Source organism: Notolabrus celidotus, chromosome 19, assembly GCF_009762535.1.
Source record: "Notolabrus celidotus isolate fNotCel1 chromosome 19, fNotCel1.pri, whole genome shotgun sequence".
NCBI classification, from domain to species: Eukaryota; Metazoa; Chordata; class Actinopteri; order Labriformes; family Labridae; genus Notolabrus; species Notolabrus celidotus.
The window spans coordinates 11307441-11870275 of record NC_048290.1 but is presented as its reverse complement, the minus strand read 5'-3'; the positions used below and the strand labels follow the sequence as shown (position 1 = coordinate 11870275).

The 562835-nt window shown below is 39.8% G+C and overlaps 19 protein-coding genes and 2 long non-coding RNA genes across 46 annotated transcripts in view; 15 read left to right on the top strand and 6 right to left on the bottom strand.

The window, feature by feature from the left end:
• The first annotated feature begins 41416 nt into the window (after nucleotides 1–41416).
• Nucleotides 41417–84525, top strand: ccbe1 (collagen and calcium binding EGF domains 1). 2 transcript variants are annotated; one of them, XM_034708906.1, is made up of 11 exons: nucleotides 41417–41707; nucleotides 41806–41886; nucleotides 70526–70578; nucleotides 70807–70941; nucleotides 73923–74063; nucleotides 76446–76552; nucleotides 77915–78023; nucleotides 78965–79104; nucleotides 80807–80842; nucleotides 83584–83619; nucleotides 84046–84525. In XM_034708906.1, exons 1-11 carry the CDS (start codon nucleotides 41604–41606, stop codon nucleotides 84316–84318), a joined length of 1215 nt encoding a protein of 404 aa, XP_034564797.1. In that variant the 5' UTR covers nucleotides 41417–41603; the 3' UTR covers nucleotides 84319–84525. The 2 variants fall into 2 exon arrangements, with proteins under 2 accessions (XP_034564797.1, XP_034564796.1); XM_034708905.1 differs by having other exon boundaries at nucleotides 41420–41707; nucleotides 76443–76552; nucleotides 84046–84519.
• An 11931-nt stretch (nucleotides 84526–96456) lies between these two features.
• lman1 (lectin, mannose-binding, 1) lies at nucleotides 96457–114002 on the top strand. Its single transcript, XM_034710330.1, has 13 exons — nucleotides 96457–96865; nucleotides 98714–98868; nucleotides 100661–100768; nucleotides 101291–101352; nucleotides 101732–101831; nucleotides 102022–102145; nucleotides 102793–102851; nucleotides 103026–103158; nucleotides 103382–103569; nucleotides 104001–104080; nucleotides 113015–113177; nucleotides 113262–113386; nucleotides 113467–114002. Exons 1-13 carry the CDS (start codon nucleotides 96646–96648, stop codon nucleotides 113501–113503), a joined length of 1554 nt encoding a protein of 517 aa, XP_034566221.1. The 5' UTR covers nucleotides 96457–96645; the 3' UTR covers nucleotides 113504–114002.
• A 3358-nt stretch (nucleotides 114003–117360) lies between these two features.
• Nucleotides 117361–123543, top strand: cplx4a (complexin 4a). The gene is made up of 3 exons (XM_034710129.1): nucleotides 117361–117524; nucleotides 120272–120359; nucleotides 122759–123543. Exons 1-3 carry the CDS (start codon nucleotides 117361–117363, stop codon nucleotides 122984–122986), a joined length of 480 nt encoding a protein of 159 aa, XP_034566020.1. The 3' UTR covers nucleotides 122987–123543.
• A 3957-nt stretch (nucleotides 123544–127500) lies between these two features.
• Nucleotides 127501–131059, top strand: rx3 (retinal homeobox gene 3). Its single transcript, XM_034709897.1, has 3 exons — nucleotides 127501–128404; nucleotides 128954–129189; nucleotides 130114–131059. Exons 1-3 carry the CDS (start codon nucleotides 128140–128142, stop codon nucleotides 130558–130560), a joined length of 948 nt encoding a protein of 315 aa, XP_034565788.1. The 5' UTR covers nucleotides 127501–128139; the 3' UTR covers nucleotides 130561–131059.
• A 1311-nt stretch (nucleotides 131060–132370) lies between these two features.
• Nucleotides 132371–133920, bottom strand: grp (gastrin-releasing peptide). Its single transcript, XM_034709974.1, has 3 exons — nucleotides 133371–133920; nucleotides 132722–132948; nucleotides 132371–132596 (listed from the first exon to the last, which is right to left on the bottom strand). Exons 1-3 carry the CDS (start codon nucleotides 133516–133518, stop codon nucleotides 132543–132545), a joined length of 429 nt encoding a protein of 142 aa, XP_034565865.1. The 5' UTR covers nucleotides 133519–133920; the 3' UTR covers nucleotides 132371–132542.
• A 10054-nt stretch (nucleotides 133921–143974) lies between these two features.
• znf532 (zinc finger protein 532) lies at nucleotides 143975–152449 on the top strand. Its single transcript, XM_034708907.1, has 8 exons — nucleotides 143975–146349; nucleotides 146589–146770; nucleotides 147773–147949; nucleotides 148576–148738; nucleotides 149063–149377; nucleotides 149659–149771; nucleotides 150084–150222; nucleotides 150329–152449. Exons 1-8 carry the CDS (start codon nucleotides 144001–144003, stop codon nucleotides 150830–150832), a joined length of 3942 nt encoding a protein of 1313 aa, XP_034564798.1. The 5' UTR covers nucleotides 143975–144000; the 3' UTR covers nucleotides 150833–152449.
• Nucleotides 152450–155292: 2843 nt separating this feature from the next.
• On the top strand, nucleotides 155293–161233 carry oacyl (O-acyltransferase like). Its single transcript, XM_034708909.1, has 15 exons — nucleotides 155293–155572; nucleotides 157418–157551; nucleotides 157647–157725; nucleotides 157826–157961; nucleotides 158101–158303; nucleotides 158392–158604; nucleotides 158700–158802; nucleotides 158926–159027; nucleotides 159166–159331; nucleotides 159428–159507; nucleotides 159661–159771; nucleotides 159964–160087; nucleotides 160204–160390; nucleotides 160753–160895; nucleotides 161019–161233. The coding sequence occupies exons 1-15, from the start codon at nucleotides 155404–155406 to the stop codon at nucleotides 161121–161123; spliced, it is 2055 nt and encodes a 684-aa protein (XP_034564800.1). The 5' UTR covers nucleotides 155293–155403; the 3' UTR covers nucleotides 161124–161233.
• LOC117830686 lies at nucleotides 157285–157866 on the bottom strand. The gene is made up of 2 exons (XR_004634820.1): nucleotides 157642–157866; nucleotides 157285–157542 (listed from the first exon to the last, which is right to left on the bottom strand). It is a non-coding gene; the product is annotated as an uncharacterized LOC117830686 (long non-coding RNA).
• A 15838-nt stretch (nucleotides 161234–177071) lies between the features above and the next one.
• alpk2 (alpha-kinase 2) lies at nucleotides 177072–183613 on the top strand. The gene is made up of 9 exons (XM_034708908.1): nucleotides 177072–177838; nucleotides 177928–178075; nucleotides 179771–179898; nucleotides 179980–180024; nucleotides 180124–180422; nucleotides 181654–181742; nucleotides 181848–182065; nucleotides 182173–182221; nucleotides 182304–183613. Exons 1-9 carry the CDS (start codon nucleotides 177118–177120, stop codon nucleotides 182509–182511), a joined length of 1905 nt encoding a protein of 634 aa, XP_034564799.1. The 5' UTR covers nucleotides 177072–177117; the 3' UTR covers nucleotides 182512–183613.
• A 6815-nt stretch (nucleotides 183614–190428) lies between these two features.
• nedd4l (NEDD4 like E3 ubiquitin protein ligase) lies at nucleotides 190429–261524 on the bottom strand. Of its 13 annotated transcripts, none has more exons than XM_034709359.1 (32): nucleotides 261168–261519; nucleotides 255049–255122; nucleotides 244648–244741; nucleotides 243033–243071; nucleotides 239864–239917; nucleotides 226717–226752; nucleotides 225996–226046; nucleotides 223106–223182; nucleotides 222682–222784; nucleotides 221638–221792; nucleotides 220602–220737; nucleotides 220306–220494; nucleotides 220150–220227; nucleotides 216780–216839; nucleotides 214280–214417; nucleotides 210948–211154; nucleotides 207800–207997; nucleotides 206630–206707; nucleotides 205024–205078; nucleotides 201573–201631; nucleotides 201095–201160; nucleotides 198557–198786; nucleotides 196901–197022; nucleotides 196722–196792; nucleotides 194897–194992; nucleotides 194693–194766; nucleotides 194500–194560; nucleotides 194211–194270; nucleotides 193978–194085; nucleotides 193355–193451; nucleotides 192892–192964; nucleotides 190429–192403 (listed from the first exon to the last, which is right to left on the bottom strand). In XM_034709359.1, the coding sequence occupies exons 1-32, from the start codon at nucleotides 261210–261212 to the stop codon at nucleotides 192301–192303; spliced, it is 3087 nt and encodes a 1028-aa protein (XP_034565250.1). In that variant the 5' UTR covers nucleotides 261213–261519; the 3' UTR covers nucleotides 190429–192300. The 13 variants fall into 13 exon arrangements, with proteins under 13 accessions (XP_034565250.1, XP_034565251.1, XP_034565252.1 ...); XM_034709360.1 differs by having other exon boundaries at nucleotides 216780–216836; XM_034709361.1 differs by having other exon boundaries at nucleotides 244660–244741.
• A 4938-nt stretch (nucleotides 261525–266462) lies between these two features.
• Nucleotides 266463–284230, top strand: prlra (prolactin receptor a). Its single transcript, XM_034709726.1, has 9 exons — nucleotides 266463–266645; nucleotides 275532–275622; nucleotides 275826–275958; nucleotides 277812–277981; nucleotides 281247–281413; nucleotides 281613–281754; nucleotides 281928–282024; nucleotides 282292–282361; nucleotides 282464–284230. The coding sequence occupies exons 2-9, from the start codon at nucleotides 275553–275555 to the stop codon at nucleotides 283523–283525; spliced, it is 1911 nt and encodes a 636-aa protein (XP_034565617.1). The 5' UTR covers nucleotides 266463–266645; nucleotides 275532–275552; the 3' UTR covers nucleotides 283526–284230.
• A 2424-nt stretch (nucleotides 284231–286654) lies between these two features.
• Nucleotides 286655–296342, top strand: LOC117831041 (alanine--glyoxylate aminotransferase 2, mitochondrial-like). Of its 3 annotated transcripts, none has more exons than XM_034709504.1 (14): nucleotides 286655–286740; nucleotides 288403–288491; nucleotides 288646–288836; nucleotides 288944–289067; nucleotides 289162–289256; nucleotides 290328–290421; nucleotides 290612–290705; nucleotides 291802–291902; nucleotides 292125–292217; nucleotides 293102–293234; nucleotides 293764–293852; nucleotides 293994–294143; nucleotides 295041–295139; nucleotides 295468–296342. In XM_034709504.1, the coding sequence occupies exons 2-14, from the start codon at nucleotides 288456–288458 to the stop codon at nucleotides 295567–295569; spliced, it is 1401 nt and encodes a 466-aa protein (XP_034565395.1). In that variant the 5' UTR covers nucleotides 286655–286740; nucleotides 288403–288455; the 3' UTR covers nucleotides 295570–296342. The 3 variants fall into 3 exon arrangements, with proteins under 3 accessions (XP_034565395.1, XP_034565393.1, XP_034565394.1); XM_034709502.1 differs by having other exon boundaries at nucleotides 286695–286876; XM_034709503.1 differs by lacking the exon at nucleotides 286655–286740 and adding an exon at nucleotides 286863–286951.
• A 3036-nt stretch (nucleotides 296343–299378) lies between these two features.
• LOC117831471 (alanine--glyoxylate aminotransferase 2, mitochondrial-like) lies at nucleotides 299379–307855 on the top strand. The gene is given in 15 exon segments (XM_034710180.1): nucleotides 299379–299475; nucleotides 300848–300936; nucleotides 302320–302510; nucleotides 302623–302746; nucleotides 302839–302933; nucleotides 303036–303129; nucleotides 303239–303332; nucleotides 304188–304193; nucleotides 304196–304287; nucleotides 304479–304571; nucleotides 304718–304850; nucleotides 305255–305343; nucleotides 305625–305774; nucleotides 306437–306535; nucleotides 307330–307855. Coding segments are annotated over 15 exon segments (1551 nt in total). The 3' UTR covers nucleotides 307435–307855.
• dnajc21 (DnaJ heat shock protein family (Hsp40) member C21) lies at nucleotides 307690–317154 on the bottom strand. Of its 5 annotated transcripts, none has more exons than XM_034709501.1 (12): nucleotides 316727–317154; nucleotides 314378–314471; nucleotides 314138–314261; nucleotides 313401–313532; nucleotides 312925–313229; nucleotides 312691–312842; nucleotides 312411–312504; nucleotides 312036–312215; nucleotides 311870–311918; nucleotides 310889–311046; nucleotides 309524–309614; nucleotides 307690–308398 (listed from the first exon to the last, which is right to left on the bottom strand). In XM_034709501.1, exons 1-12 carry the CDS (start codon nucleotides 316821–316823, stop codon nucleotides 308237–308239), a joined length of 1638 nt encoding a protein of 545 aa, XP_034565392.1. In that variant the 5' UTR covers nucleotides 316824–317154; the 3' UTR covers nucleotides 307690–308236. The 5 variants fall into 5 exon arrangements, with proteins under 5 accessions (XP_034565392.1, XP_034565388.1, XP_034565390.1 ...); XM_034709497.1 differs by having other exon boundaries at nucleotides 310889–311049; nucleotides 312676–312842; nucleotides 316727–317153; XM_034709499.1 differs by having other exon boundaries at nucleotides 309524–309611; nucleotides 310889–311049; nucleotides 312676–312842; nucleotides 316727–317153.
• Nucleotides 317155–324160: 7006 nt separating this feature from the next.
• On the top strand, nucleotides 324161–329283 carry bxdc2 (brix domain containing 2). The gene is made up of 10 exons (XM_034709037.1): nucleotides 324161–324364; nucleotides 324686–324797; nucleotides 325299–325342; nucleotides 325509–325579; nucleotides 325679–325728; nucleotides 325810–325883; nucleotides 327443–327493; nucleotides 327776–327877; nucleotides 327981–328109; nucleotides 328233–329283. The coding sequence occupies exons 1-10, from the start codon at nucleotides 324215–324217 to the stop codon at nucleotides 328479–328481; spliced, it is 1032 nt and encodes a 343-aa protein (XP_034564928.1). The 5' UTR covers nucleotides 324161–324214; the 3' UTR covers nucleotides 328482–329283.
• Nucleotides 329203–332826, bottom strand: rad1 (RAD1 homolog (S. pombe)). 3 transcript variants are annotated; one of them, XM_034709040.1, is made up of 7 exons: nucleotides 332716–332826; nucleotides 331401–331602; nucleotides 331078–331186; nucleotides 330770–330927; nucleotides 330580–330680; nucleotides 330349–330447; nucleotides 329203–330227 (listed from the first exon to the last, which is right to left on the bottom strand). In XM_034709040.1, the coding sequence occupies exons 2-7, from the start codon at nucleotides 331593–331595 to the stop codon at nucleotides 330050–330052; spliced, it is 840 nt and encodes a 279-aa protein (XP_034564931.1). In that variant the 5' UTR covers nucleotides 331596–331602; nucleotides 332716–332826; the 3' UTR covers nucleotides 329203–330049. The 3 variants fall into 3 exon arrangements, with proteins under 3 accessions (XP_034564931.1, XP_034564929.1, XP_034564932.1); XM_034709038.1 differs by having other exon boundaries at nucleotides 332672–332796; XM_034709041.1 differs by having other exon boundaries at nucleotides 332720–332796.
• LOC117830773 (UPF0729 protein C18orf32 homolog) lies at nucleotides 332725–335811 on the top strand. The gene is made up of 3 exons (XM_034709042.1): nucleotides 332725–332853; nucleotides 334938–335154; nucleotides 335420–335811. Exons 2-3 carry the CDS (start codon nucleotides 334975–334977, stop codon nucleotides 335483–335485), a joined length of 246 nt encoding a protein of 81 aa, XP_034564933.1. The 5' UTR covers nucleotides 332725–332853; nucleotides 334938–334974; the 3' UTR covers nucleotides 335486–335811.
• A 1981-nt stretch (nucleotides 335812–337792) lies between these two features.
• Nucleotides 337793–415518, top strand: dym (dymeclin). 2 transcript variants are annotated; one of them, XM_034710226.1, is made up of 17 exons: nucleotides 337793–338029; nucleotides 339588–339794; nucleotides 341309–341361; nucleotides 343141–343234; nucleotides 344871–345007; nucleotides 346677–346743; nucleotides 350478–350603; nucleotides 353446–353585; nucleotides 362943–363128; nucleotides 363259–363437; nucleotides 364926–365051; nucleotides 365158–365271; nucleotides 365389–365483; nucleotides 371766–371865; nucleotides 391926–392108; nucleotides 396762–396875; nucleotides 414010–415518. In XM_034710226.1, exons 2-17 carry the CDS (start codon nucleotides 339655–339657, stop codon nucleotides 414157–414159), a joined length of 2004 nt encoding a protein of 667 aa, XP_034566117.1. In that variant the 5' UTR covers nucleotides 337793–338029; nucleotides 339588–339654; the 3' UTR covers nucleotides 414160–415518. The 2 variants fall into 2 exon arrangements, with proteins under 2 accessions (XP_034566117.1, XP_034566116.1); XM_034710225.1 differs by having other exon boundaries at nucleotides 346671–346743.
• An 11248-nt stretch (nucleotides 415519–426766) lies between these two features.
• Nucleotides 426767–444562, top strand: smad7 (SMAD family member 7). Its single transcript, XM_034710294.1, has 4 exons — nucleotides 426767–428244; nucleotides 429118–429171; nucleotides 432887–432958; nucleotides 443712–444562. Exons 1-4 carry the CDS (start codon nucleotides 427779–427781, stop codon nucleotides 444248–444250), a joined length of 1131 nt encoding a protein of 376 aa, XP_034566185.1. The 5' UTR covers nucleotides 426767–427778; the 3' UTR covers nucleotides 444251–444562.
• Nucleotides 444563–446844: 2282 nt separating this feature from the next.
• LOC117830896 lies at nucleotides 446845–510433 on the top strand. Of its 3 annotated transcripts, none has more exons than XR_004634862.1 (3): nucleotides 446845–446957; nucleotides 447049–447145; nucleotides 510160–510433. It is a non-coding gene; the product is annotated as an uncharacterized LOC117830896 (long non-coding RNA). The 3 variants fall into 3 exon arrangements; XR_004634860.1 differs by lacking the exon at nucleotides 510160–510433 and adding an exon at nucleotides 506653–506764; XR_004634861.1 differs by lacking the exon at nucleotides 510160–510433 and adding an exon at nucleotides 452483–452818.
• ctif (CBP80/20-dependent translation initiation factor) overlaps nucleotides 500351–562835 on the bottom strand; it is a 64767-nt gene continuing 2282 nt past the window's right edge. Inside the window, exons 2-14 of one of the 2 annotated variants that reach the window (XM_034709223.1) lie at nucleotides 548624–548862; nucleotides 548163–548234; nucleotides 545625–545747; nucleotides 544787–544860; nucleotides 542551–542655; nucleotides 542334–542412; nucleotides 523857–523933; nucleotides 519553–519633; nucleotides 514642–515257; nucleotides 513225–513524; nucleotides 509466–509621; nucleotides 503793–503846; nucleotides 500351–500690 (exon numbers count right to left, since the gene is read on the bottom strand). In XM_034709223.1, coding sequence (XP_034565114.1) covers nucleotides 500457–500690; nucleotides 503793–503846; nucleotides 509466–509621; nucleotides 513225–513524; nucleotides 514642–515257; nucleotides 519553–519633; nucleotides 523857–523933; nucleotides 542334–542412; nucleotides 542551–542655; nucleotides 544787–544860; nucleotides 545625–545747; nucleotides 548163–548234; nucleotides 548624–548800 — 2148 coding nt within the window. In that variant the 5' untranslated portion in view covers nucleotides 548801–548862 and the 3' untranslated portion in view covers nucleotides 500351–500456. The remainder of the gene's footprint in view (nucleotides 500691–503792; nucleotides 503847–509465; nucleotides 509622–513224; nucleotides 513525–514641; nucleotides 515258–519552; nucleotides 519634–523856; nucleotides 523934–542333; nucleotides 542413–542550; nucleotides 542656–544786; nucleotides 544861–545624; nucleotides 545748–548162; nucleotides 548235–548623; nucleotides 548863–562835) is intronic. The other variant, XM_034709224.1, reaches the window with a different exon arrangement.

Genomic DNA, 562835 nt, shown 5'->3' with positions numbered 1-562835 from the left:
CAATCAGTGGTTATTTTGAATTGATTTTGGCAGAATAGCTTTGTGACTTTTCTCTTTCAAAAGGCTAACATTCAGGTTTTCAATAATTTGAAGGTTTTCTTCTTGATCTTGATTTGTTGTACATTGCACATATTTTGGTTTATTAAAGACCAAAACGGTCCCTTAATCTCTTTGATGAATTTAACTTTCACTTTTCCCTATTTTTAATATATTATAGGGAAAATGATTAGACAATTAATGCATTTTTAAGAAAGCTTTTAATCAGTAGAAAGTCATTTCATTTCTTTGTAGCCCTAGTAACAAATTTTTCAACACATTTGAACACTTTCAATACCATCTTAAAGGATCAACTCTTCTTTCCCCTGCTGTGTCATGTGTTTACTTCCTCAGTACTTAGTACAAGGTAAAACTTGAGCACAGCTCATGTTGCAGAGCTGGTTTGCGGTTACCTTTTGAAAGCCAAACTCACAGAGGTTACACGGAGGTGACGCACGCTTCAGCTGATCTGCGGCTCTCCGCTCTCAATTAGGCATTAATGCTTCACTAAATGTGAGTAATCAGGGGGATGAATTTTTCAGCATGTGCCTGTTGTTTTGCAGAGCCATTATTACAGGAGCTTCTTTACCTGCAACACATTGACCACAGATTCAATAAATATAAGAATGTATGGATATTACAGACTTCAAGTCAAATAGGCATAACATTTCAACTTTTTTTTCTGAAAATATTGAACAGTTGATAGTATATTGTAGTTAAAAGGAACAATTGGTGTTAATTTAGTTTAATTGATGATGGCAATGGATAGACAAAAAACAGTACAAGTAAATTATATATCATAATGCTAAATACATATTATAAAAGTCCATTAAATACCTTTTTTCCATTTCTTTCCCCCACATTTCATGATCTACTAAGACAATTTGGGTATCTGAAGTACAGTATTTAAAAGAGGGTTTTATATTTATGTATTTTACAAGACAATATGATGGGATGTGTTTAAAAGCATTCAAGTATTATCTCAAGTAAAAATAAATAATAATAAAACTTCTTTTTTTAAATATTTTAAGTTTATTATCCTGAAAACCTAACCTACTGTAGAGATCTGTTTCAAAGATGTATACATAAAGAGTGTGGTCCTCCTTAAATCTTAACTATCATGCATCAGTTATTATCCTATATCTGGCAGTTATGCATGTACTGAGGGTTAAAGCATGCCAGGCCTTTCTAAATCTGTTACTGTTCTGGGAGTCACAGCACGACAGGAACAAAGCACATCCATTCATCTTCCATTCAGCTGGTAAAACTGTTCAACTTCTGTTTAATTATAGAGATAGCAAGGCTTAATGGGATGAATGAACAGCCTGATTAGCATACTTATACATGGGTAATTGAACCACAGCCAACATTATTAGCTGCCGTAAAAAGGAAACCTCAACCTGATCCAGAGTCAGCATCCTTAAAACAGAACCTTGCATTGGTTTCTGTTTTCCTCTATCTATTGGGAACGTTAAAGACAACACTGTATAAAAAAAAATCGGTTTTGGGAATCCACCTCAGTGAAGTTTGTCTGTGCAGAAATATTTCTAAATAGATGTGTAAATAGCCAATACCAGTCCAAGGAAACTGTAATTAAATAACTGTATATTTGTTTCTGGATTGGCTGTTGGATGTGCAAATGGCAAATGGTCTTGTACTTATATAGCGCTTTCTGTCTTTCTGACCACTCAAAGCGCTTTTAAACTACTCGTCACATTCACATATTCACACCACAGTCACCCACTGATGGCGGAAGCTGCTATATATTAAGGGACCATCAGTATTAGCTAATTCATACACATTGATACACCGCTGAACAACAGCGGGAGCTATTTGGGTTTCAGCATCAAGGACACTTTGGCATGTGTGGGATTGAACCGCCAACCTTCCAACTGATAGATGACCAATGCTACCCACTGAGCTACAGCCGCCCATGTAAGTCCAAGTGCTGGGAAGAGGAAACTCTAGCAAGTATACAATCACTATGCGGGAAATACATAAGATGCCACAGTAGGTGGAGTCACTGTGGTCCCATCCAATGAGTGCCAGAATATAGCAAAAAGTAATGTGTCGCATTGTTCAGAGTTTCATCTTTAAATAGGCTGAAAAGTACCCTCCTTTTGGTTAATCATCACCTGAAGATGTTCTAAACAGGAAGTTTCGATCCTCAGCTTAATTAATATGTATATAGTAGTGATACAAATTCAAAATGTTCCCCATAATCGATCTTTGGAAATGTTAAATATCAATAATCGATCACTCGTTGAAAAGAAATCTTAGACAGTTCTAGATGAAAATACATACAAAATAAAGTCACCCGACAAGATGCTTACTGTCATTTGTGCTTGTTTACATCCATTTAGTAGAACATTATAGCGTTTTGACAGTAGCCATTAACCAGAGCTACAGCTTGGTAAGTGGTCCTTGGCTGCGCTACTGCTTGGCCACGACATTTCATCGGCCTACAATAATAAAAACATGAAGCAACTATAAAATCTGGTGCCGTCTCATGAGTGTGATGGTGTTCAATGTTCAAATATAAAACCAAACTAATCAAATTACTCAACATTTGTTAAAAAAACTGACAGGTTGACATACGGAAAAGTTAGCATAATTGCAGCACACAGGTCTACCTTTCTTTATCTGTAACTCTCCTGCTGTTATATTGTGACCTCTCTGGCAGGCCTTTATGTATACAGTGAGGATTAGTGCTGGGGTTATGTCCTTTGAAAGAAGGCTAAAAAAAGGTTACAGGCTTAGGCATTACCCTCACTAATCCAGCAGTAAAACTCAAGGTTGAAAAATGTGTTTAAGACAAAATTAAGCTGCTATGTATCTAGAAAATCTGATTATCATTTGTTAAGTACCGTGGAGCGTTACCATCACTTGGATGTAGCATATTTCCATTGTATCCAGGGAGTTGTTGTTTACCTTATAACATTATCTGTCAAAATAGGTAGAACTATCGCATATTTTCTTTAGGGTATGCATGTAGAGGAATCATTCCAATATACAGTATATAATAACCCTCGATGTGATTCGACAGCTGAACTGTATTCGTCAGGTATAGTAGAAGTCCCTTGCGTGATAACCATGTGTGTAAAAATTGCATGGCGTTGTTGTTTCAGCCTTACACCAGAAGAACACACTCTTTCACCTCAGTGTGACCATGAAATCACTTGTGACCTACAAATGCATTTGTTTGTCCTCTAGGATGATGTTATCCCATAGATTAAATTATGGGCAATTGCATATGAACATTATTAATCCTGCATTGTGAGGTCAACTATTATGTAAGTTAAATAGTACCAAGGACAATATAAGATAAAGACAAAAGAAGTCTGAAGCATTAAACTGGTGATCAACAGCCAGTTATGGAATAAAAAGAAACAACGGAGGGTTCCCAACTGAGAAGTAATGGATTTCAAATGTAATTGCTTCCCTGTTTACACATACCTTATAAAACCAATTACTGATCTAGCAACACTTTACCATTTATCAGGGGCTAAATGAGCTTCTGCTGCACACAGAGTACTTTAATGGATTTGGTGGCACCCTTAATACCACGGCTGTTCTGTGTGACACCTTATCTGTGTGACTCTGAATTTGAGATAAACACAAGGTACTTGTGCTGAAAGAAAGGATGAGAGCTCAGTGAAGAAAACCTCACTATGCCCTCTACTGATAAATTTAGTAGCCTACCCCATGGCTCCTGATGTACCCCAAAGCCTGAGATAGAAAGGACAGATGGGGAGCAAGAGCCAGAACATCACTGGGGTTATCAAGTGGGCACCTCCCTTCACTGATGTTTCGTTTAGTTAGGCCCACGACACCTCGGAGAGGCTAAACAGTTAACTCTGGCGCAGAACACCCCAATTTAATATCACAACCCATACAGTATTGCCATGTTCAACAGACCAAGGCCTCGTACATGCAAGCTCCAGGTAGTGACAACACTGATACTACCTACTCTACCACCTGGCCCCTAGCAGCCCCCACCACCCAACACACAACAAGAATAGTCTGCAGCTAGATATAAGTAGTCACATTGGTATCTAGGACTCAACAGTATAACCCACATACAGCTGCAAAACTGCTGTAATCTTATAAGTGGAACTGATGTAAATTGGTTTGCTATTGTTATACTCATGGCTGATTTTAGTCAGTTATGAAACAGAGTTAAAATTAATTCTGATAACTCTGTGTGACCCACAAAAAACAAGCAAGGCCATCACTGATTACTTTAACTCTCCCTGTCCAATTTAAATGTACTAACCATAGACCTTTCTGGAGTCCCTGAGACGTAGACGTAGGCGTCCCGCTGAAGTGGACGTCCCAGACTCCACCTGATATGGACGTGATGGACTCCAGCAGCAACAGCTACTACTACTATTGGTCTCATCACTATCATTGCTCTCGCTCTTATTCTCCTCCATCCCTCTTTCCAACCACAACTCGGTCTAGGCAGATGGCTATCTAACATCGGTCTGGTTCTGCCCGAGATTTCTGCCTGTGAAAAGGAAGTTTTTCCTCGCCGCTGTAACTGGCTAAATACTGCAAGTGCAATGCTCATTGTGGATTAAGATGAGATAAGACTGAGTCTTATCCTGTCTTGGTGTTGAGTCTTTATTAATAATGTCCTGCTATGTTTTTAAAAGCATCTTGAGATAATGTCTGTTGTGATTTCATGCTATACAAATAAATATTGATCGATTGATTGACTGACAAGACTGAATATTCTGTATAGTTATTATTAGTGTCTAAAAGCACTTCCTGCTGTTAAAAGAAGGAAGGATGACATATTTTGTTCAAAAACACTACACTTACATATGTACATGACAAAATCAGCAAAGAGATAAGTGTTGCTGCTTTTTCCATGAGGGGCGCCAAACTGATATGAACCAAAAGCTCCTCACAGACGCTAGTTTCACAGTAATGGGGCAGTGCTCCTCACAGACGCTAGTTTCACAGTAATGGGGCAGTCTCTGAGTGATAGGGCTGTATGTTTTGTTCTCTACCACCTTCTTCTCTGCAGGTGCCTCCTAATTGAGGCAATGAGGTTCAGGCCTTTAAAAGACCACAGCTGCCTGCAGTCGAGCGAAGGTATTTGATTTGGGGACTGCTGCTCTCCTTCAGGGGATTTGCATGTGCTTATGTTGTGTTTTGTTAAGTTAGAATTTAGGTGATCTTTGTTGAGTAGTTCATTATTTCTGTCATTTTATATTAAATCACTTTTGTTATGTGTTAAAAGGTGTTTTTGTGGTTGCATTTGTAGGATTATTGTTAGCCCCATCGGGCCGCTTTTGGGTGGGGCGTAACACTGAGTTTGAAAAGTGAAGCCATTAACTTACGTGCTGTGGCTTCACAGGTTGAACGATAAATTCAGAGTAAATAGAATTTTATGAGAAAAGTGCTTCCGACTTGATTTATTACCTCTACAAACACTGCACTGAGCTTACAGCTACATAATTTGTGCCTATAAAAAAGAGAAACTATTTCCCTTCCATAATATTGCATGATACTCTTCTTTTATCATTGTTTGACACTGATTTATGCAATTCATCACTGCATGCACACCACGCTCATCAGAATGGCAGCCCAGTGATCAATACAACATGCCAGACGACTCAATGTCAGCTTAACTTCCTTCCTTCGGTCACACTTCATATCAAGCACTTATTCTCAAGACATCTGTGACGTTAAGAACTGAGTGACCGTCCTCAGGTGCCTATGTAAGGTCACATCTCATAGGGGAAACAACCACAGTAATCCACAAGATGATTTGGGGGTTTTAGTCAAATTCATGCAGCTTTTCATTTCAACAGCAGTCCAGAAATTGATTGTGAACCCATTTGAGTGGGGTCACCTCATTTTCTGTCTGTCCCATGGTGGTCAGCTGGCTCTTTCAGATCCGATATTTCCACGCTGTCATGAGTCAGATTCATTTTGCTCTGTCAATGTGTGTGTTTGTGTTTACTCAGTATCTGTGCAAGCACTGATGAGATGCAGTGTCCAAGCCTGTTGGGTGAGAGCTTTCTGTGAATCAAACCAGGCGACTGATCAGAATTCAAGAGCTGTCCTGCTGCTGTTTGGCCTTCTCCTCTGCTGCTTTGTCCGTCTGTGTCTGCTAGCTCCATTTGTTTACAGATCACATATACACCACCACAAACACCAGCCGGTCTCTATTGGGTCAGGTTTGTGACCCTTTCAACTCTTTGAGCTAGGAGGGTATTTCTCATATGATATTGTTATGGTTTAACAGCTTTCAATTACTCTTTAACGAGAAACCACTTTTTATAACTTGTAGCATACTGTCAGATGTACATTACTTTGGACAAAGGCATCTGCTGAATGAAGCTAAAATTAAATTTTCAATCTCTCAGTAGCTTCCATTAGCAAAACGGCCAATGTTGGAAAAATGTTCTGTGCAGACCATGACTGTACTGTATCGATAACAGACGTAATATCCATTTTCTTTTAACCAGGCTGTAAACATGTTCATTTATGCTGCAAAGATTGTCTTTTTTTAATTGGTGTGTATGTGGTTTCCAGTGTTTCTGCAGCCACCCTCAAGCTTATGCTCGATGAATTGCAGTTTATAACACTTCCGCATGGGCTTCATATTTTGAGACCGGAGGTTGCTGCTTGGTGCCAACTCACTCACTGCATGCAGGAGCGGAGCTAACACAGACGGACAGGCATCTAAATAAAATGTATTATCATTTTTATTATTATCTATCTTATGCTCTTGGTTTAAAATGGGGGCATGTGCGTATGGAAACAGTGAAAGCTAGCAGCAACTAGTTATTGTACACTGTGATGATACATTTTCCATCATTCCACAGATCACACATGGTCAGGACAGTGGGGGATTCTGAATGGACCATGGTACAGCTTTGATCTGTAGCCCCACTCGTACACTTTGCACCTGTTTGGCAGCACAGTGGTCACATCGTCATCCTGGTTTATTCATATCAAGTAGCAGTCCTAATGAAAAACATGTTTTAAGACAGTTAATTCAATTGTGTTAGAAGAACTGTCTTTACCAAGGCCAAATATGATGATACACAAATTTCAAGTCTTGGGTCAGGACTTGCTAATGTTACATATGCTTCACAATTATCAGGAGGATATTAAAGGATGTTTTCTCACTTCTGGAGCAGAACCCAGAGGCTCTGGTTTCACTTTGTCTCTGTATGTCAGATCACCTTGTTATGTATGTCTCACAGCAGCTGGAACTCTCTGATATAAATAGCACTCAGGTATTGGCACTTTGGACCCAGTCCAAAAAAGATGATGAGCTTGTTTTTTATAAATAGATGCTTACAGTAGGTCTAAGAAGGTACACAGGTGCTGGCACCACTGGGGATGTAGCATATACACTGTGACGGCAAATACTTTGGCTCTTTACATGATTACAAACTCAAGCAGCTGTTGGCTTGGCAAAGCCTCAGTCTCAACTGAATTTAAAAACTGTGTTCTTTAAACATTCAAGCAGGCCAAGGACACAGACTTTTTTAACTATGTCTCAAATAGTGTCTAACAGCTTGTATCAGAGTGGCTCATTTCTCTGTTGTAGTGCAACACTCTATTGAGGTGACATTTGGTTTCATGATAGAAGTAAATAATTATAGTTTGTTGTCTTTTTTGACACCTTTACTACATGTAACAGGCAGAGAAGTAACTGTAATAGCAGGCAGAACTCTGAGCTGAACCTCATGGCAAAGGAACCAGCTATAGGTACCTTTCACTACCAGGTGAGTCTCTAGTGCTCTCTTTAAGCTGAACCTCATAGCAAAGGAACCAGCCATAGGTACCTTTCACTACCAGGTGAGCCTCTAGTGCTTACCAAGGTGCTCCCTTTGAGTACTTTGGTGTGACAATTTTCCCATTTCATTACTCCAATTTTTTGTGAATTTCAAAAACAAAGCTTAGGTCCGATCTCAGGATGCCAAATGACGAGGTCACCCCTCATCGCTATATCCCCACACACCTGCTGCACCTCAACCCTGCATTGGCCAAATTATGCATCTTAGTTGTTTCATTTCAAATGTCTTATTATCAAATCCAATGTGGTGGCATGCAGAGCCCAAATCATGAAGATTGTGTCTCTGCCCAAATATTTCTGGGCCTATCTGTAACTGCCAACTGATTTTTTCTGAAGACAAATTAAAATCAAAACAGTCATATGACTCAAATTTGTACACTTCTCAAAACAAAATACAATATTTCCATATTTTTATATTTACTTAGATGGTTTTCAACCATTTTTTCTGTTACTCCATATCCACCTCCTCCTCTGCTGTTATTTGTTGGCAGCACACGATAATCTCAACAAACCTACTTCTGATATTTCAGCAGGACAGAGCAGCACATGTATTGGCACTTCCTTCTATGTTTTTCAGTAAATTTAGTACAAATTAACCCAAGCAGGGTGAAAATTTGGAAGCTCACTGCAGTCAATTTGCACTTATGTTTAAGAAAACAATCAATAACCAGCAAATGATTAGTAATTAGTTGACACTGAACCATTATTGATTAATTTAAAGTTGGTTGAACAATTGATCCTTAGAAACAACCTCAAATGAACTCTTTTGTTTAGCAGCATGCGTGCAGCAGCTCTTCTCTCATCCTACAGGGATCTAGATGAAGACAATTGATATTTCCTCTGTCTATAGCAAGCATTCGTTTTCTCTATCTTTTTATTTTGTTTTGTTTTGTTTTGTTTCTTGCGTGTGGGACCCAGATGTGCTGTGAGTCACTTTGACCTTTCACGAGCACCTTGCCTTCACATAGCATTTAACCTCAGATATGACTGCAGGACGTCTGCGCTGACCTCATGGTAGAGGTTACAGGTTTCTTGTTATCTTACACACTTTCTTCCTCCTGTCTCTCTCACACACAGACATATAATGTGTTCTTCCCTGAACATATGACTTCCTAACACCTGCGTTAGAAAATCACCATTACCAGCAAAGGTACTTTGAGTCTGTGCCCAAGAAAGAAAAACCAAAAGAGCAGCATGAGAATGTCATGGGGTGGAATAAAAATCTGTATTATTATATTAATAAATTTGGCACTTTATTGAGGGGTTGTTTTTGGTGTCGATGCTGCCACGCATTCACAACTTCAACACCGTTTAGCAAACTGTCAGCAGTTGGTGAAAACTCACTGAACACACCTTTCTATCAGTGATGAGGAGAGCATTTTTTCAGTGTCTGCACTTTTATTCCACCTTTAGCCTTTCCAGATGCTGCTGTCAATAAAAAGAGTGTGAACAACACAATAGTTGAGCTGAGCTGGGTCAAGAAGAATAAATCAATACAGTTGGTTTTGTCTGCTTGTCAAAATAAGATAAGATCTATATAAATATAAAATAAAATCATGATAATTCACTTGCTGGATTTTTTTGAATGCAACTATTTGTGGGTAAAATGTAAAATTGTGACAAAATAGTCTTTTTTACCCCTCTTTTGGTGAGGACATTTAAAAAGGTCTCTATTTTTGATAGTAATGCATCACCTTTTCTCTTGTAAAGGTCCTACTGTACAAAAAGGAGGACTAAAGGAAAGAACCTTGGCAACCACTGTCTTAGGGGAAAGGTTTTAATGTGAGTGGCTGACATGTTAACAAGAGAAAAATTACAAAGCATGTCAGTAAATTTGGACTGACATCTAACTAGGGCATGGTATTGCCAAGGACCTCTCCATACCATACGATATGATACAATACGATACGTTAGATACAGGACAATCAATGCGATACAATACAATACAATACCATACCATACCATACCATACTATACCATAAAATCAATACAATAAAATAAGATACGATTGAAAAAAAAGAAAAAACAAACATGAAAAAAAAAAACAACAAAAAAAAAACGATTGATACAATACAATACAATACCACACCATACAATACCACACCATACAATACAATACCACACCATACAATACCATACGATACAGTAAGATACAATCAATACAATACCATACAATCGATAAGTTAGATACAGTACAATCAATACCATACAATCAATGCTATACAATCAGTACCATACAATACCAAACAATACCATACAACACAATAAAACACCACACCATACAATACCAAACAATACCATACAACACAATAAAACACCACACCATACAATACCATACGATACAGTAAGATACAATCAATACAATACCATACAATCGATAAGTTAGATACAGTACAATCAATACCATACAATCAATGCTATACAATCAGTACCATACAATACCATACACTACAATACAACACCACACCATACAATACCATACAATCGATAAAATACGATAAGATACAATACCATACCATACCATACAATAAAATCAGTACGATAAAATAAGATACAATCGATATGATACAATACATTACAATACCACAACATACGATACCATACAATACAATAAGATACAATCAATATGATACGATACAACCGATACAATATGATAAAATACGATTTGATATGATACAATACAATACAATACAATACAATCAATACGATACAGTACAATTGACACAATACGATACAATAAAATCAATATGATATGATACAATATGGTACAATCAATAAGATGCCATACGATACATGGGTCACAGAACAACACTTTACAATTCCCTACATGATTTGCCTGAATTTGAAAAGGGGAGCTGTGTAATTGAGTCAAAACTATTTCATTCAAAATTTTCATTCCAACCTATTAGAACACGGGTTACCCATATACTACACAAACCAACTCTGATTGGAAATACTGTTAACAGTAACAGAAGGCATAATAAAGAAAATGTTCCCCAAAATAGGATATAGAGCATTTTTTAAACATTAGATCCCAGTTATCACTTATGATCCAGAGGGAGTTTGTGGTGATGATTAAATCATCTAATATGCCCTCTGTTTGAATATTTGGATTTTGTTACGACATGGCTTTATTAGGGTCTGACACACAGGTTTATGTGTCTCAGTTATTGTGCAGTGGTGTGGAGCTCAGAGTCGATAACCTACAAGGGGGCTATAAAGAAATGTGCTATCCCTCTCCTCTGCTCCCTGTTGTCCTGCATCAATTGAAAAAGTAACTTTATTAATTTAACGAGACACCAAAGGGACCTAACAAAACATTGCTATTTGCCATTTTTTAAAAAACATAACATTATAAAATACTGTCTGCTAGGCTGTCTGTGTCAGGAGGTGCTGAGAGTGAACTTAACCAAAGAGCGTGACGGCCCTCCCACTTGCGCAGGGCCTGCTCTCTCATCCTCTCAATGACTCTCCACGTGGCACCACTGATTTATTTAGTTGGCTTTGGCTATCTTAGTAATTCATTTCACACCATACAACATGCTTCACACGTCTTCTACTCATCCAACAGCCGGCACATTGATTTACTGATGCACACACCTCATCCTCTTTGTACAGCTTGAGTTAATGGCACTTTCTTTTGCAAAAAAAATCGTTTGAAAGGTTTAGATGTGATCACAGGAGTCAGAAGCCTGTCTGCTCAGCAAACTACATGATGTCATTATTTCAATGTTAACAGAGTTAAATCTGTAATAGGTGCTTTGTCTAATGTATTCTCAATGGAAGAATCTTTGGTCGTTTGTGAGTCGAATAGACACTAGTGTAACAATTCAGCCAAGATTGTTGGATTTAGATCTAGAACCAGACGCAAATTTCATGGGCACCTTCTTCACCTGTGCTTCACCTGTGCTTCACCTGTGCTTCACCTGTGCTTCACCTGTGCTTCACCTGTGCTTCACCTGTGCTTCACCTGTGCTTCACCTGTGCTTCACCTGTGCTTCACCTGTGCTTCACCTGTGCTTCACCTGTGCTTCACCTGTGCTTCACCTGTGCTTCACCTGTGCTTCACCTGTGCTTCACCTGTGTACCAAGTATCATAAACCTGATCCAAGTGTTTATATAATCCTCCTGACAAACAAAGAAGGGGACAGAAAGACAAATCCCATCTAAAAAAAAATACCTTCCCACTATATATATATATATATAACATCAGTATGCAGCCATGGGACAAAAAAGATTAAAAAAGCATAGAGCACCACAGGTTTGCCTCATTCCAACTGTGCTTCACAATACTGAGATGATAGCTATATAAAGTGCTGACTGCAGAGAGAAGGATATTAGATCAGATACTAGGAGGGCGATGTTATGGGATTTATTTCAAAAAAGTTGATTTGAGCTTTTCCAGTAATCATTTATCTTAATTTGCATGCACCGATGCGATTCAGCCCTTGTCTCCTCTAAGGTTCTTGAGGAGGATTAATATGTCACTGTGGGTAAACACCATGAATTCATAAACTCCATTCAATGACTATCATCTTGTGTTGTATTTGATATCATATCAAACACACAATACACTCAACTGTGGATGAATACAACACCCTTGGAGACCCTTGCTATCTTGAGTCTCTCATCTGAATCCCTCTCTCTGATTGACTGGTGGCTTTGATCCCACATACATGCAGCAGGGGTCCTCTTATGGGGTCTCCATCAGCAGATTATCTTGTCACTGCATCAAGGACAACATACAATATCCCTTAACAGACCCAATCCTCTACTCTCCAACATTAATCTGTCTGAAATAGACAAGATTAATACTTTCTCAGAAAGTCCTGCATACAGCGAGAACCATTGATATTGAGCGATAGTGGTAAAGTAAAACCTCACATTCTCACATCCTGCCACCTACCCACGCTGAGGTCAAGGCCTCTACAGACATGGTGAACACCTGATGAAAACATTATTATTTGCAGCACACCCAGCAGGGTGTGATGTCTGCTGCTAGGGCTGATATTGGTTCCATTACTGGTTTGATGATGAAATAAAAAAAATCAAGTAATCACTGCATCAAACATTGCATTGTATGACCAACAGTGAAAATAACAACAATATTAAATTCAAATATGAGGTGATACAAAGATTAGCAGCAAATTCTCACATTTGAAAAGCTTAAACTAGATATTTTTTTGCATTTTTGTTTGAAAAAACAAACACAATTACTCAATACTTATTATCAAAACAATTCAAACTAATGTTACCATTTTTCACATTTTTTAGAAGACAATAAAAATATAGAAAAAATAGGATTTAAGCTACTCACTGCTGATTTCAAAACAAATAAAGAAATAAAAGAAATCATGAAGGAAATTGAAGATTTTAAAAATATGCTTGACTCCTTAAATATGTTTTTAAAGATACAGAAAAATCTCTGCCTCTAAAATTATAAAAAGTTTCAGTCTCTAAATCCTTCTCAATTTATTTCCTGGGGTGAATCGAGTGTTGTATCAGAAGCTGGTAAACAACATATATTATTAAACAGAAATGTGAACATGTCTACGTTCTGATCATGACTTGTTTTCCCCATCTCTGAGTGGCCATTGAACTCTGTGACCTCAGATTTGAATCCTGGAAACACAGTGGTCCACTACATTGTGTCCTTTGCTCTATTGTGAAGTATGATCCTAAATCCAGAATCTCATCTCAGCTCTTAACATGGCATGTCAATAAATTGTGTTTTTCTTGTTTTGGTGGCAAATGAGGTACAGTATGCTGGGACTAATCCTGTTGTGTAATACTGAGAACATTGCATATTTCAGTGAGGCAGCTCAAAAAAGAATTGATATATTATGACAACAGGGCAGATCAGGCTACCCTCTCTTCCTGAAAAAGAAAAAAAAAAAAGCTCTTATAGTCCCCTAAGGTGGGATCATTGACCTTTGGCCAAATTTATCCTAATCTGTGTTAATCAACATATAACAAATAGGTCTACAATATGGAAATATAATGAAAAGCAGCAGTTAACAAAGGTGAAGGTACAATTCACAAATATAACCACAGTATTGCAAGTTAGAAGAAGACACGATTGTAACAGTGTGTGTTGAGAAAACAGGCTATATTCATCCATCATGTCAGAAGTCACTAAAGTTTGTGTGCAAGCAGGACCCAGAAGTTACCCCCGTAGGCCCTATGCACCCTAGCTTAGATGCTGCACCGCTAGCACTGCACCAATAAGAACTCCCTCCATCAACAGAGAACAAACCATGAGGATACTGTACCACAAAGCACAAAACTGTATTCCTTTCATATTGCTCAAACTTTTTGAGTGACTACCAACCTTTACTATCTCAACTTACAGAACATTCTTAACCCATCTTTCATCAAAGCAAGTTGTAAATACTAATTCAAAAAGTATAAAGCAAATTGTTTGACATAGTTAGCCAAAGCACCCTCTCCTAAGGGCAAGAAAACATCAAACACGTGATCTGCAGTGTCATGAAATAGGCAATTAACAGATGAAAGCGCTAACCAATGAAATGCTTAATTTACATTGAGTAAACAACAGGTAAGCTTGGCCTGTTTTTGAAACTGCCTACTATACTAGTAAGTGCTGATTTGGCCAAAAATCAGTTTATAGTATGTGAACAAGAGCAAAATCTGCAGTATGCCAAAACTACCTGGATGTCGTACTGATGGGGAAAACTTCTCAGTATGCAAGGCACCAGTTTCTCTCATGTACTGCGTTCCGCTTGTTCTTTTTTCTATATATGACAGTGGGCACTCCGTTTTTAGGTGCTGTGAAAATTATTAAATTCCATATAAACCACTTCTTAATTGTTTTTAATCCTAAGTGGATGCTAAAGATGCAGTTTCGCTTTCAGCTCGGCCGTTGTTTACTTCTACTTTCCGAAACTGGAAATCCTGTGACGCCTGACCCAGCATTCTGCAAAACAAATCCAACAGAACAGTCATAGTACATACTGTCTTCAAAGGCAAGATAAATTAAATAACTCCAAATTGTATTTAATCTCCCTTTAAAAGTACAGAGAGAGCTTGCTGTTTTAATACTAAGAGGCAGTGAGTCTCAGTTTCTCATGAAAGCAGAGAGCTCTCTGGCTCTTGTTGGGCACATGAGGATTATTTAAAAGGAAAGCAATCACATACTACATAAAAATACAACAGACACTGTTGATTGTTGAGCTCTTCATTTTCCTAAATAAATATATGGATATACAGTATTAAGTTGTAAGGAGAAATACTGGTTAAGTCCTTTTCTTTTGAATTTACCTAATTGCCCTATTTAGCAATTTTATTTTCAATACTGCTGCAGTGTTTACTTAAAGGAAATAATATTATAGTGAAGTATCAAAAACAAATACTGAATCTACCTAATGATCCTTTTCATATTGTGCTGGATGATCACGACTTTTGCCAGACATTGCTCTAACAAAGGCTGAGGACAGATTTTTTCTGCAGGGCAGTCTATAATTCATTACAATGCATTATTTAAACTTGATCTGTATTAGAAGTTTTGATTTTAATATGCATTAATAATTAATGCTGTCTCTGCCAAAAAGGTAAAATTCTGGAGAAGAAAAATCAGTCAGAATTTCAGTTGTGCATTGTTTGTATAAATGCAAATAAAGTGCAAGTGCCAAAAGAAGTGACCTTATACACTTTGATAAAAGATAAATTAAAATGCTTTCTTTCCCTGGTAAAAGAACACAATGTCTATACTGTACATCTAATCAGCTGCTTTCAGGATGCCCTGCGTGACTTTCGAATTCTAATGTAATGAAAGGAAATGCTATGCGATTACATAAGAGCCCTGCCGATCACAATATTGTTTGACATCATCTGTTTCTAAAGGAGAACAGCCAGTTCTTAAGGTCTGTTGTGGATGAATCCCAATTTTTCAGAGAACTGCTTAAAACAATTACTATTTACAGTGAAATATGGTGGGATTATATTAAATCTGAGGGGATGACATGTGCATTGTCTTTGAGCATGAATGAATTGAGTCTGATCTGACAATCTCTCATGTGAGGGCCTCTGCAAAAAGCATAGAAACTCTATGCATTGATAAAATGTTTTTGGAATAATTAAACAGCAGCAAAATCTGCAGATATTCTTTTGGACATAAAGGGGTTATTTTCATGCTGATATTTCTGTCATCGTGTTAAAATGAATGAAACTGGACTTCAAAAACATCATCTTTATGTCTTTTGTTTCCCTGTGTGCCTAGATGTTCTGAACCCTGGTTATTCAGACACTCGTCATCACTAAAGTAAACTATAATCTGGTCAGTTGGAGGGCAAAAGGATGTAAGAGGTTTCCCTGTGGTGCAGAGCCCTATCCCTATCCTAGACTCTGTGGACATGTGACACCAAAGCCTCCTGCGTAACAGTAAATAATCCTGCCTTCATTAAACCCAGCCAGATTAAACAAATCCCTTATGAATTGACTTTTTGTTGCCGTTTCTATAACCATATTAATGATACTATTTTCATTCTCCCCCCTTTTTTTCTTCTTCTTTGTAATCACCGGGGCAATGATGTCAGCAGACTGCGGGGCTGTTTTGGCCGTTACAAAGAGCAGATTTAGACAGACGTCCATCTCACCAGAGAGGAAAACTACAGTGAAGATAACTCAGAAAAGCTGACGTAGCATGCAGCACGTTTAGATCAACAAAACATGTATTTATAATTTAATGGATTGGGAAGGGAATGACCTCTGCAGCCTGTTTAGTCTAAGCTGCAGAATCCCAAACCGTCTGTTAGACAGCACATAAGCCTTTATTTGATTTATTTATTTCCCCAAAAAATATGAAAGGGATCTGATGTAATTCGATTATGTGTTCGCTTCTGCTGCCGGCTCACCTGTTAGTGCTTTTACTATTTGTACTATGCTACCATGACCTCACTTTGACTTTTGAATAATTGTGTGAAGATGCACTGACTGAAATCTTAAGAAAATGCACCTTCCGTCTTCTAAATGTACAAATCTCTTACAAAACTTAAGGAACATATTGGCCAGGCTTTGATACTAATACTTGAACGACTCTTAAAATACTTTATCCTACATAGGTTATCTGAAGAGTTTAGTGGTACACATTTGAAGAACTGTGGTTTATCATTCATCTTTGGTTCCTTTAAGAAATGCATCTTAAAGAGATAGCAGTTTTACAAGAAGCATACATCTAGGCATTTCTTATTGAAGCTTGATTTAAGTCAGAAACATCTTGATGATGCTTGAATATGTGTCAGAACTAGGGCCGACATTATCACTGCGTTAAATCCAGAATTAATGGGCTATATTATTTGAACCACGTGCTATTGTGCTCCTTTTGGCACGTTAGTTAAGCTCAACAGTGTACCCGTGCACTGTTTAGGAGTGTGCGAATCACAACGCACGTGGGTGACACTAAAACAAAGAAGCTAACTACAACTCTTACTTAATGGGTGGCAACTGACTGCAGACCAGTCAGCTTTGTGGAAGACTTGACGTGTGCAGGATGAGACCTGTCATGTGCCTTACTGTACAATAGTGATAATAGTGGCATGCATACAGGACATATGAAGCAGAGAAAGCCATCACACTTAAAATCTTTGGGAGTGCGAATGTTGTCACATTCATCTGGGATTACTGGAGGTCAGTGAGTAATCAAAAATGATTTACACTGGTAGAAAAAAATTGTGGACTTAAAAAAGGTTAATGTAAAACAATGGAATGTTGAACATGCAATCAAAAATGCGATCAGTTTAATAAATACAAACTATTATACAAATTTTAAATTAGAATGGAAAACAAAAAATGTAAAAAAAAACTTGGAGTTGACTCTCTCTCTCTCTCTCTCTCTCTCTCTCTCTCTCTCTCTCTCTCTCTCTCTCTCTCTCTCTCTCTCTCTCTGCTTCTTCAGTCAACAGATTAATTTTCTCTTGTGTGATTCAAAGTTATATTGTGCTGTTTACTCCGCTCCTTGCATGACAGATGTTTCATGCAATCCCAATATAATCTGGCTTTAAGGTTTGACCAATGGAGACTTGGTAAATTCTTTCTCTCTCTCTCTTCCTCTTTCTTTTTTTTTATATGTGCCGTCACAGTTGTCTTAAGAAGTAGATATTTGTGGTTTATTTGACATGCAAGCCCTAGATTCTGAGATTTGCGTATGTGTCCCTCAGATAGCCTATTAAGCACACTGAACTACTTCCATGCAGAGTAAACAGTCTTTTTCTACATCCAGGACTTCTGGAATTAAAAGCGTTCATATTCTGTATGAATATTTCATTGAATTACTGGGTCAGATATTTCTAATTCTGATTTGTTAAGAGACAATTAGAATTGGGATATAAATATCTTCAACGTGAAGATGCTAGAGCCTTGTACTTTATATTATGCCACTGAGTGGCATTTTATATATTCATGAGATTTTTGCGTGTATGCTTCCCTAAATCAAGTAGACTACAATTTTGACAGGAGAAGGAATGGAAGAGAAAACTGTGGCATCAAAAAGTATCTTGTCATTTTAGTGAAAGTCATGAATATTAAATAGAAAAAGACTGTGGCCTCACTGGGGAGGGTGAACCCTTTTGAGGGTGATATAAAAGCATATGAAATCATATGTTCACCAAAAAAGGAGGGGGGGGAAATGCCATCTGCGTGGCCTGAAATGCCTCATGTTGCAGGACGTTCCTGTGCTGCTCTGACAGAAGCTAAGTGATAATCAGATTGTTTCTGCATGTGTCATCAGGAGGAAGTATTACATCACAGAGGGAATGGACATGTACAGATGTGCTGTTAAAGTAAGCAACCACATGCTGATGATGAGCCTGAGGTAGTAATTCCAGCACATAGAGCATCCATGTGGCTGTTATGCAGGCAGCCAAGGTACAGCAGCACAGTTACACAATTTAAATCCAAAGGTGCAATAAATAATGTACCTTTGGGAAAGGTGGATGTGTAGGCATGCTAACTCTAAATTGTGATTTTTTTGTATGGTAACAATTCAAGGGCTTAACATTATCATTTTATAGCATTGTCAAAGTGAGCATAGTGACACATTGATATTCATTCTTGGCATGCTAAGCTTAAGATGAGTTGGACTTGTGGGTTGTGCCAAAGCAGCAACCTTAGGGTCTGAAAATGAGGGAGTGCAAAAATTGCACTTCTGTGTGGTAAAACATTTTTTAATTAGTATTCCATTAGTATTCTTATTAAAATGCCCCACCTTATAGGCAGATTCCAAGATAGTTACAGATTTATATTTAAAAAAAAAAAAACGTTTGTTCATTTGTGACGATACAGGGGGTGAATTTTTATGGAATTAAACCATTTCATTTCTATCAGTAATTTAATGTTTAGATTTAGAAGCACTTTGAGTCAGGTGAGTGCTGCTCTTGGTGTTGGCGTGAAGTCAGCTATGTCAGTCAGGAACTCACAAAAATCTGCATCTGTTCGTGGTTTATATATCTTTTGGGTAAACTTTCTTTCACATATTGGATATGCCACACCCTGGCATCCAAGTCTCTTTGTCTCACTATACTCATCAAGATCTTTCAGAACAAGCCATAAGAAACCTGCCAGCCATTGGTAAGTCCCCCTATTTGTTTCAAAAGCTCTCTTAGCTTTCTAAAGGCTGATTTATACTTCTGTGTCTCCCCTACGCAGCAGGGGCTGACACGGACATGAGCCCCACATACCTGTGCGTCGGTGTGTCCGTGTCGAGCAGCAGTTCACCGCCGAAACGCTTGAGGGCAGTGCGGTCTCTCTGATAGCTGGTCGCCTGCTTCCAGCCCCGCTACGATGTCTGTTTACTTTTCCACAGAGATTCAGAGCGTTTTATGTTAATCTACAGCTGATACATGTTGCTGTTTATCATACAGACATGATTACATGAAGAATAGAGAGGAGGAGATGAAATACACGGCCGATGTGCGGCCGATGTCCGGGATCCCGGAAGTGCTGTGAATGCGGGAAAGACAAAGCCGCCGAGCGGACCAATCACAGGGCTTGCGGTCCGCGTCGGCTCTACGGGGAGTTACATTTTGGAGGAGGTGCACGTCAGCTACGTGCGTAGGCCTCGGCGTAGGTACGGGAGCTACGTGCACCCCCGGCGTAGGGTACGCTGTTGATTCAACGCAGAAGTATAAATCAGCCTTAAGTCTAATATATAACCAACTCCAGTCAACTACCAACACAAATAGTGTTGCATTCTGTGGAAAGCTGTTTTCAACTTTGCAAATTGCAATCGAAGGAATAAGCCTTGGGCACAGACTTTACAAGGGCCTGTGCCCACCATCACTTTTTCTTGCACTGGCAGGGAACTAATGGCCTCAATCTCAGAGTGTTTCTCACTGGCAGTTACTGTGCTAGATTACAGCAGTTGTCCTCACACACTTCCCGTACTTGTAGTATGCTCTGTATGCCTTATATTTGCTTTCATCCAATGGCATCTTACAAAGAAAATGTAAAAATAGTTCATAGAAATCATGTGGTAGCATGAACAGCAGCTGAAGACCTGCAAATTGAACAATGTAAAAACATGTGTGGTTAGTTTCTCGTCTGTAGAGACCTATGACATTGTTGCTGGCAATGTAGGTTTCAGAAGTTCTGCTTCTTCTAGATTTGATTGGTCAGTGATGGAGAAGTGACACTGATGAGCACAGTGGTGTTGCAAAAGTTAAACTACTTTCAACTGAGAGCAACAAAAAACAGCTGAAGCTGTATACTTAGGATGCTGAGTGCTGAAATTGCTGAACAATAGTGGTTCTGTATAGAAAATAGTTGCTGCCTGCGTACCCTAACAAAATCTATTAGACTTTTTATAGCTCCATCCTCTTGTCCAAAAAAGGTAAGTTTTACCTGCAAAATCCAAGATAACAGCACCCAAAATGCCAACACAGGCACACAATTTTCACCAGTTGCACTTAATTTGCAGTCTGTGAATTCTAAAGGTCAGATTGATACAAAGTGGTCATTACATAGTTTAAAAAAACTGATATTTTGCTTTTATATATAAACACAGTAGTGTTTTTGGTAGAAATGTTGTACTACAAAGGTAGTACAGTCATCTGCAATGGTGCCTTATGGGAGTTCTATAGATTGAGAAGAGGAGACCCTGAGCCCTCTGTGTGTCGCCCTCTAATTCACACCCTGTTCATTCATATGCAACCAAGCGTGCCCTGACGATTTACGAACGTGACACGTGGCAGCCATTAATCAGGGCTCTGCTCGTGGCTGGGAATGGCGATAAGACCAGTGGTTGAGGATGAATGCAGGGGGAGATGAAAAAGCATTGTATTTCCCCCCCTTTACAGTACATTTGTCATATTGATTCCATCGATTTACATAACAAAGAGCCAGGTGAGCTATCTCTGCCTCTCTTGTGTGTGTGTATTGTGTGTGTTTGAGTGCATGCATGGATTCTGGGCTCAGATGTTGCTGTGGAAAGTTTCTCTTTGTCATCCTGACATTGGAGGAAAGCTATTTCTGGATCTGTGTTTGCTCGTGACTCTGATGTAGCATCCCAGAGGTTTATTGATGAGAGGGAAACTGTTGGGTTACTTGACATACACCACTGGCCAAACCTCAAATGACCTGAACACGATGCCCTCAGAGGAAAAAATCTCACTCATTCTTGGAGACAAAATTCTATTAATAGTCATTGAACTTTCCAGTCTTGTTCAGCCTTTTCAAATCTGTATTTGTCTCCCAAAAACTGTCAACATGCTGCACTACGTTACTGCTTTGTCTTGTTTTCCATTTTCAGAGTTTAATGAGCATTTCCCCTCATAGAATTATCCCAGTCATAGGAATAAACTTTTTACTACTTTTGTCTGAGTATTTTTTTAGAGTACTGACCTTGGTTTGGACCCTGCACATATCAAACCACACCACTTCAATCACTGACAATCACTTTCTTCCTTTCTTTCTTGATTTCCTCTCTCAGAAAGTAGTGCCAAGACCCTGTGTAAAACTCTCAGCTCCAATCAGATCTCACCAGAAGAAAACCGTTTTGGCGCAAGGCAGCGTAAAAACTACACCACAGTCAGACAGAAAGAGAATATAATAGAGCAACCGAGCACTACACAGGGTTTAGAGCTGGGCAAATGGCTTAAATGGGTCCACATGTTTAGGAGCTGCTGTCTGTAAACAGAAGGGTGGGGATGTTAATTCCTTAAAGAGAGGATAGTCTGGATTTCCTTTGATGCTTTTTTAGCTGACGGTGCAATTAGCCAGCTAGATTTTGCAGAAGGCTGCTTCTCTCAAATGATTTAACACCACAGTGTTTTCTAGTTGATTGATGTTTGGAGCATTTATATTCTCATATCATCAAACTGGATAGGACGGCAAGATTTATTATCTGTGTTTCACTAACAAGACCAAGCCATTGTATGACATAAAGGTAGTTTATTTGAAATATGCTAAAGGGTGGAGGTAGGTAGGGTGGGATGAGAGGGGTTGAGGAAGCTGGAACTGTCAGGAACAGTGGGGGAGGGGTGGGGTTGAGATTCAGACAGAAGGCCTGTCTCGACCTGCTTCTGGTTCAGCTTTCCCTGTTGGTTGGGAGAGGATATGGATGAAGAGGACAGGAGAGGGAGGATCTGGGGGGAGGGTCTTGAGAATTGAGACTATCATGAGAGAAGGGGTTTGGCAAGCTTTTATACATACACAAAGGCTAAGGCACAAATAAGAGGCATGATTCAGCACAGATTGGATTTAACTGGTGTGGTAGGTGTGACCCTCAATAACTTGATTTATTGAATATGTAAAATAAGTCATTATTAATGACATTTTCTACATAAAGCATAACCTTCGTAAAAATACAAATAGTGCCTAGTCTTCAGGTATGGATAGTTTTTTAAAAAGAGAACAAATTGAGGGGGGCATTGGTAAACATTGTGGTGGTATGTTCAATATTAATATGTTTTTAGTCTCTGCAGGTGCATTCATTTACAAAATTCCTGTTTTATTGATGGGAAATCTAATTTGCTGCATAAATCCACCTTTGGGCCTTTTTTTGCCTTATTTGGGTTGGGTGTTCATTCCTGTTTCTGTTCTTTCTTTTAAACTCCGTGTGCAACACAAATATTTTTCCCCTTCAGTCTATCTACAGAAAACTCTGTAATCTCTAATCTCTTTTGCACAATGGTTCCTGACAGAAAACAGGGATCAAATCGCCCAGTACACATAGATTTATAGCCAGTATTAAGATGAGTATGAAGACCCTTTACTGTGGAAAATGTCTGTCTTCTGAGGACTCATAATCATGTTATGCACAGTCCAACATGACATCTGTGTTTCACTTTCTGCTGCAGCACACAGATTTCAGAGGCTGTTTTCCACTTCACAATTCACTTCACTTGTTCAGCAGAGTATCCCCTCCTCATCTAATCTCATCTCATAGAACCAAATGATTGCCATTTGTTCTTGTCATCTTTTAACACACTAAAGAGAAGACAGAGAAAAATACAAAGAACAGGGAAAAAATAAGTGTTGATTTATTCAGAGGGCACACAACTTTAAGTTTGTGGTTAATGGCTGACCGGTCATCAGCAAAGAAAAGAATGAGAGAGGAAGAAAACAACACAGACACAGTGGGGGACAATCAAAGATACAAGGAGCTGAATTGAAGAAGACAGAATTAAAGCAAGCACTCTGTCGTGTGTTATTTGGAATACATCTATATACATGTATAGTCATGTTGGCTTTAGGCTCTGTCCCAAGAAAAACAACAGTAAGTGGTTGGGGATTCATTCACAGGTGGCTGCTAACAGGTACGATGGGACTGAACACAAAGCAGCAACAGTACCAATTTTGCAGCTCTATTTGACAGCTTAAATAGACTTAACAGTTGCTAGTGGTACAGCAATATTTCAGGGCAAACACTTGCAGGTCAGAACACAGCAATTGTACCTGTCAGAGCACAGGCATGTTTCATTTTGGCTATTAAATGTTTTGTTTTGTTTTTTCTTTGCACCATTCAGTCACACTGAGCACTTTCGGCTTATCTTAGAAGCATTCAGTCAGGGCCCTGAATCTATTTTAGTCATTTTTCAACTAAAATTATCATTATTTAGCATAATATTTTAAAATAGATTAAGATGCATAGCAATAAATACATTTAAATGTACTGTATAAACAGGGAACAGCTTCCGTTTTTGTATGACTTTATGTTCTTAAGTCTTGGAAGGCTATTAGTCCTTTTGCCGTTCATGAAAAATCTGCCCTGTAGATTTTAAATATGCATAGTCTTATGAACTTCTTCTCTAATGTGGAGATGCATTTCCACCATAACGTCCAAACAGAGCCGCACTAACAGAGGCTTCCCCATATGCCGAATGCTGTGGACCATAAACCCCTGTAGTTCATACATCTGTCATCCATATACCATGAGTAGAGTATGTGCCTTTTGTCCATTGCGCCACAAGTCACCTTATGGAGCCAAATTGAATTTTGATGAAGAGTTGGAGAGAGCTGAGTGATTTCTGCTGACCTGATGAAAGTCATTCATGCATTCATCTCTTAACAGTTGATATACTGCAATTCCCTCTCACAAAGTCCTGACAAAGGTTGTGTAAAATATAGTAGTAATGTACAGCAAAAGAAAGCAGAATGGAACTGGAAAACCTCTCAAGTGGTAAAGGTGAAGCTCATGTGGTGAAGAATAAATTATCTAGTACCCTTCCCTTGCTCACTTGTCTTTCTTTTTCGATCATGCTCTGAATGATAAGTTTGTTGCCACCATCCTCTGTCCTTGTGTCCAGCCCTTTTGTGATGTAATTAGTGGAAGATGTGCAGGTACTTCAACAAATTCATATATGTACCTCCAGAGCTAATAGCCCTCCAGTTGACCTGTGTTTGCTCATCAATTTTGTTTGCCAAAATGGAACATGCACTACCACACAAAGTAGGTAATTTCCTGTTGTATGATAAAAGAGGTAGTCCACCAAACCCCGACCAAAATCTCTCTTGGTAAGGTCTATAACAAACATAACTAAAAGGTTGTTTTTTTTAAAGGATATTGACGAGTGTTGCTTGGCCACAACACATAAAAGTTGGTTGATGTCTGAGGTGGACATAAATGTGTTTGGCTGTCAGCCAAAAATAAGGTAGATCTGGAAATTCTAATCATTGTCTTTTTTTATGCTCATTTGTGACACTGTCACAGATTTTAGGTTGCCTATCCAAGGAGTTTGTTCAGAGCTCTTTAAATAGCTAGTAACTCACATCAGGTTTACTTTTTGACTTCGGCAGACTTTTGCACTATGCAAATGTTGTTATGAATGCATTACTCTCATATATTTAACCCACAAGACCGAATCAATTTAACTCTTTGTTTTGAAAAGAGTATCTTATTCTTCCCAAAAAAATATCCTTTTGAAAGCAACATAATACAAATTAAAATTTGCCACACAAAATAGAAATTGTAACTTAAGTGAATTGAATATGGCTTTCATAGGGCCAGGGGTATGCAGTTCAGAGGTGATATGCAATGCTAACTCACAGTTGGTATTTTGCTTTTAAACCCTATAGGGTTTATGGATTTTCATATGAACCTGCCCTCTTGGTCTGCAGGTCAAAGGTCAGGTGTTCTGGGCTGCCTTTGTGCCCCAGCCCTGCCAGACATCAGAGCTCAGCCTCCTCCCATTTCCTCTGTTGCTCTTTTTTTATAGCACTTAGTGTACCAGGGCATTTGGACATGCTATTCCTCCACCATCATCACCTTTTGCCACTGAGGCCTCTCTTCCTTCAGTTGGTCTTGTTTCATTTTCTCCAGGGTCTTATGTTCATTTATCCTACTGCCTGCCTCTCTCCTCCTGATGCTTTTCTGACTGTTTCCTGACACTTTTTCCTGCTTCTCTTTTTCCACCTTTGGCTTCTTTACAGTCTCCCAAGTCACTATGTCTGCATACCATCTCATTTTTTTCTGTTCTATTACTGAAATCCTGTAAAGCTGATACTTCCTCTTCTCTACAAGGTTGGTATTCTGTATTTGCTTTGGTAGGTTCGTGGTCAATGATCCCTCCAGATAGGATATACCTGTAATCTGAAAAGATCCCTCGGTTAGGTAACTCTCATGCATGTAAACAATCAATAATCATAAATCAACAAGACCTTAAATATTAGCTTTATCCACTGTTATTAGATTGGCTGTAAAATGACCCCTTCACCAGAGGAAAGAAAACACTCTGCGGCTCAGAAACACTGTTAGGTTCATTTCCTGGCCCAACTCACATTTTTCTCAGCATATCACCTGAATTATTACTGTCCTATACAGAGCACAGCAAATTATGCCTCTGAAAGAAGCATTAATAAATGATAAACCAGCAGCTGTGAGCGTCAGTGTTATGTAATCATGCCCTACCATTAGTGTGTGTGTGTGTGTGTGTGTGTGTGTGTGTGTGTGTGTGTGTGTGTGTGTGTGTGTGTGTGTGTGTGTGTGTGTGTGTGTGCATGTCTTTGTGTGTATAGAGAAAGAAAAAGAGCGATGACCATGTGGCTGAGGTGAGAGAAAAGGTGCAAAGAGTCCAAGACTCCAGCGATGCGGCTGTGTGAGTCTTATCCATATTGTTGCTGTACTTACCACCAACGCCTCCACACATTGACCCTGAAAGTTACTCTTTAATGCATTATTGAAGAAACTTGAAGGCTTCAAGCGTTACAACAATATAAAGAGCATGAGAAGACTTTAATTTTCTATGCTTTAACAGCAAACTTGTATATTTCATATTTGCTGCCTTGTTAATAGTAGTACATTTTAAGGTGTTCATTTCGTAAAGTGGCAGAATGCAGAATGTAAACACTTACTTATAAACAGCATGTACTGCAGAAAGCTGCACAATACAAGTATCCATGGAGAGCTGACTGTGAAGCATGAAAATGGCTTCTGAATAATGTTTGTGCACATCAAACCAGCAGCCAGTTACTTCAGCATGTGTCATGCTGAGTGACTCTCTGCTATCGCTCTCCTCGGTAACATGAAGCATCACTACACCTCATGGTGATAAGGTAGTGATTACTTTGGCGGCCTGTACAGTATGATCAAAAAATGTGTGCATCAACAGTAGAAGTGTAAAATGCTGCATGACATGGTGTGACATGGTTGTTGTCCATTGTAGTATGAATATGATAGACAGTGATTGTATACAGAGGGGTTGCACTGGCAGTATAGAGCTGACCTAGGTCATTTTAAAGACTAGCTCAGCTGTCTTTGCTTCAAGTCTAATAAAACTGATTACAGTGGTGATCTAATGTATTAGTTGACAAGGGGTGTGCCCCAGCTCTTATTCACCCCAATTAGAATTAGTCAGTGGCAAAACAGTGTATTTTTGTGTGTTGGAACTTTTTGTAATGCTACACTGTCAAACAATGTACACTACTTCTAAAAAAGTAAAGGACATTATACAAAAAAAAATCCTCCATAAAGGGACCATAATAACATAGTGCATGGTTGAATTTTTCAAATTTAGGGTATTGAACATCCAGGGATCTCAATCTGTTCAGAAAATCTAAGAACTTGTGTTCATGGTTGGAATGTCAGTTGTGACAACCAACAACACAACAACCGGACATGCTGATGCTGGTAACAGCTTTAACTTTGTGATCAAAGCCTGCTAACACTGTCGTCTGGATGAATGGGGTTCCCAATGCCAAAATATGTGTGCATATTTTTGATGGTGTCAGCCATAATTAGGTAACAACCAATCCCTGTCTCTCCTACTGGATGGATGAGCATAACATTTTATGGACATACTGTATGTGCACAATCCTAATGGTTTTGGAGACCCCTGACTAAAAGCTCAGTAGCCAGGGAACCTTACTGATGCTGCATCAGGACACACAACAGGGACCTTTGACGTTCTGCCACTTTGCAATTATGACTGAATAATCTGCGTGGAAGAAACATCATTACGAAACAAAAGGAGGCTTATTCATCAGATTTTAAAATTTTGTCAGCTTAGTGGGGGATGAATGGGTTTCAAAGCAAGTTGGCCTTAAGGGGAAATTACGTTACTTATCTATTATGGTACAAAATGGAAAGCTCAGTTGGGGGCCACATATCAAAATTGATCCAGGTCAGATTACTGTGAATTACACTAAAATATCTGTGCATCCTTGCTGTATGTAGATGCCAGAGATTTGTTACAGCTTAGGTGTCTCTAAGGATGAGAATGTTGTGTCCCACAGGAGTGAGAGTGCTGGGGCTGCAGCTGGCTGATGGGGAAAGCTTATCAGCAAGTCACAGGGAGGGTGTGTGTGTGTACGTGTATGTGTGTATATGTGAGTGTGTTGGGGAAATGTAAGTAGAGCAGGTACATAATCTTCATCACAACTATTAAATCGGATCTATCTGGCGCAACAAATATAAACAGCCTGTAGTTGTATTAGTACTTTAGGATTCTAACCACTTAAATCTGAGCAGCATTTGTACCGATTGTGATCTCCTCTAGACTGTGACACAGCTGGACAGAAACCCACAGTGTGAGATCCACAGCAATTTTGAGCACTGGCCATCACTTACTCAGCTAGCATGACTTGTTCGCTTTTCTCCCAAATGTTGCCACCAACATACTGACATTTCAAATGTATGACCAATTAGTGACATTTCTGAAGGGTAAATCAATCAAAGGGAGAAATGTTTGAGATTCATTACTCTGATTGACACCATGCCCAGCTCGCAGAAAATACAATTAGCTGATACGATCAGGCTATGACTTCTCAGACAGGTCGGTCAGACAGTATAGCAGAGATTTGCATGAGCTGGAGAGAGTTTTATTCGAACAAAAATGAAGGACTTTAAAACAGTCTGAACAAGAGTGCAAAAAACTGATGGGGAATGATGTGATTCAGTAGCTGTAAATTGAAAAGCTGTCATAGTGTTGTGGCAGTAGTTATATTATCGGGGGATGTAAGTGTTATTGATGAAAGATGCCAGTCGCTGTAGTGTTACTGCTGAGATTTAAACCCCTATAAAGCTGTCCAGGGCTGAATTTTGCTTTTACTGACATCTCACACATAATCATTTGATAAAAACAGGAAAAAATAAACACAAAAAGGAAAACATTTTGATTTACACAAAATGTTGAAGGTTGTGGGTTTTTTTTTCGTAGCGCACCTCAGCTATGAAGCCTGGAAGGAAAGATAGAATTAAAATGAACTATACACTCAGAAAATGAAGACTGTTATGAATTGCTTCTGCATTTGCTTTACATGTGGTCCCCAAAGTAGTTTGCTGGCATTCATATAAACACTAACCTAAATGCAAGAGAAATCACATGCAACAAAGTGAAACCGATGTACTGCTAATGCGTTTCCTAACACAGTGTGTTTAAGTGGTTATATATATGCTTTTACACCTTCCTTTGGAGAGGACAGGACAGTGGATAGAGGAGGAAACTGAGAGAGAGCGGAGGAATTACATGAAGGAAAGGACCCACAGGCTGGAATCAAACCCAGGTCGTCTGCTTTATGGGCACATAATTAGGCCAATCCTGCGTCCTATGTAATTATATTTTCATCATTGCCAAATCATTTTGATTTAATTTCTGATGATTTTGAGTCATCACTGTTAATAAAAACTAAAGTATTTACTTCAACTTAATGACTACATAGCAAAATTTAAAATCTTAGCAAGTGCATTTGTTCCATTTCTACAAATGGAACAAATAATAAAAATATCATATTCAGATTTAGTATAAGCCACATTCACATGAAAAGTCCAGATACACATCTTATTTTTGGATAAAACAAGACTAAAAATCAGGCCTGAATCACTTGTATTGCAATACAGTACAGTAAGCATAATCTAGTTACGTTTCTTGTCATTATAATTTTCTATTTCAAGAAAATTAACAACTAAATATTGCTGCATTGGCAGATATTTTTACTCATTCCAAGCAATTCAGGCCTGATGTTTTGATTGTCAGTGAATGCGGCTCATACTAAGTTTAATGTGATATTTTTGACTAGAAATACAACACATGCACTTCCTAAGATTTCAGTTCTGGCAAAAACATACCTAACATTAATGAGAGTTGCTTTGTTAGGGATCAAGCATTAAGGCATAAAGGCAACAGGAGTTTGGCCTATAAAAGGGCTATAAGAGGGCAACAAAAAGTAACTCTAATAAAAAAAAAAACACAGTTAAGACTAAATGCCTCAATTTACATACAGAAAATATTAAAATATCAACAGTAACACTAGTAGGATGCTTTTAACAGGAGACTGTTTTTGTGCTGGGGGTGCCTTGTTTAATAAAAGTGAGAGAGACAAAGGCAGACATGGAAAGAACCCATCCAGAGGCGATACCCTCTCCTTTGTGTTTACAGCTTGCCAAGACTGATCACAGTATGGGGGAAAGCTACACCTCTGTCTATACCAAACTGTACACGCGGGTCAACATTAGACCCACTTCACACGCTTCTGGGCAAATCGAAAAGAAATGTTAGCTCAGTTCTCACAGAAGCTACCTGAACTGAACTCACTCCTGCAAACTTAACATCCTCTGAAAGTGAAGGAAAACAAATGGGAAAGATAATAGCCCCAAAGCTCAACAATATGGCTCTGTGTAGTGGTGCATGTTGCCTCAGCTGGGCCATAAATTAACTGATACCCAGGGCCAATTCTGCCTAATGCTTCAGAACTAATTTAAATGATGATGAGCAATTTACCTGACCGGTGCTAGGTGAGAAAAGCAGCTTTAGAGAGAGAAGAGGAGGGAAGGAGGAGACAGAAGCCCTGCCTGGAAATACTCTTGCATGATAGCTGTCTTTTCATACAGATAACATTTTGGTGAATTCCTAATGCATTTTTTTAAGATTTGTTAAATGTCACATAATTAGAAAGGGTCCATACGGGAGAGAAATAACCCCTTCTTATTCCCATTTTTACCGCATGACTTGCCACAGTTCAACCATCTGCTCCCTGGCTTTATATTTCACTGGATCCAAATCAGGAAATATGCAACATATTCTCCATGTCTGTATAAATCAGACCATCCATCAAATACAAGAGCCGCCAACAGTCCTGCCAAACATTTTAAAGAAGGTTGAGAAACTGTCCACTTTACTTATAACTTGTTTCTTTTCTCCCTTTGTAATGAACTCTTGATGACTCTTTCCATCCAATTTCACAGGCACATGTTTTGTCACCAAGGGCAGTGGAAACTGACAATTATATGCCTTTATCAATGGACCATATTCTGTGGCCATTTTTCTCTGATGTCATACTCACAGTGAGGAGCTAAAATGCTGTAATAAAGTCTTATCGCTGTGTTTCAGGGGCGGCTGTGGCTCAGTTGTAGAATCAGTTGTCTCTCAGTTGGGGGGTTTGGGGAACAATCCCAGGTCCCGCTGTCCAAATGCTGAAGTGTCCTTCAGCAAGACACTTCACCTGTTAACCTGTCAAGGTTTTTGAATTATTGGATCATAAAATACAATGAAAAGTGGACACATGAAAGGAAAACATAGTCAAATTTTAGGTTACGGCTCCAGTTTTTACTTGGTTATGAAAAACTAAAATGAATACTGATTTCTATTAATGACCTAAAAAGGAATGCATCCCACCAGCAAGAACACTGATATTTTTAAAGTGCTGTTTTTAATTTGTGAAACAGCTGACTCAAATCAGCTAAGACTGCTTCATCCACAGGAATTGCATAAATCAACACATCCAAGGAGTTCCTCACAGAAACTTTTAAACATACAAGCTAACCTTTCAGTAAGGTAGTAAGTGATTCAAAATGTATGTTATTGTTTGATACTGGCTAATATTTCATTATGGTAGTAAACAGCAGCATATTTTACTGTTTGCTATAGTTAACATTGTTGGAAGGTAGTACGAGGCTAAAAGCTTGTGTTACTGTTTGTTACTAGCTAAGATTGTACGGTAGTACATGGTTAAATGCTTATGTTACTGTTTGTTACTAGCTAACATTGTTGTCAGGTAATAAGTGGCTAAAAGCTTGTTGCTGAGCTAATAATTAATGATAATAATTCATAGGATTTATATAGTGCTTTTCTTAATACTCAAAGTCGCTTTACATAAAATAAAAGTAAAAATAAAACAGGTAAATAAAACAGAACAAGGACAGAGGTGGGGCGGGGTAGAGGTCATGTGTTGTATGCTTTTTTGAACAGGTAGGTCTTGAGGTGGTTATTGAATGATTGAAGTGAGTCAGAGTTGCTGATGTGTGGATTGTTGTCGGGTAATAAGTGGCTAAAAGCTTGTGTTACAAAAATGAGAAAGTGATTCATTTTTTCCCAGCTAACATAAAGTTGGCTGGCTAATAGCTAACAGTTGGCGACAGGGTCAAATAAATGTAAGCAATACATTTATTATGAATCAAATACAGTAACAAATATTTGCATACTATTGTTGAATTATATATATGGCCCGACACCCTTGTTAGCTCAGCCATCATAGCCTGGACCAGATACATGATTGATGAGGTCATATGTTGCAGAGAGGATGAGCATTAATATGTTGTGAATGGCATTCTGACACTAGTATGTGGTTTTGGTCTTAATATTTTCCCTGCATAGGTAATGCCACTCATTAGCCAGTATGTACCTGTATATGCAAGCTGTTGTCTGATCATCACAAATATTCCTCATTGTAATTAACTTTATAGTTTCCGATCCTTTGTTAAGCCAGAAAATTGCAGCTATTGTTGGATCTTGAAATACAGCAGTACATTATCACATCATTATTTGAGCTTTCCACCCAGTGTGTGATATCTGAGGAAAATGGCATGAATATGGTGAACAAGATCTGGTATGATGATGAGGAGAGAGGATTAATTCGTGGAAGGTTACAGTGCGTGTCTGTGATTCTGTGTTTTAGGGTAGGGTGGTAACAATGAGCCATGAGATCCAGAGGCGGGGGAGAGCCATAATGGCAGGGTTGGGCAGTGAGTTGTGGCCATCCCAAGGACATTGCACTGAGGTTATATTTATTGATCCCAGCACTGGTGAGGGGACACGTGCAGTAACATGCTCTGTACTGAAGGAAAATTCCAATCTTACAGTAACTGTCTTGGTTTTGTGGTGTTGTAATCAGCAGAGGGGGCATGTGTTTTACACCGTCTTTGTCCAGGTTTTGATTGTTTTTTGCAATTAATCAGTAAGATTGAAGTTGTAGGATTTTTGCGAAAGCATTTCAGACTTGTTTACATGTAAGTGCTTCAAGACAAAGATCACTGTCAAAGATATCCCCATGTAAGCACTTGCTTATCCAGGATCCCTTCTGTGGGGAAGGGCATGTTTACAACAGCTCAAAAACAAGACTTCCTCGCACGTCACATCTCTTTACACCTTATGTGACTCACCAGTGAACCTTTGAACAGCTGGTGCGGGAGCAGAAAGAAAAGGAGGGAGAGAGTCAGTGTGACGTGTGGTGGAGCATTGCTCTCCCTAAGATGACAGGAAGTAAACTGTATATTAAACTGCTGCCATAAGAAAGAGGAAGAATCAAAGTGTTGATGTCTGTGCTCTACTTTCCCCGCTGTGTTGCTGTGTATTATTGGAAACCCTGTTTATCGGAAAATCTTCAAAAGACAGAAGAAATGACTGAAACAGCTTAAAGATACTTTTTTTCTTTTAAAAGTTTTTTTCTTCTTTTTCCTCTTATAGTGGATTTTGTACATCCCTTTTTTTGGGGTGTTATTTTATAAGTTGACCCATATGTTTGCATTTTCTCTTGTCAATCTTAGAGTACCACATATATGCTCAAATGTCCATAATCAAATTTTCATTTGCCAAATTGCCCCTCCTCCCCTTCACTATTAAGACTGCTTAAAGTTCATACCAGCTTGGCTAACATACACATCCCATGAGACAGCTTTGAGAGTGCCTTTTGATTATACACGTCATAGATTCCTGTTAAAAGAGCATTCTTAGCAATAACTAAAGTACTCTTTTTATAATTGATGGACCACATATCAGCATGTAGAAGATGATCGATGCTTTACGTATAAATAGAAAATAACAAACCCAACCATCCATTTGTTTTTAATTGGCACTTTAAAGGTACACTATGTAATTTGTCCCACTAGGGGTCTTTTAATCAAAGCAATGATTTACTAGGTAGTTTCATTACATCTAAGCCTAACCTGGACAGCCCTTCAGACTTACTTACATAAATGTTTTTCATTCCATCATAATGAGCCACTTATAACGCTTGTTTATTTACACAGTTCTCTGATTACCTTCCTCACTCCAATGTATCATCTGTTGTTTCCTTTGTTTCCTCAGAAGGCAGAAAACCTAACTAAATGCAGTGTTACCCTTAAATAAACAGATTCTCTGTTTAAACATTGTTGGGAAACTGTACACAACTGTAAAAAAAAAAAAAAAAATAGGCTTGATATATTCCAAACATGTTTATGCTGAAGTGTTACATGTTAACTTTAGAATTCAATTTGGTTTAAAATAATGGCTATTTATGCTTTTGCCCCATTTGTTTTATTTATGTGGAATTACATAGGGGATATATCTTTTCATGGTCCATATGGAGAGGAGGAAAATTCAAACCAACCAAATCCAGTTGTTTAAAGCCTCGCTTAGAAAACTGAACCCACCCTTTGAGACCATTTTCAATCAATTTCTCCTCCACTGGGTCTCCAATCTGTTCTGTTTGATGCAGCAGAAGCTTCATAAAACAGTGTACAAAAGCAATACATCTCTCTTGTGTTACTGACTTGTTTTTCCTTCGATTTCCAGACAAAGTAACACACCCATGTGTCTCTTTTTGTTTTGCCTCTCACACGCTGTGGCTCCTTTGATGTAATTTCTCCTGCTTATTCATCCATTGATTTAGCCTTTTGGTGAGTTATGACTCACATTTTGGTTATCATAGATGGCAACATTGGTGTACTTTTTGTTCCAACTACTGCACAAGAACAAATGAATAATAGTATTTTGCCATGCCAACATAGGAACAACCAGAGTTAAAAGCCATCTGATTACATAAGTAATATTTTAGCGTTGTTTGCTACGACGATATTGTGATTGAAATTATGTATTTGTTTAATAAAAAATACATACAAAAGAACCATATTAAAATCTAAACTAATAATGAGACATTTATAACACAGGGAGCTTTATAAATAAAGTAAATAAAGTATTGGCCCTCTGGCTGTACAAAAACATTGATGACTCATCTCTGCCTCCTCCCATTCTACAACAGTGAAACAGAAATACCCCCTGCAACCAGTGCTGACATCTTGCACAGGTGGCGTCATTTTTGGCCAGAGACTGCACAGTAGGGATGTCCTGCTCCTTATCCAGGACACACATTCCACTCACTGATAAAATGGCAAAGATACCTCATGTCAGCACAGTCTGCAGCAGAAGAGCTTTTCTCTCAATCTGAAGCAGACACTCAATGTTCCTGAAAGTTCAATAACTCTTGTATGGAGTTGATTTTGCTTCTCTGGTGCTCACTGAGTTTCAGGAGGTGCATTTTCAACAGAACCTCGACTATATTTAAAGCATCAAATAACTGATTAAAATTAACTACTCAGAAAAGTGAGTATTTAATATGGCCATAACTCGTCATGATAAAAACTAACCATAATGACAAAAACCATAGTTCAGAAAAAATGTTTGATGAGTATTTTTAATTTCAATGTTTGACCCATGTCCCATCTGTTAATATGGAAAAGGCAGGTTCAATGACCTTTACTGCAGCCAGTCAGTAGGAGGAGCTTCAAATGTTCTGGTTTCACTTTAGGGGTGCTTGTCACATTGTATATGTTTTTGTACCTCTATATGTAAGAGTTTCAATCAGTACACACTGTTGTGAAAAATTAACTCATGTAATTAGAAAACCTGAAATTGTTGACTAAAGATGAGTGTGATGCTGTAAATTAAAGCAACGCCAACTTTGTTTATTTTTTACTCAGAAGTGGGCAGAGTGACCTTGAGACAAAACAAAGCCCTGCAAAAGAAAGTCACAGGTTTGATTCTCGTGACATCAAATGTGTCTCTGTTGATGCAATTAACCTTTCAAAAATGTCACTGACAGACTCATCTTCAGTTGTGTTAAGTAAGTCTTTTGTCGCTGATATAAACACAGCTTTCAGGAGTACATCAAAGTGTCAGTGATGCAGCCTGTTAATATTTCTTGTGAGCTCAAACTTGCGGTGGCTCTCTCCCAGTCTGTCTGGGCATGTGCAGAGCAGCACTGCAGTGCTGCACTGTGAAGAGAGAGGAAGACAGAGGGAGAGGAGTTCTGACAGAAGGGTGCTCATTCCCTGTGATACTCTCGTTGCCATCCCATGTGTGAGAGAGTATTCAGAGGCTAAATGACTGCATTTGCATGCAGCCCTGCATTATTAGGCATCTAATAATTGTGAAAAGCTCTTGTTATACAGCAGTTTCTCATTTGTCAGTTCATTATGTATGATAGAGCTGCTTCCTTTTCAGATTTTCCCCTATCCTTAAAATCCTCCTTCTTAGATCAGTAGTGTAGTCCCTGTCCACCTCTCCCCAGTTCAACTCAGGCCGTTCCAGCCCCTCGTCGAGATCTCAAGGACAGCTCCTTAATCAAGAAAAACAGCCGAGAGCCAACCCCAGACACACAGTTTTAGTCTTCATTGGATTTTGTTTTTGTTCCCTTTTAAACCTCTACCAACTGTGTCCTTTTTCTTTGGATCACTGATCTTTCATCTGATTTAATTTCAGTACCATTTGGTCTCTTGACGGCACAAATTCTTCCCCTGTCAGGGCAGTAAAGATAGGATAAGGGTTTCATTTGATGTGGTGCTGTTAACTGAAATAAAGAGGGTCCCCTTGTGCTTTAACCAATTCTTCCAGGTTAGGAAACATCCAGTCAGATCCACAAAAGTGATACAGATAAAGGGAAACCAGGGAGAAACAAAATATATAAATAGAATGTGGTCTTTGCTCAACCTTGTCTAAGTTTTGAATTTGGTATCCCAAAGTAAACACACACAACTAGAGAAAAAAAGAGAGATGATAAGGGAAAGATCAGTCCTGGTAAACAAGCTCTAACAAAGAAAACTCATAAGCCAAGCTGACATAATTAAACTCTCTTTCATTTGTTTAAAAGAGGCAATAAAGTGCAAAGTAAAGGGGAGGGATGCTTCCTTTGTTGCTCTGCGTTGTTCCCTGGAAATTGATGACACAGCAAAAGACTGCCAGGTAATTATTTTGTATCTCTAAGGCAGGAGATGTTGCCAGATATTACAGTGAGGTTATCAGCCCTCTTTGATATACAGCACCAGCCTGCAACATTCATCGGCCACTTGTGTTGCTGCAGGCATGATCTGTCTCTGCCTCTCCTCCTTTCCTCCTCTCCTCTCCTCTCGGGGCTGCTGAGGCATCAAAACAGGTGGAACATAAATGGCACAGCATGTGCACCTCAGAGTCGTGACGCACCCTGGTATTTCTAAAAGCTGTCATCCATTTTGTGGGCAATGATGACGATGGTGGCAAAAGAGGGGTGGGGGTGGGATGTGTTGGCTGAAAGGGCCATCAAGTGGTGGGAAATTGAATTGCACCTAGAGACGACTGTTGTAGTGGAGCAAATAGAAATGCAGCTTTCCCTTGAAGTGAAATGTTCATGCATAAGCAGGTCTTTTGATGCTAGATAAAGGTGGGGTTTTTTTTGCAAAAATATTTTACAGCAGTCAGTTACAAGCCAGTCTTCAGTGTAACACATCATATTATGCTTAGCCTGTACATATTAGCCATGCCTATTTGTTGTTCTTTTATATTTATAGTTGATGTTGTTATTATTATATTTTTATTTGTATTCCTTATTCTTATGCCTTATACAGAGAGCATAGTTTACCAAACCAAATTCCTTTTGTGTTCAAGCATACCTGGCCAACAAAGCTGATTCTGATTCTGATTCTGGAACAAATACATGATTTGAAGAAGAAATTTAAATTTCACTTGGGTAAAAATCCTGCAATGATACCTGACTGACTTAACAGATCAAAAGGGACAATATTGCCTGTAACTGACACCACAGTCCTCTTGTTCCACATGAACATCCTTTACATGCTCCCCCTGTGGATCTGCTATCCAGCTCGGTGTAATGCTACAGTGCTTTCCTGAGAAACTGTAGAACATCTTGAGTGCTGCAGGTGCCAGTGGACAGCAACTGTGCTCAGATCAGGTCTGCTGGTAAAGATTACACAGAGGTGTTAAGTCATTCCAAACAAAAGTCCTAGCTTTTTGGAGTAGTTTCTCATCAACTCTCTCCCAGCAGATGTCTTGACCTGAAGGATGAGCACAGCGGTGAGGTGAGTTTGGGTTAGCAGAGAGTAAAAGTTAACTTACTTGCTGCTTATATGCATGACTAATCTTACATGCTTTAAGTGAAAGTGCTGTCTGGAGTCTAATGAAGGAAAGATTCTACTTAGTGCAGAGGGCATATTAAACATCTGGGGTAACTTGAGTAAATTAAATCCTTCTCCATGCATGGAATGGGTTTGCTATTATGAATTAAGCTCATTCAGTCCCATTTTGCACATTTAAATAATGATGCATTGTTGTGCAATGAATGAAATACCTAACTTTATATAATATAATCAGTCCCACCTTTGCAAGCTAACCCTCTCAATGTAGCTCACATATCAGTGCCTCTATAATCCAATAATGTAATAGATGATTATATAACACTGACAGCATCTGTTCTGCTTGCATTGTGAGTGCTCTTTCTATTTTTTGTTTAGCTTTCACAAACATAGCTGCATACTAAATACATTTTTCAGATGTAATTACAACTCAAATTATTGAGTTTTCCACACTTCCATATTGATGCTGCTGAATACTTTCCAAAGCAACTGCAACTTTTTGAAAATACTTTTTAAAATAGACATGTTGTTTTAAGTTTTTTAATGGATTAAAAAAGTCTCAAAATTTTTCAGATAGTAAGGCTTATTATTTTAATTTGTAATGTGAAGATTTTGGTTTCATGTTTTGAGATGAAATAATAAAGCACATACAGTGGCATTAGGCCCCAGGCTATAAATAGATTTTTTCCTAGATGCTCAATTAATTCACAAACTCTGCTGTCATCTTTGAACAAGCTGCTCAGCTTTGTTTGTGATGACTTGGCAGATATTTTGCAGCATAAATCCCCAGTGTTTTGACAGAGTAAATAAAGACACTAATCTGTTTTCATTGCACAGACATAACAGAAAAACTGCACTGGATAATTTGAGGCAACGGTCCGAGTCAACACAACCACAGGACATGCCACACTATCAGAGTTAGAGGCTTTCATTGTGTCATTGGGCTAACTAGCAAACAGTTTCTGCAGTGTTTTAGTAAATATAAGACATGACTACTATTGGCCTTGTGTCACATGATAAGACATTACATTTTTAAGACAAGATCATATATTTCTTTAACACATTTAAAATGTATGTTGTCTAGATGCACATTATGTTAAGTTAAGCTCTTAATTAGACATTCCAGTGTTTTCATATTCATTTAAAGTTCCTAGAAGCTGCGAAATATGTATGTTGTTATTTGACATACAGTAATTATGATTATTTTTTTAACTTTAAAATGCTCATTTAAAAGCCACAAAATGTTTTTTATGCAGGCAAGGGATATTCATTTGAATTTCTTGCATTGAACATGTGGTGTGACCCTTTAATAATTTAGAAAATCCTGTGAAATCATTGTATGAATTATGTACGTTTACAACCTCATTTAGAAGTACAATAATTGCCTCAAATGTATTTATTTATGCCCTCTTTTGCTCATGCATTTTTAATTTTGTGGATAGCTTTTCACTTATGTGTCATATTTACTGGAACACAGAAATGAATGGACACGAGGTATTTTATTCATGATGAACATAATGTCTTGTGGTAATTTGAACACACTCATTATTTATTATTAAGAAGTTGTCATTTCACTTACAGCCACGCGATGGTAGCAAAGGTGAAGACGTCATGACGCACTCACACACTCTGTACGTAAGTAAGTGCGTGCGTACTCAGCCGCACGTGCCCTGGTAGGATAAGTGATAGGACAACTGTTGATAAATGAAATGCAGCAAGTTCGTCAATGAGTGACAGTGAGAAATGTTACTGTGTAAATGAATATCGAGGTTAAAGACAATACATTTTGTGGGGTAAATGTTTAAACACATTCAGGCTTCTTTACTTGTTTTTTTTTATGTTAAATCTTAGAAGTGCCGAGGTGGGGATGTTGTTTTATTTTTTTTATATTGTATTAATTATTTAGGAGTAAAGGTGTTCATATACAGGTAGTAGAAGACAGTAACACGTATAAATCAAGTGAAGACAGATTAAATAAGATAAACATAACAAGTACAATCAATAAAGAAGTTTCAATAAGTAAAATAAAATAAAATAAGTAAAAATAAAAATAGATAAATAAAGCTAGAATACAATTTAGATATATACAATGTTACAATGGAATTTAGATTAAATAGAAGTAATTACAGGCAGTTCAGTAGTGACAGGTTGACATGGTGTGATTATGGTTGGTAATGACAGATTAAGCAATAAATAAAAATAAATATGGGTATGTAGTATGACCATGAGGTGTAGTTACAATAATAATGTAATATAACATAATATAATATGGCAAAGATAATTATAATACAATATATTATGCATTATAATGCCAGCAGCAGTCAAGAGAGTCAGTTCGGGATGAGATGATGGAGTGTGACAGACAATGCAGGGATGGTATGGATAAAGTAAATACACTTATGACAACAACAGTTAAGTAGGCTATACATAAAGTAAATACACTCATAACAAAAAACAAATACAAAATGTATACAGAAATATGTAAATAATTGTTTACCTAGGAGTCTCAGGGGATCATTCATGAATTTGATGCCTTTTTTTGTCATTGACTAAATGATTTAATAAGGGACTTAAATTCTAGAAGGAAAATTGAAAAGTTCGGAAGTGACTTTGAAAATGTCTGTGAATGAAAACTTGGCATATAATATAATGAAGTTTATAAAATGTTCAAGAGCAATATTTTCCTTGTTATCATAGTAAGAAAACTACTTTTTTGAGTTTTAGTGAATAAACATAATTAGCAGCCGAGAAAAAAAGAGATTCAATTTCTTTCTTTTGCTTTTTACGGTAGAGGATTAGGGCCACTGAAAAAAAAAAAAAAGTTAAGGTCAATATAGATATATATTTTTTTATAATTATTCTGAGATTTAAGTCAGAATTCTGAGATGTCTCTTTTCTCAGAATTCAGATTTCTGAGAATAAAGTCAAAATTCTGACTTTAATCCCATAATTATGACTTTTTTTCTCAGAATTCTGACTTTAATCTCAGAATTCTGACTTTAATCTCAGAATTCTGACTTTAATCTCTGAATTTTTAATTTTTTCTTAGAATAATAATTAAAAAAAAAAAAATTTGACCTTAAATTTTTTTTTTCAGTGGCCCTAATCCTCTTCCGTAGCTTTTGGATAGTTCGCATTATTAAAAAAAAGGGTGAGGAATCGTTTATGTATCGTTTCTCGCAAAAGTTGCACTCATTCTCAGTGTCTGTAAACTTAGCGGGTGGGGATGTTGTTACCGGTAAGCTTACCCTTGTCGTGACGTCAGTTCATTCACGTTAGCTCCTCGGAGGCACAGGCTGAGTGGGAGGGTCTGTCAGCATGCTACACCACTTCAGGCTCTGGAGCTGTAACTGTGAGAAGGTAATTATCACGAGTGCGGGTTACTGACAGCGCTCAGGTGACCGGACCGATGAGATGATACTAAAACACAACAGCAGCCCTCTCCTGCTCACCGTCACCTGCATGTACTTCTCAGGAGGTTTATTCTGGTCCTACCAAGAAGAGGATGCCACTGACGGGTAAAAAGAAATACGAAACATACACCAAATGACACGAGGACACAAGATCATATAGGACAAATGCTTATAATTCACTTAAAAATATTTATGTTTCACAGCGGAGAATGCTCTGAAAATAACATTTCCACGACAAAGTACCCCTGCGTGAAATCGACTGGAGACGTTACGACGTGTTACAGGTACAGTGGAGTGGTTGATGTGGATGGATGCTGTTTAAACTGTGCTAATGCATATTTGGAAGAAATTGCAGTAGAGTGAAAATATCAAACAGCACTCAAGCTTGTGTATGTAGCAGTAAATGTTGAATCTTCATGATGTGAAATTGGAGTGTTCAGGTCGGTAATATTTAAACAAAGCTTGCCTGATATCTGGTTAAATTTAAAGTTGTATTAACTTTGTATGACACTAAGTATATAGTGCTTGAAGCATCTAAAATCAACCAGCCATCTATGTTGCCATTTATCATTCATGTGATTGAATTACTATGTTCAAATAATTCAGAGTTTTCAGTTTCAATAGAGTTGTGAGAAAGTTTCATATCAGACAGTGGAAAAAGTCCTTACTCTGTAAAAGTGAAAGTCTTCTCTTGAGACAATCAGGGATTACAGGGCACAGATATGAGAGTTTGTCCTCTCACTCAGCCTCTGCAAACTTAAGGGATCATAGGCACAGCAATCTAAATATCCACAAGCCACCAGATTGGCCTGGAAAGCTCTGACCCTGGTTCTAATTACGACAGTTCACAGACACAGTCGAATCAGTGCTGGCATCGAGCAAAACTTCTGTCATAGGCTTTGAATTAAGTTGTTAGAAGAATCTAAGTCTTAATTGCAAGGGGCCACCTCAGCTGCATAATGAAACAATGTGTAAGTAAGGACTTGAAAAGGCAGTTTAGTGTACACTCTGTTATGATGATTACTCTGCTTTTCCGTTAATTCATTTATTTTCAATGAAGGGTGCTTGATTAACAAAGAGGAAGTATGTCAAATACAGATTCAAGCTTTTTCAAAGTTTGACGCAGCTTGAAGCTTTACTTGTATTACTGAAGATGCTCCTTAAAGACACAGTATATATTCTTTATTCTAATCCACTGCGTTGTGAGAATGTCATGCCCTATTCGTCTCATTGTGATCAAGGCTGGTGACATGTGTACTGATGTTATGGAAACAGAATAATGCAACTTGATCAGGACACTCATTTTGTGATTATCTTGATTCTCCCCAAGTCTATTTCTGTATACCCTTTTGTGGGAAAGAAAACGAGACCGAAGGAAATGCCAGATTTTAAAACATGTCCTCTTAGGAGTCTTCCAAATGCAGACACAGAGAGGTTTCATCTCTTCATCACTTGACAAACTGCTGGCCGTAGTTCAGGCACACAGTGACATCCTGTTTCATCTTCCGATCTCAAACACATTCTGAGAAGAATAATGTTGGTTTATGGTTATTGGCTGCGGCCACAGTTGTTCCCCACAATGTTTATTTAAGGAAGAAAAACTGTTTCACTAAGAGCCGAGATAATGTTTCCTGGGTGCATTTCGGTTCACCTGCATAGTGTGAGCTGATGACGGCCCATCAGCCCTGTAATGCTTTGCAGGGAAGTTTCTTGTGGCGCCAAAAATTCAGATAAATGATCTGAACATGATAAGGTGACTGGATTCTACAAAAATAAATAAATCACATTTCCATACTAGTGTAATATTCTATGTTTAGCATGACTGAGATGATGATTGAAAAGAAGCATGATTTGAGTCAGCAAGATTCAGTTTAAAGGAAAATATTCACCAATTGTCTGAGGTACGCTGTCTTTTGGTAAATATCATGTTACATTACATACAGACGTGCTATCTGTCTCATCACTATCATCGTCCTCTCTCTCTCTCTCTCTCTCTCTCTCTCTCTCTCTCTCTCTCTCTCTCTCTCTCTCTCTCTCTCTCTCAACTCGGTTGAAACAGATGGCTGTCTAACATGAGTCTGGTTCTGCTCGAGGTTTCTGCCTGTTTTTCCTTTCCCCTGTAACTAGCTAAATACTGGGAGGTCCAATGCTCATGGTGGATTAAGATGAGATAAGACTGAGTCCTGTCAGTAAAAGGGGACTTGATCTTATCCTGTCTTAATGTTGGGTCTTTGTTAATAATTTAACATAGAGTCTGGTTTATACCTGCTGTGTTTGCAAAAGCGTCTTGAGATAACGTTTGTTGTGATTTGGCGCTTTACAAATAAAGATTGATTGACATTTCTCAGCACTGTCAGAACTATTTCTGTGAAAGTATTTGCTGACACTGAAATATGGTTGATCAGTTTGATGCTGTAACATAGCCAGACTTTTGATGTACATCAGTCACATTTTTGGACAACGGTTTGTAGCACTAAGGTGTCAGTGGGCCATTGTTGTCTAAAGGCTGATTTATACTTCTGCGTCTCCCCTATGCAGCAGGGGCTGATGCGGACATGAGCCCCACATACTTCTGCGTCGATGTGTCCGTGTCGCGCAGCAATTCTCCTCCGAAACGCTTGAGGGCAGTGTGGTCTCTCTGATAGCCGGTCGCCTGCTTCCGGTCCTGCTACGATCTCTGTTTACTTTTCCACATCGATTCAGAGCGTGTTAAGTTAATCTACAGCTGATACATGTTGCTGTTTATCATACAGACATGATTACATGAAGAATAGAGAGGAGGAGATGAAATACACGGCCGATGTGTGGCCGATGTCCGGGATCCCGGAAGTGCTGTGAATGCGGGAAAGACAAAGCCGTCGAGCGGACCAATCACAGAGCTTGCGGTCCGCGTCGGCTCTACGCGTAGTTACATTTTGGAGGAGGTGCACGTCAGCTACGTGCGTAGGCCTCTGCGTAGGTACGGGAGCTACGCGGACCTACGGCGTAGGCTACGCCGTCGATTCGACGCAGAAGTATAAATCAGCCTTAACACTGTTGATCAGTCGGACACTTATAAAATACTATACTAATAATACCAGCACTAAATACTCTAGATTAGAAACTTTTAATGGACTAAACAGGTGTGATTTAACCTGTTCATTTTTACGGATGCTGGGAGCTGCATTTTGTAACATTTCAAACAAGTAAGGCATCAATCCCTTCTTCCAAAATGTTAACATCTCAAAGGATTTGAAAATTAAACTCTTCTGTAAGCAAAACAGGAAAGGAGAGGAAAACATGATGCACTAGTAAAACAGCGAGTTCCCCTTTGAGTGAAGCTTTCTGCTGAACACTCGTCCTTTAGCATTTATCATAGAGTGAACAAGCACCAGATCAGTCACCAGAGACCTAAAGAGCATACACTAAACACAAGAGAAGTACCAGGGCTTCAGATGACTCTGAACATGCATGTCTCCCCACCACAAGGGGCACATTTTTCTCTCACTGATGCTTCGAAGTGTGTTAAAGTTGGATTTTTGTATTTGGTTATGTGTTTTTGTATTCAGTGTTTAGTGCATCAGTCAATCATTGTTTATATTTGTGTAATTCCTGGCTGCAGAGTTACATGTGCTTTACTAAAAAACACATTTGAACAGCTGTGCAGGGTTTTTGTTTTCAGAAAGTTGCACTTAAGTTGTGAATGCCTGTGCTACCTGCATAAATGCTTGACTTTAAAGAAAAGGGGCAGTAGGGGGATTGAAATGATAAGATGTCAAGGGTATTTCCCATTTGGTGAGATCTTCAGTGCTAAGCAGAGGCCAGTGCTTTTCTATTGTTGCAGAACACATCCCATTGATCAGTATGTTATCAGTGCCTGTTGGCTTATCATGACTGGTTGTCTGCTTTTGTGTCTGTTTCTGGGCACTTCATCCATCTCGGTTTGGCAATTGTGGATATTCCTGCTAACGCTGTAACATCCGCTTCATCTTAATAGTGTATTTTCTTCCAAACCACAGTTTAAAGCTATCGCCTTTTTGTTTCCAGAGAATTGGCTTTCCATGGCTGGTGTCACAAAGCAGGAATTATCTGGACAAATGCACCGAGCATAACCCTGAAGAGATTTTTATTTGAGTCAGTGTTGCAGATTTGAACGGCTTCACGGTTTTACTCTGCAGTTATCCAGCTAACTTGATAATCAGCTTTCTTTGACAGACCCTCTGGGGAAAATACAGCAGACAGCAGCGGTTGGCTTACAGAGAATCTTTGAGCTTTCGTGAACAGCATTAGGCTTTTAGCGGCAGCGTGATAATGTTTCCCACAGTGCAGTGAAGGCATCACGGTTATTCAGTGCCCAGTTGTACTATGGTAGCTGTGGACATTTAACATGTTGGAGATGGACTGTAGAAGTTGTCTCTGTGCTCCTCCTTTACCCACATCCTGAATGTGTATTTAATGAAGTGCATTAAGTTAATAGTTAAAGCAGAGTCGACACAGTGTCAGACTAACGACTCTGCTTTGAGCTGGGGGTTTTGAGTTTTCTTCCATGTCGCTGTCACTTATTTCAGCTGTGTTGTGCTTCAAACGTCTTTTATCCCCGCCTACCTTTAACCCTGCAACATGATTGGCTGTTCAGTGCATCTTCTTTTTCTGTCTAATGTTGGGTGGCAACTCGCGTTTAAGGCTCATTGGCGCCCCTCCCTCTACAGTGGTTGTGAGGTGTAATTACAGATGTATCTATATTGAATTTTTATCGAGCATTTGTTAAATTTATTATTATTGCCTAGCTCTAATTTTAGTAGCTGGGTAATAAGTGGGATAATATATAATTAGCAGGTAGTTATGGGAAATAGAATCCCGAGAGGGTGAGACAAGACCTATGATGTTGACCATCATAGGATTTATACACATTAATAGTCTTTGTATATAACTTTTCTTCAGTGGTAGGAGGGTACATGAAACAGGAATACATTGGCTTGATTAACTGTGTACATGATGTTGGCCTTACCTACTCTGTAAAGGAAATGCTTCAGTGGAAAAGAAGCAGAACACAAGCACAGTGAGTCTTTCCACTCTACAGCTGCAACAGTTACGCATGATTGATGCGCGGTATGTATAATTGTTGCTATGTTATTGTTCCAAATCATTCTGGTACCAAGTGTTTGTTGCTTTCTGGCAGCCCTCTTCTCTCCTGGATTTTGGGGGAAACCATGCCATGCAGGGAAGAAAGTGATAAAGCATTTCTTCAAGCTCCCTGTGAGAGATGATAGTCATGATTCTTCTCTTGTACTTTGCTGAGCCAAGCAGCATTGTTTATGTCTTGTGAAAGTTCCCACCAATTCATCCCTCTCAGTGATACCTAATGTTTTACTTTTATTTCCCCCAGCTTCCCTCTCCTCTTCAGCAGTGTTCTTGTGGCCCAGATATTTGTCAAAAAGAATTAGATAGATTTTCCACCGACTGCAGACTGAATAATTGATTTATATTGTGATTCCCAGATTCAAACACAGTGGGGGTAGTACTGCTTACATCCAGGGAAATGATCCCTTCAGTCTGATTCTTTTTTCAGCTTGGCTACAAGGTTTTTAGGTCTCTCTGGTTTCCGTAGTTTTCAGATCTGGTTTTCACATCAAATATAACTGTGTTCAGTTATTTGGATTAATCCTCTCAGCTGGACTTCTGTTTGCTCTTCCAATTCAAATACCTTTCAGCACCAGGATTACACTCAGGCTTTCTTTGTTGCCATGTTGTCACACCTCCAGTTACTGTAGCTCCAGGAAGGATATGCTGTGGCACAGCTTAAGGGTTCAACAGGTCTCTATTAGTTTATTTTCTGCCATATTGGGTTACTACATTTCACATAGAACTACAAATGTTCAGCAATGAAAAGCAGGAGTCTAGATTTATGGAGAACAAATGAGTAGCATCTTCCAGGAGGATTTCTCAGTGGGAAAGCATGTTACCTAGGAGAGCAAAATGTTATAGTGTTTCTAAATAAATGTCAACACACAGACATGGAAATACTTGGATCATTGTAAAGTAGTTATTCGATAAGTTGGGACTTTTAAATAGAACTCGAACTGAATATTTCCAACATTTTTAAATGTCTGCTTTTTTAAGTTTTAGGTGAAATAGCACACACTGAGGGAGTTTAATCGGTCATTACGTGCAGTGATTATTGGAGAATGAACATAAAAATGTGGGTCAGGAAAATGGGAAAGTATAAAGGCAATTTGCAATCTTGGCTCCTTGTTTTAGATGTGCTTTTAATTACTTACACACCAAGTTGTCATGCATTTCATTTTTGCTTCTGGTAATGTATCGCTGAACCAATTAATAGACTTGATGCTCTGTTCAAGTTTTGTCTTCCTGTTTGTACAGAAATGACAGACAGCAGCAAAGAAAGGTTTATGCAATAAGATTCCAAAAGGTCACACTAAGCTTAATGGCAAAGCAATAAAACACTTGTGGTAACCGTTGTTCTATTAGGAACAATCTTCTACTAATATCTAAAACCAGGCTTGTAGTGCCAAAGTCGGCGTACACTTGAACCATATTGTTCAAACCACAGGATGACAGCGGTATCTGTAACTGTTTGGCATTTGAAAAGACAAAATCCATCGTGATAAAGTGAGTAAGTTGTCTGCAAAGGAGCATGGAATAAGTCCAAGCAGTTTCTCAATAGGCCTTTGAGTGAAACAGAGTTTACCGGAATTATCCTCGGTAGATGCAGAATCAGATAACAGCTTAAAATCATGCCAATCACAAAGGCCTGAAGTGATTTACAGCACCTGGCAACGTGTCCCAACATCTTGAATCTGTGAACAGAGGCAAATGAGGAAAAGTGAGGGTGAAAGTTGGTGGTTTACAGCATTACATTGCACAAGCTACGTATTAAAATGTATTAAACTGATGAATACAAACAATAACTAACACAAACATAAGACTGTGGGCTGATTTGTCTCTTTATTCATCAGTAGTCAAATCCCTTAAATGACACATAATGTTCTGTCAAATAAAAGACAACATCTGTTTTCTATCAGTAGTCAGGGAGAGGACATGTAGCCTGCTAAGTGTAGCAGAATGCTGTATTACTGAGACTGATGTGTGGGTTCAAGGACTTGACATGAACATTTGGTGTAACTCTTAAGTGAAGGATCACAGGGTTAAAGGGTCTTAAGGCAAAGTGGACGAGGTTAGGCTAATGATCGCTTAATGGTCACCAAAAATACTTTGGTACAAAATAACAAGTTGGAATTAAACTCATTCCTTTTTCCTGTTTTATCAACCTTTTCTTTGCTTCGAGCATAAACACAACTTTACTGTTGTATTGTTTGAAGCAGGTGCAGAGGGCTTCTGCTCTCAGTGCTAATGTCTGTGTGGGAATATTTCTCCCAAATGGATCAATTTGATAAATCATGAGAATTAAAAAGGTCTTAAAGTAATTCATTTAATTGGACAAGAAAGCACAATGCTTCCATCCTCTGTTTCACCACAGCAGTTCAGTATTAACACACTATTTACTGTGTTCAAAACTACTTCATGCCCTTGCTCTGCCACCTACAGTAGGTCACGCAGAAGCTTTTCCTTCAGGCTTCAATTTGCCCTCATATTAATTATCCCACTGTTAATTTAATTTGCTCACAAAAACACTTCTAGAAAGCTACCAGTCAGGGTGTCAGTGACACCAACACCTCCATTAAACAGGAAATGACTTGCGCCAGCTACTGCCTGCAGGTGAAAAAGTAACAGTAAGGTTATTGTGTGCTAAACTTGACTAAGATTACTCTGGCTCATTCACACGTTTGATTGATAATCTGCCTGTGAGCTCATGTGCATGTTCCACTTTAGGAAATGTAAGCTGCATAGGTGGGATTAGTTGCCCCTGCTTTTGAAGTTATAGTCCTGTGAACCTCATTGAAATACATCATTACTTAAAAAGGCTGTGTTCATTTGTTTTATTTTTTAAGTCACAAAACAAATCTACATCTTTCTTGCTGTGCTTTTAAGTTTTTTTTTTATCAAGAATCAAGAAAGCTTTATTGCAAAGTGAGCTCACACACAGAATTAAATTTGACGTGGTGATTGGATCACTGGTAATTGACAACAAGACAGTAAGGACAATACATATAGAAACCTAAAATCTAATCTAAATTTTAAATAAAAATAAAAATACCATTGGCCTAGCGGTCTAAGAGTGCGCCCCATATACAGAGGCTATAGCCCTTGTTGCAGAGGTCACAGGTTCGATTCCAGCCACGACCATTTACTGCATGTCCTCCCCCACTCTCTACTCCCCACATTTCCTGTCTCTCTTCAGCTGTCCTATCCTTTAAAGGTGAAAATGCCCAAAAATATAACTTAAAAAAAAAAAAATACTAATTGTACAAAGAAAAGTATAGAAGTACTTTTAAAGACATAAATAAGTTAAATTAACCTAAGCCAGAATGCAAATTTTAGCAGATGGATATAATAATAGATAATAAATTATGCTACAGATTATGTTCTATTAGAGATAAATAAATAGTAAGCTTTGTCGTTGCCCAGAAATTATGAAACAAGGAGCTATTATATTTCATGTTTTTCATAATATTGTTTTGTAAAACACTTAATACATACTTTATATCTCAAAATAAAAATTACAGTGTTTAAAAACATGCCATGAAAACTTTCACATATTCACTGGCAGCAGCAGAGAGTAGAGTTACTCAACAGAGAAGCAGGGGGAAACTCTGTTTTGTACATTGTGTTTTCACTGCCTGGGCTATCAATCATTGATCTCTGTAGTTTGTTTTTCTGACCCACACGAAAAGAATTATTGTTGATGTCATAAGTCAAAGCACAAACTCATTAGAGCATCTGTTCTTGGGTTTCACTTTCATAGTGTTACACTTTGCACCCTATTGTGAATAATAAAGTTATAGAAGTGGAGCCAATTGGCTTTGAGTCGTTTCTGCAGGTCTTGTTATTGATACATTAATGTGCTGTTGGATGATCTCACAGTCAGTATTGAACTTTTTTGGAGTATAGTAGGTGAAGTCAGGTTTTGCAAGCTTGATTAATAGTCGTCAAGTACAAACACTTTGTTTGTGATTTCAAATGAGATGTAAAAGAGCTGTCTCAACTCAGCTGAAACAGTAGACACATGCCCTTTTAGGTTAAGGATGAATCTCCATCCTGTTTCGTAAAAGCACTGAGGAAGACGGAGTAGTGTAAGTTATCATAGTGAGAGCATGGGAGGACATGTTAGTGTTAGGAAGCATTCCTCAGTGACAGATGTAGAGCAAAAGCAGCGGCAAACATCCTCTCTCTGTCTCTCTCTTCCCTTTTTTCTTTGGTTCACAACACCTCATGAGCTAAAGTGGATTATCAGAAACATACAGAAGGTCAAATTGATGATTCTACTCTTCATTGGCTAAAAATGTCAACAATTAGTCACATATCTCTGTTGTGAATTTCCTTTGAATTCACCCTGTTTTAATGATTCATAACATTTTGTTTTTTAGATCTTTATCAGACAGTTTTTCTGTATTACTGCGCAGAAAGTTATTTGCGTCTGTTTCCATTTAGGGAGTGTTTTAATACAAAACATGCCTTTACTGGAAAGACCATGACTTTAACAGTTCTTGCTTCATAATGTTTCCAAAAGCCTAAAGGTCTTTTATCAAAGGGTCAAAGTGTGACAAATTGTTGTTTGGTATATCACCCAGAATACATGTCTTTTGAACAGTAGTTAGGTGGAGGATGGGCTATAGAAGGGGAGGGATGCTTTCCTTCTGTCAAAGCCTGCTCATCCCTACATGCACAGAGTGCAGTGGTGATGTTAAGCTGCTAGATGAGTCTATGAGTCTATACTGAAAATGAAACAAATATTTAATCTGAATAAATGCAGAACTTCACGTCTTGTGTGGTCTTTAACTCGTTCCTCCTAACATTTTCGGATCACTTACTTTTTCCTTTACTAATCCGTGTTTCAACAATTCTATTGGGATATTTTTTGGTTTCTTAAAATCTCACTCTTGTTTCTCTTGGCTGATGCTCAGTCATCATTTATCTCCTTCCATAGAGAACTGTACTGTGGTCACGCTTTGGTCATGCTGTGCTTTTTTTTTTTTTTTTTTGCAGTGGTTAAGAGATGTGGTGATATGTACACCACAGGCTGTGGTTCTTTTCTCCCTCTTTTTATGGCCAAGACTCTGCTTTGGTTGTGTTCCACATGTTAGACCGAAACAAGAAAAAAGGTGCGTTGAATAGTAACATAGCAGCACCTTAGATAAGAAACAGCATTTGTACTTATTCTGATGTCAAACAGGACGTTTTTTGACAAGTTAACATTGTTTGAGCATGTTAACTTCATGTGCATTTTTTTTTTTTTTACAGCTAATAGCTATTCATCACTTGTCCACTTACAGACTTGATTTATTCTCCTATCAGCACAAAGAACAGGCTGCTAATTTATCAGTCCTGGAGGACAGCAGCTAGCCAAAGGAAATGTTTGCCTGCATAGTGAATAAAAACCCAAATAGCGGTCATGTGGAATTGTAAACAGATGCAGTTCTCAATGTTAATAACATATTTTAAGAGGGGGCTGTGTGTTTGATGGTTTCTTTCAGTCAAGGCGATGTTGCCCCTGTACACTGAGTAACTTGCGTGGTGCTGAATTTCAATATTTCTGAGTCTGTTGTAATTCATTATGACAATGTTCACCATTTCCAACATACTCGGTATATTTATGCACCCACAAAGACTGTGTTATATCCATAGTCTGTATAAATAATAGAAGTAGTCCCCGTGACGTCACCCATCTGTTTCTGAAGCATTGTTTTGAAGCCAATCATCGGCGGGAGCCATACTGGAAATGCTGAACTCAACCTAACTGCTGTCGAGCTAATGTGAGGTAAAGAGGCGGGCTTTGAGCCTCCTCGCCAACAGCTACAGTGTTCCCACCTGTCAATCAAGTCAGCTGTGCTTCTCATAATGGAAAACTCGTAATCTTAATATCTTCGAAATTGCCGCATTGTGAAAAAATTCAACCCTCGTACAGTGTGTGCAAATCAAGAAATGAGCTGTCCGGACTCTTTTTTTTGTACCAGGCTGTAAACATGTTTATTTCTGCTGTAAAGAGCAGCTTTTTTGTATTGGTGTGTATGTGGTTTCTAGTACTTCCAGAGCCAACCTTAAGCAGATACTAACACTTCCGCATTTGCTTCAATTCTTGCGGCTGGAGGTTGCCGCTTGGTTATATCGCAGTTGTCGAACCACATCATGCCAATCTAGTGAAAAAACTCAGAGATTCCTCTTTCCTTTTACCCTAGCCTCTTCTCCCCATTCAATAAGGCCATATTTTCATTTGTATGTAACCTGTAAGCATTACTTTTAATGATTGTTAGCCATTTCTGCCTCATATGTATGTGCAGTCCCAGGACAGAGTATTAGATTTCACTTCATGCAAGTATTAAAATAACATAAAAAACCACAAAGCCTCAAGTGGGCAAACATATGTTACATACCAGAGATCAAGTTACCTTACTCACTGTATGTCATGAGACCATATGAAATAGATGATAGAAGAAATTAAATGCAGTAACTGCCTTACATAATTGTTCCCAGCCACGACAAATCCACAGGACACAAATTTTATCAGATAAACAAGGTTTTGTCTGGATGTCTGGGCATTTTTAGAACACACTGTCAATATGCTAAATTATGCAGAAACAGCAACAGACACATTCACATTTGGGTTAGGCAGTTACAAATCAATTGAGTAGATGTGGAAATAATGCACAGCTTCCAAGTTAAACTGATTTGCCTGTAGTGAAACATTTGAAGGATTACCATAAGTGGCATGATTTATCTTCTGAACCACTGATGTCTGCACAAAACTTTGCGCAATCTATTCAATCAGTCGACGTTTTTCTCCTTTACCAGAGTTTTGGTAGTGAGTTGACTGACGGCCATAGAGCCCTGCAACATGATCAACAGATCTTATTAGCCCAAAAAATAACAACTCTGTGCCCCTAGTCCCGAGGCATCGAGTCCATCTAGTAGCTTTATAACACTTCATTTAATGCTTCCAAGTGTGTTTGCCGACAAGCCTTTTCTATTCCCTCAGCAAATTAACCGTATTGATTTCTCTCTCATGTGCCTGCCTGAAGCTCTATTGTCATGTGGCTTGAATGGATTGTGGATTGATTGATTGAGAGCTTTGTTCAATTCAGTTGGTTGCTGTTGCTGTATTTTGTGTTAAATCATCAGGAGGAGGATGGGGACACTATATCTCACTGAAAGGTCTTAGCTGATTCAAAATCTTTGTGAATGCTATGTCTTAACCAAGCGGCAACCTCCGGTCTCAAAATATAAAGCCCATGTGGAAGTGTTATAAACTGCAGTTCCTCAAGCATCCCCTTTGAGGCTGGCTGCAGAAACACCGGAAACCACATACACACCAATTCAAAAAAGACGATCTTTGCAGCATTAATAAACACGTTTACAGCCTGGTTATAAAATCAGCTTTGGTCTGAAGAGCTAATTTTTCTATTGGCACACGCTGAACGGGGGTGAATTTGTTTCTAACGCGACGGTTCAGAAAATATCAAGATTACGAGTTTTGACCATTTAAGGACATGACTAACTTGACTTGTAGCTGTTGGCTAGGAGGCTCAAAACCCGCCTCTTTACCTCACACTAGCTCAACAGAAGTTAGGTTGACTTCTGTATTTCCAGCATGCAAAACAGCGCTCGTGAACAGATGGATGACGTCACGGATACTAAGTCCATTATTTATACAGTCTATGGACTTAACTTCACATTTCACACCGTAATGAAGGATAGCCCTTTTAAGAGGCATATAATCTGCGCCACACCATGGTTCATTTTAGTCAACTTTCTAGATGGCCAACTCTTCAGGGACCAGTTCTTTTTAAATCTATTTTTCATCCAAGTTTTTCTGCATCATTTGCATGGTGTGACTACTTTTCCACACTGGTAATGTAATGAGCTGTTAAATCTGTGAATAATAACAAAGGAATTACATTACTAATAATCCCTTCAACATTTCCCAGAGGTGGAGGTTGCACGCTTTCACAGTAACCCCAGTATTTGAAAGGGATTGGTGATATCTGGCTTGTGTCCAGTTGAATGGTTTGAGTTAGAAGCATGTGGAAGGGCTAATGCAGTTTACTGTAACAGACCACAGACAGCCGTGCACTGTATGATTTCCTGAAGTGTCAGTATGAGAGACATCACAAACCTCTGCACTTGAGCTGGGTGAAAGTTTATATAACTGAAAATGTGAATATCTCAACTCAAATGTGACATGAAAGCAGATAGATTTCATTGTGGGTTACTTAACACTTTATACCATGTGGTAGGGGTCATTTCCGATTTGCTCAAACCTGCTGTACCACTGAGGAAACACACCGACGACATGCAGAGGCCAAGGCTGCTACTGTAACAGCAGACTGGTAGAAGTTTGGCTCCAGCTGTCTGCTAAAGCTTAGCAGAGCTGAAATGCTTTCCTGCAGCGAGTCTCATTAATAAACTGACACTTTGTTGGATTATGTTGCAGCAGAAGTGCTGTACATGATAAATGCATCTCTTTACAGCAGACAGAGAACAGGACTGAATAGGAGAGTTTGTTTTTTAATGTTACCCTCTTTCAGCTCGCAGAAAGAAGTTACCATTCATTTGTCATTGACGCAATTTGTGTTATTGCGTAGCTAAGTGAAGCTGCTGATGGTGAGTGGTGTCAATTTCTGATCAAATTTCATGCCAAAAATAAGAGGTCTATTTCTCTAAATTCAGTCCAACTTAGCTAATTTTTATTTTTATAACGCCTTTCATACATTCAAGCATGCAGCCCGAAGTGCTTCACAAAAGACAAAGAGACAAACAAACAATAGCAGTAGATAAGATAATGCAAGACTAAAACAAGAAAGAGGGATATGATATGAAGTACTTAAAAATAAAATACTTAAAAATCAATTCAAATAAAATCAATCAATTAGATCAAATCAAATAAATACCAGAGAGATAAAATAAAAAAGGAGATAGAAGAAGATGGAATCAAAATAAAGTAAATAAAAATGATGCTAAAACAGTGGTCATAATTCAGTCCAGGGCTAAAAGGAAATTACTCCAAGTTAAAAGCCAGATTATCTCGCAGTTTTAATGTCCAGAAGCAGACAGATGGCTGTCTAACATGAGTCTGGTTCAGCTCAAGGTTTCTGCCTGTTAAAAGGACGTTTTTCCTTGCCGCTGTAACTAGCTAAAACTGCAAGGTGCAGTGCTCATGGTGGATTAAGATGAGGTAAGACTGAGTCTTATCTTGGTGTTGGGTCTCTGTTTAACATGTAATTTAACATTGAGTATGGTCTAGACCAGGGGTGTCAAACTCATTTCAGTTAAGGGGCCACACACAGCCCAAGTTGATCTGAAGTGGGCCGGACCAGTAAAATCATAACATAATAACCTATAAATAACGACAACTTTACATTTTTCCCTTTGTTTTAGTGCAAAAAAGTACAAGTATGTGCTGAAAATGTAATCAACTATCTTTCTCCAAAAACAGTTCTCCATGATGAGTCTCATAGTGGGGCAGAACATTTTACTCTTTAAGCACTGAAACCTGCTGCAAACACACCAAACAAGTTATCAATTCACCTGACACAGAGTGTAATTTTTACTGCAAAAGAACAGAGAGATTATAATAATGAAGAAGGTAAAGCTGGCTATCCTGGACCCCTCAGCTCCGAAAGGAACTGTTTGCTTGCTGGACAGTGTTGTATGCAGGGGTGTTGTGCTAGTGTTAGTAGTTAGTGGATCATCTTATAGTGCTCTAAAAAGACATAATGAATCTCAACCGGATTATGTAAACAGCAAGTCATCTATTTTCTCACTTTGAGAAAAAAATCCCGGAAAAAGTGCTGTTCAGGTGCGCTCCATCAGCACTATGATTGTATGCGACCCTCAGAGGACAAATTTAAAATAGTAGTTACTTTTATTGAAAATTTGCAGTTAATGTCTAATATGTAATTTTTTCACTTTGCAAAGTCGTTCAGTGGGCCGGATTGCAACCTCTGGCGGGCCGGTTTTGGCCCGCGGGCCGCATGTTTGACACCCCTGGTCTAGACCCACTATGTTTGTAATAGCTTCTTGAGATAACGTTTGTTGTGATTTGGTGCTATACAAATATAGATTGATTGATTGATTGATTGAGAGTTCCACAGTTTTGGTGCATAAAAACAGAACGCTCTCTGGGCGGCACTTGTGAGAGAAATATTGAATAATTCCATTGAAAGACTTTTATAAAGGCATTTCTTAAATTTCGTGCAACTAGAGGCAACAGTTCCATTTACAATCTTATTTAGCTGTGTATTCTGACAGCTTTTCCTTCTCCTTTCTTACACTCACCAGGCCTCCCTGTTAACTTTGTGTCACATGAGAGAACATGAAAACAAAAAGGCCAGAATTAAAAGCACAGTCTTGAATTAGTGATATTAAATTGGGCGATGCATTAGCACACAAACCAGACTCGCTTGTTTCTTTAATGGCCTTACCAAGGGGTATTGTACAAAAGCTGTGTGACTGTCACGGACAGTGAGCACTGAGTTCAAACTGTCATTAACCAATAGGTTATGTTAATGGACCATGTCAGTGATCAAATGGGGCGCCGTTGTTTCTCTGGGCAGACGTATCTGTGCACTTACCCTGGATGCAGATAGAAATGGCACTGCAGAGAACAATTCTTCTGAAATTAATGAGAGGGGATTTCTCATTTAAAAAAAGGCCAGCTACAGTGTTGTGATGCCCTGTCAGGCTATGATTCAGTTTTTATTCAATCATCATTGGAGAAACGAGGGCTCTTTTGTTTGCAGGATCAAAAACTTTAAGCTAGAAGCCCCATTAGCTTACAAAAACATGCACATACGGTTATTGTGAACATCTATCAAATATTGAATTGTAAGAATCTTTTCAATAAGTGAAAAAAGTGCATTTTGTTTTTCATTCAGGCTGCATGGCTTAAGTCTTTAGTAGATTTTGCTTTCAAGCTAGTACAGAATATGTGACTGCATCTTGCCATGGTCCACACTCTTCAAAATGTTTTGTCCATTAGGATTTAACACATGTAATGTGGGAGGGGCTCCTCCAGATGAATAATTCACAGAGATTTGTTGCATGTGTATTTGTTTTGAGCCCTTGAGCCTCATAAAGCTCACAGTTTCTGTTTCATGGTTTCCAGTGGATTGATGCTCGCTGGATGTAGAAGTAGGAGATTGCTTTCTAACATTTTAGCCAAAAGAGCTTGTAATGCAGTGTCAGCATTGTGTTTTGGCAGGTTGGAGTTGGAGTTTTCCTGATCCTTAATGACCAGAGCTTTTAATACTCAGTTGGTTTCAAAGTGAATCCTGAAATATAAAACTTTTGGATGAATCTAAGGTGATGTGAACTATGTTGGAAAATACAAGGGTTTAAGTGCTTTGCAATGCTCAGCTGTGTATCTTCATCAGCCCTAATTAAGATGTTCCATCAAGTATTAACTTCATTCCAGAGGAATAGATATCCAGCACATAATTTTTGTTAGTAGAGGTATGGTACCAGTAATGGCTACACTTTCTCTGATATGTTCAAGTTCTTGCATGAAGCTCTGAAGCAGCTGAGTTTTTGTTGGAGCCCTTATAAAATGTCCCTTAGCCTCCACGCTAAGGTATACCGCTAAGTGATTTGGGGTTTTAATGCTACAACTGTTGTCTGTAATGGCCGTCCTCCAAAAGGGAGATAGAAGTTTGTGGAAATATTTCTCCAACATCGCTTACCTTTTACGGGATATCCAAACAGTCATCTAATTGCATTACAATTACTGACAGTAATGGGACCAAATAATTAAATATCTGAATTAACAGCAACATATTTGAAAGAGGAATGTTAGCTACATTAGGAATCATGACTCAGAGCCTGCCAATACAGAGAAAATTATGGTCTGCAAAAATCCCTGATGTCTGATTCCTTCCTTTTTGCAGTGTAGTATTTTTAGCAGAATAAATGACCTTTCCAAGAGTTGTTTTTTCTTGTAGCAGGAGGTTTGGAAAACACAAAGGTATCCAGGCACTCAGAGGACGTACTCTCCGTACTTTGTTTTTTTATGTGTTCCTATAAACCAGCTCACCTTGGGGCTTGTTTTTCAGGATACGACACTGACAGAAGTAACTGTCCTTCCTAATTTACTGTAGTTGTGTCTACTTCTGGACCAGCTAATACTGTTGCTTAACTTTATCTCCTGTTTGTCATGGTGACTGCTGTGTGCTTACAGATACGAGACACGTTTTGACATCCTGCAGTTTTATTTGTAAATGACATAATGTGAATCGGAGGAAAGGTTAAAACCTGAAGGCCTCACAAAGTTGAGAGCAAATCTTTTGTTGCAGTGTTGAAATTTAATGAGCCTAAATCTGCAAAGGAGTCTGATGATTTTATCCATGTGTCGTGTTTTAATGGCTAGTGTTTGTTTTTATGTTGCCTGGTATTACTCTGAGGGTTTATCCATAGGGGACAGCATAAAACTGTCTAAAATACACTGTCATCAAACGTTAATAAATACCACATTAAGGCTTTTTATGTGCAAGTCCTCCTCTTTATTACTCTTTCTTTTTTAGACATAACACTTTAGTCAGAACAAGAGGCAAACAGCAAAGCACATACACATGTCTTTCATGCTAACCATTAATATTCCCAGAACCTGTGATTATCCTTCCAGTCTCTGTCCCATGTGTATTTTCCTGACAGCTAACTGACCAGAATTTATGACAGAACAGCAGTTACTCTCTCAGGTCTGGTTTTCTTCAAGATAAGCAAGAACTTCAATTCAATGTATATGTGACACACTGATTTTGTCCTGTGTTACTCAGCCATCATCAAAATACGTACTGCTGAAAGGCACCTACTGCGTTAAGCTCCAGAAGTATGTTAGATTCAGGAAGTAGTTCTCTTTTTAACTGCAGAGCTGGGATACATGGGAGATAGTGCCTGGGAAATGGACTTGGAAAATGGAAAGTGGATCACAACAGAGGATTAAAAAAAATCCTGCTGTGAGTGAATGAGAGTGAGTGAAACTTTGACCCTGGTGCAAGCATTTGCAAAACACATAAAAAGATGTTTATTTATGTTGTGTCATTGATAACTATTTTGAACAGAAGGCAAGAGCTTGGGTTCAGGTTTTGAAATTAGAAGCTAAATAGAAAAGAACAACTGAGTGAGGAGAAAACATCTGGATGTTGACATTTGCGGGAACAGGAGGGCTGGAGTCACTGTCCAATGTGAAGATTAAAGAGAATTTTGTTGCAGTCATTGTTGATGAGGCAATGTCTGATGAACACATGGTTTTGTGCAAACACACCAAATGTTTTTGCCTTTTGTTGCAGGATTTCCATAAGAGGAGCTGCCCTGCTCTTTTCATCCTGTCTGTGGTGCAAGATGCTGATTTTCCAGGGATAAAAAGTGGTGCTTCTTCATTCAGAGACTGACAGATCCTAATGACAATCATGCAAAGGCAGAGAGAAATGGAAGTGTTGACGGGCATAGAAATCATTGAGAGAAGACGTTGAATGTTGGAACAAAATAAATTTCAAGGTTGTGCAACAGAAGACAAAGAAAGCAAAGTCTGAGCTGTACAAATAGAGCTTATAGACACTGATAATTGAATACGGATCTCTGCTGGAAGTAAATGGTAGTTAGAGCAAGTAGCAACAGCTCTTCCATAGCAACTGACATTTTTGGAATATTAGGTGCTTTAGTTTGCTACAGCAATGAAGTGAAACACATCTTAAAAAACTGAATGATTTTATGATCTTCTTGCGGCAGCTGCAGTCATCTTTCAATTGGAAGATTAGAGGTTCGATCCCAGGTCCTGCTGTCAAAATGCTGACATGTCCTTCAGCAAGACACTGAACCTCAAAAAACTGCCCTTGTTGGCAGTGCCAGTGGTGTATGAATGGGTTGAGCTAATGCTGATGGGCGTTTTACATATGTTACGGACTACCCCGAGTAGAGGTATGAGTGAAAACTAATATATACAGCCCTAAGATGAACAGTTACACAAAAAAGAAGAGTGAAGGAACGGACTGGTTCTCAGTATTGGAATTTGACTGGGTCAGCTCACCTGCACGCCAGTCTGCCATAATATACTGGATGGTGTGGTGAGTGGCGAGCTTAAGCTTCATCCATGAGTTCAAGTGTTATTTTTGTTTGGTTGGATTAAGTTTAAAAGCTGTGCTGGTTCTCCAAAAGTTTGTGGGCTTCTCTGTGGTTGAGACTCAAGGTTATCTGTCGGCATCCTCTTCGCATCCCAGCTGCGGCTCATCACATCAATCAGGTGACGTCATACAAAGTTAACCAGGCACCTTTCATGGGTGACACCTCCGGGCGAGGGTGTGTTTAACAGTGTCGGGCAAACCAGTGACAACCAGACCCAATCCCAATTTCCCACACGAGAACCAGTCAAAGCACAATAAAGAAAGGAAAAGAAGAGGAGGTTTAAGGTACCCATTTGTCCTAACACATCGCAGCATCTGCCATCAGTGTTTAAATGTGGTGTGGATGGGTGAATGTGACGTTATGTAAAAGTGCTTCGAGTTGTCAGAAGTATTGATGTGTGCATTTAGTCGATGACATGATTAAACGCAGACACCCTCGCCAGTCGACAGCAGAACTACTAATCGGTTTAACAAGTTATTAATATTTTATCAGTGTAGACCTGAAATCTCTGGCTTATGTTGTATCTGAGCTGTAGAGCAGCCACCCATCACTATCTTGAGGTATAGCTCAGGTTAATGACAATTACTATCTGGTTATAAATAAGCACAGATGAAAGATGGCACCTTGTAGTGTGATGCAGTTTGACATATTTTGATTTAGACAATGAAGTTGGGGCTGCACAATGGTAGAGTGGGTAGCGCTGTTGTTTCACAGTTAGAAGGTAAGCGGTCAAGATAATGGATGGATGGAAAATAAAAAAATATTTTCTTTTCCTGAGTGTTTTCTTCCCTTTTGGCTAGTCAGCTAGTCGAAATTAAAATTTTCGTTTAACCAACTAGAAAATGAATCACTTTGAACAACCATAATCACGAGACTAGGAAAAACCAAGCGGCAACCTCCGGTCTTAAAATATGAAGCCCATGCGGAAGTGCTACATACTGCAGTTCATTGAACGTCCGCTTGAGACTGGCTGCAGAGACACCACAAACCACATACACACCCATTCAAAAAAGACAATCTTTGCAGCAATAATAAACATGTTTACATCTTGGTTCAAAAAAGGGTTTAAGTCTGAATAGCTAATTTCTCTATCGGCACACATTGTACGTTTTGTTTTTGTTTTTTTAGCACAGCAGTTCAGAAGATATCAAGATTACGAGTTTTGCCCATTTAAGGACATGGCTGACTTGATTGACAGGCGGGCAACCTGTAGCTGTTAGCGAAGAGGCTAAAGGCCCGTCTCTTGACCTCACACTACCTCAAGAGAAGTTAGGTTGTGTTCAGCATTTCCAAAATATCACCTGCCAACACAGCAATAAAACAGCAATTCAGAATCAGATGGGTAAAGTCAAGGATACCACATCCATTTTTTATACAGTCTATGGGAAAAACATGTAAAATACAGTCCATTTACAATTCTTATGTAAACATTTGTTACACTGACATCGAACTAGTTTTCTAGTGAGTGAAAGGCCAACAAACTTTATCTCATCAGTGCTCCTTGTCTACTCAGCACATTCAGTATGAGCAGCCTGACCACTGTGACTGCAGAAGTTGTGTCCTCTCCACTTGAACAAACATCCCCTCTCGAGTGGAATGCAGATATGTTATTGTATATCACTGGCAGCAATGCTACACAAATAAGCCTCCAACAAGCAGCCTGCATGTGCTGCCTCACAGATCAAACTGTTTGTGCTTGTGTGTGATATCCTCCAGTTTCTTAATTGTTACCTCTGATATAGAGACAAACATGCTGGGATGTGATGATGTGGGCTTCTTGTGTGAAGGTTCATCCGTGTGAACTTCTTGATGTAGTCATTTCCACTTCACCTCTTTGTTGGTTTGAACTAGTGTGTTTCTTTACAAGACGAAGCCTGACCATGCTGGTCCACTGTGTTGGTTCAGGGGAGGTCTAGTGTTTATGAGGTAATTAGAGGGCTTGTAGTTCACCCCGGTCAACTGAGGTCAGACTAATCTATGTCTAGTTTTCAGGGGGGCCATGTAAAATGATATGGATCGCTGGCAAAATTAAATAACCTTGAGGTTAAAAGGCACAGGTGGCAAAACAATCAGATGGTCTGTGATGTCCGGCTCATTCTGAACAAGTGCAGGACTTGTGGTGTTATATGCCTGTATTGTATCTGTGTGAGTGTGCGTGAGTGTATGTGGTATGTGACTGCAATCTCTGCCTATTTATATTCTCATAGAAAATAGTCATGAATGCATTTGGGATCTCTTTCTCACTTGTTCTCATGAATATGAATGAAATCCACATGTGTTTCGAATCTGTTTGCTGATTTGCATGAACACAAACAGCTAACAAGCTTACACAGTATGGTGTTCTTGGCTTTTGTAATAAAAGGTGACACAGGTCATGTGCGTCATCACACAGCATGCTTGTGATTGTGCACTCACTGATCATTACAAAGAGCTTCATCTCCAATTACCCAACCTTATCTATCAGATTGAAATGGCTTAATTAAAATACACAACAACACAAAAACATTCATGTTATGCTCCCTTACTGCCCCAGAGTGCATCGGTATGTAGAATGAGTTTGTTCTGGCCTGTTTCTGATGTGTCAACATGGAGACAAGAGTGGAGCTTGACTGTTAAACAGCTTTTTTAGAGTGGGTGCCAGATATTGACTAAGATGGTCTAAATATAGATACAGGTGTTTGCAAAGAGTTCTTTTGGATTAAACCAAAGCATGACCTCACACACTGTGTTTCAAAGAAAGTTCCTTCTGAGAGAGTTAACTTGGCAATCCGAAGAAATCACTATTTTGCCTCAAGCAGTTTCAACACTTATCATTCTGGAAAGCTGTGCATGGACGATTTCAATCATAAGCATCCAGAACTCATAGCTGTGTATCAATCAATCAATCAATCTTTATTTGCATAGCGCCAAATCACAACAAACGTTATCTCAAGACACTTTTACAAACATAGCAGGTGTAAACCGTACTCTGTTAAATTATTAACAAAGACACAACATCAAGACAGGATATAATAATAATAATAATAATAATACATTTTATTTATAAAAGCGCTTTAAAAGGTTCTCCAAGCGCTTTACAGTAAAATACAATTATACAATAGGAAAGCAAAAGGAAAACAGTGCAAAAAAACAAAGAAAAGCAAGGCAGCAAAATAAAACAAAACAAGAAAAAAATCAATCAATTATAGTTTAAAAGCCTTTCTAAATAGGTGTGTTTTGAGTCCGGATTTGAATTTGGTGAGTGAGGGAGAGAATCTGAGGTGTTGGGGGAGAGAGTTCCAGAGGGTGGGGGCAGCGACAGAGAAGGCCCTGTCCCCCCAGGTTCGGTGCTTGGGTTTGGTGAGAGGGGTGAGGAGGTTGGCGTTGGTGGAGCGGAGGTTGCGGGAGGGATTATATGGCTGCAGAAGGTTGGTGAGGTAGGAGGGAGCTAGGTTATGGAGGGCTTTATAGGTGATGAGTAGGATATGATCCAGTCCCCTCTTACTGACAGGACTCTGTCTTATCTCATCTTGATCCACCATGAGCATTGCACCTTGCAGCATTTAGCTAGTTACAGCAGTAAGGAAAAACGTCCTTTTAACAGGCAGTAACTTGGAGCAGAACCAGACTAATGCTAGACAGCCTTCTGCTTTGAGCAAGTTAGGGTTGGAAAGAGGGATAGAGAAGAGTGAGAGAGAGAGAGAGAGAGAGAGAGAGAGAGAGAGAGAGAGAGAGAGAGAGAGAGAGAGAGAGAACGATGATAGTGATGAGACCTATAGTAGTAGTTGTAGTAGTAGCTGTTGCTGCTGGAGTCTGGAACGTCCACAGCAGCAGGACGTCTACGGCAGCGACTCAGAGGAACCTACGACGAGAGAAGGGAGCTCAGGGACTCCAGAAAGGTCCATGGTGGCATGCAATGAGAATGTTATTTTCATGTTACAGCAGTTTACCTCTTGAGATCGTCCATATCAAAACACCTTAAATATACTCACCCCCACACTATAAATCATGAAGTTGCTCTGAGGTTATTTTACTGCTTTAGTGCACTGACCTTCAGCTTAGTATCCATCACCCAGAGTCATTACTGGTCATGTTATTTTAACTTGTAGACAGGTCATATCATTACCATCTCAGTTCTGGGTGTCTACCTCTCCCGGTCTGCCTGTTTTCACATCTTCATGTCAAAATATAAAAGGTTATCACAAGGGCAATGTAAGAAGTCAACAGTTTGAGATTGAATTAATTTGTTTGAATGAAGAATGTCAGATAATACTCCAGCTATGCTTTAAATGGGTTTCAACTGCCAAATAACCAAATATCACTTAGAATTTATACGTGTTTATTTTATGATATAATAGAAATTAGACAGTACAATAAGGTAGAATATCAGAGGGCCAATAAGCAATACCCTGAATGATAATTTAATAAAGATAGTTTAGCAAAAATGAACTCCAACACAGACACAGATCCAGTTTCCGTGGGATGTTGTCGCCTCTTTCATGATCTGCTGGAAACGGAAATAGATGTTTGTTTTTGCATGATTGTTCAACTAGCCCTGATTATTTTGCTAAGCTGGCTATTTGCTATAAGTGCCTTCTGTCCTTATGGGGATGTTGTTATGACATGAAGAATCGAGTCACACAGGAAACCATCCTCAGATCAACTCTCTCAGGGTGTCCAAGTTGCAGCCTGCCTCAACCACACACTACACAGTGTATGCTAAAATATAATTAACTGACACTAAATATAGATTTTAAAAAACACATTTCAGAGAATGACAGGTGTTGGTCCAAAACAAGCAACTGCACATCCATACTTCTTAGATACTTCTTTATTTGTATAGCGCCAAATCACAACAAACGTTTTCTCAAGACGCTTTTACAAACATAGCAGGTCTAGACCATACTCTATGTTAAATTAGTAATAAAGACTCAACATCAAGACAGGACATAATCCAGTCCCTTCTTACTGGCAGGACTTGATCTTATCTCATCTTAATCCACCATGAGCATTGCACCTCACAGTATTAAGCTAGTTATATCGACAAGAAAAAATGTCCCTTTAACAGGCAGAAACCTTGAGCAGAACCAGACTCAGACAGCCATCTGCCTTGACCAAATTGGAAGCAGATGTTTAACAGTACAGCCTACTATGAATAGATAACAAACAAACTAACAAGATTATTATGCTTGATGGTAACCTATGCATACATTCTTACATGCTTGCAATGATAATGCTAAAATACTGATTTTTAACAGGTATTATAGGTCAAGCCTTTCTGTTGAGTGTGTTAGCATTCACTTTCACATATGAGCAACTATCCAATCAAACATTGAATCAATGAAACACGCCATCACTTAAGCACCAAATCACACAAACAGTGTATATACACAAACACATGAAACATCGCCTGTTCTCACCTCATGAAGCACCTCCTGAATTGTCCCTGTTCCTCCTCTACACCCTTTGAATGTAAGCAACCACTCTGAACATAGTTGCTGTAGGTTCATACTCTTCAGTGGGAACCTCAAAATCATTGAGGAAGATTCTTTTGGCCCTCTTTAGGTTGTAAATATTCTGTTGTAAGAGCGTATAAGTAAGTACTTGGCTGCTCTGTTTATCCTGTACTCATGAAAACGACTGTAAAGGCAGTCAACTGAACACAGCAGACCCGTTGGTTTACAATGATGCAGAGTCTGGGATTTATTTTATTATACAAGGATTATATTTCTGCGATGATATTATTGCAACAAGCATGACCTCTTTCCTGATGGGTCAGTGCATGAAAGAATAAATGGGATGTAGCAAATGGAAAGTCTTACCGTAATTACTTGCTAAATTGAATTCAACATTTATTAATGTGCTGTAAAGTCATTGTCATTCCAAGACTCTAATGGGCCATTTAAAAGACAAATCTCAGAAATCAATCTTAAACTTGTCAGTTAATCTGTGTTCGGATATCATTTTCTGCTTTTATTACTCTTCAGCAACGCTCCCTCAAATGATTTCCTCATGTTTCATGTGCATGTTTTTATTTTTCCTTAAGGTATAGTGTTTAAGAGGAGGAATTCAGACAGTTTTAAGCCACACTGGCGGCAGAGCTTTAGGAGCTCTAATGCCGGTCTTCTCTGTCAATCCATTAGAACAAAAATGATCAGTAGCTCAGGGATGGATGTTTGTGGTATTTTGTGAGAGATATATGGTCCCCTGAGGATGAATCCAACTGACAGAGTTGATCTCTTGACTTTGCATCTATCACCCCAATGAAATTTACATTTGGACTTTAGAGAAGTTTCATGACTACTTGAGGGTGGATCACCATGAAAACTGTTACATGCATTTATGTTCCCCTCAGGATGACTCAATACCTTTGGTATTCTATTACTTAGCATCATCCTCAGGTCCAAATTATAATTACTTCAACACTGGGGTTTCATGAATTCAAAACTTTGGACTATGACCAGATATCCCTAAAACAAACTGAACTGAGCATAGTGATGTGTTGGGAGTTATTTGGCAAATGTTAGTATAAACAATAAAAAGGGGATGTATAACACCACATTTACATCTGCATTTAAACAAACCAGTTTAAGTAAATATGAATGCCCCAAGCCTAGCAGTGGTATGTTTTGAGATACTGTAGCTGTTCTCATAAACATTTTTCTCATTTTTTAATGAGTAGATTACATGCAACAATTCTTGGCAGTGGTTCAAATTATGTTGTGTTTTAATCCCCTGGCGGCTAGATGACAGAGTTTTAACTCCCCTTTAGCTATTTGACTCTTGCAAACAAAAGTTACAACTCAGACAGGAAGTAGTGATCATACAACAAAAGTGTAAAACAAAGAACACAGGCTTATTAAGCAAACAGCATCCTAAAGAGAACCATATTATGCACCATTTCACAGAACTGTAATATTCACTTTAAAGGTGACATATCATGCAAAATGGACTTTTTAATGGTTCTCTACCTGAAATATGTGTCCCTGGCATGTCTACAAACCCCCCGAGAATGAAAAAAATCCATTCTGCCCCTGTTTTGATTTCTACACCTTTATGTAAATGTGTGTGAAACGAGCCGTTTCAGACTTCCATGTTTTTGTTACGTAACAACAATATCCGGTCTGTCACGGAGTCAGAGCTCGGAGCTTGTTCAGCCCATAGACTGTATAAAATAATACTGAATCCCCCCTCCGTTTTTCATTACCTGCACAAATGTGTGCTAACAAGGAGCTTAGGAGGGAGGCATGCTAGTTGTAGGCTGTCTTAATAAACACAAAGGTCGGTTTTACTCCCCACGTCTGCAGATTTGAAGATCTAGTGGATGATTTTTATTTGTCATGGATAAGTGCTAGCGCTAATTAGCATAGCCACATAGCTACATGTTAGTAGCTGTAGCTGTAGCTGTAGCTGTAGCTGTGTACCAAGACACACGTCGACATACTGATAAATAAAACAACAAGAAACACTAAATCTATGACCAATCGTTCAGAAAGGTCCTGCTACAGGCGCCTCTCCGTCAGGATCAGATTCAGAGGGTTGAAGTAACGCGATCTCTGAGCAGCCGTGTATATTCAGCCAACATGTAAACATTAGATCAACGTGCTGGAGAGCCGAGGCACATCCAATTCCGGAGGGGGCGTGGTCAGAGAGAAAACAGAGTGTTCTGATGAGGAATGAAGAAGAGGACTTTTCAGGCATGCCAAAATCTGATTTCAAAGTGTTTTTTTGAGCATAAACTTTAAAGACATGTTTTGGGGACCTCTTAGACCAATATATATTGATGAAAAAAGCGTGATATGTCCCCTTTAAGGTTAATCGTTCTCTTGTATTGTAACATAAAGGCTAATTTAGGATTTTACATAGCAAATAAATGACATCAGTTGTGCTTGAATACTCAGTATATTAAATCACCAGACCAGCCCATTAAATGTCCCTCCCATCATAACTGCTTGTGAATAAAAGTTGTAAAGTATTACGAGTTAATATCTTTCAGCACTACTATCAAAGTGAGAGTGGCTGTACTGTAGTGCCATGACTTCATGGTGTGATTGCATTTTTTATCGCCTTCTGTTTGAAGATAACACCTGGAAGCACTTTCCTTTAAGGCTCAGTGAGGGTGAAAGATGACTATTGGCTCAATGTGATGATGTGAGTCCTTTGTTAAAAGGTTGCATAATTATGTTATCATGCAGACAGTCTTTATAAAACTTAAAACAGATGTTAAAAAAACCTTGATTAGTGTGTTGTATCTTGTATTTTCTCAAAACACAAACACACTCCAAGCTTCTTGGAGAAAGAATTAGGGTATTAATCAAAGCCTGTGTAAATGGCATCAAATATGATACAGATGTGTCCATTAGACAGGGAATTTTGAAAAACTGATGTGATAAAAACTATAAATAATCATAAAGAGGGAAGTTTTGTATTTGCTTAATGATATTGGATTCAAAAGGTCCCATATAGTGGTATTTTATCTGTCTAGAAAAATGTCCCAATTGTCTTTTGAGTAAGGTTTGTGAATTATTTTTCAGAAAACATCCCAAATTTTTACCTCTGCGGTCAACCTACAGCCTTTCAGTTTAGGTCTGCCTGTATGTTGTTGTAGGGAAATGAGGGGGGAAGGGTGCAGACTGGTACAGGTGCATGCAGAGGCGGAAAAAACACCAAAACATATATGGCGAGCGCTCCAGAAGAATCTGTTATACTACACAACACATATGATCCAGAATGAAACCCAAACAAGAGGAAGTAACTGTTAAAGGGTTGCAGCCATGTTTAGAACAACATATCTCTGAGTGGTACTTTAAGATTTGAGTGTTATTCCTGCTTTTATGCTTTTCATGTGTCACCTGGCCATGTTATTGGTCTTTGTTGAAGCAGATGTAAAGTGGTTTTCAGAACCAAACAACTTAGCACCAACTGTTGCCAGCATGATGTTGTTAAAAATGTCAAAATATGTCAGGACTGAGTAAAGGCAGTTTGTTTTTGCAACGAGCAACAGTCCCATTAGCATGTCTGGCTATAACCTATGACATTGTTACTCACCAAAACCACTACAGTGTAGGGGAATGGGAGTGGTTTTGCATGCATGTCTACGCAGATCCCTCCCCTAGTTACATCACCATATGAGCCACTTAAATTTGCCTGGTAGAAGCCATCTTTTCCCAGTAGGTAGGCTACAAAAATAATACAGATGCTTTTTCACTTCCACATTCTCAGGGTTGCTTGTCTGGAGGAAGACCAAACTAGATATATATAGGAGAGACAAAAAACATGTTTTTCATCATATGGGACCAAAAGAGAAATAAAAAATGTACAGCAACAACAGCAAACCAAAAAGAGGATGCAGCTATAATTCAGAGGAGTGTCATCGGGCATCAGGAAGAAATGCACAACAGCAGGCCAGACACAGTAATGAGACCTGCAAAAAGCACACAATGTGTTAAAGTGTGTGTGTGTGTGTGTGTGTGTGTGTGTGTGTGTGTGTGTGTGTGTGTGTGTGTGTGTGTGTGTGTGTGTGCGTGTGTGTGTGTGTGTGTGTGTGTGTAGGATTGTAAAAACAGACACTCACTGGATCCAAATTCTGCACATTCTTATAAATGTAACCTGTCAAACATTGTGAGAATTATGAGATATGATGGGATCTATTATGTGATTGTTGAATAACTTTGGATTTCTCTCCTTACATACATGCACATTTGATGTTTCTTACAGAAAGAAATGTTGCAAGGGCTTCAAGTTTGTGTTGGGCCAGTGCATTCCTGAAGGTAGGAAAATAGTTTGGACTTCTGTGTTGTGTTTAGTTTGTGATGTTTTTTGGATCTCTCTTCTGTTGTGTCCAAGAATGTTTTCAATACACGCCAATGTTCTTACTCTTGTTTCAACCTCACTGAAATTTTTATTAGCACTTACAGAGCACTTAAAATTTTAAGGTGAAAGAAAAAATAACATTTTAGGAAAAAAAGAAGACAAATATGAGCTCTCTCTTTCTGCAGACTACGATGTGTGTGCTGGCGCGCCCTGTGAGCAACAGTGTACAGACCATTTTGGACGAGTGGTGTGCACCTGTTACCCCGGTTACAGCTATGACCGGGAACGCCACAGAAACAGGGAGAAGCCCTACTGCCTGGGTAATACAACACAACAGCACATTGTTATTGACACTTCGCCTTCCCAGATTTGCCATCACCATATGTTTACCAATTCTGTCTGATAGACGAAACCTTCTCTTGAAAACTCCTGTATGAGAGTAGGGCTGGGTGAAAAGTCGAAAGAGACAATTATTGTGATCTAATTTTTCTCAATATAAATTTAACACATTTGGATAAAAATTAAATATAAATTAACCTGTAATTACACCCCTAAGCCACTGGAAAGGGAGGGGGTGCTAATGAGCCTTAAAATGCTAGTTGCCACCCAACATTAGACAGAAGAAGAAGACGACGTTGAACAGCCAATCATGTTGCAGGGTTAATGGTAGGCTGGGCTTAAAGACGTTTGGAGTGGAATGTAAACACAGCTCAAACAAGCAACAGCGAAACTGAATAAAACTCAAAACCTACACAAAAGCACAAAGCAGAGTCGTTAGTCTGACACTCTGCTGACTCTGCTTTAACTATTTACTTAATACACTTCATTAAATATACTTTCAGGATGTGGGTAAAGGAGGAGCACGGAGACAACTTCTGCAGTGCATTTTTAACATGTTAAAGGGGACATATCACACTTTTTTCATCAATATATATTGGTCTAAGAGGTCCCCAAAACATGTCTTTAAAGTTTATGCTCAAAAAAACACTTTGAAATCAGATTTTGGCATGCCTGAAAAGTCCTCTTCTTCATTCCTCATCAGAACACTCTGTTTTCCCTCTGACCACGCCCCCTCCGGAAGTGGATGTGCCTCGGCTCTCCAGCACGTTGATCTAATGTTTACATGTTGGCTGAATATACACGGCTGCTCAGAGATCGCGTTACTTCAACCCTCTGAATCTGATCCTGACGGAGAGGCGCCTGTAGCAGGACCTTTCTGAACGATTGGTCATAGATTTAGTGTTTCTTGTTGTTTTATTTATCAGTATGTAGACATGTCTTGGTACACAGCTACGAACATGTAGCTATGTGGCTATGCTAACTAGCGCTAGCACTTATCCATGATAAATAAAAATCATCCACTAGATCTTCAAATCTGCAGACGTGGGGAGTAAAACCGACCTCTGCCAGAAAGGCAGCAGGACCTTTTATGAAGGATTGGTCACAGATTTAATGTTTCTTGTTGTTTTATTTGTCAGTATGTCGACGTGTGTCTTGGTACACAGCTACAGCTGCAGCTACAGCTATGAACATATAGCTTTGTGGCTATGCTAATTAGCGCTAGCACTTATCCATGACAAATAAAAATCATCCACTAGATCTTCAAATCTGCAGACGAGGGGAGTAAAACCGACCTTTGTGTTTATTAAGACAGCCTACAACTAGCATGCCTCCCTCCTAAGCTCCTTGTTAGCACACATTTGTGCAGGTAATGAAAAACGGGGGAGGGATTCAGTATTATTTTATACAGTCTATGGGCTGAACAAGCTCCGAGCTCTGACTCCGTGACAGACCGGATATTGTTGTTACGTAACAAAAACACGGAAGGCTGAAACGGCTCGTTTCACACACATTTACTGAAAGGTGTAGAAATCAAAACAGGGACAGAATGGATTTTTTTCATTCTCGGGGGGTTTGTAGACATGCCAGGGACACATATTTCAGGTAAAGAACCATTAAAAAGTCAATTTTGCATGATATGTCACCTTTAAATGTCCACTGCGACCGTAGTACAACTGAACACTGAATAACCGTGATGCCTTCACTGCACTGTGGGAAACAGCATCACTCTGCCCGTAACCCTTAGTACTCTCAAAGGGGAGTCTACAACTCAAAACAATACTGTATGATCTGATACCTAATATACAATTTGATATATCTTTGTTGTAAATTTATATCAAGTTATGCAAATAACCTCAACCTGAGAAAAAAAGAATCCACAAACTAAAACTTCACAAAAATCTCACGTTACACAAAAGACCTGCTTCCTGTTAGCACCATCAGAAATGATGGATTCAAGAAGCTCATCAGAGAACTAAATCCAGATACAAGCTAACAAACTGTCTGGTTTCTTCAACTTTCACCCAGGACTAAAAATCTGCATTTAGATTTAAATTAAATAATGATTCCATATTTATCGTGATAAATATCAATATCGACTGATATGAAATATTTCATTGTGATTACACCATTTTTAATTTCGCCCAGCTCTATATGAGAGTCAAACATCTTCACAAAATATCTAGAATTTCATTAGCCGGTGAAAGCTGAGTTTGGTGAAAGCCATTTAAAGTTTTGTTTCACTCAGATGGATTAAATGAAGCAGACTGTTAAATGGCATCGCCTGATTTCTTTTGCTCGATTTAAATATGAATTGTGTTCCAGAAACTAGTTAAAAGCATGGGTACACTGCAGTAAGTATGTTTGAGTAACTGAAGCTAAGTTCAGGTTTGTTTGTCACGTAATCTCTGCCCGTGGTTGGATTACTAATGTGGCGTCTTCTGTCACAAGGAATCAAAAATGTAGAGGACCCAAAGTGCAGATTGAAATGAAAGATTTAACAACAAAAGAAGAAAAAATTTGAGAAACCAAAAACTAAGAGAAAAAACCAAGAGAAGCATGAGAAACACTGGAGAATAGGTAGCTAAACTCACAGGGGAAGATGTAACGATGAAGTGACACTGAAGGGAGGTAACACAGAGACTACTACTACTAATAAAGACAAGAAGACATGAAACACAGGGACAAAGACTACAAATTACACAGGAAGAGGAATCAATCAATATTAACTACACATATTTTTAGATGACAGTGCCTAAAACTGCCGACTTGTTTGAATATTTATTTCATTCTTTGCCAGATTCAGTAGTTGCTTTTCATAACCTTAAATCCAAACATGCTATTAAAAATAGGTGTGTACGGGTAAATTGGTTGCTGTGATTTTACTGTAATTTGCATTGTCTGTCTTCAATGTTCTTGTTGCCTGTTCTCTCCTCCTGCTCTTTGTCACTGCAACCGCTAGACATCGACGAATGTGTGGACAAGAACACAACTGCATGCTCTCAGATGTGCCGTAATACTGTGGGGAGCTACAGGTGTGAGTGTGAGAAAGGCTTTTTCCTGGAAGAAGATGGTAAAACATGCACCAAGGGGGAGAAGAGAGGTGAGAACAGTTTTTTCACTCAGACATTTTCTCTTTATTCAAGCGCACATGTGACTGTGACTGTGAGGTGGGGCTGACCACACATTGTTCAGAGGTTCCTGTGTGTATTAGAATGAAAAAGAGACGGGGGTCCTGCATACGTAGACACCTGGTAGTCATTACACATGACTACAGCTCGTGTGCGTGTCAGAACAGTTGAGTCTCCCTAACATAACTCTACCTCCCCCCCTTCCCCTTTCGACTCCTGTTCTTCTCTCATTTTCTGGATGCATTTGAGGCAAACATCACCAAAAGTTTCAGGCGATAGTAACATTGTTTTTTTTGCCCCAGATTCAGTTGCCAATGAAGCAGACAGGGGCTGCAGATTTGCTACTTCCTCCCATGAGTTTATCTTCCATTACCTGCTATAATATTTCAGGAGAAGCTGGAGAGTGAGAAACTGTGGTGCATACAGACATGCCCCTGTTTTATGTCCTGCTGCTTTGAGGGGGAAAAAGTGTCCAGACACTTTCACTCATCCATGTAAAATATGCAGTCTTAGATTGGGTCAACAGCAGACCAGAAACACACCCGGATTTTCTATGCTGATCAGGGCTTTTCATGTTAAATTTCTCCTCAAAAACTGCTTAAAGTTTTCATTTGGTTACTGATTAAATAACATTTCAGTTCAGATATGGACTTAGCAGAGCCAATAGTCAGATTAGCCGCGCACTAGACTCCTGCAGCCTGTTCCACCAGCTGTTCTTAAGTTCAAACATAACCTAGTTTGAACGTAATTTCTCATTTAGGATGAAGTTTACACTCTACCAACATTTTGGGTGTTGCACCAGCAGAGATAGTTCCAACATAGGCCTAATTGGCAACTTAATTTTTACACATGGCTCCTCGTAGGTGTAAAGTCCTCCTTAGAGTACCAGCTGCCATAGAGTGTTGTTTTGAAAAGTGGGATGATTTGGAGGATACAGAGGGTATGATGATCAAGATTTGTAGTCCTGAGTATTAACGTATGTTGTAGTTGATCATTTTACCACTTGATGTCACTGTTATTATACACACCATAGATTAAGGGTTTAAGCTATATTTATCACCTTACTATGACACTTTATCACGATTTACATACCGTCTGTTGTTGTTGCGCGACAGTAGCAGCAGTTGGCAGAAGTTTATTTCAGCTGTTGGCCAGTTCCGAGAAGATAAGGCACGAAAACGGGCCCCAGGAAACGGGTCCCGGGCCAGGAAACGGGCAGGTAGCATCACCGCTGACCCCTCACACCCTGGACACAAATTCTTCAAACTCCTCCCCTCCGGCAGGCGCTACAGATCACTGTGCGCCAAAACAACCCGTCATAAGAACAGTTTCTTCCCCCAGGCTGTCACTCTGATGAACACTAAACCATAACAGTGTCATACCTGTCAGATAAATACTCTCTGTAAATATACATGTAGATACACAATGCAACAATTCTCCAAGCAGAATTCCATATTTCTATTTTTTGTACTATTTAACTTCTATTTTATAATGTAAAACTACCTCTGCAACTCACCACTGCACTTTATCATATTATTTTAGCCTGTACATATTAGTCATGCCTATTTTTTGTTTCTTGTATTTATAGCTAAGGTTATTGTTATTATATTTTTTATTTTATTTTTTATTGTAGTTCTTATTCTTATTCTTATGCCTTGTACAAACAGAGCACAGTTTACTAAAGTCAAATTCCTTGTGTGTTCAAGCATACCTGGCGAATAAAGCTGATTCTGATTCTGATTCTGATCTGATTCTGAAAGATAACAAAGCAAAACCCCTGCATCAAAATTGGTGCTTTCCTTTGATTGGCTGCTGGAAGTGTAAACGTCATATCTGCGACAATGTTTTGGTTTGTTTGGACGTTACAATCTACCAGTTAAGATGAACCTTACGTCTCCGTGGTGCAACCAAACAATGACACAACTTGAGCTACAAACTAACTAGTTTCAACGTAAGGTTCAGTGAGGACTTTACATCCTAACTTAGACACAACTTACGCACAGCTGGTGCAACAGGCTGCTGAAGGTCCTGACAGATTTACTACTTGAATTTACTCTGTGAAGTGGAGGATTTTAGGTGACCCACAATTGTCCACTCTCACAAATGAGTGTTGCTCTTCATTGTTAGCCAGTGTTACAATAAAAAAGTCAGTTCACACATTTTGCAACAGCCTATTAAACTGTCAACTGACTATCAATATGTGACATGTTTTTGACATGACATTGTAAAGACATGCAGCTTATGCTTCCTCTATCCTCTCTTTAAGTGTGCACTTTTATTTGATGGTTTTCAGTATTCCAAAGTATTTCTTTTTCATGACTTCTGTGACTGAAAAATGTCCCCATTCTTAGCAGTGCATCTCTTTGATAAGTCTGACAACGTGATGAACGCTGGGACCTGCTCAGCCACTTGTGACGACTTCCTCCAGATCAAGATGTCCGTCCTGCAGCTGAAGCAGAAGGTAAAATTAGAAAATATGACCCAGAAAAATCACCACATTGCTATCTTTTACACTTAAGAATAACATTATTCTTCATCTTAAATCATTGCACTGCATCCTGTGGCTTTTTCCAGCACTCTATGGTTGACTGCTGAAAGGCCTCAGTGAGCATCAAACTCGACATCTTGATTCAGACAATTGAATCTGGAACTGTTTCTTTTTTTCTTTATCACCACCCAAAGATCTCACTTTATCTTCAGGGTTCCACACCTGACTGAATTTCAGAAACACCAACAGGCAGACTTTTACAACTCTCTAAAGGTTTATTGTAGCCCTATATTTCCTTATAAAAACAGTATGAAAAAAAATCCTTCACTGTAGCTGGTAGGTTTTTTCTAGTAATGGGAATTGTTGGGCAATTTGTGTGAAACTTAACAGAGGGGTTACATTTCCCTCTGTGTAATCACAGGCGTCTGAACCTATCTGAGCACGAGTCTGTCAACAGTGGCACTCAGCACCTTTGACTGTAAAACATGATGTATTGCTTCCAGCTGTGTGGTCTAAGTGCTGCAACAGCCACACTGCATATAGCTGTATTCTTACTTCTTTTTAATATATTATGAAAGCAAAACAATAATTATTGTGTTGTAGTGTTTTGTCACATCAAATTAGAAAATATAGTTTCATATTACAGTGAGGTCAGTGTTTGAATTTAAGAGCACACTGTGGTTCAAACACCTGTCTCAGGCTACAGACTTGCATAATGTTCACCCATCAGCAGGTGAACCATGACCCCTCGCTCTGTGTGCATGTGTGTGTGTGGACGTATGTTTCTACCTCTGTGAGCATGAATTTTGATTAGCAGCCTCTCACAGCATATCAAGGTCCTTCACGTGTTCCCCCCTGGGATCACTGGACCCACATGATGTTACACAGAGATCAAAGTTTACTTTTTTCCAAAGGATGCCACTTTGCATCCAGAGCAGGAACTCTCCTGCTCTCACTGAATAATGCAGCGGGGTTGCCTTGCCCTCCATCTGTCTGGGTTACAGCTTGTAGCAATGTGCATATGGAAGATCAGCTTTCATCTCTGACAGGGAATATAATTTCAACATAATCTCCCTCCAAGCTGGCCCTTCGGTGGGTAATTTCTCTGTCCTGTTTCACAGTGCAGGCCTTTATGAATCATTGTTTGCAGAAGCAACCAAACGACCAAACTGTGAAGTTACTGTTTGCATTTTCCAAGCAGAGAAAATAAAAACTTTGCTGCAGTTAGGAAAATACGTATTTTGTCAGCAAATGTCCCTAACTTGATAATACCTTTACTTCTGTGTAGCTGCCTCCTCATTGACCTGCTCATTATTTTCTGCATCCTTTTTCAAGATGGCCATGCTGTCAAACAGTGCTGATGTCCCAGAGCAAATGACCAGCGAGAAAATCCTGACGTCGCCAATATTTTTACCGGGGCCTCCGGGTCTCCCAGGACCTCCAGGTAAAACATATGGAACTAAAAATAATAAAACAGTGTGAAGAAACTGGCCTGTATCCAGCAGAGATGGTATGAAGCATTAAACATTAACACAGCCAAGGCTGATGGGAATGTCATTAGTTTTTCAGGTTTTGATCATAAACCAAAGTGTTTGAAAAACAAAAAGTTTGACCTGCTGATGGCGCACAAGGGGGTCATGAATATCTATCAAATTTCATGGTAATCAATCGATTAGATGTCAAGACATTTCACTCAAAACCCAAATTGTCAAACTTCTTGTGCTGGCAGGGGAGAACACTGAGGTCACCAAAATCATAGGGACTCTTATCTCAGGGATTTTTGCTGATGTTGACACCAGATTTTGTTCCTGCGTATCCAGAGAAAACCAAGCAGCAACCTCTGGTCTTTAAATATGAAGCCCATGCGGAAGTGCTAAAAACTGCAGATGATCTTTGCAGCAATAATAAACATGTTTATGTTTACAGCCTGATTCAATAAACGGTTTAAGTCTGAATAGCTTGTTTCTCCATCGGCACACACTGTACAGGGGGTGATTTTTTGTATAACTTTGTATTATTGAAGATATAAAACTTACAAGCTTTGCCCAGATAAGGACATGGCTGACTTGATTGACAGGCAGGCACCCTGTAGCTGTTAGTGAAAAGCCTAAAGGCCCGCCTCTTTTCCACACACTACCTCGGACAAAGTTTGGTTGTGCTGATACTCCATTTTTAATACCATCTATGGAGAAAACCTGAACTTACTGGGGGCATTTTGAAATTAATCAAGGCGTTATAACAACAAAATGACTGGCAGTTACTCAGAGACTTTAGTCCTGACTAGAGTGGTGGGCAGACAAACTGAACATCCTGAGAGCCACACAGCGATTCTCTGTTCCTGCCCTTTTTTGTGATGCATTTCCTTACCAATCTGGATTGTTTTAGGAGATCCAGGACCAGAGGGGCCTCCGGGGCTTGCAGGGCTGTTTGGGGCCCCTGGGCCTCCTGGTCCCAGAGGCTTGATGGGACCAATTGGACCCACACCAGATCTGTCCCACATCAAACGGGGCCCCCGAGGAGCAGTGGTCAGTTATCCTTTTTGTTTAACTTCATATCTGTTTTATTAGAGGTTTTAACTGTGAATTCCAAACAGATTAGAAACCTTCTTCTGAATTTTATGTACAATTTCATCTGGATTATTACTATTTTTTACAGCATAGGTCCCTGAATCAGTTAGTATGAGTGTGTTTTTCCTCTGGCTATGACCTCTACTGCTCTGAGTAATTATTTTGCCTTAATCTTTGCTTGTTTTTTACAGTAGGTTCAATCACATACTTATGCTTTAAGTCACACACCATCATTTTTACATCAATTTGGATGACAGGACTTAAGGAGTAAATTCTATAGGGAGTTCTTTATACTAATTTTTGCAGCAGACTTCATGGGCTTCCATGTTTTTCTTAATAAAGTCATCTAGTTAGTGAAGCTCCAGTAGCCATAAGTGATTTATCTTTATGAAGGGACTATAAGAGGTGGGTAACCAAGTATCTCTTGTGTTAAAAATTAAACATTTTATAAGGTCACAAACACCATTCCAGCACGTTCCCCCTTAATAAAAACGCCACAGTTTTGCAAGGCGAAAATTGATGACACATGGTAACAGCAATAACAACAGAGAGAGGCTGAATCCATTTACTGCTTTAGTTGTTTTCTTTGGCTCGCTGTTTTTTATGCAGTCTTGCAGACAAGTGTGAAACCTCAGAGTTAAAATGCGGGACCTAACTCAAGAATGTGCAGGATGTGGTCGCACAGACATATTTCTAGTTTTTAGAGCTTAAGTATTTATTCATTCTCATCAATTATAAATCAAACCATCAACACCAGAAATCAGTCATTTTAAGAGCAGATTGATGCCAAAACAATGAGAGAAAACTGTTTTTATAGCAAGAAGTGAAGTAATACCTTGTGTGTTTCTGTGTGTGTGACACTTGGATGATTTTAACTCTCAGCTCTTCACATTTATGATCTGTTAATACATTTAATCAGATCACATGCGGGTGAGATCAGACTACAGAGGGGTTGTCACTGTCTTCACACAACAACTCAATCCGATTCAGAGCACATTTGTGAGGTTTGGCCACAAGTTCACGTGTCAGACCACATGTCAGGTTTTCAGATGATGAATATGTTTCAGTGTTTTGTGACTCTCTTGACTCAGTGCTAACACGAGTATTGGCCCTCCTCCACACACTACGTCTTCACACTTCTCTAATGATGATTATTCTAGGAAAGACATCAAAGCACTCCGTACAACTTAGCTGAAGTTTTTCAGAAAACACCCACAGGCAGGCACAAAGTTAATCTTTAGTGATCATTGTTGGTGCAGCTTGATGAATGTGCGAGTTCTAACTTTAAAAAGATTTATATTAAAAGAATCTGTGGAAATAGTGAATACAACATGAACACATTCCTGTTTTGGTTGATGACAAGCCAACACATTCAGATAGGTTAGTGTCTCTGGGCCATCATTATGATGTCTTATACACAAAATAACAACCTAGTAACTGGAAAAAGCTTCATGATTGTGCTTGCTTTGTGGCTTCTGTTTGCAGAGAAAAAGCCTGGGAGGGTTTCAGATTGATAATTGAAATGTTCAGAAACACTGAGCTGGATCAAAGGTTGCCTTCACGCTTGTAGTATCCAGCTAGTCTGACTTCTGAAGTCTTTAGAGAGTGAAAGGAAACTACATTTATGTGCAACTAAGTCAAATATCTTTTTATTTAACAGGGGTCTCCTGGAGCACCAGGAAAAGATGGTCTAAAGGTGAGGTCTGATGCTGTTTTTTCACATAATCATGTCCTTTTTATGTATTTTTTAGAGAACAACTATTCTGTTAAAGGTTGCTATGCTACAAAAAAAGCACAACAGGCATCAGGACTTGACTCCTCACTCACTAAACATGGCCTCTCTTAAAGGAAAGGTAACAAAGTTGGTGCAAAAGTTTTAAAAGATTCATACCAGGTGCCGTTGACCTAGCAGTCTATTGGCCAAATTCCACCAGATCCGTGTCCGATCCTTCCCCCATCCTTCATGGCACCGGATCAGATAGGTTTCTATTCTAGTCAATGTGTTAACTCCCACTGGATCTGCTCCGTTGCGTTCTGGCTGCGTCTCTGATCCAGCAGGTCGGAGCCCTCCAGGTCAGATACGCAAGACCTCATTTGTGCCGGATGACGGAGCACGACGCATCAATCTCAACAGAGAAGATCGAGCGGTACAGGAAGTCAGGCACCAAAACAAAATGAAAACATCCAGTTAATTTTCAGAATAAAACACTCTGTGTTATCAACAGATCATTTCTCACTTAACTACAACAACAAACCGTCATGATGAGCGGAGCCAGGCCTGGAGTCAACAGGTCAAAGGTTTTCAGAGGATGATAAAGACAACATGGATGAGGAGAGGAGGAGGATAATCCTTGATTCAGTAATTACCACTGAAAAACCACGGTCACCTGTCTCCAGCTGTTCAGCGGTCCTGCTCCTTGCTGCTTTCTGAAACCCAGACAGACCAGACACATGTACAGAGGCAGTAGTCCTCATCGCAGTGGTCGCACATTCGACTCCCAGCCTCTACCCTTTGCTGCATGTCTTCCCCCACTATCTACTCCCCACATTTCCTGTCTGTCTCCAGCTTTCCTATTCAATAAAGCAAAAATGCACCAAATCATAAATTTAATACACTTAAAAACACAACGCTAAAAACCACACTGCAGGTTGCAGTGACCTGACCATGTGTCAGGTCAGATATTTGCAACTTCTACAAGAGCATTCAAGGCCAAACTCTGACTATTGTATTGATGCTTATTAGACTGAAGTTTTTTCATTCTACTAGAGGATCACTGCATGTTTAAGGTGATAGAGTCTTAAATAAACTAGATATTCTCACATACAAATACTGCAACCTAAGTAAACACATCATTAATTCATAAGAAATCGAGGCTATCATCCACTTTATTCTAGTAACATACCAGAAACCTCTTCCTTGGACTGTCTCACAAAAAGCTCAAAGCAAAGTTTTAAAGAGGTTCAAATGAAGGAGGCGAGATGCAGATTTCACCCTGGCGTTGCTGTTTTGTATGGAGAAGTTGCATACGGCAGACAGATTTTCAGTTCCAGGAATGATTGTGATCAAACAATCTGGTTTGGATCGTTCAACAAAACTCAAGATGAAGTCATGCAAATAATCTTCTTTCAGGATGAGATCTGAAACCTGTGACCGGTAATGTCTGACTTGCAGCGGCAATATTTGTCTCGGTTTGGCAACAACTATTGTGATTCAGTTCAATCGTGATTCAAGTGTTCAGATGTCTGAGATATAACATCTGAAGGGTTTCTGATCTTGTGTCGGCCCTTCGATCTTGTTATAACCGTAACAATGTTTACTTAGCTTTGTGATCACGTATGGAACAACTTAGGTGCATCTTCTTTATTGACACAGTGCGTTGGTTTTTTTCCCAGTACAGCTTGATGTTTGTGTGGATAGACAGGAGAGTGATGGTAATCTGTCTCTCTCAGTAACAAACACAAACCATCTGCCAAAACACTCACAGCCCCACTGTGACCCTGAGCCCGCCTGACAACCACAGTAGTCGAGTCAACCTGTGTGTGTATGTGTGCTACCCTAGGTCAACAAGCTGCTGTGATGCTTCACAGACAGGCTACATGTGCAGAACATTTAGTAATACATGAACAGCACGCACTTTTTATCAGATACACGAACTCAATCTGAGTGGGACTTTTACACTCTGGGAAAACATTATTTGCTCTACCTGATATCCAGTTTCTTTTTCCTGTGTGGAGTCATTACAGTTTAGTTTCTTACTAATCAACAAGTTCTGTTAAATACTTGATTCTGATTGGTCAAAGCCTCATGACAATGGTGATTATTATGAACTGCAAGAGCAACGCTATTGACAACCTGATCACATACGTCAAATCAAATCAATGTGCAGAGTCCTGCACATTTAACCTTTTCCTGTTGGCCAAGTGGCAAAACATTAGTCAGGGTGAGCTGCCTTCGAAAGACCCCTCACTTTGCGCCAGGGTTTTGTCTCACCTTGTCTATTTTGCTCTAATTCCTGCATACTATACATTATCTCTTACTTAGCATAAAGTGAGGAGTTGGGGGGGGGGGGACAAATGTGCAAATTTAAAAACTACTTTCACTTGTGTTCTAAAATTTCAGGTAACTATAGATTTTAAAAATTGAGTTACATTGGTGTATTTGTGAGGCCATTGTTAGACTTATTTTTCAACAGCTAAAGCTAAGTACTTAAGATAGCCACTGAGCTTATACCCAAAATGTTCTTTACATTGCCTCGAGCCATGGTACAAAATCTTATCTGATTGTACTCATTTACCGTACAGTACATATACATTTGCTTCCTTTCTGCAGCTCTTTAAGGAATGAAAAAGTGGCCTAACTTGACTGATATGAATTCTTCTCATGCTTTATGCCTCTCTGTAATTCATCTAAGCTAAATATTTGTTTTGTTCCCCCAGGGGGAGAGAGGAGCTCCTGGGCCTGTCGGACCACCAGTAAGATCCTGTATTGATGCCTTTCTATTGTAACTTGTTGCTGTTATCTGGCAGAACAATGCAGTTAAACTGAAGCATGAGTGGAAAACAGACCACTGTGGACGCTGGACATTTAAGGACACATTTTGGAAAGCTGTCAAACACAGAGTAAATAGTATCTGGGACAGAGTAAGCATCGTCCTTTTGGATGTTAACGTTAATAAATCCTGAGGGGAAGTACAGTAACCAGGGAAGAGTGCTGGACAGTCCATTGATGAGCTAGAGATCTTATGGATCCTTTCTTCTGTCTTCTGAATGAATCATGTAATGACTATTTTCCATTAAAATGCCCTACATTTAATCTCCACAAACTACTTATGGATACACCAATACTTAAGCATAATAAAGTTTATATTATTTAAAACTATGTTTTTGTAATTTATCCAGGGACCCCCAGGCTCCTTTGATTTCCTGCTCCTGCTAATGGCAGACATCCGCAATGACATCGCTGACCTGCAGAATAAGGTGTATGGTCGATCCATGCACCCCGGAGAGGACTTTCCCCCCGTCCCAGACAGCTGGAGGGACAACCAGGACAATCTGGACACTGGCTCAGGTGAGGACTACAAGGAACCTCCACCTCGAACAGGTGTGGGGTCAAAGAGGAACAGGAAGAAGAAACCAATTCGAGAGAGAACTGACTTTGACTGGAATCTTTAAAAACCACAACTTCAGGTGTAAATATTTAGGTGTTCTCTTTTTTTATTTAACTGTTTTGAACAGAATGAACTGTACACCTTTGATTACAGATGTTTATTTTTGTATGATATTCTTATATACATTTTGTGTGAAGCATGTTTTTTTTTTAATATGAATCTTCAGAAACATCTGCTTCCTTCACAGTACATTAAACAAATCCCATATGAAAGAGGTCTCCTCTCATATATCTGAGTGTTTTCATGAATGAAGGAGAGAGACAGAGAGACACCTAATACCTAAGGGATTGAACCATTAAAGATGGATCATTGGTGCTTAAATGATGGATGAGGTGTTGAGAATTTATATGGTGACTTCAGTAATGATGTGTTTTTTTCAGTTTCCATGGCAGCAAATAAATACAATCAGAAGACAAAAAAATAGAAAGAATGTTTGCAATTCTGCCTTGAATGTTAGTGAAGTAACAGAAATGCTCCAAAATGTTTTATTTGTCTATAAAATCAACTCTACTATCTATCATCTGTGATAAAGTGGAGAAAGATTAACTTAGTAGCACCCATGCTGTCTTCAGCTGTTGAGTGAGAAATACAGCAACAAACGCTCCTATTTGAGAAGCTGAAGTTAGGGAAGTCATTTTTTTCAGTAGTTTAGTAGCTGAAAGAAGGAATGACTTCAGCAAACTGTGCAAATCGATTTTTCCTGCTCTAGTTCATTCAGTAACACTAACATGGGTTCAGGCTCTCTCCCCACTTCATCTGTCAGAAGGCTGTGCACAATTGTCCACCAGAGGGAGCCCTACTCAAAGCCATCGCAAAATCCTGGCTTCCAGCAATACATCATATTGGTTATTTGTCTGATAGAGAAGAAGCAACATCTCCACTTAAGGTAAACATCCAATAAAAGGAGGGAAAACATTTTCAATCACGTTCCCACTTTTACAGTTAGACAACAACACCAACTGATAATAATCTTGCTCCACTTTTATCTAAAATCCTGATACAGGAGAGTCATGAAATCATAGCTGGAAGAGGCTGAACATGTTTGGCTGAAGTGAGATCTAAGACTTCCAGCTGTGTGTTGGACGTAGTTTGGTCTTTTTTTAAATCGTAAACTTCCTTGTTTCCCTTCTGTCCTTGATTTGGATGAAGAATGTGTGCAGATATTATCTGAGGAGCTTCAAAAAAACACTGTGAGGCCATTTATATTTTCACAAACAGCCAGCTGTGCAAAAAAACAAGAAAAAACCCCGCTTTGTACTGAAATCATGAGCCTCTTTCATTGGCACTGCTCAAAGTCAAATAGTTTATTGCAGTTATTAAATAGTGAAATGAGAATTCTATTTTTTTTTTCATGATGGTAAACATTTCTGATCAATCTAAGGTCAATTCGTCAAATATTGTGTGTGAATGTTTTTGTGTTGTTTCAGACCTCTAAAGTCTTTATTGTAAATCTTAACTATAGTACCTGTCCCTATCATATCACAATAATGTATACATTTATACCTTTTATGCATTTTTTAGAACATTTTGCTTGACTTCTATCATAAAAACGTCCATATCTTTATTTAATTAGATTATTCCTTCTGCAACATTAAGACACTGACATCAAGTTCAATAGCATTTATGTTGTTTGAATTTTCTCTGTGCAAACAAGCTACAGTATTAAATTGCATTTTAATAACAACATGTAAACAAATCAATAATATTAGATACAAATAAAGCAGTAAATTGGGCAGTCTGCATGATGATTACTTTTCCTTGAAGCTCCTGTAACATGCTTTTTGTTGATTTCAGCGCCCCCCTGAGGACAAAGCAGCACCTCTTATGTTCATGGTCAGGTTCAGATTGCTGTATTGGCATGAACAGTTTTGTTATTTCCAAAGAGTAAAAACAAAAACAAAAATTATAATAAAATATATTTTCATCAATTACATTAACATTTCATATTTTTTTATAGTTCAATACAATTTATTTATATATAATCAGTTAATATAAAAGTTGATCTACATTACCAGTCAAAAGTTTGGACACACCCTGTCATTCAATTTTTTTTAATGTATTCTAATTATTTTCAACATTGTAGTTTAATACTGAAGATATCAAAACTATGAAATAATATGGTTTTGCCATAATATGGATTACAACAGTAGTCAAATAGGGCGATCTATTGTGTACTAACACTACCTCTGCGCAACACAACTGATGGTCTCAAACACATTAAGAAGGCAAGTAACTCCACAAATTAACTCTTGGTCAAGGCTCATGTTCATTAGAAACCATTCAGGAGAATACCTCATGAAGCAGACTGAGAAAATGCCAAGAGTGTGCAAAGCTGTCATCAAGGCTAAAGGGGGCTACTTTACAGAATCTAAAATATAAAACATATTTTGGTTTGTTTAACACTTTATTGGTAATTGATTAATCCTGTGTTCTTCACAGTCAGTCTTTATCCCCTCTACATCCACTAGGTGGCAGTCACTGGCCGGTCACGTACAGTATGCAGTATGTGTGATTCAGGCCCTCTGAATGATGCCCAGCACTCAGTGTTCAGTGAACTCATTAAACTTTGCAGTTTGATTATGAAAACAATCAAAACACAATTATGAATAAAGCTCTGTGGAGATGTTCACTCAGCATGAGTAATGTGTGTTTTCTTGTTTATTTTCAGACCCAATGACCGAAATTAGGCGTCCTTACGCAACAAGATATGACATCTTTCCCCTGTAAGGTGTTTGACAACAAGACACCAGTGATGATCTAAACTAAAAAAGACAGGCCAAGTGCAATCAATTTGTCTCTGTCAGAGCGAATAATCCTTTTTATGTTCTAAAAAGAAGAACAATCATTAACATTTTCTATTTCTGACACATCTAGTTATATAAATACAAACTAACACTTGCATTTTAAATGATATCGCTATTTCATCAAAAAAAAAAAAAATCATCAACAATTTTTTTTGGCAAATGCCAGCGTTCCCTTCATCACATTCTTATTTCACCTCCATTAAACTTTCAATCATTGTTTACATGTTTATTTGTTCCACAATGAGCCCATTTTCTGAGAACAGTTCAGTTCTTCATTTGCATTTGATTAAAGACAGGCCGAAATTAAAGTCCTCTGCACATCCTTTTAACAAGCTGAGGTCATCTCGCTCAGGAGAAAATAGAAAAACAGAAAGAAAAACTTGGCAATTTATTTCTCCAGAAGCCCTTCTGGAAGTAATTAATCACTGTCATATGAGGGCAAGCCTTAAAAGATTGCAAATATTTGCTGAAGTGCCCCCTTGTTCCTAATTATATCTCCCTGCTTGTCCCCCTCATTATTTAGAACCACCCACAAAAAGATGCAACTCTGAATGGGGACAATCACACACCCAACCTCCTTTCAATGAAAATGTTTAATACCAAATGAATGAGAGAGTTACTGTGCTGCCATAAAGGCCCTAATGAGGTAATTTTATTAGAACAGTTGGAAACCGAAGGAAGAAACAAACAGAGAGAGAGGCAGCATAGAGAAAATTAGTGCTACCCAATTCATTAATTAATGCGTTAGTGTGGGCAGCAAATTAACTGCCCCAAAAAACCCCCATTCAGAGAAGATTATGATGAAAAAAATACATTGTTGCCCTCAAACGTAATTGCAAGACAGTGCAAATTCAATTCTAATGAGGCGAAAGGCACCCCCTTAACATACATCCCCTGCCCACCCCCTCCCCTCTAAAAGGGCCTTGCTCTTGTTGGAAGTTTAAGGAAGTATTGAGAGTGAAGGAGACAATAATGAGTGATCGGCCTGTTCCTAAGTGCTTTACATGCTGCAAACAGGTAGAGAGGATTGAATGGCTCTCTTTCTGGGACTCCTGGGGGGCCGGTCTTCCCAGCACAACAACACTTGGCCCCTGAGAAAAGGGCCCGCTGAGGAGCCTGTGCAGTGAATGGACCTGTAGCTGCAGAGGGTCAAACTGAATGGCCACAAGTTCTTCAATTATTACAAACTATGTTGTGCCAGCCTGGGCTTTTACACACACACACACACACATGTACACAAATGCAGGCACACAAAACACACACGTACAGCCCTCACCCTTCCACCTCTCCTTCTCATCGAGTTATCTTTACTCAGGCTTTGTCTCCTCTAATTGGAGCTGATGAGGGACTAATTGGTAGCTTTTTTACAACACCCAGTACTTAAGCGATGGCAAGCAGAGGGAGGCAGCATGAGCGGAGTTAATGAGAGGCTTTGCACAAATAAAAGCTTTAAAATGGGCATGTTTCACCGAATGGGGAGAAAAGGAAAGTTGAGAATATCTTTTGTGTCCCCCACATCTTTCACTTGTGTGCAGGTATCTGAAAAGAAGAGGGAGTTGCTGAAACGTTGAGCACTTGTGCACATAAAGGGATCTGTTCTGTATTGTTTGGGGCCCATCGTTTAGTGTGTCTGTTAATAATGAGAAAGGGTCGCTCTTCAAATGAATGTGGCAAAGTCCTCAGTGGACAATAAGTGCCCTCTCCTGGTTGGACCACACTGGACTGCGTTGAAGCAATCTGAAATAAAGGTTCAGTCCTTTTGGCATTGTTGGGCGTGAGTATGTACGCAGAATTGAGCCAACAAATAACTCCGAAATTGAGGCAGCTCTGATGTTGAGTTTCAATTAAATTTTTCTAAGTCATTGTTCGAAAAGGAAATCAAAATCTGCTTTTTACTATAACAAATGAGCTCGTGAGTCACTCCTTCAGTATACTGCTGTGGATGTGTAAATAACTCAATTTATGTTTAAGCTCTAGAGAAGATATACCCTTAAACTGGATTTCATTGTGCTTTTTTTTTGTAGGATAGCCCTAAATAAACATGCATCTACATGATCATTACTCGTAACCTATCCCCATAGACTGTATAAAATGTAGTGGAGTTAAGAGGCCCTATGATGGTGTTTGCTATATTGGAAATACTGACTCAACCTAACCTTCAGTCGACCTAGCAAGAGGCAAAGAGGCAGAGTTGGGGCAGGCCTTAAGCCTCCTGGCTAACGGCTACAGTGTGTCCACCTGTCATTCAAGTCATTCACACACCTATCTATGCTTTATTGTGCAAGACTTGTAACTCATTATCTTCCAAACAAGTGGGTTATTAAAAACCACTCATATACGATGTGTAGGAAGAGAGAGCTGGGCTATGTGGACCAAACATTTTCAAGCTGTAAACATGTTTACTTCTGCTATAGAAATGGGCATAACATGGATATTAATGGGCTCTTGGGTGGTTTTGGAGCCAACCCCAAGTGGGTGCTGGAGGAACTGCAGTTTTTGACACTTTGCATTGACTTCATTTTTAACACCATAGGGTTCCGCTTGGTTTCTCCACAGAGTTGCAGAAGCAAAAAACATTGAAATCTGCTTGAATACATCATTAGCTTGGGCAATGGCAGCACAGCATGCCATGTCTGACTTACCACAGTGACAAGTCTTTTGTTTTGTTTCAACATTGCCCAAAAATGATAATTTTATCATGTTATCTTGAGAATGTAAGACAAATTAATTTGTTATAATGGGAAAACCAGCATTGTTATCCTCAGTCAGCGAAAAGATAAGTCGAGATCTCAAGATAACAACTGATATTAGCATGTTGTCATGGGTAGATGGAGTAAATTAGATATACAATAAAAGTTGGCATAGTAGGCAACCCATTTACAGAGGGAGGCTACAGTCCTTGTCTAGGTTCAATTTCTGAACCTGTTACAATTTGATGTGTGTCATCCTCCACTCTCTCAGTTAACCAGAGTAAGCTAGTTTCTGGTTAACTAACATACTTACATATTATCTATTTTCATGTGCTTTGTTAACAGCTCTGTTTTGGAAAACAACATCAGATTGTTGGAGCATTTTTTTAGTGGAATATGTTACAAGATGGTAAATTAAACACAAAAAAATCCTCCTCCTGCTTTTCAAGGATTCTGTTGTGGTTACCTGCAGGTTCAACAGCATGACATTTCCTTATCATTCAGTCCTCTCTGCAAACATTTAGTTCATGTGATAATGGCTGCCTTTGTGCTTTTCAGGTATAAATAAACAACATGAAGCAACAGGCTTCGTTTAACTAAGCCCTGGTGTCCCAGCAGGAGGTGACGAGCCACTCTCCCTTTCACCCTAATGTCACACTGGAAGGAAACATACACTGGAATTACAAACTCCCTTAGATACTAAGGAAGCATGCACCCCATGCATGGAACAACTATTTATTTTGTGTCTAAAATGAAAGATTTTAATTCAGTTTTTTAATGACTCAAATTGTTGCATTACATACAAAACGTGGATCTATGTGAGGCTGAAAATGTAGGTTCCAAGTAAATTAAAAAATAAACTAGATTAAACAACAATAAGCAGTTTAGAGACTAATTAGAGAAAACCTTAACACATCACATCAATATCCAAATAGTTATTTTAACATCTAATCAGCTTGCTGTCACCTCCAGTATACATTCACCACAGCATCGCATAATTCCCTGGCCAAATATTTGTGCTGACTCATGTGATGGTCTATTCACAGTCTCAGTGACCCATTAACATCCTACAGGTTCTCATTGTAAACCACTAAATGGATCCATTAGCATTGCCATTGTTATTTAAATCCTACATTTCCTCACAAAGAGTGTGGTTTAACTCTCTAATGAGGACTTCCTCACACAAAGGACACAGGCCTCTATTTTTTCTGCCCTCTAGACCCACTGCAGTGCTGTTGCATTTTACGAGTTTAACGTGTATATTCTCAAGAGCATTAATGATATGATTTTATAAACTCCACTGAGATGTTCTAGCTTGATTTGTATGTTATGATGTTTTGATTAATCATCTTTTGCTTTGTAATTTGTGATTCCTCAATGCCTCTACCATCCAACATTTTCCAGAAGTATTGGAAGAGACACTTCATATATTAGGCCAACTACAAAAACAAAAATGCACATGGAGTTGGTACTACTTTGGTCAGAAAAGGTGATAACTTATTTATGTTTTACAATCAACTTTGATAGTAACTTGAAAACTGGCATCATTTTTTTTTACTAGTTATGTCTTTAAATAACAAACTCTCTAAAAGAAGTGACATCACTTCATCAATAAGTAGTTTGTGAATTTATATTTTGTAATTTCAGTCTTCACCTTGATTTATTTTGAGGTGTCCTTTTTTGACAACAAAATGGACACATGTTGCTACGCTTTTGGTGTTGCAATAATGGGTAGCCACGCCCAAAAGCAAAACCTGCTTCATCGTCGCTTGTACTCCAAATAGGACCATTAAAAACTGGCATCATGCTGTGTTGAAGCTGACTTAATACTATCTTTGGAGGTGAAAATCGATGTATCATGAGGTAATGAATTGGGATACATTTCTCACTTGGCTACAAACAATCTGACTCCTTTTGTAATTTCGCAGTCGCCCCTTGGGTTGACATTGGAAAAACCCAAGTTTAAGGCCGAAATTACTCTGATTTTCAAACCAAGGGACTATCAGTTTCACATCAGTTACTTATCAGCAGTTTATGGTCGAACTGCATGGTGAGTTTGGGTCATGAAGTTTTTTAATTTTATTAGAATTATGTAAAGGTACAAGCAAAGAAATACTAACTTAACACAGATGTTATTTAATCTCCTGCCTTCTTCATATTGTGAGTTGTGTCTGTTTTCTGGCTACAATAATTGAAGAAATATGTTTTTTGATTGCATATTATATGATGCCTTCATTGCCTTTATAAACAATTATTTAGCATCAAAAGAAATAGAACAGAGAATATATTTTAAAATGGTAAGCTATTCAGTGTAGAAACCATGTCACTTGTGTACTAATGAGTGGTTTTGTAGGGATTGGGATATATCATTGAAATTGTATTTACCACCTAAGTTCATATTTGTTTGAAGACTGTTAATAAAATGTTTCTCTTGTGTGTGAAATAAGTTTTGTAAATCCGTGTGACTGTAAACTCATGCAGGTCAATCTTTGCCGTCTGCTGATCGTTTGCCAGAATAGTCAAAGTCCTGGATTAGTGTCACCACAATAGCTTGTTTTGTTCTGGGGTTAGTTCCTGAACCTGTAATCACAGGCCCTCATGGAGAGTGATGCTGCACCTCCACAAGCAGGAGGAAGAAGAGGCTGATAATGCTCTCACCCCTCACTGAGACCTTCAGACTGAGAGAATAACTCCTGCAGCCTGGGATGATTATGTCTCCTTACCTTTCACTTTTCATGGGGGCCTAAAAGCTGGTGCAGAACAACAGCAGTATAAGAGAAGAGCTGAAGAGACCAAAACTGTAATTTGAATTTTGACGTATCTTATAAATAAGTTACTTGTTACTTTTTTAAAATTTGTTGCTAAATCAGTTACTGGTGGACATACAATAATAATTATTATCTGGTTTATGTTTTCTATAAACATCTAGGTGCAATCTGTATGGGATGAAAGGGGGCTTATGATAAAGATCCTTTACAAATCTAATGTAGTTTTGGTTGTCCCATATCATATTTTCTTAATGTGCCACTCTGATAGCCAGGCTCACAAGACTAGGTAACATTGCAAACCCCCCACAAGTTGGTGTTGACATTTTGACCTGGTCATGGTGGGAAAACCACAGATGGCTCTATTTTGTGTCCAATCAAGTGACAGCTTGATAAAGAACAAGCATTCACAGGATGCAAAAAAAATAGGTAAACAGAATCCACTATTATTTTATTATTTTATTTTTACACCTGTGATTCTTCTTCTGTAACCTGTAATTTACCAAAACATCAGAAACAGTCAGAATCAGAATCAGAAATCAGTCATTACAGTATGCTCTTATATACAGTATGTTAGAAAGTCAAATTGTTAATAGAAAGAAGGAATAAAATAAGATAAAAATAAGATAAAGTATATACAGAAGCTCAAACATGTTAACATGGAACAAGGTACTGACAAAATATTTTATTGACCTGTGATCAATACAGTCATTCATAAAAATAAACTAATTACCTTGGGCAAGCTTGTCATTTTCTGCTTTTCTAGTAAATTAAATATTTTGGAATTTTTAAGTGTTGATCTGATAACAAGACCTTAAGTAGCATTATTTGGGCTTAACAAACTCTGACGGCCCTTCATTTTATAACTTTGAAAGACATTATTATGCCAAAAATATTCTAATTGGTTATTTTTGGAAACAAAACAATCGGCTACTCACTGTGAAAGGTTAGACATGACACGCCATGTTACCATTCACCAAACTAATGAGCTAAGTTAAGCCTGTTGCCTATCTCACATATTAGGCAGCCACGTCCCTATCAAAAACACTTATATGAAACCCTACATCTAGTTTACTACTCACAGCTCTAGCAATCGCTAAGAAAACAATCCTCCAAAACTGTAAATCAAAAAAGTACATCAATATTGCTCAATGGAAGTATTTTCTAATAGAACATATATCCCTATATTGCCTCACTCAATCACAAATCAGTTGACTTCTCACAAACCTGGTCTTCATTCATAAATACATTAACCTCTGTTATTGCCTGATTCCCAATCAACACTACTAACTTGAATACAATGACCAACTTCACCTATTTAGAAAACCACATGCCTCACACGCGCACGCACACACACATGCACACCCCTCTCCCTTTAAGTCCCCTACTTGCACTCAGACTCTACTCTAAACATTAAATGTTTGTCAACTTCACATAAAAAATTAATCAATTAATTAAATAAAAACAAATAAAAAAAGTAAAGCCTGTTGCTATGTTTTTTTATTGCTTCTGCAACTCTTTTAAACACATTATGGTGATCTGATGTTAAGTCAAGATCTAGAGAAAACAACTTACATTTACCCATTGCCTTGACAGAACTGGGTTGCCCCTTACAAAAAAAAGTATACTGCAAGTTCATTTTATTTAGTATACTAAAGTAAAGGTCAAGTATGTTTTTCAAGTACACTTTCTACAGCAAGTATACTAATATCAATGTACTAGAAGTGTACTTACAAGTGTATTTCTTCAATACTTCTTGGGACTAAATTAGCCCATTTTAGTTTATTAAAGAGTATACTATAAGTATGTTTTTAGGTTAAGAGAAGTAAACTTTGAGTACACTACTAGTTACTATTCAAGTTAAATTTTGTACTGCAAGTATACTACAAGGAAACTTACAAGTACAGTCTAAATTTACTAGTTATATACTTCTAACACACTTTTGAGTTTGTGAAAGTATACTTTGAAGTATACTGCTGGTAAACTTACAGATTTACTGTAAGTTTACTACTTATATGATAGTAGTCCACTTTTTAGATCATAAAAGTATACTATAAGTATGTTTTTGAGTTAAGAGTAGTAAACTTTGAGAAAACTTTTAGTACACAGCAAGTTCACATTCAAGCTTTATTTGGTACTGAAACAATACTACAAGTGAACTTGCAAGGATACTGCAAATTTCACAACTTATAAACTTCCAAACCACTTTTTAGTCTATGAAAGTGCATTCTTAAGTATACTTCAAGTCTTAATTTAGTAAAAACATTTTACTATGCTGCAAGTTTAATAGTTTTTTATCACAAGTATGCTTTGAAGTTATCTTTAAGTGAACTTAACATCATACTTATAGTTTAGTATTTACATATTGTTTTAAACTCTTAAAATATTCTTCCAGGTTACGATTTAGCTATTATTGTTAGACCTGAAGTATACCTTTGACAAGCCAGAAACCTTGGTGTAATCATAGACTCAGACCATAATTTCAGAAGCCACATTAAGACAATTACAAAGTCAGCCTATTATCACCATAAGAATATATCAAGGATTAAAGGACTTATGTCTCAGCCGGATGCAGAAAAACTCGTCCATGAATTTATCTTTAGCAGACTAGACTACTGTACCGGGGTCTTTACAGGACTCCCTAAAAAGTCCATCAGACGACTGCAGCTCATACAGAATGCTGCTGCTCGAGTCCTAACAAGGACCAAAAAAGTAGACCATATCACTCCAGTTCTTAGATCCCTGCACTGTCTTCCTGTCTGTCGGAGAATAGACTTTAAAATCCTGCTGATGGTTTATAAAGCACTGAATGGTTTAGGCCCAAAATACATTGCTGATCTGCTACTACTTTATGAACCACCTCAACCTCTGAGGTCATCAGGTACTGGTCTGCTTTCAGTCCCGAGAGTCAGAACGAAACATGGTGAAGCAGCGTTTAGTCATTATGCACCACATATCTGGAACACACTCCCTGAAAGCTGTAGGTCTGCTCCAACTCTCACCTCTTTTAAATCAAAGATTAAGACTTTTTTATTTGCCACTGCCTTCCTATCTTAGCTTATTTTAACTCACTTTAAATTAAAATTTTAATGTAATTTTTAATATATTTCTAATTTTCCTTTTCTTTTCTGTTTTATTATATTTGTCATTTTAATTCTGTTATTTTATGCTTGTCTGAATGTCTCCAATGCTTTTAATGTTTTAATGTAAAGCACACTGTGTTGGCCTCATGTATGAAATGCGCTATACAAATAAAGCTCTTGCCTTGCTTGACAGTACTTTAAATAGACTTAACATTGAAGCATGGACTAAATAAAATGTAGATGTGTGCCTGCATATGGCTTTTTTATGGAAGAGGAGTAGGGCCACTGAACAAAAAAAAAAAATTAAGGTCAATTTTTTTTTATTATTATTGTGAGAATAAAGTCAGAATTCTGACTTCATTCTCAGAATTCCAACTTTTTTCTCAGAATTCTGACTTTTTTATCAGAACTCTGACTTTATTCTCAATTCTGACTTTATTCTCAGAATTCTGACTTTATTCTCAGAATTCTGACTATATTCTCAGAATTCTGACTTTATTCTCAGAATTCCAACTTTTTTCTCAGAATTCTGACTTTTTTATCAGAACTCTGACTTTATTCTCAATTCTGACTTTATTCTCAGAATTCTGACTTTATTCTCAGAATTCCAACTTTTGTCTAAGAATTCTGACTTTATTCTAAGAATTCTGACTTTTTTCTCAGAATAATAATAAAAAAAAACAATTTTGACCCTATTATTATTTTTTTTTTTTCAGTGGCCCTAATCCTCTTCCGTACTTTTTCCTGCTGCATTTAAATGGAAAAAAAACGTCTGTTTTTTTTTTTGTTTTTTTTCATTCAATTTATTTTCCTCTTTGACAGCGTCATGTGTTTACCGCCGGCCCCGCTAGTCCAGCTCAGCTGTAAGACAGAAAAAGAGAGAGAGAAAGAACAAAAAAAAACCGTCCAATGAGAAAACGCCCTGTTGGCCCTTCAGGCATCCCGTCATGCTCGTGGTCTCAGCGCTACGTCAGCAGTGATACAGAAACATGGCGGTGTCCATAGCACAGCGCCGGGCTGTGAGCGCTCGTTTGTTGATATTAACTTTTATCACAACGTTAATATTTCACTGTACTCTCGCTGACAACGTCGCGGGTTCTTCCCCGTCAGAAGAGCCTCCTCACCGGCGGTTTGAGTACAAATACAGCTTCAAGGGACCGCACCTGTCTCAAACTGACGGCAGTATCCCCTTCTGGGTCCACTCTGGAAGTAAGTTTGTGTCCAGCTGTCAACATCACAGAGCCACTGGTCGTCCTCCGTTTTAACTTCCAGCAACATTGTAACATTAGGACAACGAGGTGACGTCAGCTAGTGCATGATTTAAAACGTTCGTGTTTCTGCTTAGTTCAGAGTATCAGTGTTTTTTCCATTCAAAACCTCATTCAAGAAAGCATGCATTGCAGCAGCGTTGTTTTGTGTTGGAGCTGTACGTGAACGTGTCCAGGTTGGTTGTTAAAAACAGCGCTTTGAATGCTCTGACTACAGCCGATGTCTGCAGAAACACGCAGTTGCAGTTTCGAAGTCTCCACATGCAAATAAAAGCCTCTGGATTCTTGCATCAGACACAGTCAGGGTTGTCTCGTTGCTGACTTGAGAGTTCAATGAGCATCAGCACGAGATAACACTGAATGAACCTCCCCTATATCAGTTTAGGTAACTGAAAGTTGGTTTCATTAGGCAAGGCAAGGCAAGGCAGCTTTATTTGTATAGCGCATTTCATACAAGAGGGCAACTCAATGTGCTTTACATTAAAACATTAAAAGCATTGGAGACATTCAGACAGGCATAAAAGAACATAATTAGAATGACAAATATAATAAAACAGAAAATAAAAGGGAAATTAGAAATATATAAAAAATTACATTAAAATTTTAATTTAAAGTGAATTAAAATTAACTAAGATAGGAAGGCAGTGGCAAATAAAAAAGTCTTAATCTTTGATTTAAAAGAGGTTAGGGGTTATTATAACATCAATCATGCTATTTAAAGTTGAATACACATTTTATAAGCTTTGAAAAGTCATGGCTTTGAAATGAAGCTGGACAGTATGGGTTATCTGTTTAGTACAAACATACACATTCAGTTATTGATTTAACTCTACACTGACAAGTACTTACCAGTGCAAGGTTGGGTAAGTCAGTGCATTGTAAAGCAAGTGCAGCAATACGTAAGAGTTGATTTAAACCTATTGTTGTCCCAGGAGTTAACACTGAGTGAACACAGACTGAGTAAACAAATCTGAGGAAATCAGTTCCTGAAATCTCAGCCTGGGGCAGCTAAATGTCAAGTCAAGTCAAGTCAAGTCAACTTTATTTATATAGCACATTTAAAAACAACCAGTGTTGGCCAAAGTGCCAATGTTAGACAGTAGCCACTCCCTGATAAAACAAGCTGACTTTAACAAAACATAAGTTAGCTGTCATTAACCCTCCTGTTATGTTCGTTTCTATGGAACAGCAATAATGTTCCTGGGTCAGTTTGACCCGGTGCATATTCAATTATCCAAAAGTGTCAGAACCCCCCAAAAAATCCCAATGCTATTTTTTTTAAATCTAATTTTAACGCCATTACTAACCATTTAAATCAAGATTGGTTTTCTTTAATTCTCTCAAATCATGGTTCAATGAGGATAACTCACTCATTTTTCAGTAAAAATAATGTTAAAACTTGTTTTAATGTACATTGGAGAGCCCTAAATATAAATAAAATAGTTTTACATGACATAGATTTTTGTTTATTTATTTTAAATTTGTATTTTTATAAAGTGATTTTGATAAATTAACACGATTCCTCGTCTGTCACATGCCGCCCAGATTTTTATGCTGGTTTGGAAGGCATGTATTGCCTAAAATAGACTTTAAAAAGGGTCAATTTAACCCGCAACATAACAGGAGGGTTAACTTGGACTCACACAGAAAACATCAACAACTACAACTCACTTTTAATGTGTCTTGTAAGAAACTTCTCAGAAAAGTAGGAATGTTATTTTCACACATTATTTCACATGAAAGGCTGCTAAAATCCTACTCATCTCTCCTCTCCTCCTCCTCCTACCAGATGCTATTCCCAGTGCTGACCAGGTGCGAATCACGCCATCCCTCAGGAGTCAGAGGGGCACAGTATGGACTAAAAACAGAGTTGGCTTTGAAAACTGGGAGGCTGAGGTGACATTCAGAGTATCAGGAAGAGGCAGAATGGGAGCAGATGGTTTGGTAAGGAGGCCTGAAACGTCAGTTATGGAATAAACTCATGAATAATTCCTCTTTTTCTTACATTTGTTATAAAGTTTGTATCCAATTTCGGTGAATTCTACGTCCTAAGTTCAGAAGGCCTCTCCTCCTTGCTCAGCGGGACACTAAAGCTAAACAACATTGAACTGGTGTTATCACTGTGCATGAATTTACACTAAGGCTGTTTCTTTCATGCATACTTTTGTACATTATAAACAAATGTATCTATAACATTAAGCAGCATGAATCAAGAGCAAGCGGCAACCTCCGGTCTATAAATATGAGTTCAATGAGGAAGTGTTAAAAACTGCAGTTCATAGAGGATCCGCTTGAGGCTGGCTCCAGAAGTACCGGAAACCACATACACACCAATTCAAAAAAGACGATCTTTACAGCAGAAATAAACATGTTTACAGCCTGGTATAAAAGACGAGTGTAGTCTGTATAGCTAATTCCTCAATCAGCACACACTGTAGGGGGTTGAAATTTTTTCTAACGCGGCAATTTCAAAGATATTGAGATTATGAGTCTTCCAATGAGAGGCACAGCTGACTTGATTGACAGCCGGGAACACTGTAGCTGTTGGCGAGGAGGCTTAAACCCAGCCTCTTTATGTCACAATTGCTCAACAGCAGCAGTATGGCTGCTGTCAAAGATTGGCCCTCAAAACAGCGCTTCAGAAACAGATGGGTGACGTCACGGATACTACGTCCACAGTTTATACAGTCTATGATCAAGAGTTAGCATTGGATGCTAGTCCAGATGTTGCTAACTTGTGCTTTCATAAGATATTTGCAAAATCTAAATGAGCGCCTCTTCTTCTTTTAGCCCAAGTTTATATTATATGTTGTAACACTAAAATAGAATATTTTGCTCAGTAAAATATTGATTAAATATAAGTATTCCTCAAATTGAGAAAGTATTGCAACCTTAGCGAGTGTATATGTATCCAACTCTAATCTGCAACCTACAGATCTGTTCATAGTAATATAAAACTGTTGCTCTACCATATATGGTGACCATGTTTTGTGGAACATAAAGATTTATTTTAGAGGGAGCTTTCATCACAATAGTTAAAAAACATAATACTGTGTAATGATGAGCGCATGTTGTCATTATGACTGCGAGATTAAATGAAGATTAGCTTACCTGACAGAACTAGAGATGTTTAAATACCATAATTTTTCTTTCCAACAATGATTCTTATCCCTGAAGTTGTGTTGAACAGCACAGGGGCTTACTTACTCTATTTCAAGACACTGTTTGAATGATTAATGAAAACATGCAGATGAATGTAATTAATGCAAAGATGCTGGTCTGTTGAAATGTATAAACACACACGTCAGCTTGGCAACAGTCAAGTGTTTATATGTTTCATGGCAAAATTCCAATTCCCAGCAAGTGTTTGTTAAGCCAAATGTCTCAAGCTAGAAAAATAATCTGTTGCTGTTGCTGAAAGAAATCTGAAAAATAATAATTTGCAATTTTTTTAACACATTTTGATTCTTTCCCTTTTGTGAGCGGAGATTATAATAAGATACACTGATGTTTAATTTGAAAGTTTTAATTTATTTAGTGTTTTTTAAATGTCAATCAATTTAAAAGTTAGCTCCAGAATTCATATTTGAAGAAGGCATAACCTCAGTTTTTTTCTAAGCCTTTGTTTATTCCTAATATTCATGCAAAAATACCAATCATATGACATATTACTCTAAATCTGAATGCTATAACCTCCTCGTGTAATATTTGCTCTACGTTATCTTTGTGTACACAGGCTATGTGGTTCACCTCTGAACAAGGCCTCGATGGTCCCGTGTATGGTGCCGCAGACAAGTGGAATGGAGTTGGAGTTTTCTTTGACTCTTTTGACAACGACGGAAAGGTGTCAACTTCAGCTCTCACTATTAATGATTGTGTATTTCCAAGGTTGTTCTTGAAAGAGTTTTAATTGAGTTTAAACTGCTAGACAAAGAGTCACTGCTGAATCAATGTTTCATCTTTGTTTCTTGTACAAAGATCTTCTAATGCAGAGATGGCTTACTTCAACACAAATACAGAATCTGTATTCTTGATATTAAATACTTTTTTAGGTGATTTAGGTGAAGTGTAATCAAATAAAAGTGAAATTGTGAGCTATTTCATTTGTCAATTTGGCATTTTGAATGTTAGTTTGGATCATTTTTGATCTGTATTTTTGTTTGTGCTTATTTATATACTCATATATCTGTTGGTGTTTTGCAAAACAATATTTTTAAGGGTCAGTTGTTGTCGCATTAGAATAATATTTATGTTCTCAGGTATGGGATTGATATTTTGGATAAGATTACCTTGAAGCAAAGCCACCTCTAGTCTCCAGATGAAAAAGGGATTAATGCGTCTCCTTGTTTTCTCATCCTCATCCCAGAAAAATAACCCCGCTATCATTGTTGTGGGAAACAATGGCAACCTTGTTTATGACCACCAGAAGTAAGTAAACATTTCTTCTGCTTTGCTCAGATGTCATCACCAACTGAAATTTTTTAACTTAAAGCAGATTAGGAAATATGATTATATTTGCTTCGAAAGTAAATAATCCGCTGTCTTTCCTAATCTCCCCTGGGCCAGTGAAAGCTTTAAATCACTTTTTCAATGCCTTTCCAGTTTGTCTTGGAGCTCACGGTGTTTACTGCACTATTAAGCAAGTGTTTACAAAAACAAAAGCATGAGCAGTCATGTTATTTACTTATTTAATAAACTTAAATCACATTTATTTGTCTCTGATCTGCAGCATCTACATGGATTACTGTGCTTTAATCTACATGTGTGTAATCAATACATTGTGTCTGATAATGTTGTTTTGATCCAGTGACGGCACCACACAAGCCCTCGGGACATGTTTACGAGACTTCAGGAACAAACCCTATCCTATCAGAGCCAAAATCACGTACTACAAGAAGACTATGACGGTAGGAGAAACCAGAATCCCTCACATGTTGAGCTTCAAAAAAGAAAAAAAAGAGTCTTTACCTTCTGTTAATATGATTATAAAGGCAACTGTCAGCACTTTTCAGCCTGGTGTTGTTTTATGTAACACAATGTAATCAGGATAGTTTGTGTGATTGCTGAGCTGCATTGTTGTTGTATCTCTCCCCTCAGGTGATGATCAACAACGGTTTCACTCCTGACAAAGAGGACTATGAGTTCTGCACTAAAGTGGACAACATGATCATTCCCAGCCAGGGCTTCTTTGGAATTTCAGCTGCCACGGGTGGTCTGGCAGGTATTCCATCAATTCTCCACATAAATAAAAAATGAAAGTCACTTTTTCCTGTTGTCTTCAAACCAAAATAATTATATTCCATCATGAGTGATCTCGAAAACGGACTAGTTTTCATGGGGAAGCTGAAATATGAAATAATTCAGCGGAAATTGTCAAGGATGGTCAAAAGAGGCAGAGACAGGCTGATTTGTAAACACTCCCCTGAAGATGTGTCAGTGAGGACTTTGTGTTTTAAAAGAAAAGAAAAGAAGGTGCTCCAGGGACCACAGAATCCCAGTGTCAGCCAGAAGAGTTGTGTTGATTTTTCTGTTTCCTAAAAACCATGACATATATTTTTAATAAAGGAGAAACACGCAGTTTTGCATTTTCTGCTCACTAAAGGAGGCAGGATTTTAGTGCTTTTTACTTATGGTGATTCCCTGAAGTTTCAAAGGTAAAAACAAAAAAATATGGTTGCTCTGAGCCCATTCCTCTGTCATTACTGCTGTTTAATCCAGTTGTCTCCCTCCTATAACATTTTACCAAGCATAGTATTACCTCATAGTACCTGTTCTTATACCCCCTCCTCATAAACCACTGTTTTTATGGTTTACCATTTTTTAAAATCTGTTTTTATAATCTAATCCAGACTTTCTCTCCTCTATCAGATGACCACGATGTTTTGTCCTTCTTGGTATTCAGACTCTCAGAACCAGGCCAGCAACCGGTAACTACATTTTTTTTTACTACCCATAACATTCTCCATCATGTGTGTGCCATTCACCTCTCTTTAGCTGTGAGTGTGTCCGTGAGTCCATGCATGCATGTGCACAACGCAGCCAAAGCACTGCCTCTATTGAGCTCAGAGAGGTTTTCTTTTTTTTTGTCTTTCCCATTGAAGCCCCCACCTGAATCTGAGATTCCTAAAGAAGAGAAGGACAAGTACCAGGAGGAATTTCAGAACTTCCAGCAAGAGCTCGACAAAAAGAAAGAGGAGTTTCAGAAAGAGCACCCGGACGTCCAAGGAGAGCCAAGTTAGTGTTCTGAAATCAAAGGCCTCAATTAATATTGAAAAATATATAGTGAAGAAAATAATAAATGAACAATAAAGATGTTTTTACTCTATTTATTATCTTCTATTGTGTTGTTTAGAATTTAACCTCATAATATACTCTAAGATGTGTGAGCCAGCAAAAGAAGTTACATAAATAGTTTTAATTGTTGTTTTTTCTTCCTTTATGTTTCTCCTTCCGTCAGTTGAGGATTTGTATGAGAGTGTGAATGACAGAGAGATCCGTCAGGTGTTTGAAGGCCAGAACCGGATCCACCTGGAGATAAAACAGCTGAACAGACAGCTCGCTATGATCCTGGATGAGCAGCGGCGATACGTTTCTGTCATCACTGATGAGATCTCCAAGAAGGGGGGGAACACAGAGTCAGGACAGGTGAGGAACATAATTACTGAATCTGAACCATTTACACTGCTACTGTTTTCTACTTAATACGAGTTGTTGCTTCTGGATTCATGAGAATTGAAAATGAAGGGAGGTCGGGAGAATCTGGAGGGAAATGGGGCCATGTTTTAAGATAAATCAACATATTTGAAATCCCATAAGCTAACCTTTAGATGTTGTCTAGCATTAGCAGATGGGTTATAAAATATGTTGCCTTACCTTAAAATACGGTCCTACAATAGACCATGAATTTTAGATAGCTTAAAATCATCCTCTTTGTTTAATTTGTGTGACTTATAACTGAAGTTAACTTTATTTTATTGCAGGTTATGAAAACTAATAAAGCCTTTTTATGACTGCATTATCAAGAGTCTATGCTGCAGAGTGTAACCTTCAGACCATGTGTTGTATTTTTCTTTCAGCTCGACACTGTAGGTCAACAACAGCTAGGCTCCGTTGTGGCCTCCCAGCAGGAGATTCTGAAAAACCTGAATGATCTGAGGTAAATAAAAACAGTGTCATTGTTGTTTTCATTCTTAAGAACTAGCTGTTTATTTCCAACAAACATGAAGAGATGCCCTGATACTCCAGAAAAACAAGGAAATCCTGGTGCCTAAATCCTTCAAATCATATTTAATCTCAGGATGCAGAGGCCACAACGTCACAGGTGTCTGCAGGGCTGATAATCTGGAGAGACAGTAACCTCCACAGTCAAATGCACGTGCACACACAAACACACACACACATGCTAAAAGCCCCAGTGCTAAATGGGATAATCATCACAATGGCTTTATTTTAGCTCTAAACCATTTTACTGATTTGTAGTCTGCTGTGATGATTTAAAGAGATTAATTACACTGTAGGAGTTCACCAGTTGCATAATTCAGACCGTACCAAAATAAGGACACTGTTGCAAAAATGCAGCTGAAATTATTTGGGGGAAGGATACGTATGGCCAAGCAAAAACGCAAACATTATTAAGGGCCTTTGTCCACCAACAGTGTTTTTGCACTCACAGTGCCTATTCTAAACAAAACACATGCAACACATTGCTCCGGGTGCTAGCTGTTTTTTGAGGCTGTGCTCACAGTTGAAAATAGTTCAACTTTTGGAACATTACTGCGTTTGCTACAGTCACTTCTCTATCACTGACCAATCAAAATTCAGAACAGGATGGACCTCTGAAATCAATTTACTTTTACAACAACAGTGGCAGAGGTCGGGAATGGGAAGGAGAAACTAATTATACTAGTTTTTTTAAGGGTACAAGTTAAAGCTATAACAACATTTTTAGCATTTTTTATGGGGTTGTAAAATTTCATTCAATAAAGCAAGTATGAAGCATTCAGAGCATTTTGAAACAAACGTAACAGTCTACAAGCAAAGTGGAAGTGCTGTTGGACAACTTTTTCTAAGAAGCGCTATGAGTATATATTAGTCAAGCCTATTTGTTGTTTCTTTGTATTTATAGCTAAGGTTATTGTTATTATATTTTTATTTTATTTTTTATTGTAGTTCTTATTCTTATTCCTATTCTGCCTTGTACAAAGAGAGCACAGTTTACTGAAGTCAAATTCCTTGTGTGTTCAAGCATACTTGGCGAATAAAGCTGATTCTGATTCTGATTCTGAAATCTAGGTTTTGGGCGCTGCCAGTGCAAAAATGCTGCTAGTGGACACAGGCCCTAAATGAGTCAGTCACAAAGTGTAAATAGTGTTTTTTGACCATAAAAAGTAGTCTGTCTGTATTTAAAATGTATAACATGCAACTTACTCTGGATCTTTGGTGTTGAAAATTCTAACAAGGCCTTTTCTGCAGTGAGCTGTTAATACCCTCTTGTAACACATACTCGCATACAAATAACTACAGAGAAATAATCAATGCTCTTTATTAGGTCACAAAGAGACATCAGTTATGTTATCAGTCTGTTTCCTTGCCAGCATGGGATATCCTGTTTCAATACATTTCTAATTTATAACAACACATTACATAACTATTAGGGATGTCCCAATCTCAACTGTTGGAGATCTGGCCATCTTTTAATTGGCAATTTGAGCTGATAATCTCACCCTGATCATTCACAAAGCCAACAATTTGCAGCAGAACACAAATGCCTGAGTGACTTGGTGTAAGCAAGTGTTTTGGGTTTTTCTAACTGTACATACTAGAAAAATAGAATGTATATTTAGAAAATAATAAACAAGATATTGATATCAAGCGGCAACCTCCAGTCTAAAAATATGAGTCCAATGCGGAAGTGCTAAAAACTGTAGTTCATTGAGGATCCGCTTGAGGCTGGCTCCTGAAGTACCAGAAACCACATACACACCAATTCAAAAAAGACGATCTTTATAGCAGAAATAAACATGTTTACAGCCTGGTACAAAAGACAAGTGTAGTCTGGATAGCTCATTTCTCAATCAGCACACACTGTAGGGGTGTGAATTATTTTCTAAGGCTAGAGTCTTTCAATGAGAGGCACAGCTGACTTGATTGACAGGCAGGAACTCTGTAGCTGTTAGCTAGGAGGCTAAAAGCCAGCCTCTTTACGTCACACTCGCTCGACAGCAGCAATATGGCTGCCGACGACGATTGGCCTCAAAACAGCGCTTCAGAAACAGAAGGGTGACGTCACGGATACTACGTCCATATTTTATACGGTCTATGATTCATAGAGAAGTCCAGCCATGGCTAAAACTTTACTTTACACACACATGTGAACAGCCAGCCAGATTATTGCAAAAAGAACTGCTTTACGGCACCGTACAGTAACTCTCCAGGGACATGGGACCAGGGCTAAAATGTCACAGCTCTGAAAATATTCTAAACTAGACAGCAAAAACAGTCCAACAGACACTTGCATTATATGCAATGCCGTCATTTTGTGATGTAGTAGCACTAGAGCTGTGTTCAATACTACAAAATTGATACATCCAAAAACTAAACATGCGACGACATTCTCAAACACAACAGCCGCACAACAAAGGATGCAACCCCAAAGCAAAATACTCTGGCAGGATAAATGTCCTCAAGTGAGAGAATAGGCCAAAAAGATTACAGAGAAGGTGGTTGAGTTCATCACTTTGGACAACCAGCCCATATCCCTGGTAGAGATGCAGATTTTTGCCAGCTTGCAGAGCTTTGGGATCCAGGGTATGTTCAGTCTCGGCATTATCAGACACCGTCTTACCAAAGCTGTACAGCAGAGTTTGTGACAACACATACAATGTGATTTAAAGCATGATGTGTCTGATGTTACTTTTATAGCAAATATTTATTTTATTTATTTATTTAAAGGGACAGGGCGTATTGATGATCATTTCAGCGTAGCATCCATGTTAATATGCCAGAGTTAGCTAAAGGGCTAATTTTCATCCATACTCCCCGGCAGGTCAAAACAGAGTTCATAACAAACGATAATGATAAATAACAGATGGAAACAACACATCATGATAGCATGACAATGAAAACAATAATACATCACAAGAGCATAAGTTACACAAAAGTGCAAGTAAGCGCATTAAAGTGCCATTCAGCATAATAGAGAGATATGTCCAGAGTTGGACCAAATAAACATGGACCAACATATCAGTGTATCACACAAGTAAAAATGCATACGTTAAATCTGTAAAATATGTGAATACACACACACACACACACACACACACACACACACACACACACACACACACACACACACACACACACACACACACACACACACTAACAGAGAGAAAGTGAGAGAGGGAGAGAGACAGCAAATGATACAAATTAGTGATTACAGACCTGATGTGTCTTGAGTTTAGAAGTTTGTCCCATGTCATTGTTAGGTGGATGGATTCCTCCACTTTAAAGTTAAAGCAAATACAAGTATCGGATTGAGATTCGGTATCAGCAGACACACAGTATTGAAAAAAACTGATCAGGACATCCTTAATATCCATATTTTAAAATCTCCTGTTATCATTTAACACTAATTGATGTAGGGCCCAATAGATGCATCCTAACAGCTTCTCTTTTGCAACACTATGCAAAGCCAGATGTAAAAGAGGTTGGTGCTGTTGTGACTGATTAACCCTGGATGGAGATGCAAAGCTACCTCGTCTGTTTTTAGTTTCATGCAAAAAAAAAAATGAGCAAAAGACTCAAAATGTATACATGAGGGAAAACATGCTTTAGTTGTAAGCTTTGTTACGCATTAAGAAATGATAGGTATGGTAGTACCCCGCTGTAATCTAGTCTTTAATTATAGAGATGGTCTCCTCTCAGATGTTGGCCTGCATGTGTTTTTACACTAAGATAATACAGCTTAAGAGATTTTATGATGCTGTGCCTTCTTTGGCAAAGATTCAAATGACTCTTTGATTTTTGTTCTTATAGTAAGTAAGCCTGATTAGGTGAACCAATTGCATTTTTTTCATGTTTACAGCTTGTCAATAACATATTTGTGCTTTTGTATTACTTGCCTAAGGTGCTTTTGGGCTTAGTCACTGAGAGCACGCAACAGATTTAAACAAAAGAAAATCTTTTTTTTAAACCTGACCTTCTTTAGATGGACAAGAGGGTTTGATGATGATTTTTCTTACATTTTAACAATAATTAAGTTATGAATAATCCAACTAGTCGGCTTATTTTGAATTAGCAGGTAAAATAGTTAATTCACATGAATTTGGAACATTTTTTCATTTACAAAAAACAACTGTATAAACTTGGATATTATGTGTATTTCCTCATATGAACATCCTGTCTCTGCAATTTGATTGTGTCTTAATTTTGAAGGCATTAGGAATTAATCAAAATACATATTAAAGATTGTATTTTATTTAACATTAATCTCTCAGTCTTAGTAGTGTATCATAAAGAACCAAGCTGTTTAAATGCCCTAAATCCAGCAGAACATTCATCCTCAAATGACATTGCATACATGATTTTCTTTATCATACTGTTGACCCAGAACATCACTCTCAGTTCTTTGTATGGACGGCAGAGAAAGACTGATGAGTGCGTTTCCAGAAACAGATTGTTAAAATGAAAATACAAGGAGGAGGTGGTGCACTGGAGTAATCTGATTGTCCCTAAATAAGTTCAGACCCTGTCAAAAGGCTGCAGCTGCTCCCTCTAATGTGCTAATGTGAGCCACTGATCTGTATTACTGTGTAGATTAAGCTCTCAGTTTATCCTGACCCATCTTTATAAATACATGGTTTATGATAGGACCTCATCTCACACTCTTTAAATATCCAAGGAGGGCGTTCTGCTCAGAAATGGGTCACTTGTAGCAGATGAAGATTAGATGTAGGGTTTAATAAATGCTCACTTACTTTCTCAAGGGACATTTATTTTCCTCTGTGAACAAATTAGATTTTGTTTATATGTCATCCCTGTCCCTCTCTTCAGACCGCAGCCATGTGGCCGAGCAAGAAAAGGCCACATCTTAGCAACGTTTTGTCCTTATCAGATTAGGAGTCTTTAAATAAATCTGTCATACACAAGCAAAACATGCTTTTCCTCCCAATTGATTTCTTGTCACAATCTGCCCTTGGAGCCTTCCTACTAACACGACCAGAATTCCTTTCATTTGTCCGATCACTTTTTTCTTTCTAATCGTCTTAGATGTGTTTAAGATGATAAGGGAAACTTATTGCTTTCTCCTTGTAAGTAATCAACTTTAAGAAATTTCATTTTGTGGAGATATATGATCCCGGCTTAGATGTTGTTATTCTCCTCTGAGAATGCTTTCAACTGTATTTTACTTCATTTACTGATGAAATTGAAAAGGAAGATACATCTTTACAGATTTGAGATTTTTATCACTGGAGAGACAGGAAAGGAATGGTTTGGGATTTTACGCTTTAATGTCTTTTTCAGGGGAGAATGAATGAAAAATTGGAGAAATCAGCATTGGTGGTCAGTTGGAAAGGGGTCAGCTCTGTTTCTGAAATGACTGTTTTGCCCTGCTCATGACTCCTGCTGCTTAGTCGTACTGTTGAAGGGCTTCTGTTTAGACATATAGAAATATAACAGTAGATTTTGGTTGTGTCTTTTATATCCCTCGACTATAACTTTTGTTCCTTTCAACCTCAAACATATTTAAAGGAAGTTTCTGAAAAGTTTAATTGTGGCAGCCAACAAAGACACCAAGACTCAAGGTGGTCACTGCGGGTATACAGGAAAGAGCCAAACTCCCTCATATTACTAGTGATTGTCATTTGGACTCAGTCTTTTATTTATTTATTTTTTATATATGTTTTTTGGCATTTTTGCCTTTATTGGATAGGAAAGCTGTAGAGAGAGAGAGAGAGAGAGAAAATGTGGGGAGTAGAGAGTGGGGGAAGACATGCAGCAAACCTTAGAGGTTGGAAGTCAAGGCCTGTATATGGGCTGTGCGCTTCGACCACTACGTTCCCCAGTACAAAGTCTTATTTGTACAAATTACACCAATTTACAAGTTGAGAGGTTTAAAAGTGCTTATAGGTTCTATATCTTTGGACATAGCCAGGCTCTGTGTCTTCCCTTGTTTCCAGTTTTTATGCTAAGCATAGTTTACTGGCTGACAGCTGTAGATTAAAAGGTCATATAGGGACACTGGTGGTATCAACCTCCCTATCAAACCTTATACAACTTATAAGGTAAAACCATAGACTGTATAAATAATGGACGTAGTATCCATGAAATCACCCATCTGTTCCTGTGCGCTGTTTTGAAGCCAATCGACGGCGGCAGCCATATTGGAAATGCGGAAGTCAACCAGGCATAGTGTGACGTAAAGGGGCGGAGTTTTAGCCTCCTAGCCAATAGCTATGTGTTCCCGTCCAGGAGTCAGGTCAGTCATGTCCTTAATTGGGCCAAAAACTCATAATCTTAATATCTTCTGAGCCGTCGCGTTAGAGAAAAATTCACCCTCGTACAGTGTGTGCCGATAGAGAAATTAGCTACGTAGAGCCAAGTCGTTTTTTGAACCAGGCTGTAAACATGTTTATTAATGCTGCAAATATCGTCTTTTTTGAATTGGTGTTTATGTGGTTTCCAGTGTTTCTGCAGCCAGCCTCAAGCGGATTCTTGATGAATTGCAGTTTGTAACACTTCCACATGGGCTTCATAGTTTGAGACCAGATGTTGCCGCTTGGGTAAAACCTCTGTTATGTCATTCAATAAGGATCTTACGTTTGTAGGTTGTTACATCAGTTGAGCTCCAGTTTTACATTGTGTGTTTAAACTATATCAAGTCCTTTAGGAGAGTACTGGCTGATAACAACTTTTCATCTTAAACTGGATCGTCCCTGAAGAGAAATTGGTTTTGCAGCCAGGTAAAATGATGAACTTAAAGGAAACAACAGCATTTAGATGACAGGATTTGATGGTTTGTAAATAATCTAAACCATTAAAGCATCTGTTTAATTGAAAACAGTCCAAAGACAACATATCAAATGTTGGAACTAAAATAATGCCAGCAACACGTTTCAAAACAGTTGAGACAGCGGAATATTTACCATTGTGTTGCATCGCCTCTTTTAACAACACTCTGTAAACATTTGAGAACCAAGCTGACCAGTTCTTTTAATTCTACAAGTGAAATGTTGTCCCATTCTTACCTAATACAGGGTTCCAGGTGCTCAACAGTTTTGATTCTTTGACATACTTGTTGTGTTGGGCCAAATGTTTTCAATGGGTTAAAAATTGGGACTAAATGCAGACCAGTTAAGCACCCAGACTCCTCTACTACAGAGCCAGGCTGTTGTAATACATGCAAAATGTAGTTTGGCATTTTTTAGCTGTAGTATTTAATAATAATAATAACTTTATTTGTATAGCACCTTTAGAAACAAATGTTTACAAAGTGATTTGACAAGCAAAGCATGGCAGGATTCGGCAGACAAAACAAACCTTCAACAGACTGAGAGGAGTTTAGAAATTCTAACTGTGCAAAAACTTTCAGCATTCATGGTCCCCTCCTAGATGTGTGATTTACAAGACAGTTTTCCGCTTCGCTTTAGTCCATCTTAAATGGGCTCTGTCAAGTGTACATTCCACTACAAATAATCTTGGTGAGTGACATTAGACTGTTGAAGGAGTGCAGGGTCATTTATTAACACTTATTACACATGTACAGGATAAAAGGGTGCATTTCGACCAAGAGTTCCGAGGTCTTTTAGCCCCCAGAACTACTTTCCCCGGAACTAAAATGTTCCTGTGCCCCCATAGTTGTCTGCGTTTCGACCGCGAGCTGAAGTCCCAAGTAGATTGTGCAAATCAGGCCAGTGACGTATGGAGAGAAAAAAAAACTAGTATGCATTCCCAGGAACTCCCTCTGTGTTTCAACAACTGTGTAAACTCCACAAACACCGTTACGTTCAACCGAAAGTCCCAGTACCTTTGAAAAGTACTACCCCCCAAAGCAGGGGCTTTTCAGGGGGAAGATTATCTACCCCTGAACTAAATTTAGACCCTGGTTCCTCCAGTCGAAACACACCTAGTTCCGGGGTAAAGTTCCTGCGGTCGAAAAACGCCTAAAGATCGCTTTGTCCACAGGGGGCACCAAAATCGACACAAACCAAAATTTCCTCACAGGAGCTTTAAAAATAGTGTCCTTGTTATACCATTAAACTTCATCAAATTGTCTGTAAATCTGCTGACCACTCCCAGGTTTAAAGCATCTTTATATAAAAGTATATGTGCTTTAAGTTTACAAAAAAAATAGGGCCAAATTAATCCTAACTTTCAAGATACAATCTTGATATTTGTCTCAATAATCATAATCAGTTTGGCCACACCGCAAATTAAACTAGATCTTCGTTAGGTTCTTTAATCATGGGTACTTTTCTTCATAATTCCAGAGGCCTACAGTCCTACAGTCCTAAACCTAACACAGACAGAAGCTATTGTGCATATGGTGAATTCCCCAAAACATCACATTTTTTTGTCTTTAGCCGTAAAACCAGACTCTTGATGCCATAATTCCAGAGTGTTCCTCTGTGGTCTGTTTCTGAACCTCCTGTACTTGTAATCTGTCATAAGAACATGTTTTTATAAGGGATTAATTTAGCAATCATGACCTCTTTTATCAGATGGTAATTTTCTGTTTTTCAAACTTTAAGAATATGTAGTCTCAAGCGAATACGGATTAAGAGATTATATTTGGACAATATGAATTACTGTTAATAAAAGATACCAAGGAGCATATTTAGTGGACATCATGTTTCCCAACATGAATTCACTGAAAACACATCCCAGATTGAGAGGAGCCAACATTGTGCCTATAGTGCTTTGACATTTACTATGTATCAAAAGGCTGTTACACTAAATATGATTTTTCTCTGTGCTCTGGGAACCAGCCATGGTATTGATGTATTTTTGTACAATGATACTGCACCACTGTGTGCTCTTCAGCCTGTAAATTGTAAATTAAAGAACCATGTATTTTTTTTTGTCATTGCAGAAATTCCTTTTATGAGTCCCTGAAACAGATTGGCTCCGCCCAACAGCAGGGAAATACAATTGGTTTGGGATCGTATGAAACCATCCAGCACTTCAACGACATCAAGGAACATCTGCACATGGTCAAAAGAGACGTGGAGCACCTGGTTCAACGAAATGCCCAGGTATGGACCAGAGCCTGGAGCAGTTTATAAATAATCAATCAGAATTCTCCTGATTGAATTTTTCATGTTTGTTTTCACCCACAGAATCCTGCTGAGAAGGCTATTAAGTGTCCTGAGATGCCTCCTATGCCAACTTGTTTATCCACGGTTCACTTTGCAATCTTCATTGTCGTCCAGTCCATTCTGTTCTTCTGCTACGTCATGTACAAGTAAGACATCTCTATGTTTCAGTCCTTCATACTCATACCTGTGGGTACAAGCAGCTTTCTAACCTTGTTTTCTCTTGCAGGAGTCAACAGGAAGCAGCAGCAAAGAAGTTCTTTTGATAAGATGGATTTTTGAATTGATGTGTGTAAATGAGGGAGTGTTCATTTTGATAATTTCTTTTGAATTGATCTTTTCAGATTGTAAGTTATTGTACTTGAAAAAAAAAAAAACTTTTGCTGAAGAAATTTGTTTTAATTTTGTGCAGATTTTTTATTTGATCAGTAAATTGTTGTGTGTGAATGCTAGCGTGAGATTATTGCTCTGGATTTCCAACATGATGTAAAATGTTCCTTGCAGTATTTTTGGTTGGTCAGATCTTTGGATTTTGTTTTCAGAAGTTAAAATCTGCCACAATTTCATTACAGAAAATCAAACTGACAACAAAATAAAACCTGTGTTTTGAAAAGTGCAATTTTTGTATAAAAAAATGATGCTGTACTATTGATAAAAACTCAGAGCAGACGACTGCTGCAGGTCTCTGTTTTGATTGAGTCAAACGTGTCAGAATCTGACATATCCACAACCTGAACAATTTACATAAAGAAAGAAAACAAGTCACTCTCTGGTGTCTGCCTGTTCTGTCATGTGTGTCATATTGTTCGCAAGATGCATCTTCATCAACATGGTCAGCATTTGAACATTCATTTGTTGTTTTCATTTTAAACTGTCTCTATAAGTGTAACTGGAATAGAGAAGAAAGTAACGTTAATACCGTCAATAAGTAACATCAATACCCTTGCCCCCTCATACCTGACCAAACTCCTCAAACACCACTCACTATCTTGCCGCCTCAGATCATAAGATGTTAATCTCCTATCCCCCCATCACCAAGACCAAGCACTGTACCTTTGCCATCGCTGCCCGAACTCTTGAACTCTCCCCCAAAACATCCGCAATTCTGACTCTTCTCTCATTTAAAAATCAACTCAGAACCCACGTGTTCAAAAATGCCTACAACACTTGACCTCTACTCCCTCCCCATGTGTTTTTGTTTTTCATTAGGGCCCGAGCACCGCTGGTGGCGAAGGCCCTATTGTAACCCTAAGGGTCGTTATTATTCTTCTGCCTAGGGAATCCTAGTTTGGCCCCCTGAACATGAATGAAAGCGCGGATATTTTTGCACACTCATTGAATCTGGTGAAAATTGCAAGTTATTATAGGTCTCAAAAAAAAAATTCATTTATTTTGTTTTTATTGTTCCCACTTCATGTAAAGCGCGAGTACTTAGAGAAGCGCTATATTAGTCTTATACATTTGTATTATTATTAGTAATTACAATTTTTTATAAATACAAGTATTATTATAATAATAATAATATTAATAACTATTGATAGTATTAATACTACTACAAATGTTATTCTTAATAATAATAATAATAAATATTATTAATAATAACTACAATTATTCTTACTAATAATCAGTGGTTGACAGTAGCAGAGTAAATGTACTTGAGAACTGCACTTAAGTACTTTACTCGAGTATTATTTTTTGGGGATACTGATTACTTTTACTGCACTACATTTAGAAGACAATTATTGTACTTTTGACTCCACTACATTTCTATCAGTGCTCTAGTTACTCACTACTCTAGCTTTGAAGTCAGCTCATGAATTTCCTCTTTTCTGAAATCTGATCCCTAAGACAGTAAAATGTGTTTGTGTAGTTCTGTTTGTCTCAGTGGTTTAGTCATACCTGTATATTGTGAGTCTCCACGGTTGAATGTGGAGCAAACGCAGCGCAAATCCCACTCAGATCATGCAGTTCATTTAGAGGTGGTAATGATGGCTATGATTCTCCAACTGAGCACCCATGGCCATATCTTCAGCCCGAGTTAGAGGTTTTTGAAATGAAGAATGATACATATCTTATTCTTGACAGCATTTATGTATTGTGAAAATACAACGCTTTGAGATACTGTAAAAAGTACTTAAGTAATCTTAAAAGCTAGTGTACTTTGTCCACCACTGCGAATACCAATAATAATAATTATGATTGTTAATAATTAATATTATATAATACATGTTTTAAAGGTCATATCACTAAATAAAGGTCAATAAAATTCAATGATATTTCAGCAGAAAGACAACTTACTAGCAACTCTGATGGGGATGACATTTAGAAGTTTTTTCATCTTTGTCTGGTAAACATTTTAGATTACTCATAAGCATAGTTAAGGTTAATAGTAAAGGTTAACATAATGCATTACATTTTCTTACAGTTTGTTAGTGCTACAGTTTAAGACAGGACAATTGTGCATCCCTAGCTAATGGTAGGTATGCTAACTAACAGTTGTGGCAATATTAGCTTACAAACAGTGATGTTAGCTTCTAACACAACATTTACAATGAATAGATTAAATGCTAAAATTAGCTAACTTAGCTGTCTGTCCCAAATGAGTTACCTTTATAGAGGTGTGCCTCTTGATTTTCAGTGTACATCACCTTAACAGCTGCTGATCAACCTGGAGGGTACCAGATCCCTATATTCACACCATCCGCAGACCTAGAACACGTCATTATAGCATTATTGCAGTATTAGAGCTTGCCATGTTGAGCATGATGTCAGTAGAAAATGGCTACAGTGGGTTTATTGTTACTTTGAAAATAGTAAAATACTGATATTAACATTCACAGCATATTGTATGATACAAATTTTCAATATTTTGACTGTACAGGAAAGGTCACAGGATTCCAAATGTAGGGGGATCATGAATCTTTGCACAAAATTCTAAAACTATGCAACAGCTGATGAAATATAAAAGTCTGGATCAAAGTGGACCAACTTACTGACCAATCAATGACATTGATCTTAGTCATATTTCATTGAGTGGCAAATAACATGAGTCTCATTATAATTAATTATGAAGCAATATCAACAATACTCACATTTTCAGCTAAACAAAAACTGCATTAAATTAGTTTGATAGATAACTATGAAAGACATTACATTCAACCAAATAAAACAGGTTGTATTAACTATATGGAAATTCAAATAAAAAACGTATAGAGGAATTTTGCAATGTCTCTTTAACAGTCCATATACGCCCTTTAGTCATCTGCTTGACTGTATTATGAAATGACAATAATCTATGTCTCTGCTTTTCTATATAATTTATTCATCTGAAGGTGCATTTACATGTTACGTTAATTAAACACTGGAGGCAGTATTGGTTGCAGATGAGGATTTCTACAATATCTAAGCAATCAAGAATATTGGAGAATCAACACGTCCTTCAACAAGCTTTCAGATAGCAATAGAGTAAAATGGGGAAATGAAACTCGAGCTGTCTCCTCCCCATCTCTCATCCTCCTGTCAATCATCCTCCCTTTGAACAATAGCACGGCATGAGTGGTGGCTCCATTGGGGGATAAACAGAACTCTAATCCCGCTCCTCTCTCTCCTCTGCTGGGTCTCAGCGGTGTAAGCTGCACACGGGCCTGCCCGTTCTCTACTAATATGATTAAACCTGAGTGGGCGGAAGCAGCATATGTGTGGTCCCAAACTGTGAACACCGTTCTCCAAAAGCACTTTTTGACGATTGCTGTGTGCTTTTCCAAAAGAATGCACAAAGTTTAAAAAATGATGAAGCCAAACATCTACAAAGGTCTGCATGATTTAAAAATAAAGAGAAAACAGGCCATCTGCCTCTTAGCATAGTGGAGCAGGGAGGATTAAATCCAGATTATGGCCGAGGCAAAATGTTGTGTGTGTGTTTGTGTGAGCGGGTGTGTATGTGTCTGTTGCTTGTCGTCAGTGTGTCCTTGGCTCCATAGTGAAGCAGCAGGTTAGCTAGAGAGCTACTGGATTGACAGATATAGAAAGGCAAACCAGAGGGCAGCGTACAGGGAGCAACAACCTTTTATTTTTGACATAAAATTGATTCTTTCTTGTAGATTAAACAGTAACACAACTCAAGATGGCTTTCTTGATCAAGAGCATGATTGGGAACCCCCTGTCAGGAATTGGTCTTGGTGGTGGAGGTGACAAAGAAGAGGAGGCCACCCCCTCAGATCCAGCCAAAGCAGCAGGGATGACACGAGAGGAGTATGAAGAGTACCAAAAACAAGTGGTGGAGGAGAAGTAAGTAGCAACAACGATTCTTCTCCACATTGAACCTATGCCATCGGCCCATCCAACACAGTATGGCTGCTGAATGTGCAACCTGACCTTGACTAGCTGTTTTCTACCCCATATCAACCCTCCAATGTTTACTTTCCCTTTCATTTTGACATTTTTTACCATCTCTTTACTTTAAAACAATTTACAACTCAAATCTGTTTATGATATTTCATACACTGTCAATAACTGATAACTGTTTTCTGTAAGATGCATCTGTTGCTGAAGGTCACAGCAGAGATATCACTTTTTACATCCTGAAAATTTAACATAGAACCGATCGATGCTTAGGGTCCTGCTGGATCTGGATCAATAATCTCCCATAATCTGTCCTCTGTTTCTGTACCAAGAGTTGTCATGGGTTACATTTTGAGAAGAGTAAAGCAATTATAATCCTGCAAAAATTATAATCTTTTTAACATTGGTACGAATATTTGATGTAGATGTTGATGCAGATTTATAATGGAATATTTTTGAATTATTTCTGCAGTAATATTAGCAGCAGGTAGCTTACTTTTGTCCACCTTTATGTGTCCTGTTGACCTGCCATTGTATTATATCCTCAGTTTGTGTGTGTATTAAATTCCTGTTCCCTCCACCAAAGCAGACATTCAAATATAAAATGCACACTGCGACTATTGTGATCCATTTTAAAGAAGAAAGAGTGCAAAGACTACATATTTTCCCGAAATCGGACAAATCTGGAATTTGGACTTTTGTGACACAGAGTAGATTTTGCAGCATCAAGCAGATCCCACTATTACATAACAACATTAATCCAGCCCCTACACTCCTGTGTTGGGGAAATGACTTAAAAGATGACAACATTTTCCATCATCACTGATTTCTAGAAATGTTTTCAAATCTACAGCAACAAATCCTGATCCACAGAAATGTTTGATGGAAATGAAGGGACAGGACATGGAGGACTCAACCCTCTTCAGCAAATTCTTACAATGTTTGGCATATTCTGTCTGACCAGGTTACTATTTTATCAGTGGTTAATCAGGGTGTTGATGGTCTTCTCTCTCATGGATGTTGTTTCACTACAGTTCAAGTTGTGGTGTCTTGGCTTGATTGCAAATCTGCTTGACTCAGTCTGGTCTAATAATCCCATCTTTAATTGGCTGAGGGAAAGTACGTGAGTCTCGCCCTGGAAGTGAGAGAATACACAGGGTGGCCTAAAGTGCAGGCACTGAAAACTGATTCAAACCACAGACATCACAATTGATGACATCAATACCTTGACTCAACCACTCAGCCACTCAAATCAGATAAACTCAAGTCTCTGAAGATGTCTGAAGATATTTAGCTGCTAATGTCTAACAATGTGCACTCTTGTCACAACTAAAGTTTCCTTGATGTGAAAAGTAAAACACATTTATTCTGCACAGTGAAGCAAAAAAGTAAACTGTACTGGAGTTGCTGAAAGTTTTACTAAAGAAAATAAAACTTGGGGGCGCACGTTATACATTTCTATGGAAGCCTTGAGAGGCAAGTCTAAAGGAATACTGGGATCCATTTCCAAAGTTTGGTCTAAATTATTTAAGCTCCAGTGTTAATGAGTAAAGAACATGTGGAAAAAGAAAGGAAATCTTTTATCTAGCATAGTCCTCCCATGTTGCTTAGATTTCATTAACCCCCCCAAAGAAAGTTTCCAAAATATAGTCCCTGAATGTGAAGTTTGCCTCAATATTTTTTCTAATTAGATTTCTTTCTCTCAAAGTTTTTCAAGTGAAAAGAAATATATATATATTCATATTTTAGGCCTTTTATTAATTACTTTGACCATAAAAAGGCTGCAGGGTACAAAAACCTATCTTTTTTTCTTTGTTTCTTTGCCAACACATTTTTTTTTTCCTAATTCTATAAAGAAACATATATGAAAACATGTCACCTGCTTAAACTACATTTACCTGTTGTCACAACAGTAAAAATAGTGACTAAAAACTCTTTCAATATTAAAAATGAAAGAGGTTAGAAAAAGTGTCATGGGAAAAACATTTGTTTTAACACTTTGTAAGTTATAAACTCTGAAGAGAGATGGTTTAAAATCAGAGTTAGAGAATGGATACCCAGATATGTTTTGTATTCTTAAAATGAAAATGATTCCAAAAAAACAGGATAATAAAGAACTTATGAGTTTTTAAAAAGGGACTGCCAAATATTTGAACTCATCAAGTTGTATGACATTATACTTCAGAGATAACAATATTAAAAACAGGAAAAAAAGAGAGATTTTTGGAGGCTGACACCATTTTCTTTAGGCTTAAAATAGTCAAACACTCAATGTAAAGCCAAGAATATTGACACACGTAACAGTTTTTCTTTTGCTTCTATGGTTGATAATAGATTTTCTTATATCATATATAGACTTAATCCTTGCTAGAATGTTATGGCTATAACAAAAAAACAGATTCCCTGATTCTACAATATTTAAGTCACTTGAAAGATGTTGTAACTTATCATATGTTGCCATTGTGTATATTGATTTTGGATTAAGATACAGTTAAAGCAAACATAAAGCAAGATTAAACAGAAACACAAAATCTGTGCTCACAGATATACTAATGAAAAACAAGACATATTGTAATATAAGTCTACCTGGCTGGGATATTCTCCCAGCTTTTCCTTTGTATTTAACTTTCTTACTTGCATTTTAAACCCATAATAATGGTAACCGTGCTAACAATGCTGTTTTTCTATTTCAGGATGGAGAGAGATGCAGATTTCTTACACAAGAAGGCAGAGAGGGCAACACTCAGGGTGTGCCTCAGAGAAAAATACAGGCTGCCAAAGGTAAACACCTTCTATACAGATTACTCTACTTTGAGTTGTATAACTGAGTGTCTTCTAAAACTGTCAATTGATGAACTCTAACCGATGGGAACAGAACAGCATCATGCTGAATTCTTATCATTTTTCAAGGTGACACTTTATGCTAACCCTACAACACTATATTAATATATAATAAACAGCTTCTTACAATACATTTCAGTTGTAAGCAGATAGAAGGAAATGGTGTGTCATCAACTCTAACATATACGGTACAGATGTGATAGCATCACAATAAAGATTTATCATATTGCCTTTTATTATATTTTCATACAGCAGCTTCATCTAATGAATATCTAAAAGAGTTGTAATTGATGATTAATACATTAATTAACATTTACATAAGATGCTATAACCATTCATCAAACATGGATGTACTTTTTATAAATACATAACATACATATTATAATTTTCTTTCATTATTTTATATGTATTAACTCAGTTTATTGATCAGGAAATGTAAATATAACCACCAGCTCTCGCTTAATGGCTTTAAAGTGACCTGCCTTCACAGGTAAGTCAACAAATAGCTGCTTCATGACTGAGGTCATCTTTATCTAACAGCAGATCTTGGCAGCTGCAGGTGGACAACAGGAGGTTGAAGCGCTGCCAGTAGATTAGTGAGAAAGACGTTCCACCAGCGTCCTGCAGACGTTAGTGTCCCATATTGCACCTTGAGTCTCACAAAGCTAAAGCTGAGCAGGTGTCCCAGGCTCATTAGAGAGCACCGGGCAGTGTGGACTAGCTTTAAGACAGATCGTCTACTTTATTCGATGTAAAAGAAGCACTTTAAAAGGAGTGTTGAAGATAATTTTGCTGTGATGGAGGGAGCACAGAAGGTATGTTCACATTTAATTTATAGTTTTACGTTTAAAAATAAAAAGCAGGGGAGTGTCTCCTAAACCAGTACATGGATCTACAGGTTGGAAAATCCCTGTTTTAATGAACTTAGTCTTTCTATGCCTGAAGAGCTAAAAATCAGCTTAGAGCATAGTTCCTAATGGTGTGATTTTTATTTGACTGAATGCAATGGTGACCTTGGCTGCTGGAGGCGTCTCTAATAGTCTCACCCCACAGACACTCTTTTGTTCTGATTGCTGTTTTAAACAAAAGGCACATTTCTTTTCACTGTTTGTCTTTTAAATTGAAACCACACATATCTTTAGAGAACAATGGCAGGTTTCTATACATATAAATCTAATTATTGCCTCTAAATGATGTTTACATCACATAACGGCAAGAGAAAGAACAAATGACCAAGGCTGACGTGTTGGTTTTATAAGAGAAATATGCATTTTAAATTAATATCCAACAACAATGAGTCACATAAGGTATGCTGTTGTGTTGATTCCTTTCTTTAAGTGGGTCAAAGGTTGAGGTCCCACATATCTGCCATAAACTGTGGACTTAAATTAAAAAATTTTTATGTCCTTAAGGGATTGAAGTGTACATTTTAAGTTAAATCAGGAAGTTGGTGCTGTTAGTCTAATGGATTTAGAGTCTCGTGCAACGCTATGGTAGATATCTTTAGACTATGGTTGGGATTCAGGGAGGAAAGGCTAAAGCAGGTCTGAGATAATCCCACAGATTGACGCTTAAAGTACTCACAGTAGTACCTATTGCACGACTATTCCAGATATTAAGTGATTAGATTTAAATTTAGCATTTCCATGATGCAATATCACATGAGGTGAAGTGATACACACTTCGAAGTGAAGTGATAGGAGTCTGCTGAAAAAAAAAAAGAAATTACATGAAAAAAAAAACACGTGAAAGTTGATCCGCCAGCGCAGCTACATGAACGTGGATTAAGTAAGATACTGGAGCGTGCCTGATTGCTTGCTCATAATACCTATTGAAACCAGGACGATAGAGAGTGATATGTTATGTTAGGAAAATTCCTCCACAGTACCATGCTTTGTTTGTCATATCTGTGTGTAGTGGTGGGTCAGTATGTTGTATGTTCGTGGAAAGCAGACGGGCAGACAGCACGTTAATCCTGTAAAGAGCCTTTAAGTCAGCCTGTAGGTTGTTTACCTCTGAAGAATATTTTAATATAAATGTATTGCTGTTTGTTATGATTGGGGAAAACAAAAAAAAACACCCTCTTTCATCCCTGATGTTTAATATAATAACCTGAAGTGATATTGAGGAGTATTTGGTTTGACTAATCTATCATATTCAAAGGGAAAACAATGAAAATGTAATGAAAAAAACAACAACTTTCTTGCTTTTGTTTGTTTTCCAGATGCTCAGAGTTAGGTTAACATGGGCATCTTGTCATAGACCTGACTGTGAAGTCTTTTGCTGTCATTTGTCAGTGTGTTTCTAACATGTTACCTGCTTGATCTCCTCACCCACAGAGTGAGCAGGACGAGAACATGATCGAGATGGCCGGGGACGATGTGGATGTGCCTGAGGAGCTGCTCAAGATGGTGGATGAGGACGCCACGGAGGAGGAGGGCAAGGACTCTCTCATGGGTCAGTTTCAGAACTTGCAGAGCATGGACATGGACCAGCTGAAGGAGAAGGCCTCGGCCACTGTCACCGAGCTGAAGACTAAAGCAGAAGAGAAGTGCTCTGTCATGTGAGGGGCCACACGCATCTGTCTGTGATTGAGAAAAAAAATAGGAAAAGAAGGGAGAAGACAAGAGCAAAAGAAAATGAATTTCAGCACTTTCTGGGAATCGGCAGACAGAGCTCTGGTAATAAGTCACATATTTCAAGCAGTAAAACAAAACATTTTTGTTCCCTAAATAAAAGTTGACAGTAATGACAGAGTGTGATTGCAATATCACAAAATACTCTAAATAAAAACCAGGGTGGCTCATCTCTCCCCTGTGACATTTTTCTCTTGATAAATTGTGTAGAAAAGTTCCCCCAGCAAAGCACCTCACTAACATTCTCATAAGCCACATAACATTAAAAATGTTGACTATCTATGATCAAATGTTGACATGTGTCGGAAAATGAGAAACAAAAGTCTCAAAAAGTGTGATTTCAGTTTACAGATTTGCAACGCTGTACAAAGACTCGGTCATAAAAACCATATTTAAGTAATAACCCAATCCTGTGTGAGTGTTTCACCTTTCCTTTTGGTTTGATGAATATTCTAGATTTTGTTTGTTTGTTTTTTTGTATGTGGTGTTTGAACTAATTATGACTTAGACTGTCCACTGTTATACAAAGCAGACCATCTTCATGAGTCTTGAAACGTTCATTAATGGTTGTTTCTCCATATTCATATTTTAATTGTGATACAAAACTGTTGCAGAGACATTTGCAAATTTGCACAAATCATCATAAAATTTATTCCGTAACAATGCAAACAATGTACATAAACACAACTGAAATAATATATGAAGGTAACTAAGAAAAGAAATGTATTGTTCAAATAAAGGTGTATATTGAATACATGTGATTTTTCTGTGTGTATCTGGGAAACTTAAAAAATGTCATCACATGTTAAGTCTCTTTATATCCAATGTCTTTTCTAAGTCTTATCATGTAAGCCAATTAAACTATTAAGGATCTACATTTTTGAAAAAGAAATCTTGTTATGTGGACCAATTAAACCATTGCATTATGGGCCTTCATTCTAGTTTATTACTTTAAATCCTTATCAGTGTTTATCATTTTCAGCCACAGTAATTCTTTGCTCCAACCATTTAACATTTCAGATTAAGCCAATTACCTTAATCAGGGTTGATGCAGTGAATAAAGCAAAAAGGTCTTAATTTAATTGGGCATTATCCAAACACTTTGTTAGGGATGATTAGGCAGAACGAGGGGGAGGAAGAAATCCTCAACATTTAGTTTCACATTGACCCAAGTTTAAACGGCTGTGGATTTATGAAGTCTGGAGATTACCATCTAATAGGATCAGCAGAGCCAAGGTTGTTGGATTGTGCCCCTGCTCTCTCTCTCTCTCTCTCTCTCTCTCTCTCTCTCTCTCTCTCTCTCTCTCTCTCTCTCTCTCTCTCAAACTGAATCTTACAATGAGTGATATCTTCCTCTATATTGTTTTAACTGGAAAAAGAGGAGCTACCAGCTAGGCAAGCTAGTCAAACCTGTAATATTCTTCTTCAAGCATTAATTTGAAAAATGTTCATAACCAATGAATAGAACGTGATGCTTTGACTTTATTTAATAGCTGATTGATAGACAATAAGCTTGGTGTCACTTTTGTACAGTATAGCATCGCGTAGCTTAGCACAAAGACTGTACACATCAGACAACAGCTGCCTGGCTTTGTCTACAGGTAACAAAGTAAAGCTAACAAAACAAGTGTACCTAACAGTACCTGACAAGCTTACTGATGACCTTGTTTTGGCTAACTGAATCGATGCACCGAGTATGTAGCAAATGTTAAGTTTAGCTAGGAGAATGTGACCTTAGCTTGAAACAAAGACTTAAAACATGAGGAAAGAGCTAGCCTAACTCTTTTCAAAGGTTATTGAGTCAGAAAAACACATGCCTGTAGAGCTAAGTCATTTATTTGTTTTGGTTACTGAGTTATTGCCATAGACTGTAAAAAAAATGGATTTCCGATCACTCGGCTGGAAGTGAGGCTTCCACAAAAGCTTCTCCCCCTAGTGACTGACTGCAGTAAAGGTAAAAAAAACTCTGTCTCCCCTATTCATTTGAATGGAGCTGCGCTCAAACTTTAGAAAATAAATACACGTCGTACCAATGTTTGTCACATCCGTATGCTGTGGTGATATGTAGTTATTGTTTGACTGTTTTGTGTTCAAGGCCTCTTGTTTATTAGAGGTTATTAGAGGTTAAAAAACTGAGTTTTACTTCCGGATTCACTTTGATTGACAGCTGCTGTAGAGACAAACTCCATAGGATTTCGGGAAGGTACGCTGAAGGGCGGAGCTCGTTACCGTGGCAACGCACAAATTACTGTGGCAACACACAAATTCTCTACTGTGCAGACTCTCGCTGCAGGAAAATTTCCAAGATGGCAGCATTCTGGAACAGGATACTTTGGCTTCAAAACCGTTCAATGGAAAAAGGCGGAGCGACGCTGTCCATTTTATATACAGTCTATGGTTATTGCTCCCAGTGCAGCAAACATGAAGCTGCAACAAGGAGACTATTACTTTAGCTTGACATAAACATGACATATTTGGGAAAGAGCTTTCCTGGTTAGGTCCAAAGGAAACTAAGTGTAACTCCTTGCACCTGGAAAGCTAACTTATGAACTTGTTTAAGCTGAGTCACTTCTCCAAATATACATTAAGGATAAAGCTACCGCAAGGACACGGTTAGCTTGACAAAAATACTTGAAACACTGGGAATCGGCCTGCCTGGTTCGGGCAAAAGGAAACAATGTGTATCTTAGCACCTGTAAAGCTAACTGAGTCATTGCTCCCAGTTAAACAAATAATGCTCCGCGGAGTGAGACTGTTACCCTAGCTCGACAAAGTTGAAAATTGAGGGGCCAGTCAGACTCTTGCTAAAGGTAAAGTGTACCTACCAGCACCAGCTAACTTAACTTCTTTTAGCTGACTGCGTCACTGCTCCATGGAAAGCAAATAATGCTACAACAGCTAGCTGGGCTCTTAAAGAAATGATTATACCAGCACCTCTAGGGCTCATTAATGAAACTATTATGTCAGTATGAAAACTGAGACACTGCTCCGGTCTAAGGAATACTCCCAAACATCGCCCCACATGATCCAGACATATTGTTATCTTTACTCTCTTTTATGTGCAGTTAACAAAAAACAAAGTTTAAATGAATGACTTTGCTCTGTTAGGTCAATGTGATCTAATGTGATGGCATAAAAAAAGCAAGCCACTTTAAAGACATTTTACACATTATTTAGTAAAGCACTGTTACATTTTAGGTATTTCAGAAATAAAGGGGAGGGCTATAATCAGAACTTTTTTCTTAAGTTTGAAATAAAAATGTTAAAAACTGAGTTTGGCTAAGGAACAGGTTTGGGGTCAAATTTGAGTCTAAGTTATATAATTTATTAGGCATACATTGGTGAGATATGTTACATAAGTACCGTATTTGAACTATTCAAACAACTCACCAAAGTTAACTTTGTTGATACTGTCCCTCTGAAAGCTTTGTAGTAGCTCTACATAATTTACAGCTCAAAACGTCTTTACTTATCTCTGGCTTGTGAAACCCTTCATTTCAGCTTCTACCTCTTAAAGAACCTTCCCCAGCATTCTAGAAACCTCCTTCACTGTAGTTCTCTTTTTAAATAGGCAAATCTGCCCTTTGAAAGAGATTCACCATCTGGTGATATTGCAATTTGAGCAAATCTTATGTTGATATCACTGAATTCCGGTGCGATTTTTCAAACAAGTCTTTCAGAGCAGCCTGCAGTCTCAGCAATTTGAAACTGCCCACATTTAGTACTGACATCCAACAGTTTAACTTAATGTTGGTTATTAATTATGCTATAACAAAGGCATAATACCACCTCTTTAAACTGACTCAGAAGCTTCATTCATTCATTTTTCAGTAGATGGCAGGTCTGAAGTTTTCAAGGCCATCAAGAAATGTGTAGCTCTAAGCAACAAGAATGGAACTGAATGTTCAAGATTTTTCCAAGGGCAAAACAATTTTGAAACTCTAACAATAAAACTTAATTAGTATGATAAAATGTTTCTTCTCAGGAAGCTATTATCGTATTCTGTTAAGAAAGCATAATAAAAATGGGAGCACCTTTTGCTGTTCAAATAAAGTTTTGTGTTTATTGTTGTAGCTAATTAAACGAGTGCTCAGTTAGCATTGCTCTCCTCAGACCCCCCGTCCTCTGTTAGCCAAACAAAGGATAAGGTCACCTTTTGTAATTAGGAAAAGCTAAATAGTTTTAGGGGTTTTAACTCTTTTGAGTAAAATAATGTAATCCCCTTAAGAAGGATTACCACACTGCTGTCAATCTTTGTTTGCTGTTAAGTGGTTATAGTCCAAATTTGTTATTGTTAAGGCTTTTTTACCCTCTGACTTGACACGCAAAAGGACATTAGTTAAAGAAACCCCTAATGATTTAAATCTGGTTTATGACTCATTAAGAGATTATTTAATTGATTTGAGCTATTGAAAGTTTCTTTAATTCATCAGGAGCAGCTTGGTTTTTCCCTTATAGATCAATAAAACAGATATTACTCAAACTAGAAGAAATGTCATTTTGGTTTGGCAACAATATCTTGACGCTTTGATTAAATATTAAGCTGTCGTCTTTAAATCCTTGTCCTAACCAGAAATCTTGTAATTATGATTTTGTTGTACCTTAATCTGTGCGCCTAATCTTCCTCTTTTTTCGCATACTGACATGAACATGACATCTGGAGGAGTGGAAAGATGGTTTTAAGATTTATGTAAGTCGGTTTAGAGCCAGCACTGACTGACTGACTGATGCACTTGAGATGGGGAGGAGTTACAGGGAGGCTGTGCGCTGCTGGTGCCTGCATGAGCGCACAGTTACCCCTAAATCCACGACCAAATCCATCAGGACGTCCCCTCTGTGACGTGCTGCGGGGGTGCCACATGAGCAGGGGTCTTACAGGGGGGGATACTTTAAAAGCCCCCTCTGAAGATACTTCATACCCACTGAGGACGACTCGCTGAACGGTGTGCGTCTTTTTGAGCAACTTTACCACCAGCCTCGACTTTGATTTGAAACTTTACCAAACCCAAGAGCAAAAAAAATAATAATAATCTGGAAAAAAGTTTCACTTGAGTCATTTTGATTTTTTTTTATTCTGTCGACAAATGTGGCTTCTTGGATCATCTTCCCAAGTGATGATGATGATGGATGAGCGCCTGTCTCCTTCTGCACGCGCCGTCCAGAGCCCGGGGGACAACCCCTCCACCATCCACAGCATAGAGGCCATACTGGGATTTAAAGAGGACACACTTTTCTACAAATCAGCCTCCTATAACATGACGGAAAAAGCCTTGATCAAAGATGTAGAGCGCAACGGGAATGTTCTTGTGACGCCGATGAAGAAGAGTCACTCATCAGAAAGTTTTGACAGTAAGTTTTTTTTTTAATTCCAGGATTGTATCAGGGAATTTAACAGTAATCTCTACGTCATGACGTAAAGTGTTTCTTTAGGGAAAGTCATTGTAAAGTTTGTATTATTACTTGAACACTTTTCTACGGAAGAGGATTGGGGCCACTGAAAAAAAAAAAAATTAAGGTCAATTATTTATTTTTTTATTATTCTGACTTTAATCTCAGAATTCTGACTTTATTCTCAGAATTCTGACTTTAATCTCAGAATTCTGACTTTTTTCTCAGAATAATAATTAAAAAAAAATGTTTTACCTTACTTTTTTTAGTGGCCCCAATCCTCTTCCGTACTTTTCTTTACTGGTCAGGTAGGAAAAAAATATTGAATCGTGCACAAAGTATGTTGATATTAGTTGATTTTCAGTTGAAATCATTAAAATCATATAAAATGAGCAGTTTTATCATTTAGACAGTAATAGAAAATCGAGTTAGTTTCCTTTATGAGACTCATTTTAAACTTGAAACATCCAGGCTTTCACTGTCCTCACTCTGCCCTGCCTCTGTCCACAGGTGTTTGCTGTGCCAGCAGCGCCGCTGAAGCCTCGCTGTGTCCCGACTCCCCGGACAGAGACGGGAAACTGTCCGACGACGACAACCCGAAGAAGAAACACCGTCGGAACCGGACTACATTCACCACCTTCCAGTTGCACGAACTGGAGAGAGCCTTCGAAAAGTCTCATTACCCGGACGTGTACAGTAGGGAGGAGCTGGCGCTTAAGGTCAACCTTCCTGAGGTCCGAGTCCAGGTAGGACCAAAATACACACTATTTCCTCATTCCTCATTTTCTGCGTATAAATGAGGCCAACAGGTGTTCAAAATATTAGGGCGTATACATTTTCCCACCAAAAAACACAAAAATAGACCATATTTTCGATAAAAGGGGGGAAAAAAGCAGAATCTTCATGAAATTACATTCATAGCTTACAATTAATTGAAAAGTTATGCTATTTTTTGTAGACCAACCAAAAATAAAAAATAGAAAAGGCCTATGATTTGTAACATAGGCCAAAATGTATGCTATATATTTGTTTTATCTCTACTTACGTTCATCAAACTTGTGTGGATATTGATATTACTTTTCATTGGGTCATATATATAGAAAAATAACTTTCTTATATCCTTATATAACAAATAAAAGAGTTTAGATCAGTGAAAAAAAGTTTGACGTTTAGAGGGGGATCCTCCTGAAAAAATAAAAGCTTTTTATGAATTTAGCTGAAAATTTCAAAAGGGAAAACCTTCTTTATACAAACTATTGAACGTTGTTTGGGTCTGGCTTTTGTTTTAAACTTCAACATTTTTTGTAACTGAAAAATAATCCCAAATTATGTTTCTTCTTATTGCTATTTATTAATCAAAGCATACAGATAAAGGAAGACTGATGAAAATTGCACTCATATCTCATAACCTCATCCTCTAAATTTTTCAATATTAATCTTTTATAGAATATTTGAATTTATATTTTCAATTGCATATTATGAAGAGTCTTTTTCTTTTGTAGTGTAAGTTTCTGATTGCTTTAAGCTTTAAATATTTTATGTGTGTATATATATATATATGTATATTAAATGTCCTTGGTGGAAGCTGCTGCAAACAGCTGTCCTTGTAAGGTTGAATAAAGTTGTGTGTAGACTTGTACAGAAATTAAAAATCTCCCCAATCTTCTCAGGTTTGGTTCCAGAACCGACGTGCCAAGTGGCGTCGTCAGGAGAAGCTGGAGGTGAGCTCTATCAAGCTCCAGGACACCTCCTCCTCCCTCCTCTCCTTCAGCCGCTCTCCCAGCAGCTCTCTGGGCTCCGGTCTGCAGCTGGACCCTTGGCTCTCCTCCCCCATCACCTCATCCACCTCCCTGCAATCCCTCCCCGGATTCATCACGGGCTCACAGGGCCTCGCGGGCACTTACACCCCTTCTCCTCCTGCTTCCATGCCCTCCTCCCTGTCGGCTTCCTTTCTCAGCTCCCCTGCTCTGGGACACAGCCCTCACCTGCCCCACATGGGCTCCATGTGCCCCCCACCCCCTGCCTACCCCTGCTCAGCTGACCCCAGGAACTCCAGTATCGCCTCTCTGAGGATGAAGGCCAAGGAACATATTCACGCTATTGGGAAGACGTGGTGATGCTGAGTGGAGGTGGCATGGACATTTATACTCTGAAAAACGGACTTCTGCCTCATGGTGACAGGATCTTGGACATTTTGAAGAGTCGATTCTACAGTTAACATGGAGGATTCAAGTCATGTTCATCACTGATAAGGATAGCACTTTCCTCCAAGCCTCCCTTTTAAGAACTAATAGGCAATATAAATATAAATCATCAATGAATGGTTGTCAACCTACTTTCAACATCTTAGTCAATAAAATTGTTCTGATTGTGTTTTTCAACAATTCTAATTCATCATACATCAAGATTTGAATATATTGACACTTTTTTTTTACAGCTTATCATCACTAAATCGGCAATTTAAATCAAAGTGATACCTTTACAAAATGTTTGACACAAACTGTGAAAGTCCTGTAATGTCAAACTAATGAACACCGATGATCTGATGTTTTGTTATCCTGTGTCTGACGTGTTTACTGTGCAGTTTTACAATCATTCAGCCTGCTGTCATCCATATCCAGTTTTTTTGTCTTTATTATAAAAAATACCCATTGGTACCCGTCAGTATTTATTTTACATTCATTAATGAAGTCCTCATCACTCCTGAATAGACCCCGGAACTCTTGTTCAAATTGCACCTAATCATCACTCCTTGCTGATCTTTGGTTTTTCATGTGAAAATTTTAACAGATGTGTATATTTTCTTGATACAATAAACGTTATATATAAAAACAAATGAACAAAATAGCTGCTGTTGAAGTTTTTCCTGAAAATGTGTCATATTTAACATGTAGTGGTCAAAAATTACTAAAAGAATGGATAAATGTAGCTAACGTATTGGATAACTTAAAGTTGAGTAAGTATTTAGTAAAATATAGCATGGATCTGTAGTTAAACTAGAATATATGATATATGTAAAAAAAATATTTCAAAAGTAATTTTTCACGAGTGACGCAGTGTACATCCATAAAAGAGCAAAAACAACAGCACCACCTAGTGGTAGATTCTATTAACTTGTCTGCTCGGTCTCTGGAAATTATTTTTTACTCTAGAAAATAGCACAGAAAATAAAATTTGAAAAAAAAAAGCAGATTTATTATAATTCTTAAATGCTTGAATCTTTTATGTCTCAAAAAGTAACCTCTTACAATTTTGTAAGGGGAATTCTGTATGTAAATGTGTCAACTTTTATACTATTTCAAAAATGTTTTGTTGAATTTAAAGCAGCATTAGTAGTGTAACAAAACAGGCAGCTTACACTCCTAGACTTCCTCCCTATGTCACAGAATGAGTTTGTCAGCCCACTTATTTCTTCCTCATTAGCTCCTGTAAAGTTTATCCCATTGGCTGCTACGATTAGACTCATAATGACGAGGTGAAAGTGCCTTGTACCTCCATTGTTGGCCAATCACCCATGACAAATGAGGACAGAGGACAGAGGAGAAAACTTTCCTTTGGCTTTAAGAAAAAGGACGTGTAACCAAATTGTTTCAATTAGCATATCCTATTGTGTGCAAGCCCTGAGGGCTAATAATCACCACCGTCACCATCCATCCTACTGTCCTAAATAGACCCTGAGCTGTGTTTGTGTTTGTTCTAATGAGAAACAGAGGCATTAAAACTCCCTGACTTTAACTGCTCAGGGAGATCTGCTGTCTTTATAACTATCATTATCATTTAACTTTCTACTCTTTAGCTCACTGCTGAATTGATCACAAAACATTTTCCAAATGTGGATAATATATGCCATCTGGTGGTATAAACTGGTACTGCATTGGTGGATTGTGCATAACTAACAAAAACTTGATAATAAGAAAAGGACCACAATGCAGTTATCACAATGTTACATTTATTCAGCGGTTCTATCCTATGCAATGTGTTATGTTTATCAGAAATACATACAAAATTAACTTGTATCAGGTTTACAGTGCATTACTACAGTGTAATAATGAAGTGTAGATGTGTGATAACGTGAGTAACAGATAGTGACGTTAACTGATCAGGTGGAGCCGTTGTCTTGCAGTCTCAAAGCCAGGACAAGCAGATTTGACATCTATAATGCAAAGTTCAAATGGAAAAAACATGTAAACATAAAATCTCATTCTCAAGCTGGAAAACTTTGAAGGAATACCATAGTACATAAATTAGTTCAAGGAAACTGTAAAGTCACAAGCTGACCTCTCTGAGATATTTGTCTCTGTCCTCTTCTCTCCAGCCGCTGCGCAGTCGAAGCAGCCTTTCTGCAATCATCTGTTTCTGGTTCTTTTGTTGCTTCAGAGCCTTAATCAGACGCTCGTATTGCTCCATCTCTGTGACCCCGGCTACTTCAGAGGGTGTGAGGTAGTCAGTGTTTCTGTCCTGCAGTTCAGCCAGGCTGTCAGTGCTCTTTTTTCCCATCAAATGACCTGGAAGACAGACAAAACAGGACTGATGAAGTGCCCTGGAAAAAAAAATCTGTTGTAGTTTATTCAAATTATGTTTAAACGACAGTTTGATGGGCACTTTTCAATAAAATCAAAACATAGAAGAAAAAGCAAAATACATTAAAATGCACCCTTTCTCCATCAAACATGCCATATGGGAATATAATGGAACCGAACTGAACACAGTTTAACATTATTATTGACATTATTAAGAAAATAATTTTAGCACAACTGCCTAATGCAGGAATAAAGGTTTTCTATATATGGTTAAAGTACTTTGTTAACTCAGGAGATATTATGGTCTGTTTTAAATATTAGTATTTATGTGAGGGAAAAAAAGAAAGAAGAAGAAAAGTTATAAAATAATAATGATTGTATTGTTGAGAATAATAAGTCCATCTTACCAACAGCCCAGTGATTGCCTCTTGGATACATTTTCCCATCATCTGCAGCAGGTTGACTCTCTGAGCAGTACAACACTGTCGCCAGAATAATAAACACTGGCCACACTGGTCTCCAAGTCCATGAAATGCACATGCACAGTCCGCCCATGGTGTAACAGAGGAAAATGTCAAAACTAAACAGCGGTTTGCAGGCAAGCTATATTAATGCTTCAGTCTAACAGCTTTTCCTAACTTTAAAACAACTCCTCCATTGTCCGTACTTATTTCTAAGCGCAGAAGAAGAAGAAGAAGCGGACTTGTTGAACTTCCTCTCTCGATGCCTTTAATAGAAGTGACTAACGCACAAGTTAAGTGCCCCTCCTGATAAAGCTGTGCGTCAGCGGCTCTTTTTAAAAGTAGTGCAGCGTCCGTAGCCCGGTGAGAACGTGATGACAAATGGTCATTTAAAGCCTGCAATTATTATCATGACTCGTTATTGTTTGTCTGTAAATTGCAGGGTGACTGCAGGAGGTGTCAACGTCTATTCACAATGATGGACGAGGCGAGAGAAATTACTTCCGTGTAAACGTGAGGGGAAAAGTGGGCAATAGTGCAGCGTGGAAAGTATTCAAATTATTTTGCCTGCTTAATAAAAAAAAATTATCGTAATACAATTACTGTTTGCAAAACTAACTCAAAGGGAAGGCAAGGCAGCTTTATTTGTATAGTGCATTTCATACAGGGCAACTCCATGTGCTTTACATTAAAACATTAAAAGCATTGGAGACATTCAGACAGGCATAAAATAACATAATTAAAATGACAAATATAATAAAACAGTGAAGAAAAGGAAAATTAGAAATATATTAAAAATTACATTAAAATGTTAATTTAAAGTGGGTTAAAATAAGCTGAGATAGGAAGGCAGTGTCAAATAAAAAAGTTTTAATCTTTGATTTAAAAGAGGTGAGAGTTGGAGCAGACCTACAGCTTTCAGAGAGTGTGTTCCAGATATGTGGTGCATAATGACTGAATGCTGCTTCACCATGTTTCGTTCTGACTCTAGGGACTGAAAGCAGACCAGTACCTGATGACCTCAGAGGTCGAGATGGTTCACAAAGTAGTAGCAGATCAGCAATGTATTTTGGGCCTAAACCATTCAGTGCTTTATAAACCATCATCAGGATTTTAAAGTCTATTCTCTGACAGACAGGCAGCCAGGGTTGGGATCTAAGAACTGGAGTGATGTGGTCTACTATTTTGGTCCTTGTTAGGACTCGAGTAGCAGCATTCTGTATGAGCTGCAGCCGTCTGATGGACTTTATAGGGAGTCCTGTAAAGACCCCGGTACAGTAGTCTAGTCTGCTAAAGATAAATGCATGGACGAGTTTTTCTGCATCCTGCTGAGACATAAGTCCTTTAATCCTTGATATATTCTTAAGGTGATAGTAGGCTGACTTTGTAATTGTCTTAATGTGGCTGCTGAAATTAAGGTCTCAGTCTATGATTACACCAAGGTATCTGGCTTGGTTTGAACATTTCATCATTGCAGATTGAAGCTGAGCAGTAACCTTTAACCTTTCTTCCTTGGCTCCAAAAATAATCATTTCAGTTTTTTCTTTGTTTAACAGGAGCTGAAACTCGTCTGTCAAGTAGCCATTAAAGTGGCCAATTTAAGAGTTATAATTTGGCCACATTAGTGCTACTGTGAGTTAGGAGAACAAGGACTGTTATGTTGAAACAAGCCAATTAAGTTGATATGCAGCTAATTTTTACCACTTTAATGTTCAGCAGCTTTTTCAGCAGAAAAAATATATTTGTGTAATAGTTCAAGACCTCTCTTTGATATGTTATAAAGTCATAAAAGTACAAATATTCTGTGAAAGAGAGGGGGGTTATAACTTCAGAGGGAAGTTGAGATTAAAGATGAGGAGTGTTCGGACCACAAGGAGAAGATTTTGTATTTCAGTCTGTGGTGCAAAAACTGTGGAACAGTCTCAATATGGAACTACAGCAATGTCTGAACATAATTCAATTCAAGAAGTACATAGAAATGATTTTCATGAGGTTCAAGGAGGAAGACTAGTGTTGAGAATCACGGGGGGTTTCCTTTTGTTTGTTGGTGTAAATATGAAGATAATATATGAAGATTTGAAGTGTGGGATTGCACTCGTATAATGGCAGAAAATATTGAATAGAGGGGTAGGATTAGATAAGTTTTAACTTCTTCCTACTCCTTTTTGCACATGTAAAGCAAATTGTTTCACTGCTTGCTAATATTGATTTTGTTTCTTTTGTAAAACTGTTTCCTTTTTTTTTCTTGTATGTTTGTATAACTCTTTCTTCTTTTCTACTTGTATGCTTTTATTGTTGTATTTTTACTTTTACATGTTCTAAATAAAGTCGTCAAATCAAATCAAACATTGTACCTAAAAGATTCAAATTAAAACTTAAAAGTACAAGTACATTGGTACAGCTTAGCTTGGGTGTAGGAACTCTGGCCACATACACATTTACTACTAATGCATTCCACATACAACCATACTTCAAAAGTGCCAACATTCTTTTAATTAACGTCACCAATATGGTTGATATAACTTGAGTGGTGGACACCACTGCATAAGATCAGGAACATATATAAAAAATACATGGTCTGTGAGCAAATTTCTACAAGTGTAATCTGTAACTCTACCATGCAAAGAGGAAACCAGATCAACAGACACTGCTGCCTTCTCTGTACCCGACCCATTGAAAATATTTATTGCATTATGACAAATAAAATATGACAAAGGAGACCCCAAAGTGTAGAGCAGCCGAATTGGAAAATATTCCACCTAAAAAATGACTGCAATCTTTTGCCTCAGTTCCAAAATGGTGCTAAAAGGAGAGGTGATGTCTGCTGGCACCAAATTCAAAATGAGAATATTATTTCCCAAAAACAAAAATTTCTGAGCTACAAAACTTGATATGTTGTCTTCGTGTCATTATCAATGAAATATGTGGCGTCAGTGTTTTGCAAATCCTCATTCTGTTTCATCTACATTTTACACAGTGTCCCAACTTTATCAGAAACAGGTATTTAAGTAACTAAGTTGAATAAATGTATCAGTCAATAAAGCTCAAGAACCTTAAACTTGTACTCACTACAATATAAATGTTATTTTGTACTAGTTACGGTTCTCCAGGTTTAAGTGTGTTATTTAAAGGCTGAGGAGACACCTGGGGATAGAAGAAAAGCCTTTTTAAGATTGTTCTGAATCACACCAGAGAAACCTCATTCATTGTAAACTGCATCATTATCTGCTGCTCTGCCATGAACAAAATGTGCCCACACCCCTGCAGCTTTTTTAAACATCCCCTTTGCTTTCAGAGAAAGGGAAATTATGCCAAAAATAAACAAAGTAGGAACACAGGTGTCAAGTAAGACAAAGATGAACATTTTTGCTGCGAGGAGCACCTGCCTTTTAGAGTTTGACTACACTTTGTATGAATCATTTATCAGTTCCCTTTATTAAAGTGTCTTTGTACCATTTGAAGGATCAACAGCAGTAAAAAACAAAACAGTGTGAAATTCTTATGCTTGACTGATCTCTTGCATGACAGACACATTGCTAGATTAAAATACATGAGGACAGATAAGAAACCCATGCAGGTAAGTAACATTTGGTGTTGAAAAGGTTGAGGGTTTCCTCTGGGTAACCTCAGGTCATAACCCCTACACATGCACACACAAACCACAAACACACAAAACACACAATTACTTCCCAGCCAGAAATAAGAGGGTATCTCTGGCTCGTATCACATCCCCACACAAGGTTGACCTTAACAGAGCAGGATGAATCACCGGTGGTCAAAGAGCAGTATCAGGTAGGCCACATAGGGCAGTGTCACAGGAAATATTTGTTTGTTTATTTTAATTTGAGACAACAAGAACCTGCGTGGGATCCTGTACTGAGAATGTCCAGAGAAATCACTAAATACCAAGGACATTACAAAAAAATATACAACTTAAAATAAGTACAGAATGGAAAAGAAAATAATTCATGTACACACTGGTATAGATTATATAGTTTCATGCATATTTTTATAACTTGAAATATGCAATATGCATTCACATCTTGTACTGTCACTGTGTAAAATCAAAGAAAGACTTGAAGCAGCCGAAGACTGCGCAGCAGAGGTATGAACTTACCACATGCTGAGAGGTTAAGGAGCTGTTAGTAATTCACCTGTTTAATAACGAGACCATTGACAGCCACTCATGTCTGAAGGCCAGCCCTTGATTACTGTGGAGTAATTTCACTGCTCATAATCAGACCATATTGGGCTATCTTGAAAGTTAAAGGGGGATTGGATGCATCATTCAGCAATTTGTAGGCCTATAATTATAGCTGCTAATTGAATTCAAGAACTTAAAAGGTTTAATATCAAAATGTGTGCCACTTAATATGTATATACAATTTAAATACCACAATAGATGTGTACACAGTACAATACCTCTAACTGTATAATCCAGACTGAGAACATTGTCTACAGTTCTAACAGCAGATGGCACTGTGGGGTGAATTTAGTAAAGTCTTGGTTCATGTTTAATATTTATAAGTCATGTGTTGTGACGGTATGTTTTCATTTAGTTTTTATTTTCAAATAATTTTCCCATAACATGCAACAACAGGTAAAAAAAACGTATTGAGAATTTGAGTCTGTTGACAGTGCTGCATAGGTTGATTATCTTAACATTCTGTTCTTTTTTAATTGTTATTTTTATAAAGTATTGAATATAGTATTTCTTTAATGTTTCCTCCGGCTAATTTGATAGATCTCAAGCACCATCAAGTGAACAAAAAATGATCTCATACAGGAAATCTCTAATTTTGTGTGATGAAAATAGCACTATAGCACTAATTTCCTTTTATAGGTTTTCCATCTCATATGTCATGTGATGCATTAAATGTTCTGTGGTGGTGTCATGGATGTAACAGTATTGTATTTATGAAAAGGAAAAGCTTTTAAGGGGAGGTCTTTCAGCGTGATAGTGTCAATTAAAAAGGACAGATTTTTCTGAAGATATCAATGCTGTTTGTATGAGTTTGGACAGAATCACTGAGCAGCTGTCCTCAAAAGCAGGAACTGCTACGTAGAGTGAAAATGTAATGAACACTTTAATTTGCCAGTGGGGTGATTTGATTGAGAATGTACAGACATTTTAAATTGCTGACAGATTAAACCCCTTTGAAGACCATTCTGTTTTCCTCTATTTTTTTCTCTTACATTTTTTTCACCACACTATCTGATATTTTAATATACAAATATAATACATACAACAGAAGCATGTACAGTATGTGTTATACTCTGCAGATCAACTAGAATAAGCAAAACTTCATCAGCTATACCAGTGAAATATTTCAACTCACCATGTCATATGCACAAACATTTTAGATGTCTTGTACGCAATTTTACCTAACATGTTCCCATTCAATGAATTATTGGGATTGCCACTAAAAGTTTGTGGGTGTGAAAAGGTGTTGTACTGACCAGATAATCCATGAGCCAGCATGGTTTTAAAAGGATTAAAAAAAAGTGTTTTTTTAACTGGAGGGCAGAATGGCCAACAAATAATAACTAGATACACAGTTTGAGTAACAAGCTGTTGAAATGATATACAATTTAAGTTTTGTACTTTTTGAAAATTAGATTTTTCTTTCATTTAGTTTTTAAGAAGTTTCTTATAAACCACCAGACAAAATTACATCCAAAATCCAAATCCTGAACAAAAGAAATCTACAGATGTTTCTTTTTGGTTGCATCTTTTTTTTCGTAATGGAATCATAAAGTGCTGGGAAGACTGATAAAAACAGTCTAAGGGCATTCAGAGAAGTAATGGTTATCAGGACCTTGTCTTTGAGTGACTGAGATAACATATAGACTCTACACTTTTTCAGATTACAGAGTTAATTTTTTTATTCTTTAGAGACAGAGGACCCTACTATACCATGATATCGTATCAACATATGTATTAAATGTATGACAACAGAGGAGTATTTGAATGATCTCATGCAGGAAATTCTGTCAAAACAAGATTGTGAACCTGCTGCAGCAGGTCTTCTTTATTGCATAGCCGCAATGAACGAAGCCAAGAGTGACGTCATGTGACTGTGTTGCTGTTTGGGGAGGGAAGCAGCCTCAGCCTCCTCTCCTGCACCTAATCTGTCACACTGTAAAGAGGTAGGAGGCACCATGAGGGGCCTTTTAGGACATACGTGCATAGATTCAGCTACCTTTACAAAGTATAAAATGCATCTTAGTTTTGTTGATGAACAAAATTTGGCATAGGCCATCTTCATAAAGATTGATTGTTTCATGCTGCAGCATTCTTTGCTGCTTTCACATTTTACAAGGACTGAGAGCAGGCCAAAGAGAGGCAGCCTCATTCAGCTGAAAACCTCACAACAGTCTCACAGGTAGGTTATGAAATACTCAATTTGTTTATTAGTTCGTTAAATGTAATAGATTTTTGTTTTATTGATGTATTACAACTATCTGTACCAAGGTATCGTAAACATCATTATTGGGATAATCGTGTTTGCATTTTTGAAAACATTTAGATGCCATCAAATTCAACGACATCAAAGCGTAGTCGTGTTCTCTTTTATTATTTTGTGCTGCATATGTATCCACTTGGGCATGTTTCTTGTGCGCATTATAAAAGCGGGCAGCTGGATTGAATCAGTTTTCTGAAATAGTAAACAACAAACTAAAGCAGACAGAGACAACCCTCTTTCACTTCTTTTTACAAAGAATGCTAAGAGCAAGTTGGCCTGAACTTAAGCTTCCACTCTTTTTACATCATACTTACTGAACAATAATGTTACTGACCACTGACCACAAACATCCAGGACTAAGAGCAGTAAAAGAACACAATCCCAAACCATCCTTTTCCAGTCAATCATATATCCATTTCGTATGATACAGGCCTTAAATATGACCATATTTAAGCCCCCCTCTACTCTTATCCTGCTCATTTCCCTTTCTTCCTCTCCATTTCCCCCACCTCCCTCTGTCTCCGTCTCCCTCTCTCTCCTCTTTCTGCACCAGCTGCTGCTGCTTCAGAGCCAGAGTGAAGAGTCCCCTCACCCCCCTGCTCACACAGAGACAAAAGGCCTGCATCGCCTGCTGAACACTGCCCCCTTTTCTCCATCCGTCCCTTCATGCAAGGCTGTGGTGGTGGTGGTGGTGGTGGTGGTGGTGGTGGTGGCTTCAGGAGAAAACGAGGCCTGGACTGGGACTTAAATTCTTAGACTGACCCAGTGAAGGAGAGTGGGAAGAGGGAGGAGGGAAGGAGGAGGAGGATGGGGGCTGGAAGGGTTGGAGCTGAGTGAGTGCAGGTGCTAAGGCCTCTACAGGAAGACTGTCTTTTTCCTGAATATCTGTCATCAAATCTGACAAAGGGTATGCCACATTTACCTCTATATGCGCATGAACCTGCATGTTTGTCTTGATGTGTTTCTCTGTGTTGGCATATGTGAGCAGAGGGTGGCATGTTTGATTGAAATCTAGGGAGAGAGGTGCATGAATGGCCTGTGTTTGTCTGTGTCAGAGTCTGTGTTTTTTACATACCTTTATCTTTATATCAGTGTTCTAAGTGTAATAATATTGGGGACTGCAGGAAAGTTTATTTTAGTCTTTAAAGATACAAGAGGCGTGTATCTGGATGAATGCACATGGATCTCACTGAGAAACAGGCCAAGGTGACACATTCAGCTGCTTTTACTGTTTTTTCTTTTTGTCAGTGTTTTGGTCATTCATCATTTTGGCATCACTTCACCTTAAATCTTCAGATTAACCTCATGTTTCTGTTTCAATGATTTTCTTAAATGTTATGCTGCTTTTGTAAATGCAAAAGAAACTGTACCCACCCAAACATCACCATTTTGCACTTTTTTCTGACATTTTGTGGCCTAATTTTACAGCAGTGCATCTCATCAATTTCTAAAAACATTGTGTGCTCTTGTTTACCTTAGAAATACATAGAATATGCAATTAGTTTGGTGAAAAGTGTCACAGTGCTTCCTGGTAGGTGAGCACACTGCTCCTGCCTGTGTGTTTCTGAGGCCGTATTGCAGGAGAGGGCTTTATGCTGGGTGACCGGAACCAGATGAAACCGGTTTGAGGCAGACGAGGGCTAACAGGAACAATGCCGTCTCTGTGCTCCATTGAGGGATAGAGATAGCCCAGGCTCCTGCATGGCAGCCATTGATGGGCTCAGGCACTAGCTACCATGGCACAGACATAGACCCTGCTGCTGCCGCTGCTCACTGCTCACTGCTGGCTGCATGTCGGTGTGCTACGCAGCTTGGATGATAGAGAGGGGGCAGGGAGATTTAGGAAGGGACGAGGACAGGGGGACGTGGCTGGCTGGGAGTCTGTGAATCTGCAGCCTACAGCCTCACACACACACACACTCTCTCACACATATAGAGGAGTATGATCTATCTGTCTGTTTGTATGTCAGTGTGCCGGTAGAGTGGTGCAAGGAATGACTAAGAAGAATCCTTACCAGGACAACCAGCTCTCACCAGATCCCTGGATGTAACCTGACCCTGTGTTCTGGGCCTTCGCCTGGTTGTGAAGAAACAGGACTGTTTTTTTTCCAGGCAGGGTGGGGTTGATGGCTTTTTGTGGGTTAGTAGTGTTGTGACTGTGTTTGTTGCAGGATGAAAGGAGGGAAGGAAAGAAGGTTTGGCTAGTGGCTGGAGAGGGACGGAGGAAAGAGGGTGAGAGTGGCTGATTCACTTGCATGTTGTTATTTTTCATTCATTTTACTGAGATTGTAGCTGTCCTTTACACTGTGTCTTGTTTCCAGATGGTAATCATGCATGTGTATTAAACTGCTGTTTTTGAGAGGGGTTTTGTGTTGTCTGTTTTTCATATTGATTTGTATTTAACCTTCATTTAGTGTATAAGTCGAGCTGCTGCTGGCTGTCATGGCTGTGACTAGCTGTTCTTTCCACCAGGCCTTTCTCTCTGTGTCTGCTGCAGCTTCACACAGCTCAGCAGCCATTTTGCCCCCTTCACTGCCTTTTTCGCCTGCCCCTCTCCCTCCACACCATTTCTTCACCTCTCTCTTTCTGTCTGGCAGACTCATCACAACTATTCCTGTATCATCTCAAATGCTTGTTGATGTCTCTCTTTGTCAAACCAAAAATGAAGCTACAAGATACGGGTTTCTATGCGAGCAGATGTGTTTGTCATACATTCAGATCAAAGAGACTGCACGTACTATACAAAAAGACCAGCTTCATTGCTGTGCCATTAGTCCCATCCACATCCATAATACATGGACACATTGCATCAGTACCAACCAATCACATTTGTAGTGCTCAGTATTTAAAGTCTCGTTTTTTATGAAGTGTAACAGAGTTCTCCAACATAAACATGAGATGTTCTTACTTTAAAAAGTGACTGTCTTAAGATCATTTCAACATCTCCTTATCAACAGAACTGTTTCTTGTCATCATTTACATTTCACATTTCATCCAGTTTAAGTTAACATGATTTATTGCCAATCTACTGAAAAGAGAATTCGTAAAATTAAAGCTACACACTAATCTCCCTATACTATGTTGATAACCTTGATCAAATCCACCTTATGAAATCTCCATTCACAACATGGATTGCCTGGTAGGGCCAATGTATGGCTTGGGTAATTGGCTTGTTCAACCGGAAGCTTAATTGTTCAATGAAATTATTTTTCTACATTTTTCCAATGATTTTGTTAGCACACTGGTTTTCCTGTTTTGTTTTTTTCTCCGTATAATTTGTTTAATTACAGCAATCACATGGATTTATTGATTGAAGAGGTTTTAATAGGTTTTACTGGGTAGTAAGATTTAAGGTCATCATAATGACACATCTACCCCCATGTGGAAAAGCATTTGGTTCCCTGTTGTTTCCCTCCGGAACATTTCAATGATGTCAACCACCTGATTCGAGACATATTAGGCATATTCAGGGCACAATTTTATGTACATGATGGAGACCATTTAAAATTGCAGGCTGATTTAATTATACAAACAGGGAAAGCATTGAGCACAAAGTGCAATATGACATTAGTAAAACATTAAGCATAAGGCAGCAGTGAAGTCATGGATAACTGTGTATTTCAATGGCTGTGTGGGCACCTAGAACACCTGGTGGTGGAGAATGCAACTGCAAGCCGAAAGATACCAAGATACAAATCATGATCAAGTTATACATCACAATTCTCAAACATAAGGCACCTATGAAACTGGACAAGCAAAATTGGGAAAGTTTATAGCACAATTAATAAATGTAAAATGTCATATGTAAATTATCATAAAGTAAAGAAGAAAACATTGATGCCAAATCACAAGTTATCAGCTGTTCCAATACACAGTGTTACTCTTTGAAATGGTATGACCTTTTTTGGTGTAAAAAATGAAAGTCAAAACATATGGTTCTTCGCAGGCTATCCAATACAAAACAATATGTTGTATTAACAATAAGAATGTCATAAAACTAATTACATTTTTGGCCCTTCTATGGTGAAGATCTCATCAAAACTCATTATTATTCTTTCATTAAATCTATGTTACCCAGGTAATCTCCCCATCAGAACAGCAGCAAGACCATGGGAGATATGAAGACACCAGATTTTGATGACCTTCTGGCGGCCTTCGACATCCCTGACATGGTGGATCCTAAAGCTGCTATAGAATCTGGTCATCACAATGACCAAGAAGGACAGCTCAAGCAACCTGTTGGCACAGTGGCTTCAAATGAGGACAATAGCCAAAACCCTTTAGGAGGACACGACATTGCTGTTAGTGTCATTGTGAAGAACACTCGAAATGCAGAAACCAGTGATCATGGGGGAACCATATCAGGAAAGGAAGAACAAGTTCACCATCATACCCAACCTCATTCTGCTAGTGTTGGTAATGGACTTCAAAACGGCCTTGTGTCTACAACATTGCCTGATAACCATAACAACAAAAATGGATGGAAAGCTTCCAGAGACGAAGGACAGCCAGATAACCATCAAACATCTACCTTCAGTCAGTTTAGCCCAATCTCCAGTGCTGAAGAGTTTGATGATGATGATAAAATTGAGGTAGATGACCCCGTGGACAAACAGGAGGGTCAGTCATTAAGGTCCACAACTAAAAAAGGGGGGCAGATTCCAGGATCTCCTGTATGTGTGAATAATGTTTCTAAGCCCAGAGTAAATGGTGACCAAAAACCAGATAAGAACAATAACAACCATGGTTCACTTGGAGGTTCCAAGTTGGGTGATTTCTCTCTAACCAGTTTACCCAAGGTGGATCCTAAAGACAATGTCCTCATTTCGCAAGGACAGGAGTGCAAAGAGGTTGGAGAACAACCTGGGCTTATAAATGTGTCCAGTATGTCCCAAGTCAAAGCTAAGTCATCTACAAAACTTTCATCTTGTATAGCAGCCATTGCAGCTCTGAGTGCCAAAAAGGCTGGAACTACAGATGTGAGTAAGTTGGAGTCTCACAGAACAGAAAAAGAATCCGTAGGGGTTAATGGTGATCCCAAAACTCCAGAGAAGACACAAGAGCCAGAGTCTGCCCTAGAGTTTGCAAAAAGGCTGCTGACAGGACAACCAGACAGCCCCTCTAGTGTCATCAGTGAGGGCAGCAGCAAAGGATCCCCTGACTCAAGCACAGACACAACCCCGGTCATCCCAAAAGTCAGGATTAAAACAATCAAGACCTCATCTGGCCAGATTAAACGTACTGTCACTAGAGTTCTTCCAGAGTTTGATCTTGAGGGTCTAAAAAGGGAAAACAGTGCATCTATTATAGCAACCACCAATGCAATTTTCTCATCCCCCACAAGGACCTCTTTTCCAACCACAGTAGTTGCCACCACTGGAGGCCCTTCTATAGAAATAACAAAGCAAATGACTATTAAACCTGTGGCAACAGCTTTCCTACCCATCTCTGCAGTCAAAACAGCTGGTTCCCAAGTCATCAACTTGAAGCTAGCTAACAACACCACAGTTAAAGCAACAGTTATACCTGCTGCTTCAGTGCAAAGTGCCAGCAGTGCCATCTTGAAAGCTGCTAATGCCATCCAGCAACAGACTCTCATGGTACCTGCCTCCAGTCTGGCTAAAGCCAAACTTGTTCCAAAAACAGTGCATCTTGGTCATCTAAATCTTCTGCCTCAGACTGTGTCTACTGCTGTCTGTGATCTTCAAAAGGCTCTATCCTCCTCCAAACACTCAAAGAATCAACAATCACATCAAGTCAAACAGCAGACAACTCTTACTGGCCGGGCCTCAAAAAAAGTCTCAAGGGTTCAAGTGTTCGCCACCTCTCAAAGTTCTGTAGTGGACGCCTTCAATAAAGTCCTGAGTAGCATAAACCCTGTACCTGTGTATGTTCCAAACCTCTCTCCACCAACCTCAGCTTGTATCTCTCTACCTTCACGTGGCTACAAGTGCCTGGAGTGCGGTGATTCATTTGCTCTTGAAAAAAGCCTGACACAGCACTACGAACGTCGCAGTGTACGGATAGAGGTCACATGTAACCACTGTGCCAAAGGTCTAGTGTTCTACAACAAGTGCAGCCTTTTGTCTCATGCCAGAGGCCACAAAGACAAAGGGGTTGTCATGCAGTGCTCACATCTGATCCTAAAACCTATTCCTGCTGATCAGATGATAACCAAATCATCCACATCAGGCCCTTCCAATACCACTGGCACCATTTCCACCTCTCAAGCACAAGCACTTACAAGTGAAGCCCTGGGGAAAGTTCCTAATGGTGGGATCCAGACTACAGTAGTGTCTGCTCCATCTAGTGCTACTCTTATGGCAGCCATGCCCTTAGAAGATGATGCATCAAAGCTCTGCAGGCACAGTCTAAAATGTTTGGAGTGTAATGAAACGTTCCAGGATGACAGCTCGCTAGCACTGCATTATCAACAGGCACCAGAGTCCAGTGGGCAGGTGAGTGTATGCAACATGTTAACTTGTTCAATATAAGGTTCACTTTTACTTCAAATGTCTAGACCTCAACAAATTTTACTTCTGCTCAAATCATTGATTGTTGAAACCCAAACTCTTGTTTCAGTAGCCCTTGCATGGCATATCATTGAGTAAAAACAGTATCTTTTATGGAAAGATAACCCTTCTTTTATCAGTAACATCAATTTATGATATTTGTTTCTTCCCTCTCTGTGCCACAGAAAACGTGCTCCATCTGCCAAATGCTTCTCCCCAATCAGTGCAGCTTTCTGTCACACCAGAGAATCCATCAGCACAAGTCACCTTACATCTGCCCTGAGTGTGGGGCCAGCTGCCGATCTGTCCATTTCCAGTCGCATGTCACTAAGAACTGCCTCCATTACACCCGTAGAGTTGGCTACCGGTCAGTATAGCTTGAGTTACATAATTTTAGAATTAATTTGTATGTTAGTTTAATGCATGATAAACGATACAAGCAAGTTCCTTCAAACTTTTCCACAAACATCACAGATAGTTCAACAGAAAGCCTGGTCAGGGCTACCATTGGTCATTGTGCAGTTTCTTCCTCTGTTAATAGCTATTCTTAGACTTCAAAGTCTCTTGCTCTTGCTTTTCTTCTAAATTGTAACTTATGGCATTTGGAATTACAGTTATTAATACATTGTGTTAGCCTTTGACAATCCAATTTCACTAATGTGAAATTACTCAGAACCAAATTTGCCCCAAAAAGCTGAAACAATCATAGTTCATATGAGGAGTCATTCAAGATAAGTGGCATCCAAATGGAGCCTGTCTGACCATTGTGGTTCAAATATGAGTTTGGTTGAATAACTTTAAGAAATCTTTGGATACACTTTTACATCAAAATTCACTATAACTTGTTTGCATTGTTGCATTTAGGTTCCCTTATCTAGCATATATAAACATTAAGTTACATTTTTAAAGTATAAATCTGAAATACCAAATCAGTCTTTCTGCACAGAAAATATTTACTGAAATAATAATCTTGTAAAACCACTCTCCATATATGACCACCTCTGTATTGCTTTAAAGGAAATAGTTCTAAGACAAAAGTGATACCATGTGCAGCATATAGTTAGCTTAGCCTAATGTTAAAGCTTGCAAGGCCCAAGGGTAAAAATAACTTGTAATGTGCTAGTTAATGAGTTCTAAAGGTAGTTTTAAAGGTGGATTTCTCTTCAAGTCTTTATGCTAGCTAAGCTCAAATTTAAAGGATGTTTAACAAACAGACTCAAGAAAAAAATGATAAATGTCTACAAAAAACAACCCCATGAATCTTGTTCTGAACAGCATCCAAGATTCACCATAAACTGAATGAAAACAAACTTCACTCGTTCAAGATTAGTTTCTAATGAAACCTTTGGACCTTTCTTTTTCCTTGCAGCTGTGTCCACTGTAGCGTTATCTTTGCTGATGTTGCAACTGTAAAATCCCACATCCAGAGTGTTCACTGTGAGACCTTCTACAAATGTCCCCTCTGCCCCATGGCTTTCAAGACTGCACCTGGAACACACTCACATGTGAACACACAGCATCCAGGAATGAAGGCAGGAGAGCCTAAGTAAGTCTCCCAAAGCACTATCACCATTAGCTCTGTGGACATGTCATAGACACAATGATATTGTAAACTAAATATATTTTGGTTTCATCTTTTTTTAAGACTAACTCAGTTAAGTGTTTCATAGTTCTCCTAGCAAGTTTATATTTTGCAGAACACACATGTCAATTCGATCCAGAAAGAAATCTCGTATTTTAACATTTGAATAAAATGTGTACACAAACTAAGCTTTACCTAAAAGAGCTGTCATCACACAGAAACACGTCAACACACATCTCTATGTGCTTCCTGTCACGTAATGTAATCTAATACCTATGTCCAATTCATTTTTCTGAGGAAAATCATCCTCCCTGCCTCATTAGCAGTGAGATTTCTTGGTTTTAGACACGGTGGCTTAACTTAGGTTTGTTGTTTCCACGTGGTAACCTTTCACTGCTTTTTTTGTGGACCATCACAAACACTAGAAATAATGGTATGAAGCAGGTGTTTATGTACTGCTGTGTGGGTTTGGCCCTGGTCATTCACAGAGCTCTAAACTTCATTAAACTTCTGTATTTTTTTTAATATCATAAACTGTCTCTCAGATGTATCCGATGTCCTTTGTGAAGGCTGTTTTTTCTTTCTTTCAGGGTCATCCATAAGTGTTCAATGTGTGATACAGTGTTCACTCTGCAGTCCCTCCTCTACACACACTTTGACCAACATGTTGTCAATCAAAAAGTGTCAGTGTTCAAATGTCCTGACTGCTCTACACATTATGCACAGAAACAGCTGATGCTGGACCATATCAAGGTAGGCATATACTGTAATACATTATTTCAGCCATTTCTGCCATTAATATAAGATCAGTCATGTTTATTTTAGTGTGCTTTAACTTTTGCAATGATTTAATTGATAATTTTCTGTGACATACTATTACTATCTTTGTTTCAATTTTAAAGGACAATCATAAATTCTATATAAAAGACTTGAACCAGTTAATATTCCATCCATCCATTATATTTGGGGTTGCGCAGGACTGGAGCCTATCCTAGCTATCATTGGGCGAGTGGTTAACATATCAGTTCTTTACAATTTTTGTTCATAATTTTGTCTTCACATACTGATTCTTTCCAGGCCATCCATGGAACCCTCAAGACCATTGAAGGCCCACCCAACTTGGGCATCAACCTTCCTCTCAGCACCAAGCCCACTAACTCTAACTGTGCAAACAGCCCCAGTAAAAATAGTAATAACAAAGATGGAGGAAATATCCCCTGTCAAGAAAAAGGAGAAAAGAAGTCCTCACCTTCACCCTTAAAGAAAACAAATACCAACCCCTCAGCTGACCTCAAGAATTCTACCAGCTCAGAATACACATGTGGAGACTGCAACAACCTCTTCAGTTCCAGAGAGCTTTTCATTGCTCACATGAAGCGCGAACACGGCAAGGTGAATATTTGAAAGTATTTTTGTAAAGAAGTTTTCAATTTGTCTCAAAAACCATTTGTTATAATTTTGTCTTGGTTGCTAAGACAACACACATTACAAAGTACACCCTCGTGAAAGCTTGCAGATAATTTTAGTGGAGTTATAAAGCTGCACAAAAAGATGACATTCAAGTACAAGCACCTCAAATCTGTACTCAAGAATAGAATAAATGTATCAAACCAATCAAGAGAATCAAGATCTAACTGACTGTATTATACGCATGTGTTCTCCTTATGTTGCAGATACTGAAGAAACACCCATGTCGACAATGTGATAAGTCTTTCAGCTCTTCCCACAGTCTATGTCGACACAACCGTCTTAAACACAAGGGACTGCGAAAGATTTACACCTGCCCGTGAGTACACAGAACAGCTGGTTTTTCACAACAACTCCTCCACATCTAAACATAAAATACTTATTTTCTAATTCAAGAAGCAAGAACTGGATCCCTGCTTTAAAAAACGAAAGCAAGAGTAAATTCAAGTTTCCAAACCCTGCATAAGAACAAACCTTTATCTTGATATATACAGAAAAAATAGAACAGAAAATCTTTAATTTCATTTAGTTTTAAAATTGTGATAAAAATTGCAAGCAGTATGCATTTAAATAATTTAAGACAAGACCTGCTTTCAAGGGTGATAGATGTTTTCTTGTTTTATTTTGACAGGCACTGCCCAGCTCTAAGTCAGCCATTCACTAAAAGAGTGCTGCTGGATCAGCACATTCAGCTGATGCATGAGGTCAAAGGCCCAGAGAGGAAGAAAGCCAAGTCTGATAAGAAGGAGGCCTCATCTGACAAAGGAAAGGTATGATGTTAGACCAGGAAGTGCTTTACGTGCTCCTTTGTTCCTCATAAGTCAGTTTCATATTCCTACAGTAATTCTCAACTCCTCATTTTAACCTCTTCTGCAGACCCTAAGTCCCAAAAGAAAGCCAGAAGAAGACGAGGGACCTCCAGGGTTGAACTCCAGGGGTTCTGACACGCAGCCATTGAAAAGGCTCAAGGTGAACATTCTCAAAATTCACAAGTGTGCCGTCTGCGGCTTCACCACGGAGAACATTTCGGCCTTCCACGATCACATTCCACAGCACAAATCTGATGGCTCCTCCCACCAATGTCGAGAGTGTGGCTTGTGCTACACCTCACCCCGCTCGCTAGCCAGACACCTCTTCATCGTCCACCGGCTGAAGGAGCAGAAGGGTCTCGCCCGATACAATGGACGAGGTAAAGACGACGATGAGAGTCAAAGAGAGAACCAGCTGGATGTTACGGACGAGAACACTGACGGAACACCAAATACCAAATGCAAAGTTTGTGGAAAGAAGTTTGAAACGGAGGGGAACCTGAACACTCACATGAGGACACACGGGATGGCGTTCATAAAGTCAAAGAGGCTGAGCGCAGCTGAGAAGTGAGGGGAACACATGTTGAAACCATTCCATAAAAACAAGCAGCAACTCTTTCTGACATTCTGTATAAGTTTCAAACTTGTGGCAGACCACCTGCAGTATCTTGATAAGTTGTTGTGCTGACATGATGTACAATTAAGGTACTAGTATAAGTACACATTATACACAAAAATCTGTAGTATATGTGGAAGTCACTTTTTGTCTTAAAGTTAGCTGAAAAGATTTTTGTAAACAAATAGATGTTTCTATAGGCCTCAAATATATCATTTTTATAGAAGAGCTTTTTTAATTTTTAACAGATTTCATCATTCACCCACTCGGACAAGTTAATGTATAGAAATATTGTTGTAATGGAGAAAAAAAACCTCACAAGGTCGGCAGTGTCCTGGATCTTCAAAGCTGCTAATGTCCAATGAATGTCTGAAAGAAAAAACAAATGTTAAATTTTCACTACAACAGCCTACATATGGGAACCTCAAGTTCAAGTCTAAAACATTACTGGCTTTTAACATTTTCTAGGCGTCAGTAGATTTTTTTTAATTTCATGGATTACTTTTGTTAATCCCTGAGTTCACATTGGCTTCCAAAATTAGCTCTAACTATGGCGTCCATTTGACACCTCCTGCTACAAAGAATCAAACGTATCTGGGAGTTGATTTAGAACTCCAATTCCAAAAACATTAAAAGATTTCAGACAATCAGGCGAAATAAAAGCCCATCGTCAGGTGCATACCAACACAACTTTATTGCTTTCTTTTGGGGCATTTAACATACCAAATGTATAGACAACAATAAAATCCAAAATCAGATCAAACTAAAGAGAGTCTCAAAGCTCCAAGTTTTGGGATGTTTATTTAACAACAATCTCCCATATCTCATAACAGAAGAAAAAAAAAATACAGACCAAAATGAATTTTCTTTTAAACATATATTTTTTGAAAGAATGTCAAACCTTTTAAAAGTTGAAGTCCTCTCTTGAAATATACAATATGGCAGCTCTATATGATTAAAAATCACTTTTAAATTATTTATTTACCTGGATACTAAAAATTGAAAATATAAAATGCAAAGCACTTACCTTTTATTGACAGCCTAGTTCAACCGGTCATAACAGCAGATTAAAAGTATAATTGTACCGACGCTGTATTTTTAGAACAAATGTCAACATCTGTACCATGAGGGTCTTTGGTTTGATGTGAAAATATTGAATGTTAATCAACAGGAATAACACTGAGGGGGGGAGGGGCTCTGTGAATGTAAAAATGGCTGTGAAATTGAAGAGAACCAAGAAGAGCAAAGACTTATAGTCTGGTGAATCTAAAAGATTTTTCCATAGCTTTCTTTGTGTCAAGCATTCCTAAAAATGATCAGTTTTGGACAGTCATTTTTTTCTACTTTGACAATAAGACCTAAACTGGTTCATGCTGTAAAACTGCATGTGAAAAGCAGTCTGTGAATTATTTGTTGAGTAGAATGTGTCTTGCTGCTGCTGTTTTTAGACATTTCTGATGCTTGTGTAAAAAAGCTGTTCTTTATGTCAATAAATGATGAAACCCAACATGGGCAGGATCTGATGTCCACTGCACATGAGACATCAGACCTTCTCTGTGGGAAGATATCAGAGGACCTGTTGTGATCATTCAACCATGCAAGTATAGTTGTGTTTATGTTGGGTATTATTAAACCTTTGTAGTATAAATGCTTAATTTAGAAAAAAAAAGTTGTTTGTTGTCAACATTCCCTGCAATCTGTAGACTTAATATTTGTAATAATATTTGAATATAGAAAAATCCTAAACCTTTGTTGTACAATTTATTTATGGACTAAAGTTTAAAAAGAATAATAATGCCTCTAGGCATTATTATTCTTTTTAAACTTTAGAGTCTAAATATACATTTGATCACTAAGGTAATTATTTTGAAGCTACTGTCAGAAGCTTAAAGCTGATTATGAAACAGATTGAAATGAATATTAAACTTTAAACACCTGTTACCACTGCCACCAGATCAGTATCAGATGAGGTGATTAACAGCACACTCCCAAAGTCTTTGTCCCACAGTTTGTTTACACTTTCCACCAAAAAGATTCACATTAGTGCTACATTTAGCTGTCAAAAGAAAGCCAAAGGAAATTATTTTTGTACTGTTAACATGGGATGTCCCGATCCCGATCTCAACTATCGGATCGGAGCCGATCTGGACGTTCTTTAAATTATCAGGGGTCGGCATGTGAGCCGATCATCTCATCCGATCATTTACGTACGCTGTCACTGAACAAAATTTGCAGCTGAAGGCGTGAGTGTAATTAAGTGTTCTGAGTTTGCTTAACTGTATATTCATAATGAGAAAAAATAAATGGGACATTGATGTAGAACTCAAGCCATGATTTTAATTTTATTTAGGGATGCACCGATCCGATCCTGTTATTGGATATCGGTTAGATCGGACTCAAAAAGCTAGATCGGATATCGGTGACAAAGGGCCAATATATAGTGCAGATCAATCAGATCTATTCAGATCTATTCATCTCGGTTCTATGCTTTTCTGTCTTTACAACAGTCTGTCTTTACGTCATCAGCACCAGCCGGTCTGTGCATTTTGCCTGGCAGAGCATGATGGAGGATAACTACAGAGGCTCTGCAGTTTAGGTGCATGCTCCTTTTGAGTCAGAAAAGCCTGAAGTTGCCAAAACATGATTCTATCCTCACATTAAGGAATAGAGATTGTTAAATCATTACTGGGATCGGATGGGCTCGTATCGGTATCGGCAGATACCAAAGCCCAGGTATCGATATCGGTATCGGGACCTAAAAAGTAGGATCGGTGCATCCCTAATTTTATTGTAGAACTCAAATGTGCGCCGCCAGACACATTACAGAAAAAAGCATATGCTCTACGCACTCTACGCTAACTCTCCAGGGACATGTGGGTCTAAAAGGCAAAAACATAAAGCAAACTCAGGACAGTCTGTTACATTAGCATTAGCAACCTTGTGGCTAGCGGCAGCTGCCGTTCTCTATACCAACATGCCATTCCCTACTCATAATAGTACTACTCATACTAGTAATCTTGCTGTCACTCCCAATATTTACATTCTCCGTCTTGCAGCCGGATGCTGCCATTGTGAATCACGCAGAGTCTTGTGTTTTGAGCAGCCTCGCATTTAAGCGTGCTGTAATGCATGCACAGCAGTTTCATGGGTCTCATACAGCAGAGCTTGTAAAACAGATTATGAGTTTACAATGCTAACTGGATTAAGTTAAATGGAATAAACATAAGATATACTGTAGTTATTTTTAGTTATTACTTATTTTTGCTAAAGGAAAAAAAACTCTGTGCAGCTCAACTCTCTTATCTCTTGTGCAACTTATATCTTGGCAAACACAAGTATCGGATTGGGACTCGGTATCAGCAAATATTCAATATTAAAAAAATTAAATTAGGATCAGGTGCCAAAAAAGCTGGTTGGGACATCCCTACTGTTAACATTACATTCAATTGGAAAGATATTTCATACAAATACAATTTCTATATACTTGATTAATCAAGCGATCAATAAATGATATGCTCGGTTGAATTTAGAGGAAAATAAGTAACCGTCACGGATTATCTCAAAGTCCTCAGTGAAAGCCATGCAAGTCTCTGCCTACATGTAATACACATGAGCTACCTGGGTCTTCCATGAGCCAAAAATAGCAAGATAGTTGCACAAGAATGGCAGAGAAGGTAACAGAATACAGTTATCAATGACGACAATGCGCTTCACAACTGTCCTAGACTCATTTTGCATCACAAATCAGGCTTTGATATGCTTGGTAGAAAGGACCTTAAAACCTTATAACCTACGTTTCACTTGCTGATCCCTCTAAAATGTCCTACCATTGCCTAAATTTCCAAATGTGTTCGTTTTGTATATGATTATAAATTACTCATAACTCTAATGACTTGTAATCAGTTCAAGTGATTGAAAAGGATTGACAACTTCACTAATTTAGCTTCTCTCGCATGCTGTGTAAAGATTGTTTCCTCTCCCTGCTGTGTAGGAGTCACAGCATTAACGTTGGTTCTTGGGACAAGCTCGCCCTCTAGTGGTCAATGTTGACTTATTTTAAGAACTGTCTGTAAGTGATGTCCCACAAATGGTTCCATAAAAAAACAAATCCTAGAACGAAATGTGATGATATAGTTACAAATGTGTGCCTTTGAGTTATTCAGATGGAATTAACAACACTTTCCCATTTGAGAAACATCAATTAGGCTCAAGATGTAAAAAGGAAAAACTGCTGCTATCATACAAAATTCTTGTTTTTGGTCATGGAAGTGCAATCGGACTCTGATTTGCAGCTGTAATCATCTTGATCCTGTGTGGTGACATAATCACAGCCTGGATTGTTTTTGTTACCCTCTCATCCTCATGTAACCGAATCCTGCTCACACCTGATGTAGAAAACCAGGTGGAGTCAACCTGCAGTTGCCAAAGCAGTGTTTCAATTCATCCCATGCCAGATGGATTTCATGCTACCTTTGTGATGACGATGTGTACCTACAGGGTTATTTAAACACCTTCTCTGACAAAAGATGCAGTCAGTCTTAAAAATGGCTCTGATTTGGGTGGTGTTCCTAATGATTGCTGGCTGTAGTTTAGCTTTGGAAAGCACGCAGGCTTTGTCTCAGAGGTGTATGGAGGACACCGACTCATTCCTCTGGGAAATTAACCAGGACAGGCCAAAAGAATTTGCTGTTCTCAGTAAGTGTTGCTGTGTTTTGAAATATTTTTTCTTATTGAATTTTAAATCATACTGCCATTTATAATGGTGTGATTCAGATTTGAAGTTAGATGGGCCATCTTAAAACATATGTGTTTATATAAAGTCGTTTTCAAATTTGTTAGGACGTCAGATAGTGAATGCATTTCTTCTACTGTGTGGTTAAAATGATGCTTTTCGGCGGTATTTTTAAACAAATGCAGAAACCGAAATGTGCGAAGTCTTTTTTTTTATATAATTCACAAACTTGTCTGCATACTATGGTACGGAAGAGGATTAGGGCCACAGTAAAAAAAATAAAAATTTAAGGTCAAACTTTTTTTTTATTATTATTATTCTGACATTAATCTCAGAATTCTGACTTTAATCTCAAAATTCTGACTTTTTTCTCAGAATAATAAATAAAATAAAAAATTTGACCTTAAATTTTTACAGTGGCCCTAATCCTCTTCCGTACTATGGAAGCCTGTTACTCCCAGTTAGAAAAATAAATAAAACAAAAACAAAAAAAAGTAGTTAAGTCATAATTATGAGATACTAAGTCATAATTATGAGATACTGAGTCATAATTATGAGATACTAAGTCATTTTTATGAGATACTAAGTCATAACTGGCAGAAACGGGCTTCTATAGCATACAGTAAAAGAAACATATATATTTGATGTACAGACAGAGATAACAGGAAAAGTAATTATTGCTAGGGGGAGGTGGACAAATTCTATGTTAAGATTTTTATTCTTTATTCTTTATTCTTTATTCTTTATTCTTTATTCTATATTCTTTATTCGGATCCGCATTAGCTTCCACAACGTGGTCGCTAGTCTTCCTGGGGTCCACACATAACAATAAAAAACAGTCATTTACAATCACAATTCAAAACATCTTAAAAGATATAATAAAATATTGCTGACCATGAAATAAGCCATAGCAACCCTGAGAAAAAAATAAAATAAAATCTAAAAGAGAAATAGAAAATAATACAAAGAATACAGAAACAGTCAGAAGATCACAACAGATAATAATTGAGTCTCTCTCAAGCTTAAAACAAATCTTTTGATGACTTTTTTAAAAGAGATTTTGTTCTTGAGTTTTCTATTAGTGATGGGAAGCATGTTCCAGGCAATAAATCTTCTATTTAGAACAGTTTGCATCAAGGAATTTGTCCTTGGGCTTGGTAAGGCCAGGAGCTCTGAACTCACTTGACGCGTAGCGTGCTTGTGACACGAACCTATGTACACCAGCTTTTCTTGAAAGAAAATTAAATAACATATTACAGGCTGTAACAATTTTAATAGCTTTCTGTTTTTCAGAGTATTTAATTAAATGGATGTATTGTTTGAACTCATTGCAATGAAGCCAAATGTGCCAAGTAGTAAAAAAACAGGGACAAGAAATAAACAACGTCGACAAAATCTTGTTTTCTTTTATTAAAATGGCAGTAAAAGACATTAAAATCAAATCAAAAGAGGGAGTCTTGGGAGTCTTTTTATGTGTATAATGATCGCAGATTTTAAGGTTAACCTACTTGTTTTATTAATTTTCTAATTTAGTAAGAACATAAGTATAAACTCTGCTGAATGGATGTGGAATGTAATGACACAGTTCAGTCTTTTGCATTGTTTAGCAGAGTTATGAAGTAGCACCTGAAACAAAAAACTTATCTTGAGATGAATTAAAACACATGGCACTTGATTTTAGTGCAATGTTAACATACTTAAATGTCTTAAGAAATGATCAAAATGATAGTCCATGGTCAGTAACACTATGAAGAGGTTTTTTTGGCAACACACTTTGAATTGTTGTTCCTGTTTGTATCCTGGTTCAGTGTATGATTCATTCGGAAAGATGGGCAGCAACGTTGAGGGAGGTAACACCAACCAGCCTGGCTTGCTGCAGCAGTGTCGCTCTGCTCATGGCCCCACATTCTCAGGACAGTACTGCCAGGTGTTCCTGAGGCAGGTAACAACAAAAAGGGATGTTAGAGAAGAAAAAATGTCATCATGACAATTTATATGAGTTGATCTTGAACATAGTTTTTTATATTTTTACCACAGGGAACAGCCCAGTACTTTGTGGGTATTTGTGTTCCTGACTCCTGTGGAGAAGCGGATGTGCAGATGTTGGTAGTGTACGGTGAGTGGTTGTAAAATCTGTTCTCTCTGGACTCACAGTGGTGTCATTCCTTCAGCCTGATACTGTATTTGTTCTGCTTGTGTTTGTTTTATTTTGACAGGGAGACTTCAATATGGTCAGATGTCCCTCATTCCTCCTCTACCTCCCATTTTGGTCAATGATTCCACTCAGGAGATGTTCATGACCCACTGCTTGTCCAACACGATTACCCCTGATGCATCAGATATCACCTGCCTGTCAGTATACTAAGACTTTTCCCTGGCTGTTACCCTTTCTACTGTGTTGTCTGTTTACTGTGAGATGAATTTTAATCCTAAGCATCAATTTGTATTTCTTGAAACGAATGTTCAAATGATACCTTTTATTGTCCTGCAGATTTGTGTGCTGCGTAATGGTAGCCATCCCTCTTGCTGCTACCTTGTCCACAGCTTTAATAAAGTGGCAGCGCAGCAGAGAGGTCAGTCCAGCTGCAGAGTGTTCCTGTTTAAACAGTGATCTCAACCTTTATGGGACCATGAAGAGCAACGGCTCTTCTAGTACTGAAATCAACAGCAACACTTCAGAGGAAAATGGCAGAGGTAAGCACAAGTTTTCCTAAAGGACTTAGCAAGACGATGCATTTATACCCTGCAAACTTAAGATTTTAATTGTTCTTATCTTTCCAAGACAGCAGCAGCCCAAATCCACTATGTTTCCCTCAACGGTGTTTGTACCAGTGCCTTCAGGTGTTTTCTCTACAAACCACCAGCCAGGGTGTCTTAAGCACATCTTCATCCTTCAGAGGAGGAGGCCTCTCGTCCCTAAATGGCATTCGTGTGCTCAGCCTGTTGTGGATCATGTGTGGACACTCTTCACAGTTCCCTGTTGTAAACAACCTGGGTATGACAACGTTTACTTACACTTACTGCGACTTTGTTTTGTATGCTATTCATAATCTACTTTCATATTATGACACTGTGCATTGACTATCACAGATAACTACAAAAACTGGAAGAATACAGTTGAAAGCAGTCCGCTGTACGTGCTCTCCATAAGTGGACCTGTTTTTCTGGCAGTGGACACCTTTTTACTGTTAGGGTGAGACTGAGAACACTTAAACTGAAAACAGAAGTGGACCAATCCCTGCCTGTAAAAAACAATCGTATTATGAAATTAACTTGTCAATTTGAGCTGTTTTATTGGGCAGTTGTTGTGTTTTAGGGGTCTGCTTAGTGCAAGGTCTCTGCTGGGCTCCATTGGCAGGGCTGAAGACAGACTGAGCCCACGCTTGGTGGCCTGCTACCTCATCAGGAGGATTAAGAGGTACTCTTCATTGATCTACACGCTTTAGTTCAATATCTGATTCATCAATATCAATGAGGCAAGCAATGCAAAAAAGAGTTAAAAGACTCATCTAAAACCACTGCTCTAAACATGAATTCTCTTTGTCTTTTTCTGCAGGATTCAGCCACTGCATTTGTTCATTATGTGTCTCACTATTGGCCTTATCTCTCTGGTCCGATGGGGACCCTACTGGTTTCCATTAATAGACACACTGATGGATTGTAAGAGTTACTGGTGGGCAAACTTACTGTTGATTAGCAACCTCCTTCCAGTCCATGAGATTGTAAGTTTAAGCACCTACTAAGACCTGTGGCTTAAATTCTATTCAGACATGTTGAAAGTCTATACAGACTCATTTGATTACCTGATCTCTCCATAGTGTATTCCTTGGACATGGTACCTGTCTCTGGACTTTCAATGTTATGTCACCACACCTCTGTTGGTCTATTTTTACAGACTGTAAGTCCTCTCATATTACTCTTTTAAAAAATGCTAAGTTACTGTCCCCTACTTTTGGAGTAAATATCATTTTGTGAGCCAAAGCTGGGGCCATTACCCACTATTACAGTTCTCAGCCTCTAAACTTATTCATACTGTACTTTGTTTTTTTAGAAACAGAGGTGTGTTTGCATGTGTTGCTGGAGGCCTTCTGCTGATGACTTCTCTGTGCAGTGCTGTTGTAACTGCTCTCCTTCAGCTGCCAGTCTTTCAGCCATCTACACTGTAAGTTTTAGTGACAGTGGTATAATACAATCTAAACCCCAATATATGAAATGTGTCTCATATGCTGAGTATTTGTCACTTTTTAATGTTAGATTTAGTGTAAATACAAAATGAAACCAATCAAAAAGCAAAAAGCTATTGCATTTTTTCAAAAAAATTGAAACTTTTTTTATTTGTTCATTATTTTTGCAGGACATCACAGAATTATGTTTTGTATTACTATGTGAAACCCTACACCAGATATGGACCTTTTTTAATAGGGATCTTGACTGGAATATATCTGACAACAAAGAAAGATCAGCTGTTAAAGAAAAAGGTGAGAACATAAGATTACAAGGTTTTTGAAAACATCATTATGCTCTTTTGTTTAAATATCAAGCCAAACAGACTTGCTAAAGTGCCATCTTGATGATGCACTTGCTGTTTCTACAGTGGCAGGCAGCAGTTGGTTGGTTCTGCTGTCTATCAGTCATGGCTGCATTGGTTGAATTTGCATACATCCTCAGAGAGACCCCAACCTATCCATCTGTGCCACATGCGCTCTACCAGGGGCTGCATAGACAACTGTGGGCTTTGGCTGTGACCTGGATCATAGTGGCATGTGAGGAGGGTTATGGAGGTAAGCAGAGAGCAGGGATATCCCAGATTCAATTACTAAATTCTGGAATAGCATCATACAATTGGGAAAACATATTTATTCAAGTATTTGTTTCTCTCTGTATTCAAACTCTTGAGCATGTCGATCCCAGTCGCTAACATTGGTAACAACATCAAACATAGTTGACATATGAGGGGACCGTAACCATTTCTTTATGAAGTAGAGAACCCAAATTAGAAATTTGGTTAAGAACTTAACTTAACTAAAAAGTTGTACGACAACTTCTTCTTGTTAAGTAAAATATAAAAGCTACAGTTCTACATGTGGTGGTTGAAGTATTTATTAAAAGTTAAATATTTTTGATGTGTCTCTCTGTTTTCTAGGTTTTATCAACAGACTCTTGTCATTGGATGTCTGGGTTCCTCTCTCCAACATAAGTTTTGCCTGCTATCTGACCCATCCAGTCTTCATTATCCTCTACATCGGCTTGCAAGAGACCCCAATCCATTACACGGACATAAATTTTGTAAGTACTTCAGATAACTTCATTATATCTAGCGTTGTACCATTTAATTTGTTACCATTGTTTGGCTGTGTTTGTCTATTTTTCTTTCAATAACATTTCTTGTACGTCTGTTCTCTTCTTTAGATGTACATGTTCCTTGGCCACATTTCACTCACACTGGTGGTGAGCTATGTGCTCACTGTCCTGGTTGAGAAGCCCTATCTTCTTATTAAATGGGGCAGTAAATAGGAACAAGTCAGAGCTGAAAATTACACAGATGACTCACATTTTATTGTCTTTTTGTTTGTGCCTTGTAAGCTATGCCAGTGCTTTTGTTCGGTTATGCTTTTGTTTAAATAAACGTGTTTGTTTCTAAGAAAGAAAATGGTGAAAGTTGGATCATTTAAAAAAAAATTTCAAGTCCTAAGAGGGTTGATATTAATGAGATCCTGCAGATCACACAAAAATAAAGTTGGGGTGCTGGTTTAGCTCAGTTGGTAGAGCAGGCGCAGTCCATGTCGTTCTAGTCATCGGATTGATTCCTGATTCCGACATGATTTGGTGCATGTTATCCCCAACTCCCCACCTACATTTCCTGCCAATCTCAAGTTGTCCTATTGGACAAAGTTAAAAGACCCAGAAAATTAAATTAATACTTAATTCGACCAGAACCATAACCATCAAGAAGAAATGTCCATATTTCTTAAACAGATATAACACCATATCATGCGCATATAGAGTATTTTTTTTCATTTCAATAATATGCCAATAACAGTCATATCCCTTTTGATAACTTTTAGAAGAACCTATTACAGGGACAACAATAACAGAAAAAGGGCCTGCCTTGTGCCCCACCCCCTCTGACAAACAAAACAAAGTTCAAAATCTCATAAAAGATCCAAAACACTAAAAGACTGAGAGGCAGAGACGCTAGAAATTCAAAAATAAAATATCTTATTTACTTATGAAATAAATGTCATACATCTGGAGTCACTTCAAGAAAACATAAAAATCCTAAAGGGAACAAGACAAAATCCAAAAAGCCAAACAGAGTGAAACATTGCTTAAAGTCATTAATTGGAAGTCATTAATAAGGGACTAAAGATGTGAGAAGTACTTCCCTCTTGAGGATGATAAGGCTAGTGTGAATGGATTCCTTGTAATGAAAGCCCTGTAATCATCCACTTGTTAACTGTTCTGGTGTTAAACAACATAAGTAACCTGTGCCACAGTTTTACTGTTCTTTTAATGGCAGTGAGTCAGAATTTACAAGTGACACTGACTCAGCTAATGAGTTCATAACAAAGGTTTTCAGTTTCTTATGACGCAAAAACGCATAGCTACGTTTCTGTCCTAGCACTCGAGTAACGCAGGGCATGTGCTCTGTTATGTGGGGTAATACGTTGAGTAATCCTTTGTGACCAGCCTCAAAGGAATACTTAGATCCCTCTACCAGAAACACACTCCTTATGTGGAGATTTTTACTGCAGTGATGGAGGACTTACGGTACATCGCTGTCCAGGGGTTGGAAATATGTCTGCTTGATTGTTCCACACCTCAGTGTATTATGTTTGACACCATGAGGGAAACAAACATAAATTAACATCATGATTTCTTCAAAACTATCAAGTTTCTTTATTTTATCATTTAAATTATGGGTTTCAAAGTTTGGAGTCTCAGGTGTTTCGTCTCAAGTGGCCTTCAATCAATGCCAAATACGTTTTGCTGCTTCTTTCATAACACTAAGGCATTCTGAAGATGTGTCTCATATCTATAATTTGTCTGCTATGGCCCCCCTGCCTTAATGGGGTCTGGAAAAACATTCGTCAGCCGACTCTCATGCATCCACACAAACAAAGCGTAGTTGTGACGTACACTTCTTACATATGCAGCACCATTTTCCACTTGGTACTGTTGGGGGGGAAGAAGGGCAGAGGCCAGGCTGAGGCAGACTGTGCAACAACATGGGGTAAAAATACATCTTGCTTTAGTAAGATGACACTTCTTTCACTCTGACTACAAGAGCCCACGGGGCCACGTCCCATTTAAAACCCCACAACAACATGCTGAAGATGGTGTAACATGTCTGAGACTGATGGAGCTCTTTCAAATGTTCAAGCTGGTTGTAGATGTTTTGTTTCAGTGAAGTAGTTATACCACAGTGTAAAATCATACATTCAAAGCCTTACTGGTAAAAGTAATTTTAGAAACGTGTTATTTATTTAGTGTTTTCTGTATCGTGTTTTTTATCATTTGAACTACTTTATTTACTTCTGCGTAGTCTACCCTTTTGCCATTCAATTTTCTACACATATTGGGAACAAAGGAGAACATAGGAGAAATTTCTGAGCCAATAATGGAAAACTTTATCTTGAAGTTTATCAGAGTTTATACTAAGTTAAGGTTAGATGGAGTCCTGAGGAAAGGCTACATTCAAATACATGCTAGTTTTCCGTTACGACCAACCCCAGCTTTAACAAAACAGCAGGTCTACACCACAATCTAACAACACACCAACCAGACATTGTAGATGTTTCTGTTAGAGCCATGCCAAAGTGCACACTCATGTCTATCCTTTAATAGCAGCAAGTCCAGTACAGTTTCTAGTCGGTGACTCAATAATGTTATTGTAAGCCAATGGTACAGTCAAGTTATTTAATGACAAAAATCATCTTTTGAAAGAGTCGGACCAAACTATGAGATCAAATAAGGAAAATGATACATGATAACTACATCCATACATGCATCAGTAGTCCCATTATATTCAGTCTGTTGCTTGGGAGATTTACAAGGTTCCAGACTAACAGGTGTGCAGAAGCAAGAGTTACATAATGGCATGAAAAGATCAAAAGGACATGACTTGGTTTTAATGGTTTGTGTCTGCACCTTCAGCTGTTAATTGTACCAGTAACGATAAATAAACTGTTTTTAGTGTGTGCGTGTGTGTTTTTGGCTGCAAAGGGGGGGCTATTCATAAAATTTGGCACTGGTTTCACACACACATACACTAACAATAGAAGCTTTGCACAGTGCTTCTGCCAAAGTAATTGGAGGAGTGTCAGTGTGTCTTATCTAACAATAGTCACACAGTTCTATTTTCCATATTTGATTGAGAAATTTACAACCAAGATATTTCTGTTTTATTGGCAGGTCTTTGGAGTTAAACCATTATTTACAATGTGTTGATTTTAACGCAGAGAAAGTATCCACTCCCAATCACCTGTCACAACAACAATTATGTAAGGGCAATCAAAAATAAACCTTAGTTACAAAACTGTTATTCAACAAATTTATGAAACAGCATTTAGGAAGCAGGCTTCTTAGAGGTATACAGGAAGTTGACATGCAATTTGGTAGAGCTTAGACAACAATTCTGCAATGATGTTTGATTACTCAACTAAAAGAATGCTATCATGGGTTTTCTCAAATGTAAAATGTTATTTTTTCTTTAATAAAGCAGACTAGATGAAAAAGTGATGGAAATAAGAAACTGAAGAGACTGACTTCTCTAGAAAACTGAACAACCTTTGTCGGTGTCCAGAGTCAAGTTATTTTTCTGTAGAGTTAAAAAGCCTATAAACATTTGGGAACTATGCATTTGTGGTTGGAAGTTTGATGTGAAGACTAAAACTCTATTCTCAGGGCTATAGCTAGCTGTTTGTTAGCTTAGCTAACCATATGACTGGAAACAGGTAAACAGCAAGCCTAAAAATCCATCTACCAGCACCACTAAAACTCAAGCTAAAAGATTGTTTCACCATATGCCACAGCCAGGCTAGCTAAATGTGGCTTTCTGATGAGCTAAACTCATATTTAGTTCTAGCTGTAGCTTCACAGTTAGCATACAGTCATGTTGATAATGTCAATTATCCGTTTTATGTCATGTAGTCTCAAGATGTCAGTCTTTAAACTTTCAATTCCCATCAGTATCAAAGCACCATCATGTGATTTGGCCAGAATGTTCATCCTTTTTCTTACAAAGTTTGGACACTGGGAGCAGGTGAGCCAAACTGCTAATTGTTTCTTTCTTTGAAAAACAAACAACAGTTATGCAGGCCATCGTGACTTCAGTTATCACTCTCCAACTGAATTATTGGACCATTCAAATGATTGGAAACTGACTTGCCATTTATGTCATCAGGGATTAGCGTGTGTTCACTGCTTATGAGAAGAGAGATCTGACCAAATGAGAGGCAGAGTCACATTTAATCACTGTCACACCAGGGCTAGATAATTGACTGTTGATGATCTGCCAGAAAAGCCAACTAAGGTCTCATTAGTTTGTTTTGGCCACTGACAACAGTGCATTGTTGCTGTGCCAGGGTATTTAGAAGGGTGTTACTGCTGCCAGAACAACATGACCCCAAATGTCTCAAACCTATCTAAACAAATTTATATCAAAAGAATAATTACCCTTTCAAACACTCTTTAACAGAAAACAAGCTTTATTATCTTTTTGCTACTTTGTACCATAGACTGTAAAATAAAAATATAGACAACATGACAGCTCCCCAAAAGTGATACCAAACCAATGTTTAACTCCTACTGCAGTATAGATCATTTAGCCACATTTGTTTGTGGCTTAACAGATAGAAATTGGTCAATTTAGAAAATCCAGGTACTTTTTTCATAAATATGGTTTCTCTCATCATATTGAGTAGGGGAGAACGGGTTTGGTTGTCACACGGGTTGGTTGGCACACTCGTTATATCTCGCCACCACAGGGCACCGTCTCTCAAAGTGGGGTATGGACATTTCCGGAATTAGGATCAGAGCTCACCTACATAGTCTTCTCTGGAGTAAGACAGCTGAACTTGAGGTGAGAGGACTTTTTGTGTTTCTCATGTCAAATTGTAAATATTCAGCTCCTCATTATTTTTCTTCTAGGCTTTTAAACTCTGGGTTTATAACAAAAAAAATGTTACCCTTACAAAGTGTGAGGGGAAAGCTGTAGGTTAGATTTGTATTAGCTAGCTAACTACTTGTTAGATGGTTGTTAGCCTTGATGCTAGCCAAAAATTCCAGTTGGGGTTGGTTGTCACATGTAACAACCAACCCCTATGTTGGCAAAATCATGCATGGTGAAATGAGTTGGAGTGCGCAGACCCTACATTTGCCACCACTGTAACTTAGACAGTGACTGCATGTAGCCTAGTTGATTAGGCCATTATTGTTCGGCCTATTTGTTTTGTTCTTTATGTTGTTATATAGGCTGGCCTAAAGAGGTGTTTCCTGTTCATGTTCCTTGCTCATTTTATATTAAAATGCATTAAGTTAGGTAGGCCTATCACATGTCAGTGCAATTAAACTTTCAAATTTATTTCTGCCTTCTTGCCTTTTTTAAAAGATTTTTCCCATTAAAATACCATTGTGACAACCAACCCCATAGTGTGTGACAACCATCCCCGTGATGGGGTTGGTTGTCACAATGTGTCAGAGTGTCTTTGATAGTTAATTACTTCTTTTTTACAATGAGTTGGAAAATGAGAGGGATACACATTTCAAGCCAACACCTTAAGCTTCAATTTAATGTAGGAATAACTATTGAAAGATGTTTTGATGATGAGCAATCATCAAAACAGTAAAAAGTGTGACAACCAACCCCGTTCTCCCCTACTTATCAAACCGAGTTTTGTTCAGGTGTTTAGTTTTTAAGAATTCTGGATTTGATTAGTAATTTAATGCCGCATAATGGGGTAGATGCTATGATTGACAGACAAAAGTGGCTCCTGTTGGGATGTGTCTATTGGATAATATGATAAGAGAAGGAAGATGAAGAGAAAATAAGACAAACAATGGGAGTCATTGACCTTTGCATAACAGTGGCTATCTGTTTCAAAGAGACTGAGGAATCTGTTCTGCTGTGGACATTACTGACCTGAGGGATCGTTGCTGATTTATTTGTAAGTTAAATGTGTGCTTTGATCAGCAGAACGGATGAGATATCAACAACCTGGATCTGGCAGACTCCGGTCTCAAAGGCCTCACCAACACAACCTGTTAGTGCCTGTCGTGGGGGACATATTGGCTACTATACTACTGCTACTAACGGGGGAAGGTGGAGACACATCATCCAACTTTATGTACACTCAATGGTTTGAACCTAATTAAAGCTGGGGTTGGTAGTCAGATTTAGATACACTTTTTGTTATACTGGTTAAAATGATCTTTATGTCCTGATTGCAATCAATACATAATGTGTTCTTAAAAAACTGTGGGAAAAAAAGCTGCTATCTACAGCCGGAATAAACCTGGGAAAACACCAACCAATCCCTGCCATCAGGAGCCAAATTATGAAACCAATCAAATCCTGCCCTGCCGTTCTGCCCGCCTCCTGCACGTACATTTCATGTTTTTTTGTGTTTTTAACTTTCACTATGATAATGTTTTGGTGTTTTCTTACCGCTGAGTGAGACATAAGTTCACATAGTGCAAAACACAAATGATGTGCTGAGGACCGGTTTGGAATCAGTCACGATTGTTAGACAGAGTCCTGAGGAAATGCTACATTCAAACTCATGCTAGTTTTCCGTGACTACCAACCCCAGCTTTAATGTAAGTGGATAAGAACTCTATCAGATGAGTGTCACCCACACAAAGTATTATCAGTGTTACAGTCAGGCAGAAAATTAAAACTGTTGTAGGTTGCAAAAGTCTAAAGTATTAGCAATGACTTGAGTGTGAAGACTGACAAAGACAATAGACACAAAAAATCTGAAGGGCCCCTCCGTTTTCTTGTTAAAATTTCATAATTGATAGACATTGGCTACCCTCAGAAACAGCTAATGTTAGTATCCTGCTGCCTCCAGCCATGTTAGCTTGAAATGTGTTGATGTCTAACATTACCATGGTAAAACCTTACATGAAAGTAAAGACATGCATTTTTAGCAAACTGCAGTGCTAGCTAGGAAGTGGATATATGGCTAATATTAGCTGTTGTTGGCCTGGTGCACCCAGGATTTTCACAATCCATTTTCTTTCAATTTCACAACCACTGTCCATTCTGTATACGAGAAATTGAACAGTGAAGGACTGGAGGGACCCAAGTACATTTTTCAAGTTAAAACAACATATTTGATAGTCAATTTGCTAACTTAAATTTCTGACGTCATGCTATTGTATATACATATAGATATGCTAACACCGGACACGAACGCCACATTGGAAGGATTTCACCTGCTGTGGGCGGACAGGATACAGGAGAGCAAGACTGAACGAACTGGTGAAGAAGAAGGCCAGCTCAGTCCTGGACCCTGTGGAGGTGGTGGCTGACAGGAGAATTATGGCCAAGCTGTCTTATCTGATTGATATTTCTTTGTATAAATATATATATTCTTGTTAAATTCTTGTACTGTACACCTTCTTGTTTGCTGCTGTAACTCCGTGAATTTCCCGTTGCGGGATGAATAAAGGAGTATCTTATCTTATCTTATCTTATTAGCAAAAAGGTAGCTGAAAGCTAACATTACCACCTGACAGTGCACTGTGATACAATATAAAAATAAATTACTATAGTAGCTTGGAAGTAGTAAGATGCTATCTTAAACTGTTGGTCGCCCATGGGTTATTAAAATAGTAGTTTTACCCTGAAATATGGCCTGCCGTTACTCTGGATTTGATAACAGCTGTCCGATAACATACATAAATATGACTGTAGCACAATAACAGCTATAACACTATATATATTCAGTTTTTCACCCTGATTGAGAAGGGAAATAATTCCTTAACCCAAAAATACATTTTTAGTATGTAATTTTACTTTCTCTTCCAAGATTTAAAAACATCCTTTATTTTCATTTATTTGCCAACTTTGGGACAAAACCCTTAAATCAGAGTCACCGTCTTAAGTAGGCCATGACTTAAAACAGCATGTAAATATAGGTATCAAGTGTTAAATGTTCAAGATCGGCACATGTCTGCAATATCAGGTAACTGACTTTGTACTAGCAGGGAGCAACATTTACAAAAATAGATCCACACCCCGAGACCACTAACTCTGCCTGAGCTCATTCTGAAGTCCTACATCATCGGTCTATATCCCCAACAACACTGCAATGAAAAGGGTACGTACTGCATGCATGACTGGAAATCCCCTTCAGTTTTAATACCTCTAGTAGTAAGAATAATCTTATCATGTGTGAATCAGCTGAGTGGTAACTTGTTAGGCATTTGTTTGTGGCTTTCTTTCTGGAAATGACCCAATTTGCCAATTACTCTGCTTAGCATGCAACACTGCTGGTATTTTGACATACATACACTCGGCTATGCTTGTTAATTGTGGTAATGATAACTTTGTCAAAGAGTTAGTTCCTCAAAGTGAGTGATTGTTTTTTTAATTTGTGCTTTTTATTAGCTCATTTGTTTCTGCCATAGTTGAGAAAATCTGACAATCTGAGGCAGCTTTTGTTGTATTTCTAGTTGTATAGTCAGTTTTGAGCGTTCAGCTTTCCACCAAGTTGTGCACAGACAGCTTTAGGCTTAGACATGCAGCAGGCTCTCGAGGGTGTTGTGTGTCTGAGGATGGATCTATTTTGGCACAGACGGTCAAGATGAAATCGAATTACACTTTCTTGCTCTCTGTCATGCAGGTGCTGACAACTTTATTGTTTTTTAATGCTAGAACATATCAAACCCAATCTAAAACATGTATCAACAGAATCAACAACACTGATTTCTGTTCAATTCATATTTCTAGTCCCTCTGAAAGTACAGTTGTGCTCATAAGTTTACATACCCTGGCAGAATTTGTGATTTTTTTGGGCCATTTTCAGAGCATATGAAAGATAAGAGAAAAAAAAAAATTCACTCATGGTTAGTGGTTGGGTGAAGCAAAATTTTTATCAAACAACTGTGTTTACTCTTTTTATATCATAAAGAAAACAGAAACTACCCAAGAAACCATAAATTCTGCCAGGGTATGTAAACTTATGAGCACAACTGTATACGTACAAATGATATAGACTTCTATCATGCAAGTGATAATCAAATCTAAAATTTGAGCTTGTGTCTTAAATGTGTTGGGCTGTTTCAGTTAAACATAAATGTATCTTTGACAATGTTAAATAGATTAATTTAACATTTACTGATAACAGAAAGTTTATTGATACACACTACAACGATTTACTTTTTCTATAAACCTTTATTAAAGAGACTTTCAGCTTCAAGATATAACAGATTTTCAGCATCAAATGTCTTTTGCAGTCTCAAGTTTGTAAGATCACATTTTAATTCAAGGTGTTTGTCAGTAGACTTACTAATGTTATCGGTACGGTAGTAAACATTGCAGACTCGAGGGCTCGGCTAGGTGTCCTTCACTGGAATGTGATGAATGCAGGTCATGGGTGAAGATGCACTGGTATTTTTCCAGCATCTGTGCCACCAGTTCCTCTCCTGCAATCTTGTGTATCAGGGTGCATGTTTTGAAGTGCCCCTTTTCAACACTTCATGTCAGGCCTCTGCAGATCTAACAGGTAGCGGTAAAACCTTTTTTGAAGTAGGGTTCTGTAAAGACACAGTAAAGGTTTTACTGTCATCCTGAGGACGTATCTGATTACAGACTGTGATAGAAATTAACAGGAGACATCTCAAGTATAAGGTATGCCTGCAGTTTAACAATATGCATACTTGAACACATTTGACCAAATTATGGAGTTTCAAATATAATCAGAAACCTCTGAGGTACTGTACTTTTACAAACTTCTGAAAGTTTTTTATGGTGTGATTTTTTTTATTTTAACAAGTTTATCCTTAGTTATGATGAGATTTTTTCCATGGCCACTTTTCCCTTGAGATTTACTGTGGACTAATTTGACCCGGATGGCAGCCGCCTAGTTCTAAATGTAATGTCCCCACATGAGGACGCCAGGTCATGAGAGGTTAATAAATATCAGGTATCAGGCGGCATTAATTAAGGGCTCCAGATCCTCTTCGGGAATGCTTAAGTGTAATAGTTTAATTATTAAATGTATATATATTGTTTTCTTTAAGTCATATTACATTTTCTCTCAATTTGTAAAAAAGTAAACTTTTAAGTTTGTGCTTTGCTCCGGGCTGAAAACAAATTGTAATTTGACAAGATAGTGTTTCAGTAACAATTTTCAATCAATGCCAAATGCTGTCAGAGTTTGTAATATAAATACATAAACACAACATAATCTTCAAGCACTCATTGAAGACACCCACCCTGTTACGCCCTCATCCCAATGCTCCTGCTCTTATAATAAGTTACATTATCTACCACAGGGGCGTCAAACTCATTTCAGTTCAGGGGCCACATACAGCCCAAGTTTATTTGAAGTGGGCCAGACCAGTAAAATTGTAACACAATAACTTATAAATAAGGACAACTCTAAATGTTTCCCTTTGTTTTAGTGCAAAAAAGTACAAGTACATTCTGTAAATGTTCACATTTAATGAACCATCTTTCTACCAAAACAGCTGTTGTATTTTTTGCAATGATGAGTCTCATAGTGGGGCCAAATATTATATTCTTTAAGCATTGAAACCTGCCGCAAACACACCAAACACACAGGTTACCCATTCACCTGACACCGAGTGTGATGTTTACTGCAAAAGAACAGAGATTATAATAATGAAGAAGGTAAAGTTGATTATTATGGGCCCCTCAGCTCCAGCATGAACAGTTTGCTTGCTGGACAGTGTTGTATACAGGTGTGTAGTGCTAGTGTTAGTAGTTAGTGGATCATTTTATAGTGCTCTAAAAAGTCTTTAAGAATCTTAACCGGAATATGCAAACATCAAGTAATCTACTTTCTCATTTTGAGAAAAATAGTCCCGGAAAAAAAGCGAAGTTCAGGTGCACTCAGTCAGCACTATGATTTTATGCGACCCCAAGAGGACAAATTTGAATGGTTACTTTTATTGAAAAATTGCAGTTAATGTCTTCTCTGTAATTTTTTCACTTTGCAAAGTCGTTCCGCAGGCCGGATTGGAAACTCTGGCGGGCGTGTTTTGGCCCGCGGGCTGCATGTTTGACACCCCTGATCTACCACATGACCCGCAATGTTCCCTAGCACCCAAACATGAAGGGAGAGCCAGTTCATCAAAGGGGTTATATTAAGAATGCACCTCCCATCGCAGGTGTTTTGTCAAGTTAGGCCCATGACTAAGGAGGCTTAACAGTTAACTCCAGCGCCCCAGAACCACCACCCTCCATTCTAGCTCCCAACTTCCATCATACCTTCATGAGAAAAGGGGAAGAGAGAAGAGAAAAACAGAGAGAGGAGTCTGTAGAAAGGTGTTAAAAAGAAGACAGAGAGGGCAGTATGAGGGTGAAGCTCACCCCTGTCTGGTTAAGCTGACATGGCATGAGAGGGAACAAATGAGAGAAAGGAGATGAACAGTTTACCTTTATCTTTGTCTTTGCCCACAACTGGGATTATTTTTACTCATCCAAATCCACAAACTTCTTTCAACTTCTTCATCTAACATCTCCTTTACTGCCTTTCAAAAGTGTTGTCCATGTACTCCCAGTTCTCCCAGTAATGAGATAATTGATTGTGCTATGAACCCTCTACGCCCACTTCTTCTGGACCTAACTTTCCATCTTTGCTGTTCAGCTTCTGCTGCCATATCTGCAAATCTAAGCTTTTTCCTTTCACTTCCTCCAAAAAGTCCTCCCATGGCCCTGTCAGTCCTACAAAATAAACAGCTCACTAACAAACTATTACACTATGTCAGGCCTCCAGTTAGTGCAAACTCTCTCCCATAAAACAACAAGTTCTCCTCCCAGATCTATCTGCTTTTCCCAATCATGGCGTGACTCGAAAACCTACCACTTTAACATCTATCTCTCTCTCAAGTACAAACTGAATTTCTGCACTCTCTTCCTGATTCCTAAAATAGTAATATATCTATTTTGCAGACAACATATATTTTCTATGCCCTCCGCTGTGCAAGAGAACGGAACAGGAGCATGTCATCTGCAAATGGCAACAACACAACAACTTACAAGACATTTTTATCAGCTATAAAGTAAAAACAACAGGAAGGTTTCCTGTTGATAAGGAATGTCAAGTGACTTTTAAAAGCTTCTAAAATAGAGGCAGCATGCTATTTGAAGTGGCATCTCCTGCTGCTTTTATAAACAGCTAGAGGGAGATAGTGGGCCTCACTTCAGATACTTCAGATGGGGGAAGTACACATGCTCATGAGGCTAAGATCTGTAGATATTTGACTTCCTGCTTTTGAAGTTTAACTGAGAATGATGTGAACTCTGTTTTGCTTTGCAGGTACACAATCTGTGAATGGGAAAGCTCAGACCCATGGGAGTAAATGAAACAAGAAAAAACAGGCACAGACAATGTGTGCACAGAACTTGAACTTTTGTCCCAAAGCTTGGCCTGTGGTGTTTGACAGCTGACGTCCTCCTCAAACGGCACAACTACAAGTCCCGATGGATCTGCCGGCCATTTGCACCGATGACCAAGCACAGTTACCACCACGACATCTTACAGACAGTGAAACCGGGGATTTAAACTCTTTTCCTCTTCTGCACACCCAAATAGAAAACATACTGGCTGCATACGAGACTGTGTCAGATCTCTCAAACCTCAGTGATGACTCATTAGAGAATTTGTCTAACATTTCCAAAAGCCTCCCTCAGGATATAAGCATGGACTCAGACTTAGGATTAGATCTAGAGTGTTTGCCGCTTTGCTCAGAGCCTGTACCACAGGTTGATGACATCAGGGTTTGTAGCCATTTTGGCTCTTCAAAACATGGATTACCTCTTTTACCTCAATTCTCTTATGACCCTATTTCACACCTCTCTGAATCCTTTTCAGACATTAAACATGAAACATGTATTCCAGATCAGACTTCTGAGGCCATGTCATCTTCTACAGAGGGCTTGATGAAGCCATCTATCACTGAGCCTCTCTCCATCCCCAACCCCAGCCCTAAATGCAGTCAAGTCACTTGTCTATCAAGGTCTTTATCACATGGTTCGGATAGTTTGGAGAGTGATGGAGCCACAGCACCAGTGTCAGAGCTTTATATCTTTGAAAATGAGACAAGGGACTTTATACTAAGCCCAAATGTAGATCCGGAGGGGATTAAATGTCCTGACTACCAGCCATTATCAGAAACAGAGAGGGCCAAAGCGGACCCGAACTGCGGAACACAAGTCCTGATGAGTGATTCAGAAAACCTGGTGACACAGTGTCATCACAGCTCAAGTGAGGAACAAGTTATAGCGGACTATGATTCACATGTGGATCATCTAGGATCACCTGCTATGGATGCCTATGAGTCAGGCTTGAAGGCAGGAAATGATGCAGGACAAGGAAAAGCAGAGGTCACTGATTTAACCCCCCAAACACATCAAAGCAACAGCCCAGTCGAGCTGTGGCTGGACGCCTGCCAGTATCTGTCAGGTGAGGATACAGGAGATAGAAATGATTCGAACAGGACAAGACATTCTGTGATGCAAGGAGTGCTCACGGACACCAGTGACTGGTGTTTTTCCCCAGGAGAAACACAGGTATCAGGTTACTACTCTGAAGGAAGCGAAGTGATTGGCTGGTCCGGCGATGACACCAAAGGTTGGGGGCCACCGGTTGAGAGGTGGTCTTCAGTGGACAGCTGGGCAACTGCACTCTCAGACTGGACGGACATCATCGCTGCTCCACCGGAGGACTTTACAGCTGCCTTCACAGAGATAGGAGCTGAGATAGATGCTTTGACGCAGGCGCTAGCTGAGGTACATACTCAAATAGACACAGAATCGAGGAAGGGTCAAGAGGCAGCAGTGCAGACACACTCACAACCATCCATGGGTGTCAAGGATCAGCCCCTTGAGGCACATAACATCCCAGAGGGATCCATGCTCTCCGGGCAGGGTTGTCTGTTTTTCAGCCTTGAATCTGTTGGAGGAGAGCTCCAAGACAGAGATGCCTCCCAGAGCGTTGAATCCTTATGTGATTCGATACAAGCCACAGAAATAGGAAAAGTGCAAGAGATCCAGAGCAGCAGCACTGAGAGTGCTCCATGCCCATCAAAACAGGAGTCAGCCATGGGTTCATCTGCAGCTCTGATGGCCTGTCCTGGAGAATGCAACATAGGTTTGACTCCAGGATCTACAACTTCTGATTATCTGGACTTTTTTCACTTTGGTGGATTTGGGGAGGGTGTGGAGACAGACAGTTTAATCAGCTATGAAGAAGATCCAACCATACTGAACATAACAGAGGATACAGATTTGGAGGGACAACATGCACCTGCAGGGCTGATGATGGATAAGGTAAGAAGTCCTTGTGTCTTTTTGTTAACAGTTTGTGGACTCAGTATACTTGGCAATTTGGAGCAGTGTTAGTCAGGTGGAAAAACTGTGCTTTTTTTTAATGTGATAGCTTAAAATACGATCCTGCAAACACAGGCAGATACATGCTGGAACCAACATTCACAAACCCAAGTCACTTTCTCTGTAGTGTGTGGCAGAGAGAGTGAAGTGGAAAGATTCACCCTTTACCGTAGAGAGAATAACACCGATCACCTTCACATCAATTGTGCTGGCCAACAGATAAATCACTCACATACTTTGGAAACATGTCCAGAACATTAAGAGACATTCCCGACCTTGCCCTTGTCAGTGTTGTCATACTTACTTTAAGGTAATGATAGCCAGTCAGGAGGTACGCAGAGTACTCCTGAGAGTGAAATCCATGTTGATCGCCACGTGTCAGACTCACAAGTATTGTCACCTTTCTTTGGATTGGAGCCATTCGTTTTGCACTCAAGGACCGTCACCTTTGCATGATTCTGTCGTATTATTGGATAAATCCTTTGGCGCCCATCTCAAAGACCGACAGCTGTGCATGCTGAAGGAAGCAGGAGCGCTTGAGGGGGAAAACTTCAGATGGACAGAAGTGGCGTCTAATAATAGCTGAGAGTTCAATGATAATAGCATGCATCCGTGGCGTGTCAGGGCGGAGGGGTGAGAGGAGAGCACAGCTGAGGATTGAAACTTGACCCTCCCTTGCTCTCTCTCTCTTTATGTACGCGCCCTTTAACAGATCCATTCCCACCCGGTCCCCTTTAAAACCCCAGGATCAGAACGGCAACAGGTCCGTAGGCCTGGGAGGCTGTTTTTTTGATTGGCTTAGGTACGCAGGGCATAGCTTGGGCTTCTGTCTTTAACAACGACAGTGTTGCATGCAGGACATATGGACGGTGGGAGAGGATATACAGGCATGGTGTTTTGGAAAGTTCTGCTCTGTGGCTCTATAGAGAGGTATGTGTTGAAGGATTTGAAACTATATTTTCTGCATAGAATATAACAACCTCTCTATCTCAAAATAAGTTCTATTATTTTACAATCTTAGAAAACTCTGATGGTTCTTTACTAAGGATTCTCATGGAGGAATATCTCAAGTCTCAGATCTGTTAAATTTCTTCAAACTACTTTGTTTTTATTAATTTTGTCCGTTTCTGTTGGCAGCCCTTTGGAGGTGAACTGCGTAAAGTGACGGATGAATGCAGTGTCTTCCAGCAACATTTGACTGACAAGCAGGGAACTAAAAGGAGCTGTGGGCCAGCTGAGGTTGATCCCGAAGGGACCGAATTTTCATCAGATCTTCGTTTCCTCACTACACTCACTCAGACAAACTGGCACGTGGCAGATGCGGACCTAAAACCTGGCGTGCATATTGATGTTCCTACACACGTCTCATCTGACACTTTAAAAGACTTTGACGGGGCATGTCAGTTGGAGCCACAGGGGGGGAGTCCTAAGTTTATTATGCCCTTGGCTCCTCTCAGTATCGCCTCCTCCCTCGTCTGTCAAACGAGCAGCAGTTTGGATCGAGATCAAACTCGTGCCACAAAGGATCTCACTTACAACAGAGACCTCATTTCAGGTCACATACAACCCTCTGTTCTCTGGCCAACCTTGAGTGGGATTATTGATGAGTGGTCTTTAGAAGGTGATGAGGATTTGGTTGTTAGAAAGGAAAATACAGTTAAGTCTTCTGAGAAATCTTCATCAGACACTGAGTTTGTCTTCACCGCAAGAAAAACAATAAATGAGGACATTAATTACCTCAGTAGAGAACTATCAAACTTGGCTGTTGTCCCTGCAGATCATTTTATTATCTCTGAGGAGAGCCGAATTGCGTACATTACTTTAGATTTAGATGATCCGTTCGCCTCCAGGGTTGCAAAACCCATTGACATAGACTTACAACCTGGGAAAGCAGAGGTAAATCAGAAGACAGCCGAAAAGATGCCTCACAAAACACACTCAAAAAAGGACAAATCATCTAGTCATCATCATGGCAAACAGGCCTGCAAGAAACAAGAGAACTTGTCTCACCATGTTTCTGCCCAGCAAATTTGCAAACAGGAGAACACTGATCCCCTCAGTGTGGAAAATCACACCACTGAGCACACTCCAGCCGTGCTTGACGAACCTAAATTGGTGATTGAGACTTGTGTAGCAAATGAGAAGGCTCCAAGCAAGCCACACGGGAAGAAGAAGAAGAAACATGCTCCGAATGCAACAGGAGTGAAGGGTGTGGTGGAGCCGCTGGTTGAGGCGGAGAATGGATCAAAACCAAAGAGTGCGAAGGGAAGGATTGAAATGTTTGAGGCCAAACTGGATGCTAAAGCTGGGAAAGCTCAAAAGGACATTAAGAAGTCCAGTGGTGAGAAGATTTTCCAGCAAACGGAGGCTAAAGCTTCCCAGGAGGATCAAACACTACATCATACAGAGCACCAAGACCATCAGCCCAAAGCCTCCCCCAGTCCTCCGAATGATGATATCATCAAAAAGCGACGACTGTCTGAGAATAAGTTTGGGAAAATTTTAAGTGCTTTGGAGTCGAAACTGCCAAAGCAAGATGTTTCTATCCAGGCCAATGGGGAGGAGGCTAAGGCGGAAGCAGGGTCAACTCGCAGGAAAGCGTACAGTGACGTGGTCAAACAGAAAATCACACCTGCTGAAGGTAAACTGTTAATCTGCTGTTCTCCTGCATGATGAAATGTAGAGACTCATTGTTCGTTTCTTAATTAAACTTCATGTTAATGTCTGCAGAGGTCAAGGTAGTGAAGACTATCCAGGTAGTGTCTGTGAGCGGGGACCCCCAGAGTCTGTGCCTGTGGTGTCAGTTTACAGCTGTGTTCTCCAACCACACCGTCAGCTGGAGCAGAGACGGCAGTGTTCTGGCTGATATCAAGAGAAGGTATGATATGTCATTTCACTTTGTTTTTAAAATGCATTCCCTCATATTTTAATCTTGTCTGTACAGAAAATGTTTAGCCTGACATTGCAAGACCTATTTGTAAATATGACTCAATCTGAGGCCTCTAAGCTTGGTTTGATTTCCAAAATGTTTCTGGATACGACAACAAATCAGAGCAATGCAACTTGGAATACAGTGGAACAGTTTTTAAGCTAGGTAGCTTGTGTCAGCATCCAATATAAATTGCTTCTAGTTCAAAATACATCACAGACATCTAATATTTCATGACCAATGCAACAACTCCAAACTAAGCAAGTGTTTGGTCTTATTTCTGGTTAAAACATTTCTTGTTAGACTTAACAAAACCACATTCAACTGGAAAGTCCAGATAAATATCTTATTTCAAGATAATGAAATGAAATGAAAATAAGGCCTGAATTATTTGTAATGAGTAAGAAAAATCTGTTAATTGAATAAGAAAGAAAGATTTAAGTTTCTCAAGTCAAGACATTATTTTTATTACAAGAAAATTAACTTTTATTTTAAAAAAAACTTGATAAAAAGTGTGGACAAAGTGGTACCTCTAATCTCATCTTGTTGTCCTTTCACTGTCCAATGTGTCACACAATGTGACTCTTTACTGTGGAAAAAGTGGGCAAGTCATCTCATCTGACACCTCCCCCTCGCAGTGGTTACAGGCAATAAACAATAACAATGTGGAATTTTTCAGTCTAAAGCTAATGGTCTTGTTTGCTTTTATAGGTCATAAAGAGGTCTCACTGTTAATTTCAGCCTGTTTCATAACCAGATACAAACTCCTCACAGGAGCTTTAACATGAACCACTGACAGAATTGTTAATTATCGATGCAACACTACAGTCAGAACTTTAATATTAGCCATCTTGGATGTACATGACAATACCTCAGTCCCTAAACTTTCCCCATATTAGATAAAGATGTGTGACTGGACTGACTTTCAACAGGCTTAAACACAATCTCTAAATAGGAGGAGGGACAGACGCATTCACCAGTGCTAAATCAAATACATCAAGCTAGCTGGTCCGTCTGGCTACTTTAACAATTATCCAACAAGGCCTGCAACATTGTTATTGAAGTGTTTCATCAACACCAGCAGTTGACCTCCAAATGTTTCTATTTAGCCAACTATTCAAGCTATTGATCCATTACTTTTAATGTTAGCTAGCTTCTTGACTTATGTTCATACAGATTCTTTTAGTGGACAATTTATATATATATATATTTGAATGTAATGCACACTATTTGATCTACTCGTTATTTTCTGGTAGCAGTTGCATCTTCTTATTTGTCAAATTAAGTTAACAAGCTTACCTTGTATGTCCCTCACACTGTCAAAGTACCACCTGGGAAAACACTAGTTGTGCCTGTTAGCAGGTAATCAACACAGCTGTGACAAAAGACACAGGTGAAACTAATTACAGTAATCAAACAGGAGGGAAGCACACAAGGGCAGGAAGTAGAACCAGAAGCACAAGGAACAAATATTCCAAAATAACTACTAAAACAGTCAAATGTCAACAGATATAATAAATGTTATTGGCAAGGTTGTGATCCTGATCTGTAGTAATATTCTGTAAATGATTTAGATTTGGTTCTGGAGGGTGAAATGGCTTCTTTGTTTTGCTGCGTGTTGTGACATTGTGCGTCTCTCTGAAGTGCAGGGGATGAGAGCAGAGTGTCACTGACCATCACCAACGCTTCACACAAAGACTTGGGCAAATACCAGTGTCGGCTCACTAGTTCACATGGATCCGTCATCCTGGACTACATGCTAACATATGAAGGTATGAAACCTGATGCAACTACATTATCTTTAAAATAGACAAGACATGTGCAAGGTTAAAATCTTCTCTTCTATTTTTCAGTGCTCAGTGAAATTGTCATCCCTCCAGCTTCTAAGACCGTCACATGTAAGTAATGATGTTACTTGAGAGTTTTTCAACACAGCTGAGTCTTTATATTTTGACAGCTGACAGGAGTGACATTGGACCTGTTTGTATTTTTTCTAGCTGCCCCAGCAGAGGTGGGAAATGAAGAGGAGGATGTGCGCTGTTCCAGGCTGCTGTTCAAAGAGGATTTCTTAGCTGACCAATACTTTGGAGAGAATGAACCTGCCAGTATCATCACTGAAAAGGCTCACTTTGGGGAGGGGATGCACCGGCGGGCTTTCCGGACTAAGATGAAGGCGGGTCAGATACCTCTGCTACTGCCTGGATACCCTTGTGTGCTCAAAGTGCACAATTCTATCAGCTACGGGACCAAGAACAACGAGGAGCTGGTTCAGAAGAACTTCAGCTTGGCTGTAGAGGTAAGGAGAACAACGCAGGACTTGGAGTGAAACTGTGTTATGTGCAACACATTCTGTCTGCAAGGATGCAATAGTTCATTTGCAATTATAACAGATGTAATAAACCCACGACACAAAAAGTCCTCTGAGGAATTTTCATCTTGTTATGAAACAGACTGAAATTAACAGTTTGGCCTTTTTATGACTTATGAAAGCAAAAAGGCACAAAAATAGACAGTTCCTTGATTTTTATTTTAATGCCTTTCTCCATCACAAGAGGGTAGGTTTCAAACAAGGCAATTTACATTTGAATTTCATGAATATAACTCAAACAGCAAAGAGATAAAAGGTTTGTCCTAAGGAGGCTCCAAAATCTGCGGCATCGTAAAGTTACCCACAGGAGCTTTAATATATATTTATTAAGTTATTTTTGGGGAGCATCTTTGCCTTTATTTGATAGGACAGCTGAAGAGAGACAGGAAACATGGGGTGTAGAGAGTGGGGGAAGAAATGTGGCAAATGGTTGCGGCAGGGAGTTGAGCCAGCGACCTCTGCGACAAGAACTATAGCCTCTGTATATTTGGCGCGCTTAGACCACCAGGCCACCTGCACCCAAAGAGTTTTAATATATATACTTTTTTTAAGCTATATTTTGGGGCTTTTACACCTTTATTAGAGAGAGGGGAGGAAAGTGAATAGAGCTGGAAACAGGGAGAGAGAGCAGGGGAATGACATGCGAGAAAGGGGCTGCAGGCTGGAATCGAGCCTGGGCCAACCACTTCATGGGCTCGCGATTAAGTCATAAGGCCAAATCCACGCCCCAGAGTGTAAATATTCGAAAGGACGTGTTTCTATTAGTTTTTTCCCCCCAACATGTTCAGAAAGTTCTGTGACAAATTACCACTACTGTTGTAAAAACACATGGTGACAAAATCCTAAATAGTGACAACATACTGATTTTTCCTCACAATAATAGTTTTGGTGAGCATTTTTTATGCATAGCATTCACATGAAATATTATTTATGAATTTATAACTATAATACAGATTTGTACCCCAAAACACAAAAAAACAAAACATGTGACAGGTTATCTTTTAATTGGCCGACCCACCAGTTTGGACTTAAAGACCTCTTACAAACGTATCATCCACAGATTTAACTAATTCAACTGTATACTCATTATATACACTTACTACTTTTGACAACAAATACAATTTTATGTTGAAACAAGTGTATTATTGTCTCTCTTTAGGAGTGCCAGGTCCAGAACACAGCAAGAGAGTACATCAAGGCGTACACCACTGCAGCCCAGTCTTCTGAAGCCTTTGGAGATATCCCAGAGTGAGTTACACAAACTATACAGTGATCTATGATCTTAACACACAACTAAACTCTCTCTTTAGTATTCTAAAATAATGTGACACACCTGTTTTGTGCTCTCATCAGGATCATTCCCATCTATCTGGTTCACCGTCCATCTAATGACATCCCGTATGCAACACTGGAGGAGGAGCTGATCGGTGACTTTGTCAAGTATTCTGTGAAGGACGGCAAAGAGATCAACCTGATGAGACGTGACTCTGAGGCGGGACAGAAGTGTTGTGCTTTCCAGCACTGGGTCTACCACAACACTGAGGGAAACTTGCTGGTTACTGACATGCAAGGTTGGGAAATGAGATACTTTGACTGTGTGCAAATGTGCACATATTTTTTGATCAGCATTTGAAATTATAATTTAGAGGACTAAGTGTTTGTTCGTTTTGGTTTTCAGGAGTGGGAATGAGACTAACTGACGTGGGGATAGCTACGTGTAAGAAAGGGTGAGTCAGATTTTCAAATGATTTTAGATACAGGTTCTTGTTTCATGTGCATCGATTGACTAACAATCAATTTCTCTTTTAGATACAAGGGCTTCAAAGGAAACTGTGCCACCTCCTTCATTGACCAGTTCAAGGCCTTACACCTGTGCAACAAGTACTGTGAGATACTGGGGCTCAAATCCTTGCAGCCTAAACCTAAAAAGCCTGCAGCTGCACCGAAACCCAAACCCCAACCTGCTGCTGCACCTAAGAAGAAAACATTTGGGCCTACAGTGAAGGGGAAGTCATAACAGGACGAAAACACTGGACTATAGGGTTGCTTTTTTTTGTCATTTATTGCAATTTGCTTACTTCTGGACCTCAAAAGCAGAGTATCGTCTGTCAAAGAGGAAACAAACAATGTTCAAACTTTTGGGCGACATCATAGCAGAGAAGGATGCTCTGGCCTGTTATGAACAAGTGACTTTTAAACTCATGTTGAACATTTGAGTCTTTTATTTCAATGATGACATCACTGGAGATGTTTTGAGGGGGGGGGGGTCATAATCTCTGGGGGGCACTTTGTTTCACAGGTTTTGGGAAAACTGTGAGGAATTTGATGCTTGAACACTTGAACTTGGTGAGAATGTTGTTGAACTTTGATGTCTTAGAGTTTGCTTTTCGAAGAGATGCAATGATCTTGCTTTAGTGATATTTTTCTACTTCTGTGATGTTTCAAGCTATTAGTTCATTAAATTAATGAACTTGTTAATTAATTGATTAGAGGAAATGTCTTCTGAGTAGGATGTATGAAAAATACACACATTAAAGGACATTAATTGTTTTGTGTGACATAGTATGAGTGGGTAACTTTTGTGTGTTTGGTTTGGTTCACTTATTCTTCATTTCGTATTTTAAAATTAGTGAACTACTGAAACAGAAATTACTATTTTTTTATTTCAGATACATCAAAAATACATTTTGTACTCATAAGCTCATGCTATGTATGCCTTTGGGTGTATTTGCCAAAAATGTGAAGATTTCTTGGTTATAGTTCTGCTTTTTTGGATTGATTTTGAATATCTGGCATTGTCTTAAAAGGTCCATATGGCTCAAGTCAAGTTTGAAGTGACAAACATGTTTAACCAAGCTTGAGCCCATTTGAACTCAAAAGTATGCCAGCTATTCGACTGCAGTCTCAAACGGTCTCTGTATAATAAGTCTCTCTGTCCTGCTCTCACTGCTGACTTTGAAATCCCCTGACCCAAATTTCTGACATGGCTCTCAGGTTGCTTTGGCCAGTGTGAAGCAACAGTAGATCTTTGTTATTAAAAGAGATGTTGCTGGTTAAAGATGCCCTCTGTTTTCGTTGTATTAACTTGAATACACTCACATTTTTGTGGTTTGAACCAAGAGGGGGATGAATGTGCAAATGTGGTGTTGTCTGTACATAGCTGCTCATTTTTTAAGTGTGGACATTACATCTGTGGTGCAAAATGTGCCAAAATTTGGGCTATAGCAACAGCAAAAAATAAGCACTGTTTATTTATGTAATTTGCATGGATGAATACAATGTGTAATCACAAAAAAGAACATTACAAGCATTTAATCAAGTGACCTACAAACATTTTGAAAGAGTTGTAAGCAGCATGACGAATGTGGCCCAAATATTCCTATCTATGAGAAGTCCCCAGCAGAAAATTAACACCTCTAAAGTAAAGTAAAGTAGGTCACGCTTAGAGGCTCAAGATCATGTACAATGTATCGACACATGCACGTCTATTTTCATCTCTGTCCCTCCTGCATGGTGTAACGTGTCCAGAGCTATTGGAGCAAGACTGGGACAAATTCTAGGTATGAAAATATAAAAAATAAACTACTGCAAATCTACTAAAAGAAAATATAACAAAAGGAAAACAAATGACAAAAACCCAACCTGACGATCCAGGACACTGAGGAATATATTGAAGTCCTATTCACACTGTAGCTATTTAGTGTGATAATGGCGTTTGATAGACAGGACACAAACACCATTGTCACACTCCACAGCTCTGGAGGACAGCTTTTACTGCAGGAAAAGTTGACGGGTGGATTTTTTTTTTGTGGAGAGATGACCTGGTGGAAGACGGAAATAGCAGTTTAGAAAAGCAACAAAGTGAAATCACAATAATTAGTTGCTTGTTGTTAAACATCTTCAGTGAAGCACTTCATTTTGTACCTTTGAAATGTGTTAAAATAAAAGCTAGAAGATAAAAAGAAATAGAGAAAAATAGATTCCTAAATTCGCAAGGCTTATCAAAGACGTCCAAAGTCCGCTTGACTCTTCACTAATCATTGTGGGATGGCTGCAGCTGTGAGCATTTGAGTGTGAGCAAGCAGCAGGTGGACAAAAACACCTGTTTGACCTTTTTTTTTAAATTAAAAACGTATCTTTGTCAAAAATGCAGGCTGAATTAGGTGGTGTAGTTTATTCATACCTCTTGTCATGCTCAATTGGTACATACTTATTTTTCTCTATTCAAAAGAGCAACTCATAACATTACTGAGCTCAAAATACCACCACAATAAATTATTTTATCATAGCTCATAAATTACAATCTAACTAATAAAACTGTGGCATAAAGAGATTTAAACATATCCCAGAACAACAACCAACTCACCTTAAGTTTCTTCATTTGGTCTTCTCTCTGGATCCACTCATTGATATCCTCTGCTCAGTCTCCTGCTCCTGATTCTCACAGCTACTCTGGTTTTACTGCCCCTTCCCTCTCACACCAGCACATCTTTGTCTCCACGTCTCTTTCATAAAGGTAAAAGTCCAGTAGTGAGTCCGGAGTGGCACGTTCAGGAGTTGATATGTGGTGCATTTGGGTTTGATGCTGTCCCGTCCAAGTCTTTATGTAGACAGAGCAGGGTTTGGACAAACAGACAGTTCCACATTAGTGATAAGCTACAGGGGAAGTATTGATCGACCCTGACCAGAGGTAGAGGGTGAGGGTGAGGGGTGGAGGAAGGGGGACTTCAAAAAAAAAAAAAGGCCTGGTGAGGCAACAGGGCCTAAGTACCAAGGTTTCACTGAACGACGGCATCAGCTGCATGAGTCCTTGGAAGAACAGACAGGGAAATGCTGCTATTTGAAGTTTGCCAGTATAAGTTGTCATTGGAGGTAAGGGGCCAAGAGACCACTAGATTCTCAACCAGCAGGTTAAATGTGGCAGTATCCAATATACCACCCTAATATACCCTGACCAATGGATCAGTTTCATAATAAAACCTCAGTCACTGTATGAAATAGCACCTCTGCATCTCTCTGACATGGTTTCTATTTTCGGTGTATCCATATAAGGTTTAGAGACAGCAAACATTGCAAACAAGAAATATACCTAATTATTATCTTACTGTTGAAATAGCCTGGTTAGCTAAAAGTATTGAGCAGCCAGTTAAAGTGGCTAGTTAGCTGAAAGTAATTGTCAAAAATGTTTAGCTAGTTAAAAGTAAAGGATTGACTGTTGACAAAGTCAGCAAAAGGACACAGAAAGCTAACAGTGATTGTAAAATGGTCAAAATGGTTAGCTTACAAAGGACAGAATGTTCAAATAATTAACTTAAAGAAATGAATAGACATGTAGTCAGTTTAAATATTGTAAAATATGATGGTACTAGTTAGCTAAAGTACCAAATCAGTAGTTTGAAATAGTGGATAAACAGATGTAATTGTTAGCTAAAAGTAATAACAGACAGCACCCAGAGGAAAGTTTTACTGCTCAAGGCTTTCTCTTCTAAGTCTCCGGAGACAAAATTGAGATTCTCACTTCAGCCTCATTCAAGTTTCAAATTGTTCTCATTCGTTTCTCCTAAAATTCACTAGGAGAAATAGTTGAGACCATGACATGAGTCTTATTTGAGACTTAAATGAGAGATCACATTAATGGCTAATTTTCTTCTCTTTTATAAATAGATTTTTGCCTTTTTTGCCTTTATTTGACAGGACAGCTGAAGAGAGACAGGAAATGTAGGGAGTAGTGAGCGGGGGACGACATGCAGGAAATGGTCAATCAGCCGGGAATCGAACCGGCGACCCCTAGCGACGAGGGCTGTAGCCTCTGTATGTGGGGCGCTTAGACCACTAGGACACCAGCGCCCAAAAGAATCCACCCCTTTAATTATAATAATCTGGCTTAACCTGGTCAGCCCTTTTGCGGCCCATATTTTAAAGGTGACATATCATGCAAAATTGACTTTTTAATGGTTCTCTACCTGAAATATGTTTCCCTGGCATGTCTACAAACCCCCCGAGAATGAAAAAAAATCCATTCTGCCCCTGTTTTGATTTCTACACCTTTCTGTAAATGTGTGTGAAACGAGCCGTTTCAGACTTCCGTGTTTTTGTTACGTAACAACAATATCCGGTCTGTCACGGAGTCAGAGCTCGGAGCTTGTTCAGACCATAGACTGTATAAAATAATACTGAATCCCTCCCCCGTTTTTCATTACCTGCACAAATGTGTGCTAACAAGGAGCTTAGGAGGGAGGGATGCTAGTTGTAGGCTGTCTTAATAAACACAAAGGTCGGTTTTACTCCCCACGTCTGCAGATTTGAAGATCTAGTGGATGATTTTTATTTATCATGGATAAGTGCTAGCGCTAGTTAGCATAGCCACATAGCTACATGTTCGTAGCTGTGTACCAAGACACACGTCTACATACTGATAAATAAAACAACAAGAAACACTAAATCTGTGACCAATCCTTCAGAAAGGTCCTGCTACAGGCGCCTCTCCGTCAGGATCAGATTCAGAGGGTTGAAGTAACTCGATCTCTGAGCAGCCGTGTATATTCAACCAACATGTAAACATTAGATCAACGTGCTGGAGAGCCGAGGCACATCCACTTCCGCAGGGGGCGTGGTCAGAGGGAAAACAGAGTGTTCTGATGAGGAATGAAGAAGAGGACTTTTCAGCAATGCCAAAATCTGATTTCAAAGTGTTTTTTTGAGCATAAACTTTAAAGACATGTTTTGGGGACCTCTTAGACCAATATATGTTGATGAAAAAAGCGTGATATGTCACCTTTAAATAAACCGTCTGTCATACCTGGTATGAAATCTCTATCTTTTGTAATTTCTCTCAAATCCACAAAATCTTTGTGAAGTTGTTTTGTTCCAAACAGACTTGTAAAGGAATGACCATATTGTGAGGTCAAAGAAGAGATCATTTGACGTCTAAATAGCTAAATAGGTTAGATTGAGACGATTGAGAGAGCTCCCTGATTTCTCCTACTGAGCTCAAAAGGAGTCACAGAACTTGAGAAATCCCTGAGAATCATTTCAGATTTTGACGAGATCTCCCTTTGAACTGAAAGGGAGACTAAGCTGAGACTTTTTGCAACTTTTTTCTGGAGGCAAGAATGAGAAACAGGAGACATAAGCTATAGTCTCATTTTGCTTTCAAACAGATCTCATTGTTGTCCAGGAGAGATAAATGAAACACTTTTGAGATCTCCTCTTTACATTTCTTTTCCTATGGGCATAGACATGTAAGCTAAATGTTGTAGACAAACAGTGAAATAATTAGCTTTAAGTAACGGATACTTCATAAAAGTGGTTTGCTATAACTAGCCAAATGGACAAACAGTAGCGTCAGAAGCAATGGATAAACACAAAGATGAAACAGCTAGTCCTCTGATGACTTCTCTGCTGACACTGTGAGCTGTACCTTGTATGGTTTTCCAAAGATGCTCTTTTGGGCTGTATTTCTTGCCATTACTGTAAATTATCTTCTTTATCATTGACCACAAGTTCTCAGTCGGGTTGAGATCAGGTGAGCAGGCAGGCCAGTTCATGAGGCGATCCTCTTTAAAGCGATCCTCTTTGTGGTCAATAATAAAGAAGATCATTTACAGTATTGGCAAGAAATACAGCTCAAAAGAGCATCTTTGGAAAGCCATACAAGATGCAGCACACAGTGTCAGCAGAGAAGTCATCAGAAACCTCACTAAATCTGTTTACCAGTGACCTCTGACCCTCACTGAAACAAAAGGAGGTTATATTGGACATTTGAGAAACACTTTAGATTTGAAATGTTTCAAAGACGTTGACAGTTTTATTTTGTATACAAATGTAAAGAAAACTGTTGTTTGTGTTGAAGTTTGAATACAGTTGTAGTAAATATTATTATTTTCAATCAATAGAAAATTAAAAATGGTGCCTAGTTTTTAATTTTCACAAGTTATGCTCTTATCACCAACTTGCATAATAATTTGGCACACTCATTTCTGCAGATTCTGCATTTATTTAAAAATACAGCCGAAAAGCATCATTTTAACCACACAGTTGAAGAAATATATTCACTATATGACTTCTTGACAAATTTGAAAACGACTGTTGACATAGTTTTGAAAATATTCACAAAAATGCAACTTGCATAATAATTTGGAACACGGTGTAGTTGGCCTTATAATGGGTTATCATTTAGTTGAAATAGCTAGCTAAAGAACTAAACTAGTAAACTACAGCAACATCCAATACAAAAGAACATGTGTTGCCTGAGTTTGAGGCCGCGTCCTCTATTCACTTTGTACCATGGCAGACCAAAGAGGACTACAGACAGTGAAGCTTCAAAACAGATCACAAGATAAAAGAAACTGTTTTAAAGATTCATAAAACAGTTCAAAGTTTCTGTCACTTATAAAACTCACAATACTTGCAGGTACCACTTATAGCCAAACTCTTCAAAAGAGAATGAAAGAAAGATCTTCCAAAAAACCCCAATACACATTTTTTTTAAATCTAATTTTTAATTCCATTAATAACCATTTAAATCAAGATTGAGTCCATTGGTGTTTTTTAATTCTCACAGATCATGGTTCAATGAGGATAACTCACTCGTTTTTCATTAAAATTAATGTTAAAACTTTTTTAATTTACATTGGAAAGCCCTAAATATAAATACAATAGTTTTACATGACTGATTTTTGTTTATTTTATTTTACATTTTGAATTATTTTTAATTTTTATGAAGTGATGTTGATGAATTAACAGGACACATCTTCTGTCACATGCTGCCCAGATTTTTATGCTGCATTTAGCTGGTTTGAAAGGCATATATTGCCTTAAATAGACTTTAAAAAGAGTCAATATGACCCGCAACATAACAGGAGGGTTAAAACATCTGGAACATGGCGAGTGGTATCCATTTAAGGGAAGCTACATTTCTTGTGTTCATTAGCAAAGTGGTGCAAAGTGGCCCAAAAAATGGTTTAATACTGTAGCAGTTGCTACTGGTAAGTTTGTCAAATGTGGATTTAAAGCATGAAGACATGAGATTTAGCAAAGGGGCTTTAACATTATGATGAGAAAATAAGTTATTGTCATATAATTTAGTTACAAGTTTCTGCTTAAACTTCCTGTCAGAGTTTCATTAAGGTCATTGCTGTGATGTAACAGAAACTGAGTCCTGTGTGGGACACATAGATGGTAAAGACTCTTATCTTTATCACAGCACAAAGAAAAACAATTTATAAAATGCAGTTTGCACATTGTGACCTGTTTTTCACCATGTGGAGTTTTTTAAAAGATGTATCTAAAGAGGAGTTGGCTCTCAGTTTGTTTGTGACCAGATTGAGGATAGAGGGGCTTGATAAAATGTCCCTGTACTGGCAGGGTGGCTTTTATTTGCTTGTCCTTGGAGCTGATAACTCCTAGATTGCAATTGTGTGAATGAACTGAGGTCCCTTCACCACACCACGTGCACACACGAAATTACAACATTTAAAAAGGAGGAAGGAAGAGTTTTAAATCTTTACACTTTGTAGACAAATGCTCTGGACAAGTGTGTTTTTAAACAGTATTTAACAAAGCATGTGAAGTTATGAGAAATCAGTTTTGAATTTGAGTGAATGAATAGTTGTTGTAGCAGGAAAGAAACGTTAAGTTCAGTCACTGACTTTTTCTTAAAAATGTGGAGGTGGAAAATAATTCAGCTGGGGATACTCTCAAGTTAATTGTAACTTAAATTGCGCTCAAATTTTGCAATAAATAAAGATTAAAACACTTGGTTAAATGCATGCTTTTTTTCCACTTGTCCAAATTAACTGATGTAGTGTCCTTCCGTATTTGTAATCATTTTTTAAAAGCTGAATGAAATAAAATGAATGTCTCCTTATACATCAAATGGATGTCTTAGTTTCTTAGAGATATTTGAAGCCAAGTCATATGAATTCAAACCACACACTGAGAAGTTTCATTTTTATTTGACTGAAGTTAAATGAACCACAAAGAGTTGCAGAAGAGTGGTGAAAACTTTAACAAAAGAGATGTTTTGTCATTCATTAAAATAACAAACCCCCTAATAAAAAAAGGACTAATTTTTACTGAATCAGTTTGACAGGAGAAAATCACAGGAGGGAGCAAACAGAAGGGAGGAAAAGGTACAGAAAACAGAGGAAAAACGAAGAATTCTAAAGGATGTGAAGTCCATGCTTCACGTCTGTCAACTTTTTCTACTTTAGCAGCAACCCAGATTTACAGACTATTTATATTGCACTAGGTAAGTGCTCCGAGTGGAAAAAAGAAAGAATCACATTCAAGTTAATGACAAAAGACATACAATAGGTGACATGACCTCAGAGTGATCTATAAAGTGCCCTTTAGGTTCAATGGTGTTAGAAAAAGGAGAGAGAAACAAAAACATAAAAAAGGAAACAGTTTTTTTCTCAGTAAGAAACGTGCTGCTTTATATTCAGTGGCAATCACAGCTTCTCTCTCAAACACCCGCGCACGCACACACACACACACACACACACGCACACACAGCTTCATTTTAGTGTCGTTGATCAGTAATACTTCTGTTAAATGTTCATACATATATTTATATATCATGAAAGAACTTAAAATGTGGGGTTTTTTTCAAGAACAATTTACAGCATTATGAACAGCAACAGGCATGAGAATATTAATATAATCATGACGCAAACATCTCAGAGAAACTATCCCCGGTTTTAGTTTTCCCTTCTCGACCTCGAGACAGATTACACGTCCAAATTACTACTACAGTATGTAGTCAAAGCAAACACAAGATATAGTTTTCATGCTGCTTTCATAGCACTACAATAAAAACCATTTTATTCAACACATTTGCTATCACCATAACAAATGATATGGATTAATTATTTCCCAGACTAGCCAGATTTACACTTCACACACCATGTCATATATAATTGTCAAAATAGTAAACAACATTGTTCATCAGTACAAATACGTTTAGAGTATTTTCCTGCAAGAATTATACCAATGATTAAAAAACAACAACAAAAAACAAAATCTTTTCCATGATGACAAAAACAGTAAAAATCATCTCTGGGGATTAGTTCATCCCCTGTTCTCGAATCATTTACCAGTGGCTAAAATAACAAAATCATTACTCTACAAAAAGGCTGCAGTGGCGGTTTATCTGATCACACAACAGGCTCTACGGAGGGGTGTGGCCGATTTCCTGAAATGTGACTGGCTAGCATTCCTAAGGTAATCTGGTGTTGGTCTAAGGATTTGAGAGAGTTGTGATCATAGTGCCATTGCAGTTTCTTAGAGAAATAGTGCATGTAAGAGCCAGATTAAGGCCATGCTAAGACCCCTCCCCGTGAAGGGTGCAGAATACTGTGCTATAGTGTATGTAAAGGAGCTATTGAAATGCATTAGTGTTTTCCAGCACTGTAGATTTTCACAGGACGAGGGAAAGAGAGGGGGGAAAAAAACGGCGGTTCAGGTAAGGGGGGGGGGGCCAGCTCTCATCATGTGTCGCTCATGCCTGCGGATAATAGATTTCAGCATTCAACAGGGGGCCTCTATGCCAGTTTTTTTCCCCAGCACCTTTAACGAGCGAGCTACCCGCGCTGAAAAGATATGAAGACGTAGGCAAGTTGGCTCGACAAATCGCTGTACAGTCTCGAACCACCGTGCTGTGGAGGTGGCTCACAGTCAGGCATTACAGTACAACATGCTCGCACAGAACTGCTACTACAGCAGCTGGTTTGACATCCCTGTAGCTTTGTGTGTTTTTTTTTTTTTATTGTTGGTTGGTTGGATGCAGCCAATGGGTGCTTCTTTAGTCGACGCCCTCGAAGCCCTGCGCGTTCTCCACTGCCATGAGGAGTTTCTCTCTCAGGTCCTCAAATGAGTCGTATGTGGGGAGATCCAAGCGGTTGAAACTGGGAAGAAAAATGTTAAAATACACAAATCAAAAATGAACATTACATTGTATTATCTTTAAGGTAACGAGCACTCATGCTGACAGCTAGCTTTAATGTTGTTCTATACAACTTCTTATCAACTACTACTTTAAATGACTGCTATGACATTTTGCTAAGGCATTCATGTTCCTCAGATGATACACTATGGTGACTCTAGTGATGCTTGCACTTTTCCCCTAGTGGTACCATGAGGTTCAGGTTTCGTGGATTTAAGTCAACAATTATTCTTCCAGATAGTTTGAAGAAGTGACATCTTTCCCATCAGCCTCAGCTGTTGTTTTTGTTTATGGCTAATATCGGCCAATGACATGTGAAATGAATGATCTTGGTACACACTACATCTGTTTAACACCACTGTATTAGCTATCACTGTGAGCATACTAAGCTGCTATAGGATGGCTGTTTTTCCTGTGTGTAAGTGTGTGTTTGAGACAGTAGTGACATACCATGTGTGAGCTCTTGGTAACTTATCAGGTGTTCCCCACTGCTCGATTGTGAACAGCTGTGGTCCATTAGAACCTGCAGAGAAAAACAATGATACCTCAAATTTGACCCTTAGACCCATTTAAGAGTCTGCTATTGGTGGAGAAAGAGGAGGGTGACTAAAACATTCAATATTTCAGTCTACTAAGTTATGTAACAACATTAATCTTCATTTGTGAATCCTTCATAACAGAGTTATGATGAGAAAAACAACAAACAATCTTTGATCACTTAGTTTATAAAAGCAGATAGTGACCAAATTCCAAGAACGACAGCTATCGACCAGTCGTTTCTCTGAAACCTATTTTTGTGTCACTGTTGCGTAATGTTTAGGAACTGCAGTTTAAACAGACATTATGTGATGTTAAAGAACTTGTGTCATAATAGAGAAGCACAAGCTGTGGGGTGAGTGGTGAGTGGACGTACCATAAAGCTCTGCAAAGCCATTCATAGGCACACGTGATGTTCCCGTTACGAACTGGAGGAGTCGGATACGTTTTTCAGCATCCATCAGCAGGACAACCTGATGAGACAACATGACAAACGATCAATATCAATCATAAGAACATTATTTCAGATTGTCACACTAAATGTCGAAGATAAAATTCAAACAGAAGCTGTTTAAGCCAGTTTACATAATGAGATCACAAGTAATCAGTGTGTGTGTGTGTAAGCATGTCCACATGCACACGGACAAACACAAAACTTCTGCCTGTGTGCATTGTTTGATGTTTGAGTGTATTTGCACTTGCTACCGTGTGTGTTAAAGTTGCGTGTGTGTGTTAACGTCAAGACACGATAACCGGGGCAGGCATCACTCTAGGCTCTTTCATCAGAGCAAACAAACTTGTTCTTCCAAACAGACTTTGATCTTCAAAAGCGAGGCCAGCAAACCCGTCGCAGGATGGATGAAAGTATGGAAGGAGGACTGAAACCAGTGTTTAATGTGTAGCAATGCAGGGCTGATAATTTGCAGAGTGCACCCCTGAAAAAATCAGTTGTGTGTTTGTGTGTTTTGTTGCATGCGTTACAAGTCTGTGCAGTTGTACCTTCCAGAACCACTGAATAACAGGATGATTTGGGCAGTAGCCGTTCTTGTAAACAGTGTGTTGTCTCCAGTCGTTGACGTCGACATCGCCCAGGCCGCACATGAGCAGCTACACAGAGACAAAAGGAAAAAAGAGTTCAAGATGACGGTAATGTCATGTTGTACTGAAGTGTAGTATGCTTCAATATGAAAATATGATTGATCGGTGCAAATTATTAAATTAAGAACACATACCTCCAGCTCATTTTCATCAAAGATCTTGATCAGATCTACAAGAATAAGCTCTGTGAAGCCCTGGAAATGTATCAAAAAATGAGATTAAGTTCAAGTCAAGCAACATAACCACATACTATCCCACTAAATACAGAAGACGCTGCAGAGTTTTGAAAGAAACAAGTGTTCAAAGAAGGAGTCTAGATAAAGAGATTTAATTTAACTCCTATAATGAAGACCACAGACATGCAAACAGAAATGTGTGGTCACAGTGCCCCCAAGTGTAGGCTGTATTATTGCATGTAAATACCTCCAGGAAGGCGTTCATCTGCTTCTGGACCCGATTGACAAACCTCCACTGGATGACCAAGCTGTGAGAAGAAAAGTTATTGAGATGAGAAATTTAAAATAAATAAACAAACAAATTAGGAGTGTTTTTTAAGTTTTATGATACAGCTATAACTAATAATGACAAGGAGGATACATTCTGATTATGTCCTTACTCGATGTACTCCTTCTTGTTCTCATTGGTGACCACCATGTCTGAGCCACTGGGCTTCAGGTCCACCTGGTACGTCTGAGACACAAAAAAACGGCAAAGATGAGACAAAGACACTCTTGATACCCATCTTTATTACTTTATTACTTCACTGCATTCAAAATGTGGATTTGAACAGATTGAAAGAGAGTGATCGAAGTCTGCACACCTGTCCGAAGTTGTCCTCGTCGATACAAAACCTCAGGTCAAGCTCAGTGGGATCGTTCTCCAGGATCCACTTCAGAGAGTTGTAGTATTCACTGTCCTGAAGAGATGAAACCAAGGGCCGATTAATATAAAGTCATCTTTTAGCTTGTGTTTGTCAGATTAATGGATTGTTCCTGAAGGCTTTGTTTGGTTTTGAAGGCCGCTTAGAGGTATCACTGATAGTTTCAGTCTGTTAAGCAAGTAGTTAAAAACTCCTCAAAGGAGCTGTATCAATCAATCTTTATTTGTATAGCACCAAATCACAACAAACTTTATCTCAAGACGCTTTTACAAACCTAGCAGGTTACCTAGACCGTACTCTATGTTAAATTATTAACACAGACCCAACATCAAAACAGGACCTCTTAAGACAGGAGCATTTTACCTCGCAGTATTTTGCTATTTGCAGCGGAAAGGAAAAGTGTCCTTTTAAGAGGCAGAAACCTTGAGCAGAACCAGACTCATGTTAGACAGCCATCTGCCTCGACCAAGGTTCTGAGCTGTAAAGGCAGTGTTTCCCACACATTGATTAAACCTTGGTCCTAGTATATTTTTGGCTGCCCTAGTATAATTTCCAACCAGTTTTATATCTGTCTCTCTGTTTTCATCCGTATAAGATCCCCATCTGTTATCAATGATTTATATAATCTCTCATCACCCTTTACTCTTCGTGCCTGATAACCTGCAGTGCCTGAAACATACTCTGGAGAATGAGAGAGGTCTTTCAGTACCTCCCACCTGTTAATGCACTGATTGCAGAGTAGGGTTGCAAAGGGGTGGAAACTTTCCAGTAAATTCCCATGGGAAGTTACGCTCGGGAATTTTGGAAATATTCCAAATTGGAAACTTTCCATGGGAATTATGGGAATTTATCGGAATTAACTGGGAATTGAGGGTAATTTAATGGAAAGGTATCATATCCAAGCATAAATATTTTTTTCACATAAATAATTTTTTCACATCTATGCATGTGATGGAGGAATGCACAGTGCATGCAGGGGGCGTGGTCTCAATAGCCCTGCAGTAAGCAGTGTGTGTTGTGCATGTGATTGAGGAATAGCATAGATATTCAACTGTACTTGCATTAAATCTGGTTGTTTTAGTCAGGATTATGCTACAATATATTTTCCCCAACTATATTTAAGTTCCCTATTAAGACCCAATCTTCAATGTAGTAAATTCCCGGTTTATTCCCAGAAGTTCCTGTTAATTCCTATGGAAAGTTTCCAACTTTGAAAATTCCAGAGTGACCTCTCATGTTAAATATGAACCTTCCCAGACTGCAGTTTTAACAGCTATGTGCAGTCGGTTGTTGCTGATGTCATTCTGCACTCTCTCAGTATATGATCTTGTGAAATGCTACACCAGTAATAAGCGGATCACCTGTTGTGATAACGGAATATTGAGTGAAACATTTCAAAATGTGAGTTGTGTTATTTGGATGTCTTTGCGGAACGTGCGGCTGGTAGATGTTGTCAAGAGATTATACACAGAGAAGAGAAATGTAGGGGGTAAAGCAGGGCACACTGCTGTGTGTACAATGAGATGAAAGCTGCAGGTGTGTGTGTGTGTGGCGATGTGAAGTGAGCAAATTAAAGTAATTTAGAAACATTCCGGAATAAGTTGGAGAGCGAAGCACATTTAATTTAACAGTTAAACTAATGAGAACATAATATAATAGGGTAAAATTAAATATTTTCAATACCCCAACCCACTCACACACTCATCTACCTAATGATTATTTTCTTACTGAACAAGTTAATCATTAAGTAGCAATCATGACTCACCACAGACTCCATGTCTTTAAGAGAGATTTGTTTTCCCAGCATCATCTTGTAGAAGGGTCGGATGAAAAAACCTAAAGAGAGAGAAATCACTGTACTGTAACGGTATGTGAGAAACGCTTATATAACGCATTATCCAAATTCATCACAGCTCATTCATAGGCTCATTTATAGGTTTGTACCATCCAGTAGTTTTCCATGAAACACAGCCATTCCTGCCACACGCCCGATGAACTTGAAGTAGGAAAGGTGGTCCTCATTGCACAGGCCGGAGTTGGGATTGATTTGGAGAGTGTAGTTGTCCCTGCAGAGAGGACAACAAAGAGATTAAAAAGAAAGGCGTTTAATGATTGCATTTCCTGGTTATTCAGAAATACCTAAGAGCAGCCAGCAGAGACGAGCAGACTTCAATCTGTTGGTCTTTTTCTTTTTACAGAACAGGTTAAAAGCTCCAATGAACATAATACTCTCAACTCAACTCTTTTTTTTCTTCTAAATATAGCACCTTCCATACATTCAAGCATGCAGCCCAAAAGGCTTCACAAATCAAAGAAAAACAAACAAAAAATAAACAGAGGTAGAAAACAACAGCAATAGGTAAAATGATACAAGGCTAATATTGGGAAGTGGTACGAAATACTTAAAAATAAAATCAGATAAATACCAGAAAAATAAAATAAGATAGAATACAATAAAGTAAAAATGATGCTTAAACAGTGGTAATAATGGTAATAATGCAAGGCTAAAAAGAAATGACTCCAAATTAAAAGCCAGTTTAAAAAGGTAAGCCTTTCATTTACTTTTTAATATTTATTTATTTATCTAATTAAAGGGACAGTGCATATTAATGGACTTTTCAGCGTAGCATCCATGTAAATGTGCCAGAGTTAGCCATACGGCTAATTTTCATCCATAGTCCCCGGTAGGTCAAAACAGAGTTCATAACAAACCATACAGATAAATAATAATTTGGTATTAGCATCCAAAAAGCTATTAATAAAAAAGTACAGGCATAATTATAGACGAGCACAACTGTTCCTGGGATCTTTAAAGGAACATTAACATGATATCTAAAATAACTCTAGAAAAAACTTGAGCGAATGTTCATGATGTTTGATGCACAGTCACCAGAATCTCAGCTGAGTATTCACTCTGCTGCTTCTTCTGCTAACTTTTGTGCTTTGTCAAGACAAAGGTAAAAAAAAAAGTTTTGCATTATAAAAAGGGTGAAAATATAAGAGTCTGCAACCAAGCATACACACAAGTGCAGACAGAAACTATCAAGGTGGTTGCCAAGAATCAGCTTTTTATTGAACTGCAACTGCACGCTAATGCTAAACTCAAATTCTCTTGTTATAGTTTTAATTAAACCAGACAAGATTAAATTGAAGCATGGTTCTCTGTTTTTCTGTCCTTGCGTAGCTCTAGTCTTCTGTTTCTACCTTTGCCCTACAAAACAAATACAAGAACCAACCGAGTCCTTGTTCATTGTTTTTTCCCATTTTTACTGGCACCACCAACATACGCTGCTTTAATTATCTTAACCCTTCTGTAAGTGGGAAACATTTGTTCCAGGATGGATTTTTGAATGAGAGGAAAAGTTAATCATATTAAAGGAAACTTTTACAAGTCTCACAGGGGAACAATACAGCAACTCCGCCCTTTACCCATAACTGTAGACAAAGCCAACCGAAAATATGAGGGGAGAAGGACTGCACACATGAAGCACAGTTCCTTTCCTTCATCTGCTTTGGGAAACACTTCATCCTGTGTCATATCCTGTTAAAAAGCAGCTCTGGAAATCTAAAACAGAAGCACATAGACCAGCTGAGACTTACGTGGCAGAATATTCAAACAGGCCATAGTAAGGGTTGAACATCTCCTTGGATAAGAGGAAGAACCACTCTCTGGCCACACCGCCGTAGTCCAGACCTTTCTCTGACTCGAACTCAATCCACAGCCGAGCCTTCAAAACATCCGGCCGCTTCAACGACATGATTCGACGATATGACTCTTCAAAGATGTTGTTCCTGTGTAGCTTCATCTCAAACCTGTTTGGGATGTCAGCCTGGAAAAGTTGAAAAGATGTTCATATTAATGCAACTAACAAAACAATAAACACTTTACATGTTTATACTGTAAGGTCGAAGCATGTGGCCTGGTACAAAGGCTTGAGCAATAGAACAATCCCTGTACAGGATCTTGATGAAATTTATGTCAATAACAATGCTAAACTTTATACAGTTTTAACTCTATATGAACAGATCAGGCAGCCTATCAGGCAGCAGAAATAAACAAAGACAGCAACAATGGTTAGACAAACTGTTATTTTCAGGTAACGTTTTCCAACAACTTTCTTAATGTGAAGTTGAATTCCCTCTTTATGGATACGTTTGTTTCGACATTTAGTGATCTTCTGAAACAAGCTGAGCTAGATTTAGTGACAGATAGTGTATTCTTGAGTCCAGGACTCGGACTGAAGGCCGATTCGTGACTTGGGCTTGAGCACCAATGACACATACTTGGACTCGAGCATCGACTGCATTCGGCCTCGGAACATAGCAAGGTTGACTCAAAATGATGTATTAATTAAGACAGTTTTTTTTCCTGTTATTTTTTTGTTTATTTTAAAGGCTCAAATTTTTGATTCAGTTTTGAGGAACTGTTCAACAGCATGTGCATTAATGCAGTAGTAGTAGTAGGAGTACAACATGTTTGTCATGAAAAAGAATAGGGATAGACCAGTTATCGACCGGGCCGATTTTCGGCATTTTGACGCTTATCAGTATTAGCCTTTTTTTTTTTTTTAATCTGACGGCCAATAAGAGATCTATTTAAAACTGGGTTTTACGGCTCATTTCTCCTGCAGTTTCTCATCACTGGGGACGAGCTGAGCAGCATCTGTTGTGGCCCCTACAACTACTAATGATTAAAAACTCATACAACCCCACTCAAAAACACTGAAATATCCCTTTAAAACAAAGATAAGAGAAGATTAACATTTCAGTTATATTGAAATTTTGGAAAACTTGATTTACCATAGTAAACTTTAGGGAGCTATTTATTTGTTTAAGTTTTTATTTAACTTTCTAAGACATGCTGCTGAGCCTGGGAGCTCTTTTTGTTCGAATTTTAAAACAAAGATGTCTATTGTCTAAGATAAAAATAAAATGTAACATGTTGCAAATCTGAAAAGCTGTTTAATAAACATATGCTTAAAGGCATTTAAACGAAGTTAAGTGCTGGAGTTTGTATTATTCAACATTTTGACGACAATATTTTCCCTTTGACTGCTAATGAATATCGGCTCAAAATATCGGCCTCCTTGACTACTAATAATCGGTATCGGCCCTGAAAAAACCATATCGTTCTATCACTAAAAAAGAACCATTGACTTTAACATACATCTGTCCAGGATGCTCCCAGAAAAGTAAGTGTGATCCCAAAGTCATTTGGATAGCTGGCAATGTTGCTGTCAGCTAGCGGCTAGCTAACCATTAGCCTCTAAAGTGACTCAACCACTTGGTCCAAAAGGTCAGTTAAAATTCTGATTAAGAGCTTGAGGGTGGCAGGTATTCCTGAGTTCAGAATTGATGAGTGCGTCCCCCCATTGAGAGAGCCAGGTGCGAATTTGCGCACAATGGACAGTTCTGTAATTCAATGATAATTCAAATCTCCAAACTGGGGATGTGCCCATTTAGTTAACGTCCCAGTTAAACGCTATGTAACAGAATCACTGGTTGGTAAAATGGATTATTAATATATATATGTTTTTTTATTATTGTAGGCCTGAAATGTGGGTCATTTGTTGTGGCTGAGCTGTACCACAGCCACTAGCCACTAGTCGGAGCTGTAGCTCTGGTTGAGGACTACCACTATCCGGTTATAAACAATTACAGTTGACAAAACGGATATTGTGGCACGGTGAGACTTGGCTTTTTTTTTCTCTTGAAAACAGAGAAAGTTGTATGGACATTGGGTCTGATTAAGTCGACCGGAGCAATGGCAAACAAACACACGTATGTGCACGTTCACCTGCAGGGAGGACCAAAGATTGGTGCTGCTAGTTATCCTAACTGTAGCCTCACTCTGTAAACCTTGACATCGTCTACCTGCAGACTCTATATCAGTATGTTCTCCTTAAGATAAAAAAAGAATCTACAATTAAGACAAAAGCAAGCACTTCAGCAAGAAAAGTAATGATTGCAGTGAATATTTAACACATAACCAAAACCTCAGACTCGAACATGGAGAGCAAAGTCAGTGTGAGAAAGCTGATTAAGCTTGTAATCAGGCCTAATCAAATCTGAAGCAAATTGGACCACCTTCTGGTCCAATGCACACGCTGTGAGCTTTTGTCCAAATTTAGTTCTTACCGGTTTCTTCAATTTCTTTCTGAAGTAGTCGTATTTCTGTTTGAACTCTCTGGAGTAAGGGACAGCCTGAACGGACAGAAACACAAGGAACATAGTCAGAAAGTGATCGATGTCTTTTTAAAACATGTGGCCTGTGATGCAAACGCTTACACTGGATAGCTAAATATGTCTTAGTTCTTGTATAAAACATCAAAAACTGCATAGAGTGTAACCTGAGGACAGGAGTTAGCAAAGTGGCAGAGTGCTATCTATAGTGGTGCCTATAGTAACATGAAGGTGCTGCCATGTTAAGTGACAACCACAGTGACAAAGTGATCTATCTTTGTTGTACTCTGCTCCACACTACTACACTCTAAGACACTGAGGCTGATGTAAGTGTGTGACGAACAGACAAAAGAGGAACTTATAGTTTCCATGTAGCAGCAGTGCTGATTAGAGGCTCACTTAAGTATTGAGGTCAGAGAGAGGGACTACTCACAGGTCCTGTGATAGCTGGACTCTGCAGTCGAGGGTCCTCCCACTGTGTGTTCTTTGTATCTGGATAGAGAAAAGCAGAAGCATCACATACTGTTAATGCAGGATGGGGATAAACAAAGACTTAAGCACAATCTAATATTTTATTTCGCAAAAAGAGGATATATTTGCTTGTTTCAGATTTTGTACTGAGAAGATTTGAATTGTTTCTCTGTTTTAGGTTGTTGTAGGCTTTGAATATCTTTAGTTTAAGTCCAGAAAAATGAGGGATTTGAAGGGATCAACTGTGGCTCTTGGAAAAGTCGAGAGCATTTTGTCTTAATTTAAAACATTCGGTTGATAAAACGCCAGTTAACGTGATAACAGCTGTCTGTGACTCAGCCAGAGGGCATGCATGCAAACAGGGAAGGCAAAGAAGAGGAACCAAATACAAAACTTTAAAAGCATAGCATAACCTCTGCAGGAAAATAAATGTATGGCAATATGATAATAACATATTGCCATACATTTCTGTGGCTTTCTATGCCTGCCCGTGTTGTAGTGCTCAAACCCAGGACAAGTCCGCCTAGAGTCCTCAACTGGTGACTCAACTTGGACTCAGCACTGATGACTCACACTTGGACTTGGACTCAAGAGCTGATGGCATTCAGATTTGGAAGATGGCGAGGAGGGCTCGGAAATATTTATCAGTAAAGACAGTTTTATTTGTTGTTTTTTTTAAAAGGCCTGATAAGTTGTTCTCTTTTGAGACAGGCCTGGAACGTGTGTTCACCTGCATGCCCGATGACAAGCTGTCTTGATCAGCAACTTTTACTGCCAGGATGCTTAAAAAGGCGCAATGAATTGCATTTGCTTTCAAAGAAGCAAATGTAAGCAAGATCAGTGCAACGTCTGTGTTATGTAAAATACCCATCGAGGTGAGGAGAGGGAGTAACTCAAACTTCAAGAGACATCTATTCAGGATGCACCAAGAAAAGTAGCAATAAGTGACATGCTAAAGCTAGCTTGGACTGTTTATTATGTTACTATGAGCAAGCTAACAATGACTCAACCAGTGGGTGCAATGTATTTGGTTGGTTAAAATTCTGACTAAAAGCTTGTGGGCTGCAGGTACTCGTAGGTTTGTGAGACTCTTGCAGAGATCCCACTGCACTAGAATGAATAAATGAGTGAATATTTTATTTTCGTGTGGTCATTTACGTTGCCCATATAAAGAAACATGGACTGAAAGTCAACCAAATATTCCAGGATCTTACCCAGCTAGCATCAAACAGCTTACAGTAATACTATAATATCATCATGAGCTTTTCCAAAATAATAAAACAACATGTAATCTCATAAGTACACATGAACACAGTGCTGCAACTTCTCTGATGTTTTAAAAACGCTGCTGTGGACGTTCCAAACACCAGCTGCTACAGACATGCTGGACTCCAGCGGCAACAGCTACTGCTACTACTACTACTACTACTACTACTACTACTACTACTACTACTACTACTACTACTACTTATCCCACTTGATTTAAGATTCATTTACATTACAAGTAACATTTGAGAAAGATAGAGGAACTTGTTTTAAGACAATGCATCTTAAATAAGCTGGGGGAACTGGCGCACTGACACACTGGGATCCTAGCTCACCCCCTTCCCCCCAACCCCTTCATCAGTTACTTTAACTCTGCCTGTCCCATTAAAGTTACTAACCATAGACCTTTCTGGAGTCCCTGAGCTCCATTGTCTCGTAGATTCCTCTGAGCTGCCGTAGACGTCCTCCTGCTGCGGACGTTCTGGACTCCAGCTGATACGGACGTGCTGGACTCTAGCGGCAACAGCTTCTACTACTCGTCTCATCACTATCACCTCTCTATCTTACTCCCCTCTATCTGTCTTTCCAGACCCAACTCAGTCGAGGCATGATGGCTGTCTAACATGAGTCTGGTTCTGCCTGAGGGTTCTGCCTGTTAAAAGGAAGTTTTTCCTTGCTACTGTAACTAGCTAAATACTGCGATGTGCAATGCTCACGATGGATTAAGGTGGGGTCAGACTGAGTCTTACCCTGTCTTGAAGTTGGGTCTCTGTTCATAATTTGACATAGAGTGGTCTAGACCTCCTATGTTTGTAAAAGCGTCTTGAGATAATGTTTGTTGTGATTTGGCGCTATACAAATAAAGATTGATTGATTATAATATCTTGTTAAGTTAAACAATCTTGAAAATATCTTGTTTTGAGTTGTAATTAAGAAGAAACAAGGTTTATTTTTAAAAGAAAGAAAGAAAAGTTGTTTTTTTAAGGGTGCGTTACAGTTTTCAGGCACTGTTTCTTCTTAATCAAATAAAAATCTACATCCTCAAACTACATGCACACAATGAAACACCTACTTTTGAGCATAGATGGCTTATCCTAAAAAACAACATGACTGACTATTAGTATATCCAGCTAACTATGAGAGATATTATATCTCAAAATGCTCAAATTAAACTTTGTAACCTTATTTCAAGTACAAGATGGTCTTAAACATAGAGAAGTGACCCTATAATGCAACTCAAATTAGGTCAATATATCTCAAATGAAGAAGTTGACATTAAATGCATTAGTGCAAAAATCTTTTTTTTGAGTGAAAAAATACTAATTGTTAGCATTCCTGTCTTATTCTGAGATACTAAGCTTTAAAATACTGGTAAAATATTGCTTAAACTAAGTGTTCGCTACTAATGTTAAGATCACAGTTTTCTAAATATTACATCTTATTTTAAGAAATTTTACCAAGCAAATTTTCACTTGTTCTATTGGCAGATTTTTTTTGCTTATTTCAAGGTCAAAGTACCTAGAAATAAGTATTTTTTTGTTTTTGGAGGGACATTTTTTTCCAGTGTAAGAAGGGACTTGTTCTTATCCTTGATGTTGGGTCTTTGTTAATAATTTAACAGAGTACGGTCTAGACCTGCTATGTTTGTAAAAACGTCTTGAGATAACGTATGTTGTGATTTGGCGCTATACAAATAAAGATTAATTGAAATCTCCACGCACTCACATGATCATCCATCCTAATGGGCACTCAACTGCGACTCGACTTTGGTTCTTCCTTGGTGACTCAGACTCAACTGGGACTTATACACTGAGGACCTGAGACTCGACAACAATACTTGCGGCTGCGATGGTTGTTTATGTCCAGAAACGGACAGAAGTGTTGTTGTGCTTTTTTTTATGATGTCTGCTGTGGCTATACTCTGCCTTTGCAAGAGGTAAACAACTCTGTGTCCTACGTCAACAGTGATGAAAGTATCCCTCTTGCATGTATTGTGTAACAAAAGATTGTTACACAATACATCTTGCTTTAACAGCTTGAACTGTCAACTGAGTGTGGTGTTATAGAAGAGGTGGCTTGCTGTCCCTGACTTTGTAAAATCTGACGCAAGAGAGAGATGCAAAGAAGGAGAAAAATAGTCCTCTTACTGTGGTCGATGTAGAAGGTGCGTCCGTCTGAATGAACTCTTTCTTCCCATCCAGGCTAAAAAAAGAGCAAAAGACAGAAAAGTTGTGAGAAAACTGCATACAGCCATCTTTAGACAACTTCTTAAAGAGGACATGCTCAAATAGTAATTTAAATCCGCCCCCTTTATTTTCCTTTTGTAAATGTATGTCTGATTGAATTTGACTGACCATGTAACGGTTCAAACTCTGACAGCCCAGCACTGCAGGCGAGGCAAACTCAATCAAACACCTTTAAAGGAACCGAGAGGATTTTCTCTCCTATTTGAGTCACGTCTGAGACATCAGCAAGGCAGGGGTACGACCACAACATGAAAAAAGGTTAATCACCACCACCAGTTCAAACCAGTACACCACCACTGACACGGTGAGCACTTGGTACGGTGTCACAGGCCAATCACACACACTCGTACGGCACCAGCAGTCAGGCAATGACAAAAAGTAACACTAGATTGAGAGTAAAGGTTTTGGGGAAAGGGAGTCTGACAGTCACCGTGTTTACGTTTGCTGCTACTGCACGAGTGGAGAGACCGGATTGAAAAGCTGAGACAAACATGCAGCATACAGCCAGTTCCTTCCTCTAACTTACACATTTAGCTCTTTTTGTTTCCTTTTTCCCACCCTCTAACCTTTTCCTTCACCCATTCTTTCCTTTTGCTGAAAAATGACCTTTCCCAACTCCTCTATTTGTGCTCCAGACACTGATACAAGAACACAGACATGGAGGAGTCTGCCGGATCTGAGGTCAAAAGTTGGGAGCCACACATTTTATACAAAAAAAAAGGGGTGGTGGTGGTGCAGGGAGGGCGCACAGAGAGAGGAAGTGGTGTAAAAATACTGATGAAAAAAGGAAGGGAGAGGGTACAAGTCCATCCATGCCGGTCATGAGAAAGAGAACAGAGAGAAATTCAGAGAGAGGAAAAAACAAAGAAATAAAAAAATAAATCAGAACAAAAAATAAAAGCGCAAGGCTGTCTGCAGGCATTTGACCAGACTGGACCGGACCAGACAGGTAGGCAAGGCAGGCAGAGGGAGGGAGGCACCAACCAACCTCCTCTGGTAGGTTCTGCCAAACAGACATGGCCAGGTGTAGAAGAAGTAGCATACATTAGATCCACCAGAACGGAGAGAAAAGAGAAAGAGGGAGAGAGAGAAAGAGAGAGAACACACACACATGCACACACCACACAAGCCTGTGAGATGTACAAACCCATGAAGCTTTGATTATTCAACAGCTGAACAGAGTAACGTTTGGCCCACTAGCTGGGAGTTGTTATTGTTTTCAAAGTGAGTGAGGCATAAAATAAATTGTCACTCTCTCATAGTCACGTGTCATCTCTTAGTAAAAGAATAGTTCAAATTGATATACTGACACATTTTTAAGGAAAAAAACATGTAAAGTAAGTAAGAAACACTCAAAGTTTACCTCAGGGAACTGATCCCAGTGTTATATCACTTGTGAATGAATAGACACAGCTAAGAAATCATTAGGATGTATTAGGTTTCTGTTAATGCGCTTTGTGGGCCAAAGGTTAAAAATGCACTTGGTCTTATTGTGAGTGTAACTTACAGGAAGAGGACCGAGCTCCCCGGGCTCCATTGAGTTCTTATTCCTCATATGAACGGGATATTTCAACCTGGGATCCTCCTGGTAGGGGAAAGAGAGAGGAAAGAGAGGAAGAGGATGTAAGGGAATTATTCCAAAACAGGTTAGGAAAAATGAAGTAAGATATGTCTTAATAATTCAATGACAGTTTTAGATCACACCACCAGGTGTCACTAGAACATCCTGGATGATCCCTGCCAGACACTGCCCTAGATTTTTAACGTCTATTTTTTATAACTCAAACTGCAAAGTAATCCTCATTCAGCATACAAAATATATACTCACCCATTTATTTTATAGCCCCTATTTCGTGACACTGTATTTTCAAGTCTTAATAATATACTACAATGTAAAGTTAATACTTGAATTTATTTGGTAGTAATGTTAGTTATTATAGGAAAATGTGCCAAAAAGTGTTAAGAAATGTTGTTAATTGTTTGCTCTGCGTTTCTATAGAGCTGCTGATTTTGAGAGGAATTTACTTGAAATTTAAACTCGGGTTAAAACTCATTCATTATTCACTAAATATTGGTAATTCTATACATCTTCACATATGCTGCTATTTTTGCTTGTCTGCAGACCTTGTGCTGACCTGCTGTGCATGTAGATGCTGCAGGCTATTCCCTGGAATAGAAAACTGTCTCTTATTTTCCCTTTAATTATTACCAGATAGCAGTTCTTTGCTGGTTACTTATAGGGAGACTGTAACTATTTAAAATAAGACCATTATTTCTATTTTAGCAATACCCAGCTGTGTTAAATGTTGGATTCTGAGGGGTCAAAACCCCATGAGGACTGACTGATTCTTAACAGCAAAAATGACACCAGAGATAACCTGATCACACACGTCAAATCAATCTGTGGAAAGAAGTTCCGGCACATTTTTCCTCACAGCTGACACAGTGGCCAAAACATTAGTTTGTGTTATTAGTTGACCATGTCTTTAGTTGATAGCCAAGTAATAAGCAGGATAATATTTCATGAGCAGGTGGTTATGCAAATAAGAATCCCTTCAAGATACCTCCACTTTGTGCCGTGGTAGTAATCACCTTGTCAGGCAGCTCACTTTACATTATCCCTAGCAAAGCCTAAAGTTCACATTAGCCTCAAGAGTCTCGGAGTGTGTCGGCTCACCCAGGTTGTGGCTCTGCTGTTGTGGTCGATGAAGAAAGGCCGTCCGTTGGGGGCTATCCTCATCTCCCAGCCCGGTGGAAGGAAGCTCTGCTGGGTCTTGTGCTGGGACTTGGGGGAGCTGTAGGGGGACGGTTGGGGAGACTGTGGGTTGGAGAATGTGTCTTTTACGGCCCTTCGCACCTGGATGTTGTTGGCACCCTGGAACAAAAATAGAAAAATTAAATGTTAAGCTAAAGTGTAATAATACGGCTCTTCCATCAGACTTCACAGAGAGGGTTGAATTTAAAAATATGGATGGCTGACAGCATGGAATAAATCACTGATCCTCTGAAACACAATAACAAGGATGGAAACCAGTTTTCCAAGAGTCTCTGGGATGTGGTGCTGTGTTGGAAAACTGGATTGGATTAGGAAAGATCTTGGAAACACGATCACAGTATCATTTATTGGATGATCAGTCATCTGATTCCCATGAAGACAAATGAGTGAGCTCGACTTTCAGCATGCAAAATCCATCACTCTGTTCGGCCATCAGTCAAAATGTCAACTGAAGAAGATCAACGCTTGACAAGCAGGGACACTGCTACTGAAACTTACTTCTAGATCATAAGCTTTTAGTGGATTTTCACTGGATGGTGCATTAGTAAAACAATGCAGAACACTGATCAGTACTCATTTTGTTTTATGCATCTGGTTGAGACTAAAAGGAAATGATATTCCAGTGTAACGCCACTAATCCTTAAACCATTCGTCAAAGGAAACCTACAATTTTTTGGCATGTAAAAGCTTCCAATGCAACATAAAACTTGAGACTGAATCTGCTCAGGCTCAGAGTCTCCCTGCATCACACGATTCTGTCTGCAGCAATTATCACAGACTGATCTGATTTGGAACAAGAGAAAAAACTGTGTTAATTAATCCACAGACCTCCCACCTCCCCTAGAAGTTGTAATTACAACATTCAGCAGAGTGTTTCACTTTGCTTTACTTTCGGAAACACCTTGTTAAGGTGCACACACACACAAAGACACACACACCTTAATTAAACCTCCTTCAGGTCTGTTCCCTTGGTACATCACAACAGCTTTTTAATGCAGCAGGAGGTTGTGCTTTTTAAGATACACTGTGTTGATCTTAATTAGCCAAGTTTGGGTGGGGTATTTTTAGCTGTACTGGGTTATGTTGAGTTCAAATGTTCTCTGCATACAGGATTATGGTTCATAGACAATAAATTAGGAAATAAATCAAAAAGTCTGACTGAAAAAGTTCCACCTTGTGTTCATTGTAGTGATCTAATTATAGTCATCTAAAAACTTTGCCTGCTCAAGTCAAAACAAAATGTGCAAATCTGAAGTTACTAAGTGTGAAGTCATTTAAGTAACGCATTAATCACCTATGCTGACTTATTATTAAACCTTCTCACAAATGATTAAGACACACACACAGTAGAAGACAGGAATGCTAACATATGGCAGAGGGATTAGGAATTACTATTATGTAATATTTTATCTGTCCACTAGGTGAGCACAGTCAGAAACTTCAAATACTCGGCTGCTGCTTCAAAGTAAAAGCGCTTCACCGATGCCTGACTTTTGTGACTTTCATGAATATTTCTTAAGACGAGGAGGATTGCATAGTCGCTTCGTGTAGAGAATTACGACACAGGTAGTGTGCTGGCTGGATTCTTCATGAAAGTTGGTGTGAACTTAATAAATATGTGCACATTCTCAGGATCTTGTCAAAAAGTTAAACACTGTGTTTCCCTCTGTTGTATATCAAAGTCTATGCAAGTGTTCCGCCTGTGTTTCAGTGGATTAAAAAACACATCACAAGGGGATGTGTAGGGATGTTAACAATTAATCGAGTATCGGTTAATTGATTGTTAAGAACTTACTTGGACACGTTTTTTTGTTTTAGATGTTCTATCACGTGGAACAAACATCATGTGGTTTTTGACGTTTATACGACGTTTACAAGGATTATATGATTTGATGTCTGGATATGCTCCAGACTGACACCTGAGCACATTCACATGCTTATTTTTCTCAATAAGAACAAATAGACAGAAAACTGTGAGTCTTAAATATGTTTCTGTTCAGTTCTCTTGTTGCAGTAAATCCACATGTTGTAGTCTGAGACTTCACTTTGAATGACTATGCATCCTTAGAGATTATGAGCCTGCTCCACACGTTGATATTCATCGTGTTTAACATTTTGTACGCCTCAATATGACCCGTAGCTGTTCAATACTATCAGTTATATACATTGTGTCGTGAAGGAAGAATTGATTCAGGGGGAAAAACACATTTGTCATTGTTTTTGAGATGGAAAACCTCTAATTTTCTTTTTAAGGATTAATCGATTTTTGAATGTTAACATTTCCAAAAATCGATCATGGAGAATTCTTAAAATTAACATCCCTAATCACAAGTCATTTTAAGTTAGAACAACTCTTGAAGATGTTTCAGAAAGTTTTGCCGTGATGTTAAAATTCATCTTGGATCACTGCCATCATTTAATTTGCATAACCAAGATCAATATCATTGATTCACAGCCAGTGTTTTCTTGAGCAATCAAAAAAGTAAATCATGACAGTATTTTCATCCAGCGGTAACTGAATCTTCCATATTTGATTCACCACACCGGCTTCATTCAGTCGCAGCCTCTCCTTTCAAGCAGTCTGTGCCGCACTGTGATATGCTGACTGTGACAAGAGTGTCGGCTGTACACAAAAAAGCACAAGTCCTGAATAACAAAGCTGCATGAAAGCAACTGCATGAATTGGAAAAAAAAGAGCAGTGTGAAGAAAGAGAATCATCTTCGGTATGGGAAATGAGTGGAAAAGATTGGCAAATGGTGAGCACAACATTTTCATAAATGTGGTGAGGATGAAAAGAGAAAAGCAGTATGGCGATGGGTGTAACCTGGAAGAATGAGATGTAACGTTAGAATGGTGTGATCTTAAAGAGGAGACGTGGCAGGTGTGGATGGTTGAGGATTAGATTGGATCATTTTTGAAGGGGAAGGAGGTGATTCACTGAAGGGTGGCATGACAAAAAGGAGAGAGGATAAAGAGGAGGGATTAAAAAAAGCAGAAGAGGATGTTTTGGAATGGAGAAGCAGGATGGTGAGGGTATCTAATTCTCACCTCCAAGGGAGTGGAAAGGGTGACAGTGGGGGAGCTGAGGCTACGAGGTCGTCGGACTTGGGGCTCATGGAGGTGGTTGTTGGAGGAGGTGGAAGGGGTGGATGCGGGTGTCAGGGCCGAGGCTCCTCCTGATGTTGATGGTACTGCTGCTGCTGCTGCTGCTGCTGCTGCTGCTGCTGCTGAGGTGCTGGGTCCGTCTTCAGTCAGCTGTCAGGGAGAAGAGAACTTTTCATGTTAAGTGGGGTCACAAAAAGGCAACTGAAGTTCATCGTGTTCATCTGCTGTGAGAGAGACCTTTAATCCATGGCAATGAGCTCCTTTAACATCAAGAGCAGAGGTCATATAAGCCCCAGAGGACAATCAATCTATGTCCTTTGAAACACCAATGATTAGGATTAGGCATAAGACGAGAAATTAGGGACCTAGGTTTGGAATCATCAACAAAAAGAGTGTGAAATAAGAAAGTTAGTGTTAACCGAAGTGGCTGCTGTAGGGCCCTATGATTTTCATGATGCTGAAAACACAGCATAAACAGGGGGAATCAAATATTGTAGAGCTTTCAAAACTGTGTATGCAATTTTAAGTGAGTTTTCCCTGATGTTTTTAACCTTTTACACAGAGCCATAGCCAAATGAACTGAAATAAACTAAGTGTTGATGCCATAAATAGGTACGCTGCTTCTGTCCTCTGCTTCCACAGACATAGTCTAGTAGAGAAGGCTCTCTAAGGAAGCTAAAGCCGGGTTCAGACCAAACATAAGCCGCAAGACAAAACAATTAGGATCCGCAGGGAAAAGTTGCATCGGGATGTGAGTTGTTGAGATGACACATGCCTACAGTGGCTGGTTTTAGTGGCTGAAATAAACATAACAGCCAATCAGATATCAGAAAAGTCAGCTGTGCACTAAACTGTCAGGTGGTCAAACTGACAAAAACAGGGGTAAATGTAGCTGTTGTCAAATCAGCTATGACCTTATGGTGTTTTCTTTGTGTAAAAATAAAGCCCTGTTGTCTCAGATTAAATCCCTGTATATAGATTGTTAATGTATTGCGTCCCACAGACACTCAGGTGGAGATTTTAATGGGCTCCTGGGAAACTAAATGGTTCCTCAATAAACCTTTTGTTTCTTGAGAAATAGGTTGTTGACATTGTTTTTGATGTTGGTAGAGTATGAAAAGGTTCAAATTAATGGATATATTCAATTATGTTTAACATTAAAATAACTACATTCCATATATGAAATAATTATAAGGAAAAAGCTTTCACATTTGCATGACATTTAAAATTAAAATTAAAATAGTGCTTCTGTAGCAACATCAACAGCACCAAATAAATCATCAAATAAAATAAAGGTGAGTCAACAAAACAATATTTTCTTTTTTTCTTCTGTGGCATTTTTAAAATGTTTTCCTTTTACTACTAACTCTGGGTAAAAACAGATCTCACTGGTAACAGGTTACATTTGCCACAACTGCAAAGTATTGTTGTTTTTTTACCACAGCTACCAAAGTTTGTTTTCTTTTTTTTTTTTACTACAGCGTGTGTTTCTATGAGAACTGGAAACACAACTTTTTTGACCACTACAAAGTTCATATCCTTAATTGTTACAACTACTACTATCCGTCTCACCACTACCATCTCTCTCTCTCTCTGAGGCAGATGGCTGTCTAACATGAGTCTGGTTCTGCTCGAGGTTTCTGCCTGTGAAAAAAGACGTTTTTTTCCTTGCCGCTGTAACTTGCTAAATGCTGAAAGGGGTCTGCTCATGGTGGATTAAGATGATATAAGACTGAGTCCTGTCTGTAAGAGGGGACTGGATCTCATCCTTTCTTGATGTTGGGTCTTTGTTAATACAACATAGAATAATCTCTAGACCTGCTTTGTTTGTAAAGCGTCTTGAGATAACGTTTGTTGTGATTTGGTGCCACATAAATTAAGACTGATTCATTATTATGATAATAAAATAATGAATAATAAAGCCTGTGTTGATTTGCAGTTTGCTGTCATTGTGGCTAAGTTAGCAGAATGTAAGACATGCAGGATCTTGTCCGTGCTAATTAAATGCTAAGGGTTGCACTATTGCACAGTTTCCCTCTGCTTCACAACTTTCATATACTGCAAGTATTGCACTGTTTGCACTGTTCTGGCAATTTTATATTTATATTTGTACATTTTTATTTATATATATATTTGTATGTCTTCTGTTTTATTTTATTTTTATTTTATTGTATTTTGTATTTAAACGGAGAGAAGTCAGACGAAATTTCATTGTACTTGTACAACGACAATAAAGCTGATTCTGATTCTGATTCTGAAACAGTGCTGCTCAAACAGCAAGGTCTCTTTTGGTGATTACTTTGATTTCAACATTAGTTGTTCAGTATGTGTTCTTGTGTTCCTGGGATGCATGTATAATGTGTTTTCTGCATCCTTTTAGATTTTAATGAGACAGATACACAGGATGCATGCCTGGAGACATCACTGCCAACATTCATCAAATGTTGAATATTGTCTCATTCCTGAAATGTTGAAATTCATCCATAGAATGATGAAACACTCTTACTTGAAAGTTGAATGTTTCTTGAAGGAAATTACAATATCTATGTTAGTTCTGGAAGAAGTAAAAAAACAATAGCATAGGGCCCTACTCACAGCAGAAGGAACACACATTCAGAATGGGCCACAACTATGTACCACAGACTGAAGAAACAGTGTGATACTGTTACATAAAACATTTGGCAGTGTCCTCCTCTTCTAAGTAATAACAAAAACAGATGAGGATCAGAAAATGAGAAGACCATGTGATGAAGGACAAAAGAGGAGCACAGTGTTCTGATAAAAGCAGAAATAAAAGTGTTGACATCAAAGGAAGAGAGACTGGAGCATTAAACATACACACATCCCCATGTTGAAGTCTCTCCCTGAGCTCAGACTACGTGGAACTGCCTCAGACAGAAAGACAGGGGAAGACAAGTGGAAAAACAGGGTTGATACAGGAAAAAGGGAGGGAAATATTGGTGGTTGCTATTCCATGCCAGGGTTTAGAAAGACGTGACCAATGCAGAGTCACACTCCATCCAGAGTATCAAACTGAATTCTAGACAAGAGGAGGAAGACACACAAAGCTGGAACAGACTGGAAGACCAGACAGAGAAAGGCAGAAGGAGAGACTTTGAGGTCGCTTCTCTTTCCGTCATTCTTTAAGGGCTACACAGAAGGAGAAACACAGAGGGAATAGAGGAGAAGAGGTCCGATACACAGGCCATGACAGAGGCCAAGTAAGGGGTCCAGTCCCATGCATAGAGTCCAGCCAGCCTTCGGACCTGCTGTACCTGCACAATTGGCCTAGTCCAGGTAGTGGTGCGGGTGTTATGGTTGACGTAATAAGTTCTTCCCTTGCCGTCCTTCCTCTCTTCCCATCCAGGAGGCAGGCCGGGGGTGGTCAAGGAGTGAGGGGTCCCCGAGGGAGACTGGCCAATTGTGGAGAGAGAGCAAAGCAAAGACAGCTTATCAGTACAGGCTGGTATGAGAGGAGACATGTGGAGGGAATCTTTTCATGTTTATCTAAATGATTACTCAGGAAAAAACAAACAACTGGTGCTTAAATTACTGTCCTCTAGCGTGGAAGGAACTGATGATTAAAGTTCAGTTTAGAGCTACAACAAAAGACATCTAAGAAGGAAAACATAACAGCTTAAAATGTTTTCCTATTTCCTCCGCACAACAGTGAGTGAAACATTTTAGGTACAATGTGACAGAACAAGATTCTGACTCTGCTGGGAAAGTAGGTGACAGTGTATTATCCAGGGTTAACTTTCACAAACACAACACAGAGACTTAAAGTAGACACTAAATAAACACCACATGGAGAGAAGTTGTCAATTATTGCTACTTGACCTTGTGAACCATTAACCATTTGAAGAATAAAGACTACTGAAATAGTTGACCAAACAATCGTTAACCTTTTGGGGGATATCTTGGATTTGCATGAGCAGAAATAACACTGTTGGAAGCTGGACACTAGATCTGTTCAATGACTTGTTGTCATTTAAAATAAAGCTAATTGTTGTCACGCCTTTACTTCACTGAAAATTGGAAAGTGTGAAGGTGAAAAATCAAATTAGCCCTTTAAAATGACTCTGAGTTTGCACAAAATCAATACATTAGCCGAGGTCTGATGTTGGTCAACATAAACAATGAGTGGTGTACTAAATATTCAGAAAGCCTGTCAATTTGAGGCAGCAGCTATATTGTTTTAATGTGAAAAATAAGACGATAATAACAATGTCTATTGTCTGGATAAAGTGTTTTCTAAAGTGTCTGTGAGAAGCGGTTCTAGATGTTCCAAAGGGACAAACTTCCTGGTTGCTAAAACAGAAATCTAAACTCTTACACGCTGACTAGAGTATAGAAGCATATATGTACCAAAATTAAAATGAAAAAGCAAATTTTTAAATTAAATTTCATTAACAGAAATGCTTTTTTAATTTTCAGAATGAATACGCATTTTTTTTACTCAAAAATAAAATGAAAAAGCAATCCTTCCTTTACCCATTTTAACTTTCATTTTCAGGCTTGCACATTTTGTAACAAAATTGAAATGAAAACGGAAAGGACATTGCTTTTTCGTTTTCAAATCTGCCCCGCTAAATCTGTAACAAAATTTAAACCAACTAGAAAATGAAAAGTGATGTCAGACTTCACCTTGCAGACTGTTTCTACCTATGCATCAAGTACGGAAGGTGCAAGAATTAAAAAATATTTCTGTTAATGCTATTTAATTTTCAAATTTGCTTTTTCATTTTAATTTTGGTACATATATGCTTCCATACTAGACCTCTAAGGTAAGAAAAAAAACCTGTAAAAACGAGCACTATTCGTTTCACAGGATCACAAAGACTGCATGTAAACAATTGGCCCACTGGCTAACAGAATGTGGCAACAGTTACCAGAGCTAGCACCACTAGCTTTTGGTCCTCCTTGCATGTTATCATCCACATACCTGTGCTGGTTACACATTGCTCCAGTCGAGTGATTATGAACCAGTTTAACTAGACACAGCCTATGTCATCTTTGTCTCCATTTTCCTGATCAGACACTGCAAAACTGTGCTGCATTAAAAGATGCAATCTGTCATGTGAGGTTGTTTACATCCGGGTAGTAGAGCACTACAGCAGCAGTCATTAGCCCCGGCTAGTGGCTGCACAGAAGAATTAAAATATTACCAATTTGTTGAACCTATTAGTAATTCAGGTACCAACTAGCAAGGGTGGAGACATTTATAGTTTAGTCGATTAAATACCCACAACCCTAGTTAAGAACCTCTACTTTTGAGGCTTCTGCAACTTGACTGGGGCCAGGATCAGAGGCCTGATCTTGATCTGAACTTGATCGGATATTCCTATTAGACACATTTTACAATGTAGCTTTTTGACATGTTGCTAACAAATGGAATTGAAAAGTATTGAAGGATATTTCTAAATTGAAAGACAAGATGTAAACACACATGGAAAACAAACACTTCAGAATAGCCACAAGTCCAGATAAGCATTTCAGTATGTCAGAGTATGGCCATTTGATTCAGGAAATGCGTGATATCCCACTGTAGATGTTTGAATGCCTCCTGGCTCCTGCTTGTATTAAAGAGCTCTCAAAAGGATAAAAGGTAAAGATGACTGAAGTCCTCATGTGGCACACAACCCATGTGTAGATATTAATCAAAGTGATTCACAAAACTAGTCAGGGGACGCATACAGCTCATCCTTTGTGCTCTTTGGGAATGAAGTAGTGTGTGTTTGAGGGGCTTAAACTGTATATAAACTGAGATATTACCATGGACTCCTCACCACCTGAGACTGTTTGAGCTCTTGTTCTTCTGGTCTGGGAACCCTGCTGGTGGTAGACAACAGGGGGAGATGGTCTTTAGTTCACAGTGTTATTTTGTTTCATTGGAATTGACAGGGCAAGGAGGGTGTGTGGGCAGTGGTGCAGGTCGAGTGAGGAAACACTGATTGGACAAAGGTGGGAATTTATTCTCAAAGGAGGTGAGGAGTGACAGAGCAGGGAGGGGGAGGAGATTCTTGTGATTACAGGCCGTGGTGGGAAAGTGCAGTGGGAATATAAAGAGGGCATCCACTGAGGGAGACAAGGTTGTAGCAGAAAGGAGCACAAATCATTTGGATTGTGCACTTTTGATTGGTTGATTTGATTACACAAAATTAGGTTCAGGAAACTTTCAGGGCATGCTGACAGCGAGCAGAATAAACAAGAAAATAATCAAGAAACACAGACGTTATCAGGATTGCATATCTCGTCTTGGAGGGAAGACACTGATTCTTTCCCCTGAACTGTAAATCTAATCCTCAAAGCAGCAGCATCTTTAATCCCAAGTAGAAAGTGATGTCGTTGCTGCAGCAACAGCACAGTGAGAAAACAATCCTGCCTACTGAAAACAAAAGAGAGATACTGTGCTGAAGTTCAAAGAATGTTTACAGTTTGAGTATCAGACACTGTTAGAAAATGTTCAGAGGAAACAAAAATAAAAGTCAGACGACAGCTCTTTCCAAAGACATACACTATAAGTCATTCTGCTGATTCTATCCAGCATAACCTCGAGGACAGTAAACAACCTGCTTTGTTATTAAAAGTTGCATCACAATACACAATCAACCCTGTTTCAGCAAGCAACCTCTTAACCACAATCAAACCGTATTATCTTGTTGCGTCTAAATCAGGCATGTAACCATTGTGACAGTTTTTGTCCGCCCACAAGCTTCTATTAAAAGGTAGATGTGGTGATGTTCCATACTTTCATTACAAATCCCAAACCAAAGCCAAAACCAGTAATTAACTGAACACCAATAAGATTGTGTGTGTCAGCATAACTCAACATACAGCAGGGTGGACTTTCCTGCCATAGCTCTCTATTGTCACCCAAAACAATGAAAAACAAATGTTCCATGTGTGTGATTAGCTTTTTTTTTTTAAAACTACAATTCCCAACTGTTAGAAGATAATCAGATATATGAAAACAAATTGAAACTAATGAATGTATTCTTTACTATTTTGACCAAAAATCGTATAAATAATACGCATCGAGTTTGTAGTGGGTGACTTTGACAGGGTAGAGGAGTATTGAGTGATGAACTTTGCACATTTCTTTCTAAGGTCATTATTCATTCATACACATATTTAAAGATATTCTATATTTTCATTTTTATTATAATAATTTAGTTTTTCTTATATTTTTTGTATATAATCATAGTATAGATTAATACTTGGGAACATATGTTTCGTCACATTTTCATATACAACTATGCAAATGTCTAATTGTTAATGCTCTTTATATCTGTGTCAGCTAATCCATATTTTGCCATCATTACATGTTACTTGCTTAATTTGAAATGTTTCCTCTGCCTTATTTTTCATTATATTTTATTACATCTAATAATATTTAAGCTTCTGTTTTGCAGTTTTTATTTCATCTTCTCTTTGATTTTTAATGATCTGTTCCAATTGCTTTGAAATGTCCTCTTTTCTTGATGTTTTGATTACTTGTGTGAAGCACTTTGAATCGCCCTTTTTGCTGAAATGTGCTTTATATATAAACTTGCGTTGACATTATCATATCAATATGGCCGACACAGGGTGTGTTTTCCTAACCTTATGCAACTTTTCTATATTCAAATCAAGCGGCAACCTCCTGTGTCAAACTATGAAGCCCATGTGGAATTGTTACTCTTTGCAGCATTAATGAACATGTTTACAGCCTGGTTCAAAAAACGTCTTGGCCCTACGTAGCTAATCTCTCTATCAGCACACACTGTACGGAGGGTTAATTTTCTTGTAACGGAACGGTTCAGAAGATATTAAGATTACGAGTTTTTGCCCAAATAAGGACATGACTGACTTGACTCCCGGTCGGGAACACATAGCTGTTGGCTAGGAGGCTCAAACTCCGCCCCTTTTTGTCACACTTTGCCTGGTCGAGTTCAGCATTTCCAATATGGCTGCCGCCGTCAATTGCCTTCAAAACAGCGCTCAGGAACAGATGGGTGTATGAACTGTGATTGCAGCCTTTAGGGGTACCAAGGTAAAATACAAAATTCCCTCAGGGGACAATAACATTTATCCCTATCCTTACCCTATACTGTAAATCTTTTTTTGTATTATCACTCACTTGATTACCCATTTCTTTTACTTTAAGCTGTTGTTATAAGTTAATTTTTCCCTATGGAGAATCAATAAAGTCAAAGTCTTATCTTGAACCTACGTTTCATCGGTTTTTGTCTTTGAGATTAATGTACTTGTTGTAAATGTGGCGGCTTCCTATATCAAGGGAACAATCTCACATAGTGGTCTGTTCATCACTACACCACCCACATACACATTTAATAGCATTGGTAAGAGTGTGACTGTACTTAACCTTTCCCAGGTCCTTACACTAACACAGTAACAGGAAGAACCTGGTCAAACACAATGTTTCCTCAGACGGCTTCTTAATGAGCTTACTGTTGTCCAGCTCTTACAGACGAGTCATTCAAGGGAAAGGCTGACTTCAGCACCTGTACTTTTCCTCGGGGCGACATTGCCAGGCTCTCTGCTGTGACTCAGCTATGTGACAAACATCTGACTCAGATCTTGTGACAGAGTCTTGAGCTGAATCTCCACCGATGCTCTGACTCAGGGATCACTGGGGAACGTTTGATCTGATGCGGTGCGGCTCTCAATCTTACTTGCCAAAGGTTTCTACTGGAAGGGTCACTCTGCTGGCACACAGCCTCGAGGCCTACATTCTTACAATGCATCAGACAAAGCTGCGAGTGAATCACAAAGCGCAGAGAGTAGTAGTGAGGGAGGGAGGAGGAGGTGTGGTAATCCTACAGAGTCAGGAAGGAAGGAACAAAGTGTGAAATTGAAGAGAGAGCAGGGAGGCAAGGTGAAGAGGAAGCTGCTTCTGCAGGTGGAAATTTTAAATCCAAGGAGGAAAAAGAAAGGGATTTGATAAGTGGTACACTTACAGCACTGATACATGCCAAGAGAGAGGATGTAAATGAGACATCAGGGCCTGTCTGCTTAAGAAAATCAAGGCACAGAGAAAAGGATGTGCACCATGCTAGTAGTGATGTAACGAGCAAAGGGAGGAAGTCAAAGAGGAAAGAGAACAGGATGGAGGAAAATGTGGGAGGTAAGAAATATGTACCATTAGAGGAGGAGCCTGGGCCTGATCGCTGACACCATCCGTCATACTCGAGGACCGGAGTCTGTTTGACAGCTGGGTCTGTTGAATAAAAGCAAAAAAAACTAAGCTGCCATTTGTGGTTCAGTTTACTTCAATATTTCATTGTTGAAGTCTCACCAGAGCAGAGCTGGGGCCTGCCACTTCCCCGTTGGTTTCAGGGGTGAGCGACAGCCTCAAATTTAAATCTTCAGAGAAATCCTGGGGGGCGGGTGGCGGCGGATGTTGTGGCGTTAACATGGAGGAGGTGCCGGGCAGAGACTGGGCCATGCTGTCGTTAGGATCCTCTTCTGTGATGAGCTCCCAGGACTGCAGGGGCAGAAAGGAGACACAAACACATAATAGTAATAAAGCATTACCACTGGCTCAGTATCTGCATGATGCTGCGTGTGCGTGTGTAATATTCTCTCTCTCACATTGTCCAGGTCTCTTGGCTCAAGGTGCTCATTCTCGAGGTCCTCACTGATGTGGCGCCTCGAGCGGAAGACGCGGTGTGCTTCCTGATGGATCTGCCGCTGTTGGTTGTCACTCTCAGTCTCTGAGATCACATCCCTAAGGAAGAAGTTTTATCATACAACATCATGAGATACAGAAAATTACAATGCATCAATGTTGAGTAGGACAATAAGGCAGCTGTGGACTAAGCGGTAGAGTCAGTCGTTTCAATCGTAAGGTCAGGGGTTTGATCCCTGGTCCTGCTGTCAACATGTCGAAGTGTCCTAGGGGAAGACACTTAGCCCCAAACTGACCCGGGAGACTGTGCTAGCAGTGTGTGAATGGGATTAGTTAATGTTAATGCGGTCTTTACATAGCAGCCTCTGCCATCAGTTTATGAATGTTGTGTAAATGTAATGTTAAAGCGCTTTGTGTGGGCAGAAGACTAGAGAAAGCACAGTCCATTTAACATTTACGTTTTAACAAGTGGAACTATTACTATTAAAAAAGTCTACTCCTGTCATATCTATTCATATCAGCCCAGATTTACCAAGACCAAAATGATTCTGCAAACATCTTTTTAATAGGAATGGAAACAATAACCTCCTCACCAAAGTGGATTTTTAGTTTTGTGTACCAAAGTTCATATCTGCAGATTCAGACCCAGTGAAATGTAAATGGACTTTACTTGTGAAGCGCTTCCTCTGGTCCTCTGATGACTCAAAGTGCTTTTACACTACATGACCCATCACACCACATTCATACACTGAAGGCAGGGGATGCTATGTAAAGTGCCCATCATGCATTCACACTCCACTGGCTCCACTACTGGAAGCAACTTGGGGTTAGGTGTGTAGTCCAAGGACACTTCGGCATGTGACTGCTGGTTCTGGGATTAAAGCCACCAACCTTTCAATCGCGAAACGTCCGACTCTACCACTAAGCCATGGCTGCCCCTCTTGTAACAGAATGTATATTTTTCAAGAGTACTACAAAGACGGGTGAGGTAGGGCGTACATGTTGGAGGGCCGTTTCCACTGCGTCGAGCGGTTGTTGTGGTTGACGTAGTAGGTGCGTCCCAGGTTGTCCACCTTCTCCTCCCAGCCTGGGGGTAACGGGGGAAGCAACTGTTGTGGTCTTTGTGAGCCCGAGTCTGCAGACTCATCCCATCCCTGAGAGAGACACAGTTCAGACGTTCAACAAAAGGTAGCAAGAGTAACTGAGTGGAAGCTTTGGCCAAAGATCCTGTGAGCTGACAGCTTGTCAGACACACATGAAGATTAGCAAACACAGGGGGATTCAAGCATGGCAACACATCAAGGATGTGGCAGGTTCTTTTTCAGAGTGGTTTGAAATGTTTTTGTTAACATTTACTGAAGTTTATTTTTGTCTGACAAGCTACTGGCAGGTTGGGTTACCTCCAGGACTGAGCTAATATGCATCAATATCACTTATAGGAATGACAAATTTGACTGTTTTTCTTGGAGAGTTTGGCAGAGAAGTAACCATAACGCTAAAAACAACAAAGCTGCTGTTATAAATTTCCTTCCAAAGGTCGGTGTCCAGAGGTAGAAACAGATAACTCGACTGTCAGAGTACAGGATTTTTCACACTGAAAACATGCAGTGAAGGAGCAGTATTGAAGTTTTCCTACTGCTAAATGTCACGCTATCAGGGAAGCCTTTCACCATTTGAAATTTATAACATCTTTCTTGTGCTTGACAACAAACCCACAGCTCAACAAAGAGAGGAGATGTTGTTATTTCTCCAAACAGGAGGATTCTAAATGGTTTTTCCATACGCTGACCTGGAACAGACTTTCACCAGATTCTTAGAAAAAGAAGAAAAGAAAGAGTCCTCCTCTCTCCTTCACTTCAATTGCGATCACTACAATATGAAAACTGACTTTATTTCTGCGCTTACAGCTTTGTTTTCTTTGTGTGGAAGGAAGCTATAAAAAAGATCTGGTTTGGCTTCAGGTTGTTACGATTAAGATGGTGAAAAAGACGCCTGAGCTACTGCTAAGTCAGCACCTCACCATCTTCACTGCCAAGACCTTACCTCAGCCTCTTCCCTCATGTCTCCGGCCTCCTCCTCGGGTCCTCCTTGTTTGGGCAGATAGGCCATCTTGAGACGCAGGTAACCCTTCACCCGGGACTTGTGACTAGAAGGATGACATCAGCAAAAAAAAAAGGACACACTTTAAAAAGCAGCACATGAAACCAGGTGGCTTCACTGTCAGGGCCCCCTTGTAATACTTAGACATGCGAGGGGGGGTTTCCAAACTGGCTATTAGCAACAGATGGTTTTTCAGGTTCAGTGTTCAACTGACCGTCACATGAACTTACTGATCTGTGGTGACACAACATTAGTCTACATCATGTTCCAAAGGATAAGCTGCTGTGAATGAGTCTATTCAATCTCAGAAATTGAATTACTAATATCAAGTGTGAGTGTTTGTGTTTTCATATTCTGTTTGTCATACCAGTTGGAGACTGACCTTCGGGGCCGCAGGAGGAAGTCTTTAAACGTGTAGGGACGTTCCATAGCCGGGTCTTCTGTCTGCACATTAAGAGGAGGCATTTGTTGACACAGATCAATAAATCACACAACAGGCAAATACACATGTTACAAAGGATCAAAATATCTGAGTCATGAGTTTTAAAGCACATCGCCTAGAACCCTCTGCACGGCCATCCCAGGATCATTATGCAACCGTGAGCAGTCTCCTGTTACATATTGAACAGCAGGAAGGTCTTTTAAAATCCACTGAAACCTCGCACTGCTCTTTGACAGGGCCAAACCAGTCCACGGTGGTTGCTCACCACAAGCTGTTCTGCTAAGTATCATCCAATCAGTTGTCAGGTTACATATGCAACCATTGTACTCATTTCATTATTCTTATTTGCCTTCACTGTTGTGGATTTTTTGTTTATGGAAAGCACTTTGTAAACTTTGTTTTAAAAAAGGTGTTACACAGATAAAGTTATATATATAGTATAAGTATATAATACAAGTAATTTATTAATTGTTTATTTATTAATTATTTGTTTGTTTATTTTTCTTATTATTATATTATCACAATTATTGTTATTGCTCTTATTATCATTAATATTATTATGACAGACTTCTTCACCCGCTGTGTCTCACAGAGAGATACCGCAGGTCTTTTCTTCCTGCAGGGGTCAGACTCTATAATCAACAACCATAACCTCACCAAAACAGACTCATGTGCAATATCTACCCCATCTATTTATTAACGTGCTATAATTACTAATCCTTCTCTTCTTACATATGCACTATGTTTTTTCTACTCATCTTCTCAGTTCTGTAAATTGTTTTTATACCTATGCTAAATGTCTGTGCACATTATTAGTTGTGTATATAAGTCGTAAGATATGCTTATTTTTACTTCTTTAATTTTAATTGCTGATACCTTTTTAATAATTGCTATATATGCTCTTGTTCACTTTACACGGTTTTGCACTTTACTCTACTTTTCTGCCGTAACACTTTAAATTCCCCCATTGTGGGACAAATAAAGTAATATCTTATCTTATCTTATTATTATGTCATCATTCTTTTTTCTATTGTCATTGCTGTCGTTGTTGTTATTGTTGTATCATTTATTATTATTATTATTATTAGTATTAGTATTAGTATTATTATCAGTATTACTATTATTATTATTATTATTATTATTATTATTATCCTCCTCCTTCTGGGACTCTTATCTGCTATCACCACCCACTCAATATACACTATCCCTGACATCAATAGCCACACATGTCCAATGGGATGTGACTAGCGCTATATATTTTCAGTAATATGGGATGTGGATTGGGCTTTTTCTTAGTGGCCTGTGAACTGATTTTGCACTGGTATGACCATGCAAAGACACTCAGAAGGCTTCTTTTTTTTTTTTTTTTTACAAATAAAATCGTATGATATGTATTATTTCTTAAATAAGTCCAGCAGTTAAAGTGTGTTAAGTCTGTTTCCTGCATTATATGTTCTGTTATTCCCTGTAAGTCATTGTAACAGGGCATGTGGAAACCATGCATGCTGATACAACACATCTGTGATAAGCTCTCATTGGGAGACATTATCTGCAGACTACACAGCCATATCAGCTGGATTTGTGTGAGGATAAAGATGCATGGATTGTGAAAGTCCATACTGAATTTAGTCAACTCTGATGCTCATGTTTTATGTCTTTTCTTTGTAATTCTGTCTGTTTTTCAAATGAGATATGAGTTTTGATGGATTTAAATAGATGCCGTCTAATCATCCCTTAGTGATGATTAGACGGGATTATTTGACTTTTAATATGTGTTGCAAGTTGAACTCTTTTTTTTCCTCCCTAAGGTGAATGCAAACTTTAGATGAGTCAGCAATGTTGACCTGAGAATATATAAAGTTGAGTTTCAAGGAAAAGCTTACATGGAAGAAAGATGATGACTCAACATATGTCCAGTAACTATGAATAAGACTGAAATTCCTACAAAAAGCAGTCAAGCATAAACCGACGAATCAAATCCAAAAACCACATTAAAGGCAGAGCTCGACATCAACACGTCTTTGCAGTGGCTCATTGGTGCCAGCTCAATTTGTTCAATGGCTAAATTAAATTTACTGCATCAGAACCGCTGGCCTCGTATTCCCAACATGACTCAGCTGTGGCTTTTATCTACTGTAAAACTTCTGGAGCGATGGGAGCCAAAAGGGACATTAATAATTAACCTCAACACCTTCTACTGATGTGCTTTTAAGGTTTACAACTTTGACAGCACTTCAGAGCACCACAACCAGTCTGACGGCTCTCAGCTGAGCCGAGGAGGCTCCGCTTCGGACAGGTTTCTGTGTCTATTTGTTTTACTTTAAGGTGCTGTTTACATTCATGAACCCTAAACTGTAAAAACAGACACAAACCGGTTCTACTTCTTATTGTTTACAAAATCCGATATCTCCCAGGAGTTCAGTTTCCAAGTAAATACATGTGTGTGTGAATTTGAGGAGTGTAGCTTTTTCCATTGGCTCTGAGGGTCGCACGCCTTCAGGACAGTCACCTCTGTTTACATCTCAGGGAAGCAGGCCTCCCGTTACTAACAGGGAATGTGCTGTTTGATCACAACAACTACTCGTGTGGTGCTACTAGTGTGGCTCGCACTTTCTCACACTTTGAGAAAGACGGACACACGCACACACAAACACGCTGACTCTTTGCCTGACTTTCACAGAGGTTAATCAGGCAGAGCGAAGAAGATAAGAAACAGCTGAGTATTCAAAACAGTGTTATAACAGACCGTCTGCCCCCCCCACACACACACAAACACACACGCTCAAACACTCACACACAGATGCAAATAACTCACCGGCAAATGGCTGAGCGGAACGTCAACCTGGCCCAGGAAATCATCTCGGGTCTAAAAGAGAAAAACAAGGTCACCCTCAGCAGTGTAATTTTAGAAGTAGCAGCTTTTTAAGAGCATCTGGGGGGAAACCCAAATTTCCAGCAAGGAGGGAGAGGAGGAAAAAACACAATGTGAATTACATAAAGCACCACAAAGTCCCGCTGCATGTTGTGTTTGTTTGTCCGACAGAGTGAAAGATTTGATTTTCATAGACAGGCCCATCCACAGATAACCTCTAGACTGTTTTTGATGAAAGTGTAGTGATTTAAAATTCCCAGATCATCAACTACTTTGAAAAAGACTGACTTTACCGTTCAACTTTTTCAAGTGCCTTTTGGCTTTTTATTTTTACTGCCAATCAACACAGATTTCCACAAGCAGCAGATTCAGTCTAGGTTTTTATTTATGAACAGGCCTGTTGTTTCATTCTAGAGGACAAGAACCCGTGAACCCAGCAAGGAAAAATAACATCCATTGCCACCAGATTGAAGCCAAGTCAGCCACACAGAGGGAGAGAAGGAAAGAGGAGACCCAGGGAAGTTTTTTTTTTTTTTCAGATTCAAGAAGCCTGTAGATTTCTCCATCCTGTGTCATAATTAACAAAGTCTGAGAGGAAAAAAGGGGAGAATGAATTGATGGTGGATTGGGCACAGCAGCAGCCCACACTGGGAGCAGAGATTACCTGTGCCAGATGGAAAAGGCCATTCTTGGAAGAAGCCTGCGTGTGGGACACAACTGATTTAGACAGCGGGTAACAACTGACAGTGATGCTTGTGTGTAGACATTAGTTTGACAGGAAAAGGGCTGCTTTGAAAAAAAACATGTTTCCACATTTCAGTCCAGCGGCAGGTTGAGGGAGATTTGGTGGTCAACAATATATAGATATTACTCATCTGGCTGAAGGCTGCACAATGCTATTTTTTAACATTGCTTGTTAATTTGTGAAGCTTTGATTGCACAGTTTTGATTCTTTTTTCATGTTAAGGAGCTGATTCAGTTGCATTAAACGTTGCTGCAAAACTGTGGTGCAAATCTGGGATGACATTCATTTTTAAATTGGTACAAAGTGCGATAAATATGCAACATTTTAAAAGCATGCATATTATCTTTAACTCACAGTTACTGGTCGTCATGTTTTGCATAATATCTATATTTGCAACATGTACCTGCAGACCCCAAAATAAACCCACAAGCAGTATTTCATGCTAAATGGACAGCAGGAATCTGAGGCTGGCAGCGCTTGAGCTTTTTCTGACTGAAACCAAATTGTGTATGGTATGGCCTTTTGCGAATGGTCATATTACACTGCTTGATAAAATTGCAGCTTGTATAGAGTTATGAAAACAATGACCAACTGAAGCAAAGTACAGAGAACTCTTTATGGATTAAATTTCCTTCACAATGAAATTTAACTTTTTGGTCCTTTTTTAATATTAATATTAAATATTATTATTATTATTATAAATAATATTGAAATAGAAAAAAATGAAAAATAGCATTGAAGAAAAAGTGCTACAAAAGGGTCCAACGACTTCTAGAGTTGTCACTCTTTCTGAAATTACATTGAATGTAGTTTGCAGTGTGGTCAGTGACACACAATCAAAACAAAGATGGTTTACTCTAATAAAGTGCTCACTAGCTATAACCCAACTTGACCCCGCCTCAGCCTTAGATCATCAGGTGGAAGACTTTTAACCATTACTAGGGTCAGATCAAAGTCTGATGAAGAAGGGGCGCTGTTGGCCTAGCAGTCTAATGGCCCTTTTCCACCGGCCCGTCTTAGCCCTACTCTACTCGACTTGACTCGACTCTACTCGGTTTGTGTTGCGTTTCCACGGGCGCGGCACCTCGTGTCAGATACCAGTTCTTCGTACCTGCTCTGCTCTGGTTCAAAGCGAGCTGAGCCAATACTAAAAGGTGACGTCGACGGACTGCCGGCCACTGATTGGTCAGAGAATGTCGTCACTGAAGAGTCATGAGCGTGACGCCCAACACAGGAATCAAACCCGCCATTTTAAAAAAACGACATCAGTGCTGTAATGTTGTTACTGTACGCTCGGCCTGCGACGAAAAGCCACAGACTGAGCAGCAAGTACACCATTGCCTCCATTGTTTGTGATTGTTGTGTTTGTGTCGCGTTCAAAATGACATGAACGCAGTTTTGCACAGCTGTGTTATGACTACCCCTCCCACCGTTTCAAAACTAAACTGAAAACTAATTTATTTTCCAGAATGTATGAATATTTACACTGTGTGCATGTAAAGATGAGGACTGATGTGCAGCAATCTTGTTTGATTGCTGTGTGCTGTGTGCTGTGTCTGATGTGTTTTGGGTGTATCGATTGTTTTTCTAGGTTTTTTACCCTCAATGTAAAGCACATTGAGCTTACCTGTAAAGACACATGCTTTATAAATTAAATTGCTATTGCTAAACAGAGAGATACCTTGGATGCACCGGGTTCCCGAAGCAGTAAATCAACCTGAAGTTCAGCAAAGGTTACAAATGAGTCACAAAGAATCACTGAGTTACTAATCCAAGTTGAGAGACACTGAATTATTGTTTCTCTCTCTCTTACACACACACTTGCAAATACCCAAATGTGCATAAACTCTCTCAATTCAGTTGAGAGACACTGAATCATTGTTTCTCTCTCTCTTACACACACACTTGCAAATACCCAAATGTGCATAAACTCTCTCAATTCAGTTGAGAGACACTGAATTATTGTTTCTCTCTCTCTTACACATACACTTGCAAATACCCAAATGTGCATAAACTCTCTCAATTCAGTTGAGAGACACTGAATTATTGTTTCTCTCTCTCTTACACACACACTTGCAAATACCCAAATGTGCATAAACTCGCACACAGTTTTAACAATTTGGTCTTAGAGAAGTCAGAGTCACTACTCTGTAAATAACATCAGTGATATATGTTGTTTCCCAAACAAACTAGATCATTAAAGTGGTGCTTGCATACCACTTAAGTGCTTAAAAGCATTATCCTAATATGAACTAAGAGCAACAAAATGTGATGTGTTTAAATGAACGGATTTGTGAGAAACTGCAGTCTCGTCCAGAAAGTTATAAATAAAGTTCAGATTTCAGCCGAGCCATCCAGTGTAGATGAATCACAAAGCTCAAACTTGTTAATAAATAAATAAATAAATAAATAAAAAGTGTCACTGTAGTCTGTGACTTTCCAAACAGTCAGAGTCATGAGAGTATCCCATGGGACACATGGCTGGGTTTTTTTTCAGTCCTTCACAATAACAAGCATTTTAGGCTGTGGGTATGTGTGTGCAGAGGGATATAATTGCAGAGTCATCAAAGGGTCACAGTTGAGCCTGCAGCTGCCTCTCAGGGCCAGGTTACACTCAGAGAGGAAGGCTGTTACTAACGGACAAGAGAAGAAGGAGGGACCAAGAGAGTAGGATATGAGGCAGCTGAAGGATTGTAGAGTTCACAAACGGTGGAGGTGAACTCAAATCACAAAAATATCCATCCAGAATAACCACAAATAAACCGTCTTATACGCCTTAGTTGTTCTTATCTCTTATTACCTGCCTGTGTTAAATACTTCATCCTGATGATTGGTCCAAATTTTTGAACTCAGAGTTTTATTTCACAACCGCCAAGTGTGGCCAGGGACATCCTGATTCTGCACATTAAGTCAAATCAATGAGCAAAGAGGAGCACAGAAAAGTTTCCCTCTGCCTGTTGACACTGTGGCTTCAGAATTTTCCTCTCTCCGAAAATTCAAAGACCTTGTTGTGACAGTTTTTTTAAAGTTGTTACCGCTTTCATGTTTGATTTTTACCCGGGACAAACTAGTGGACAACTCTCTGTTTCTCTACAGAGCATGTGATTGTTAGTAGGCCCTAAGACAGGGTACAAGATGGGTAGAGTGAGGAAAGATGGTACTTTGTTAATGGCAGACAGCATCATTCTTTGGAGTGGATAAATTGATAAACAAGGAAGCATGTGTCATAAGATTCCCACCTACCGTTACAAAGCAATCAGGCTCACAAGTATGTGAACCTTGAACTTCAACAACAAAAATGTAATCATAAATTCTTGAAGTTATTTCAGTAAACCTTTGAGAGAGTAGGAGAGGAGACAAAGCAATAAAATGAAGAATTGACTGCACTGGACTGCCATGAATCTGCAGGACAAAGTGGTAACAGACTGAGAGTTTATGATATGGAGCAACCTGGAACATGTCCAGGCTGGCAGTAAAGTGTGAAAAGGTTGTCACACCTACTCAACAGACTCCGTGCTGACACAACTGAATTACAATGCCATGCAACCCTGAGAGATCAGAGCTGACAGAGAAAAGCCCTCCACAACAATAGCAATATGAATCCCTCTCACATGCCACCGGACCAAAATAAAAGGAGAGCAACCCCCCGCATCCATCCATCTCAGGTAAATATAGCAAGCCCAGTGGCCTGCAAGAGCTCTTTGTGAATGGCAAGTGGGGGCGCCAAACGAGGGCATGGCACTGTGGCATAGCTCGAGCTGGAACACACACACACATGCACACACACTCGTAGTATCCCATGCAGGGCTTTAAAAAGGGGCACTCCAACGCCAGGCTACCAGTTGGGGAAGACCTGTCATTATGGTCTAAATGAGGATTTCCTAGTTGCATGAGAAACGGGATGCCCTGAGGCAACAGCACCATGTGCATCAAGAAAAAGGAACATTGAAGAACAAGTGTTGTAAGAAACATGACTCAAAATAAATGATGGTTGTAGTTCCATTATTTGGGGGAGGCCTATATTAGCAAGACAAACATGTTATTGATAAATAAAAAAATAAACCAAAACTACTTGGCTTTCAAAAAAGTCACAGGTGTCTCTGGAGTTTTCTTACTTCATTGTTACTCATCAAAATCGTCTGTGTTTCCTTGACGTCGAACAGACGTGTTGAATGCATTTCCTTCCTCATAAGACATTTGTCAACTTGCTAGCACTTCACATGCCTCTCTTGGCGTGTTGCTGTGTAGTTCGTCACAATATTGCCACATGTCGATCAGAAGAACAAGGTGGAACAACTGGCAGGACTGTGTTGTGCATTAACCCTGTGCACAAGACAAACAAAACAAGGATGCACTTTTACAAATAAACAAAAAAAAGGCATGGCGTAACTATAAGTTGGGAATTTCTTTCAAGTTTGATTCATTGTAGTTCATTAGTGCAGGACAGTAGGTCTCTGCCTGGTGAGTAGGGACCACCCAAGGGGTTGCAAGAGCAATCTGAGGAGTCATGAGATGATTAACGGGATGGGGAGCGGACAACAAGACCGTGCTATGACCTCCAAAAAACATCAGACAAGGGAACTTACTCTTTAGGGAACTGGTCTAAATTGTATACATGCAACCCTTGAACCTCTGGTTTTAAATAGACATAACTTCCTTTTCAGGGGTCATGAGCGAAAATCATTGGGAGCTATGGATGTCCAGGTTGTTGGGGTTAAAATAGTGGGAATGGGTGCAGATTTGGCCTAGTGGTTAAGTCGTGCCCCCATGAAGCGGTTGGGCCCAGTTTCAATACGGCCCCTTTCCAGCATGTCATTCCCCTACTCTCTCTCCCTGTTTCAAGCGCTATATCCACTTCCCTTCCCTCTCAAATAAAAGGTGCAAAAGCCCCCAAAATATAACTTAAAAAGAAATAAATAGTGGGATTAAGAGAAGTTTCAAGTTTCTATCTTTAAATACCTGCAATCTGGCATCCTGGTTGATTACCCAAATTTAAATTTAAGAGAAATTGAGGTACATAATTTATTGGAAATGGAAAATACAAAAAACTGGGAGTGGTAGAAAGAGAATCTTGTAAATAATAAACTACGTAACAGGAAACCGTCATGGAAATGACATTTTGATGCATGTTTTGCTTGAGGTCTACAAGAATAGGAGAGAGAGAGCAACACCCAAGGACATCAGGCTTTCAGGAAAACTAGATATTGATAAGTTTGACTTCTTGATCCTGCTTGGGACGTAACAGCATCTCAGTTCTTAATCACTCTTGGAGCAGCTGCGAGGATATGGATCCATACCAGCCTAGAGCCAAAGAAGACATGCCGCCTGCCCGCTCTCAAAATCAACAACCACACTCGAAACAGACTAAAGATAGAAACAGCCAACTCTCAAAGAGCTCTGGCTGCAGTTGAGGGTATTACCAAACTGAAGTGTCACATTTCTGTGAAACAGAAGGCAACAAGTGCACAGGGAGAAATGATCCATTCACCCTGTTCCTGTTTTCCTTTCGTGACTGGCTGAATTGGCCGTTGTGTGTAAAATTTCAGATGCCTGTGGTTGCAAAGTGAAAGAGGCCAGTGTGTGTGATTTAGCTCAGCAACCATGTCTGTGCTTTTCACTTCCCAAAATGTCACCACCCTCTCCCTGCGCCATACGGATCTCTCCTCATCTGGGTTGGATTTATAGAGTGAAATGAGTGAGATATTGGCCACTGCTCAACTTGGATGTGATGCACTAAAGACATCCAACAACATTTGCATAATTCAGGAAGCAAAAATATCACCTTGGTACTCATTTGCAATATACATGGCAAGACTAAATTCCTCTCTTTCATCTGGCCAAACGACATAAAGCTGTCGTGAGTTTCATTTATTTATGATTGAGAATGCCTTTCTGTTTGTTGTGACAGTTTTCTCTTTGCTCTTAAATCAATGTATTAAATCCTACTTCAAAAAGCTGACAAATTTCATTTTGAAATGTGGTTCTAATGTTTACATTTTTACCAAACCACCAAGAAGTTCTACTGAATTTTTCAACTTATGTTTACCTTGGGATTATTCCTCAGCGAATCATTGCCAAGACTCACATCCTGCTCTCCAGCTCCGCCTGGGGAAAAATATATCTTGAAATGGGGCTGCCTTCTAGAAGAATCCCGACTGATTTTAAAAGTGCAACCATTGGGTCTGCTTCTTGCTTCCATTCTTTGTGTCTCCATGTCTGTCTGGTTTTCTTCCACAGTTTGGCCATCTTCACCAGCTTGATTCTCCAGCAGCAGCGTGTGGTTGGACGGTCTTCTCTCCAGTCGAATTCTGGGGTAACGCACCACACGGTTACCTCTCGGGCTGGTGAAGCCGAGATCTGTGCATTCTTCCTGGGATGGAGCAGTCTGCTCCCTGTCCTGGCTCCCATCCTGGTTCTGATTTTGCTGGAGCTGAAACACTACTCTCTGTGTTCCACCATTAACTACAGAGCACTGGTCCGGGCTGGGCTGCTGGACAGACCAGCCAGTACCGCCATAAGGAAGGATTCTGAAATGCTGAACGTCAGAACCATCTTGAGAGTTCCTCCGGATACAAATTCCACCGACACTGATACCAGGCTGGCCTCGGCCATACATTGAATGTCCATTGGAACCAATACTGAAGACCGTACGTTTGGGCAGGTTTGGTTCTGTCAGAAAAGTTTGTGAGTTCAATGCATCTGGTTCAGAGTACGGAGGGGGCGGATGTCTGGGAACATCTTCTTGGAACAGTGCTTCGGAATAGGCAGGCGCTGGTCCTGGGGGAGTGTAACAGGGTGGCGGGGTGTCATCAGCAAGACCACGGGTATCTCCATTACTTGATCCGTTTGAGCGTTGAAGGGAAATGTGCATGGAGGAGCTCTTGGTTGGTCGTGGCTCAGCGTAGGCAGCGAGCTGGGGTATGAACATGGAGGAGCTGCGTTTAAGCGAAGGCTCCGATCGCAAACAAAACTGGTTCTGTTGGACTTGCTGCGCAGCTGGCTCCTGAGAAGGCCTCAGTTCTGAAGGTGGATGCATAGAAAGCGCCGCGACCACATTGCTGTCTGCCTGCTGCTCCTCGGAGTCTCCTTCCAGTATCTCCGGGGCTGTGTTGCTGCGGCCTGAGCCAAAGTACAAACGCAGACGCTGTGCCATTTTCACCTCACGTCCTACAGCTCCCGTTCCCTCTCACTTTCTCTCTGACTAACTGTTTGGTTCTCTCCTCTGGCTCCAGTCTCACTCTCTTAGTGTCGCCCACTTCTCTCCTTTGGCTGGCTGGATGACTGATCCCCCCCTTTTTTTTTTCCTCCACTTTCCCCCTCCCACCCTCTCAGTCTGGTCCACAACTTTCCTTCCCTCAGTAAACTGTGTGGAGGAAAGAAGTCACACCACAAACACTCCTCTGCTGCTGTGAAAGAGCTGACAACTTTGCACTACGCACTCAGAGAACAGGCTGAAGAGAGGGAGGTTAAGGGGGAAAGAATAGAATAAGAGAGAGCAAGATCCCTGTATGCCAGACTCTTAGCACTAGCGACAGACAGCAGAAATAGCCTGAGCCCAGTGACGGCCAGCATTCCTGACATGATAGGATAAGAGCTGCTGGCGCTCCTGGTTTCCGAGGTGACAGTGGGTGGCTTGTCGGTCATGTGACTACAAATGGCCTTAGCACCTCCTGTTGCAACCCCATGCTGCCCTCAAGTGCCAACTGGCTCCCCAAACACAAACTACTCACCACTGCCCAACCCTCCCCAACTCATTCACATGACCAAACACCCAGCCATCTCCAGTCCTCCACGCCTCTAATTTATGTCCTCAAAGATCGTTTCTTTTTAACCATAACCCATTACCTTGCTATCCAAGTACAGCTCTTGAAAAAGCACTGAATATCTTCATCTGAACACTGAACACAAAATCCCAGGGATATATGATCTTTACCCTGTACACATGACCTCTTAAGTTGATGCTTGCATCCTTTGTAGAAACCAGCAAACTATCAAACTTGAAAATGCAAAAGCCACTACCTTCAAACACATGAACACATAAACATGAACCATATAAAACCGCCTTTGACTCTACTCTTGTGCAATTAGCTTGCTAGCTGTCGTTTGTGGCGGACTATTCTCATGCACAATGAGTGCAGAGGCAATCAAGCGGCAACCTCTACTAATAAAATATGAAGTCCTAAAAATTCTAGTTCATTGATCGTCCGGTTGAGGCTGGCTGCAGAATAACCAGAAACCACATACACACCCATTCAAAATTGACAATCTTTGCAGCAATAATAAACATGTTTAAAGTCTGGTACAAAAATGGGGGGGGGGGGGGGTTTAATAACTTGTTGTTTTCGAAGATATTAAACGTACAAGTTTTGCCTAAATAAGGGCATGCCTTGATTGACAGGCAGGCACCTTGTAGCTGTCAGCAAAAAGGCTGAAGGCCCGCCTCTTTACCTCACACTAGCTCGGACAAAGTTAGGTTGAGTCCAGCGTTTTAATATGGCAGCTGCTGACGATTGGCTTCAAAAGAGCGCTTCAGAAACAGATGGGTGACGTCACAGACACTACATCCATTTTTAATAAAGTCTATGGAGGCAATATGTAGGCAGGGAGGGAGGTAGGTTCCTTTGGTTTTGGAGCATTTGATTCATAGAATTTCAGCAACAAAAAATGCCTCTAGCTCTAATATAACAGCATAACTATAACGTCAACACATCTGGGGTTGCTGAGATACTAACCTAGAGGAAAATAGAAAGCAAAAGGAGACACATCTGTTGTGCACAAACACACAAAACGACATCCACGTTCTTTTTCAACAGATACAATGGTTGTCACAACATGAAGTCAAGATTGACAGTCCATAAATGTGCAACTCACCAACAAATCTGGGAGATAAATTGAGCCCAGTTTCTTATCGTAGCTTGAAAACATAAAAAAGCAGGATAAGGAAGTTGTTTCTAAAAATGGACCACGAAAAAAAGAAAAAGGCAGCAGCTGAGTGAAGAGCAGGATATCTGACAGATTGCAGCTTTGATAAGGCGAAGAGCACGGCCCTCTCTGGGGATAGATATCCAAGTCTTTTTTTTTTCAGAAGGAATAGACTACGCTGTCTCCAACAGACAGCCACACACTTATCTGTCTGGTGGTTTTATAGGCCACTCTGTGCGCATCCAAAAAAATGCCCAAAGATACGACTCAGCTGTGATCTGCTAGGCTGAATGTGGCCAAACAAATTATGATACTTGAGCACTTGTAATGCAGTGTCTGGCGACAGTTCAAGGCAAAGAAAGGCACTTTCACAGTGAAATGCACATGCATGAGAGTATACTGCTAGAAAGTGCAGTGATTCATGCATTGATCAGCGTACTTCAATGGAGATTTTTGGCTTCTTTCGCCTCAAGCCAGCAGGGTGAGCTGCCTGCCTCAACGCACAGAACTGTCAAAGCCTGTCTAATAATCTGACCTTTAATCATGAGCTGTATCATCCAAAAATTTTGTCTCAACAGCCATGACTGCTTTGACCTATGGTTCTGCCAACAGTGAGTCACCTTCATCTGTGTCAAAAAGCAGGCTGACAGCCAATGGTGATGGTGCACCACAATGGAGACAGGAAAAAAAGGAGAAGACAAAAAAAAAAGCAGTGAAAGTTCGCCATTGTGGACTTGAGGGCATCAAGGAGACAGGGGATATTGACTGGAGGCACAGAAACATCCCAAAAGAAAAAAAAAGACTGTAGAGCATGAAGAAACCGTGGCTTGGCAGGCTGTTAAACTTAGTGATGACACACTGCCCACAGTGTTAGGCACAGTCAATAAATGTGTGTGTGAAATGTTATGGAGAATGTTCCGGATAAAAGAAACAAAATGCCAATGTGTGGTCCAATGGCAGCAAGCCCAGCTTGCAAAATGACATAACATGCCTGCTTCAAACAAAGCAGTACCCTGCATTGTGAGCCTGCTCAACCTCTTTCTTTACATTCTATGTTTACTGACAGGTGCATATATATAGCTCTACTACATTTTGGAGTCACTTGCACTAGCTGATTTTGGTGTTACTAGGTCTTTATGTTTCAGTAAATAGAAACAGGTACATAGAACTCTATGTAGGGTACTTTCAAATTATATTTCCCATGTAGGCTTTAAAAATCTATTACATAATATGGATAGTTATCATTATATGAAATTATTACCTGGCTGTGTTAAACACTTGATTCTGATTGGTCAAAACTCCATAACAATTAACAATTCATTATTTTGGCCTTCTGATGCTGGTTGAGCTGAAGCCAACCGACTCATCGGCTCGGGCCGCTGGATGTTCCTGCAGAGCTCTGGAGATTTGGGACACATGGAGGCAGAGGAGGCAGGTTTATGGAGAGGATATCGAAGCTGTGTCTCTCCTCTCTCATCATGGGCAACGTGAGATCTCTGGCTTATAGGATGGATGGGCTAACACGACTACCCAGGAGTCGGACGGAGTTTCGGGAATGTAGCATGGTGTGCTTCACGGAAACGTGGCCGCATCTGGATATTCCGACCACAACGTCTCCATTGAAGGCTTCCAGACTGCGGGAAGACCAGGATAGAACTGAGAGTGCTGTGGGCCTCCGACCATGTTGTCTGAGCAGGGAGATCTCACATGTCATACTGGTAACTGTTTACATCCCCCTTCTACCAACCTGACAACGGCGTCCAATGTTCTCAACGCTGCCATAGCCAGACTCCAGACAGACCACCCGAGTGCCCTCTTCCTGATCTCCAGGGACTTCAACCATGTATTTTCTACATAGCTTATTTTTTCTTCTGTACATACTTTTATTATCATTATTTTCATTGTATTTATATCTAATTAATTACTTTCTTCTATCAATATCATTTGATATTCTTACTTATTGTGTTTAGGAGCAACTTTAATGACTGAATTTCCCCCCGGGATAAATAAAGTATTTCTAACTCATATTTCTGATTCTGATTGATTCGACAGCAAAAGCGATGCCAAAGACAACCTGATCACATACATCATATCAAATCAATCTGTCGAAAAGAGTGCAGCACATTTCACATCTGCCTGTTGACACTGTGGCAAAAACGTTAGCTTCCGAAAATGATGACAGGTACTGTGCCCGGATGAGGATCTAGTAAGATCCTGTCTTGCAAACCAGGCAATGGCAAGAGAGCTGGTGAGGTCATTTCATAGTTGCAGGTAGCAGAGTTACTTAAACCCTAGGTGGTTTTAATAATAGCAACAATACTAGAAGTTGTTGCATTTGCCTCATTTATGCTAAGGTCAACTTCAAAGCCCCAAGAAGAAGGAGAGCTCAATGAGGGCAGAAATTTCATCACGGGGCACCGGTTTGGCCCAGTGGTTAAGTTGTGCGCCCCATGTACGGAGGCTGTAGCCCTCAACAGGTGGCCCAGGTTTGAGTCAAACCTGCAGCCCCTTTCCTGCACATCACCCCCAACTCTATCCCTGTTTCCTGCTCTATCCACTGTCCTATCTTCTCTGAAGTCCTGTATCCTGACGCGAACTCGCGAAGCACAACCACCAGCTTCCTTCCTTGTGTGAACAACAATCGTCCATACCTGCTAAAGCACTCAGCCTCGTCAAAACTTTCAGACCAACAATCTGTTAGTGAATAGATGCAAGAGGACAAGAAATCCCTTCAAAGATATACTTGCCAGCGATTGAGGAGCTGCTTTGGCATGCACCTACAGACAAACAGAAAAGCACCTCCTCAGACATATAAGGAGAGGAACAGGCTTGAAGCTGTCTTGTGTCATCCTCTTCTATATGACAAGAGACGACTGTACTGCGGGGGAAAATTACAGCTGCCCTTTATTTAGCTGGCTGAGTGCCAGTGATTCCCTCCCTGAAAAGCATGCACACACACAACAGGTCCATGTATGTGCTTATTTTATCAGCCCAGAAAACATCTTATCTTGTGATCCATACCAATAAAAGTACCAATAAAACTTCATAACCTGCAAAACAAAAAAGACACTCCATAAGTCCCACATCTTCAACCTCCCACGTTGGTTCTTCTTGCACGAAAAGCAGGAGCCATGAAGCTGCGAGGCCCAGACAGAGTGTTCTTTGTCCAGCCAAGAACACCAACACTATATTGGCCTGCATCAGCTGTTTGTTTTATCAAACATCTAACTCCACATAGAGACCCAAGAGTTACAGAGAAGCTATTAGAAATAAATATCACTCCTACATCCATTCTTGAGAAGCCTCTGCTTCTTTAACAGAACAAAGTCTCCATAATGTCAACAACCACTTCTCCCTCCTCTGAAGATGGATCGAGGTGGAGGTTTCATTCAACAGCGTGAGTTAGTGAATTTATTATCAAGACCAACTTGTGCTGTTTTTAATTGCTGCAACTCTTGACTTTGTGCAGACACTTAATCCAGTTGTCATGGTAACTGAGAGCCTACAACAGGCTTGGTTTCACAAGTCAAGGAAGCCAGTGTTCTCGTCTGTGGGGGAAATCTGAGAAATTTGACTTAGAAGGAATGTAGTGGTTGTTGGTGGACTACAGCCTTAAAGCAGAGGAAGAAAACTAGCAGCCTGCACACTGACTGTGTTCAGGTTTTCCATGAAGGGCTATGTATTTGTTGGGCTTGATTTACTTTGATTGAGAATAACAGATGAAATCCTGTAAGAGCAAATCTGGAAATGTGCCAGAGAGTTTAAAAGAGGTGGATTGTGGAGGCACGGGGAGGGGGGCTTGCAGATAACGTCAATTAAACTGGCTTTAAAAGATTGGTTCAACATCAAGATTTTATTGGCTTAAATGAGACTAAAGCATAAATTTAAGGATTCCTGGAAAGCCCATCAAAACCAAAGTAAATCATATGACATTTTATCAAGACACGACAACGTCTAAATATTTACCAGAAGCAATAAAATGCATAAACTGAATAAAGAATAAAACAGGCACAAGGCTGGCTGAGAGTGGAACTCAATAAATCAACTGCTGCTGAAAGCTGTCAAAACATGATACAGATAAAAAAAAATGTGTGACAGAAACAGAGGGAGTGAAAGGTAGGAGGTTATACAATGTGAATCTTACCAATCTGTTTTCATCAAACACCTCAAAGAGTAGCCGGTGATTCTGTGGACACACCTGCGTGGGCAACAGAGAGATAATACAGCAGTCATCCAGGGATTCTGTGTGCAGCATGCAAAGCAAATGCAAACACATATACATACAAATATTCAGACAGCTGCTCACCATGTTACAAACAACTACTCACAGCTAGAGTAGCTTAATCTGTCCCACATAAGACTATTTTACATGAATAGAATTATTGACATTATGTAATTCTGATTGATCAGTGATGTGGCAGATGACAGACTCTTGTGAGATAATGTGTAGATCCAAGCTGGTACAAGGAGCGTGCCAATCTTATCAATCTGAAGTAAGAAGTTGGTTAAATCAAACATCATCCTATTCATGTGACACAAGGTCTATAAGTCTAGTGACACTGGGGCAAGAAAAAGGGAAAATAAATCTAAAAAAACAGCAAAAGGTTGAAGATAATGCAGTAACAGGCTTGAAGCAGGCTTGATAGTGAAACAAATCTGGTATGGGCTATGCTGCATAAAAAGGCGAGTTTGTCATAAGCAGATGTCATTACAATTTGACTATGACAAGTCTTGAAACCTCAAGAAGGTGCTGTATCATTTAGAAAGTAATTTCCAGCTCCTGTTACTTCAAAAAACAAAGGAAATGTTCAGTTAATGTATGAAATCAAAGTTTTTTGATTAACGATACAAGGTGGGTGAGAGACATGACAATACCGTAAACAATTATAACAAAACTAATATTTCTAGACAAAGGAATAAAATCAGTTTTAAATCAACGTAATAATTGATTATTTTGTCTGAAATTAGGGATCATTTTAGTTTGTAACTATGTAATATGCAGAATAATATAAAGCTAGGGGGTCATTAAAGTGGAAATAACTCCCTCAATGGTAAGACCAGGCAGCAGAACCCCTGGTGTTAAAATATGAAGCCAATGGGAAGGTGCTAAAAAGTAAAAGCGTCAACGCTCATTCAAAAAAGCCAATCTTTATAGAAACATGTTTGCAGCCGGTACGAAACAAGATTTAGGTCTGAATAGCTTATTCTTCATTCTGCACACGCTTTATGGAAGATGTTTTTTATTCTAACTTTCAGCGCTTAGCACTCTCAGCGCTCCCAGTTGAAAAAAGTTCACCTTTTGGAACGCCGCCACGCTCATCAATGTCAATTCTTGATCACAGATAGGATTGCAAAATTCCGGGAATTTTCAAAGTTTGAAACTTTCCATGGGAATTAACAGGAATTTATGGGAATAAACCAGAAATGTACTAAATTGAAGGTTAGCTCTAAATAGGGAACTTAAATATATGTGGGGGAAATATATTTCAGCGTAATCCTGACTACAAAAAATACAGATTTCATGCATCTATTCCTCCATCACATGCACATAGCACACTTCTTACTGCAGGGCTATTGAGACCACACACCCTACATGCACTGTGCATTCCTCCATCACATGCACAGATGATTTCTAGAATCCTGCAGATGCTAGGCTTGAGAAGCTTGAGGGAAGATGCTTTTTTATTTGCATGTTGAATGGGACTTTTTGGAAGGAGAAGGGCTCTTTTCATTTAACATTTTCAATGGGACTTTGTTGGGATTGCATTTTTGTTAATTTTTGAATGGGTTGGGTCAGGGTGGATGAGTAATATTTAACTCAACATTCATGTTTTTGTTCTTCAAAGAAAGAATTGATTGTCCAATAAAATATTTAACACTTGATTCAATTCCACTTACAAATGAATCTGTTTTAATTGTATTATTTTGGATGGATGTCTGCTTATAACAAAACAAATATTTATGTTTGGATATGATACCTTTCCATTAAATAATCCTCAAATCCCATAAATTCTCATTGAAAGTTTCCAATGTGGAATATTTCCAAAATTCCCCAGCTTAACTTCCCATGGAAATTTTCCATCCCTTTGCAACCATAAACACAGACCAATCAGAATCAAGTATGGGTCTAGATGATTTTTATTTTTCATGGATAAGTGCTAGCGCTAGTTAGCATAGCCACATAGCTACATGTTAGTAGCTGTGTAGCAAGACACACGTCAACATACTGACAAATAAAACAACAAGTAACACTACATCTTTGACCAATGGTTCAGAAAGGTCCTGCTGTCTTTCTGGCAGAGGTCGGTTTTACTCCCCACGTCTGCAGATTTGAAGATCTAGTGGAAAAATTTTATTTATCATGGATAAGTGTTAGCGCTAGTTAGCATAGCCACATAGCTCCATGTTCGTAGCTGTGTACCAAGAAACACGTCGACATACTGACAAATAAAACAACAAGAAACACTAAATCTGTGACCAATCCTTCAGAAAGGTCCTGCTACAGAGGCCTCTCTGTCAGGATCAGATTCTGGATCAAATTCAGAGGGTTTTAGTAACGGGGGTCTGTGAGCAGCCGCGTATATTCAGCCAACATGTTAACATTAGATCAACGTGCTGGAGACCCCGAGGCCACATCCACTTCCTGAGGGGGTGTGGTCAGAGAGAAAACGGAGTGTTCTGAGCAGGGCTGAAGAAGAGGGTTTTTCAGGCATGCCAAAATCTGATTTCAAAGTGGGTTTTTTTAGCATAAACTTTAAAGACATGTTTTGGTGACCTCTTAGACCAATATATTTTGATAAAAAGAGCGTGATATGTCACCTTTAAGGTTAGAAATGTTGCATAATTAGGGCCACAGCTGATTTGACTGACAGGCGGGCATACTGTGGCAGTTAGCGAAGAAGCCAAGGCCCGCCTCTTTGCCTCTTGTTAGGTCGTCCAAAAGTTAGGTTGAGTCAGCATTTTCAATATGCAGACAACCATTAATGCAGGCTACAGGCAGGACAAGACCCTCCAAGACACATTAATGCATTAAGGTTTGTTCTCCTCCATTGACCCCGCTGGTTGTACATTATCCTCAATATAAACACACACAGAGAAAAAATCTCATGTGACAAAGCTTGGGTCTAATATGGCAGGTTTAAGATTTCAGTGGTGCACAAGGAGAAACTCTAAGTTAATCTACAACCAGTGATTAACAACTGTAACACTATAACTCTGGTAGCAGTAAGAAGCCATCATGATGTAGGATATTTGGAAGAAAGGGGAATCTGACACACTGTAAATCACAGAAAAGGATCAAAATCTGTACTCACTCGGAAGTAGAATTCCTCGTTCCATTTGGGATTGAGGGTCTGAAATACAGAGAAAAAGAATTAGACGTATTTACTAAGACACAGACCAAAACAAACCCCATGTATGAAACCTATCAAACTCAGACTGAGCCCAAGTGAAGAATTCCGCACAATCTTGCGTGTCAGAGCGATCCCCTTATGTTGTAAAAGGAAGTTTACGGCTTACAGCATGTCCTGGTGATTGGCGTTGGTCCTGAGATTAACGACACTGTGAGCTTTTTATCCCACTTTCTTCATGGACCAGCCTACTATGTTGATACACGGGCTCTCTGCTTCTGTCTCACATATTTGATATTTTATTGGACTGAGAACTATGTGACACATCTCGTTAAAATTCCTCCAGTGATTGAAAAGGAGTTAAACACTAGAATGTCAATGAAAGCCTTAATTTCACAAGTCACTCTGATTAATAAACACTTAACGGCATTTTACAGCAGCGATAAATTAACAACTCTGTTAAAACAACTGCTGACGGAGCAGAATTACAAATGCACCCACTGCCCTTTGACAGAGAGCCAATGTATAGCCAAATATCTCCAATTTTCCCGACTGAAATAACGGAAGAATAAAGAGTAGTAAAAATAGCAGTGCTGTGGTTTAGGAAGGCCTCGAGTACCATCAAGATGCTGATGTACGTCTCTGTCATGTTTGCCATCTTTTTTATGCCATTCTGCCTGAAGCCGGTCTCTTAGCATTCACAACAAAGATGTCCCACTTAAAGACACGTAGAGCCCATAGAGGAGCCGAGCAGTGATGCTTCTTTCTTTGCTGCTCCACATAGCAGTGCATTGTCAGCTATTTATATCCAATAAGGCAACCATAGCCACTGGCAGCATATGTCTGCCTGCATGGAGGCCTGAGCTGCCTGACTCCTGCAGAGGGCTGGCTGACAGCTACAAGTAACCAACCTTAACCAGCAAGATAGGTGGAAGTTGGAAAAGAATATGGAGATGCTTTGCTTGTACTTTCAGGCTTTATATGACACTAAGGAATAATTAACATGTTATGCAGAGTGATATAAATTACATTCTTCTGCATTATGAGTGAGGCTTAGTTTCAAACCGTTTAGCCAGTGGATATGGACATTAGGTCCAAAAATCACAGCCCACTTTCATATAAAGATATCCTCTCACAGGAGACTGCAATTAAACCCAGTAATAGCTCCCCCTGCTGTGAACAGACTTACTCCCTAAAATAGGCCAATGGGGGAAAAGAGCTCGCCAAGTGTATCCCTCCACGCTCTCCTGAGCAGGAAAGGAAGCACTGCCTTCTGGTGACTTCCTGTGTTTTCCAAGATTGTGCTATTACCTTGATTTGAAGGAAATGTGCTGCTATTGTTGGGAGTAGCATTGTTGGGATGATTTGGTGATGTAAAACCAATGTGGGAAAAGGGAAGTGAACAAAACCACGTTTAAAAAGGCTTTACAGTGCAAGTGTGGTGCAGGTGGGGAAGGAGATTACAGTGACGGGATTGGTTCGACTTCTACGGCAGATAAACGTTAGAGTGCAGGAGGTCTGAAACCACAAGCTTGAAGGACAGTATGTTTAAAATGCATGCAATGGAGTCTTTTCTTACCTTACGACCTACCTTTTTAATGGTTTTTGTTTGGACTAAGGCAAGTTCTCTGTTTTCATCTGCGACATAGAGGGACAGTTTGACGTAGGGATCGCTGCAGAGACAAAATAGAATGAATTATAAGAGAAAAACAGGGGCAGAAAAGGACATCTTGAGCCTCTCACATTTCCTATTTTTAGCATCATATGAAAATTAACAGGTACAAATCTGCTCTATACAATCTTATCACTGCTGTCAGGAAGAAACCTTGCATCTTCATGTCTCATATGTTATTTTTTTCAAAAATGAATGTCACTGTTAGTGCCTGTCAGTGGGCATTATAACATTTCAGCCAATGAAAAGCATTAAAAGTAGCTTGTGACTGAATCCTGTTCAGTGTTTTGTTATTTAAGACCTTTCTGGAGTCCCTGAGCTCCCTTGTCTCATAGGTTCCTCCGAGTCGCTGCCATAGACATCCTGCTGCTGTGGATAATCAAGACTCCAGCTACTACTACTACCACTATCCATCTCATCACTATCATCGCTCTCTCTCTTATTCTCCTCTATCCCTTTTTCCAACCCCAACTCAGTTAAAGCAGATGGCTGTCTAGCATGAGTCTGGTTCTGCTCAAGGTTTCTGCCTGTTAAAAGGAAGTTTGTCCTTGCCGCTGTAACTAGCTTAATACTGCGAGGTGCACTGCTCATGGTGGGTTAAGATGAGATATGATCGAGGCCTGTCAGTAAGAGAGGACTTGATCTTATCCAGTCTTGATGTTGGGTCTTTGTTAAAAAGCTGTAGTTTTGGAGATATGAGGTTTCAGCCTGATTGCAGCGTTATGCAGAGAATACTGTCGTAAGAACACATACATTTCAGTAACAATTCACACAAATTAGTTTGTTTTTTTTTAAATTGGAAGTAATCAAGAGGTAATGTATATTCTTTTTTCCAGTTAGAAAAGTGTTGTGATGTAATGTGATATTTCTGGTGTGACTCAGGAAGCGTTTCACGGAAAATTACAACTCTCGACAAACAAAGTATCACCCCCAACTTCTGAAATCTGAGACACATTTATGGCCTTAAAGATAATTAGGGATCCCCATCGTCTGACATCATATAAAGTATTTACACAGGTGCAGGTGCCTGTATTGCTCGACTAAACTGCTTGTTTCCAGACCTGAAACCTGAGCCTTCCACAAACAACCACACAGGTGTAAAAGAAAACTGCTTACATTCAGGTATTATGAGATAAGGCTATAATATCTTATTGACAAAGCAGAGTGCTAAAAATAGAACCTGCAAAACATTTTCATGAGACCAGTGCAAATAGTAAGCAGGGTGACTGTGCTATTTAAAAACAGCCAATTGCTTTATATGAAGGTGCTGATGGGGTAGAAATCGCTAGAGGGTTCCAGAGAGAGAGAGAGGAGAGAGAAGAGAGAGGGGAAGAGCCGTGCTATTCACCAGGCAGACCAATTACTCTACTGAACTCAGTCCCAACAGGCAGCACGAGGTAGAGTTTCGGGTTATAACCTTTCCAATCTACCTAAGAGGAGAAGACTGTGTGTGTGTGTGTGTGTGTGTGTGTGTGTGTGTGTGTGTGTGTGTGTGTGTGTGTGTGTGTGTGTGTGTGTGTGTGTGTGTGTGTGTGTGGCGACAGTGGACATTGTTTAATCTCAGAACATTCTTATATAAACCTTTCACATTATTAATACAAAGTCACTTTCACAAAGTAGTGTGCATTTTTCTGATGCTTAGATAAGACCTCCAGGCGAGAAGACACTGAAAACTGGTTTGACTGAAAGTTTTTTCAACATCTAACAAAAGAAGTTTAGTAAATGTGTAATTTTAAAGATGTGCTTAGTCCTCTATGTCCTTCCTTAATGCACCTTGGATTTGTGTGTGTGTGTTCTGTATTGTATCTTTGCACATATATGTGAAGATATGTGTATGAATGTTTATAAATGTATGTCTGAAGTTGTTGAAAATCCATAAAAACAATGTTGGGGGGGGTGATTTTATACCAGATTTCACCAGGAAATCTGTTTCCCCTATCAAGATACATTACATATTCACATACTAATGGAAAGTCCTGAGTCTCATCTTTTATACAATGTGGCTAGAATGGTTGTATTTTGGTGCATCATCATCACGGTCGAAAAAGGGCAAACAGCCAGAAAACAAGAGTTAAAAATTAGCAATGTGCAATACACCAGTTGCATGGAACTATGTTAAATTGACCCCTGTTGAGTAAAATACATGTAAAGTTAGATTTTTGGGGCATTTTTGCCTTAAATGGAGAGAACAGATGGACAGACAGAAAATATGGGGAACACAGAATGGGGGAAGACATGCAGAAAATGATCATGGCCAGGAGTCAAACCTGCGGCTGCTACAACGAGGACTATAGCCTCTTTGTATGGTGTGCTGGCTTAGACCGCTAGGCCAAGAGCACCCTGTAAAACACATTAATATTCAAATTGTGGGACTCGATCTCACGACCGCCTCCGTGTGAGTTTGCTGCTCACCTCTATCAGACCATCGAAAGGCTTAGAAATGCAACTGTTTATCATATATCAATCAAATTAGTCAGCATCTAGGGGACTCTCTACCTGTAAAGTCAGAGCTGGGCAGAAAAGTACCAGACAAGCAGTCTTGTTGAAACCATAGACTGTAAAAAATATGGACGTAGTATCCGTGACGTCACCCATCTGTTCCTGAGAGCTGTTTTGAAGCAAATCGACGGCAGCAGCCATATTGGTAATGCAGAACTCAACTAGGCAGAGTGTGACGTAGTGTGAGTCTCTTAGCCAATGGCTGTGTGTTCCCGACCGGGAGTCACGTCAGTCATGTCCTTATTTGGGCAAAACTCATAATCTTAATATCTTCTTAACCGTCATGTTAGAAAAAAATTCACCCCCCGTACAGTGTGTGCCATTGGAGAGATTAGCGTTGTAGGGCCAAGCCGTTTTTTGAACCAGGCTGTAAACATGTTTATTAATGCTGCAAAGATCGTCTTTTTCCCATTCATATCTATGTGGTTTCCTGTGTTTCTGCAGCCAGCCTCAAGCGGATTTTCGATGGATTGCAGTTTATATCACTTCCGCATTGGCTTCATCGTTTGAGACCGGAGTTTGCCGCTTGGTTGAAACCTTCTACTTAAAGGGATTTTTGAAGTGGGGTTGTATGAGTTTTATGTCACTAGTTATTGTACTAGCAACAATGGATGCTGCTCAGCTCGGCCCCTGTAATGATAAACTGCAGAAGGGGTCAATCTGCCATGTAATTTATCTAATTTTGAAAGACCCTGACCCAAGAACTCACCAGGTCTGCAACTTCAAAGTGACAAAACTACAATTAAATTAAATAATGAGTAACTTTGACCGCGCCAAGGTAATGCCGTTTACTGCAGACATATGTGGACAACTTTATGAGCCCGAGTTTACCGGGGAAAAGGCGAATTAAGGCTCCTGAGGAAAAAGTGTAGAAACTTCAATGCTACACTGGAGAGCAGGAGAGATCCCTGGTTACATAGTGGTGACAGAAAACTCATACAACCCCACTTCAAAAACACTGAAATAACCCTTTAACATCTAATAGCCCATATATCACATTATTCATGATTTTCTGTGTAAAATAATATATATGTTGAAATATTTCTTTGTGTAGAAAGGATGTTGACTAACGCTTGATTTTTTCTTTTCATATATAAACAAATACCATAACTGTATTAATTTCCAACTTCCTTCTGAATATGTTTTACATTTTATGTCAAAAACTATTTAAGTTTTCTGAAACATTAATGTAGCAACTGTATTTTGGATGGTTTAAAGCTGGTTGACATTAAGCCTTGGACATTTAGACCTGATTGACCCTGTTTTTAACCTAATTTAACATTGAAATATCAGTTAGTACTTATTAGAAATGTGATAGATAAGATACTGTATACTTTACGTTTACAAATTTCAAGCTGCAAGAGCATAGGCAAGAATCTAGCCTATGTAATGAACTGAGATGATATGCATGATGATACAGGGGTTCATATACTACAGTGTAATGCTATAATGTTAATAAAGAGACATATTGTGTGTTTTTTAAACACATTTTGATATGACACACCTGTCATATGCATAAAATCAGTGTTGATGCACAGTACGGATAACAATAGTTCATGTTTTTTAATGCAGTCAGATCTTGTACTCAGCGTTGTCACTGTAACATACAGCATTATAGATCTACTGTTTTTACAATCTAATAAAATATGCATGCTTATATCAGTAAAAATGAGCATGTGGACTATTAATTGTATTAACACAGTATTGGAGTGCTCAAGTGCAGGGGATCCCAAAGTGGGGGTCGCAAGATTCTTTTTTTTTTAAAGTAATCTAAAATTTTGTATATTGCCATTACTGTAAATATATATATATTAATTAATTTAGAAATAAAACCTTGCAGGTATATTTTTTTCATTAGTATTCTGCCTTTCTTTAGATGACTCCTAAGGTTAGAGTTAGGGTTAGTTTACAGTTAATTAAGAAAAGCATCAGTAGCAGCGGTTAATTCATAACAGCACAGGAAACACAGCCACATGTGCATGTAGGTGGCTACTTTTCTGCAGACTAGCTATATTAAGTATGAAGCTACATTAAATCACTTGGAGGGACAGTGGGGGTCGCAAGTCTTTGACACCAATATTTTTGGGGGTCATGGACCGAAAAGTTTAAGAACCCCTGCTCAAGTGTAGGGATATGTTCTTACAGCCCTGGTTTAAATGCTCACATAATGTTTGTGTCCCAGCTGAGTTCATCTCTTTTTTTTTAATAGATGTAAAAAGTAAACGGTAGTATTCAAAGTAGCTGCTTCTCCAGCAGAAAAAACATGTTGGACCAAGGATCCTTGAACATAATTCTGCACCGCACTTGAAACAGGCAAAAAAAACAAAAACTCAGCACTACAGGGACTGATCTGAATGGATACGTGAAGAAGGATGAGAGCAGAGGACAGACTGTGCTCAAGTACTTCACTGGAGACGAGTGGATGGGAAACTCCAAACATGAGAGGTCTGACCTGACCGCTCTGCATCACACTGGATTAATGCGTTTTCATACGCAGCTAGAACATCAAAATTCAGCCTCTGAAAAAAAGATAAATACCATGAATTCTCCTGTTTGAGAATAAAGTGCTTAGCATTTTTTCTTGAAATAACTTTGACAGTAGATCAATTATCGTAGCAGTTGTTTATCAATTTTCTGTCAACAGATTAATCAATTATCTAATGTGAGAGAAGCCGATATTTCCCATAACGGTACTGTGTGACCTGAAATAACTCCAATCAATGTATACACGTCTAATGTAACAGATGGTGTGTCTCTCTCATGTGGAAGTAAACCAGCGAGAGGCACTGGTAGGAAGCTTTCAACCTGCCCCTATGACAACAAGGGAGTTCAAACCAGTCTTTTTACTCAGGGTGGTACTCTGGGTGAGACACTGGTTTTAAGTGTTGCATTTCCTGTGTTGCAAATGACATTTTGAAAGCAGTAGCTAGCCTCATCACACAAGGTTAGAAATTCAATTTGGATCTAAGCATTTATGAATGTGTTTTAAATCTGATTTACCCTAATCGGTTTCCATGGAATGTTTTTTTTTACTATCCAGATTTGATATGAGCAGCAATCTAATTCCAGTTTGGATATGGCCAAAATTAGATTCCGCTTGCCAGCTGGAGCTCAGCCTCACATTGATTTTATGGGAAGTAGTTGAGAGGGAGCAGAGGAAAAAAGCCAAGAGGAGTAGGAAATATTTTAAAAATGAGCTGCAGACAATCCCTAAGAATAAAACTGCTGTTGCTTGATTGCTAATTAAGGTCTCCGGGAACCCCACAGCATCTAATTGCGTGTTTGCGTGGTTCTGTGATGTGCTGTGTGACCAAACAAAAACAATAGGTCTACTGTATCGCGGCTGCCCTGAGACTCCTTCTTGTCTCCTTCCTTCTATCAACAGGAATCCTGCTGAGGGAGACGGCTACTTCAGGGCAGCGTTGGGAGATGAAAGCTAGCATGTGCTGCTAGCTCAAAATGGCAGCTCTGTGAGGGGTTGTTGTTCCTCGAGTTTCTATCCACACCTCCCAAGAAAAACAAAAACATAACCTAGGGGAGTTTATGTAATCCACAATAACAGAAGAAGACAATACAACAAAGTGGCTGTTTGACTGAATACAGAAGCAACAGGAGCAGATTTGGAGTGAAAACAAGAGAAGAACAAGCCAGCTCTGTTTGAGCATCTTATGAGGTGACAGACTGCCAAGTCAGCACTGTCTCTCCTCCTGTGGTAGCTCGCCACACATCCAGGGCTCATTCAGTGTTTTCTTCATTACAGTTCAGATTTCTCCTGAGCCAGGGTTGGGCCGTCCTGCCAGCGGGACATCAGGATGCTAAAAAATGCACTGTGGCATGTGAGTGGCATTCACACAGCGCTAAACATGCCAGGCGCTCTTTCTCTGACAATGTCGGCTTTCTCATCACTCAGATACAATGCATGACTATAAGCAACAGTAAGAGCAGTGTTTAAATGTAGATGAGGCTGATATTAGTTATACAGGGAGTCCAACTAGAAAACATGACAGGGAAATACTGCAGTCTGAAATGGATTTTCCAACAACTGCAGCTAGGCCTAACTAATGTAATTCTGCATTGCTCTAAATGGGTGATTTTTTCCCCATCTAGCATATTCTTTGACTTTTGTGTGGTTGTTGTTAAACAGAAGTTTCTGAAGATCATTCAGTTTAAGTGCAATGAAAAATGCAGCTTGTGGAGGGCAGTCTGTTCGGAGCATTCCCTGGAATGACATTGCTGCCTTACTGGTAAATGCATGAGCATTATACTTTCATTAAAAGGACCTTACAGCCGAAAGAGTCCACTCTTTAATAAGCACCCTGCCCTTTAAGAGTTTCCTTACAAGAGCAGGCTTTATGAAGTCTAACTGAGCAAAATAACATCAGACACTGAATATGTGGGTACTTCATTCATAGATATAATCAAAACTTTTGCCCAGATGTAGAATCCAAAATGCAAGACACAGTAGAGATATAGACAGTTGCCTGCACAGCAAGTCATGCTAACTGCACCATGCATGGTTTACATCTACAACTAGTAACTACTGTTTCTGAGAAGTGGGAAAGAACAGAGTTTAGTTAACTGACAGTCCTATGCTGATGTAAAATATAACATTAGTAGGGATGTCCCAATTAGCTTTTTTGGTCCCTGGTCCAATCCGATTATTAGACATCAAATATTTGCAGATCCAGAGTCCCGATCTGATACTTGTGTTGCCTAGATATTAGTTGCACAAGAGATAAGACAGTTGAGCTGCACACTGTTTTTTTTCCTTTAACAAAATAAATATTAAAAAAATAACTAAAATATGTCTTGTGTTTATTCCATTCAAATTAATCCAGCTAGCATTGTAAACTCATAATCTGATTTACAAGTTCTGCTGTATGAGACGCAAGAAACTGCTGTGCATGCATTACAGCATGCTTACATCCGCAGCTGCCTTGCATGCAACTCTCACAAGACGTGCGTGATTCACAATGGCAGCATCCGGATGCGAGACGAAGAACGTAACGTTTTTTTCTGTAATTCAGCGTTGCACATGTTAGTTCTACAATAACATTTAAATCATTGCTTGAGTTCTACATCAACTTTAGTTAGAGTTTCACATATTAAAACAGTTTCACATTAAACATCTGTGTTTCTGGGGCGCTAGCGGTTGCAGTGGTTGCTCATTCGACTTCCAGCCACAATCATAAGCTGCACCTTTTCCACTGCTATCTACTCCCCACATTTACTGTCTCTCTTCAGCAGTCCTATCCCATCAAGAAAAAAATACCCCAGAACTATAATTAAAAAATAATAATATTAATAAGAAATATGAGTTAATATGAGCATCAGTTATAAAAAAAAAAAAACATCTACCCAATGCTGAATTTTACATTTTTCTCATGGTGTTAGTGCATGTTTTCCAAAAGTTTTAACATGATAGCAATCATCTCCCATCCATATTGGGTCAACAGAGGCAGGTTGGATTTTTTTGTTGGAGAATTCAGGTTATGTCATTGAAAAAGATAGTAAGATATCTTATCATCGCTATTTTGGAATAGCATTAAATTGGTTTTACTCCCTTCCTCTCATTGTAACTCACTCTACTTCGGCATTTCCCAAACAACAATTTTCCTTCTACAATTGGTTGAAAATGCTTCTGCCCAGCTATTAACTAGGTCCCAAAAACGTCACCATATAACCCCCATCCTTGCATCCTTACATTGGCTTCTGGTTCATCAGAAAATTAATTTCAAAGTTCTCCTGATTGTTTTAAATGACCCGTCATACATCTCAGAACTTCTCAACCCCAACAGCACAGGGAGACCCCTCAGATCCTCTCAGCAGGGCTTATTGGCTGAGCCCCGTTCAAAGAAAAAAAGGCCGTGGACAGGGCTTTCTCGGTAGCAGCTCCTCGGCTCTGGAATAACCTGCCAGAGGTCTTCAGAAAGGCAAACTCTGTTGAGGCTTTTAAGAAACACCTAAAAACCTAATTTTACTTCATTGCTTTTTTAAAGCTATGTTTTGGGGGGGTTTTTAGGGCATTTTTGATTGGACAGCTGAAGAGAGACAGGAAATTTAGGGAGCAGAGAGCGGGGGAAGACATGTAGCAAACGGTCGTGGCCGGGAATCGAACCAGCACCCTCTCGACAATGACTATGACCTCTGCAAGTGGGATGCATAGACCGCTAGGCCACTAGCACCCCTACTTCAATATTTCATCAGTTTGAATATGTTTCTATTTTTATATTGTATATATTTTTTTTATTCTTTTTACTCTAAACTTTATACTGTCTGTTTTTATGCTGGCTGCGTATAGCCTGATGGTTCCTGTGAATAACCACTTTGCCAGCTGTAAGACCCTAGAATGCACGAAAACGGTGTGTTCCAGGTTTGCTGCTCAAAGAAAAGTAGACGGTGAAAATCAGCGATTGAAAGAAGACTGGAGTGGAACTTTTGAAGTTCCTCTGCTCCTTCACTTGCCATGTCATGAAATGCAGTGAATGAGGCAGGACTGGGCCCACAGATAGGGTGCTTTGCACATGCAGTAAATTTTGAGTTGAATGTTGTTTTTATTTATTGGGCAAAGTGTTTTGCAAAATAAATGAAGGGACAAAGTTGTATTTGTCTTGTCTTCTTTCTTTTTTCTTTTTTTTTTGCTGATCCGAAAAATGATCCGATCCGTGACTCAAATCCGTGATACGATCCGAACCGTGAGTTTTTTGATCCGTTGCACCCCTATCCAGTACTATGGATTTTAACTGTTTTGAATGTGACTGAATGTGCGCATGACTTCCTGAAGGTAAAACAAATCTGCAGCAGAAATGATGGTGGGTCATTCAGACTGAACCCAGAGGAAATCAATCTTAAGTCATTAAAAATGAACAGGTAATAATGTTTGTGCATCAAGATGACAGAGCTATTTGTTTAGTGTGGTTTAGGAGAGAGCAAGTGCAATGGAATTTTCCATTCGGTGCTTGAACAAAATGATAAGGATGCAGCAGTGATTGATGGTCACTTGGTGTATTATTAATTGATCGCAGTGTCCTAGTGCTGCAGGTACAGTGAGAGGTATGTAATTAACATTCAGTGGGCAAAAGTCACAGCGCTTAGCCATGCAGAAAAAAACAAAGACTACACACTGACTTCAACTACGAGTCCACAGAGGTGTATTATGCAACATCACATAAAAGTTGCACTAAAAGTAGGTTATACTTCATCACAGAATTACACACGGGAAGGGAAGTCAGACAGTGTAAGAGAGAGGCCCCATGACACTTCAAAGATTGTCAATGGTGTCTTGTTCCATGTGAGAAAGTTTATGGTATGTATAATTATTGGTCACGTCACTTTTATCTGGAGAACTGCAATATAGGTGGGCTATGAATAAGACAGGGGGAGGGGGGTGGGTAATCATTAATTAGCACTTAAAAGTTCAAGGACTATGTAAGAAAGAAGCATGCAGTAAAAATGTGTAGAAACTGTATGGCACAAAGTTGAAAGACCTGACAGAAGAAGCACTTTGGAATCTAGGAGCAGGATGCAACATGCAAAAACGTATCTACAGGTTATATACTCTGTCATATGTTTGGCTTTTCTCATGTAAATACCCCCAAGTCTCTTTACTGATTGTTAGAGGTCATTGTTCAAATATTGTTTCTTACAAAGCAGTTGTACAAGTGACGACGCATGTATGAGAGCAGACGCCTCAGCCAGGCCTTTGACTCAATGCTAGAGTGATAACATTAAACAGTGACATAACATGCTAACTGAAAAAAACCTGTAATGTCAAAAAACATCCTCTGGTGGTTTCTATTTGATGCTCACCTTGCTCCAATGATGTCTTTCTTCGCCAAATCAATTCCTGCAATGACCTTAACCCGCAGCACTCTCGTTTCATTCTGAAAAAGAAAAAAAGAACAGATCAAAAGATTGCATCAAACTCAAGCCAGAACGATGTTAAAAGCCACTCCATACAGTCAAGCAGCAGCCTGCACTGGCCTGCTTTTTTTTTGCAATAACCCTGACTTTAGATATGAAATGAGTTGCGTTCCATCTGCTGGAGTTTTTACCCTTTTAGACATCGCTCTTTTCTCCTTGCACCTTGAAAGTAGGTGAAGTTGTGCCAGAAGCCTCCACTCTGCTTGTCATGTTTAGAGCCTGGCAGATAACATGACATAACCTTTATTGGGATACTGCAGGTGAACCATAAAGAAAGCTGAGTGACATCCCCTCAGTATTACTTAAATTGTCTGTGTTTCATAACTACCATTGCAAGGTGACAAGAAATGCACAATATGTGTCACAAAACAGGGGGTATGATTTAACATATTCTGATGTAATACGCTGCAGTATTGCAAGAAGGTCATGGATTGTGCTTTGCTTAAAATATTGCTGTCTCACAGGCCAGTACAGTTTTGTTTTTTATTGTACCTTTATGTACTTCCTTCTTTTGGGCTCTGTTCTGTTTGTCTGCTGTGAAAAGTTTAACACCTGAATTTAAATAACAACACTGCCATGTAGCATAAAAACTGTGCAGCAGTGCCACAGTTGAAAAATGGTTGATGGCACGTCATATGCCAGGGCTCTAGTGGCATGTGCCACAGTTTAGTGATCCCAAATCACAGAAACCTTTACCTTGAGAAAATATTCGAAAATGCTAACCTGTCACTATCAACATGCAGTTAGCCATTTTTTACAAACATACTTCTAACCCAGACTTTTCAGCCCGCGACCCCCAAAATATAAGTGCCAAGGACTCACTACCCCCACTGTCCCTCAAAGTGATTTAATGTGGCTTCATTTAGCTGGTCTGCAGAAAATTAGCCTACCTATATGAGCATGTGGCTGTGTTTCCTGTGTTGTTATGAATTAACCAACTGCTACTGATGCTTTTGATAATTAAATGTTCACTAACCCAAAATTTAGGAGTCATCTGACAAAAAGAAAGGCAGAAAACTAATTACACTTTATATTTTCAAGGTTTTATTTCAAGTTTAGCTACTATTTTGTCAATACTTTTTACTATAATGGGGAAAGATTTACTATTTTTACATAAATTCGGGAAGACATCTCACGACCCCCCATTTGTGTCTTACGACCCCCCAGGAGGTCCCGACCCAGACTTTGGGAACCCCTGTTCTAGTGGCATGTTCCACAGTTTAGTGATCCCAAATCACAGAAAACTTTACCTTGAGAAATATTTGAAAAGGCTGACCTGTCGCTATCAACATGCAGTTAGCCATTTTTTACCAACATACTTCTAACTGGTTTAGACCACAGACTGTATAAATAATGGACGTAGTATCCATGACATCGTCTATATGTTTCTGAAACGCTGTTTTGAAGCCAAGCATTGATGGGAGCCATATTGGAAAAGTTTAACTCAACCTAACTGCTGTCGAGCTAGTGTGAGATAAAGGGGCGGGCTTTGAGCCTCCTAACCAACAACTACAGTGTTCCTGCCTGTCAATCAAGTCAGCTGTGCTTCTCATAATGGAAAACTCGTAATCTTAATATCTTCGAAAATTGTTGCGTTGTGAAAAAATTCACCTACATACAGTGTGTGCCGATTGAGAAATGAGCCATCCAGACTACACTTGTTTTTTTTTTACCAGGCTGTAAACATGTTTATTTCTGCTGTAAAGATCGGCCTCTTTGAATTGGCGTGTATGTGGTTTCCAGTACTTCCGGAGCCAGCCTCAAGCAGACACTCAAGAAACTGCAGTTTTTAAAGGTGACATATCATGCAAAATCAACTTTTTAATAGTTCTCCACCTGAAATATGTGTCCCTGGCATGTCTACAAACCCCCCGAAAATGAAAAAAATCCATTCTGCCCCTGTTCTGATTTCTCCACCTTTCTGTAAATGTGTGCTGAAACGAGCCGTTTCAGTTTTCCGTGTTTTTTTACACATCACTGCGCCATCCGGTCTGTCACGGAAGCCAGAGCTAGGAGCTTGTTCAGCCCATAGACTGTATAAAATACAACTCAACTCCTCCTCTGCTTTTCATTACCTTCACACGTGTGTTAACAAGAAGCTTAGGAGGGAGGCATGCTAGTTGTAGGCTGTCTTAAGAAACACAAAGGTCGGTTTTACTCCGCACGTCTGCAGATTTGAAGATCTAGTGGATGATTTTTATTTTTCATGGATAAGTGCTTGCGCTAGTTAGCATAGCCACATAGCTACATGTTCGTAGCTGTGTACCAAGACACACGTCAACATACTGATAAATAAAACAACAAGAAACACAAAATCTGTGACCAATCGTTCAGAAAGGTCCTGCTGCAGGCGCCTCTCCGCCAGGATCAGATTCTGGATCAAATTCAGAGGGTTGAAGTAATGCGGGTCTGTGAGCAGCCGTGTATATTCAGCCAACATGTAAACATTAGATCAACGTGCTGGAGAGCTGAGGCCACATCCATTTTCTGATTTCAAAGTGTTTTTTGAGCAATAAACTTTAAAGACATGTTTTGGGGACCTCTTAGACCAATATATTTTGATGAATAAGAGCACAATATGTCACCTTTAACACTTCTGCGTTGGCTTCAATTCTCACGGCTGGAGGTTGCTATTAAATTACTTTTATGTTATTTGGAGATGCCCAACAACTATACTTTCAATACACATGAAAGATAGAGGAAAGATTTACCTCAGTATGTTGCACTTCTGTTACTAATAAATACAATAAAATGTATAGTGACATATTGGTGGCATACCAATGAGAGGTCTGGGGCACATGTTGCTATCCCCCTAGTGGCCCACCATTAGCCACGCCACATGCTGCTGATCTACTGGCATACGCTGCTGATCTAGTAGTACATGACGTGACATGCTTTTCAAATTCCCTATCACTCCAACTCCAAATGTAAACTTTCACTTTTAAGTCTTGACAGTTGGGGTGACGCACTGGTTACCCTAGTGGTTTGAATGCACACCCCAAGGGGTTTGGCTACCGACCACGACCCTCTGCTGCTCGTCTTCCCGAACACTTCCTGTCTCTTTTTCTGTCCTGTCCAATCGAGGGAAAAATTCCAGAAACAGACCTTAAAAAAAATTGTGCAGTGTTTTTGGAACAATACAATTTAACAATACAAACCCTTAACACAAGGATACTTGAGTGTATTGTTACTTTTAAACCTCTATTTAAGCTGACTATATAATGTTACGTATATAATTCATTCATCACCTCCAGAAACTGTAGGTTGAGTCAAATCACACTACACCATGCTTGGTTTACACCGTCACAGATTATATGTGCAACTAGAACTGGGGTGCAAATACTACTCAAGCAAAAACTGTTTCTGAGTGGAGATTATGACATTTCAGTAGAGTCTGGACACAGAGTCTATCACAACTTCTCATTTGACAAGTGTTAGAGAATGCACTAAAAGAGGGAGTTGGGGAAGGAGTGAAGGAGGCCAACCCAGCTGTTACCTCAGGCCATGGCTTTTTGTCCAGAGGGTGTAGCATTACTGAACGTTTACCTCATAGTTACAGGAAGAGAGTGTCCAATGGAATGTGGACCCTCAATTGTCCACATAAACTTATACTCGTGTCCGTTATTACATGTCAGCTGTACTACTGTGAACGTTAGCCAAAAGATACCCATTTCTTTTCAAAGTCTCCTGTGTTGCAGTGTGTGGAAGGGTGTTACGGGCATACCTCCCCTCCAGTACTCAATGAGACTAGAAAGGGGCCCCAGTGGTAGGAAATATGTTAACCCTCCTGTTATGTTACAGGTCAAATTGACCAATTTTAAAGTTCAAAAATCGGAAAAAAAATGTTTAAAGTAGTTTTTCGCTATGAAACTTCTTCTGCTTGGCTTAATTACAGTAAATAACATATAAGTGAAAATGCCCAAGGACACTTTACCATTTGACTGCAGGAGCTGGGATCAAATAGAAACAAGCTGGCAGCCATTGGGACAGTGTGGGACAAGTGGCTAGAGCAACTTCCACTACTCTATAACCCAGTGTCACTGTGGATGAAAGACTAGTGGCATGCAGAGGTCCTTCCATTGTAAGCAATATATGCCTTCCAAACCAGCTAAATAAAGCATAAAAACCTGGGCAGCATGTGACAGAAGAGGTGTCTCTTGTTAGTTTATCAACATCACTTCATAAAAAAAACTATAATTAAAAATGTACAATAAAAAAAAAATTTAAGTCATGTAAAACTATTTTATTTATATTTAGGTCTTTCCAATGTACATTAAAAGAAGTTTTAACATGAATTTTCATTAAAAAAAACAGTGAGTTATCCTCATTGAACCATGATCTGTGAGAATTAAAGAAATTGCACTAAATATTGATTTAAATGGTTAGTAATGGAGTTAATAATGAGATTAAAAATGTTTATTAGGATTTTTTGGGGTTTGGACACATTTTTGATAACTAAATATGCCTTGAACGGGTCAAGTTGACCCAGGAACATTATTGCTGTCCCTAAGAAACGAAAATAACAGGAGGGTTAAGAAAACGGGTCTAAGAACACTGGTGGAGTTAGATTGCTCGTAGACTTTGAAACAAAGGTCATCATTGTATGTCAGTAATTCAAATTTATTCAGGTATTCGTTGGATCAAACACACAACAAAGTATGCATGCAAGTATTAATCAAAAATACAATGTACAGATCTCCCCTCCATCTTGGTATCACAGTGACAGTTTGGCCTGCAGATTAAAGCAGTTGGCAAACTCCACAGCCAGAGTCACGCCTCTATTTTTCACTGAGAGCCATGAATGAACAAACGACTCATAATTTTTAGTCCTTCATATGGATCACAGAAAAATACCCAGCCTTACTATTTTTGACAGCATTAGTAATGCCTGATGGGTAGTTGGCTGATGTGACAGCTGCTCGGTTAGCAAATGATTGTGTTTGTCAGTCTGCAGTGCCCTTATGTTTGACTCGTGACTATCAGGCAACCACGCAGAGCTACATTAGCATTAGAAAAGACGCACAAAACATGTATCCATTTAATTTGAGAGTAAAATCACAATAAAGCAGAAGGTGTAAGTCTGACACAGTGTCATACAGCCCTTCACTAAAGGAATGTGCCCATGTCTCCTCTGCAAATCTGGGTTCAGTAGCCCTTTGATGCATTAATTAACAAGAAGGTATGCACACCCTTTTAAAATAAATACTGTATCATTAAATTAACCCATCAATTACATCATTTGCATCATGTTTACCACCTCTGCACAGTGTTATTTGGAGGCTTTTACATAGAAATGTAATATTTAATGTTTAAATCTTGCACAAAGTTAACCCAGAGACGCATTCCTCGTATCTGTAAACATACCTGGCTGATTCTTTCGTTATGATATTAAGTTAAGATAAGATATTACTTTATTGATCCCTGGGGGTGAAATTCAGTTGTTAGAGCAACCCAGACATAAGTACAATCAAAGAGATTGTACAATTTAGATATACACAATGTTACAATGGAATTTAGATTAAATAGCAGTAATTACAGGCAGTATTAAAAATGTTTCAGTAGTGACAGGTTGACATGGTGTGATTATGGTTGGTAATGACAAATTAAGCAATACATGAAAATAAATATGGGTATGTAATATGACCATGAGTTTTAGTTACAATAATAATGTAGTATAACATAATGTAATATGGCAAAGATAAATATAATACAATGATGCGTGTACATGATACAAAGCATTCTCGGTGGACTGTACTGCATTTATTTATTGTTCCATGTATTTAAAAGAAAATTGAGTTTTTCATTTCGGTCGAATAACAATGGACACGCAGGCAAGGGTCCAAGGAATTGACAGCTGAACACTACTATGGTATGTGGCCGTGGGTGAGGGCTTGTTAGCTTAACTGTCGGCTAACGTTACTCTTAGCTGGCTGAACCCCCCTGAGAGGGAGACATATGCCTGACTGACGAATCACACCAAAGCGTTGTTTTTGAATAAAGCTTACCTCATCTTCAGAAAGTCCGTATATTGGCTCGTAAGTCGCAGCCATATAGCCCGATACACACAAGAACAAGCCGTCTGGCAAAGCTAGCTAGCTAGCCTTGAACAATAAAGTCCCACTTTCCTTTCTCCTGCCGTGCGGTGGTGGTCTAGTCTGCGGTGAGACCAAATCCGTTGCTGGACACAGGGGTTAGGTTTGCAGCCGGTACACGTAATCCTCCCCTCGTGGGGTTAACCCAGGACGCAACTTGGAAATAAAAAAAAAATTACAAACTATGCTTGAAATGTTTCAACTGATACAGGTCGCTTTTGTCAACTCCGAGCTTATCCCCGAAACGTTTTGACACTTGACTTCCTCCTAAAAGCTCAGCCAATCATCTACCGATTGGACATGATTGCTCTACGTTTGAACCAATCAGGATCGTTGTGTATTTCCCGAAGCAACTCAACAGCCAATAGAGCAAGCAAGGGGGCGTGGTATTCGGGTGTGTCGTCTGAGTATGGTTTCCCCCCTCTTATTTCACGATTTGAGGGATTGTGTCTCGTAAAGCAATTACGTTTAACAATTCAAGGATATTTTATAGGTTATTCTGCATTATTCAACATAACAGCTTCCACCTTGCTAGTCTGGTAAAGGTGGTATTTTTGCTCTGGTCGTTCTCACTCAGTTATGAGCGCGTTCATGTTTGGGGGCGGGGCTTGTTAAAAGCAGCCAATCACAGGCTACATGTGCAGAAAAAAAACATAACAGATTAGCACGAACTACTGATCCGCATCACGAATTTAGGTCAAAGCAGCCGCGAAAGTAAGAGGAATTACCGTGGGAAATCCTTTCAAATGGCTACCTATACATTCATAAATACAAAATCATAATGTACAAAAACAGGCCATAAACTTTGTCTAGTAGCTTTATTTGGAAATACGCAAGTCTGTGCAGTATATTCATTAGTAGCTTAGACCTAAATCCCTGGTTTAAAATAAAATGTAATCCTTAAAGATCAAGCTCTAAAAAATGATCAATTCGTGAGTTTCAAATTTATTTATTTTTATTGATTTGTTCAATAATAACGGATCACTGCCATAACTCAATATGATATTTGATACAAATTTGCATTGTTTCATGTGACTGGTTGAAATTATATGTAGGCCACTCTCAAGGCCAAACAATTGAGATTCTATTATTTCTAAATATTATTTATTAGTAAAATACTTAGTTACAGAAATAGAAAGAACCAAAATGATGATGCATTTATCATTCATTTACAGCACCCCAGGTAATGAGTAAAGTAAATGTAATAAGCAATATTGGTCCTACACTGCCACCTAGACACCACTGCAACTAATGAAATCTACCAGACTATATCGAATGTTCAATAATAACGGTTCACTGCCACAACTCAATATGATATTTGATACAAATTTGCATTGTTTCATGTGACTGGGTGAAATTACATGTAGGCCACTCTAAAGGCCAAACAATTGAGATTCTATTATTTCTAAATATTATTTATTAGTAAAATACTTAGTTACAGAAATAGAAAGATCCAAAATGATGATGCATTTATCATTCATTTACAGCACCCCAGGTAATGAGTAAAGTAAATGTAATGAGCAATGTTGGTCCTACACTGCCACCTAGACGCTACTGCAACTAATGAAAACTACCAGACTATATCAAAACAAGTAGATATTTCTGTCTCTCTCTCTCTCTCTCTCTCTCTCTCTCTCTCTCTCTCTCTCTCTCTCTCTCTCTCATATTATTTTGCTATATCATATCAGCCATGCTCTAATAATTATCTGCCATCAATAGCTTATTTTTCAGTTTCTCTACCTTATGTTTGTAGTATTTCTAGCTGCTGTATTTTCTGTTTGTAACATTTTTCAGTTTCTCTATCTTATGTCTGTCGCATTTTCAGTTATCAGTTTTTCTACATTGTTTTTTTCTAGCATTTTCAGTTGTTGTATTTCATGTTTGTAGCATGTTTCTGTTTTTGTATTTCATGTCTGTAGCATTTTTCTGTTTTTTTGTATTTTATTTCTATATAGCATTCACAGTGTTTCTTTGTAATGTTTGTAGAATTTATAGTTTTGTATATTTTGTATGTTATGTTTGTTTTATGTGGACCCCAGGAAGACTAGCTGCTGCATTAGTGGCAGCTAATGGGGATCTGAATATAGAATAAAGAATATGAATAGCGTAGACAAATCCACCTTGTAAAATGCTCATATGCTACTGATTTAGTGAAGTTATTTCCTATTTTCTAAGCCTCATAGGTCCTCATAGGTGGGTTGCTGTTTTTTTATGGACCTGCATATTAAGAAATGTTGACCATATTGAATTAAAATTAGTGTCTTTAATATGTATGTAGTACAAAGAAACACAATTTTGAGAAAACTAAAACAAAAATCATATGTAGGCTGCCATTGTTGTACAATGCACTCTGGGTAGTGAGGTCAAATGGTTGCTTTGTTCTTCAAAAATATTCCTGTTTGTGTTCACCTGAATCTACCCTGCAATTATCTTTCTCCTTACTGTTCTCTTCACTAACACTGTGCATGGGTTGAAATTTAAAAAAAAAAAACCTAAATGATGACAATGCAGGAAGATATGTGGCAAGAAGATATATGCTGTCTTTTGACATTACCACACAGAGTGCATTGCACAATAATGGCATTCTAAGTGTGACATTATTTTTGTATTTCTTAAAGTTTAATATTTAGTGTGTTTCTTTGTACAACATGCATATAGAAGACATTTGTGTTAATTAAATAAGGTAAACTTGTCTCCATAAGGGTCCCTTTGAACACATGCTTTGTCAGGGCAGTTCCAAAACCAACCACTAGATGGCGCTGAGTCGCTATGTTTTCTTCAGTCTTCAGTGTCTGTATCCTACTGATTCCAGATGTTGAGTGGCTGAGATCAAATGTCACATGGACACAAACAGAGGAGACACGTTACTCTATTTATGGGGATGGGTTGACCTCATAATGCCTTCACACTCCTGACTGCAGGCTGAGCCTCTTCTCTCCCGTCCTCCTCTGCAGCGCCGGCATCAGCAAGCATGCTGTCATACCAAAACACTCATCCATTTCTGTGACTCTGACCTGAAAGCATTTAATATTGACAGAGACAATGCTGATTAAAAAGGATGATAAATCTGCACACTGTTTATTTTTTTCTGTTTCAGGCATCATGTTCTTGTTTAAATGTTCTCTGGCAGTCAGGACGTCCCTATAATGGGACTTTTAAATCATTGTGAAGAGCAGATGGCTGTATTATATAACATTATTGCTTCTAAGTAGAGCTGAAAAGGGAGGGGCAGAGATTTCCACTGCCCCTGTTGATACAAAGGCATCAGTCATTTAACACTGAATTTCTGTATGTTTACTTTTAGAGTTGCAATTATTACAGAAATCAATGGATTTATGCACCCAATATTATTGTTAAGATTACTAAAAACAACAAGAAAAACAGAAAACCATAACTTTTGCATATCAAATAGAGGGTTTGTATACATCAATCATGAATCATAAAAAGTGCATAAAATCTCTCTCAAAAGGGCTGAATCATTTATTAACAATGAAAAAGTATCACACAAATGTAACATACAGGGAGTTTGTTTTAAAATATGAAAGGACTGCGCTTGGGATCATTTTCAGATACTTGTATTTTACTCAGAGAATGCATTATAAGACACTATATTTTACTATTTCACTACAATTCAGAAGAAAATATTGTACTCCTGACTGTATATGTGATAGTTATAGTTGCAACTCTCAGATTTAGATTACAAAATATGACCTTGGAATTGTGTATCAGAAAAAGTTTAGGCATTTGTGTGCTGACATTGAACTTACATCGCAATTATAACACATATAGTATAACAGAAGGGTAATTCTCGACATATTTAAGTTTTGATACTGTCAGTTAATTTTTGTATAGATATATTTGTGATTTATTTCCTCTTTCAAAGCAAGCAATAATTTGTCATGGACATAGTGGTGGAATTTATCAATAAACTGGACACTGGACACTGGTCATATATGTGATATGTGGTTGATATGTATGTGATGAATATAATATGTAATGAATATGGTGTGTGATTAATGTATATATGGTGAGTGTAGTGTGTTGTGAATATATATAATGTATTGTTTGAATTTATGTGCTTTGGCAATAACATCTTGTGCATGCCAACAAAGCAAATTTGAATTGAAATTGAGAGAGAGAGAGAGAGAGAGAGAGAGAGAGAGAGAGAGAGAGAGAGAGAGAGAGAGAGAGAGAGTAGATCAAACATAACTGGCCGCATGTAAAATTTTAATGTTTGAAGTGTTTGCTGTATGTTTTTGTTGATTGTTACTGTTCTGGTTTTTGCTTTTAAAAGCACTTTGAATTGCTGCATGTATGGATTGTGATGGAATTCAGCAACAAACTGGACACTGGACACAGAAGACTCAGGAGACTCGGATGGCTTACGTTGAAATAGTTTATGTAGAACTTGATCAAGGAGAACTAACATAACAGTACACAGGCAGAAGAGTGCAGTGCAATGCCAAGTCAGTTCTGACAGACAAATCATCAGGCACGGTATTTATTCCCTCCGAAGATGACGCTAAAGTTAGATAACTTCTGGAGACAGTAAGTCGGCCATGAAACATAGATAAAGACGGGAGCAAGGGGAGAGACCTTGACTACTACCCTGACACTATCTCGCCCGTAACAGATGACATAGGAATCAAGTTATTCTACTTGACATTGAGACTAAAAGAATAGAATGGTTAAACATTCTTACATACGCATATATAAGATTATGAAAATTCCACGACATGGTTGATGCTTTATAAAACTTGCCTTGCCTTGCCTTATATTATGTTTACTTTCTATGCTGTATGGGTAATCGTTCATTAATGCGTATAGAATATGTAATATATGTCATATGTGGTTGATATGTATGTGATGAATATAATATGTAATGAATATGGTGTTTGATAAATGTATATATGGTGAGTGTAGTGTGTTGTGAATATATATAATGTATTGTATGAATTTATGTGCTTTGGCAATAACATCTCTTTGTTCATGCCAATAAACCAAATTTGAATTGAAAATTGAGAGAGAGAGAGAGAGAGAGAGAGAGAGAGAGAGAGAGAGAGAGAGATGAAAGCATACAGGATCAGGTTTTTTTGTAGTTATCTTATCCTCCATTCTCCATTCTGTAACAGCCTGAGGGTGATGGGCGGGGCTTTCATTCGCCCCGCCCCTAATCGGGATCACATATGCACTGAGGAGAGTGGATGGACGTTGCCAGTACTTTGCAGTGTATTAGGACGGCTAAGCTGCCCGGGTGGGTGGTAAGGCATGTGCCCTTGTCCCTTGTCATCCCGGTAAACCAGTTTAACAAGTTGCTCTCCTGGAAACCAAATAAGGACTCAACACGACCAGAACGCCGAGGGAGAGACCGGAAACTTCTGCCTGCTGCAGGTAGGACACTTGTTTCTCTCTTTATAGCGAGTGGCACACTATCATCAGGACCCGTGTGAAAAAACAGGTTCACTGCACTCTTCAGTGGGCAGTCCAGTCCAGATGAGGATGGACTGTTTGAGCTCGTATCGACCATAAAAACCACTCTTAAAAGCATCTATCACTTTGAACGTCACAGGTAATGAGTACAACTGATAACGATTGTTATAGCAAGTCCCTAAAAGTGCAGTTAACAACACACGTTTATAATGGACCACAAATATCAGAGAAAATCAAACATGTTGTTCAATCAGCTGCAAAAATTAGTCGATTAATCAGTTTGTCATTAGGCCTCATACTGACAAGTTGGTGATGTTTTAAATAGGGTTGCAAAGTTCCAGGAATTTTCATAGTTGGAAACTTTCCATAGGAATTAACGGGAATAAACCAGGAGTTTACTAAATTGAAGGTTGGCTCTTAATAGGGAACTTGTTAATTTTTGAATGGGTTGGGTCGAGGGGATGAGTAATATTTAACTCAACATTCATGTTTTGGTTCTTCAATGAAATAATTGATTGTTCAATAAGATATTTAACACTTGATAAAGTTCTACTTACAAATAAATCTGTTTTTAATGTATTATTTTGGATGAAAGTCTGATTATAACAAAATAAGTATTTATGCTTGGATATGATACCTTTCCATTTAATTACCCTCAATTCCCAGTTAATTCCCATAAATTCCCATGGAAACTTTAGAGAAGTGCATATCAGAGTAATAATATAAAACAAATGTAAAATATATACAGTCAGGTGGGCAGAAGAAGTATTTGGGTTTAGGATATTGCACATTTTATGAAAAGTAATAATAGGGAAAACAGAGATAGGGAAAACAGATTTGCTGATTGTGTCCTGCAGATGTTATGATTTGCTTATTCTCTGGTTATTTCTGTATGTAAATTATCAGTCATTGGTTTTTGAAAAACAAGTACGTCATGCAAATAAATCGATCAATCAGAATCAAAGAATCAATATGATTACATGTACAGATGCAGCCTCGTGTTAGTTCTTGCATGACAATATTCAAAAGTGCTACAGAGTTTTTTCAATCATGTGCATTAGTCAAGGTTTTTTTGTTTTTTATGGTATTCAATCATTTTGTGTTTTAATGATTTGGCAAAATTGTTAAATTCATAAAGCCCTGAAATTTAAATTGTGTGATTTAAACTGAGAGCTTGTTGAACTTTCTTTAGGTGAATGTCTTAGGGTTTACTTAATTTGTCCTCACATGACATTAACAGCCATCAGATATCAGCTGTGACTTACTCCAAAAAGACAACCTTGCCCTTGATTGTTCACAAATATATGCAGTAAATCATGTGCTCTGTATAGTTTGAAGTGAGAGCATGCAAGTGCAGCATTTATCCTCTAATTCTCCTCTGGATGAGGACAGTTTCCATTTTTTGACAGTTGACTGATTAGTGACAGGTTATTTCCCTCAGCCTAGGAGGATTATAATGATTCTGGGTGTCAGGGATTTAATGGGATTCCTATGTTCATGATCTGCTCCTATTCCACATGCAAGTTTGCGAGGTTGAAGAGAGGTGACAGGGGGAGTTTGCAGTTATAGCACCAAGCTGATCAATTGAATACTGGACTACAATTTGAGGTGCCTGCAGCTTACTGACTGTTTCCACATATAGTTCATCACCCGGGCTTTATATAGTCAGGCAGTGCATGCTAACCTCAGCTTTAGATATTAGGTTTAGATACTAGGTTAGCCTCATTTAACTGTAACATCTATCCAGGATGGTTTTATTAAGTCTTTAACTTTATGTTTTGCAATTCTTGCCTTTAAATAGTAATGAATTATTTACTTACTTTGAAGTTCTTAGAGATGGAGTTTGATCACTTCTCATGAGCAAAAAGTTAGCTCTGGCTTTGGCCTTTTGCTGCACCCTCTGAAGACATTGAGGGCTCTTTTGATATGCTCAAAATGACACCATCTTCCACACATTGGACCCCGCCCAAACACATGATGGATAGCACATTTTTTCATTGTCATACTTAAAGAAAGTTTAAAGTCAATATTTCATTTTAGAAATTATAAACTGACTATAAGAACGAAACAACGCACTATATGCACAAACACTAACACAAAAAAACAGCAGGAAAAAAGTGGGATGTTAGATGTGAAAGGTTGGATACTTCATTCAAGCTTGCATGTTAAATATGTTTAAATGCATGGTATATGTATTTCAATCAAGCAATCTTTACTTGTATAGCCCCAAATCACAGCAAACATTACCTCAAGATGCTTTTAAAAAGCATTGCATGTCTAGATCATACTCTATGTTAAATTGTTAACAAAGACCCAACATCAAGACAGGATAAGGTCCAGTCCCCTCTTACTGCCAGGACTCAATCTTATCTCATCTTAACCCACCATGAGCATTGCACCATGCAGTATTTAGCGAGTTACAGCTGCAAGGAAAAACTTCCTTTAACAGGCAGAAACCTTGAGCAGAACCAGACTCATGTTAGACAGCCATCTGCCTTGACCGAGTTGGGGTTGGAACTCAGTTTTGTCTTATTCCTGTTGTGTATCATTTTAATAATGTGCAATATGAGTAAATGTATTATTATTATTATCATATATACCAACCTATGTAAATCGATGCATTTGTAAATACATACACTGTATATTCATCTACACACGTACATATACCCACACAAGATCACATCACCAGATCAACTCCGTGTTAGCAGAGGTAAATAGAACCTACAAGCTTAAGGAGATTTATATTGAAGAGGTTCCTGTTTCGGTTGCACACATCATATAAATGGAACCAACTTAAGTTTTTCTCCTTACTACAAATGTCTCTTATAGTACGTCCCTGTTACTGTTTTGAAAGTAGATGTAAGCTGTAGTTTCATTCTATAAATAAAGGTTTCCCTTATCTTACTAACTCATTTTAAATAAGCCCAAAGATCAGTAGGATCTATTCTGGCACGTCAGAGCTTCAAAAATACTAGAGGACACAGGATGTAGGTTGGCCAAGGCAACAAGGAAGAACGTTTTTACAAGAAAGGGTGAAGTAAAAAGTGTTGCGTTCACTTACTGTAGCTAGAAGAGTGATGAAATAAATGACACATGGTTTGTTGTTGAAATTGTTCAGTTGCGTACCGTATGGCGTTAGCTGTTTGTTGCTACATGTTGTTGACACATGACAAATGCTGGTGTGTAGTTTTCATTCACAGAACATGTGTCACTTTCCTGTACTTTAAGCTAAGCATCTGTGGATGGTGAATGATGATGCTGAATGAGGTGTGCAATAGTAATTGTAGTGTTCTTACGCCTTTGTGTAATTCATGTTGTGCATCATTTGATAAAAGTGCAATATGAGGAATGTGGTGTGGAGGCAGCTAAATATAGGCAGCACGAGTCCATTACACATTTCCCAAATGATTCAATAAAGTGTATCATATGTTATCAAATCTTATCTTATCCCATTGTATTGTATTGTACTTTATTGTATTGTATTGACCATACTAAGATAAGATAAGATATTACTTTATTGATCCCCTGGGGGGGAAATTCAGTTGTAATGGCAACCCAGACATAAGTACAATCAAGAAGAAGTTTCAGTGAGTAAAAATGAAATAAAATAAAAATAGAATAAAATAAAATAGAATAAAATAAAGATAAAGATAAAATACAATTTAGATATATACAATGTTACAAATGGAATTTAGATTAAATAGCAGTAATTACAGGCAGTATTAAAAAGGGTTCAGTAGTGACAAGTTGACATGGTGTGATTATAGTTGGTAATGACAGATTAAGCAATAAATAAAAATAAATATGGGTATGTAGTATGACCGTGAGTTGTAGTAAACAATAATAATGTAATATAACATAATGTAATATGGCAAAGATAATTATAATACAGTATATTATGCATTATAATGCCAGCAGCAGTCAAGAATGTCAGTTCAGGATGAGATTATAGGGTGTGACAGACAGTGCAGGGATGGTATGGATCTGTTCATAGGGGGGGGGTTAGTGGTCAGCTTGGTGCAGTCTGTGGCCTCCGTTAGTGTTCAACAGTCTGATGACGGTGGGCACAAAGGCCTTTAAATTACTGTAGATTTTGATTGAAAAATTGTCAAACAAGATATGAACAAAACTTCAAACTCTTACTTATCTTCAGCCCCTATAAAAACGTTCTCATACTCAAGCTGATATTTCCTTCAGGATCAGTAATGTCTAATTAATAGTGTGAGCTTACAGTTTCATGCCTGGAAAGTTACCCAATAATTTAAAGGTCTCTCTCTGTCGTTTGTTTTCTGTTGCTCTAAGTTGTTGCATACCCCAACAAGAAAATCATTGTTCCTAGAAAGGTGTTGCAGCTGATGATCTGACCGGTTTTTCATAGTTCCTGGAAGTCTGTTATAGTCTGAGCATGAGTAGAGGTCACAACCTTGATATGAAACCAGTGTGCTCTGGACTGGAACTCATTCCTTTCCTTTCCTTCTCTTTCCTTTCGCCTCGTTTTCTTAGATCTTCTTTTCTTTTCTTTTCTTTTCTTTTATTCCCACCTGTCTTCTCTTTGTTTGTGTTCCTCCCTCTTCACTTTGTTTCTTTTCTTTCCTAAAGTCTTCTCTTTTTCTCCTGTCTTGTCTTCTCTTCTTTTGCCCCCTCCTGTCTTGTCTTGTCTTCTAAGTTGTTGCATACCCCAACAAGAAAATCATCATTCCTAGAAAGGTGTTGCAGCTGATGATCTAACCGGTTTTTCATAGTTCCTGGAAGTCTGTTATAGTCTGAGCATGAGTAGAGGTCACAACCTTGATATGAAACCAGTGTGCTCTGGAACTCTTTCCTTTCCTTTCTTTTCCTCTCATTTTGTTTCATCTTCTCTTCTCTTCTTTTCTTTTCTTTTCTTCCCACCTGTCTTCTCTTTGTTTGTGTTCCTCCCTCTTCACATCATTTCTTTTCTTTCCTCTTGTCTTTTCTTTTTCTCCTGTCTTGTCCTCTCTTCCTTTTTTCCCTCTTGTCCTGTCTTGTCTTCTCTTCCTTTTTCCCCTTCCTGTCTTGTCTTGTCTTTTATTATTTTCTTTCATTTTGTCTGCTCTGCTCTTCTTTTCATTCATCTTGTCGTGTCTAGTTTTCTTACTTTTCAATCTTGTCTTGTCTTCTCCTCTCGTCTTTCCTCTTTCTTTCCTCCTGTCTTCTCTTATTTTCTTTCTTCTTGTTTTGTCTTGTCTTATCTTCTTTCCTCTTCTCATTTCTTATCTTCCTTTCCATTCTTTTCTTGTCTTTCCTTTAACTAACATATGGCCTGATGTGCATTTTGTAATGTACTCTCTGTATATTTTGGGATAAGAGGATTGACCGATATCTGTTACTACTGCTTTAAACTAAATGTGAACAGAATGTTTTATTGGCTTATTTTATTTGAAATAGAAAAGTTAATATAAAACTGAACAGTAATTTACTGAGGAAATACAGTGCACTAGGTTCTCAGAATAGGACTACGTAGCTAATAATATAAAGCTGGGACTGTGTATTAGCAAGCATAATCACCTTTTGTAGAGGTTGGCTGTTGTAAAGTCATTCACCTGGTTTCACTGCTGAACATGTGATATGACATCTATCTATACATCTACATCTTTTTAGATACTTACCTTAGTTTGTGTCCTAACCTCAGGATCACCTGACTTTTTGCCATGCATGCAGTCAGTTGCATCTTTATAATTTCGTCACCTGTACATCTGTTATTTAAGCTGTGCACTACACAGAGTCACCATGCTGAACCTTTGAACTACCAAGGAGCAGTGGGACAGCCAGAAAGCAGCTTAAGGTGGATCCATTTCTATAATTACAAAAAAATGGATGGATATAACTTATAATAAATACATACAAGTGCTGCTAAGTTACAACAGTGGAGTTTATTTACTCTGGATGACAATCTGTCCACTATGCTTTAAATGTAATTTTCAAACCAATATCTGTGAGGGATCTGTTGATCTGCACTGTAAGGTAGCACTTTCTCAGCTTAGCAGCTTATTCAGTTTGGGCTATTGGTTACGTAAGAAAGGCTATATGCAGCAGGAGGCTAATCCAGGGCCTGACCCTAATGCCAATTACCAGATCATGGTGACGTTATTGAAATTAAGGCAGCATAAACAAGAGTTGCAAACAGTAACCTGCCTACAGTCTTTATGTTGTAAAGGAAAGGTGCCAGCTATGAAAGGTGCTGCCTGCCGAGGAAAAAGCGTAACCTTTTTTTTTCATCATGTTAAAAACACAGCTATTAAATCAGTTAAATATAAGTCAGCATATCACTGCATGGCATGACAACATGTGTTGGGCTTGTATGACGTTGCATGCTAAATGTTTACCTACAAGCTTAAAACGTCTTATGGTCACGTCAACAAGTCACATGGCTGAAATTCAAGAGCTGTAGGGAGCATTCCTTGCATGTTTTCATTTTACTTTAAAGAAATATTTCACAAAAAGTGTTTTTTTTTTATTCTGAACTATACCATGTACACAGTTTGATGTCACTGTTGCAACCCTACATTTAAGGCAAATCCCACAGTAAAGAAAGTGTGCTTGTGAAAAACATGGCCACCAAGAAAGTTCTTCTGCTATGCTGTGTCAGGCCTGTGGGGCATGGTATAGTACAATGAGATATTTTATTACACTAATATAATATAATATAATATAATTTATAATGTACTTTATCATCCCATGCATTACTATGTGATAGCAGCATAAAAGCAAAACAGGCATATGCAATACCATATGATATTATACCACACCATGCAATATCATATAATATCATACACTACCATGCAATATCATACAATATCATACCACACCATGCAATATCATACACTACCATGCAATATCATACAATATCATACCACACCATGCACTACCATATGATATCATTCACTACAATACATTATCATATGATATCATACACTACCATGCAATATCATACAATTTCATACAATACCATGCAATATCACATGATATCATACAACACCATGCAATATCACATGATAACATGCAATACCATGCAATATCATACAATATCATTCACTACGATACATTGTAATATGATTTCATACACTACCATGCAATATCATACAATAACATACAACACCATGCAATATCATACAACACCATGCAATATCACACAATATCATACAACACCATGCAATATCACATGATATCATACAACACCATGCAATATCACATGATACCATGCAATACCATGCAATATCATACAATATCATTCACTACGATACATTCTAATATGATTTCATACACTACCATGCAAAATCATACAATATACAACACCATGCAATATCATACAACACCATGCAATATCATACAACACCATGCAATATCACACAATATCATACAACACCATGCAATATCACATGATATCATACAACACCATGCAATTTCACATGATATCATGCAATAACATGCATTTCCATATGGTATCATTCACTACAATACATTATCATATGATATCGTTCAGTACCATGCATTATTATATGATATCATACAATGTCACTCAATACCATGCACTACTAGCTGATATCAGATGAGGCTAAGCAGTATCATACAGTATCATACAATACCATACAGTATCATTCAATACTATCCAAACTATATGATATCATAGCAATACCATGCAATACCATACAGTTTCATACAGTACCATATAATATTATAACATACCATATCATATCATTCAATACTATCCAATAATATACAAAATGTTTTACCATGCACTACCATAAGAACTGATAAGATCAACATACTACAAACAACATATTTAATATTGTAAACAAAGTAGCACAAATGACTCTAAACCACACATATATGCACATTATCAATCTTAAATACTTTCAATATAATACCCAACAAGTGAATTCTGACTGGGTAAAGCCAGTCCCCCCTTTAATGCAAGTCAAATGCTTTGGCTGGATTGGCGGACAGGAGTCTGAGAATGTAAACAATGCATCTGTCTAGTGCTTAAGCATTGTCTTGGCCCACACGGACTAGTGCAGCTTTAAAGGTCTCTGTTAACAACACGTCAAATCCTTGAGATGACAGCAACAACTCTATCAGTTCAGAGAAGACGTGGACAGAGCACATGACAAAGCATGTGTGGGCTATTGCTCTCTGCCGGCTTTTAATTTTCAGAGATAAAACGTCTACTCACCATCGCCCCTCCTACTATACCGCCTCACTCACCATGTGGGTTTAGAGATGAAGGGTCATGGCTAGTAATAACTCAAACATCTGCACATGGCTAGGGAGATGCAGGTTTCTAACTCATGGGATGGGAATCACTCAAGCTGAAGGGGCGGTAAACCAGCCTCCCACTGTGTGTGTGTGTGTGTGTGTGTGTGTGTGTGTGTGAATCTGTTGCAGAAGCAAAAGCCTGAACGCAGGTTATGTAATCCGTTACGCTGCATGTGTCAGCTGGTTGAGGTAGACAAAATCGGAGATGATGTTTTTAATCCTTTGAGAAACAGCATACAATCTCAGTATGGGATTTCATTATAGTAATTCATCACATTTGCTGCTCTGTAATCAGATTTATGCCCTTTTAAAACATGTCTGTGTGGGATACAAGTGTTCTGTAAGTGACGTTTAGCATCAATATCTCTTAACTTCATAAGTCATGAAACACAAAAATCATCCTAGCTACAGCGAGCAGTTTCTTTTGTCATGCAATCATGTTTTGACCCAATACAACTTGTGTTGTGGCTGCTGGCACTGAACATTGTGGGTCACCTGGTTTTGTCAACAGCACATACGAGACAACTCCTTCTCATTTGCCTCTCTTTCATCTATTTTTCTTTCATCCAACAGCCTGCCAGCTTTTTTTGTGCCATGATGAAGAGCGCAGTGAGAGTCAGCCTGCTGTTGCTGCTCGTCTTCGCGCTGCATGCAAAGGGAATGCGTAAGTGTTAGTGCAAGTAGCTAACCTTGAAATACGGTGCCAATGTCAGTTACAGTTTCTGGCAATGAGTTACAATATCTAGGAGATTAATGTAACACAATAAACAACGGGGTGAAAGATGTTTTTGTGATAAATACAGAAATAAATATGAATATAGAAATGCCTACTGGCTTTAACTTCTGGCATCTCGTGTGTTTCTTTAGGATACAGCCCGCCAGGAAAGCCCACACTGACCAGATGTCGTTCTCCAGAAAAAGAAACCTTTACCTGCTGGTGGGAACCAGGTTTCGATGGGGGCCTGCCAACAACCTACGCTCTGTTCTATCGTAAAGAAAAGTGAGTTCAAGCCACCAAAGATGAGGATGTCACAGTAACTCTAGAATGGAGCTGTGCAAAAAACGTTGCAAACACGGTTGGATTTATTTAATCCCTGAAGGTCAACACACTTGTCAGTGACCGGGTTTGTCACAGGAGTGAGGTCATCAGAACGGTATAAGAGGATAAAGATTGGAGAGAGTTATGTGGCATTGGACAAAGATTCATTAGTAATGTTGCGTACTGTAAAGGTTCAATGAGTGTGAGTGGCAGAGCACGTAAAACATAAAAACTCTTGGCATACAGGTTATGAGGAAAATGAAGAGGGCGAGTTTAGTGTTGCTGTTGGAAATATTAAAGACATATCTATGGTTAATACACTTAGATATAACATACTTTTTAAATATCTCTTGGGATGCAACATTACCTCACAAGAAAGCTATAAACTGGTACCCATAAGGGATGATTCAAATCAATGAGTTAAAAAATTAATTGTGATACCCTTTTCGAAAAACAGGGGCGTTGTCTGCCTTTGACTTTTCTTCTTCAACTTCATTCAGCATCCTAACAGATGCGTATGTCTGCTGTCCACTTTCTCGTGGACGATCTTTCTCCCTCTCTCTACTCCTTGCACGCATTTTGTAGGTAGTGGGTTCACACCTGCCCTGCAGATAACAGAGAGAGAAATAGAAGTGACAGATACCGTTATGTCAGTGTCAGAGCTTATTCCTCTTCGGGGCTTCTGATACATCATACAATTTTTTTTGTCTCTTTTGATTGTCCCTTTTTCTGTTTTCATCTACTCTTGCAACTTTACAGTCTAGTGGGAGTATTTTTGTACCCTTTCAAAATTAAAGCATGTTTTGGGAAAACAAGAAATAAAGCAACCCAGGCATAAAGCTTGAAAATAAACTGGGTCACACTGTAGAATCATTTGTATTGTGAACCCAGTATCATGAATGGTATATTGTATTGTATCCAGAGTCAAGTGTGTATTTACATTCCCAAACGTTATGAATAGTTTATACAAGTAGTTTAATATTTTCAGAGAAAACATTTCTTGTCTTGCAGAGTTTGATGATGTGATCAGTCACACTGGCATTAGGGAATTAAGCAGATTAGCATAACTCACTCTTTAATTCTGCATTAAGTTTAATTTTTCTCTATAATCCATACCAGAAGAATGTAAATGTGTGAGAAATTCACAATGCAAATCCTGCTAGCAGGATGTATTAGCAATTAGCTGTTCTCAGCTTTCATTAGCATTTAAAATTTGTACACAACATGATAAGGTTTATAATTCTAGCTAACAATAATGTCAGGTATCTTATTGTCTATCAGCCTGGTAACCTTCAGGTAAGCTAGCTAAGAAAGATTTCAGCTAGTGACTAAATTTTGTGTTACCTGAAATATAATGAGACATATATTATTCATAGGCTTTTCAGTTGCTTATTAACCAAGAAACAGTAAAATGAGAGCAATTTTGTCAGATGTTCTGTGCCTGTATTATTTGTAAACCTCATAAACAACAGTGCAGCATTGCAACATTTGAGCTTCCAATTTTCTGAGGGAAAGGTAGCCGTTGGATTGCAGTGAATTAAAGCTCTCTGGTATTTGGGATTGGTGGCCACGTGCACGTACACATGTTAGCTGAGTTATTTTCATGTCATTTTGATACAAAGCTATCAGAGATGGGGGAAATGGTTTTGAGGGAGCTTCTGTTTGAGTAAAGAAAAAATAAGAGGCAAACTCAGGCACGACAAGACTTTACAAAGGGGGTAGTTTTAGGAAGTGAGGTAATGATGGATGAAGTTTGTATGTTGTTCTTCATAAACGCTCCAGTAGATGACATGCTGTCTCTGCCTCTCTCGCAGCTCTGAGACTGTGTACGAGTGTCCGGACTACCGCACAGCTGGAGAGAACTCCTGCTTCTTCAACAAGAACGACACATCCATCTGGGTTAACTACAACATCACTGTGGTGGCCTCCAACGCACTGGGCAGCACTTTCTCTGACCCCGTGGATATAGATGTTGTTTACATTGGTGAGTGCTGCCCCTATGCTGCCTTTTAAGAATGCATTTGCAGTAATGGTTTAGCACAATGTTAAAGGCGCAATATCCCCATAAGAATTACAGAACTGTATGTTAATGCACACCCTCACTGCTGTCAGTGGCACATTGCTTACCCTGGAGCTAATGCTCTTCAGGGAACTAACCCCCCCTGCAGCTGACACTGCACACTACAAGTCTCCAATTTTTTTAAAGATTATTATTTGGGCTTTTTGCCTTTTTTTAGAAAACACAGACATGACATGCACCAAATAGCAACAGGACCAGGGGAAAAAACCTGCGACTAGTGTTTAGCCTCTGCACATGGGGCTCCTGCTCTAGTAACTGAGCTAAACCAGCACCTCATTAGTCTCAAACTTTAATGCTTTGAAATAAATAAACCAACATTTTTCTGCATGCTAAAAAGGGTAAATTATGAAAGAAAACTGAAACTAAAGACACTGACTTTACATTTTAAATTCTAAATCCTATTAAAAAATACATTTTTCTTATCATTGCAAATACCAGGAAAAAGCTAAATAAAAAATTGTGCCTCTAAGCAAATTTTAGCAAACTATTCTGTGCAACAGACTTTAATTATTGCCCAAAAAACGGTTTCAATTTTAATGAAAATGGACATTATTTTTTTGCTCATTTAAGAGCCTCATGCTGAATAATCAACTGCCAAAAATAGAACTGCAGAGTGTTCAGAGCCCTGCTTCCTCCTCTTTTCATGAGATGTCTAAAATGAACGATGCCTTGCTGTTCAGACTTGTCCATAGTCCTTTTTAAATTAAAAAATGCATATTTTGGGCCCATTTGCTGTGCCTGAACCACTCAAAATACAGGAGACTCAAGTGATGACTGTGAGCATTTATAAATATCTTGGTGTGCATATCTCAGATGACCCTACATGGTCTTCACACACCACCACATTGGTGATAAAAAAAAACATGGCAGCGTCTGTATCATCTAGGCAGCAGAGAAAATCTAAGATGCTTCTTCCTACAGTAACAGACTTGAGTATACACTCCCAGGTTTTATCACTACTTCATATTGGAACTGGGGTGATCAGGTGTACAGGGTGCATCACTGGAACTACTCTGCCCACCCTGCAGAACATCTATACCAGGTGGTGTAAAAAGAAAGCAGAATGAATCATAAGAGACTCATATCACTCAGACCACGGTGTCATTTAGCCACTGCAATTAGAAGATATTTTTAATTACTTTTTAAAGTTTTATATATATATATTTTTTTTTTTTTTTTTTTTGGGGGGGGGGGGGCATGTTTGCCTTTATGGATAGGACAGCTGATGAAGAGAGACAGTAAATGTGGGGAGCAGAGAGAGGGGGAGGACATGCAGTAAATGGTCGAGGCTGGAGCCAAACCTGCGACCTCTGCGACTAGGACTGTAGCCTCTGTGGTGCTTAGACCGCTAGGCCACCAGCTCCCCTTTAATCACTGTTTAATCTGGCTTTTTACATTCCAGATGCACTTTACAAACTTCTGAATTGTGTTTTAACATCTCTACATTTTCCTAGGTTTGTCTTTTAGCATATATTTAAGTGACTTCTTCTATTGTGCCTTATGTATTTCTCGTGTCATTGTAGCTGGTGGATTTAGGCAGATTAACCTCACCTTGCTTGTATTTAAGCAGCTACAGGTCTCAATACAGTAAACCTTGAATTGTGGTTTGGGGATTAAAGTTATATCGTATTTAGGGAAGGTTGAAGATGTTTTGGATAGTTGTAGAATAATGCTGGACTTTAACTTCCATCTAATTACATATTAAAACCAGGAACATTTACTTTGTTTTGTTTTGTTGGATCACATAAATATGGTATCTGTAATTAAAACTCTGAGGGGGTCCAACGTGCAGATGAAGAAGATTGAATTAACAAAAGGAGAAAGCAAAGCTTAAAAACTATTCATACGAAACACAAAATTCACACAGAAAAATACAAGGATGTTGAGAAAGGTTGACAACAATCAGACAAAAAAGAAAGGGACACAGACAGTAAATACACTTACTCTAATGAAGACACAGGTGTGACAAACAAGGCACAGGTGAAACTAATCAAGACAGGGCACACAATTAAAGAGGTGGGAAAACAAAAAAAAACAGGAAGTCAAGATAAAGCTGACACACTGGGGCAAGAACTACAAAATAAAACAGGAACTACTAAACACACAAGGAAAACAAAATAATAAGTCTAAACTAATACAGAAAGGGAGAAAACAAGACTTTGGCTGGATTTCAATTCCTCCCTTAACCCTGAACCCTGAGCCCTTAAGGACTTAACCAACGTCACCTGGGAAGTAGCTGAGTGCACGAGGGGCTCAAAATGGTATAACTAGGAATGGGACAGCACTTTGCTACTCTTCATGTAACCTGTATGACATTATATAGCTCATGTTTGGAATTTTAGTTGTTAAATTTTTACTGTCCTCAAATCTAAGGAGCTTAAAGGACCAACTATCTGATATTCATGTATCCAGGCTCTTGTTATACATACCAGACGAGAAGAAACTATCTATCAATTTCCTCTTTTTTTTGTCAAAATAGCTTAACTACAAAATTCTAAGAAAGATATAAATATAAATTCTAAATATATAAACTACACTGTATACACAGGTATGTGTGAAGATATATAGATTTAGGCTGATTAAGGCTCTTTTATATATTTATACTTACAAGCAAACATTTTTTGAAATGTCAACATTGGTTGCATCTTCCATGCTTCTTGTTTACCTCCTTTTTTTTATGGCGTTCATTTACCCTTCCATGCTTGTGGGCTTCCCCCCTGTGTTTCACGTCACAATGCTGTGAACCCTGGGTAATCCCCCTTGAATTGACCTGATCTGGTTATCAGTTCTCAGCAATATCTTTGCCCAGGACATATATGTCTTCCCCCAAAGTTTTGACTATGTGCACCCAAGAAGATAACTTAAAGCCTAAACATTGCTCTCAACTGTCTCCTCAAATACACATCAACTTATATTTAAAAAGTCACTCCTGCAGTGACAATGTTCATCCGCTTGAGGTGTGCATTGGTTTACTATTACTCAGGAGAAGAGACATGGACACACTACTGTCTCATTACTGTCATCATGAATTGGTCTGATAACTCACACAGTCAAACTTTCCCATATTTTGTTACTGTTAGAGACATTCTGCATTTTTTAAATCTTTTTGGTCACACATAATAAAACACTCCCTGTCTCTCCTTCCCATTTTCTCTCTCTCCCTCTTCAGTCAAGCCTAATCATCCGGAGACGGTTACAGTGACTGTGATGGAGGACAAGGGCTGGCCCTTCCTCCGTGTGTCATGGGAACCACCACACAAGGCCGACACTCGCTCCGGTTGGATCACTCTCATCTACGAGCTCCGAGTCAAGCTAGAGGGGGAAAATGACTGGGAGGTATGTTACTCCTTCCTGCAGATAGGAGTGAACAAGTATTTGTTTTAAAGTTGTGAAACTAAAGTTCAAATCTGATTTTACTCTCTGACCTGATTGAATGTTATTGTATTCCACACAGGATGTACAGTCTGTCTATGGTAAACTGAAGCACTACTTTGACTCTGCATAACTGTGTGAATTATGTGTGTTGTATCTCCAGATGCATCTGGCAGGCCAGCAAAAGATATTTAACATCTTCAGCCTGCGATCAGGCGGTACATACCTGGTTCAGGTGCGCTGTAAGCCTGATCATGGCTACTGGAGTGAATGGAGTACTACTTCCTACATCAAAGTTCCTGACTGTAAGAAACCTACAAGCTTTTGTCTGCTCGTCAAACATAACATGCACTTTTATAAAAGAGTAAAACATTTATCAAAGAAAACGTTACCATTTTAGGACTCAATATCCTGGCCACATTTCCTTGTCCTCTGCAGCCTAAAGTTTTATTTAATGTTGAAATGTTTTGTCTTGCAGATTTCCATCATGAAAAGCCAATGTGGGTCCTCATTACATGCTTTTGTGCCTTCATCTTCCTCATCCTCACATGGTTGCTACACATGAACAGCCAGAGGTAAAAAAAAAAAAAATGATCCTGACTTTCAGACAACACTTTGAAAACATTTTTTATTGTTGCACCAGACATATATGCATTTTTGTTTTCATTACTTTATTTTCACAATACTTCAGCATAAAAATATACTCATGTTTATTTCTCATATGTGTCCATATATCCCATAGGCTTTAAACATACATTTGTATAGGTATCTTACATTGATGGATTTTCATGTGCTGCACACAAGCCCTAACATTTATCTGTCTTTCTTTTCCTTACATGAAGTCTGAAGCATTTTATTCTGCCGCCTATCCCTGGTCCAAAAATCAAAGGATTTGATAAGCAGCTTCTCAAGGTAAAGAGGTTTTCTACTTGTTTCAATTCAATGAATCACAACAAAAGTCCCTGACCTGTTAAGAAGAACGTATCTATAACTGTTTTTTCTTTTTGTGTGTAGAATGGCAAATCGGATGATATCTTCAGTGCACTGGTAGTGCCCAATTTCCCCCCAATCGCACCATCAAACTGTGAGGACCTGCTGGTGGAGTATTTAGAGGTGTATATCCCTGAGGAGCAGGAGCTGATGCTGGAGGAGAGCAAGGATTTAAATGATGTATGCCTCAAATCTGAAGGCTGCACATCAGACAGCGATTCTGGCCGGGGCAGCTGCGACAGCCACACTCTGCTGATGGATAAGTTTCGAGAAGCAAAGGGGGAAAAGAAGCCCAGAGATCAGGAGAGCAATCGAACCCGGACAAAGAACCAACGAAAAGGCTGGGGGGAGGAAGGGTCGTCCTGTGTCCATGACGACATTCCCATCATTTCTGGTGGGAGGGTGAAGACCTGGCCTTGTGTGTTTTCTCCTCTGCCCCAGTACAGCTCAAGTACACTAGAACACAAGAGCTCACTTGAGAGGGCCAAACAGCACTGTCTCTCTTACAGTGCTGGCCCTCCAGGCTCCACATCCTCTTGCCTCGACCAGCAGGGCCAGCACTGTAAGGAGACTCTCAGACCAGGCAATTGGGAGTTCAGTTTGAGCAACAAACAACCTCATCTACCCCATTCTCAAACTTGGTGGCAACTTCAAGCCCACAGTGATCTCAACATTTCAAGCATCGGCTGCACACGGGCACTTGCTGGCCTGCAGTTGCCTGCTCTTGAATCGACTGAGTATGTGGAAGTCCAGAGGGTAAACGAAGAGAATATGGTCCTCCTTCAACCTGTAGACTCAGAGCAGGGCCACTTTGAAGACTGCTCCCAGATTCCCTTAGGGGAGGACTACAGCAGGGTGAAGGGGGTGGACAGGGACAACAGGCTGCTGCTCCAGAGAGAGGTCACTCGGGAGGACAGGTGCCTCCGTGAGGACCGGGACATGTATGGAGAGAGCTGCCACACGTCCTCAGTTACACAAAAGCCTACAGCCTGCATTCACATTGCCAGGCCAGAACAGGATGATATGGTTCTGGCAGTGACAGGTTACGTTGACACTTCAACCGCCAGCACACTGCCCTGTTACTAGTTACATTGAATGAAGCAGGTCCAGGACAAACCTGTTTCAGACTGGGGCTGAGACTATTTATAAAACACTTACACTGTGGACCCTTGAGCAGATCTTACAAAGAGCGATTCTGGTGTTTCAGATCACCAGTATTTTATTTAAGAGATTTATTTTTACTTTTTACTTTGGGTGAGACTCGTTTTGAGAATCCTGAAGTTAATGTTTGAAAGATCTTAACAATTAATATATTGAGAAAGCATATGATTGTACAAATTATCTTGTCCTTATCGCCATCTTTTAATTGATAACTAGGTTTGTCATCATTTTTTTTCTCCGTCACAGACAAACAGTTTCATGTCATCATGCACTTTGTAATATCTTACGCAAAAATCATTGATACATAATGGTACAATATGAGATTATGTTTAAATAACTTATTTAAAAATCAAATTATATACTTAGAAGTATCTAAAACACATATTTTTCTTTCGTAAAAATGTTTGTATAGGGATGGTTTGGAAAAAATGACTTCATTTAGTTGACAATCCACAACAGCCACAACACTAATCTTAAGTGACTGTCTGTTTTCCTTTGATTCTTTTTTTGCACGTATATGTTTAGACCTATATACAGCCAGCTGACGCATATACTAAACGCTATTTGAAAACAATCAAATTGATGTGAAATGCTCATTAAGAAATTCATGATGTCAATATATATAAAATAAATGGGATTTTTATTTTTAATCTGTTTGTTTTAAACTGTTTTTTTAAACTGTGTATTAATATTGACAATGAAACCCAAACATGCTTCATGTAGCTCTGACTCTGAGGACAACCACTGTCAGCAAGCAAGTATCAAAACAAAGTGGGAAGTGTAAAGCAAAAAAGGATATTATCATTCAGGTATAATTTCTGTCTGATTGGCTATAAGTTAATTTGATAAACGAGGTGGTATTTATTTTCTAATGAAGTGAATATTTATGAATTAATGGGTTCAAAAGTATGAAAGTTGCTATGTTTTGTAGTGATAACAAAAGGCATCTAAGGCTTGATTAGACACGGGTGCATTGCAAGTAATTCTGGGCTTGTTGGTCAAGCCAGCCCTGCAATCCTGCCATAACCATACCTCCAATATGCCTATGTACCATGAAAAGCTTTATGTAAGGGATAATGTATAGTGTGCAGGTTGTTAAAGAGGGTTGAAGTCCAGACAGGATGAGTAGGACAAAGCAGCGGGGTCACCAATGAATCCCAAATCAAAGGTTTCATGTTCTCCAAATATATTAAAAGTAATATTAATAATTTGCTTTAGCCACAGTGTCAACAGGCAGAAGTGAAATGTGCCAGATTCATTTCCATTCTTTGATATACTTTTTTTCTTACAAATGCAACATACTGCACTTATCCTGTAAGATTGCAGATGTGTACCCTGCTGAAGGGTCTCAATTTTTCTTTTTATTCGACATTTAATGGGATACCCAATGTTAAAGCTGCTGATGGTAGTCACAGAGTAAACATCTGTTCAGAGAGAGGGACTTCGAATGTCAACACTATCCCTCCAAACCAGATTTCCTCTTAGCCCCCCAACACAGATCGAGGTGTGCAGTCATGATGGTGCCGGACTCATAACCAATTGGAGGACGTAGTAGGGGCCGCCCCTTAAAGCTGGGGTTGGTAGTCAGATTTAGATACACTTTTTGTTATACTGGTTAAAATGATCTTTATGTCCTGATGGCAATCAATACATAATGTGTTATTAAAAAAGAGTGAAAAAGAGCTGCTATCTACAGCTGGAGTAAACCTGGGAAAACACCAACCAATCACTGTTTTTGGGTTCCAAAATTTTAAACCATTCAAATCCCGTCCTGCCGTTCTGCCCGCCTCCTGCTCGCACATTTCCCCGGCGTGCACTCCGAGTCCCCTACCCCTGCCTCTGCTTCCCCTGACTCTATTTACTGCCCCTCTCGCTCGTCCACGGGCCTGTCCCCTCTGACCCAATGAGGTGCTTTGCTCAGGACTGTAGTCCAGATCAGTCTAAAAAGCTCTCACCACGGGGGCTCTGACAAGCAAAAAAATTAATGACATTTAGTAAGTCCTACAGAAAATGAAGATGTATTGTAGTGTCCGTCCGGACGCTGTAGGGATGACGAGCCGATTCGTGAACACGTTGAGCTTTACTAACCGGTCACTGTCGGCAGTGATCACGCCAACCAACAAAGCAACAATCAATGTTTGAATGAATGAAAAACTTCTCTTGTCTCTCCTCTCTCCGGCTTGCACACTGCACACCTGTCCTGATGCCTTCACTGACTGTCAACACTGTAGGAATTAAGAACATCTACAGTGAACACGGTTAACAAACAGTACAGCTGTTACAGTATTATATGTGTTATAACTTTTCTCCTGATAACGTGTCACTGGTACAACTGGATAATGCTAGCATGACAGTTGTAAGTACTAACAGCAGCCATGTTTGTTTGTGTTTTTAACTTTCACTATGATAATGTTTTGGTGAGGACCAGTTTTTAATCAGTCACCATCATATGGTCGTGAATCAGCGGCGCTCGTGCATGTGAGCCGGGGCGTCGTTTTGGAGGAGCTCCGAGGGGAGAAGGGGAGGGGTTAGACGCAGTCATGAGGAAATGCTACATTCAAATTCATGCTGGTTTTCCGAGACTACCAACCCTAGCTGTAACCAATCAGGACAGAGGATTGGAGATCAGCTATGATTGGTCCGTCATAACGGGAACGAGGAGAATAGTAACATTGCTTGATACAAAGGCATTGGAAAACGCAGAGATTTCGCAATAGTTTCAAATTATTACACTTACCGATGAGTACCAATGGGCATTATGACCTTTTCACCAAACCCAGCAGGATAAAGCCACGTTTTTTTACACCATTCCTACCAACCCCAGCTTTAATGGGATACCCAATGTTAACTCAATTCACATACAGTAAGTGCTGTTAGGTGATCATACATGTGTCATGCAAAAATACAATTATGAAGACCAGAAGTCAATAAAATGCCTATAGGGTCTAAAGGTGTAACTTGACACCAAAATAACTAGAGACGTGTATTGGACGTTGGATAGAGGCGAATTTTGACCCTCTTGGTCTTCCATACAGAGGTGCGCTCTCGTGGTATCAGGGTCATTGACTGCGCGCGAGCCGCCTGTGCCACTCCCAGGGTCTTCAAAGCAAAGTGAACGAAGCGGAGCGTCAGACGGAGAAGTTAGTGGGATAGCAGCGAGCTTTCTGTCGCTTCTCAACATGTTGAAAGTTGTTTCTTGCCTAAGCGGCCGCTGTGTACTTAGAACGGGACGGTCTGGCTTTCTCCCCGGTTTGTCCAAATTCCACTTGGCAAGTGGTGAGTTACCATGGGGACGAACAAAATCCAGGGCAGGAGCTCATTACGCAGTTGGCTAAAAATAATCCATTTCAGGTGGTACAATTCAGAAACAGAACTGTTGTTTAAAAGCTCCAAGTTAACACTGTCACTTATCAAAAAAACAGAATGTTTGATGTAACTTAATCTAAAAACTGGTAAAGCAAACGTTGGCGTGTGTCCTTTTCCTGTAATACAATCATTGAGTTAATTAGGAAGAAGTTAGAATGAAAGAACCTTTTTCCTGTCTATAGGATTAGGAAAAGTAACAAAATATAACCCCCTTAAATTACAATTTAATTACAATTTAATTTCCATGTGAATGTGTTTTTGAAAATCACATGTTTGGTTTGTTTGCTTGTTAAATCTTAGCCATGTACTGGAAACAGTTACTCCATCAGCCAGATGCATGCAACAGAGTAAAGAGTATAGAATGTACTTCTGAATTCTCAAGTAAAAGTATAATGCAGCATAAAACTGAAATTAGGCAAGGCAAGGCAAGGCAAGGCAGCTTTATTTGTATAGCGCATTTCATACACGAGGGCAACTCAATGTGCTTTACATTAACACATTAAAAGCATTGGAGACATTCAGACAGGCATAAAAGAACATAATTAAAATGACAAATATGATAAAACAGAAAAGAAAAGGAAAGTTAGAAATATATTAAAAATTACATTAAAATTTTAATTTAAAGTGGGTTAAAATAATCTAAGATAGGAAGGCAGAGGTAAATAAATAAGTCTTAATCTTTGATTTAAAAGAGGTGAGAGTTTGAGCAGACCTACAGCTTTCAGGGAGCTTGTTCCAGATATGTGGTGCATAATGACTAAACGCTGCTTCACCATGTTTTGTTCTGACTCTAGGAACTGAAAGCAGACCAGTACCTGATGACCTCAGGGGTCGAGGTGGTTCATAAAGTAGTAGCAGATCAGCAATGTATTTTGGGCCTAAACCATTCAGTGCTTTATAAACCATCAGCAGGATTTTAAAGTCTATTCTCTGACAGACAGGAAGCCAGTGTAGAGATCTAAGAACTGGAGTAATGTGGTCTACTTTTTTGGTCCTTGTTAGGACTCGAGCAGCAGCATTCTGTATGAGCTGCAGCCGTCTGATGGACTTTTTAGGGAGTCCTGTAAAGACCCCGTTACAGTAGTCTTGAAATTACTCAAGTTATTTCAAATGGGCTATGTACCCTCAGAGTTATACTTGAATACAAAACTTAAGTAAAAAGCAAACAAGCTTTGTTAACGTCTCCCAATGTTGATTTAACTGCATGTGCACGTGTGTCCTCTGTAAAGTTGAGTGTTTCAGGCTAGTTTTGGCTCCTTCTACCTTGTTTTGGTTTTTTTTTACAACCAGGCAGTTTGGTATCCCACGTTGCACAACATGGGGTCTAAGGTGAACATATTGAGGTTAAAGTGTCAGACAGATCTAGGCTGATAACATACATGCAAGACAAATCTGCATGCACAATAACTAACCCTTCAATTGCAATTATTTAACAGGTGCATTATGTCTGAAATCAGCACTTAAATACCCTCCATCAGACCTCCCAGAGATGCCCCCATGCAACTTTGAACCAGAAGAATACACGGTGAAGCAATATCCTCTATTCAGTAGTCTGTAGTAGTAATTATAGTAATTATTCATAGTTATTGACATAAAATAATTTATATACAATAGAACTTTTACTGGCACACATTTCCGTAGGAAAATAAAATGATCCTCCTATATTTGTTTCTTTTCAGGGTATGTCCAAAGAGCGGATGATGGAAATCCGCAAACTGTATTGCAACCCTATGACAATGAAGGTGACTCTCTATAAGAAACCAGTCTTCATCCACCAGGGGTTCATGCAGTGGCTGTGGGATGTAGACGGGAAGAGATATCTGGATCTGTTTGCTGGTGTGGCTACTGTCAGTGTGGGCCACTGTCACCCGTAAGGCCCTTGTTTCTATGCTGCATGGATAGCATGTTGTGCCCTAGTACAAAGTTTGTAATGAAAAACATTCCAACTATTCAATGGTGTTCTTTTACCGGATACAGGAAAGTGACGGCAGCGGCAGAGCATCAGTTGAGGAGACTGTGGCACACCACAAATATCTATGTCTATCCTACTCTCCATGAGTACTGTGAGAAACTAGCATCCCACTTGCCAGATCCTCTAAAGGTACTGAGGTGGCTTATTTCATTTTGATCACCAGATGTCAGGAATCTTGATTAGTAAAACGGAAATGTCTTCTGGTCTGTTACTCCCTGTCTAGGTTGTATATCTGACCAACAGTGGCTCCGAAGCCAATGACCTGGCTATGTTGATGGCTCGACTTCACACAGGCAACTTTGATATCATCACTTTCAGGTCTTGTTTTATTTATTTATTTATTTATTTATTTATTCACATTTTTAACAGACAGTGGCTTCCCTTTTAGCTTAATTGTTCTGTTAAAAGTATACCAAAAAAATCTAAGTATTGTTTTTGTTGCAAACTGTATTGTATTATTATTGGAAATGCATTATGTAAAAGTGAGAAGTATGACTTTTTATTAGACAAGAGGCTTCAAGAGAGAGTTCCTGAAGAGAGAGACAGGAAATGTGAGGAGGGAGTGGGGGAAGACATGCATCAAATCATGTCAGGACCAGGAAAAGATCCAATGCCTAGTGAAGTGAGGACTATCATATAGATGGGGCGCCTGCTTTACCAACTGAGCTAAACTAGTGCTTAATAGTGCAGGTTTTTAAAGTGAGGTTGTTTGAGGTCAGTAGTAAGTGTACTACTCAGGATCCAGATCATCTTGGCCACTTTGTTGAGAAAACTGGTATGGGTACTAGGCTGTCTGCAGAGGGGTGCAGATTTCACCACATAATTTATCTAATTTTAAAAAGTCTACCCCAAACAGCTGATCAGTGTGTAAATACTGCTAAGACAAGTGGGCTTGTTATGGCAAGATGGGGCTGAAAAAATTCAAAACACAGTGCACACTTAGACCGACATTTATATTTGGATGGGTTCTCTTGAAATTAGCTAAATTACACGCTACAGTTGACCCTATCCGTGGCAGTTGATGGTCTTCCTTCTGTGAGTAATACACTTACTGTTGACAAATACCTCATACAACAGTTCTTCAAATAACAAACTATTTCTTAAACAGTTATATAGCTTGGTAACAGATTTCTTAGTGGTTTGCCCCTCCCATATCAGTGTAAAAAACAGGGATCCTTTTATCAGTGACAGATAGCAGACACACAGCTGAGTGAGCAACAAAGTTTATGATTTTGTGTTCTTATCAGGAATTATAAGATTTTTCGTGCATCTTTGTATTCATGACCTCCTCTTGTACCCGCTTGTTTGTGTATTGTGATATTTCAAATTAGATTCTCTGCAATCGATAAGTCTAAAAATGTTCTGATTGTATTGCTTTTTATCTTTCAGAGGATCGTACCACGGTGGGAGCCCACAGACCATGGGTCTAACTTCCAACGCAGCATATAAATACCCCATCGCCAACGGCTTAGGCTGCACTAATGTATGTATGGAATAATGCGACATAGTGCAATAACAGAATAGTTTTATCATCCAGTGATACATTTGCGTGTTAGAATAAGCATCTTGCAGAGGAGAGAGGGGAAACTGTATTGGGATTCTTTGTGCTGGATATATAAGAGACTGACAGAATCAGGTTGACCCAGCTGACTAGGTTTCTGCCTGATTAACAGACCATGTGTCCTGATGTGTTCAGAGGTCCGTGGGGAGGAAGCCACTGCAGAGACTCTCCTGTGCAGACCATCAGAGACTGTAGCTGTGCACAAGGTACACAAACACACACACAGTTCAACATGCTCACACTGCTGCCTGAAAACTGGGGTAAACAAGAAATGTTGCCTCTGAGATTAAACACTAGGATCCTTTTTGCAATACTCCTTAAAAAGATTAACTATCATTAATGATTAATGATCATACGGGTGGCAAAATAACAGCTGATGCTTTAGGCTGTGTGTTTTTATCTTGTTGTTTTATTTGCATTTGAATGTCCAATCTGCACCACACCCAAGTACATAAAAGTACATCTTCTTAAGACTAAATACTTGATTTACTCTTGACTTATCTAAATAAGTTGCCATCTAAAAGCTGTTTATATAAAACATGCACTGAAAGTAAGATAGTTAAATAGGTCAGCTGTTATGCCCAAATTAAAAAAGGAAGTGTTTAATTGCTTGTATAAAGTTCAAAGTCTCCCGTACAGTTGATCATTTACCTCTCATGGCCTTTAGGCATTTCTAGGAATGTTAGCTAAATGTTCTTCTTCTGCATATCTGCGGACGAGCCTACCCGGCACTTTACAGTATTATTTCTACTCAGCACTGTTTGCAGAACACATGACCGTTAGGCTGCAGTATCAATATTATTAAATTACAACCCTGCGGCGGTGTCTTTCATGTGGCTGTGTGGCACAGGGAAGTGAGATTAGACACTATCAATGTTGCTGAGGGGAATCTCATAAAGGAATCAAGGCTGCAAATAAACAAGTCAAGTCAACTGTATTTATACAGCACATTTAAAACAACAGTTGCAACTGTTGGCCACAGTGCTTTACAAGTTAAAAGAACAACTTATTGAATTATTTCTCAATTCATAACTTTTAACAAATTTATTTTGTATTTCCTGTTTACTTATTTATTTAATTTCAAAGTTATATTTTTGGGCATTTTTGCCTTGAATGGATAGGACAGCTGAAGAGATACAGGAAATGTGGGGAGTAGAGAGTGGGAGGACTATGGCCTCTGTATTTGGGGCGCATGTGTAGGCCACTAGGCCAACGGTGCCCCAAGTATCTCTCGTTTAAACTAACCTGTTAATGCCAGCACTGGTTTACTATATGGAGGGCTTCTCTTTATTGAATCCACAGGTCAGTGCATGGCACATGATCAATACATCGGACAGCTAAAAGAGACTTTTGCTACGAGTGTCCCGAGTCGAATCGCTGCTTTCTTTGGGGAGCCCATTCAGGTTCTGTCTTGTTTTTGAGTATTTAATGTTCAACATTTTGTTCATGTATGGGCTAATCTGTTACTTCACCACTTTAATATTAACTTTATGCCTGATGTGTGCACTACCATTAGTGACTAAATTAGTCATTTGTAGCATGTATTCATTGTTTGCTCATGTTCAGAATAAGGAGTAGTTGTGGAAACTACAATGAGACTTTAATTGAATTGTATGTTTGTACAGGGAGTCGGAGGAGCTGTGCAGTATCCTAAAAACTACCTGAAGGAGGCTTACAAACTTGTGAGGGAGAGAGGAGGGGTCTGCATTGCTGATGAGGTTAGGTACACAATTTACTGTTCTAAATGTTTTTTTAATGAGTTTCCTGTGCACAATTTAAAATATACTGATGGATTCAAAATACTTCTGCATCATGATGCTTTAAACGAACAGATTCCTTGTTTACTCTAGTTTGAACTTCAAGGATTTAAATTGTTATTTAATTGTAGGTAAGAGATAACGAAACTGCATTTGTGATTATCTGTATTTATTTCAAGTGTTAAATGTGCTGGAAAAAATAGCTTTTGTTTTCATTCCTTGTCAAATAAATTAAATTGAATGTGTCATAATAGTGTGCTATTTTACACCTATGCGATCTACCTTATATTTTGTTACCTAAGAGCAGAGGCGGTGAAGTAAGATAAAAGGGTTTGCAGGGGTGTTGAGCCCAAAATCTGAGTTTTCACTGTCTTAAAGCTAGCTTACTTTTCACATGGCTAGGTTAGCATTGTAACTTGTCGCACAAACCTGCTTACATAGGCAAGGTAGGATTCAGAGCGTTAGCTAAATTCACAGCAGGGTGCCATCTTTTAAGTATTTTCCTTGAGATGGTGTCTGTGAGCTGTTAGATGCTGAGCTGAGGTAAAATGTGTCTAAAACCTTGTTAAATTCCAAAGTTACATAACTAAAGCCACAGCAGTAAGCTGTGCAATCACGATTATACAGCTTTTACTCATAAAAGGCTGCCTTTATGCAACAGTAATGCTGAAAGATTTAAGAACAAAGCAGTGAGGTAAAAGTTGCCAAAATACTAATAAATGCTGAGTGACAATGCCATTTAACAAGAAATTCTCACACTAAGCGCTAACAGATTGCCTAAGAGTCTCTGAGTAACTGTTAATTTTGGACATGTAAAAGAGACGGACCTTTTTTGAACTTGACAGGTCCAAACTGGATTTGGTCGAACAGGAACTCACTTCTGGGGTTTCCAAGGTCATGACGTCATCCCTGATATGGTTACCATGGCAAAGGGCATCGGAAATGGATACCCAATGGGAGCTGTTGTCACAACACCAGGTAAGATTATACAATGTGTTTATTTTAAGATTAAAAATGATGAAATGTTTTGATGCCTTTCCCTCAGCCGAAGATTAGCAAAGAAAGTTATAGAGCACAAGTGTTAAGCTCATTAATGTAATACTGCAGACCTGTGGGAGCTGTGCAAATCTTAACACCTCTCTGAGAAAATAGACTGGCACTCATAACCTTCACTCACTCTTTCTCTCTTTCTTTCTGATGTGTGGGTTGCTCTTGTTGTCAAAGTTATGGTGTGACTTGATGTGTGATCACAGGTTGTTTCTTGTGTTATTCTTGCTGCAGCTCTCCAATTCAACTTAAAGATTGCACTGTTTTCTTGTGTTATCATTATGAAACCCTTCTCTCTTATTTTGAAATCCTACTTTGTGATGTTTCTACGAGCAGTACAGAGAATAAATGTGACAAAACCTGAATACTTCCAGATAGAAAAATAAGAAAAACTTCGGCTGAGCTTTTACTTTGAAAGGTCACCAAATAAAGATGTGATCTTCTTAATTAATGTTTTCAGAAATTGCTGCATCGTTTGCCAAGGGGGTTCATTTCAACACCTTTGGAGGAAATCCTGTGGCTTGTGCCATTGCTTCATCTGTGCTTGATGTAAGAATTGTTCTTTTTTCTTTAGGAAGAGTTAAGTATGAGATTAACAAATGTATTAATGCTGTAGCTGCATCTGAAAACCTTCATCATCATAGAGGCTCACTGAATGATATTTAAAATGAATGTTTTTTTAACCAACAGACGATCAAAGAGGACGGTGCTCAGCAGATAAGTCTCAATGTTGGCACATATCTGATGACTGAAATGGCGAAACTAAGAGACAAGTATGAGATTATTGGCGATGTCCGCGGGAAAGGCCTGCAGATTGGAGTGGAAATGGTCAAAGACAAGGTACTGATTTTGTAACAAGAGTAGCACTAATATCCCCTCACATGTTTGAACAATGTGTGCCTGTGCTCTGCCCCTTGGGGGCATGGTCCAGCAGTGCCCCAGTTAACCATTAGCCGGAGCAGCAGTGGCCGTTCGTACTTGTGAACACAAAAATCTCAGCTGTAGTGAGAGAACAACAGACTGAGTTCTGCTTATTTTCTGTAATATTTTGTTGATGTTTTTTTTTCGAAGGAGGCAAATGTAACAAGTATAGAACTAACTAAACAAAATTATGAAGTGAAAAGGTGTCATTTCAGTTTTAATGACTCGGTCTTGACATTTCTTAGAGTGCTGCAGTGCTGTTTGGCAAATGTCTTGCCATGCCAGTGATGTTAAGGCTATTGTTGTTAATTGCTAAGTTCCTTTTTGCTGATGGTGTTCTCCTGTGCTTGTGACATGTCTTCATGAATTGTTAGACGTTGCTTTATTGCACATTTTTTTCTATTTTACTGTTTGATAGTCTGAAATGCTGTTTTAGCGGTGACACCCTGTAAGTATTTCATCATAAGGCTCTGGTGTGTAAGCAGTAAACAAAGTTAGGTTGAGGAGGACAGTGAATGATCTCAGAGTTTATGATTACCTCAGCAAACATGGACGTAAAGATTAGCCAAAGTCTGAAAAATGATCATCAAGCAGATAAACATCCATGAGAGTCTCAAAACACCCAAGAAATAATGATATACTCAACCTCATCGCTCAGGCTTCAGTCACAAAGACAGAAGTATTTATCTTGGCTACCTGGATGTTGTCTTTCTGAAATCACACACAACTTCTCACAAAGGCTTCAAAAATTAATGATGTATTGTTCCAAATCAACTCAACAATATTAAAACTTTACCTCAACTGTGTCATCCTCAGGCCACCAGAGACCCGCTGCCTCCTGAGGGGATGAATGAGATCTTTGAGGACGTGAAGGATATGGGAATCCTGATAGGGAAAGGAGGAATCTACGGACAGGTAACATCACTAACCTGGAAGCTTTCAATGGTCACTTAAAGAAAACAAGGACAATACTTTTTCACTGTTGTTTGGTCCTTTTGTTCAGAATTTAAAGCCCATTTAGAAAGACCATCAAGGGTGTTCCAGCAGTGCTCATTAATTTTTGACATAAAAAGGAACGTTTTGATGTGAAGTGCAGCAGTAGAAATCAGACAGTGACTCCCCAGCAGTCTGCTCATACTGGCTTTGAAAGGTTAAAATAAACTGCATGTATTTCATGTTTCTACTCTGTGTGATGTAGTGCTCTATAATCTGCCCTCTTTTCTTTCTTTTCTCACCATACAAGACTTTCCGCATCAAACCTCCTATGTGCATCACGATGGAAGACGCAGATTTCTTCCTGGCAGTTTTTGACAAGGCACTCCACAACTACACAGAAAGGAAATAAAGGGGCAGGTTGCACGCTCAATGCTGGGACTACACCACGATATCTGTTCATCATTAAAAATGAGAAGAATTTCAGTATTAATCAATGTGAAGACTACCTCTGTTATTATACCTGCAAAGCCATTTTAAAAGGGAACTAATGTGTTAGGACTGAACGGTGGTGCAGTGGGTAGCGCTGTTGCCTTACAGATAGAAGGTTTCTGGGTCAAATCCCCGGTCTGTCAGGGCCCTTTCTGTCTGGAGTTTGCATGTTCTCCCCGTGCATGCATGGGTTCTCTCTGGGTACTTCGGCTTCCTCCCACAGTCCAAAAACATGCTCACCAGGTTGATGGATCACTCTAATTTGCTAGTAGGTGTGAGTGTGTGCGTGAATGGTTGTCTGTCTCTCTGTGATGGGTTGGCAACCTGTCCAAGGTGTACCTGCCTTCCACCCGAAGCCAGCTGGGATAGGCTCCAGCCCCCGAGACCCCTAACGGGATAAGCGGTCAAGATAATGGATGGACTTATGTGTTAACTTTTCTGTGATTGGAAGACTTGATTGGCTAAACATACCTCACTTTTATATGACGAAACAAATCTTATACCGTGCCTTCCGGACAACTGACATGGTATTTTGTTCCTTTTAGATTTACTGAATTATGATTGGATGTGATGTTGTTTGATTGTGTCAAAAACTGTCTTTCCTGAACTCATGTTTGTGCTGATTATGGACATGAATGTTAAAATAAAGAATGTGTAAGCTCAAAGAACAACAGTTGGGCACACTGACCCTGAGGAGTTATTTTTGTGCGGTTTTCCTGTTTATAATCCAAGTTATTTATATTTGATTTAAATCAGATCAACTCCAATATCCTTCACTGTGCTGTACCAAATAACTCGATGGGTTGTCTTCTGTAACCAATGTACAGGAACTACCAAACTGATTTTTAGTTTCTTGTCAGCTACCCGCTTAAGAGCTACCAGTTTGAGCTTCATTGAGCTCTGTGTGCTTCCGTTGAAGCTCCTACCAGCTAATGCTGTGAGCCGCTAATCCTCGTACTGCCTCCAAACCCCCAAGGCTCACATCAACCTCCTGCACAAATGTCTTCCATGAAATCTGCTTAACCAAACACAGCAGTTGACCTTGTATATGGATGATGACCCAGTTAAAGACTAGCACTGTACCTATTGATAAGTACATCAATAACCTATGATGAGAGACTATTTCAGTATAAGCTTCAAATTTAACTTGATCAAAAGCTCTCTCCCTTACCCAGCAGAGAAAACTTATTGACTTATCTAGATTCTTCTGTACAAGAGTATATCATAGCAGAAATATATGAGCACTAAATATTGATATTGGAAATATAGAATTTAAGTCAAATATATCAACCAGGGGTAATAGAAAAAAGAGCTTCATACGTCTCAGTAATTTCTAACGAATCTTTGGAAACAGCAACAAAGTCAAAAGTTGGGATGCCATCCGGGGCATCTCAGGACTGGACTCAGGGGAAAGTTTAAAAACATATCTGATGCCATATTTACTATCTGCTCTCTGCTTTTGCCATTCATTAACTCCTCTGTTATTCAGATCCCGCCATTCCCTCCCACGTGCATTAACCCTTGTCTTCCCACGTCCTCATTAGCCTTGCAGTACAAGCCCATCCACTATCACACTTTACTCTACCTGTCTGGTCTCTGAACGGGCTCTGAGGTCCAAACCTTGTTTATTTATTTATACCTTGTCTCATGGGACGATGGAAACAAATAGGCTATGACTCTGACTCTTTTGCTCTCTGAAAATTAGTATGATTTTGTCCAATATCCAGACTTAGAAAAACCATTGACGAGGCTTATATTTACCAAAGTAGCTTACATCTAAGAAAATAAAAGTTTCCTAACACTGTACAATATCTGAAAGCCAGAGCAATGGCCTAAAAACAGAGAACCATCCATCTTAAAGCATTTCTAGGTCAATGCTATAGTTTTTTTTTAATGCTAGGAAGCAACTATATCTGAAGCTAAAAGCAACATAACACTCCCTAATGAATGGCTTGAAAGGCTGTGTTATCCCTTAAGATCAAACGCTTACATATGTACAGAAACAACAAACAGCATCATTACAGAGGTACGGGCACTGTGATAACTGGGCTGGGAAGTCATCTTGAAGACAATAAGTTTCGTTTTCAACTGAGACTTATTCTATAATACTTTATTTACTTATTATCTAGTTCAAATTTTAGCCAATTTTAAAAGGTATTTTAAATTATTATAGATAAACATATTATTAATTCAGTTTTTTTTTTCATTTGTATTTATTTATGTATTTATTATGGACTATTTAATTATTTATTTAATTATTAACATCCTATTCCAGGGATTTTTACAGATTACCTCTCAGCATTTTAATATTTTATTCTGTTTTACTTTGCTGTATTTACTTAACTTAGCTTCTTTTACTGGTTTAATCTTTAATCTTTTATTATCTTATTAATTTATTTTATTTTGGTGAGCTTAATTTCCCATCTTGAGCTTTAACATTTTATTTTACCTCCAGCAACTTCTTTTTTATTATTATTAATTGATGGTTAATTTTTGATATCATGTTCTTAACCTTCCATCATGGGGTTGGGGGATGGGGGGGGGGGATTTTTTGTATTTTTGATTTATTCTATTTTATTACTACCATTATTATTTTTAAGTACAGCACTCTGTGCTACAATATTAGTGATGAAAAGTGCTTTACAAATAAAGTCTTACTGATTCATTGATAAATATAATAATAAACTGGTTCAGAACAATGTTGGGCAAGATACTGAGGTCAAACTCACATAAAGTTTTAGAGGGATGCAGTCTGTTAATGTTGAGAGCAGCAAAACAATCTGGTTTTCCATTAGCAAGCCCCCACAGCCAAATGTTCGGGTGCATTGAGCAGCCTAATGACAGGGTGCTAATGTCTTTACAACTAGTGCACTACATTTTCAGTAATGTTTTCAGCACTTTCCTGAGCTTGAATTTACAATTTCCCAAAGCCAACTTCCTTTTAGATGCTAGTAAGGGATGACTGTTCAAGTTATAGGCAGAGTTTTTAGGTATACATTACAGCCTATTGCAGCTGTGTGCAAGGTTAAGTAGGGACAAACTTCCAGATATGAACTGAGCCTATAAATAGTAATAAAAGAGGTGAGTAAAGTATGTCTGAATGGGTGGAGGCAACTATTAGATTTTTTATGAAACAAAGGGTATTAGAGACCATTGTTGACTATAATTTCACAGAAGCTATTTTTAGTGACATCAACATGTGTCTATTTTGTTGCATTGAAAGTCATATGAAAGAAGCAAATGTGACAAGGGTTACCATTTCACCTCTAAAGATTGATCAGCCACAGAAAAGACACACATAATGAAAAGCTTCCCACCCAAAGTAGACCCAAAGGGAAAATGGCTGCTGTGTGAATATGGTAAATAAGGATGCTCAGGATGAAAGAGAGGTTTCCGGCAAAGCACTGACCTCAAAGCAAGGAAAGGATCCTTCCTGGCCTCCAAACTGGATAGAACCGGCAACAATCACCATACCTGGCTTTCCGTATGGCCTCAACTCCTGTTCAGTCAGCATGTAGTAGAAATCTAATTACAAGATACCACTGGTTATATATTTATCAGTGTGACGTCGCAGAGATATCGTTGAGATGTGGAGGGATCAGTTTACCATTGGCTGATCTTTGTCCACCCATCACTTAGGGAACACAAAAAAACCTAAAAGGAATCTGCTCTTAAGTCTGAGACAGTGAAGAGAACAGGATAGTTGAGAGCCCTTTGTAACTGTTCAACATGTATAAAGTTGTGTCCTCTCTGAGTGGCCGCTGTGCAGCTTTAACAGGACAGTCCAGCTGTTCCAGTGGTTTGGCCAAATTTCACCTGGGGAGTGGTAAGTTACCAAAAGTCTGTACAGGTGAAATATTATTCACAAGATGAATGAGAAGATTTAGGTCAAATTTTCCTCTTGGTAAATCTGATCAGGCATTTTGTCATAAATTCATGAGATAATATAATTTACAAAATGTATTATTAATAATAATTACAGGATACTCTTTATAAAGTATGTGTGAAGCTGGAACCAGCACTAAATCATGAATTAGTTGTTTGATTTAATGCTGCAATAGGAATTGGTGCACGACACTGTGAAACATATGCATGACAAATTCACTATCTCAGTTAGGATAGTCATGCAAAATAGACTGAATTAAAATAAATAAAAAGTAAAAAAATAACAAAATAATAACAAAATAATAACAAAATAATAACACAATAGTAACAAAATAAATGAATAATACATAAATAAAATAAAGTAAATTGAAATAGAAATAGAATATGATAAAAAGTTAATAGATCTTAAAAAAAACAGATAGAGCCTGCTGTTAAATTATAAGGATAGTTTAGTAGAAGCAGACCTATCGGCTCTGGATTATTGTAATGCTATCTCAAGGCATACTGCTGACTATGCTCTAAAATCCTGAGATGAAGTTTATCACTTTGCCCCCGGATTTATTACCCAAAATTCCTGACCCACACCATTTTATTCCCTTATAACACACAGGATTTAAAACCTTTTTTTAAGATAAAAAATTATTTGTTTTTGGAAAATTAAAGACAATCACCCCAGCCTGTTTTTATCAACACTGGAGTACTGCTCTTTTTTGTTTTAATTGCACATACTGTTTATACTTGAAAATAAATGGATTAACATGTTTGTTAGCTTACAGAAATTATTTTAAAAGGAAATAAATTGCTAATATTTGTACACATTTTCTGACATGTCCACAAAAAAATGTGTCATATTAAATAAGAGAGTGAAGAACATGTTTATGGTTTTGACTCTAAGCTCAATTTTTGTTTCTCCCCTCGTACACTTCTGTAAACTATCTCTGAATATATTGCATCCCTGCCAGTCAAATCAGGTCATGACCAAACTCACTTCCAGCTGTCAGTGGACTGAGAAAAACAGGAAGTATATTTTTTGTCAGTGTTACACAAAGTTAGTGTAAAAGTTGAATATTGACCAGTGGATTTAGAATGTCATGAAAACAATAATGAACAAAGTACATCTGGCGCCATTTTTCTGGATAGATAATGAGTAGCTCAAGATCACCAATCACTTCCCACATTGTAATCTTTTTTGGCAGTACTTTTACAAATTATTGCCCGTGGATGTTTTGATATGATTATCAGTCTACTATAAAGTAATCTCTACATTATGTTATTGTGAGGCTTTGACCTGCAACCCTTTACTTTCTGTTCAGGTGCAGTATGTCAGAAAGATGCCTTCAAAAACCGACCTTCAGACCTCCCAGAGATGCCCCCATGCACCTTCAAACCAAATGAATACAAGGTGAGAGTAATGTGGTATCAAGACATGTATCTGTGATTCTGTTCTGTGATGGCTCTTGAAAAAAACATCTCGAATACCCTTTGGAGGTGTTGACCTCTTGTGTTTGGCAGCATAGGTGAAAAGCTTCAGTGATTCCTGGAGCTCATGACTGACAGACCCTTTAGAAATATTGGAACATCTGCAGTTGTGAAGTGGTGGGGTCCTTGATTGCTTGCTTGGTAACCATGCTCACTTCTGAATCAAATAGCTTTTCAGTGCCTTCAGTCTTTCATCAATTGTGTAGTGCAGAAGACACATTAGCACTGTAATAGGACCATACACACCAAAGTTTACATCAATGTTAGCATGGGCGGGGCAATCTGGTTGGCCAGCCCAGTGGCCACCCTAAATTTCTAAAACCTGATTGGCTATTGGTGGTACTTATGTTTAAACCAACTATTTGGGTTGTGTTTATAGACTGTACAAAAAATTGATGTAGTATCCATGACGTCACCAACCTGTTCCTGAAGCGCTGTTTTGAAGCCAATCGTTGACAGGTGCCGTATTGGAAATGCTGAACACAACCAAACTTCGTCCGAACTAGTGTGAGGTAAAAAGGCGGGCCTTCAGCCTTTTCGCTAACAGCTACAGAGTGCCCGCCTGTCAATCAAGCCAGCCATTTCCTCATTTGGGCAAAACTCATAAGTTCAAAGATCGTCTTTTTTGAACGGGTGTCTATTAGTAGTTTTTAGCACTTCCGAATGGGCTTCATGTTTTAAGACTGGAGTTTGCCCCTTGATTGTGTTTAACAAGCTGCTGTTAGCTTCTTTGCATTTCAAAATGGAACATTTTCATTTGTTGGTACTTTGAATGGGGATTTTGGACAAACATCTTATTTTTGAGTCTTTAAAGAATGAAGTTCAGCAGAAATGTTTCCACTCAGTATAACCAGCTTTCATAGCTAAAACTGATTTACCAGAATGTAACATCCTTTAGATTGTTTTTATTAGAAGTTAAAAGTAGATAATATTAATGGAGGTAACCCTCTCAGGTTTGGGATAAGCCCCTAATGTTTGCCAAGCTTGGCCATCCTTACAAAAGTCAGAGCCCGAGTCTGGCCACCCCAATCAAAAAGGTCTGGCTCCGCCACTGAATGTTGGAGCTACTCAGTACATGACTAAGCCCCTCTCCTACACATACACTAATTCCTTGATTATTATTTTATTTCATTGCTCTTGCTGCCAAATTTTGTGAACTTGTGGTTCGGAGAAACATGGCCAAAACAAAATCTTTGACCCACTGTTGACACTGCAAGAAAAGTCCGGTTGTCACTAAGTTGATATGTTCTTCCCAAGTAAAGGTCTTTATACTTTTGTCTCGTCATCTCTATTTGTGTCTGTCCAGGGTATGTCCAAAGATAAGATCATGGCGATTCGCAGGCAAAACTGCAACCCTGTGACCATGAAGATAACCTACTACAAGAAACCACTGTTCATCCATCAGGGACACATGCAGTGGCTCTGGGACGTAGAAGGGAGGCGATATCTGGACCTGTTTGCTGGTGTGGCTACTGTCAGTGTTGGCCACTGCAACCCGTAATGCCCCTTTTTTTCATTACTGTGTAGCACAAGGAAAGCAAAATCTTTGCGGGTAAAGTTTAAGGTTTAAAAAAATGTGTTGCTTTAACATTGATTTCTTTGGGTACAGGAAGGTGACAGCAGCCGCAGAGAAGCAGATGAAGATACTGTGGCACACTACAAACATTTACATCCATCCCACTCTCCATGAGTACAGTGAGAAACTGACCGCCCTCCTACCAGATCCTCTGAAGGTACTACATTTGATTCACATGCTGATGGGATGAGACTGGATGAATATGTACACTACATTTAAATATCTACTGGTTTTTGCTTCCCTGTTCAGGTTGTGTATCTGACCAACAGTGGCTCAGAGGCCAATGACCTGGCTATGTTAATATCTCGACTCTACACAGGGAACTTTGACATCATCACTTTCAGGTACATTTCTTAAAGATACATAAAAGTATGTGTATTTTAATTCAATGCACGGTTGCAGTGTTAAAAATAATTCTAATTTCTACTTTCTTTTTCGTCTTCCAGAGGATCATACCACGGTGGCACCCAACAGACTATGGGTCTAACATCCAACTCACCATACAAATACCCTATCCCCACAAGTTCAGGCTGCACACATGTATGAACTGATGTACAATAATGCAATGCAGTTAAACACAAATCACAACACTCTGTATTTGCTTTGGATTACTTATGAGTGACTGACTAGGTTTCTGCCCAATAAACAGACCATGTGTCCTGATGTGTTCAGAGGTCCATGGGGAGGAAGCAACTGCAGAGACTCTCCTGTGCAGACCATCAGAGACTGTAACTGTGCTGAAGGTACACAAATACATGCACATATGGCACACCACTGGAAGGTTGTTTGTCCTGCTGCTTGTTTAAATAGGCACAGAACTCACTGTTAATTAAGAGTTATTGTATAGTTAGCAGGTGTTTATGGAAACTGTATCACAAAAAGATGACTGAGGTTAGTTTCACTTCCGTACAGACGTCAGCCATTGTTGTTGACAAGACCCTTCTTGATTCTGATTGGTCAGTGACAGGGAAGTGACATTTATGATTGCAGCAGTGTTCCAAAAGTTGAACTGTTTTCTGCTGAGAGCACTGAGAGTAAGGTGACTAAATAGCTGAGAACAATTTTGCACTGAGGATCCTGACTTCTGAAAATGATGAATTTCATTCTGTTTGAACTGAAAATAAGCGCTGCCAGCTCAAAAAGCTGCATTAGAGGACATAGCTCCTGAATTCTGAGGTTGAAGTCTGACTCCTCAAAGAAAAGACATTTTTTTTAATTAAATATCAGGAGTCTGAGAGTCTGAACTTAAAGACAAAAGTCATAATTCTGAGCAAAAGTCAAAATTCTGACTTGATTCTAAAAATTAGGGAAATAAATTGAATTTTATTCTTAGATTTTTCAATGGCTTTTTTCAAGTATACTTTTAAATGTTGTTTTTTTTATTTTTTAATGTTTCTTAGAACTGACTGGCCTTTATCCTCTTCTCTTTATTTGAAACTTTGTGATTCAACAGAATTAGTTCAAATTAACCTTGTTATTAATTTAGAAATCAGTGTGAATTATGTCATTGGAATAAGAGACATTTATACAATGTATTGAATAACTTTACTGTGGCAGTAAGCATATTATTATCTTCCACTATTTTTGTAATTCTGCAGGTCATTGCATGGCAATGACAAATACATTGGACAGCTGAAAGAGACATTTGCTACAAGTGTCCCGAGTCGAATTGCTGCATTCTTTGGAGAGCCCATTCAGGTACTTTATTCTGTTCAGCAGGGCTGATTGAACTTGACTGACTGTATATCATGTGAAAAACACAAATTACTGAGTTCAGAACTTAGTGAATCCTTTTGTTTATCTTGCTACTTGTGTTTGTTCTTAGTGAGAAGTTGCAGCTTGTGTTGCCTAATGGGACTTTGAGATGTGATTGTGTTTTGTTGATACAGGGGATGGGAGGAGCTGTGCAGTATCCCAAAAACTACTTTAAGGAGGCTTACAAACTTGTGAGAGAGAAAGGAGGTGTCTGCATCGCTGATGAGGTTTGATTCATGTAACAAGTTAAAGAAAAGAGAAGCTTAATTCCTTTAAATATAGTATTGTCCATCAATGTTGAGAACTACTAGCTTAATACATCAAATTCCGATTTTAAACATGTTAATACATTCATCTGTTTTGAACTGGGCAGGTCCAGACTGCATTTGGGCGAACAGGAACTCACTTTTGGGGTTTCGAAGGTCATGAGGTTATTCCTGATATTGTCACCATGGCAAAGGGCATTGGCAATGGATTCCCCATGGGAGCTCTTGTTACAACACCAGGTGACATTTTACTGTAGGACATATAATATAAACTTGTTTGACAATCTATTTACCATCTCAAAATCACCTAATGAGACTTAATTAGTAGACTGAATGATGTATTTTGGTTGTATTTTATTTATTCAGAATTACTTCTAAATAGCTTGGAAACCCCTTTCTTGTTTGAACTAATCTGTGGCTCTGTGCTTGTAAAGGTGTGATTCTGCTATACATGTCTCATATTAGTGAACTTTCAGATCCTAAACAACTTCACTATGAGATCCTACTCTTTTCCTTTCATGTCTTGTAAAAACCGTCTGGGTGGTGTTTTATGAAAGGTTCAGATACCAACAAACCAAGGCACATGTAAGGTGTACTGTTAAGCAGAGTTTTTATGGAGGTGATTTTTTTTTTTATGTTTCCAGAGATTGCTGAAGCTTTCAACAAGGCTTATCACTTCAACACCTTTGGAGGAAGTCCTTTAGCTTGTGCCGTTGCATCATCAGTGCTTGATGTAAGAGTTCATCTATTTCTTTCAGTCCTGTTCAGTGGCATACAACAGTTTAATATGATCAAAATCCAGCCTTGTAGTGTTACCCTATGTTCAAAATAACTCAAGTTATTGTGTAGCCAAATGTTTTAAGTCTATCTGTATTTAATTGTATTTTTTGTCTGCTGAGAGTAAGAGTTTTATTTTGTCTTTAGTAACTTTATTGATAAAAATGGTATGAATTATAACTAAAATATATATTATTTCTGTCGTAAATCTTTGAGTAACAGAACTTTACTCCATAGACTATCAAAGAAGACGGCATACAGCAGAACTGTCTGAATGTGGGGACCTACCTGATGACTGAGATGGTGAAACTCAGAGACAAGTATGAGATCATTGGTGATGTCCGGGGTAAAGGCCTGCAGATCGGTATTGAAATGGTCAAAGATAAGGTACTGAGTTACACTTTCCTGTCCTAATGTGTGTGCTCTTTGGTTGATAGTTTGTCTGGGATTTTAATTCACCATGAGTCTGAGCAGTAGCACCTGTAACTTTGAACAAATCAACATAACCTTTAAAAGGCTACATGCAGCAAGGACAAAAGTTCTGTTATCATCATGATTATATATTGTAATTAGGATTAATTAAATCTGGTACATATTGTTGAAAAAAGGAGAAGAAAACTCACATCTGGGAGTCTATCATTTGTCATTTAATTTAGAAGCCACCAGTTAACTCACTTAGCCAGTACAGAATATACAGTATATATATTTTACTACAATCGAGTCCATCATGCAATATCTGAGACCATTCAGGACATGGAACGGAAATAGTGAGAAATGTTGCATCCAACTACATCCCCTATGTGCATAAAGCCTTTTAGCACTGTGAATAACAGTTAAAAGATTGTCCCTGTAGAGGGCTCATTAGGTTAAAGGATTTCTGCTGTTGAGAAGCCATTTTTTTAACCCTTGGTCTTTATAGAAATGGAAAAAAGTAAATCTATCAGAAACAAGCATAATAAGTTTATTACTTAGACAAAGGCAGGTGGATAGTAGTTTATAATGTAAGTTTTATAATCTGGTCATCTTTTGTACCTCTGTTTGATGCACAGGTTAGCAGAGAACCACTGTCTGCTGAGGCCATGAGTGAGATCTTTGAGGATGTCAAGGACATGGGAGTCCTGATAGGAAAAGGAGGACTCTATGGACAGGTAACAGCACTCAAATCACTGTCGCCTGTCTTTCTGCAAATATATCCACAGGGATCAACAGCATGTGGCAATAACACTGCAACAGAGTTTTAGGAATATGTGAAGAAATTAAAGTTGCATATTTATTTTCTGAAGTCAGTACATGTCATGCCATATGTTGTCACTACCCCAAATCACAAGGGGGGGGGGGGCTATTTGACTATAGTCTAATTATAATATTGTCCCTATACTAAAATAATCTAGGTTTTCTTGATCACAAAACATTTTGAAGAATTTTGAGAAAAAATGTTATAATAGATTTTTTTCTGAATCCAAACCAGGCTCTTAGGATAGGGTTTAAAAAATATAAATCAAAATAATATATATATTTATTTATTTATGATTTAGGACTGTATGTACATTTTTGTCTGTCCCTGAATTGAGTTCAGAATAAAGCCCTTATTTTGAAAGTTTGATTTTTTTGAGAGTAGCACCGCATTTTTCAAGTGAAAGTTCTAATAATTCATAAATAAAGTCTTAATGGGTTGTATTTAAATCCTCTTCAGCTGAGAGCTGTCAGTTTAAGTGAAATGTTAAAAGAGGATTTAAGATTCTGAAATTAACATTTTTATCACTGGTGTAGAAGTTCACTTGCAGCGTGACTTTCTTTGGTTATACTCAAACAGCGTAATAACTCTGCCTCATACATTGTGATGAAGAATAACATACAGACCTGGTGGCAAGTTCTCCTTGTTATCAGTTTACTTAGTGCTCCATAACCATCCCTCTTGTCTTCTGTTTTCTCACCACTTCAGACCTTCCGCGTCCAACCTCCCATGTGCATCACAAAGCAGGATGTAGATTTCTTCCTGGCTGTTTTTGACAAGTCCATCCACAACTACATGAGCCGACACGGCTGAGAGGGGTAACCCAACGCCAAGGACCAAACCTGAAAACACTCAGCAGAGGAGTGAATCTTTATAAACCTTTTTCATGATGTGTAAACTGTTCATAATTTCCCCTTTTTATGTAACTCATGTACTATTGTTCAATCAGTTTTAAAGCTTCGCTATGATCTGTGTTCATTATAAAGACTTATAGCTCGAGGCAACATCACTCCTTGGAAGATGGAAATTGGAATAAAAAGAACAAAATAAGAGCAGTCAGGAAGATGAATCTATTGAATCAACATTGTTCTGATTATTGTACAGTCGGTGATCAGTTTATTTCTTGTTACTGCTTTTATTTCTGAAAGAAATAACGCCATGTTTGATAAATCAAATGCAGTGCTTAACAGATTTGCTTAAATACAAGACATTGTTTTTTTTTCCTCCAAAATAAAACGACATACTGTACATTAAATATTTGTTAAAAATTGAAAGTTGAAGTATTAATGCATGTCATTTCAAGTTGTTGTATTAATACCAACATGCAGTATCACTTTATTGTTGTAATTCAGTAATACCACCCAAGACCTCTTCATGATAAACCAAAGGAGGGTAAGGGATCTGATAAAAGGGATCAAATGTGAATTCCATACACATGAAAGCTGGTTCATCAGTTCAGATATTTGCATAATTTCCTGGTAGAGGTTGGTAGAACTGCTCACAATGTTCCGATCGGGACGATTCATAATCAGTCAGTCCATTGGCGTCCTCTTTAAGTCTCCCTCCACGGATCACGATAACCCGTTCCCCCTGCAGAGTCCAAATTTCTCAGGTGCTATCTGTTCTTCTTCTTGTCCTTTTTGCTCTTACTCATGGAGCTGTGAGGAGGGTTTGAAGAGACGGCAATGGCGTGGCCGCTCGTCTTCAGATGGTCAAACAGCTTGTTTCTTGTGGGGAACTCGTTGTTACAGGTCACACAGCGCAGAATGACTTCCATCTAAAGGAGGGAGTGGAGATAATTGATTTGATTAAATAAGTATGTATAACTTTACGACAGAGAAAAGATCACTTAAAGGGGAGAGGAAGAAACTGACATGAAAACTTGAAAATTAAAAGGAATTTGTGCTCAGAAGAGATTTGAAACGCAGGGTTAAACAAAGAACATATCCTACTTTCTTCTAATGGTCTCACTCATGATGCATCACTCATCAATAATCTTTGCTGTGGAAAAGAAGAAGTCCTCCTCACTGCTGCTCAATATTATTTACATTGACAATTACAGGGACAGGAATAAACCCACCAGTCAAATTGATGCAGCAGTTAACCGGCACCCGTACGCGAGAGCACATTACCCCAATCATCGCCTCTCTCTACTGGCTCCCTGTTCATTTTAAGATTTTATTCTTAGTTTTTAAATCTTTAAATGGAGTAGCTCCACAGTACATTTCTGACCTCCTGCAGAGCTACACTCCCGCAAGGTCTTTGAGGTCTACAGGACAGCAGCTTCTTGTGGTCCTTAAGACCAGGCTGAAAACCAAGGGTGGCTGCACCTTCTCGGCAGTGGTCCCCAAACTGTGGAACGAGCTGCCCCCCCATGTTAGATTGTCTCCAGCATTACCGACTTTTAGATCCCGTCTTAAAACATATTTATACCCGTTGGTTTTAACCCAGCATGAGACTTGTGTGGTCTCCGTCTCTGTTTGTTCTTTTATTTGTTCTTACAGTTTTTTAAAATGTTTTATTATGATTATTTTATTTTCTGACAGTTTTTTATGTTCTGTTTGTTTTAACCATAGACTGTATAAAATATGGACGTAGTATCCGTGACGTCACCCGTCTGTTTCTGAAGCGCTGTTTTGAGGTCAATCGGCGGCGGCAGCCATATTGCTGCTGTCGAGCGATTGTGACGTAAAGAGGCGGACTTTGAGCCTCCTAGCCAACAGCTAGTGTTCCCACCTGTCAATCAACAAAAAAGTCTGGTTCTGCAGCATGTTGTTAATCCACGCTGATGGTCTTTGCTTTTGTAGCTCTTAAGGACTAATCAGTATTACTTTCAGTCTCTTTCATAACCTGCTAAAACTCCTTACAGTAGCTTTGAGAAAATGATCTTGACAGTACAAACCTCAGGAATCTGCTCTGCTCCCGTGTTAGACTTGACGATCTTCGGTTTGTCTTTTCCTCCTCCCTTCTTCCCCTTCGTCTTCACAGAGCTGCTGAGGCAACATTAAAAGAAAGATTCAATAAAAGTTTGATTCTTAATAGCAAGAAAAACACAATTACCAAAAAGACCCTTTAAAAAACATAAAAAAACTTGTCAGGAAACCAGGAATTAACTCTTACAGCCCCAATAAAAAAAAACCCTGCTGCTTTAGCTACGTAGGAAGAGCAGGCGCCCCATATACAGAAGCTACAGTTCTCATCCAACCGGTCACAGGATTGATTCCAAGACCTATTGTCCACACACTTCCTGTCTCTCTCAGGCTGTTCTGTCAAAATAAAGGCAAAAGTCCCCAAAAATAGGAGCAGTAGAGATACCATCATTTCAGCCCAACTCTCTGATTGTTTTCATTTTAATCCACTTCACTTCTTCCTCATCTATCCTCACCACTTACACCGCGCTCATTTTAAAATCAAAAAAGACATCACTGAGGCGGGGAACTTGAGAAGATGAACGAAGCAACAATAGCAGAACCAACACTTGGCACAGTGTAAGTAACAATGAAGACCTCAGAGTGAATGTATTTAAATCAAAATGTTCTCAAAATGTAGAAATCTGTTGAGTTTTCTTGTATGGTATACATATAAAAGATGACCATGTTGATCCAATAAAGTCAGCATTTCTTATCAAGTGGGCTTCCTTCATAAATTAGAGTCCTGGATGTCCCTCATTGTCTCTGAATGGTTTGTACTTGGAAGTCATTTGCACATGGGAGGATTTTAAAATCTATGAGATGACGGGTCCTGATGCTCTAAAAGGTTCTGATGAGTGCTTTCAAAACTGAATGAGAACTTTTAATTCTTTAACAATGTACTACGGCTTCAGTAGAATCATAATCTTAGTCTAAAAGGACAAATTCAGGTATTTTAAACTTTACACAAAGACTCTGGATCACACTCGAGCCTCCATGATAAAATATTGTTATTTAGAGGCGTATTAAATCCTTTTGGTTATAATAACAACCCAAAGCATTTAAGACACCTTAAAACTATCCATTTAAGTACCAGAGACTCAACCTATTATGGTTGCTAATGTTGCCAGCTCAGCTGAAGGTGTACAAAGACTACTGATTGCCAACAGTGTCACTACAACCCTTAAAGTGACTACTCTGTTTTTTGGCTTCCTCTGCTGCCCCCTAGTGTCCAAACTATTGAACTCATTATTCTCTTAATAAAATGAGGTAAAGGTAATCTGCATCTTCATGTGGAGAACCCGGAACATTTCACAGATCTGTATAAAGGAAAAAAATAATAATAACACTTGTCTGACCTCTTGACTTCTACAGGAGGGAGTTCCTCCTCCTTCTCAGGCTCTGTGGGCTCTGCTGCCTTCTCAGTAGCTTCTTCCTCGTGGGTGGTTGTGGTTGTGGTTGGTGTTGGTGTTGGTGTTGGTGTTGGTTTCTCCTCCTCCACCACCTCTGCAGCACTCTGCTAACAAGGAGGACAGCATGAGAAGAGATGAGGGTTAGCTTCCTGCTGGCTCTGCCTTCCTTATCTTCTGTTGAGGATATCTCTACATACTCTTCTGTTTTCACCCTCTTCCCTCCTCTCTTCCCTCATTGAAGTAACGGGGAGATAGAGCGTACAGCCTAATCTGGTGGGATTGAGTCCTAGCCATAGACTGTATAAATAATGGACGTAGTATCTGTGATGTCACCCTTCTGTTTCGGAAGCGCTGTTTTGAGGCCAATCGGTGGTGGCGGCCATATTGCTGCTGTCGAGCAATTGTGACATAAAGAGGCGGAGTTTGAGCCTCCTAGCCAACAGCTACAGTGTTCCCGCCTGTCAATCAAGTCAGCTGCGCCTCTCATTGGAAGACTCGTAATGTAAATATCCTCGAAATTACAGCTTTATGAAAAAACTTCACCCCCAATCGTGAAATGGCTTATCCAGACGACACTCGTCTTTTGTACCAGGATGTAAACATGTTTATTTCTGCTGTAAAGATTGGCTTTTTTGAATTGGTGTGTATGTGGTTTCTGGTACTTCCGGAGCCTGCCTTAAGCAGGTCCTCGATGAACTGCAGTTTTAGCATTGGACTCATATTTTTAGACCGGAGGTTGCCGCTTGATCCTAGCCCAAACAGGCATCTCATCCTGGCTCTGCCTTCCCTGTCTTCTTTCTAACGTCTTGCTACAGACTCTTCTCTTTTCTTTCTCTCTATTCTCACTACACCCGTGCAAATGTGGGAGTAAGGGGAGGTAGAGCGTAAATCCCAAACAGACTTAAAAGTAGAAATGATATTACTCACAGTCGCTACTTTCTGCTGCTTCTTTTTCCTCTTCTGCTTTTTGGACAGCCTGTTTAGGTTAGAAGAGCAAAACATAAAAACAACTTAGAAGGTATTAAAAAATTCCACCTTGACATCCAAGTTAAAAACAAGTTGTTTTTTTCTATTATCACATCCAGATACATACTTCTGCCTTGGCTTGTCTTCTTCCTCCTCTTCCTCCCCATCCTCTTCCTGCTCCTCATCCTCCTCTTTTCCATCTTTTCCATTTTGGTTCAAACCAAGTGAGTCATCTTCTTCCTGCAGCTGTTGCCGCAGCAGTGCTACCATCTCTCTGTGCTTTTTGGATTTTTCATGGTTTTTCATCCTGCAGAGAAAAAATTAATGAAACTTTAAACAGATGTAAAAAAAAAAGTTATAGAATATAAGCATTGTATGACTTTATAAAGCTATAAGGAATCTATAATTTTCACTTAGATCCTGTGCTAAAATCATATATAGCTTAGCAAGGAGAGTTAGCATGTAGGATCAGAAGATAGTAAGCAGGTGGGAGGTAACTCACGCTTTGTCTGATTTGAAGGATTTGTCACAGGCCGGGCAGTACAGATCATCGTAATAGTCAATCATCAGTTCGTCTTCATCAGCCTGCTCTGCATCTGTGGACGAATAACCAGGATCAGAAACAAGCAATCAGCCAATCACAGCTCTTGTTGTTTTCACGAGATATTACTGGGGCATTGAGCTTTTTTTAATATTCTTTTGGAGAGCAGCTGAATCCCCTTAATGCTGATGTAGAACTAAAGCTTAGAGTTAAGAATCATACTGACTTCCTCCCTCTTCACCGTTCTTCTCCTGTGTCTCAGCATCCAACTCGTCATCCTCGCTCTCTGATGCATCTCCAAACTCCTCTCCGTACTGCGCTTCCATCTGCTGCAGCTCCTTCTCCAGCTCAGACATGGCCGCCCAGCTCTGCTCCTTGTACTCCTCTGCCAGTCTTGGATAAAGATTCAGTATGCTATTATTATTAGTACGAGGAAGAAACTAAGAAATAGTAATGAAAAAAGTAGCTTGCTCACTTGGCTTGGTTGAGCCTCTGCTGCCGCCTCATCTCCTCCATCTTTTTGGCCTTCTCTGCGTTCTGCTCCTCCACCAGCTTCCTGTGGGCCTGCACACGGCGGTCACGCTTGCGCACGAAAGCAACCAGTTGTCGCACAAGCTCATTGCGCTCTTTTCGGGCCTTCTCTCTGGTTTTCTTATTGTCCTTCTCCATGGCCCTTTTCTCCCAGCGGTTGGAGGCCTGCCTGGTGTCGTACTCCTCCTTCCAAGCAAAGTTCTTACGGGTGCAGAAGCTCTGCCAGTAGCCGTAAAACACGTGAACTACCTGTGACATGGAAATAAAAACTGGTTAAATACAAAAAATATCTTGTTCCCTATTACATATTTTCATGTTGGACTCTTTAGTAGTTTTTTCCCCCTATTTCTATTGAAAAAGTAGAACACAAATAAAATCAAGGGACTTTTTATAACTCTTAGAAGTGTTGGGCAGGCTTACGGTATCATAGTCGCTCTGAGAGTCTCCAAAGGGAGGAAACTCCTCCTGCTCTTCCTCATCGTCAACCTTTACATTCTCCATCTCCTCCTTAACAATGGACTCAAAGAGATTCCTGTAGACTGTGTAAAAGCCCTGGGGAGGAAGAGAGGATGGAAAAGAATAATAAGGGTAAATACATGATTTGAGATTGTGCAGGGAAGATATTGCAAAGAGCAGCATGAAAACAGCTACTGGTTGACTTCATGTAAATGTGAAAGAGACTGGATTAGGTCAGTAACATATTTTATGCGTATCCAAACTCCTACAGCTGATCTTAATGCTGGCCTTGCCTTTAATCAGCCTTTTGATAATCTCATTACCAGATCCTCTAACTTGTACAGTTATCCACAACATGGACAGACAATCTGGTTATTAGGTTGTGTTGGGTCATGACTGCTTAGTTACACTGACTTTTATTTTTTAAATCAGGAGATATCCAGCCGGTTGGCACAAGCATAGACTGTATAAATAATGGACGTAGAATAGATCTCAGTGAAACGTGTGCTGACAGACTCTAAGAGTGCATCCCTAAAAAAAATGCAGCATTGTAAGTGTATAAAAAATTAGCACAAGCCCAGGTGATACTCGACAGAAATATCTTTTGATTGATATCCCAGAGGATAAAAAAAAAACATATTTAATGCGACTATTTACAAGTGCTGCAGAGCAACATTACACACATGACCGTGGACACTCACCTTCTCGTCATCTCCAAAGCCAGAGTAGCAGGTAACTGTAAAGTACTGCAGCAGGTCAATGCTGTCATCTTCATAGTCTCCACTTATTCCTCCTTTCAGCAGAGCCTCCCTGTGATTGTCATACCTGCACAACAGAAAGAGACGGAGGCATCACATCGACATAACCCACAAGTGAAGAGATATTTTGTTGGGAACTTGGGATTGACTCCTTGCAGATGCTTGACATAAATTTGTCCTCACCATGCTCTCTCCTGTGGATCACTCAGGACTTCATAAGCTGCCTGAATCAGCTTAAACTGCTCTGCGGCCTCATCAGCATTGTCCAAGTTTTTATCTGTAAATTTCAGAGGGAAATCAGTCATTGATGGTCAAAAAGAAAAAAGTTCTTACAAGCATGTAGTTTTAGACTTTTGGACTTTATTGTCCCATTGGGGAAATTATTTTCCACAGCCCCTCTTGTGTTCCACAGACATAGACATCACAAAAAGAACACGAAATACACTGCAAGCAAACAACAACATCAGGTCAACAATGCCTTTTTGACAGGGCCGCTATAGCAGCAGGGATCAGGGTTTTCCAAAGGCGAGCCCTTCTACACCTTGATGCCCTGTATCTTCGTCCTGGGGAAAGTGGGATGATGAGGTAGGTGTTCAGTGGATGTGTGATGTCCTGTTCTATTGAGGTTGCACTGTGTGTAATGGTCCAGTTGTTTAAATCTGTGAGGTTTGGTGTGGGGAGACCAATTATTGTTTAAGCTGTGGTGGTTATGCGCGTTAGTTTGGCCTTGTTTTTTAACAGGTAGCATGTTGTAGAAGCAGGTAGTAAAGTAAAGGAGGCTGGATTGAATCATGATTTCAGTTATCTGCATCTCATGTTGATCCATGAATGAAACAGAAACAATAGACTAGCACATATTGATTTCATCTTCACAAGTTTTATAGACCAAGAAAAATGTGAAATAAGTAGGAAAGTTCTTGTTAGATCACACAAGTAGAAAACACTAATCAAAATCAACATCCAAAATCCTCAAATATTTTATGATGTATTGTTGCAGACAGTAATACAATGAAATTATGAGTGCTTTAAACACATCATGAGTATCTCTTCCACAATTCAGGAGGTAAATGTTGATCTCTCACACTGAACTTGCACTGGCTCTGGAGACAGTAAGTCGGCCACAACACATAGATAAAGACGGGAGCAGGGGGAGAGACCTTGATTACACTGACACTATCTCGCCCCTCACAGATGACATAGGAATGAAGTTACTCTAAACTTGACACTTAGACTGAAAGAATACAATAGATAAACACTCTTACATACATATATATAAGATTATGAAAATTCCACGTCAGTACTGCCCAACTATAATTATAAAGATGTAAAGCCATATCATTCTAAAAGCGCTGGAGTGAGCTACTATTTTTAGACTAAATTATTGTAATGGGCTTTAACAGGTTTAACTCAAAAATCGATCAATAGATTACAACTGGTACAAAATTCAGCAGCTTTTAACTAAAACCAAGAAGAGAGAGCGCATTACTCCTGTTTAATGAGTCTACACTAGCTGCCCATTGCTTTTAGAATAGATTTTAAGGTTTTACTTAAAGGTCTTCCTGTAATATTGTTTTATCCACAATGTTACATTTATTTTTAATCTACTTTTATTTGTGTTTTTTTTTTATTCAGTCATTGTTTTATTTTTTTTACTGATTTTAATTGTTTTAATTGCTTTTAGAATTTTCTCTTTTACTCTTTTATTCAGCTGTTCATCTTAAATTGTCTTGCCAGCCCATATTTCCCCCCTCCCCATGCTTTGTTCTCTTTAATGGGTGTTTTTATGATGTAAAGCACTTTGTAACGTTTGTTTTAATAAGTGCTTTATAAATAAACTTTATAATTATTATATGAGATCCTTCATCCCATCTGTAATCAGACTGTTTAACACCAGCACTGCTGTGTCCCGTTAATCAGCTGTTCTCATCTTTCATTCCACTACATGGAAGTTACCATGTGACTTGGCACATTCACAAATAACTACTGTATCCATCTGAACCGCACTATGCATGTTTGTTTTTAAATAACCTGGTGCATTTTTTATCATGCAATAACTTACCTTATGTATTTATCAAATAGAAATGTACATAGTGTGTATACATCTGTGATAGTTGCCATTTTTTATTTCATTTTACTTTATTTTATTTTATTTTAATTTATTGTATTCTATTTTACCTTTGTCATTGCTACTGTTATTGTTATTATAATTTTTAACTATATTAGTACATTGTTGTATTCCCTTGTCCCGTGTTGTAAGCTGCTGTAACAAAAGAATTTCCCCCAATGGGGGACCACTTAAGTATATCTTATCTTATCATATCTTATTATATTACTTGTTAATTCATACTACTTTCCACATAAGAATGCTGTGTAACAGGTCACTCCCAAATATCACACAATAATCCCCAAAACCAGCTCATTATTTATTTTAATCTATACATCTATAACCCTATTGTTATGCATACATTAAAAATCCACAAGTGATGATGTTGAATTAAGACTACATCCAAATAAGCTTCTCCAATTACTCACCAGGATGCCATTTCAAAGCCAGTTTACGATACACTTTCTTCAATTCGTCGTCTCCAGCGTCTCTTTTCACCCCCAGTATTTCGTAGTGACACTTCATTGTTGGAGACAAGGTGATATAAACTGGACTAGGAGAAATACTTAGTAATCACGGTGGAGTTTTTCACGTTGTACAAAGCTAACATTAGCACATGCTAATAGCAACATGCCAGCAGCGAACACACAGCGTCTCAGATTCAGTTATTATGTATGACAAACTTTAAATGATGAAGCCACCGTTGTGTTGTCTCTACCCGCACATGACTGAAGACGCGCTATATGTTGCTTCATCAACAAACTGCATCCATATGTTCTCTTCACTTCTACACAGGCTTCTGATGGAGCTGCCGGCTGCTGGTGTCACGAGATCTCGCGAGAATACATCTTCTTCGTTTTATAATCTCGGGAGACTTAAGGTGAAACACACGCTTAACGAGGCCCTCTGCAGGTGGAAAAATATTGTTACATTTCAGTTACAGTTTTTTCGACTGGTGGCCCTGAGAGCAACAGTCAATGCTAAAAGGTGACATATCATGCAAAATCGACTTTTTAATGGTTCTCTACCTGAAATATGTGTCCCTGGCATGTCTACAAACCCCCCGAAAATGAAAAAAAAATCCATTCTGCCCCTGTTCTGATTTCTCCACCTTTCTGTAAATGTGTGCTGAAACCATAGACTGTAAAAAATATGGACGTAGTATCCGTGACGTCACCCATCAATTTCTGAACGCTGTTTTGAAGCCAATCGGCTGCAGCAGCCATATTGCTTCTATCGAGCCAGTGTGACGTAAAGAGGCGGGCTTTGAGCCTCCTAGCCAACAGCTGCAGTGTTCCTGCAGGCAGCTGTGCCTCTCATTGGAAGGCTAGTAATCTCAATATCTTCCAAATTGCCGAATTAGAAAAAAATTCACCCCCCTCCAAGCGGCAAACTCCGGTCTCAAACGATGAAGCCAATGCGGAAGTGATATAAACTGCAATACATCGAAAATCCGCTAGAGGCTGGCTGCAGAAACACCGGAAACCACATAGATATGAATGGGAAAAAGACGATCTTTGCAGCATTAATAAACATGTTTACAGCCTGGTTCAAAAAACGGCTTGGCCCTACAAAGCTAATCTCTCTAATGGCATACACTGTACGGGGGGTGAATTTTTTTCTAACGTGACGGTTAAGAAGATATTAAGATTATGAGTTTTGCCCAAATAAGGACATGACTGACGTGACTCCCGGTTGGGAACACACAGCCATTGGCTAAGAGACTCACACTACGTCACACTCTGCCTAGTTGAGTTCCGCATTACCAATATGGCTGCCGCCGTCGATTTGCTTCAAAACAGCTCTCAGGAACAGATGGGTGACGTCACGGATACTACGTCCATATTTTTTACAGTCTATGCCCCCCTCACAATGAGAGGACATCGAGAAATGAGCTATTCAGACTACACTCATCTTTTGTACAAGGCTGTAAACATGTTTATTAATGCTGCAAAGATCGTCTTTTTCCCATTCATGTGTATGTGACTTCCGGTACTTCCGGAGCCAGCCTCAAGTGGATCCTCCATGAACTGCAGCTTTTAACACTTCCGCATTGACTCATATTTTTAGACTGGAGGTTGCCGCTTGGCTGAAACCAAGCGGCAACCTCCGGTGTCAAAAGAAGATTAGGGTTAGGGTTAGGGTTGTGATTAGGGTTAGGGTTAAGATTAGAATTAGGGTGAGGGTTGTGATTAGGGTTAGGGTTAAGATTAGGATTAGGGTAAGGGTTAAGATTAGGGTTAGGGTTGTGATTAGGGTTAGGGTAAGGGTTAAGAATAGGTTTTAGGTTAGGGTTAGGGTTAAGATTAGGGTTAGGATTAGGGTTAGGGTTAAGATTAGGGTTAGGGTTGTGATTAGGGTTAGGGTTGGGGTTAGGGTTATGATTAGGGTTAGGGTTAAGATTAGAATTAGGGTGAGGGTTGTGATTAGGGTTAGGGTTAAGATTAGGGTTAGGGTTAGGGTTGTGATTAGGGTTAGGGTTAGGATTAGGGTTAGGGTTAAGATTAGGGTTAGGGTTGTGATTAGGGTTAGGGTTGGGGTTAGGGTTATGATTAGGGTTAGGGTTAGGATTAAGGTTAGGGTTAGGGTTGTGATTAGGGTTAGGGTTAAGATTAGGGTTACGGTTAGGGTTAAGATTAGGGTTAGGGTTGTGATTAGGATTAGGGTTAGGGTTAAGATTAGGGTTAGGGTTAAGATTAGGGTTAGGGTTAGGGTTAGGGTTAAGGTTAGGGTTAGGGTTAAGATTAGGGTTAGGGTTGGGGTTGTGGTTAGGGTTAGGGTTAAGATTAGGTTTAGGGTTAGGGCTAGGGTTAGGTTGTGAAAAGGGTTAGGGTTGGGGTTAAGATTAGGGTTAGGGTTAGAACCAGGACCAAACTCCAGCAAACAGAACCAAACTCCAGCAAACAGAACCAAACTCAAGCAAACAGAACCAGAACCAAATCAAGCGAACTGAACCAGAACCAAACTCAAGCAAACCGAACCTGAACCAAACCAGAACCTAACAAGAACCGGACAAGAACCGACCCAGAACCGAACCAGAACCGAACCAGAACCGAACCAGAACGGAACCAGAACCGACCCAGAACCAAACCAGAACCGACCCAGAACCGAACCAGAACCGACCCAGAACCGAACCAAAACCGAACCAGAACCGAACCAGAACCGAACCAGAACCGGTCCGAACCGAAACAGGACCGAACCAGGACCAAACCGACCCAGAACCGAACCAGAACCGAACCAGAACCGAACCAGAACCGAACCAGAACCAAACTCAAGCAAACAGAACCAGAACCATTTCACAATACAAATAGTTTCAAGGGCAACTAAGAATGCAAATGGTAGTAAGTGTGTGCTTTAGTGATGGGAAATTCGGGGATTAGGGTTAGGGTTAAGATTAGGGTTAGGGTTGTGATTAGGGTTAGGGTTAAGATTAGGGCTAGGGTTAGGGTTAGGGTTAAGATTAGGGCAAGGGTTAAGATTAGGGTTAGGGTTGTGATTAGGGTTAGGGTTAAGATTAGGGTTAGGGTTAGGGTTAAGGTTAGGGTTAGGGTTAGGGTTAAGGTTAGGATTAGGGTTAGGGTTAGGGTTAAGATTAGGGTTAGGGTTAGGGTTAAGGTTAGGGTAAGGGTTAGGGTTAAGATTAGGGTTAGGGTTTGGGTTAAGGTTAGGGTTAGGGTTAGGGTTAAGGTTAGGGTTAGGGTTAGGGTTGTGATTAGGGTTAGGGTTAGGGTTAAGATTAGGGTTAGGGTTAGGGTTAAGATTTGGGTTAGGGTTAAGATTAGGGTTAGGGTTAGGGTTAGGGTTAGGGTTGTGATTAGGGTTAGGGTTAGGGTTAAGATTAGGGTTAGGGTTAGGGTTATGGTTGTGATTAGGGTTAGGGTTAAGATTAGGGTTAGGGTTAGGGTTGTGATTAGGGTTAGGGTTAAGATTAGGGTTAGGATTAGGATTAGGGTTAAGATTAGGGTTAGGGTTAGGGTTAAGATTAGGGTTAGGGTTAGGGTTAGGGTTAAGATTAGGGTTAGGGTTAGGGTTAGGGTTGTGATTAGGGTTAGGGTTAGGGTTAAGATTAGGGTTAGGGTTAGGGTTAAGATTAGGGTTAGGGTTAGGGTTAGGGTTAGGGTTGTGATTAGGGTTAGGGTTAGGGTTAAGATTAGAGTTAGGGTTAGGGTTAAGGTTAGGGTTAGGGTTAAGATTAGGGTTAGGGTTAGGGTTAAGATTAGGGTTAGGATTAGGGTTAGGGTTAGGGTTAAGGTTAGGGTTAGGGTTAAGATTAGGGTTAGGATTAGGGTTAGGGTTGTGATTAGGGTTAGGGTTAAGATTAGGGTTAGGGTTGGGGTTAAGGTTAGGGTTAGGGTTAAGATTAGGGTTAGGGTTAGGGTTAAGATTTGGGTTAGGGTTAAGATTAGGGTTAGGGTTGTGATTAGGGTTAGGGTTAAGATTAGGGTTAGGGTTAGGGTTAAGATTAGGGTTAGGATTAGGGTTAGGGTTGTGATTAGGGTTAGGGTTAAGATTAGGGTTAGGGTTAGGGTTAAGGTTAGGGTTAGGGTTAAGATTAGGGTTAGGGTTAGGGTTAAGATTTGGGTTAGGGTTAAGATTAGGGTTAGGGTTGTGATTAGGGTTAGGGTTAAGATTAGGGTTAGGGTTAGGGTTAAGATTAGGGTTAGGGTTAGGGTTAGGGTTAAGGTTAGGGTTAGGGTTAAGATTAGGGTTAGGGTTAGGGTTAGGGTTGTGATTAGGGTTAGGGTTAAGATTAGGGTTAGGGTTAGGGTTAAGATTAGGGTTAGGGTTAGGGTTAGGGTTAGGGTTAGGGTTAAGGTTAGGGTTAGGGTTAAGATTAGGGTTAGGGTTAGGGTTAAGATTAGGGTTAGGGTTGTGATTAGGGTTAGGGTTGGGGTTAAGATTAGGGTTAGGGTTAGAACCAGGACCAAACTCATGCAAACAGAACCAAACTCAAGCAAACAGAACCAGAGCCAAATCAAGCAAACAGAACCAGAACCAAACTCAAGCAAACCGAACCTGAACCAAACCAGAACCGAACCAGAACCGAACCAGAACCGAACCAGAACCGAACCAGAACCGAACCAGAACCGAACCAGAACCGAAACAGGACCGAACCGACCCAGAACCAAACCAGAACCGACCCAGAACCGACCCAGAACCGAACCAGAACCGAACCAGAACCGAACCAGAACCGGTCCGAACCGAAACAGGACCGAACCATGACCGAACCGACCCAGAACCGAACCAGAACCAAACTCAAGCAAACAGAACCAGAACCATTTCACAATACAAATAGTTTCAAGGGCAACTAAGAATGCAAATGGTAGTAAGTGTGTGCTTTAGTGATGGGAAATTCGGGGATTAGGGTTAGGGTTAAGATTAGGGTTAGGGTTGTGATTAGGGTTAGGGTTAAGATTAGGGCTAGGGTTAGGGTTAGGGTTAAGATTAGGGTTAGGGTTGTGATTAGGGTTAGGGTTAAGATTAGGGCTAGGGTTAAGATTAGGGCTAGGGTTAGGGTTAAGATTAGGGTTAGGGTTAGGGTTAGGGTTAGGGTTAGGGATAAGATTAGGGTTAGGGTTAGGGTTAAGGTTAGGGTTAGGGTTAAGATTAGGGTTAGGGTTGTGATTAGGGTTAGGGTTAAGATTAGGGTTAGGGTTAGGGTTAAGGTTAGGGTTAGGGTTAAGATTAGGGTTAGGGTTAGGGCTGTGATTAGGGTTGTGATTAGGGTTAGGGTTAGGGTTAGGGTTAGGGTTAAGGTTAGGGTTAAGATTAGGGTTAGGGTTAGGGTTGTGATTAGGGTTAGGGTTAGGGTTAGGGTTAGGGTTGTGATTAAGATTAGGGTTAGGGTTAGGGTTAAGATTAGGGTTAGGGTTAGGGTTGTGATTAGGGTTAGGGTTAGGGTTAGGATTAGGGTTAGCGTTAGGGTTAAGGTTAGGGTTAGGATTAGGGTTAGCGTTAGGGTTAAGATTAGGGTTAGGGTTAGGGTTAGGTTTAAGGTTAGGGTTATGATTAGGGTTAGGGTTAGGGTTGTGATTAGGGTTAGGGTTAGGGTTGAGATTAGGATTAGGGGTAGGGCTAGGGTTAGGTTGTGATAAGGGTTAGGATTAGGGTTAAGATTAGGGTTAGGGTAAGAACCAGGACCAAACTCATGCAAACAGAACCAAACTCAAGCAAACAGAACCAGAACCAAATCAAACAAACAGAACCAGAACCAAACTCAAGCAAACAGAACCAGAACCAAACTCAAGCAAACCGAACCTGAACCAAACCAGAACCTAACCAGAACCGGACAAGAACCGACCCAGAACCGAACCAGCACCGAACCAGAACCGAACCAGAACCGAACCAGAACCGGTCCGAACCGAACCAGGACCGAACCAGTACCGAACCGAACCAGAACCGAACTCAAGCAAACAGAACCGGAACCAAACTCAAGCAAACAGAACCAGAACCATTTCACAATACAAATAGTTTCAAGGGCAACTAAGAATGCAAATGGTAGTAAGTGTGTGCTTTAGTGATGGGAAATTCTGGGATTAGGGTTAGGGTTAAGATTAGGGTAAGGGGTAAGGGTTAGGATTAGGGTTAAGATTAGGGCTAGGGTTAGGGTTAGGGTTAGGGTTAGGGTTGTGATTAGGGTTAGGGTTAGGGTTAAGGTTAGGGTTAGGGTTAGGGTTGTGATTAGGGTTAGGGTTAGGGTTAAGATTAGGGTTAGGGTTAAGGTTAGGGTTAGGGTTAGGGTTAAGATTAGGGTTAGGGTTAGGGTTAAGATTAGGGTTAGGGTTGTGATTAGGGTTAGGGTTGGGGTTAGGGTTAGGGTTAGGGTTATGATTAGGGTTAGGGTTGAAACAAAGTAAGCATCTATACAGCAAGGAGGAATTTTAACAATGCAAAACAGAATGCAACGCAAGAGGTTAAAAAGAATATACGTAAATTAAACAGAATGATGGTGGGACAATAGACCAGTAAATCATTGTTGAGAGGTTTTTCAATGGTAAATAGATAATATAAATAAAAAAATAAAAATAAAATAAAAATAAAAAAATGGATAAGTAAATAAAAGCATTAAAATGACAATAAAATAGGTTTTCAGAATGAGACGACGGCACGTAGAAGACGGCCCGCTCTGTGGTTGGCCTCGAACTAGACAGTCTGGAGTCAGTGGCTGAGAGGAGGGTGATGGACAAACTGCAAGCCATCCTGGACAACCCCTCTCACCCTCTCCATGATGAGCTGTGACTGATGGGGATTTCATTCAGTCAATGCATCATTCCACCACTGTGCAAGACTGAACGCTTCAGGCTCTCCTTTGTGCCCATCGCCATCAGACTGTTAAACAGTAACAGAGGCCACAGACTGCACCACGCTGACCACTGTGTAACAATGAGCGTTGTTCTTAGTGTTACTTTGGATAGCAGTGATGTGAACCTTATAGTGTTCATATTTATGTATTAATATGTTTCAGTCAGAGATGATATGAAACAGACAGATTTTTAGAAAACAGACATTTATTACCAATTTTAAGAAGAACTCAAAGGAAATAGAAATAAGAGCATTTGAAATATGTGGAAAAAAAAATTGCCCAATAAAACAATATAAAACATTAATAACAGTAATTGACATGTCCAAGAAATAATATATTACCAATTAGTTTCGTACCGCAAATGAGATTAAATGTAAATGGAACTATTATTGTATTTTGCATATTTCATTTGAAAGATGTGCATGGGTTGGTCTCATAGGGTTGGTCTCAGGTTGGTCTACGTTTGGATATTAGTGCTGCAGTGAGTGCAGTACCACCTACGCACCTCTAGGCGTCACCCTCTCAGAACCACGCGCACGTGGTGTTGTTTGAGCTGGACCGTTCTCACGTGTAGTCACGCGAGATTTTGCCAGACTACAAACCTGGCAGAAACATGTCGGCGTTCAAGAGAAAACGTGGAGGACAGGGACCTGGCAATAAAAAAGCCAAGAAAGTAAAGTTTGTTTCTGGTGGAGCTGAAGCAGCGAATGAAGCCGAAGTGGAAAAGACGAACGAAGTTACAATCCCAGCACCAGTTTCATTGGTAAGTGTACATGCTTGTTATTAGCTACTGAAGTCGGAAGCTAGCGAGCTAACTTAACTCCACTACTCAATTTCCATCAGAGTTGAATTTCTATATTTGTTTTAGACTTATTGTCACACGTAATCCGCTTATTTCCTGAGACTAAAACGGACTCATGAGTGATGTAATTGATCGCACTGCTAAAAAAGAGTCGTCTAGTCAAAAACTGGCTTTTGGATAAAGAAATAGGCCTTCTGGGTGTGAGGGAATGATACTTACCTTCACAGTCTACATGCGTTTTTTGGTCTGTTTTTTATGTCATCGGTTGATTCTCCTAATCAGGGTAAATGGACCAACAAGGAAAGGGTGCTCATTTTCTCCTCAAGAGGCATCAACTTCAGAACAAGACACCTGATGCAGGACCTGAGGACCCTGATGCCTCATTCAAAAGCAGGTAATTGCCTAATTTTCCTTCATATATTGTCTCACTTTATCTAACTAAAAGCTCCTGTGAGGAGTTTTTGAGTGGTCATGAAATGGACTGAAATGAACAGTGATGCCCCTTTATGACCTAGAAAAGCAAACAAGATTGTTTGAAAAGGTATTGATCATTTCTGTTTTGTTATTTTAAAGCTTGAAATCGCTTTGAGAGGGTAGGTGTCAGATGAGGTGATTGTCAGCACGTCAAGAAAACCCCATTTTCTTTAGTAAATATTCTTAATGAGTGAAATAGTTGATTGTTAGTTGAAAGCAGGAGGAGATAACATAATTTACACATGAACAGGACAAAATAAGCAAGATCACTTAGTCCACAAGGGGGCGCCAGAGTCAACACAAACAGAAAGTTCCTCACAGGAGCTTTAATGTACTGACACATGATACATTTTATGTTATAAAGGCAGGTGTTGCCTTTGTTGATCTTACTGTTACAATAGCAAGTTCTTTTTTGTTGCAGACACAAAAATGGACAGAAAAGACAAACTGTTCGTTGTAAATGAGGTGAGTTTTACAAAATGTTTTGATGTGTGTATATATATATAACAAAAAATCATATGCAATAATTTATTAGTTTATTTGACATGCAAAACAAAAACTGTCAAGCCAGAGTTAGCTATAAGCTAAGTTTATCTGTAATAGATAGTTAATGATATGTATCTGTTCTTAGGTGTGTGAAATCAAAAACTGCAACAAATGCCTCTTTTTTGAGGCTAAGAAGAAGCAGGATCTTTATATGTGGTAAGTTTTTCTTTCCAATTACTTTCCCTGAACCAAGCTTGCATTCTGTTCACATTTAAACATTTAAAGTAAATCAAATCATATTTTTTGTCTCAAAAGGGTTTCAAACAGCCCTCATGGACCTTCTGCAAAGTTTCTGGTTCAAAACAGTGAGTAACTTCTCAACGAAAGTGTTGAAATGCAGGACACAACATCATTTAGAAAACTGATTTATGTTGTTTCCTCTTCAGTTCACACGCTGGCTGAACTCAAAATGACAGGAAACTGCCTCAAAGGATCCAGACCTCTGCTCTCATTCGATCCTGTAAGTAACACTGGGAAATGTTTCTCAGTAGTTTGGTCAATAATATCAAGGGAACACATGTCTGATTGTGGAATAATGCCCATTAAAAATTCCCAAAATTGTAAGGTTATGTCCTCATCAAACCCTTAGAGAGAGCCTTATAATAGTGGCCCAGGATATTTAATTTGCCTGTAGAAATTTGGGAATTCCTCACATACAAAAGGTAGAGAGAGCAAACTTATAAAATGAATGGTTTGTGTGTAGAAATGGGTATGTTTAGTGACATCTAGTGGTTAGATTCTAGGTTGAAACGCTCCCTCTGAGGTCAAGAAGCACCTGTTATGCATGAGAAATATGATCCTCCATTTGTCAGGTGTATCCCTCAAAAACACGTATCAATACAAATTCCTTTGCTCACAACAAACCACTCTTCTTCGTCGTCATCCAGTTGATGCATGTAGCACGCCTATGCACTCTCACAAAGCACGTTGTTCCTAGTTTGTCTGATCTGTGCTACTGAAGACTACGGCGATGAGCGATGGCAGCCTCTATGTAAGGGGACCTACTAATATGTAGATATAAAAGGCTGATTTTCTGAGTTATTAAAAACGAAACCGTTTTTGTTTTCAAGTGATTATTCACCGATTTAAACATAACAAATATTACAGTTCTGATAAATGCTGCGAATTACTACGCACTGCACCCTTTAAAAAATACAAATTTAGCTTTTACTGTCTTTCATGAACAAAACGTCTTGCAGCCTTTCCACTCTTCTAACATGATTTCCCTTGTTGGTGTTGGCACTAAATAATGTATGCTATTGGCATGACAAGGCAAGTTTATTTATAAAGCACCATTCATACAAAGAGCAATTCAAAGTGCTTTACAGAGTTAAAAACAAAAACCAGAACAGTAACAATCAACAAAAATTGATTCAGCAATCACTTCAAACATTAAAATGTTTTATGCGGCCAGTTATGTTTGATCTACTCTCTCTCTCTCTTTCTCTCTGTACTTATGTAACTTAACGTACATAGTGTTGGGTCTTATTATTTATTTAAATTAGGAGGGATTATTGTAAATAATCAGCCCCCTTCGCTGCTCTGAAGTCCATAACTTGCAGTCTTACTGTCCCACCGGACACAGAATCACAACTGATCTTGTCTTAACTAAAATGAACCCTTTAATTATTCGATTCATCTCAGAACATCTTCCCAAGGATTAAGAATCACACATTGAATCTTTTCTGTGTCGAGTCGCAGCCCGAAGCTGGCTCAGACATCTTGACACCCCGCAGGGTGCCCGTATGCCCAACATCTAGTAGATCCAATATCAGGTTATTTCCATAACGCCATACCTTGTCAGAAAGTATCCAATTTAAAATCTGACATTAAACAAACATAAGCATGAAAACATAAAATATTTTAAAATCTAAGATCAAGAAAGAAAGAAAGTAAATTTAGATACAAAATTTCATTTTGCTGAACTGTGTATCCAGAGAATACTTCAGTGTACTTTAACATATGATAGCAACTAGCTACAACTTGAAGGCGCCTAATCTCCTTGTGTCTCTCCCACAGAAATTTGACAAGGAGCCCCACTATGCCTTATTGAAGGAGCTCTTCACTCAGGTGAGTTAACAAGATGCATGTAAAAAAAAAAACCCCACTAAACTTCTGCTGATTGGCTAATGATAAAAACCTGAAATAGAACTGATCAGTAATTCAGTTTTCACTTCTGCCCTGTTTTCATTTGGTTGAGAAATACTACATGACTTTGAGTTGCTATAAATTGAAGTTAATGTGACGTATTATGACTTGAACAGTTCATACTGTGTCAGCACTGATCGTACAACCAATCATATGTATACTTTAAAATTAAAGTTACATACTCAGTATTTTGTCCTGTTGCAGACCTTTTCTACTCCACGCTACCACCCAAAGAGTCAGCCTTTCGTGGACCACGTCTTCACCTTCACCATTGCAGACAACAGGATATGGTTCAGAAACTATCAGGTAGTGTTTTGCCTTTGTTTCAAATATTTAATTGTTACGTCCATCAGTATCTTGAGATTTGACTCCCTCTCTTTTTGCCTTTCTTTCTCTGCACCACCTTCAGATCATTGAAGAGGACGCCTCTCTCGTGGAGATCGGCCCTCGCTTCGTTCTCAACCTCATTAAGATCTTTCAGGGCAGCTTTGGAGGACCTACACTCTTTGAAAACCCAGACTTCCAGTCTCCTAACATGGTAAAAAAAAAATCCAGCACATGAAAGTTTCCATCATAAGCATGTAGTGCTATTTAACTTGTGCCATACTGTATTGTTTATTTTCGGATATGGTGAATCACTTTTCTTTTCACCCACCTGCAGCACCGGCGAGAGATCCGTCTGGCAGCCGCAGCCAGAGTGCGAGAGAAGCAGATGGTGAAGGAGCTGCAGAAAATGAAGAGGACTGAAGCGAAGGAGGAAGTGACCAGAGATGTTACAGCAGACGTCTTCTCAACACCAGCCGATGAAAAGCCTGTTCAAATCGAGACGGAAGCACCGGAGCCAAAAATGGTGAAGAAGAACAAACACAAAGCTTTCAAAAGACAGAGGATGCAGATGACACGCAGGTAACTGAAGGGACTGGAGTACACTGAATTACTGGCTTACTGCTGCCATGATGCTCGTTGTCTTGAGAAAATGTATGTATGCCACAATGCAGTAGTCATGCCTGAACTTCAATGAGGTTACAATTGACTTGGTATCATGTCCTACATAACAAATTTGAAAATACATGAAGAACTTAAAAATGCAAAAGTTGTGTTCAGTGTTTCCCTCTATTGTCAGGATGCCCATAGAAGACATACATCCTTACATTTTACTTATTTCATATTCCATTGATAATGTCAGTTTTCTCAAGAATTCAACTAATCATCAGATGATCGTAACTCTAATTTACACAGTTGCAAACATACAAAACAAACTAGGTTGAACTTACCTCATTAGTGTTAGCAATGGCAACCTGACATGTCTTGATCAGACGTATCACACTGAGCAAATTAATCCATTAGAATGGGAAAACCAGTTTTGCTTTCCTGAGGTGTTCAGAGAAATGTTGCAATCTTGAGAAAACTGAAATGAACTATTTATCAAGAGAATATGGAAAAATTCAAACGCATGGATTCTTGTCTGCTTGGGGCCTCCATACTTTGGTTTGTGGATTTATATAGCTTATATTTGGCTCCTTCATTTAGAAAGTGTGAGGACTGTACTGGACTATGTAAGTCTTGCCTTTTGAAATACTGCAATAATCACAGATAATCCCACATTTTGTTAAAAGTAAATATTCCATCAGTGTTAGGAAAACTTGTTTATTGCTTTTGAGTAACTACAGTTGGTTTTTTTTATGTCATGGAAATAAAACAATTCAAACAAACTGTCAGTGTCATCTGATGTGTACTACCAATCAACTCCAAAAGTCAGCAGTGCTAAGATCGAAAAACGCCCGGTAGCATTCCACTAGCCATGGAATGGCATGCTACTCCACAGCTAGTGGCATGCCACCGGGCGTATTTTGATCTTGCTGTCACTCCCAAAAGTTGTCAGAGGTGTCAACATTAATCTGAGGGATGATTATGGCAATGAATGTAGAACAACTAAAGGCCTGCTGAGAGTTGAGGTCCTGTACACATTCTATCACAGTCTACCCAAGTGCCAGTGTGTCTTTAATGTCTGACAGTTTTATTGGCTGTCAATCAGCTAACTACACAAGTGTAATTCAAAAGGTAGGGGACACCCCAGAAACATGAGTTCAGATCAGGAATGTAGTCAGATTTGTAAACCCAGAATTTTTTGGGTAAAGTTAGCAGGGTCCTCTACCTCAAATACATTCTACAGTAACCGTACATATTATCTGCTTCCATGTCTGAAACATTGAACTCTGTATGACAGCAGTCCACACACAGCTGCTTAAGACCAGGTAAGTAACTTTGCCTTGCCCAAACCCAGAAGCAATGCTCAACACTAGTCGGACTGTTAAGTGAATGATCATCATTACAACCTTTCTCATTGTGTTCATTTATGCCTGCTCAGTCCAGCATTTATTCCTATGTGTGTCCCCACTGGCTCTACTACCTCCTGAGCAACTAGGCGCTCACTGGAGTAAAGCTGCTTGCATAAAAGAGGAATTCAACAGTCTGAAATCACTCCTCCTCCACCTCCTCGTCAGGGCAACAATAATACTCCACAAAGCAGATCTGTCCGTCGTCATTCCTGACTAGGTATTGCAGAGAGAGGAAGCCCCTGCTGTCGGTTCTCACAGAGACTTTACAGGACAGAGCAAGTGCTTTGGTGGAGGGCTTCAGCAGGGACATTTTGTACCTGTTAAGGGTAACAGAGCGGGATCAACAGTTAGTCATCATGAAGTAACGTATTATATTACTGTTATGTATCCCTTGTACACCTGTGGGTCTAAAGAGTAGAGTTATTTCTCTGTGCCAACCTGTTTGTTTGTGTCTGAGTGCATTTAAACAGCTCCATCATGTCAGAGTCTTTAGGATAATCATAATGGGCATTTCCAGAGTTCCCAAAGGTAGACAACCTAGAGAGAAGAACCAAACAAAGATCAGTTTGAAGCTATATTGGCTAAGTCTGATGACAAACTTATCATAGACTTGAGAGATTAAAAATGTGTTTAAATTGGTTGATATGTACTCAAAGAGGGAAAACACACCTGAAGTATGGCTGGCTTGGGGACATGGTGATCTGTAGCACCTCACTAGTCATATCCAGTTCAGAGAAGGCTTCTTTCAGACTCTCTGACAACAGGATCACCTTTGAAAAGTGCAAGAATGATGATCGATAATGAGCAGAGGTGGTCATATACTTTACATTTCATTACATGAAATATATGAAAAGTCCACCTTGTTTGTAACGTTGCTGCTGCAGAACTCAAAGTCGATTGGCTCCTCTGGTTCTTGGGTGTTTATCTTACACACAGTCACAACCCCACCTTCCTCTAGGAACAGGGTCAGAGGGTAACCGTATCCCTTGTAGCACATCCGCAGTGCTGTTGATACTCCTGCAACATCCCATGAGGGGGTCAATGAAAATGCTACGGCATAACTGAGAAAGGGCGATAACTAAAATGCATGATAGGAATGATAGTTATATCTGGCTACTTTCTTGTCTCTTTTGCTCACCCCTCTAATCAAGATGACATTGTATTTACCTGGCACTGTGCTTCCCCCAAAGATATTGAGGCAATCCAGCAGAACTGTGAGGTTCACCTGGAAACCCACCAGATCTTCCTTTATGGTAAACTCTTGGAAAATCTCAGCCTGGAATTTAAAAAAGACATGTTTATAAAATGTTTCATCTCTGCTTTTTGCAGACAATGTGGTTCTATTGGCTTCCTCCAGCGGGGACCTCCAGCGATGGATGGATGTTTATAACCACCATTGCAGAGGATGCAGTCAACAGAAACAACACAGAGGACATTAAGACTCTGCTGCGTACCACATTAGGATTACACTGTATGTTTGGTAAATGTACCTGGATGAAAGCATTGGCTTGCAGACATTTGGAGTCCTCCACAGTCACCTTTAGTCCGTTTGGTGTGGCGCTGAAGATGGCATGGTCTTTGAAGGTGATGGCTTTCAAGATGTTTGACAAATTTCGAGCATTGTCTAAGCTGGCTACTAAAATGTACTCTTCATCATCGGCTTGTGACTGGGTTAACAGAGGCATTGTGGTTCTGAAATGTAAACAAATACGACACATGACATGTTTGAACAATTAAGAATCAAAACAGAACAAAAACAACTGTCTTGATTCTTAATTCGTTCAGAGTTTGGATAGTTTTGATAGTTTGGATACTAGAGTTTGGATAGTGTTTATATAGTTTGGAGAGTTTAGAGAGAGGGGGGAGAGAGAGAGAGAGAGAGTTTGAAGATTTAAGAGTGAGAAGAGGACAGGTAAGACGAAGCCAACTAGAAAGAGGAGAATTTGGTGCAGACCTAATAAGAGCCTGGTGCGGACTTGGCCTAATGGTGAAGTTGCACACCCTTCTAGTTCGGTTTCGGGCCCAGTCTGCGGCTTCCTTACCGCTTTTTTTCCCCAAACTTTTTTCCCTCAATCCCAGTTTCTACACTGTCCTCTCCTCTATAAATAAAAGGTGTCAAAGCCCAAAAAATAGAACAAAAAAGAAAAGAAAGAGGAGGATATCCCCTGTGTGGCAACATTTTGATTTAATAACTCCTAATAACACAAGCATATTCAGTGCCCTCTTCCTAGTTCCACAATCACTTTCACTGTCCTCTGCCTGCTTAAGCCAATTTCATTTTCCTAAGGTGACAGAAAAATATAATTACACAACCTGTCATATCATATGATACTACCAGAATGTACACAGAATACATTCAACAATATTTTATCATACACATATATGATAATTTATGTACAGAAATGTTTTGGTCATACATTTTTTGTAATTCATAGTCATTCCCATAACAGACACAAAATCAATGCATCACACATGATGTGGTTAAGATCCAGCTGCCTGTGATGATAAACCAGGGCAGTAGGTGGTTTCGCGTGCACATGAAGCTTCGAGAAATGAACCCTTTCTCGAACCAATTGGCTCAAGTGGTTCGACGCCTCATGAGGCTTCATCTTACCATCACTACTATTTACCATTTTAAGCTAGGCTACATGACAGCAAATCACATGGATTCAGTAAAGCTAACAGAGACTGATTTCAGCGCAAATTATTCTCTCTATCTAGCATAAGTGGTTCACAAACTTGAACTCAAAGTTTCTCCAACCTGGGAATAACTCAGTCTTCAAAAGATGTAACTCTGACACTCACTCAGACGGTTCTGTTTTGAAGAAAGGCGCCCCAAAAGACAACAACTTCCGGGTCTATCTACGTAGTGCCACGGAAGTAGATTCTGCGCATGTGTCAACTACTTCCAGAGATTTCGTCTGAGTCGGTCCAAAACACAAGGTAACAATCCTGTCTACTGCGATATTACGTGACCACAGCAGTTTTTAGAGGTCTTATTATATGGGTTTTATTACTGCAACAGACAAACGTCTGAGAATTATGTTGATTGTAGAGGTTTAACATAATTTGAGGTACCTGTTTAATTCCCAGCTGAGCGATGGCTAAAAGCTAGCGTTAGCTAACTGTCTTTCTGTGTAATGACGTAAAGATTATAGTTTATTTTTCTTTATTGATCAACAATGTATTCAAACAGCATGGCATGATGTAATTGAAATGTAAAAAAACCAAACAGAAATAAACACAACAATCAAATGACATAATGCGGAAATAATGCTGATAATGAAATAGAATAAAAAGCCTGAAGAGGTAGATATTTTCTTGTGAATTGTTCTTTTCTACAGGACTTAGATGGGTTTTTTTTAAATGTGTATGTCCATGACTTAAATATGCCTTTGTGTAAACAGAAAGTCATTTAAAAATACTCTAAATTTGAGTTCTAGTATTGTGGTTTTAGTACTCGAGTCTTTATTTTCTGTTTCAATATGTTTATTAAGGAGAAAAGGATCTCCACAAAGCATTTACATCGACATTTAATTTTCATGTAACAGTGTAAATCAAAGGCCTGGTCTTACACACATTACATCATCACTAATTCGGATTATTCATTCCTTATTATCAGGCAAAACTGTCTTCCTCATAGAGTTAACAGTAGAACTAGAACTATAACTATCCCACCCTCACCCTCCCTCAACCCTCCCAAGGAGTGCTACCTGACAATGTACAAAAAGTTGATTTCAATTCTGCAAAAAGGAGTTCAGTGGGCGCCAAATTTTTTCAAACTTCTCAAGTCTGTTTTTAAGAACAAATCTTATTCTCTCTAAGTGAAGTGTGTCTGTAATCTCTGTTAACCATAATTTGAGGGTAGGTGCTTCTTTCTTCTTCCAAAATAGGAGGATCAGTTTCTTAGCAGTAAGAAGCCCATAAGATAAAAGACATCGTTCAGAGACTTGGAGGTTCCTGAGCCCCTCCGACAACCTGAAGATGATCAATATGGGATCAGGTTTAGTCTTAACCCCCAGAACTTGTGAAAGAAAATTAAAGATTCTTTGAGTCTTTATTTTGACCTTTCAAGATTCAAGAAAGCTTTATAGCCAAGTGAGCTCTCACACACAAGGAATTTGACGTGGTGAATGGAACACTTGTACTTAACAACAAGACAGTAAGGACACAACAAGACAGTAAGGACAATACATTTATAAACCTTAACACAAATCCAAAAGTTATAAATAAAAATATAAATACTATCTGTACAAAGAAAGGTAAATAAGTACTTTTAAAGACATGAAATAAGTTAACTTAGCCTAAGCCAGAATGCACATTTAGTAGATGAATATACTAATAAAATATGTTATGGAATAAATTACAATGTTGCACATGGTTATGAGGTTTTGCACTGGAAATCGAAGTATTGCACATGTATGTGATCTGTCACAGGAGTCTTTAGTGGTTTACAGTGTGATTGTTCATGAGGGAAACAGCCTGAGGGAAGAAGCTGCTCCGGTGCCGGGATGATCTGGTGCTCAGGGTTCTGAGGCGCCGGCTGGAAGGCAGCAGGTCAAAGAGGTGGTGACCCGGATGAGAGGGGTCTGTGAGGATTTTCCCTGCCCTTTTCCTGGGCAGAGGGGCGCAGATAACCCACCTGTAATTCACCAGCGAGATTGTTTTTTTTTGCTTTCAGTTTGAACGCAACATGAGGTGATCAGTAACGATACTGGCTAATAATGAATCAGTTGGGCTCTAGAGTCTCGAGAAGAGCCTCCTACAGTGAAAACACAGCATCTCTTCTCTATTAGGTAACCAGCTTACTGCCTGGTTAGTTAAGGCACGAGAAAGGCCAGATTGTGTTCACTGCAGTACTGTGGCGAATAAACATGACCACACACTCTCAGATTAGATATCATTACAATAACTGTTTACTATAAATCTGGTAATATTTTATCCAACCCCTTTGGTCACCGACATAAACGCACGCCATCAAATGTTTGATAACTTTTGAATCCCACTGTCATCTTTCTCTTCTTCAGGTTCTTCATTTTGCAGAAGTTTGTCTGAGCCGCAGCCATGGTGTGCATTCCTTGCATTGTGATTCCTGTTCTGTTGTGGGTCTACAAGAGGTTCCTGGAGCCCATCCTCTACCCTTTCATTTCACCGATTATTAACACATTCTGGACCAAAAAAGCAGTCCAGGAGACGGGCACTACTGACCAAAAAGCTACTGAAACTAAGAATGGGACCTGCAAGGTACATTTAGTGAAAATATTTACACAAATATTGAATTTCTTTTAGTTTTATATTTCATAAGCATATATTTTTTTGCAATACTAGGCAAAAAACACAATATTCAATCTGTTTTTAAAAAGTGTCATATTGTGATGATGTACTTTAAACAATCATCTTATATTTTTTTAAATGTTTGACAAACACAGCTCTAGTCTGAGCCTCTTTAAAGATAAAATGTTGTTGCTATCAGCCTTTTGACAAGACTCTTTCTCTTCTTTTGTTTCAGCCTGAAAGCAATGGTGTGGCCACTGCCAATGGATCCACTATAGCAGCAGATAAGAAGACGGACTGACAGCGCTAAATGTTTTACTATGAATCTTAACCATTGTAAATATTCAATTGTTATAGCTATAGAGATATAATAAATTCAAAAATATAGAGAAACTATGAATTAACTTATCAATCTTCTTTGAATGGAGTGGTTTTGTTACCTTCCATATTGTATGTACAATGTTTTTATTTTTGTCATTTGGAAAACTAACTTTAAGAAATTGTTCATAGTCGATTTATTTTCTCTGTTAATCATGAATTTATACATGTTACTGTATTGAATTATCTAGCTTGATTACATAGCTTTTTTAAGTCAAAATTTCAGTTTAATAAATGAATAAAACAAAACCTTCAAATAAAAGATTGCTCCTTTTATTACACCTACACTAATTTACAGATATCATGATGGAGGCTGACAAGAAGACATGAATTCAAGTGCAGTGTAGTTATTGTATGTGTATTGAATGTTTTTCATGTGTGTTGGACTTTAAATTTCAGATGTTCATTAAACCATTCTTTTCTTTCATGAGCCTCCTGGATATCTGGAATATAATTCTTCCGAGGGGGGAGAAAATATATGTAATTTGGAATTTCAAAATTAAGTATTAAATATTTGGAATGGTTTCTTTTTCATTTTGGATATCCAAAATTAAAACTACCACCAGTCCCAACAGGATTATCTGAATTAGTTTTTACTGTAGGAAGAATATTGCGAATATCCAAAATGTTCATTATGGAAAGTATGTTGAGGATATCTGAAATTGAAATCTTAATAGATATTTAAGGCAGAAGTAACTTTATTTTACCAGTATGCTTGATATTGATATCTAAAAGGTAAACTGTGGATATATAGTGGAATTTGGGAATTTTTGTTACATTTTTACAGGTCACAATGTATTTTTGGACATTAAATCATGGATATTTGCAGGGTCGTCGCCAGAAATTCTGGGCTCCCTGAAAAGTTATCACAGTAGGCCCCATCACCACAGCCAACCCTACAAAATATTGCTGCTATAATACTGGTTTATTTGCATTAAACAAAAATATATGCTTAAAACTATCCTGGTTAACTGACTCAAATCTAAGCTACATATAAATATATATATATTTTTACCATACCATACCATACCATATGGTATGGTATTTTTTTACAATTTCTCTAAATGTAGCTGCACAATATTGTTTTGGGTCTTGAAAGAGGGATAGAGGGGAGTAAGACAGAGAGATGATAGTGATGAGAGTGAGTAGTAGAGGCTGTTGCCGCTGGAGTCCAGCACGTCCGTAACAGCTGGAGTCCAGAATGTCCGCAACTCGGAGGAACCTACGAGACAATGGAGCTCAGGGACTCCAGAAAGGTCTATGGTTAGTAACTTTCAATGGGACAGGCAGAGTTAAAGTAAGTGATGAGGGGGTTGGGGGGAAGGGGGTGAGCTAGGATCCCAGTGTGTCAGTGCGCCAGTTCCCCCGGCAGTCTAGGCCTATAGCAGCATAACAAAAGCTGGTCCAAGCCTGAGCCAGCTCTAACTATAAGCTTTATCAAAAAGGAAAGTTTTAAGCCTACTCTTAAAAGTGGAGAGGGTGTCTGCTTCCCGGACACTGACTGGTAGATGATTCCAAAGGAGATGGGCCTGATAATTGATTATTTCAGGCCCATTAAGGGCCCCCCTCCCCGCTTGGGCCCTAGGTAGTCAGTCCCACTTTTCCCTCCACCACAGGACAGTAATACTACAGGCTAAATTCAAACCTACTAATGTAGTAGGCAGTACCTACGGCCTACTACATTAGTAGGTAGAATGTAGCAGGCCATTTCAAAAACAGCCCTCATGTGACTGGTCTGACAGGTCTACTGCATACTGAGAAATTTTCCCAAATCAGTACGACATCTGAGTACTTTTGGCATACTGCAGATTTAGCTTTTGCTCACATAGGCTACTACATACTGAATTTTGGCCAAATAAGTACGTACTACTAGTATAGTAGGCGGTTTCAAAAACAGCTATAGATTAGATTCCATGTCAGTAAACTCACAGCATAACAAAAGCTGGCCCAAGCCTGAGCCAGCTCTAACTATAAGCTTTATCAAAAAGGAAAATTTTGAGCCTACTCTTAAAAGTGGAGAGGGAATCATGGTAGATGATTCCAAAGGAGATGGGCCTGATAATTGATTATTACAGGCCCATTAAGGGCCCCCCTCCCCATTTGGTCCCTAGGTAGTCAGTCCCACTTTCCCCCCTACTACGACGCCCCTAGGTCGAGCTAGAAACTGCTCGGGCTTGACATACATGTGAGAACTACCGGCCCCCTTTTTCTATCTGCAACGTCACCTACGTATTCAACGACTGTTGTCGTCATTACGCAAGGGGTGGCGACGTGGAAAACATGGAGGATAGTAGTATGTAGAGTAAACTTAATTGTCTGAAATACCGTACAATTTTAAACGTTGCGCTTTACAATTACAATTGGTATCATACTAGACAAAACTCCTGACCCGTGTGAAAAACAGTCGTTCATTTTCGGACCTGGGAGCCTGAAGAGCCACGGAAACAGCGAGAAGAATTTATGACAGGTAAGCCGAGCGGTCAGCTGATTGCAAACAAGCAGTGGACGTTAGCTGTTTTCTGGACGGTCAGTGTTTACCTACCGGTTCACTTGAGACAAACATTAATCTGAAATCAATATACGGGGACACCATGCTAATGCAAGACTACCAGTTTACCGCATTGGCTGTCTAAACCGCTGAGGCAAAGACTATCTATCCCCTGCTCTTACAACAGGATGAGCTAGCTAACGTGATGCATGCAATGTTGTATTTGGATTGAAGCAGGAGACACAAATGAAATCATTCGAGGAACTACACTAAATTGTGCCCATGTAGAATCATCACATCACTTTCCTCAGTAAGAATATAGAAAGTAAGGATGCTTTTTTGACTTAAACACCGCCCCTGAGCATAAGTTTGTGCCTTTCATGTGTAATTGGTGATACATCAGTTTGCACATTATTATTCCTCTTAATTGTTTATCTCTAAAGTTAGCTTCCTATGTGATGCAAATGCTGCCTCGCCGGGTGCACCTGTGTGCCTAAGGTGTGTCATTTCAAGACAACCAAACACGTCCTGGTTCTATGTGTCCCATCCTGTTGTGAGCTTAGCCTCCCTTTGAATAAATGATGGCGGGGGAGGCTCTATTATCCTTAAAGAAAATTGCATAAATCAAGAATTTATTGTAAAACTACAAGGAAGATTTGAGATCAACTTTGTTTAATAGCTTTTGAAATGTGTGCACAGCTGATATATCCTTGCTGTGGACAAGTGAAGTAACTAAGATGTGATAGATATTAGAATTTTACTTATTCTTTCGTTTGATGAAATCTTAAAATATTGATTGTGTGATATTGGGGCCCCCATGGACCTTCCTACTCTGCATGTGTCTTCTATAATACCCTTTTGAAGACTGGATGGCATCTCAGGGCTTCAAAGAGGATTGCCTCATGAACTGGCCTGCCTGCTTACCTGATCTCAACCCGACTGAGAACTTGTGGTCAATAATAAAGGAGATCATTTATAGTAATGGGAAGAAATACAGCTCAAAAGAGCATCTTTGGAAAGCCATACAAGGTACAGCTAACAGTGTCAGCAGAGAAGTCATCAGAAACCTCATCAGATCTGTTTAGCAGTGACCTCTGACCCTCACTGAAAGAAAAGGAGGTTATATTGGACATTTGAGAAACACTTTAGATTTAAAATGTTTTAAAGACATTGACAGGTTTATTTTGCATACAAATCTAAAGAAAACTGTTGTTTTTGTTGAAGTTTGAATACAGTTGAAATAAATATTATTATTTTCAACCAATAGAACATTAAAAATGGTGCCCAGTTTTTAATTTTCATAAGTTATATGCTCTTATCACCAACTTGCATAATAATTTGGCACACTCATTTCTGCAGATTCTGCATTTATTTAAGAATACAGCCGAAAAGCATCATTTTGACGTCAAAGTTGAAGAAATATATTCACTAGCCCTTTGAAGCCCCAAGTGCTTCACATAGTAACAGACAAAAAATAACAGCAGAAATAGACTGTCATAAAAAAAAAACATCTTTTTGATGCATGTCTCTGTTCCAGGATTTGGCATATGCCCGGTGAAAAAGCAGTGAGGAGTGGTGAGTCTGGCTGATTGGTGCCAGCAGAGATGGGTGCCAACACCAGCCAGGTCAGCGACCTGTCTGATAACCCCAGCCTGAAGTCCCTGGTGGGCACAGAGTCCATATCGGAGAATGATCCTTTCTGGAACCAGCTCATCTCCTTTACATTCATCAGTCCCACCAGCAGGTACAACAATAAAACACAGGAAATGGTTTGTGGTTGTGTATGATGATGTACCAGATTATTGTTAGATTGAGTCAGTGTTTTCAGTGAAATGTGGGGAACAAAGTATTGTAAGATGCAGCTGCACAGATGCACAAGTTGCTCACTCTTTTAACCTGGGTGTCATTTTAAAGTTGGTACTTTTAAAAAACCTGTTTACACAAGCATCTTTTTAAGGGTTATGAGATCCTCATTACGTAACTTTCTGACATTTAATGCACAAACTTTCCTACAAGGAAGTCCTGAACAATTGTCAGCCAGGATCTAACATTAACTCTAGAAAGAGTGTTTGCAGAACTCACCCGATTAATGATCCAACAGTTAGTGTTCTGCTTGGCTAAGAATAGTTCAACAATATAGCATTTGACTCTGAGAGAGGAGGCACTACATCCCCCTCTTTCAGCTTCTCTACTGTGGCAAATGTTAATTATCTATCTATCTAGTAGGAGTGTTTTATTTATCCGTCTTTGTGAAGTTCACAGAAGTTCACTTCTGAACTAGTCCTAGTCATTCTTGGGCAATATTTCAGGATACAATCAAACATATGACTACCTCACCATTTCAATTTATTCTAATCAAAACACAGGACATAGAAAGACAGATTGAATATCTTTGTACTCCATGCAACATAAAACACATGATACTATTGTCTACAATATATATATCTTTTTAAGTTATATTTTTGGGCATTTTGGCTTTATTGATGGGACAGCTGTAGAGAGACAGGAAATGTGGGGGATAGAGAGCGGGGTAAGACACGCAGGAAATGGTCACGGCCGGAAGTCGAATCAGCGACCTCTGGGACAAGGACTACAAATATGTACTATTTAATTGATATAAAAATAGTGAGTGTTAAAAGTCCAGTTAGGTATAGTTTCTTATTGTTTGAGAGAGCAAAGCTAGATGTTGACACCCTCTCTCTTTCAAGCTGATGAGCTAAACCAAGTTAACTGTCTACTGGATGTAGCTTTATATTAACCATAGAGACATAAGAGTGATACCGTTGTTCTCATTTTAGAACTGTAAACCAGAAAGATCAGTGTTTTCCAAAATTGCTAAACACTTAAAAAGTCCCCAAGCTGGTCCTGCCAGTCTTGTCTTGTAAAATTCACAGCAATGTCCAGAGGGCTGAGAATTGAGTGCTATTCAGACATACTACATTTAGGCATGACACGACAGGACTTGATTGGGCTGTCCATCAGACATAAAAGAGATTCCATACTTAACTCCTATCGGAATGTATAGAGGGCATATATCTACTAGTCTCCAGCTGATCCTATATCTACTCTGTTGACAGAAATGTATAAAAAGTTGTGTTGTGCAAGCGATCTGATTTGATCAATATCTTTCATTCTGCAGCCTTCACAACATGAAAAACAGAACAGATGATTCAAACAATCGATTCATCTGTTCACTTATCTGTTGCATACATGTGTAGTATGTTGTCTTTGTTTCTAACTCTCTTTTCTTGTCAACAGTGGGGACTCCAAGTTGCTAGAAGAGGCTGTTATCCCCCTGGCCAAGATCCTCAGTATGTTGCCTCTTCATTCTTACATTTAAAGAGGTAGCAGTGTAGTATGAGGTGTTTATTATGACAAAGTGTAATAGTGAGTGTACAGACATGGAAATTAATCTATAGCTGTTTTTTAAAACCGCCTACTATACTAGTAGTACGTACTTATTTGGCCAAAATTCAGTATTACTAGCCTATGTGAGCAAAAGCTAAATCTGTAGTATGCCAATAGTACTCGGATGTTGTACTGATTTGGGAAAATTTCTCAGTATGCAGTGGACCAGTCAGACCAGTCACATGAGGGCTGTTTTCAAAACGGACTGCTACATTCTACCTACTAATGTAGTAGGCCGTAGGTACTGCCTACTTCATACTGCGTTTAAATTTAGTCTGTAGTATTACCGTCCTGTTTGATCTGTGTTGCAGTACGCTGGGCCAGATGTCACTGAATTTCCGGTTTTGGAAAGCGGAAGTAAACAACGGCCAAGCTGACAGCAAAACTGCTTCTTTAGCATCCACTTATGATTTAAAAAGTTAGGAAGTGGTAACAGTACGCGAGGCAAACTGGTCCGATGCATGCTGTGAAATTTTACCGAATCAGTAGACATCCGGGGAGTTTTTGCATACTGCAGATTTGCTCTTCTTCACATACTGCTACATACTGAATTTTGGCCAAATCAGTAAGTACTGCTAGTATAGTAGGCAGTTTCCAAAACAGCCATACTGTTTCCCACAATACTACTGTGTTGGAGTTGTTGCAGACGTTTAACAGTCCGTTACATTTACAGTGCAAATTGCAAAATGACAGTGGTGAATATTGTAACTAAACTGTAATTAAATTCCATATAAACCACTTCTTAACTTTTTAAATCGTAAGTGGATGCTAAAGAAGCAGTTTTGCTATCAGCTTGGCCGTAGTTTACTTACGCATTCCGAAACGGGAAATTCAGCAACAACTGACCCAACATACTGCACAATAGATCCAACAGAGCAGTCACACTACATGCTACCTTAAATTGCAGTATGCAGTACGTACTGCATGCTATATTTTAAAGGTAGTGTGTAGCAGGCGGTTTTGAAAACAGATGTGCTGCTGCAAACAGAACTTTAGACACTTGAAAAAGTCATAGAATTTTTTTTAACTGTACAAAAGCTCTTTAAAAAACACTGAACTATCCCTGTAGTTGCTTGCTTTCGCCAATAGAAACAAAACCTATAAGCCACTGAGGGGCGGCTTTACCGTGACTCAAAGTTGACGCGTGTCCTCGCGCAGGATGAATGAATGACTTCCAAACTCTGTACATTGACATCAACGGGTTTATTTTACAACGACAAACAATAAAGGCTCAGTGGATCAATCCACACTTACATCTACTATGAACTTGCAGAATTAAAGGCCTAAAGCTATTGTGCACGAAACGATGATGAAGACACTGAAGATGGTGGTCAAAAACTGTTTGCTACCCGGTAGGCAGCTCACCTGCCACTAATTGTACCTTCTTCTCTATATGCTATCTACACCTGGCTTGACACACCGGCCACCTAGTGTGTACACAAGTGCATCAAACAAAGTAAAACAGTCCGCACATAACATTGATATACATATGGCTCCAACAGTCCCTTGCATTTTTATTTTTGGTACTGATCAGTAGCTCAGTCAAATGGCTATCGATCCCTCCAGGCTCAAATGGAGAATAATTAGCATTTATTTCTTCTGCTTTTTTGTGTCAGATTTCAAATTTTCTGCTTCTTATGTCATGCTGCTGATTAATTCTCTCTTGTTTTTTTTTCTTTTAGTTGAAAACAATCCCAGAACGGGGAACTTTGGCGCTCTCGTCAGAATTTTTCTGGGAAGAACCAAAGAGCTGAAAATCTCTACAGAATGCCAAGAGTGAGTATGGGAACAAACTCTGATGACTGTGTCAGCAGTGACACGGTGCATGTCAGTGTTCTCTGTGCGGGGGTGCAGTCCAGTTATTATTCTTTGATCATGGGCAGTCAGGGGGAATCTTTATTTCGTACTGAGAAGAAGTGGTTTTAGTTTCCCATGAGAAAACAGCAGAGGTATAACCACCAACACATGTAGCATTATCCTGCACTCACTGCCAAGATCCATTTCCACTCAGACCGACCCTGCCCAAGTCACCGAATTCATCGAGTGGGAACTCCTCATGCTCTTTAAACATCATTAGAGGTTGAAGTTATCGCTCCCCATCCACACCCATTTATTTTTCTGACAATTCGTACCAGATTTTATCCCACAAACAAATCTACATTTTCTACGCCTGACATAATTGCCATGTGCAAATCGTCAATTTGTGGGACTGATTAGACATCCCCTTGTGTTGGCGTTTTGTGCTTGTGAAACATTGTGGTTTATTCAGGATGTTTTCAATAACATGTTGTTGTCCTTTTTATATGGTTCCCACCAACTTAGTCAAATTGTTTTCCATTTCGTATGAAAATATTAGCTTTTTTTGTGGAATTATATTGTGTCATGGCAAACAGGAAGGTATTACAGCTTTCTTGGTTGGTAAAGTATGGGGATGTAAGGTTGTATTGCAACATTTATGGACCCACAATGCATTTTTACTCTGTTTTATCATTATTTATTTGGCATACAGGGACATGCATGTTATATTCAGTTCTTCTAAAGCCATCTAGGCAAGTCAGGTGTAATTTCATGATTTAAAAACCACCAGAGGGCCATTACTTCAAATGTGAAGTATTCTACTGTGACTGTGGATAATGACTTCAATGTGAAAACCCAATTCTTTATTAACTACTTCTATTAGAAACTGAATTTTTGGACACTTGTCTCTCCCCAGTAAGAGTCTGTATGTATTTATAAGCAGTTTCAACACTTTGACATCTTTACTTAAAAGCTATAGGCCTAAAGGTTTTCCCAGAGCACTGATGCTGGACTCATTAAGCATCATCTGTGCCCGACACAGACAAACTGTGCAAACTGTGAGCCTAAATCCTCATGGACTGTTATACATAATCTAATTCCATTGAGGGGAGACCAGTAGGTGAATCTCTGTCCTTTGGGAACTTCAGAGCACTGTAACACTGTGGGACCCACAAAGCGTTTTATAAATAGAGGATATTTGAGCATTTAGTGGATTTCAATGGCTTACTGTTGCTTAATTTCAAATATATTTATTTGTTTTGATCCTATTTTTTTTAAATCTATTTGAATATCTCTAATGTTTTGTCCCTAAAGCACTTTGATTGATCTAAGTATGAATGGTACTCTATCAATACACTTGCCCTACCTAGGTGAAATACACAAGGACATTAATCCAGGCCTCCCCTTGTTGAATCGCCTGTGTCGGAGCCACTTTTTAATGAACAAGTGCTTCTAAAAATATTTCAAAAACTGAGGTACACACACACAGTCATCCAAACTTTCCTCTGTACATTTAGGACATCATCCACTGGCACACAGCCGGCCCCTATAGAGCGTTTATTTAAGTCTGAGTTTGACCTTAATGCGATGTCCTCTTTATGTTTCTCCTCTGCAGTCAGCTGTTTATCTGGCAGGCCCACAACGCACTCTTCATGATCCGCTGCCTTCTCAAGGTGTTCATAAGGGAGATGAGTGAAGAAGAGCTGCACCTACAGTTCTCCTACCAGGAGAGGGCACCAGGCTCCTGTGGAGGTGAGCATCACTGAGTTACTTGGTAAAGAAAGATGTGCCACTCAGTGGTTGAAATGGGTTTGGAAACTGAATAAAGGAGTCAGCTTTAGAGCATTAAGCAATGTTTCTTGTGAAAATTGACAAATTTTTGTATCATCCTGAGGGACTAACAGCGTTTTTTTGAGACAGAAAGAGCTTTGAGCCTCTTATGCACACTTGTTAGTACTAAAAACAAAATCCACATCATCTGCTGGAGAAATCTTCGGAACAATACCCTCTGAAGTTCTCGGCTCCCAGTAGACTCATGAGGTGTGAGTTATTACAATGCGGTCACAAGGGTCAATTGTGTAATACTTCCGTTCCTACCGAAAGAGAGATAAGAAATTGGCTTTTTAATTGAGCAAAAGACCCCAGGCTACTGACCTGGATCAGCTCTCTCTGAGAGACCCTGATAATAAAACCTGAATCAAACACCAGCCCCGTCAGAGCTTTTTCACGTATAAACACCTTGTAAATGTGCAGCTGATTGGAGATGAAAACAGCACAGAAAACAACATTCGAAAAAAATCTGTTCTCCTTCATTTTGATGCTGTGACTCCTTTTATTCATGTTGCCAAAATTCATTCATACAAATGCATTGACGTTTGACAAAAGACACTGATGTCTACACACCCTTGGGTCAGATCTGCGGGTTGGTTCCATCATTCTTTTCTATTTGTTTATTGAAGCAGATACAATTTTTTCTGTTTAATGTGTATATACAATTCTGCAAATGTCTGAATGTTACAAAAAGATGAAACAAGTGATAACATTGTAAATCATAAAAAATAATGTAGCTACAATAGCTTGAAATCTCTTCCATAAATGCAAGGAAAGGTTCAAATGAATGAGAGGTACTTGGGCTGCAATGAGAAGGTCAGTTGCTCATGGCCCCCTAATGTCCCACACAATCCAAGCATGAAGATAGATGTGCAGCAAGAGCCAGTGTATCATCTGGGTTATTAAGTTGGCACCTCCCTTCACTTTTGTTTTATCAAGTTAGGCCTATGAGGAAAGGGAAGTCAGAGCCAGGGTGAGACACCTGTTTGGGAAGAAGCTAAGTTTTAGGTTAGGCTGTACGCTCTACCTCCCCTTACTCCTCCATTTCCATGAGTGCAGAAACGAGGCGAAGAGAGAGGGAGAAAGAGATAAAGGAAAGAGGACAGGGAAGGAAAGGGAGAGCCAGGAGGGGAGTTACTTTAGGCAAAGACATGACTGTTTCCAAACATTTAATCTTGTCATTCTCTGCCACTTAAAATGGACTAAGTTGTGTTGTTTTTACCATTTTAGCATTAGAAATTTGTATCATTTGATTAAAGCAAGTACTGGAAACATTCAATGGAACAGTACACAATCAAAGCTCTCACTGTGCGTCCATCCTGCTTTAATATTTTGGCCTGTATAATTGTGAAAAGGGGCTTTAAGTTGCAGACAAAGGCTGCAAAAAGTTTTAAATTGAAACCCTATAAACTGAATTATCCTCCATGCCACTTCCCTCTACATTAAGTATGAAATGGAGATGATGGGAAGGGTAGAGAGAGGGACTGGTACACTGGGAGTTGGCAGAAGCAAAGAGAGACTGACTCTGATCAACAGGGAGCTGCCATCTGTGTCTCATGTAATAACTCCTCTGCCTCTTGTGTAGAAACAGGCAGCCAGGACCTCCTCGAGGAGCTGCTGTCCAACCTCGTTCACCTGATCGTTGAAGTGCCCCTGCTGTAAGTATCTCCCTTGTGTGCGTGTTTATGAGCGTGCGTGCTTAAGGAAGGTTGAATTGAACACCCCATTGTGACTTGCACACGCTACAAAGGTCAGACATGCACTGAGAAACAGCACAAAGGGACATTTTACACTGTTAGGTTGTTTACTCTGCTCTGACTGTCTCCACAGAGCGATCAGTTAATGTCACAGCACTTATCACTGGGGATCATTTGTTTGACGTGAATTTATTATCATGATATTCGGAGGAAAACATCAATTATGGGGCTTTTTGTGCAGCCCAGCCCATCCTTTGTTTTCATTCATGTTTGCTGGTTTGAAGTGTCTGGGATGTTAGTCATCGAGCAGTTAATGCAAAGCAGTTTGGGAAAAAGTTTGTATGTCTAATGTTCTGTTTGCTTGCTCCTTGATTCACTAACAAAGACAAGCTGAAATCCATTAAGGAACAAGCTAAGGCTTGGATGTGCACATGTTTTGTTTCCTGAGTCCTCAACCAAACTGACATGCTGGAGCACTAAGTTGGAAACATGCTGAAGAAAGGGAAAAAAGAGGAAAGGATGAAACTAAACTAATTCAAGAAGGAGAGAAGTGAAAGTTGGATGAGGAGCAGTGCCAGTGAGTGGGAGAGGAGGGAACATAATGATTGAAAACTGGTATCAGCCTTTACTCCCAGTGGGCGGTGTGTGCACGCTAACACTTTAATAAGTGAATATTTCAGTGTGCTTTTTTAACTTATCAATGGTAGGATTATCTCCGGCCTGCCACTCAGTCTGTCACATCCAGACAAAGATACAGTGTGTACATCTCAGCAGACAAAATTTCCCCTGCAGTGTCAAAACAAGTTCACAGGAACATGACAGTTGGTTTTTCCTTAACACAGCATCTTCCACTTTTCCTTTCTTTTCCCTCGTCTGTATTGTGTTATTCTTGGCGTCCTCCTCCTCTTCCTCCTCTTCCTCCTCCTCCTCCTCCTCCTCCTCCTCCTCCTCCACCTCCTCTTCTTCTCCCTGTCTACCAGACCGGTCATGCTTTCTTTCTCTTCATCTCTCCCTCTCTTCTGTTGTCTCCGGACATCAAACCCTGGCTCTTATGTAAATGCATTCAGCATTCCAACATTATTCATTGTTCCCAGCTTCAAGACTCTACCTGTTTTTCTTCCCTTCACCACTTTGTGGCCGTCAGCCCACTTCCTTCGTACGTGCTCCTGGTTTGGTTCAGAATATTACCATTCTTTTGGTAGAACTCCCCCACAGTCCCTTACAGAACTATGTGCTTTGATGGGAACCTCCGGATAAAGCATTTGAGGACGGAATTTACGAGTAGGGGAAATTTAAGGAGAAAAGTTGATATTTATCATCATCCTTGAATCGATTTGATATTACACCTCTTCTCTACTTTTTCCTGTTAAATTATTGAGAGAATGTATATTTAAATTAAATACAAATATTTATACAAAGCCATATACATTAAGCTCAAAGACTTAATCATTCTGCTTATGTATGAAGTGTCTTGTTTAAACCAAATCTACAATGTTAAATAAATCTAAAAAAAAACGTTTTTTTTATGTCCCTGAAACAGAGATACAATAGTCGGCTTAGGTAAAGCTAAAAGTATATTATTCAAAGGTAATAAAAATCATGCTTCTGTTTCCTCATTTGTTGCTGTCTCTTTATCATTGGTCAGTGTACCAAAATATACAAATTGCTGTATTCACAAATGCACCAAACTCCTTAAAATTCCCAGAAGTTTTCAAAGTTGAGGACATGTGTGAATGCTCCAGGACAATTTTTTCCGGTTTACTTTGCCTGGACTTTTTCCTGCTGTCCCCAACTGTCATTTTGTTAGGAAGTCAGGTGGGCGGATGTATGAACACAGCAGGAAATATTCAGGAAAAACGCTGCAGAAAAGTGAAAGGGGTTCATGTAATAATGCTTCGTCATACTCTTCTGTGCTCTTTCTACACTTTGTTTATTCTTATTACTGTGTAGCATTAACACATAACATTGGTATGAAGGCAAAAACTGTCATCGTAGTTTCAGACTGTGTTTTGGCCTCCATATTGGATATTTTGTAGACATTACAGGCTAACACAGCCTCTTTACATTACCCCTTGCCTTCTGAGAAACCTCCCTTTCATAACGAATAGGGAAACTTGACAGTGTGAGGGACATGTGTGAATAAAATATGTGAAAAGGGCTAATGACAGGTGTTAATAAAACTAGAAGTCAATTTAATATTGAGTCAGTTGAAAAATTGACAGATCCTCACATGTAAATATTTTTGTGTCATCAGTGACAGTTAACAACATATGGTATTTTTAGTGTTTAGATGTAAACAGGGAATAAAATGTAATTTGAAGTGAAGCCTTTTTTTATTTACTTCAGGCCGACTGGATGATTTCTCACTTTATCAGGAAAGTAATCGACTCATGAAACAATATGAAGACAGCTTTAAATTCAGATTCAGAATACTTTATTAGTCCCAGAAGGGCAATTCAGTTTTACAGTCAACCTATCCATAGTACAAAATATACAGTAGAGGAAATAACACATCGTGACATCAGCAACTACCACAACCAGTGACCGTACAGCAAAGCGGGATGCTTGGTAGTTCTCGATTTATTCTGCCTTTTGTGCATTTAGCAGCCTTATGGCGGAAGGAACAAAATAATTAGCATAGCGGTTTGTTTTCCACACTGGAACATAATACCGCCGACCTGAGGGCATGATTGAGAATTCACTGCTAAGTATGTGTCCCAGTTGGGTCAAAATTTGGTTCGCTTTCTGAACCACCCGCACTGTCCAAAGGGAGCAGAGGTCCTTAAGCTGGACTCCAGTGACTTTGGAGCACAGCCTGATGATGTCATTCAGACATTTCTTGTCTTTCACAGAGAGACAACCAAACCAGCATATAAAGGAATACGTTAGAAGACTTTCAATAAAACTCTGATAAAACATCTTCAAGATGTGAAATATGTGTGAGTTCATGTCATATGCATGTATTTTGACAGTGTGACTTCTGACTGGAAGAGAGCGGGTGAAGAGCGTGTGTGAAAGTGGAAAACAGCCTTGACCCCTGTTTTGGGTCAGGCTGGTTCAGTGATGTGTTTATATGACAGGAAGCAGTTAACAGTAAAAAGTCTGTCCTCCACTTAAAAATACTTTTAGCTTATTGTTACTTTATTCTGTTTATTGACCTTCACTGTTTGTGCAGTGTTGGACACTAAAAGCATTCAAGAGGAAGGAGGAGAGTTTCCCTCAGTTCACCCTAAATATGAGTTATAGTCATACGAACATACTGCATCATTTCATGCCATCAAAACTAATTTAGAACCTAGCATTGGACTGTCAAAAACAAGTATGTTTTTAGGCTATATATTGGACGTAACTCTAGATCACCTCCAGAGCTATGTCCACAGTGTAGCCTTGGGAGAAGGACAAAATGTACTTGAATGTTTTAAGGAGGTAATTGAATTTACTTGATGAAAATACATTTTTAAGGAGGATTAGGGGATCTTAACTTTAATCAACCTTTATTTATACTCAAGAGATCATCCAAGGGCACTTCACTTAAACAACATGCACTACGTTGAGGGAGTTACAGCATGTCACGGCTGTAACTTGCATCTTAAAATTCTTAAAGAGATGTCATTAAAATATCTGAAGAAGTTATGCTCTAAGAGATTTGAATGTATTCCCTTTATAACCCTACATGCATGTGTGTTTTTCTGTAGAGACATCACCTACAGCATCCTGTTTGAAGCAGTCACCACGCTGCTGGTTTTCTTCTCCTATCAGCTCTTCCACAAAGACATCCTCCGAGATGGATTGATCTACCAGCACATCATGAAGGGACGATGGTAGGAAAACACTAACACACACACACACAAGTTTGCATCACACGAAGGATGGCTAGGCACTGACTGAAACCATTATTCATTGTTAGTTTTAAATCTACATGACTAAACCTCTTCCAATTAGCTCTCACCTTTACCCCAGAATCTAACTAATTGAAATGCAGAGGTACAACAATATATAAAAAAAAACCCCACAAAAGTGGAATATTTCATAGATTTAAGACTGTTATTATTCTAGTGGGTCATCCACAATTTGTTGAAGACTTTTTTGAATGTGGGCCCAGATCTTTTTGGATGTCCTCCAATCCAAAGTGATATCTCGTCTGATCTGGCCTACTATTTCTCTGTCCAGACTCTGGTACAGTGATCTTCTTTCTCTGCTGCCAGTCAGTCTCATCATGTTCCAACCACCTCTTTCGTTAACGAAATACTTAGATTTTAAGGTAAATTAATTCAACAAATCTATGTTTTTTTTAAATACCAGTGATGGAAAAAAAGGAAATTCTGGTGATAAGTTAGTAGAATAAAAGCAGCATGAACCCTCTGATGTCGATCTCTTCTCTTAAGATTGTTTGAACCCAATTTCCCTGAGTTCACTGTTATCTTGAATTTTAATAAATTGAGATAAATGCATTGCTGCACTTGTATTTGGAAGTCTAGTGGTGCAGTTACGATGGGTGCACACAGAGGACGGAAGTAATTTTCTTTTAGGGCTCTCACAGCATAAGAGCCAAACGAGAGCACTTTGGATTAATTGCTGTTGAGCTGAAGAAAGGCTTCCAAGTCGCTGATGTTGGCAAAACAGATTAGAGGGCAATCTAATATGGCTTTACCATTTGGTCTGCTGAGAAAGAAAGGTTGTTAGTAACTTCAAAAGATGTCATCAACAACACTTTGAATCACCCTTATAACGTGTGTTTTTCACTCATTGGGACACAGAAGAACATAGCCTCTGTCTGGGATTTTTTAAATCCCTTTACAATCTGATTTAAAATCATTCAGAAAGCCTTGTTAGCAGATGTTGATTCAGAGTTCTCAAAGTGATCTGAATATTTAGTCTTTGTTCGTTCTTTTTTTCCTGCAGTTATATGTTTGGGCATTTGATAGGAAAGCTGAAGAGAGACAGGAAGTGTAGGGAGTAGAAAGACATGGTCGAGCAAATGGTCGAGGCTGGGAGTATAACCAGCGACCACTGTGAAGAGGACTATAGGCTCTGTATTTGGGGCATTCACTTAAACTGTTAGACCACTGGCATCGCCTTTTTACATGGACAAAGCAAATCCTTCAAATTATTGTATTCATATTCACAACAGGGTTTACGTTAGCCGGTAATAACCAGCTATTAGCGGGTTTCACATGCAGTTGTCCGGCATATAGAGACATCATCGGCCAAAATGTCTGGCGTTAAAAATACCAAATATGAATAACCATATTGTTCATAATTTAAGCTGGTCCGTTACGCTATGATACAGTCTCTCTCCCTCCCCCTCTTTTTCCATGTAGCAGGTCGGCATCGATGCGCCATCCCCCAGTGCTTGATCATATTATTTATTAAGTGATTAATTTCAAATTTTAGTGTTTTCATTGTTGAATTGCTGGTAAATGTAAGTTATTAAGCAGATCGGGCTTTCAGAGTGGATGTCCGACAGGTATTCTATATAGCCGGAAGATCACCGGCCAAATTGGCCGACATAAAAAAAGTCTACAGTAAACTCTGACTCACAATTAAACTTTATTGTACATACTTAAATACATTTAATGTTTTTGTTGTGCAGAAGAGAAAAACATTTCAGACATTAAAACAAAAGGAAGGCTACAGGAGTGGCTTACCTCTGGGCTTGTATTTGAAGACATTTGCGCAAACCATTTATTCAGAACTGAACAGAGTTATATAACTCTTAGGACGTTGAAGGACGAATTAGATAACATGACATTGTGTTGACATTTTCTGACCTCTAGATATTCACTGAGGCTTAATAATACCTTTTATGTATCACATATATAACACTGTGTAGAGTAAGTAATTTAATGTTTTCCTTTAAGGTAATTATTACTGCATTATTATCAGAAGCTGATTCTGATTCTGATTATTACATTTTGTATGAGCATATAACAAATAAAGGACATTATTGCACAATCAAAAAAACAACTAAGTAAATAAATAAAATACACACAGATACAGTACAATATGTTTTTATCTCACTTCTGCTGTTGAAGCTGATGAATAAATATCATTTCCTCCATACAATGAATAGAGTTTAGGATGATTATAAGGGTTATAAAAGATGAGTCCCTTTCGCTCAGACCTTCAGGGTTTTTTCCAAGGTACAAAAAAGTGAAAAAGAAATCAGCTGACATCACTTGTCTCTCTTCTAAATCCATTTTTCGTGTTGAACATGCACCAAGTTTGGTCCTCATTTTTGCTTCTTGTTTTCAACAGCTGTACAGCACTTCAAACTGCATTCGATTAGAATGAAAGGTGTTGTATAAACAAAGATTGATTGATTGATGATTGATTGACAAATAAAGGATATCTGAGATTCAAGTACTGCATTCCTTTCCAAAAAACACTTGGCATACGGACTAGACCAAAAAACGTATCAAAAAGTACACAGTCTGCAGAAAGTGCTCCACACTCCTCCAGCAGACACACTGTGAACCACTTAGTTTTGACCTGTTATTGGGAGTAATTAAGAAACAAATCTGATTCCCTTGCAATATCTGAAGCCACATTTCCTCTGATATTAGCTTCTTCTATTCCCAACACTGCCTTATGTAACCTGTTGTAATGTTCCTGTAATTATAACCTCTTTTCTCTCTATCCATTTGTCTCTTTTCTCCCCAGTTTGTCTTTAACCAGTCGTCTGGTGAAAACGCTGCTTTATAACTTCATCAGGCAGGAGAAATGTCCGCCTCCAGCAACCCACATCTTTGAGCCCAAAGACGAGGGAGGTCTGCTGTACGGCCTGGCATCAGGAGTCGCAAGTACGTGTTACCACATCCACACACAAATTAACAAAACAAGAACAACATAATCATCTCTGGGTAGTCATAAAAGTAGAGATAGACAGCTCTGATTGCAGTGGATGGCTGTGTAGGCCCTTTCAGTGCAGCAGATGTTTGTTTTCTTCCAAACTAAAAGGCATGTGACCCCTGAAATCAAGCAGTATGACCATAAAAAAATCAGACTAATATTGTCTAAAAAATCTGCTCTGCTCCTGTTTTACATAACCTTTAATCATGTGACCTCATAGATTTATCCAATAGTGGACCCCCTTTGAAGTTTAGATAATATCACAAAACATGCTCTTGTTGTTGATGATTCTACGTCCCACAAATCAAAATAAAGATGGTGAATTGGAAATGATTGGTCATGTCACAAAAATAAGATTCACAGTTCAAATGGGTGTCGACTTTTTTCTTTTTTCTTGGAGCTAACAACCAAGAAATCCGATAAATCTGAGAAATGAAGCCATGCTGACAGCCGTGTCAGCGCTCATGACAGTGATGAGTCAAAAATGAGCAGAGCGTGTGTGTATTAGACTGGTAATGTGCTCCATGTGAGTGTGTGTTTGTTTGAGGGTGAGAAGAGGGCCGGGTTTCCCCCTTGCAGATAAATGCTCTTTGTCGGTTGTTGGTGGCAGATTCCTATCAGTGAGCCATCAGCATTCAGCCCAGCCTGTCTGTCTGTGGCCAGTGATCGGCCCCGATGAGTTATGGTGCCCTGTCCTGTTCTGTAATCCCCTAGAGCCTGTCTGTCTGCAGCCGCCTCCCTTGTACACACACGCACAGACCAACAAAGACACAAGCTCTCTTATTCTCAGAGCTCAGAGACAACACTTGTTTTCTTTCTCCGTCTCTCTGTCGTGTATTCACAGAGTTATCAGGGATCGGCAGAGTTCACACAAAAGAACAGTTTAATTTGAATACTGAAAATGAGCACATCCACAAGTGTCATTAAAAGCAAATATCAGATGATTTTTATTTTTATTTTTGCAGGACGATCATTTATTCAGCTAGTCTAAATTAAATTCACCAGTTACACAAATTAAGGTACATTGAATTCTCCCAGCTGGTATCTCAGAGCCTGTTAAAACACTTATATAATGTCCCTTGGCTGTAGACAAGCTATGTTAAGTCAAAGAACATGCTCCTCATGTTATCATCAGCATTTTCTTTGTAGATTTCTTGTGTAATCGAGCATTTTCAATGCAGTTAAGATCTTGACGATCAAAAAGAAGCATGAAACGAACTGTTGGATGCATAATTTCCCTGGCTCCACCCATAAAAAGTTCTGTAAGTCAGCACATTTCTGCCAGCCACCTTCAGTTTCAACTCAAGGAATTAGTTTCCACAAGAAAAATGGAATACACAGGCATTGTAATGTGTACAAAAAGCTGCTTTTTTTGGCCCGGAGCTGCTAGCAGTGATGTCAACATGTATCTAGTGTGTGAGCAGGTCATAGAAGTCTTTTTTTTTTAAAGCATGGCATAGATGTCCATGGATGGAGTGCTAATCCAGGATGTTACACGACAGAGTTAAACCAGAACCAGAACCAGAGCCAGAGCACTGAAAAGTGTGCCCTATTTGTTACAACATACAAAAGCGACTCAGCAAGAGACTTAGTTATATTCCTACAAGCATTGTTATATTACAGACCCTTAAAGCTCTGATAAATGATTAAATTGTGGACCCAAACATTTCAAACAAATCTACTCAAACTGTAAGTCCACTTACTTTGGAATGGATTACGCTACAACAACTTTATCTCCATCACCAAATGTTTTTTAAAGTTAATATTTCTCATGTCTGTGGAATGTAAAATCACTCATGCCTGCACGCTCACAATCATAGACAAGCCGGATTTTCCCAGCACCCAACACTGCTCTTTGGCAAAGTAAAGCAGTGCTTGATTTCTGTCCCCGTCTAAATGTCTGGGGGGACAGGATGTCTCTTCTTCTCTTGCTTATGCACACACTGCTGTCTGAACTAGTGTCTGCAGGGGGGATTATCACCCAGACTCCAAACTCAGAACTTTTCAGTCACCCCTTCTCCCCTTTACCCCACTCTCTTCTTCTCTAATGGACCTTGTGTAGACCTGACTCTTTGTGATACTCTGTATTTTTCTCCATTCAGCTCTTTTTCTTCACTTCTCAACTTTGCATTTCTTTTATCATTCAGTGCGATTAAATGGCATTACTAGCATTAAAGTCTCAGGATCATCGATAAAAATGTAAAGCCAGATTTTTTTTTCCATTTTTTATTATTGCATTATTTGTATCTTACTTGTGTCTTCATCAGCTGAACTTTGGAAAACATGGAATGGAAAAAACACAACCATTTTTAGACATTATACACACTAATAATCTCCCAACACCTCTAAAAATTCTGAATTAGTCAAGGAGATAAATATCCAATATATGTTATTGAAGCAGAGTATGTTAATAAATACATAGATGACAAACATAATTACAAAATCGCATTTGAAAGCCATACTTCAATCAGTCAAGTATGTTGCCATTCATTAATAACTGTAAAATGAACAGTTACAAAGCATTAAAAATAACAATAGCAATGCAAACAATATCATATATTAGGATAGAGCCATCACAGTGTTTGTGTGTATGAACCAGTTTAAGTACAACTCTTTGCAAAACTTTTCTAATCTACCCTCTTCCCTCCTCCATTTCTTCTGTTCTATTCTACTCTTTTTTAAATGTACTCAACTCTGATCCTCTCCTCTCACATGTACTTTTTGTGAGTTCTCCTTGTAACTTATAACACTCTTTTTTTTTAACACACATTCATCTGCCAACAAGCAGACACACATAGACATAACTGTTGTTCACTTTACAGCCATACAGAATCGAACTTCAAATCTGCTACTCTATCTTTTATTATCATCATTATCTGAATAATTTGCTTAAAAAAATAAAATAATTCTTCCTGCGTGAAATGTTTTTGTTTGAAGGGTTTTGGGTTTGAGTAAAAGTGCTTTAAGGCCATATTTTGATTTGTGTGAGATTATCAGAAGAGTGTGTTTGTTTGTCTGTACAGCATGTTTCCCCATGTGCATTTTTGGATAATCATCACGAGTTTTGCATACTTGTGTGTCTGTGTGTGTGTTTGTGTATCTGCGTGCTTGGCCAAGGCATAGCTGCTGAAGACCATAATTCATTCACTGTTATGCAAGTAAATAAAGAAGTAGCACATTCTGTCTGTGTCTGTTCACCAGGCTCTCATATCTCTGTCTACAATGCAGCGAAACGATTTGTCCTCAGCTGTATAAGAAACTACTCAGCTCTATGCTCTGTTAAGTTCAACAGCAGTACGTTTTAAATACTTGGAGTGGAGATGTCTTTATTGTCTTAGGTGGTTTTATTTAAAGATATAAGGTAGATTTATGATTTAATCTTTCAATGTAGAGGTCATATTTCAGAATCAGCTTCATTGGCCAAGAATGTGCACACATACAAAGAATCTGGTTTACAAAGCTATACATGTGCAGACACGAATACTCTGTAAGGCAATAGTGCCATAATAAATAGTGCAAAGGATGATAAATAAATATAAAATGTCTATGTAACAGGACTCTTTATATATTTGATGCAGATGGCTAAAACAAACTGGAAAAGCAAACAGTATGTACACTTTCGTAGACTTATTCAAAGAGGTCCAATAACATTACGCTGTGACCTTAAATCTTTATGCTTTTTATCTTAACCATCATCACAAAGGAGCAGATGTTTGAAAGTACACACTCTATTTACACTATTTAGATACCAGTTTGTAAAAGTACAAAAAAAAAGACATTGATGTATGAAATTTAAAAGAAGCTCTCTGTACGTTATTTTTACAAGTTTTCCTCTCAAAGCTAACTGAACCTCAAGTAATTTTTGGAACTCTTTAAGATTTCAATCATTAAAGCTTCAAACAATTTAACAAACAGAATATAGTAAAAAAAAAAAATTTACATTACAAGCAAAGAAGTTTGATTGAACATATCTTGCTAGACTGAATCTGCTATAATATTGTCGCAATGTTAGCTAGTTACTCGATCCTCCTTTTTACTGCTGCAGACATTTAATTCACATTTTCCTCAGTCTCTTATCTTATTCATCCTTACATGTCTTGTGCATGTCTTCCTCCTTGTTGTCTGTCATGCGTGATGTGCGCTATTAAATGGACCAAAGAACTGTCTGTTCTTTGTGTTTTTGTCAGATCCATTACGGTTAAAATGGGTTCTGAAGTTGGTTCAGTCATGGTAGAAACCAATGACTCCTGCAAATGCTTACAGATTTGAATAACAAGCCTGTTCTGAAAATGTAAGGAGAGTAAATTAAAGATGTCTGTATTAAAAAGTTGAATGTAAAAAGCTGTCAGAAAAGTGAATAATCTAGTGAAGCACAGCTAACTGAACACTCTACTAAAGTTAAAGACATTACGACGTATACAAAAGTTCTGGAGCGACTCATTTCAGAGTCATTTGAATGGAAATTTAAATTCCCTCTAAGAGACTAGATTAGAGGTAGGAAAATGCTGGAGTATAATTTATTTTACACAGCCAAATAACTGTCATATTGATATGCTGATTGTGCCTAACACTAGCAGAGCTAGCACCACCAGCTTTCTGTCCTCCTTGCAGGTTAATGTCCACATGCCTGTGCTGGTTACACAATGCTTCAGTCACGTAGATATGCCAGTTTTACCAAACAGAGCCCACAAACAACTTTATCTCCATTTTCTGGCTCAAAACTCTGCTGTGCTATGAGATGCAATCTGTCATATATGAGCCTTATAGCAATATAGCAGAATCCATGCAGCATGTGGTTGCACTACAGCTTAGACACAACATTTTACTGACTTTTCAGGCCTACAAAAATAGAAATATCAATAATTTGGTTTAATTCTGATGCTGACTAGAAGGGGTGAAACGAAGACTAAACGTGCCCTTCTCAAACTGAATGAGTTTCTGAAAATAAGAAGCATGCAGGGTATGAAAGTAAAGCAATAATGTTGCCCCAATCAACAAGCTAATGTAAGAGGCTTCGTAAGAATCCTCACTGTAGCAGTTTTGTGTGTGTGAGTGTTGATACCAGTGATATGAATCTGGATTTGCTACAGGGTCATGGTCAGCTGATGTAAGATATCAGGGGCCAAATGTGGATTTTGAGATTTTTCAGCCGGCATCCAGAATTATTAAAAGATTCGGCAGATATTTGATTGTGTGGTGATATTTAAGTTTGAATGAAACATGTGCCAATATCACAGCCAAGTGTTAATGTGCTGTTCATTTTGTACTTACGATTTGGACTTCAAGACCAGCATGGCCTAAGATACTCATCTTCAGCTGCAGACACTTAAAGTTGTGTCTTTGAGGCTTTTAGTTGATAAATATTATGAGCACACCAGTAGAGCATTGCAGGTCATGCATAATGTTTTAGGTTTATTTCAAAGGTTGTTGTGGATACAGACGTGTACCAAAAGTAAGACTCTGTTGGTGCAATCTTGTTGCGTGTCTCACTGTACGATGCCTTGGCTGCTCTGAGTCCTGGAGCCCAGATTCTGATTTCATCGTGCCAGCCTCTCTGTGTCCGCGTGTGACCTTTCTCTTTTCCTCACTTTCCCCTTCCCTTTCCTCCTCTTCATGTCCTCCTCCTCCTCTTTTTCCACTGGGCGGCCGGCCAGAGCTGGAGCAGCCAGAGCAGTGTAGCATTATTGGGTTTATGTGGTGGGCAGGGAGACAGGCAGGGGGGAACCGAGCCAGACGGATAACAAACAGCACCCACTAAGGTAAAATAGAGTTCTGTAAGTGTGTGTGTGAGAGAGAAAGAGAGAGAGCGCAGGAAATGTGGCTGCCAGACCGGGCTCTCTGACACTGCTGGGCCAGTCACTGTGGTGCCAGTGATGAGATGAACAAGGCTCCGTCACAACTTGGCCCTCTCTCCAGATCTTGTTTTCCCTCACACACTCAGACTCACCCCTCTTACCAAACGGTTAAATGAACGAGGAGTATCATGTTTAGGAAGGGAGAGACGGACTGACCAGTTCAAATGATGTCATTTATCTCTTGGGGATTTCTTGTTGTTGTGGATGCAGTTTGTTGATGTCCTCTTTCTCAAGTATAAACAAAATCAGTCCCCTCCTCACTTGAATTGCATCCACTTTTGTACACAAAAAGTCACTCTGAATGTTGCTCTAGCTTTTTTACTAGCTTTTAGTGAAGTTTGAGGCAAACCAACATATAAACCAAGGATATTACTAAACTTTTAAACTGTCACAAGCTGCTGAAAACAAAGTCTTGGTCAAAACAAGGAGAGAAAAAAGCCCAGTTGTTTAAAACTCTGACTGGTTTTGTTCTTGTATGGTGATCTACAGGGTCAAGCTGTTCCTTTGTTTAATTTAGAAGGATATCAGTGTATAAAATATAATGTTCTCCACGAATGTCTCATTGGTTCCTTTGAATTTTGGCTCTCTAACCAAGTAAACAGATGGTGTCATAGTTGGATGAAACAGGATGACTTGGTGGCCCTCATGTTGAAGAGATGGAGTCCTGTTCTTCTCTTCCATCTGTGGCCACTAGATGGTGACAAATGCACTTTCCTTCTCTTCAAATTCAGTCACTTGATCAGTGTGGACTGGTTAGACACTCACACTGACCCTCACCAGTGCTCGTTTCGTGCACTCTGCGTGTCCAGACGTACAGGAGCCACAGACTCTTCTCTGTGTACCTTGGTGTTCGTGCTTCTCGTGCCTCTCGTGACGCCTGAAAGCGTCGGCCCTTCACCAGAAATTCAGCTCCCTCTCACCCCCCTTCAACAAGAAAAACGAACCACCACTCCAGTTGGTCAGCGGTGCCAGTTTCTCTTTGTTCTGTGGCGCCGTCTATGTTGTTTCAAATTTCAGGTGCTGCAAACCGCTGTGCGTGGTGGCTCCATTGTGCCCGTTTTGGCCTTGATTACATCAGTCTGACTGCACATACTCTTTTGCATTCATTCCCCTCATAAATCACTCACAAGGCTGAAGAGCTGCAGGTTGTAAGAATAATTAGCGCTTGACATACAGCACACAACCTAACTGCCCTTCATTACTGCAGCCTGTGCAGAATACCAATCTGTGACTCTGGTAATAAGACCTACAGTCCTCAGGCCTGTTTTGAAACTCTCCATGCTGAAAGGTAAATAACAGTCAGGACAGCTGAGTTTGAGAAAACAGACATGGAATATTTTTCTGTAATTAATAAAGCTGCAATTTTTAATGAATCAGGAGCATTATTGAGCATTATGAAGCGTTTTAGCCCATTGTTTAGCTGTGAGGCTGAAATTTTGCTGTCTATGTTCACTCCCACAGCTCTCAGGGCATCACTTCAGCCGCATCAGGCAGCTGTTTTTAGCCAAATATGTACAAAATACACACCAAACAGCAGACAAACTGTGTTACCGACTGGCTTAACACATAGACCAGATTTGGCAGAGTGGTTTATCTCTAAATTGGAAGGTTGGGGGATCCCAGATCCTGTTGTCTCCATGTTTTTGGAAAGGCTGTGTATGTGGCTTCCAGAGCTTTTGAAGCTAGCCTCAAGTGGACATTCAAATTTTAAGCACTGCTACATTGGCTTCATTTCTCAGGATGAGAGGTTGCTGCTTGGTTTAACATGTTGGAGGAATAGCGAGATAGTTGGTGTTGGAGTTGGAGTTGGAGTTGGTGGCGACTACCAAAAACTGGGTATAAAACTTAGAATAAATGGTCTTGCACTTTTAGCTTGGTATATTGATTAACAATTTCTGGAAAAAGTTTGTCATATCAGCTTACAAGGTGACACTGTTTCAGTGTTGGTGTCGTAACCATAGACTGTATAATTAATAGAAGTAGTATCCGTGACTTCACCCATCTGTTCTAAAGCGCTGTTTTGAAGCCAATCGTCGGTGGGGGCCATATTGGAAATGCTGAACTAAACCTAACTGCTGTTGAGCTAGTGTGAGGTAAAGAGGCGGGCTTTGAGCCTCCTAGCCAACAGCTACAGTGTTCCCGCCTGTCAGTCAAGTCAGTCATGTCCTTATTTGGGCAAAACTCGTAATCTTAATATCTTCTAAACTGTCGCGTTTTAAAAAAATAACCCTCCATACAGTTTATGTGGATAGAGAAATTAGCTATTCAGACCAAAGCTGTTTTTTGAACCAGGCTGTAAACATGTTCATTATTGCTGCCAAGATCGTCTTTTTTGAATTGGTGTGTATGTGGTTTCCGGTGTTTCTGTAGCCAGCCTCAAGCAGACGCTCAATGAACTACAGTTTATAACACTTTCGCATGGGCTTCATATTTTGTGTCTGGAGGTTGCCGCTTGGTCATAACCTGCGCCTCTGTCACCAATGGCCCAAAATAGCTGCGATTGCAGGTTTAAAATTCCAGAATTACTAACATTTATATGTGAATATGGAAGTATGCTTGTTGTTTAGAGGCAAGAGCAAGACATAGGAATTTCTTCTAAACTGTAAAATTCACTTTCCATCCAATTACTGTAAATTTTGGAATATAGGCGCACCAGCATTTTGGCGTCTGATGTTTTTGGGGGAAGTCTTTCAGATGGAAAAGTCCACAACCTGTAGTTTCTGAGCAGATGTATTGCTCTTCCTAGTATCGTCTTTTGATGTGGCGGTTACAATCTTGCTAGCTACCGGTACAGTAGTTGAGCTCAGCCTGTGGTAATTCTGATTTTTGTTAGGCATTTCCCACAACTTCCAATTGAGGAGTCTTTTCAATCAAACCAGCACTCCACAACCTGAATTTACTTCATATTAAACCACAGTTTTCTTAAGATGCATGATTATGACCTAACGGAGGAAATAAACTCTTAGAAAGTGGCGCCACAAGCCTGGTTAGCATTACTATGTATACCACCAAGCAAATAAAGCAACTATTTGCTTCTTGGCGTGCCATCTTCTGGGTAAAATACCACACAATAAAACATTTCTCTCTGCGTTTTATACTGGGATATTGCTCGGACAGGTATTTAGGCCAATTTTTTAGATGAAAAAAAGATATTAGAAAGTGTGCCTTGTACACCAAATAACAGTAATCAAACTGCATATTTCATCCCAATTGGCTACACCACTGGTTGAAATGTCACGAAACAATGTTGTACGTTGTGCCATAAACTATGGTAATTGAGCTTGTAGAATAAATGTGTAGAACTAATTTAAACTTCAATTTAATCGATAAAGGAACAGAAATAACTCAATAATCTCTTAAACACATTGAAATAATATACTCTCTATAAAAGTATACAAGTAAATGGGTGTGTGTATATGTAAAAATGTGTACTAAAAGTGTGTCTTTCTCCAGGTGGACTGTGGAGCGTCTTTACTTTGGGTGGCGCTGGCAGCAAAGCCGGGATAGACCAGGAACACAACCCGTTACCTTTGTCCAATCAGAGCCTTCTGTTACTGCTGGTCCTCGCCAATCTGACAGATGGACCTGACTGGCCCAACCCCTACCGCCAGGCTATCACTTGTTTTAGGAACACACAAGGTAGTATATGAGTTATTTTTGTATCTTTTTGTCTCTCCTGAGTTACTCCTGTCTTTGTGTGAATGAGGAGGGGAAGGAAGATATGAAATAAAAACACTAATCCTGCTAACTCTTTCCTCTGCTCATGTAGACACATCGTCACTTCCCGTGGAGCAGCCTCACACTTTCCAGATCAATTTCAACAGCCTGTACACAGCGCTGTGTGAGCAGCAGCGCTCCGACCAGGCAACACTACTACTGTACACTCTCCTTCACCAGAACGCCAACATGAGGACGTATATGCTCTCCAGGACAGACATGGACAATCTGGTGGGTAGGACAGCGCTGAAAAGAGAATGTGGGACACCAACGCATGCTTGTTTTATCATTCCAGTCTCCGTCTGACACTGATCATGTAGTTTTTTGACAAGAGAAAAAAAAAAAGCAAAGAATGGTGTTAAAAATGAATCAAAGCGTGATTGAGTAATCCCTAACAAAACACATTATGCAGTCCTTCCCTGCACACATGGGTTCAGCCATGAAATCCTTTCATCTCCAACCAATGCTACGGCTCAGTAATCAGCGAAGATGCATGCAGTGGCAGCTGGTGCTATTCTGTCCATGTGGGACGGTGCCAGTTATTCTGTATGGCAGAATGAATGTACCGAGGCATTTAGTGAATGAAAATCAGTCTGAAGCTCGGCAATGTCAGATGGTATCACATATGAGGATGGTAGACTGTCACAATGAGGCTCTTTAGCATAGTTGAAGAAGAAACATCACATTGGATAGGATTGAAAGTAAAAGTTGACGTCTTTTTTCATCAGTTCAGACTTTGTTCCAGGTTCAGAAAGAGACTTGAGTAATTATTATTATTATAGTTAATGTATTCTGAGCTAATTGCAAAAGTAAATGACAAAAAATTCATGAATAGGCAAACATGCAGGAAATTACTTCAATTTATGATAACAATTTCCAACTGCAGGTCAATTAAACCCGTTTACGTCTGCTAGCAGCATGACCTTTCTGTGTTATTCCCTATTTATAGCTGCTATAATAATCATCATTAGCAGATCTGGACTGAGCTTATTATGTAGGGGGGTACTAATGAGTCCAGCTACTATGTCTTTAGAGTAATAAAGTGCCACTGCACAACAGTGTAATGGACTATCACTGCAACTCTGCGTGTTCATTGCTCACCGTACTAGCTTCCACTCTGACAGTACAATTTCTGGAATTGAAGCAAACTGGGATTATAAGTCAGTCACGTTTTCTATCTGTTCTGCATACATTTGAATGCAAAATCCATTATTTATTTCATATAGTGTAGCAGCTTTGGTTGTTTCCTGTTTGCTCTTTTACTTAGTAATTAGTTTGCACACCAGCTGACTTAATGTAGTACAAGTTATATGATATTTCTGGAGCTTTGGATGGATTGAAAATCCCTGGACAGACACTAAAATCGTCCTTTTAAACGATACAGATAGTTTGCATCATCCATAAGTTTGGTTTGTACAGAAAAATCCATGGAGTGAGAAATAAATATGTAAAAAGTGATTTTAAAGCCTGCAACAGAGAGTAAGAAAAAAAGACAGTACTTTGCAAGACCTACTGTAAAACCCACACCCCTCTTTCACTATACTCCTGGGAGAGCAGACACCTCATCTCATGAATGCCACTTATTTTAGCTCCACACTAACACACACTGCAACAGTGCCAAGTCGACAAGAAATCTCATAACCAGAATTTAATGAATGCCTTTTCTGAGTTAACACCCCCACGCCCACATGCTGAGCTCTTCCTCACTCTTCCTCTCAGGTGTTGCCCATCCTCGAGATCCTCTATCACGTGGAGGACAGAAACTCTCATCACGTCTACATGGCCCTCATTATTCTGCTCATCCTCACAGAGGACGACGCCTTCAACCGCTCCATCCACGAAGTGGTGGGTAGAGACACGGTTTAATACACATTATGTCCCAGATATTGCCACTCATTCCTTCCGTTATTTCTTGGAGTTTAAAGGTGAATGACTCTGAATGCTATTTCAGGTGTTGAAAAACATCTCGTGGTACACAGAGAGGTCGTTGACAGAGATCTCACTTGGCAGTTTGCTCATCCTGGTGGTCATCCGCACCATCCAGTTTAACATGACTAGAACAAGAGTAAGTAAAACTCAGATTAAACACACAGTTTGTTCAAAAAACTAAGCATTTAGAAACACAATTACTGACATTTTTTACCCAGTCACTAATTTGTGATTGTTTTTGAATCCTCTCTAGGATAAATACCTCCACACCAACTGTCTGGCTGCACTTGCCAACATGTCGGCCCAGTTTCGTTGTCTCCACCAGTACGCTGCCCAGCGCATCATCAGGTGAGTACTCATATGAATGAACTGTGCTTACAGCTGTATAAACTTCAGAGCAAGTGTTGCAGAATAAGAGTTAGTGTATCATTCAGTCATTCATTCTCTATGAGACCTTTTCCAGTTTGCTTATTCTAGTCAATTTATTCTTTGGAGAAATATTAGAAGTACTTCCAAACAGAAGTTCAATTGTCAAATACTAGAACAAAAGTTTGTTTATTGAGTAGTTGCTCATTTGAAATTATATACAGTATGTTATGAACGGAATAATGCATAGTACACTATATATTATCCCACTGATAACACATCTATCAACTGAGGACTGATCAAGTTGACACAAATTTAGATTAAGAGATGATTTATTTATACACCAAAAAAAAAATGTCTCCCTCCCATTCCACAGTCAGCAACACTTCCATGGCAACAGATTCTTCTCAGCCTCCTTGCTGGATGAATTCATATGAAACGGAACAATTCAGTTCATGGTCAAGTTAAAACATGATCCTGCTTATTTGTTATAGATCACATTAAAGTGAACATTTCCATTGAAGGTGAGGTGAGATGAAGTGAACTGGAATTCCGTCTCAGAGCTTTGCAGTTGAAACACTTATTGAACATAAATGAGGCAAATGTTGCTGCTTTTTAACAGTTACTACTATCACTACCGCTCATAGTTCATGTTACTTTGTAGCGAACAGCAACTTAAAGGTGCATTCACCAGCTCTGCTGCCTTAACCTGGATTGCAGGACAGAATCGTGCAGCTTCTCAGGCTGCTCTAACATCTGTTTCGGGCAATAGTTATTATTTACCTCCTCTCAAGACCAGCCTTAGGCGATTTTGCCACAGTGTCAACAGGCAGAGTTGAAATTTGCCAAACTCCTTTGCACAGATTGATTTGATATGATGTGTGAGATCAGGTTATTCCTGGCATTGCTTTTGTTATGGCGAATTCATCACTGTTGTCGTGGGGTTTTGACCAATCAGAATCAAGTAACAACACAGCTGGGTAATTAGTAAGAAGGACAGGTAAAACGTTAAGATATCTTTGACTTGAAATATGATCTTGACCGAATTATTTGACAGAGTTTATGTTCAGAATTAGGAAGAGATGGTATTGATACAATCCTCTACAAGTAAATATACATTTCAATATCACAAAATCAAAATATTTATGGAGTTATTTAAACAAGAGCCCCCTTTAGTCATTACCACAGTAACAACTGTTTTCCCTTGGGTCCATAGAAAAGAAGTCAAAACTTTCGGGATCAAACAAAAGACAACACCAAAACAAAAGTAAAACCACAAGTCAAATAAAACAAAAGTTCTTTTGATTGAGGTCGGTAATCTGGAGAAAATACAGTGAGTATTTGTTAGTAGATAATATTACCAAAAAGGAAATCTGTTTTGCTAATTCAGTAAACTTTTATGGGGAAAAAAATGAAAATGAAATTATGCATGAACACAGAAACCAAACCTCTCCTTAAATCTGCCCTGCTCTTTGGTTTGCATTTTAACTTTTCCATTTCTGCTCTGCTCTAAAGACAGGCCTCAACAAAATCTCCATCTGTGTGAGGCAATGAGTACAACAGCAAAAGCAGACAGACAGAAATTGCCCAAACAAAAGGGTGGAAAGTCTAGCTCACTCACAAACACACTGATTCACTTCAGTGATTCATATTGAATCAGGAAAAAGTATTAATTGTGGCAGTCACATGACCCCGGCTGCTGCAGGGAGACTGAAACATTAGCAGAGTGTTGTCCTTGTGTAGGAACAAACATTATGTAAGATGAGGTAACTGGGGGAAACAGTTTAGCCTGCAAGAGACGGAAGACTTGAGAGGACATGGTCCAAACCACACACATGCACACACACACACACACACACACACACACACACACACACACACACACACACACACACACACACACACACACACACACACACACACACACACACACACACACACACACACAACAACAAATCATCCGTGCCTGTTTGTTAACTCCAGGCTCACAGGAAGGAATGTTTCCTTCCTCAGACACGTGCACACGTTCACGCGCACCCAAGGCTCCTCTTATCTTCCCGCCTGTCTCCCACTCCATATCTGTGACTCTCTGCTGTTTTGAGTCAGAGCGGAACACAGTCTGTGAGTGTGTACACGTCTGTCGGGCAGAGATGTAGAGCAACTGACTCCATGTCTGATGATAATGATAATGATGATGACTGTGACGGCCCGGCCCGGGCTGAACTGGCTGCCTGGCTAGCTGGCTGAGATGATGGGAATTTCCTGCCAGGAATTTCCAACTGTCTGCCAGGCAGAGCTGAACTGTGCTCCTTAATTGACTCTTGCAGAGAATCACAGTTGGTGTGTTTATTTACAGCCAGCAGTGGGTTTGGTTTTCCATCACCAGCACCCCACACATCTTTATTTATTATTTCCTCTTCATCCTCTCTTTCCATCAGTCATCTTTCTGCTATGTTGTTTCTATTTCTTTAGCTTCTATCCTCCATATCAACTGTCTCTTCTGCCACCACACATCCTCACATGTCCATCCATTCAATGAATATTGATTGATTTTTACTAGTATCATGTCAAAGTTTTAAATTATACTTTGAATATTTTTGAATATTGCGTTTTTTTCATAATTATCTTTAGAAAGAAACACCAAAAAAACTTGTAGGGTTGAATCAGATTAAAAGCACTGTAAGGAACTTTCATGTTGTGTTGCCTCTGGTGACCTCCCTGGATAGTATCGGCAGTATTATTCCAGGATAAAGACTGCATCTCCCATGAGCACCATCACCCTTCTTCGTAAAGAAGTGTCTTCTGCCAAACTTCACATTGGTTTTGGAAGTAAATAAATTGAGTAAAGATCTCTTGAATACTTTGTTCAAAACAACATTTTGCATGAAATGAGAGATTGTTATGTATTGATTTGTAGCTATAAAAAAAATTGTTAAAATGAAACAATGACAAAACTTTGTAAACTCTTATTTATTATTGTTAGTTAGCTAACACAACGTGACCAGACATATACCAGCTTATGTTACCTACCACAGCGCTGTAGAGTTTCTCTATCTAAAACAACACTTCAAAAGAAAATGTACATCTTGCTAATCCTGCTCCAGGATCAGCCCTGAGTACAAAACATTACATCTTGTTGCTTATAATCTAATGTTGCCATGTGGGTCATGAAAAGGCATCTTAAGAGTGAGACTATCTATTGGTGTTCTTTAATTCTCACAGATCATGTTTCCATGAGGATAACTCATTCTTTTTTCATTAAAATTCATGTTAAAACTTTTTTTTAATATACGTTTGAAATCCCTAAATATAAATACAATGTTTTACATGACATGGATTTTTGTTTATTTTATTTCAAATTTTAACTTTTTTTATTTTTATGAAGTGATGTTGATAAATTAAGACAACTCCTCTTCTGTCACATGCTGCCCAGATTTTTATGCTGCATTTAGCTGGTTTGAAATGCACATATTGCCTAAAATAGACTTTAAAAAGTTCAATTTGACCCTCAACATAACAGGAGGGTTAACAAGTGTAGTACCAAAAATCAGCTGTTGTCCCTGCAAATGTGCATTTTCTTTTTGCACTTTTCTACATTTTATTCAAAACATATTCATGATTAACATTTTTTGTAATGATTTTTTTTCCTATACAGTTTGGAAGATGTTAGCTTAAAGGCCCTGTGAGGAGTTTTGAACTGGCTGAGAAACAGACTGAAAATGATACTGATGCCTCTTTATGACCTTCAATAGCAAACAAGTTCATCAGCAGCAACACTGACACCTTCTCTGTTGTCATTTTTAATGCCTGAAACCACCCTGAGGGGGTAGGTTTCAGACCAGATGATGGACATTTCGCTTCAGGAACAGCCTTTATTCGACTATTTTCTAACTAATCACATTGCCTGGTAAAGTTGATTGTTAAAAGACTACAGAATGAGGTTTTTGTTGAAAACACTACTTTTGCATGTTTAGGACAAGAGATAAGAGGTATCACAAGGGGCGCCAGAATCGATACAAAACAAAAGTTCCTCACAGCAGCTTTAATAAGATAGACAATATAGGCTAGGCTTCAATAAGCATTTTGCATCTGCCTATGTCTTTCAGTCATCACTTAATACATGCTTTGTTGAAAGTGTCTGTACTTTGAAAAGTGTTGTATTATGTATGATGACTGAATAAATACTACAACTACTACTACTACTATATAGAGCTTAGCTGTTAAATGTTGCATCACATGTTCAGAGGCTGTAATCCTCTGCAGAGCTTCTATTCCAGCCTGCGGCCCCTTGCTGCCTGTCATTCCCTACTACTATGTCCTCTCAATAAAGGCATACAAGCCCCATAAAACTACCTTTTAAAAATAGAATATTATTAATAAAGAAATGCTAAAAAGTGCATTAAAAGTACATAAAAAAAACACGAGCACGGGTAACATTTTTGGCCGGCAGCATCAAAGAAGTGGCATCATATATCGGCATAGCTATACTTGCTGGCTCTATGCCAAGAAAGAAGATTGATGCTCTTATCAACTTTTTATTTGCCAGACTTTCTAAAATATGCTTAAAAAGTTGAGCTTTATTTTGATGGAAAGATGGTTAGCTCATGCCAACCTTTAAATAATGGTTTAAATGACATACCAACAAGCATACGAATCTCTTAGTAGAGAAAAACATCATAAAACCATGCTCTGTGTGTGTCCAGGTACATACAGAGCACCTTCACATGTTCACTGTGTCGGGGCGGACCACGTCTGTCATTACTTCAGCCTGATGCCTGATTTTGTGATTAGGACAGCAGCATGGAAATCCTAACGTGTCTCTGTTTCCTCGGCTGTGTCCATCACTGCCTTGACAAAAGTGAATGAAGTGACAGAACACACTGCTTTCTTGTTAACAAACGTCCCAGGTGGAACTCTACAGGTGGTCTCCACACAAAAAGAGAAGCTGGTTCAACAGGTCCCATTAAGTCGTCATGTCTAATAGCACCTTTGACATGAGGTCTGTAGATAACAAGAGGACCTCCTCATGGCTGCTCAGATCACTCTATTGGGCCTATTAGCTGGGATCACCAATGCTGAGAGACTGCGTGCGTATGTGTGTGTGTGTGTGTGTGCGTGTGTGTGTGTGTTTTGTAGCGCTGACAGATGGACAGGTGTAGCTCTAAGGGGCTTATCTGAGCTCTGTTTGTGCTTCTGACTTTCTCTAGCTCCTTTCTGTCATTGAAGCTAATTACTTCTGCTAATTTTTTTGCCTTGATTGAAACATGCATTAAACATTCATCACCCTTGGGGGGCCAAAAGACAATTAAAACGTTGTAATTAGAAAAGAAGGTCACTAAAAATCATAATAATAAACACAGCAATGATATGAAAGGAGACAATATAAAAATGATATAAAGAGGAGCTGGTATTAGACGAGATAAAAGAAAAGAAGGGCTCAATATGAAAAAAAAAGCAATATGGAAAAGCTTCAATTTGACTTATTTTAACATTCTTTAAGATTCAAAAGCAGTCCAAAAATGAAACGAGATTTTTTTTTTAAACCGTTTTTTCTTCAGGTCTGCTGCATGAGTGCACATGCTAAGAGAATCAGTTCACTGTGACGTCAACCCGGTGCTGTATATGGTGCATGTGTGTATATGTGTATGTGTATCGACTCGCCCTATAGCTACTCAAGGTCACCCAAGCATACTCTAGGACTCTTGATGTATGTCTGCGGCCAGCCATCGCATCCAATCATGCAATCCCAGCCAGACAACTGTACACACACAAACACACAAACCCACATACGAACACACACACATACATCCCCAGACAATATATACATTGAGAAGCCAATAGTTGAAGTAGGAGTAATAAAAGCGCGTTGTAAAAAAGGAGTTGTGATTCTAAATTGATGGTTGATTAAGAATATGTTTAATATTTTGATGGGTCATTTCCAAAACTTTCTCCAGCCAATTTCCTTATTATTTTGTTATCCTTAGACTAACTATAATTAACTATTTGAAAGGCCTCATTTATAAAGCAAAACAAGCTGGTCCTGTTTAATAATCTGTCTTTTAAAAAAGGGTTCTTTCTTCATTAAAGCTGAGTACATTTCCCCTTTTGGAATATTTACCGCATATTCATTTATGGCCAATGTGTTCAGTGTGACAGCTGTGCATTTGGGTTCTTTGGTCTTTACAAAAATGTATCACTCATCTGTCACTGCTGCTCTAATTTCTTCCCCCTCTCTCTCTCTCTCTCTCTGTGTTTCTCCTGCAGTTTATTTGCTTTGCTTTCCAAAAAGCACAACAAGGTTTTGGAGCAGGCAACACAGTCTCTGAGAGGCCGACAAGGAGACAACACAGCTTTGCCCGACTATGTGAGTAACGTACTCTCTCTCTCTATCTCCCTCCCTCCCTCCCTCCCTCCCTCCCTCCCTCCCTCCCTCCCTCCCTCCCTCTCTTTCTCTGTCTGTCTGTCTGTCTGTCTGTCTGTCTGTCTGTCTGTCTGTCTGTCTGTCTGTCTGTCTGTCTGTCTGTCTTTCTGTCTGCGCTCCATTTTTTATTATAAAAAGTAGATGTATTTGCCAAATTATGGCTTCTTGGATGGAGCACAGACGTTTAGTAGTGAGGCATTTGTGCCAGTTTCGTTAGTGTGAATTTTCACAAGGTCTTTCATTGATGTATGGCTTTCAAATGTTTCACGCTTACATGAAAGAACGCTTTGGATAAGAAGCATTCATAATGGAATTTGCATTCAAGCTAGCAAACATAACAGTGCTTTGAATTTTATAGAGTAAATCAGGGATTCAATGCTGATATCTATACGGTATTCTGGATATACGGAAGAGGTGACAAAAGTGAGTCATGAGTGAAAATCAAAGAAAGTGATTTGGAAGCCATTAAGTGATTATGATTTCCCTGCTAACGTACACGTTCAGCTTGAGCTCAACCTGTAGTTTAGAATTGTCAGCATTGAGCTGTGTTGCAGGCTGTTTGCACTTCAAAGTATGATTTTTCGTTAGCTGCACAAGAGTATTATCTTGTGCACGCAAGATTAGAATGATCACCTTTTTTAGGATCTCTGTTTTTATCATCTACAGTTACTTCAGGAAATGCATTATGTCATGTGCTTCCACACTTATGTTTGTCTGCAAAAGCTGCACATTTTGCTCCTGGCACGGGGCACTAACTTGGCCTAGTGGTTAAAGTTGTGCACCCCTGGTCATCAATGGTTTAAGCGTGCCACCTATACTGAAGCTACAGTCTCTTCCTGTCTCTCTTCAGCTGTCCTATCCATAAAGGTGAAGATTCCCAAAAAATATAACTAAACAAAAAAGGGCGGGGGGGCTAGCGGTCTAAGCGCCCCAAGTATAGAGGCCATAGTCCTCGACGCAGAAGTTCCCGGCTCGACTCCCGGCCGGTCGACCACTTGCTGCATGTCTTCCCCCACTCTCTGCTCCCCACATTTCCTGTCTCTCTTCAGCTTTCCTGTCCATTAAAGGTGAAAAAGCCCAAAATATAACTTTAAAAAAAAGGTGTGTGCCCCATGTATGGAGGCTAAATAGTCCTCACAACTTGGGTTCGATTCCGCCTGCAGCCCTTTGCCCAAGTTTCCTTCCTATCCTTTAAATAAAGCCAAAAAAAAAGCCCACAAAATCAGTAATTAGTTGCACAGTTTGATTTTGTCTCTACATATCCTGTCACTTAGACAGCATCAAATTTAAGGCCTGTTGCTGCAGGCCCTCTGAAGAGTCACAGCCTGCCTCTGTCCCTTTGTCTTCTTCTCATTACTTTTCCAGCCCACGTCCCACACATTTAATTTGTTCTGAAATGGAGTCTCCACTTGTAGAATAATATTTGACGAAAGTATCGAGCGTTTTAGAAAATTGAATGCTTGAATCTCATTCACAGCGTCACCAAAGTAATATTGAAACTTCTCTGAATCATCACTGTTAATCTGAAATTGAAATCTTAAAAGCATCGCAGCAGTGAGCAACTAGCAGAGCCTAATTCAATAAACTCATCAGGATGTTTTCCAAGTCAAGTATGTATCGATCTTGATAGTTGCCACGTCTGACCAATAGCTGAACTCTGTTGACTATTGATGATGAATAATTGTCTCTATTTGTATTTATACACCTTCGCCTTCAGCTCTGTCTGTAAACATCTCAGTCTGGCTGTCTCATTAGATTTGCATGGTTCCAAATAAGTGTAACATGCAAATGTATGTGTGTGTGTGTGTGTGTGTGTGTGTGTGTGTGTGTGTGTGTGTGTGTGTGTGTGTGTGTGTGTGTGTGTGTGTGTGTGTGTGTGTGTGTGTGTGTGTGTGTGTGTGTCTGTGTCTGTGTCTGTGTCCGTGTGTCTGTGTGTCTGTGCTTGGGGGTTGGCGATATATTAGGGGGTCCCCATAGATGCCCTAAGGTGTTATGGAAACGTGAGTGTACTGGAGTGCTCCTTCAACCGTGTAGTGACTGTCTGATGAGACATCTACGCACACAAACAAAGACACACACCCACATAAACATTGAAAATGAAATTATCCATCTATGTTTTGATGCTTCCTCCCTCTGGGGCTTGTTTTAATGCTGTGTTTTATTTACAAACATGCATAAGCACACACTATATATGTCTGAAAATGGAAGAAAAGAAACATTAATAGAGATTACTTTGATATGAGTTAATCTCCTGTGTTGCAGATATGAGTCCTGCCAGCAGTTATGTATGGAGAATACACTCTGAATGTATATGGCAGTCATGACAACATTAATATGATAATTACACGCATAAACTATAAAGGCCACAATGTTACGTCTACTACACAATAATACCCCCGCCTTTGAGATTCAGTTTCTTACTCAAGGGCACAAAGAAGATTTCCAATGAGATTATTTCATGGGAATTTTACAGCCAGAAATGTTTCCTGGAAAACAGTCTGACATCCAGTCTGGGTCATAAACCCCAAAGACAGGGCTGGTCAGCTTTTTTGAGATACTGCTGTTATCTCTGAGCTTAGACTATACTAACTCAATGTGACATTGGTTCCCATGTCTAAAAGTGTTCTTGTAACTCAGTCTCGCAGCTAGAGGTCGGCTAACATCCTTTGATTAAAAGGAACATGTTGTATTGTTTACATTCTGAACGTGCACACATACGGATACAAATTCAGCTTAATTTTGTCTTGCTTTCATGTTGAATGCACCGCCATGTGTGAGATTTTGAATCATCTGGATGAGTTATTTTTTCAAGCAGATACAATTCTGCTTCAATTCTTACTGCTCATCGTTTCTTTTCAGTGATTATGAACATATGGCTGGTCGCTGCTAATGCCATTCTAACGTCACCTGCTGTGATGACATAATACTGAGTGAAACATTTCAAAATGTGAGTTGTGTTATCTGGGTGTGTATAAAATCATGCTCGTTAAAAGATCAGATACATAGAGACAGGTAAAGAGAGACGGGAGAAAGCGGGGCAGGACACGCTACTGTGTGTATAAAGAACTGAAGGCTAGGTGGATGGGAGTGGTGACATTTGGTGGGACAACAGAACTGAAAGAGAGCAGGTTTAGCAAATTGAAGTCATTTTTATAACACATGCTTAATGAAGTTGGAGAACAACCCAATCTATAAATAAAACCACATAATAGAACTAAGGGATGACATAATGTTGGGCTGAGATGTCTTGGATCTGTTGGCTAGATTAGTATGTGCTCCTTGTAATGAATTGTAACGTGATGCACATTTTTTGAATAAGTCATTTATAAGGGAGCAATGCAAAACTAAACACATTACCCATAGCCTCAGCTCTTCTTTGTTTTGCGTGTGAATAAGCCGACATTAGCATGCCAACATGCTACATTAACAAAGTTTGTAAAGTGCCTGAAAACTATTTTTAAAAAGTATGAAATGTTAAAAAAATATATGGTTGAAGCAGCAACCCTATCATTGTGTAGACTAAAGTTTTTGATTTGGCAGTCTGAGTATTTTAGTCCCTGAGGGGATCATTTTTCTGAACAGATAGGTAAATGCCCCAAATTATGATCAATAACTCACCCTTCCCTCAAGCACCTTTCTTACTTTATCATATATTTTAATATAAATGAGACCACAATTTCAAATATGAACATCATACTGTTATGAAGAAGGGGGAAACTTAGACTTAAGAAGGTCAACTCATTTGGAAAATAGTAATTATTTTATTCCCCCTTTCACATAAGCTACTGACATTCTCTACATAGTTTTTTGGACTATGCAGTTGGGTAGCGCTAGTGGGCGGCTTGGTAGCACATGCAGTTGGAGAAGGGGAAGTTGTTTAGTCGTTTTCCGCATTGGTGACAATTTTAGTGTTTTTATCTGTTTGATTTCTGCGATACAAACACAACAGTTGAAAAAATATACTGACAATCGAGGCTAGCAGAGACTTCTGATGTTTTATCTAGCAGATAGGAGTCTGCTCATCCAGATAATGTCCGACATTTTTAGGAAATTTTAATGTGTGAATGAAGCTTCGTAGAGGTTTTTATATTTAGAATTATCTTTACAATCGTGGAGGTCACCTCCTGCTGGCAAACTGGAAAAAGAAATAGTTAAAGGCTCTTATTCATCAAATTTTACCATATTTTTTTGCGGTAGTTTTGTTACTCAGTGGTGCCCAAAGTGGGTGACAAGACCCTCCTGGAGTTGCTAGATGCCTTCCAAAAATTTTTAGATTTTTTTAAATTGCATATCTGAAACATTATTTTGAAAATATATACAGAATCGTAAATACATTTGCTATAAAACCATGCAAATAAAAAATAAAAAAAGACATTTACTTCTTTTCTTTGTTGCCACAGGAACTGAGGAAATGATTCTGCTTCTATCATTTTTTAAATTACAATAAAATATCTATGTTTTTGGATTGGCCTATTTGTGTTTGCATCATAGACGTAGTGTTCGTTACGTCACCCATCTTTCTGAAGCGCTGTTTTGAGGCCAATAGGCGGCAGCAGCCATATTGCTGCTGTCGAGTGAGTGTGACGTAAAGAGGCAGAGTTTTAGCCTCCTAGCCAACAGCTACAGTGTTCCCGCCTGTCAATCTAGTCAGCTGTGCCTCTTATTGGAAGCCTCGTAATCTCAATATCTTTGAAACCACTGCGTTATGAAAAAATTCGGCCCCTGTACAGTGTGTGCCGATCAAGAAATGAGCTATCTAGACTACACTCATCTTTTGTACCAGGCTGTAAACATGTTTATTTCGTCTGTAAAGATCGTCTTTTTCGCATTCATGTGTATGTGACTTTTGGCACTTCCGGAGCCAGGCTCAAGCGGATCCTCGATGAACTGCAGCTTTTAACCCTTCCGCATTGGACTCATATTTTAAGACCAGAGGTTGCCGCTTGGTTTGCATGTGGCTATGAGCAACATTTAACCACCTGAGGACGACGAGGGTCTCCTGTCTCTGGCAGTTATTTTGGGGATATCCGACTAAAAAGTATTTTTATTCGGACTCATCTTAAAGAAAATATCTGGCTCATTTAAGATTAGAAATGATATCATGATTAAAAATAAACAGTTAATCTCATGTTTGATACAAGAGCAGATCATATAAGAGGATTCATGAACTGCAGTTATTGGTTGTAAATGTCATCAACATGCAGAGCATCAGCTAACCAGCTATTTATATCTGCCATTTGGCATCCCAGTCATTTTTAAACTGATAATTTACATTAAACCACATGCATAGATTTTTTTATCAGGTCCAATATAATGACTTCACATAAAGGCTAAAGTCATTTTTAAGCATTAGAGAATGATCTTCGACTTTAATCATGCCGACTCTTTATTCCCCTCCATCTCTAGCTGTTCTTCCTCCTGCACTGGACGTGTAATTGAAAACAGCCTGCTCTGGTTTTATTCACAAACCCTCATCTTAACTTTGGAAGGAGGGAGGTTTAGGGATCTATAGGGAGAGAAGAAGAGGAGTAAAACATGAGGAGAAAAGAGGAACAATAGAAAAGGAGCAACAAGCAGGAAAAGAGGAGAGAAAGGGGGGTTTGGAGAGAGAGAGAGTGGGTGTGTGATGGGCATCTGGAACCAATGTAATTTGGCTTTGGAGTCTGGCTCTGGAGAGAGCTAATGTTTGTTTTATGTGGGATTGTCCTGGACATGTAATTGCTCTCTTTACAAGGGAGAAACCGAGAGGAGGATATGAAAAAAAGTCGTCAAATGCTTTAAGCTGTGTTTTAAAGCTGGCTGCTTTCTGCTTATGTGTAAATGTCTCCCTCCTTTTTTCCTCCTTCCCCCTCCCTTTGTCCCTCTTTATGTCTACCTCTTGGTCTCTGTCTTTTTCTCATGTATACATACACACACACAGCGCACACCCCCATCCTTGTATGTGTTTGTGCTGCTGTGTCTGGTTAGTGTCAGGGAAGAAAGAGTGAAGGGTTGGGGCCCCTTGAGCCCCCGGGGGACACACCAGAGGCTCCCAGTCCAAGCAGGGCAGCTCTCAGAGGGCTGCTCTCTGCAGCCTCTGCACCTTTGATTGCAGATGTTTTTTCTTGCCCTTTGAGACATATGCAGTGACATTCAGTATGCGCGCACACACACAAACAGAAAAAGGAGGGAGTATGTGCCGTGTTGTGTTGTGTTGCCTTGCGTTGCATTCGTGCATTGTGTGTCACTGTTTATGCTCCCAGCCAGTGGTAGTGGTAATGTTACTTCTGTGACTCTTAGTCTGTTTACTGTTGCACATTTCTGGGAAGAGACTGCCAACACACACACACACACACACACACACACACACACACACACACACACACACACACACACACACACACACACACAACCAGAAGCATGTTGGACCACCCTGTCTATGTGTTTATGTGCACTGGTTGAGTCACAATCTGTGATCTCTTTTTAATAGCCGGAGTAGACACATGCATTAGCTCTGTAGCACCATTCCTCTTGTTTAGGGAAACAGCAGAGCCCAAGGATGTATCAACAGATAATAAACATTATGCCTTCTGTTTATCATCAGGCCTTCCAGGAATTTACCACTTTCCTATGAGGCTACCAAGTCGTTTTGTAAATTCCATAGTTTTCCATCGATGCCACAATAGTTCGCAGATGACAAGAGACTGTCTTAAAAATGCAGTCTCTGAGGTATATATGGGTGAGCAGCACATAATTTTTTCATGTTTTGGGTGTCCTTTTTAATTCATATTGACCACTAAAACATTCTCTGTTGACAGGTTAATGCAGTCTTCAAGGTCTCATGTAGAGCTAGACTTAGAACTGTCTAGGTGTAAAATGTGTGTTTCTCTGTCATTATTTAAATAAAAAAAACAGCTAGGTTAATGGCGCCCAAAAAGTCACAAATTTTAACACTGTTCCTATTATCACTACCACTCACCAGCTTGCTGTTGATGCAAACACAAATAGACCAATCCAAAAACATAGATATTTTATTGTAATTTCAAAAATGATAGAAGCAGAATCATTTCCTCAGTTCCTGTGGCAACAAAGAAAAGAAGTAAATGTCTGAAGTTTTTCATTTGCATGGTTTTATAGCAAATGTATTTTTTCGATTCTGTATATATTTTCAAAATAATGTTTCAGATATGCAATTTAAAAAAAATGATATTTTTTGGGTGATGTCACGGATATTACGTCCATATTTTATACAACAAGCTTTAAAATGTATAGGCACTAAACAATTAAAATGTAGTGGAACTTTTTCTGTGGATTGATTTTATGTGACGTGTGATCTGGTTGCCTCTGGCATTGCTCTTGTTCATTAGAGTTAATAACTGTTGTCAAGGGGTGTTGACCAATCACAATCAAGTAAGAAAATTGGCTATTATATAACAGCCCTCTCATTATACATAATCCCTTACATAAAGCAGCCTCCACTAACACATGCACTGAAATAAGTTATAGTTATATAAATGTATGTAGTGCATACCTCTCCATTATAAAGTGTCATAAACAATCTTTTTATGTTTACATGATGTTGGTCCTGTTCAGAAATGTCCCTGGATTTCTATTTCTGCATATAATGTATAGTATTCCTTCTCGTCTGGTTTTTTTTTTTCGACTTTCCATCCTCTTTTGATCTTTTTGCCCTCTGCATATTTTATATTTAATGACTATGTCTATTTTCAGTGTAGCCTTCATGCAGCACAGTCATATATGGGAATCTTATACATTTTCCTCTTATACTTCTCAGTCTGAGAGACAGTTAAATATGACAGTTTCATCACCTAGCCTTACACAGACATGTCCATTCCATGTAATTCCACGGTGCTGATGGAGACTCTGACACAACATCATGTGAAAGCGCAGACATCAATGTCTCTCCCCATACATGGAGTGCCTGAGAGAAGGGATTGATTGATTGAAGTGTGAATGTTACATTATCCTGTCACATTTCTTATAGCCTTCAGATGTAGAACCAATCTGCTTCTCAAGACTGATGTCCATTATCATTCCGCTTTCTCTGAAAGCTGAGGTTACAGTGCGCACACACAGAGCTACCTGCAATTTCATGTGAAAACACCCAGAAGTGAAAAATAGGGAGAGAAATGAGGAAGGTAAAGGTTGCCCCTATATTTAAGTTTCTTCTGTTTCATACCATTTAAAACCATGTAGCAGCTTGAGCCTGGCTTACACGCCAAAACTATGGACATAGTCTCTGTGATATCGCCCACTGGTTACTCAAGAGGCATCATGAAGCCCAAAGATAGCGGTCGTCAGATTGGAAATGATGACACAAGCTAACTTTTGATCAGTCTATAACATAGACTGTATAAATAATTGACGTAGTATCCGTGACGTCACCCATCTGTTCCTGAGCGCTATTTTAAGGCCAATCGGTGGCGGCAGCCATATTGGAAATGCGGAACTCAATCAGGCATAGTTAGACGTAAAGAGGCGGAGCTTGAGCCTCCTAGCCAACAGCTATGTGTTCCCGTCCGGGAGTCAAGTCAGTCATGTCCTTATTTAGGCAAAAACTCGTAATCTTAATATCTTCTGAACCATTGCGTTAGAAAAAAATTCACCGCCGTACAGTGTGTGCTGATAGAGAAATTAGCTACGTAGAGCCAAGCTGTTTTTTGAACCAGGCTGTAAACATGTTTATCAATGCTGCAAAGATCGTCTTTTTTGAATTGGTGTGTATGTGGTTTCCGGTGTTTCTGCAGCCAGCCTCAAGCAGATTCTTTATGAATTGCAGTTTATAACACTTCTGCATGGGCTTCATAGTTTGAGACCGGAGGTTGCTGCTTGGTCTATAAACAGGTGAGGAGGTAAAGCTCAAGCCTCTTGGCAAAAGTTGCAACATGCCACCTGTCAGTCAAGGAAATACGCCTTTATTTATGCAAATGTATGCACAACTGTAAGCCTTAAATTAATCATGAGGATGAGTTAAAACAAATTCAACCCACTGGAACATGTGAACGAATTAGGAAAAGAGCTACAGAGAGGAAAAGCGTTTTTGAACCAGGATGTAAAAAACATGTTTATTTCTGCTGTCAAAATTGGCATTTTAACATGGGTGTTAATGGCGCTACCTGTTCTTTTGCATCCAGCCCCCAGTGGACATTCGAGAAACTGCAGTTTTTTGCACTTCCACACCTTATTCATTTTTCAACAGCAGAGGTTAATGCTTGGTCCTGACTTTTTCTCAGTGTCAACAAAGACTCTTTTCAGATACAGACAGAGTTTTCCTCTCATCCTGTAAAAGTTTTTGCTAGTCAAATACCTGGAAGTACAAATACCCAACAGAATATTATGTAAGCTGTCAAGATGAAAGATATAATGATTGCAGCAGTGTTAGCTTACCTGAGTCTTAAAATGCTTCCTCGCTATTCTGCTGTTCAGGGTTTTGGTGTCTTACAGGCAAATCCAAGGATCAAACTCAGCTGTCTGAATCATCCTCCCTTTTCACACTCGTGCCTGTAGCATCACATCCCCATCAACACAGCTTCTTGTATTTTTCAAACAAAGGATTTAATTTCTTTATGCAGGAAAGACTTTGTTAAAGCTGTGCTTTATACCAACTCTTAATGAACAAAACGCAAGGTTTAAATATTTAGGTTTTCAGTGGTCTTCCTAAAAGAGCAGTAAAAGCCTTAAAGAGTTAAGGCTTTACAGATCCTAACCCCTTCTCAGACTGATGCCACTCTTCATGTAGCTCATTATGTCAAGTCTGTCCCCTTGTGTGCCACTCATTACGGCAGTATCCTGCTGAGAGCTGACTTACTCCCTGACTCCTTTGTAGTCTCTTATCTTCTATACTTTTCCTCACCTGTGTGGGGAAAACGATGCTAGGTGTGGTCTTTTTTTACTTGTTAGCCTGAACTTCTGTCAGCCTCTCATCATCTCTCCTCACTCTGTCTCTGTCTGTGCTCATTCTCGGGCAGCAGGAGAGCCACCCCTGCAGGCAGCAGGTGTTCTGGGGTCTTAATGATTGTCTGCTTCCAAATGGTAATTAGGGCAGCCCCGCTGTGCCCTGGTCTTTTCCTCATCGAGGCGCACTGCACAACAGAGCAAAGCCAGCAGCAGATCAATTAGCACTGCCCACCTTTTCTGGCAGAACCCCATTGCAGCCGTTGGCATCATCTTTTTTTTTATAAATCCATCACTGACGTCATCATCTGCATCACCGCTTCTTACCCCCCCGAGCCCCCCTGCCAAGTCTCGGAGAAGTAGGGTGCTTGTTTACACTCATAATAAAGTGTCTGTCTGGGAATACGCTGGACTTCCCCTCCACACAGACAGTGATGCAGCAACACAGTCTTTCCTAAACACATCCGAGACGCAGACTGCATTGTTGGTTTTGCACTTCACTGTCTTGTGCTTCGCTCTGTAAATGTGTGTGCGCAACAAAGGGTGTTTTGTGGTGCTATGGGGTAATAAGAGGCTGACCTGGGCACAATGCTCTACAAAATGGTGTGATTATGACATGGCCGTGGGACCATAATGCAGGCCAGACAATGACCTATTTAAAAAACTCCCAAAAGAGCAGGCAGGCTGCTGCTACTCAGCCGGTCTGACCCTCTCTGTCTGCCCACGTGGCTCTAATGCTTTTCCTACCAGCTATATCTTTTATTCAGACTTTGATTCTTTTCATTTGACCTACTATTGCATCAAAAATTTAAATAAAATGGACTCAAGGAACAAGGGTAACTCAAAAGATATAATTATTTTGCTTTTCATGTATTCTGTAAAATCCCAGACAGCACATCTGTGCCAGCAGCTCACTTACATTTATTTAAAAGGATACCCATCTGCAATCCCCCAAACCCAAATAACCGACTGCATTGATTTTAATAAGTAATGCATCTTATTTATGCTTAACATTTTGCATTCTGACACATTCAAATCAGGTTTAAAGCCATCTTTATGCAAGTATACTTCCGTATTGGAGTGTCTGCGTCGCTCTGCAATACTCCGCCGAAACACTAGTTGGCAGTGCAATTTCTATGCTAGTCATATCCCTAGTTTACAGTCCCGCTACAGTTTCTGCATGCTTGTGCACAGGAAATCATAGCAACTTTGAGCAAATTATCCAAGTGTTTTATGTTGGACTTGGTGCTGATAAATTATGGGCAGCAGTTGATCATACAGCAATTATTCCAAAGAAAAGAAATGTAATGATTCTGGAAAATACGATGCTACAAATTAGACCAATCACAGGGCTTGGTATCTGCTTGGTTCCAGGACATTTTTGAGGAGGTGCAAAGAGGCTATGTGTGTAGACTTCTCAGTAGTCTCGGGGCTACATGGACCAACAGCGTAGGCTATGGTTTAAATTCTATGCAGAGGTATGAATCACGCGGCAACCTCAAGTCTCAAACTATGAAGCCCATGTGGAAGTGTTATAAACTGCAATTCATTTGGAATCCGCTTGAGGCTGGCTGCAGAAACACCAGAAACCACATAGACAGCAATTCAAAAAACACGATCTTTGCAGCATTAATAAACATGTTTACAGCCTGGTTCAAAAAATGTCTTGGCCCTACGTAGCTAATTTCTCTATCAGCACACACTGTACGCGGGGCAAATTTTTTTCTAACTCGACAGTTCGAAAGATAAGATCATGAGTTTTTGCCCAAATAAGGACATGACTGACTTGACTCCCGGACGGGAACACATAGCTGTTGGCTAGGTGGCTCGAACTCCGCCTCTTTATGTCACACTATGCCTGGTTGAGTTCCGCATTTCCAATATGGCTGCCGCCATTGATTGGCCTCAAAACAGCGCTCAGGAACAGATGGGTGACGTCACGGACATTCCATGCAGAGGTATGAATCAGGCTTTACTCTGACAATACTAAATGATTCTGCACCTCAAGCATTTTTACTTGGGAATATTGATCTATAAAGATACACTTCTCCTGAAACCTTAATAACAGATTCACGATAGAGCACCATAATATGCTGACTTACAGAACACTTACATTTGTTAATAATCAAAAACTATTGTTGATAGGGTACGCTATTAAAAATTCTGGTTAAAATGTCTTCTGTTTTCAGGAATTTGGTGTATGTGTGAATAGGGATACACTTCTGCTGAAACCTCAAATAAAGATTCATGATAGAGAACCAAAACATGCTAACTTTGATCTTACAACAGTATACCCTTGTGAATACTCAAAAAACATGTTACTATGAAGTCTGGGTTAAAATTTTGCCGGTGTGGGAGTTTTGTGCACATGTGAATAGGGCTTATGTCTGAAGTTCCTTTCTTTCTGTATGCCTCTCTTTGTATCTGTCTCTGTTTATCTACTTGCCCTTGTCTTTGACAGAACTCTTTCTTAACTCCTCTGGTTGGTTTGTCTGCCCTGCAACAGCCTGCACTGAGCAGCCGCTGAATCACTAAGCTATTGCTTTAATGATGCCAGCTCCTACTTTACAGGGATTTGCATGTCTGTGTCTCTAAACACCCTGTCCACACACACACACACGCACGCACAGACACACACACCACACACACACAAACACAAACACTTGTACAAAAACATGCATGGCTATGATAGGACCTCTAGAGACACACACACTCACACACACACACTCACACACACACACGCACACACACACACACACACACACACACACACACACACACACACACACACACACACACAGATAGCGTAGTGCCGGCACTGTCCTTCCCAGTCGCTGATTGCATCTGCAGACTATAATTTTCCTTGTCAGACAGAAAGCAAAGGTCAAACACACCTGCAGACATAACACATTTGTGCCCAGCATGTTTAAGTATTAGCAGCAGAATCACACAAACACACACCCGTACATGTTTTTAATATTTGGTGAGAACAACATTCTGTGAGGTGTCTATGTGGACTATCATTTGCAAGAAATGAATCTACCAACTGAAGGTAGTAGAGGGTTAAAATGTTGCTTCCAAATACAGAACATTTATTAGGGCTTAAGGAGTTTATCCAAGTATTTTATATGTGAGAAAAAATATTCACACAAGCAGGGAAGTCCTCACAAGAACGGTTGTCTGGTCCTCACAAGAATATAAAGACAAACACAGACACATACACACATGGAGGCTTCCTGTTCGGTTTGTATAAGTGGTGAGACTGGTAAAATAGGGCAGGATCATTGAGGCTAATGATACAGCTCATGTCTGAGGCCTGTGTTTTCCTGGGTGGAGAGAAACATTAAATAAGAGAGTGAGCTGTTGTAACTAAATGACAATGCAGGAGGCTGGAGAAAGAAAAGGAGGGAGAGGAGGCGAGGGAAGGGGAGAGTGAAGAAAGGCAGCAAGAGAAAGAGAGAGGAAAGGCTTAATGGTTTCGTGCAGTCCTGCAAACACATGTCAGGTGTTTTTGTGCTGTCTGGCAGATATATTTTTGTGCAAAACAAGTGCAAGGGAACATAGTGGGAAGCTGAGGAGGAGGAGCCAATATATTTAAATCCTGTCTGGGTTTCAAGTAGACCATGGACCTCTTAATCTCATCCACTTGACAAACATACACACAGAGCCAGGCAGACGTCTAGCTAGCCTATTTTCATGTGACCTGAATTCCCCAGTGTGGCATTTTTTCCCCTGCCAGGCTAATCTCATTAAGCTGGGTGCAGAGCTACAGAACAAACACACACATAAGGCATCCCTCACTCCTACTCTTTACCTTCCTCTTCCTTCTTTTGTCTCCTCATCACAATCACTCTCTCCACCAACCCCTCTCCAACTTTCCTGTTCTTCTTCAGTGCTTCCATTTTTGTCCCTGTCTTCGTTTCACTGCCTTCTCTTCCTCCTACTCACTTGTCTCCCACATCTGTCCCTGTATTCAGTCTAATTATGGCCTGCCACAGCAGAACAGAGAAGCACATCTAGCCAGGCGGTCTAGTCGAGCCCAGAGAGCCACCTCAGCTTCCAGACGCACAATCAATCCTCATTATAGTCGATTCTCCTCCCCTACCTTTAGTTAAAGCCCCACACCTTCAGACACCTCCACCCATCAATATAGCATCCTTCTTGCCAGCCTCATTCACAGTCAAGTCAAAATGTAAAAAGTCATTTACAGTCATCCCTAATCCTCCTATCTACTCTCAGATTGTTATTCTGTGTTTATTCTGCTACAGCGAAGAAAAAAAAGGCCACACAGCAAGGAGAGTTATTTATAAGATAAGAACGTGTTTCAGAAGATGGAATATAAAATGCAGCCACATGCAGTTCTGTTACAGATGGTTCGCCCAGATTGGAGGCAGAATCTCAGCTCCCAATCAGCTTGCTGCTGCAGCCTCTCTGAGCTGCTGTTTTTGAATCTGGTCTTAGCCGGCATTAGCAAATTCTTGGCCAAAACAGGTCATCATCAGAACAATGATGTTCGTCATGAAAATTAATCCTCAAGGATAAGTCTTGCAACAGAGAACAAGAGGCCAAAATGTTTTTTCTTCCAAAGTTTCTGAGGTTTTAAACAAGTCTCATGGTGCGGAGGACTGTTAGACCCTTGTGCATTTTTAGATATACACAGTACCTTCTTCTCATGTATGTGAGAAGAATTAGATACTTCCAGGGGATTTCACTTTTCTGAAAAGGGGCACAATTTACACCCAGAGGGAGTCAGGGATGAGTGCTGTCAAAAGTGAGGCCTCCCCAAAGTTAAGGTAGTGATTACAGTTTTAGGACTAACTGGCTGGACTAGTTAATTAATCTTTTAAAAAGTTCTTTCACAATCCTTTCACTGTGATGGAGTCAGTTATGCAGTTTTGCTTGTTTTCTTGTTGCTGAGTTATCTATTTAATTCCCCAGACTTTGACTGGTATTAGTCCTTTTATCAACTAGTCACATCATGATTTGTCATTGTCTGACTGTTCTGTAATAGTTTGTAGAAGACTGTGGTCTGTGTACAAGGTGCTTACTTCAGACTGAGAACTATGCATCTGCTTAGACTGAGTAGGCAGGCAGTCATGTGGACTAAATCTTCTCATATATTTGTCTTGTCGTGTCATGTAGAACACAACATCATCTACAGGGAGGCAAAAGAAAACATGACATATCATGTCCTGAAATGTCAACTGACTTGTTATTAAAAAAAGAGACAACTAAAAGCCTTCAAAGACTCGACTTATATCAGACAACTATTGAACAATTTTAGTTATACAATAGCTACTTTTTGCATGAGCTAGTTAGCATTCTTTTTTTCATTTTCAACAGTCTTTTTTAAAAATTTTTACAGATATAAATTTAAAACTGATGACAGCTGAATTTCACATCAGTGGGTCCTGGTGCATTGCACTGTCATGGCTTAATGAAAATTTGAACAGAACAGAGCCATGTCAATTGTACCATAGCTCATGTGTGTTTCCTACAAAAAGCCTGTGAGTTGGTGGGTCTTCTAGTTTTTATAATCTCTTTTTTTTTGTGTATTATAAATTAAAATTGATAAAAGCATAAATTAAAAGCCTTTTTTTTAGTCCACAGTCGAAGTCCACACATGATTCGATGCCTTCTTTTTGAAGTCAGGAATCATAATTGGAGGTGCTTGGAGAAGTCAGTCCATATGACGTCATACTTTCTCTGCAAATTCCTATTTCATCAATTAATTTGAATTAGGGCTGCCACCGTTAAGGCATTCAACAATATGTGACTAAAAGACATAAAGTCAAAAGTGAACATGTTATTTTTTTCTGGATTGTGTGCTATTTTGTCACATTTGGCACCCCTTAGTTAAGCCACTGTAGCATTACTTGCTACCTGCTGCTGCCATGATGGCAAATAATATCACCACTCCCTTTGAGTGTCACATTTCTTGGAAATAACTCCCAGGCAGCTCAGTGAACAAATCAAAAATAATATGCAATTTGTGTCAAATGGAATTACAAAAGCATCAGAGTACTTTGAGTTTGAGCTACCACTAGACAGATGTCAGCAGGCAACCCCATCACAAAAGCCAGCCGGCAGTATTGATCATCTTAATGGAAAGTTTACTGAAAAGGAAAGGTGTACTGAAAAGAAAAGGTGCACTAGTAACAGGGATGACTGCAGCCTTGAGAGTATTGTCAAGAAAAGTTGATTCAAGAACTTTGGAGAGTTTGCCAAGGAGTGGATCGAGGCTGGTGTCAGTGCATCAACAGCCACAGTTCACAGACGTCTTTAGGAAAGGGACTACAACTGTCGCTTTCTTAATATCAAGCCACTCCTTAAGCAGAGACAACATCAGGAGTGCCTTACCTACGCTAAGACTTTAAATTTCAAAGTCAAGGTCCCAGGGTTTGTAGGAAGTGTGGAGAGGCATAGAATCCAATGTGGAGTTTCCTCAGTCTGCGATGATTTGGGTTGCCATGTCATTTGTTGGTGTTGGTCCACTTATTAAGTCCAAAGTCAGTGCCAGGAGATTTCAGAGCACTTCATGCTTCCATCAGCTGACATCCTTTTTGGAAATACCAATTTCCGTTCACAGCAGGACTACGCACCTGCCCACAGTGCCAAAACTACCACCAAATGGTTTTCTGACCATGATATTGCTGTGACTGATTGGCCAGCTAACTCCCCCGACCTGAACCCCCCATAGAGAGTCTGTGTGTAATTAGTAAAGAGGAAGATGAGAGGCGCCTTAGTTGAAGGGTGCTATCAAGGCAACCTGGACTTCAATAACAATTCAGAAGTGCTACAGGCTGATCACCTCCATGCCATGATAAAGGAGCCCCAACCAAGTACTATGTATAAATAAATATACTTTACAGAAGTTGGACATTTCTGTGTTATAAATACATATTTAAATTGATCTCAGGGAATAAGGGTAATAAGGATAAACTTTATTGTACCCTGAAGGAAATTTGTCTTGGACCACATTGCCACCCAAGGTTACAATCACAGTTCATACATCCAATACCAAATATTTGATTTTTGACTTTCATGAGTTTCAAAATCATCATAACTAAAATAAAATTAAAAAATTCACGGTGTTCAAATCTTCTGAGATGCACCTGTATGTCGACGATCTCTCCAAAACACCTTTGCCACGATGGAAAAGTGTTGTGGTTTGATTAGTTTAGTTTTTTCCTTGTGTTTTATGCCTTGGTTCCTCCCCGTGTTTATTCTGTATTAGTTATCCTTTGTCTCCCTTGTGTGTTTAGGGATCCATGTCTCGTTGTGTTTTCTTAGTCTAGACTTGTGTTTACTGTTTTATTTTGTACTTCTGAATCATTGTGTCTCCAGTTTAGTTTTACTTCCTGCCCTTGCGTGTTTCTCTCCTTTTGTGATTACCCTCATTAGTTTCACCTGTGTCCTGTGTTCCACACCTGTGTTGATTACTCTGTATTTAGTTACTCGGTTTCCCCTGTCCCTGGTTAGATCATTGTTCGTATTCTCTGTTTGTCTTCCCTGTGTCTATGTCTTTCCTGTGTTCTGTGTTCCCCGTGTTCCTAGTACTCTTGTTTTTTCTGTGGATTTGTTCATAGTAAGTTTTAGTTTGTCCATATCGGGTTTTTGTTATTAAATCAGTTTTATTTTTAAGTCTGCATCTTGGGTCCTCCTCCTTCGTTTCTCCACAGCGTGACAGAAAAGCTTCAACCTGCTTTGTTTGTGCCTAAATTTACGGGTAAATGCAGCGTACTCCTTCTTACTGCACCTGTGTTTGAATTATTTAGATTTAGTTTTCTTGGGCGCCTGTTGATATAAGTGCCAAAAATCTGAGATATAATTGATGTTACTTCAAAATAAAGGAGCAATTACAAGTTTTTACCCACCATTTTCCCATCCTAAATTGTCCTTCACAGTAGATTGGTCCCAACCCTTGAAAGGAAAAGTTAAAAGGATGCTGATGTTGAGTTTATGAGTTTATGTAAAAACAAACTGCACGCACTGTACATTGTTATAGGACTTACTCTCAGGCATGCAGCTTGTCAGTGTGACTCGGTCATGCTATTCCTGTTAATCATACAGACGCAGGATAAGCACTGAAAGCAGTTACAGAATCTTTGCAGTGTGTGTTACAGTGTTGGTCATTCTACTGTTGGACTTACTTCATTAGTACACCATCGCATTAAGCTAAGCTGCTTTCAGTATTCTTGACTCCTGCGTTCTCTTAGTCTGCATTTTTGTCTCAACTCCTTCTTAGCTGTTGTTGGTAATTTTGCTCTGTAGATATAGTCAATAGAGGGGACTCAAAGCAGCTGATGACACATTTTCCTGAATACTCTTACTTCAATTGGACGAAATTCTTAGGCAGTCACATTTCTTTTAATTTACTTCTGTAAAACAAAAAACGAAACATTGTTCCATAAGCCAATTTTACTGGCAGTGTTTGTTCTCATGGAGATAAGGCTTGGTACTACTCATTGTTTTGTGTTTTAAGATTAAACGTGGAAACTGAGGTCATCATTGAAGGACCTTATCTGTAATGACATCACTTGATGATGTCACACCAAGAGAAAAATCATGCAACATCTCCTTAACTATATTCTCAAATTCATTGCTGCAAGAGTTTTATCTCTTTTCAAGATATAAGATTCATTTTCCCACAGTCTCTGGGGCTGTTTCCTTTCTGTGCCACCATGGAACACGCCATATGGGACGTTATCTTGTCATGGTGGCGTCTATCTGTCTGCCTGTCCATCTGTCTGTGCACACACATTGTTGTGTGCACAGTGACTCAAGAACAATGCATGATAGAATCTCTACTCTTTAACTGCAGGTTCCCCAAATAGAGCAGATGGTCTGATTAGATTTTGGAATACCTTCCTTCTTAGTTATTTTCTCAGAATTGCTCAAACTCCCCACAGAGCCAATATGGTGCCGCAGGTTTGCTGATGTCAGTGCTAAAATGGGTGGCACACAGGTTAATGGTAAAGTGCTACCATCAAAGTTGAAATGTCATGAATTCTGAACATTTTTGACTTTCAGAACTTGACTCATGGTTTGAGACAATAGACTTGGATCTCTTTAAGCACTGAAAATAATTTCTAAGCAAGAAAATGTCAAGAATTATTGTTCGATGGAGTGAGAATGGTTTGTCTATCTCATGATTGGCCAGGGTAGGGGTCAACATATACCAGCATGCATTGGGCATATGCCGGAGTGGCACTGCCCTGCTTCATGTACTAAGCTTCACACTGAATTGCTCAAATGAATCCAACTGTATATTCAAATAAGACACTTGTGTTTCTTCTTTCGTTACAAACTCTGGACTTGTGTTTTTCTATTTGAGGCATACTTGTATTTGATGTAGCTAGTATTTTTCATTTCAATTAAAGACGTAGACTCTGAATCCATCAAGTTTTTCATGCCACAAACTACATCAAATTACGGTGTTTAACACTTTTGGAAGAACAGGCGTCCCATGTACAGAGACTACAGTCCTCGACTACTGGTCATGGGATCAATTCGATTCCCAATCCTACGATCCGGCATGTCTTAGCCTTTTATTTACTGTGAAGGCGTGAAGGTGGCATTAAGTTTCTCATTTACCTCCACGACAAACATACAAGTTGCTTCCTTCCTCAGCTTTGTGATGTATTGTTTCCTCTGCTTGTTTATCTGTGTATCCACTTGATTTCTTTGTCCTTCGATTTGTGACCAGCCTTACTTTGTGAGAACAACTTTGTAAATAACTCATGTCAGCATGCCACTCAACCCCCTTCGACTTTCTCTCCATCGTTCCCACACCACTCTCTTCCCATACTGTCACCTGTCACCAGTGACAGTTGGCTTCGCCCCCAGAGGAAACAAACTGTGACATGACCGGATCCGCAGCTTGCTAGGTCACCTATCTGTCCCTCACTAGGACCTTGCCTGACAACTTTGCAACATCTTTCATTCCTCTTTCCTCACTCCCTTTCATCCACCCTGCTGTTTGTCCCACCCTTCTGTTCCCCCCTGCTGATCAAACTATCAAGAGGCAATCATTTAAAAACATCATTATAAGTGAGAGCACTGTAGTGGGGAAACTAATTAACCTTTACATCCTCCCTCTCCCCCAGGCCCAGGACCTGAATGTGATTGAAGAGGTGATCCGTATGATGCTGGAGATCATCAACTCTTGCTTGTGCAACTCTCTCCACCACAACCCCAACCTGGTGTACGCACTGCTCTACAAAAGGGAACTGTTTGAGCAGTTCAGGACGCACCCATCCTTCCAGGATATCATGCAGAACCTGGACACGGTCAGTCAAGTTTTCATCTCAAAGAGGGACAAACAAGCCCTCCCTCCCAAAAAAGAAAACTGTCACCAAACTTTAAAGGCAGCCATATGTACACAAATTCACCTGTATGCATCTTGTGTGTTATCTTCTTAATGGAGTGGAGATGCTCCAATACCAATACTGTTATTGAAAGCACTGCCTGAAATATGGTATGAGGAAATCCTTTAACAAATGAGTCCCAAAAAATCAACTGGATTCAGGTAAACTGTCACATCACAATAACAAACAGCATCAGTGTGGTTCTAGTAGTGAGTGTACTGTTTGAACAAAGTAGCTAAAAGTTAACAGTCAGTTTTTGTTCAGTTATGTTATGCATATTTATTTGCTGTAACCTCCCCTGACTTAAAAAAAAAGCCAAAGTGGAAGTGCAAAAAATGAGCAGCTCAAGTGTCCACTTCAGGCTGGCTCCAAGAGCCAATGAAACCCCATCAGGGCCCATGTTAAAATATGTATTTTTACTGCAGAATTAACTGCAAGGATGGGGAATTTTTTGTGCAAGTTCACCATGATGCTGCCTAGAGGATAATCCACAGGGCTTATGGTCTACGTTGTTGCAGCCAATGCATAGTTACATTTTTGAGGCTACATACGTAGGCTTCTGTGTAGACACAGGGCTGCGCAAACCTACATCGTATGCCACGGCATAGATTCAACGCAGAGGTATAAATCCGACTTTAGAGTCAGTCACCTCTCAAACTGAAGGTTGGCAGTTCAATCCCAGCTTCTGTTTTCTATCTACCAAAGTGGTCTTGTGCAATACACTGAACCTTGAATTGCTCCTGGTGGCATAGCCAACAGTGTGGGAAAGCGTGTGAATGAGGTTAGTTATTACTGACCAGCTCTTTACATAGCAGCCTCTGGCATCAGTGTCTGAATGTGGTGTGAATGAGTGAATGCGACATGTGGTGTAAAAGCAGTCTAAATAGAAGACTAATAAAGGGCCATTCTTCAGAAATCAATGAGTGAAGGCACTAACAAAGTCTATGTATTATGCAGTCTGGGAAATTAGTATATTCAGTATCGACCAATACTCAAGTATAGGAATCAGAATCAGGAAGCAAGAACTGCATGAGGAAATCTTTAATCAAAAGTGCGTGAAATGAACTTTGAACCTGGTAATTTTTTTCATAAACCAAGGTTGAACACATTTCCCTCAGTGTCCTTGCCGTCTGCAGGGAAAGTTTGAAAAAAGCCAGGCAGTCCTGAAACATATGTGAACTGCATGAGTAACAGTGTGCAGTCGGACTGTACGGCATGCCGAGCTCTGTGAGCTTAAGTAGTATTGATGAATTAATCAGTCCCCTTGTGTCAAGAGACTCTGTGTCAAATATTCATTGAGAGGGTTTGCTGTATGAGGGGGGAAGGAACACAGCAAGAGAAAGCTGTCATTCATGCCTGTATTAGTCACATAGAGGAGGAAGGGAAGCTTTGGTGTGCATGAGTACGTATAGTTGAAGGATGGGGGTTGCTGCATACATTGCCATGGGCTTTGCTGTTATCCATAAGTATGAGGGGAGCATGCTATCTAGAATCCCTCAGTTAAGTCAGTCTCCCTGAGGCTATTCTCCGAAGCCTTCCTTGCGCTCGAAAAATCCGTGTGTGTGAGCATGAGATTCAGGATGAGGGGCTGCCTTGCTTCTCTAAATTAACCCCATATGGGAGGCCTTCAGAGCTAATGAAGAGATTAGTATTAGATAGATGTACACACACACACATACGCATGCACACACACACAGTGCTCATATATGCTGTTGTGTGTTTGAATTCTCTAAAGCAATCCCCCCCAAACATTAGCGCAGAAAACACTGCCTGTAGATGTTTTTTTTTTAATGTTGGTTTGACAAAAAAAAGCATTAAAAATAATCAGTATTACCTAGAGTTTTTTAATTAACAAATATCAAACATCTCTCCGGGGAAGAGCCTCGTGCTGCACTGGAAACACAGTTTCCTTGATCTCTTGTTTGGGCTTAAAACCCAGAAGGCATCAGATAATTTGAGCTCTAGTGAAGTGCTTATTTTAAGTGGGATGAAACATGCTCAGACCCTATAGAGGATTTGTAATCTGAAATGCTGTATGTACTGTATGTATGTATGAACTTATTTCGTAGCCTTAAGCAATATTGGCCAGCGTATGTATGAGGCATGTTGAATTCAATGAGTCTTACAATCTTTGAAAGCAAAATTCATGCAGTGTTATATCTGTTTAATTAACCTTGATCCACTTATTTGCAAATATTCTTGATCATTATCATATAATTGGTGTAAAATATATTCCATATGTTGTTCTATCACACAATTTTAGAGTAACTTACTGTTTCTAGGACACATGACAACCCATACATACATCTTGTTGATGCAGAAGACGTGAAATGAAGTCTCAACTCAAACAGATCAAAACAAGCTACTTTGTTTTGCTGCTACCGTCACGTCATGTTGACAACATGTATTGTTGTTAACGGGGTGTAACATTCACCAGCGTTATTGTTTACAGGCTGAAACCATCTATATGTAGCATGATGCCACTTTGTTCTAACTTAGATCCACACGTTGCACCCTGTGTCATCATATAGGGTGTGTCTGCTGCAATATCAATGTGACAGCTCCAAACAGTGGGATTAGAAGAGTCAAAGAGGTTCATGACAGAACTGGGGGTTGAGATAAAAACCTCAGTGAGATCAAGCTGACATGAGATCCTGTGGCTTCAGAAACAGGAATGGCATATAATGGTGAAAGATTGAGGCCAGAGTCCAGTGAAGCCATGGCTGAGATTGGCTGTATGGGAATGTAGGAATATGAAAATAAAACTGAACAGGATAATGATAATAATTGTATAAACAAAGAACATACAGTACATACATTTGTCCAAATAAACAGTTGCTAAATCAAGACTGTTAGCGTTAATCTCATAAACTACCAGGTTAATTTTTTTCAATCAGGTGCCTTTTTTGCCCTTTTGTTTCACTGTAGGTAAGCCGCCGCTCCTGCTGTCACTGTGGTGAAAATTAACAACTCGGTTGCACTTCTTATATTTACATATTCCATAAAAAAAAAAACACAGCCCAGTTGAAAAGTTGAAATTAGAATGCTCTTTCAGCTAATCAGAATGTCAGCAGGCAACTGCATCACAAAAGCCACATACATATGGCACAGATCTAAGGGATGTTCACAAGTTGGCATGCTGTGATCAGTCATGCCTTACCGTCACAGGGAACAATAGTTTCAGGCAGACAGGACCTGTGTGAAACAGAAAAATCAGCCCAACTGGAACCCATGAGAAGTGTTCCAGGGATTCCAAGTTAATGCTGTCACATTAACCAGGGATCACTGGACACCAGTGAGAAATGGTGGATGGGCGGTGTGTCATGGTGTTGGATGTTTCTTCTATCGGAGATCTACTCCGGCTGCTACTGACAGGAGAGCGAGTGTTGCCATCCTCACAGAGATGGCCCTGAAAGCGCTTAAAAAAGGCAGAGATTTTTTTCAGCTTTTTTCTGGTGTTTGCGACTTTTTTTCCCTCCTCAGTCCGTTGGACGGAGTGTACTCGTCTGTGTGTATGTGTGCGTGCACGTTTGTGTGTTTGCAAGCGCATCGAGGCGGAACTCTGCCATGTGCGATACAGAGAGCAGATGAGCATTGTAGACGCGCGATCACGTAGAGACAGAAATGACATCCCGTCATGTAAATAAGATAAATAACATAAGGATATTTAGTCTGTTTAATAAAAGAACAAGGTATATACCTGATCTATAAGAGAGGTAGCCTTGAATTACTTCTGCTGTGATCTGGCGCTATATAGAAAATAAAATTAACTGAACTTACAAGGCCGCTGGCCCCGCGCCGCCTCCCTATAATGGTTGGGGAAACACTGAACTGCATTCCATATTGACACAGAATGGACATTATACATGCATTCCTGTATATTTCTCAATATATACCAGTTTTATCCTTTTGAAAAATAGCTTTATATCATTAATGCAATTAAATTGAATTTTTAATGGAATTTTAAACATGAAATAAAGAATGAAAATTACTGAAAATAACTTGAAATTCTGCAATTAATCATGATTTCCAAAAATCAAAATTTGATAGCCCAAAACTAAACACAATTTCTGTCAGCGAAATATAGATGTATTTCCACAGGTTACTGCTCTGCAAAGGACAACTTCTGGCATTGAAAAATATAGCCAACACTCAAATACAAAAAACTGCAGTTCCTTGAGTGTCCACTTAAGGCTGGCTCCAAAAGCCAGGGAAGCTCTGACAGGTCCCAAGTCAAAATACCCATTTTAACAGTAATTTATTTATTACACATTGTTAAAGGTACTGGTAGGATGATTATCTTCCCCTTTTTTTTATTCTAAGCTTAGCCAATCTAAAAAGTGATGACCCACTCCTGACTGTAGCTGACAAAAATGAGTGGTAAAGATCTGCTCATGTAACTCTCTGTAAGAAAGTTAAGTATAATTTATCAAAGTTCAATAACTTTGTTTTTCTCTCAAAACAATGACACAAACGTATCCGGTATGATCTTTTTGCACTAGAAGTACAAATCATATCTATTTGTAGTATTGGTTTCATAGTGTGATTGGTTGTTTCCTCTTGTGTGACCTCCAGGTGATCGGCTTCTTCAGTCAGCGTCTGGAGCAGGCTGGAAGTGACCTGTCAGTGGAGAGGGTTCAGGAGGTCATCATGAAAGGAGCCCAGGCCCTGCCCAAAGACAGACTGAAGGTAAATTCAAACAAATACACACACACACACACACACACACACACACACACACACACACACACACACACACACACACACACACACACACACACGGTAAGAAAACAGATGGGGGACCATGGAGACAATAAAGAATGAATTATGAGACTGGTAGTGGTACATAATGGACATCACGGTGCCTGTGTAGAGGGTACAATTTGTTGTGAGAGGCTGCGAGGTAAGGTAGATTGGTGCTCGTTTTGTGAGAAATAGAGAATTAGTTTGTCTGGACAGGTGAGAAATGGAGAGGTATGGGATAGGGATAGAGGCTGGAGCAGGAGAAAGATGGAAAGAGCCATTGGGACATGAGACAAAAGGCTAAAGCCCAATTCTCATTAGCATTAATGCCCATCTTCATTCCATCTCTGCTGGCCCGCTCCATGCGAACATGTAATGACATTTCAAGGAGATGGGATGGGGGACTAGGGGGCACTTCGTCATGGGCACATACGATCCTGGGGAGGGGGTGGGATATAAATCTGCCACTGCGCCTCGTTACCCAACACTCCCAACTCTCCTGGCGGGTTCACTAACCCCCGCCCTTCCCGGTGCTCCTCCATTAATCAGCAAGGAAATATGTAACCAGCGGTCTCCCCACTCTGCTCCTCACCAGCGCAGAAGCTCTTAATTGCATGTTTCATCATGTGTTTCATGTTCTATACTTGGCGGCTGGCTGCGAGGCATTTGTCCCGCTTGCCGACGTGGAAGAGGGATGGTGCGTTTGCCGCGAGTCCATGTGCTCTCTCTCTCTCTATGTCTCGCTCTCAGTCAGTACCTTAGAGCGTTAATGTAGCCATCGACCATAGAGCCCGAAAATTACACACAGAGACGTGTGGATAACCCTGCTGTGTCCTTCAGCGGGGGGCTGAACCTGTAGCATGCACTCCTGGAGTGTTTTGCGAGTGTGTTTCATCACCTCAGTCTTCTGTATTCGTGAAGATAACCATTCCAGACGAGTCACCCAGCAGTCTAAGCCTATAGCTGTATACGTATAGGCTGGTTTGAGGTAAGCCTGAGCCAGTGAGCCAGTTGCAAGCTTTATTAAGTTAAAGTTTCAAGCCTTATCTGAAAATTGTATAGGGGGCACCAGTTTGGCTGCTGGTGGAGTGGGTGCCCAGTATGAAGGCTGTAGTCCTTGTTGCAGGATCAATTCCTGCTCCTGATATTTTATAGTACATGTCATCCACCACTCTCTCCCCACATCTCCTGTCTTTCTTTAGCTGTCCTATCTCATAAAAAGGCAAAAAAAACATGGAGTCTGCTTTCCAGAATCAAATCAGTAAATGATTCCAAAGGAGAAGGGCCTGACCAAGCGGCAACCTCTGGTCTCAAACTATGAAGCCCATGCAGAAGTGTTATAAACTGTAATTCATCAAGAAACCACACCGGAAACCACATAGACACCAATTCAAAAAAGACAATCTTTGCAGCATTAATAAACATGTTTACAGCCTGGTTCAAAAACGGTTGGCTCTACGTTGCTACTTTCTCTATCGGCACACACTGTACAGGGGGTGAATTCTTTTCTAACGCGACGGTTCAAAAGATATTAAGATTACAAGTTTTTGCCCAAAGAAGGACATGACTGACTTGACTCCCGGACGGGAACACATAGCTGTTGGCTAGGAGGCTCAAACCCTGCCTCTTTACTAGGGGTGAGTATTGGCAAGAACCTCACAATACCATACGCAATATTCACACAATATTACTCAAAATTGAACGGACAAATTAAGTAAAAACTATTTGTTGATAACAACTTTTCCACTGTATTGTTTTTGAAATACTGAAGTTGTATTTTAGTTCCAACTCGGCTAAAATATGAGTTTTTATTTTTACCCAAAAACGATATTAAGAGTTGAAATATTGATATTATATCGGAGGTCAAAGTATCACGATATATATTGCTGTATCAATATTTTTTCACACCTCTACTCTTTACGTCACACTCTGCCTGGTTGAGTTCCGCATTTCCAATATGGCTGCCGCCGTTGATTGGCTTCAAAACAGAGCTCAGGAACAGATGGGTGACGTCACGGATACTGCGTAAATTTTTTATACAGTCTATGGGCCTGACAAGTTAAGGCTCTACCTCCCATACTACTTTTGAAGACCTAAGGTACCACAGGCAAGTCTGTATTTAGCAAACGCAATGTCCTGGAACAATAATAGGACATTATAAGCTTGTTAAAGTCTCTTTTACATTGCCTATTCACAGGTCTGTTATGCTTCGCCATTAGTGTAAAAAGAAAACAAGGCGTAAAGGAGTGGAAAAGTTGTAACGCCTCTCAGTTGGTAGTAACAGAGGTAAAACAGTGTGTTTCTCAGCTTGTGTGTTCATGAAGCTTGTGTGTGTTGCACCTTGTGCTTCTCGTGCTTCTACAACACAGTAATGTTAAAAGGGTCTCAGATATTATGATGAAAGGCGAAAATAAGGACTATATATTCTATTCTAGAAGGGGCCAAAGAAGCCAAACATGACCTCTTTTCTTAGTTCCTGCAAACCGTGTGTTTGTGTCAATGGGTGTTTCTGAGCAGCAGTGTTGCTCCGTCTCACATTGACTCTCCACCACCCGAGTGCTCTCCAGCTCTACTGGGCGACATGAAGCAAAGAGAATATCTAGGCTATGTCTCCTCGGGGAGAAGTGCCTGTTGATTGATGGTACCATTGCTCAAACAAACAGCTGTCTCTCCACCACTCGCTTCCCTTCTTCTTATGAGCTCATTCTGCTGTTCCGCTCTCAATGCAAAAATCCATGGGTTGGATTAATGCTGTGTGGAGTCGTCGATAAGTTGGTAATTATTCAGGAAGAGTCCCTTGAAGGGGGCTATTGGTGTCTCAATCAGTCGTGTGTGCACAGAGAGAGCCGACAAGAAGGAGATGAGTCTTCCTCTTAAAAACACTCAATTTGAGTAAGAACACGTTAACGTGATAGTAAAGTTATTTATTTTCACATTTAATCATAGCAGTACACGCCAATGAATGCAATATAAAATGTAGTGATCAATATTGTACGCACTGTGTCAAAATTGCTTCTGAAATTGTAGCCATGAGGCCAGCAGCCATCATACCCAACATAAAGTGTAGAGTCATCGCCAATTAGTTCATACATACATACTTATGTTTGCTGCAGTTACTATATATTTCAATGCAAATATTATCACTGTCGGCCAGAAACCTTGTATCTCCATTTTTCATCACTTTAATTTTTTTGCGATGATCAATGCTTCTGATATTCCTTTATGTCTGTCAGTAGGCTCTCAAAAATGTTGTGGATGAAACTTTTTTTTTTAAATGGGTTGTGGTTTCAGCTCATACAGTGCTTAGGTATGTCAAAACAAAGGGCTCTTTTTCATTTTCTGGAAAGTAGTGGTTTTGGAGATACAGGTTTCTGCCTGTCATTGACGACATGTCAAATAAAAATATTTTAAAAATTAAAAATAATGTAAAACTTACCCGCAACGCTCCATCAGTGAGCCTTGCAGAACTTCTTGATTCTTTTTTTTCCCTGACATTTCATTATTTTTCCTCGTAGTGGTAACAGGAAATTGGTGTGCAGAAAGGGACTTCTTCATTCTACTGTCCCCTACTGTCTTTTTTTTTCTTTTTTAATTGTGCAAAAAATGTGTTTTACAAGAAAGAGTGACCAAGTGATAGTAGATAGAGTAACACGTAAACAAGGCACGAATATGGAAAACAATTAAAAAACAAAAAACAAAAAAAGACAGACAGAGAAGTGGTAATAAGAGTTATAATAAGAGGAAAACCATGGCAAAAACAAAACAAAGAGACAAACAAAGAAAATCAATTGATGTTTAAAAAACAAAAAAACAGAGCAGAAATAACCTATACAAAGTAAGCCATGAAAGAGGGAGAAAACCAAAATAATAACAATAATACGAATGTAAATAAATATATCATATCAATAATGATAATGAAACAGATAAGGTTGGATGGCAAAGTCCTAATTGTTAATTTCAGGGGGTTAATACATAAAACAAATAGATAAATAAAATAAATTGATAAATAAAACCCCTACTCTCTTTGAGTGTAGACCAAAGTACACAGAAAAGGACAAAAGTAGTATGTGATTAAAAAGTTAGAACCTGATTTTTAAAAATGAACATGTTAATATTTGTACCTTAACACTGACAGCCATAAAAGATATTGAAATATCTTTTTTTTTAATTATTGTCTACCCCTAATGTGTGGTCTCTTTTTTCTCCTTGAAAACATTTTAGCAACACAATGTTAGGGAGAAGTACTGTATGTGTCTTGTGTCACTGTGCTGTCATGTAAGGGTCAAACAGGTTACCACTAACAGCTGCACTGCGCTTCCAGCTGTATGGACATCTAGAATGATCAATCACGAAGAGGCGTCAAAACGGTCGTTCTATACTTCCCTGCCCAACCTTTGACTTTTTCTTTCTTTTTTTGCAAAAGCTCTGTTTCTAATATGTGCAACTAATCACCAAGACAGCTTTAAAAAATAACACACTCTGGACAGCTTGATTTTCTTTTGGCTTGAAAACCACATCTGTGACTGTAAAAAGGGCTCAAATTGAGATAAAATGTTATTTTACCGGCTTTGTGTGGACATATTACTAGCCTTTATTGTGACCAAATTGGCCACATTATCCTATAAAGTTTGTGTTTTTGGTGTGTATGAAGTGGTTTACAAAAAACAACCCAAAATGTACCAGTGTAGACTAAATTCATTTGGTATGTTTGTTTTAAGTAAATAAAAACACCCTCTTTTGAAAGACAACTCGAATTTGCTGTCTTGAAATTGATTAACATGAAAGCTTACAGTTTTAAAGTAAATACTTTTGTTTAGATTACCCTGACCATGTTGTTTTAACTCTAGACTGACTGCAAAAAGGTCAGTTAACTACATGCACTTAAAAGCATTTACACAAAGATGTGGACATGCAAATCAGGTCCAACTGAAAGAAGGGGTTAAAAGAAGGTGGTAAATACCCCAGGGACAGCCCTCACTGTCTCGTCACTCAACCGTCTCTCTTATTCTTTGTGTGCGTGTGTGTGTGTTGTTTCAGGGTGTGTGAGGCTGTCATGGGCAGTGTCTGTGGAATGTGTTGTTTAGCCTGACCAACTGAAATCTGCCTTATTGAGCGGTGATAGCCCACAGACTCTCTGGCTCCTCAGGAAGGGACAGAGGGGGCTGCCGGAGGGCTGACAGGGCTGACCAGCTGTTACTCAGTACCTGGGTCTTTATTGGTCTGATGACTAGTCAGCACTACTTTCCCACACTGCGTGAATGCATTTTCCCAGAGTAAAGTCTCTATAAGACTAGTGGAGTTAATTCAGAAAAAGCTTGGATTCAGTGTCTGGATTCAACAAACTTCTGATGCTGCTCATATTTAGAGTGAACCAGACCTGCAGAAATAACAGCAGTGCAAATCTGAAGTTATGTCGAAGCATCTTTACAGAATAATGGTTATGTAGAATTTGCCACTTGTAGCTCCTTCAAACTATAAACATTGCTCTTTTCAATGTCACATACTTGACTATACTTCAGAATGTGAGGTGTTGCATTAGCATTTCAAAAGTTAACCATATGAAGAGATGAATGACTGAACCTTGTGCAACAACTTTCATTCAAATCAAATCTGCTTCAATTATTTTCTCTATGAAATGTTCAATATGCTAACAGCTCTGTGTCAATTTACTGTAGGCACAACCATGCTCTGAATCTTAAAAAGCCCCCTAATAATTCCTCTCCAACCAGTGTTGACATATCTTATAGGAGAGACTGGCAACCAGGTTTGTAAAACCTTTTCACATGAATTTACAGGATTACATTGAGCAGGGCTATTCATCATTATCTGCAAGAGGGCCACATAGCTCTCTAATACAATATGAAATCTCACATTGTTAATTAGTATTGTACTGTTATGAAATCAGTATGAAAGTATAAAGGCGTGATGATGGCAGCTTTTCATTATGGCGCTTCTGCAGACTCAACACAAAAAAAGGGCGTTGGTTGCTCATGATAAGCAGACTTGGCCACTTTAGTTGAAGCATACTCACAATGACATGTATAAAGTGGAGGTATCATGTTTAATCATCATCAAAGTTTAATGTGTGAGCATGCTAACATTTGCTGATAAGAAGAGATAGACTGATTGGTTGGTTAGTCGGGCCAATTAATCAGGCCGATTAATGGCATTTCAAAATAATCAGCATAGGCTGATTGATGTCTGCACTCATGAGGCTGATTAAAAAAATAAATAAATAATGTCTGCAGACACTGCAGGCAGCCTCATCAGTGTGTCTGCTGACAAGTAAAGAATAATGTATGGTTAGCTGGTGGTTATGGGAAATAGAATCCCGACAGGGTGAGACAAGGCCCAGGCGCAAGTGGCTAGTAACTTAAGATACAAGTACGTAGGAAAAACACTTGATTAAAAGATTATTTTAATGATTTAAAATGATTTATGTATACTGTACAGTTCTAAAAAAAAAATTATAATATTAAAGTTTCACTCACCTTCTCCGCTGCCATTGCTAATATTGCTGGACAGGATCCAATATGTAAATGTCTGTAGCCTGCTGATTTGGCATGCTAACTGAGACTAACATTTTAGCTACATTGTTATGATGCTGACGGAAACTAATGGTTTTATCTCACCTTACGGTCTACTGCATCAACCATAGACTGTGTAAATAATGGACGTAGTATCCGTGACGTCACCCATCTGTTCCTCAGCACTGTTTTGTGGGCAATCGACGGCGGCAGCCATATTGGAAATGCGCAACTCAACCAGGCATAGTGTGACGTAATAAGAAGGAGTTTGAGCTTCCTAGCCAACAGCTATGTGTTCCCGTCCGTGAATCAAGTCAGTCATGTCCTTATTTGGGCAAAAACGTAATCTTAATATCTTCTGAACCATCGCGTTAGAAAAAAATTCACCCCCGTACAGTGTGTGCCGATAGAGAGATTAGCTACGCAGAGCCAAGCCGTTTTTTGAATCAGGCTGTAAACATGTTTTTTAATGCTGCAAAGATCGTCTTTTTTGAATTGGTGTCTACGTGGTTTCTGGTGTTTCTGCAGCCAGCCTCACTTCCGCATGGGCTTCATAGTTTGAGACCAGGGGTTCAACAAGCAGAAGCAAAATGTGCCGGAACTAACCCTTTTCCACGGATTGATTTGACATGACGTGATCAGTTTGCCTCCGGCATTGCTCATGTTTGTGAAAGTTAATAACCATTGTCAAGGGGTTGTCAAGGGGTTTTGACCAATCAGATTATATAAGTTCTGTTATGATGTATAGAATGATGCAGTTTAATATTTTTTCTGACTTAGATATCAGTCATGTTTGAAATCTACAACATACCCCAATGTATTGTTGGAGTAATTCAAAATCCATCTAAAACATGTTACTGGCTAAGATAACCCAATAAATTACATTGGAATGCACATGTAATAATGGATGTTATTATTATTTAGTTTTTGTAGTTTATCAAAGGCCATAAAACAATGATATCAGCGTTATATACCAGCCAACCTGCTCTTTAATTATCTACGTCGGCCCTTGACAAAAACTATATCAGTCGACCTCTAATACTTAGCATGAAAAACAAATTGTTGCTAAGGCTGATGTTAGTTTCCTGGATTTATTAGAATGTCATCCTCCAAAGTGATCTACAAATTTCCAACAAAGTTACAGACAAACAACACAAAACTCTAAAACACATCATGGATTTATCAAAAAGTTGTGGAGGTATTTCCACAGTCAAATTTTTTGATAGATTATAGATTACAGAATTTCTACATAGTGGCCATGAAAGGTGATCAAATGTAACCTATTTTGTATGTGCCTGCAGCTTAGTGTGTGTGTGTGTTTGTGTGTTTTTGTGTTTGTATTAAGTTCATATTTGCTCCTGAGCCACATTCTTCCCTGTCTGGCCGCGCTCTGACAGCACAGCAGCGTGCAGAGGAGAGAAGGGAACACAGAGTCCTGAGCGCAGATATGAGGCCAGGCAGCCAGTCAGTCTGTGTTCAGGGGCGAGGGCCTGACCCGCCAGGACCCATAACTAACTGATAGGAGCGCGGGCCAAGTGGGCCCAGACAGCTGCCAGATTGAGAACCAAACAGAGGAGGGGAGGAGGCAGAGAAAGCAACAGAGAGTCAGAGGAGATATGTACAGAGAAGGAGCCACAGTATAGACAGAATAAGAGACGGAGATAATAGCAGGGATGTGATGTGGCAGTCCAGAGATGCTCTGATTTTTTCACAGAAAGCACTGGAGCGCAAAAAGGACATTTTTGCCGCGAGGCATGAAGTGATATCCAAGACTTCCCGCAGCACCAAATCCCTCGGTGGTTCTGTCCAATATAGAAGTGGGAGGAAAAATGTTGGCAATTGTACTTTAAGGATCATTTTTCTCTTTTCCATTTCTTGCTCAGTATCTAGTGAGAAGGTTAGATGTGCTTTGGATGCTGATGTTACTGCCGTTTAGGTTCATCATATCTTCCCCAGGAGGAACTTGTCATGTTGGAGTCTCGTTTTCAATGTGAAATGTTAGTTTAAGTGGCATTGTGTGAATCATTTTTAGCTACTTCTAGACAGGTTGTGAGACTATGTACCGCCTGCTTCTCTGATGTCAAATAGAACTAATAGCTTGACATTTCAGAAAAAACACTCACTGAAGATGAATACTATTGTGCCGGCTGAATATGAAGCTGGAGCTGTAGACAGTATAGGATAAGAAACGGGCTGCAACCAGACTATTTTGTTAGTCATGTAGTCATCGAATAGTGAAAAGATTATCTGCTTGTTGGATAAAGAACTGCTTAATCATCAGCAGATCTTATTCTACCAGCTTTTACATTTGAATCATAAAAATGATTAATTCAAGGTAACAAGGTCGGAGTTCAAGAGATGAGCAGGAGAGGAAAAGATGAATGTTTTAACTTGAGGAAATGTAATTGAAAGAAAAATCTCACCGCTGTACCGTAACTTTGCGTTGTTAAGTTGAATGTCACATGTGCCCCTCTGACCAGAAGATAGTAAGGATGCGAGATGTCTCACACCTCAGCAGCTCAGCTTTGGAAAACAATGCTGTGTCCCCTCACCATGTGAAAAACGCACACAATGACGCAAACCACTAATTATCCGCCATTAGAGTCGTCAGCGACTAACCTTTGTCGACAATAAGGACTGCTGATTGCACTCCCAATCAAACCAGGTCAACAGACTGCAGGTAAAAAATCAAGGTGTATATATATTAAAGGTTCCTTAACTTATCATTACAACACTTGGTTGTGTGCACACTTTTAGTCCCTTTACTCTACATAGGAAAATAACAATAATATTTGTGTCAGTAGGGGCGGTTGTGGCTCAGTGCGTAAGAGACCGTCGTCTCTCAATCAAAGGTTGGTGGTTGATCCCAGCTCTGGCAGTCACATGCGGAAGTGTCCTTGAATAAAGGCTGGCACACATTACAGGATTCTTCAAACCTTCACACATTTAGAGACTACACACTTGATGATAACAAAAGACAGATCGCACAAGTTTTCTCTCTTCTGATCGTATAGTGTGTGGTGTGCACTACGGAGCACACCACACACTAACCGATTCTTCAGCAGAGTATCAGGTTCTTCACGCTCAATATTCCAAATCTCGCATAGTAAAAGGTGACTTCGGTGTAAACAAACATGGCGGACGGAATTTCAGTCCAGCTCTTCTCTTTGTCCGTCCTGTTGTGGTAGGTTTTGGACAAAACGTTATATAAACATTCATAGCTGTTGCCACAAATCAACCATTTGGTCTTCCATTTTGAAGATCCAAGAGACCTTTGTTTTCACCAGAGCCATGTTTTTTTTTTGTTTTTACTTCCTCTTCCGTCAGTCAGCTGAGTCAGCTCGCGTCTTGATTGGCTTTTGCTCCGGTACACGTGACATAACCCCCTTGTACGTGCTCTTTCACACTACAGGATTGAACTACAGGATGTTCAAATTGCTCCCGCTGTTGCTCAGCGGTGTGTGAATGTATATGAAAGAAATTAGCTATTGCTGATGGTCCATACTATGTAGCAGCCACTGCCATCAGTGAGTGAATAAGGTGTGAATGGGTGAATGTGACGAGTAGTGTAAAAGCGCTTTGAGTGGCCGCAAAGACTAGAAAAGCGCTATATAAGTACAAGTCCATTTACCATCTACCAGTATGAGATGAGGGGTCTGCTGTTTCGTCAGGTGTTAATGGATGCGTTTATATTGCAGCAGGGTGGACAGGTGAAACAGCAATTTAATGTTTTCGTAGCTCAGTGATACAACATAGTATCTAGGGTTGCAAAATTCTGGGAATTTTCAAAGTTGGAAACTTTGCATGGGAATTAATGGGAATTTAATAAACTGAAGGTTGGCTCTTAATAGTGAACTTAAATATAGTTGGGGAAAATATATTTTAGCATAATCCTGACTAAAACAACCAGATTTCATGCAAGTACAGTTGAATATCTATGCTATTCTTCAATCACATGCACATCGCACACTGCTCATTGCAGGGCTATTGAGACCACGCCCCCTACATGCACTGTGCATTCCACCATCACATGCACAGATGATTTCTAAGTCCTGCAGAGGTTAGGCTTGAGAAGCTTGAGGGAAGATGCTTTTTTATTTGCATGTTGAATGGGACTTTTTATCGAAGGAGAGGGGCTCTTTTCATTAAACATTTTGAATTGGACTTCGTTGGGATTGCATTTTTGTTAGTTTTTGAATGGGTTTGGTCGGGGAGGATGAGTAATATTTAACTCAACATTCATGTTTTTGTTTTTCAATGAAAGAATTGATTTTTCAATAAAATATTTAACACTTGATGAAGTTCTACTTACAAATGAATCTGTTTTAATTGTATTATTTTGGATGGATGTCTGCTCATAACAAAACAAATATTTATGCTTGGATATGATACCTTTCCATTAAATAATCCTCAATTCCCATAAATTCCCATAAATTCTCCCATGGAAAGTTTCCAATTTGGAATATTCCCAAAACTCCCCAGCTTAACTTCCCATAGAAATGTACCGGTAATTTTCCACCCCTTTGCATCCCTAATAGTATCTATTAGACTTTTGCTGTACTTGTATGTGGATTTTCTTGCCTTAGAACAGAGAAGTGTGTTTCTCCCTGTCTCTTGTGATTAAGCTAAGCTAGGCTAACCATCTGGCTTTAGCTATTTATTGCTATACAGTGCATGAAAGTTTCATCAATCCTCTGGTCGTGCTTAACCACACTTTCCTCTAATGACATCATTCTTTGCATCAATAGACCCCACATTTCAGAGTTTTTTCGTCCCTCTAGGGCTGTTTGATGAGTTTTAGTATAACACAAATGTTTGTATGAAGAGTCCTCATTAGCGTTATTGTTGTTTTAATGCTGTTGGTGTTTAATGCCATTATATCAACAGCACACCAGTCAATTGTGATGGATTTCTTAAAAAAAAATGGTTATTTGAAATATTGGAGCTTTAAATTACCACACCTTTCTTTCATTTGTATGACCTTACAAACCAGACAGGCCTGAGAGAAGCAGACACTTGATTGTAAGATAAATTGAAAGGAGGGTTGAAAGGGATCCTCTTCCTCTCTTTTCTTGTCACTGTTATGTCACTCACACCTGTATTTATAGAAGCTCAACGCGTGCATGCAGTAGCAACTGAGAAAAGACCTTTTGTGTGCTTATTGTTGTGCCCTGATCTGTTCCGCTTGTTCTTATAAAGTGTGAATGCTGCTTACAGAGGTCATGATGAAGTGCTTTGTATATTAAGTCATGGCTGTGCATGTGAAATGAAGTATTGGCCTTTGAATGTCCTGCCTGTGTTGTGCTACATTATATTGCCGCAGCAGCTTGTGTGTGTTTGTGTGTGTATGTGTGTGTACAGACATGTTCTTATCAAAACAATAACATAAAAACAGTACATGACAGTGACAGCTTACACAACATGACTCCATATTGATGATGAGATTAGATTTTCAAATACACTAGGGAAACATTTAATGTATTTCTGTTATAATAAAAACAATGTAAACACCACATATGTTGGACTGTATGTTGACATAATAGTGTTTTCTGATTAATGCTTTAATTATCTTAATTACATCATTTGCATAACTGGCTAGGTTTCATTTATCATGATGAGTAGGACAGAAAATTAATCAGATATTTGTTTGCGCTTACGGAACTACGGAAGAGGATTAGGACTGAGAAAAATAATTAATTAAGGTCCATTTTTTAATTATTATTATTATTTAATCTCAGAATTCTGACTTAAAGGTGACATATTATGCTCTTTTTCATCAAAATATATTGGTCTAAGAGGTCCCCAAAACATGTCTTTAAAGTTTATTGCTCAAAAAAACACTTGAAATCAGATTTTTGCATGCCTGTAAACCCCTCTTTTTCAGCCCTGCTCAGAACAGGCTGTTTTCTGTGTCTGTGCGTTTAAATGAGAATGAGCACTCTGACCACGCCCCCTCAGGAAGTGGATGTGGCCTCGGCTCTCCAGCACGTTGATCTAATGTTTACATGTTGGCTGAATATACACGGCTGCTCACAGACCCGCGTTACTTCAACCCTCTGAATTTGATCCAGAATCTGATCCTGACAGAGAGGCACCTGCAGCAGGACCTTTCTGAAGGATTGGTCACAGATTTTGTGTTTCTTGTTGTTTTATTTGTCAGTATGTCGACTTGTGTCTTGGTACACAGTTACGAACATTTAGCTATGTGACTATGCTAACTAGCGCTAGCACTTTTCCATTAAAAATATAAATCATCCCCTAGATCTTCAAATCTGCAGACGTGGGGAGTAAAACCGACCTTTGTGTTTATTAAGACAGCCTACAACTAGTATGCCTCCCCCCTAAGCTCCTTGTTAGCACACGTGTGCATGTAATGAAAAACGGAGGAGGGGTTGAGTTGTATTTTATACAGTCTATGGGCTGAACAAGCTCCGAGCTCTGACTTCAGTTACAGACTGGTTGGCGTTATGACGTGTGAAAAACACTGAAAACTGAAACGGCTTGTTTCAGCACACATTTACAGAAAGGTGGAGAAATCAGAACAGGGGCAGAATGGATTTTTTTCATTTTCGGGGGGTTTGTAGACATGCCAGGGACACATGTTTCAGGTAGAGAACCATTAAAAAGTCGATTTTGCATGATATGTCACCTTTAAATCTCAGAATTGTGACTTTCTCAGAATTCTGTTTTTTTCTCAGGATTCTGACTTTAATCTCGGAATAATAACAATAATAAAAAAATTGGACCTTCATTTTTTTTTTCGGTGCCCTTAATCCTTTCGTATCGAACAAATAGAAGGTAACTAAAAAACAGTAATTAGCATCTTAAAGGGATAACCGTATAGTAACCTCTATGCTAGCTTGTAAAAGCGAGCCTGGGTCGAGTAACTGTCAGCGTCACTGTCATATAAACATTTGATGAGTTGGTACGCTCGTCTACGAGACAGTCACCTACACACAAATACCACAGCAGATAATACAGCTCCTGCTTTGTGTCTAGCCCTCACAATGCTGCTGGTGTGTGTGGTCTGGCCTCAGTAGCCTGGCATATGGCCTGTGACCCCGTAGCCCTGCTGTCTGTGTCATTATGATACCGATAGCGCTGCAGTGAATAGAGCCAGCAGGGACTCAATAGACAGGACTGGGACCACGGCATAAAGGCCCTCAGCGTCCGTCTTTCACCGCAGACTGATTACCGGCAGTGTGTGTGCGTGCACATGCATGTGTAGACAGGAGGATATAATGAGGTCCCCCTGTATTATTGATGCTCTTCTACTGCTGCCTACCTGCTGTTAGGTGGGCTTGTGTGTGTTTGCTTTTAGCTGCTATGGTAAGGACTTTGTTTGTTTTTTCATGCAGGCACTTCAAAGTAGAGCTAACCATTTTATTGAATAGAAGATTGGACAAATGTAGCTGCATCACATTTAATTTAGTCAATTCCAAGCAAATATTATGAACAACTGTCTGATATCTGCCATTGAGATCCAGTGGTTAAGCCTGACTCTTGAATGTTTATTCTGTTATCTTCCCAAGTTCATGCTTATAACCATCTGCCTTTAAAGGTGCTCTATAAAAAAAATAGTGTTTTTATTTTAATGATCACTATTATAAAAAATAAGATATTTGAAGCATTTTCACTGCATTTTGACATTTTGTGAACAGGCCAATAATAAAGATTAATTGTTGGCTGCCTAGTCTTAAACATATCCATTAAATCGAATCACTTATGTTTGAATACATTTGGCAAATTATGAAGTTGATGCCAGAAAAATTTATCAGGCATGGTTAACCCCAAGCTTTCTTTTTATTGTTTTGTTTTTTTTGCCTATCCATTTAGATTATTTGGTTTTCTTTATACATCCTATAGCTATTTTATTATTTTTCAATATATTTCCCAAAGAAAAACTGAGGGTAGTTACAGTAGTTACAATCATTATAAACCCACTGTATTGAAATACTCAGTCTTGTCAATGATGGTCTTGTTTGCTTTTTTAAGTTGTAAAAAGGCATCAATATTCATTTCAATCTGTTTCATTACAGGAAATAGAAACTCCTTACATGAGCTTTAATTAGCTTAATATTTCTGCATAAGAAAAGTACATAACATAATGCAGGAAATGAAGACTAGTAGAATTACACCCCGTGTATTTATTTGTTGTGATTGAGGTCAGGAACATCAACCCGCTCTGAACCTAAGCTTTATTCTTACTCCTCTTTGGCTTGTGTCTGAATCGGCCTTGAGTGACAGTCTGGCTGCTTTATTTCCAAACAGTAGCTGTCGATATCCACTCTCCCGTTGGGGTCAGGAGGTGGCGTTAGCACATTAGTCGTCCCTTTAAGAGGTCAGCGGTCGGACCGCAGAGTGATATCTGTCCTGTAAGCTATTTCACCTCACACACAGATGGAATTACATCTGCCAGAGTGCTACTGTACCTGCTGAAGAGTGAGTCCTGAGAGGCCAGAGACAAGTTAACCTACCTGTCGAACAACACCTCAGTTCATACGAGAGAGATGTAACTCTGCTGGTTGAACACTTTATAAATATCTAATGTGAGCAGGGGGGGGGGGCGGCATGTGGTGTGGTTGAAGGCAATGTCTTAATGGAGTTTGTGTCACAGGTCATGTTAATCCCAACAAAAGCACAGGGTCAAAAACTGCAGCCTTCTCATTATTGTTAATGAGATGCTGCAGAAGTTAAGTATAAAAAAGTGCAGCATCATCACCATTATCAACACTGGCACTGACATTTCTTGTTTCTTGCTGAAACTCACCTCTAAACTTGTAGCTCACTTAAAATATATATTTTTTTATAAAGTAATAACAACTAAGTAGGGATCCACAATATTATCGGTACATTATCGGTATCGGCCAATATTGTCTTTAAAATGAACTATCGGATATCGGCCAACACGCCGATATCCACGTGTAACCTAAAATAATGGGCTGCTGCACACATGTCTGGCTCATGTTTTAAGGTAAAATTGAATTTAAACAGCAGTCTGTAAGGTATATGTAGCTGACTAATTTAGGCACATTTACTGTCAAAGAGTAAACCATTTTATTTAATTTGGGTTTAATTGCTGTACAGTTGCACTTTTCACATGTTCCCTGTGAACAGAGGTTAGTTTTACTTATAATGTCAATTGTGAAATTGGCCAGATGTGCCCTGGTTGTGGGTATTGTTATGATTGTCTCAGGGAGAGCATCATCCAAGTTTTAAGTAGGATCTTTTTGTAGGAATTTTGTTTTAAAGCAATTGTCATGAATGAATATGCAGTTTTAAGTATTAAGTATTTTTCTTATTTTCCACAAGAAATTAATATTAAATAACAAATGTGATAAGAGTATCACCATAATACTGTACGCTAATTCCAATACAGAAGAGAATTGATGATATCTGCAATTTGGTGTGCAGAAAAAAATATCGGTATCAGTAATTGGCTAAATTAGTTTTAAAATATCAGCAAAAAATCCAGTATCATGCATCCCTACAACTATGTTCTTAATCTTATGTACAAAAAAGGGTGTCTTATGTCAATTACAACCTGTAGAAGTGCTCATGCTGTGCTTAAAAACTGTATTCATCTGTTAGGAACTTCATTTGTGTAAAAGCATCAGTGCACACACTACCCAAAGCTTGCCTCACATGTGCAGCTTTGAAAGGAACATTTTCAAATGTCACCAGTAACACCAAGTCAGACTAAAAATGTCTGTGAATAAACTGATTATTGTATAATAGCATTGGAGGTCGGTCAAGCACCAAGGTTAGCTCAAGTGCTAATGAGTCTGATGGAAGTTGGCACAAAGTGAGTCATGGCACATTTTGTCTTTAAAGGGAGAGATCTGTGTCTGCAGATAAGTGGCTGCAGAGGTTGTAGAGCGTGTGTGAGGTGTCAGAGGCTATTTGTAGTCCTTTCTTCTTGTAGTCCCCTGGCTCTTGAAGCTGTTAAGGGGCTTCTGCTGCTGCTTTTTAATGCTGTAAGTCTTGTAAAATCATGAATGGGAAAAAATGAATCAGAATTTCTTTTCTTGATCAAAGCACACACCCCAAAAAACTCACTCTAGTTGTGTTTCAAACATCTGTGCAGTTTTTGGTTATCTGACCAGCACATAAACTCTGATATATGGCTTCAAACCAGCCTCCCTGGATTGTCCTTTATCATCCAAGTGGCGTCTTAAAAATTGGCACAATTTCTCACCCCCTTTAATCTTCATGTAGACACTGTTGACTCAAAAGGGCTGCAGATTAAGTTACCCAACTGTCTACAGTCTGGCTTGCATCTTAATACAATGCCTGACTTTATTTCACAGGAGGTTTAGTGCCTGCCCAAGGATCTTATTTTTTAGCTGCCCAAGTGACTGCGCTTTGTAAGCCAACTGTTACCACTAAGCTGATTTGTTTTTTCATTTTCTTCCAAAGTACATTTTTGACTTGGGGATAACAATATAACTTTTCTCAACTGTAAAATTTCAACATTCTGTAAAATGTCTATAACTTCAATTTTCTGCCCTTCTTGAATCCTGACGAGCTCTCTTTTTCTCTTGTGTTCTTAGAAGTTTCCAGAGCTCAAGTTTAAGTACGTGGAGGAAGACCAGCCGGAGGACTTCTTCATCCCCTACGTCTGGTCCCTCGTCTTCAACTCCGGAGTCGGCCTCCACTGGAGCCCGCATGGCATCGAGCTCTTCAGCATGGACTCCGGCTGAAGCGCCCGCTGCAGTCAGACTGCCAGTGTATTCTTCCCCATTCAGTGTAGGAGACAAAAAAAAGACTGACGGCATGTGTGTGTGTGTGCGTGCGTGCGTGTGTGTGTGTCTGTCTGTGTGTGTGTGTGTGTGTATGTCTGTCTGTCTGTGTGTGCCTGTGTAGGTGTGTTTGCATTTGGGTGAGTGTGTGCGCATTGCCCTTTATAGTGTGTGCACGCTGCTTTGAAAGTGCCTCAACCTTGTACAGAGCGGTTTCTGTTTTTTCTTCTTTTATGCAGCACAGTCAGATTTTTTTTTCCTCATATCATAATAATCCCTCTGCTTCCTTCTACACTGTGAAGCTTCGTCTGTTCTGGTTAGCAGTTCACACTGTAGCACCCACTCATGTATAGTCAGTCCCGTAGGGAATACCTGGTTAACATAGAGCAGCTTCACCTGGGCATGAGTAACACCTCTCCTGTTGAACATTTTCTTGTTGTGTGGAGCTCAGGACTTCGGCGGTGGATAATCCTGTGTTTCTTTCAATGCTTCAAAAGAAAAGGTCAATTTTCTTTGCACTGGTGAAAGATGACTTATGCTGCGTTTACTGCTAAGATATAGTAACAAGTTATATTTCCAGACAGCCACATGTCTTCAAACCTACACTTCACGAGTAACTTGTATGATATTAAGTTGATTATCTCATACAAAAGCGTTTCATTTGACCAGCATTGTTCTCTGGAAACAATGCTTGTGTATAAAGATTTGTTTTTTGTATATTAAGCTTCCAAAAGGTCACCAAGAGAACCAACAGAAAGTCACAGAATTTTCAGATTTGAATACACCATTGTTGCATGGTGGCACCCTCAAGTTCCCCCCATTGAACTACAGTTTAATTAATAATTAATTTAAGTTTCTTGATTATATAAAATGTCCATATTGCTACGATTCAGACAATTTCACTGTTACTTTAGCCCTTTTATTTGACTTTCTCCTGTCTTTGTTGTTTCCGTTTTTCTATGGTAACCCAAGGCAAGTACATAAACTAGGACAAGTTATTCAACCTCCTGTCCTAATGTGCATAATTACAGTCATCTCTTTGATTTGTCACTTTATTTGCATGTTTAACTAGAGACTTTGTATTAAATTATTTATTTTCATGTATATTGTTTTTTCTTTTTTTATATTTAGCCCCCTGAAATGTAATCGGTAGTCCTGACTTGACTGCTGCTGATGAGGAAATTGGTGGTACTTTACTTTGATTCTTCCCAGGTGGGAAACTGGCTTTATATTATTACATATATAATGACAAGAGCTGTCATTTTGTGGCAAATATTACTTTGAAAATAGGAGTTTAAATAAAAATGATAAACCAAACCAGCCTAAGTGTCCATTGATTATTATGCAGACATGAAGAAGTGATTCATTTTTCATTTTTTGTACAAATTGTTTCATTGGCATTGACATTATACTGAGCAGGTAACAGTCCTTTCACAGCCTTGAATGCACTTTGGTGTTCATTGCATTACACAACTCATAAAGTAAAAACAGACTTTAACTTTCCTGCAAATGAAATGAAAAGATTGATTCCACTTTCTTATTATTCTGTTAGTCATGATGCTATAGCTAGGAAAGAGTTAGCATTGCAGCACAACAATTCTAATACTCTCTAACATTGTGTAGGTTCCTGATAATCTGCAAAGACAATAGAAAGGGAATAATGAAGAAGTGTGGTTGTGTTGTGTCAACCAGATAGGTAAGAAACCAGCAAGTCTCTGTGTTCAAAATATGATTCTGATTGGACAAAACGCCATAACAGCAGTAATTAAGTCTCAATAGCTAAAGCAACACTAGGAACAATCTGCTCACACGCCATTTTAAAACAATCTGCTGAAAGGAGGCTGATACATTTCACCTCTGCCTGTTGACACTGTGGTAAAAAAGATTTTTTTAAATTAGCATTCTAATTATTTAATTTTTTTAACAGGTTTTTATTGAACTTTTCCAATACAGACACATAATAAAGCAAACAATCAGAAATTGTAAAAAGGGAAGCTTATGCAAATATAAAAGAGATCATATCTCTTGTGGACAGTGTCCATTTTACACTTCCTTATAGTGACAGCATTGAAAACATAAAAATACACAGAGCAATACAAACAATACAAAGACAACCTAACCAAACACACAAAAAAGAACAAGGAACAAGAAAGGAAAAAACAAAGTGTAGGGGGTGCCACTGCTCACATCAAAAACAGTGAGTTACACCTAAAGCAGTTTTGGAAAATAAATCAATCAGAGACAGTATCCAAGTATAGCAATCCTGCACAGCACACCATCAACACTCATGCCAAGGTACTTCTTGAAGTTCCTACACTCCACAACAGATATTCCTAACTGGGATCTTTAGCATTCTAATTTGATAAACTTGGCGAGGCTCCGTCTCAGGGTGGTCTCAAGAATTGACAATGATGACAGTTACTGTGCACAGATTTGACAAGTAGCCTGATGATCAATGAGCACAACCCTGACAAACAACTTGGGTTCCAGCCATCCCTGGTGAGGAAAAGAGGAGCAAGATCCTGTCCTGCAATGAAAGCATATTTGGTGAGTGCCTCTCTAAATGGCAAATAGCTATACAGTAACTCAAACCATAAGCAGTGATAACTGCAACAATTTCTCATTTAAAAAACAGGCTAATGGTAAACAATTATCATCTTTTCTGCAGAGTTAATAATCGTACTACTCCTAAAATCAAAATCTCAACTAGGAGTGCTTTTCTACTTATTTTCACAACAGTTTCTTTTTGCTTCTGCGAAAGAAAAAAAACGTCCTCAAAAACCCCACTGTCATAAGCTGTTTGAATCTACATCACAGAAATTAATCTACTTAAGCACTGTATCTACTGTTGTATTGTTGCCTGTTGTGGCTGTAGCTGCAGAGGCAGCAGAAACACAGTTATGAAACCACTTCGGGGGGAAAAGTTTATGGCACAATGGCACCCACTGTGTTGCTGGCGCTCCCACTTCCCAAGAGAATTTCATGCTTTTTCGTCTCTATTGTATTGATTTTCATGCTTGAAATTCTCTCGTTCTCAAGGACAATATAATGGATGCAATTTGATGTAAAGAATGGCCCATTTACAGCTGGGAGGTCATCAGCAGGTTACAGTGAGACAAACCACCCAGACTAATGCTCTCTTTCTCTCTTTGCACTGACTCTCACCTGCTTTAGCTCTATTATCCCAGCACCAGATGGCTGAGGAGAGGTGACATGGCCATCCTTGTTCCTTCATGGCATGGTGGGTCACCTTACAGTGGGCTCCTGTTTCAGGTGACAGCAGGAAGACGGATGGAGCAGGGGATTCTGGGATAGGTAGTTTGTGATACAGTCTACCAGTGCAGTGTGGATCCAGATGCAGAGGTCAAACCCGGATCAGCGTCGACTGATGGATGTAAAAAGTAGGGCACTGGAGACCAGTTTGCTGAAGTGGCTCTGCACTAAGCGCTGGTTGCCCCCAGTGACATGGAACTCATTAATATGACAGATCACCGAGGTAATGCTGGAAGGTCGTTAGGCTCCACAGTTTTGGGATTAGGTCACAGCTGGGGGGGAGCTTGCTCACAGCATGAAAACAGCACTGGGAGGTAGATATAAATACAAAATCAACAGATAATGCTCAGCCTCTCTCTCTCTCACACACACACACACACACACACACATATTCTTACCTGAAAATCCTCAGTGGAAACAAGCAAAACGGAAAACCATAAAAAGATACAGAGAAGAGACAGACAGACTGTGTAATGCTTGATGTCTGCAAGAGATGTCTGCAATCGTCAGTCACCTCATCTTAAGTCATACTTTATAAGTGACGCATACCTCTGCTGAAGCTTATCTGTTTTTTTTGCTTTTGTACTTGTGCTTTTCTATTTTTATGAATCAAATGACATCGCCCAAATTCTTTCACAGTCACCAGTCCAGTTGATCTTTCACAAGATAGAATCTGCATATTTAAAAACTTAAAGAAGCTTAGTTGAGAGAAAATGTAAAAGGTACTCATTTACTTATTTCTTCAGAAAATTAGCAACATGACTCCAGGGGTGGAAGCGGAGATGTGTTTGTCATTTGGACTATCACTAATGCCTAAACTAAAACATAACAAAATGTAGATTTTTTTTTATTGTTACAAACATTCAAGGTCCGTGGAGGGTACACCCTTTGACAGCACCAATAGCAGGTCAATAATGTTACTTTTCTTGGGAGAAATCTTTGTCATCAGTTGGTCCATCAGCCTGGTTCTGACAAAAAAAGTCAACATGATTATAACAAATTATCAAATAAAATTTAAACAAGCATTCAAGTTCCCCAGGGGTTGAATCTCTTTGACTTTAGTACAATGGCAGGTCAAAGGTTTCACACATCTTGTAAAATATTTTATTGCTCGAATAGTCTCCCAATTTTCACCAAACTTAACGACCTCAGCAACTTTTTGACAAACTCAATAAATATCAAATAAATATTCAAAGTCCTAAGAGGATGAATCTTGTGGACGATGGCAGGTCAAAGGTTTTACACATCTTGTTAAATATATTATTGCTCAATTTATCTCCTACTTCAGGCCAAACTTAAATATCTCTGTAACTTTTTGACACAATTCAATAAATATCTTACAAACATTCAAGGTCCAAAGAGGATGAATCTTTTCGACTTAAGTGCAGGTAACAGTGACAGGTCTTGGCTTTTATACATTTTGGGAAAGATATTGGTGGTCAATTGGTCCTTGAAATAAGGCCAGGTCATTTTTTTGGGACAAATTACAATAGATTTTAAACCATTTTCAAGGTCCCCAGAGGATGAACCCTACTGACTCTGGTGATAACAGCAACAGTAGAGAAAACTCTAACTTTTTTATTTTTAAGTTGTATTTTGGGCATTTTTGCATTGTATTGATAGCACAGCTGAAGAGGAATATGAAATATGGGGAGCAGAGTGGAAGAAGACGAGCAGCAAAGGGTTGTTGTTGGGAGTTGAACCAGCGACCACTGCAACAAGGAATATTGCCTCTGTAAATTGGGGATGTGCTTTTCCACTAGACCAAACCCAGGCCCCAGAAAGTTCTTACTTAGCTTGCAAAATATCTCAACTTTCACTCAATGGATTGGCTCAATTTTTTTAAAATATCAATGGCCAAGAAGTATTTCAAAAACCACACTGACATGTTTAACTTGCCAGGGGATGAAGGAAGAGGAAAGCTTGCAAAATATCCTCTGGGGAGCTTCAATGTCCTGACAGTATTTCATGGCAGTCTATGAGGAACATTTGGTGTTTCTTGTGTACACTACATTGAAGCCAGGGGTGTTCAAGAGGTCAACAAGAAATTGGTATCACTTGTATGGGATCCAAACCAAGTTTAAAAGCAACATGGCTGTGGATGGCAGGCAGTGTGAGTGGTAAGGATGGACAAGCATCTCCATTATGATAGAGATTTTTTGTTCTGAACCAAAGTGTGTGCTTAACAGACAGAGTGTCTGACATTGCTGTCACCATTTGGCCTTGGCACTCTTGTATGTAGCCCAATTACACGTATGCAGATCTTCCAAATTATTTCACACTAATGGCCTATAAAGAGAACTGGGTCACGAGGCCTCCAGCTACTCTGATAAAACGTCACAAATTGAATCCCTGAACAAAACCAGTCTGAAGGAATGTTAAATGACCTGTTCTATACAGACCCCTCCACTGGATTAACATGATGACACCTTAATCAAAAGCAGCTTACAGACATGAATTTTTAAATAAAAACACGTTTCAAAATTTGCTTGAGTAAGAGCACCTTAAACATCAAATTAAAGGGCATAGCCTCTGATATAAGGCTTTGGTTTAATTATGTCTCCCAGCCAACTATTTCAATCTGCTTCATACTTTCTTGTGGTTGGCTGCGTATTAATTTTTCACAAGTACATAAATGTATGATGGTGGTGTTAGGGTGTAGAGATCCATTGATGCATCACAGTGCATCAGTCTGACTTTGAAAGTTTGGATCGATTAAAAGTAGTAAATATTGTATCACAGTGTTCCTTTTTATTGATTAACTCCCGTCTTCAGGCTGTGGTGTGTTACTGTTTCTTTTTCCATCTCAGACATCACAGACCCACAGGCTGAGCTGTTGGTTTCTTGAAGAGAAAGTGGGTATCTTTTTGAGTGTGTGTATGAATTTAACTTTTAATAAAATGTAAGACATTCACTTTATTTTCTCTTCCAAATATACATATACATAGTCTGGCTTAAATCCTAAGAAATGCAACAGTATTCATTTGTCCTCCAGTTGTTACCAGTTGTAGTGTTCTGTCTTAGACGACTTTGGGCCTGAAGTGATTGAACTATCATTTAACTATGAGAGAACAATTGTAGAACATTTAACAACCACACATATATTCACACCTCATAGGTTGGTTATTGATCAAGTCACAGACACTGAGATATATCGCATATTCCAATCTACTGCATGGTAAATGGACTTCTTTCTGAACACTCAGAGCACTTTTGCACTATTCGTCACATTCACTCATTCACTCACTAATGGTAGAGGCTGCTATATTAAAGGGATATTTCAGTTTTTTGAAGTGGGGTCGTATGAGTTACAGTACACTATTGCTCCTGCTAGCCACAATGCGTGCCGTTGAGCTCTTCCCCTTTAAACAGAAAATTCCCAGAGGACCAGCTGGCAAGCTAGGCTACTTTCCTTGCGGACGGGGCCGCCTATTTTGCATAATTTCGCCAAAGTTAAGAAAATATGGTCCAGGCATCCATCACGGTGCAAATGCATGCACAAGTAGAAAAAAATGGAGCTATTCAGTTTGCCGTCAGAAACCCCCTTTGTTTTGGCACTATTTTTGGACGCACCTCGCAGAACGGTGTTCTTCCGCTGCATGAGCATGGATACACGCCGATCAACTGTCCCTCCTAGCCAACAGCTACAGTGTTCCCGCAGTCAGATGTGCCTCTCATTGGAAGACTCGTAATCTCAATATCTTCGAAATTGCCACGTTCCAAAAAAAATTCACCCCCCTCACAGTGTGTGCCGAACGAGAAATGAGCTATCCAGACTACACTCGTTTTTTGTACCAGGCTGTAAACATGTTTATTTCTGCTGTAAAGATCGTCTTTTTCCCATTCATGTGTATGTGACTTCCGGTACTTCCAGAGCCAGCCTCAAGCGGATCCTCGATGAACTGCAGCTTTTAGCACTTCCGCATTGGACTCATATTTTTAAACTGGAGGTTGCCGCTTGCGAAAAACTGAGAGAATTAGCCTCTACCCTTTGGCTACAATTAGATTCTATCAGGTCTATACATCTGTAATGAAATGCACATGCTTGCGCTGTACACTAGAAGCATAATCTGTATATCTACTTATCTATTGACATCAGTCACACAAGTAGGTGTAATTGAGGAATTAGGACCTTCCAGGGAGGCCCCCACTAGCATGGGGCATAAATAATTATATACTTATACCATGTATGTGCAACAGTCCAGTGCTTATTTGCCGAGTCAGATGGTGAGGAATGTTGGTTTTCTTTGTGATGTATGGTGTCAACAGTATTCACAGAAAACAAACCAGAGACTCTTGTTGGAGCGGCAGACTGTATGGTTGTTACAGGGAAGGATCTAGATCACATTTGAAAACCTTTAGCTCTTAGTGCTTGGATATCAATGTAATACAGACAGTCTTGGAAAGTCTAGAATTTGACTTATTTTCTTTTTCTTTGTTCAAGTAGCTAGAATTTTACATTTAAATTTATTGCCAGAGTTCAATCAGGAACATATAAGACTCCTTTGTTCTTTAGTTCTATCGTCAGGACATGCAGCTTTTATTCTTCTATATGAAAATACAGTGAATATAATTTTGTCTTGGAGTTTTCATCTGACAAAAGAATTTATTACATGACAACCCCTTGGGCAATTCCCCCCTCTTTTTTGTGTTTTCTAACATTTCTCAGACCAGACAATCAATCAACAATGAAAGTAATCATTAGCCCTTGTAGTTTCCTCTCGCGGTTGAGACGCTTTCTGTGATTTGTAGCTACAGCACCCGTCTCGCCCTGAACCCTCAGGTGTAAAATAATTGACCAATATTTTCCAGAGCTGTTCTCTTATCTTGACAATGTAATGTTTCACTTTATGAACTCCTGACATGAGATTTCAAACCTTTGTGGGCTTCATATCCAACTGTCTGAGGCGGATCACTATTGTCATGTCAGAGCAGAATTGACCTATTTTTTTTAATCAATAATATATCCTAAAGTCTGATTTGTATCTTCAAAATAAAACCAATTAGCTGACTTTTATATTAATAGACAGGAGAAAAAATGTTGATGTGACCTCTAACTATATTCAGAAGGTCGAATAAATAAAAGGAAACAGGTAGATCCACAACTAATATTTTGATTCTGCATAAAAACTGGGTCACTGTTTGGTTGGAGGACAGGAAATGACACAATTTCTGCTCCCTCTCTCTCTCTTTCATTGAGGTTGAGACTTTGACAAATAGTACAAATTCCTTTCAACACAATAAAATGAGAACTGGAGCACATCCAGCCTCTATCAATCAATCAATCAATCAGACTTTATTTATAAAGCGCTTTTCATACAATGACATTGTAACACAAAGTGCTGTACAAGAAAAACAGCTTAAAATAGAATAAATTAAGATCCCAGCCCCAGCCCCGACCCCGAACCCACCCCATAATCCTAAACCTTAGGTTCAACCTTAGGATTATTTTAATTTTCAATTACGCACTGACATTTACCAATGTGGGTGTTTTTGCTCTCTCCTGATGAGATATCATGTGAGACGTGAGAGGTTGAAAAGAGTCTCCTCCATCTTTTTAATTAAAGATGTCTTATTTTTATTGTTCTTATCTCAGCGATGACGAGCTCTCTGTATGCCATCTTCAACCTATTCTGAGATCTGTGGTTCAGACAGAATAAGCCACCTTAATTGCATATGCATGACCCCTTGTCTGGAAGCAGTCACTGTGTCAATAAATTATAGTAAAGGCCACAGTTGCTATCTAGAATATTAATCATCCTGCCTCCTCTATAGTGCTGTTTGACATCATGGCACGCTTTCCTTTTAAACAGCCCTGAGGGTCACGAGGTACAGGTAATTAAACTTCATATGCTGGGATCCATAATATGCATTTTAGCTCTAAATATTCAGTCATATATCTTAAATCTTTAAACCTTGTTGTTTGATTGGACGAATTGAAGAACAAACTAACAAGTTGTTGTTTTCTTTCACTAATTGAGCAATATAAAAGGAAACTTGTGAGGGAGTTTAACATGCTTAAATCAATGAAAATAAATGAAGAAAATCTGAAATTAAATTCAAAGATACAACAGGAGGCAATATGGAGAAATCTGCTTCCATGGGGACAGAAATTACTCCAGTTAACCGACTGTTTTATTACCCTTCAATATAAAAATAGATCATTTTTTTCTCCATTTAAGGCTTTAATGCTCATATATGTTATAAGTGTGAAGAAGAAGGTGACATTTTAATGTGGTATCGTCTTGTTGCATATCTGTGCATTAAACTGCCAAATGCATACAAAAAAGATTGTGCTGTTGCTAATATCAAACATGCACTGGTGATAGTTTAGCAGCTTCACTGTCATGCTAGGGAACTGAATAAATACAATAACAGAACAGTTGCTGTAAAAATGTATTGAAAAACATGCTGTGAAAAATGAACTACATATGAATATCCATTTTTGAGATGAAAAATCCAGCTAGTCAACTAATCTGTTAGCCAGTAACATATCAGGCTTATTACATGGTTGTGTTAAATACTTCATTCTGATTGGGCAACAGTTATTTCTCTACCACTGTTGCTATGCATGTGTCTCTAATCACAGATTTAGGCAGACTAACTGCAACAATATCAATCCAATTTAGGAAGTCTGCTCAATTTGAGGATGGTATGTTTCAAGTGGGGGGGGGATGATGAGCACAGGAGGTAAAGATGTGAAAAGTCAAAGACAAACATCATATAACATCAATATTTGGTTTAAAATTATTGATTTATTAAGGAGGGAGCCATGTAATAAGAGAGGTGATGTATTGTAAGTGGGTTGATGTGGCCATGGAACCCCTTCAGGGTGAGACATGCCTGCTGACATTGTCGGGATTACAATCTGCTACAACAGACAAAATGAATAAATGAATAAATGAATCAGAGCTCTCAGACAAGACGTCTTCCACTTGTCCAAGGATTCTTACAGGTGCACTTGACTGCTTCATGTGTTTAATGTGCACAAAGATAGCTGCAGTGCACATCAGAAGTTCCACTACGATGTTACTTCTAATTGTGAGTACAAGGGTGATCAATTACCAATAGCCCTTCATTTAGATATATCTTAGTATCCAAAGCACCTTTTGGATATGGATTTACAGGTTAATACATGCTGGATGGTAGGATAGGCCCATTTGGCTGAATTCATCTTTTAAGAGACATATCAGTTGTTGTTTTCTATCAATACAAAGAAGACAACTTTTTGTAGTCTGCTTTGCATTGATAAAACAATCATGGTGAAGCAGAATGTGGATAAAACCTTGCTCTGTATCTTTATGCAAACAGGCCCTCTCAGCCAGACTGAGATGGAAAACGGTTTGATAAAATTGGCTACTTCCTGGAGTCTGGAGACTGCAGTCACACACTCAGACGGAAGGGTTTGGAGACGTGGGGAGAGGGGAGGGGACAAAGTGCGTCTGCAGCCACTTCCACAGTCCCTCTCTGACAGACCTTTTCCCCCTGACTGAATGCTTCCAGACCACCTTAAAAAGCGGCGCAGTCCTCTGAACCGTGCGGGCTCCTGCGTTGCGCTCTTGCGCGGCGCCAGTGGGGGATCCTGGGACAATGTGGGGATGAGCTATTGACTACCCCCCATCCACACACACACACACACACACGCACACACACACACAACCCGAACTCCCATTATCATTATCAGCCAGCCACCCCCCTGCCCTGCAGCAACACTGGCTCACTAGCACATTAACATACTGCTGCTGCACCCCCTCCCCTGGACTACTGTCTGTCTGTCTAGAGAGCACAATTAGGCTGCAGAGGAGACACACACGCACACACACACACACACACACACACACACACACACACACACACGCACACAAGACTTCGTGCAAATGCAGCTCAATATGACTGGATAATTCTGAAATACCCTTAAAGGCTGCAGCCACAGATGATGTGTCTGTTGATAAAAACTGTAACATTTCGACGACAGGGTTTGGTGTAGCATTGTGATCAGGTTTGCAGTTCCACTACTCTATTTCTGATTAATTCAATGATGGCCCTTAGAGCAGGATTGTGAATGGCCAAATAAATTATAGATCGTTTTACATTTTGGGATACTTCATTAACGTATAAAACGCTTTCACACTCTGTTATAGTGTCTTGTCTTTGTTACTTAGATTGCACAAAAACTTTGAATAGGTTAGCAGATCAAACCCCTTATTTGGATGTAGCTTTTCAAGCCAATAATTAAAGTAGGCAGATCATGTTACGCATAGTCTGTCAGACAAGAAAAGGAAATGGATCGTCGGCCAATGGACCGTTTGACTGGATAAATAAAGACGGCTGGGGAATGTTGCATTGATAATCAAATTTTAAAGGACGCCTCTCAGTTTGTCCCCTCTGAAAGCCAAAGCGCCCAGAAGGCGGCAGCAGTGCGCTCTCAACTCTGTTTCGGACATGTTGCCTAAAGTCTCCCTACGTATAGACTCACAGGCACACATTCCCTCCCCTAACTCCATCTGCTGTAATTGAAGACCCCAAGTAGAGTAATAAAACCCAAACATGAACAAGACCCAACTGAATCCATGACGAGTATTTTGTTGTAAGGTTGACTGGAGACGAGAGCTGCCTGTGAGACGATACTTAGGGCGAATGTTGTCAGTATACAGGCAGGGAAATTTCATTTTTACAATTTTGCCATATTTGATTGAACGATTATGGATATTGGGACACTAACCTTCATAAGTGTAAGCTAAGTTGCTTCCAGACCTTTAGGAAATAGACTTGCTGGTAGTTCTCAGTCTAAGCACTTGTACTTCTTTTAATTTGAATAAACTGCAAACAGAATACTTAAAAGGTTTCATTCAGAAAGGATATTTGCATTAATACTGCTATAGTGACTTGGTTGCAGTATGGGATTTGGAGGCCTTTTTAATAAAAAAAAACTTTTAATGACGTGGAACATGGAAACAAGGTTTCATAACATTAAAAATGAATCTATATTATTTCTATTTCTGAATTTATCACCAATTTTGCAAAAACAAAACCCTACAAAATGACTTTTTTAGAGTGTGTACGTTTTAATTTAGTTGCAAAAGTATCGTACCAACTTCGTCCTTCATTCTCAACCTGAAACTTTGTCCACTTCTGTGTAATATTTAATTCTCCTATTACATGTTAAATGTCCATTTGTTTGTGTATGCGCGTGCCTGCCTGCGTGTGTATGTGTGTGCGTGTGTGTGCGCTGTGGGCCCTGCTTGATCTGTTGTTTGTGCTACACAATCACATTTCTTTTAAGCGACAGGGTGTCTAGACACACACGTGACCGGGCGCGTCAATGCGCACTGGAGACTGGAGACGGAGCAAGGGCACCCAAACCATCCGCCTCATTTACAGACAGAGAGCCTTTTACCCCCCTCGAGATCACTCGCTGGCTCGCTTTCCTCCACACACACTAAGACACGGAAACTTGGTGTGAGAAACAAGCTTGGATTATTTTATCTTGAGGGATTCGTCTGTTAAAATAGGTTTACGAAGCTCGGAGCGTGGACGGACAACCCGAGGGTCTCTCTCTCGCTTTTTTCTCTCCTCCAGGCTTTTAAACTCGAGAGATTCAGCTTCTGGCTCTTCGGACGAGGCTGTTTCTTGCCAGCAGACCACATCATCTGCAGACGAGTGGCATATTTAGACGATAACGGATAAAAAAGCCACAGCCAGCCTGCTGGAGAGCCCTTCTCTGTGCAGTCGGATCAAGGATTTTGTGGATTAATGCTCTTGAAGACACAGCGGCGAGCCTCGGTTTTCATGGGATAATTGTGATAGCCTTTTAGGCTTAATTAGGCCCCAGTTTGTCTGAGATCCACAATTTGCAAATACGCATACATGTTAAAATGTTTTAACAGTATTTGCATAAGATTCTGTCTCGATCGTGTTTTAAAGGGGTCAGTTCACAGCGCCGAGCTGCACATCACTCAGTGAGTAATTGTACCTCATCCAGGCTACATGCTGCTGTGTTGTAGCACACTTCTCCTGCTCCATTCAGTTTTAAATGCTAGTTTTAAACATCAGGGGTGATGGTTGTTTTTCCTCGGAGGAAAAGCTGACTGCTCCGTGAACCTCGACTATTTTTCAGTGCTTATATCTGCAGGAGAAGGCGACAGAGACTGGCGTATGCTACAGATTTCCTCTGCTTTTCCAGCTCCCAGTTTTTCCACCGTCTTTTCTCAGGCTGCTTGTCACTGCCTGGACTCGGCTCCCGGAATCTTCATGATTTGCGGACACCATGCTCGTTTTTTAGCCGGGGAAACCTCTTTTCGTCCCGCATGTTTAGGACCAAACGATCGGGGCTCGTCCGGCGACTCTGGAGGAGCCGTGCGCCCGTGGAGGGCGACGGGGAGGCGGATAGAGGGACACATGGCTCCGGGGGCTGCTGCATGGGCAAAACGACAAAGGTGGCCAAGACCAACGCCGGGTCGGAGGCTGAATTAAAGGCGTTGACCCACTCGATACTCAAAAAGATCAAAGAAAAACAATTAGAGGTGCTTTTGCAGGCGGTGGAGTCTAAGGGGGGAGCCCGGAGCCCCTGCTTGCTCCTGCCCAGCAAAGTGGACACCAAAGTGGGTCAACAGTCTTACTCTCTCCCCATGCTGCTCTACAAAGTGTTCAGGTGGCCGGACCTCAGGCATTCCTCGGAGCTCAAGAGGCTGTCTTGCTGTGAATCCTACGGGAAAGTTAACCCAGAGCTCGTTTGCTGCAACCCGCACCACATGAGCAGACTGTGTGAACTCGGTGAGCTGCCTCAATCTCATAATTCTCATCCTCTCTACTAAAAAAGTTCTTAAATTGCCTTTAATTCTCTGGTGGTCGGACCTCATTTTAGAAACCAGACAGCATGACACTGTGTCACAGAATTACCAAACTCTTAAAGGGATAATTAGCCTAATTGAGATGACATCACCTCTCTTGGCACGTCTGTGTTCAGTTTCTAGAAGGTCGAACTTGACCAATTTGGAAAGTGTGCCAAATAGTCATCTTCATTTCTTTTTTTTCTGCAGTGTGTTGTCATTAAATATGACTGGGAAATTGAACAGGTCAAACTGTTTCTCGGCTCAGTGTTTAGTGGATGCTACATGCTCGTAAGATGTTTTAATTGGTCTAAATGTCGACTTGAGCGTCTCTTTTGACCCTTGAGACAACCCATGGAACCCATGAGCTGTATATTCAAACTTTTATGAGGGTATTTTCAACTTTATGATACAAACAAACAGCCCATTTGCTATTTCAACATTTCACAATTGGCATTTCCAAAGTGCAAAGCGACTCATCCCCAGCTTTACAGTCTTTCCACGGTGAAGTTTCCAGTGCTTGTGTGTGTATTTGTGTGTCTGTGTGTGTGCTAGCTTGGCGTCCCGGGCCAAAAGAGGCCCGTATCTCAGTTTGTCCTAGACGCTGATAGTGGCCCTCCTGGCGCCAGGCGGCCCCCTGTTTATCTGCCTGCCAATGAAAGGCAATAGCCGCCCGACCTCTCTGCCTCTCTGCTCCTCCAGGCTGAGCTGACAGACACAAAACCTTTTCCCTGAAGAATGACAACTCTTATCACAAAGTTTAGATCTCTGCCTTGTGTGTTTTTTTTCTCATGCTGTGTCTTTTTTCCTTCCACAGAGTCCCCTCCTCCTCCATATTCCCGCTATCCCATGGACTATCTTAAACCACCAGGTAAGCTTCATATGAATTTATCAATCCCCCTGAGTTTGCTGTAGTTGCTCTGTGAAATATGCACATCTAAAAGGACACCTTGTATTCATGAATGTTTATGTGTCGTCTATGAGTCTTACATTACACATGCATATAGTCTTACACTCCCTCTGTGGTTAATTTGTGAGAGTGTGTGTGTGTGTGTGTGTGTGTGTGTGTGTGTGTGTGTGTGTGTGTAGGAAGCAGCTCCATGTTATGTTGTGATTTATGATAGCAGTGGAGTGGCACGCCTGGCTGGCTGGCTGGCTGGGCAGTTCTAGCGTGGCTGGCAGCCAGGGCACAGCAGCACAAAGTTGAGATACCAGCTATAGACTGACTGGCATTTCACCAGGGGCAGAGGCGGAGAGAGGGAGAGAAGAGAGAGGGAATAAAGGAAAGGGGAGGGAGGAGGAGTTATATTATGGGTGTTTTTGTTTGTGTGTCCATCTATCTATTGTGAATCGAAGCGCAGACAGCGGCATCTCTGGAGCCAGTCGGCCATTATCATGTGAATTAATCAACAGATTAAGGCTGAGGACGTGTGTAGGGGGGAGGTGTCAGTGTCCCACATCTCTGCTTGGTTGTGTTTGTTTTAGTGACCAGGGATGAGAGCTTTTGTGTTTAATTTCTTTCACAATCCTTCCTGTTGCTTGGTAGTTTTTCTGGTTGTCATCTTACACCCCAGCGCCGGAAAGCTGCATCAGGTTATGTCATCGCTTATTAAGTCAGATTCGAAGTGTGTTAAATTTCAAGCTATAACCAGAATAGTGCGAGAGCAAGAAGCACTTTCTCCTCATGTCACAGAGAAGGTGACAGAGATATAAATGCATATATAGTGTGTGTGGTACTGCTAAGCCTTCCGTTTCAATTTTCCCATCACTCCTTTCCTCCTTGCGAGCTCTCTGTTTCTGTCCGTCAGTGCAGGAAAAGCGCAGGGTTTAACAATGACTGGTCAGACGACCAGTTAGGAGAAGGAGAAAGTGGCTTTCAGTGAGTGGAAACAATAGGAAGTCATTGCAGCTGCAGCTGTGGTTCCCCCCTTTCCCTCTGTATTTATTAACTACCTGATAACGCATTTAGTAAAGCTGTAAATAAGGAGTTATCTTTAGGGCTGAAAAAGACACAATCAACAGCAGTCAGGATTGCTTTGTCAAGTTATATTGGAAATGAAGGTAAATAGGAAATGCATGTTGGATGCAAACAAAGTAAATGATTACACAACACGTTTCCCCCTCTCAGGAACAACTTACCAAATGTAAGTTGTTTGACGCTGTGGGGATTAAATGTTGCATAAAGGGGAGAGAAAGCCAAGGGGAATATTGTCCTTCAAGTGAGAATAAAAGTTTAAAAAAGCTCTTGAAAGACCTATTGTTGTAGTGTTTTAACGCAAACATGCAGCGGTCTCTCTAGCTCACCTGTCATGCTGTTTCTTTATTTAGTTGCAGTCAATGAATGCAGCTGCAGTTCTGGTTTGAGACTCTCTGTGTCTGTCTGTGCATTTGTCTGTGCATTTGTAATATAGGCTGAAAGACAACATATATTGACAGGACAATGGAACAGGATGGGAGACACACACACACACACACACACACACATGCAGACACACACAGGAGAGATGAACTTATCATGCAGAAACAGGGGGGGTTTTCCCAGGGGCCTTGGGAGGCTGTCAATCATGAACTCATTCTCATTACTGGAGGCTATTAGATTTTTCTGCTAGTCTCTGTATTTACCTGGTTTTAGGCTGTGTTAAATCATGAGGAAACTTAGGCAATCTGCATTGTTAACCTTAAAAGAACAATCAAATATATAAAAAAAAATTGCACTTAGCGGAAGAGCGATGGGTTTTATGAGGATGGTTTTATGATTCCAGTGAGCAGGAAGTGGCAGCGGTAGCAGCGGCAGTCAATATGAAAGCAGGCGGAGATGTCAAACGCTACCTTGTTTCAGCTCTGGGGAATATAAATCACACACTGTTTGGCTCCTTCTCTCTCTGATGCCCCCTCAGCCCTGTGGTCAGCTGTGAACTGATGCCCGGGGAGACCAGGGCAGAGGCTGCTGGCAGCCAATGAAAGCGAGGCATGGCTGGGCTCTGCCCGTGCATGTCGTTACTGCGACCACAGCAGCACGGGCAGCGTCCGGACCTGGGGCATGGTGGCAGGGGGGAGGGCGGGCAGTCAAACCACTCTGGTGTCTGTTTCTTTTTTTTTGTGCTTTTTTCAAAGTATTAACCCCTTTATGTAGGCAGATGGCTTTCCACCTATGAGTCAGGTTGTAGTGGCGGTTTCTGCCTGTTTCAAGGAAGTTTCTCAGGCACAAAGTGCTCACTATCTCCGTGAATTACACTGGAACGAGTACAGTCTGTACCTGCTCTTTGTGTATATGTATTGATTAAGTGCATCATAGAGATGCAGAAGATAAGACGAAACAAAAAAAGGTAGAAGTACACCACCTTTGATTTATCATTGCACAATGAGAAGATAATCAGCACAATTTGAAGGAATCCTGCAGGAAAACAACGTAGAAGTCGGGTTCAGTTTGTTTGAAACTGTATTTTTAAGATAAGGCAATATAAATAATTCAAAACAAAGCAATGTTGGAGCCAGATAGAGGGTTAAAAGATTTTTTTTTAAAACTTAATTCCACCATGGACTAAAATGGGTCTTCTGGGTAATCAAAATGAGACTGGAGCATCAATTTGTGCATTAAATTCCTCCTTTCTCACCTTTTTCTTCAGTTTGCATCCACTGACTTTGTTGCTTTACCAGTCAGATTAGCTTCCCTTCAGCATCCTACATCCGTGCATGCACTTTAGACACAATTCACACGACCACCACCACCACACACCTTGGTTCAGTGCGGAGTAGGTGTAGTGCAGCGTTGACGTGCAGCAAAAGGAATGTATCATTAGTGAATACCAGGCTACCAGCAGCAGCAGCTCTGAAGCAGGGCTAGCCTTTTAGTCTCAGCGGTGTGCAGCTCTCACAGCCGTTTTGTTAAAGCCCCATTCAGGTGTCATGTTGAAACTAGTCTACATTACAAGTCTTAGTGGGAGGTAAGCATTCAGATGCAAAGAGAGGGAGAGCGACTGAGTGTTTTTCTCTTTCTCTGCTTGGTTGTGCAGCGACTAGAAAATTGTTGTCAAGCTTTCAAGGCCTTTCTGAGCTAAATCGAACACAAAAACAGTGTATTTGGAAGCAAAAACACCTTTACTGCTGGTGTGAAAGCACATATTTCTTATCTGGCAGCTCCTTTTTCTGCCTTTACAGGTAAAAACACAACTATTGGATCAGTTTTGATCTATTGTAAAAGAGGAGAGCCCTCTAAAGTTGGATCTGTAGTTGATAATCGAGCAGGGATCAGAAGTCTCCGTCTCTGTCATTAGCAGAAAGAACACAGCTCTTTCCAGATCAGCAGCTAGTCTATGCAGAGATGCACGGGGCTAACGTTCTGACTGAAGCAGTGGATTATGGGGGATTATCGGGGGTGTAAGGCACTCTCCTCTGTAAGTCTCGGCTGTGTGTGTGAGAGTGCGAGCTTCGTCGTCAGCGTCTTCATTAGGCATTGATTTCACCCGAGTGATTGACGGTCTCACAGCTGCTGCTTTGCCTTCTCCCCTCACACACAAACACACAACAACACACACACAAGGACACACACATGGTGCTAATTCAAAGTCTCTCTCTGTCTCCATTAGATTCTCCAGACTCTGGACCATCATCCAGTGAAACTGGGGGAACGACATACTCGGCCCCTGTGGGGCTTTCAGGTAAATATTCCAACAAATACATACTTCTCTTTTTCTCCTTCTCCCAGTCATTTTATCTTCCTCATCTGTTTTCTTTTCCTCCTCCTGTGCATTCCTCCCAACACACACTCCATACTTGTGATGATGAGGCAGTGATTGTGGGGGCCCCTGCTTCCCCTCTGTAATAAAAAAACACACTGAAGGAGTGTGGTGTATTACTCCCACATCCACATAAATTCCTCCCTCCTGGCTCCATGAACAACGCTCCTCTCTTCTCCTCTTCCTCTCATCCTTCTTTGGGTTGTGTTGTAATGGAAGACAAACACGCCGAGTCGTTGTTTGGAGAAGAATATGCTCTGTGCGTGCGGTATTGTGGGAGGAAAACATTAAAAAACACACACACCAAAAAAGAGGCTTCAGCTGACATGCAAGTGTTTGTTTGATGGTTTTTGAGTGTACAGGGGATGTGTGTGTGTGAATGTGTGGACTCTCCTCTGGGCGAGACACGGGCACTTTTCTTTCTTCCGTCTCTCATGCAGGACTTGTTTCAGGCTTCCTCAGCTTTTCTGCCCCCATAATCCCCTTTGGCTGTGTTACCCTGTCCGCAGGCTACAGAAAAAGATGGAGTTCAGGGCAGAGAGAGAGAGAGAGAGAGAGAGAGAGAGTTTGCTCAGTGCTGCTCTCTGCTTTCCTCCGCCTCAGATGGTTCTCATTACCGGGCCTTTAAAGCCTGTTTTATGTCAGTTGGTGTTGGCTGTCCGTTTCTCCCCCCTCCTCCATTGTTTGGTGGTAGGGGGTTGGGGGAGTTGCCTGCTTTCTTGCTCTCTCGTGTGTGTGTGTGTGTGTGTGTGTGTGTGTGTGTGTGTGTGTGTGTGTGTGTGTGTGTGTGTGTGTGTGTGTGTGTGTGTGTGTGTGTGTGTGTCTTCAGATGGGGGTAGAGATTGTGCTTACAAGAAAAGAGGAACTAAAAATCAGCGTCTCCTCCAAAAAAGACTAAAGACACATTTTAGACCAGTTTATTCTGTGAAACTCAAGATCTGGAGTCTTAACAGGCGCCCTCCCTTACCCCTTCCCCGCCTCCTCCTCCTCCTCACCCTCCCCTGTTTTCCTTCTTGGCCAGGATGACATGGCAGCAGCGGCTCCACTGAATGGGCCTCCTCAGAAAAAAGCAGCAGAGGTAAAAAGGCCGAGGCGGGGTGGCCAAAGCACTCTGCCCTCGCAATTTCCCCAGCAAGCCACATTAAAAAAGGCTTCTCCATTCCTCCTCCTCCTCCTCCTCATGCTCCTTCCCTGCTTCCCTCCTCCTCATGCTCCTTCCCTCTGGGGCCCTGACAAAAGAAACATGGCTCTCCCAGAGGCCTGCTGCTGACCTTCTAATTCACTCACTCTGCCCTTTCTATGTTCTTCTCCAGACGTTTTTGCAGAGAGGAAGAAGGAAGGGAGAGGAGGGTGGCGAGGACTTTGATTTAGCAAGAGTCATACTGTTACTTTTGTTGTAGTCACGCATCAATGTTTAGGAGTTTTCACTAAATAGAACTATAAAACAACCAACGAGAAATCCTCAGTTTTCTGTAAACACACAGTTATAACAGAGCTGATGAGGCAAGAGATTACACCCTTGGAAAAAAGTCTAAGACTTTCCAGGCTGGAAGGGGTTAATGGAGCTGCGACAGCGACAAGCGCAAATGCAAACTAGGCTGCCTGCCAGGCTACAAGCTCCAAAGCTCCTCTCGCTGGCTCACGTCATCAGCTTGGAACAGAGCAGAGAGGAGGAGGAGGAGGAGGAGGGAAAAGTAAAGGAGAGGAGGATGGAGGAGGAGTCCATGGCTGGAGGCCTGGAGCCGGGTGTCGGGGTGCTGATCTTGGTTTGAGCCGGGGTAAGGGCTTAGCGCAGAGGTTAAAGGTTCTCTCAGGGACTGAAGAGAAGGAGGATTAGGAGTGAGGTTTGGAAAGTGAAGATCGGGTCAGGGTTAAGAGGACGCTGGTTTGTTGGTTATGAATCTGTGGAGTATTTAGTCATATTGAAACCTGTAAGAGACTAGATGCTACAAGAGCAGCTCAGGTGGCTGCCATGGGTCCAGATTGCCAAGCTGTTATGAAGTGTTGTGTTGCTGTAATACCTCAGCTTTGTAGGGATACCCAAACATACTTTGATCGTTTAGTGAGGTGACAAACCTTTATCAGTTCTTACATGCGTTCTTACATGTTAAATGTGTCTGAAATTGGCAATATTTCCAATAAGAGTCCAGGATAACACTAATGCCCATAATACTGGAGTCTCGGCTCAGATGCCGAAACAAGACTTTGACTAAACTGTTTGAAGTGAAGAAGGTTTGAACACTCACACAATTATCAAAATGTCTTAAATTGTAAATGTGTCCAAAATTGGAAGAATTTTGAATGGGGTTTGGTTCAATCTGATGAAAAGGTGAATAAGCAAGATTAGGTATATGTTCAGCCTTCCAAGGCCATATTTCTGTACTTTCTTTGGTTAGTTCTTGATGTCAGACACATTTTCTGTCCATTTGTTGTTGTAGTGAATATTAAGGATTAATACTTGGCCCCACACACACACACGCACGCACGCACACACACACACACACACACACACACACACACACACACACACACACACACACACACACACACACACACACACACATATATTCTTTAAACACTGTTTTATAGAGGCCTGTTCGTGCTCAGCTTTTATTGGACGTGTAGCATCGGTGTGTGTGTTTGGCGGTGGCGTGCCTGCTGGTGCCACCGGGGACTGACCCAGAGTGCTTGTGTGTAAGAGGATCCAGTCAGGCTGCTTTGACACGTACACACACACACACACATTTTCACACACACACCAACACATACACACAGGCAGGCAGATAGAATGACCTGGTGCGAGCCCTGGCGCACGGCCGACTGTCACACAGGCGCTTCCTCCCACTGCAGGTTAAATTTAGGCTGAGTTGTATTCTTATACCACCAGCCAGTCACCTCGCTCGACAGACAGTCGGCCAGCGTTTCAGTCAGTCAATTAGTCATCCAGTGAATCGGCTGGAGGTGTAACCTTCATCAGGGGCTCTGACAGGGATTAAATTTAGTCTTGGCACCTCGGCTCATTAAATCAAAGTAGTTCTACTGTCATGTAGAGGGTCCCAAAGAAATGACCCAATTTTGGAGCAAACCCATTGAGAGAAACAGCCTGGATGATGTTTTTAGTTTGTCTGTCATACAGGAAGTGAGGTTTGAATTACTTATCACCAATCCTGACACATAATCCCATCATTTTTTGGAAGCGAACTTGAAGCAATCAGGGCCTCCAGTCAGTCAGAGACAGAGCACCCTCAGTGTTGCATTCCTGCCTTGTTTGGGTTAGCAGGCAAAGGAAAGGGCTGCGCAGGATGTGACCTCATGTCTTTGAGGAAAAGGCAAGCGGACAGGGAGGCAGCTGAGGCCTCTTCTAGATAGAAAACAAACACTGGAGTGCCCCAACCAGAAAGAGGGAAAGGAGTGAAACTGAGAAATTTAACTTAGAAATGTACATCTAGCTGTTTAAGACACACTCTCCTCATGAAGCTGGTTCTGCTTTGGCTGATGTTTTTGCTTAAGGGGGAGAGAAGATGGCGGCTTTGGGTGGAGGGAGAGATGGCCGGCAGCTCTGCTCTGTTCTCTGTAATTTGGAGGCTGCGTGTTCAGCTAGCAAGCAGCAGAGCTGGGCCGCTCTGTGCCGGGCCAGGATCTCTCATTACTCCCCACTTCCTCTCCTTGCGCGGCAGCCAAGCCGCGTCTTGGCAAGGGACTTAATTTTTGGTTTTGGCCGTCCTCTGTTCCCCACCCTGTGTCATTATGCTGCACAAATCGAAAAAACAGCATGCAGAGACAGCGGAGGGCGGAAAGAGGGGGGGAAAGGCAGAGAAGAGGATGGAGGAAAGTGTGCCTGACTTGTTGTTTTTTGTCCATGATTGCTTCTTAGCCCGGCATCAAAACAGTTGAAGCTTTAGCCTAGCTTAGCATAGCCACTTGAGTGAAAGGTGGAATATGCAGATTTGGCCCTGAGCCTGAGCTTGGAGGGAAGCCCAGAACAAGATGAACATTGTTTTGGTTTGCAGTCACTCTGTGGAAGTGGATTTTGACATTACCTCAATGTACTAAGACATGAGAGAGAGATAGAGAGAGGGAAGGAAGGAAGGAAGGAAGAGAGAAAGACACCCACCTTTTAGCAGGATAAAGACGGATATGGAAATAAGTGGAGACACATTCCTTTAAACCTGTGTGAGTGTGTGTGTGTGTGTGTGTGTGTGTGTGTGTGTGTGTGTGTGTGTGTGTGTGTGTGTGTGTGTGTGTGTGTGTGTGAGAGAGAGAGAGATTTCGAATGTGACACAGTCCTGCTGCCTCCACCCTCCCGCCTGCTCATTCATGTAGTCAGTTTGTCTTTTGTGTGCGCAGACTGGAGGGGGTGTGTGTGTGTCTTTTTTATCTCAGTGACAGACTCAGGCCTGTCAGTAGCCACAGCTCAATCACACACACATTTAAAACACACACACACACACACACACACACACACACACACACACACACACACACACACACACACACGCACACGCACACACAGGCACATAATTATCAATTACAGAGCAACAACACACTGGAGCGCAGAGGTGCACAACTTGATGTGCTGGTTGTCTGTCTCTGATTGCGGTGTTGTGTGTTATTTAGTTCCCACGGTGTTTTTAGCGCCACAACAATGTGGTCGATTGTTCTTCTTGTCTGTCCATCCGTCCATAGCGCCCAGTGTGAGTGTCAGAGATAGTGATCCTGAGAGTGATCTCCTGACTCTTGTGTTTGCAGAGAGTGAGCTAGTGACATCATTCAGCCAGCCTGGCACCCTGTTTCCAGCTAGCCTGTGTTTATTTGTCCTGTCACCCTGGGAAATGTGGGCTGAGGAGGATCATTGTGTGTGTGTGTGTGTGTGTGTGTGTGAGGGTCAGCATGATGAAGTGTTGGAGTAATAGCTCTGCAGGAGTGGAACAAGGTGTTGCCAGGGGTTTGAATCTCTTTCAGTGATGTGGTTTTGTAATTATTGGAAGATATAGCCAGATTAATTATAAAAATTCCAGATTTTTCATCTCCCACTCAGGAAAACACTGCGCCTGAGCCACAGTAAGAAATGCATGTTATTAAAGCAGGAACATCCTTTCAGAGAGGATCCCACTATAGATGGAGGCATTAGGAAAACATTTCTTCTCCTTATCTCCTCCAGATTGAGACCGGATGGTTCATGTTAGGGATGGCGTGTCTGCAGCTCGTTCTCTATCTGTGTTTCTGCGAGCAGTCAGATGAGTAGATAGCGAAACTGTGCCACTCCCCTGTGTGGTTTTCCTGCCATCAGGGCTTATTTAGGTTTCCTGAAGTGGGGGTGAGACTTCACATCTTCTTACGTAACCCGCCACCATAAAGAGGCATTTCCTCTCTGAGCTGCTACACTCCGCTACAACAATATGTTCTGTTCTCTAAAGTTGGCGCTCTTTTAACTATAATTCTTAAAGGAGACTTGTATTGATTTTACACATGGCTGATTAAGCCACTGATAGTGAAATGAACCTGAATTGTTTAAGGCAATAGAGAATTGTGTGCAATTTTCAAGGTTTTAATGCTATACTTAATCAAAAGAGCTGATGACAATAATTCTAAGAGCAGTCACTCACCTTCCAGCAGTGAAATAACAGAGTTAGGTAAGAGGCTGTGTTGTTTTTATTGATGGGTTTCGCTTTGCTTTCTTTCTCAACTGGCTGCCTTTCATTGAATTTATCCACTACCAAGAAAATTAACACAACGGGCAACAAGCCAGCTGTCGAGGACTAAAACATGTATTCACTTGAAAAGTCAATGAAAAACTTTTTTTTCTTTCTGTGTGCTCACATATAGTTAGAGAAATGCACAGGCTTTCATTACAAACACACACACACATACACACACACACACACACACACACACACACACACACACAGACAGAGCCGAACATACACGGCACGGCAGAGAGAACAAAAGGAATGCCTCCGGGGTGACCCTTGACCTTTGGAATAGACTTTCCCCGGCTCGAGAGAGGGTGTTGACTTAGAAAATAAGGCACCATGAAGAGTCCTTCCTTCCCCCTCCAGCTATTTCCTTCATGCCTTCCCCATTCCTCTCCTCAACCACTGTGTGCGTGTCTGATGACGACAGGATCATTACACGTCTGAGGCGCGCACACACACACACACACACACACACACACACACACACACACACACACACACACACACACACAAGCACACACACACAGAGTCAGTGCTCAAGGGGATCGATATGAGACAGTTCTCAGGAGCCTTCTCACTATTTACCGATGTTGTTGATAGTCGTGTGTCCGAGAGTGAAGGTTGTAAATTTTGTGTGTGTGAGGGTCTAAGTGTGGGACTCTCTTTTAAGTATAGCAGTGACCTGGTGTGTGTGCTTATGTGTGTGTGTGTGTGTCTGTGTGTCTGTGTGAGTGTGGAGTCAGACAGAGGTAATGATTAACCTTTCCAGACTGTGTTTCGGCCCTGTGAGAAGCACCCAGTCTGCCGCCGCCCCTCCCCTCATCCGTCCCTCCCCCCTTCGACCGAGTCCAATTGTCTCAGCTAGCGTGGCGTCCACTCTTTAAGGTCTCGGACCATTAAAATCCACAGGGGAGCTAGCATGTGTGTGTGTCGACTTGCAGAATAGGCCCCCCTCCTGTGCTGTGGTTTAAATATTTTGTATCCAAAGGGGGTTTATTTAATCACAGATATTTACAGTCCCCATGCCCCCCTACCTCGCAGACTATAAGCTGATCATCCATTAAATACCTCGAAAACAAGGAAGCTATATGCTGTTTTTGTTTGCACAGTGATGCTTATGGCTAGCATTAGATCCTAGCAGATGCTTCATGCTGTTCCTAGCATAAGGAAATCTGCCTAGCTGTGATTTCTAAACGTTTTAGCTCTCGAATAAGTTTTAATGAAGGGCTGAAAAAGCCAAAAAGTCTATTTTGTTTGATTGTCTGGATTGGGGTTCACATGTAGCCCCCATGGGACGAACCAGACTGGGTGAGACCAGCAGCAGAGCTGAGCAGAATAGAAAAGGTCGGAGTGACAGATGGCCTCAGGCAGCCAGCTAGCCTGCTTATCTCCAGCGAGGAGCCGCCCGAGACACACACACATACACACACACACACACACACACACACACACACACACACACACACACACACACACACACACACACACAGGGCCTGAGAGCAGACGAGCAGGTGGGGGCGGCAGACAGATAGACGGACTAATGCTCCGATAGGCAGACATCCAGAAAGCAGACAGACTCACAGACAGATGTACAGACGGCTCTGGAAGTGTTCAGGAGGCCGGAGCGGATGGAAACAACCCTCTGCAAGGACAGGCGGACTCGGTGCAGACACTCTGACGACACTGTCTGACACACGCAGACGCACACCTATGTGAGAAGCACCTGAAATAGTGTCGGAGCGTAATATGAGGAGCGTGACCGGCAGATACCTCACACGCAAACACACGATGAGTTAAAAATTAAAAGTCAGCTAAATCAGCCTGGCGCTTGGAACATGATGTGTTGATACAGAGCCACAATCACTTGTGTGTGTCGTTTTATTTGTGATGGTGTGTGCTTTTCCCAGCAGCATTACACATGTGGTGTAAGTCCATCTGCAGCCAGACACACAAGGCTGCAGCCCACATATGTAGTAGCCTCTCTCAGTCTAAAACCAGCTTACCTGTTCGCTTGTTATCAGCTGGAAAGAGCTCTATAACTATTTACCCTTGTGTCTTTGTTTGGATGGACCCGCTCACTCTCTGAAATTAGCTTCCAGTCGCGCTCTTATCTAACCGTGGCGGAGGAATGGGAAGAATTCTGGATAGCTGTTATCACACTGCTGAGCCAGAAGCCCTAAATCACTACTCTGCAGTGCTGGAAATTAACTTTGGTCCTGCACTCACTCCAAAATAACAGCTTTATTTTCATTATATGAAACTATACACTAGTGTTTCAGTACTTTTTACTCTTTTAAAGGTCATGGTTTCACTTTGACCGACATAGGGAGCACTGTGAGACAATTGCAAAAAGTCCTGTGTTGCAGTAATGGAAGTTGAAGAAAGTCTGTTAAAAAAATAGCCTCCTGATGATGTCACTGGGGTGTCATTGTTGTGTTTGGATTTTCAAAAAGTTTAGGTTACCATCAAGTGGCATAGTGTTTGAAAGACACGGGCATTCGAGCCAGGGAAATCTTACCTCAGTGTGTTGCACGTTTGGAAGTGTTTTTCATAGTTTGACCCATAGTAGACACTAAAAGTTTGAATATTTTCGCTGATAACCAGCTGCCTTCTGTAATCCCCCTCTCAAAAGACCAATGAGTAATATAGTATTTGTTTTGAATTTTTTACGCAAGACATTTTTAATCTATTCTGGTGTTTTTCCGCCTCTACATCCCTTCGCTTTTATCCTTTCTTCGGTTTTCTCCCCTCTGTGCTCCATACATTGTGCCAGTGTGAGTTTCTTTCTGAGAGGAGAGGAGAAGAGAGGAGAAAAGAGGAGAGGAGAGGCGACGAGGGAGGGGAAGCGGGGCAGTTAGTGTAGTCCTGAATAGCAGGGTGTTTTCAGGCTGCAATGACAGGCTCAGACAGGCAGCCGCTCTAATGACCTCTGACGCCAGGCCCTGTCTCTCTCAGCAATAACAAACACACACACATAGATACACATACATAAAAACACACACACACACACTTACAGGGCCCCACAGGTGAGCTCCACCAGCAGGCCCTCTGTCAGCTGTTAAGAAAGTCCAACTCGTCCTTCTCTGTACCAAACCCGGCTGTTCCTGTACATGCGAGTAAAACAGAGCAGAGAGAGAACAGCTTGGCTAGTATGAGACACAAAAGACACTTTCTGTCTCTTATCTGGAAGATAAATGCTTTCTTTCCTCCGTTTGGTCTAAGGTAGATAGCTGGGTACTTAGTTTCCCCCTGCACCCTACGAGGACGGATTTACGATAAACTCCCCAAGGCTTGGCTCTGACCAACTTCAAAGCACACAGCCCCTCTTGTTTTATGGAAGGCATGCTTTCAGTTTTACACCCCCTCCCTCCCTCCTCCTCTCCTCTGTTTCTGTCTCTCCTCTGCCTCACTGTTATCTTTTCCCCCTCTTCGTCTAATGAAGGCTAATGAAAGGCCGCGGTGAGTCCGCTCAGGCCGGCAGAGATCCAGCCGCATTAACTTCGTAGTTTGTCTCAGACGGGACCTTCCAAATTATCGGTTACACTCACAGCTACTGCCAGATGAAACGAGGAAGACAGGGGGAGGAGAAGGGGGGGAGGAAGGCTGGGAACTCAGAAATGGCTCTGAGGGGCTCTGTTAATTTTTTCCCTCACATATATATTCCCCTGCTCTTGAAGCTTTCTTAACCCTTGAATGTGTCTTTCATCGTGAAGAGAGGATGTTGAGAAGATTGTGGAGCCGTGGATAGGAGTGTCAGCAATTAAGTGATGACTCTTAAAAGCACAAGAGACACTTAAAAACCCAGAGAGGAAGCAAAGTTGCTAAAGTAATAGTCAAAATATGTGAAAGCATTCCTTCTCTCCCCCACCCCGCCCCCTTTTTCTTTCCTCTCTGCGTCTCCCTCTATTTCCTTTGCGCCTGACTGGCTCCCACTTTTCTTGCTGGGTGTAGCTGGGAGCCAGATTTCTGTGGAATAGAGATATGAAGGGGGGAGAGGGACAGCGCAGGAGGCACACTAAAGGGAGACGGCAGAGGGAAGGGAGGAGGGGTTTGGAAACTGGAGCACGGCCAATGCTACACTTCTTTTACGCTCAGGGGAAACTTTAGACTGGAGAGGCCTAGCTTGTCAACGATTCAGACACCAGAGTCTGAGAGTTAACGGCCTGCCCTGCTCGACTGAAAACACCATGTGCTCCACTGTGGACAGGGAATAAATTACTGTGTGTGTGTGTGTGTTTGTGAAAGTCTCTTGTCTTCTTGCTGTGAATTCAGTAGTACTTGATTCCTCCTGTAGAGTCGAGAGAGAGACAATTAGAATGAGCAGTTGATGTCACTGAGTTGTTGGCCACGGTGCTGCAAAAATACAACGCGCCAGACAGAAGATAAGCATTTAATGCCTAGACAAATATTGTACTGCGTGTGGACACTTGCCCGACAGTGTCTCTGAGTTGCTTCTCTTGTCTGAAGTCCAAAAATTCCAACATGGTTTTCCTGTATGGCAGAAGTCGAGGATGATAGTAAAGATTTGGCTTCTGACTAAAGTGAATTCTCGTTTTCCCAAAACAGGAATAAGAAAGAAGTTTGGTTTTGTATTTGCTTTTAATTTGGAAGCACCAACAGGGGTGTGTCAGACTTTTTGGCTGGGGTGGCCCAACTGGGGAACTGACAATAATAATAATAATAATAATACTAAGAGATGGAATGAAGTAGTGTGCGTGCACATACATGTGTTGATTTATTTACCTTGTCATATCAGCTTTGTTGTTTAAAAAACAAACACAGTGACGTTTACAGGTTTCGTGGTTCATCCCTGTCCAACTCCCAGAAACACCCCTGTGCATCACACCCTCATCTTATCCTTCTTTTCTGTCTTTCTGTTTCACTCTTGATCTGTATTTTCATGTCAAATGTTTTTTCCTAATGTAAACTTAGTGACAGCAGGTCTAACCGTCTCCTTCTTTCTCTGTTTCCTTCTGTAGATTCCTTGGCATTGCAGGAGTCTGGTGAGCGGGCCCATTGGTGCGTGGTGGCATACTGGGAGGAGAAGACACGCGTCGGGCGCCTCTACTCAGTCCAGGAGTCCTCTCTGGACATCTTCTATGATCTACCTCAGGGGAACGGTTTCTGTCTGGGCCAGCTCTGCTCTGAAAACAAGTCCCAGCTGGTGCAAATGGTGCGGGCCAAGATCGGCTACGGCATCCAGCTGACGCGTGAGCCGGACGGGGTGTGGGTCTACAACCGCAGCTGCTACCCCATCTTCATCAAGTCGGCCACACTGGACAACCCGGACTCGCGCACGCTGCTTGTGCACAAAGTGTTCCCCGGTTTCTCGATAAAAGCGTTTGACTATGACAAGGCCGGGAACCTGCAGAGGCCCAACGACCACGAGTTCACCCAACAGCCTCGCACAGGCTTCACGGTGCAGATAAGCTTTGTGAAAGGCTGGGGACAGTGCTACACCAGACAGTTCATCAGCAGCTGCCCGTGCTGGTTAGAAGTCATCTTCAACACGCGATAGCAGCAGCCTTCCTCTTCTTCACCCTCAACCCTTTCACAAAAGACTTCACCCACTTTCCTTTTTTTGTTCCTGAGGTTCAAACAAGTTCTAAAAGAAGAAGAAAGTATAAAACTCTGACGGACTTTGTTTAATAAATGACTAAGATTTAATTAAATAAGAAGCGAAAAATGTATTTTATGTTATATATAAATATATTATTAATTGTAAATATGGAGACGTTTTATATGCATCATTATTTATGTATTGTGCAATGTGTTGATGAGAAAAAGAAAATAAGATGCACTTTGCTTAATATAAATGCAAAACAAAGAAATGCCAAAATAAAAAAAAAACAAATAATATTTCATGTCTGCTGATGTTTTATCTTGTGAATATGGACCAGTGTTTTCATGTCACCAGATTTTTTGCACAGATTCCCATTTCAATCCTCTTAAACCTTTAAATTGTGAAGGACATTGACTTTTTTATTAATAAGAAAGCTGTCTTTGGCTCAACTTTAAAGTCATGCATTGTAAAAGCATTTCCCTTTGAGAAAAAATGAGTCAGACTGTGACAGAGGCGTGTGTTGCTTCTGCTCTTGTAGCGCCTTTCAAATTGGTCCGTTTTTTTCCGAGTTATTTTGGGATAATTGTCCCTCTTCCCCTCTGTCATTAACCGACTGATGACAACACAACCAGGAAGCAGTAATGACAAATTTCAGGAACCAATAAGGTCAAAGGAGGCTCCGGCTTCCTGAAGGAGCCTCTTTCTTTGTAACGGCTGATAAAAATACAAAAGAATACAACATATCAAACAATCATATAAAGAATTCAATGCCACGCCTGAGGAAATTAGTACATAGGATAATATACTGGAATACTACCATGTCATTCCAACATGTTAGATGCAAGAGAATAGTCTCAGTGTGCAGTCAGACAGTGGCCTATTTGTGACCTATTGTATTCTAAAAAGAGACAAAACAAAATAGATTTCCTTAAAACAAAATCTGTGTGTATGTGTGTGCATGTGTTTGCGTGTGTCTGTCTGGGCCTCGTCCTGTTGCTAGTCAGATGGGTGTCTGTGAAGAGGATTACTACTGTAAGCCTGCTTTACCCACACACACACACACACACACACACACACACACACACACACACACACATACTCACACACACACACACACACACACACACACGCACACACACGCACACACACATACACAGTCTCAAAGACCTACATTCACAAGACCCACTTTCCTCACTCTCCAACCCCCCATCCTGCGCACTGTTCATCAGTGCTTTGAAAAACATAATTTTATTTAGAACATGTGGAGAAAAAAAAACATTTTAATGAGCAGGAATGAGGCACATATGTGTGGGGATCCTCCCTGCCTCTTTTAATATGTTCAACATGAAAGAGTTGAAATGGTAGAAAATATTTCAGAGAGTCCTAATTTTCTTATCTGTACACAATTGACATTGTTAATTGCTGGTATGTATATCGCTTAGTATCAAACATGACTAAAAAAAATACATTATATAACGTTAAAATATGAATATTAAATTGGCTTATAAGGATTCTAGTAATTAAAGGTACAGTGTATAGAAATGGAAAATTCTGTGAAATCTACTGGTCAGAATAATAAGTATGATCATCATTTTGTCAATATTTTACCAGCAAAAACATCTATCAATACAAATGTGTTTGCCCACAACAACCACTCTCTTCTTCACTTTCTTCCAACTGGTGCAATTTGCAAGACCACTCACTAAATAATAAGACATGTATTACTGGAATGTCGTTCTCTGATATGGCAGAATCACGGCGGTGAAAGATGGAAGCCTCCAAGGAAGGGAACCTACTCCTTATGTAAATAAAAGGTTAACTTTAAGTTAACATTCAGGTGATTGTACACTAGTTCACTAATATTTTTCAATTTCTACCAAGTCTGAGCTGCTAAATGTCAATAATTACTACACACTGTATCTTTAAAACAGAGAATAATGGACATTACAATGCATGCACATAGAGCATTTACATTCTGTTTCCTTTATGAGAGTGCCCAGCACATTAAAATAAATGCTACAACAAAGCAAACATAGAAAGAAAACTATATTAGCAAAGATGATGAATTACATCAGAGGCTATTAGAATGTAGCCCACCGGGGGGGTTGGCCTACATGTTGAGGCCCTGTTCCTTGACATTATGCACTTTAAACTCATGGCTGTCTGCATGCCCTCACAACAGTAATCCCTAACCCTGCTAATACAACTAAAGCGGCTCCAAGCTTTGTGTTTGTGTAGTGCGCGTGCGCGTGCGCGTGTGAGCGAGAGGAATAGCCTCACACCCTTGACTTCTCTCAGACAGTGTGACCCTGATTCTGCCCGGCAATAATTCCATCAAACTATGACAGTTTTCACCCACATGAACATGAATATTTCATGAGGAAAGAAAGAATATGAAAACATTTTTTTAAAACAAATCCCATACCACAATAAGAAAACTTTGTTAAAAGTCAAACTTGCACTTTTTTTTCTCACTTTGGCACAACAGATGAAGTACTCTTTGGATGGTGTTTGCCACTTTTAATAAACGTTGTTCAAATTGGTGAAACAGCGCCCCTCTTGATTGCAACGGCAGCTACGTGTTAATCAGTACGTGCGGTGATACGAGGTATTACACTTTTACTCTCAAGGCCTCTTCTGTTTTTTTTCTACGCCAAAGCAGGTAAGTGAAGTTGGCATCCTTTAATGAAACTCTGTCAGGTGTTAACTGCACAATTCACACAAACTGTCATGCCATCTTAAAACTATTTCAGAAAAAGTCTCAGTCAAACAGAGGATGGATAAACGTCAGCCTGAATTTAAGGCACCTTCAGTGCAAAAGCACATGCAGTGGGATACGTCTATCACCTGGTAAGTGACTGATTTTCCTTCATGAAAGGCGAGATAATGCATAAAACCACTGACTGTTTTGGGTTGTTGCTTGATCAGCTAGTGCTTAATCCTTTAAAGGGCACTAATTGAAATACTTTGAAATTCAAAAGTTCAACCCTAGAGTGTTATTGGAGGACATAACAAGACTATTTAACATTTGCGACATTTTTCATTTTCATGTAGAAAATCGAGGTCAACGAAGTTACCAAATATGGTTCCTTGCCCTGTAGTGGTAAAAAAAAATAAAAAATCAAAGAATAGTGTTTATGAGAAATACAAGAAAATGCATGTAGGGGTGAAAAGAACATTTATTTAACAAGATTAGAACATAAGAACATAACATAGAACATGGGGCGGGGGTAATATCCAGGATGCAGGTGGGTGTGACAAAGTTAGGGTCAGTCACATCATCATCATCTTCTTCTTCATCATCGTCACTGATGGCAGGGTGGGCTGGCACAACAACATTCTCCTTCCTTTTGCCATAAAACATCTGTGCAGACATTGCATAAAATTTAGACACATGCATTAAACATAAATTGTATTAAAGTGTATTATTTTATTTATTTATATTATTTCCTTATCAGTAGGGCTGCAATCATTGATTATTTTTACAATTATATATCAGTTTATCAGTACCTATAGGTGCAGTTCACGTCACCTTGGGTTTCTGTTGAACTGTTTCTTACTACATTTGTGTGCTCAACTCTGACACAAGGTGGGCGTATGTCCAAAAATGTCAATATCATACTAACACTAGTTCTTACCTGAACAGGGCGTATGATCAAATATGATGCCTACATTTTTTATGCCATAATTGCACTTATTTCACCAATTTCTCTGCAAACAACACACATGTCATCACTTAGTACAACTACTTTAGCATAAAATGCTTCAGTTTTGTCAACTTACCATGGTTTGTTTTGATGTTGCACCTTATTTACTAAAGTGGGCGGAGCCGGTAAAGCGTCTTTTTCCAACTTCCGATTAAATAGGAAGTTTAATTTGTTCCAGGAGATTTCACTTCAACGTGTCTGCCTCAGACTAGCTTTACCTGCATTTAAAACCATATATTTTCAAAGAAGATGAGGAGGACTTGGCTTCCCTCCTCCCATGTTAAAGTCATTTTTAGAGAAAGAAGAAGAGAAACGATTACAGTGACCAGAAAATCTTTAGATATTCATTCAAGTTCATCACTTTGTGTTATAATGACAGAATTACTTGACATGCTTCTTCCTTTTCTTAGTTTATAACATGTTAAAAAAAAGGCATGTTAATCCATCATTTTATTATGCACTACCATGAAGCACTGTGAGTCTGCTAGTGTATGGACCTTTTGTAAGAATCAAACCAGTGTGTGGTTTGTCTGTGGTTAACACACCCATGCAGTCTATAGTAGGTTAGCCACTGTGCATGTGTGTGTTGTTTTATGTATATTTATATATGTGCGTGCAGACCTGGGGGGGGGGGTTGGGAGTAAGAACAGGGTCTGTAGGTGGGGCCTTACAGCCTGTCTAGGTGGGGGGTTGCTTTGTTGGTGGTGTGTTCTTTGTGTACACATTGACCTTTTCACTTCAGGAATGATTTTTCTAACGAGACTGTCATCTGTCATTGAATCTGATGTAAACATCCTCACTGCTGTTTGAATAACATGTTGTAGATTTGTCAGGAATGTGAGTCATCTTAAACGCCATTATTGTTCGAGACATCCTATATATGCCGTATATATAGATCAAAGGATTCTGTATGCTTTGTCCTTGCATATGTGTGCTGTGTGTCATACATTATATGCTCGTCTGTGTGTGATAATGTGTGTGCTCATGTGCATATATGTCCATGTTTTCCTGCACACGTGCCTCCATACATGCATGTATGGATGCAGCGAAGTCTGCGACTGTGCCGGTAGACATAAAGCCAGACCCCCACCATCCCCCTCTTCCTCTTGCCTGGGGAGGAGATAAGACAGTCTGTCTATCTGGCTGCTCTCAGCAGGAGGGAGGGGCCAGGTCCTAGGATGGGAGGTTATGGAGGTGATGGGGTGGGGACAGACTTGCCTTGTTTACAGGCTGGATGTGTCAGTGGGGGGTTTAAAGAAGGAGGATGGTCACTTCTGGCACTCTTATGCCTATTTAGCCCCAGTATGGCCTGCAGCTATGTTTTTCCTAACCCCGATGAACCACAGGAAAGTCACAGTCAAATGCAATTTACACACATGCGTAGTGGCTTAAATGTACTGTATGTGCGCACACACATACAAACACTTGAAGCGTGTATGTGAGACTGACTGTTACATAACTGATGAACAATTTGAGCTGACAGAAGCAAAAACACGGCTCACTGATCATCATTGGAAGAATGTTCAAAGACTTGCATTTACATGTGATTAATATGGAGCCAATATTGATCCTTCCAGCAGGAGGATACTGTCATGCACAGAACATGCACAAGTGTGCTGTTTGCTGTGATTAGTGCTTGTGATGTGTTGAGAAGCCAGTTCCAAGTCAGATGCATTCTAATATAGTGTAAAGAAACACTAGCTGTGTTTACATGTGCTGTTTTTCCTTCAACATTCTGATTAGAGACTCTGCCTTCACTGTTTTCATAGACGCTAGATGAAGTTAGATGATGTTATGACATGCGCAGAGTTGTACCAGCGCTCTAATGTGTTAAAACTAGTGGAAGAAACTGCTCCCTCAGTCTGTTTCTGTTGTCAACAAATACTGCTGTTGCTGCGTCATTGTACATAATGTGTTCAAATTAAGTAAAAAAAAAAAAGGAAAAACACAATCACCACACGCCTCTACATAATGGAGGAGGAAGGTAGTCACCGTGTAATGCATATAGGATGACAGGCGAAACAGAGTATGATAAACTGCCCACCCCTCTCTTGTCTGGCAGGGAAAATGTAATGGTGTGGTGAGCATCTTTGGAAAATTTGAGGGACAGAGATTTTTTAAAATTATAGAAAATTTCAGGGGTGCATGTGTGAAAGAGGCTGATGACTCACCTTGACTTCTTTGTTTTTAATTACTAGTGGAACGGTAGGAAAAAGTCTGAGTTAGCTCACACATGCGGCTCACTTTTAAAATTTTGGAAAATTTTCCATGTCCAATCATAGATTGTGTAAATAATGGACGCAGTATCCGTGATGTCACCCATCTGTTTCTGAAGAGCTGTTTTTAAGCCGATCCTCGGCAGAAGCCATATTGGAAATGTTGAACTCAACCTAACTGCTGTCGAGCTAGTGTGAGGTAAAGAGGCGGGCTTTGGGCCTCCTAGACAACAGCTACAGTGTTCACGCCTGTCAATCAAGTCAGCTGTGCCTCTCATAATGGAAAACTCATAATCTTAATATCTTCGAAATTGCCGTGTTATGAAAAAATTCACCCCCTGTACAGTGTGTGCCGATCAAGAAATGAGTCATCCAGACTACACTAGTTTTTTGTGCCAGGCTGTAAACATGTTTATTTCTGTTGTAAAGGTCGGCTTTATTGAATTGGTGTGTATGTGGTTTTTGGCACTTCCGGAGCCAGCCCCAAGCCAAAACTCGAGAAACGGCGGTCTCCCGAGGAAATGCTACATCCAAAGTAATGCTAGTTTTGCGTGACTACCAACCCTGGCTTTAAATAGTTTGTCATTATTCAGATTAATTGTCTGTTATTGCTATTCATAATCATCTTACCAAATCAGCTCTTCATTCAGATCATACTTTAAAACGTTGAAATTCCTTACACTGTCTATTATGCAGCCTATACAAGAGGCAAATACACAGGAAAAGTGAAAGCATCCCTAATTTCCTTGAGAGCAAGTCAAGCAAAGTGGTTGCACAGAAGAGTAATGAGAGTTAATGTTACCATTTCACATTTATAAGTCCCTGCTGAAAGAAACAAGAGATTGTCTTTAAGTTTTCAGCAAATGGCCAATGTAAATCAAATATATCTCTGGGTTCATATAATATTTAAACTGTTGATAATTTAAGCAGCTGCAGCATTTGTGGGGATTTTAAAATTGTACATTTGCTGATGCACAGAATAGGTACAGAGACCTACGTCTGGATTGATAGTTAGATAGAAAGTGATTTATCTCTGAAATCTGGGTTTTATCAGCAGCTGCTTTTGCTTTCATGGAAAGAGAATGAATCTTTATTTAGTTGAATACTTTGTAATCTGATTCTTCATCTTAAATCTGGGGGGAGCTTTGTTTTGATTCTTTTTGATAACATAATGAATGTTTGACAGCCCACACCCTTCTATTGACTCCCATTTTATACATATTGTACCTCCAACGCCCTACACAAACATCACATCACATTAAATCACTGCATACAGCTCCCTCTTTGTACCTCCCTCTCTTTCTGTGTATTTACACAGAGAGTATCTGCGTAATATTGCTGAGATAAATCAAGAGAAATGTGGGTGAACACACAGAACATGCTCTCTGAAATATGATTGATAGGTGCAATATCAGCAGGAGACAAGCTGGAGATGACTACAATATCCTTTCTTTTTTCTTTTTCAATTATGTTACACAAGACGAGCCATTTCCTTTGCCTTCCTCTTGATTATGAATTGCACCGTCCTCTGTCCTATTGGGCCGTTTTTCTCCCAGAGGCCAAAGAAAAGGGAAAAAAAAGCCTACAGAGGGACAATGTTGATGTCAGTCTCGCTGACAGAGAGCTGACTTTAATAAAGCAATGGGAAACTCATTTTCAAAGGAAGGAAGCAGCATGTGGAGACAAGACGGCTCCAAAAGAAGAGGCTGAAGGCACGGAGAAGCAAAAAGAGATACCCTGCATGAGCACACTGATGTTTTTGCACAAAACAAACTCTGGTGTCATGAAGCGGATGCTGTATGTGAAAGTACACGACGTGCCAAAGTCATATCAGTGAAGAACTGTGCAGCGTATGGACGTAGGAGCAGAAGATAGGGCTGAATCCGTGAGGGCATTCTTTCCCAGTGGGAGGGTAACAGACATGGACAACATCACCGCTGCTCCCCTCACAGTTTGGTGTGAGGTGACAAACGCCTCCATGTGGATTACAGCATTTCTGGCATTTTACAACCAGGTTAGCACTACAGCGGCAACACAAACCTTAGCCACAGTGGAAGAAGTCGATGGAATCTTAAGTTTTGGTGCCTTTTTTCTGCGCACAGAAGTTTGAAATTTTAGCACAAAAGTGGTAATTACATGAAAGTCTTCAGTTAAAAGATTAGTGAACACTGATGCAAGATCTGTTGGGTTTGTTGGTCTGCGTGTGTGTTTGTCTGTGTGTGTGTGTGTGTGTGTGTGTGTGTGTGTGTGTGTTTGAATAGCAGACTCTGTAAGTTTCCTGTGTGGACTGGAGTAAATGAGGGCTGAGGAATGTGAGTGCAGGGTAATCATGGCAGACCTACAGGAGTAACCAGATACCGGCTGCCAGACTTCAGAGGGAGCGGGAATCCCTCCTCCACACAGACACACCAACTCCTGCAGGAGACGCTTTGGCTGGGACTCAACCCCCTCCCATCCTTTAACCCAAACATGGCCCTTAGTGTCCAACCCCCTGCCCTTAAATGAAATATCAAAGTTTTGTTTGTTTGTCTGTTTGGTAGTTTGTTTACTTCTCCTTACATGTGGATGTAGTTGCTCTGAAACTGCTCTCAAGCTTAAGTTGTCACTTTATTGATTTGACTTGTGTTACTACTTTAAAATGTTGTATAGTAAAAACACAATCTTCAATCCCAGGCTCACATTTCAGGGATTTTTAGCTTTTTTTTGTCTTCTTAATAGTCAAGTTTATCTGGATCTTGGACTGTTTTGGATACATCACCTTTGACTTCTAAATAGCCATGTATCTTTTTGTTCAATATTCTGAGTTTTTATTACGCCAAATGATGAAATTATGTAGAAAACATAGACTGTATAAAATATGGATGTAGGATCCGTGACGTCACCACTCTGTTTCTAAAGAGCTGTTTTGAGGCCAATCGGCAGCGGCAGCCATATTGCTGCCGTTGAGCGATTGTGATGTAAAGAGGCGGGCTTTGAGCCTTCTAGCCAACAGCTACAGTGTTCCCGCCTGTCAATCAAGTCATCTGTGCATCTCATTGGAAGACTCGTAATCTCAATATCTTCGAAATTGCCGCGTTAGAAATAAATCCCCTCCCCCTGCAGTGTGTGCCGATCAAGAAATGAGCTATCCAGACTACACCCGTCTTTTGTACCAGGCTGTAAACATGTTTATTTCTGTTGTAAAGATCGGCTTTTTTAAATTGGTGTGTATGTGGTTTCTGGTAATTCCTCAAGCGGATCCTTGATGATCTGCCGTTTTTAGCACTTCTGCATTGGACTCATATTTTTAGACCAGAGTTTGCTGCTTGGTAGAAAATGATAAGCAAAATACTTCATTAGGAAAGTAATCATCACCGTTAAGTTTGGTGTATAGGATGTCTTTTTTATACATTTTTTTTATGTGGCTTCTGTTCCTTAATGAGGGGTAGGACAGTGGATATAGTCAGAAACTAGGATGAGAGAGTGGTAATTAGTCGCAGGCAGTGGGTCCGTATTTCCCAACTATCAAAGTTACCGTGGGCCTAGCTTTAGTACTGTTCCGGTAGTTTGCAGGATTTCTAACTCCACATGGCGAAAAACAGATGGTACTGAAAATAGCTACACAGCTGCTCAGAAACTACACGTTGTGGACTTTGCTGAACTCAGTGTGTGCCGTCATACCGGAAAACAGTTCAAACCTTACTCCCTCAGATACCCCTTTTCGGCCGAGGGAGTTTCAGGGCCAGTTCGGAGCCGGCGCTCAATTGAGAACCGGTTTTTTGTGTTTCGAATGTGAGTGAACCTCGGCAAGGAAAACCGGTTCCAGAGCGGCTCCAACTCATTGCTGGTCTAGATCAGCGAACCGCTTATGTCAGGCCGAGGGGCGGGGTTGCCGTGAACAGAAACACAAACTAAACGTGTTTCCGCCATTGTCCTGCAGCAAAAAAATAAAAGAGACTAAGCTGCCGTTGTCCGCCATCGTTGTTGTTGTGAGGGAAAGTTCGCGCTAGTGCCGCAGGGAAAAGCGTTCACGTAAATCTGACGTCATGACGTGCCTCTTCCCCGGGCTCGAGCGGGCAGAAAAACAAACGGGTGCTGTGCTGGTTCGCGAGTTCATCCAGCTCCGAATCAGTGCGAGCACCAGCCTGGAACATTTTGGGAAACAGATTATATAGTTCATTAGCAAGTTTCAGTGAACTCAGGAGATGTTAAGTAGGTAAGTTAAGGAGAAAGAAAACAGTTTACTATTTTTTCTGCTCTTGTTGCTAAGCTAATGGCTTCTGGTAGCTATGTATTCAGCCAGCAAATATGAGGGTGGTTCCAATCGGCTCGCTCCTTTAAAGCCAAATTGCATTACAAAGTCCTCAAGATCAAACACGGTAGAAGCAGTTGAGTGACCTGCAAATGTAACAATCTGAACACCCTAAGGTTTGCCTTTAAAATGGCTTGATACTTTTCTGTCAAATATTAACAAATGATTTATTGTAATAGTATTTAGTGACATTGTTTCATCACATTACATATCTGATTGGAGTTAAAGTTGTTCAACATTTCAACCATTCCTGTAAACCTGAATGTTATTATCAAAGTACTGAAAACCACAGAGGATAAAAAAAAGGCTTGTTTCTCTGAAATTTACAGACAAGGCACGAATTCAAACACACAGGAAAACACACATAGGCCTACACACACATACACATATGATGCAAAGGAAATGGTTGATCTTTATCATGCTTTCTTGATCAGACCGTGACCCTGCTGTCTTCCTCCTCAAAACATCCTGTCTGACTAGCAAGAGAGAGATGCAAACAAGATGGGGTGGATATTATTTGCTGTACCAGAGAAGAACAAAAAAGACTACAAAATATACAAAATAGATTCAAGATTGTGATTTCAAGAGAACATACTCTCCTCTTCCTATAATTCATGTAAATATGTTATAGTATTTAACATCAGTAGCTGAACTCAAAGTCTTCACAAAGCTTAAAAAATATTGTCTCTTGAGGAGAATAATCTGTCTTCAGGTTTTCAATGTGTTGACTTTGGCTCTAAAGGAATGTAAATCCGCCAAATACTGAAAGACCTCTACTTGTATCTTCCTGTCCTGATTAAGAAGTGACTTTTTCTTGTTATGTAAAGAAACTGAATAACACTCCATAGCCTCTTTGAAATATGCACTCCTGAAATTTCGAAAAAATTTTGGGAGCTCTGCATTTGAGTCCCTCATCGTGGTGACAGTGTTCCCACGTAACCAACTTCTTCCACAAATTTAGCTTGAGGCAAAAATTCCAGATTAACCCTCCTGTTATGTTGTAGGTCAAATTGACCCATTAAGTTAAAAAATCTAAAAAGAAATTGTTAATAAAATGAAAACAATTCAAAATGTAAAATAAAATAAACAAAAATATATGTTATGTAAAACTATTGTAGTTATATTTAGGTCTTTCCAATGTACATTAAAAAAAGGTTTAACATGAATTTTCATTAAAAACGAGTGAGTTATCCTCATTGAACCATGATCTGTGAGAATTAAAGAACACCATTGCACTAAATATTTGATTTGGTTATTAATGGAGTTAATAATGAGATTAAAATAATGTTTATTGGGATTTTTGGGGTTTTGACACTTCTAGATAATTAAATATGCCCCGGGTCAAGTTGACCCAGGAACATTATTGCTTTTCTTGAGAAGTGAACATAACAGGAGGGTTCAGTTTGGGTGAACATTTTGTCTGTTTGTGTTCACACATGCAGCCCATTCTGAAAATGTTGGGATGTTTTCAGGAGTTTTGTGTATGTGTGAATACAGTACAGGCGTCAACTACTGCAGCAGTTAAGAGCTTCTTAATTGACACTTAAATTCCAATTAAGTACCAACAGAACTGAAGGAAAGAATTAGACTGTAGTATCTTCAGCTAGTAACAGTGGAGTGATCGTTTAAGGAGGGAAAAAACTCTCATGAACAATTAATCCCAGAGGAAACATTTTCTCTTGTGTCTGACACCAGCAAGAAGATATTCAGCCTACTCATACATACATACATGTACTCATATATAAGTATACGATCCATACATACACATGCACATGCACACATGCACACACACACACACACACTCTGCTTTCTACTGTCTCTTCTAGTAGACCCTGGGGTCTTGTTATGTGAAAAGCAAGATCAAAGCAATAGTGCTGAGGAGAAGATAAAGAGAGGGACATGCAGAGAGAAAGAGAGAGAGAGAGAGAGAGAGAGAGAGAACTATAAAGAGACGACTATAAGTTCTTTTTTTTAACCTTAATTATTTCCTCGCTCAATACCAGAAGAACACAAGTAGAACAGAAGCAGCTGACACTATTCATCCTCAATATTCAACTCAGTGAGGGATAAAGATTCTCTCGTGTTCATCCTCTGACTCTTGCGTCATCTCCTCAAACTGTGGTACTCATTCTCACAGTAGCTCTGTACGTTTAAGTTTGGTTTTCAGCATTTTGCTTTTGAGCCAACACACTGGAATGAAATGCGACTGTTTTTTTCTTGCATTCTGATTATTGTTGGTAAAATTCCAGTAAATTATAAAGACGTGTCTCTCTCAATACCTAAATGCTGTGGACAATCCACTGGCCTCGATGTAGATGCCATTTTAATTGGAGCTTCTTTTCAAATTGAAATAAGGAGATTCTTTTGAAAATGGTGCAAAGAATGTTGTTTTTAGTACATTTGGTTGCTTTTACATTTTGAATGCTTGAATTTCTTGACAATCCCAAGGCTTTGACCAACGACCTTCTTTCCATTTCTGCAGAATTTTAAAACGGTGGCGATTAAAAACAAAAATGTGCACAGCTGCTGTCATGAGATGATATTTAGCTCTGGTAATAACTTCTGTAAAGCCACATGAGATATAATGTTTAAGAAGGACCTGTTTGAAGATACCTATATTAAATTTGTATCAATTGATAATCTTAAAGGAAGAAGGTGTGCTCTGGCTCCAACAGAGAGTTTTGATTTATGGCTTGTTTGTAGCATTTATGTTTCCAGCCTAGCCATAGTTTATAGAGTGTTTTCCAGGGTTAGTCAGCACTAAAAGTGTTTTATGAAGCTCAGTTTAATGCAGAGGATATTATAATGGCTGGGGTAACATGTTGTGCATCAACAGGAATAAATAAATTCCCAGCAAGGGGAAACAACTCTACTCTGTCTGTCATGCAGAAATGGGCTCAGGACTGATGTTTGCTTCAAGAATTAAAGCCACAGTTTGTTGTATTTGGTTGCTCCAGAGGACTGTAAAATGGCAACATGAAGAGGATTATTCTTCCTGTTTTCTAGATTCTGTGAACAAGTGGCTTATTGATAACTTATGCAAAATGTTTGTTCCAGGATTTATGAATGGAAGTAGGTGGAATACAGTTTTATGACAAGAGTCGGTCATCTTGAATGTTGGTTAATACGGCAACATATTCTGTAGTTTTTGGTGAACAGTCTTTTAAAACACAAATCATCCACATCTAAAGTTTTGGTTGTTATTGACGCCTCTTTCCTAGATAGGAGCTCTATTCCTCAAATGTTCCTGTGTTCCTCTTCCACATGTCCCTCAAAGTGTGAAGTCTTACCTGTCAGAGAAGAGTGGTGGAGACTGAGAGCAGGGAGTGGGTCTCTAGGGTGGCTGGACGTGACGTTCAAAGCGTGTTGTGAAAGCCACACTGTAATGTTCACAACATAATGTTGGATGATGCATTAGAGATCCACGCTATGATGACACTTTTTGCATTTCTATAAATGTGGTTTGTAAACAGACAGCCATGCAGAAATCTTTGCAGTACTCGTCTTGAAAATGATTGTCATTCTTCAACCTCGGATGTTTTTGTTCATTCTGCTACGTGTCACTATTTGAGGAACACAACAGTCATATGACAGAAACAAAATCGACTCTGCCTTCTCACTCAGGACAAATTTTTCAGGTATTTTTTGCTTCGTTCTTGCTTCAGTTTATCGCGAAATCCTGCAAATATGTTGTGTTATTTGGGGGCTGGGAGGTAAAATTCAGAAAAAAGTTGGGGTGAGAATTTAAGCTGGTTGCATTCACACATACATCCCACTATGGAAAGATTCTGTAAATTTCCAGGACTTTCGTGCCCATGTGGATTCTGCTAAAGAGAGTTCAGAGTCAGAGATCAGCTGAAGAGAGACCTGAAGCAGCAATCAAAGGACACAAAAATAAAGTCTCAAGAATGTCAAGAGAGTTATCTCAACATCAGGTATCTTGCATCTGCAATGTACACCCACCTACGGTTTCTATCCAGTTGCTATATTTATTTTATTTTTTATATTTTTGGGTGCTTTTATGCCTTTCTGATAGGACAGCTGAAGAGAGACAGGAAATATGGGGAGTGGAGAGTGGGGGAAGACATGCAGGACATGGTCACGGCAGGGAGTCAAACCGGCAACCCCTGTGGCGAGGACTATTGCTTCTGTATGTGGGGCGCTTAGACCGCTAGGCCACCAGCGCCCCTGGTTGCTATATTTCAATCACCAGATTATTTCTTTCCCAAAATGTTTGTAAATGTTAGGGATGCGACATAATTTTGGAATGTCTGAATATTCGCTCACTTATCGAATAGTTAATGCGAATATTTAAAAAGTATTTTAAAAGTAGAATTTTTCATCGTTTTGACTGGTGCATGGGGGTAGTACGGTATTCCAAGCAAAAGAAGAAGAAAACATAGCGACACGACAGTCGCTGGAAATACGTGTGTGGTGGTGTGATATTCAGAAACGGCGAAGGTTGTAGAGACTGAGCATGGCTGTAAAATGTAAACATACACACCATGCTGTTGCTTCAAAGAAACACCTGCATAAAGGTAGAGACGGACGTTGCCAGTGCCCGCTACTAACAGCACCTCGTCCTGGTGCTCGATAATGAATGATCGCCAATTAGATGCTAGTGGTTATCGAACAGTATTTTGACCATCCCTAGTAAATGATGAATCAGATTCCTACGCTGAAATGTCAAAAAGCATGTTTGTTTTAGGTTCCCTTATGTAAGTATTCATTGCTTTTTTGTCATTTTGTCATTTAGAAGTTTGGGGTTTAGACATTTATACCACCAAAGAAGTAAATTGTAGTTATTTCTATCATCCATGGCAATTTAAGAGGAGCTTTTCTGCATCTCTCTGTTTTATTGACTTAGTGGTTTATTGATCTATTGTGAAAAAAATCTGCAGAAAAGTCGATTACAAAGTAATCATTTTGTTGCAGCCCCAGTCTCTTCCCTCCTTGTTTTATGTCCTTACCCACCACAGTCCATCCATCTCACCCTCACCTCCCGTCCCCCCTCAAGTGGTCTCTTCCTTTTGCCTTCTTCTAAGAACTAGCCAACAATGCTGACGTACTTCCATGTCACGCTGGGCGAGCTGTGCTCTCCAAACAAACACACTGAGGCCAAAAGAGAGACAAACCGGCAGCAAGAAGATCAAGATAGGAAGGAAAAAAAAGACCACCAGGCTGAGACTGTCTGTGAAAATGAGATACCACAGCAGGAAAAAAACCTAAGACAGTTTGATTTGCTTTTGCTTTATGCGCTGTATTCCCCAAGAGATGTAGTGGTAGATATACTGAAATGTTGTCCGCATAACGAATGGATATTACCTCCAAAAGTTTCTTATATTAAATCATTGAGAGTAAGCTGTTTTACAAACGTAACAGTGACTATAAATTACGAGACAACCGTGCCTTGCCGCCATTTTTGCATTAATGTAGGAGCAGATAAATCAAAGATACGTGTCAAAATCTCCCACAAAAAGTTGACACATTAAAAAGTTTTCTGAACCGTGTATCGACAAACAGCTCACTTTAGATTGCCTTGGTCACACTTAGTGGAGCTAATCATACGTGAGCGACCGGGTGCTCTTTCATCTTGAAGCATTTTTTCTCTCTATTACACATCACTTTGTGGTTTGTGCAGCGATGCCTGATATTGAATGGTACTGAATGAAATGTTAAAGAAAGAAAAAGTCTTTTTGCAGAAGCTGGCTTTCATCCAGTACCTGCCATCATTCATCTGGGCAACAGGGGGTTATTGAGAACAATCACAGACAGAGACAGAAGTGTGCTGACAGGCTTTATACATTGTGATGATGTGTGGCTCTTTCCCTGCAGAGTCTGAGAAAATGTTTTCTGCCAAGTAGACATTTTTATGTCTACTTATGTCACGAAAGGCAGATATAAAAAGTGCTTTAAAGGCACAAAATAGTGTTCAAAAGAACTGAAAATATCTCATCTGAGAATATGTAGATATGAAGAATCAGGAACAGGACTAACTTGACTTTTAGGAAGACTTTTTAAATCAAGCCTCAATCAAACAACTCCTCATACTTGATGTAAATCCTTTATGTTAAGAAGAAAAGATAAAAACCATGCTTCAACTCCTTTGACTGCATCCCCTCTGAGCTAAGCTAGGTTAAACATGTCTCAGACATACAGTATATCTGAACTGAACACACAAAATTGATATTGATCCTTTTCTTTAACTCCAAGTCAGACTGCAAACAAGCAGAGCCCTGTCCGTGTATTCCTGCAAGGAAATCAATATCATAATTCTTCAGCTCACAAAGAGGTGAAATGATGAGTCTAGCGGCAGGGTAAGAGGACTATAAAGTGCAGATGGAGGTGAAAGGAGCTAGTCTTAGAATAATTTGTGCATACTTCACATTATGGGTCTTCCGAGAGATTTGGTTCATTACTATTTTGTGAGAAAACTTTTTATTTCTGAACATTTTTCATTACTTTAAGGGAAGCAAAAGAAAATCAAAATATAAAAGAAAGAAACTGATTTGAGGTTACTGGTTGGTCAAGTTTTTCTCATTCGAAAGGCAGGGTGAGGAACTGTTGTGCTGACTCTGGTGAACCCTTTGGATGAATCAGTGTTTTTTTTCTGGTATTAAAGGTGACATATTATGCTCTTTTTCATCAAAATATATTGGTCTAAGAGGTCCCCAAAACAAGTCTTTAAAGTTTATTGCTCAAAAAAACACTTTTAAATCAGATTTTTGCATGCCTGTAAACCCCTCTTTTTCAGCCCTCAGAACAGGCTGTTTTCTGAGTCTGTGCCTTTAAATGAGTATGAGCTCTCTGACCACGCCCCCTCAGGAAGTGGATGTGTCCTCTGCTGTCCAGCACTTTGATCTAATGTTTACATGTTGGCTGAATATACACGGCTGCTCACAGACCCGCTTTACTTCAACCCTCTGAATTTGATCCAGAATCTGATCCTGACGGAGAGGCGCCTGCAGCAGGACCTTTCTGAACGATTGGTCACAGATTTTGTGTTTCTTGTTGTTTTATTTGTCAGTATGTCAACGTGTGTCTTGGTACACAGTGACGAACATGCAGCTATGTGGCCATGCTAACTAGCGCTAGCACTTTTCCATGAAAAATAAAAATCATCCACTAGATCTTCAAATCTGCAGACGTGGGGAGTAAAACCGACCTTTGTGTTTATAAAGACAGCCTACAACTAGAATGCCTCCCCCCTAAGCTCCTTGTTAGCACACGTGTGCATGTAATGAAAAAACGGAGGAGGGGTTGAGAAATGCTTGTCTTTTGGATGGAAGTCCAAAAAATAATTCTGCATTCTCGGGAGTCGTAACCTAAATGCTGATTGGCTTTGTCAACAAAGCGTGGAGCAGATTTATCAATAAAGTTGAATTTTTGATCTAGAACAGGTCTTGACGAAAGCTCAAAAAGAGAGATGGAGAGATAATAAAGCGCAGTGTGAAGATGGATGTTAACAAACCTCTGTTATCAATGATGTCTCACACAGTAAGAGACGGATGACGTCTCTAACCCGGAGACTGAAGCCTGTGACGTCTCAAACACAGATCATTAAAACTTAAACACCAGCGGCAGACGTGCTGAGATTAGTGAGTAGTGATGATGAGAATGATCTCTGGATTTACTGAACCGCTCATGGCTTGTCTCAGTCCTTCACTCTACAAATCCTGTCCGTGTAATTAAACCTTTGCAGTGGAGTTTGTCCACAGGTCCAGGGTATATGTGAGCTGTGTGACGTCTTGTGGAATACTTGGCAACACACCCGAGGCTGCTTTTTTTGTATTGTGACCATGCGGAGAGCCAGAGGGAGGAAGAATACAGTTGTTCTGATACAGGGATGTGCAGAGAACTCCTAACAGAAAACATAACACACAAGAGAAAATCAGAGTCCTGTCAAACTCAGCCCCTACATACTGTATATACATTCACTCGTCTCTTATGCACAAACACAACACCCATGGGGACTGTGGAGCTCAATAGAAGTTATTACAATGAGTAGAGCAGTGGACACATACGGCACAAAGATATTCACACAGTTTCTTCAAGCTTTGCAACCCCATCATACATGAAATCATAGCATGAACACACTATAGGCTTACTGTGTATTTATTTTATGTTTGTGTTTCTCTTTCTCTGTTTGTACATATTTTAGATTGTATTATAAGTGTAATATTGCATGGTCTTGCAGTACAGTCATTGCATTTCACTGCCCATCTGTAGGAGCATGTGACAAATAAAGATCTTGAATCTTGAATTTGACATTAAATGCTCAATAATGCAAAAGCACCTCAGCACAATATTGATGAATTGTGAGTTTATGTAATGAGTGAAATTAATGTTTGTATTGCATGTTAGCATGCAGAGAAATCAAATGCTCTGGATACATTTTTCAATAACTCATTATCACCTGGCTGTGTTAAATACCTGTTTCTGATTGGTTATTAATCAATAACATTAAAGGCAACGCCAAGGACAACCAGATCACACGTCTCATATAAAATCAATCTAGGAGATGGAGACTGACACATTTCTCCTCTGCCTGTCGACATTGTAGCAAAATTGTTAGTTTCCATCTAAGGCTGTTTTTGACTGTGATGACAGTTACCAAACACAGATGTGAAAGCAGCCATAGGAGCTACTGGACTTTAATCATCTCTGATGGGGGAAAAAGGGAGCAAGCTGTCCTGCAACAAAAAGTACACTTAGTGAGTGCATCTTTAAGTTGCAGATCGCTATAGAGCAACTTAAACTTTAAGTGGTTGTGATAAAAGCAACATTGTTAAAAGTTGTATCGTTTGCCTTATTTATGTTTAAAGGTGTGTCAACTGCAAAGCCCCAAGTAGAGGACATTTTGAAAGAGGACAGAAGTCAACATAATTATTCCTGTAGAAGTCCCATTAACCATGTCTTATGTTACCATTGGTAGAAATGTTCAGTTTAATACAAATTATATCAAATACGCAGACTAATGACTTAAATTGACCATTGAATATTAATTTGTACCACTAGGAGGCTCATATTATTTACACATTTTATTTTATTTTTTTATTTTTTATTTTTTATATATATATTCTTGTTAGAATTGTTGTACTGTACACCTTCTTGTTTGCTGCTGTAACTCTGTGAATTTCCCCATTGTGGGATGAATAAAGGAGTATCTTATCTTATAAGAAACTGTGGCCAGAGAAAGGACTGTGGAATCAGAGGGAATATTTTTTTTAGCTGTTTAAATAATACATTTTAAAATCAATAACATCATTGTGGAAACAATATTTTGTGTTGACCTGTTTACGTGGGTCCTTGATAATACCTGGGTAATAAGCAGAATAATGTATAGTGAATAGGTGGCTATGCAAACCAGAATCAGGATGAAAAAAGACCTCTCAGCTTTGCTTTGGGTCCTGCGCATGCTGTTGGGATTTGCATTAGAACTCATTCCCTATACATAATCCCTCACAAATTCAATCTGCATTTCAAACCCTTTCCTATAAGTGTTCTGTGAGTGTAGTAGAAACCAATTCACGGCAAATTACAACTTAACTGCATAATTTGAAGTTGTTTATCTGCTAAATCTCCTCTAATGTGTCTGAAGTGTATTTACATAAACTAGATTATCCCAGATCCTCAATTTAGGTCCAAGTCGGAGCCGGAAAATGCAGAAATGAACCTAAATGGATATCAGAGAGGGGGAATCCAGTTCTGCTGTTGCTTAGCAACTGCATGCCTCAAAGTCCGTGGAATTTAAACAGTGGAAGAGATCCAATTTTCCCGGGGACTGATTTCAACGTTGTGCCTATCTTAGAGGTAGACCTGAGAGCGGATGTCAGCACGAACTGTGATGTGTGTCGATACCGAGATGGTTGTGTGTGTGTGTTTGTGTGTGCACGTGTGGTCACATTAGAAACAAATGAAAATCACACTGAGACGCTGCCTGCCCTGACACCTGAGGGGGAAACAGGCTCAATGCAACAAGGCCTTGTTTGTGGTTGACCATGTATGCATGTGGTTCATTATTGCTGCATGTGCTTCACAAAGAAGAGTGGATTGTTAAAACTTAAGACCCTCCAGTTGACACTGAGATGAATGAAAGTAGAGTGCTCCTTCCTCCAGTTATTACACCTTGGTTAAAGGAAACTCCTCCATCGAACACTGGATGATTGTGCTTAGCTCACTTTTCCGATGGGTCACCTAACCTCTTGATCTGATCAGTAATTAACAAACAAGACTGTAATTTGTTTTTTGCTGTCAGGTCCCATATCCCCCCCCTCCTCCTTCGCCTCCTTCTCCTCCTCCTCCCACTCAGGGGTGTTTATCTAGATGACTGAACAATGATTGCTGACTGCTGAGTGATCAACCTTTCATATTAAGTGCTCACAATGTGTCTAGTTTTTTACTAGACTTCAAGAAAATAGTTTGAACTGTCAACAGATTGCTGTTACATAAATCTGTGGTAAGCAACTTCTGTGAGACAAGACATAGTTTTGCAAAAACTTTGAAAGCAATCACGAGTTATAGTCCTTTGTTTAACCCCCCCAATAAAACAACCAAGTGTCATCATTGCGTCACCATATTTGTGGGGTATTTGAGTAGTAAAAGGGCTAAACAGTAGATTTTTGTAACCTCCTCTGTCTTAAGCTCATACTTTTCTAGAAAAGGGAACACTTTGTCCTCATCAGGCATTGATTAAAAACCTCAATACTCATCTTTACTGATCAAAAATACACGTTTGAGGGCCTATGTCCACTAAGGCATATTTTTGTACTGGCATCAATTTCAGAGCACTTCTCAACAGCACTTACTTTTGCCAGATTACGAAAGTTAGCCCATGGCACTTCTGCTTCCCTTAGTAGTGACCATTAAGTCTGTGTTAAAATGGAGTTGGTGGACACGGTACCTAAGAGCTTTCTTTAGGAGGCAAACCCCTCATGGCTTAAAATAGTTACCCATATTCTACATCCATTTAGCATGAGCAGATTTATGAAGATGGAACTAATCTCCACCACTGATTGTCTGCAGCTCATTCTTGCCGTTAAATATGGATGTAGTATCCGTGACGTCACCCATCTGTTCCTGAGCGCTGTTTTGAAGCCAATCGATGGCGGCCGCCATATTGGAAATGCGGAACTCAACCAGGCATAGTGTGACATAAAGAGGCGGAGTTTGAGCCTCCTAGCCAACAGCTATGTGTTCCCGTCCAGGAGTCAAGTCAGTCATGTCCTTATTTGGGCAAAAACTGGTAATCTTAATATCTTCTGAGTCGTTGTGTTGGAAAAAAATTCACCCCCCGTACAGTGTGTGCCGATAGAGAGATTAGCTACGTAGTGCCAAGCCATTTTTTGAACCAGGCTGTAAACATGTTTATTAATGCTGCAAGGATCGTCTTTGTTGAATTGATGTGTATGTGGTTTCCGGTGTTTCTGCAGCCAGCCTCAAGCGGATTCTTGATGAATTGCAGTTTATAACACTTCCACATGGGCTTCATAGTTTGAGACCAGAGGTTGCCACTTGGTTAAAACGGACCAGTACTAGAAACAATGGCTGCTGAGTTCACCACGTTATCAAACAGCTGCGTAATAAATTGCTGCTAATGTTAGCTAAACCTTGGTCAAACAATTGGCAGCTCTGACAAGCCTTCTCCTATGCTTTTTGTTTTGCTGTACTTCTAAACTGCAAGTTGGTGGAGTTGATTCCTTGACTTTGTGATGTATAAAACCACGCCTTTCAACATCTGGGAGTCTGTCATTAAACAAGAAATGTTAAGCCATGATTGTTGACTTATTCACCGCTTCTAGATCACCACATGGCCATCTGAACACATTTTATTTAATCTCCATGTTCATTGACTTGGGGTGTTAAAGTGTGTGGTTAAGTAAGTTATTTCCCCCTCAGCTCCCCTTTCCTATATGATCAACTGCAATGTAGTCCAACCACTTAGAAACACGTGTCAGCAAAGCGACCTCTCTTGTGATTTCTCAGAAAGTTGGATGATTGTGTGTCCTACCAGCTCAGCCACACACAAATCCCTCACCATTTACTGAAGCCCGCTGAACTCTTACTGAACCAGTGTGCCGTTAGTGGAGCTGAAAAGCACATCCAGTTCACAACATTGATTTCACTCACCCAGTCAATTAGCTGGCCAGTCACTCATCCAGCCTGCCATCCAGCCATCCAGCCATCCAGGCGGCTGGTCTGCCTTTTTTGGAACATTTCAGATGGGTGTTTGGGTGTGAGTGAGCATTAGGGATGAGATTTGTAGAAGATTACCAAGGACCAGAAAGCTGCCTTGGGGCTTCATGTGCTTTTCAACAGAACTGTAGCAGTCCCTGCTGCATTAGTGGAGGAAAGATGTGGTGTGTGTCACTCTCTCTCTCTCTCTCTCTCTCTCTCTCTCTCTCTCTCTCTCTCTCTCTCTCTCTCTCTCTCTCTCTTCCTCTCTCCTCTCTCTCTCTCTGTCTCTGCCTCTCTCTCATTCGCTAAGTGGTTCAGACTTTGAAAAGCATGACTGCAGGGGCTGGCAGTGATATCTAGGTCTTCTCTTTTCTTCTGTTCCACTCTCTCTGACAATGTTTAACCATTTGTGGTTTGTGTGACCACAACAACATCACATCTGCACCTCTTTTTGCCTTCCTGTGGTTGTCTCTCGTGAGGACTCCCCCTCTGTTTCTGCTTTGAAGTCAGGGGAAGTAGCTGGCCAAGAACAGGACATCTGACCTAATTATTCATGCTGCTAATATCATCATCTGGCCAGGCAGAGTACAGTAGATTACAGTGGCAGAACTGTGCCTTGGGAAGGGTTGAGTCTGGGTTGACGAGTGTCTTGAAGTCTGTTGCCGAGTGATGTGGCACACTGGGGTTGAGCCTTTGGCTCACTGATGACAGCCCTTGCATTTACAGTATTACAAACTGGTCGACGGGGATGACATTACAGGAAAATTAAGTGTTGTGCAGTTAGTGACACCTTTTCCATCACCCTTTAGTGGTTGGCCTCCAGACACGAAGCAAATGCAGGAGACTCTCTTTAAACTTGTATCTGATGCAGAGTAGTGTTTATTCTACAGTTTATACATTTATCATGAAAATTAAAAACATGCTCAGCTCTTTTTTTTAATAGCATCTTGTCAATGTAATGCCTATGTTGCAAACTTACTGCATCTAAGATGAAGCAGTAACCATTGTCGATACATATTTATGGACAATATGCCTTCACCTTTCCACATTGTTAAGTGAAGCCAAAATACAGCTGCAATGTGGTAATGCGGTTTTCGAGCTAAGGAATGCCCAGAAGCAATCTAGCTTGTGATCCCATGAGATCGGTGTTGTGCCTCTTCTGCTAACCAAAACACACATTTGACTTACTAATAAAATATCAAATTCCTTCAGGTGGGTACAGTCCACACCAGAACAGATTCTTGTGTTGAAACTTGTTGAAAAAGGGTGAAGCCATGGGGGCTGTCTCCATGCACACTAACTTCAGTTAAGGAATGGTTTAAAAAGCCTTAATTGTTCAGGGGATAAAGTCATAAAATTGTAACCAGGAAAAAGAAACCCCAACCGATTTTGACCCTCACAGACTCTTAATCAGAGTGTTGTGCTCCGAGGGTCGAAACCGGTTGGAGTTTCTCTTTAAATGCTTTTAAATCATTCCTTGACTCAAGTTAGTGTGCTTGAAGACAGTCCCCATGGCTTCACCCTTTATCAGCAAGTTTCATTTCTTTCTTCAAGAGCACCTGGCTTCTGCCTGGAGTTTACCACATTACCTTCATGCACACACGGTAACTTTGTTTCTTTTTCCTAGAGAGATTCTTGTGTTCATCTGAAACAGACACTCAAGGTTATAGAACTCTTATTACCCTTATCTTATTACGGTTGTGTAAGAAGCTTGATTCTGATTGGTCAAAACCCCTTTACAACCCCTTGACAACGGTGATTAACTTTCATGAGCAACGCCAGAGTCAAACTGATCACACGTCATGTCAAATCAACAGGGATACACCGAAATGAAAATTCTTGGCCGAAAACTGAAAATGAGGAAACCAAGGCTGAAAACCGAAACACCGAAATAAATTATTATGCCAATTATAAGAACCATTTCATTTAAGGCTATGACTGTGTACTAACCTCACTAAAATCAAGGATCCCATTGAATATATCAGACAACGAGGGTGAATGCCCCTCATCTGGTTCAGAGAGATGAGTCCTTTTTTCTGCGCCCTGTTCTCCTCCTGCGCTGTGCGCTCCAAGCGGGTTCTCCGCATCCATCACGGCCTGGATAATTTCTCCTGCAAGCGGCTTTATTCCCACATCCAAGAAATGACCTTTATAACACGGATCAAGTACAGTCGTGATGAAGTGCCGAGGATCCGAATAGATCTCAGTGAAATGTGTGCTGACAGACTCTATGAGTGTACTTTTCATTGTTTTCACTCCGTGGTCCGTCTCAACCTCTTTGCTTAGAAGATGCTTTAGTGCTGCATTTAAAGAAATAACAGATGCAGACATGTTGGCCCTTATCCAGACAAGCGCGTACTGGCTGCGGTTTTTGCTTGCGTCATCACAACATTCTGTTTCGGCCGTGTTTGTTTCGGTGATAAAAGTATTTCGTCTGAAAACCAAAAATGCACTTTTGGGCCATTTTCAGTGCATCCCCACAAGTTAATCAGCGGAAAAGAGTTCCGGCACATTTTGCTTCTGCTTTTTAACTCCATAGACGCAAGGTGAGGTAAAACAGTTAGCTTCCGTTAGCATCATATTTTTATACAATGTGGCTTAAACATTAGCTTCGGTTAGCATCCTTAATCACCAGGCTATGGATGTTTACATATTGGATCCTGTCCATCAATATTAGCAATGGCCGCGGAGCAGGTGAGAGCCACTTTAAGTTACCGATCGCAACAAGGAAACTTAAACCATGAGCGGTGGTGATGATAGCAGCAGGGTTAAAAGTATTGACATTTTCCTCGTTTATTTTTAAAGGAGTGTGAACGGCAGAGCTCAGAGAAGAAGGAGAGCTGAATGAGGACAGTTTCATGTTAAATTAACCGATAAGAATCCATCACCTCAGGATCTTGTCTCACTCTGTCAGGATTCTTTTTCCCGTAACAAACTGCTAACCATAAATTATGCCTTACTTATGTGAGTGTTCATCACTGATTATTTTGTTTATCCCATGTTCAATTTACACTGAAGTAAGCAGGCTTTAGCACCTACACTGTAGCCAGTCACCAAAGGGAGCTCAACCTTTTTTGGCTTCACTTTTAGTAAGCAGCTGTGCCATTTATCTTCTTATGCAGTTTTCGGTCACTAATTGTTGCAAAGGAAATTATAAGCATATTGAAAATGTTGCTATTGGAATCTACTGTAACAGAAATCATATTAACAGAATCTTAATTGACTGCACTTTGTAATGAACCAAAAGTAAGTACACACCAAAATCTGCAGCTCCTATCAACGTGACAACTAAAAGTCTTCATAGTGTGGCTCAGCAAATCATTGAAATGTCGAAGCTGCAAATAAAGTATTTTAATTATTGCTCAGAGATTTCTGAACAATGTTTTTTGCCCCAGAAGGCAGCATTTTTTTTTTTAGAGAAATAGGCTCCAAAACCACTACCTGCATTGCCATTAGTTAGCAACTAGTTGACAAACATTTGTTGGCTAAAGAGCAGAATGCTTTCCAAAAGAGGGGGTGGAGACCACAAACAGAGGCAAAAGTTAATGAGTAATGGATTTTGTTCTGTTGTGTCTGAATACTTTCAATCTATCAACCATCATATTTTCCTTCCTACACTGAATCCAATATTTGAACCTTTGTTGTTACCAAGTTCAATTATTGATGGCCATAAACGATAAACATACCATTGGTAGTAAAACCCTGATTGCTGACATTTTGCTAGCTTTGATTGCTATTACACACTCCATTAGCCCTGCAATGTTATTGTAAATTTATGTTCCTTGAAACCTGTTGATTTTTATTGGCCCTCCTAAATAATGTTATAGGATCAGTGCTCAATGACATTGGTGTACTATTCTTGGCGATGTTGGAGGACAGAACCAACCTGGGTCTTGGTAGTCGTATTAGAATTGGAAATCTGATACTGGTATCAGTATTTGAACAAGCATGTGTGTGTATTAGAACAAACCAATACTCCATTGGCTCCAATGTGAATTGTGTGTCTTTTAAGAACCACATTTTATGATTGTACATGCCTGCAAACTTTTCCATCATCTGAGTTGTACTGATTCGCAACCAGTGTGTTGTCGAGAAAAAACAGAGACGTAAAGTCTTGTTCAGACTGAGGAAGATGTAACCAAGGCACCCACACAGGAAGTGGTTTTCATACTCGCTGCAGCTCTTTAAAAATGTGTAGCTCATCCTTCAAATTAACTGTTGCCAGTGGAGCGCTTTCACCTGTCCTGCTGCCTTCAGATAAGATGACTGGGGGATTTAATCAAGTGGAAGTGAAGGGCCTCACACAGCAAACAAACAGCTGTGGAGAACAGATACCCCTCCACCACAGAACTCACTCAGCCTCAGCCGCATTATGGCCTTAATCACACACTGGTGTGTACGGAGTCGTGTCGAGCAGTTGAAAAACTGACAAGGGGAAGAACTGATGTGATTTTAGAGAGCTGTATGTGGGAGCATCTTGCTAAGTTAAGCTGTTTTTTTACAGCTTTGGTGAGGGTGTCTTTCTGTCTCTGCAGAGGCTGGGTTTGAATAGTTGGAGGAGAAAAGGTTGTGTTTATGCCAAAATGACACTGATTGGTACCTTTACTCTCTAGTGACCTCACTGCTCAATTTGGCGCAGGAGATGTCCAGAGGAGGCATTAAGTTGTCAAAAAGGTTCAGATGGGGCTCAGTCTAGCAATTGCAGGTTCTTTTCTATCTGTTTCCGTTTGTAGAAGAGACAAAAATTGGCATTTATTCGAGTTTTATCTGTATGTACACAGTTTTGACAAACCATATGGTGTTTGCCTCTTACGCCATGTGAAACCAGAATGAAATCTGCCACCACTGATGAAAACAAACGTAGAAGTCGGTGGGATAGTCAACATGAAATCTAATATGTGTCGACTGTGCCAGCTAACCCACAACTGAACCCTGAGTGTGACAGAGAGTGTGAGAGACAAGAGAGGAGGAGGAGGAGGAGGAGGAGGAGATGGAGGTGGTGGTGTGGGAGAGACAGAAAAAGCCTGGTGAGAAATGAAGTGGTGTGTGTGTGTGTGTGTGTGTGTGTGTGTGTGTGTGTGTGTGTGTGTGTGTGTGTGTGTGTGTGTGTGTGTGTGTGTGTGAGTGTGTGTGTGTTCCTGAGTGAGTTTGTCTGGTGTGTGCGGGTGTGTCTATGCCACCTCCTCTCTCTTCACCACAACTTGTGAGGGCGACAGCCTGTGAGGGAACAGGAAGCAGAGGAGACGGTGGAGGTGTGAGTGTATGTGTGTGTGTGTGTGTGTGTGTGTGTGTGTGTGTGTGTGTGTGTGTGTGTGTGTGTGTGTGTGTGTGTGTGTGTGTGTGTGAGAGAGAGTGTGTGTTAAAGAGGGTAATAGATGAGTGGGATGTCTAGCAGCTCACTGAGCAGGCTAGCACTCTGTTCTATTATTAAGATCAATATTTTGTATCCCCAGAAGCAGCCTCTCTGGAAATAAAAAAAACACATTGATGCATTTAAATAAAAAACATGAGACTTTAGTGGTAAAATTATTATCTAAAGCAGTATTTTAAATGTGTTATGATATATTTTTTTTGCATAAAGACACATATACTCTTTGTATCTATCCTTTCTGACATGACTGAACTGATTTAGTGTCACCCTGAGTTTGATAATCCAGAAGTGACTCCCTGAAGCACCTAGCTGTGAAGAAAGTGAGCCACTGAACCATCTCCAGACTATTGTTTGGACCCATTAAAAGCTGTGTTCTTTCAATTATAATCCTCTGGGTCATAAAGAATAAGATTTAAGTTCAAAGGTTGTTTACAGCTCTAAGTCTACCTAGAATCTGAAAGTGTTGGACGCACAACAATACCAAACTTAAGTTCATAAAGCATACATGATCAAAAAGACATCCATATCAAAAGTAACCTTAATATTTGATTCCTTTTACCTATAGCAAACTCTACTTTATGTAGCATATGTGACCAGAATAGAGAGGTGTATCACAGGTTAAAGGGAATTCTTTAGTTTGGGTTTTTTATTAAAGCTACGGTGGCCTGGTTGCATTATTGATGCAGGAACATTAAGTGAAGCTGCAAGTCTGTAATTGGGCTTCTCTGGGCCAGCTGCTTCCTCGGCTAATAAAGATGAACAGCAGTGGTTAGGTCTGAGCTCAATGAATGTTTTACACAAGGACACAAAGAGAAGTAGGAGAATAAAGCAAACACCTGACTTCACTCTGCAGCCTCTCTTCTGGGTAACATTGAGGGAACAGTCCAGCCTGTTCACACATTACATGGTCAGGATTATTGACTCTAAGCTAATGCTGGTGTCTGCTGCTAAAATGTGTGACAGCAGTGACGGGGGGGCTGAATGACCTGACAGATGACCCAGACTAATATGGATATTGATAATCCTGAGTGTGAAAGAAGGTTCTGTTTATTTATGTATTTATTTATTTGTTTATTTGTTAACACATAAAAAAGGTTAACAGTCTGTATTTTCAATCTCACACAGAATACAATACCTTCTGTGATCAAACCAATATACCATGATATATGTTCTTCCAGCGTTTAACCCAACCAGGATCCTTAGGTCAGCAGGTGGAGGTCTTTTAAATGTACCCAGGGTGAAATCTAGGTCCGGTGAAGGGGCCTTTAGTTACTGTGGTCCATCTTTTTGGAACAAACTGCCTGCTGACCTCAGGTCCATCACAACTGTCTCCACTTTTAAAAAAAAGAATGAAAACATGTTTATTTTCACAAGCGTATGACTGATATGACGACTGATGTGACTGGATGCATGTGCTGCAACAACTGCTGTTTGTTTGATTGCTGTGTCTGATGCATGTTGGGTGTATCTATTGTTTTTCTGTTTTTTATTTATTCTATTTGGAAAAATGTCTTAATGTTTTTAATTCTCCATGTAAAGCACATTGAACTTAAATGTAATGAAATGTGCTTTATAAATAAAATTGCTATTGCTATTGCTATTCCAAATATTAAACCATATTTCTCAATGGTTAAAGTAGTGATCATGGAAACAAGAATTCCATCAATACGGATCAGTTTGTTGATTCAGTGATTTGATATTCAATATCATCTCTATAAAGGGGTCAATATTGTTAGTACTCTTCTCTTTATGACATTCAGACTGAAGTACATATATATAATAATCATGTGTAATTATAACTATTAAAAATAATCAGATTTTTGCTTTTTATGACAAAGAAAATATATTTCAATTTGTTTGATCATATAGATCTGAAGCTGCTTGACTCCAATTGCTTTATATAGTAGTATCAGTCCTCCCCATGTTATCCCTATTATAGCTGTCATTGTCATTATTTAACCTGTCAGTGGATTAACCAATCGTATCGTACTGTGTATTGTCCTATTGTATTGCATTGCATTGTATTGTATTGTGCCTTATCGTATCGTATCGTACTGGTCGAGAGTAACCCTTACTCCCTGTTCCCACCCCTAAAATATACTATTATTACTCTATTTGTTTATCTCTACCCATCTCTCTCTTTCTGCATCTCCTTCTAACCCATTTTCTAAGCCTAACACACTCATGACTGATGGCTGTTCAAAAGAAGTCCGGTTCTGTTCGAGGTTTCTGCCTGTTAAAAAAAAAAAGGTGGTTAAATGTTGACTCTCTCTACGTTATAACAAAGAGTACAGTCTAGTTCTGCTGATTTTGTTTGGGGTTTTGAGGTAACATTTGTTATGAATTGGTTCAATACAAATAAAAAATGATTGATTGGTTTGATATAAATGTAACCAGTTGGTTGAAATTAGCCTTTTATGTCCTCTCATATTGATTGCAGGCCTCTGAATTGAGTCAAAGTAATTTAGTATTGTAATGAAACTGGAGATTTACACTCCTGTTGAAAAACAAATACAGGGCATGAATAGATGAAGCTGTAGACTAAATGTAAATATATTTATTTTCCAGCTATCTAATATTATACTAAAAAATTATAATGTGGTTTTTGCAATGCAACAATCTATCAATGAGACAGATCTTTATTGAGTCCATGTTGGCCAGTGTTTAGTCGAGCTGCCAACCTCGCATATTTTGAGATTCTTTTGTTTCAGTTTTTATTTTTGGCCTGCCTCGTAATGAGTCAGAGAGCGACCATAAAGCAATGTGTGTGTTTACGCTTCTTCCTTGGGAGTTGGTAAACCTGAAAGTAAAACCTATAAGAAAACAATGTGTGGTGCACAGAGAATTGTGATTCTGTATTCATGACCTGCCCCCCAACCAGCAGACAGGATACCGAGCGCAGCTGGCAGCCAAGTGTTGTTGTTAGTGTGTATTTGTGTGCTTCTGTGTGTATGTGTGTGTGTGTGTGTGTGTGTGTGTGTGTGTGCACATGGTGGCTGCATCTAAAGTAGCCCCTGTTGTACACTCATGGCACCATGATTCAATTATATAGAGCCAGTGCTTTGGCTGAATATTAATCTGGGGGCCCAAACTTAATTTGTCTGGCGATGGGGGACACAAGCCCATCTGGCTGTATGGTAAGTGTGACTGTGTGTGTGTGTGCGTGTGTGTGTGTGTGATAGGGTTGTCTGTCTATTGTGAGACACAAGGGGACCTGTCAGCCTGCTCTGAGGAAGACAGATCAGTTTGTAGGAGGAAGACAATCAGCACACACCAGAAACAGGAGGATAATCATGGAATAGATGGAGGATAGTCACAATGCTTTTTGATTTTATTTATATCTTTATTTATTTTTTTCATTGCTGAGATGAAGTGACAAAAAAGTCACGTAAAAGCATGTTTTTTTATTGCAAATATGAAACTGTCACATCAAGCCGTTTTAAAATATGTGAGTGTAGAGAGAAATCTAAACTTCCTGAGGTCATAAAAGTTGTTTAGCATTTTTATTTGGATTTAGGAGCTAAAAAATACAATAAGCAGAGAAGGCAGTGACTCTGAATGCGCATCTGAAGCTTTATTGATTGTGGTGTTTTTCTTCAGCTGGAATAAAAATTCAGATTTCCGTTGAGGAAGGTCACTTTTCATTTTCATATGATCTTAAAAGCGGTAAATTACAATAAGCAGTGAATGCATGGACTGTAAATGTGAATCTGAAGTTTTGTCTCAGACATTCTGTCCTGAAATTGAACAAAAATTCAAATTAGTGTCTAACTCTAAACTCTTGTATGTCAGCCTTTCAATGCATACAGCTGCATGGTTGTAAGTTGAACATCCACAACCCCCCTCCCCCGGGTCAAGTGGGACCCCTCCTCACCTCCACCCTCTGCCTCGTCCTTGTCACATTTCCCAAAGTCCTTGGGGACAGAGGCAGCACCCCGGGGGCACAAACGCAACCTCTCCTTGACCTCCTCTGTGTGCGGGTGACCTCCGTGTGACGTGTGAGGTTAGCTTTTATACCGGAGCCGAGGTCAAAGGCAGAGACTAAGAGGAAGGAGGCTGAATAGAGGGAGGAGAAGGTGGAGGAGGGGGAGGAAAAGCTGGAACAGAGAGATGGAGGAGAGAGCAGGGACAAAGAGTGCAATAAAGTGTGTGTGTGTGTGTGTGCGCGTGTATGTGTGTGAGAGACTGATTGGGGGCTGGGTCAAGGAAGTTAACAGTTCATCCAGCGTGTCTCTCACATTCTGCTTCACAGTTTTTTGCTTTTTCTTGCTTTCCTCGTCAACAGGAAGCCGCGGGGCAGACGAGGGGTGATAATGTAAGGAGACAGACAGATTTCACACAAACATGCACACACGCATAAAGCCCAAGATGCTCCAACTGCAAGGAAATTGCGGCCAGGTTTTGTTGTGTTTGGGTTTTTGTCTGTGAGGGTGATAGACAGAGTGTGTGTGTGTGTTTGTGTGTGTGAGGGAAAAGGTGTGAGGGTTGTGTCTCAGGTGGATGAAAGCACACCATCTAGACTGAGTGTATTTTAAGATGTCTCCTCTTTCATGTCTGTCTCTGTTGTTACTGGAACAAGTTATATCTCATCTAAACCTAATGCTGCACATTTTACCTCCCCTGCATTTCATCTGGTGACTAAACCCTCAGATGAATAACCAAAATCTTAATCAGAGACTTCATACAATATTGGAGAAGCTTACACCTGAGGCATTTTTATATTCTTAGGCATTTTAGAAGATGAAGATAAACTTAATTATCCCCGGGGGAAAATTTGTAATGGACTTAAGTGCAGTGCTGCTCACAATCAATACATTCATCATACCAATATTACAATAACATGCCCACTGTCAAAAATAAATAACCATGTCACTGTGGCCTACCAATGATCAGACAGCTTTAAGAGAGACAGGAAATAAGGGGGAACAGAGAGTGGGGGAAAACATACAGCAAGGGATTGAAGCTGAGATTTGAACCAGGGACCACTGCAGTGCAGACTATAGCCTCTGTAAGCGCAGTTAAACCGCTAGGCAAACTGGCGGCCCACCGGAGGCATTTTAGCTTTTAAATGTATTTCATTAATCAACTTATCTTGTATTTCCTTCTTCAATAAGTTGCCTAATTTCTGATTCTCTGATTCCAACAGCATCAATTGCATTGCAGTTGTCAGAAGCTTAAATTCAAGTCCTGATTCACAGAAGGCTTTGGTGGCTTTGTTCCCACCTAACTTATGTTTTGACAAAAAGACTCCCAAAGAGTTAAATGCACCACAAACTGTGCTGAAGAGCAAGTGCAACACTCCTGTTCGCGTGTGCATGAGTGAGCCATTATGCCTTTATTTGGGGCAATATTTTCCATCTTCTATGCAAATGTGCCTTATGACAAGAAACGTCTAATTCACAAACACCTGTATAGCCACCGGCAGTTTAAGTTAAATATTTACTGTCTGCTGAGAGGTGGTGGAAGCTGCGTTGCAGTATTTATAAGGACGTCACTCTGAGACTTTCCAGTTATCAGCACAAAGACTCTTCCTTTGGATGTCTGGATGATCTCAAAATCATATAACTGTTAGTAAAGTCTGAGTGATACCTTACCTTAGTATTATAATTGTATGTTATAAACAGGGCTCAAATCAGTCAGGCTGTCCGAGACTTAACGCAGTCACTATTTTACTGTGTGTGGAGATGGTCTGGAGCCGTTCGATATTTTTTGTTGGAACAAGTTGGTCTTGCTGACTTGCTTTAGGGAGGATACTTTGACATAAACTGCATAGAACTGCTGAACTTTATGGCGTGTTTGTGCTTAAATACCATCAGAGCAATGAACTGTGCCATTTGGATGTTGAGACAGAGCACATAGCAAGAGCAAATGAAAGGTAATTCTTGGGGCTATTTGTCCATACATGGTAGATTTCCACATTAGGGTACAAAGGTAGGCAAACTAGAGGCCGGATCAGAAAATTTGCTGTTCAGAGCACCCTTGAGCGCATGGAGAGGGTGTTTTTATATGGTCATTGTTACTTGCACAATAACCAAAGGATGTGTTCTTTATTCAAAGCAAAGTCAAAAACAACTCTGCATGAAGCTTTTGATGTGTGAAAACACACACCAGTGGCCTAAAAGATAGGAAATCATAGTAAAAATCTCCAGATGCTTTGCTTTGCTTTTGAAAATGCTCTGCAGAGATTGAAAGTAAACACATTTGGGCAAAAACCAGAAATATTATCACAAAGAAAAGAAAACAGCGATCTACCTGCTGCTGCATCTGGCTTTTGAGAGGCTTAAGACTTGGGGTCACCTCTCAGTCAGCTTACTTTAGACTTCAAACTGCACAGTGAAATACACCTCAGCCTCTGTTAGTGAGCCCTGCAGTGTAAGATCTCTATGTTGACATGGATACAGCAGCCAAGCCTGTGGCCTAGAGGACCAAGCAGGTTTTTACACCTGTATGTTAATTCTGACACTCTGCTGTTTCCTTTGGCTCAGAGGTGAGTGTTAAGACAAACTGGAGTTTAATTACCAGCCAGGCAGTCACTCCCCACACACGTTCGACTGTAAATACTCACAGCAGGAGGGGGTAAAGGTGGATTAAAGTGGCATACAGATGAAAGTAAGCAGCTCTCATTTTCTCAGTGAGAAACAATTTGTGTCTGAACTTTTTATATCTGCTTTTCTTGGTTCTTTTTGCTCCCATTACCATTCCTCCATCTCAGCAAATGCCTATGTATTATCAACACCACACATGTATAAGGTGTGTGGCTTATTAATAATGTAAATCAATAGATCTGCCATTATAAGAAGACAAAACACATGCCTAGGGGAGATGTAAGCCACAATAGTTGTGTTCCATAGTGACCTATCAATAACTTAATCAATGTGTCTGGGAGAGGAACCAATAATGATGAGCACTCAAGTCCAATAATGTCTGAGCTTAACAAGCACAGCACCGCACGACTGTATCAATAATACACACATCAGTTAAAAGTAATCAATCAAGTCTAAAGGGTTTGTCAATAAGGCTGATTTTAGAGGAGATAACGCTCATATTTGTGATTAAGGGGAGCTTTTACAGTTTAAACTGATTGATGCAGAGAAGATAGTTGATGGCAGTTTTTCAAAGTAATTACAAACCAATCCGTTTGTGCTGCCAAAACACCTCCACATGGTTTCTTTGCGTATTTGTTGTTGTTTTGGAAGAAACCAACAGAGTAGCTAAATATACTCAGTTTCAGTTCACTGTTCCATTAGCTTCCATGTTGTTTTCTGCACAGAGCTGTGGAGTTTATTATTCTCCTAGCCTGTTGCAACACTGACAATAGGAATCACAACATTGTAATTCCATGTGCTGTTTACCGACACGCCATAAAATAACAATGCCTGTTTGTGAAAAGAGGTGAGAATCAAGACGATCACCTTGAGTGTGATGGAAAATATGTTGTTTCCAAGACAACAGGCATCTAAACACCTACTCCTGACAAACAGGAATCACAGACTGGACTGGCGAACACTTTCCCAAATGGCAACTTTTCCTACGAGTTTGTATCACACACACAACACCGATTCATCTTGCACTTTGGCAAGGCTTTTAGAGTATGTGTGTGTGTATGTGTGTGTGTCTTCAGCAGGAGCCTCGGGTCATTCGTCACACAAGCTTGTCGTAGCCGTGTGGACACCAAATAATGTTACTATTGTTGCTCCCCGGAGCCGCCAATCTCGGCGTCAGCCCCAGTGTCTCCGAGAGGGTTCACGATCGTATGAATGAGACGATGAATGGCCCTTTGTCTGCAGGCCTCGTGTCTGAAGTGCAGCCATGGGGGCTCTTACACACAAACACAAATATTCACACACACACATGCACACACACGCACACTGTTGGTACATCCACTCATACTTCTACTCTGACTCAAAAATGACGTCTGTGTTTTATACAGATTAATTGAATTGAAGCATTTGCCGGAACACGGCTCCTAACACAACCTCAGAAACAAAGACGGGAGACCAGGGGAGACAGATAATGAATGACTCAAAGAGGTGAGAGCTGCTCCAGCCCACACATTGTGATTATCATATATATTATATTGGCATTTCAGTCATAGCTCAATGTCAAAAAAGTTCCATCTTTAATGAAAGCATCATTTTCCAAGAAGAGTACTTAAGTCTTATAGAGTGTGTATCCATTCTGATCTCATAAAGCCTGTTATTATTATCATAAAGCAGTGATAATGTACATCGTTACTTCAGGGAGTCATATAGACGCGGTAATGAATATTCAACACTTCACTACTAATCATACTTTTAACACAGGTTAAGCACTGAAATGTGATTCTCTCTCGCTGAAAATATGCCCGTGTTAGGACGATAAAATTTACAGTTTGGAGAAACTACGTTCCTTGCTGTCGCCACACACTGACCTTGAACTGAATATAGTTTTATAGCAGCACATTCCCTCACTCCCATCTCAATTTCTCTCCCTTTCTTTTCAAGTCTCCTGGCCCATCCGGTCACGGCAGACACGCGTTAATCCGCCTGCCTAGCTGCTCAGTGTGTTGCAGGCGGTGGAACACATTTGTATTGTCCGAGAATAGTGCTACAATAAAGTGGCTTTCAGACGGCAAAGTAAAAGGCTGAACACTTGCATCAACATTTGTGTTTGGGCAAGCTGCAACCTAAAAATATGAGTCCAATGCGGAAGTGCTAAAAACTGCAGTTCATCAAGGATCCGCTTGAGGCTGGCTCCTGAAGTACCGCAAACAACATACACACCAATTCAAAAAAAGACAATCTTTACAGCAGAAATAAACATGTTTGCAGCCTGGTACAAAAGACGAGTGTAGTCTGGATAGCTCATTTCTCAATTGGCACACATTGGAATAAACAGGAAATGTAGGGTGAGAGAGGGGGGGTAACATGTTCCAAATCATGCCGGGACCGGGAATCAACCCTACGACCAGTGCAATGAGGGCTGTAGCTCCACCAACTGAGCTAAACCAGCGCTTGAGATTTCTGCCTATTAAAGGGTAGATTTTCATCACCACTGTCAGGTTGCTAAGTGCTCATTAGTGGATTGATGTTGAATGTCTGTGAATATTGTTCGAACAGAACCGTGTAGACGTGCTCCATATCTAAAGTGTAATCATAGGACTTTTGTTGTGATTTGGGGCTTTGTAAATAAAGATTGATGTAGTGAAAGATGATTGGTTACATTCATTACAGGGACAGACAGAACAAAATTACATATTCTTTCTCATTCATCCAGACAGAGAATGAAAGAATTCAAAGACAGAAATAAAGAGGACAAACGTGTGTGTGTGTGTGTGTGTGTGTGGGTGTGTGTGTGTGTGTGTGTCTGTCTGTGTGTTTGATATCTCAGCTCTGTGGGCACAAATTGTTTTCTCGGCACAATGGAGCATTCACTGACAAAGAGCATCATAGCCAGATAGCTGTCGCCAAGCCGGCTACCCTCTGGACTGGCTGCGGTTTGGACACCACATGACTAACAGGGCAACCCACTGACCACCCACTGACATCAGACAATGCCTGTGGAGCTGTGTGTCTGGGTACACACAATGACCCCTCGCTGTAGAGTGTGTGACAGGTGAGCTCCAGGCTGCCAGGCTCCAGGGACAGCATGTAGCATGTGTGGGAGGACGTGAAAAGGAGTCAGATGGGGGACAGACAGAGGTGTCTGGGTCTCCCAAAAGGCATCTGTAAGGTATTTGTCATGTAAGTCCAAATTGTCACATAGTAAGAGGATCAAAATGTCAGCAGGAGGCCTCTGGGAAACACATGATGGTATACAAGTGATAGATAGTGACACCTGTATGGTTTCATGTGTGTATAGTTTCTCTGTCTACTGTGGATGCTGAAGTAGCTGTAAAGTGTAATTATGGCCAATCATACACAATAGGGGCTCATATCAACAAACTGCTAAGTGTCTGCCAAAAAACATCTCAACCCAAATTCTTTACTACAGTAGTTCTGCTTCAACTATATGCAAAATAACTAATGATGGGGAAATCAGTACTGCAGATTGTGTTAAGCCTGCTTTTGCTCTCCACACGTTTTTTTTCTGCATATGCCATAACCTGCTTAAACATCAATGGTCAATACTGTTCGGATTACAAATCAAATGAAAACCAAACCACTCCTGTGCTAATAATCCCGCCTATGGAGCACAGACTTAAGAACATTTTTAGCTTGGGTCTTTTCTGTCTTTAACACTCTGTCCTGCTGTCATTAAAGGCAGATCTGATGTAGGCCTACCACTAGCACTGACCCACACAATGGCCACGGTGTTTTTAATTCAGAATTAATTATTCTGAATTAAATAATTCGGAATTAAAGTATTCTCCTTCGCGTTTACATGGAAATAGTAATTCCGAATTGAGGTTTACATGGAAAACACGTTTAATCGTCTTTATTCAATTTTGCTTAAGGTCTGGGGGTTGAGAAGGGTTCTGATTGGACAGGGGCGGGCGTGACGTATTTATGTTTACCAGAAGAAAACAGACTCCAGTTCCTGCTTCTTTCATTTTCGGTTACAACATGGAAGACCACACAATAAGTGCAATTTTTGCTTTGATTTTGATTATAGTTTTGAATAAGCAGCTCGACAGAAACATACTGCTTCACTTTCGTCAGCTGAGGAGGAGAAGAGAGATAGACGACCGGAGAAGGGAGGAGGAAGACCGTACTTTGGCGAATCAAAGCCGGTTAGTGCAACGGCTGCTCTACCTCAGCCTGAAATATGTGCCCGCCAGAGTGGAATATGTGCGTCATCGCGACAGGACAAGGGAACGAGCATGCGCAGAACGACTGGAATTAATTTAAAGCGGAATGAACGTATACATGATCGAGGAATTATTCAATGCAGATTTAAAATCAGAATAAACCAGACACTTACTTTGGATTTAAGTTTAATTCGGAATGGTCATTTTCATTCGGAATTAGGTGTTTACATGGTCATTTTTAATCTTTTTAAAGAGGATTTAATTTTAATTCTGAATTAAAAAGGAGTCTCATGTACACGTAGGCAATGATCGGCCTCATACTGACAAGTTTGTGATGTTTTAAATAGGGTTGAAAAATTCCAGGAATTTTCATAGTTTGAAACTTTCCATAGGAATTAACGGGAATAAACAGGAATAAACCAGGAGTTTACTAAATTGAAGGTTGGCTCTTAATAGGGAACTTGTTAATTTTTGAATGGGTTGGGTCGAGGGGATGAGTAATATTTAACTCAACATTCATGTTTTTGTTCTTCAATGAAAGAATTGATTGTTCAATAAGATATTTAACACTTGATAAAGTTCTACTTACAAATGAATCTGTTTTAATTGTATTATTTTGGATGGATGTCTGATTATAACAAAACATATTTATGCTTGGATATGATACCTTTCAATTAAATTACCCTCAATTGTCAGTTCATTCCCATAAATTGCCATGGAAAGCTTCCAATTTGGAATATTTCCAAAATTCCCCAGCTTAACTTCCCATGGAAATTTACCAGAAACTTTCCACCTCTTTGCAACTCTAGTCTTAAACAGACATGTTGAAGTTTTAATAATCAGGACTTCAGTCTTGGTTGATTTTAAAACAGAGTTAGTCTGCAGGGTTTTTCTTGGAGGACTGTGTTGCACTGAGATTATTTTATAATCAGTGAGTGCTCTGTTGTCTTGACCTTCTCTGTTTGGCTCAGGTTGTATGGACCCTTTGCTGAGGTGATGCCGGAAAAAAAGTACCCGGTAGTTTTTACAACTTTTCCGTACTTGCGTAGGGAATCAGTCTTCACCTCTATTCATCAAACCTACAAAAGGATAAAACTTACAAAGGGATTTTGCTGACTGTACACATTTAAAGCTTTGATTGTTTTTTCTTTTGTTAAAACACCGTCTGACATGTTAGTCCAAGCTTTTCTACAGTTTTTTTTTTGGCCATAAGTCTGTCAGCCATGTTATTGAGTGGTACATCACATGACAAAGTGCTAATAAAGATACATTTCCAGATTTATTGACATTAATGAGGTCTCAGTCAGTCAGGCAGACAACAGCTGATAAAACCGCAGACAGCTGCTCGAGCTGCACCGACTTTGGTTACTAGGAGACCGGCAGGCTACACATGTAGAGACTCCTACTGTACTGTACTGTACTGCGTGTGGGCCTTTTGTGTTTGTATGTGTGGTGTAAACTTGTAGGGGCAAAGTGGGCATACCTGGTGTACATGTAAAAAGAAGAGAAATGGGAAGAGTGAGGGGGAGGGGAGAAGATGAAGGTAAAAAAAAAGAACAAGAAGAGAACAACGTTGAGCGTTGGATCTGCTGAGATGAAAGACTTCAGAGCAGTTAACCCGCTGGAGTGGAAACAGACAGAAATAATGAAGACGTTCTGAATAATTCACATGCTGGCCAATTGTTTTGTGTTTATTAATTCACTTTTTACTGTTCTCTTGTTAGCACACTTCAAAGCACGGCTAGTACAAGCAAACCAAAAATGTATTTGCAACAATACTCCTAATTAGATGATTTAAGTGAGCTCTCTTCGTAGTTAATTCATTTCCATTGGCCTTGAGCCACTGCACTTTGATTAACAGTCTCTGTGTTGTTAGATAGTATTAAAATAGTTTATTAAGTCCCAGGCTGATGGTATAAAACAACCAAATGTTGAAAGAGAAAACGAGTTAGAAAGCTCAGGCAGAGAGTCTAAGCAGAGGAGAATAACGCAAATTTGAAGCTCTGATTTCCAGTGACACTTGAAAGTGGCAGTGAGGAGATGTACATTTGTCAGCATTTCTGGGGTGATTTAACTGTAACATGTAAACATATATTATATCAAGGGCTAATATACCCAAGTAGGTTGTAATATTTTTCATGCAAAAATAGCACAAATACAAGTGAACACATCTCCACTGATGGTGGGTTGTGTAGTGCTGTATCGCAGCATTATTTAGACAGCGAGACTACTGTGTTCCCCGGAAATTGTGGGCGACTGACACTCACTCAGTCAAAATCACCCTGACTCACAGTCAAAATCACCCTGACTCACACATCACAAGTGTTCCCACAGTGCCAATAGTAATAGAGTTTGGACAGTAACAGTTATATTTAGCGCTGTAGCGGAGCCACTGACTTACTTTCTGAATCATTTTCTGCCATTATTAGGTGTGTTAGTTAGGTAGTACTGATTTCTTGCTTGTTATCACTGCTGAAATATGAGAAACTGTCTTCACCATCACTCATTCAGTAAATACAGCTCTTGATGTGTCAGTATATATCTAAAATTATTATAAAGGCATTAGAACTACAGCATATCCAATACGTATTCAGTGTCAGAATGGACAGATCTTTTTCACTTAGACCATCATTTATCAGTCATGCTAGATCAAAAGATGCTGTTGAGTTTGTTGTTATGAAAAAAGAGACACATTTCTGAAAAAAGTGACTCCACTAATGACCTCCCAGTCTCTCTCAGCTCCTGAAGGCTCTTGGCTGTATTGTTGTCTATGTATGTATGTGTATGTGTTGTGGATTTTGTGACTGACCTTTTTGAACTGACAGACTGGAGGTGTGATGCAGCCACAGAAATAGAAAGTGGCGAATTGTCTAACAGCTAAACCTGTCTTGTGGAAGGCTTTTTAAAAGTACTCACAGAGGTAAGCTGTAGGAGGTGAGAGCTATCCGGCTGAATAATGAGCTATGTTTAGTCAAACCTGTTCAAGTTTTGGATCAGGAAATAATAAAAATAGACTTCATTGAGGTCTTCACTTCTGTGCAGGTGAGATAGAAATGCTTCAAAAAAATAACAAAATGATTAATAGACAATTAATAATAAGATAAGATAAGATACTCCTTTATTCGTCCCACAAAGGGGAAATTCATGTTACAGCAGCAAACAAAAAGGTGTACAGTACAAGATTTCCAACAAGAATATATATAGAAAAAATGGCCATCAGAGACGACAGCTTGGCCATAATTCCCCCGACAGCCACCACCTCCACAGGGTCCAGGACTGAGCTGGCCTTCTTCAACAGTTAGTTCAGTCTTGCCCCCCTATATACTGTTGGCCCACAGCAGGTGAAATCCTTCCAATGTGGCGTTCACATACGGTGTTAGCTCTGTTAGCATGATGCTACTCTGCCAGTATTCCCTTTGGTGCTGGGTTAGCTCGTCCACCTTATCGTAGATAGATCTTACATTCCCCATAACGGTGGGTGGAAGGACAGGTTGATGTCGTCTTTTTTAGCTTGCACCTCAGTACCAGCACATCATCCTTGCCTCCTTCTCCTCAGCTCGCAGGGAACATCGGGCCTAGCATCGTTTAGTTTAGTTTTTAATCAAGTGTTTTGATAATTGATTTATCATACCAGAAATTTCTAAGCCAAAATGGCTAAAGGTGAAATGTTAAAGGCCTTTTAACATTCAACACATTCCTTTGTCTTTCACTATGTTTAGTTAAGTATTACATTATGGAGTTTCACACCATTGGTAAGAGGACACAAGGTAACTTGAGCACTTAGGAACAACAGTTTGTACTGTTTTCTAGTTGTATATATATTTATACATCACATAATAACTGATTAGTATCAAAATTATGTTAGATCAAGTAATTTAAAGGGGACATATCACGCTTTTTTCATCAATATATGTTGGTCTAAGAGGTCCCCAAAACATGTCTTTAAAGTTTATGCTCAAAAAAACACTTTGAAATCAGATTTTGGCATGCCTGAAAAGTCCTCTTCTTCATTCCTCATCAGAACACTCCGTTTTCCCTCTGACCACGCCCCCTCCGGAAATGGATGTGCCTCGGCTCTCCAGCACGTTGATCTAATGTTTACATGTTGGCTGAATATACACGGCTGCTCAGAGATCGCGTTACTTCAACCCTCTGAATCTGATCCTGACGGAGAGGCGCCTGTAGCAGGACCTTTCTGAAGGATTGGTCATAGATTTAGTGTTTCTTGTTGTTTTATTTATCAGTATGTAGACGTGTGTCTTGGTACACGGCTACGAACATGTAGCTATGTGGCTATGCTAACTAGCACTAGCACTTATCCATGATAAATAAAAATCATCGACTAGATCTTCAAATCTGCAGACGTGAGGAGTAAAACATACCTCTGCCAGAAAGGCAGCAGGACCTTTTATGAAGGTTTGGTCACAGATTTAGTGTTTCTTGTTGTTTTATTTGTCAGTATGTCGATGTGTGTCTTGGTACACAGCTACAGCTACAGCTACTGCTACAGCTACAGCTACAGCTACGGACATATAGCTATGTGGCTATGCTAATTAGCGCTAGCACTTATCCATGTCAAATAAAAATCATCCACTATATCTTCAAATCTGCAGACGTGGGGAGTAAAACCGACCTTTGTGTTTATTAAGACAGCCTACAACTAGCATGCCTCCCTCCTAAGCTCCTTGTTACCACACATTTGTGCAGGTAATGAAAAACGGGGGAGGGATTCAGTATTATTTTATACAGTCTATGGGCTGAACAAGCTCCGAGCTCTGACTCCGTGACAGACCGGATATTGTTGTTACGTAACAAAAACACGGAAGTCTGAAACGGCTCGTTTCACACACATTTACAGAAAGGTGTAGAAATCAAAACAGGGGCAAAATGGATTTTTTTCATTCTCGGGGGGTTTGTAGACATGCCAGGGACACATATTTCAGGTAAAGAACCATTAAAAAGTCAATTTTGCATGATATGTCACCTTTAAGAGATACTAATTGTACTCTTTCTGGTCTAAGGGAAAACACACTTCAGAACAAAATATCTGCTCAAATGTAGCCCAGTTTAAACATCATTTTTAAGTTAGGACAGAGTTGACACACTTCTTATATTCCAGGGATGCACCAGCTGACACATCGTTTTGAAAGATGGGGTAACTTGGAGGATGATGAGGAGCAGATTATTTTACCGACAGTTAATCGTCTGCAGTATGTTCTCAGCTCTTCACCTCTCAATTTCACTGTCATTTCTCCTTCACTGTCGATTAAGTCTAGGCTTGAGTTATCACCCAGCGGCAACTTCCGGTCTTAAACTATAAAGCCCATGCGGAAGTGTTATAAACTGCAGTTCATCGAGATTCCGCTTGAGGCTGGCTGCAGAAACACCGGTAACCACATAGACGCCCCTTCAAAAAAGACGATCTTTGCAGCCTGGTTCAAAAACGGCTTCGGTCTCGCTAATTTCTCTATCAGCACACACTGAAGGGGGGGTGGGGTGAATTTTTTTCTAACTCGACGGTTCAGAAGATATTAAGATTACGCGTTTTTGCCCAAATAAGGACATGACTGACTTGACAGGAACACATAGCTGTTGGCTAGGAGGCTCAAACTCCGCCCCTTTACGTCACACTATGCCTGGTTGAGTTCCGCATTTCAAATATGGCTGCCGCCGTCGATTGGCTTAAAAGCAGCGCTCAGGAACAGATGGGTGACATCACTGATACGACGTCCATGTTTTATACAGTCTATGGTTATCACCCAATCAGAATGCTTTATATTTGACACACCTTTGTGTCACTGTTAGACAACTAAAGAGAGTTCATGGTGTTTTTTCAGCTTGTAGCCTGTTTAGAAAAACCTGTGAGACAGCGAAATAAATACATTCTCATTAAGTGAAGTGTTTTTCAGGGGTTTCAGCATGTGGCCACAGGAAGTGAAGTCATGTCTGTTACAATAGTTTGGTTAGTTCAGACACAAAACTCTACTCAAGCGGCAACCTCTAGCTGCGAGAATTGAAGCCAACACGGAAGTTTTAAAAACTGCAGTTCCCAGAGTGTCCGCTTGAGGCTGACTCCAGAAGTACCGGAAACCACCTACCAACACACCAATTCAAAAAAGCCAATCTTTACAGCAGAGATAAACATGTTTACAGCCTGATACAAAAATGGGCTTAGCCTGAAAAGCTAATTTCTCTATCAGCAAACACTGTGGGGGTAAATTTTTTCATAACACGGCAGTTTCAAAGATATCAAAAAGAGGTTTTTCAATTATTAGAGGCACAGCTGACTTGACTGACAGGTGGGATCACTGTAGCTATTAGTGAGGAGGCTCAAAGCCCGCCTAGCTGGTTTCAATGTACAGTTTGGTGTGGACTTGGCAGCCTTAATTAGGGCATGACTTATACAGAGCTAGTGCAATAGGTAAATGGCGATAAAGCACCTTAAATGAGGGGATTATGGGCTTTTTATTAAATGTTGATTTCTGTGTCTTTAAATGTCTTACCAACACTTCATTTAGTTTAACACAAAAGAGGAAGTTTGGACACTTTCGGTTGTATTGCTCACATTTTTAGAGAAGTCTAAATGTCTTTATGTAATAGCAGAATAGTGAAACTGTAAAAAAGTGACATGAAGGGTGCAGAAACACTTGATCAAAGTGTTCATGAAGAGGTTTGAAGAAGCAGGTTGTGGAGCTGGAGTGTATTCAGTTAGTGTCTCTGTAGTACTAATATGCACAGAGAGTGTGTTGTGATTGTAATCGGAACCATCAGTGCAGAGGGAGAGTCTTAATATCCACACTCACACAGAGCAGTGTGTTGAAACAGAGTCCATGTGACTCCTGGCTGTGTGCTGAGCCTGTTTTTATGTGTGTGTTTACATGCACACACGCACACACACACACATATGTGTTTAACTGCGAACACTGCTTGCACAGCATGCCACCTCACAAATCAAAGGCGTGCTGGCATGCAGGGCAGCAGGTCTGCAGGGGCAGGAGAGCAGACAGAGCGGGGGTGAAATGTCAGTCTGTTGTTTTTGTGTTCCTCTGCTTTCTTTACAAAACATCCACAAACCGTTAACTACTTCAGACTGTTTCACAACCGTCTGCATCCACCACTTTCTCTGATCTCTTGCTCTCAATACAACTTTCTGACTATCTGTCACAGAAGTTCAGGTTGCCTAGCAACAGGGTCGTGCTTGTCGCAGCAGGTTGCCACAATGACATGTTGCTAGGCGGGAGCCCGGCAACAGAGACATCAGGTGTTACTTCCCACTGCTCGTCTGCGGACACTTCCACTGGCCTCCGACCGCTGCAGTCTGTGTGTGTGTGTGTGTGTGTGTGTGTGTGTGTGTGTGTGTACAGTATGTGTGTTCACTTCTGCTTCAGTGAGTCCTACCCTCTCTCCCGCCTCCAATTATGGTGTGTGTGTGTGTGTGTGTGTGTGTGTGTGTGTGTGTGTGAGAGAGTGAGAGTATGTGTGTGTTTGTATGTTGATTTCTGCTTGAATGATCAGCTCACAGCGGAAGCTTTGCTCATGCCGGCTTGTCAGCTACAAAGGAAGACACACTTCTGGGTGGCTGGTCTGGTCAGGCTAGGAAATGACACTCGCACACACACACGCACACACACAGACACACACACCCACACACACATGCTACCCCATAAATTACAGTATTTAGCCCAGACAAACCTTGTAAGAGAGATAAAAGCAGAGAGAGAATGATCTGATGTATGCCCTCGGTTTGTTTTCTCTCTACATAAACTACATGATCTCTTCTCAAACTGTTTCTTCATCTTCTTTCCCCCCTTCCCCTCACCTTCGTCTGCCTCTTCCTCTCCATATATGAGGATCCGTCTGTGTGTCTTGGCAGCGTGTGTGTTTCTGCTGGCAGCAACAAAGTGAGAATAGCCGACTGCAGCACACTTGTCAGCCAGGCCACTGTGAGGGCACACATGGTCCCGGACAACAAAGACGTCATGTTTCCTCACCTCTAGGCGAGCTGTTTTAAGACCTGTCACTGGCACACATTAAGGTGTATAATACACGTTTCTGCAGCAAATCGTGGTCGTGTTGTGTTTGATGCATTCATGAGGCTGACGTGGTTCGTGCTTGACAAGTACACTGCATGGTCACTAAAGTACAGAACATAATGTGTCCCTTTCTGATCTCTCAAACTATGTGATCAAATACAGGAGTGATTGTGATGGCTCAACATAATGCATCTTATCAAGTATTTTTTTTGTGATCAAGTTGTAAGAGACATTTGTGGTTGGATTTGTCCGCCAGTTGAATCCAAAATCTGTAACCTCAGAACCATAGACTGTATAAAATATGGACGTAGGATCCGTGACGTCACCCATTTGCTTCTGAAGCGCTGTTTTGAGGCCAATCGGCGGCGGGAGCCATATTGCTGCTGTCGAGTGATTGTGAGGTAAACAGGCGGAGTTTTAGCCTCCTAGCCAACAGCTATAGTGTTCCACCTGTCAATCAAGTCAGCTGTGCCTCTCATTGGAAGACTCATAATCTCAATATCTTCAAAATTACCGCATTAGAAAAAAATTCAGCCCCGTACAGTGTGTGCTGATCGAGAAATGAGCTATCCAGACTACACTCGTCTTTTGTACCAGGCTGTAAACATGTTTATTTCTGCTGTAAAGATCGCCTTTTTCCCATTCATGTGTATGTGACTTCTGGTATTTCCAGAGCCAGCCTCAAGCGGATCCTCGATGAACTGCAGCTTTTAACCCTTCTGCATTGGACTCCTATTTTTAGACCGGAGGTTGCCGCTTGCTCAGAACCTATTTGATGGAACCAGTACACATATCCATGCTCCCCAGAGGAAGAAGTTGACCAACTTTGGTGGTCTGCTGACTATTCCTTAAGAACGTCATCACATAAGATTTTTTTTATATCAATCAAAATGTTGTTTCGAGTGCCGGCTGTCTCGTTTGGTAGAGCAGGAAAAAAGTGTGCAAAGACAGCTGCCCTCAACACAGTGGTTACAGATTCAACTGATCAAGTCTTAAAAGCCTCAAGTATATTATAGTTCTATAGTATATATAGCAGCTATTTCTTTTAAGTGTTATTTCCCTGAATTTAGCATTCAATCCCGACATGCGAAACTCAGTAAATGTGGGAAACACTTGCTACATAGTAGCATGTTAATACTATGGATGTGTGCGTTAAGTAAACTAAACTAAATGTTGTTGGTCGACACCAAAATTGTTTTTAGCTTTAGCTCATTATTATTTTCTTTTAAAAAGATAATTCTTGGCCCAAAATGCTAGTCAAATTTGCTGCTAAGCTGTAAAGCTGCCACCCACCACTAGCTAGGACTGTAGCTCTATTTTAAGGCTTCCCCCATAATGCTACAATGCTCTACTACCTGGATGTACACAAGCAAAGATGACAGATAGTATCTTGTAAGGCAGCATGGTTTGTTAGTATTTTTTAAGCTAGTAAGTAATATTTTGGGGCATATTTCCCTTTATTGACAGGACAGCTGAAGAGAGACAGGAAATGTGGGGAGCAGAAAGTGGGGGAAGACATGCAGAAAATGGCCGAGGTTGGGAGCCGAACCAGCGACCGCTGTGACAAGGACCATAGCCTCCGTACATGGGGTGTCTAAACCACTAAGCCAACGGCGCCCCGATTGGTATTACTTTGATTTGTTAATGGAGATGAAGTTGCATGTGGGCTGTGTCTGGTTAAACCAGCATGCAACCATTTAACTGAAGCAATGCACAAGGCCTGTGGACATTAACCTTCTAGAAAGACTGAAGGCTGGTGCTAACTTTGTTAAGGTTAGCCCATAGACTGCATAAAATATGGACGTAGTATCCTTGACGTCACCCATCTGTTTCTGAAGCGCTGTTTTGAGGCCAATCATCGGTGGGCGCCTTATTGCTGCTATGGAGCGATTGTTACGTAAAGAGGCAGAGTTTTAGCCTCCTAGCCAACAGCTACAGTGTTCCCACCTGTCAATCAAGTCAGTTGTGCCTCTCATTGAAAGACTCGTAATCTCAATATCTTCGAAATTGCCGCGTTGGACTCGTAATTTTTAGACCAGAGGTTGTCGCTTGGGTTAGCCACACTTGGCGAACCAGTTTGACATCATTTACCAGCAGACTTTTTGATCTGTGTTTAGCATAGAAAGTTACTGTACTGTAAGTTTTGGCTGTTTTCTGAGTGTTCTCTTACCCATGGACTTGTCGGCTGGTTGGAAATAGGAAATAGTTCAAAACATCCTTAGTTAGCTTAGCCATCATGAGTGTGTTACCTCATAGATGTCAGAGTTTGGGTCAAAGCATTACAAAGCAGGTGCAGCTTTTTAGGGCAGCTATCACAGCAGTCAAGTTTGTTGTAAGGATGTAAGGATCTTCTTGGATTGAATTTGTAGTAGAGACAAAAGAAGACCGATTGTCACGTGAATCATGAAAAAAAACAATGTATTTCTGATATTACACTGATATCAGGTTGATTCTTTCCAGAGAAGGGTTTAAAAGGTTTTAAGAAACCTTTGTATGCACTTCTATGATTTTGTTGCCATTTCAAATATTAGTAAGCTGATGTTTTGATATTGCTTTTATAGTCCTTTGGTAGCTTTACTTGCTTCTTGATTCTTTACGGTAAAATAAAACCTTAGTATCTGCTGGTGTCAATGACTTCATGGAGTATGAGTGCATTCGCAGCCACAGAAACCAATAATATTGTTAATTTAGTGTCGCAGTAGCTTTCCTACCAAGAGGACCTCTGGAATAGTTCATTCAGGAAGTGGGCAGGTCATGACATCATTTCCTCTCCTGCCAGTCCAGGAAGCAGAAATATGGCTTTCCAGTTTCCCCTCTTGAGTTTGACTTTTCCTAGAAATTCTTTTTTTTTTCCAGTTAAACACGTGTGTTGGCGTGCGTGTGTGTGTGTGTGTGTTTGTGTGTGTTGGCGTGTGTGTGTTAAAGCTTCTGAATCCAGCCAATACCATTATAGGTAGTTTGTTTTAGTTATTAAATGAAAGTTTTTCATACTGCTTCATGTTATACATTTGGAGAACATTTTGCGGTCAGCTGTATTGTGTATGGTTTTGGAAAATAAACACAGCACATTAGTTAAAAACAGAGACAGCTACCTACACCAAATACCGGAGAAGTCTTGCCGGATAATAAATCCTCTCACTATAAATAGTGAAAAACAGAAGGAGCAAAGACAAAATGTTAAGTTGAATGAATTGAAGTAACACAAAGATCTTGATTGAAAGCTGCTAGAAAGAAATGTTGGTACTAGATGTACCATTACAAGTACTTTTAATAAAAGAAATGTAGCCATGAGCTCCACATCAGACTGCAGAATGAGTACATGATGTCCAAATGAAACGTCTGAATCCAAATATAGTGGAGAGAGAGAGAGAGAGAGAGAGAGAGAGAGGGAGAGAGAGAGGGAGAGAGAGAGAGTCTGTTTTTTGGGCAGTGGAATAAACTGGAGCGCTGTAGCTGCTGCCGAGATGGAAAGGTCAAGAGAGCGAGCTAAAACCACTTCGTAGCCCACAGTTATTGATTTCTCCCACAGCAGAGCGTACTGCAGGAAAACATCTGGGGATGCTCTCGTGTGTTTTAACTCCACTTTGTTTTACACAATATCTGCCCTCAGTACCCCTCGGACCAAACAGAGGAGAAGCTGCAGCAGCACTCTCCTCCAGTTTGTTTGTGTGCTGATCAATCAAAGGCACACACTATGCAGACAAGAGGGCGCAAACAAAAAAATGTTAAAAAAGAAAAAAAAACCACCCAGTGTGTGAGCCATCAGACAAGTGAGGATGTGAGACACTTCCTGGAGGAGAAACTTGAACACTCGCGTTTGTGTTAAGTTTGTGGGAGAGTGTGTGAGCAGTTATGTTAACGTGAGTGTCCTCCCTCCTCGGCTTTGGTTCGTCATCAAGGCCAGCTGAGATGCAGTCGGCTTTTGTCTGGCTCCAACAATGGACGGCACTGGTGTGAGTCACAACCACACACACGCACACACACACACGAATGCACACACAAATCCATTCATCTATCAATACCAGCAGAGAAGGCAGGCAGAGCTCTAGTCAGAATCACTCATTATTCTATGCTCCGTATCGGGGCTCAAACTAATACCACTAATTATGTTCTTCATTGATTATTTGCTTCTTGCTCTCTCAGTGAATCGGTTCTTCAGTCAATGAAGCATTGGAATATTGCAGAAAGGCCACCGCTGAGACGAGTATCTGCTTTCTATAAAATCTGGTCCTCTGATACAGAAGAGTCAAATTCCTGGATGTACAAAATTTAACTACATGTTTAAGCTCACAGAGCATCAGACGTGAGCCCTTTTCAATAACCACGCATCATAACAAAGCTCCACTCTCACGCCTTTGTACTTTCATATTGATCCCACATCGGTGTGATATTGTTGTCCTATTGGGTCATTTCACATTGTGTTATGCTGTCGTAGAAGCAAGAGAGCTTAACACACAGCAGGAGCTCCTCAGATGCACACACTCAGACATGCACACACACTCAGACATGCAAACACAGCACTGTTCAGTCTTGTCTGCTTTCGCCAGGGACAGTGATCCTGTCTGGCCTCTGTAACGCCTTTGTTACAACCCCCAATGCCAGCACATTCTGAGACACTCATACCAAAGGCGTGATGTTACAGGGGCGTAAATATTGCTTCTTTAACTGACGATATTAAAAAGGCTAACGTCAGCCAGAAAGTTAAAGAAGAAATAGATGACTCAGTCTGCAAATTTAATGAATTGACTCTTAGTTGGTCAGTCACTTGTTTTGCATGTGTCATTGTTGTCTTTGTACTTTTCTGTTTGTTTGGTTATCTTCTTCAAAGACATGGGAATTTGCTACAGTACTGATTTGGTCCAGGCAGATGGTTTTCTCACGAGTCTGGTTCTTCCTGAGGTTTCTGCCTGTTCAAGAAAATTTGTCCTTGCTGGCAGTAGCTCAGTCCATAGGGACTTGGCTTGGGAACCGAAGGGTCGCCGGTTCGAGTTCCAGTATGGACGAAGTTTGGCAAGTGGACTGGTGACTGGAGAGGTGCTGGTTCACTTGCCTGGGCACTGCCGAGGTGCCCTTGAACAAGGCAGTGCGCTGGTTGATGGCAGTCCACTGCATGTGTGTGTGATTGATTGTATGTATATACCAAAAAACTTTGTGTAGCATGACCGAAAAAACAACACGAGTGAAAAAATTGAATTTCCCCCCTGGGGATTAATAAAGTACGTTAAATAGCGAAATGCTGCAAAGTACTCTGCTCATGGTGGATTAAGATGAGATCAGACTGAGTCCTGGCTAAGAGGGGGGACTGGATCTTATCCTGTCTTGATGTTGGTTCTTTGTTAATAACTTAACATAGAATACAGTCTAGACCTGCTCTGTTTGTAAAGCATCTTCAGATAACATTTGTTGTGATTTGGGGCTATATGAATAAAGATTGAGTAATTGATTGGTTGATTTGCACCTTTGACTACTTTATTCTCCATGTTACGAGGACGAGGCTTTTGGATGTATTATGAAGAATTGACCATGTCGAGATGACAAATAAACTGAATACTGATGCTGAAATAATTCAACAGGCAACTAGCACAAAATATAATGCATTATTGTTTGTCAGTCTTAAATGACAAAGACAAGTAAAAAATCTCACATCTGAGATGCTGACACCAGTGAATATTTGGCAGTTTATTCATTATCTTTTATGTGACCTAACATTTCAGTGCTGGTCCTCATCATTAACCTTTGCAGAGATTTGGAAAATGAACTTAAGAAACGGCTCATATTCACTAATACAGCCTGGTCCTTCATGTCATTGTGGAGTCCAAACATGTCTTTCTGTCTCTTAATCTGTGTCACTGATCTTCCATCCAAACATCACCGTCTCTATGTAATGTGATCAGATTATAAATCTGAAACACAGCTAATGTATCTCACAGTTTAAGCTCCAGTGGCAAAGCTGGCCACTGAGACATCCTCCCTGAGGGCTAACTCGCCTGTTCAACTGTCTGTTTTCACTGCACACAGCAAAATTAACCGTGATGCTAATTGTCAGCCAGGGCTGCCTCTGTCTTTCCTCCAACATTTGCATTTTCTCCCTCCATAGGCTCCCCCATACTGTCCTAAAATCCAGCCGTTTCTATATATATCCATACGTCTCCCTCCTTCAGCGTTTCTTCTGCTTTGTCTGTCGCCATTTCTTCCCCCCTTACTTGATTTCTCCCGCTCATCTTCCAGCTGAATTAATCTCCTTCTTTACATTTGTTATGCTGCTGGAGTTGGTCTATTCCTGTATAATCTGATCTATTGTCCCTGGGATGATAAAGAGGGGCTTATAGTAGATGCTTTGTTATTCTGAATCAGAGGAAACCATCATTCATAAAGCCATCAACAAAAAAGCTTCTCATGGTGTTTGTGGTACATTGACAGTGTTGTCAAATACATTTAAATGTAAGGGATTACGTTGACTGATGTGAGCGAGCGCTGAAGGACGTTCTAAAGGTTGTAGTAGTAGGGCCCTCAGTGGGGAGGCAACCTCAGTGTTGAGAGCCCCCATCGGGACGCCCACAATCGGGGAGCCCCAGGCGTGTGTCAGGGCTAACCACAGGCCAAGGACGAGCTGCAACACTCAGAAACACACACACACTTAATATTCTGAAGCGTGGTGTGTTTAATGTGTGACGATGTTAAGGCGAAGACATGTAGATGAGGACTTCCAGTGTGCTTGTGTATGAATAGTTTGCATAATGACCTACTGTGGTGCAAGGATTAGTTACGCAGTCTTTACGTTAATGGCAGAGGAACAAGTGTGTGTGCCCTTTGTGATGTGAATCTCTTATGATACCACACAGACAGAATAAAACACACACACACACACTTTGTACAGTCACTTTTTTTTTTGTCCTGTTAGTTTATTTTTCAGTTGCTTAGAAAAACAAATCAAACAAGCGCTCACTGATGACCCACTAAAACCAACCTACAGCACGTCTCGTACAGCTCACCGGAGCCTCATTTATCTTCTTTTTTTTTCTTCAATATTTATGAGAATATGCAAATGAAGGTGCGTCTCATTCAATCGTCGAGTGAGTCATGTGACCCGAGCAGTGGGGTCTAAGGGCACGCGGGGCACAGACAAGGAGTGGTGGGGGGGAGGGAGGGATCCCCACCTGCCCCCATCTGCTGAGAGAGCGTGTCGCTCTTTGCATAATGGAAACTCACCGGTGGGTTTCGAATTTTTTTCTTCTTCTTCTTCAAAAACTAAAACACAGTAATACCACACTCACACTCGCCAGCAAGCTAGGTATCATGGATGTTTTAGAAGTCCTAAAAGAAAAAAAACCACCAGACTTGAAATCATACATATTTATATAAATGAGCTAAATATAATTTAAATAGAATCCTAGAAATAAAATAAAGACAACAAACAATAAAACGAATCACTTGGTAAGCAGACACACAGTTAGAGACGATTACGCTGCACCTCCAAAAATAATTGAGCTTTAAATCAACCATTCTTTTCAAACTGATCTTCTGGGTGTGTTTCTACCACATGGGATCATAATTCTTGATGCAAGACAAGGAAAATAATACAAAAACACTTAAACTGCCCACAGAGATTCAATGGGAAACTAGGCATGTGTATTCATGTGCGTACATGTGCATGTGTGACTACTCCCAAACAAAGAGCTAGTTTCTGATACGAATGCATGAGAACCTCTAGTCTTCCTGTGTGTAACATCTCTGTTGCACTGCGCTCCTCTATCACTGTTTTTAAATACTTGTAAATATACTGAATGCAGATTAATATATAGAGCCCATTTACAAATGGTACATGATTGGCTTGATACGTCAATATCATAGTTAGCTGGAATAAGGTCCCACAGATGACTAGCTAATGAGGTCATACAATAAGATTTCTTCTTTTTCGTCATTGTCTTCTTCAAATACACAGGTTAATAGTAGTTTTCCTCAAAAAAAAACCCAAAAAACAAAAAAACAAAAAAACAGAAGCAAGATCAAGTACAGTCCATATTAAACACTTGCAAAATGTCCACTGCAAAGAATGGCTTGAGAAGGAGAATGTTATTGGATTCTCCATGTGCCATGCTCTTCTTTTTTTTGTCGTCACATCAATGTTTTTTCCTCTTCAGTTCGTTTTTTTTTTCTTCAGCAACAGAAAGATGTAAATAAGTCCAACTGTTAAGTCCTCGGCATGCCCTCCACTGAAACAAGAGCGCGCCTAAAAGAAATGTAAGATCAACAAGGCCACAGTCTGTTAAAACTTCCTAATATCCCTCAGCACGTCTCTCTCACTAATGAGATTTTCTAGATTCATCCATAAGCACTGATTCAATTTCAAAGTTTTGCTCGTTTGAAATTTTAAAGCAAATCGCCTCCAAACAGTGCAAAAAAAAATCACACCTGTGCAATAAGGCCTACCTACCGCTAACACCTCATACATACACCTTTTCATAATGACAAGACTTCATAATGAAACGACAATAGAAACACTAAATGATTAAAAAAATAATAATATCAACGATGTGGTTAACAAAGCATGGACATGCACGGCTTAGCGGAGGAGAAGAGACATTCCCCTGTAGGACAAAAACAAAAGAATTATAAGCAGTGTCTGATTTAATGCTTTTCTAATGCTGCGCCCCCGTTACACCCTCTGTGGGTGACAGCACCCCGAGCTCAGGGAGTCAGGGTGCCAGAGGGGGTGTCCTGTCTCATATGGGCTCAAGCAGCCATCTGCCACCCTGCTCTAGCCGGCCTGATCCTTATCCTGGGCCCAGCCCGGCCCAGCAGGCCCGCTGTCTCATCCCCATAAAAAGGCTTCCTGCTGGGGGGTGAGGCGGTGTTGGTGGGGGGAGTTTGGGGAGACAAAGGCAGGGAGGAGCGCTGAGGGAGCTGGGGGGGAGCTCCACAGTGAGGCCCTTTGACCTGCTGCCCCCCTGGCCTGACGGCGGGGCAGACGGCCCAGACAGACAGCACCGTGTCTGCTCCCTGCCTCCTCCTCCTCCACTCTTCCTCCTGCTCCTCTTTTATCAGCCACACAGACCCCAGGGGCTGACGGAGAGACAGAGGAAGGGGGAGAGGAGAGAGAAAGAGAGAAGGGGGGAGGGTGGTGGGGCAAATGAGCACAATGAACAGACTGACACGGACTAGCCCGACCCACCCCCCCTCCATCCCTCATTCATCTTTAGGTTGGGATATCCGTATTCTCTACGGGCAGGCTGCTGCCCTCTCCCCCTCTTCTCCTCCCCCCTGGGTGACCCCTCTCTGTTCCTTTATCCCTCTGCCAGACGAGCTCTAGGACTCTGTGTGGCCAAGCTCGCCCCTACTGGCCAATCACTCTGCACTATTCTGCGAATGTGTGTCAAATACCCTTCTCAGGGTTTGAACACAGATACAGTGTTGCTCTGAAAGCTCTCAGTGCGAACAATGGTGTATGGTTGGTTTTCAGCAGTGGTTGTAGAGAAACGACTGGTTCTAAAATTAAGTTGAACCCCCATGTAAAGCTTGAATCTATCTATGTATAAGAGAAATGTGTTCATGTTTTTATTTTGGTAAATCTGTTGGAAGCTCATCTTCAGAACGTCACTGGGGGTCTTGTCTCTTCTCCTCCCGGGGCAGCTGGCACCTAGGCAGTGGTTGAGGTGGTGGTTGTGAGCTTTTGGATGGTTCGGTTGTAGTATTGGGTGGTGAGAGCCTCCAGCGGGCTCCAGCGGTGTGCGTGCAGCTCAATGACCTCCATGAGCAGTGAGCGGGTCAGCTGGGACTCGGCCGGACAGAGCATCTTGTCCCTGACGGTGGCCAGGAGCTCGATCATCATCTCTGGGAGCTGCTCCTCCAGGAGGCGCCCCATACTCTGCAGCTGGAGGAGGAAGGAAGGAAAGAGGGGGTGTAAGGAGGCAGGAGGTCAGAGAAAAAGTGTGCGTGTGTCCCCTAGTGAGAGCAAAACAGTGTCTGGCACCTTGTTACTGTGGATACAGTCAGACAGCAGAGGCTCACACACCCTGTGGCCGTAGAGCTGTGTTAGTGTGAGTCTGCTGCTTGTGTTTGTGAGCACCCTGTTACTCTTTACCAACCAAAGTTCACGTGTCTCTGTCCTCTCTGCTCTCTTACTTTCAGCTGGTATGTTTTTGTTGTTCTTTGATGGATTTTGTGGAGGTTTGGACATCTGTTCAATATTTCATACTTACACTCTTTCCTTCTTTTTATACAACAACAGCTGCACTGAGCGATAAATACAGTTCAGGCTTTATCTTAATCCACAATTCTACTTCAATTCACCTGCTGCTTGAATATTTATAACCCACTGAGCTTAAGAATACTGAAGATGTGCTCATGGTGCTTTCACATCTGGATTGTTTGGAGATATTATTCTGAATCATGGGCCGTTTTCCTCCTTGGCTCGAATAATGTGGACAGACGTGAACACAGCTATCGTACTCTGATGCAGAACAAAACAAGGGAGCCGAGATTCACCAAAACTGTGGAACTCTGCCTATCTATAAATTATATTTATCTGATCTTTTTAACTTGAACTGATTTTCAATTTTGCTTTCTGTCCTTACTTATTTTATCTCATTGATTTTATTCTGTTTTTTAAAGTTATTTTTTTATGATTATTTCTTTTATTATTTTCTCATCTGTTTTTTTTTTTTATTTTTTTATTTTTAGAACTTTATTTATATATTTTTTCTTAATTTTGAACAGATATGTAAAAACACAAACACAAACATGTACATCCCCCAAGCCACCCGACACCCGAAACAGACAGGAAAATGACAAATAAAGGTAAAAAATATATAATAATAATAATAATAATAATAATAATAATAGCAGAAATAAATAAATCATTTGTAAATAACAAATACATAGAATAAAATATACAAAAATAAATAAATAAATAAAAACAGGAGTGTAATTCAGTGTAATTACAGTCTTGTTCTGTTCCATGTTATTTTGAACAATTTTTGTGTATTACTTTCTTTCTTCTCTTCAACCAGTTTTGATGCACAGTACTTCGTTACCATTGTCACTTTTTATTTCATTGTTTTGACTGTGGTTCTCAATGTTAATCTGAAACTGTATGTGAGCTATATTGACTTCATAAAAATATGTATTTATTAGGGGTGTAATGATTCATCTATTACATGGATGTATAGATTTATATTCTGATGATCCGACTCCATCGATCTGTGCTAGGCAAGTTGGCCTTCTGGACGTCTGTCTGTGATGTCATCGCCACGCGCCAGCAGACAACAAAACATTGAGCGAGAAATTATCAAGCCACCATTACGGTCCAGTGTGTGTAAACCAGGGGTGCATCTTGCTCGGCTGGAGGTGAAGCTTTCAGCAATGTGTCTGCCCCCTGGTGGCTGGCAGCAGTATAGGTAAAAAAATTCGTCTCAGTCAAACTTTAATAAATAAATACACGTCGTATGAATGTTTCTCACATCCGTATGCTGTGGTGATATGTAGTTATTATTTGACTGTTTTGTGTTCAAGGCCTCTTTTTTCTGAAAAGTTTATTTTTCGTTATTTATTAGAGTTTAAAAAACGGGGTTTTACTTCTGGGTTTCCTTTGATTCACAGCCGCCGTAGAGGGAAACTTCAAAGGACACACAGCGTCTTGTGACGCTACGCTGTAAGGCTGAGCTCGTTACAGTGGCTTCACAAGCTCTGGCTGCACAATGGCTGCGCCCAGGAGCGGGATTTTTTGGCTTCAGAACTGTACAACGGGAAGAGGCGGAGCAACGCTGTGCAGTTTTATTTACAGTCTATGGTGTAAACACTTTGGCTTTAGCAAAGGTGGAGGTGTTCTAAATAAGTCCCTCGCTGTTTGTAGGATATGTAAAGGTCAAGTAAAGTACCTCTGCAACACGACAAATCTATCCAAGCACCTACTAAGGCGCCACGGGATTTCCCACAACGCCAACCATCCAGGCACCTCGTGCAGCGTTCCTGCTGCAGCAGCAGTGCAAGGTAACATCAGCTCTGCAGAAGCCTCAGGCCTCACCAGGAGTTTAGTCAGAGACTAGGCCAAAACTCAGCTCGGGCGAAAAACATCACAGCAACAACAGGAATCTAGGACTGTTCAGTATTAGGATATTTATTTCAGACACACTGGTTGATTGTTTGGCTAAAGAGTTACTGAATTGATTTCAAGTCACAGATTCGTTTTGGATCGTATCGTTCTAAATGAAGCAATATAGCCCTTTAATTGTATCAAAAAACACAAATTGTGATACAAATTGAATCGTTTAAAAGAATCGTTACACCCCTAATATTTATTTATTATTTTGTTGTTAGGTTAACTGGCTAATTTAACTAGGGGGAGACAGTATTTCAGCTCAAAAAATGATCTTGTTAACTGGCGACTTTCAGCTGGGTGGGTCTCTCGCAAATGCCTTGCCTCGCATTAAAGACATATCTGATGAGTATATTTTGACATTATAATAAAACTAACCTTGAATGCATTCAGAAGGACACCTTCCATGTTTCAACAGCTGTTGTAACCACAACAACCACTGACACATACGTCTGAAAATCACCAGATAACAGGGTCACTCTACAGACCGTAACACTGGCTTCCCACGATGCAATGTAAGGCCAGTACACATGGCATTACTTCACCTACGCAGAGACAGCCCTGTGGTGATGTGTGCTTTGGCTTTACAATGCAATGTGACCACAAAATGACCCAAGGGAAAGATGCAACCATGTATCAATTTTTAACCTCTGAATCAAAACAAAGCAAACAAGCTAAAGATGTGGTAACACAGAAAAATGCATGCTGGAGACTGCAGCATCAAAGTGGGTTTAATGTGCCTCTTAAGTTTCCCTGCATCAACTCCTCTGATATTAACTGGATTTTGATTTGGTGTTAAAACTAGCCTCATTTATTTTAAATCAAAGACACAAGACATATGTATTTGTGCATGTGTGTGTGATTGTGCATGGCTCATACCTCCATGGAACAGCAGAGGACTGCATCTTCTTTGACATCTGTAGACTCTAACAGCTAGAAGAAAAACAGACATTTTTTAAATACCAGGACATTGAAAGGCTTCAATAATGACCAGCAAAGACAAACTCAAATGTAGCATTGTAAACAAGTCCAACACCCTGAGTGGGCAGACCTAACAAGTCTATCAGATATATGAATGTATGTTCATTTAAAAATAGGCCTCATGCGTGGGGGGGATTAAGCGAGTGTGCGTGTTTGTGCGTGTTAATCAGTTCACAAGAGAAAGGAGAAAAGAGGAAGACCTAATCCCGATTGTAAATATTTTCTATGTAAACATTTGAAATCTTGGAAGTCAACACAGCGGGCTTCCATCCTGGCGAGCGAGCGAGCAAGCACACATCAAGGCTCTCTTTATGCACACTATATATCCCTGTATACACACACACAAATACTGTACACACACATTGGAGGCCAAAAACAAACCATGGAGCTGGTAAACATGCTAGCTGGCATTCCCCCGACAGTGGCCTCATGCACAGATGGGCACACAACTGGTACCTTCAAACAATGCAGGGAGGGCAGTGACAAGGGAGGCACAATGGCACATGGCCTCCCATGTACGGTCTGTAAATATCCAGTGTACGACCATGGCAGAGAGGAATTTGGTTAAATACTACTTTTTTCAAGGTCTAAGGATGTATTAGCCCCCACACGTCTGTTACCAAAGAGCTGCGTTGATTAAACTGAAAGAGAAGGAGCACCCAATTAAACCTTGGAAGTTTAAACCTACTACAGAACGAGAAAATAAGGTATAAATGCAGAGGACATGCACACACTGGGGGGGAAACAGTGAGATCATAGCAACACAGAGCTGCCCTCACTTCACAGCTAGTTATCTTGTCATTATTTAGCTATCCAAAACTAAACACTACCTTCATCTTGCAAGTCAAAACACTGGATCACTTAGCAGCTGAAAGGCCAAATTCTTAAGGTAGGTGGTAGGGACCAAAACAGAGCAAAAAGAGAGGGAATGTTTGACTCAAATGACAGAAAACCATAGACTGTATAAATAATGGACGTAGTATTCGTGACGTCACCCATCTGTTCCTGAGCGCTGTTTTGAAGCCAATCGACGGCGGCCATATTGGTAATGCGGAACTCAACAAGGCATAGTGTGACGTAAAGGGGCGGAGTTTGAGCCTCCTAGCCAATATCTATGTGTTCCCGTCCAGGAGTCAAGTCAGTCATGTCCTTATTTGGGCAAAAACTCTTAATCCTAATGTCTTCTGAACCGTTTCGATGAATTGCAGTTTATAACACTTTCGCATGGGCTTCATAGTTTGAGACCAGAGGTTGCCGCTTGCAGGAACCTCAATCAAAAGACTGGTTATGTACTGCTGAGTGATATTAAACTCAGGAATTCTTGACTGATGACTGCAAATATCAACTTTTAAGAGGCTTTTCTGTTGAGTCTCTGCAACTCTCTACTAGCAACTGAATCTCATCCACTTTATGTTGTGTCATTTGGGGTTTGCACCTGTTTCTGTTACATCCAGGTGGCTCAAAAGAACTACTTTCCAGGTTTAAATCAACATCAAACAGAAAATTTGTGATTTTTTTTTTTTTTTTTTAACAGTTGGCATAATTTAGATGTGAAAGCCTCCTACATGCATCCAAACCAAATTACACAACCAAAGTTTGACTGTATTACATTGGTTCACAAGTTGGTAAAAATAATTAAAGTTAAATTCTCTCTCATAGAGCATCTGAATCTTCATAACTGAAAAAGAAACAAACATCTCCACCATCTGATGCTACTATCTGCATCGAGTGCCAGCTGGCCTGTTATTTCCACGCTGTAAGCTTAATGGTATTCCTCCAATCATGCAGACGTCAGCTCCTCACTAAGCTTAGACGGGTGTGGTGACAGTGAGGCTGTTTGATGTGGGAACTCGAGTCTCGTCGTTCCCAGAGCTGTAGAGCTGGGTGACAAGCGGGACTTCCTCATAATGAGTTCTCTGGGGAGTCCAGGGTGCAGTTTTTTTTACTCGATACGTTTAAAATGGTCTAATGTATACTCATCTATAATCAAGCCTCCTACCAGCTCTGTCACTGCTACAACATCTCACACAGGAAAAAAACAAGTTTGTATCTCTGTTCTGAAGCTGAAAACTGCCAGATCTCTGGTTAGTTACATCATCGAGAAACAAAGAGCGCTGTGCAGGGAAACCTCGGGATTCTGTGTGATTTCCATTTACTGGATTTTCAACTCATTTGATCAGAAGTAAAAAAGGCAACAGAAACTAGGACAGCTGTGATCCTCTTGCAGTGCTGAATGGAAAACATACATCCAACATGACAACTACACCTTGAGTGACTCAATGAAGGCAGCTGGAAAAACATTATTTTTCATTTAAACGTCCTGCTGAGGCTTCATCACTCTTTCAGTTTGACTTCATTACTCAACCACATGTATATTTGTATATTTGTCATATTAACATCGTAGTGCTGGCTGCAAAAAGAGAGAGGAAAAATGTCTCATCAGTACACTAATGACACCCAGAAGTTAAATTTATGTCTACTTCAACTTTAAGTTTGGTTTCTAATAGTTGCATAGCAACAGCAGGGCTGGCGTCAGGACCAACACTTCCCTTAGTTACATTACATAATATTTCCCTTCTTCTATTACATCAGGGCTGGACTGTAAATACTTTTCACTAAGAGGCCTATACACTTTACTAAATGAAACATGTAAACACACTTACACACTTCTTTTATCCTCTAAATATTCAAGGTCAAAAGTACATCAAATGTATCTGAACAGACTAACTGTCTGAGTCTGACTGTGATTGACTTTCAGAGAGGGATACGAAGATAGGATACCAAAATAGCTCCTGAGGTCACCATCAGACACAGTAGATGTGCACACTGCCTGCTAACCAATATCCTGATGAAGGCTACTTTTGGCTACATGCAGCTCCTTTTCTTCAATCATTCAGGAGTCGCATCTTGATTTTTTTCATATTTAAGATTGTTCTTTTCCTTATGAGAAACATCTTTGTGAGTTCCTTTTGTTTTAATATGTGTTATTGGGTAGGTAGCGGGAAAAACATCATTCTACAAAGTCTGTTTTTTATCTTCATTGTGGAGCTCAGACTGCATAACAAAGACTGTACAAAATACGAATGGAAAAAATGGGAAATCAATTTGTTTCTCAAGCAGAGTTTTGAAGCCTATCGTCAGTGGTTACCATATTGGAAATGCCGACTCAGATGAACTTTGGTCGATGTAGTATTGCGCAAAGACGTGGAGTTTAGCCTTTTCACTAACAGCTACAGGGTGCCCACCTGTCAGTCAAGTCAGCCATGCCCCTAATTAGGCAAAACTTGTAGGTTGAATATCTTTAAAAATCACTAGTTATAAACAAATGCTCTTACAAACTGAGTTCAAGTTTATCACAAGAGGTTGCAGCTTAGCAAACAACACATTTTTACAGTACAAACTTAGTACAAATTAATGTTTGATTTACCAAAGAGGATGAATTTCAAGTCTATGCACATGATGTTTGTCTAATTACATTCTCATCACAGTTTGATCTATTGTATAAAGTGTGCCTTAATGTGTGTATAGTTGAGAAATATCTGAATTCAGTTTTTCTATGTACATTATTTAAAGCAGTCATAATCTGTCATTTGTTTTATATAACAGTGTATCTTAAGTATTATAGATTAAGTATAAGCTCATTGTTCAGCTTGCTAGCAACTTGACTGATCAGGTTGTAGTCAGTGTTGTAATAGTGTTGTTCTAAGTGTCTTTATCTGATGACTCACATTTAGGGCTGGGCGATAATTCGATAACAATAATTATTATCGCGATACAATTTTTCTCAATATAAATACAACAAATGTTCGATAAAAAAAATGATATAAATCAAACTGTACTTACACCCCCCAACCACTGGAAAGGAAGGGGGCGCTAATGAGTCTTAAATGCTAGTTGCCACCCAACGTTAGACAGAAGAAGGACACAACATTGAACAGCCAATCATGTTGCATGGTGACAGGTAGGCGGGGCTTAAAGTTGTTGGGTGCAGAATGTAAACACAGCTGGAACAAGCGACAGCAGCACGGAAGAAAACTCAAAACCTACCAGCTCAAAGCAGAGTTGTAGTTTGACACTGTGCTGACTCTGCCTTTACATTTAAATTAAATAATAATACAATAATTTAGCGTGATAATTAGCGATATCGACTGATGTGAAATATTTTATCATGATAACATCATTATCAATATCGCCCAGCTCTACTTACATTCATCAGCTGGTGTGTAATAAGCAAAGAAATGCTCACGTTTTTCACATGACAACTTAAGAAGTCAGATGTTTTGCTGCACCAAACTGACAACATTGTTCCATTGAGGCAGGATTAATCTGTCTGTGAAGTTTTAGCCTGGTGTAATTTATTTTAAGGTGTGCCTTAGTGTGTACTCAGTCAAGGATATCTAGCGTCATTTGTGGACTGCGGAATTTCTAAGAGCACTATTAGGCTGTTTTGAGTTATTAATGAATGACATCACCTCTCATTAACTACCTCTGTCTATATGTACAGCTGTAGTGTACACACGCTGTAACACACCTCTGTGTTACCCAATCCTGTCCTGCTGGCTGCAACTACAGAAAAGCGCCACGACATACACACACACACATGAATGCACACACTCAGCAGGCACATATGCTTTCATATGCAAACATAGCGGCGAGCGCATGTTAATCGCACATAGCTTGAAGCTGAGATCCGACATTTACATGTTGCAACAGGGTAGACTAAACAACAGATGGGTAGAAATTAGGAACAATGACTCAGGGAGAAAATAGGAGGTCAAATCACATCCACAAACACAAACACACACATTATGACCCAACACTGTGGAGTGTATTCCTGATGCTGTGCGTCCACACCCTCTACCTTGTTGCTGAGCTGTCTAACAAGCTGAGATAATGCGCAGGGTATACGCTCAGACAGGGTGTGGATGGCTTTAGTCGTGTGTTGATTGTTGTACGGGTTAGCGAGATGCAGGGTGTGTTGAGGACTAGACCGGCAGAGGTGTGGATGAAGGTGTAGATCTGCCTTACATGTGCATCAACCCTGCAATTATTCTCACCTGCTCAAACAAATGAGAAAAATACTTTGATCCTTGATTATGCCGTCTTGTCTTTCTCTCCTACCTGTCACATCATGACATAACTTCCTGTGCAGTAACTGTCAACCTGACTGCAGTCTCCTCTAACCCCCCTTTTTCACTTCCCCTTTCAATCCCCCAGCTGTCATTGACTACTTCTGTATAGCCGTGTGTCTGCTGTGGCTATCCTTTATGGTTTCCATAGTGACAGTGCATGCAAGATAAGCATGACCAGCTGATGGGAAATGAATCAAGGGTCATGTCGCGTTTTCCTGGAACTGATGGCGTCCCAACTGGTTGCACCACTAACCAAACCCGGCTGTGGTGTCTGGAGTCTAGACGAGGTCTGACCGAGAACAGGAAACACCAGCTCGGTACGTGTATCGATCTGAGCTGACAAAGATATGCAAATGCAGCTGGAAGTTTTCTCTCTCAGGGGGTTCATCAATCCGTTATTGACAGAGTTATTGATAAAAAGAGAAAGAAAAATGCAGACCTCTCGTAGGCAGGTGTAGATGGGACACACCAGCACTCTGAACGGCTCCCCGGAGCTGCTCCTCATGGTCCCAAACACCTCACACAAGAAGGTGATGAAACCCAACCACCTCTCTACATCCGACTGCTGGAGCTCCTCTCGAGTAGCAAAGTCTTTCTGTGGGGACAGGAAAAAATAAAACACTGAAAAACACTGAAAAACACAACTCATCCAGCTTTTAATACACGCTCCAGGTAGGTAGGCGGATGGTAAGAGAATATCAAAGTGTTTCATAAATTCATCAGCAGTGCTGGTAATCACCATTAACATCTCTGCTATCTCTCTGATGGGAGTTTTTGTAGGTGGGACATGTATTAACCTCCCAGCTTTAAGTACTTCAAGCTAAAAAGCAGTTGAAAAACACATTTAACAGATTCATGAGTTTCTTTTATCTGCCTGAAGTAGATGAGAATATGTTAATGTAGTTTGAAAGTGAAGGGGTGTGAACTGTGTCAGAGCTGTAAAAGAGTTGGGGTTAATATGGGTTAATGCTTAATGCGCACTTGTAAAGTTGTTATACGGCAGGTTAACCTGAAACTTTATTAACAGGCACAGCATCACGCTCTGCTTCTCGTTTTTCTTGCCTAGTTACCACGGGCTGAAGAGTACTAGAAAAAACAAAACAAGCAGCTTTTTTTTTTCTTTTCTGTCACAGACTGGTACAACCACACGGAAGGCCTGTTTGTGCACAGACATGCACAAAGTATGCAGCTTCAAATGGATCCAACATAAGAAAGGAACAGTCAAAAGCAAAGACACTCTGCTGGAGTGACACCAAAGACACTGCTGCGGTTTCTGACACCTACGAAAAGGTGAGGTGCGCGTGGAAAGGAAGGCAGACAAAAGCAGCGCGTTAACTGTAGCGATAGAAAAGACAAGTTAATTTAGGTAAAGATGATAATGAAAAGGCATTATTAGCAAGGCTACGTGCTTTTCTCTGCTGTGATAAATAAACAGAAACAGCATGACTGTTTTATCAAAGCAATAAGAAACACTCTTTTTTTCTCCCTCTCTCTTAAAAAGCTAAACAGTCACAGACTAATTGCCCCCACATTGAGATCCAGGGGTCTGGGAGCAACATCATTAATGACAGCCTTCATGAGCCAACTTGTGACATTTAGAAGTTTTACAGCTAAAAGAGCCAAAATGTCAAAGACAAGGAGGGGGTCAGTGATAGCTGGGAACGTGGGAATAAAAGTGAGGCGTAAAAGAAGAGGAGGGACCACACAGATGCTGTGAGACAGAAGAGGGATACAAGGGAAGTGGAGAAGGGGGGTAAAAGACGTAAGGAGAGTTGGGGATTAGAAATTCACTGAGAAAGGTGGGATTAAAAAAAGGGAGAGGCCAGAATAGAAAAGGAGTGTAGTAAAGAAGAGCATCTGTAGAAGAAGGAAGCAGAGGTAGGAGGGAGGAGAGACACGGCCATGCAGCATCTGGGTTAACATTTAAACCCCGACAGCCATCTGAAGACAACACCCATGCCTTATTTGCCGACTTCTACGCTGTCTGCTCCTCCGGTGAGGATGTCTGACTCCCACGATGGAGGCTGGTGAGACAGTAAATAGGGAAGTGTGCAGGGAGAGGTAGCGAGGCGGTGGCCCATGCCGTTCTGGGTGAGGGAAGGCGATAAGGCAAGGGAGAGCGTGGTAATAGAGATCTTATGAGAAATGGGGATAGAGAGGGAGGGAGAGGGGGAGAGAGGGAGTGAAATATACAACGGCTGAGAGGATGTTTTCATCCAGGGTGCAAGACTGGAACTGTGCTGTGAAGTGGAGGGATTGAGGGGGAATGGGGAGCAGGTCTTTCTCCCCTGGGTGTTTGGATTAGCTACTTTGCCCAATGACATTTACAGCATCACACTCACAGCCAGCTCCCACCTGAGAGTGCTTTCTCTTCAACCTGAGGTTGAATGCATTTAACTGCAGAGAGGATTTTGTTCAAACATGCAATCAGAAAAACAAAAAGTGATTGAACGAGAGCTGGTTATATTCAAAAGATACAAAAAGAAATCAGGGTCATTACCACTCCACCTGAAGACATCGTTCTTTTTTGTGCATCATCCGACTATGAAGTCTAGAAGATGTCACAGAAGATGATAAAAGACTCAGTCTACAAGAGCACAAGGTCGGCATCTTGAAATTGACTTTTTTCTCATTCTAAATACAAAGATAATTAATTTTCATCTCTGTAAAGATCAGAAAAAAAGCCTGAAGTTCTCACATTTTAAAGTTGGAACCATAGCGAGTCTCACCTTTGACTTAATAAATCACTTTGGCAATTCAACATCAAAATTGTGTAACGCATGAAAATAATTTTTTAAATTACTTCAGAGACCCGGGCACATCTAATCAAGCAGACCACTTCCAACCCGTTTGGGTTTACAGGGTCTTTTATGTGGATATAATGTGCCATTCAAATCAAGTGTTTTGCTTAGCTGGGCTTCAGGTTGCAGGTCTTTCTTTAAGGAGGGGAATCTTCCAAACAGCTGCTACTGCACTGAATCCTGATTGAACAACAATAAGAGAAGTGTTTCTAGGTGCCTCATGATACAATAGCATATGGGATACCTGGCCAATGATGATATTAATAATATCGCAATACAGCAATTTTGCAAGAATCGATATACATATCATGATATCTGATTAACTAGGAAAAGAGCAGGATTAATATATACATCCACTGCACTTTGGTTTGACTGCCATGAATCAATGTTCATGAGTTTAGTCTATATTCAATTTAAAGAAAGCAATTGTAAAATTTAGAGTACAATTCTTACAAAAAGGCACATCTAAAATGTATAACACAGCTTCCATTCCTCTGCAGCCTTCAGTCAAACTCCTGTCACATGAAGTCTCCTGCATCATGCCAGTTTGTACCACTCGTTGTCAATAAAATGTGCAACACTTGTCATGCACGACTCGTGTGAGTGCACTTCTCTCTGCAGACTCGAGTGCATCCTCCATCTCTCTCGTCTTGGCACAAAGAGCTGGAACAGCTTTTCTTTCTTTTTGCTTTAGAAAGTGGCCGGCGCATCTCTTAACCTCTCTTTGTTGCTGTCTGACATTATCCAGCTGTCTTCTTCTCCTGTAATGCCACTGTCAACTTCTTTGACTAATAACCTTTCATTCGTGTAACCCTGATCCAAGTGCCACATTGAAGAGTCATGAAGTAGTAAAGATATTTGATATATTCTTGCCACACTAGCTTAGCCCCAAGAGTATCCGATCATTAAATCAATTTAATTGGAAACAATTCAAAGTGGATACATGAAGGGCGATAATTAGATTGAAGACTCCAGCTGCTATGGACGTGCCGGACTCCAGTGGCAACAGCCAATACTACTACGACAACTATCCGTCTCATCACTATCAACGCTCTCTCGCTTTCTCTTCTTCTCCTCTATCCATCTTTCCAACCCCAACTCGGTCAAGGCAGATGTCTGTCTAACATGAGTTTGGTTTTGCCTGTTAAAAGGAAGTGTTACCTTACTGCTGTAACTAGCTAAAGACCACAAGGTGCAATGCTCATGGTGGATTAAGATGAGATAAGATCCAGTCCTGAGTAAGAGGGGACTGCATTGTTTCCTGTCTTGATGTTGGGTCTTTGTTAATTATTCAACATACTGACAAGATTGTTGCAGAGTTTTAAATACAACAAAAAAAGACTGAGACGAATGAGAAAATGATCATCCTTTACATCTTCACCTCCCAGCTCTCTCACCTGCAGCATGTTGAGGAGCAGCGATCTGAACTTTGTCCCCTCCACCATAAACAGCGCCATCTTGTCGCAGAGCTTGGCGGCAGTGGCGGCGAAGCTCCGGTCTGACACCGCTTTGGAGTAGATGGTGCTGACCACCTGAGCGAGGGTTTCCTCTGAGCGCGCTGAGTTCTGCGCCTCCTCCATGAAGGACTGCAGCTGCTGCTCCACGCCGCTGCTGTTGCTCCTCATGCTGTTGAGGAGCTCCACCAGCCGGTCCATTCTCTGTGGGCCGGAGCCTGACGCCTCCACGCGCGAGTCCTCCTGCGGCGGGAGATTTGATAGAAAGTGAGATGAAGGCGGCAGGTGATGGCTAAGTGTTCAAATTTGACAAAGGGACATCTTCTAAGAGGCAAAAGGAAGTTAGTTTGTTACATTTCAGAATAAAGCAGACCTGGTAGGGTTAGCTTACCCTATAGAAACTGAGTTATTGATAAGCTAAGAAAAGGGGGTATACAGAGGATACTGTTCTGACTGAAGGCTCTGTATGTTTGATGTGTGAAAGGCAGGAATGGGACAACATATAATTATCAAAACTCCAGACACTGGCTCCATCCGTTCTCACAAGTTTAAAAGAAAAGGTGATGTAACACGATGGTAAACACGCCCCAGTCAAACTAGCAATAGACCTTTCTGGAGTCCCTGAGCTCCCTTGTCTCGTAGGTTCCTCTGAGATGCTGCCAGACTGTCTAACCACTATCATCTCCCTCTCTTCATCCCTCTATGTTGTATGTATGTTGTAGACCTGCTATGTTTGTAAAGTATTTTGAGATAACATTTGTTGTGATTTGGTGCTGTATAAATAAAGATTGATTGATTGAGATTCTGTTTTTACTCAACATTCTACCCAGCATTCCAGCTTTTTAGGAACTTGTATTTAACATATGCAAGCTCAGTTGACCCTTGTTGGGTAAAAGCTGCCTCCTAAACTAGCTTCATTGATTCTGGTGTCAGTGAGGATGTGTTTCTAAAATCCTTTCTCGCTGCCTAAGCTGTCAAATCAAACCCTCCCTGGTGTTACTGAGTGAGCTGCAGACAAGAGGACATTGAGTGCAGCATTACAGGTTAACTTGCCAGTTTAGCGCACACAGTGGAAAACATCAAAAAATGTTAAGCTAATGCCTCTTTAGTTTCTTCACCTCCTCAGTGAGAACATGCACTCCCTTCCCTGCCAGTCAGGGTGTGTTGATGTGAATGTCAAGTAACTAAGTAGATGACTGACTAGACCAAAGCAGTGTTGGAAAAGTGTGTATATTAATGTTTGGGTGTGTGAACATAATGAAAGCAATTATAAGACTAAAAGGTAGCGTGTGTGTACACATACACATAAGTCCTGATTGCCTTAATACTGACTGACAGGCTCTAAGCAGCTTTTCGGTACCTTGTCCTTTAGTCTCCTCCTCAGCCTCTCCTTTGAAGACTGCAGCAGGCTGATTTGGGGCCACTCTGACTGGCCCTCGCCTGCCTTCCAACCTCCTGCTGGATTGGGTGACTCTTTGCTAACTGTTGGATCTGGAAAAATGTTTTTACTGGGCGTTGACTCGTATTTGGGTGACTCATTGGGACTCTTGCTTTTGCAGTCTTGATGTGATCTGATCTCGTCACCTGCTTTTACATTCTCTGTCTCTTTGGTTGTTCGTGGAGATACTCCTCTATCACATGGAGAGTTTGTCTGTCCATGCCCCGGGCCCTTCTGATTGTGGTGCCAACGCCGGTTCTGGCTATATCCGTGGTGTGAGGCTCCTCCTTGGCGCTGCCCATGTCCTCCTTGATACTGGCGAGGTGGTCGACCAGCACTGATGTTTCTGTTATCTCCTATTTCTGATGTGTTCTGCTGCTGTTGGTTTGGGGACTGCTGTTGGGTGTGATCCCTCTGGTGCTGTGGTGACTGTTGTTGTATCAGCTGAGGTGGTTGGTTCTTCCCTCCTCCACCACCTCCTCCGCCTCCTCCTCCACCTCCACCTCCTCCTTGTCCTCCCTGAGGTCGCTGCTGTCTCCTGGAATGACAACAGGTTACATTAGTTTTGCTGTGATGCTACAGCAGCTGACTTGTACCTGAAAACTGCCGAGTTCCTCTCTGAACACCCAGCTGTGTCACTCTCACACGAGAATGATCTGAAGCCTCAGAACTCACTTCAAACTCATACGTTTGGTAAAAAGGTTCAGTGTCTGTTATCTCAAAACATTGAAAAGTCACAGCTATCAACCAATGCTCCACTGTAAATACCAATTCACAACCAGGCACAAACATTAACCCATAGTTGACTGATACAAATGTAAAAAGTCTAACGCCCAATGTCTGCTTACATGTGGATGCCCAGTGTTTCTGTGTTTTCCTGTCCTGCATAGCTCAGTCCTGCTGCTGCTGCTCTGGCTCTGGGCTTGACAAGCCGCTGACATATGGTCCAGGGGATTAGTCACCCTGGCACCTAGGAGGCAGCCTATTATCTGCCTGAGCCTGTGAACTCGCAAAAAAACTCAACCAACAGCAGCTAGCGTACTATACATCTGAGTGCAAACATGCTTTCTAAAGCATGAAATGTTGAAGCCATGTATAAATATCGCAAATTATCTGCAAATTTATTACAATGGATAAGCAGGCATGTCATCTAGGACTACTGAGGTATATATTCTGTATGTGATAGTTTTTCAGTAAAGGCTTATGATCTTGCCAAATTCTTTTGAGTGGCTTGAACTCTAATACATTTGGTGGTGGTGAATGTTTCAAAAAGACAAATCAATCAAAGGCTGAAGTGACACCAGACCAACCTGATCGTCATATCAAATCCAAATGCAGAAAGGAGACTAGCACATTTCACTTCTGCCTTGTGACGCTGTGGTAAAAACCTTAGTTTCTGTTAGCATTCTAAAGTGGTATGGTTGTGGCATAAACTGTTAGTTCACATCTAAGGCTGGTCTTGAGAATCAGGTAATGATGAGTAACCAGGCTACTGGGACCTACTGGGCTGCGTGAGACTCTGATAGAATTCTAATTGGTAAAACCATCAACCAATAATAACCAATAATACCAAACTGTTAGCACTGTCTTTGAGTAGAGTCTGTTATCGGTGTCTGTACATGAATTGATAATGTATTTAGTTGGAATAAAGTGAGTATTATTATAAATAAAATGAGAACTAAATGCTTAACTTTTTTTCCCTGAAGCTTTCACTCAATGGTCGATATCTCTTTAAAACAGAGAAATCATTTAAAAAAGAAGACACACAAAGCCAAAATCTGAGAAACCTTTTGGTCCATGTAATTCTATTGGGCTCTATCAATGCCAAGACATGAATGACAGCTCCTCTCATAAAAGCTTTTCCTTGCACTTTTCAACTTGTGGACCCATCAGTACCTTGATTTTTAGACCAAATCATGAAAAATGAATAGCCAATTTTTGACGCTGTGTTACAAAACCATCTAAAGTATTCTCCCCAGTAAAAGAGGAGTGTTTGGGACTGTCACTGGAACAGCCTTGAATATGTGCTTAGAGCAGAAAAGAAGTATAATTTGATGACCTGTGCAGGTCAGAAAAATTTGCAGGAATTTAGCCAGACTGCAGCACTGATACAGCAGGGATGATGTTTTTGGTTGTGGCACAGTGGTTGAGTCGGTCTTCTCTCAATTTGAGGCTTGGCGGTTCAATCCCAGCTCCCACAGTCACGTCGAAGTGTCCTTGAGCAAGACAATGGATTACTCCCCGTGACAAAGTCAGCGGTATGTGATTGGATCTGTTAATACTGATGAATCTCTACCATGGCAGCCTCTGCCATCAGTGAATGAAGGTGGTGTGAATAGGTGATTGTGACAAATAGTGTAAAAGCCCTTTGAGCGTTAAAAGGCTGTTATAAGATTATCTTTTGGGACTTTTACTTTTATTTTGATAGGACAGCTTGAGAGAGACAGGAAATGAGGGGCAGTATGATATGCATCAAATGTTGCCGGGACCAGGAATCAATCCTAAGACCAGTGCAATGAGGACCATGGCCTCCGTCTATGGGGTGCCCACTCCACCAAATGACCTAACCCTGCGTGCTGAAGTCCATTCACTATTTTGTATTGCAATACCTACTGTTGATGTTTCATTTTCAAAACATGTTCATAAACATTTTCTAAAAAAATCGTATGGTCTGGACTAGCTCTGTCACTGCAAGAAAAAATGGAAGTGTTCACACCAAACAAATGAGCTCAATGTAACACTACACCTTCTTGCCTTCTAGCCTACGCTGGGGGTCTGCGTAGCTCCTGTACCTACACAGAGGCCTACGCCAATAGCTGACGTGCACCTCCTCCATAATGTAACTCTGTGTAGAATCTACGCGGACCGCAAGCCCTGTGATTGGTCAGCTCAGTGGCATTGTGTTTCCCGCATTTATAGCACTTCCGAGATCCCGGACATTGGCCGTGTATTTCATCTCCTCAGCTCTATTCTTCATGTAATCATGTCTGTATGATAAACAGTAACATGTATCAGCTGTAGATTAACATAACACACTCTGAATCACTGTGGAAAAATAAACAGAGATCGTAGCGGGGCCGGAAGCAGGGGACCGGCTATCAGAGAAACCACACTGCCCTCAGGCGTTTCGGCGGAGAATTGCTGCGCGTCATGGACACATCACCGCACAAGTATGTGGTGCTCATGTCCGGTTCAGCCCCTGCTGCGTAGGGGCAACGCAGAAGTATAAATCAGCCTTAAGGCTACATCAATGTTTATTACAGTCTATGGCAGGAGCACAAAATGTATGCAAGAACACAGTTGTTTCATAACCAAAATAAAGAAGTGCTTTGTAAAAGGGTAATTTTTGAGGAACTGCTATAATTACCAGATGAAATGAAAATGTATCAGCAACTATTTTGAGAGTATTATTAATCAACTGAGCAATTTTTCATATAAAAATGAGAGCAACAACAACAACAAAAAATGCTTGCTAAAAGGTTCATGTTAGGGTCTATGCTCTTCATTTTGTGTTATATTTTTGATTGTCAGCTAAAGAAGATGACTTTTGATGATGTCCCAAATATCCTGATGGGCACCATTTCCCAATTTACAAACATTTCATAGACTCAATGAACCACTGAGAGAATAATCAGCAGTATTACAATATTAGTGGAAGCCCAGGTTTTCTTTCTTGAAAATGTCAGCTTTGTGTGTGTGCGTGTGTGCCCTCAGAAATACATACAAACTAAATGTGTCCAAGTGTATTTGTAGTCTTTTGTGTGTGTGTGTGTGTGTGTGTGTGTGTGTGTGTGTGTGTGTGTGTGTGTGTGTGTGTGTGTGTGTGTGTGTGTGTGTGTGTGTGTGTGTTAATTTGGATGATGTGTCGCCTAGCCGCTCTGAATCACTCTCTCTGGGAGGTTTGGAGAAAGTTCATCTTTTCACTCTCTCGTCTACCAAACAGCCTGCCTCCATTCCTTTGCAGATGTTCACAGCTTCTTTCTCTGTCATAAACTCATCAGCCTCACATGTTTTTGATCACTTGGTTAAACCGAGCTTCTCTGTTGTACATAATGATAAGGGACTCCCTGTCGTACATCAACTGCCATCAGCATCCTTCAATGCCTGTCTTCTCTTCTCTACAGTGAACTTCTAGAACTACCTAGCTGCTGAGAAATGTTCTAACTTTTTAACCAATGCTTCACCTGAAGCATAATAGCTTACAGTTGAGTGAGGGAAATAGTGAGATCTCATTAAATATGACTTCAGAGGGCGAGATTTCATAATCTTTTGCAAAGCTGCAGACTGCTCAGTCTCTCTCTCTCTCTGTCAGACACACACTCGTCTCATGATTAATTTGATCTCTGCACTTGCTGTTAGTTTAGGCTCAGCTCTGATAAGCTCCTCTCCTGATCCGCTGCCGATGCGGAGAGGTGAAAGTGAGACGGTAATAAAATGTTAATCATATTTAATGACTGAGAGATCCGCGGTAGCTTGAGTGTTGCTCGGATTGACTGACCTGGGAGATGTTTGCAGTAAGGATAAATGATAGGACTGCTGATGAAATCTCATCTCATTATGTCTTGTTACTTAGAAACAGTGCGATCAATCATCTGATCAAATGAGAAACTGTGCATTTTGTGGTTACGGTGAGGAATCTGGTAACATTTTTGTATTAATCAGATATAAAATAGGGTGTGATGTTGCCTGAATGGGTCCTCCTTTGAATCATTTTACCTGTATGATGCCTTCTTGTTTTTCCAAGTAAAAAAAGAAAACAGAAGCACTTCATCCTCAGAACATTTCATCCTGTTCTTGGGCTCAGGATCTGGCTTACTGTATGTTGTCACTAACCTGGCTGAGACTCGTCGCTGTCCCCCGGGGCCAGTGGGCAGAAGTATGGTTAACTGCTCTCGGGTGAACTGATCAATCACTCTAAAAGCAGGAGAGGAAAGTGTGCCACAGTGCAGGTGATTGGAGGGATGAAGAGACGAAGGACAGATGGAGAGTGGAGGAAGGGGGATGAACAATTTGTAGGAAAATGGCGATTCATTTTTATAGAAAGCGAAAAGGAGGAACGGAACATCACAGAAGATGAAAGGCAAGAAAGCAAAAAGGGAAACAAACAAAAAAACTACAGGTTGGTAACTATGTCATTCAAACAACATGCATAGAACTACAGGAAGTGATAAGGTGAAATGAATTAGAATTTGTAGATATGAGGGGAGGAAGGGTACTGATCATCGATCAGGGCTGTGGACGTGATGGAGATGGAGAACTCGTGGACCCATTGGACCGTTGGTTGACCCAGACTGGCAAATCGATCAGCCCGGGGGACAAGGAGCCTGCAGGCTAGACGGTCAATAACCCGTCCAGAGCTTCATACGGACCACAACACACTGGTTTAATGGAGTGTGGGGAGACTGGTTTGGGCTGCCTGACTGCACACTTGCATTGCTCTCGCTGTTTTGCTTTAAAGGATTTTAATGATTTAAAATCAAGACTCAAATACAAGTAAATGAGTGTGCATACATGCATGCATAATTTGGCGGTTACAATCATTTATGAGTCATGGCTGGAGGATATAAGCAAAAGGGAGTGTTTCTGAGATGCACTGCAGAGGAAGTAGATTTGCAAAGTACTTTTACTCAAGTGCAAAAATACAAAAAAGATATCACATTAAACATAAACATTCATACCTGTAAAGTAAGAGTTGCATTTTTGGACTATGACTTGGGGAAAAAGGTCTGAGAACACTCACCTATAGGCTCTCAGAAATTATACAAAGCCCATCCAAATGTTTTGAGTATGTAAGCCAAAAGATTACTTGTATAATCATAAAAACAATGTCAGATGAATCAATAATGAAACAGTGTTTTTGTCATATCCCCTTCTACAACACCCAATACTTATTTCTACTTCTATCACCTTCAATCAACAACACTAGAGACTTCAACTGTGAGTCAAATTTCTATCCAAACAGACACATAAAAGTGTATCAATAAAGAGCAGATCTTCAACTATGAGCAGCAAAAAGTGCAGAGGGAGGAGTGTATTAGCGCCTTCTTTGCCCCTGTGCTGTTTTGGAGTGGAGAGCAGTAAGCAGCACATTCCAGTAAATCACAACTAATTTCAGCCCTGCTTGACGTGCATACTAAAGTAGAAACACATGCACTACCTCCCCTTTCTTTTCCTTCCTGCCACGGCCAGCCTACACTTTTCCTTTACTCAATCTCTCAGCCTCCTGTTCTCCGTATCTTGCTTCTGCTTTGTTCAACACGACAATCCTCATGCTAGTATAGTCCCACTATCAATATTTGACTTCATATAATAAAACATAATCTGTGTGTTTTTTATGGAAATGAATATTCATCGCAGCGTGCGACTGGTTGTGTTCTGTCAGGAGACTGTAGATAATGCAGATAAGAGGATCAGCATGTTTGGTGGACAAACACATGCAGTTAATGTATTTGATAAGCAAACATGCAAAGCTTCATAAGGGACAGATGTGGTGGCCATTTTCTTTATCATGTGGTAGTTCTTTATACTACACTTTGCAGCAGAGTCGCTTGGGCACACTGGACTATTGCAATCAAATTGACATATTTTCAGTGATCTTGCAAATGTGCACAAAAGACGACTTAACCATCACTCTTTAAGCATTTTACAATCACTTTGCTCAAGTCAAACTGTGGATCTCTGCAGGAAACAGACATGCTCAATTCTGCAATACCCCGTTCACACATGCACTGCACTCCTGTTATTTTCCTGAAATTGTCCAGAGTGCAGTGCATGTGTCTTTGTAACTTGCCCAAGGTAAAATCCTTGTCAGATGTTGGGCTGAGTGGATGTTTGAACGTAGCAGGTAAGATTCAGGAAAACTCACCCTGAGCAAAAGGTGATGACGGCAACATCATGCAACCTATACAAGATATTTTCGTGCACGCAATCGCTGTCAGTGCTCCCTCTCTCTTATTTTCCTCTATCCCTCTTTCTAACCCAAACTTGGTCAAGGCAGATGGCTGTCTAACATGAGTCTGGTTCTGCTCGAGGTTTCTGACTGTTAAAAGGAAGTTTTTCCTTGCCGTTGTAACTAGCTAAATACTGCGAGATGCAATGCTCATGGTGGATTAAGATGAGATGAGACTGAAGGCTGATTTATACTTCTGCGTCGAATCGACAGCGTAGCCTACGCCGGGGGTTCGCGTAGCTCCCGTACCTACGCGGAGGCATACGCACGTAGCTGATGTGCACTTCCTCCAAAATGTAACTACGCGTAGAATCGACGCGGACCTTGAGCCCTGTGATTGGTCTGCTCGGCGGCATTGTGTTTCCTGCAATTATATAACTTTTTACACAATTTCCTGCATTCACACATGACCCCAATTATAATTTTGCAATTAAGAAGAACTTATGAGGAGTACCATTCCTGTGCTCTTTATTAAAACTGTCAGGTTTCATGAATAGATACGTTGTTTTTATGTCTGCCGTGTGCGTTCTTCGTTAAAAGCTGTACCAACCTTTGTACGGCTCTATTTTCTTTATCCTCCACATCATCCCTTCTGTGATATTTCTCATCCCCACCCTCATCCTGCATTCTTCACCTCTGCAGTTCAAGTGTATCTGGCCAACCTGAATGATGCCTCTCTTTGGTTTATATGCTTTCCTTGGCTCTGTGTTATCCCAGAGCACACCACAAAAGACCGCTAATACATTACAATGCTTGTACTGGATTCACATGAAAGCCTGCTCCACGCTCATGTCGAACCCTTCAGTGGCCTGCACTCATGGCTGAAGTGAGTTGCAGGGAATGATGGGCAAAGACATCTTCAGACTTAGTGTTGGATGTTTAAAAGTCATTAAGAGGGCATTATGAGTCAAATGACAACTTTAGAGAAAGGTTGGAATCTTTTTGTCAGTAAACTTAAGAATCTGCATTTTTATTGTTTGGGCATCTGAAGCAGTGTCTAGTTGTAGGTTTTTCACATTTTTCCCTTTATGTTTTTTAACTTAAAGGGTCTGACTGAATTGTCTGTGGGAAAGTCAAGGACAATTCATCAAGGCAGTGCTTTCTTTAACAGTTTTTGGCCTTCAAAGAAGCCTGGTGTTCAAAATCGTTGTTCTGTAGCTGAATGTGAGGGACACTCACTTTAACATGAGTGAAGAACACTAAAAACTTCAATATTTCTACAATACTTTTTCCCAGAAAAATGGTTGATGCCTTAGACTTTTTGAACACACGCTTCACTTCCTTATAACCTATTCATAAGACACACATGCCCTCAAATCCAGAGTAAAGCAACAATCAAGTGTGCTCAGGAAGTTTTCTTGTAAAAACTCCCAGTTAAATAACAGAGATTGAAATATTTGCAATCAGCTGTTGTCTAAGTTTACATTTTTCTTTTCTTCTTCTGGGCCTGCATAGAAAAACAAAGCATCTGCACAAACCCAATTATTCTCTCCCCTTAAAAAACAAGAATGAAAATGCTTTTGTCTATTTGGTACAGATAAAATTTCCTCCTTTTTTTGACTACAGATACAACCCAAATATTTTCTCTTTGCCTGTCTCTTAGCAACTGAAGAGCAGTTTTCCAGTGACATCAGGGCAGGGCGCGAAAGAACGAGGGAGAGATGTGTGTGCTTTTCTCTCTCTCTCTCTTAAGGACCTGGTTTCAATGAAGTCAGAGTTGGGCAAAATTAGAATTCAGAGTGTGTACAATAGGAGCATATGTGGCGGTAGGTACCAAAATCAAGTGTCAGTGTTAGGAGTTTTGGGGCTGGAGGTTAAATGATGAAGGACACTGTAGCGAGAGAAAGCCTGATTATTGAAGGAAAACAAGGGTGTTTTTTATTTTTTTAAGTGACCTATTAAAAGTCAAAAACCTTGAATGTCTTCTCTGTGTTTTTCTGTCTCTTTTTTCCCCGTCTGCAGTGAAGTGTGGAGCCTGCATTCCTATCTTGACATTGCTTTGGCTAAGGAGAGATGTTAAGGCTATAGCGCTGGCTGTGCACTGACATCTGACATCAACAGTAAAAACATTCCCTCTCTCTGAGGTAGGTGTGTGTGTGTGTGTGTGTGTGTGTGTGTGTGTGTGTGTGTGTGTGTGTGTGTGTGTGTGTGTGTGTGTGTGTGTGTGTGTGTGTGTGTGAGTGGTTACCGTCGGTCATTCCTCCTGCGTCGGAAGAGCTTTTTGGTGTGTGCGATCTCAGCCTCGTTAGGAAGGGGTGGGAAGACCTGAAGGAGACAAAATCAAACCGTGTAAGAGATGGCTGCCTTCCATTACTGTTTAAACAACAGCACATAAAGGGAACAGACAAATTCGACCACATTTCTTTGGGATATTTATGGTGAAGGACTCCCTGCTTCTAAATATAGGGGTGAAATGTTGAGCAGTGGGAATTAAAGTTGTCTTTCACACATTTTTAAGGCAGAGCCAGTAATAAAAAGCAGCTCAACACTGAATAAAGCAGTTTCATGTTAAAATTCAGTGTTTCTCTGATGCTCTTCAGTGGCGGAGGGCTGACTATCATCTCTGCTATTTTCTAGGCTTTTCAGTTTGTTTTATTGTCAGGATTCTTTAACTGTTCGTCATTCACCAGGAGCAGATTTATTCACACAAGTCTCCTTTCCCAAAAAAATTAACCAGGTAATAAAAACAGGATGAAGCAGTACAACTTTAAAAAATCCTGTTTCTCTTTTGGCTGGCAGAGTTTGTTTCTCCCATAATGTTCACTAAAGTCACTAATTCAGTTAAAGGTCTAGTCCAAATGATCAATGCTGTAAAAGCCAGTGATGTGGCAGATGGAAATGCCTTGAAAATGTGCTGTCTGCTCTCTGTTACTATAAAGCTGCAGTGTTGCCGCTTAAGGCTGGCTCTGGAAGTACCGGAAACCACGTACACACCAATTAAAAAAAGACGACTTTAGATCAGAAATAAACATGTTTACAGACTGGTACAAAGACGTGTGTAGTCTGGAAAGCTCATTTCTCGATTGGCAAACACACCGCAATTTCGAAGATATTAAGGTTATGAGTCTTTGTATGAGAGGCACAGCTGACTTGACTGACAGGCGGGAACACTTTAGCTGTCTGCTAGAGGCTAAAAGCCCACCTCTTTACGTCACAATCGCTCGACAGCAGCAATATGGCTGCCGCCGCCGATTGGCCTCAAAACAGCGCTTCAGAAACAGATGGTGACGTCACAGATACGACGTCCATATTTTATACAGTCTATGGATCGTACAGGCCGTATCAAATCAGTCCGTGCGGAGGAGTCTGGAACATTTCACGTCTGCCTGTTGACACTGTAGCAAAAACATTAGTTTCTGTTTGTAACTTGACTGTGAATTTGTTATTTTTCCTGTAAGGTAACTTGACAAGCATCCTTTTCCCTCGAAATATTACCAACCAGTGGACCTGGAGGAACTATTTCTCTTTAGATATATAAATAACTCATTTTAAAAAAAAATTAATAAAATCTTCTTTAAATAATATTTTATGTTATCTTGTTGGTAGCTGGATGATAGGCAGGACAATGTACGGTGAGCAGACGGCTACACAGATAAGACCCCCTTTAGGGTGAGCCAGGGGTCGTGCTCACCCTGTTGGGTTTATAATAACTACTAGCTCACTATACATTATCCCTTACATAATCTACACGTTAAAGTGGGGTATTATGTTTTTTCCGTACCCTTTATACTGTCCCTCTGATAGCTTTGCATATGCTTGACATGATTTACATCTCAAAAAGTTCTGTCTGGTGTCTTTAAAACTTTGCATTTCAGCCTCAGTATTCTGAAACCAAGCATTCTGGAAGCCTCCTTCATTTTTGCCATGCAACAAAGTTGTGTTTATCTTTTTAAAATGACAAATATGTCCTTTTAAGGAGATTTAACAAGTGGTGATGTCATGATTTGAGCAAATCTCATGTCGATCTTGCTGAATTTTCATATGATTTCTTAAACAAGCCGTTTAGAGCAGCCTGCAGTCTCATCTGGGGATTACTCCAACACACCTCGCAACTTGAAACTTTGCCCACATTTAGTATTGACATCGTATGTCTAAACTATAGACTGTATAAATAATGGACGTAGTATCGGTGACGTCAGCCATCTGTTCCTGAGCGCTGTTTTGAAGCCAATCGGCGGCAGCAGCCATATTGGAAATGCAGAACTCAACCAGGCAGATTGTGACGTAAAGGGGCGGAGTTTGAGCCTCCTAGCCAACAGCTATGTGTTCCCGTCCGGGAGTCAAGTCAGTCATGTCCTTATTTGGGCAAAAAATCGTAATCTTAATATCTTCTGAACCGCGTTAGAAAAAAAATTCACCCCCCCATACAGTGTGTGCCGATAGAGAAATTAGCTACGTAGGGCCAAGCTGTTTTTTGAACCAGGCTGTAAACATGTTTATTAATGCTGCAAAGATCGTCTTTTTTAATTTGTGTCTATGTGGTTTCCCGTGTTTCTGCAGACAGCCTCAAGCGGATTCTCGATGAATTGCAGTTTATAATACTTCCACATGGACTTCATATTTTGAGACTGGAGGTTGCCGCTTGATCTAAACCTAATAATTGTTTTTAAAACATGAAATAAATATAGTAGAACCTCTTTAAAAGGCCCTCTACAAAAGATTCTATGAGCCCATCTGCATGTTTCATGGCCCACCTTCCGAGAAGATGACTGCAGTAACACAGCCAATGAGAATCCCAGATTCTGACTGGCCGTTATCACTAACAGGTGTAGTGTGGAATATGGTAATTACTGCATCTGTAATACCACAAGCATCGCATTGTGTAAAAGAATACAGGGGCCTATTTTTTCACACATTTTGTGGGCTCACGTGGCTGTTGTGTGCGATATTATCATGGAATGTATCACGTTAGATTTATTACTTATACAGTTCCCTCCTGTACAGAAAATCTGTCAATCTGCCATCTGTTACACATCAGCCCTGTCATTCCAACACCATGTTTCCTCTCTACACAGCATCACTATATGCTGCTGTTACCATGGTTACAGGTGGACCCCGGACTGGGACTTTTATTTATACTGGTAATATGCAGAGCGAAGTTGTTAGGAGTGGTCGGATGCATAAATGTCTGTGAGATATGGCAATTAGAGTTTGTGTGAGCCCCCTCAGCAACCAGAGTCAGTTAGTGTCAATGTCCATGTGAGATCAGGGATGCATGTGTGCTGTGCAGTTAAGAGCTGGAGGCTGTTGCAAGCAAAAAGCCCTGAATTTCCCAAACTCTCAGTCAGATGCATTGTGAGAAGCGGTGACCACAACCTTTCAGGGGGAAACAAGACTGTTTGTCTGGGTACAGTATTTTCCCCTTTGTCTGTATTTGTCTTCTTGATTTAAGGTTACAGGAAAACTTTGATTTCAAGGCTTTGATCCCCCTGAATGTTGTCTAACACTCAGTAAATGATGTATAACCACATAATTAAGTATGTTTTACCAGACCCAAAAGCATCCTGAATGCATGTTGGGATTTTTTCAATCCTTATTATGCACAACTTTACAGAACTCTTCATTTGTTCTTCAATAAGACCGTGTTTAGAGATGATAAATGTTCTTTGTTTTGGTTTCCATTGTAAGAGAAGTTGCAAGAGGTTGTGGTAGATTTTGTACACTAGAAAAACTTGCAGTTAAAAATAGGAGAAAGAAAAGAATTCAAGATTTAAAGCAATGGGAAACAGTAATAAGCTGTCCTCAATCCAAAAGGACAGCATTCACATTTAGAGCATAAACACACCACACAAGGGTTACATTTCTTTTTGCAGCACGCACAGTTTTCTATGCTCTCTCTTTTGCATTAACGTACCAATCATGCAGGCTTTCAGAAAAACATGCTGTAGATATTCAAATGAGTTTAAAAGAGAGCTTGATATTTGACACTGCAGCTATAACCTACTTCTCTCCAAAAGAGGCTGCTGGGGGATCGCTGCATTTTGATCGAATCCAGATGTGAGAAGCAGGGACTTTGTGAGTGTGTGGGGGGGACTGTAGTGTGGCACAGTAATATCTAAAATAATTTTTTCTTTTTAAAAAAGGCAGACAAACACACACTTAAACCGTCTGCGAGTACAAAGTTTCACCAGAGTACTTTACAAAGACTTCACATTAAACCAAAAAGGATTCATATCTGTACATTGTTTCCAGACTTCTTGCGACTCGAACGATCCGACCGGGAGGAAAAGTAGGCGGAGGGAGAAAAAAGAAAGAAGGAGCTGTTGCATGTTTAGCTACTGTAGTTTTCCTCTAGGATATCATTAGCTGTAATTCTGCCTTCAAATGGTAACCAGATGACAGGGAGCTCAGACACACACACACACACACAGACATACAGAGGAACCCGACATGCACTGCACATTTTTACCAAAACCCTTAAAGTAGTACGCTTTGTTGTATTTTCCACTAGTTTTTAAGATCTCAAATTTTACTGTGAATAAAAAATGTCTCTTTTTGTTGTTTAACTTGCAAAAAAAAAAGCACATTTTGGAAACCAGAAATGTATTGGAGAACGCTGCCGACCCACACGGTTCAGAATGCATCAAACAGAAACAGAGAGGGAGGAAGTGAGAAATGTGGAGTTGTCTCTGTGGCTGAAAAAAGAGAGCTCTCTGTATGTGTGTGTGTGTGTGAGAATATGTGTCTGTGAGAATATGCGATCTGCAGGTAGCAGCAAGCACGGGGAAGATCAAAGAGAGGCGTGTGCTGTCCTGGTCCCCAGCCAGAGGACCTCTCACCTCGTGGCAGGCAGCGCGAGCCCTGTGGACGTGACAGGGATGGCGAGGGAGGTTGTGTAAGTGGGAGAGAGACTGAGAGGAGATAGAGACGGACGGAGGGAGACGTTTTATCTATGGTTGTTTATATTTGCATGTTTGCAGAGTATGTGCAGATTAGAAGAGTCAAAACTATAGAGATTATTTAAGAGGCAGCTGTAAGTGAGTTAACAGAAAAGTAACTCCTACCCTGATGATTTTTGGTGCTATAATCCAGCTGACGTAGCAATGAGAATTTAAAATATGCAACACATCGTACAGCAGTTAACAACACTATGGCAGGTTGTTATAAATTAAGACATTTATCACAGCTACAATCACTTTATCCTCCATCTCCTGGATCAAAAGGTAAACACTACAATAAGTCCATTAATGCTACAAAGTAATCTACTATCAACGTGCGCTGTCACACATATTTGATCAGCCTTCATCCACCTGGATTCTATAGGAGTCCGGAAGAGAGATTAATGAGGAGATGAAAGTTGTCGGAGCAGAAAAGGAAAGAGTATGTATAAATGGAGATGTTTTTTTCCATGGGAAAGGACAGTTTTGACAACGACCTATGTAAGGTTTGAGGGAACAAACAGGAGGAAAACGACTGGAAGAGGTGACACAGAGGAAGAATATTTGCATGTCATTGGTGATGGATTGAAGACTAATGATGATGACTTCAAATTTGTGATGGGTTTATGTGTGAAGAAGTTTGTCAAACAGGTTCCTACAACCTCTGTTCCAAAAATGTTGGGACTCTCCGTAAAATTTGAATTAAAAACAGATTTAAACACTCTATTTAATTGAAAATAGTGCAAAGACAACATATCTAGTGTGGAAACTAAAAAGCTTTATTGTTTAATGAAAGGATATGCTGGTTTTAAATTTGATGCCAGCAACATGTTTTAAAAAGTTGGGACTAATGTGTTAAATCACCTCTTCCTTTAACAACACTTTGTTGAGATTTGGGAACCGAGGAGAAGATCTGAAAGTGAAATGTGTCTCATTCTTGCTCGATGAAAGATTTCAGCTGCTTAGTTAGTTGCATTTTTCGATTCATGATGCGCCAGATTTTTTCAATTCGTGACTAGTGGTGAATTCAAACAGTCCACTTTAGCACCAAGACTCTTCTAATAGGGAGCCATGCTGCTTTAATAAGTGCAGAATGGGGTTCAGCATGGTTTTGATGAAATATGTGAGGTCTTCCCTGAAAAGGGTATTGTGTGGATGGTGGCATTTGTTGCACCAAAACATGTACACTGCCAGTCAGTTTTAGATCACCCTAATTTTTCCACTTTTTTATTGAAATCCAAGCAGTTCACGTCCATTGAATAGCTTTAAATAGTACAAAAGTAAGTGGTGAACTGCCAGAGGTAAAAAAAAAAAAGAAAGGTTAAGATTACTCAAAACTGAAAAAAGAATTTACATTTCAGAATAATACAAAGGCCTTTTTCAGGGAACAAGAAATGGGTTGCTGTTCTGCAGCAATTGAGGTTAGTCAAGCCTTGAAAGTTGGTGCTACCAATTCTTACAGGTGTCCCAATTGTCCTTGATTACTTCCAAATCCCTCTGTCTGCATAAAAGTAGTGTTGGAACACACTGTAGTACCATACCCTCCTGAGCAATATTTGAACAGTCTTGTACTCCAGAATGTGTTTTGCTTCATAAATGGCAAGAAAGAGGTGCCAAAGGTGGCTACTTTGATGAGTCAAAAGTTTAGACTACATTTTGGTTTATGAATTGATTCCATGATTTATTTTTGAAATTCAATTGTTTATATTTTCGATGTTTTCATTTCAGAACACAATAAGACATTGAACTGCACAATATTCAATAAAAAACTAGAAAAATTGGGGTGTTCTAAAACTTTTGACCGGTAGTGTATATACCATTCAGCATTAATGGTGCCTTCCGAGATATGTAGGCTAACCATGCCACGGGTACTAATGCATCCCCTTCACTTCAGCTTTGAACTCTACACTTTTATGCCGAGTGCTCCCCTTTCCAATCAATATCGGACAGGTTGTCTTAACACTATTTTCAATTCAAGTTGGGGTTTAAATTATTTGAAAACCATCAAAATCTATTTTTATCAACATTTTACTAAAGATTTTGCATCCTGACTTTCTAAGAATTGGCACTGTATTCTTTGGGCAGTCACGGCTGATCAACGGGTAGTGGTAGTTATCAGATTTGTGAGTAAACCCTTAAAAATGTCAGTCAATATGAAGCATTTGTTTTAACCAAAGTCGATCCCAAAATGTGGCACTTTCAGTGTGAGGAGATGTTTTTGACTGAAACATAATTCTTTATCAGCTGAAAGTCATCATCTATTAAGCTAGATATGTGTAATACAGATTTCCAGTTTAATCATGTATGTGTGAAATATTAAGTAATTATACAGCAGAAGAAAACACTTGTGTTTAAGCTCAAACTAACAGCAAATCTCTATTTGAAACAAATAAAAAAAAGGCACGTCAATCTGCCGTTGAGTTAAACTTAGACATTACTCACTGAGGTGTATGTTTTTGTGCTTTGTGCTTTTCTCTTGGGTGTGCACGTTTGCCTTAAGAGGAAATTGACATACCCTGTAGCATTCCAGGAAAAAATCAGAGGTCACTAGGAGAGGCTACCTGTGAAGCTACAGAAAGGATGTATCCTCCTACAAACACTCTAGTAGCCACGTAGCCTCGGAGTTACAAGGACATCATTTACCCCTGGAGCTTTTAGAGGTTTGGTGAAACTCCCAAACTGCAGATGTAATGACTCACCCTAAGTAGCATCTAAAAGTTTTTGTTTTTTTCAGAGGATTTTGCCAGAAAGGTCATTGACCTGCGTCAGATTCCATTGTCAATCCATTCATAACAATAACGTTGCTTCAGTGTGAAAAGGGTATGAGTAACAAGGCAGGAAAGTGCGGAAATGAGAAAAGCGCAAAGGGATGGAAATGTAGAGAATAGAAACGGAGAATAACGATTATAGAACTTTCTCTGCAAGAGCATAGAAAGTGAAGTGCCAAGTCTTCCTGTCTCTTCTAGTAAGTAAGTAACAATTCTGGTACGATGCTCATTCAGTCGGCCCATTGTTTCTCTCTGTTTATTTATGTTGTAAGGGCCCTCGGCCAAAAGCAATAAATTTAAAACTGCCCCAGGGGTGGCATAACAGGACAGGTTGTTGAGTGCTGAGGAGAGGGTGAACAAGCATGACAACGAGAGACTGTAAATAAAAGATAGTAGGTATGTAAAATACACGGAGGAAGGAATAAATGTATCTCCTGACATACCTTGTGTTTTTTCACACTTACCAAGCTTATATGAATAATGTAGGGTTGTCATTTCTCTTACTATACATACATAACTTTAGATATTCTGTTCTTCAGATGTTATGGTGGTTGCAAACGTGAAAAAATATATTTTATTTATTAGAAACAGCTACATGCAGTCAAGTTTTACTTCCACAACTCAAAGCTGAATTTTCAATCATTCTTAAATACTGTGAAGGAACAGGTTCTTTAGATGTAAAGCGTATCCTAAAATTTTAAATATTTGTGAAATGTAATAAACTGGCAACATAGCGTCCTGCAAACTATCCATTCTTTTCTGTACTGTGAGTGCAGGTCTAAAGAGACTCTTAGGGCCTATGTCCACTAGCAGCATTCTTTTTGCTAGGAGCGCCTATTTTCTTAACAAATCAATGCAGTTCAGCATTTCAGTTCAGCATTAGCATCAGCTGCTCACAATCTAACAGGGGGTTGGAAATAGTTCAACTTTTTGGAAAACCGCCACACTTGTCAAAGTCACTTCTCCCTAACCGACCAATCATAGTCAAGAGGGGGCTGGACTTATGATATCAGCGTTGTGAACGAAATGGAGGAGTAGAAACTAATGCTGGCATTTTATCTTAGGAAAAATTACTAAATTTAACGTATTACATTTACTTAAGTTGTTGGAATTGAGTAGCTTTTTGTGAACCTGTTCTTTTTGGAATCATTTTTAAAGTCTCTATTTTTACTTTTACCTGAGTATTTTTCATGGGAAATATTGTATATTGCTAGCATCCGTTACTAAGTAAAAAGGGTGAAAAGCAAAAAACATACAAGCTTTTCCTCGACTGTCTGATGTCTACCATCTGCCTGTGATAAGCGCTCTGAAGTTGAAGTATATGCGCTGCAAGCACAAAAAAACATCATTAGTGGACACAGGCCCTTAATAAAATATGGCCACAATGAACTACTTGTATTTTAGCATACTAAAGTTTAATTTACATTAAACTGACTCTGATAATGTCCTTTAAGAGTTTCAAAGTTTAATTTAATTTCATAAGAAGTGGCGTGTTAGAATTCATAAGCAGTAGTCTTGGGGGTGTAGTTATAAAAGCAAATATTAATTAGTCAGAGAAAGTTTGTAAAAAAAAAGAAAAGAAGTATTTCTTCCCTCAGGACTCAACTGGAACATTATATTGCAATCCTGTACACGTCTATCCGTCTCACCTCAGAAATAAAGTTTCACAATTTGTTTTCCTGTGAAATCCCTTCACTAAAGGACACAGCTCCTTGTTACATGATCCCCACTCTCAGCCTTTGATTACTCTGCAGCTGATGCCTGCCAACAGCGCCAACAGCAGAGATTTAAAGCTGCCACAGTCAGGTACGGTGGCTGATCAGTGATAAGAGGCAAAGATGTGAGGTCCTGACATCTGTGTCTCATTTAATAAGGGATCTGAGGCTGGGGCCACAGCAGAGCACAGACAGAAAGACAGGTACATCAAAGAACTTGGAGGTCGAGCTACAGGAGGAGATGGAGCCATTGTGGGATCAAAGTGTCAGAGGGAAAAAGGGAAAAAAGCCTGTAGTACCCTATAGAAATGTTATCATGCGACAACCAATGCTGCAGCAGCAGGTTTCACATGTTTACCGCTTCATCCTAGCCATCCTACCCAGTGTTCAAAATACTTCAATCAAAAGTGCTTTCTGTGTAAAAGTACATTGACAGTCTCCTCATCTTCTCTGCATGATGGAGCCTGATGCTTTGTGTGTGTGGAAGGTGTGTGTGTGTGGAAGGTGTGTGTGTGTGTGTGTGTGTGTGTGTGTGTGTGTGTGTGTGTGTGTGTGTGTGTGTGTGTGTGTGTGTGTGGTCCTGATTTTCATTATGCTTGTGAAGAGCAGCGATTTAATGACCCTATTCTTGTGAGGAAATTTCACCTGCTCCTTTCCATTCACTGTCAATGCTCCTTAAATAGAAACATGCTGATTTTACAGCAATTTTATCATTGTAAATTGACAATATTACTACCTGTTATATTCTAAGTACAAACATGTGTTGAATAATTTAAGAGGAGAAAAAAGGAAACAGGCATAACATCAAATTGTCCTCCTTTTTTGCCTCAGAATTTCACATCATTACCTGTTTACAATATGTGTTTTATTATTATGCATTTGCAATGGAATAAATTTGGTTAATCTTGTTTGTTCATACATATTTACATATTCAGGCTGTCATTCACATGGTGATAAATTTAGCCTATGAGGTCACTCAGGAGCTTTTATTGAATTCCTCTGTGGATTTAGTCCTACATTTCCCCAGGTATCCTGCCTTCATGCATGTTCTCAGGTCTCCAGCGTGTCTCCCGTGATTGAGGCCAGAGAAGCACAGTGTGCACTGGTGATTAAGCCAGTGTGTGTGCAGTTAATAGAGTGTGGGGAGCCAAGCAGCAGTGGGTCCAGGGACAATAGCAGGAAAAGACCACAGGGAGGGGGCTGCCGGTCACCGTGACCCCCTGGATATTGTTCAGCTGCCCACCAACATTTGAAGGATGGAGGGGAGGAGTGAAGGACGACGTGTGGGGAGGAGAGAGGAGGATGAAGCCTAATGATGGTAAGAGGAGAAAAGGAAAAAGGAAACAGCAAATAGGAAGAAAGAAGAGGAGGTAAAAGATGAGAGGAAAGACACGTGTGATCAATGTGTATGCTGTGAGAAACACAAAGAAAGAGTGACTGTGTGTGAGAAATGAGCGTGAGTGGAATGCAGGTCTCAGACAGACTGACAGCTGACAGACAGGCAGCCAGCCCCCCTCCCCCGCCCCCCAGCGTGTCTTGGCAACCAGAGTCCTGCTCTGCGGCACGTACACTTCCAGACACATGGGCCAACCAGTCTGTAATATCCCAGCTCCAGGCTCCAGCTTTGTTCCCCTGTTGGACTGCTTTGTTCACAGAGCAGAGACCGGATGTCTCCTAAATGACTAGACGCTTTCTCCCTCTCTGCGCGGTCTCACCCTGCCCTTCTCTTCCTCCTCTGGTGCCCTCCATTCTTGAGGAAGTTTTGAATACAGTCTCACATGATGTGGAAGCAAGACACGTTTTTGACTGGAAACATTTTGAGATAAAATTCTCTTAATACCAACAAACAATTCAGATTACATAAATTCAATGTAGATTTAGTTTACTTCAATATCTTGTTACAAAACAAACTGAGCAGAAATCTGGTTTTATTTTGACCCCTTGGATGGTTATTTAGACTTGTTTGTGTTTAGAATTATATGACAGAATAGATGCTAAGTAGGTATAAAGCTATGCAACACCTAGCTAATTTTAGAGTAGGAAGCAGGGGAGAACCACCAGGATCCTCAATTTTCTGCATTACGAACACACTGACATAACTCCAACACATAATACAAGCAGTTAAATTGACCCGAAATCCCTTTAGAAGTGTGTTTAAAACTGTTCAGTAAATTAGTGTAATACAAAAAACTGCATCTTTCCAATATCAATATTTTTACCCTCAAACTAAGAAACTCATCGTTACAAATATAAAATAAACAACAAAAAAATCCTCCTGTGGATAATAACTGTGCTGTAATCTACAAAGCACAGCTTTTTCCCCACTGAGATCACCACCCATGGGTCCTGTGGACTCACTAAAACTATTAGCGTCACTGTTTGTGTGAAAGCTTGTTAAGATTTCCCCAGCCATTTCTTCTCTACTCTGTTCACCCGTTAAAGAACATCTCAGGAGCTTTCATTTGTCGACAGAGCTGTCAATCATGATGTCACATCCCCCCCAAATTACACTACTTAAAAACTAAACTTCTCTGAAAAATGAACACAAAATCAAAACGATGAGAACTAATTAATGGGAATAATGTATTTTTGATGTATATTACAATTTTCTAGTTTGACGATGTTCCACCTGTTAGAAAGGATCATTTCAAGACCTATACTGCATAGGGGTGAGTATTGGCAAGAACCTCACGATACGATTTTGACAAAGTCAGACTATCCATTTATTTCTGCTCCAAGTCTTTATGCTAACCTAAGCTAACTAACTGCTTTCATAAGCTTTATTAACCCTCCTGTTATGTTTGTTTCTCTGGAACAGCAAGAATGGTCCTGGGTCAATTTGACCCGGGGCATATTCAATTATCCAAAAGTGTCAGAACCCAAAAAAATCCCAATACACTTTATTTAAATCAAATTTTTAACTCCATTACTAACCACTTAAATCTAGATTGAGTCCATTGGTAATTCTCACAGATCATGGTTCAATGAGGATAACTCACTTGTTTTTTATTAAAATTAATGTTAAAACTTTTTTTTTCACGTACATTAGAAAGCCCTTAATGTAAATACAATAGTCTTACGTAGATTATTGCTTATTTATTTTACATTTAGAATTTTTTATGAAGTGATGTTGATCAAATCAACACAACACCTCTTCTGTCACATTCTGCCCAGATTTTTATGCTGCATTTAGCTGGTTTGGAAGACATATGTTGCCTAAAATAGACTTTAAAAAGGGTCAACTTGACCCGCAACATAAAAGGAGGGTTAAGGATACATTAATAGGTGCGTCGAACTTGTCGTCTAATTCTCATCAATGGAGCATTGAACTCTGTTTCCCACAACATTATATAAACTCTTTAACACACCATCCTGGTTCGAATATTTATTTTGGTTTTAACAAAGCGCAGTCTGACCCTAATCACAACTACCTGGACTCCTTATAACACTGAGCTGACATGAGCTTGGCAGCCAACACATTACATCATAGGAAAGAACATTAGGTCAAAACAGCCACACATGTTGTTCTGAAACAAAAGCACCCACTCCATTTCAGATTAGAAACCTCCCACAGGTTTGAGTTTTATGACTGAGTACATTTTTTAAAAATCAAAATGGGTCAACAAAGATGTTTGTGAATCATTAGCCTGTAACATATTAGTCACAAACACAATCGAGATGCTTCCATAAAAATAGATGTCATGCCTTCCACACATAATTACTCACAGAAAGCTGTTGATGTGTGGTGAAGCAAAAGCTTGCTGGCGTTATTTGGGATACAGTAGGAGTGTTAAGAAGGCCCACACACGCACACCCACACACATGCCCACGAGTTGTGTCTGTCACAACACAGAGGATCATGCTGACATGATCATGCTGATGAGCCAAACAGCATGTGAGTGGGATTGAGTGTCCATGCTGGAGTACAGTATGTGTCGTGAAGGTGGAAATGGTGATGGGGAAGAAATATCTGTACCGAGGGAAAGACGTGTGTAAGATGAGCTGGTTTAAATCCTGTACTTCTGGGAGAGGATTATTTTTTACAAAGTCTTTGCTTAAGAAATGTGTCTTCGAACAAAGCGGACACAGAGAAGAATAAATCACCTAACAACTTAATGGAAGCATTTTGTTATGAATCAACTGATCAATAAAAACTTGTTTGAACAAGCAACTTATTTAAAAAAATGATGTTCTTGGAATTCTTTTTACAGCTTAATCACAAAAGATTCTCTGGTACCGGCTCTGGTAAGGCTTTTCTTCTTCTTCTTCTCTTTTTATCACTCAAACGATAAATATATTCAGTAAAAGAGCTGTTAGAGACATAGCGGTTTCCACTCAGAATTAATTTAATTTTTTGGCACTATTCCTAAAAAGTGATGCCTAAAATAAAACCCCTAGCCCTGGAAAGTAAGTTTCTTGCACTTTTATCTGAAAACACAGGGTATAAGATTATAATAACAGAAATATGTGTATTATTATGTTAACATGTCTATAACTATTTCTGTTTTTTTCATGAAACAGTAATGTATAGGATACTACAATGATATTATGTAAGCAGATTCATCAGGCTGAGGTTTTATTTTACCGCTTTTACATTCTTGATTATGATTGGTCATTAGACAGAAAAACTTAATTGCAATTGCCAGTTACAGTGGGGCAAAAAAGTATTTATGTATAGGAAACCAGAAATCTTGTTTGTTTGTGGGTGACCAAATACTTATTTTCCACCATAATTTACAAATAAATTCTTTAAAAATCCTACAATGTGATTTCCTGGATTTCTTTCTCATTTTGTCTCTCATAGTTGAAGTATACCTCTGATGAAAATTACAGACCTCACTCATCTCACTTGCAAAATCAGTGGCTGACTAAATACTTTTTTGCCCCACTGTATATCTTATCTGTTGCTACAACGAACAGACTGTAGCTCTAATAACAGGCTCCAGCAAACTAATTACAATCAAAGCAATGCAAGTAGAGACATGTGACATCTTTCTGGTTACAGTGGGAAAACCAATGAGATGAAAACAGTAGAGATAAAAAGCTGAAGGGGTTAAAAACACAGAAACTGTAAGCTACAACAGAGACACTGAAGATCATGTTAGCAGTGAACACCTAATGGAACATGGTACTGCAATATGCAATATAATAAATGGTGTTGTGAGTCTTCTTGATTGGTTATCACGGAACATTGAGATGTTACTGATAGTTTTGAAATATGTATTTCTCAATTTAAATCATACATGTTCAGAGAATACATTTGGAATTTTGAATATACTAATAAAGCTTGTACATTACTGCTTTTAAGATAACTTAATAGTTTAAAACTGAAATTTGAACAATCAGAGGAGAAGTTGTAACGTTTACAGATACATTTAAATCGCAGCCTCTGCTTTGTGTTGGGGTCATGCTCGTATTTGCGTGGTTAATCCTGATAGAACAACACATGCACTGTACATTATTGCTTACTTATCATTCAAAAGTTAATTCAAATTAACAATGCCCCTTTCACTGAAATGATCTCCTGAGTATAACTCTTTTTAAGTACTTCATAATATTCTGTTTTCTTTATTGTGTTATCTTTGATCCCACACTGTTTCATATGATGTTAATCTCAGATAACATTAATGGCTTCACTGAATTAGTTCATTCTTACATTAAAGTGGTTCCTATGCTTGAACTGTTCGTTTTGTGTGAACTGCTACGCAACACTGCAATAGAAATGAACCCACTTTTCAGAATTGAGCATAGAAACAGTTAAATGTTCATGTTTCATCCTATAAGATATTCTCGTACAAACTGGCATTAATCCACGGATCAAACACTTGCTCCCTGACTGCTCGATGCTTCTGACAGAACAACCTGACACTGAACGTGACATCAGCGATTGTACATGTCGACATTCCAGAGAGGCCAGTGAAGGTGCAACGAAATCTGAGGGCAAAAAGAGGAAGCCCTTTTCTTATAGTGCTGCTCGCTCACACACCCACACACCCAAACACACACGCACACGCACACGCACACACACACACACACACACACACACACACACACACACACACACACACACACACAAAGGAGATGTTTTCAACGTCCTGGGGCTATTTGTAAGTTTATTTTGGCTGCTGGAAAGAGGAAGTGAATGTTGGCACCAAGTGTGGAACGCAGACGGGGACTCAGGATGATGAAGCCCTGACATGAAGGCACTGGATGTGATGACTGAGAACGTGCTATTGTTTATGAATGTATAAATATAGGATGATGGTTTTTTTCATGGTAAACAGCCAACATCATTTCAGTGGAATTCAGCCCCAGTAACTAATTTTGATCTTTGCATGTCACTAGTAATTAAACCAAAGTGCTCCAGCTCCCTTTGTAGATTTTTTTAAACCTTACCAGGGCTGAATCAAACAACTGTCAGGGTTAGCTTGCACGTGATGAGCTAATCACTGCAAATGTGTATAAACAACATCATCAGGCTTCTACGTGACGGCTGTCAGCAATGCACACGCAAAGGTTTTATAAAAGGGACATATTTTATCAGCAGTAGGGTTGCAAAATTCCGGGAATTTTCAAAGTTGGAAAATTTCCATGGGAATTTATGGGAATAAACAGGAATTTACTTAATTGAAGGTTGGCTCTTAATAGGGGACTTAAATATAGTTGGGGAAAATATATTTTAGTATAATTCTGACTGCAAAAAAAACCCAGATTTCATGCAAGTACAGTTGAATATCTATGCTATTCCTCAATCACATGCACATAGCTCACGACTTACTGCAGAGCTGAGATCACGCCCCCTACATGCACTGTGCATTCCTCCATCACATGCATAGATGATTTCTATTTCGGATGGATGTCTGCTTATAACAAAACTAATATTTCTGCTTGGATATGATACCTTTCCATTAAATTACCCTCAATTCCCAGTTAATTCCTATAAATTCCCGTAAATTCCCATTAATTCCCATATATTCCCATGGAAAGTTTCCAATTTGGAATATTTCCAAAATTCCCCACCTTAACTTCCCATGGCAATTTACCGGAAATGTTCCAACCCTTTGCAACCCTACTCAGCAATAAACTGAAATTACTGAAATAATCTGCATCTCCCTCTCTCTATTTTTCGTTGTCCGTTGAGTCTAACAAAGCTAGCCAAATGCATGTACGCATGGTGCATCATTTTTTGGGAAGGGCTAAGCGGAATGATATGAGGTAGCGGAGTGAGAGACAACCGAGTGTTTCTATATCACAGTGTGGTTTCACTAGATCTAGCTCCAGATGTAGATCATTGATCCAAAGTGCACCTCTAGTCGTTAAGGGAGCAGTCCGGGACAAAAGGAGAGTATTTTCAGTGGCCTGTCAAAAATTAGAACAAGAATCAAGGTATCAGTGGCAGGCTTAAAACCACCAATGCAAAAATCCACTGGCAGAGTGTGGGGGATAACAAAGTTGTCAAACATTGTCATGACATCCAGCAAAAACGGAACAAAAAAATAATCTGGATGAGGATGTCAGTCGTTAGGAAAGCTAAGGAATGTAAGGGACAGAAAGACAGATGAACCGCTACAGCTCTGTCTCTCTGACCTTGCTGTGTCTCCGTGCCCACACACATCCGATCCTAAGGCCACCAGACAAACCCAGCTGACCCCTTCACTTTTTTTCTGGCTCTGACTGAATAAGAGGAAACGGAAAATCTTGGCTCAGAAACTATACAATAACGAAGGCATCTTGGTAGCACTGCCGGGGCCATCTGAAACAGAATGAAAGTAGAAGCGCACGTCTACTCAGCCGCCAAGAAGGGAAGGAAAGAGGAAGACGCTGTGGCTGGAACGATGTGAGAGATGGAAGACATTCTGGCTCAGAGCGCAGAGAAGGAAGAGACGTGGGTGACATTGGTTCACTGGAGTGAACTCTGTCACCTCAATGAATAACAAATCACCTTGAAAACACAATGCATTATACCTCGCTGCCTGCATGGGTATAACCAGCTGCAAAACGAATCCTGCACATTATGTTTCACTTTCTGGACACCTCACATCCTGAAACAGAAAAACTCCACTGGAAACTTGTGGTTGCATTGACCAACAGAGACACTTTCTATTTGGCTAACTGACTCATATAGCCACATTATCTTCAGCCCAGCTAAAGAATACATATTTTGATATTTACTAACTTACTGTAGCTGTTTTCAGTATAAATAAGAGAGCTCCATTGTCTTGTAGGTTCGTCTGGACGTTCCAGAGTCCAACTGCTCAGACGTGCCAGCAGCTACAACTACTACTATCCATCTCACCACTATCTTTTCTCACTCTCTTATTCTCCTCTATCCCTCTTTCTAACCCCAACGTGGTCAAGGCAGATTGCTATCTAACATGAGTCTGGTTCTGCCTGAGGTTTCTGCTTGTGAAAAGGAAGTTTTTCCTTGCCACTGTAACATACTAAATGCTGCAAAGTGCTCTGCTCATGGTGGATTAAGATGAGTTAAGACTGATTCCTACCCTGTCTTGATCTTGGGTCTTTGTTAATAATCTAATATAGAGTATGGTCTAGACCTGCCATGTTTGTAGAAGCATCTTGAGATAATGTTTGTGCTGATTTGTTGCTAGGTAAAAAAAGATTGATTGGTTTCCACACATTTTTTAGACAGATTTAAAATATTGAGAAACTATTTTGTAAGTTATGCTTCAAGTCAAACTCATATCTGCTGCAAACAGCCTTCATGACTTTCTCTTGTTGACATGCCTGCCTTAAATGTTGTACATATATTACACCACTAGGGGTCAGAGTAACATTTGATGCACATTCATGCAGTGACCAATCACTCAAACTCACTGCAACTCAGCATATGACCACTAGATGTCACCAGAGGTTCATTTATCATAAACCAGTCCCATTCATAAGAGTAATGTAATTTTTATGGACTTATCTCATGTGCATTATATTACCATTTGAAAGAAAAAGGCCCAACATTTTCGTCTCTCACAGTCTAGATGAACACTGCTTGATTTTTTTTTTTTTTTTGCAGAATTGTATGTTTTCATTGTGAAGGGACTTTTCTATGTTATTGAGTCCAACACTGCTCTGTTGTAATGTTTCCATTTCACCAACAGAGGTCACTCTTTAACAACTAATAAATCACTAGGCTTTTAGGAGAGAGGCTTTCCTCAGCCGTTCACTGTGTCACAGAGAAGTTGCTATAAGAACTGTTTGACACTACATGAAGTGTTGGTGCAGATCAGATATTTGAACACGTTAGACATCTGAGTCAGAGCACAATCTACACAGAAGAAAGATGACTTACAGAGCGCAGACTTGGCAGGAACCTCTCTATGTCATTCATGTCTATGCCGTCATCTTCCTCAAACTTGTTTTTGTTCATCCTGAAATGGCAAAAGAGACAAAAGATGCTAGAATCAGTGAATTGTAACAGTCAGGATTCATTTTAATCATGAGCAAAAATCTGAGATCATAATACAGAGCAGGTCTAACTGCATTTCATTCTGAATCCATGATCTTACCCCTCTCTGTCAATGTGAGGCAGGTGCTTTGGCGTTCCTCTGAAGTGTTTCCTGTGGAAATGACTGAAGTCCAGCTTCTCTGGCTGCACGTCCCAGCCTGCACCTCTGTAACGAAAGAAAAGGTTAAGATACATCCAGGATCCATGCACACACAAGAACTGAGAGTAAAATTATACAAGGCAGTTTGAAAAGTTGTATTTAACTACAAATTACTTTTTGTACAACATTAAATAGTTAAAAAAAATTAAAGGTGAGAAGATGGAGGTCATTGGTAAAAGCAACAGTAAACAAAAGATCAATAAGGGGTATCCTACATACAGAGAGTACAGTCCTCAACGCATCAGCTGCAGTTTCACCTGCATGTCTCCCCTACTCTCTACTCTCACATTTACTCTCTCTCTTCAGCTGTCCAATCAATAAAGGCAAAAAAGTCCTGAAAAAGTTATCTTAAAATATATCCATACATATATTCATTTTGATTTAATAGTTTCTGAAAAACATTAGACGACAGCTCCAGAGATTATGTCAAATTTAATTTCAAACATGTTTTTCTATTTTTAACAAAGCTCTTTTCACAAACAATTAAGAACACAAACAGAAACCCAAATAAAGAAACCGCTCTATATGCAACAGCCAAATTGGCAACTTGAGGCAGATGTGTTCATATATTATTAATGGTGAGAAGCGGTTTGAAAAAGTAGGTTTGCAGGGTCTATGATCGCCATAATCTGCCTAACGACACAAATGTAAGCAGACTGTTAAGATGTATCTGTATCACAGTCTGTTGTCGCCCAAAAACACATTATCCTCAGGGTATATACCTGGGAGGGAGTCTGTGGTCTAAAGTCTTGCTAAAGGACCCGTCAGCACATGGATTGCATGAGCTTAGCATCAGATCAACACTGCATTAAATAGTCAACCTATGACTTTTAATCAAATTGACTTCATCGTTCTTTTCATGTTTGATTTCAGCTTCAACTATGAGGAGAAAACTAACCCTGTAATAAAGTTCATCATGTTGGTTCTCATTCAATATTCAATCTGTACTTGTGTTCGTCTAAGTCTGCATGGAGGGGGGCTGCTTACATCATCCCACTGTGCCGGCTCCCTCACTGTGTGCTCAGATGTGCCAACGTGGCCGGATCTTAGGTAGCTGAAGCTGCCGCACAGCTGTTACCATAGCAACCTGATCCTCCCTACCAGAGTAACTGATTTATGTCTCCCTCATTTCCTTTCTTTGCCCCAACCTTTTTTCTGCCCTCCTCTAAGTTTTATGTCTCGCTCTTGTTTGAAAAAAAACATCATTTAGTCACACAGGAGCTGAAAAACATTTCTCACATATATCTCATTCAGCTAAAACGATTTCAAGCACTGAGGTTTCATGTTTTCAGAGGAGGCCCTCGAGTATCTTGTGGTTGGATGTAATATAAATGTGGCTTTTGGCAGACATGCTGCAATGAAATTCTTTTCATCACCAGCACGAAGTCCACAGTTCAGCAGTGTTCACTGAGAACGAGTGTGGGATGAAGAGTTTATTGAGTTTGCCCCTGAAGGTTAATTATATGAACATGTATCTCTCTTCTGATACAAACAATAATATCAGCAATTATCTGGGCCTTCTTCAAAAAAGTTGGGAAAATGTGTTGCATGCTAACCAAGAGAGACCCAGAAGAACAGAATTGTAGATAAGAGCAGCTGAAGAATTAGGGCCTGTGTCCACTCTTGCCTGCATTTATTGCACTGATGTGCAGTCAGTGTAATAAACGCCTCTTTTCTGTGTAAAACCAGTGCAGTTCAGCCTTTACGGTGCTCAGCATCCTTCACTGTAAAAACAGCTAAACAGAGTCACCTGTTTTTTTGTCGCTCTGCTCACAACACTGTCAGATAAAAACTCTTCAACTTTTGGTACACGTCCACACTCGTCAAAGTCACCTCTCCTTTACTGACCGATGAAAATAAAGAAGGGGTGATACTTTCGCTTTCATATTTCGTCAACAACAATGGTGGATAACAATACAGGTATGGTTTATCTCATACACCCAGACCCGTTTTTTTCTGGAGTATAATTTTCACGTCCAGGTCTGTCTAATGTCGGGTTTACACCAGAGGCTAACAATCACGCTATTCACAGGCCCTTAAGGTTGTGTTTCAAAGTAGCCCTCCTGAAACATTAGCTGGACTTCAGACCCAGCAGACTTCACATTGTTTTAGGTATGTTTAATTGAAAGGCACCTACCCGTGTGAGTCCATCGTGTTGGCGGCCCATATGTCTGTCCCCAGGATGTCAAAGGAGCCCTCTCTATTCCCGTTCTAGATGAAAGGAGAAATGAAATTTGAAATTGATATTTTCCCTATGACATTACTACCATAGACTTCTTACCAAACCATCACATTTGAAGCCTGATTAGCTGGCCTAAAACATTTAGAAAGAATTACAGCATGTCCCAACAGCATGTGATGTAAGCATGTTTCACTGAGGAAATCAGTTAGATTACATTGTTCCCTATTTGAATGTTCTAGATGCCTTCAAGAGACGCAGTGAAGACAGAAAACATTCATCTTCCTTGGACATCTGCGGCACACAGCAGATAACAATGTGATTCGATGACATGATGTAAGGGCAGTGTGTTTTTAACAGATGTGTGGACAGTCAGCATCCATGGTGACGCTTAACATCCTGTTAGGACATGCTGCTACTCTTGTAACAAAGCAGATTGAACATAGGTACAACACAGGCAATTGAAGAAGCTTCAGCAGAAGAAGCTAAAGCAGAGGTATTCTGACTCTCAGGTCCTAATATACTGTAGGGCAACCTCTAAAATGCCTCCCATAATGCAACTCAACAGCATGATACCCTCCCTGAAGGGTAAATACTCATATCTTTTAACATCCATGCGTAATGTTGGTGGTAAAGCTTTGAGTTGTCCTCGCAGCTCAGGTGCTTATAGACAAAGATGCCAAAAGGCTACGATGAGCACATTATGTAGCCCCAGTATGAGTGCTCATTTAATGTTCCCTTTCATTTCATTCAGAGCTGTTAAAAGCAGCAGACAAGCACACAGTTGTTTCTGTACCTTTGCAGGGCCTTTAAACTGGTTGTTTCTGCCTCTGCTACCAGAGCGGGAGCCTGATCCTGGTCTGGATCCTGAGCTGGGTCTGGAACCTGTGCTGCCATTACTGCTGTGCTCCCACTCATCCTGTAGGGTTAAAAGAACATGGGTTAAGTTGACTGTTTTCAGGTACACTTGTTTACTGTGCATGTCTGCAGTGTAACAACGGCCTGCACTGTATTGTTTACAATCCAATCTGAGTAGTTGCACTAATATCTGTGGAGCAGATAATGAATCCTTATTTTGTCATGACTTATTTACACTAATACAAACATTTCAATTCCAGTCTCTCTCTCTTTATCTCCCCTATTTTTGTAATCACTCTGCTCCCTGCGAGCCTCTGACTCCTGCTGTTTCTCCCTCGCCACACACTTCCTGATGAATCATACCACAATCAGCGCACACACACACGCACGCTGATTCACACACATTGATGTTTAGCAGACTAACTGACAGATAATTTATTTAGCATAATTCAATTACTGAATCCAGCCTCACTTTATCCCATGTTTCTCATTAAGAACACACTTTGTCTGCATTAACCACAAGTAAGCAGATGAGTCACGAGCCGCTTCAAGCCTCTGTTACACTCTCATGATCATTCACATCAACAGCTGATGGAGAGAGGGAGACAACCCCAAATATACAGAGCTAAGAGCAGATCATTTACTGTATTGACACAGATATAAAATGTTTTTTTTCCTTGAATACATCTGAAAAATAAGGAATCTTCTTATATTCAATGTTTAGTAATTAAATACCAAGACCGACAGACTTCACAGACTTATCTGTAAAGTGAGTGTACCCCTCATGACTGAAACCAGACGTCACTCACTGCTACAGCACCAGGAGGATGTTACATGGAGTGACGTGGTGATCGGAGCAAATTAGCACAAAAGTAGGGCAAGTTAACTTACGGCTGAGGTGGAGTGATGCTGTCTTTTTTAAGAAAAAGGAACGCAGCAGACGATACACAACTGTCAATCAGCCAAGACGTACTGTCCAAAAATGACATCCCAAAACATAGCCTGTCTTAAAATGTGTCTGTGTACGTTATACCTCAAAGTTACAACATTACCAGAGCTGTCATCCATCCAATGGAGTGCAGGATATTCTAGTTGGCCTGTGTTTATATACCAATACCTTGGGTGGCATTACACAAAAAAATATTTTAAATCAAAAGATGTTGAAAACATCACTTTACTTATCCGTTTTATTATTATTATTAAGTCATATTTTTGGGCATTTCCGCCCTTATTGATAAGACAGCTGAAGAGAGACAGGAAATGTGGGAAGCAGAGAGTTGGGGAAGAAATGCAGCAGAGGGTGAAGGCCGGAAGTTGAACCAGAAACAGCTGCGATGAGGACTGCAGCCTCTGTATTTCGGGAACGCACAAACAGCCAACGGCGCCCCTTGTTTTATTATTATTTTCAATTAAAAGTGTTTCCTTTATAAGAATTAGTCTTCAATGAGTCTTTGAATAAGTCTTGAAAGGGGGGGGTATCGTAATGTTTGGGTCAATACAATACTATCGTTTAGTTGATGAGCACAGAGGAAAATTTAGCATTAATGAAGGGTAAATTCACACCTTTAAAGGTTAAATGGGCATAATCGTGTAGTTTCTGCGTACCAGCATCAACCACCAACTTGTGCAACACTACTGAAGACCAACAAAGCCTTTGCATCAGGCAGAGAAGAAGAAGCTGGTTCAAAGTCAGACCTTTCATTCAGACATCAGCTGATGGCCATGTGACATTATCAGAAGTATGTTGCCTCAGGTAACATCACATAACCAAAACAATATGTGCTGATTCCCCACATGGACCTATATCTAGTAGTTGCTGACGTACAACGGATTACAGTAGAAGTTTATAGTCTATATTTCTGCACTACAACAACATTACGCTTTTAATCTGTATTAGCTTTAATTACATGATGAATGTTTTAGGCCTGTTTTGTCAATCCTGGGTCGGTGCAATAGAGCTTTTTTCCTCAGAGAGTCAAAGAAAGGATTTAGTGAGGAGACAGATGCTAACACAAAAGCAGGATGCAACAGAGGACACTGCAAAGAGACTCATGGTGAAAAGTAAAGCAGGTCAGATTGATCTAAGATCTAGAGGAAAAACTGAGAGAGGAAGAGAAAGACAGAGATTTTAGGACTAGCCTTGGTTGAGTGACTGAAAAACAAGAGCAAAATCATGGGCTAAAAACCTTATCATCTCTACCTTAAAAGGTTTTTGATTCATAATCTAAATCAAACTTAATTTAAAAAACATAAGATTAAAACAGGTGATGAAGCAATAGACAGATCATGTAATTCAGAGACTGATACTTTAACTATATCCGTTAAACAGTTTGTAAATAGATTCTATCTTTAGAGGAAGGTGTTATTAAAAATTGTATTTTTCTTTTCTGCTTCTATTGTAGTGTAATTGAATTTTCGGCTCACTGATCAGAAGGTAAACATCGGTTGAATAGGCACAGTGCCGTCAGACACTTACTGGCTTGAATGAGCCTCTTCCCCTTGAAGACGTCCAGCTGCCATCTTTCTTGTTGTTACAGTCATCAGTCCACTGAAGGAGAGAAATGGGGAAATGGTGCTCTAATTTATGTGAATACGACGCAAACACACGCACACACACACACACACACACACACACACACACACACACACACACACACACAGAAACACACACACAAACAAATAAATAACGGCCAGTTCCTGCAGTTTGTTTCTTTTTATTACTGACTTACAGGATACAGCTGCAGTGTGTGGATGTACCTCAATAACTGTCCAGGTGTATATGTACACTATACAGTAGGACAGTCAGCTGCACTAATGGCAGCCTGTCCAGCTTATTTAGAAAGCAAAACAAGAAACTGAACTAAACATAGCTCCAACTTTTACCAGATATAGGACTAATGAGAGAATGTCATGCCCCGTAAAGAATAAGACTCTGACCTGTGGCACCTTGCCACCATTGTCCAGCTCCAACTCTCTGTCTGTCTTGTCTCCCAGAATCCCCTGCACCTGGTACTCCAGCACATAGCTGTCAATGAAGCGCTCCAGCTCCTCTATCTCCTGCGAGCGTGTGCTCCCGGCCTCAGAGGATGCAGACGCCACCGAGGAGTTCTCCATGGCAACCGGCGCTGTGACGGGTGGAAGGGGAGGAGGGGGAGGGAGGGAGGGAGGAAAGTGACCTGTGGGTAGGAGAAGAAAGAAAGATGCAGGGAAAGGTAAGATGAGAAATCAGCTTCCATGCTAGAGCCATCTAGGGATGGACCGATTTATCGGCCAATTATCAGCACCGACATTCAGCATTCTGACACATATCGGCATCGGCCTTATTTAAAAATCTGTAGGCCGATAAGAGATCAATTTAAAACTGGGTTATTTTGGCTCTTATGCAGCCACGCCCCTGTCTGCTGTCCCTACTCTGTCTCCAGCAATGTCCCACCCACAGCACCATCTGATTGGTTACACACAGAGCCACGGGTAACAGCCAATCAGCCAATGAGAAACTGCAGGGAGAAATGGAACGCAAGCTAACCTACCGTTTCTGCAGATGGTGTCATTTCTGCCACATGATTTAGCGAATTTTGAAAGATTCCAACCTGAGCACCCACTTCTGTTTAGATGTACGCTCCACTTGGATTTTTTCAGCACTTCAATTTGCCACAAAAAGGTCTGTTTGTTTTTGCGCTGTTTATGGCCGCAACACAGACGTGCTCTTCCACCTGAATATCGGCTCCAATTATTGGTTATCGGCCTCCTTGACTACTAATAATCGGTATCGTATCAGCCCTGAAAAAAACATATCGGTATATCTCTAGAGCAATCCCTCCCTGTGGTTAGAATAAGAAGAATCATCCTTGTATCGTCTAGTCCTCTTAAATACCGGTATTCTCTTACCTTGGTCCTCCTCAACTTGTTAGCACTCATATAAAGCACATGATCTCCCTGCTGTCAACAAACATCCATGTGCACTGCGTGCGTACAGGCAGATTGCCCTGTTTTGAAGCTACCTCAGGCCTAGTTTGTGTTTTCACCCAGATTACATCCAATCAATCTTTTTAAAAACCTCTGACTCATCTCTGCTCATTCCCCTCCTCACGCTCTCTTTGGTGTTGCCATTCATAAACCTCTGCATGTCCATTTCCCCTCCTTGTTTTTCCACCTCTTCCCGTGCTGTCCCTCTCTCCAGTCGGTGTTGTGTATGTGCCTTTGATCACCTGACTCCTGGCCAACAGGGAAGCAGCTTCCTTCCTGCCTGCCTGTCTATTGCTACTAAGCTCCTTTACATCATGGCTTGATCACCGGCCATGCAAAGAGGATTTATGGCCCTGGAGCACGCAGAATAGTATCTGCTGAGCCCTGGGGACTCGCCCGGGGGAGCCCGGTGCATTTGCAGCCAACAAGTCGGCCTCACACAAGTTTAAACCCTTTGTTTTGGGTTGGGCTACAGGGATTACTAATACCATGATCATGAGGAGTGCTTAAAGACTCTCTTTGGTCTCTTTTTTACATCAGATCTGATGTGTCCAACTGCTTCACTATGAAGTATATTGTCAAACAACAACAGGTCAAGATCAGAATCATAGAAAAGGTTAGGTCAAATCAGCTTCTTTAACAAAATTAGAATAGAACTCTCTATGTACTCCACATCAAAGACCAATAACCCTGACTTGCCATGAGCAAAATGCTTCGTTTGAAAACCAGACCTCAAGTTCAGCTACAGGCACGCAGCAGCACTCCTGCTGAGCAAGAACCTGGGATCTGAATCAGGATATTTAAGCACTTCAAAATCTCCCTATTAATCGCAACCCTGCTGCTTTTCTTTACGTACAAATAGCACTAATGCCTTAATCTCTGAATAGTGCATAGCAGGGTCAGCATGTCCGAGTGTGACCTACTGTAGTCTGTAGTATAATCCATGTATACATTGATGCTGGGGCGCTGATTAGCCTGGTTGTAGTTAGCCAGACGCAGTAATGCTGCTACTGGCTGCTATAGTACTAGTAATATTGCTATAGTATAATTGCATTACAGCAGCACATGGGAGCTGTTACATATGTTGCAAATGTAAAAAAAAAAAAAAAAAAAAAAGCAAAATCATACTGCATATGAATCTTCATCAACATGCCTGCACCAAGTGGCAAATTCCAGTCTCAAAATATGAAGCCAATGCGGAAGTGTTATAAAGTGCAGGTCATTGAGCGTCCACTTGAGGCTGTCTGCAGAAACACTAGAAACCACATACACACCAATACAGCAATAATAAACATGCTTACAGCCTGCTTCAAAAAACAGCTTCAGCACACACTGTATGGGGGTTGAATATTTTGTATAACGTGAAAGTGCAGAGGGTATTAAGATTCGAGTTTTGTTCAAATAAGGACATGGCTGACTCGACTGACAGGCGGGGACACTGGAGCTGTTGGCTAGGAGGCTTAAAGCCCGCCTCTTTACCTCACACTAGCTCAACAGAAGTTAGGTTGGGTTCAGCATTTCCAATATGGCTCACACCAACGATTGGCTTCAAAACAGCGCTCAGGAACAATTGACTGTATAAATAATGGATGTAGTATCTGTGACGTCACCCATCTTTTCCTAAGCGTTGTTTTAAGCCAATCAACGGCGGCACTCAACCAGGCATAGTGTGACGTAAAGAGGCGGAGTTTGAGCCTCCTAGCCAACAGCTATGTTTTCCCGTCCGGGAGTCGAGTAAGTCATGTCCTTCTTTGGGGAAAAACTGGTAATCTTAATATCTTCTGTACCGTTGCATTAGAAAAAAATTCACCCCCCGTACAGTGTGTGCCGATAGAGAAATTAGCGTCTTTTTTGAATTGGTGTCTATGTGGTTTCCGGTGTTTCTGCAGCCAGCCTCAAGCGGATTCTCAATGAATTGCAGTTTATAACACTTTATATTTTGAGACCTGAGGTTGCCGCTTGTCAGGAACAGATGGGTGACGTCACGGATACTATGTCTATTATTTATACAGTCTATGGCCTGAACTAATCCTTGTACTGACCTTGCATGATAGTTTGAACATGTCATGCTTTTTAAAATAGATTCATGAATTACTTTTGAGTTTATTATTATAAAATCAGAGACTTTTTCACTTTTATGAGTGCCTAAGCCAACTACAAATTGAACTTCTGGCTCTGTGGCAGATCATATGCTGCTTCAATGTCAGACCATGGCAAAACACGAACATCTGTCTCATCTTGGTGTCAGACAATACTTAACTCAAGTGTTTAAAGCCTGATGATGACTAGACTAAATAACCAGAGCAATAACTCAGCAGAACCTCAACCACTCCAGTCTCAACCAATGCAGAAATCCTCCTTACAGAACTGTGTGCACAGGGCAGAAGAATTTTACCAGATGTTAACGACTGGTGACTTTACAATCTCATAGAGTAAATCGTTGGTTTTCAGTTGACTGTGTACCATTTTGATGTGAAGATTATAAATATATTTAATCATATAGTAAGCTTGGTTAATGATGTTCATCTGTAAGGTCCCATCAGAGGCTGCAACCAGTGGTTAAACCATTTCAAATTATGTTTTAAATATTTTGTCCGTTCCAGTTTCCATGTGTGAGGTTGTTGGAGCTTTCATGAAACTGTGAGGCCTTTTCATCCCTCTCCCTCCTTTTGATGTGACTATAACAGAGCTCCCTGAATTACAGAACAGTTTCAATGAATGGAGAAGCATTCAATAACGGTATTCTGGATAGTCTGGATATCTGCAGCCTTTTGATGCATATTGGAGGTGTTTGCAGCTCAGCCAGATGTCCTCCTCTGTCCTTGACATGTATAGAGTTACTGCCTGAGGGGAAACTGCTGCCGATAGTTATCGACCCATCCATTAATACAGCAGACATCTAAATGTCTGTTCTTTGGTCTTAGTTGCAACGTTTTTTGTATGTGTCTAAGTGAGACTTTCATCGGGGTGAATGTGCAAAACTCGCAAACTACAAGGTATGTATTTGTGTTTTGGTCAGCCCAGATAACTTATGTTCAAAATGTGTCCTTTTTTGCCCTTAACACCTTGCTGTGTTTCATAACATATCACTCATATCACTTCTATTCCTGATAGAGAACAATGCTCCAAGATGGCACAAATTAGCTTATGCATGAGTCACCAACTCAAAACACTGTCATCCCCGCAGGATGCCACAGAGAGGCCGATAATTGGTTGAGACTAAAGCAGAGATTTCATTCGACAGACTAAGAAAAGGCTACAGACTGCTTCAGGCATACATGAGATAACACAAAGAGAAACACGCTGGGGGTCCTTCTGATCTTTGACTAACAGAGAAACTGACTCAGCAAGGTCAGTAGCACAAATAGCATCGCACGGCATCTCACTGTAATGATATAGGTTCTCAGGTTACAAGATGCTGATGCAATGAGGAGAGAGAGGGGAAGCTTTGAACTAACAGATGACTAAGTGTTGCATTTACTATTTATTTTGATTAAACGTTACTCTTCTTCTTGATTAATTGAAGAGTGTGGCATTTTTATACATCAATGACCATTACCAGGTATTTGAGGGGACTGCTTCAAATGTGAAAAAAATAATTTAAAGGTTTTAGGATATGAGAAAATATATGCGATAATGTGTATGTTGCGAATGCTCGTATCACGATAAAATGTTTGTTGTGAATGCTCGTATCACGATAACATGTTTGTTGTGAATGCTCGTGTCACGATAACATGTTTGTTGTGAATGCTCCTATTGTGATGAAATGTTTGTTGTGAATGCTCGTATTGTGATAACATGTTTGTTGTGAATGCTCGTATCGCGATAACATGTTTGTTGTGAATGCTCGTATTGTGATAACATGTTTGTTGTGAATGCTCGTATCGCGATAACATGTTTGTTGTGAATGCTCGTATTGTGATGAAATGTTTGTTGTGAATGCTCGTATTGTGATAACATGTTGTAAATGCTCGTATTGTGAACATGTTTGTTGTGAATGTTCGTATTGTGATAACATGTTTGTTGTGAATGCTCGTATCGCGATAACATGTTGTAAATGCTCGTATTGTGAACATGTTTGTTGTGAATGTTCGTATTGTGATAACATGTTTGTTGTGAATGTTCGTATTGTGATAACATGTTTGTTGTGAATGTTCGTATTGTGATAACATGTTTGTTGTGAATGCTCGTATTGTGATAACATGTTTGTTGTGAATGCTCGTATTGTGATAACATGTTTGTTGTGAATGCTCGTATTGTGATAACATGTTTGTTGTGAATGCTTGTATTGTGATAACATGTTTGTTGTGAATGCTCGTATCGCGATAACATGTTTGTTGTCAATGCTCGTATTGTGATAACATGTTTGTTGTGAATGTTCGTATTGTGATAACATGTTTGTTGTGAATGCTCGTATTGTGATAACATGTTTGTTGTGAATGCTCGTATTGTGATAACATGTTTGTTGTGAATGCTCGTATTGTGATAACATGTTTGTTGTGAATGTTCGTATTGTGATAACATGTTTGTTGTGAATGCTTGTATTGTGATAACATGTTTGTTGTGAATGCTCGTATTGTGATAACATGTTTGTTGTGAATGCTCGTATCGCGATAACATGTTTGTTGTGAATGCTCGTATCGCGATAACATGTTTGTTGTGAATGCTCGTATTGTGATAACATGTTTGTTGTCAATGCTCGTATTGTGATAACATGTTTGTTGTGAATGCTAGTATTGTGATAACATGTTTGTTGTGAATAGTTGATTTGTGATAACATGTTTGTTGTGAATGCTCGCATTGTGATAACATGTTGTGAATGCTCCTATTGTTATAACATGTTTGTTGTGAATGCTCGTATCGCAATAACATGTTTGTTGTGAATGCTCTTATTGTGATAACATGTTGTGAATGCTCGTATTGTGATAACATGTTTGTTTTGAATGCTCGTATTGTGAGAACATGTCATAGGATATTTTTAAAACTCAGAAGTTAAATTTTGTATCCTTTGTTGCTTTAGAAAAAGCATTTAAGCCATTATCATATTAAGAACTAATTCCATCCATCCAATATTTAATTCATTGGCTTCTTTTTAGAGTCTTAAACCTAGCATAAGGAAGAGATAGAAAGACTGTCAGACAATAGTCACGTCTGAAGATGAAGCTATGTTGTCCTGCGGTCACCTCGAACATTTCATGTGGGTTGTCAGTGGGTTGAAGCGGTGGCCTACGTCCGTCCATCCCACTCTCCTTCCCCTTCACAGACTACATCTTTCAACCCCCCATCCCACGTTCCTGACTCCTCCCCTGCTCCTTCCTGTCTCCACCATTCTATTCCTCCCTCAGTTCTACCAGCTGTTCCAACAAAGAACTGCCTTCACACTTTTAACCTCACTGATCCGCTCTGATGATGACAAACTGAAAATCCTTTCTAAAAGATAGAAATCAGATCACATAATGTAATATTATTCAGATGCATTAAGTGTCATAGTGTGTTTGTAGTCCAATATCCTTACCCTTTATGCTCTGGGAAATGTTGTAGGCCTGATATATACAAATGGCTGTTTGTTTAGGTTTAAGTTAACTGACCAATAAAGACTCTGCAGAAAGATCCCCTAAAAAAACTCCAGACTCAATTATTAAGATGTCTAAAAGATGCACTCATCTTGAGATATAAGTGACAACCCATGACACTACATGCTGTAAAATGCAAAGCAGCCTGTACTACAGTGTAACCAAGTTGAAGACAGTGCCCAGGGCCCATAGCAAGCTGGCAGCACATATTAAACTGGTCAGACAGACACAGCGTGGCACTGGACAACACACTGTTCCTTTGTTTGGGAGGCAGAGACGGACACCAATCTATACTATGTGTGCATCATGATAGGATAAAGCACCAGAAGTGGGATTAGATTTGATAACTTGCAAAAAAAATTAAATAACTAATGTAAAACGATGACTCAACATCTATTGATTTTACAGCCAGCGTGACTGATGCATGCATAGAAGGGGAAAATTGCATTCAGAGTGTCCTTGTATACCCTGTTATTTTGGAGATATTCTAACTAAGTGCATAGTAAACAGTGGGAAGTCAGTCTGAAACCTTGTGATAAGTATTTCAAACACTAAGGATCATTTATGTCCACTACTTCATTATTGACTTTCACTTCTCTTTTTTTCTCTTCGTTGTGTCAATGATTTCCAACCTTTATGCCAAGGTGTTAAATGACACAACACCACTACAGCGAACACAAAAAAGTCTCCTCATACTAACACTGTCATAGTGCAGTATTACTACAAACCACGTATCATAAACAAAGTGAAACAAGCTCAAAGCCATCAGGGGTTAACATTAACACCCCATGAGGTGGTTACGCAACAACCAAAGAGTTGAGAACCAAAATCCAGACAACCCAAACAGCAGAACATGAGACCCGGTCCCCCCAGCTGGAGGTCAAGTCAATGTTCTCACCCCATGCAGTGAGAGCTGCTAATACAGCTAATCTGGTTTACTATTGACTGGTGGGCTTAACAAACTCACACATGGTATTAAAAATAATGTGTAGTGGAGGGTAGGCTAGATGCATAAGTGTGCACTCACACTAGGGCCAGTTGCCATGTAGAGCCCTGACTAGGGGTAGGAATTGATAAGATTTTATCAATGTCAATGTCATTGTCGATTCTGCTTATCAATCCAATTCCTTATCAATTCTCCTAACGATTCCTGAGTATTTTTTGAGGGGGAAAAAAGTAGTTCTACACAGTCTTCCGCCGCAGAGTGACGTGATGTGACATGACGTGACGTCGACCTGGTAAATGAATCGTTAAGAAGAATGGATAACATTTGAGGTGTACAATTCCGATGGAATTGATCAATTGGAACCGGTTCTAAGTCGGATCCGGTTATTCGATTCCCACCCCTAGCCTTCACTCACATTGCTCCATGCCCAACCAGGCTGAGCATGGGGACCTTTTGTACGTACAGTATGTAGAAATATGACACAGGCATGGCTTTACGTCATCAAGAAATGTGGTCCCAGATTCAACAGCACAGAGGATAATCATGTCTGCCCACATTTTGAATAAACTCTCAACCTCTGCATCACACCAAGGTGAATCCATTGCCACCTTCGTTTAAAATAATCGTCTAGATGAACAGTCCCATTGATTATACATCACGTTGCATACCCATGTAGTGCTTGTGCTCATGCATGAATAACTGCAACGTGTGGAAGTTACACCAAAATGTGCCAGGGTCAAGGAAGTGTGGCGTATTTGAGCATGGTACAGAGCACTCTCACTACTCAAACAAACTGGGAGTGAAATGTCCTTGGGCTTGCTAGGTGAGTGTATCCTAAGAGTCAAGACATTGGACAAAACAGGAATTTTCAGCAACATTACAGACAAGTGGGTCTACAGTGTTTCTGAAGTAGTGATTCAAAATCTAAATGCAAAGTAGCTTTGTGTACATTGTTAGCATTCTTTTTCTTGCTCCGTAACAACGCTGTGAGAGGAAATTAGGCCTTCCATAACTATCACCATTCATTTCATAAGAATCATTTTGAAGCTAGAGTAGGCAAATCAATGTTGTGGCACTTGTATGATGTGTTCTCTGTATGTCTGGACAGCCCTCACTAAATCAAATGTTTATCTATTATCTGTTATCTGTAGCTTTTATGGGTCTGATGAGAAGCTGCAGCCTGTGAGCTAGTTCCTCAAAAATAGCAACAGAGATAGGTACTTGACTGTACATTTTCAAATGTTTAGGGAGACAGGGGATTTGCTTGGAGACTTCAAGGATTTTGCTTACTCTTGTTGTTTCTCCAGAGAAGCTTTCCTTAACTGTAACTGAACCTGCATAAAGCCTTAAGACATTCAGGGTGAAACTGAACTGTTGAACTCCTTAGGTTACAGACAGGATATTGAAAGCCTCTCTTTTCCCCCATGTTCAATAACAAACAGGTTACATGCAGGATGACAATGAATTACGTGTAGGGCTGTAAGGATACACTCAACCCACGATTGGATTCGAATCCCAATACGATTCACTCACGATTCTCTAACGATTTTCAAGAAAACTGGATTGGACTCAAAATCTAAATAACTATTACTTTATTTCAATTCTCGGATATCGACAGTTGCAATATATATTTTTTCTTTTATATGTCTTTGTAAACAAAGAAATCCTTTTTCATTTTTAGTGTGTGTTGTAACTCAAATAAAACCACTGCACACTTTTTTTCAGCACCTTGCAAAAAAACTAAACATGACCGCACAAAAATACCTTGCTGGAAAATTTCATAACAATTATAGAGAAATGGAAAGTGAACGATTCCCAAATGAAAGTATTAAATATTAAAACAAATAAGGTAAATCTCTTTAAATTAGGGATTTAAATTTCAAGTATTTTCCTTGATCGATCTTTGGAAATGTTAACGATCAATTATCGTTTAATCATTCAAAAAGCATAAAAGTTTTCCATGTCAAAAAGAATGCCAAATGCTTTTTATCCCCCTGAATCAAATTTTCCTTCATGACACAATGTATATAACTGTCAGTATTAAACAGCTAAGGATCATATTGTGGTGTTCAAAATGTTAAACATGCTGAATATCAACGTAAGGAGCAGGCTTATAAATAATCTCAGCGGACGCATGGTATATGTGAAGACTCAGACTTCAACGTGTGGATTTACTGCAACAGGACAACTGAACAGGATCATATCTTAGACTCACAGTGTCCAGTTTTCTGTCTACTCGTTCTTACTGAGAAAAATAAGCATGTGGACGCGGTTATGTGTCGGCCGGGAGCGCAACCGAGTCGTTATCAGTCCAGCAGCGGAGAAAAAAAAAAGAGCGCTCATGGAGACCTGTCACTCAGCCGCAGCCCCCAGCTGAGCGTCTCCGCTGTGTGCAGTCAGCTGATTAAAATCGAGACATGCTTTAAACTTAAAGCACCTCCACTCAGCGAGTGACGAGAGAGCAGCGCAAGAGACTTAATAATGTTGAACGAGCGGAGTATAATGCAGAAAGCGCCTTCAACTGTTTAAAAATAATATCCAGATACAAATTATGTTGAATCGATTTTAATCCACTGTTCTTTGTATCGATTTTTTACCGATTTGCGATATATCCTTAAATCCATATTGATCGGTGATCGCCATTTGACCTAATCATCTCATCCGATCATTTACGTCCACTGTCACTCAACTCTCTTACCTCTTGTGAAACTATTCACTAGGCAAACACAAGTATCGGATAGGGACTCGATATCTGCAAATATTCAATATTAAAAAATCAGATCGGGATTGGGTGCCAAAAAAAACCTGATTGGGACATCGCTAATTAGATGTAAGACACAAATACTCCTCTGCTGGGCAAGCAATCATTTCTGACTATAGTACCTTCCCGTCCACTCACTGTAACAAGCTGTTGTGAGTAGAAGTGTTTACTCATACAGTGTTGGCTCAAACCAATAGAACAGCACTAACTCATGCCACAGTGTGCATGGGGGGGTCCACCAGTATGTGCATGTGTATGTGAGTGTGCACTTAAAACAATAGCCTCATTGTGCCCCTATGCCCCTGTAGTGACCTAATGGGAACAGATTGGGCATGTGCAATACCGTGGAATTGTTTGGGACAATGGCTAAACAATGCTTTTCTGTCCAAATCCACACACACTCGCACAAATACAGAAACTCTGGCAAACAAACAACAGTGTGTGAAAAGCTCCCAGGCTTCACAACATGTATGGGTTGTAGGTAGAACATCTGAGGCCTCGAAGCTACACAAAAGTGAGGCGACAAAAGGCCAGTGTGCAAGCAGTGAGGGCTGAACACATGAGATGATGACAAAACGAGTAACTGCGAGAACAATGGGCCGGCCTTCTAAAGAGCAAAAAAAACGACCACAACAGTCCTCCCGTAGCTTGACGAGTTAATGTGAAAGAGAGCTGCTCTTAAGTCCTCAACTCAAACCTACCTCCTCATATCTCTGTTCTTAGAGCTCCTGTGTGTTTCCCTCCGTCATCCCTCTTTCCTTGTTTCCCACTCACTCATCCATACACTTCAGGCTCCATAATGAGCAGCAGTTCCCACTGAAATGAGGCTAGATTACTGCCATGCAGGCTGAGTCAGGGTGTTCCAGTTTTCTGCAGGCTGCTCCCACTCTCTATAGCATGATTTTTTTTGTCTTTACACCTCCACATTCGACAAAGCATTGCTTATACGTAATTGCTTGTGCGTCACAGTCTTCCCCTTAAATTACCCCATTTATTAGTGTTTGCTTACACATAAGGTAAAGGAGCAAAAGTTACATGCTGCTCCCCTGCTACTCTGGGATCATTCTTTTATTTCCTTTCACAGTTTGACCTCTGTGGGCAGATTTCACACACTCAATCATCACATTAACGCCGGGCCTGCGCATCACTGGTCGGATGACACTGCACTGTGTCTGCCCAGACGTCCCAAATGAGGCTGTATTCTAAGCCAACATTAATCACCACTAACACACTTTTTCTCTACAACAGTTACTAGGCCATCATAGTTTCTAGCATTCAATCGCCAACTTGCTAGCTTCCGAGATTAAATTAAAATTTCACTGCGATGTAATCACGTAAAAGGCCCGATGATAGAGAGGACCTTATTGATCAATCACTGCGAGCCATTTCAGAGATAAGATGACGGAAAAGACGAGTTTCATTCGAGAGGAGAGGATTTGTTTTCACTAAGCACTTTAACAATGATGTGATGAAGGAGTCCTGCAATCAAGTACATGCCATGTAGCTACAAGTCTGTGAAGGTTCTCACTCATCCAGGCTGTGGTAATCCAAAGCTTGATCTATAAGGCAACTGGACTTGGTAGAAATTCTTGAAGACGTTTCACCTCTCCTCTGAAAGGCTTCTTCTGTTCTTCAGTTGGTGCTACCTGAACACACCCATGACTGTTTGAGGCTTAAGGTGCATTTCGACCAGAGGAACTTTACCCCTGAACTAGGGACTTTACCCCTGAACTACATGCGTTTCGACTGGAGGAACCGGGGTCTAAATTTAGTTAAGGGGTAGATCATCTCCCCCCTGAAAAGCCCCTGCTTGGGGGGTAGTACTTTTCAAAGGTCCTGGGACTTTCAGTTAACACAGTTGTTGAAACACAGAGGGAGTTCCTAGGAATGCATGCTAGTTTAGGTTTTTAACAAGATTTCAAAATATTATTTAATATTATTTTTTTTCTCCATACATCACTGGCCTGATATGCACAATCTAACCGGGACTTAGACTCATGGTCGAAATGCACCTCAAGAGTTCCGGGGTCTTTTAGCCCCCAGAACTACTTTACCCGGAACTAAAAGGTTCCTGTGCCCCTATTGTTCTCTGCGTTTCGATTGTGAGCTTAAGTCCCGGGTAGATTGTGCAAATCAGACCAGTGACGTATGGAGAAAAAAAATAATATTCAATAATATTTTGAAATCTTAATAAAAAACTAAACTAGTGTGCATTCCCAGGACCTCCCTCTGTGTTTCAACAACTGTGTAAACTTCACAAACACTGTTACGTTCAACCGAAAGTCCCAGGACCTTTGAAAAGTACTATCCCCCAAGTAAGGGCTTTTCAGGGGGGAGATTATCTACCCCTGAACTAAATTTAGACCCTGGTTCATCTGGTCGAAACGCACAAAGTTCAGGTGTAAAGTCCCTGGTTCTGGGGTAAAGTTCCTGCAGTCGAAAAACGCCTTTATATTTTCTAGCTCTTCCCCAGTCTGGTCAGAACTGAAAAAGACTTTCAGAGGAGGGGTGAAAAGTCTTCAAGAATTTCTACCAAGTCCAGTTGCCTTACGGATCAAGCTTTGAACATGTAGCTACAAACTTTTCAAAACCTGTATTGAAAGTACAAAATATACAAAATATTGCAGCTAAGGATCTGGATGAAACCAAGCAGCAACCTCCAGTGTTGAAAAAAGAAGCCAATGTGGAAGGGCCTTGAGCATCCACTTAAGACTGGCTCTAATAGCCAAGGAAACCCTGTATAGCCCACTATCAAAAGGGGCAACGTTACAGTAGAAAAAGAGTGGATGGGTAGTGACTTTTTTTCATGACTCACCTGTTTTGATTAAATTAAAGCTCAAAGTAAAGACATACATTGCATCATTAGGGGTGCGGTGAGTTGTTTGACAAGTGGATACCTCAACTGTTTGCCTGGAAGCTTAAGGCCCGCCTCTACTCCGCCTCTTTGCCTGTTTCTAGAGTGATCAAAAGTTAGGGTTGAGTCAGCATTTCCAATATGGCGACCACCATTGTTGGGCTTAAAAAGCGCCTTTTCAGAAACAAAAAACAATGCCACGCTGATGTTTGACACCGTCATCGAGTGAGTCCTGGTACATTTTGTTCCTTTCTCCAAATACATACTGGTTGTAGTGATACTCCACATACTCCTCATGACATATAAAGCATGCCAGAAATAATCTTTCTTCTACTACTTTCACTCAGTTCAGGGTACAGTCTGGCAAAAAGAGATATTTCTAGGAACTACTTATGATAGCAGTTTTCTTGCATTCTTATGTCCTCACATACTCTTCTATACGTACTCTATAACTTCCTGCAAGTGTAGGCATATGTTCAAGCATCATTCAGCACTCTGTCACTCACAAACTTGTCATTGCATGCAACAACAAACATTGTCCCTTTGCCAAGTAGGTCTCTGCCAATATGAAATCAAAACAGAGGTAGTGATATTTAATTAACAAATAAGAGATTCATAAATAAACTGCACGTTTGGCATCACAATGAGCAAATTAGTTATTACATAACTTCATCATTCAGGGCAGACTTCAGAGGGTACAGGATGAGATACTGGCTGAACCTGCCTTACAACTAGGCAGACTGATGATTAGCACACGCCTCTTGTTGAGGCACCACAGCACTGTGGGCAAGTTGGGAACAGATCACACAGAGTAAACTTATCTTTCATTCAAAGTAACATATTCTCCTCTCTGCAGGATGCATTTGATTATCTAATCACACACTTTTTTACTGAAGAATCTGTCTATTAGAGGATACTTGGGCACGTTGTTGTTGGTGTTTTTTTTACAGTGTAAATCCTGTCCCATTGCAGCCACTTCAGGATGGTCTCTGTTGTGTGACTTGTGGTGGCACGCAAACATTCCCTAACCTCCATAAAGTCACTCTGAT

Excerpts from the sequence above, each read along its gene's own strand:
- alpk2 (XM_034708908.1), top strand. The coding sequence starts at position 177,118 with ATGCCTCACAAAACACACTCAAAAAAGGACAAATCATCTAGTCATCAT. Across the intron at positions 180,025-180,123 it reads AGCTTCTAAGACCGTCACAT|CTGCCCCAGCAGAGGTGGGA; the intron begins GTAAGTAATGAT and ends TATTTTTTCTAG. Across the intron at positions 182,066-182,172 it reads GCTGGTTACTGACATGCAAG|GAGTGGGAATGAGACTAACT; the intron begins GTTGGGAAATGA and ends TTTGGTTTTCAG.
- znf532 (XM_034708907.1), top strand. The coding sequence starts at position 144,001 with ATGGGAGATATGAAGACACCAGATTTTGATGACCTTCTGGCGGCCTTC. Across the intron at positions 149,378-149,658 it reads TGAAGCGCGAACACGGCAAG|ATACTGAAGAAACACCCATG; the intron begins GTGAATATTTGA and ends CTTATGTTGCAG. Across the intron at positions 149,772-150,083 it reads CGAAAGATTTACACCTGCCC|GCACTGCCCAGCTCTAAGTC; the intron begins GTGAGTACACAG and ends TTATTTTGACAG.
- oacyl (XM_034708909.1), top strand. The coding sequence starts at position 155,404 with ATGCAGTCAGTCTTAAAAATGGCTCTGATTTGGGTGGTGTTCCTAATG. Across the intron at positions 157,552-157,646 it reads GCCAGGTGTTCCTGAGGCAG|GGAACAGCCCAGTACTTTGT; the intron begins GTAACAACAAAA and ends TTTTTACCACAG. Across the intron at positions 160,088-160,203 it reads ATCAGCTGTTAAAGAAAAAG|TGGCAGGCAGCAGTTGGTTG; the intron begins GTGAGAACATAA and ends CTGTTTCTACAG.
- nedd4l (XM_034709359.1), bottom strand. The coding sequence starts at position 261,212 with ATGGCTGCGACTTACGAGCCAATATACGGACTTTCTGAAGATGAG. Across the intron at positions 205,079-206,629 it reads GGGAGCTCGGTCCTCTTCCT|CCTGGATGGGAAGAAAGAGT; the intron begins GTAAGTTACACT and ends CTCTTTTTTTAG. Across the intron at positions 194,767-194,896 it reads ACGAGGACAACTTCGGACAG|ACGTACCAGGTGGACCTGAA; the intron begins GTGTGCAGACTT and ends TTTGTGTCTCAG.
- LOC117830773 (XM_034709042.1), top strand. The coding sequence starts at position 334,975 with ATGGTGTGCATTCCTTGCATTGTGATTCCTGTTCTGTTGTGGGTCTAC. Across the intron at positions 335,155-335,419 it reads CTAAGAATGGGACCTGCAAG|CCTGAAAGCAATGGTGTGGC; the intron begins GTACATTTAGTG and ends CTTTTGTTTCAG.
- bxdc2 (XM_034709037.1), top strand. The coding sequence starts at position 324,215 with ATGTCGGCGTTCAAGAGAAAACGTGGAGGACAGGGACCTGGCAATAAA. Across the intron at positions 325,580-325,678 it reads AAGCAGGATCTTTATATGTG|GGTTTCAAACAGCCCTCATG; the intron begins GTAAGTTTTTCT and ends TTGTCTCAAAAG. Across the intron at positions 327,878-327,980 it reads TATGGTTCAGAAACTATCAG|ATCATTGAAGAGGACGCCTC; the intron begins GTAGTGTTTTGC and ends CACCACCTTCAG.
- grp (XM_034709974.1), bottom strand. The coding sequence starts at position 133,518 with ATGGGCGGACTGTGCATGTGCATTTCATGGACTTGGAGACCAGTGTGG. Across the intron at positions 132,949-133,370 it reads AGGCAATCACTGGGCTGTTG|GTCATTTGATGGGAAAAAAG; the intron begins GTAAGATGGACT and ends TCTGTCTTCCAG. Across the intron at positions 132,597-132,721 it reads GAGACAAATATCTCAGAGAG|ATGTCAAATCTGCTTGTCCT; the intron begins GTCAGCTTGTGA and ends TTTGCATTATAG.
- lman1 (XM_034710330.1), top strand. The coding sequence starts at position 96,646 with ATGGCGGTGTCCATAGCACAGCGCCGGGCTGTGAGCGCTCGTTTGTTG. Across the intron at positions 104,081-113,014 it reads AAAAACCTGAATGATCTGAG|AAATTCCTTTTATGAGTCCC; the intron begins GTAAATAAAAAC and ends TTGTCATTGCAG. Across the intron at positions 113,387-113,466 it reads TTCTGCTACGTCATGTACAA|GAGTCAACAGGAAGCAGCAG; the intron begins GTAAGACATCTC and ends TTTCTCTTGCAG.
- cplx4a (XM_034710129.1), top strand. The coding sequence starts at position 117,361 with ATGGCTTTCTTGATCAAGAGCATGATTGGGAACCCCCTGTCAGGAATT. Across the intron at positions 117,525-120,271 it reads AAACAAGTGGTGGAGGAGAA|GATGGAGAGAGATGCAGATT; the intron begins GTAAGTAGCAAC and ends TTTCTATTTCAG. Across the intron at positions 120,360-122,758 it reads AAAAATACAGGCTGCCAAAG|AGTGAGCAGGACGAGAACAT; the intron begins GTAAACACCTTC and ends CCTCACCCACAG.
- rad1 (XM_034709040.1), bottom strand. The coding sequence starts at position 331,595 with ATGCCTCTGTTAACCCAGTCACAAGCCGATGATGAAGAGTACATTTTA. Across the intron at positions 330,681-330,769 it reads GCAGCAACGTTACAAACAAG|GTGATCCTGTTGTCAGAGAG; the intron begins GTGGACTTTTCA and ends CACTTTTCAAAG. Across the intron at positions 330,448-330,579 it reads CCAAGCCAGCCATACTTCAG|GTTGTCTACCTTTGGGAACT; the intron begins GTGTGTTTTCCC and ends TCTTCTCTCTAG.
- dnajc21 (XM_034709497.1), bottom strand. The coding sequence starts at position 316,823 with ATGAAGTGTCACTACGAAATACTGGGGGTGAAAAGAGACGCTGGAGAC. Across the intron at positions 311,919-312,035 it reads GAAGACAAGCCAAGGCAGAA|GCTGTCCAAAAAGCAGAAGA; the intron begins GTATGTATCTGG and ends TAACCTAAACAG. Across the intron at positions 309,615-310,888 it reads CCTCCTGTAGAAGTCAAGAG|CAGCTCTGTGAAGACGAAGG; the intron begins GTCAGACAAGTG and ends ATGTTGCCTCAG.
- ccbe1 (XM_034708905.1), top strand. The coding sequence starts at position 41,604 with ATGATACTAAAACACAACAGCAGCCCTCTCCTGCTCACCGTCACCTGC. Across the intron at positions 70,579-70,806 it reads GGGCCAGTGCATTCCTGAAG|ACTACGATGTGTGTGCTGGC; the intron begins GTAGGAAAATAG and ends CTCTTTCTGCAG. Across the intron at positions 83,620-84,045 it reads CTGGGCCTGTCGGACCACCA|GGACCCCCAGGCTCCTTTGA; the intron begins GTAAGATCCTGT and ends TAATTTATCCAG.
- LOC117831041 (XM_034709502.1), top strand. The coding sequence starts at position 286,780 with ATGTTGAAAGTTGTTTCTTGCCTAAGCGGCCGCTGTGTACTTAGAACG. Across the intron at positions 289,257-290,327 it reads TTTGATATCATCACTTTCAG|AGGATCGTACCACGGTGGGA; the intron begins GTCTTGTTTTAT and ends TTTATCTTTCAG. Across the intron at positions 295,140-295,467 it reads AAGGAGGAATCTACGGACAG|ACTTTCCGCATCAAACCTCC; the intron begins GTAACATCACTA and ends TCACCATACAAG.
- prlra (XM_034709726.1), top strand. The coding sequence starts at position 275,553 with ATGATGAAGAGCGCAGTGAGAGTCAGCCTGCTGTTGCTGCTCGTCTTC. Across the intron at positions 282,025-282,291 it reads CTACACATGAACAGCCAGAG|TCTGAAGCATTTTATTCTGC; the intron begins GTAAAAAAAAAA and ends CCTTACATGAAG. Across the intron at positions 282,362-282,463 it reads TTGATAAGCAGCTTCTCAAG|AATGGCAAATCGGATGATAT; the intron begins GTAAAGAGGTTT and ends TTTTGTGTGTAG.
- rx3 (XM_034709897.1), top strand. The coding sequence starts at position 128,140 with ATGTGGCTTCTTGGATCATCTTCCCAAGTGATGATGATGATGGATGAG. Across the intron at positions 128,405-128,953 it reads CTCATCAGAAAGTTTTGACA|GTGTTTGCTGTGCCAGCAGC; the intron begins GTAAGTTTTTTT and ends CTCTGTCCACAG. Across the intron at positions 129,190-130,113 it reads TTCCTGAGGTCCGAGTCCAG|GTTTGGTTCCAGAACCGACG; the intron begins GTAGGACCAAAA and ends CAATCTTCTCAG.
- smad7 (XM_034710294.1), top strand. The coding sequence starts at position 427,779 with ATGTTTAGGACCAAACGATCGGGGCTCGTCCGGCGACTCTGGAGGAGC. Across the intron at positions 428,245-429,117 it reads GAGCAGACTGTGTGAACTCG|AGTCCCCTCCTCCTCCATAT; the intron begins GTGAGCTGCCTC and ends TTCCTTCCACAG. Across the intron at positions 432,959-443,711 it reads GGCCCCTGTGGGGCTTTCAG|ATTCCTTGGCATTGCAGGAG; the intron begins GTAAATATTCCA and ends TTCCTTCTGTAG.
- dym (XM_034710225.1), top strand. The coding sequence starts at position 339,655 with ATGGGTGCCAACACCAGCCAGGTCAGCGACCTGTCTGATAACCCCAGC. Across the intron at positions 346,744-350,477 it reads ATCGTTGAAGTGCCCCTGCT|AGACATCACCTACAGCATCC; the intron begins GTAAGTATCTCC and ends GTTTTTCTGTAG. Across the intron at positions 365,272-365,388 it reads TTAACATGACTAGAACAAGA|GATAAATACCTCCACACCAA; the intron begins GTAAGTAAAACT and ends AATCCTCTCTAG.